Source organism: Mesoplodon densirostris, chromosome 5 (genome assembly GCF_025265405.1).
Source record: "Mesoplodon densirostris isolate mMesDen1 chromosome 5, mMesDen1 primary haplotype, whole genome shotgun sequence".
NCBI lineage: Eukaryota > Metazoa > Chordata > Mammalia > Artiodactyla > Ziphiidae > Mesoplodon > Mesoplodon densirostris.
Window position 1 is genome coordinate 103,542,507 of NC_082665.1, and position 576,716 is coordinate 104,119,222.

General features: G+C 37.2%; 1 non-coding gene and 1 pseudogene across 1 annotated transcript; both read right to left on the bottom strand.

Annotated features, from left to right (window-relative positions):
* Positions 1–177,522: 177,522 nt before the first annotated feature.
* Positions 177,523–178,379, bottom strand: LOC132490504 (elongation factor 1-alpha 2-like; annotated as a pseudogene).
* Positions 178,380–543,242: 364,863 nt separating this feature from the next.
* TRNAW-CCA (transfer RNA tryptophan (anticodon CCA)) lies at positions 543,243–543,315 on the bottom strand. The gene has a single exon. It is a non-coding gene; the product is annotated as a tRNA-Trp (tRNA).
* Between the last annotated feature and the right edge of the window lie 33,401 nt (positions 543,316–576,716).

The following is a 576,716-nucleotide window of genomic DNA, read 5'->3' on the forward strand; positions in this document are numbered from 1 at the left end:
ATTCATTGAACCAATAAATAAAGTCTATTTAAGATTATGAAAGCACGTGTTTTCCACATTGGCTTTTATTTAAATATATATATATATTATGTTTCCTGTGTGAACTCTGGAAGTAGGGAGCTGGAAGGGATATATTACTTTTGCATTAATGTCATCTGGCCTTGGAGAGCCCCATGAACACTGCTCCGACGAGTCACCCTTTTGAAGATGGGCCAGATGTGTGGCTGTGTTATGGTGGGCAGGAAGGTCTCAAAATAACATGTTACAGTATGACTCATCAGCATATGTGTATGTGTATGTGTGTGTCCCCAAGCAATGTTTTCGGCCAAATGGTGCTTAAAAATACTGACAAAATTTTACCTCAGCTTGAATCTTGTGATTATCAACTGTGGATTTTCAAGAAAGACACAAAAAGGCAAATGACTAAAAGCATACATAACTAATCGAGAACTGTAGTCCTCAAGGACTAGGAGTAGTTAACTAGGAGCGCAATTGGGAATATTGCTGCCTTAACTTAAATAGAACCCTGGGAAGTAACTATTTAAAAAATACATATTTGTTGAACTAGTTGGTGCAACTAGATAATGAAAATGCAAACATTGGACTTTTTGCTGCCATTGTTATGATCTTTCCTATAATGATGAGCTACTATGCTTTCTATTACTCAAAGATACTGAAAAAGACATTATCCTCATTTCCCAATTTAGAGTGCTAAAAAGACATCGGGGTCACAGACATATATAGATAGTAAAGTGTTTTAAAGATAGAGAGATGGATTCACTTTTATATTTTCCCAAGCTCCTACTTTAAAGCTGTGATTTTACCATATTAGGAGACATCTTTATTTTCCATGTGTTTGATTGACATTTTCACTTTGTGTCTTCACTTTTTAGGAGAAATTGTTCCCAGAGTGGGGTTCTGGCTTTCACAAAGTAATTTTGAGTTCATCTCTCCCCTTTGGGGAGGTGAACAGGAAGGGTCTGGAGAAGCAGGTTAAATTTGGGGCTCAAATGCTAGTTTTAGAAAATAGGGAAAATGAAGGGAGTAGATGTGGAGTAAAAGATGTAGAGCATCTTTTCTAAGAGATGCCTGTGGTGCTGAAACAGGAGAGATGCTCTACTTTCCCCTTCTAAGTGTGGTGGTGTGGACCTTCAGTGTGACAAATGTATTTTGCTCAGAAAATCCAATACTTTAAAAATGTTTTAAATTTAATAGTCAAATAGATCATATAATCTTGTTCTTCAAAATTCAAAACATATACAAAATTATAGAGTGAAAACCCTTTGTCTTCCTTGGACCTCCTATAACTTAATTCCTCTTCTAAGAAGCAATAAACTTGATTAATTTCTTCTGTTATCCTTCCAGAGATAGTTTTCCAAGCAAATTTATATAAATACTTTTTCTTCTCTTTTACATAAATGATAGCATGACATACTCACTGTTCTGCATCTTGCTTTTTCACGTAACACATTTTAGAACTCTTTCTTTATTCATACAAAAAAGGAGTCCCTGTTCTATTTTTATGGTTACATGATATTTCATTGTGAGAATGCACTATAAATTATTTAATCAGTTGAGTATCGATAAATGTTTAGGTTGCTTCCAATCTTTTATTCTTATATAAATGTAAGAAGCCTAGTGCATTGCTGGTCAGAATGTAAAATGGTGCAGCCGCTGTGGAAAACAGTTTAGTGCTTCCTCAAAAGTCAAACATAGAATTGCCATATGAGCCAGCAATTCAACTTCTAGGTGTATAATCAAAAATATTGAAAGCAGGGACCCAAACAGATACCTGTATACTGATGTTCATAGTAGCATTATTCACAATAGCCAAAAGGTGGAAACAACTCAAATGTCCATCAATAGAGGAATGGATAAACAAAATGTGGTATATACATACAATGGAATAATTATTCAGCCTTAAAAAAGGAAGGAAATTCTGATACATGCTACAAGATGAATGAACCTAAAAACATTATTCTAAGTGAAATAAGCTAGACAAAAAAGAACAAATATTGTTTGATTCTACTTAAGTGAGCTCCTAGGATAGGCAAATTCATAGAGACAGAAAGTAGAATAGTGGTTATCAGGGACAGGGAGGTGGGGATGAGGGAAGTTTAAAAACTTCTGGAAATAGATAGTGGGGTGGTTATATAACAATGTGATTGTACTTAAAATTTTTTAATGTAATTTTATATTGAATTATAATTGACATATAATATTATAGTAGTTTCAGGTGTATAACATAGTGATTTGATATTTTTGTACATTAAAAAATGATCACCACAATAAGTCTGGTTACCATCTGCCACCATACAGAGTTATTACAGTATTATTGACTATATTCCCTATGCTGTACATTACATTCCTGTGACATTTATTTTATAGCTGGAAGTTTGTACATCTTAATTCCCTTCACCTATTTTGCCCTTTCCCCTCTCCTCCCACCCCTCTGGCAATCACCAATTTGTTCTCTGTATCTACCAGTATGTTTCTATTTTTTGTTTGTTTGTTTTGTTTTAGATTCTACATATAAGTGACATCATATGGTATTTGTCTTTCTCTGTCTTGACTTATTTCATTTAATGTTATACCCTCTAGATCCATCCATGTTGTTGCAAATGTAAATATTTCATTCCTTTTTATGGCTGAATAATATTCCACTGTGTGTGTATACACACACACACACACCAAATCTTTATTCATTCATCTGTTGATGGGCACTTAGATTACTTCCATATCTTATCTATTGTAAATAGTGAACATAGGGATACATATATCTTTTCAAATTCGTAATTTTGTTTCCTTCAGATAAATATCCAGAAGTGGAATTGCTGGATTGTATGGTAGTTAGTATTTTGAAGAACCTACATAGTGTTTTCCATAGTGGCTGCACTAATTTATATTCCCACCACCAACTGTGCACAAGGGTTCCGTTTTCTCCACATCCTGGTCAACACTCGCTGTTTCTTGTCTTTTTGATAATAGCCATTCCGACAGGTGTGAGGTGATATCTCATTGTGGGTTTGATTTGTATTTCCCTGATGATTAGTGAAGTTGAGCATCTTTTCATTTGCCTGTTAGCCATCTGTATATCTTCTTTGGAAAAATGTCTACTCAAGTTCTCTGCCCATTTTTAAAAAATGGGTTGTTTATTTCTTTTTATATTGAGTTGTATGAGGGCTTTATATATTATGGATATCAACCCCTTATCAGATATATTGTTTGCAGATATTTTCTCCCATTCAGTAGGTTGTCTTTTCATCTTATGGATGGTTTCCTGTGCTGTGCAGAAGCTTTCTAATTTGATATAGTCCCATTTGTTTGTTTTTGCTTTTGTTTCCCTGAGCTGAGGAGGCATATCAAAAAAAATATTGCTAAGACAGATGTCAAAGAGTTTACTGCCTGTAATTTCTTCTAGGAGTTTTATGGTTTCAGGTCTTTAATTCATTTTGAGCTAATTTTTGTGTATGGTGTAGGATAGTGGTCCAGTTTCATTCTTCTGCATGTGGCTGTCCAGTTTTCCCAACACCATTTATTGAAGAGATTGTTTTTTCCCTGGTATATATTCTTGCCTCCTTTGTCATAGATTAATTGACCATATTAGCGTGGGTCATTTTCTGGGCACTCTATTCTGTTCCATTGAGCTATATGTATGTTTTTATGCCAGTAACATACCATTTTGATTACTGTAGCTTTGGTAGTATAGTTTGAAGTTAGGGAGCATGATGACTCCAGCTTTGTTCTTCTTTCTCAAGATTTCTTTGGCTATTCAGGGTCTTTTGTAGTTCCATACAAATTTTAGAATTATTTGTTCTAGTTCTGTGAAAAATGCCATTGGTATTTTGATAGGAATTGCATTAAATCTGTAGATTGCTTTGGGTAGTATGGACATTTAAACAATATTGATTATTTCAATCCATGAGCATGATATATCTTTCCATTTATTTGTGTCATCTTCAGTTTTTTTTCTCAATATCTTATAGTTTTCAGAGAACAGGTCTTTCCCCTCTTTGGTTAAATTTATTCCCAGGTATTTTATTATTTTTGAGGTAATTGTAAATGGGATTGTTTTCTTAAAATGTCTTTTTGATAGTCTGTTATTAATGTATAGAAATACCACAGATTTCTGTATGAATCTTGCATCCTGCAACTTTACTGAATCCACTTATTAGTTTTAATAGTTTTTTTGTTTTTCTATATATAGTATCATGTCATCTGCTAACAGTGACAATTGTACTTCTTCCTTTTCAACTTGGATGTCTTTTATTTATTTTTCTTGCCTAATTGCTGTGGCCAGAACTTCCAATATATGTTGAATAACAGTGGCAACAGTGGCATCCTTGTCTTGTTCCTGATCTTAAAGGAAAAGTTTTTAGCTTTCCTCTGTTGAGCATGATTTTAGTTGTGGGTTTGTCATATAAAACCCTTTATTATGTTGGAGTACATTCCCTCTAAACCATTTTGTTAAGAGTTTTTATCATAAATGGATATTGAATTCTTTCAAATGTTCTTTCTGCATCTATTGCAATGATAGTATGATTTTTATTCTTAGTTTTGCTAATGTGGTATAACATGTTGACTGATTTGTGGATGTTAAACCATCCTGGCATCCCTGAATGAATCCTAGTTGATCATGGTGCATGATCTTTTTAATGTATTGTTTTTTTGTTTTTTTGTTTTTTTTTTTGCAGTACGCGGGCCTCTCACTGTTGTGGCCTCTCTCGTTGCAGAGCACAGGCTCTGGACGCACAGGCTCAGCGGCCATGGCTCACAGGCCCAGCCGCTCCGTGGCATTTGGGATCTTCCTGGACCGGGACACGAACCTGTGTCCCCTGCATCGGCAGGTGGACTCTCAACCACTGTGCCACCAGGGAAGCCCTGTATTGTTGAATTTGGTTTGCTAATATTTTGTTGAGGATTTTTACATCTGTTTTCATCAGGGATATTGGTCTGTAATTTTCTTTTCTTTCTCTCTTTTATTTATTTATTTATTTTTGATGTATCTTTGATTTTGGATCAGGGTAATGCTGGCTTTGTAAAATGAGTTTAGAAGTGTTCCTTCCCCTTCAATTTTTGGGAATAATTTGAGAAGTATAGGTATTATCTTTTCTTTCAGTGTCATGTGGAATTCACTTTTGCATTTTGGGAGTTTTTTGATTACTAATTCAATTTCATTGCTAGTAATCAGTCTATTCAGACTTTCTATTTCTTCATGATTCAGTCTTGGAAGATTGTATGTTTCTAAGAATTCATCCATTTTTCTTCCAGGTTGTCTAATTTGTTGGCATATATTTAGTCATCATGTTTTCTTATGATCCCTTGTATTTCTGTGGTATTGGTTGTAATTTCTCCTCTTTCATTTCTGCTTTTATTTATTTGAACTGCTTTTTTCTTGAGGAGTCTGTCTAAAAGTTTGTCAATTTTGTTCATCTTTTCAAAGAACCAGCTCCTAGTTTCACTGACTTAAAAAAATTTTTTTTAATCTCTATTTCATTTAATTCCTCTCTTATCTTTATTATATCCTTCCTTCTATTAACTTTGGGTTTCATTTGTTCTTTTCCTAGTTTCTTTTGGTGTCAAGTTAGATTGTTTATTTGAGATTTTTCTTGTTTCTTGAGTTAGGGCTGTATTGCTATGAACTTCCCTCTTAGACTGCTTTTGCTTTGTCTAATAGATTTTGCAAAGTTGTGTTTCCATTTTTATTTGTCTCAAGGTATTTTTGACTTGCTCTTTGATTTCTTTGTAGACACATTATTTAATAGCATGTTGTTTAGTCTCCATGTATTTGTGTTTTTTCCAGTTTTCTTCTTGTAATAGATTTCTAGTTTCATATAGTTGTGGTTGGAAAAGATGCTTCATATGATTTCAATCTTCTTAAATGTATTGAAACTCGTTTGTGGCCTCACATGTGCTCTATCCTGGAGAATGTTCCAAGGGCACTTGAGAAGAATGTGTATTCTGCTGCTTTTGGAAGAGTTCTGTGTATGTCTGTTAGGCCCATCTTGTCTAATGTGTCATACAAGGTCAGTGTTTTGTTATTAACTTTCTGCCTGGATATCTATCCATTGATGTAAATGAGGTATTAACGTCCCCTATTATTATTGTATTGCTGTCAATTTTTCCTTTTATTTCTGTTAATATGTTCTTTGTGTATTTATGTGCTTTTATGTTGGGTGTATAAATGTTTACAAATATTATATTCTCTTCTTGGGTTGACCCCTTTATCATTATATAATGCCCTCCTTTTTCTTTTGTTACAGTCTTTGTTTTAAAGTCAAAGTTGTCTGATATAAATATTTGCTACCCTGTTTTCTTTTAATTTCCATTTGCATGGTATGTCTTTTTCCATCCCTCCACTTTCAGTCTGTGAGTGTCTTCAGATTTGAAATGAATCTCTTGTAGGCCACTTATAGAAGGGTCATGTTTTGATCCATTCAGCCATCTTATGTCTTTTGCTTGGAGAGTTTAGTCCATTTACATTTAAAGTAATTATTGGTATGTATGTACTAATTTCCATTTTGTTAATTGTTTTATGGATGTTTTTGTAGTTCCTTTCCCTTTATTCTTCTCTTTCTCTCTTCCCTTGTGGTTTGATTACTTTCTTCAGTGTTACATTTTGATTGCGTTCTCATTTTCCTTTGTGTATTTACTATAAGTTTTTGCTTTGTGGTTACTAAGAAGTTCACTTATAACATTCTATGTATATAACAGTCTCTTTTAAGTTGATAGTAACTTAATTTTGAACACATTCCAAAGCTTAATATTTTCACTCTTCTCCCCACATTTTATATTTTGGATGACACATTTTATATGTTTTTATTTTATGTATTCCTTCACTAATTATTATATTTTCAATTAATTTTACATTTGTCTTTTACTCTCTTTACTTGCTTTATAAGTGATTGACCCACTGCCTTTATTATTTATTTATCTCTTCAGGTGAGATTTTTACTTTCATGTGTTTTCTTATTATTAATTAGTGCCTTTCTTTGTTAGCTTAGAGAAGTCCCTTTAACATTTCTTGTAAGGCTGGTTTAGAGGTAATGAACTCCTTTAGCTTTTGCTTATCTGTAGAACTCTTAATCTGTCCTTCACTTCTGAATGATAGCCTTGCCAGGTAGAAAATTCTTGCTTGGCAGTTTTTTCCTTTCAGCCCTTTGACTATGTCATGCTACTCCCTTCTGACCTGTAAAACTTCTGCCAAAAAAATCTTTGATACCCTTATGGGTTTTCCCATGTACATAATAATTTTCTTTTCTCTTTCTGTCTTTAAGATTCTCTCTTTATCTTTTACCATTTTAATTATAATATGTCTTAGTGTATTTCTCTTTGGGTTCATCTTATTTGGAACTCTCTGGGTTTCCTGGACCTGGATGTCTTTTACATTCCTCAGATTAGGGGAAATTTTAACCATTGTTGTCTTCAAATAATTTTTCTGGCCCTTTCTCTCTTCTTCTTCTTGGACTCCTATAATGCAAATTTTATTCACTTGATGTTGTCTCAGAGGTCCCTTAAAGTATCCTCACTTCTTTTAATTCTTTTTTCCATTTTGCTGCTCCCTCTGGGTGTTTGCCATTGCTTTCTCTGATTCACGCTCCTATTTCATCCATTTAGCTGTTGAACCCCTCTGCTGTATATTTCAGTTCAATTATAACTTCAGTTTGGTACTTTCTTACATTTTCTGTCTCTTTGTTCAAGTTCTCTGTGTTCATCCATTTTTCCTTCCTGAGACTGGTGAACAGCTTTATGACAATTACTTTAAACCCTTTATCATGTAGGTTGTTTATCTCCATTTCACTAAGGTCTTTTTCTGGGGATTTGCCTTGCTCTTTGGTTTGGAACTTTGCCTGTCTCTCTGTGTTTGTCTGTGTGTATTAGGTGTAATGGCTACCTCCCTTAATCTTGAAGGAGTGATCTTGTGATGGCATTGTTTTGTGTAGCCCCAAAGCACAATGTCCCCTGGTCACCAGAGCCAGGCACTCTATCAATATTTCTCATGTGGGCTGCATGTGCCAGCTACTGTGATAGCCTTGTGGCTGCTACATGGGGAAGGTGGGGTTCAGGGTACTCACCTGGCCTGTTTGTAGCTCAGCTGCTGAGTGGGTAGGGTGGGGTTTGAGTTGCTTACCTATCCTGGTTTCAGTTTGGTCTCTGGACTGGGTTTTAGGTTGGCTGCTGTGTAGGGATAGTGGGGCTCAGGGTGCTCACCTGGCCCTGTTGTGGCTTGCCTGTTGCATGAGGAAGACAAGACAGGTGCTCATCTGTTCTGGTTTTGGCCAAGTCTTTGCATGGTGTGGATGGAGCTTGGGGCACCTGGCCAGGCCAATTATTGCTCTGCTATCAGGAGGGAAGGGTGTGGCTGACTTATCCCAGCTCTGTGTCAGGTGGCGCCTGATTTATTCTCAGTATGCCCCTGTTGCTGAGGGTGTGCTGAGCCCTGTCAGTATTCCAAGGAGAGGAATCTCATTTGGCACCAAGTTTCAGGTGATTGGATGCCAGACCCTCAGGCAGCAGCTGTTTTTTTTTTGGCCATGCTGCATGGCATGCGGGATCTTAGTTCCCCAACCAGAGATTGAACCTGTGCCCCCTGCAGTGGAAGTGTGGTGTACTAACCACCAGACTGCCAGGGAATTCCCCAGCAGATTTTAAAGTTTGTAGATACATACAGTCCTATGGGGCTGCAATAATAATCCCTGCTGGCTTCCAGACCAGGAGGTCTGGAGGTGTCCTGTGGATGACAGTTGCAAAAATCGGAGCTCCTGATGAGTGTATAAGCTCCTTTCTGGGAAGTCTTATTGAGCTGTGCAAGGCCAAGGGGGTGCACAAGGATAGTGTCTCCCTGTTTACTTTCCCTGGGCATTCCTCCTTAGCCTCTAAATGTGTGGGAAGCCTAAAGCTCTTCCTCAGAGTGAAGCTGCAGGTGAGTAAATAGGCCTTTTTCACAGAAAGAGTGGGTTGTATTTCAATCTGCTGTCTGTGCAGTGCCCTGAGTGTGGTGCCAAAAATTGTCTTTCCATTGTTACAGTCCTATGGAGCTCAGGAATACCAGCCCCCTTGGCCACCAGGCCAGGTGATCCAGGGGCATCCCCTGTGTGGATTGTGTATGCCTACTGGCTTTAGCTAGGAAGCTGGAGAGTGTAGGGGGTAGGGCTTTCTCTCTTGCTTCAGGAAGGCAGTGGGAAAATGACCTGACTACGTATGCCCAGAGGCTTCAGGAATACAGCATGAGAGTGCCCTGTCTGTGTGTACAGGCTTCGACTTTAGGCCAGGAATGGGAGAGTACCTTGACTGTTTGTTCCTGCCTGCTTCAGCAAGGGAGTAGGGGATCACTGTAGCTGCAGAGCTCTTTGGCTTCAGCAATGTGGCGGGGTAGTGCTGTGGTTGCTTATCCCCACATCCAAGGTTGCCCACCTGTGCTAGCACGTTAGGTGAGGAGCACAGCAATGGCATCTGATAGTGCCTCTGTCTCTGGGAATTGTTTCCATCATCCTCTGGCCTTCCAGCCAAATCATGTAGATTTGCAAATTTTCTTCACATGTAGCCTTGGCACTTTCAAACTTGCTGGGTCTTAGGGCGAGTGAGACCACATGTGAGCCCTTTAAGTGGTGAGTCTCAGTTTCCTATGCACTTTGAGACCCTTGGATGTCAACCACATTGGTTTTCTAAGCCATGCATTTTGGGACTCATCTCTCTGTGTAGATCCTAGGGGCCAGGGTGCCTGATGTGGGGCACCAACCCCTTGCTCCTCTGGCAGGATGCCTGTCTGGTGCCATCCCTCCCTATGTGTGCCGCCTTGCCAGGTTTGGAGCTTTGGATGAGAGTGTTTCTCTGCCTCTCCTACCCATCTTGATGTAGTCCTTTTTATTATTTGTGGTAGAGTCCTTTTATTCTTTGTATTCAGCTAGTTCTCAGGTTCTTTTCAGAAGGAATTGATTCATTTGTAGGTGTATATTTATTGTATCCATGGGAGAAGGTACATTCTGGCTCTTCGTATGCCAACATCTTGAACGAATAGCCAATATGAATGTACTTAATGTGACTGAACTGTGTAATTTAAAATGGCTTAAATGGTAAATATTATGTTATGTATATTTTACCTCAATAAAAAATAGCCCCAAGGGCTTCTCTGGTGGTGCAGTGGTTGAGAGTCTGCCTGCCGATGCAGAGGACACGGGTTTGTGCCCCGGTCCGGGAAGATCCCACATGCAGCAGAGCGGCTGGGCCTGTGAGCCATGGCTGCTGAGCCTGCGTGTCCAAAGCCTGTGCTCCACAACGGGAGAGGCCACAACAGTGAGAGGCCCACGTACAGCAAAAAAAAAAAAAAAAAAAAAAAAGCCCCAAAATGCAATAGTGAGCAACCTTGTATACCATATTTTGCATTCATGGAGTATAATCCTCTTGATAAATTTGTAGGGTGTGCAAATGTATGTGCATTTTGATGGTTATTTACCTTTCTACCACTTGTGTAGATTGCCTGTTTCCTCACATCTTAACAATGTATTTAATTAAACTTTTCTCTTTCTGGCATCCTGATAGGTGAAAAAAAATCAATTGCTTTTTCTAAGAATAAAAGGGAAATGTATCTGTAAACTTCCTTGAGGGGCTGGACATGGGATCTCTTTGGTCTTATGTATATGAATGGGGAAGATGAGGCACATTAGGACTTTTAACCCATGCTCTAATGAAAGCTGTATTTGAGCTGACAATGTATCACTGATTGAGTGATACATTACTCATTAATTTTTAAATGGCCTCAGCCAGAGGTGAGTTAAAAAGTTTGCCCAAATGACTTATATGGTATTGTTTCAATGTGTATACTTTTTAATTTGGGGGAATTTCAACTTGCTTCCCAGTTATTAACTTATCAAGCACTTAACAATAAGTGAGACATAATGCCTGCCTTGAGGAGCTTGCTGTGTGATGGAGGAAGCTACCCAAGTAAACAGGCAATTGCAATTGCAATGTGGGGGTGAGTGTGGATTGTTATAGAAATATGAGCAGGTGTGATATTACCCCACATCTGGGTGGTGAGGGGCAAGGAAGGCTTTCCTGAGAAGCTTGCATGTGGACTGAGTCCTTTAGGATAAATAGGAGTTAGGTAGGTGGAATGGGGGAGGAGAGGGAGGGATGGACAATTTGAGGAATCTGGAAAAGGAAAAGATACATTCATTGCAAGGTCCTAAGGCAAGAGAAGGTGTGGAACCTTGAGAGCATTCCAGGTAGTTCAGGTGGGCTGCAGCCTGGAGTGAGAGAGTTCCTCTGATTAACATGTTTTCTATTCTCTTCGTTAAGTCCAGACCTTACAAGTCTGAGGCTCTTTCTCTTGCCTGTAGAGTTTCTTCTGAACCTGGAGCTTGACAAGGGCTTTTCACTTTCATCCTTGGTTGACAACAAGGTTAATGATAATTCTTTTTCATATTTTGAACTTCTCTTGACATCAGGGTCATAGTGTGTGTGACAAGTCTACCTCCCCTTTCCTTGTCGTCTCCCTATTTCCCTGACTCCCATTTTTTAAAATTAATTAATTTTATTTATTTTGGCTGTGTTGGGTCTTCGTTGCTGTGCGTGGGCTTTTTCTAGTTGCGATGAGCGGGAGCTACACTTCGTTGCGGAGCATGGGCTCTAGGCACGCGGGTTTAAGTAGCTGTGGCTCGCGGGTTCTAGAGCGCAGGCTCAGTAGTTGTGGCGCACGGGCTTAGTTGCTCCACGGCACGTGGGATCTTCACAGACCGGGGCTCGAACCAGTGTCCCCTGCATTGACAGGCAGATTCTTAACCACTGTGCCACCAGGAAAGCCCTGACTCCTGTTTTTTTCTCCTTGACTTACAACCTCTTACTTTTTTTTCAGAAGTCCCACCTGCATTACCAAGCCTTTCTCCAAAGCATTTCCTAGTTCTGCCCACCTCTTGCCTGTAAACCATTTGTTTCTTGTCTAATAATTTATGGAGCATTGCTTTTGTGCTAGACACTGAGTAATATGCTGAGGATACAAGGATGAATGAGACCAGTCCTTGCTCTCAGGTTAATACACTCTCTGAGTATTTCATTACCTTTGTTATAGTGCTTGTCACAGCCTGCCTTGTATTACAGGGCAACCTACTTAGTCTGAGAGCATTTTGAGTTTTGTGGGTAGTCTTTAGCCATAGCACAGTGCCTAGGACACAAATATGTATTGTCCAACCATTTCAGTTAGAGGGGGCAGGGGGGTTTGAGAGAGAGAGAGGGCGGGAGGAAGGGAGAGAGGAGAGGAGTAACTTATTGAGCACTAAGTCTATGCCAGGCACTTGGTTACCTCAGCTATTATCTCATTTAACTTTTCTCAAAACACCATGGAGCAGGAATGATTGGTTTCTCCATTTCACATGGTAGGAAACTGAGGACCAGAGTCCTTAGATAACTTGCCCCAGGTCACAGTGTTAAGAAGTGGCAGAGCCAGGACTCACCCCCATAGAGTCTAATTGCAGGGCTCTTGCTTTTGGCCACTGTGTTGTAGTGATTTTCTTCCCAGTCATCGTTCCATTGAACAGATCACACAATCAACAGAATAACTGCAGTCTACTTGTAATTTTGCTTTACTCATTTTGATGTCCCTGAGGTTCAGTGGCCTGTGTTTGTATGCTCTACTAAATGTGAGTCCACAGCTAGGTTGTAGCACCCAGCCAGTGAGCTCCAGACAGCAGGGGTAGTGTCTACATTTATCTAGTTTTACATGATGCTTATAGACAGATGTCCACATGTGTGTGAGCTTTTACAGGGCATGCAGTGATGATGATGATGAAGCTGATTTATGGCTGCTTACCACATGGCCCCCAGGGCTGCTTGGAAACTGGCATAAAATCAAAGGCAACTTGCAGATAGCTGTGATGGGACAGTTGATCTCCAGGGCTCTGTTTAAGCAAGCTTTTGGTGTGGTTTAGACCAGGGCTTCACAAACTTGCCCACTGAAGTCTCCCTATAGCAGTTGACAGTGACACATATATCCCTGCGATCTGGTGGTAAAGCATGGAGTGATCCAGGAATGCCATGCTTTGAATTCTCCAGGCTTTATCTTAAAATTAAGTGCTTATTTTAATAACTAATAATAAATAATAATATAATTAAATAATCTATTCATGCTTATTTTAAAATGACAAATGAATATTTACTGTCAAATACAATGAGCATTGCAGGATGCGTTGTGTTATTTTCTGCAAGCCCGAGGTCTCTCTGGCACACCATCTTACCAGACTTCACTTGGAGGAGCACTGGCTAAATAAAATCGATGTAGTTTAGAACATTTGAAGGCCACTTAAAACAGTTATTGTCATACCGAGTCAGGGATGAGAGGGTTCACAAGGCAGTCTTTGCCAATCTGCAGTCTAGGGCTGACTACCCTTTCTAATGGCTGCTTTCAGTCAAGGTCGCATGATGTCCCTGTGTTTAGAGTTAGATGTGGGCTTTTCTACAAGTAATGTGGACAAATGCAATGCTACTAAGGTGATCAGTGGTATCTCCCTGCCCCTGAGATTCTAAGTTAATATGACTTGAACCCCAGTTCACAGTGGTTCCCATAATTTCTTTACATTTCTACGGACTTCTTTCCTTTTTTTGGCCTTGCCACACAGCCTGTGGGATCTTATTTCGCAGCCCACGCCGACCACCAGGGAACCCGTGCCCCCGGCAGTGGAAGCATGGAATGTTAACCACTGGACCGTCAGGGAAGTCCGGGGCTTATGTTCTTGAGGCTTCCTCTGGTTTAGCATTTTGCATCTGCAAATGTTTTCTGTTTTTTGTCCACCTGGATGCAAAATTCAGTGCCTCCACTAGTTTACTGCCCCAAATCCACTCACACCAAGCATTTCCTGAGTTTGTAACTTGATTGAACATCTGAGGACTTCAGTCTCCCAATTTCACTAACTCCCCCACTTCCCTCCCTGCCCTGACTTTCTTTTCTTCCACTCCTTCCCTCTTAAAAGCACACAGATTTCTCTCTCTGTCTCATGCCATGTAGTTGGACCCTCTCTTCTGAATCCTTGGCCTCAGGTGACGTTCTGGCCCTGTAGCACTCATCTATTGCAAGTGGGGCTACTAAAGCATTTTCCCAACAAAGGCAATTCTCTCACTAAAAGGAATTCTCATACCAGCTGCCAAGAGAATAAAATGTTCTTCGTCTAACCCCCTCTAATAATAAAGTAACAAAGGTTGAGAGTGATTTATTTTCTTTTACAAAATAAATTAGAACAGACTCAAGGTTATCTCAGTAATAATACCCTCTTTCTCTCCCTTGCATTCCAATATGCTGTCTTGAATGAGAGAGAAAGGCATAAAGTTATACAGCTTGCTCAAAGGGAATTGAGTGTAGGGGTGCTATCTGTGTATTGCAGGGGACAAAAGAGCTTCCCTACTTTGCTTGACTCCTGAAGACTCATTATCTAGCATCTGCTTCTACATCCCCAAAGTTGGATTTACAATTTCCTAGAGCAGCACAGTTCTTTGCGCAATACTGACAATTTAGAAAATTATTTTTTGTATTGAACTGATAATCAGCCTTTTGAAGCTTCCATATTTGTATTCTAACCCTATTTGCATGAATTCAGACCTGACTAATTTGATTTGAGTTACATTAACCCAGTCTTGTATACGCTCCATCCTAAAACATATATGTGAGAAACCACTTTTCCTGCTCAGATTGTCTTGGCTCCCATTACCCAGAGAATAAAATCTTATCTCCTTACCATAGCAGTGAATATCCTTGGTAAGCTTGTTCAAACATCCCTTTTCATCTTAACCTTCTGCTTTCCCCTTGTCTTATGTCTCCCGCTGTTTGAGTTCCTCTAGTTCCCTAAGTAGATAGATCACTTTATTTGGTTTTGTTCTGCTTTTCCACCATTATAAAAAGCTTCCCAAAGTGCCCCATCTCTGCTAGTCAGCATCTTATTTATTTGCCAATGTACTTTCACCGTGAAGCCTTCCTCGAATTCTCAAGTGCAATGAGTTCTGCTCTCTGGACTCTTAATTTTACTTTAGACGTGTGCTGTCCATTACTCTAACCACTAGCCACATGTGATTCTTTATTTCTTTATTTTTGGCTGCGTTGGGTCTTTGTTGTTGCCCGCAGGCTTTCTCTAGTTGCGGCGAGCGGGGCCTACTCTTTGTTGCGGTTTACAGGCAGCTCATTGCGGTGGCTTTTCTTTGTTGCAGAGCACGGGCTCCAGGCGCACGGGCTTCGGTAGTTGTGGCATGCAGGCTCAGTAGTTGTGGCATGCGGGCTCTAGAGCACAGGCCCAATAGTTGTGGCGCACGGGCTCAGCTGCTCTGTGACATGTGGAATCTTACCGGACCAGGGCTTGAACCCATGTCCCCTGCATTGGCAGGTGGATTCCCAACCACTGCACCACCAGGCAAGTCCCCACGTGTGATTCTTGAGCTCTTGAAAGGTGACTAGTCCACATTTTTTGAGATATGTGGCTAGTTCAAATTGAGAGGTACTGTTAAATATAAATGACATACTGGATTCAAAGACTTCTTAGTACAAAAAACAGGATATGAATATTTCATTAGTAATTTTTAACCTTGATTTTATGTTGAAATAAGATTTTGGTTATATTGGTTTATGTAAAATATATTATTAAATTAATTTCACCTTAAAAAACGTTCAATGTGGTTACTAGAAAATTTAACATTAAATATGTGGCTCACGTTATAATTCTATTGGACAACCCTGCTTTAGACCATTATATGGGATTCAGTGCTAAACACCTTGCATTATCACTTTGAGTGCGTTTCAGTCCCTGCTGCTAGAGTTTATGTTCCCTGAGCTCAGGAACTTGTAACCTCCTATTCCTTACTACTCCCCACTTTCATTCACTGGATGTGCAATATATGCTAATGAAATAAAATAGAAAACGTTTTATCAGAAGAGGTAAGGAGCTCAGATGCCTATAGAAACCAGGCAGGTAGCATAATTATATGAAGTGCGCTGGGTATAACAAGGATCTTGGTGTCAGGGACACAATAGGATTCTGGACTGGTTAGCAGGGACCATGGTCAACTGGAGATTGACCGCTCTGTAAAAGAGGCAGCCACTTCTCCCTATCAGCTGAATTATTACCACATAGGAATGTAGGCCCAGGGTTGCCAAAGTTTCCAATCTTTCAAGAGAAACTGGATATCTGGACTTTTATGCTAATTTAACTGATTTTTATATGTTGGCTTAATTCTAAAAGCTTTGGGTGGGCCAACCAAAACAGGTTAGTGGCCTGAATAAAGCCTGAAAGTTACCAGTTTGTGCTTCTCATTTAGAGGGCAAAATGAAATTTACCTGTAGTACCACAGTAGTAGAAGAGTAAAACAGGATTCATTATTGTGGCTTTGATCAAGAAGGGACTAGAATTTGGACCCTTAAATCTGCAGAAAACTATTGGTAGATGGTATTTCCAAACATTCCCAAATACTTGAGATTAAAAAATATATCTCTCTGCAGAATTTCTCAAGACTTAGGCCCTTAAGGAAAAAAAGGGGGAGCTGTAAGTTTATTGACAGGAGAGTAAAACTGTCAACTTAATGCAAAAGGGAGTAACATGTCTCTCATTCTTAAATCTTTACTTGTTTAGGGTTCAGGAAATGGTTAAAGAATGTATCACTTTCTGAATTTTCAGAGCTCTTGTGACCTGTGTGTTTACAGAGGAAATCTTGTGGTTGAATATTTAGAATATGTGAAGTGACAAGATGAGAAGGGGCTGAATGCTAGTCAGAATAATGTTATTTTTAAATGACAGGGTGCTGCTTCTAAGGTAGATTAGCAGCAGCCTTTCTTTGATTTTCATTTCTTTGAAATCCAAAATCAAAAGACCAAGTAATGCGAAGGAACTCTGGCTTAGAATTGTATCACCTGTTGAACTATTAGTAATTTACTTTTCTGGGTCATTTTTTTAAATCTCAGTAACCTGTAGTCGTAACAATATGAGAATTAGTTTGCCAAAGGGGTCATTATTCTATTGAGTAGGAAAATAAGTGAGGATCTGTATAACTGCACTTCAATTTCAATTTTGTTATTTTACATGTAAACTGAGCACCTGAAATCAAGGATTATATTTACAGAATAGAATTCTGTAAATTCTCAGAAAGTCATGTATCATGTATAAATGAGTATCTGAGAGTTTAGGAACATTTCCTAAGCAAATAGGAAGAAGGAGCATGTTATAACATATGAAATCATGAATCAAGATAATAGTGTTCCCTTTACTTAGGCAAATTATGCTGTGTGTTAAAAGCTAAGAACAGTTGGTTTAGAAACCTGAAATATATTTATGTTGTTAGTCAAGTAAGTATCAATGACTTGTAAATTCATTCTGACTTGTGGTTTGCCTTTGAGTAAGTCCCCAAATCTTTCTGTTTCTCAGTTTCCCCATTTCCAAAGTAATTATAATAATCCCATTTATTTCTTAAGCATAATCATATACTAGTATAGAAGATGGTGCTACTCCTGGGAAAATGTCCTGAGATCTGGGCAGATAGATGTGGTTGTTATTTCCACAGTATATTGATATAGCAAACATATTTTATAAGAGCATCCTGGGTTGCTTTATAGCATCTTATTGTTTACAGAATCAACAGCAGCTGTTATATTATTATTCAGCTCTCCAAACTTGTTACAAAGAGTTGAATAACCATACAAATTAAGATCATCATACGTCAACTATATATTTGCATAAATGATATAATAATAACATTAAGGGAAATCTCTTAATGGGAAAAGGCACCCAGATTTCCAAATAACAAAAAACTGTCCTATTTCATATTCCCTTCTCTAGTCCTAATGCATTTGACTGTTCCATGTAATTATAATACAAATAAAATTAAGTGTTGTCTTTTGTGACAACGTACTCTATTTCCCCATATTTCTGAATAGTTTTCAGCACTACCATTCTATATGGCTGTGTAATTATCCATTAGATCTAGGCATCATAATTTACTTAACCATTTTTCTATTGCTGATAGATCTGGCTTTATTAACTGTCTGAAGTAGATATTTCAGAAAGGAATAGTGAAAAGTTAAAAGTATTCCAGCTTAACTGGTGGGAAATAGGTTGTTGATGAGGAAAGGCTGTAGGATGTCTGTTACCTCTCTAAGTCTAGGATCACCTGCGCAGCCCAGTGGTCTTGTACATTCGAGTGTAGCTGAGGACACTGGTGAAGATGCAGATTTGGAAGACTTTCACTTATAGATGGTCATTCAAGACATGGGACCCTGAGTGAGCCAGGTTTAGTGTGTATAGTTCAAAGAGCAACTGAGGACAGGACTCTAAAGGACAGTCACATTTAAAGGACAAACAGAACAAAAGGCAAAGGAAACTAAGAAGGAATAGTTAGAAAAAAACAGTAGTGTCGTAGAAACCAAGAGACACTGAGGCCAGCACTAGCATTACGATTTGCACAGGGGTGGAGCTGACTCTGGATATAGGACTGTTGATTTCTCCTTCACACATAGTTCCATCACCCTGTGGACAGGCATAACTGCCTCCTTTAACACTTTGTGTTTTCTGCCTGGGTCCAGTCAAGGACAGGATGCCTCCATGTACCTAGATCTGTTTCGATTGTTTTAAATTGTGTTAAACTAACTCAATCTGAACTCATTAAAATCTAAGAACAGAATAGCTTGGTTTAAAAAAAATTGTACTGTGTATTTCCACTGCTGTCTTTTAGCAGTGATTTCCAAAGGCTGGTTCAAGGACACCAGAGGATATGTTTCAGTAGATTTGAGGAGGCCTCAAGGGTTTGCACTTTTAATAATCTCCCAGGTGATTCTGATGTATGTTCAAGTTTGGGAACCCTTGATTTTTTTAACCAGAAAACATAAAACTTCACAGAGATTTAGAATGGGACATCTAGAGATTTGCCATACCAGGAGTAAATAGATATGTGGCATGGTCCTAGTTTTCATGACAACTTACTCTCATAAAGAATTGATCCAGAGCACCTATATCTGTTAAATTTTTTCTCTGTTCAGAATATTAGGCAGAATTCTGAGTAAATTAAAAAGAAGATAGCATGAATGAATAATTGAATGCACTCATAATCTACAGAGAGAATGAGATCCTTAGTGGATATTTGTGAAAAGGAATATGCTTCAAAAATAATCACAGCCAATGGGAAAGGGAGAGTGGTATCAGAGGATGCTTCTTTCCAGGCTCCCTCACCTGTGTACTGCTTTGTTTCTTGGCCTTCTCCATGGGAACCATGTGTTACATTAGTAGAAAGTGCCTTAGACTTGGCATGAGATGCTTTGATTTGGGATCCTTCTCTGCCCCTTGCCAGCTAAGTGATCTTCAGAGAGTTTCTTAACTTTTCTGAGCCTGGGATTCTTATCTATTAAACATAACAAAAGTGGCATGAGAAATGTTTTGACAATGTAAACATGCAATAATATTATTCATGATGAACTCTGAAAGGAGCAATTTCTAGTGTGCCTTCTTTCTATGAATATTTGTGACTTATCAACATTTAAAATGTTTTAAAACGATTCATTTTAAATATTCTTATAATGTTTGGGGGTGGTGTGTATTTAACTTGGTGTCTTAATAGCAGTGCTTCCTAAAAGCTGCCTTAAGGACACCAGAGGTTCTGGCTCGGTAGATCTGGACGGGGATTTTTTAATCTATTTTTTTCTTAATGAATAAAAAAATTTCATACTCTTCTTTAATGTTATATGAAATTTACAGATAAATTTAAATTCATGACTAAATATTAATGATTAGTTTTGGAATATGTGTTAAAATTTGCACCTCCCGTTGTTTGTTCCACTGAAAATTGCTGGACTTTAAATTTGATTTTTTTTTTTTTTGCAGGAATACTTGCCTTTTAAAGTCTTTAATGCCTTTTCATTCTATTAATGGTTTCTTTCACTTTGCAAAAGCCATTTAGTTTGATGTAGAAAAGGCAATCTCCTGAATGGGAGAAGATATTTGCAAATGATATGTCTGAAAAGGGGTTAATAACCAAAATATATAAAGAACTCAGTGAATTCAATGTTGAAAAAACAACCTGATTTAAAAATGGGCAGAGGACCTGAACAGACATTTTTCCAAAGAAGACATACAGATGGCCAACAGGCGCATGAAAAGATGTTCAACATCACTAATCATCAGGGAAATGCAAATCAGAATCACAATGAGGTATCACCTCACACCTGTCAGAATGGCAACTATCAAAAGGATAAGAAATAATAAGTGTTGGCTAGAATGTAGAAAAAGGGAATCCTCATACACTGATGGTGGGAATGTAAATTGCTACAACTATGGAAAACAGCATGAAGTTTCCTCAAAAAATTAAAAATAGTGCTACCATACAAACTAGCAATTCCACTTTTGGGTATTTATCTGAAGAAAATGAAAACACTAATTCAAAAAGATATACACACTCCATTGTTTATTGCAGCTTTATTTGCTATAGCAAAGATACAGAAGCAACCTAAGTGCACATGACAGATGAATGGATAAAGAAGATGTGATATATATGTGCAATGGAATATTACTGAGCCATAAAAAAGAATGAAATCTTGCCATTTGTGACAACATGGGTAGACCTAGAGGGTATTATGCTAAGTGAAAGAAGTCACTTAGACAAAGACAAATACCATGTGATTTCACTTATATGTAGATCTCAAAACAAAACAAATTAAAAAACAAAACAAAACAAAAGCAGGCTTAAATGTAGAGAACAATCTGGTGGTTGCTAGAGGGGGGATGGTTGAAATGGGGAAAGGGGATTAAGAGGTACAAAATTCTAGTTATAAAATAAATAAGTCACAGGGATGTAATGTACAGCATAGGGAATATAATCAATAATGCTGTAATAACTTTGTATGGTGACAGATGGTAACTAGACTTATCATGGTGATCATTTCATAATGTATAAAAATATTTAATTACTATGTGGTACACCTGAAGCTAATATAATATTGTAAGTCAAGTGTACTTCAATAAAAAGCAAAGTTTAATGAATTATTTTCTTTCATTCAAGTTTATTCTTTTTAGCTAAGCTAAAAATATGACCTTTTCATTGCCAATATAAATGCCTATCTTTAATTCTTTTGTTCTGAAAGAGATGGTTTTGGTTTTATTATCAAAGTTTGTTTGCTTTTAAAATCTTCAGTCTTATTATTCCCTTCATTTTATGTGGCCGCTTAGAAACAACAGGTGTTTCTTTGTGGTGAGATTTAACGTAATTAAAACTGAGTGAAAGGAGAGGAGGAGCCTGTTCTGGTAGGTTTGGTGTACTCAGGAGGCTCTTCCGCAAGCATTGTAATGAGCCTGTTTCTATTTGCTGAGTGAATGGATCTTATCTTTATTTAGAGACTCCACTAGATGGAAAGAGTAATATTGAAAGACTTTGCTTTAAACAATATCTTAGAGCTAAAAAGACCAATTTGAGTAACTGATCTTTTCCCATTGATTTAGGATTTAAATTCATGAATACTCTACCAACATTTTTCATTGCCAGTGATTTCCTGGGGACTCGAGGTGTAAGGCTTAGTTCTGTCATTTGTTTGAGGTCTCTGTCAAGTTGTCTGGTACATGGTTAATGACTTAACAATTTAAAACTTATGGTTTAAGTACATATCTTAAAGTATGAATAATCTTCTAATTTTCTTTTGGAAAGCTCAATTCCAGAGCCTTTAGTGGCCCTCACCCAACTTAGGCTGCAGTGCAGAGGCCTTCTATTTCATCCTGCTTAAAACTACACTTGCTCCTGTCCCTCCAGGTCCTGTTTGCATGTTTGGTCACTCCTGATACATTTGAAAGTTGTTTGCTTACTTTTTTTTTTTTTTTGTCCCTCTCCCTCCACTAGAATGTGAACACTATGAGATCAGAGATTTTATTCACTGCTGTATCCCCATGCATAAAACAATGGTTGGTACTCAGAAATAATTTGTTGAATGAATATATGCTTTATTTTTTTTAATAACAAGGTACACCTGTTTCCTGAGTTGTCTGCTTTCTTACGTTTTGAATAGATTTTTTCTTTTTGTAATCTGGAAATCTTCCTTCATTTTAAAGGGCTTTACCATCTGCTAAGGGTTGCTAAAATTCTGATTTTCATCTGTGTAGAAAGGCCAGCGGGAAGCCCTACTGGGTGGAGTTCATTGCCAAGGGTGCTTCACTCTGGTATGGGCCTTGGTCCTCAGGTGTGTAGCACCAGAAGCATGAGTTGGCTAGCATACTGGCAGCAGACTCATCTTCAGGAGCAAACATTAGGCAAACTGTGACACTGATGAATAAAACTAGAATGCCAGTTGTTTGAGTTAAAGTGAGAAATATAGAACTAGAATTCAATAAGCCTATCATAAGCTTTCTACATGCTACCTCAGCAAACCGTTTTCCCCTCTATCACAGCATTTGTCACATGCTGTATTCTAATCATCTGTTTACTTATCTCAGACCACAGTGCAAGGTCGTTGAAGACAGAGGCCAGGTTTATCTTGTTTGCCATTGAATATCCAGGGTCTAGTACAGTGCCTAACACTCAGTGAAGTGCTGGATAAATAAATGAAGGGGTCAAGGGATTAGAAAGTGAACTGAGGCTAAAACAGGACAAACATTCCCCTGTGATCAGTATTGGTTGCTCTTCTGTGTGGTATGCTCTTTTAAAGAAAATAAGCATATATGTATGTGTGTGTATGTATGCGTACACATATTAAAGTAATACATACTATGAAAAAAATTTTAAGACAAATAGTATAGATGTATATAAAATCAAAATTAAAATTACTACCCAGCACTATTTATTTTCCCTTAGGCCCAATCCCAATTCCCAGAAGTAGTCACTCTTAATAGCAGGGTATATTGTTTTAGATACGTTTTGTGCATGTAGAAAGGCATATGTATATATGTACATATATACATATATTCATTTTTTAATACAAAAATATTGTCAATAGAACTCTCTTACTTTCATTTAGCACTCTTGTGGCCACATATTGGGCACATATTAGAACATGTAGATTTATGTTATTCTTTCAAATAGTTACAAAGTATTTCTTTGTATTGATATGGCATTTGTTTATTAAAGAATATTTACTAGGCTCTATTATGTGCCAGGAACTATAATTATTTAAACAAGTCCCTCATTGATTGATTTATATTGTTTCTACTTTCTTATTTTCCACTATTGCAATTAAATATTCACATACATATATTTCTCTGTGTATTGTATGAGTAGTTCTGTTTGGTACATTCTCTTAGGAAAACTGGGTCCGTGAATGTGCATATTTTTTTCTTTTTTTATGAGAAAACTATTGAGCTTCAAACATGAGTTATTTCTAATGGAAAGGGAAGGATGATTCAGGAGGTGGAGCCAAGAGCCTAGAAGGTGGAACCAGGGGCTGAGGAAAATAGTGGGTAATGGGACAGTGTCCAGACAGTAGAGCCAGGCCTAATCAAGGGAAATTCTCTACCTCTAGAGCAAGAGTACCTGAAAACATGTGTCTGGTTGGATTTCAGAATTAGGCCTGTAACTGATGTGTGCCTTATGTTTCGACATCCCAGTATTCTATCGATCAAAGCAAGGTATGGAGCCAACCCAGATTAAGAGGGTAGAGAAATAGACTTCACCTCTCAATGAAAGGAAATGTCATAATGCAGAGGAGTGTGGACACAAAGAGCCCTGATTCATCTGAGGGCTCTTATTGTAGTCATCTCTCTTTTTTCTTTCTCTCTCACATTGATATAATGTAGAATTATTTTTATTTTAAGTAATACATATGTATAACTAAAAATTAAATAGTAATACTAATGGTCTTGTATCAGAAAACTGTGGCCTTCTCTTTCCTCGTCCCTCTTTACAGGCACACTACCCAGAACCAGTCACTTTAAACACTTTAAGTATTTATTCTGGTATTTCTTAAAAATGTTCTTATAGGGCTTCCCTGGTGGCGCAGTGGTTGAGAGTCTGCCTGCGAATACAGGGGACACGGGTTCGTGCCCCGGTCCGGGAAGATCCCACATGCTGCAGAGCGGCTGGCTCCGTGAGCCATGGCCACTGAGCCTGCGCGTCCGGAGCCTGTGCTCCGCAACGGGAGAGGCCACAACAGTGAGAGGGCCGTGTACCAAAAAAAAAAAAAAAAAAAAAAAACCCCAAACCCCCCCCAAAAATGTTCTTATATTGTAATCTGTTGAATTATCAATTAGGCAGTCTACTCACTTCCTGCTTGACAGTTGGGCATTTGCTCTTCCACTTCTCCTATACCACATTTTGGCATTGGTCAATAGTTAGAATTTATAGTATCAAGACTATATGAATATGGTTCACTGCTAAACTAAGCAGTGTACTCTAATTATATTCTTCTAATTCAAATTTCAGTTTTTCTTCTAGTTGAGGGATCAGCGAAGTAGGCCAAATCCAGCCTCTCACCTTTTCTTTTTTTAAATAAAATTTTATTTGGACATAGTCATGCTCATTCATTTACATATTTTCTATGGTAGCTTTTGTGCTACAACAGTAGAACTGTGTGACAGAGACTATATGGTCTGCAAAGCTTAAAATATTTACTCTCTGGCCCTCTGTAGAAACAGTTTACTGACAGTTACTCTAGTTAATTATTGTCTCACTTTTTTATGTGCTTAGTTTGCATAAAATATTTCAGTTCGAACTATTTTCTAGTTTTCCTTGAAATTTATTTGACCTATGATTTATCTGAGTGTGTTGCTTAATTACCCAACATTTGGGGATTTTCTAGAAATTTTTTGGCAGTTGATTTTTTTTTGCTTCATTCCAGTATGACCAAGAGAATATAATTATATGATTTCTATTCTTAAAAATGTATTGAGATGTGCATTATGGAATGATATGTCTGCCATAGTTTGCTTTCCTCTCCTTTTTTGCCTTTATTTAGAGTAATCAAGTGTCTTTTTATTATTGCATTCCTCCCCCAATTACTTCTTAGTAATAAATATTTTCCTATTTTTCTACTGAGTACTCTAACCATGGACACATTTGATATAAATTAGTATTTTTATCACTACTCTAATACTTTAACTTCATTTATTCCAGTCCTACCTTTTCTGTTATTATTTTCATGTATTTTAATTCTGCACATATTTTGGGCACCATGAGACAGTGTTACTTTGTTTTTTATAGTCAGTATGTATTTAAAATTTCCCACATATTTATCTTTTTTGTTGTTCTTTAGTTCTTCTTGAATTTCTGTGTTTCTGATGATGTAAGATTTCTTCTTCCTGGAGAAATCCACTTAGTGATTCTTTTAGTATGGGCCTTCTCCTGATAAATTCCGTCATTTATGTCTTTCTGGAAATGTCTTTATTTCACCTTCATTTTGAAGGAAATTTTTGCTGGGTGAGGAGTTCTAGGTTGGTGTATTAGTCAACTATTTTCTCATAGTTATAGAGGCCAGAAGTCCAAGATCAAGGTGCCCCCAGGTTAGTTTCTGGTGAGGAATTTCTTCCTGGCTTGCAGATTGTTGCTTTCCTTCTGTGTCTTCTTGTGGCCTTATTTATGTGTGTGTGTGTGTGTGTATGTGTGTGTGTGTGTGTGTGTGTGTGTGTAGAGAGAGAGAACTCTCTGGTGTCTCTTCCTTTGCTTATTAGGACACTAGTGCTATTAGATTAGGGTCCCCCATAGGACTTCATTTGACCTTAATTACCTCCATAAAGCCCATTTCTCCAACTACATTCACACTGGGGGTTAGGACTTCAACATATGATTTGGGGGGGGGCACTTCAGTCCATAACAGTTGGCAATTATTTACTTTCAACACTTAACAGCAGTCATTCCATTGTCTTCTGACTTCCATTATTTCTGCAGGAAAAACAATTGTTTCTCTGAAGATAATGTCTGTTTTTGTTCACTGAAATAAGAATATGATTTTCTCCTTGTTTCTTGTTTGCAGAGGTTTACTATGATGTCCCCAGGTATGCTATTCTGTGTATTTATCCTACCTGGAATCATAGTTGACATCTTTTTTCAGTTTCAGAAAATTCTTGATCAAAATCTTTTCAAACACTATTTCTTCCCCATTCTCTTTCTCTCCTCTCTGGTATACCAGTTACAGATATAGTAGATGTTTTCACTCTGTCTCATACATATCTTAAGGACTTTTCTGTATTTTCCATTATTTTTCTAGTCTGGATATTTTCACTAACTTATTTTCCCGATCACAAATCCCTCTCTTTAGCTATATCTAATCTTGTGATAAACCTGTTCAGGGCATTACTAATTTTATTTGTTTTATTATTAAGTTCTATAAATTGCATTTGATTATTTGACATAGATGTCATTTCTCTAGTAAAATTTTCCATCTTGGCATTTTTTTTCCTAAACATATTAATCACAATTATTTTAAAGTCTGTGTCTGACTGTAATTGCTGGATAGTGCCTTGTATAACTATCTACAGTCTGTTCCCCCCACTAGATTCTAAGTGTAATGAATCTCTCTCTCTCTTTCTTTACTGCAGTTTTCCAGTGTCTGGCATGTAGAGCTTGGTCAATAAATGTTTGTTAAATATGAAAAAAAAATGTCTGTGTCTGACAATTCTAATACCTGGATTATCTGTGGGTTTGTTTCTGTTTTAAATTTAAAAATGTTGATCCTTACTCTTGGTATTAAAAATCATAGAGTTTCTGGATGATTTCCTTCAGCTTCTGGTACATATATAGAGTAGGAGCAGATCACTTGGACTATATTAATATTACTATGTTATTGTGATGATTAAGGTTTGGATTGCAGTCTTTGTAGGTCAGGTGATTTCCATTTTATCCTTACTTCTAAGGTGGAATTTTATAGGAGTTCCAGCTGAAAATCTGGTATCTTTACCAAGGTCTTTTCTCTTAGGCAAACCATGAACTCAAGTTTTCATTTCCCCAGTCCTGTGAGACTACTTAAAACTCTTCTTAGCTTCTCAGAATCTTTGAAACTGTATTCTTTTCTGCTTTTCTGCCTCTTGACCTGTGCCATTTATGAATTGGTGAATGCCTTGGGAAGAAAAATGGCTTGAACTATTGGTCTCATGTCCCTGAGCTTCCTTTCTCTCTGAGACATCATTCCTTTAAGTTCTGACTGCCTTTGTAGTTCTGAACCCTAATTTATGTCTCCCCAGCTCCTTGAGGCTGCAAAACCCTCTGCTCATCCTTACCTTCTCTTCCACATAGTTGCTTTTTTCTGCTAGGTTTGTCAACTTCATTGTCTGTGTTGCCCATGAATTCTGGCAGAAGATATGTGATTCCCAGGTCAAAGACAAGGAATGGTTTATTACTTACAGAAATAGCAATAGCTAGAGTATCATAATTTTCTTGTGCCAGTTCCCCAAGCCTCAGTTCCCACGGGGCAATATGACAAGTAGTCAGGTGACACCTGCACACACAGTGGGTTGTATTACAGTAGAGGGATCCTAAGCTTTGGGAATCCAGTCTTTTATAGTGGGTTATGAACAAATTTGTCCTTTGTCCCAAAGGGAGACATGATCTTTATGATAATGGTCAATAAACAAAGTTGTCCTTTGCTATGGAGGGAGAAAATCTCTCTGCCTTCCAAGACACTTGTCTTCTAGGTGACTTTCTTAAATTTCTATATTGTCCTTTCTATTTAGCCTTAATTCAGGTATAGCAGGTTGTATTAATGATTGTATAAAGACTCCACTTAGGGCTGCAAGGAGGAAGTCTAGGACAATTTTATCACCCATAATAACCTTGGCTAATGAATTGAACCTGATCTGAATACAGAGCCAAGATGATATCACTTGAGCAAAAGTCAAGAATAGCTTTCTAATTGGAAGACTTCCATTATAGAAAAACTGCTTGTCAGGTGCATATAAATATTGAGCCAGTTATCCCTTTGGAAGCTCCTCAGATCAACCAAGGGAAGTCTTATTTGGGCGAGATATTTTCAGTCATCTGGGGACTACATTGACCTATTAGTTATATTTCTTTAAATACTTGAAAGTCTTTTTGCACCTTTAGGTGCAAGTCCCTGTGTGAGAGGCAAGTTAATGTTTGTCTTCCACACAAGAAGTTGCAATTGGAAAACAGTCCTGGGTACACACATGGTACTCTTTGAAAAAAAGGTGTTGTTTACAATTGTTGCTTCAGGTGGCAGAGTGGAGATAAAGTTTCCCCCAGAGGGATAGCTAGCACTTTTTCATGTATAGATGAGATGCGGCTAAGGCTAGGCCAGCAATATGCTTCTGTATACCATTTTCATTTGACATGTAAGACTCGTTTGGCCTTCTGCACCATGCTAGCCATTAGGTCTGAGTTTACCCAACCTCAGAATGAGAATACCAGGCCAGAGAGTCACAAGACCTCCATGGGTCAGAAGTTAAATTTTGACAAGGTCCTAATGGCAAGCTAATAGTTGCTTTTCAGAAGGAATATACCTGGTATCTGTGTTAGGGAAGCAAGGAGTCCAAAACCCCCGAGGCACCTGTGAGTGCAGGCTGCTTCCCTTTGCTTGGGCCCCAGTAGGCCAAATCATTAGTCACAGACCCTCGTAGCTCAGTAGGTTCATTAGGGTGGAAGAGCTCCTAACGTGGAGGGTGTGCCACAGCTTTTTTATTCCTTAGTCTCAGTTTCTAGGTTGAATGGAGAGGCAGAGTAAGGATATTTTCCTTTTTCTAGAGGCCTCAGGCCAAGTGATAAGATACAGAGGGCCAAGACAAAAATGAGACCTTAGACAAGGGCATGATACTGGAAGCTTAGGCCACTTCCGGCTTAGGTCTCAATTTAAAGGTGAAAAATAAATCACTGAGTTTACTTCAAGTCCAGGCCTTCAGGGTTGAAGAAAATATGTGCATGGGGGCCCAATGCTCCAGCTGGGAAGTAGTAAGGTGGTGTCATTTGCCTGAAGTGTCTCTTATACCTCTCTTTCCTGGTGAGGTTAGAGTGTGACTTCTTTAGAGTGTGACTTTATGTAATATTTTTTTTAATTGTAAAAATATCTTTGATATATAAATACACATGCACACACACACACATTTCCAGCAGAGAAGGAACATTCTACAGATTGCATTTTGGAAATGCATTAGTGAGCTTCTCACTCATGCTAGACCTTCTAATTTCTTTTAAATGGTGCTACAGCTATAAAAGTGATTTCATCCTTCTTCCTTTGAATTTTTCAGAAGTTTTGTATGATTTAAATGAATTTCAAAAAATATTTTTGGATTATCAACCTTTTCCCCCAGCCAAACAAGTACACAGAGCCAATTTCTGGACAAGCAATGTTATTGCTAACTATTTCCCATTTCACTCATGTCAGAGAGGATCCAGTTTCACCACCAGTCTCCTTGTCCCAGCTTCACTTATCTCCTTTTTTCTGATGTCTGGTGAATCTGTATCCTCAGTTCATGGTTCTCTCTTGAGATCCAGACCATTATATCCAACAACTTACCAGACATCTACATCAGGACAGGTATCTCTAAAGTGGCATCAACAAAATAAAAAATTCATTTCTCCACCTCATCCACCTCCAAATCTACTCCCCCTTCATTTTTCCTTCTCATAGGCATCACCCATTTCATTAGCCATATCAGAAGTTGGGTGGTAAAAGTACTTCCCATGTCCAAATTGGTCACTGATTCTTGCCAGTCCTGCCTTCTGATAATCTCTCACATCTATCTTCTCTTTGTCATTCCCATGGCCCTTCCTTAATTCACACTCCCATCTGAACTATCTAATAACTGCCATGATTGCTGGGAATTGTCCATTCCATTATCCACCCTGCAACCCAGGTGATCTTTCTAAATATAGGGTTGATCATTTTACTTCCCTACCTAAAATTCCTTGAAGATTTTATATCAATGGAAGGATTAGACTTCAACTCCTGGCTTGGAGTTACTGGCCCTTGTTTACCTTTTTTGTTACTTATATGCTACTATGGTGCCTAGTGCTGAATATTTTCCTATTAACCCAGTATTCCTATTAACCAATATGTGTGAAATGGAGATTGACATGTGAGAATAGAACACTAATTTATATTTCCACATTTAAAATGGAGAAAAAAGAGGTAATTCATAGATCTTTTGAAATGACTCAAAAGTCTGGTAAAAGGAAACTGTGATAAAAATGACTGTATTTTTAGAACTGAATACAGGACATATATTTTGAAAAAGAATTTTTCCCTGTTTTATGTATACATTTTTATAAAAAGTATTGCTAAGATATAACATTATTGTTTGAAGCAAATATATTTTATTAAAATGGCAAGAAATTGGGATTAACCTTCTGAGGAAATTTAAGATTGATGATTATCAAACCTGAGGAAAGTTTAATGATTTAAGGTGATTGTGTTGTTGGAAGTGTAAAAAATGATTTGATAAGGATTTATAAAAAGGATATATCAAAAGAAATGTATAAAATTCAGTTGTGTTCTAGGATTCCTTAAGTAGGACTTAACTAATTTAGATGTTCCTTATAGCCTAATAAAATCTGTAATTCCGAAGATCATGTGGAATTTTACATGGTTCAAAATTTTAAGATACAATACAGATTTCAATTTAAGGAATAATTTATTCTTTTAAAATGTATTTTAATGTGTGATACACTCACATATTTAAAAATAAAAATATATAAAAACTTATACTGTGAAGTCTTTCTCTACCCTGGGTTTCATCTGCTCAGTCCCCTTTTCCCAGCCTCACAGTAGGGAAACCATGAATACTAGTTTTTTATTCATCTTTTCAGAGTTCCCTTATGTATATACCAGTAAATACAAAGATGTATTTTCATTTTTATCCACTTCTAATGCAAATGGTAGTATAACGTATACATGGTGTCCTACACCCTGTGTTGACATGTTTTCTGCACAGAAAACTCAGGAACTGATTTATAAATGCAGGATTTCATGGAAATATTAAAGATTTCTGGGATATGTGTTCTTAATATATACTTACCTGCTTAAGGATTACCTGAGGCAAATATTAAGTCTGAGGTTAATTATTAAGTCCCAGCCCCTGAGCAGGCTTCTGAGACTTCTCCCTTCCCACCAACTTGCTTACATTTCTTGAATAGAGATTAAGTCTAATGTTGAGCTACAGAAACAAAATTGAAAAGGTAAAGTTACAACTAAGAACAGCAAATGATAACATAAATTTCTGGCATTAAATATGAATGATATTTATATTATCTGTAACACAGTGCAGCTGTGGACATAATTAAGCATGTTCACATTCTAATCACGTCAGGGTGAGTTTTACAAAAGTAGGCCATAATCACTCCCACCCCTGCCACCCACCCCTAATCTGTGCTGCTGTTGAGGACTTTCATGTGCAGGGGCCATGCTCATCCAGATGCCCCAGGTACCCTCCCAGTCATATGCCCTGAGGCAAGGACCCAGTGTAGGTCATATGAATCAGTGCAGGTTGAAAAGAGGGCTGTGGATTTGGAGTTTAAAGTGTGGGTTCTAATCCTGGCTCTGCTTCTTACTAGATAGGTAATCTTCTCAATTCATATAGTTTTAAAAAACTTTTGTGTGACCCAATATTTCCATCTGTAAATGAGGCTGATAATTTCCATCCTACCTTCCCTGGTAGGTAGTGGGTAGTACCAAACGTGAAGTGTTAACACCAAACATGAAGTGTTAACACGCCTCATGACCAGCACAGTGCCATGTGAATGTTGTTGCCACTGTGACTTCATTGGGATTCTGAGGAGGAGCAGGTTTTTCTAGTAACACTGTAAATGCTTGTGCCCAGCAGTGGGAGAATAAGAAATTTTCAGGAAAATTAAACTGAGGGTTTGCCAATAGAGGTTTTTTTTTTTTTTTTTTTTTTTTGCGGTATGCAGGCCTCTCACTGTTGTGGCCTCTCCCGTTGTGGAGCACAGGCTCCGGACACGCAGGCTCAGCGGCCATGGCTCACGGGCCCAGCCGCTCCACGGCATGTGGGATCTTCCTGGACCGGGGCACGAACCCGTGTCCCCAGCATCAGCAGGTGGACTCTCAACCACTGCGCCACCAGGGAAGCCTGCCAATAGAGTTTTATTAGGTTTGTAATATTTGTTTTGTTGTTGTCCTTTAGCTTTTCTCTTAGACATATCCTGTTCACTCTTTAACAATATTTTGGTTGTATTTTGGTGGCAAATTTACCTCTTTTTGTGGGTTTTGACTTAGAATAGCCTTTTGGCAGTTACTCAAAAATGTTTAGGTTGTTTCCAAAGGCCACTCTCCCTTTAAGATATGATGCAAAACTCCGGGCATGCCAATGGGACCTGATATTTACTTCACTGGGATCCTCCCCTCTCTACTTGACTAAACTATCATCTAGGTCAGAGCTTCTCAAACGAGAGTCCATTACTATCACCTGGCGGGCTGTTAAAACACTGATTGACAGGCCCCATCTCACTATTTCTCTTTCACTATCTGGGGTGGAAGTCCAAGAATTTGTTCCTAGGTGATGCTGTTGCTAATACTACTGGTTCAGGAGCCACACTTTAAGAACCACTGATCTAAAACCTAGGGCAGGGTTTCTTTAAGTAGGTTTTAAAAAGACCACCTTGTTCAGTAACACCTGGAGCTTGGTAAGAAGGCAGATCCTTCATTCCAACCACAACTCTGAGGAAGCATATTCTCTGGGTTTTGGGAGCTCCAGATTCTACCTCATGCATTTTAATGTCTGAGAACCACTGATTTGCATATAACAGTTCTCAACCCTGGATGCACATTAGAATTATGTGGAGAGTTAAAAAGCTACCAATACCCCTCCTTCCACACCCCTAGAAACTCTGTTTCAAGTGGTTTGGGGTGGGACCCAAGCATCAGTATTTTTCAAAAAGCACCCTAGTGATTCTAATATGCAACCAGGGCTGTGGACTGATGAGAGGACAGGTTGAGCTTATTGTTCTGTGTCTTGGGGTGTTAAGAATCTGTGGGAACTGGCCTGGGTCTTCCTGGTGTTCAACGTTGTTTGGGAATGCAGCCCAAAGTGATGGTAAACTTCATTTAAGGTTAAGACTGCTAGTGAACAAGTACCATAGGAAAAGTTGAAAACAACTTTGAAGAGAATGCTTTATTTATCTGTTTGTAATTATATGTTTATAATTGATATTGCAAGCTATAAATCTAACGTTACTTTGCTAACTATGTTTTGCTTAGTCTGAGATTTAATTAAGTGTATTTGTCTTATTCTATATTAACTGGTAATGTGTCTGGTAGCTCTGTTAAGTATTTTAGGGACTCTCCTGTGAAGACACTTAAATTTATTCCGTACAGCAGGGAACAGATAGGTGGTCAGATTTCAGTTTAAGATAACAGAGGAGATCTGTGGAGGGAGTTTTAAGCAGAGACTGAATGATTAAGGATGGGAAGAGATGCTGGAGAACTGAAAGCAAATATAGGAAGTGGTCATGTTTAACCCTTTAGAGACAGGGTTCTAAGTCCATGGGAATGTAGGGAGCAATGAGGGGTCAGGGTAGCTCTGACTGAATTCACCTGAACTTTCCAGGACATTTAGAACTTGCTCTTAAAGACACTTTGTCCTTCTAGCTGCTTCTTTAGCCTTGGAGACCTGGAGCACTTCCAGAGGGCCTTGGGACATGAAGCAAACAGTGCCCAGCCGGGTACCTGGAGTTGAAGCTTCTCAGGACAGTGTCTTGTAACCAATGTGGAATCTTGTCCCTGCCGGGATTTCACTAGGGCGCTAAGTGAAGCTCTGAAGCAGCAATTGTAGACATAGGGCATTAATGAAGTTCTCTGGCCTATTTATTTTGGAGGTGGCAGTCAGACAGTTCAAGTTATCTTATCTGGGGAAGTCACACTGCAAGCTCAGTGACCTTGTCTTGCAAACATACCACCAAGTCACAGGCTGTCTGAGGCTGATGAGATTGTGGATGTGAAGGGCTCATGTAAACATGGGGTGCTCCTCAAGGATGGATGTTCCTGTCCCTAACAAATGGTATTCTGGGACTGCATTTATGGGTGAGCAGTGTTCAGGACCATTCACAGGGGACAGCAGGCTCTGTGTCCATCACTTCCTTATAGAATCAGTGCAGCAATACATAATGTTTATTTCTCTTCAGTCTGTGGGGATTTTTCTCAGCATAGATTTTACACATCTGGTCCTGAGAGAATCCACACTGTTGCTACTCACCCGGCAGCCCTGACCAAAACATTTGCAGTGTTTTTGGAATTCTAACAGACGAAATCAACTTTTTTCAATAGACACTTTTCCATCTGCTTTGCATGTTGGCTCTAGCTGCACCCCATTCTCACTTGACAGATGCTGCTTTCTCTGCATCACTGGACTTTTCCAGGGCTCTTCTCTTTACACTGACCCTTTAAGTAGACATTTAAAGCAATTGTTCTGTTCAGTTTCATTACTCTGCTCTCACAGCTATTGTAGTAGTTCACTTGAAAGAGAGCTTGGATGCATTGAATTTTTTGTCTGCTTCCTAGTTCCTGGAGTGACACCTCCACCCCCTATCTCTGCTCCTACTACTATTTACCTGAGCTGTCTTTCTGTGGCAGGAAAGCAAATGGAGCACCCAAGGCCAGGTTTGCCAGGTAGAGTCAGTCTGTTCAGTATGATAATTTTTCGATTAGTGGTCTACTATTTTTAAATATCATTGAAAAAAAAATATCATTGAGACCATTCATTTTCTCTAAAACATCTTTTGTGTTCTAACAGACATTGTCCATTTCTTAGTACTTTATAATTCTGATTGATTTTGATTACATATTTGTAGAGGTTTTTTTTTTTTTTTTTTCCCTGAAGAGACATAAAAAGCCCTTAAACATTTTCTTCTTTCTTCTTCTTTTTTGTTCAGGGAGTCTCTGAGGTAGTCACACTCACACATAAATGAATGAATAACTGAGAATGATTGTCCCAGATGGGAGGCTACTAGAATTTTCTTGCTCTTCCAGCTGCCTTTACTTGGTAGTGTCCTTCCCATCTACCACTGTAGACCCCAAAGCTTCTTTTGGACTTTCCCCACCCCGTGGAAGGCCAGCTTTTGCTTCCTGATCTAACTTTAATGCAATCCAGGGCAAGGTTTGGTGGGGGTCGGGGGGGTGGGGGTGGGGTCAGTCTGAGAGTAGCAAGGAAAAAGGGAAGAGGAAGCACCTGGGCTTACCTGCTCCTTTGGTTCCCAGGACAATCTTATTCTGGCCTCCTCTCCTTCCACAAAGCCCTATTCCTGGAATCCCCTACTCCAGCACTTGCCATAACAAGGGACAGCTGGTGCTTTGTGGACTCCCTTTGCAATGTAGAAACTCTTACTCCATTCATGGTATCCCACATGGCCTACTGATGACACCTAAGTAGTCTATATATCCTTGTGGGTTTAAGTCTCCATGCATGGTCCTCTGGAAGTCCAGAGACCCAGTGAAACTATATATAAGAATTTGTTTAAATGTGTATACATATATACATTCCTGTGAATATATGTTTTCCTGGGGAGAGAGTCCATAGCTTTTTATCAGATTCTCAATGAGTAATATGACCCAAAGATATTTTAAAAGGTCAAGGAATAACCACTGATGTGGCAGTGGATGGCCTGGAGGCAGTGTTTAGTTCAACAAAAAATATTTATTGAGTACCTATAAAGTGCCAGGTACTGTTCTAGGCTCTTGATATATCAGTGAACAAAAAACTCCCCAAATCCTTACCTCATGAAATTGACATACAGCTGGGGGAGACAGACAGCAGGCAGTATACATAACACATTCTAAAATATCTTAGAGGGTGTAAAGTGCCATGGGAATATAAAGCAGAGTAAGAGAGATCAGGGATGTGGCAGGGGGAGAAGGGTTGCTATGATGTCAGGGTAGGCCTCGTTGAGAAAGTGATATTTTAGGGAAGTCTTGAAGAGGGCAGGAATCATGTGGTTATTGAGGGAAGAGTTTGCCAGGCATAGGGAACAGCTAGTGAGTGACTCTAGGATGGGAGTAAACGTGCTGTGCTCCGAGTGGTGGAGTGGAGCAGGTGAGGGAGAGTGGCAGTGAGTCAAAGGGTAATGGGTGGGGGGGTGGTGTGCGTGTGTTTTTTGGATGGGTTGGGAATGCATTATTTTTTTCATTTAAGACAATGAAATGTGGTCTACTACCCTTTGATTGTTAGTTACTAAAGATGCTTTCAGCAGTGGCTAGGTTTTGGGTAATAAGGGATGCCGGAATTAGGAATTCAACAACTGAGGGAGGAGTGAGTTTGAATTATTTGGGTTATAAGGATACGTCCTGTTTCCTTGATTCAAAGACCCTCACTCCCAGCCATTTAATGTTTCTGAGATTAGAGTGTGTTTTATAACCAATATATACTTTTAATATGATAATATTATTAGGGTTTTTGATATATTTCAATAAACGGTGCCCCTCTTCTTTATCCCTATTCAAAACCAAGTGAAAAGTAAGACAATAGAATATGCAGATGGAGAGCAAATCTATCAGTTTTATTGGTGATAGCTTACTTTTGAATATTCTAAGCAGTAACATTTTCCTAGGTTGATATCTCCCACTGAGCTGGCTAGAGAAAGAAGACTGAGATCCAGTGCCCACTGCCTGGGGCTTTGGCTTAAATTAGCTTCACTAAACTGAGACATATTGTCCAATTTCTCTGGTCCTGCAAGTGACTAACTAACTCACCCAACCTCTAGGGTGAGATGTGAGGGGGCCACGATCCAAAATTTTCCTCTAGCATTGTGGGTGCCAGAGTCACTCTGAGTGTCCTTAAGAAAATAGGATAGAAACTACCCCCACCCCACCCCCCTTTTTTTTTTTGCGGTACGCGGGCCTCTCACTGTTGTGGCCTCTCCCGTTGCGGAGCGTAGGCTCCGGACGTGCAGGCTCAGTGGCCATGGCTCACGGGCCCAGCCACTCCGCGGCATGAGGGATCCTCCCGGACCGGGGCCCAGACCCATGTCCCCTGCATCAGCAGGCGGACTCTCAACCACTGTGCCACCAGGGAAGCCCAGAAACTCCCTTTTGATGGGAAAATGATTCAGCGCCTCCTGGAGGCCCTAAGGTTAGCCAATTTTTGGCAGAAGGGTTAGTTAGGGGCCCTTATTATCCAGGAAAAGAGATGTAATTCCTAACTTTTATGTTTTGAGTATCTAAAAGGGGATATTATCTAAGGAAGCTTTGGGAGAGAAGGTGGGAATAGGTGAGTATCTGATTGTCCTTGCTGCCCTTTTGAAAACTAGTCTCAGTGTCAGAATATATTTATTAGGAAATCATAGGCTCCTGTGTATGTGCATGTTTGGGGAGGGGTTGGTGATTGAAGGGAGAGATAGGGAGATTTTTAATTTAAAATAAACTTCTATATGTGTGGCTTTAATTATTTTTAATTCATTTTAAAATAGGAAGTAAACACACATTACAAAAGAGAATAAAAATAAGTTCTCCCTACTTTTCTCTCAAAGTTCCCCTCTCAGAGGTAACCACCATTGCCAGGTTTTTGTGAATCCTTCAAGGGATATTTATGCATAATAAATATTTTGTTTGTTTTGCATAAATGATTAATGTTAAAGATGCTTCCAGAGAAATACATTGGTTAGTTTTAATTAACCTTAGAGGCATTTGTGATATATAACCTCAATATGTGATACCTGACTATAAAGAAAAACCCTTTTTATTAGGCATACAGTTACATACAATTGATGACTTAAAATCTGTTAAAGAGAAAAGAATCCAAGTATAATGGTTATTGAAAGGGGAATCATTTGTACCTAAGTGTTTCAAAGTGTATATTTTAGATTTGTTTTTCCTGCAGTGTCTGTGTTATATGCTTCCATGGTTGCCAGGTAATAGACATAATGGGAATAAAAATGTATAGAGAACTGAAATGGAATTATTATAGCAGATTTCCTCCACAGAGGACATTCATTGTCACCACTGTTTCCTTTGGGCAGTTTGGAAACTTATAGGCCCTGGAAATAAAAGGTAGACATATACTTATTGGGTAGCTGGTACTTTTCTCTAAGTATGTCTTTACTTAGGAATTACATTATATTGTCTCTAAAAGCTGAATTTTCAGTAAGCTGTGGAGTTAACTTCTAAGTAAAAACGTTTATTGCATCTCCAAAAGTATAAATTCAGGCAGAAGTGCTGTGAGAATGAGATACATAGGACGTCACACAAAAAAAATTTTTAGATTCTGTGCTTAAAAGCAAGTCGAGACAAAAGTTGCACACCTTCCTACTTTCAATATTCTGAGGTTTAAAAAAAAAAAGATTTCCCAACCATAACAACTGAAAGCAGGTAAGGTGGGGAAGTAGCTTTGCGGTACGCGGGCCTCTCACTGTTGTGGCCTCTCCCGTTGCAGAGCACAGGCTCCGTATGCGCAGGCTCAGCCACTCCGCGGCATATGGGAACAGGCTCCGTATGCACAGGCTCAGCTGCCATGGCTGACGGGCCTAGCCGCTCCGCGGCATGTGGGGTCTTCCCGGACCGGGCCACGAACCCGTGTCCCCTACATCGGCAGGCGGACTCTCAACCACTGCGCCACCAGGGAAGCCCGGGCAAGTAGCTTTGAGAAATGGAAAATGCTCTGCCCTAGAAATAGTTATTTTCCCAGCTTTGCTGCCACATGTATTACCTTAATCTTGACCAGATATTCAGCCACTCCTGGTGTGAAGTTTTCCATCTGTCAGACTGAGTAAGTAATCTCTCATGTTTCTTCCAAATCCAGCATTGTATCCTGTTAGGAAAGGACTTCACATATTCCACCCTCTCAATTCTACATTGAGATTTTTGTCTGATAATTTAAATTACTGCATCTCAAAATACTTAACAGCTGGGTAGTCCTGCTAGTAGTAGGTCTTACCTAGTTATTCCTCAGCAGCACAATTAGATAATCACAGCTAGTAGCAACTGAAAGTTTTTGGTTAGCTGCTGAAATCATGGCGGCAATTTTATGAATTTCTCATGTATTATATATTTTCTTTATCTTTTTAACTTACTGCTTCCCTCACAAGCCACAGACGGAGATTAAACTGAGACTTTAGGAATTAGTTTAGGAATTTATTATTGTTGCTGAGTACCTTTTAAAAAATGATTCAAGTACATTAAAATTTTATTAAACTATAACACAATATAGAAAAAAGCACAAATCAAGAATTTAGAGCTCAATGAATTATTATTAGGTGACCATGGCCATGTAATCACTACCCAGGTCAAGAGCTAGAACACTGCCAGTGCCCCAAAGACTTTCCTCATGCCCCCTCTATACCCTTGATCTTTTTTATTTTTTACAACTTTATTGGAGTATAATTGCTTCACAATGGTGTGTTAGTTTCTGCTTTATAACAAAGTGAATCAGTTATACATATCTGTTCCCATATCCCTTACCTCTTGCGTCTCCCTCCCTCCCACCCTCCCTATACCTAAACAAGACTAAACTCTCTTAGGAGGACTAAACCCATAGAGTAGTCTTGCCTGTTTCTGAAATTTATGTAAGTGAAGTCATATACTATGTATCTTGTATCTAACTTCTTTCAGTCAACATTATGAGATTGTTCATGCTGTTGCATGTATTTGTAGTTCTTTCATTTTAATAGTTGGCATTCTGTTGTATGTCACAACAATTTATACATTGATTCTACTGTCAGTAGACATTAGGGTTTGTTTTATTTTGGTAATATTAAGTATAGTGTTTCTGTGAACATTTTTGGGCCTGTATTTGGGGCACATGTGCAGTTTTATACTGAGCATATACCTAAGTATGAGGTTGCTGGGTCATAGTATATACATGTATGTTCAAATTTAGTAGAATGTCAATCAGTTTTCCGAAGTGGTTGTTTTAGTCAGTTTGGGCTGCTATAACAAAGTACCATAGACTGGGTGGCTTATAAACAATGGAAATTTATTTCTCACAGTTCTGGAGGCTGGCAGTCTGAGATTAGGTTGCCAGCATGGTTAGGCTCTGGTGAGGTTCCTCTTCTGGGTTACAGACTGCCACTGTCTGCTATACCCTTATGTGGCAGAAAGAGAGCAAAGGAGCTCTATAGAGTCCCTTTTATAAAGGCACTAATCCCATCATGAGGGCTCCAGCATCATGACCTAATTACCTCCCAAAGGCCCCACCTTCTAATACCATCTCACTGGGGGTTAGGATTCAACATATGAATTTGGGGGGGGGGCACAAATGTTCAGTCCATTGTAGTGATTTTTCTAATTTACATAATTATAGGTGGTATATGGGAATTTTCATTGCTCCAAATTCTTGATGACATTTAGGATTGATAGTCTTACATTTTAGATGTTCCCATGAATGTGTAGATCCTGTGGTTTTAATTTGCATTTCCCTGATTGCTGGCAAGGTTAATGTACTAGTCAGGGTTCTCTAGAGAAACAGAACCAGTAGGGCATACATAAGATTTATATTTATATATTTTTATTTTATAATATATTCTATTTATGAATATACACTTATTTATTTATTGTGAAGAACTGTGATTATGAAGGCTAAGATGTCCCATGATCTGCCATCTATAACATGAGACTTGGAAAAGCTGATGGCATAATTCAGTTTAACCTGAAGGCCTGAAAACCAGAGGAGTTAACGGTGTAAATCCAGTCTTAAGGCCAGAGAAGAGATGAAATGTCCCAGCTGAAGTGGTGAGGCAGGAAAACGGGGACAAATTCCTCCTTCCTCCACCACTTCTATTCAAACCGGAAAGGGATTGGATGATGCCCACCCACACTGGGGAGGGCAATCTACTGAGCCCACCAATTCAAATGCTAATATCATCCGGAGACACCCTCACAGTCATACCCAGAAATAATATTTAATCTGGTTTTAGTGTGACCAGTCAAGTTGATGCATAAAATTAATCATTACACTTAAGTTGATTTTCAGAAGTTTATGGGCCATTTATTTTGAATTAAATTTCTTTATAATCTGATGACATAAACATCAGGTTCTGTGATACTTTCATTTGATATACCAATATTGGGTCTAAATGGTATTCTGTAAATGCTTAAATTGGTATTAGCCATAATCATTCTAACATCTATGATAAATACTAAGTAAATAAGGTCATATATTTAAAAAAATTATTGGCCATTTAGATTTTCATTTTTGTGAAGAACTTGGTCAAATTTCTTCCTATTTTTCATTTTCTTTTTGTCAGTTTTATGTTTTACAGATATCCTTTCCCATAACTTGACTTTTTACTCTTGTGTGTGTTTCAATGAGTAGAAATTCTTAATTTTAATGTGGTCCAATTTTTGAAATTTTATTGTTAGTGCTTTTTGTAACCTGTTTAAGAAATCTTTCTCTACCCAAAGCTCAGAAATATACGACTAATCTATTGCTCCTAATAGTTTCACTGTTTACTTTTCATATTTAGATCTTTAAACCACCCAAAACCGAATTTTTCTGTCAAGTGTGAAGAAGAGGTCAAATTTCTTTTTTTTCTATATGGGTAGCCAGTTGACCCTGCATAATTTTTTGAAAAGTTGATCATTTTTTCCACTGCTCTAAGTATTGTATTCGATATCATTCAAGTATTCACATGTATATGGATCTGTTTTTCTATTCCATTACTTTGGTGTGTATGTCTATGCTTATACCAGTTCTACCCTGTCCTAATCAACATAGCTTTACAATAAGCTGTGTATGTCATCTGGTAGAGTAAGGTCTCCCACATCAAGAACTTCTTGGTTATTTTGACCATTTTTATTTTCATGTGATTTTAAAGTCAACTTGTCAATTTCCATACAATAAACTGTCAGGATTTTGAATGGGATTTTACTGAACCTATGGATGAATTTTGGAAGAAATGTCATTCTAATGATATTGAATCTTCCAATTATGAACATAGTATACCAATCAATTTATTTAGAGTTTAAAAGATTTCTCCTAATAAAATTTAGATTTTGTTTACAGATATCTTTTGTTAAGTTGATTCCTAGGTATTTGATTTTTTTTAATATAATTGCAAATAGTGCCTTTTAAAAATTTTCACATACTACTTGTAGCTAATATATATAAAACAATTTTCATATATTTACTTTGTATCTGGCAATCTTATTTATTCTGATTCTAATAATTTATCTGTAGATTCATTTGTATTTTCTGTCTATAACTATATTGTTTGTAAATAATGATTTTTTATTTCTTCTTTTAGAATACTATGTCTCATTTCTTTTGCTTGCTTTTTTGTTCCATGTGTACTTGAAAAAATGCGTATTCTTTCAATTTTGCATTCATTATTAAAAATACTAATTACGTCAAAAAATATATATGTAAAAGATACAGTTGACCCCTGAACAATATGGGAGTTGAGGTGCTGACCCTCTCTCTGTGCAGTTGAAAATCTGAGTATAACTTATGTTCAGCCCTCCATATACGTAGTTCCTCAGTAGCCATGATTCTTCTTTATGCATGATACTACATCCATGGATTCTACCAACCATGGACTGTGTAGTACTGTAGAGTTTACTGTTTTTAAAAATCTACATATAAGTGGACCCACTCAGTTCAAACCTGTGTTATTCAAGGGGCAACTGCATATAATAGGTGTATATATATATGCTAGGCTTATTTTTATATATTAATATCATATATAATCTCTAGTAATAATATTTGCATTAAGGACTACTTTATTGACTCATTTACTCATATAATAATATATAAACTTTATAAATTTTCTTTTGGCTAGTGTTTGCATGGTAGGTATATTTCCATCCCTTTACTTTCATTGTTTCTATATTCTTATATATAAGATATGTCTTTTGTAACAAAAAATATTTGTGTTTTTCAGAAGTCTAGAGTGATATATATATATATATATATATATATATATATATATATATATATATATATATATATATTTTTTTTTTTTTTTTTTTTTCCGGTACGCGGGCCTCTCACTGTTGTGGCCTCTCCCGTTGTGGAGCACAGGCCGGACACGCAGGCTCAGTGGCCATGGCTCACGGGCCCAGCCGCTCTGCGGCATGTGGGATCTTCCCGGACCAGGGCACGAACCCATGTCCCCTGCATCTGCAGGCGGACTCTCAACCACTGCGCCACCAGGGAAGCCCCTAGAGTGATATATTTTGTCTTTCAGTTGAATGATTTAGCGCATTTACATTATTATAATCACTGATATAAAAGTGTTTAAATCTACTGTCTTAATATGTATTTTCTATTTGTACCATTTATGCTAAACTCCTTTTAACTCTTTTTTGTGCTTCCTTTTGTATTATTTTTTATTACTTTATTTTTTCCTTATTATCTTAGTAGTTCTGTAACTCTTTTTTTAAGCTTGATAGTTTAAATCACTTTTTAATTTGCATATAGTAAAAAATTACACTTTGGGTGTACAATTCTATGAGTTTAGACAAATATATAATCATAAAATCACAACTGTAGTCAAAATAGAGAATATTTCCATCATCCAAAAAAATTCCCTCATGTAATCATTTTAAATAAACTGCTCCTCTCACCACCAACCCCAGGAAACCACTGATCTGTTTTCTATTCCTATAATTTTGCCTGTTCCAGAATGGAACCATATATTTAGTAGTTATATATTCTTTTACTCTTCTTTTACTGGTAAATATAGGTATTATAACATGAATCTTTGATTTAAATTCTAATTTAAATTTGTGCTATTACCACTTCCTGGACAATTCAAAGATCTTAGTATACTTTAACACCATTAGTCCTCCTCTCAATTTACCCATTTATTTACCCCTTTCAGTGTTATGTCTGAACCTCTGCACATCCATCTGAGATTTTTCTCTTTAAAGAATACCTTTTAACATTTCTTTTAAAAAAAAGTTTGCTGGTGATAACTCAGTTTTTGTCTGTTAATATCTATATTTCACTTTCATTCTTAAAGGATATTTTACTAGCTATAGACTTTTTGGTTGGTGTTTAATTTTCTCAATTTTCACAAAGTTTGGGACAAAGGTATTTGTTTAAGTTGTAATGGAGAGGTTAAGGAAAGATGTTTGATTTAAAAAAATTATTGATCATGATGTAGTATGTCTTACAGTATATTCTGCAGACTGCTAATTCCATGGGCTCCCCTAACAAAAAAGAGGACTTCATGACCTCAGAATTTTGTGAAAACACGCATCCTCTATCACTTTTATTGAAATTCACAGTGCATTTTTAGATCCTGAAGAGGCTGCTGTGATAAAGTCCATTAACTTTGTTAATTCAATATTACCCAAAAATATTTGATCAGGAAACCATTGTTCTGGGTGACCTCTAATAAAGATTTCAAGTACTTGGTGATATGAAGCCTGCATTTTGGGAGAGCCTCTTTAAGGGCTCCATAGGCCTGGGATACAAATAAAACATTTCTGTGTGAGATTTTGGTTTTTTAAGATTAGGATATTCTGTTCCTTGAAATACTCTTAAAATTTGTTGTTCCAATTTCTGGCTATGGGCAAAGTCTACCATGCAACTCAATTTCAGAACTGTAGTCACAACATAGTGTGACATAGTAAATAGAAGGAGTTCTGGTGCAAGTGCGTAAAGCCCCTATAAACTGAGATTTGTACTGGGTTAGAGATATCCATAATCTGTGCAGAGAGGGGCATTCTGATAACCCTTATGTTACACTTTTTGTAAAATAAGGAAACAGGCAGTTATTCATTGCACTCTGAGGACTTCAGAAATTCAGGAAGGGCATGCAGGAAGCAGTAAGTCAATCTTATCTAGAGATCTGGTGAGATTTATTTATAGAGCAGTATATTGTGTCTCTTTTTTCCCCCCAAGGACCTATGACCCTTTCATTTAAGCCTCTGTGCAGAACAGGACATTTTTTCTATCATCTTCAAGCCCAACTGGCATTAAGATCTGATACTAGAAATTACCAATAAAAACACCCCAAAGTTGATATATCCATAGATTCCACAGAGGAAGCAGAGGCTATCACACTAGGTGTACATGGACAATGTTGTTGGTGACCTTGAGTGATTAGAGGACCAAGGGAATGGCTTCCAGCAACTCAGCCAACAAAAGAGCTGCTTCATGTGTCATCATGTGTCTGTATGGCAGCCACCAGCTTCCATGCTCTCTGCTTTCCTTGTAAATTTTCAAGGAACTCAAGAAGCAAACCCTTGTTGCAATCCCCTTCTTATCTTTGATGCTGCACACATGCAGCTCTGACACGCATTATATTATTAGTTCCTACTTTCTCAATTTTAATTAAAAAAAGAAATGAATTATTTTAATCTACCATTTTTGAGAGTCAGCATTATTGCATGTGATTATCCACTGAAATGGGGTTGGCACAGAAAATTAATGATATTTAAAATATTATCTCTACTATTTTAGTTTGCTCTTCCAGCAAATCTTAATTTAGTACAAAAATCTTCTCTTTACACATGATCCTAAGTAAATAGGCATTTATCCAGTGGATTGAGAATCCAAATGTTAACCTTTCAAGTGTTATTTGAACTGTCTTCTGTCATTAAAAACCTCAGAATCTTTTGGCATGTGTAACTGTACAGTATATTAAAAAAATCTTAAATACAAACTATATAGTTAAAAAATAATCCAGTAGCTCTTCTATGAGTAGAGTGACCATTAGGTCCTCTGTTTTGCCCAGGACAGTTCAGGTTTACCCTTATTGTCCTAGGTCAATCACAAATAGTAACTAACTCCTTTCACTTTCAAAAGTGTTGTGGCTTGGAGAATGAATTATATGGTCACTTATCATAAGTCAATTTAATTCAATATAGAAATTATTAGGAGATGTTTATTCATTTTGATATTTAAGGAAAATTGAAGTTTTTGATTGATCAATAAATATCCTCTGGTAAGTTAGTAGTTCTGATTGCATATCAGAATCACATTTAAATCACCCATAAAGTAATTAAATAAAAGTCTCTGGAGGTGGAGCACAGGTATTAGAATGTTTAAAATCTTCCCAGATAACTTTAACATGAGGTCAAGGTTGAGAACCACTGGATTATATAGATTGTGCATTTAAAATTGATTCCCCTTTCAGTATTATTCAAAGATGTTTTAAATAATTTTTTTAGCCAGCATGCCTAGCTAGTGTTCTAGTTCATTCAGTTTGAAACTTGTTAAGTATATGCAATAAAACATATCAGTGAATGCTTTTTAAACCAACCACCATAAGCAAATGATCAGATAACTCACTGGCCAATTCAATCATGCAGATAACTCTAATAATTGGGTCAATTTTTGGTCTCTCGTTCTTTCTGCTAACTTAAAAATTAGATAAATTTTTGAGTGGTGAAAGCGTAGCTTGGAACTTAGCTTATAAATAACTGGTGCATTTGATCTTATATATAGAGATAAAAGGCAATTCTTGAGGTGAATATTGTCTTGGGAATTACTGGAGTCATTCATAAGGAATTCAGGGGTACCTGGTGGTTTAGAAGATTACTTAGAGAAATATACAGTCATATATTCTGGAAATGCACCTGAATATTCATAATAGCATGAGAATTGTTATCTCATAGGAATGAGATCTACAAAATTATGAAGGGTTTGGGGGTTTCTGACTCTTGGGAACAGAAAAATAGCATGATGACTTTCATCCAGATATTTCCTATAAGATACCAAGTTCGGAGCTCCCCTCAGGAGAGACCCTGCAATGAGTTGGGACAGGGGTAATTCTGTGCTTCTGTTTGGTTTCCCTCCATACAAACTTGTTAAATACTTCAGAAGAAAAGTGAGAGTCTTCAGTATTAACAAAATACTTAAATACGTTTTTATTATTTAAAAATGATTGTATTGAATTTCTGATTACTTTACAACCCCTGTAAATAACTATTTTTATTCTGTGTATCTTTAACATATTACTGCTTCATCTTATTTTGGTTTAAAGATAGAAATCTTCTAACACTACCCGATTATTATACTTTGAAGGAACTGACACCTTACATGAAGTTCGCCATAAAGAAGCCACAGTCAATTTGTTGTACAGTTTTTTAGAATAGTTGATGTTCTATTATAAAATATCTTCTGAGTCTTTAAGGTGAAAATATTTAACTGTATTAAGATTACATGACTTCAAAAAGATACAGAATAAGCATTTGAAAGATCTCAAAACTCAAGATAATGTACCATATGTTAGAAATAATTTATCTCAGTTCAAATATGCTTTAAAAAAGATAGAAATGAACTTCTTTGAAGAATTTATTTTAGCAAAAAATACTTTTGGATGATCAGTTTTATCTAAAGCATTTTTGGGAATAAGCTGACTTTAGCCTCTTTCACATGTGACCTGCTATTCATATAATCAAATACATAGGCCTAAGGATGACTTACTGGACTCTGAGATTCTGAAAATGAATGTGTGTTGAAAAAATGAATATTCTAGAGCAGGGGTTCTCATAGTGTGGTCCCTGGACCAGCAGCATCAGGATTACCTTGAACTTACTACAAATGCAAATTCTTGATTCCCACCCAAGACCTACTGAATCAGATCTCTGAAATGACACCCAGCAATCTGTGTTGTATCAAGCCCTCCAGGTGATTCAGATGCACCCTAAAGTTTGAGATTTCTAGGGATTAAAGTATGAGATCAGTGAGGTAAGGATGAAATTGATTTGGCATAACTAGATGATATGGAAACTTGACTAGTTTTACTGTGTTCCTTTAAGAATTCATTAGTGCAGTGCATTTTGAATATTGTATGTACCTGTGGTTGATTATAATTCCTTGTCGTTATAGAACAATAGGGTAATTTTTGTGAGCAAATTTATATGTAACTTGTGTGCACCTGCTTCCTCTTGCTTAATTTCTTTTTTTATTTCAATGAATAAATACAATTCACATTTTAACCACAAATATATAGCTAAGAACTGATCCTTTGAACATCTCTTTTCCTTCCACTTAAGTAATATAGATATTTATGTTTTTTTTTAATATAAAGATTTATTGAATAGTTCATGTTTCTTAGATGAACCTTCACAAGACTGGGCTGTAGATTTTCTGTGATTTTTTCCATCTCTAATATCAGTTTTTCTTAGATATAATAATACATAATAAATGAAAAATAGACAGTCTAGCACATAGGAAGCGTATCACCAAAGAAAATAGACAAGGATTCTTGCCCTTGTAGACCTACTTTTTAGCAAGTATCATATAATGTAAATCCAATTTAAAAACAAAATTCATAGAAAATACTTGAATTGATGGCCTTTATTCTATTGATATTATGATAGTTCCTTTTAGAATGAAAAGGTTTCCATGTGTCAGCCTGGGGTTATTTTTAGAGATGACAGTATTGTCAATGCTCTGTCTTTGATTTGAGAATCTGAGTCTTTCAGCTCAGAGTTCCTATCTTTAGTCATTGGCCTCATGTATCCAGTAGATGTCTCTGGCTTCTTTGGTCAGTACTCTTAACTAGGAGCTCAGTAGTGGTCTACTCAAAAGGAATCAAATGGTTTACAATAGAACTGTCACCTGAGACCAGCCATTTTTTTTTCTTTTCTTTTCTTTTTTTTTTTTTTGCGGTACGCAGACCTCTCACTGTTGTGGCCTCTCCCGTTGCGGAGCACAGGCTCCGGACGCGCAGGCTCAGCGGCCATGGCTCACGGGCCCAGCCGCTCTGCAGCATGTGGGATCCTCCCAGACCAGGGCACGAACCCGTGTCCCCTGCATTGGCAGGCGGATTCCCAACCAGTGAGCCACCAGGGAAGCCCCAAGACCAGCCTTTTTTTTTTTTTTTTTTTTTTTTTTTTGCAGTATGTGGGCCTCTCACTGTTGTGGCCTCTCCCATTGCGGAGCACAGGCTCCGGACACGCAGGCTCAATGGCCATGGCTCATGGGCCAAGCCGCTCCGCGGCATGTGGGATCCTCCCAGACCGGGGCACGAACCCGTGTCCCCTGCATCGGCAGGCGGACTCTCAACCACTGCGCCACCAGGGAAGCCCAAGACCAGCCATTTTTGATCAGAGTTTCTCTGGGATGCAAGTGTCAGGACCAGTGAGGAAGATAGTCAATAAATATGCAGATGTGCTCCATACTGTGAGATGAAGTGAGGATCTACAGCTCTTGGTAACTCCATTTTCTCAAGGATGGACCCTTTGTCCATTCTGGAATTGTGATTTTTATGGCCTTTAAAATTCCTGCTTTCATATGAAAATGATCATGTGGTTTTATCTTCATAGAATACTTGCTGCCCATCCTGGAGTTCCCTGTGATTGTTCGTGTATGGTAGGTCCAGTGAGGACCTTATAATCTTTATAGGTCCGGGAGGCCCCAACCCATTGGTTTTCAGCACCTCCTGACTATTCTTCCAGGGGCAGTCTAGCACTGATTGCTGGATATGGAGGAATTCTTCCATTTTTACTGAATTTGAGATCATTATTTCAGTCAATTCTGGATACTTTGGTTACACCCCCTCTCCTACAATCCTAGCATTATGAATATTTATTGTGTACACTGTTTTTGATCAGTATATTTATGTTATATAGTTGTCTGCAGAGAAGTTGAACAGAGAACTGTGCGGGTGAGAGCTGTACAGAGAGATTGTAGAACTGGGTGAAGGGCCCTCCTGACAAAAATAAGTGCCTGAGCAGGCCTTTGTGGAGGATGGTGGATGGAAAGAATTTCCTTAACTGGAATGTCCCAAAGTAAAGGGAAATGTTTTCTAGAAATACAGCTCACATGGAAGGGAAAATTAGGTTAGCCTGTCCAGGTCAATCCTGTAGACAACCTCAAGCATCTGGGACATGCAGGAGGCTAGTGCTAGACAGTGCCTCAACCAGGTGGACAGCAGAAGCTTTTCCCACAGGTTTCCAGTGAAGTAACCCAACAAAGAGGAATGTAAGAACCACAGGATTTAAGGACTCAATTCATTTTCCAGCTGAGTGTGCACATGTGGGGGAAAGAGGCTCTCAATGATTTAGTGAAAGTGGTGAGACCACATTTTACATGAACTCTCTTAAATGGTCTTTTGGGTGTTGAATTTGGATAAGCATCATCTGAGTCTTCACAGGATGGAACTTCCTTTCAGTAGCAGTGTCCTTAAACTTGTAGGTACTTGGAGTTGGCTCCTTCACATGGCAACTGCATTCCAGGGTAGGGGACTACTTCTAGACAGACCCATTTCCCACTCGTGCTCCAGGCTCCTATGTATCCTTGGAAAAGGAAGTAGTAAGGATGAGCGGTGAGGACAATATCGAGTTAATAATTCAGGGGGTCCTAATGTCTGCCCCTGGGGAGGCACAGGAGAAGGGATGCCTCCCTCAGCTCCCTTAGTCCCTTGGGATAACATGGTGTTGGCTGGTGGGCCTTTTGCTGACAGCTTCTTTCTGCCATATCTATGTTCTACTCCATCTCTCTTCCAAGATTTTCACCTGCCTGCAAGAACCATGATTAGGGATTTTATAATATTTTGTAGTTATAAGGGGTTGGAATCCTTTACAACATGCCTAATGTTTGATTTTCAGAGATTCAACTTTTAAACATTTTCCTAAGAATATATGTACGAACATATATGACTGCCTATATAATAAATATCAGACATTCAAACATCAAAGAAGATAGCTTTGAGAAGGACCAAAATTCATTTTATATTAATACAATTAATAGGAGGACTATTTTCTAATTACTTGCCTAATAGAAAAAAGAATCTGTAAATAAGGAGTGAAGCACTGGAGAAAATAGTTTTATTCTGTGCCCTGACACTGTAGACAATATTGAATTAAAAAGTAGTTTCTGTAAGTTGAGTGCAGTTGTGACAGAGATTCTAAGTATTGCAGAATTATAGGATATTTTGAGACCTAGATGTAAACTCAGAGGTCTCCTAAGCCAATCATCTCATCTTTCATATTAGGAACCTTAGATGTGATTTATAGGTTTCTAAATACTGGTAAGAAAATGACTTGAAAAAGAACATATAGCTTATCAGTTCAATTGTATACCTACTCTCAAAATATTCATCTGGTAACTTTTTCTCTAATTCTTCCTGAACAAGCCAAGTTTTATTATCCCCATTTTACAGACCAATCTTTGAACCATACTTGTTTTCTTTGGAAGCAACTTACTCTTTTTTATGATGTACCAAATTGGAATTATATGTAGTCCCTACATAAAAGGGTCATAATTCAAAACTACTTGAATTCAGAATGCCATTCCTTAAAGGAACAATGTTAAAAGTGGCAATTAAGTTCTCGAAGTAGCCTACAGAATTCCAAATTCTCCCATCTGTGTCCTAGCTGCAGTCATGCTCATTTACAATGAGAAAGCAACCTGCTGCCATTCTAGTAGTTAGAGATCTTTTGTTTTACGGTTTGGAACTTGAGTTAATTGAATAAATTAGGAGATGAAGAGGCAGTAGAAGGAAATGTCTGGTGAAACTTCTGTTAAGACTGTTTCTTCATGTCTTCCATCTCATGGCTTTTCTTTGATACTGATACTTGGATATATAACTAGTATTCTCTTATGCTTATTTGCCATGATTAGGTTAGTGTGCTTATTTATTTATTTTTCTGACAAATTGAACAGAGAACAGAGAAGGTAGGAAGAGGAACATATTAGATAACAGGGCAAAAATTGGAAAAGAGGAAGGCAAGGGAAGTGTAAAAATGTTGCTGCCTGAGATAGAGAACTTGAAGAGACGTGGCCTTTAACAGATTTGTAAACTAGCCACCAGGTGGCGCCATCATTTAAGGACAGCTTAGTTGCTTTTTAGGAATTACTGAAAGCTTGCTCTGGGAGCAAGTTATCACAGGGTGAAAAGAATAAGGTAGGGGCCCTACAGCTTTCTGTTCATATGTAAGATGTGAAAATCTTACAAAGAGAAGCTTAGTGAATATTTATTAAATTAATAAGTGATGGCTTATCAGCAAGTACCTTTATTTCACAAACTTCAAGTAGTCTTTTATGCTTCTTCCCTTTGAAAGGGGCTTCATTGTTTTAATCATCAATATATGAGTAAGATTAAAAATTGATAGCTTAAGTGTCTGTAATTCTTTTAATTGGATTGTTATTTTTATGTGACTTTATGCCCAGCTTTTAAAAGTAAAGTAGCTTCATATCTAGAGAATAATTTTGTGAAAGTCTGGGACACCATGCAAAAAGGGGTAGGCAAAAAGAGCAAGAAAGAAAACTAGGTAAAGATTAGAGATCACAAGAAGAAGAAGATACAATTCTTGAAACTCAGTCAGTTGGAAAATCTGTAGAGAGTTTTAGGGAGGAGAGGATGTATTATAGTTAAGACATAATTGTTGGTGGTACCATTTGTGCTTAAAGCGACTGAGACTTGGGAAAGATATGAGAAGATGTTTGCAAACTATTAAAGTGGCAAACAGTAATTTTTCTAATGTGAAAAAGGAGACTGGATAGATCTTGACTCTGGTTTGGAAGGAAAATATAAGTACCTTTTTGTTAGTCTGTAACTCTTTTTGCATGTCAGAATATTTAAAATGTGTGTAAGTTTATTTTCACTGTAATTGTTGTGAGACGTGAACATTTAATGTAGATATAAAACTATCTTTGTTCAGAATTTTGTGATGCAGAGTTTAAATTAGGAGAATTTAACTTCTAGCATTAGTCCTGAGTTTCAAGTCAGTGAGTAAATAGCAATTGTAATTAGAAAATGATGACAAAGAAAATAAAAACCTTCATTAGCATAAAGAACTAAGTTTGCAGCTACTTGCCCAAAGGATAAGCCCTCATTTAGGTTTCCGTTGATTGCAGAGTAGACCATCAATAAAAGAAGGCCTTCTAAGACAAAATAATTCAACAGCCGGAAGAATATAATTTTATGCCTCTAACCTCAAACTTCTTCCACGTTAGTGGCAATTCTTTAAAATACCATGAAGTATTCTCATTGCCTTCAAAAATGTATTTTTTAAGAGTATTGTGAGGAAGAAAAATGCCACTGCAGATAAGAAAAAGATATGTGTCTAAACGTGACCTTTCTCTTGGGTCTTAGGCTCACATATGCTTCTGTCTACTAGATGTCCCCACTTAGATGTTGTACGTGCATTTCAAACTTATGTCTGAGACACTTCTCAACACTAAGAAGTCTTCCATTGAAAATTCTGGTTACATTGTTTTATTTTTCAGTTCCTTGCTTGGAATATGTTTTCTCTCTTCTTTGTGATTCTGTACACTCCCTCCTCTCTGAATTATCACTCCCCCCAGCCCCCTGCCCTGCCCACCCCAGGGCTTCCATTTTCTAGGTTTATAGTACCCTGTATTTCTGCCTTTAGAGCTCTTATAGCACAATTCACTTGTCAATATCACTGAAATCTCTGTGATGGGAGGCCAAATTTACTTTATCCACTACTATATCATCAGCAACTACCTGTGCCTGCCATATGTTAAATCAATAATACTTGTTGAATGAAAGAGAACTCAAGTTTCATAGGTATTGCAAAAAATCAGCATAAACAACGCAGCAGATACAAAAGGCAGACTGGATTAACCTGCTGCACCATCAGCCCCTCATTACTGAGGGAGAAGTGGAGTAGGGTGGGTGGACACAGATGAGGGAGAGGTGGGTGGTGATGGTGGTGTAGAGACAATTGACATAGAAAACCAGCTTCTTCCTGGTGGGTGTTGGAGCTCTCTCCAGCTGCTGACCCCCTCCATTCTCTCTAGTTCTAATTATCACCAGCTGGAGCCACTTAATCCTAGCAGTTTACATATACTAAAGCATCTGTGAGAATGCAGTGTGTAAACTTCAGATAGCACCGAAGCAAACAATTCTTTTTCTTTATTTCTCTTGCTATACCTTTACCTTTTAGAACTGATTACTCTGAAGGATGGGAAGAATGACACAGATCAGATTATTTATTAGGATGTAAGAATTTACCTCCTTGTGTCACATGCTAGGAACCGACCACTTCTGGACTCATCCTGAATTGCATTTGTTATAGCATCATTACTTAATTTACGGATTTAAATTCCAAAAACTTAAGGACAAAAATATATGTATATATGCATAAGATATTTATGTATCTTCCTGGAGGAAACACAAAGGGGGGTTTATGAGGACCTAATTCATGCTGAAAAACATTTTTATGAGTTAGAGAAATAATGTCCACCTTACAGCTTTGGATATTGGATATTTAAAATTTTAGAATATATTAGAAATTAGTTGATTTGCCCATTGTCTTTGAAAATATTGATCTGCTTTTTAGTCTACTCAGCCCTTTCTCTTGATAAAAGGATGCCCTGGAGTGCCTCCCCATGTCCTTTGCATGGGTAACTTCTGTGGCCTGTAAGGCTTACCTCAGCCATCACCTGATTGCTCCATTCCTGCTCTCTCTAGATATTTGTTTAGCATTGTGTCTACCACTATTCCCCTTGCTTTGTTTTCATGGTATTGTATGAATCCTCAACCAACTGTCTTCAGAGACTCTTGACTTTTTCAGAAAAGAGCCCCCAAATTCTGCTGTACTGGAAAAGTCAGGCAGTGTTCACCCTTCCACAGAATATGTCATTTACGTCCAGAAAGACTAGAGCTTGGTCTACTTCCTTCTGGTCTGTCCGCTCTAGATACCTTCTAAATGTTACTCCATCCCCATCCCACTTGAGTATTGAGATGTTGTATACTGAGCACAGCCTGTCACAGGGAGTGAGTTTATGGTATTTCCTTTGGAGAGAGGAACATGGAAGCTGTTAGGGACTGAATGTTTGTGCCCCCCCAGTTTCATAGGTTGAAGCCTTAACCCCCAGTGCAATGGCATTCAGAGATGGATCTTTGGGAGGTAATTACGTTTAGATGAGGTCATAAGGGTGGGGTCTCCATGATAGAATTAGTGTCCTTGTAAGAAGATGAAGATTCTGGAACTTGCTATCTCCACCATTTGGAAAATAGCAAGAAGGTGACTATCTATCTGCAAACCAGGAAGAGACCCTTACAAGACACCAGATCTGCCAGCAACTTGTTCTTGTGCTTCCCAGTCTCCAGAAATGTGAGAAATAAATGTTGTTTAAGTCACCCAATCTATGGTATTTTGTTATAGCAGCTTGATCTGACTAAGACATAAGCCAAAGCTCACTTTTAGTGTCATGGTAGCACTGCCTCAAGGGCCAGAATGGCCTAGGTTAGATGCCAGTGCCTCTAGTTACTAGCTGTGAGACCTTGGGCAAGTTTCCTAACTTTTATGTGTCTCAGTTTCCTCATCTGTAAAATGGGATTTATAATAGTGTCTACTTATAGGATTGTCATGAGGAGTAAATTAATTAATGCATGTAAAGCACTCAAAACAGTACCTAGTACATAGAGTTCAACCCATGTTAGCTGTCATTATACATGTCCTACAGCTGAACATGGAACACTAATTCCGATGAATGTGACTGGTGCAGCACTCCAGGCCCATGGTTCCTGTACTATGTCTGGCACAAACCTGTCTGTCCTTCCCACTGGGAGGTGGTGGAGCACCCCTGCGTGGCTGGCGTTCCTGCACCCTGGGACACAGAATACAGCCTCAACATAAACCTTACAAACCTGTTGCACCATGGAGTAGCTGCTGCAGCACAGCTCCGGACACAGTCTGATCTCTCTCCAGCCCATGTCTCTCTGCACGCTTCTTTCCTTAGCATCCTCACACAGGCCCACAACCTAAAAATTCTTATTTCTCCCAATACAGGAAAAAATGGTTGATAGTACACAGGTCCCAGTTATTGCTCTAAAATACACATCTGAGAATGCTAATCACCTTGTTTGAAAAACATTGAATAATTCCTTATCTCCCATGGGATAAGATGCAAACGTCCTACAATGCCTTTCATAGTTCTTTACTTATCTTATGTTCCTGACATCTCACCTTTCCTTCCTATTGCCCTTCATTCTCATACCTGCATTCTCCATGCTTTCTTTCATACCTCTATGCCCTGTGCACCTCTCTACCAAGAAAGTGTTTTTTTGGCTTGGTGAACTCCTGTCAGCTTTGAAGACTTAGCTCAAATGTCCCCTTTTATGCTTTCTTGACTCTATGGCAAAGCTAGCTATTTTCTTTTCTGATATAGTCTTTTTTTTAACATCTTTATTGGAGTATAATTGCTTTACAATGGTGTGTTAGTTTCTGCTATATAACAAAGTGAATCAAAAAAAAAAAGAAAAAGAAGAAAGAAAGAAAGGAAAGAAAGAAGAGAGCAACCAAACCAAAAAACAAATCCACCAATGATAACAAGGGCTAAAAACCATACAAAGAAAAAAAAATGGACAGACAGAACCCTAGGACAAAGTGTAAAAGCAAAGCTATACAGACAAAATCACGCAAAGAAGCATACACATATACACTCACAAAAAGAGAAAAAGGAAAAAAATATATATATACAAAAAAGAGAGCAACCAAATCAATACACAAATATACGTGTGATAATAAGCTCTAAATACTAAGCTAAGATAAACATAAAACCAGAAGCAAATTAGATGCAGAAAGCAAACTCCAAGTTTACTGTTGCTCCCAAAGTCCACCACCTCAATTTTGGGATGATTCTTTATCTATTCAGGTATTCCACAGATGCTGGGTACATCAAGTTGATGGTGGAGATTTAATCCGCTGCTCCTGAGGCTGCTGGGAGAAATTTCCCTTTCTCTTCATTGTTCATACAGCTCCTGGGGTTCAGCTTTGGATTTAGCCCCATCTCTGCGTGTAGGTCGCCTGAGGGCATCTGCTAGTGTTGGAGGGTCTCCTGCAGAGGTGGGGGGGGGTGACTGTGGCTCACCACAGGGACAAGGACACTGGAAACAGAAGTTCTAGGAAGTGCTACTTGGCATGAGCCCTCCTGGAGTCCATCACTTTTGAACTGGTCTTTTTTGCAACTACTTTGATCTTCATCCAGAAAAATTTCTACTCAGCAACCAAAGAGAATTTTTTCTATGGGCAAATGAGATCATGTCTTTCAAACTTAAAATGCTTGAATACATTCCCATCACCCTTAGGGTAAGACCAAATTCTTAACATAGCCCACAAGTTCCTTTGTACTGTGGCCCTACTACCTTCCCAGCTGTGTTCAGCTTTTACTCCTAATCTTTGGATTTCCGCTGGGTCTCCGTTTCTTCAGGCAAGTCTTTCTTGCCTTTCTGCCCATTCCTCTTCTATTGCACCGTGTGTCTTGGTTTTGTAGCTTTTATCATAGTTGAAAAGGTGCATTTGTTTATTTTGTTTGGTTATTAACACTTGTCTTTTCCATGGATTGTGAACTCTATAAGGGTAGAGTCTATCTTAGTTAGCTCAGGCTGCTATAACAAAAATGCTATAGATTGGGTGGCTTAAACAACAGATGTTTATTTCTCACAGTTCTGGAAGGTTAGGAGTCCAAGATCAAGGTGTGGGCAGATTTGTGTCTGATGAGGATCCACTACCCTCCTGGGTTATAGATGGCTACCTTCTTGCTGTGTCCTCAGATGGCCTTTCCTTGGTGCATGCACATGAAGAGAGAGGTCTCATGCCTCTTTCTCATCTTATAAGGGTATAAATATCCCTTCAGGAGGGCACCACTCTCATTACTTATCTAAATATAATTACCTCCCAAAGGCCCCATCTCCTCAGAGCCATCACATTGGGGGTAAGGGCTTCAGCCTGTGAATTTTGAGAGTATACAAACATTCAGCCCACACAGAGTCTGTTCAATATTGAATTTCCGGTGGTTAGCACAGCAACCAGTGGCCAGTTAATGAAAGATTATTAATTATATGTATGTATATGTATGTAAATATATATCCATGCCACCACCAGACTATATATATAAAATATATATGTATGTGTGTATGTACTAGATTTACACACACACATTATATAATACACACACACACACACACACACACACAGTCTGGTGAAAGCATGGAGCCTGAACAGGTAAACAGTTTTGTGAGGAGTTGGAGACTATTAGAATGTTCCAGTCATGAAGTAAAAAGATCCTGAACTGCCTCTGTGGCAATGACAAGAAAAATCTTAGATGTATGATGTATTATGAGGAAAGAGTTGATGAGAGAGGCAAGAACAGTACAGTGAACCCAATTTTCTGAATATAGAGATAATTTCTGGACATCTGCAAGAGAATTAATGTGGTATAGATGATGGCCACCATCCCTCTCCTGCACACACAGACTCAGGAAAGCCTCCAGCATGTGGGTGTTCAGGTGGGACTGATAAAACTGATGTGGAAACAGGCATATCCACACAGCTTATATGAAGACTGCCCTTTGATTTGCAGCTGTGGCATATATTTGCAGAGTTTGACTAATTTTTCATTTTAGATTCATGTTCTTCCCATTGTTTTAGCTAAGAAATAAACAGCATGCTCAGAGTCATCAGTGAGAAAGGGGCTGAAAATCCCACTTTCAGTCCTTTTGAACTGACTACAGTCAGGGTTCATCCTCATGGATTTACTGCTGAAGGACATCAATTACACAAAATGCAAAGCACACCTTGATTGCTCTGCAATACAGAAGCCACGATCCAATTCTTGTAAAGGACACAAGGGATATCCTTGGAAATTAATTAAACAGATATTCTCCCTAACTTTTAAAAATCATAAAAACAAAAAATCATACAAATCATTTGTATATTTTTATTTTGCATATCTTCTTCTAGTCTTTGAGCTTTCACATCTATGTCTCACAGTTATACTCATGCTTCCAATTTTACTTTCTATTTTTCATTTAATGTACATAATATTTCCCCATGTTTCTGTATATTCTTTCTAAATATCCTTTTTCACAAATACATATCTCATAGATTTAGGTACCTTGCTTTATTTTATTATTCTTCTATTTGAATATTTTAGATTTATTTTCAAATTTTCACTCTTAGAAGATGTTGCAGTGAATATGCCTTTTCCCCCTGTTAATTTATTTACCCAGTATAAATTCCTCAAGATGGGAGTAGTAAGTTAAACAGTAAGAGCCTTTTGAACTCTCAATACATATCACTAAATTGCTTTCCTAAGTGGTTATAGCAGTTATATAACAAAAATATGTGAATGCAAACATAGTTGCATACTTACCATGTACAATGTCCTGTTTAGGTATTGTTGAAGCAAGTGATATCTTTGGAAGTGAAAGAATGGCACTATAAGGTTATGACTTGGAATTATGCTGTGGTTGGAAAAACAGAAATGCAAACAGGAGACAAGTCTTAGGAGGATATAAAATTGTGGTGCGAGAAATGTAGGAAGACCAGGGCATATTGAGAGAGTGTCGGGCATGTTAAAGATGAAAAACTGGAGTTCTTAAACAGAGGTGAGGTTGAGTGAGAGAGCTGCAGGAGAAGGAGGAAGTGCTTTAGGATGAGCCCTGTATTAATTTCCTGGGGCTACAGTAACAAAATTCCACAAAATGTGTAGCTTACACAACAGAAATTTATTGTCTCACAGTTTTGGAGGCTGGAAGTTCGAGATGAAGATGTTGGCAAAGTTTGTTCCTTCTGAGTGAGAATCTTTCATTTCCCTCTCCTAGCTTCTGGTAGCCTCTCTCTGGCATTCCTTGACTTGTAGGTGACATTCTCTCTGTGTCTTGCTTCACGTTGTCTTCTCTCTATATCTCTGTGTCCAAATTTTCCCTTTTTCATAAGGACACAATTATATTGGATTAGGGCCCACCCTAAAAGCTTCATCTTAACTTGATCATGTGCAAAGACCCTATTTCCAAACAAGGATACGTTCACAGGTACTTGGGGACTACGGATTCCAGCATCGTTCTGGGAGACTCAGTTCAACCCATAACAAGCCCCAAATGCAAATTTATGAGCAGATAAGGATGGATTAAGTGCAGTACAAAACATGAGCTTTGAAGTCAGGCAGGACTCAAACCCCAAATTGGTTTTGAGTCCCAATTTGGCTGCTTATTGCCTCTGTAATGTTGAATAAATTATTTATGTCTCTGAGCCTCTAGTTGCCTCATCTTAAAATTAAATGAATTATACTTATTTTGCTATGTTATGATGAGGATTGGAGCTAATGAAAGCTAAGTATCATAGCACAGCACCTAACACTTCATAACTTTAATAAATGATAGCTTAAAAAATGTCCCTCTTCAGGAAAAAAATATTCCATCTTCAGAGGTGGTGGGTCTTCCCCAAAACTAATGGGCCAGGGAATCCTTTCTGTGAACACCATGGTTAATCTCTGTTTAAGAAAGATTTTTCCTGATGAAGCTTTAGGATCCCAAGTAGTGGACATAGGACACCTGACCTGGATAGACTCAGACTGGGTTGGGAACAATCACTGAAGCCTTTTTCTTTCTTTTATTCTAATTTCCTCCGTTTTCAGATATACAGATACTTCAAAGTTTATGACTAAAAATGACATGGCAGGTCAAGGTGGTAAACCAAGGTGGAGTTTTACAATTTGGTGTTGTTTTGGTTTTGATACTAATTTTCCTGGTGTGGAACTGATATTATTCAGCATTCCTAATTGTCCTCAAAAGGTTGTTTAAAAAAGGTCAAGCCAGGGGGCTTCCCTGGTGGCACAGTGGTTGAGAGTCCGCCTGCCGATGCAGGGGGCACGGGTTCGTGCCCCGGTCCGGGAAGATCCCACATGCCGCGGAGCGGCTGGGCCCGTGAGCCATGGCCGCTGAGCCTCCGCGTCCGGAGCCTGTGCTCCGCAGCGGGAGAGGCCACGGCAGTGAGAGGCCCGCGTAAAAAGGTCAATCCAGGGTTTAGGCACCGTTTTCTACATTAACCTGAGATTGAGGAAAAACTCAACCGAGAAGGTGTCAGATCACTGTCTAGTTTGATTGACAGCCCTGCTCCAATCTAATGGATTACATTCCAAGTAGGGGGTCAAGAAGAACTCAGCATTTGATCAGAATCATAAGTAATCTTTCTTCTGCTGAGTTGAGCTGAATAGGACAAAAATTGAGGAGGAGACATTACATATAAGTATTTAATCTTTTGGTTTTAATCTGTAGACACAAGGAACGGCCAATATAGTCTGAAGTGACTATGGAAGAGAATATGTTTTATTTGGCAGGTGGAATAGGGATAATTTTAGCATTTTCTAAATGAAGATAAAGTAACTGGAGTAATAAATGAACTACTTGTGGCATACCCAAATAGGAATAGGTCTTTATTCAGGGAGAAAGTGGGACTACTTATTCTGCTTGCTAAACCTGGGCTTTGAAACCATTTAATTGTCATTTGAATTCACTTGGTTCAGATATGTGTCTTTTAAAAATGATTTTTACCTGGGACTTTTAAAATAAAGATACTAGAAAAAAATCATTGAGAATGGTTGAAATGATGCAATGAAAAAACTGTGTAAGGTTTATTATAAAGTTGTAATAAGCAACAAACTACTCCTAAGATTCTAAATGCCTTTTTCTACTTTGGGAATTAGTGAAATCCTTAGGTTGGTGTAGATATGGAGATATGTCTGCCTGATCTAGAGTGCATTTCCTTTTTACTTGTGTACAAAGTGTAGTTGTAGCTGTGCATTGTCTAGTCATTCTCATTTGCAGTCCATGCTGCTTCACATTTCCTGTATCTTCTGTACTGGTCTAGTCATTGGCTTGAATCAGAGTCTAAATACTCCCTGCCTAGAGCTCTCAGCCTTACTAGTTGCTCCAAGTTAGAACCTTAGGAACAAAATTTTGGCATGTGGAATGAAGCCCTTGGAACTTGTGCTGTTTTCTATATGTTGCATCTAGAGGAATGGAGAGGCAGTTTCTGGTTTGATAGGTGGTGCAGTACTCAGAGTGTAAGTAGGACAGGCCACGTTCTGAAGTTAGCAGGTACACTATAGGCGATACCCAAGAAATTTTTTTCTGTATATTGATTTTTCTCAGAAGCCTTGTGAGTTTTATCACTATCCTGATTGTTCTAGGAGTCCAGTAGTCTGCTGTAGGTTTTAATTGCGCTCTGGAGACTTGAGCTTAGCCTCCTGGTGATTAAGTAACTAGGCCCTCATCTGAATTGTGGGTCTACTGGAAGATCTAACGTTTCAGCAATAGCAGTAAGTCATCTGTTGTCCCACTGTAATTCTCTAATGGTCAACAAACCATAAAAAACACTTAGAAACCCTGGGCTTTTAAAGCAAGGGTATAGGCAAGGAAGCAACGCTTGTCTTCTCCCTCCCAGCCCTGGATCTCATGGAAAGATACTCTCAAAGTCTTGGCATTCTTTTGTAAGACGTATATGGCTGGCATCAGAAACTGGAGGGCAGGATCTTCCTGAACCATAGTTCCTGTTTGAAAAGCCTAAGGGAAAGGGGTGAGGCTTAGGGTGTATAGAATAGTATAGATGAAGAAAGCTAGTACTGGCAGTCTGAGCCTGAGACCAAGGCTCAGTGTTTTTTTTTTTTAATATTTATTTATTCATTTATTTATTATTTGGTTGCACCAGGTCTTAGTTGCAGCAGGCAGACTCCTTAGTTGCAGCTCGCCGGCTCCTTAGTTCTGGCATGCGAACTCTCAGTTGCAGCATGCATGTGGGATCCAGTTCCCTGGCCAGGGATCGAATCCAGGCCCCTTGCACTGGGAACGTGGAGTCTCATCCACTGAGCCACCAGGGAAGTCCCAAGGCTCAGTGTTTTCATTGCACTTCTCAGGTTACCTATCTTGGCCCAAGTGAGGATCTGTCTCTTGCACAGAGCTTCCCAAGAATTAGTCCATTAGAATGAGGGGTTCCCTTTAAGTAGCTCAATTGCTTTATCTTGCTTATAAAAGAAAAGTTTAATGCCACTGAAAACTATAACATTTTTGTGACAAAAATCAACTAAAAATATAAAGTTTTTTTTTCTCATTTATTCACTCAAATGATGTATTACAAACTAAAACCTGCTTAAGGTAGAAACAAACATATTCAGTGTGACCATTGCTTTTTCTTTACACAAGTCAGGAAAATCATGACAACGTTATTTTTTCAAATGTATTATTTGTTTACTTATTATTTTTTATTGAAGTACATTTGACTTACATATTATATTAGTTTCAGATGTACAACATACTGATTCAATATTTTTATAGATTATGCACCATGCAAAGTTATTATAACATTATTGACTACATTCCCTGTGTTGTACATTACATCCCTATGACTTATTTATTTTATGAATGGTAGTTTGTGCCTCTTAATCCCATTCACCTATTTGGCCCATCTCTCTACCACACTCACCCTCTAGCAACCACTAATTTGTATCTATGAGTCTGTTTCTGTTTTGTTATATTTGTTCATTTGTCTTGCTTTTTAGATTCCACATATAAATGAACACTTACAGTATTTGTCTTTCTCTGTCTGACTTAGTTCACTTAGCATAATACCTGCCAGATTTATCCATGTCATCTCAAATAGTAAGATTTCATTCTTTTTTATAGCTGAGTAATATTTCTGTGTGTGTGTATCTTCTTTATACATTCATCTCTTGATGGACACTCAGGTTGCTTCCATATCTTGGCTATTATAAATGATGCTGCAGTGAACACTGGGGTGCATACGTCTCTTTGAATTAGTGTTTTCATTTTCTTTGGATAAATATTCAGAAGTGGAATTGCTGGGTCTTATGGTGGATCTATTTTAAATTTTTTGAAGAACCCCTATACTGTTTTCTATAGCAACTGTACCAATTTACATTCCCATCAGCAGTACACAAGTGTTCCCTTTTTTCCTCATCCTCGCCAACACTTCTTATTTATTGTCTTTTGGATAACAACCATTTTGACAGATGTGAGGTGATATCTTATTGTGGTTTTGATTTGTACTTCCCTGATGATTTGTGATGTTGAGCATCTTTTCATGTACCTGTTGGCCTTCTGTATGTCTTCTTTGGAAAAATGTCTATTTATATCTTCTGCCAATTTTAATTGGATTGTTTGTTCTTTGATGTTGAGTGGTATGATTTTTAAAGATATACTTTGGATATTAACCCCTTATCAGAAATATCATTTGCAAATATGTTCTCACATTCAGTAGGTTACCTAAGCTTTTTGGTTTGATATGGTCTCATATGTTTATTTTTGCTTTTGGTGCCCTTGCCAGATAAGACATATACAAAAATATTGCCTAACACTGATTTCAAAGAGCATACTACCTATGCTTTCTGCCAGAAGTTTTATGGTTTGAGGTCTTATATTTAACTTTTTAATCAATTTTGAGTTTATTTTTGCATAATGGTATGAGGAAATGACCTAGTTTCAATTTTTTACATGTAACTGTTCAGTTTTCCCAACACCACATATTGAAGAGACTGTCTTGTCCCCATTGTATATTCTTGCCTCCTTTGTCATAGATTAATTGACCCTGTGTGTGTGAATTTATGTTTGGGCTCTCTATTCTGTCCCTATGATCAAGGTGTAGGTTTTGTGCCAGTACCACACTGTTTTGATTACTATAGCATTGTAGTATAGTTTGAAGTCAGGGTGTGTGATAGCTCTACATTTGCTCTTTCTCAAGATTTCTTTGGCTATTCAAGGTCTTTTGTAGTTCCATACAAATTTAAAAATTATTTGTTCTAGGTCTGTGAAAAATGCCATTGGTATTTTGATAGGGATTGCATTGAATTTGTAGACTGCTTTGGATAATATGGACATTTTAACAATTTTAATTCTTCAATCCATGAGCACATAATACCTTTCCATTTATTTATGTTGTCTTCAATTTCTTTTATCAATTTCTTATAGTTTTCAGAGTACAGGTCTTTTACCTCCTTGGCTAAACTAAAAGTGAGTTTTACTTATTTCCTTCCAATTTGGATGTCTTTTATTTCTTTTTCTTGTCAGATTGCCATGGCTAGGACTTCCAATACTACCTTGAAAAAGTGGTGAGAGTGGGCATCCTTATCTTTTTCCTGATCTTAGATAAAAAGCTTTTAACTTTTCACCATTAAGTATTATATTAACTATGGGTTTGTCATAAATGTCATTTATTATGTTCAGGTATGTTTCCTCTAAACCCACTTTCTTAAGAGTTTTTATCATGGATAGATGTTGAATTTTGTCAAATGCTTTTTCTGCATCTATTGAGAAGATCGTATGACTTCTTTCCTTCATTTTGTGATGTGATGTATCACACTGATTGATTTGCTGATATTGAATGATCCTTGCATCCCTGGAATAAATTGCACTTGATCATTATGTATGATCCTTTTAATGTATTATTGACTTCAGTTGTTAATATTTTGTTGAGGATATTTGTATGTATGTTCATCAGGGATACTGGCCTGTAATTTTTCTTTTTGTAGTCTTTTTCTAGTTTTGGTGTCAGGGTTATGGTAACCTCATAGAAGGAGTTTGAGAGAGTTCCCTCCTCTTCAGTTTTTTTGAATAGTTTGCAAAGAATAAGTATCAACTCTTCTTTAAATGTTTGGTAGAATTCTCCTGTGAAGCCATCTGGTCCTGAGATTTTGTTTGGTTGGAGTTTTTTGATTACTAATTCATTACTAGTAATCAGTCTGTTCAGATTCTCTATTTCTTCCTGATTCAGTCTTAGAAGGTTGTATTTTTCTAGAAATTTATCCATTTCTTCTAGGTTGTCCAATTTGTTGGCATGTAATTGTTTGTAGTATTATTTTTTGATTGTTTATATTTCTGTGATATTGGTTGTAACTTCTCTTTCGTTTCTGTTGTAACTTCTTTTTCACTCTGACTTTATTTTGGCTCTTTCTCTTTTTTTCTTGATGAATCTGGCTAAAGGTTTATCAGTTCTGCTTATCTTTTCAAAAACAAGCTGTTGTTTTCATTGATGTTTTTTCTTTTATTTGGCCTCTATGTCATTTATTTCCACTGTGATCTTTATTGTTCCTTCCTTTACTAATTTTAGGCTTTGTTTGTTCTGCTTTTCCTAAATCCTTTGGGTGTAAAGTTAGGTTATTTGAGATTCTTCTTGTTTCTTGATGTACGCCTGTATTACTGTAAACTTTCCTCTTAGAGTTGCTTTGCTGAGTCCCATAGATTTTGGAAAGTTGTGTTTCTATTTTCATTTGCACTGAGGTATTTTTTTATTTCCACTTTGATTTCTTCATTGACCCATTTGTATTTTAGTAGCATGTTGTTTAGTTTCCACATGTTTGTGTTTTTCCAGTTTTCTTCTCATAAATGATTTCTAGTTCCATATGGTTGTGGTTGTAAAAGATGCTTGATATTATTTTAATCTTCTTAAATTTATTGAAACTTGTTTTGTGGCCAACATATGCTTTATCCTGGAGAATGTTCCATGTGCACTTGAAAATAATGTGTATTCTACTGGTTTGGGATGGAATTGTCTGTTCCATCCGAAATTATCTATTATTATTATTATTTATTTAACTTTGACTTTTTTTTAAACATCTTTATTAGAGTATAATTGCTTTACATTGTTGTGTTAGTTGCTGCTGTATAACAAAGTGAATGAGCTATTTTTATACATATAACCCCATATCCCCTCCCTCTTGTGTCTCCCTCCAACCCTCCCTATCCCACCCTTCTAGGGGGTCACAAAGCATGAGCTGATCTCCCTGTGCTATGTGGCTGCTTCCCACTAGCTATCTATTTTATATTTGACAGTGAATATATGTCCATGCCACTCTCTCACTTTGTCTCAGCTCACCCTTCCCCCTCCCCATGTCCTCAAGTCCATTCTCTACATCTGTGGTTTACTCCTGTCCTGCCCTTAGGTTCTTCAGAACCTTTTTTTTTTTCTTTTTTAGATTCCATATATATGTGTTAGCATACGGTATTTGTTTTACTCTTTCTGGCTTACCTCACTCTATGACAGACTCTAGGTCTACCCACCTCACTACAAATAACTCAATTTCATTTCTTTTTATGGCTGAGTAATATTCCATTGTATATATGTGCCACATCTTCTTTATCCATTCATCTGTTGATGGACACTTAGGTTGCTTCCATGTCCTAGCTATTGTAACTAGTGCGGCAGTGAACATTGTGGTACATGACTCTTTTTGTTTTCTTTTTTTTTTAACTTTTTATTGGAGTATAATTGCTTCACAATGGTGTGTTAGTTTCTGCTTTGTAACGAAGTGAATCAGTTATACGTATACATATATCGCATATCTCTTTTCTCTTGCGTCTCCCTCCCTCCCACCTTCCCTATCCCACCCTTCTAGCTGGTCACAGAGCACCCAGCTGATCTCCCTGTGCTATGCGACTGCTTCCCACTAGCAATCGATTTTACATTTGGTAGTGTATATGTGTCCATATATACACTGCCACTCTCTCACTTTGTACATGACTCTTTTGGAAGTATTTTTCAGGGTATATGCCTAGTAGTGGGATTGCTGGGTCATATGGTAGTTCTGTTTTCAGCTTTTTAAGGAACCTCCATACTGTTATCCGTAGTGGCTGTATCAGTATACATTCCCACCAACAGTGCAAGAGGGTTCCCTTTTCTCCACACCCTCTCCAGAATTTATTGTTTGTAGATTTTTTGATGATGGCCATTCTAACTGGTATGAGGTGATACCTCACTGTAGTATTGATTTGCATTTCTCTAATGATTTGTGATGTGGAGCATCCTTTCACGTGCTTGTTGGCAATCTGTATACCTTCTTTGGAGAAATGTCTATTTAGGTCTTCTGCCCATTTTTGGATTGGGTTGTTTGTTTTTTTGTTATTAAGCTGCATGAGCTGCTTGTATATTTTGCATATTAATCCTTTGTCAGTTGCTTCATTTGCAAATATTTTCTCCCATTCTGAGGGTTTTCTTTTCACCTTGTTCATGGTTTCCTTTATTGTGCAAAAACTTTTAAGTTTCATTAAGTCACATTTGTTTATTTTTGTTTTTATTTCCATTTCTCTAGGAGGTGGGTCAAAAAGGATTTTGCTGTGATTTACGTCATAGAGTGTCCTGCCTATGTTTTCCTCTAAGAGTTTTATAATGTCTGGCCTTACATTTAGGTCTTGAATCCATTTTGAGTTTATTTTTGTGTGTGGTGTTAGGGAGTGTTCTAATTTCATTCTTTTACACGTAGCTGTCCAGTTTTCCCAGCACCACTTATTGAAGAGGCTGTCTTTTCTCCATTGTATATTCTTGCCTCCTTTATCAAAGATAAGATGACCATATGTGCGTGGGTTTATCTCTGGGCTTCCTATACTGTTCCATTGATCTATATTTCTGTTTTTGTGCCAGTACCATACTGTCTTGATTACTGTAGCTTGTAGTATAGTCTGAAGTCAGGGAGCCTGATTCCTCCAGCTCCACTGTTCTTTCTCATGATTGCTTTGGCTATTTGGGGTCTTTTGTGTTTCCATACAAATTGTGAAATTTTTTGTTCTAGTTCTCTGAAAAATGCCATTGGTAGTTTGATAGGGATTGCTTTGGGTAGTAGAGTCATTTTCAAAATGTTGATTCTTCTAATCCAAAAACATGGTATATCTCTCCACTTGTCTGTATCATCTGTAATTTCTTTCATCAGTGTCTTATAGGTTTCTGCATACACATCTTTTGTTTCCTTAAGTAGATTTATTCCTAGGTTTTTTTTTCTTTTTGTTGCAATGGTAAATGGGAGTGTTTCCTTAAATTCTCTGTCAGATTTTTCATCATTAGTGTATAGGAATGCAAGAGATTTCTGTGCATTAATTTTGTATCCTGCTACTTTACCAAATTCATGGATCAGCTCTAGTAGTTTTCTGGTAGCATCTTTAGGATTCTCTATGTATAGTATCATTTCATCTGCAAACAGTGACAGTTTTAATTCTTCTTTTCTGATTTGGATTCCTTTTATTTTTTTTCTTCTCTGATTGCTGTGGCTAAAACTCCCCAAACTATGTTGAATAAGAGTGGTGAGAGTGGGCAACTTTGTCTTGTTCCTGATCTTAGAAGAAATGGTTTCAGTTTTTCACCATTGAGAACGATGTTGGCTGTGGGTTTGTCATATGTGGCTTTTATTATGTTGAGGAAAGTTCCCTCTATGCCTACTTTCTGGAGAGTTTTTATCATAAGTAGATGTTGAATTTTGTCAAAAGCTTTTTCTGCATCTATTGAGATGATCATATGGTTTTTCTCCTTCAATTTGTTAATATGGTGTATCAGATTGAGTGATTTGTGTATATTGAAGAATCCTTTCATTCCTGGGATAAACCCCACTTAATCATGGTGTATGATCCTTTTAATGTGCTGTTGGAATCTGTTTGCTAGTATTTTGTTGAGGATTTTTGCATCTATGTTCATCAGTGATATTGGCCTGTAGTTTTCTTTCTTTGTGACATTGTTGTCCGGTTCTGGTATCAGGGTGATAGTGGCCTCATAGAATGAGTTTGGCAGTGTTCCTCCCTCTGCTATATTTTAGAAGTGTTTGAGAAGGATAGGTGTTAGCTCTTCTTTAAATGTTTGATAGAATTTGCCTGTGAAGCCATCTGGTCCTGGGCTTTTGTTTCTTGGACTATTTTTTTAAATTTAATTTTATTTATATTTTTATACAGCAGGCTCTTATTAGTCATCAGTTTTATACACATCAGTGTATACATGTCAATCCCAATCACCCAATTCATCACCCCCCCATCCCCCCGCCACTTTTCCCCCTTAGTGTCCATATATTTCTTCTCTACATCTGTGTCTCAATTTCTGCCATGCAAACCAGTTCATCTGTACCATTTTTCTAGGTTCCACATATATGCGTTAATTTACGATATTTGTTTTTCTCTTTCTGACTTACTTCACTCTGTATTACAGTCTAGATCCGTCCATGTCTCAGCAAATGACCCAATTTCATTCCCTTTTATGGCTGAGTAATATTCCATTGTATATATATACCTCATCTTCTTTATGTATTCATCTGTCGATGGGCATTTAGGTTGCTTCCATGACCTGGCTATTGTAAATAGTGCTGCAATGAACTTTGGGGTGCATGTGTCTTTTTGAATTATGTTTTTTTCTGGGTATATGCCTAGAAGTGGGATTGCTGGATCCTATGGTAATTCTATTTTTGGTTTTTTAAGGAACCTGCATACTGTTCTCCATAGTGGCTGTGTCAATTTACATTCCCACCTACAGTGCAAGAGGGTTCCCTTTTCTCCATGCCCTCTCCAGCATTTGTTGTTTGTAGATTTTCTGATGATGCCCATTCTAACCGGTGTAAGGTGATACCTCATTGTAGTTTTGATTTGCATTTCTCTAATAATTAGTGATGTTGAGCAGCGTTTCATGTACTTCTTGGCCATCTGTATGTCTTCTTTGGAGAAATGTCTATTTAGGTCTTCTGCCCATTTTTGGATTGGGTTGTTTGTTTTTTCATATTGAGCTGCATGAGCTGTTTCTATATTTTGGAGATTAATCCTTTGTCCGTTGATTCATTTGCAAATATTTTCTCCCATTCTGAGGGTTGTCTTTTCGTCTTGATAATGGTTTTCTTTGCTGTGCAAAAGCTTTGAAGTTTCATTAGGTCCCATTTGTTTATTTTTGTTTTTATTTCCATTACTCTAGGAGGTGGATCAAAAAATATCTTGCTGTGATTTGTGTCAAAGAGTGTTCTTCCTATATTCTCCTCTAAGAGTTTTATAGTGTTGGTCTTACATTTAGGTCTCTAATCCATTTTGATTTTATTTTTGTGTATGGTCTTAGGGCATGTTCTAATTTCATTCTTTTACATGTAGCTGTCCAGTTTTCCCAGAACCACTTATTGAAGAGGCTGTCTTTTCTTCATTGTATATCCTTGCCTCCTTTGTCATAGATTAGCTGAGCATAGGTGCATGGGTTTATCTCTGGGCTTTCTATGTTGTTCCATTGATCTATATTTCTGTTTTTGTGCAAGTACCATATTGTCTTTATTTCTGTAGCTTTGTAGTATAGTCTGACGTCAGGGAGTATGATTTATTTTCTCCATTCTATTTCCAAGATTTTGGATCATCTTTACTATTATTACTCTGAATTCTTTTTCAGGTAGACTGCCTATTTCCTCCTCATTTGTTTGGTCTGGTGGGTTTTTACCTTGCTCCTTCATCTGCTGTGCATTTCTCTGTCTTCTCATTTGCTTAACTCACTGTGTTTGGGGTCTCCTTTTCACAGGCTGCATGTTCAGAGTTCCCATTGTTTTTGGTGTCTGCCCACTGTGGCTATGGTTGGTTCAGTGAGTTGTGTAGGCTTCCTGGTGGAGGAGACTGGTATCTGTGTTCTGGTGGATGAGGCTGGATCTTATTTTTCTGGTGGGCAGGACCATGTCCGGTGGTGTGTTTTGGGGTGTCTGTGAACTTAGTATGATTTTAGGCAGCCTCTCTGTTAATTGGTGGCATTGTGTTCCTGTCTTGCTAGTTGTTTGGAATGGGGTGTGCAGCACTGGAGCTTGCTGGTCATTGAATGGAGCTGGATCTTAGCATTGAAATGGAGATCTCTGGGAGAACTCCCGCAGATTGATATTACCTGGGGCCAGGAGGTCTCTGGTGGTCCAGTGTCCTGAACTTGGCTCTCCCACCTCAGAGGCTCAGGACTGACACCTGGATGGAGCACCAAGACCCTGTCAGCCACACGGCTCAACTTGGTACGAGTACTGCTTGCCAGTGAATTAAGGTGGGAAAAAGACACAGGGCATAAATACCAAAGTGTTGCATGCGGTGCTGACTCTGTGGTTCCTGTAGACATCTATTAAGCCAATCTTGTCTATTGTGTCATTTAAGGCTAATGTTTTCTTGATTTTCAATCTGGATGATCTATTCATTGATGTAAGTGTGTTATTAAAGTGCCCTAGTATTATTATATGACTGTCAAATTTTCCTTTACTTCTGTTAATATTTGCTTTATATATTTTGGTGCTTCTATGTTAGGTGCATTTATTTTTACAAATGTTATATTCTTTTCTAGGATTGACCTTTTCATCATTATGCAGTACTCTTCTTTGTCTTTTGTTGTAGTCTGTGTTTTAAAATTTATTTTGTCTGATATGAGTATTGCTACCCCAGCTTTATTTTCATTTTTATTTACATGAAATATCTTTTTCCGTTTCTTTATGTTAAGTCTGTGTGTGTCTTTTTTTTCCTTTCTGCACTTTATTATGTGTTTCAAGGATTTCCCTTTAAAATATGACACAGCTATTTCTTGCCCACAGAGTAGCTACCATAGATTTTCCTAAGGCCCTGGTTGTGATGCTAGATGAAGTTAATTCAGTGAGTCTATTTCAGGCTGCTTGACGACTCTACTCTTTGCAGGAGTAATTCACTTCTGTCTTTACATATACCCCTGATGACACTTTCTTTTCTTTCTTTCTTTCTTCCTTCCTTCCTTCCTTTTTCTTTCTTTCTTTCTTATCTTTATTTGAGTATAATTGCTCTATAATGGTATGTTACTTTCTGCTTTATAACAAAGTGAATCAGCCATACATATACATATATCCCCATATCTCCTTCCTCTTGCATTTCCCTCCCACCCTCCCTATCCCACTCCTCTAGGTATTCACAAAGCACCAAGCTGATCTCCCTGTGCTATGTGGCTGCTTCCCACTAGCTATCTATTTTATATTGGTAGTGTATATATGTCCATGCCCCTCTCTCTCTTTGTCCCAGCTTACCCTTCCCCCTCCCCGTGTCCTCAAGTCCGTTCTCCACAACTGCGTCTTAAAACATTTTTATTTTTTATTTTAGTTTTTCTGGTGGTACGCGGGCCTCTCACTGTTGTGGCCTCTCCCGTTGTGGAGCACAGGCTCCAGACGTGCAGGCTCAGCGGCCATGGCTCACGGGCCCAGCCGCTCCATGGCATGTTGTATCCTCCCAGACCGGGGCACGAACCCGTGTCCCCTGCATTGGCAGGTGGACTCTCAACCACTGCACCACCAGGGAAGCCCCGTCTGCGTCTTTATTTCTGTCCTGCTGCTAGGTTCTTCAGAACCTTTTTTTTTTTTTTGATTCCATATATATGTGTTAGCATACAGTATTTATTTTTCTCTTTCTGACTTATTTCACTCTGTATGACAGACTCTAGGTCCATTCATCTCACTACAAATAACTCAATTTCATTTCTTTTTATGGCTGAGTAGTCTTTAGCTCTTAAGTGAGTCTCTTGTAGGCAGCGTATACATGAACTTTTTATCATCCATTCACCCAACCTATGTCTTTTGATTGGTGCATTTAGCCCATTTACATTTAAAGTAATTTTGATGGGTATGTAGTTAGTGTCATTTTGTTACTTGTTTTCTGGTTGTTTTTGTAGTTATTCTCTGTTCTTTCACTTTCTTCCCTTATGGTTTGATAATTTTCTTTAGTGGCATATTTTGTTTCCTTTCTCTTTATTTTTTGTGTGTATCCCTTATAGGTATTTTGTTTGTCATAAACATGAGGTAAGTCTATCTATCTGTTTATTTAAACCGATGGTCATTTATTAATTAATTAATTTATTTTTTGCTGTGTTGGGTCTTCATTTCCGTGTGAGGGCTTTCTCTAGTTGTGGCAAGTGGGGGCCACTCTTCATCACGGTGCATGGGCCTCTCACTATTGTGGCCTCTCTTGTTGCGGAGCACAGGCTCCAGACACGAAGGCTCAGTAGTTGTGGCTCACGGGCCTAGTTGCTCCGTGGCATGTGGGATCCTCCCCGACCAGGGCTCGAACCCATGTCCCTTACATTAGCAGGCAGATTCTCAACCACTGCACCACCAGGGAAGCCCTAAACTGATAGTCATTTAAGTTCAAACATGTTTTAAAGGCTCTACATTTTTTACTCTCCCTGCCCACCTTTTATGTTTTTGATGTTATATAATTTTACATCTTTTTGTGTATTCATTACCTAGTTATTGTAGTTATAGTTGATTTACAGCTTTTGTCTTTTCACCTTTATACTAGCTTTTTAAGTGGCCTTTACTGTATACTTGCCTTTACTAGTGAGATTTTTTTTCCCCCTCATGTATTTTCTTATTCTTGTTATGGCCTTTTCTTTTTCACTTAAAGAAGATCCTTTAGCATTTCTTGCAAGCATAGTTTAGTACTGATGAGTTCTTTTAGTTTTTTGTTTTTCTGGGAAACGTTTTATGTCTTCCTCAATTCTGAATGATACCTTGCTGTGTTGCATATCCTTGGTTGTAATTTTTTTCCTTTCAGCACTTAAGTATATCTTGCCACTCCTTTCTGGCCTTCAAAGTTTCTGCTGAAAAATCAGCTGATAGCCTTATGGGTGTTTGCTGGTATGTGACTCTGTTTTTTTCTCTTGCTGCCTTTCAAATTCCTTCTTTATCTGTAACTTTTCCATTTTCATTGTGATATGTCTTGGTGTGGATCTCTTTGGGTTCATCTTGTTTGGGACTCTCTGTGATTCCTTGGCTTGGATATCTGTTTCCTTCCCCAGGTATGGTAAATTTTCAGCTATTATTCTATCAAATAGGTTTTCTGCCCTTTTCTTTCTCTCTTCTGGGACCCCATAATACAAATGTTAGTACACTTGATGATCCCAGAGATCCCTTAAACTATCTTCACTTTTTCTTTTCATCTTTTGATTGGGTGATTTCCATTATTCTGTCTTCCAGGTTGCTTATGTGTTCTTCATATCACCTAATCTGCAGTTGATTCCTGCTAGTATATTTTTCATTTCAATTATTGTATTCTTCAGCTCTGATTTTTTTTTAATGTTTCCTAATTCTTTGTTGAAATTCTCACTGTACTCCTCTATTCTTCTCCTGTGTTTGGTGAACATTTTTATGACAGTTGTTTTGAAAGCTTTATCAGATAAGTTACTTGTCTGAATTTCACTAGGGTTTTTCCCTGGGGTTTTATCTTGTTCTTTCTTTTGGAACATATATTTACCTCTTCTCATTTTCTTTTCCTTTCTGTGTTTATCTGTATGAATTAGGCAAAACAGTTATCTCTTCAAGAACTGAAGGCTTGTCCTTGTGTAGGAGCATCCCTATGAAAATTGCGTGTGCCTGGTGGCTCTGGCAGGAAGGCTAGAGCTGAAACAAGTGTGGGCTGTGGCTTTTCCAGGGGGTACTGGGACCGCCATCTTGGTAGGGGGGTTGGAGCTGGAGTCTGATACAGGCTGAGGTTCCCTTGGAGTGTGTTGGAAGGCACTGCTATGTCTGTGAGTCTGTTCCTATTTTATATATAGATTCATTTGTATTATTTCTTATAAATTCCATGTTTAAGTGATATCATGTAATATTTGTCTTTCTCTGTTTGACTTACTTCACTTAGTATTATGTTCTCTAGTTCCATCATGTTGCTGAAAATGGCAATATTTTATTCTTTTTATGGCTGAGTAATACTCCACTGTACAAATATACCACATCTTTGATGGACATTAAGGTTGCTTTCATGGCTTGGCTACTGTAAATAATGCTGCTGTGAACATGGAGTGTATGTATCTTTTCAAATTAGAGTTTTCTCTGGATATATGTCCGGGAGTGGGATTGCTGTATCATGTGGTAATTCTATTTTTAGTTTTTTAAAGGAACCTTCATACTGTTTTCCACAGTGGCTGCACCAATTTACATTTCCACCAGCAATGTAGGAGGTTTCCTTTTTCTCCACACCCTCTCCAGTGTTTATTATTTGTAGACATGTTGATGATGACCATTCTGACTGGTGTGAGGTGATACCTCAGAATAAATATTTTATATTCCTTTATTTCTTATTGAAATCTGGTGCATTTTTTATACTCACAAGACATTTCAATTTGGACTGGACTTTTTTCAAGTACTAAACAGCCTTATGTGTCTGGTGACTTCTATATTGGACAACACAGCTCCAGTGTGATCATTCTAAAATGAAAACCTGGTTTTGTCACTTCCCCGGTCAAAAATGATCATAACCTCCCCATCACCTATTAGATAATGTCTCAACTCCATATTAGGACACAGAAGGCTCTTTGTGATCTGTCCCCTGGCTAGCAGTGTGGCTTCATCTCCCTGCTCCAGGTTTAGACTCTGGCCAAACTGAGTACCTTGCAGTTCCAGAGCATTCCACCCATTGCCTTGAATACCTTTACATGAGCTTCTCCCTGCTCGAATGTTCTCCCTTGATTATCTAGCTGGCATGAAGCTACTGATCTTCCTGGTATCAACTAAGCATTACCTCCTCTATGAAATCTTCCCTGACTCCCCAGGTGGAAGTAGAACTTTAACTATAAACTGTTTGCTGGCTTCAGTAATCATATTTGTACTGAAATTGTTTCATGTCTGCTTTCACCAAACCAAAAGCTCCCCCAAAGGAGGGCATCTTTTCATGTTTGTATTATCAGTACCTATGCTGGGTGTTTGACACCTAGGAGGTGTTAAATAAATGCTAGTTGGATGAACAAGTGAATAAAGAAATGAAAATCTCCAAGGTTTTGAGTTTGGGTAGATAGGGAGGGAGAAGAACATGACTATGTATTAGGAAGATAAGCTGGTGTGAGAAAGGAAACTTTGCTTTGGTGGAGGTGATAAATTGAAGAACAATATCAAGACGTCACCAAAATAATTTAGCTTTAAAAATGTATTTGCCATTTTTAATCTTGAATTAAGAACAGAACTGTTTTAGAAACTGAGATGTAACCTGATCCTAAGAGACTCTATGACAGTATGAAAAGTACCAGAATTCACAGTGCTCTCTTTGATTGATTCCTTATCAACGACAGAGAGGCATGCTTGCAAAATAAATTGATTAAAAAATGCTTATGTCTCTTTTAGAAAATCATAACAAATACAGAAAAGTATAGGCAAAAGAATAAAAGTCATACTCAGTCCCACAACCAGAGATAACCACTGTTAAGAAATATTTTGTTACATTTGCCTTTTAAAGTATGTTTTGTTTTACCTGGTTGAAATCATATTATATTCAATTTTGCAGCTTCCTTTTGTTTACTTAAAATTTTATCATAAGCATTTTCTCATGTCATTAAATATCTCTATAAATATTTTAATTGCTGCATGTTATTCCATCTTATGGATATACCATAATAGATAATTTTCCATGTATATTATACAACCTTATTAAAAAATGCAGACAAAAAATCTAGGAGAGATTGTGAGAATACTTTCTGGAGAGAAAATTACACATGGAGTTTATGTGCACAAATATAACACTGTCTCAATTTCAAGTCAGATGGGGTTTTTGAAGTCATGCTGTGTGGGTGTGACATATACAGCACACATCTTAATGCCACAGTGAAAGAGGTAAACGTTAGTGTGTGCAAAGGGCATCCAGAGATGCCATAAGCAACCCCAGGTGGCTTTAGGAGAGTGCCATAGACTGAATGTTTGTGTCCCTCCCCCCACCAGTTCTTATGTTGAAACTTAATCCCTAATGTAATGGTATTTGGAAGTGGGGCCTTTGGGAGGTGATTATGCCATGAGGGTGGAGCTGTCATAAATGGCATTAGAGCCCTTATAAAAGAGACTGCAGAGAGCCTGGTAGCCCTTCCCCTATGTGAGGATACAGCAAAGAAAGACAGCCAATTACAAACCAGGAAGTGGGCTCTCACTAGACACCAAACCAGCTGACACCAAATCTTGAACGTTACACAGCCTCCAGTACTGTGAGAAATAAATTCTTGTAGCTTATAAAGACACCCGGTCTATGATATTTTGTTATAGGAGCCTGAGTGGACTAAGACAAGGAATCTATGATTGGTGGGAGTAAAGTTGTCTGATCCAGTAAGTAATTCATTAAAGAGCTCTTTCTTAATCAGGTATGTGGTATTCCCCCATGCACCTCCTTTAGGCAGTGTAAACACTGCATCCTGACTGCATTCTGGCATCAGGAAGGGTCTATGGATTTAGGTACATGGCACTTAATTTTGATTATTTCTTCCTATGCAAAATTTTGGGGAAGCCCTGTTTCCCTGTTTGCATCTCAATCCATTCACAAACACTAAGGGTCAATAATATGCCAAGGACTGTGTGAATTAAATGAAACATGAGATAGTTTCCAGCCATTGAAAAGCTGAGGATTTGAGGAAGACAATAAGTAAACAGAGAAATTGCAATGAAAAGTTGTAAGTGATATATATAGAAAGATATGAGAAAAAAAATAGAGAAGAGGGTAACTGCCTGGGATGGTAACTTTTGAGCTGGATCTTTTAGGTTGAGAGGGCATCTAGAAGATGAAGAAAGGGTATGATTGTGCAGGTTATTCTCCATATGCCCCTGTAAATCCATTCTTTACCTAGTTCTGCCCTGTTATGTACCCTTGGGGGATATCCCTTAGAGTCTGCATCGCCCAGGATCCCTTCTGGTTTCCATTTGGATTCAGCCAATTGGAGATAATAGCAGGAGGTCAGAGGGTAGGAGGAGAGAGACATTGGGTATTTCTTTGCCTGCTCCCTCCCAGCTTTGCCACATCATTCTGCCAGTGGCTGGACTCTCGGTGTCTACATCTGGAATGATAAATTGGAGGCTGACATGACCATCACTATGTTTTGGGAAATGGCAGATGGCAGTGCTAAGCACAGAGTGCAGTGAGAAGAAACAGGATCAGGAAGACTAAAGAGTAGTAACTAGTATAGTAGTTCCCACAAGAGATGAAGAAGGTCTGTATTAAGGCCTTGGATGTGGACTAGAGACACTGGGGCACATTTCAGAGACATCTCTGAAGTAGCTACTATGAGATTTAGAGATCAGTTAGTACAAGGATGAGAGAGGAGGTGAATGTGACAAGGGTTTTTTTCACTTGGGAAGTTTTTTCATAAGGGAGTCAGTGGCAGGAATATAGGAAGGTGGGAATGTGGGGGAGAAAGGGCAGAAGATAAGGAGTTTGGAATACAGTTTTTATAAGATTTAGGTCTTTGTTGACAGAAAGACATTGGGTTATACCTACATACCTCCTCACATTTATCAAGGAATTTTAAATTAATATGAGTATTTAAAAACCTTCTGTGTATAGCACACTTAATTACCATGCAGGGTTTATGAAATGGGAGTTTTTAGCCATGGAAGAGTTCATTTGTGACTCTCAAATATATTATTGATAATAGGATAAAGGAAACTTGGAGCCAATGCTTTAAAAATATTAAATCATAAGTGAAAATATTTTTGGTGACTATGGAAGTGTGGAGAAGATTTGAGGCACTTGAGAATGCGTGCAAAAATAAGTAGGTTCGGTTGTCTATACACGTTTTTCTTTTTAAATTTGGTATTATTCCTGGCAAAATTTATTTTTTAAAGGGTAACTTTATAAAACATTATTAAAGTCAATTTCCAAGGTTAAAGTATGAAGGATGATTTTCCTGTCATTTGTCACCCAAAAGCCTGCACTTTCAGTGCTGTGATTATTTCAAGGTGAAAGGTGAGAAGAAATGCTCCTTATGGTTTATTCAGCTGAGATGTCAGTAATGGTAATCTCAATCGCTATGGTATTTGAGCCTGTTGGCTCTGAAAGGATTTACTCTTTTGCACAAAGAGAGAGCAGAATGGCAGTGTCAAAGATAAAAAGAAATGAGATTTTGAAAAAGTGGATTTCTGTGTCCACAAAATAGGTTTTTATTCAGGGAAGCTTTAATAGGAATTAGTAGTATTGTTTTATGTAAAGGGCTAGATTAATGCAGTACAATGAAAGGTAGATGTATTTATAGTTAAAAAATGTATACTTCTCTGTGACATAATTCGGTGAATTAAAAAATCAGGGATGCATATAAGGCTATTTCTTGTGTTATTATTAAAACACTTCTATTTTACATTTATAAACACATACATAGATTTAGTTTATTATATTATAATAAACTAAAATATTATATCTAGAAAGACCCTTTTATGTATCTGAGATGGTGGAAGACAGCAGGCCAACCTAGGCACTGGGAAACTAGAAGGACTTCCTTTCTGTAATATCAGTCAAGGGCCAAATCTCCTTGTTTGACTATAATTTCTACGAGTGGTGGCATTAGACGAGCTTTTGAGGGAATCAATTTATATGTGCTGGAAAGGTTACAATGAACAAGAAGATACAGTATTATCTCTCTAAGAGTTTATAGACTTAGAGAAATTCTGTGACCTTAGAAATAAATAGACCTTATTTTTATTTTAATTGCTTAAGCAATTATATAAGGTCTTAGACATGGAGGAAACTTAAATGCATACTACCAAGTAAAATAAACCAATTTGAAAAGACTACATATTGTAGAATTCTAACTATCTGACATTCTGGAAAAGGTAGAACTATGGAAACAGTCAAATGATTAGTAGTTGCTAGGGGTTAGCAGAGAGGGAGGGATGAATAGAGCACAGAGGATTTTTAAGGAAGTGAAACTATTCTGTGTGATACCACAATGGTGGATACATGTCATTATACATTTGTCAATGTACAGCATAGAATGTACAACACCAAGAGTGAGCTTTGAGTGCTAATGATGTGCTAATGGTGTGTCAATTTAGGTTCATTGATTGTAATAAATGTCCCGCTCCGGTGAGCGTTGTTGACAGTGGCGGAGGTTGTGCATGCATGGGGACAGGGTGTATATGGGAACTCACTGCACTTTTGTTCAATTTTTCTGTGGGCCTAAATAAAACTGCTCTAAAAAAATAAAGTTTATTAGTTAAAATAAATAAATAAAATAAAAAAAGTCTCGGAGATGGGATTTAGAGATCCTATCCGACCCATTCATTTATTTTACAGATGTGAAAACAGGCTTGGAGTTGTTAAGTAAGCTGTGGAAGGTCTCATAGCTAGTCTGTGGCAAAGCTAAGACAATTTACTTTAAGCCCAGTTCATTTTCTGGGGTACAACACAGCTCACTTTGAGCACAGCAGAGGAAAAGTGAAGAAAACGGGGAGAAGAAGTATGTTAGTAGGGTCACTCTTTGGCACTCGAGTTTTGGGGTTTTCAGTAGTTAATGCTCATATTTACTATTTTCTCAATGCAGAGTTCCCTATTTCACTGTGGAGGTTAAAGTCAGAAAATCAGATGAGTTGGGTGAGAAGGGAATAGAAGTGATGTATGTGTCAGAAGTTTGGTTTTACTTTGACCTTCACTGGCTGTGGGCTTTTGGGCAGTCACAGCTTCTCTGAGCTTCTCAGTTTACTTAGTTAACACTTGCTTTTTGATATTACTGTGATGGACATTTCTTGGCCTCCCAATATCCATTGGGCTGGCTAAATGCAGATTTTGGGGCCCCATCTCTGGAATCTCTGATTCAGTTGGTCTAGGGAAGGTTCAAGAATCTGCATTTCTAACAATGCTGCTAATCTGGAGATCATGCTTTGAGAACTGTTTATCTAGGATAATAATTTAAGTAATAAATTAACATACTTTAATAATGTTAATAATATACTTTATATAATTCTTATATTTTGGGGTATACGACCTTGAGATGAGGGTGGGGATTAAATTAGGGTTGTAATTGCAGGGGTGTAAAGAGAAAGAAAAGATTAATAATCAGCTATTACCAAAAGAGAATTTTCAAGCATGCAAGGTGACAGACTTGAAAGTGAGAGTAGGTTGATAAAGAAAAGGATTTTGTAAACTTCTTCATCTCCTCCTTTAATAGATGAAGAGGCAAGCCAGTAAACCAGATCACGAAATTTTTGTTTTTGTTTTGTTTTGCTTTTTTGATTATAGAGTTTTAAATATGGAAGGTCTTAGCAAAACAGGAAGAAGAAAAAAGGAAAAGCTGTTCTTTTTCACCCTCCTAGACTAAGGGTAGGAAAAACAATAATGAGATATGTGTCTCTTTAGGCTGAAGTCTTAGAGAGGGGAAGTCATAGGTACAGGGACTCCTGCCCTGGTTCCTATTACAGTCTGGAAGCAGGTAACTTCAGCAGCCGGCATGGCCATATCCAAGTTACTTTGGCTCAGCACAGTTGAAGAGAGGATCTGAGTTTATTAGGTGTTCTGTCTCCCTTAGATCCCGTGTAGTGTGGAAAGAATCCAGAAGTTCACTGGTGCCCTATGGGAAAGGTAGCTGATGGTGGGCTTATCTAAAGGGTCTTTCCTTGTGATGGGGACCAAGTCCATAGCCAAGGACTGTAGTGTAGATACCTGAACTAGAGACAAACTGGGAGTCCAAGTCTACCTTAGGGAAGACCTTAGCCCTGGTAAGAGCTGGGGTGGGGCCCAGTTCAACAAAGAGGTGACCAGTGCTCATTGAGAGCATTGCCCCAGCCAAGAGAACACCTGTAGCCTTCAGCAACAACAGGTGCCTACAGAATGATCAGGGATGGGTCTGGTCATACCTAACTGGTCAGCAATCCATGGAGCAGCCACACAGCCACTCTGCTGTAGAGATCAACATGAGTCCCAGGAACAATCTGTGGATGAGAGAATCTCATTTCTCCTCCAAAGCCCCCAGGCTATTTTTTTCTTTTACAGACCTACATATTTTGTTAAAGAGTTGTGGTAAGTCTCAGAACTTTGAAACACTGTGATTTACTTAAGTCTTTTAAGCAGAGACTGAGTTAAATTACTGATGTTCACTGAGGTTACCAGATAGGACTCGTGTTTTCTTTACGCTACCTCCCCATCTGGTACTACACAATTACAGAGAAATAAAGATGCTTTCTTTGTACAACTGAGGGTGGAATTGTTAGCCCATATATTGGGAAAATCCAAGAGTATCAGGCATTGTTGCATATAGAGTTTCAAAGAACGTATGCAGGATTCTCTTTCCATGTCTCAGGTCTGTTTTATTTTGTTTTGACTTTACTTTCAGGCAGGATTTAACAAGTGGTGGTAAAGAAGGTCACCAGCAGCTCATTATGCTTAGTGATATCCTAGCATCCTGATCAACCCACCCAAACGGACTCTGGCCCTGATGGGTCACATGCTATCCTACTTGGTGGGAGGGGTGAGGCTATGTAATTGACATCCTCACCTGGTTGGGGAGGAGTCTTTTCTTAAAAAAAAAAGTACTGGACTAACACGTAAGAGTTATTTTCTGGAACATAATTGTGACCATAGGCCCCACTATGGTGATCATGATTCTGCCTGATTCCTGGGAGGAAATAGCCTATGGGAGATTATGAAGTGCCCCAGTGTCATCTGCATACGTGCTCTTGGAATTTGGAACCTGTGAGAGGCTTATTAAAGGAGTCTGAGGAACCGGTATCCTCCACATATATGACATTATATAAGTTTTAGTGCAAAGGAAATTTCTTGTGTTAGGAAAATACTTGAGACAAGATGCCATTAGCTCAACTTGAATGTCTGCTAGGCCCTCCACCCTCTTCTTCATCTGGTCAATTAATTCATCCTTTATGACTTACCTCAGGCAGCATTTCCTCCAGGAAGCCCTCCCAGTGTTGGAGAAAGAACCTTTCCATGGGTCCCATAGTATTCCTATGAATATGAGCACATAATTTATTGTCTAAACTGGAACACATTTAAGATCAAAATTATTAGTAATAATTTAAAAAATTATTCTAAAATAACAGGTATAAACTGGAATTGTCTCAGGCAGTGGGAAGTGTGGTCCTCCTAACTACAGATGTCCTGCTATGGTAATTAATTACTTACTTGTTTGTCTTCCCAACTAACTGGTGAGCCATTTGATGATGGAGATTATCACACATTTATCAAGCACACAGTGCTTGATAAATGTTTTTGAATGTTGAACAAAGAAGGTTCCCTAGTCCTTGATGTCTGGCAGATTTACTTAGTATCCCTAGATCTAGAGGGGTTAATATATGCTTCATGTACATTTGTTCATTTCCCTTTCCTTGTTTATTCTTGAATATTGGCACAGATATATATATATATATATATATATATATATATATATATATATATATATTGCGGTACGCGGACCTCTCACCGCTGTGGCCTCTCCCATTGTGGAGCACAGGCTCCGGACGTGCAGGCTCAGTGACCATGGCTCACGGGCCCAGCCGCTCCACGGCATGTGGGATCCTCCCAGACCGGGGCATGAACCCATGTCCCCTGCATCGGCAGGCAGACTCTCAACCACTGCGCCACAAGGGAAGCCCAGATACATATATTTTAAAGGTCTTCCTTCCATGCCTCTCCAATGTGGATGAGGCTAGATACATGATTCTACTTTATAAAATCTGAACCACCAACAAAAAAGGAATCAGGCTGCTTCTACTAGTGTTTAGATCCAGTAACTAACCCCTTCCTTTAGCTTTATTTGAAAATTCTTATTTTATATATATCATACTATAAACCAACGGACTAAACATAGTAATAGCTTAATTTATTTTGCTTTTTATGGTAGGTTTGTTTATAAATTCATTTCAAAATATAATCGTCTAAACTCTCAGATATTCACAATCATTTAGAAATGCTAAAAAAAAGTTGTCAAATACTTGTAATTATAGAAATTGTCACTCAAATTACAGGAAGCTTAGAAAAGCTTTACTGCTGTTTAGTTTTGTTTGAATGCTCCTGAGTGTGCTATTGAGAGCTTTGATAAATCGAGAGGGGTGAGAGAAGGAAATGGTCATAGTGTTTAAGTTATGTTACACTTAAATCCATTTAATTAACTATTCTCACAAATATGGTGTTCTTTTGTAAGAAACATTTAAAAAATCATTTTCTTCTGTGTTTTCCTCTACAGAACACCCCAAAAAAATTATCCCTGCATGCTTTTGTATTTCTCATTCTTTGGTTTTCTTCCAATGCATGTATATAATTACATGTTCATGTTGTCATGGTTACTCAGGGCCTGAATTGTGAGACTGTTGTAATCACTTGCCTAAGCCTGAAACCTGCTGTCCAGCCCAGCTAAATCAGCAATGTAATGATAGATGGTCAATGTATTCTTTGCTGTGAATTAATCTGTTGTTGGAATATTCTTAAAAATATTTATTTAAACGTCAGAATTTATTCAGTGTATAGTACCAGTTTGTATTACAGAATTTAAAAATGTAGTTCTTCAGCTTCTTACATTTACATTTCATCATGATCATAATTTTTTTCAAAATCATATTGTTAGATGGCACCTTTCTTCCTAGCTGTTTTTTCTTCCTCCTAAACATATAGTGTCTTCCAAAAAGGAATATATATATTTTTAAATTTATAAAAGTAAAACATGGGCATTTAAAATATTAAAAAATCCATAAATTCATAAAATGAATATTCTCTATTTTAACCCCTCCCCCAACTTAATAATACCACAAGATACCCTTCTAACTTTTCTCTTTTTACCACAAACTGGATCACAATTTACACACTGTTTGTCACCTGACTTTTTTCACTCAGTATTGCACTGACATTTTTTAATGTCAGTGCATATTTATTTACTTTATCCTTTTTAACATCTGCATAGTATTCTATTATATAGATGCAATATAATATCTTTGATAAGTCCCTTAGTGCCTGACCTTTATATTGATTCTTACCTTTCCAATTACAAATTATAATACCATTGATGGATATTAGATACATATGGCTTTTTGGATTTCTATGTGTGATTTTGTGGGAAACATTCTTAGTCATCTTTACCTCCAAGTTCAATCATATCAATACACCTGAATGTGCCTATAGTGGGTTGAAGAGACATGTCCACCTAGAACCTCAGAATGTGACCTTATCTGGAATAAGGGTCTTTGCAAGAAGAATTAAGCTAAGGATCTCACGATGAGATCATCCTGGATTTAGGGTAGACCAATGACTGGTGTCCTTCTAAGAGAAAGGAGAGGGGGATTTGATACACAGACACAGAGGATAGAAGGCCATGGGAAGACAGAGGTGGAAACTGGAGTGACATGTCTACATTCCAAGAACACCAAGTATCGCTGGCAGTCACCAGAAGCTAGGAGAGAAACAGGGGACAGATTCTCCCTCAGAGCCTCCAGAAGGAACTCTTCCTGCTGACACTGAACATGTGGCATCCAGAACTGTGAGAGAATAAATTTTTGTTGTTTTAAGCTACCAAATCAAGAAAAACTACTGACTGTTACATAAGAAAAGTGGAATGTAGCATTTTAACCTGGGCTACTGTCATTCTCAGCCCCATCAGCATAGTAGCTCTATCAGAGTGTGGCACACTATGAGACTTAGAAGCTCTAACGCTGGAAGACGCTGGCTTCATTTGCTACAGTGTGCAGAGAAACCCCATGGTACTAGGCATTGTCAGAAGCAGTAGTGATCTCAGTGGCAAATGATCAGGGAAAGCCAACATCATGGAAAACCTGAAATTATGATCATGGTTTGGGCAAGCAACAGACTGCAGACTAAACAGGAATTTACCAGGGACATTCAGGGAATGACACAGCCATGGTTGGCCTTAATAAGCAAACCTATATTCCTGGTGCAATGGAAGTCTGCAGGTGTGCACAAGCCTGGGCACACACTCAAGAAAAACTAGAGATGATCTTAGTTATCCATTTATCTCTAGCTGAGTGTGATGTGTTATGCAAGCACAGAGGAGAAAAGATGGCTCAGTGGAAAGTAAAAGCTGGTGAAGAATTGTAAACTGCGTGAACTTAAATGCCTTCCCTAAATTCCATTGCATTCCCACACATCCATTGGCAAAAAGTGGAGGCCTTACTGGCTCAAGGTGTTTGAGCACAACCTCCAACCAATCATTGGCTGACCACTAAATTATGTTTACATAAGGCAGCCCATAGGAAGCAAGGCTTAAAAATGAAAATAAGACTAAAAACAAAAACAAAAACTGAGTAGAGACATCAGGGGCCTTACACCATAGAGAAAACAAAAGTAGCCCAGGTGAGTCACCAAACAAAAAAACAAAACACAGCAAGAACAACAATGACCCCTGGGAGGAGGGATAAGAATCTAAAGTTGCTATAATGTTTAGTTTTTCCAAAAATTATTATGAGATATGAAAATAAACAGAAAAGTGTGAGCCAAATACAAGAACAAAAGTAGTCATTAGACATTTTCTCTTAGAGGGCCCAGATGTTGAACTTAGCACAGAAAGCAGTTATTAAATTTATATATTTAGGGAATTAAAAGAAAGTATGATGACACTCATGCTTTCACTATTCACACTTTCAATAACTCATTAAATAGAGAATATCAATAAAAACATAGAAATGAGAAAAAAGAACTAAATGGGAATATGTCATTGAATAGTAAAATAACTGAAATGAAAGAGTCATTGGAGATGAATAAACAGAAGATCTGAGCTGGCAGAAGAAAGATTCAGCAAACATGAATATAGATCAATAGAAATTATCCATACTGAAGAATGAAGAAAAAAGAATCAGGGAAGACAAGCAGAATCTCAGAGATCTGTGGGCTCAAGCATACCCATGTATGTGTAATGGGAGTCTCAGAAAGAAAGGAAAGAGTTAAGGGGAAGAAAAAATATTTGAAGAAATAATAGACAAATTTTTTTCCTAAATTTGAAGAAAAATATTAATTTGCATATCAAAGTTCAGTGAACTGCAAGTAGAATAAACAGAATGATAGCCACACCTAGACACATAGCCAAGCTGTTGAAAGTCAAAGACAAAGCAAAAATCTTGAAATTAGTAAGAGAAAAACAACTCATTATGTACAGGAAAATGACGATATGATTAACAACTGACTTCTCAGGAACAATGGAGGCCAGAACAGTGGTATGGCATATTTAAAGTGCTGGGGGAAAAAAAAATCTGTCAACTAAGAATTCTATTACTTCAATCAAACCCTCCTTCAAAAATAAAGAGGAAATAAAAACCTTCTCAGATAAACAAAGACAGAGAATTCATTGCTAGCAGACCTGTCTTATAGGATATACTAAAGGAAGTACTTCAGGTTGAAAAGAAATGACACCAGGCAGCAACTTGAATATAAACAAATAGTACACCAAAGGTAAATATATAGGGAAATATAACAGACTATATATATATTTTTTTTCTCTTTTCTTAACTGATTTAAAAGACAAAAGATTGCTTAAAATAATAACAATGGTAATGTGATGTTGTTAGGCTTATAACATATAAAGATGTAATACATGTGACAATAATAGCACAAGGAAGGGGCTTCCCTGGTGGCGCAGTGGTTGAGAGTCCGCCTGCCGATGTGGGGGACACGGGTTCGTGCCCCGGTCTGGGAAGATCCCACGTGCCATGGAGCAGCTGGGCCCGTGAGCCATGGCCACTGAGCCTGTGCGTCCGGAGCCTGTGCTCCACAACGGGAGAGGCCACAGTAGTGAGAAGCCCGCGTACTGCACAAAAAAAAAAAAAAAAAAAAAAAAAAAAAATAGCACAAGGAGGGGAGATGAAATGGATCTATATGGGGAAAGTGTTTTGTATTTTACTGGAATTAAGTTAATATTAATCTAAAGTCAATTTTGATAACTTGATATGCATATTGTAATCACCAAAATAGCCATTAATAAAATAACTCAAAAAATGTGGTTTTAAAAAGCAACAAAGGGACTTCCAGTCTCTGGTCCAGCATGAAAGGAAGTTAGAAGTTTTCACTACATCCTAACAGGTAAAACGCTGAAGAAACTGAAAAAAAAAGTCAACACTTCTTAGATCTGGCAGAGAAGTGAGGTCACAGGTCACTGCCTCCAAAACTGGAGAAGCAGACAGGTGGATACATAGAATTAAAACTTACCAGAGCAGAAATCCATAGGCAGAAACCTCTGCAGAAACCAGTGCTGGGATAAGAAAACCTAAACTGTAATTGAATTACCGAGGCTCGGTGTTTACAGCTCTGAGAGTTAAAAATTCCAGGGAGACCCAGTCATATGGGGGCTCCCATATTTTTGTGAGTTTTACCTCCAGGAGTTCTACCAGGTTCTCACAGAGAATATCAGAGAAAAATCCCCTGGTGCTTCTGGCAGGGGGAGGGGAAAAGGAACCATTTTGAAATACACCCAAGAATTCTGTTCTTAACAAGTCCTATCATTAGGAGAAACCATTTTACCAGAGCCTACACTGCTGGGATTTTATCAGAGCCTAACCTACCTGAAGGAAGGGAAATATCCATCTTCACCTCCCTCTAGACTTCCACAAAGGGGAAAGTAAATACCCAACTCCAGCCTTCTCTAGCCTACCATGTGGGAGAAGGGAAATATACAACTCCAGCACCTTTCAGCCATCCTATCTCACCTATTGGGGGTAAGAACTGAGAAGCACTGGTAAAGTTCACAGTCCAGGGACATAGGCTCACAAAAAACTTAAAACCTAATCATAGGACTAAAGAGTGCTTCCTTTTCCCCACACTTTACCACTACATTACTAAAGGTCTACTTATCACAGTTCCTTTTACCATTATATCATGTCTACCTTTTAACAAAAAATTACAAGGCATGCTAAAAGGCAAAAACCATAGTTTGAAGAGACAGCAAATATCAGAGCTAGTGTCAGATATGGTAAAAATTTTGGAATTATCAGACCAGGATTTTTTTTTAAACTATGATTAATATGCCAAGGGCTTTAATGGAAAAATCAGACAATATGCAAGAACAGATAGATAATGTAAGTGGAGAGATGGAAATTTTACTGAATAAAAAAGAAATACTGGAGGTCAAAAACATTGTAACAGAAATGAAGAATACCTTTGAAGGGTTCATTAGTAGACTGGGCGTGGCTAAGGAAAGAATCTGTGCATTTGAGGATATAACAGTAGACTCTTCCACAACTGAAAAGCAAAGAAAGAAAGATTGAAAAAAAAAAACAGAACAGAATATCCAAGAACTATGGGACAACTACAGAAGGCATACTATATGTGTAATGGAAGAAGAAAGAGAGAAAAGAACAGAAGCAGTATTTTAAGCAATAATGACTGAGAAACTCCCATAATTGTCAGACACCAAACCACAGATCCAGGAAGCTCAGAGGACCCAAGCAGGATAAATCCAAAAAAACAAAACAAAACAAACCCCAAAAACAAACAAAAATAAAAACTACACCTAGACATATATTCAAACTACAGAGGATAAAAGATAAAGAAAGAATGCTGAAGCAAACAGGCAGACAGTGGAGTGAATATTTAAAGTACTGAGACAAAAATTTACCAATGTAGAATTCTGAACCATGAAAAATTATCATTCAATAATGAAGGAGAAATAGATTTTATCAGGCAAACAAAAATTGAGGAAATTTGTCACCAGTAGTCCTGCCTTGTAAGAAATGTTAAAAGAAGTTCTTTAGAGCAAGGAAAATGATAGTTCAGAAACTTGGATCTTCATAAAGAAAGGAAGAGTTTCAAAGAATACACAAATGAAGGTAAAATAGAAATGTTTGTTTTTATTATTCTTAATTAATTTAACAGACAACAGTTTGTTTGAAATAATATAGCATGTATTTGATCATATATATGAGTTATATGTATGAATACTTATGAAGGACTATATATAAGTGAAATGAATGACAGCAAGGATACAAGGGAGATGATGGAGGAATTAGGAATATTTTGTTATTATAAGGTACCTGCACTGTCTGTGAAGTGACATAGTGTTATTTGAAAGTGGACTTGGAATAGTTTTAAATGTATATCCCTAACTTCGGGGCAACCACAGAAAAAGTAAAATATGTTCAATTGATATCCTAAGAAAGAAGAGAAAATGGAGTCAAATAAAATACTCAGAATCACAAAAGGCAGAAAAAGTGTGGAATACAAAAATAGGAACAAAGAACAAAGGTAACAAAAAGAAAACAGTAACAAATATGGTAGATACTAATCCAGTCATATCAATAATCACCTTATACAGCTAAGGTCTAAATACACCAATTGAAAGATAGAGATTGTCAGAGTGGATTTAAAAACAAGACCCAACAGTATTGCCTACAAGAAACCCATTTTAAATATAAAAGACCTGTATAGATTAAAAATAAATGTGTGGAGAATGATATACCATGCTAACAGTAATCAAATGAGTTGGAGTAGGTATATTAATTTCAGACAGCAGGATTCAAAGTAAGGAAAGTTATCAAGGAAAAAGAGTGGCATTACATATTGAGAGAGGGGTCAATACACCAAAAAGACATAACTCTCCTTAATGTGTATGTGCTTAACAGTAGAGTGTCAAATTATGAGGCAAAACTTGATAGAACTGCAAGGAGAAAGAGATGAATCCACTGTTAGTTGGAGACTTTAACACTCCTCTGTTAGAAACAGACAGATGCAGCAGGCGGAAAATCAGTAAGGAAATAATTGAACTCAACAACACCAACAATCAACTGGATATAATAGACATCTACAGGTTATTTCACCTAAGAACTGCAGAATACACATTCTTCTCAAGCTCACATGGACTTCACTAAGACCACATTCTGAGTCATAAATTCACCTAAACAAAGTTAAAAGTATAGAAATCATACAATGTCGGCTTTCAGACCGTAATAGAATTAAAAATGGTTAATTTTATGTTTATTTTACTACAATTCTTAAAAAATATAATTTGAGGCTCAGAGAATTTAAGTGACTTATTTAAGATTACTTTACAGCTGATAGGTTGTAGAGCTGTGTTTTAATCCCAGTCATCTGGCTCTGTGCCTCATGACTTTAAAAAAAATTCCAGTGAAAAACTTTATTTTGGACCATTTAGGAAGTTTAGATACATTAGACTAAGCTGAAAATATCAGTAGCATTGGATACCATTGATTAAGCCCATGCTGGTGACAAACAGTATATTCTATCTAGTCTTCACAGTGACCTTGAAAAGTTAATATTATTGTTTAGTTTGTGTGTGTGGTAAAATATACATGACATAAAATTTACCATTTTAACCGTTTTTAAGTGTACAATTCATGGCATTCACTGCATTTACACTGTTGTACAACCATCACCATCATCCATCTCCAGAACTTTTTCCTCTTCCCAAACTGAAACTCTGTACAGTACTGATTAAACATATAACTCCCCATTCCCCCTGTCCCCCAGCCCCTGACAACCCCCATTCTGTGGCTCATGGTCCCCAAGTCCAGGGCTATTGACTGGGGTTGCACATAAAAATAAGACATGGCCACTTTCAAGGTCTGTCTAGCCTGTGGACCTGCCCTCTAGTGACCTTGACACTGTGTCTTTCTCCACCATGTTAGAGAAGTCCAGTTTCAGGATGACAGAGTCGTTGAAGTGTGCAGAGGATCCTCTGTGGCCTGTGGCTGGGGAGCGGGAGAAGGAAGCCAGGCAATGGAATATGGTTGGGATGAAAGGCAGGGATGAAGGGATTGTAACAGGAAGCTCTGTTAGGAAGGTTGAAGATGAGAATTGGGAAGATACTACTTGTCTTCTTTCTTCCCGGATTGTTCTGAGGAGTATGTGAGAATTTGCATGAGGATGTGCTTTGAAGAGACTGGGGTGCTCTGCACACTTCATTAGGACTCACATCACGACTGAAGTGGACTTGTTTTAAGGGCATAACTCAGCAGAGCAGTTTCAATGGGGGACGCAGATGATAAGATGTTGAGTGGATACAAACTCCTCCTTCAAGACATTGGGCCACAAGGGGAGGGAAGAAATAGTACGGTGCTTGAGACTTTAGGGTCCAGCAAAGGTCTCACAGATATGACTTTGTTTTTATTATATCTTATTTTTTTTAAGTTTAAGGCGTACAGCATAATGATTTGACTTACATACATCAAGGAATAATTACTGCAGTAGATTTAGTGAACATCTGTCATCTCATATAGATACATTAAAGAAATAGAAAAAAAATTTTATTTTTTTCTATTTAATATGTGATTTATTTAATATGTGAAAATTAATTAATGTAATACACCATCTTAATAGAATAAAGGGGAAAAATCACATGGTCATTTAATTTCAATAGATGCAAAGAAAGGACATTTGACAGAATCCAACACCCATTTATAATAAAACTCTTAACAAGCTAGGAATAGAAAGGAACATACTCAATCTGATAAACTGCGTCTATATTTTATAAAGCACTTACAGCTAAAATCATACTTCATAGTGAAAGACTGAATGCTTTTCTCCATAAGTTTGGGAATAAGGCAAGGATGTTTACTCTCACCACTTCTAGTCAACATTGTTCTGGAAGTTTTTGCCATAGCAATAAGGAAAGAAAAGAAAGAGAAAGAGAGAGAGAGAGAAAGAAAAGAAGGAAGGGAGGAAGGAAAGAAGGAAGACAGAAAAATAAAAGAAGGAAGGAAATGAGGGAGGTAGGGCGGCAGGGAGATAGGAAGGAAAAAGAAAGGAGGATAGGAAGGAAAGGAAAGGAAGGAAGGAAAAGGTGAGGGAGAGACAGAGAAAGAAAGGGAAGAAAGAAATAATAAGAGCCAAATTGGAAAGGAAAAAGTAAGAAATAATTTGTATTTGTAAAAGATATAAAACCTTAAGGAATTCACACACCAAAAAACTACTGTAACTAATAAACATGCAATGTTGTAAAATGTAAGACCAATATACAAAATTCTATTGTATTTCTCTGTAAGTTAATCTGTAGATTCAATATGACCCCTATCAAAATCCCAAGAGGCATATTTTTGCAGAAATTTGACATGGAAATTCAAGGGACACCAAATAGCCACAATAATTTTAAACAGAAGAGCAAAGTCAACGTAGGACTTATACTTCTTGCTTTCAAAATTTACTATAATGCTATAATAATCAAGACAGTGTGACACTGGCATAAGTATAGACCTATAGATTGATGGAACAGAATTGAGAGTTTTTTTTAAAAAACCTTATATTTATGGTCAGTTGATTTTGGACAAACGTACCAAACCAGTTCAATGGAGGAAAGGATTGTCTTTTTATCAACTGTTGCTGGGGAAATTGGATATCCATATACACAAAATTTAAAAAGACTGTATCTTAAATGTAAAAGCCAAAATTCTATATCTTCTAGCAGAAAATATTTGTGACCTTGGGTCAATCAAATAGCTTAGATACAATACCAAAATCATGAGCAATAAAATAATAAATTGATAAATTAGACTTCCTCAACATTAAAGCAAACATTAAGGAAATGAAAAGACAAGCCACAGAATGGAGAAATATTTTCAAATTGTATATCTGATAAAGGATTTATATCTAGAATGTATAATATGAAGAACTCTCAAAACTCAATAAGATAAAGCAACCTAATTATAACAAAAGATTTGGATAAATATTTCACCAAAGAAGATACACAAATGTCTAAACGTGAAGAAGATACTCAACATCATGAGCCACTAGGGAAATGAAAACTGAAACTACAATGAGAGATCTCAAAACACTGACTAGAAAGGCTATAATAATAAAAATTTTTTAAACACCATAATAAGTGTTGAAAAGGATGAAGAAACTGATAGGAATGTGGACTTTTAAAGCCTCTTTGGAAAACAGTATGGTACTTTCTTAAAAAGTTAAACAGAAACTTACCATATAACCGAAACAATTTTATTCACTGGAAGCTACCCAATGAAAACATATGTCCACATAAAGATGTGTACAAAAATGTTCATAGCAGTATTACTTATAATAGCCAAACACTAGAACAATCCAAACATCTAACAACTGATGAATGGATAAACATAATGTGGTGTATCCACACAATGGAATATTATTTGGCCATAAAAGGGAACGAGGTACTGACATACGCTGCAACATAGGTGAACCTGAAAAAAAAATAATGCTCAGTAAAAGCAGCCAGGCACAAAAGATCATGTAGTGTATGATTCCATTTATATAAACATTTCAGGAAAGGCTAATTTGTAGAAACAGCAAATCAATGGTTGTCTGGGGCTGAGGGTGGTAGTGAGAACTTACTGCAAAATGGTATGAGTGAACTCTTTGGGGATAATGGAAATGTTTGTAGTGATGATTGCATAATTCTATAAACGTACTAAAAATCATTGAATTGACACTTAAAATTTTATGGTATATAAAGTATGCCCCAATAATGCTGTTTAAAATATTGCTAAGGACTTGAAGCCTACAGGAGCACTTTTTTTCAAGTTCCTAGAACCTCTTAATTAAAATTAAACTGGAAGTCTGTATGTTTATGGTTTGAGGGCAATGTTAAGAAGTGCATTGTAGGTGTGATCTGCATTCTGGGGTTGTGGGTATATTATGAAAGCAAAGAAGGTGTGGTAATTTTGTTCTCTGAAAATAAAATCAAGTTAGAGTAAACGGGCAAAAAACTGGGGGGAAAAGTGCACATTTATCATTATTATTAAATTGGCTATTTAGTTTCAGTCTCTCGCTGGGCAAGGAACATATTAATAGTCTTGTCCAGTTGTCTTAAAAAACCACACTTTTGTTGTTAAGGCTTGCTTGTGCTTGGTGTGTGCTACAAGATGAGGGGCAGAGAAGGGGAGTGATTATGGAGTTGGGAAAGATAGGACACAAATTTACCATAACCTCGATTTGAAATGTACCTAAAACTAATATTTTGTTTTGTTTTTAAAATAGACTTTATTTTTAGAGCAGTTTTAGGTTCACAGCACAACCGAACAGCAAGTACAGAGAGTTCCCATACCCCCTACCCACCCCACACGCAGCCTCCACACTGTCAACATCCCCCACCATGTGGTACATTTGTTACAATCAATGAACCTACACTGACACATCATTATTACCCAAAGACCATAATTTACATTAGGGTTCACTCTTGATGTACATTCTATGGGTTTTAACAAGTTATGATGACACGTATCTACCATTGTAGCATCATACTGAACGGTTTCACTGCCCTAAAAGTCCTCGGTGCTCTACCTATTCAACCCTCCCTCCCCTCTAACCTCTACAACCATTGATATTTTTACTGTTTCCATAGTTTTGCCTTTTTCAGAATGTCATATAGTTGGAATCATACAGTATGTAGCCTCTTTAGATTGAATTCTTTCACTTAGTAATATGCATTTAAGGTTTCTCCATGTCTTTTCATGACTTGATAGCACATTTCTTTTTAGCGATGAATAATATTCCATGTTATGGACGTCCCACAGTTTATTTATCCGCGCACCTACTGAATGACATCTTGGTTGCTTCAGTTTGGGCAATTATGAATAACATCTGTGTACAGGGTTTTGTGCAGATCTAAGTTTTCAACTCATTTGGGTGAATAACAAGGAGTGCAATCGTTAACTGGTATGAACAAATGTCTTCTGGTCCAGGAGGGATTCCTTTTCTTGTGCTAAGTTCTGCTGTGAGTTCTACAGTGTTCCTGTTGTCTCACTAGTCTATAAAAATATGCATGATTAAATGGATTTTGATCGTTCCTTAATCAACTCCAGCCATCGGCATTTTTAAATGAAAAATTTATTAACATTTTTTCATTAAAGTAGTATTACACACCCGCTTAGAAAGGTAAGCTAAAAAGTGATGCCTTCCCTAGTCCTCTTCCCTAGACGTAATTATTGGCAGTTTGTCTATCTTCGCTGACATTTTAATGCAGAAACAGAGGTATGTGTAATGTATATGTATATATAATGTAATCAGAGCTTATACTTTATATGCTGTTATGCCATTTTCTCTTTTTACTTAATGTCGCACAACTTTTCATGTCAGTATGTAAGCTTCACCTCATTTTAACATGCTCAACAGTAGCCACAAGAGTGCAAAAAGAGATAAAGTCTTCATTCTAAGCTTGAATAGCTGAAGTCAAAAATTGTTAACAGTGGACTTAATTATTTGTTTTTTAAATTATCTATTGTCTATTTCCCCTGCTAGAACTGAAACTCTATGGGGGCTGGAGCTTTGTTTATTTTGCTTAATGCTGTATCTCTAGCATCTAAAATGGTCATAACCATAGCACTTAACACTTATTGAATGCTTACTCTGTGCATTTCATACATTTTCTCTCATTAAATGCTTAAAACACCTTTATGAAGTGGATACTATCGGTATCTCCATTTTACAGACTAGGAGACTGAGACACAGTGAGGTTGGGTAACTTGCCCCAAACCACACACTATTGAGGTGGAGCCATGATTTGAGCCCAGGCAGCCTGATTGGACCTGGGCTTTTAACCACTGGGCTAGACACTTAAAGGGTGCAAGGTTAAGAAGAGACATGCCTGGATCCAATGAAGGAAAGTCCATGGCACCTTCAGAACTTCTGGCTAGATTCAGAAACAGACACAACTTTGGATTGTTTTCCTTGTGGGAGGAGTGAGTGCCTTCCTTTTCTGTATGTATATATGTGTGCATGTGGGATAGTTGTATTAGAAGAGTTGTGTGTCGACTGGCATAGAGTGCAGTGGACTTCTGTGGCTTTTATCTGCCCAGCACACCTTCCTCTCTTCTTTAGGTATTAGCCTCCCTTTTGCTTTGAAGAGTCTTCCTTCCCTCTCCAATCAGAACAAGCTGTCCCTCCTGCTTATGTCTATCAGAGCATTTCCCTGGGATTCTTACGTACTAGACTAGAAAGAGAAGCCCTTCTATTTTTTTCTCCTGTATAAGTGTATTTGGATTAGTATTTGAATTTAGAATTCTATAAAGACAGCAAAGAATTTTTCAATATTGACTGAACTTACGTTATGGAATAAAACTGCATATAATTCACAGTAGAATTAAGTTAAGCAAGTTTTTTTTTTGCATTAAACTACAGTAATTATGCTGGCTTTAATTTCCAATGATCTCAGTAAGTCATTAGGAAAAACACTTACTTGAGTATGATTTGTCTTCTGGTCCAGGAGCAATTCCTTTTCTTGTACTAAGTTCTGCTGGTCTTCTGTGAGTTCTACAGTGTTCCTGTGTATCACTAGTCTATGCTAGGGTTAATTACTTCCTTTTATCAGAGCACTTTGTACTTGTAATAGGCTGAAATATGATCCCCCCCCCAAAGATATCAGGTCTTAATCTCTGGAATCTGTAAATGTTACTTTATTTGGAAAAAAGATCTTTGCAGTTATGATTAAGTTAAGACTCAAGATGGGGAGATTATCCTGGTTTATCCAGGTGGATCCTAAATGCCATCATGTGTATCTTTATTAGAGGGAAGCAGAGGAAGATTTTGTACAGAGGAGAAGGTGATGTGAGGACAGGGCAGAGGGAGACTTGAAGATACTGGCCTTGAAGATTGGAGTGATGTGGCCACAAGTCAAGAAATGTTGGAAGCTACAAGAAGTTGGAAGAGACAAGGAATGGATTCTCCACTAGAATCTCTGGAGGGAATGCAGCTATGTCAACACCTTGTTTTCGGTCCAGTGATACTGATTTCAGACTTCTGGGCTTTAGAACTGTTGAGAACGAATTTCTACTGTTTTCAGGCACCAAGTTTGTGGTAATTTGTTACAGCAGCCACAAGAAACTAATACAGTACTATTTCCTGATATTTCCTATTTATCCCCAAATCCTTTGAATTCAAATCTTTGTCAGTAGTATTATCAAGGTGGTTTTCATTTTCTCATTTTCATTTCTCTCTGCAAAATGTTGGCTGCCTGCTCTATTTATTGACTCATATAGCAGTGCAAGCCTTTCCTTCTCTCTCACCTTCCCTCTTTTCCTCTTTCCTATCCAAGTACACTTTGTTCTGTCTATATGATATTTTAGTTTTGTCTCTTTCTGTGTTGTCTGCCATCCGGGATATATCAGGAGAGTTATATTCTCATCTTTCTGGTAAAAAAAAAAACCCTTTATTATTAGGAGCCAAACCAATACGGATTTCTCCAATGAGAAGAAATGTGAACATCCCTTATGGCTGTAAGGTACCTTTTCTTCTTGGGATGTCTTAAAACATTTTTATATACTTAGTAATGTCAAAAGAAAATTCAGAGAGCTTTACTCAATGTGAATATTTTATTGAGTGAGAAACAAACCGCTAACAGGGAGATTTCAAATGGAAAGTAGCTAGAGCTTGGCTTTCAGTAGTTACAGTTTGGTTTATAAAGGATGAATGAGTAAGCACTTGTTTTCTCTTGTGATTGGTTACCAGAAACATATTCCTTTTCATTGCATAAACTTACTTGTTTGTAGCTGGTAAGCTAGGAAGCTGGAAAGTCATGCTGTAAGGACATGAAGAAAGCTTAATTTTGCTTAAGGTCGGCATTTCTGGTAAATCAGGACAGTTTAAGTTTTGGTTATATGACTGAGTTTTTGATCTAGTGGTATATTCAAACAGTGACCTCTATTTTGTTTTTTCTTTAACAGAAATAAATGCAGGCATCTGGGGTCTAAGTACCTAGGATTAAATCTCAGCTCTAGCAGTTCTTGATTGTATGACTTTTTGTAAACTGCTTTTCTAACCTGTTTAAGCCTTGGAATTTCTCATCTGTAAAGTATGTAAAGTATGGATAGTAGTAAGGTTATTGTAAGGATTAAATGAGTTAATATATGGAAAGCACTGAGACACAGACAGTGTCTGACACGTAGCAAATGCTTGACAAATGCTGCTATTTTCACCATCATCATCATCAAGATCATTGTCATTGTCTAGGGTGAAGACTGTGCAATCTTATCTGTGTTTCTATCAGAGCAGGAACAGTTTCCATCTCTTAACCTTACCATCCCTTTAACCTGGCTCTCCTGCTGTAAGTGGCCGACCCCAGGCAGGACATACCTTTCCATTCACACTTGACCAGGAGGAATTAACAAAAGCCTTCCTTTTGAAGTGGGTCTTATTTTTATGAGCCATTATTGTCTGTCAGAACCAATAATTTGGTTGAATTACTTAAAAGAATATTTAAATTTCTCAATTTCACTTTGTAGTATATGGGTAATTTACTACAGGCAAAATTTTCATATATATACACATTTATGCACAATTTTTAACCACCTTTGAAATTGAGGAATGACTATGGTTTTGTTATATTCATTCATTCAGCAAATATATATTGAATTCCTACTGAGTGCCCAACTCCTGTGTTAAGTCCCGGGAGCCTAGCAGTGAACGAGACAGACATGGTTCCTTCCCCGTGGATTTTACAATCTAGTGAAGACAGACTAGAAAAATAAGCTAATAAAATAATAGCAAATTGAGTCAGGTACTATGAGGGCCACAAACAAGATTCTGAAATGGAGATAGAGAACACCAAGATTACATGGGGCAGCATGGGTGCCAAGGAAGGCTCTCTGAGGAGTGGACATTGAGGAGAAATTGGTAGGATGAGAATGAGTCTAACATAAGAGGGGCTGCGCAAAGAACATTCTAGTTAGAGACTATAGCATATGTTAATGTGTTAGAAGACGACAAAAAATACCAGGGTATCAATAGGGAAGAGGGCAAGGCTAGGAGCTATAGGAGATGGTTTTATAGGGATAGGTAGGTGCTAGATCATGCAAGAAATGACGGGTCCTTGGAATGAGTTTGGATTTCATCCTAAATGCAGTGGGAAGCCTTTGAAAGGTTTTAAACAGTGGAGTTTTAAGAGGGTGACTCTTATGGCTGTGAGAGGACTGAGGGAGGTGGGCCTTGGTGGTTGGAGGAGGGGAGTGAGAGAGTTCAGTTGGTTTGCCCTTGGCATCAGTTCAGACAGAGATAATGTTTTATGGACTAGGGCCCCAGAAGCCTATAAGAGACAGATCAGCCATGTTTTTAGAAGGTAAAATCAAAAAGACCTGTTGATTGATTGGATCTGGGGTCTGAGGAAAAGGGAAGGATCAGGAATTATGTCAATGTTTTACAGTAATAATAAAAGAAATGTAACGCATGAGATCAGTCATGGTTCTTCTTGTTAGCAAATAATTTTTATCTAGGATGTATGCAGGTAGGATTAGTATATGTAGCCATAATATCATATAGCTATCTGTGTTTCTAAATCAATTTGATTTTGCTCTAAGACCAAAGTCGTTTCATTGCTTAAAAAGCTCTGCCTTGATTAGTGCCTTTAATAGCCATTAATGTAAATAGAAGTGTTTTAAATTTTGATTAGGACAGTTAAACTTTGCTAAATCAGACTGATTGCAAAATTGACTTAAATGGTTTGAGTTATGTAACATATTCAAGGAAATCAGTTTTATTACTTTGAAATTCATAGAGCATCTCAAACTAGACTAAGAAACTACTGCTAAGTAGAGGAGATCCCATAGGGCCCATGTTAGTTGTTGATAAGATGGTTTTAATTAGCATTGCAAGTATTTGTAATTGAATGTTTCTATAATTGTTGAAATTTTTATTCTATGGTAGATTAAACACATCCATATCAGTTTTATTTACATCATTTCCTTGATAAGATCCTTTTAAAAGTAAATACTACAGACATTATTCTATATTCAAATTACTCCAATTTATTATTAATAGAGTACCAGCAACAGAGCTTTACAGTTTTATAACATCTCAGTCAATACTTAAATGTCTTCAAGGTATACAACATGAAATAAGTCTGCTTAAAAATTGAAGTTGAACAGAACTGCAAAGCATCTCTGAGCTTGCTTATTGTTCTGTGTTATTATCCTGAGTAGACATTTCTTATTTAACAACAATCCATGCAACCGAGGGAGACTAACTTCTCTTCCAAGTAGGCTCCTCACAGCTCTTGACAGACATTTTGACAGACATCTTGATAGACAAGAAACAATACTTGTGTTCCCTTTATAACCTTCAACCCCAATGGTAGTTCAGCCTGTCTGATCATTGTAAGTGTTAGGGATCAGCCCCTAAATGAGCTCATTTTATTTAGGGATCATGTTAAATCAGATACTTTTTAATGTTGATATGAAATCTCTCTCTGTAGCTTTTCCTCATTAATTTTAGTTTGACTTATGGAGCTACACAGGACACATCTACTGCCCTTCTCCACAAGAGAATGTGTGCATTTGCCTCGACACCCACATTTATATCAACATCTACCTCTGCGTCTACCTCCACAACTGCATCACAATCCATGTCTATGTCTATGTATCTGTCTCTCTACATTTTTAGAGTTCTGTGGGATCTCCTTTAGTCCAGGATAAATATCTCTGTTCCCTTCAGTGGTTCCTCAGCTTAGTTTTGAGTCCCTTTTCTGAAGACATTTTGTCTTGTCTGTCTTTGTGTGGCATTAACTTAAATGTGAAGCAAAAATTTTCTTTTCTGAAAGGGTTTTGATTGACTTTCTCTAGTTTCCAAAGCTTTTTTTCACTCATGCTAATAAGCCTCAGGGGAAAAAACTGTGCAGTTTTGGTTGTCCTCTGTTGGACAGATAGCATTTCCTTGAGTCAGTTCTGGGGCTATTGCCATCTGAAGTTTTGCCACCGTAGGTGTGTTACGTTCATGACTCTGCCATTCTTAGAAATGAAAGCTCCCTCTTTATGCTCATTTTGGGGAATCTGAACTTATGGAAGTGAGGCTGCTTCTCCTCCTCAACCATGGAACTCCACAGCCTTTGTGTTTTCCCTTCCTAAACACTCTAGCATGATATCCATAGGCTTAGAGTTTTGAAAACAAAGGCCTATTTAGGGTTGGCTTGGGAGTGGTCCACCCCATCTGGCTCTTCTCTTTTTTACCAGAAAAGACTCTTAACTCCCCCTTAGGCCAAGGCAAGTCCAGATCTGAAGGACATAAAGGCTTAGCCAATATTCCATTTTTTCAACAAATAATTGTTTAGTGCTTATTCTCCCTACTCTCTGTCAGGTCCTATTTTAGGTGTTTGGTGAATAACAGTAACCAAAACAGACAGTATTTCTGCCTTCATGCAGCTTATATTCTGGTGGAGGGGACAGATGCTAAATAGTAAACATGATATACAACTAAGGATTATATAATAGTTAAAGGTGATCTGTGCTACAGAGAAAGAAAGTAAAACACTCTCCTGTGGGGAGTCCCTTTTTTTTTTTTTTTTTTTTTTTGTGGTATGCGGGCCTCTCACTGTTGTGGCCCCTCCCACTGTGGAGCACAGGCTCCGGACGCGCAGGCTCAGGGGCCATGGCTCACGGGCCCAGCCGCTCCATGGCATGTGGGATCTTCCAGGACCGGGACATGAACCCATGTTCCCTGCATCGGCAGGCAGACTCTCAACCACTGCGCCACCAGGGAAGCCCGGGAGTCCCATTTTTACTCCCAAGTTAAAATAAGAAATTAGGTTTTTCAGTGTTATTCTGCTATATTAAAAATCCCAATAAATTGCCCAGCTATAATCATCACTGCTGTCCCTGAGTGCCTATGGTGTGGCAGGTGTGTGGTAGATATTATCACATTTAATTCTTATACCAGTACAAGTATTACAGAGCACTTACTACATTCTAGGTATGTTCTAGATATATACATTCTAGATAATGTGTTAAGCACTTTATGCAATGCTATCTCACCTATCTTACCACTTGGGAAATTAAATATAATATCCTCATTTTTCAGAGGAGAAAGTTGAGAATTTATGAGGTTAGGTTGGAGGTTGTTGTAGCTGCTTAAGTCAGAGGTGCTTCAGATCCAAATTAGAGCAATAGGATTGTGACTAAAAAGAAGAGGAGAAAATGTACAGAAATGTATAAGATGTAATTCAAGGGTTTTGGTGAATAATAGAGGTTGAGACAGAAGGACAAACAGGCATGGGCCTGGGATTTGTTGCTTGAGAAACTAACTAAGTGTTGCTTTTTACCCAGATAGAAAAGGAAGAATGCATGTTTGCGCTGTCCCTTCCCTTCCCTTCCCTTCCCTTCCCTTCCCTCTCTGTCTCTCTTTCTCTCCCCTCCCCCACTTCCTCTCTCCTCCTCCCTCCCTCCCTCTTTTACTTGCTTCTCCCATTCCCTGCATGATTGTGGAAGACAATGAGGTTGATTTTTCAACATTCTGAGCTGGCTTTAGGACTGGTGCAGGAGAGTGGATTTGGGAGTCATTAGCGTACAGATCATAGGTGATTTTGAAGAGGAAAAGGTGGCCAGAGAATGTGTAGAGAGAAGAGGATCAAAGCAAGAGTCTTTCAGGGATGAGGGAGGTCCCTTGTCGAAGTTGGTGGAGCCAGGAACATGGAATTAGAGGGATTGGAGAATCAGGGGGTGGTCAGAATCCAAGAAGCCAGGGAGAGAGTTTCAAGAAGGATGAGTTAGGGAGTTAACAGACAATGAGTAAAACCAAGGAGAGAATTACTGCTTTCCTGAAGGAGGCCACAGAGAGAGAAGATGAAAGGATCAATTACAGAACCTTGAGAAACTACATATTATATTTTCAGGACTGTATGTGACTTAGGAAAGGGATGGAAGGTCTGGATATAATATATCAAGGAGAAAATTGACCCATATTGATTGACTGTGAGGTACAAAGGAAAGGAAGGATTCAGATATGTTGTCAATATTTTGGGTCTGGGAACTTAGGGTAATACATGAACAGAATCAGATAAGTTAGGGGAGGGAGCCATTTTATGGGTTTTTATTTTTTTTTATGGGAGAAGGCAAATAGAGATATTTTGGATATGTTGATTTGAGGATTCAGTGTCATAGCCTAATAGAATGTCTTGTAGTTTACCTGAAATATGGCATCAGTTTGGATAGGAGGTCAGGGTTGGAAATGTAAATTTTAAATACCATTCATAAGAAAAGGGAACCCTCCTATACTGTTGGTGGGAATGTAAATTTGTGCAGCCACTATGGAGAGCAGTACAGAGGTCCCTTAAACAACTAAAAATAGAGTTGCCATATGATCCAGAAATCCTACTCCTGGGCGCATATCCAGAGAAAACTCTAATTTGAAAAGATACATGCAACCCAGTGTTCATAGCAGCACTATTTACAATAGCCAAGACATGGAAGCAACCTACATGTCCATTGACAGATGAATGGATAAAGAAGATGTGGTATATATATACAATGGAATATTACTCAGCCATAAAAAGGAATGAAATAATGCCATTTGCAGCAACATGGATGGACCTAGAGATCATCATACTAAGCGAAGTCACAAAAAGACAAATATCATAGGATATCACTTATATGTGGACTCTAAAAAAATGATACAAATGAACTTATTTACAAAACAGAAACAGATTCACAGACTTCAAAAAACAAACTTGTGGTTACCAAAGGGGAAAGGCAGGGAATTTGGAATGAACAGATACACACTGCTATATATAAAATAGATAAACAGTAAGGTCCCACTGTATAGCACAGTAAGTATTCAAAATCTTGTAATATCCTATAATGGAAAAGAATCTGAAAAAGAATACATATATATATTTACAATGTTACTATATATATATATACACACACACACACATAACTGAATCACTTTGCTGTACACCTGAAACATTGTAAATCAACTATACTTCAATAAAAAATAAATAAATACCATACACAGGATGTAATTGTAAGAGTTGGGTTCCCTGTAGTTCTGAAAAGAACACATGTTTTAGACCTTGGGTCAATGTATCTTGTCTCTTTTAGGGAAGTCTACTTATATATCACATATTATGACTCCAATTGTGTATCACTAGAATGGTGCTGTTACCACATATGCTTCAGTAAGGGATGGTTGTGTTGACAGCAGGGAAGACCACGTGAAGAAGACAATGATGAACTTGAAACTCCCAAACAGAAGGTTTTCCCAGGGACCTGATGGCCAATTCATTTACAAAGAGCACATAACCAACATTACCATTCAACCTAAATAATCATTCTTAATCTGTCCACATATAAGCCTGGCTCCCTTTCAAGGCAGGTTGACACATATAGTGCCTTTCTGCAAATTAATAAAAGATGTTCCCTCTGGGCAGATGAGTTACCAAATGGCACCACTTCTCCCAGCTATTGAAGTCCAGCCCCAGGGCATACCACTGGGTCAGCATAACTCCTGGCTAGATTTTGCCCCCCATTTGCCCCTTCCGGCATCTGGGTGAAATGTACAAATTGCACAACTGACTGACCATAGCAGTCCCCTTCCTCTTTTTTTTGTTTCATTTGTTTCATTTCATTTCCTTTCTATTAGGTGATAGTAAAAGAATTGAGGAGATATTTTCAGGGAGCAACATTTTCATATTCTTCTTAAGAAAACTGTGGTAAAATGTATTTAACAAAATTTACCATTTTAACGATTTTTTAAGTGTGAAGTTCAGTGTCATTAAGTACAACTCACACTGCTGTGCAACCATCATGATCATCCATCTCCAGGACTCTTTATCTTGCATAACTGAAATTCTGTACTCACCAGACAGTAACTCCAAATTACTCCTTCCCCACAGCCCCTGGAAACTACTCTCTGTCTCCATGAATTTGACTACTCTAAGTATCTCATATAAGCGAAATCATACAGTATTGTGTGTGTGTGTGTGTGTGTGTGTGTGTGTGTGTCTGGCTTATTTCACTTAGCATAATATATTCAAGGTTCGTCCATATCGTAGCATGTATCAGAACTTCCTTTTTAACGCAGAATAATATTCTATTTTATGTATATACTAGGTTTTGTTTATCCATTCATCTGTTGATGGACATTTGGGTTGCTTCCATCTTTTTGGCTATTGTGAATAATGCAGCTATGAATATGAGTGTACAAATACCTGTTCAAGTCCCTGCTTTAAATTCTTTTGGATATATACCCAGAAGTGGAATTGCAGGATCATATGGTACCTCCATATTCTAGAAGTTTGCTGTTTATTAACTGAAGTTTTCTTGAAAAGTCTAGCACTTAAATTGCCATTTTTTCTTGCAACAAAGGCATAAACCACATGTAACTAGTATACTGGGTAATCTGTATTAAGTTCTCTTTTCTGCACCTTCAGCTATGCTCTGTTATGTTCCTGGCTGTTTATAATATCTAGGGATAGTCCATAACTTTCCAGTCACTTTTAGTTGCTAAAGACTAGTACACCAGGTTAAATACTCTAGGCTCCCCACTTTCCCCTCCCTTCCCCCCTCCCCTTAGTTCAAGCTTGACTGAGGGATTAGCAGGGGTAGGGGGTAAGGTCTGCTCTTGTTTTTTTTTTTTTTTTTTACATCTTTATTGGAGTATAATTGCTTTACAATGGTGTGTTACTTTCTGCTTTATAACAAAGTGAATCAGTTATACATATACATATGTTCCCATATCTCTTCCCTCCTGTGTCTCCCACCCTACCTACCTCCCTATCCCACCCCTCTAGGTGGTCACAAAACACCAAGCTGGTCTCCCTGTGCTATGCAGCTGCTTCCCACTAGTTATCTATTTTAAGTTTGGTAGTGTATATATATCCATGCCACTCTCTCACTTTGTCCCAGCTTATCCTTACCCCCTCCCCATATCCTCAAGTCCATTCTCTAGTAGGTCTCTGTCTTTATTCCTCTCTTACCCCTAGGTTCTTCATGACATTTTTTTTCTTAAATTCCATATATATGTGTTAGCATACGGTATTTGTCTTTCGCTTTCTGACTTACTTCATTCTGTATGACAGACTCTAGGTCCATCCACCTCATTACAAATAGCTAAGTTTCGTTTCTTTTTACGGCTAATATTCCATTGTATATATGTGCCACATCTTCTTTATCCATTCATCTGACGATGGACACTTAGGGTGTTTCCATCTCCTGGCTATTTTAAATAGAGCTGCAATGAACATTTTGGTACATGACTCTTTTTGAATTATGGTTTTCTCAGGGTATGAGCCCAGTAGTGGGATTGCTGGATCATATGGTAGTTCTATTTGTAGTTTTACAAGGAACCTCCATACTGTTCTCCATAGTGGCTGTACCAATTCACATTCCCAGCAGCAGTGCAAGAGTGTTCCCTTTTCTCCACACCCTCTCTAGCATTTACTGTTTCTAGATTTTTTGACGATTGCCATTCTGACTGGTGTAAGATGATATCTCATTGTAGTTTTGATTTACATTTCTCTAATGATGAATGATGTTGAGCATTCTTTCATGTGTTTGTTGGCAGTCTGTATATCTTCTTTGGAGAAATGTCTATTTAGGTCTTCTGCCGATTTTTGGATTGGGTTGTTTGTTTTTTTATTATTGAGCTGCATGAGCTGCTTGTAAATTTTGGAGATTAGTGCTTTGTCAGTTGCTTCATTTGCAAATATTTTCTCCCATTCTGAGGGTTGTCTTTTGGTCTTGTTTATGGTTTCCTTTGATGTGCAAAAGCATTGAAGTTTCATTAGGTCCCATTTGTTTATTTTTGTTTTTATTTCCATTTCTCTAGGAGGTGGGTCAAAAAGGATCTTGCTGTGATTTATGTCATAGAGTGTTCTGCCTATGTTTTCCTCTAAGAGATTGATAGTTTCTGGCCTTACATTTAGGTCTTTAATCCATTTTGAGCTTATTTTTGTGTATGGTGTTAGGGAGTGATCTAATCTCATACTTTTACCTGTACCTGTCCAGTTTTCGGGCACCACTTATTGAAGAGGCTGTCCTTTCTCCACTGTATATTCCTGCCTCCTTTATCAAAGATAAGGTGACCATATGTGTGTGGGTTTATCTCTGGGCTTTCTATCCTGTTCCATTGATCTGTATTTCTGCTTTTGTGCAAGTACCATACTGCCTTGATTACTGTAGCTTTGTAGTATAGTCTGAAGTCAGGGAACCTGCAGCTTCGTTTTTCGTTTTCAAGATTGCTCTGGCTATTCGGGGTCTTTTGTGTTTCCATACAAATTGTGAAATTTTTTGTTCTAGTTCTGTGAAAAATGCCAGTGGTAGTTTAGTAGGGATTGCATTGAATCTGTAGATTTCTTTGGTAGTAGAGTCATTTTCACAATGTTGATTCTTCCAATCCAAGAACATGGTATATCTCTCCATCTATTTGTATCATCTTTAATTTCTTTCATCAGTGTCTTATAATTTTCTGCATACAGGTCTTTTGTCTCCTTAGGTAGGTTTATTCCTAAATATTTTATTCTTCTTGTTGCAGTGGTAAATGGGAGTGTTTTATTGATTTCACTTTCAGATTTTTCATCATTAGTATATAGGAATGCCAGAGATTTCTGTGCATTAATTTTGTATCCTGCTACTTTACCAAATTCATTGATTAGCTCTAGTAGTTATCTGGTAGCATCTTTAGGATTCTCGATGTATAGTATCATGTCATCTGCAAACAGTGACAGTTTTACTTCTTCTTTTCCCATTTGGATTCCTTTTATTTCCTTTTCTTCTCTGATTGCTGTGGCTAAAACTTCCAAAACTATGTTGAATAAGAGTGGTGAGAGTGGGCAACCTTGTCTTGTTCCTGATTTTAGTGGAAATGGTTTCAGTTTTTCACCATTGAGGATGATGCTGGCTGTGGGTTTGTCATATATGGCCTTTATTATGTTGAGGAAATTTCCCTCTATGCCTACTTTCTGGAGAGTTTTTATCATAAATGGGTGTTGAATTTTGTTGAAAGCTTTTTCTGCATCTATTGAGATGATCATATGGTTTTTCTCCTTCAATTCGTTAATATGGTGTATCACATTGATTGATTTGCATATATTGAAGAATCCTTGCATTCCTGGAATAAACTCCACTTGATCATGTTGTATGATCCTTTTAGTGTGCTGTTGGATTCTGTTTGCTAGTATTTTGTTGAGGATTTTTGCATCTATGTTCATCAGTGATATTGGCCTGTAGTTTTCTTTCTTTGTGACATCCTGTCTGGTTTTTGTATCAGGGTTATGGTGGCCTCGTAGAATGAGTTTGGGAGTGTTCCTCCCTCTGCTATATTTTGGAAGAGTTTGAGAAGGATAGGTGTTAACTCTTCTCTAAATGTTTGATAGAATTCGCCTGTGAAGCCATCTGCTCCTGGGCTTTTGTTTGTTGGAGGAGTTTTAATCACAGTTTCAATTTCAGTGCTTGTGATTTGTCTGTTCATATTTTCTACTTCTTCCTGATTCAGTCTTGGCAGGTTGTGCATTTCTAAAAATTTGTCCATTTCTTCCAGGTTGCCCATTTTATTGGCATAGAGTTGCTTGTAGTAACCTCTCATGATCTTTTGTATTTCTGCAGTGTCAGTTGTTACTTCTCCTTTTTCATTTCTAATTTTATTGATTTGAGTCTTCTCCCTGTTTTTCTTGATGAGTCTGGCTAATGGTTTATCAGTTTTGTTTATCTTCTCAAAGAACCAGCTTTTAGTTTTATTGATCTTTGCTATCGTTTCCTTCATTTCTTTTTCATTTATTTCTGATCTGATCTTTATGATTTCTTTCCTTCTGCTAACTTTGGGGGTTTTTTGTTCTTCTTTCTCTAATTGCTTTAGGTGCAGGGTCAGGTTGTTTATTCGAGATATTTCCTGTTCCTTAAGGTATGATTGTATTGCTATAAACTTCCCTCTTAGAAGTGCTTTTGCTGCATCCCATAGGTTTTGGGTCGTCGTGTCTCCATTGTCATTTGTTTCTAGGTATTTTTTGATTTCCTCTTTGATTTCTTCAGTGATCACTTCATTATTAAGTAATGTATTGTTTAGCCTCCATCTGTATTTTTTACAGATCTTTTCCTATAATTGATATCTAGTCTTATAGCTTTGTGGTTGGAAATGATACTTGATAAAATTTCAATTTTCTTAAATTTACCAACGCTTGATTTGTGTCCAAAGATATGATCTATCCTGGAGAATTTTCCATGAGCACTTGAGAAAAATGTGTATTCTATTGTTTCTGGATGGAATGTCCTATAAATATCAATTAAGTCCACGTTTTTTAATGTATCATTTAAAGCTTGTGTTTCCTTATTTATTTTCATTTTGGATGATCTGTCCATTGGTGAAAGTGGGGTGTTAAAGTCCCCTACTACGAATGTGTTACTATTGATTTCCCCTTTTGTGGCTAACAGCCACAAAATACTAACAAATACACAAATACTAACAGTATTTGCCTTATGTATTGAGGTGCTCCTATGTTGGGTGCATAAATATTTACAATTGTTATATCTTCTTCTTGGATCAATCCCTTGATCATTATGTAGTGTCCTTCTTTGTCTCTTCTAGTAGTCTTTATTTTAAAGTCTATTTTGTCTGATATGAGATTTGCTACTCCAGTTTTCTTTTGGTTTCCATTTGCATGGAATATCTTTTTCCATCCCCTTACTTTCAGTCTGTATGTGTCTCTAGGTCTGAAGTGGGTCTCTTGTAGACAGCATATATATGGGTCTTGTTTTTGTATCCATTCAGCCAGTCTGTGTCTTTTGGTGGGAGCATTTAATCCATTTACATTTAAGGTAATTATTGATATGTATGTCCCTATTCCCATTTTCTTAATTGTCTTGGGTTTGTTATTGTAGGTCTTTTCCTTCTCTTGTTTTTCTTTCCTAGAGAAGATCCTTTAGCATTTGTTGTAAAGCTGGTTTGGTGGTGCTGCACTCTCTCAGCTTTTGCTTGTCTGTAAATGTTTTAATTTCTCCATCAAATCTGAATGAAATACTTGCTGGGTAGAGTAATCTTGGTTGTAGGCGTTTCCCTTCATCACTTTAAATATGTCCTGCCAGTCTCTTCTGGCTTGCAGAGTTTCTGCTGAAAGATGAGCTGTTAACCTTATGGGGATTCCCTTGTGTGTTTTGTTGTTTTTCCCTTGCTTTTCTTCTTGGATTTATCCTGTATGGGACTCTCTGTGCTTCCTGGACTTGATTAACTATTTCCTTTCGTATATTAGGGACGTTTTCAACTATAATCTCTTCAAATATTTTCTCAGTCCCTTTCTTTTTCTCTTCTTCTTCTGGAACCCCTATAATTCGAATGTTGGTGCGTTTAATGTTGTTCCAGATGTCTCTGAGACTGTCCTCAGTTCTTTTCATTCTTTTTTCTTTATTCTTCTCTGCAGTAGTTATTTCCACTACTTTATCTTCCAGGTCACTTATCCGTTCTTCTGCCTCAGTTATTCTGCTATTGATCCCTTCTAGAGTATTTTTAATTTCATTTATTGTGTTGTTCATTGTTGCTTCTTTCATCTTTAGTTCTTCTAGGTCCTTGTTAAATATTTCTTAAATGTCTATTCTATTTCCAAGATTTTGGATCATATTTACTATCATTATTCTGAATTCTTTTTCAGGTAGACTGCCTATTTCCACTTCATTTGTTAGGTCTGGTGGTTTTTATCTTGCTCCTTCATCTGCTGTGTGTTTTTCTGTCTTCTCATTTTGCTTATCTTACTGTGTTTGGGGTCTCCTTTTTGCAGTCTGCAGGTTTGTAGTTCCCGTTGTTTTTGGTGTATGTTCCCAGTGGCTAAGGTTGGTTCAGTGGGTTGTGTTGGCTTTCTGTTTCAGGGGACTAGTGCCTGTGTTCTGGTGGATGAGGCTGGATCTTGTCTTTCTGGTGGGCAGGTCCACGTCTGGTGGTGTGTTTTGGGGTGTCTGTGGACTTATGATTTTAGGCAGCCTCTCTGCTAATGGGTGGGATTGTGTTCCTGCCTTGCTAGTTGCTTGGCATAGGGTGACCAGCACTGTAGCTTGCTGGTCGTTGAGTGAAGCTGGGTGCTGGTGTTGAGATGGAGATCTCTGGGAGATTTTCGCCCTTTGATATTACGTGGAGCTGGGAGGTCTCTTGTGGACCAGTGTCCTGAAGTTGGCTCTCCCACCTCAGAGGCACAGCACTGACTCCTGGCTGCAGCACCTAGAGCCTTTCATCCACACGGCTCAGAATAAAAGGGAGAAAAAGTAGAAAGAAAGAAAGAAAGAAAGAAAGAGGATAAAAGAAAATAAAATAAAGGTAAAATAACATAAAGTTATTAAAATAAAAAATAATTATTATGAAAAAAAATTTTAACAAGTTAAAAAAAAAAAACGGACGGATAGAACCCTGGGACAAATGGTGAAAGCAAAGCTATACAGACAAATTCTCACACAGAAGCATACACATACACACTCACAAAAAGAGGAAAAGGGGAAAAAATAATAAATCTTGCTCTCAAAGTCCACTTCCTCAATTTGGGATGATTCATTGTCTATTCAGGTATTCCACAGATGCAGGGTACATCAAGTTGATTGTGGAGATTTAATCCGCTTCTTCTGAAGCTGCTGGGAAAGATTTCCCTTTGTCTTCTTTGTTGGCACAGCTCCCGTGGTTCAGCTTTGGATTTGGCCCCGCCTCTGAGTGTAGGTCACTGGAGGACGTCTGTTCTTCCCTCAGACAGGACGGGGTTAAAGGAGCCGCTGATTCGGCGGCTCTGGCTCGCTCAGGCCGCCGGGAGGGATGGGTACGGAGTTCGGGGCGAGCCTGCAGCGGCAGAGGCCGGAATGACGTTGCACCAAGCCTGAGGCGCGCCGTGCGTTCTCCCGGGGAAGCCGTTCCTGGATCCCGTGACCCTGGCAGTGGCGGGCTAAACAGGCTCCCAGGAAGGGAGGTATGGAGAGTGACCTGTGCTCGCACATAGGCCTCTTGGCGGCGGCAGCAGCAGCCCCAGCGTCCCACGCCCGTCTCTGGGGTCCGCGCTTTCAGCCGCGGCGCGCCCGTGTCTGGAGCTCCTTTAAGCGGCGCTCTTAATCCCCTCTCCTCGCACACCAGGAAACAAAGAGGGAAGAAAACGTCTCTTGCCTCTTCGGCATGTCCAGACTTTTTCCCGGACTGCCTCCTGGCCAGCTGTGGTGCACTAACCCCTTCAGGCTGTGTTCACGCCGCCAGTCCTCTCCCTGCGCTCCGACTGAAGCCCAAGCCTCAGCTCCCAGCCCCCGCCCGCCCCGGCGGGTGAGCAGACAAGCGTCTCGGGCTGGTGAGTGCCGGTCGGCACCGATCCTGTGTGCAGGAATCTCTCCGCTTTGCCCTCTGCACCCGTTTCTGCACTCTCCTCCGCGGCTCCGAAGCTCCCTCACTCTGCCACCCGCAGTCTCTGCCCTCGAAGGGGCTTCTAGTGTGTGGAAACCTTTCCTCCTTCACGGCTCCCTCCCACTGGTGCAGGTCCCGTCCCTATTCTTTTGTCTCTGTTTATTCTTTTTTCTGTTGCCCTACCCAGGTACGTGGGGAGTTTATTGCCTTTTGTGAGGTCTGAGGTTTTCTGCCAGCGTTCAGTAGGTGTTCTGTAAGAGTTGTTCCACGTGTAGATGTATTTCTGATGTATCTGTGGGGAGTAAGGTGATCTCCGCGTCTTACTCTTCCGCCATTTTCCCCCTCTCCCCCAAGGTCTGCTCTTCCATGCACCTCCCTTCCTGTCCTTAGGTTATGGCTCCCCATGGGTATGAGGAGTGAAAGGGACAAGAGCTTACCTCTTGGCCTTTACTCTCTTTTTCTAGACATTCCCATAGAGAGTCATTTCCTTGGCTGCAACCTGCAAGTTTCTATGTTTAGCCCCACCTGCAACTGATTAAGTTACTGCTTGGGCCCTGTTGAAACTTCTTAGGATTCTTTGGCTTTGCCCTCCACCCCTAACTGATGGGATCCAAAGCTATTTATGTTACACATAACCTGTGTATGTTGGTACGTGCGTATCTTCCCCAGTTAATCCCTGAGTCATTTTGCTGGATTCCCCCTGTTGTCAGATGCCTTTGATAACCCATGTACTGACAGCCTCCTGGGGCAGGAATTTTTGTGGATCCATTATGTTTGGATTTTACTTTTTTACACTTTAGAGTTTAAGCTTAGTGATTCCCAGTTGTGAAAGCACATCTCATTTCCAGATCTTAGTGCTGAGCACTGAAGTGAACTTTGGCATAGACTCTGACTTTCCCCGTAGCCCGGCCTGCCTGTGTTTGATAAATACTGCGTGCTGCTTGGTGCTCCTCCTAGTTCTCCTTCTTCATAAATTAACTCATAAAAATAAGGGTTTAAATTTTTAAAAATTTCTGTAAAAAATTTAAAAATTAAAAAAGTATAAAAAATAAATATCACTTAATTACATTATCTGAGAATAAATACTATTGCCACTTTTAACGCACATATATATGTTATATATTTATATATAAAACAAATATATAATATTTATATATTTATATATATCAAATATATGTATTGTGATCACATAATATATGGAGTTTTATATCCTTAATTTTTCACTTAGTATGAATATTTTCCCATGTCAGTAAGAAACATGATCGCTAATGGGCATATTACATTCTATTGTATTTATCACAATTTAGTTGATAATTTTCCAGATTTGAAGCATTTATAATAATAATAATATCTAATACTTACTTAGTACTTACTATGTGCTAGCCATACCTTTGATGCCTTACATATATTAACTCATTTAATTTTCATAACATACTTTTGAGATCCCCACTTTACAGGTGAGAAAACTGAGGCATAGAGAGGTTAATAATGAAAGTCATAAGGTTGTCATTGGAAGCTGGTGAAGTTATAATTGGAATGCAGCTAGTCTGGCTCTAGAACTTGAAGTCCTAACCACTATCCTATTACTGTCTGAATCATTGTATAAATATCTTTGTGGAAAAAATTCTTTATCTGCATTTCTGATAGTTTCTACTAGGAAGATTCCTAGAGGTGGAATAAGAGTTATGGGTTAAGAGTTATGAAGTCTTTCAAACTCTTGAAGAATGCTGTACAGTTACCCTTTGAAAAATTCATACCAATTTGCATTTACACCAATAGTGGGAAGAGCTTCCAGGCACACTGACTTCTACCAGTGTAATTTAGTTCCTCTTTTATTACCTTGAATTTGGGATCTCTCTGAATGGTTAAAATAGTTGAAGGATCAGGGATCCCCTAAAAACAAAGTAAGTACAATTTTATACAATTGAGTCATTTGTATATATACCTCAGAAAATACTATAACCTTGTTTTATTGATTTGTACATAAATGACTTTATGTCATCACTACTGTATGTGTGACTGTGCACTCTGACTGCTTGTGCCCAAGATTTGGGGGTCATTACACCTGTCAAGGGTACCTTTCAAAATGTAGCCTTATTTTGACAACTGCTATCACAGGTGATGTTTAGGATACTTTCTCAAGCTTTTAGGCAGTTGGAAGTCCTATTATGTTAATGATCTTATACTGCTCTTTGGCTTAAAAAAATAACACAGTAAAAAAATATCCTGCTCAAATGTATTTTTACTTTGCATTTGCTTTATGTGATGTGCAGAAAGTGTGACATGTATCTGTATTACCAGGTAATAATAACCTTTGTTAATCTAGGTTTTATCTTTGGAACAAAAATTCTCTACTACCATCCTGAATTCAAGGAACACTAAGACTAGCAGGCAGAAATCCCAATTATTTTTTTAAAGAAAAGTTGAAAATTCCATGCACATATAACAGGGAAGAAAATTTTAGCAATTGCTACAGTGATCTGGACAACTTCAATTGGGAGTCTAAATTATTCCTTGGGATGAAAATCAATCATCTATCCTTCAGTAGTTCTTTGGGTTAGTACTTTATCATCACTATTTTCTGAATCTTCATCGAATCACGTGTCTCAGGCTTCATTAAGATTCTGTGTCTTTTAGTGACAGGTACAGCTTAGATTTTAAATGATTTAAAATCTAAGAAGTAAGTGCACACAGAGAGGCAGGCAAGAGGCTGGTAACCTGGAGCAAAATAACAAACACACATTCTACTGTATAATATCTTGAAGCCTGTGTTGCTTGTGATTCTTTATAGTTTTTATTTTTAAGTGTGACTCTTGGTTGAAGCTTTGTCTTGAACAAAATGCTGTTGTTAATAGCGAATGAAGTGACTGGAGCTGTGCTGAGGAAAAAAAGAAGTCAGCTGAAGGATTTAAAGCAGACCACTGCAAACCAAATGTTGCAATTATCTGCAGCTGAAAACAAGTAGCTTTTAATGTGTCCATTTGGCCAAGAAGAGAGAGGAGAATTATAGACCATTGCTCTTTCCTCTCTCACCCTCATACTCTGTCTTCTTCTTTATATAGTTTATCATCCATAATTTCAGGATGTATTTTGCTTCTTTAAGCTGTTTTATCTGTAGGCTTATGAGGTCACTCATGTGTGAATTCCTTTGTTAGTCATCTCACCTTTTGCCTTGATGATAGAAAATTGATCAGGCCTAAAGTACAAGTTCAATAGACAACCCCCTTGGTCCTTTGTCTAGGAGAATAGCTACCATTGAAGGCCATGAGCAGGTTGCTATTAATATGACAGCCTGCTCTATCTCCCACTGTAATTTATAATGAAATACCTAATCTCCATTATTTTGATCCAAGCAGGCGATCCCATGAAAAAGTCTTTTCATCCAGTTCCCAATGGCTGTTACATGAGAAATGGCAAACCAATAATTTTTGTCAAGTTTTTTAAGCCAACAGAAATGCTTTTCCACTGCTACAGTTTCAAAAGGCACAGATAAAGCTCATTCACTGAGATGAATGAAAAAGCCATCTGGGGTTTTTCTTTTTGACTTCCTTTCCTTTTCTCCATCCTTGTAATCAAATTTGAGCAAAATCAAATGGGGCTTTCTATGAAAGTACCTTTTGTTGATCTGAACGAGCTGGTAATTTACAAAATACCCTTCCTTTGTGAGGAAGGCTAAAGAAAAAAGAATCAGTAGCTTTTAAAGCTGGGCCTTAGTGGGACTCTAAATGCAATGAAAGCAGTCTGTGTTGAGAGATTGAAATGCATTTCAAAGCCAGGCCTGACTCGGGTACAAGGAAGAACAGACCTATGTGCATTTTGTAGGAAGAAAAATGTGAATGGAAAAGGGAGAAAGGGAGAGAAACAGGGGGAAATCTGGATAATACATTAAAGTAACCATAATTTTGGAGATGCATTCGTCTTGTTGAAATTGTGTTCGTAACCAGTGATACCGAAGTCGGATATTTGCTCAGTCAGGATGCTCAACAATTTAGCCTTTAAAGTTTGGAGCTGCCTGGGTTTGTGGAGAAAGTCGGCTCGTGAAGTGTGTGATGTTTTTCTCCAACTTTTTCTTTGCTTTGCTTTGGGATCCTGTGGGAAGTACCTCAAGAAAATCTGAAGATGCTAATTTTCAGACAACTAATATTTGCTATTTTTTCCCTCTTTTTGCCTATTAGATTTCCTCGTGGCAGTGATTCTTCTTCACCCCTTTGAATTCAGAAGGATGGCATAGATACCTTGAAAACAGTAAGTAATGTGTGATATTTTCTTCAATTACTGTTAATAGTTGATCATAGTAAAGCTGAAATTTGGTTATTGGAGGAGTTTGGAATCATCATGCATGCCTAGAAGGAAAATAGGTTTTGTGCAACATTTGCATTATTTGATGTGAATTACTTTTGGTTTGATTTAACTGTTTATCAACAATTTTGTGCTAATGAGCATCTTTTTCACTACTGCTTTACCCAGTATATTCTGTGATAGCTAAGTATTGTGTGGCATGTAATGTATGCATTCTTAGCACAACAGTTCAAGAAACAATGCAAAAAATTTCAGGAAACTATCTTTGGAGATGCTATGTTTTGTTTCATGTACCACACAGGCTTCCTCACACATTTATAGCTTTGATTCCTATCAGTCATGCTTTCTAAGGGACCTTTCTACTTGTGCTTGAAGTAAAATTCTTGTATAAATTACATGAGATTATTTCTTCAAAATAAATATCCAGAGAGAGAAGCAAGAGTTGTTTTGATATTATAAATAAATCAAACAATTTTAAGGTGCTTTAAGCTACATTTCCTATAATTTAATCAAACATTATAACCAAATAACAAAGCTTTGTTTAGAGATATTATCCCCTTTTAAGAAAAGTGAAAAGTCCATTTTCAGCTTCCTAAAAATAAGACAGACTTGTGTTATCTAAAGACATGATACTTTGGACATGATACTTAGAGTGCACTTCACAAGTATTTTTTAAATGTAAGTGCAGCATTGGCATTTTTAAGTAACTATGGTGCATCTTTTAAATATGTAAATACCTTAATCAGAATGAAGCAATATGGGGCAGAATCAGTTCTAATGTCTCCTTGATGGTTTGAACAGTATCTTCATTAGTGTGGGCACTGCCAAATCGAGTGTGAACCGAGAATTCCACGTAGGCAATCATGAGACTTTTCTTTCTGGAGCCAGGAAACAAGTTTTAATGAAACCAAGACCTATATTGTTTAATCCTTAAGGTAACCATCAGAGATTTTAGAGATGCTGAAATGGGAAATAGGATCCAGATGGTTTCACAGAGGTCTGTATGAGAGCCAAACCCTTTCCCCTTCTAACTATTCCTTATAGCAAATCTGAAGTCTTGGAAGTTTGTATTTAAGATGAAGTCTGTTTTCTACGCTTTTGCTGCTTTAGGTCTCTTTTCCAACTTCCTACAAATTTATCTTTGCCTGTGGTTTTGAGCCATTTGCTGCCTCCTAATGCCTAACTTTAAAATAGCACACATGGCGAACTGCCAAAAAGGTGGCAGTGGGGTATTGGTTTGTGCTGGTATTGAAGTTCCAAGGTTGTTGTTACCCATAATTTACAACAGTTGCTACAAAACAGATGATTAAAACCTGAGGAGTGGCAGGGAGGGAGAAGAGTAAAATTAATTGGTGCACTTCTTCATGGATCTAAGTGTGGTTTCTTCCTGTGAAAATAAGTTGGATCGTTGTGTTGTCTACGTGGACACAACAGTGTACTGTGCCATTGCAATCACTGCCTACAGTCTTAGATTGATAGAGAAGCACAATATTAAAGAGCTTTTGTTTGAAAGATGTACTTAATTATACCATTTATACAGATTTTTTCTCATAATATTGATTTCATTCCTTTTTATAAAAATTAAGCTTGTTGTTAGGTTAAGATTGTTGCTATTTTTTTTAGTTCTTAAAAGAAAAAGCTTATTATTTAGGCATGTCATTGTTGTTTTATTGCTAAGCCAAATTAGTACCTGAACAATAATATTTTGTCTTTTACTTACTAATTTCATGTCTAGTCAATCTTGTAAGCATTTTGCAAAGTTTCTCTTCTGTGTTATCTTTAAGTACTTTTGGTAAGAGCTAGAGGTAATTTGTTTTGGAGTAGTTGTAAAGAACGACTGTCAAGACATGATAAGGAATGGATAATCAGGCCTGAAAATCAGCTAAGGTCCCTGCTTGCTTGGTTTATCAAGGACTGCCTGCTTTAGAGCTCTTGTTAGTGGAGAAATGAATGTTTCCTCTTTCTGTCAACATAGGTGTGAACATTGTTCCGTAAGCACCTGCATTTGGGGGAACTGGAGAGCTAGGTATTTCCCAGCTAACCATTGGGGCAAGGGAAGCTTCTTAAATCTTTTGCTTACAGGCCTTCTATTTCTGGATATAACAACTCATATGCCATACACTGTACTATTTGCTAAGCCAAAACAAAAACAAAGACAAACAAACAAAAACCCACTTCTGGAAAGTTTAGAAATCTGGATCTTTGTGGTATCTTCAGAAGTTATCAGAGGAAAGGAAAAGGTCACACGTTTGTCAAAACTCTGAAACATCTGAGATTTATTTTAAATTTGTTTAAAGATTTATTTTAGGTTTGTTTTCCTTTGTGTAAAAATAAAATTTCCTTGGGTTTTGCATCAGGAACTGGGTGCTACCTTTCCATTACAATGATGGTATTGAGGTTTCAGTGCATTCATGGACTAGCAGTAAAATCCAAAGGTGGAGATGAGGCTTGTATAGCCCTAATCCTTCCAGGGTAGGGGCCTGCGTAAACTCTGTCAGTAGAAGCTATTATCTTCAGCAGGATGAGATAAATGTGCCCATGATTTGATGTACTGACAAGCTATGGATTGCCTGACCAAACAGGGTGTGTTAAGTAGTTGCATTCTCTAGTGCTCAGAATGCAGGAAATTGATTGGCCTGGTTTTAATTCCAGTTTTGTATTGATGATGGGCTGATCACTGGCATCTTTGGGTCTTACTTCCCTCAGGTGTCAAATGGAATATTATCTGTTGTTTGTTTCTTTTCTTGCCTCCTATGGATGGGGCAGACATTTTGGCATGAATGTGATGGTTGGGTCTGGTCAATTTATTTGGTAATGATGTGATGACAAAGAAAAGACCAAGTTTCTACAAATGATGCCTCATTGCTAATCCCAGATGGGAGCCAACATTAGATGACAAAGGGGACAAGACAAGAGAGTTTGGGGCAGGTTTTAATCAATGTCAAGGTCATTCCAATTACTGGTCAAACAACTCTATGAAACTATAAGCATGACAGCAGCATTTAAAGTGGAAGAGACTGCACCAATTTCCATTGTGTCCTAAAATTCACTATGGGGAAACTGGGAGCATAATAGACAGAAAATCTCTATTTATGTAACACCACTTTTTACAAGGGCTTTGATGCAGACTGTAAGATGACAAAATAGATATGAATAATGACTAAATAATTATGCATAGGGAAAATAAAATTTAGTTTAAGACAGGAAAAAAAGTGCAACACATCTGATGGCTATATATTTCAATTTTTTTTTTTTTGAGTCAGAGACTTGGCTCAGGGTTTTTAGCAGCTATAGCAAAAATGGGAAAAAAAACCCATCATTAAAAGGGTAACTTCCATATAGTGAGCATTTTGTACATTTTAGCCCTAATCCTCATGAGAACCCCAAAGTTTGCTATCATTACCCTCATTTTATAGTGGAGATAATGCAGCATCAGAAAGATTCAGTGACTGGCCTCTGGTTACACAGGCAGCATGTGACTGTGGATTAAATCCTGGGCTCTCTGATTCTTATAGCCTGGGCCTTTCTGGGGTAACACAGATGTCAGCTGTCCCTGCAGTCTCTGACACATGCATAACCTCTTTCTGTTTTTGTCCAAGAAAGCTTTCAGTGAGTCTTTTGCTTGCACACCGGTATATTTTCTGCATAGGTTTTCTTTTAAGTTGCTCAGGTCTTTGCTTCTGCTTTTTGGCTTAAGCAGTTGATGTTACACGGTTCTTGGAGCCTTGAACTTGATTGTCAGCAGTGTATCTCTTTTAGGAGAGGATGCCCGATCTGTCAGCCATTCAAAATTGCCTATGTTATCGTAGACTAATGAGTATGTTCTTCAAAGAGTGAATTGGAGCCTAAAAAAAAAAGTGCCTTTTGATGTTCATAGACTCCTTATAAAGTGCTCTAAAACCAAGAAAGATTGTAGTTTTTTTCTCCCACTAAGAGAGTTACAAGAACAGATTTAATAATGTATAATACCCTTCCTCGGAAGGGCAAGCTCTCTTAACAGATATAAGCTAGCTCAGTGGGGGTAAAAATACATGAGTAAAGTGAGTAAAATATGTGGGTAAAAATGTGCTGTAAAAAAAATACCCGAAAGTTATTTTCAATTTCTTTCATAAACTGAAGGAAGAGCAAAGTACTTTATCCTATAGTTTAGCATTCTAACAGTTCAAAGTTAGGGGCAAGCAGGACACAGTGAAATGAAGATGTGTGCAGAAGGAATGTTAAGGCTTCCCCTCCAGCTTCTGCTATGCAGAAAATTTGAATTCAGCTATGGCTTATGCATGAATTCAGGTTTTCTCTTGTTTGTTGGGGAAGCCAGATCTGGAAATAATGCCCTTTAAACACAGAGCAGACCTCTCTTCTCAACCTTGCTTGGATGACTTACCCAAAGCAACTTGGAATATTTTTCTTTTTTGGACTTCTAGGTATGATCAAGGAAATGGTCACTTGTATTTCTTCATAGAAAATTCCAAAATGGACAAGTTACTTTTCTGGCCTTCAAAACAAAAAACAAAAAACAAAAAGTCCAGATGCCCACAGGGATAGCACAATCCATGGTCAATACAGTGTGAAAATAAGAAAAAAGAAAGGGGGAGGGGCTAGAAGGATGAAGGGAGGTAGAGGACAGAGGATGAGGGAGAGAAAGGGAAAATTCCAGGGGATCAAAAAAGTTGAAAGACTTTATATCCTAAAGTCACACAATTTTAGAGCTGCACTCTGCCTTAAAGAGTTTCTAACACTGGGGTTATCAACTGGGAGAATGAGCAGTAGGAGGGGAAGGGTGAACCCCAACCTGCTATGGGCAGCAGGACCTTCAGGTTGCTGTATATTGTTTCAGAAAGCATATGAACACATTTAATATTATAGTATAATTTTATATTTGGAAAATTCAACAAATATTGTTATGTTAATAATTTAAACATCAGAAACTAATGCTCCACAGGATCATCTTGGTCTGATGTCTGATGGAAATGTACAGAGGGTCAGTCATTGTCAGCCTGCAAAAACCTCTGGGTGAAATGTGGGTAGCTGTATAAGAATGTGTTTGGTACTGAGGGGGCATTAGATTTTACATTTTAATAAAAAAGAGTGTATAGGATAAAACAGGTTAAGAAGCATTTATCTAGACCAAGAAGAGCAGGCTTGGGAGGTATTTGTCATTCGACAAATATTATTGAGGACTCTACTGGGTTTGACACTCAGTTGAGGATATCTTTGCAGAGAACTGGATATATAAATGTGGAGCTCAGGTGAGTTCTGGGCTCAAGATAGAAACCTGGGACCATCTTGGAACAAAAATGTCAAGTAAGTTAAGGACCGAGAAGGGCACACTGTATTTAGCAACAAAGAGATTGTGATTGACTTTGCAAGGGCATTTTGGGTAGAGGGATGATGCGGAAAACAGATTGTGGTGGGCTAAGAAGTGAGTGGGAGGAATAGAGAGGAGATTGCATCTATGGACAATTATTTCAGTCAGCCTCACTGGGGAAGGATTTGGGTCAAAGCTAGAGCAGAGCTTGGGCATTAAGGGAGAATTTTTTTAGATGGGAGATAATTAAATACAAAGTATTTTAGTACACATAAGATAGTTAAACAACTATTAATTCACTGAATGTTCATCGAAAATGCATTATGAGGTGGAATGTCAGATGAAGAATGCATAGTTCTTGCTCTCAGAAAGTTTGCAAGCTAGGTTACTCAATAAGGCCAATCACTAATCACAATAATAGCCTGGAAATATTATGGCTCATCAAAGTAGTATAAACAGTGCTACGTGGATTAAAAATATCAAAGATCAAAAGTTATTCACCTAGGGACCCCCCTGCTGGTGCAGTGGTTATGAATCCACCTGCCAATGCAGGGGACATAGGTTCGAGCCCTGGCCCAGGAAGATCCCACATGCCACGGAGCAACTAAGCCCAAGCACCACAACTACTGAACCTGTGCTCTAGAGCCCGTGAGCCACAACTACTGAAACCCGCTTGACTAGAGCCCGTGCTCTGCAACAAGAGAAGCCACTGCAATGAGAAGCCCGCGCACCGCAACGAAGAGTAGCCCCCGCTCGCTGCAGCTAGAGAAAGCCCACGCGGAGCCACCACCAGTTGTTCAAGGGTCAACTGTAAAACTGTAGAGGGAGGAGAAGAGTACAGAGGACAGGAGAAAAGGAAGAGAAAGAAGATTAGAAGCCAGTGAAGCTGACTAAAAAGAAGTGGTCAGAAAAGCAAAAGAAACCACCAGGGTGAGTTATGGCAGCCAAGGAGAATTTTGTTTTCATGCTTGTTTACTCTTTGGTGGTTAGAATGTTATTTACTTTAAAGCCACCAAATAAATAAATAAACTTATTTTTTAAAAAAAGTTATTCACCCATGTGGGATCAAGAAAGGTATTATGGAGAAAGCAGACCTTGAAAGGATGAAAGATTACAACAGAAGGAGCTTGGGAATCAAAGCACAAAGAATGTGGGGTTTTGGGTTATCATACAACAGTCTTAAAAGATCATGGAGGGCACATTAGACATTTACTGTGGGGGCTTTGAATTCCGAATTCATAGGTTTGGTTCAATTCTGTGAGCAAGTGGAAGGTTTTTGTATAAGATAAGGACGTGGTCCACAGATCTACGTTAGGAAAATGAACTTGTTTACCACACCTGGAAATGTTTGGAGTAGGTTGAAAGTAAGGAAGCTGGTTAAGAAACTTGTGAACTAGACCGGGTGAGAGGGAACCAGAGGCTCAATCAGAGTAGTGACAGTAGGAATGGAATGAAAGAGAATTAATTCACTCATTAATTCAACAGAAATTTACTTAGTGCTTACTATGTGTTAGGCTGACGTAGCGTCTCTAATCTCAAGGAGCTCCCAGCCAAATGTGTGATGTGAATAAGTTCCATAATAGAGGGATGAACTCAGTGGAAAGAGATCACACAGGAGGGAGGGGTACGTGTGTGGAAGAAACCAGAAACCAAGGGAGTAGACTTGCAAGAAGGAAAGAGAGAGTGCTATTACCAAAGGGATAGAGTAAAAGGAGTCCTGAAATGATTCTGTTGTGTTTTTCAACATGGAGGATGTTAATGATGTTAACAGCAGCAATTTCACTGAAGCAGAACTGTTATGGATTGAAGATTGATTGGGAGGTAAGGAATTGAGGACAGGGAGACAGGAGAAATATTTTAGAGATAAACATATTGGTAGCTGCTGAGGTCAAGGTAGTGGAGAGTAAGAGATAAAAGATGATTCTATGATTTTAAGTCTCAGGGAATGATGGCATCCCTTGGCAAAATAGAGAAGTCAGGAGAAAGACTTAATTTTAAGGGAGCTTTGGTTTTGCCCTTGATTAAGTTTGAAATATGAATAGACATTTAGTCCATGGTTTGAAAAAAGGATAAAAAAAATTAAAAGTACCGTTAGGGCTACACACAGCTAGTTTTGATTTGCATAATAAGGTAGCTGAAGCCAAAGTCATAGAAAGTACAGTTGACCCTTGAACACTGTGGGTTTGAACTACACAAGTCCACTTACATGCAGTTATTTTTCAATAGTAAATATTACAGACTACATGGTCATTTGTTGAATCTGCAGATGTGGAGAACCATGGACATGGAGGGCCAACTATAAATTATACATGAATTAACCACCCTGCCACCACCAGTTGTTCAAGGGTCAACTGTAAAACTGTAGAGGGAGGAGAAGAGTACAGAGGACAGGAGAAAAGAATGAGAAAGAAGATTAGAAGCCAGTGAAGCTGACTAAAAAGAAGTGGTCAGAAAAGCAAAAGAAACCACCAGGGTGAGTTATGGCAGCCAAGGAGAATTTTGTTTTCATGGTTGTTTACTCTTTGGTGGTTAGAATGTTATTTACTTTAAAGCAGAATAAGTACCAAGAAAATGCCAGTGATTTTTGAGAGCTAAGAATTTTTGGTGTTCTTGGGAACCATTTGTTCCCAATTGGGAACAGCCATTTTAGTGGATTGATCAAAAAAATAGAAACCAAGTTGCAAGGGGTTAAGGTGTGAGTAGGATTTCTTTTTTAGTGTTGCAAGGAAGATGAGAGAAGATGAGATTGTGGCAAGGCTGAGAGGAAGACTGAGCACATTTATATGTAAAACTATATGAGGAACAGGGTCATCAGGGGTGAGAACTGAAAGAAACAGTGGATAATTGATGAAGAAAATTTGGGTAGACAGTATGATTTAGCTTCTATCTTGGTGTTTCTGTCAGAACTCAATGAGATAATGAATATGAAGTATCTGACACATTAGTTGGTTTTTAATAAATGTGACCTATTAGTAATTCGGAGTCAGGTGGAATAAAGAAAGCATTATTGATTACCTGCTCTATGCCAAGTCCGTGTTGTTTTACTTCACTTTCACAACAGCCCTCTGAGCTAGGCATTGTCAGTCAGTTTTATACACAATAAAACCTAGAGGTTGAGGCCTTGCCTAGAGTCACAACAAAGTAAATACAGAGCTGGGATTTGAACACAAGCCCATTCTAAAGATACCATTAGGCCTTGTGATTTTTTTTTTATTTTATTTTATTTTTTTTTTTTGCTGTACGCGGGCCTCTCACTGCTGTGGCCTCTCCCGTTGCGGAGCACAGGCTCCGGACACACAGGCTCCGCGGCCATGGCCCGCGGGCCCAGCCGCTCCGCGGCACGTGGGATCTTCCGGGACCGGGGCACGAACCCGTGTCCCCTGCATCGGCAGGCGGACTCCCAACCACTGCGCCACCATGGAAGCCCAGGCCTTGTGATTTTTTTGAATAGTTTCGGTCTCACATGGGGTAAAGGAAGTAAGAGAAGTAACTTGAAGGAATCCTTACTGATGTTCTTTGTAAAATGAGAGGTTAGGTATCTGCTGAGAATGAGGAGGTCCATATAGAGAGAAGGGAATGAAATAAGTGAAAGACTTGAAACAGCAACTCCAGGGTGTTAGTGCATCATTAAGAGATGAAGAAAAGAGGTGAAGTTTAGGTAGCATGTAACCTTGTTACATAAGGATATCTTAAGGTGAGGTCTCTGATACTGCAGCAGTATCTTCTAAGTCAGGAATAAGCAAATTTTTTTCTGTAAAGTGACAGATTGTAAATATTTTAGACTTTGTGGGTCATGTGGTCTCTGTTGTAGCTATTCAACTTAGTTGTTGTATCATGAAAGCAGCCATAGATAATGCATAAACAAATGAGTGTAGCTGTGTTCTAATAGAACTTTATTAATGTTGGGCAGTGAAAATATTTCATATGGTATCATAATGGATAATGTCATTGTATATTATACATTTGTCCAAACACATAGAATGAACAACACCAAGAATGAACCCTAATGTAAACTGTGGACTTTGGGTGATAATGATGTGTCAATGTAAGTTTATCAACTGTAACAAATGTCCCACTCTGATGAGGGATGTTGATAATGGGGAGGCTGTGCATGCGTAGGGTCAGGGGCAATGTGGGAAATCTCTGCATCTCCCTCTCAATTTTGTTATGAACCTAAAATTGTACTAGGAGAATGAAGTCCTTAAAAAAAGAAAAAATAATGGACACTGAAATGTTAATATTTACATGTCATGAAATATTCTTCTTTTGATGTTTTTTTAATCACTTAAAAATGTAAAACCATTCTTAGCTTGAGGGTAGTACAAAAATAAGCAGTGAACCACATTTGGCCTATAGGCAGTAGTTTGCCTACTCCTGTTTTGGGTACTTCTTAGAATATAGATTCCTGGGTTTTACACTAGACCAACTCAATCAGAATAATTGGGGGGTGGGGTCCAGGAATCTGCATTTTAAGAGTGTGTATGTGTGTGTGAATATACCATTCTGAGACTACTGCTTAAGGACAGAACTAGTAAACAGAGAATGGCTGGGCATGGTTCCCTGAAAAATACAGAGTCTCCAGGTCTCAGATCACAAAGCAACGCTCAACAGCACAGGACTGGGAGCCAAGGAGGGTCCATAGTGGTTTGGTGCTTGGCATGGAAGCAATGGCAGAAAATACAGGGGCAGGGAATTTTAGGCTTGTGGTTCGTGCTTCACTGAATGACCATCCAGGGGACCCAGACTTGGCAGGAAGGCAAAGAAAGACAGAAGGAAGCTGGTGAACTCAAAAAATCAGGAGGATTGGAGGGATTAGGCTCTTGAGAGTAGGACACAGACTTGGAAGTCAAGGGTTAAAGGGGGAGGAACAGATGTCTGTGGTTAGAGAGGACTTTCAGAAGAGCTGTGAACCATGTTGAAGTATGAGGTAGGGCTGCATCAGGAACTGACCAGTGTTGTAGAGATGGGGGTCACTGGAGGTGAGAGGTCAAGGACTTGTGAGGTCAGAGGCCTAAGGAAAGTTAATTCAACACAGTTGGACAACACAACTAGATTGAGTGTCCAGGATGAAAATGCAGATGACCAGAGGAGTGAGAGAAGAGCCTTGTCAGCATGGGCTAGCCTGGCCAAGGAGGCCTGGAGAAGGGTGTATAATATTTAGACAGGTAGAGAGCAAGGGGAGGAGGAGAGAAGAGATGTTCACTGATCATCTACTCTGTAACTCTTTAGTGGGCCCTTATGCATATCAACTCATTTGACCTTTGCAACAAACTGCTGAAGGGAGCATTATTCCCATTTCAGAGGTGAAGAATCTAAAGTTCATAGAGGTCAGAGTCCAAAGTTGGGACTTCCCTGGTGGTCCAGTGGTTGGAACTCCATGCTTCCACTGCAGGGGGCACAGGTTCTATCCCTGGTTGGGGAACTGGGATCCTGCATGCAGTGTGGTGTAGCCAAAAAGAAAAAAAAAAAAAGAAAAAAAAAAGTCCAAAGTCACACAGAGAATAAAATGAGAAATTGGTCTTTATGGCTGGGAAGTCCATTATCTTTTTCTTTTTCTGTTTTATTTTGTGTATGAACTTCAATAGGTTTGCCAGTAGTATCTTCCTAAAGCACTGTGTTCAGAAGGATTCTGAGGTAGAAACTAAGGTCAGAAAGAGTTGTGATTAATGAGTAAATTTTCCATGGGCACAGGAGGGGAGAGCTGTAGCTTCCATTCCTCATATTTGCCATTCCCTATGCATGTAAACTGCCTAACCAAGGGGAAAGATATTCCAATTTAGGTGGGCTGAGGTTTAGTGAGCAAAGAATAAGAGTTGAGAAGGAGCACACTATCTTTAACAGACTATGGCAGGACCAACTTGGTTGGTTGGAGGACTCAGATAGAGGCACGGAGGAACTAAGCCTGTGAATAGGATGATAAGTTCCAGGTTTTGAGTTTGACTTGATCCTGGGAACAACAGAAGGGTCTTGTTTGTTTGTTTAAAGCAGGAAAATGACATAAAAATGATGGTGTAGGAAGTTTAGTCTGGTGATTGAGAAAGGGATTCAACAGAAAGGCTGTTATCAAGGTGTGAAATGTTAGAAGCTTAGATCAGGGGAGTTATTAGTGTATGAATAGCAGGAATGGAAAGCAAAGAGATATTTCAAAAGAATTATTAGTATTTGATAACTACTTAGATATAGGAAATAACATAACAGAAGGTAGAGTCAAGGATGACTAAGATAAGATTTTGTTATGTGTATTTCAGTGAAGCTGGTCCATTCTGAGAGAACCTTCTAGAAAGACTCCCATAATCAAATATATTTGCAAACAGTATTTGCTCAATACTCATTTTCGAGACTCACAAGACACATTAGCATATATAAGGCTCTGAGAGGTCCTGCTGAAAAGAAACCTTTTAAACTGTATTTAACTCATCTTTCTTTCAAATTAACTGAACAAAATATCTCTTTCTTACATGAAAGTGTGGCTATACAACACATACTCTGGAAAATGCTGGAAAAAATTGTGATGCCATGATCAAAAAATAAGGAAGCTCTTTTGAAGTGAACAGAATGAATTTTGTTTAGGGCTACGTTGACTTTGAAAGCAGGTATCTTGAAGGGGAGACATTCTAGAGCTTGGTGAGGAGATTAGGGCTAAAGGTGTAGATTGCAGAGTAATAAGCATAGAGGGGATTGTTGAAGTTAAGAGTGTCTAACAGAAGCTGTTTGCAGGGGCAGAGGGGTAAATGCTTGTCAGTTCTCTAAGTTAGGGAATGGGAGATGGCAGATGAGGCAGCTAAAGGACACGAGGGACCAATGGACAGACAAGTATGAAGGATAAGGTAGTGCCACAAAAAGTAAGGGAAGAAATGATTTCAGAAGGAGTCTGTGTGTCAGATACTGTAGAGTGTGGGGCAAAGCCACTGTGTTTGGCAAGAAGGAGGTTACTGGTTACCCAGCAGTCAGTTCATGTTGGTGCTAAGCATTCATTCCACAAAAGGGTATTGAACATCTTCTCAAAACAAAACAAAACAAAACAAAAAAACCCCACAATGTGGCTCCTGCTGTTCAGCAGCTCAGTTGGGTCTCCTGAGGAGACATTTGTCACGTATAAGTGACAAATGTGCTAACAACAGAGACGTCAACTGTTACTGAGGCATGGGGGAGGGAAAGACTATTCCTACTCTCAAAAGCTTTAAATACCTTGTTAAGAGAGGTGGTTCTTGGTGACAATGTGAAGTTGGGGACGTGTGTGTCTGTGTTGGTTCCTGAGTCCAAAGTCTCTGACTTCTTTGTTGGTGCCTCTTCTCCACTTACTTGAGCTTCCCCAGGGTCCTCTTGCTCTTAGGCAAGAATCTAAACCCTAAGCCATCAGTGATGGGAAGTTTGATGTGTTTCTCTTTAGGTGCTATTACATTATAAAAAGTGAACAAAGACAGAAAGAGAATGTCTGAACTTCTGAAAAGGTGGGGTTTTTTTCCTAAACACAAATGTTTAAATGACATTTTAGCATACTGATAGCATGTAAGAAAGTGGTTAAAATATTATATATTTTATATATAATAATAAACATAGTGTATATAGCACATATCATATATGTATGCTAATATATATCTTAAATGTATATTTATATATTTAATGTTTTTTGAAAAGAAGCTTTGACTTATACTCACCAGATGTTAGAAGCCTGTCATCAAAATAGGTGGTGCAATATGTTCAATATTTAATCAGTTTTAATACTTTCAAGGCATAATATATGAAAATATTTTATTTATATGAAAATAAAATAATTAATAACATTTTTATAGTTTATTAGAAAACTGTGGTGAGAACAAAGAAAGAAATGAAATGAATAGCCTAACTTTAATATAAAGGAGACCTGATTTTACACTATCAATAACATTAATATTAAACTTTGGAAAGAAGAGTGTTCCAAAAAATAAGCCATATCTGTTTCTACAAAATGACTAATATTATGTTGGCTTCAGGAAAGGTTAACAATTTCGTGGAGTGACCCAGAGCAAGACAACTTACAGCTAGGTGAGGTTCTCATGCCTCAGACATGTAAATAACAGTAATAATTGTAACTTAGGAGTACCTACTCTGTGCCAAGCAATTTGTAAATTATTCTTTGTATACTGTCTCATTTACAACAACTGGGAAGTAAATATTATAGCAACCAAGGAGGTAAATATTATTATCCCAAATTTATAGATGATGAAACTGAGACTCAGAGAGGATAGGAAACTTGCCCAGCATCATAAAGCTGGGATTTGAATTCCGTCTGTGCAAAACCCATATTCTTTCCACCTCTCCACCTGTGAAGTCCTAGTACTGTGATGAAATGTCTTTTAAGTTGGTGTCAGCATCTTCACAAAATGACAAAAGGAAGTGGTAGACTGTCGGAAGCTCATGATAAAAGTAGATCGGAGCTTCCCTGGTGGCGCAGTGGTTGAGAGTCCGCCTGCCGATGCAGGGGACACGGGTTCATGCCCTGGTCCGGGAAGATCCCACATGCCGCGGAGCGGCTGGGCCCATGAGCCATGGGCACTGAGCCTGCGCGTCCGGAGCCTGTGCTCTGCAACGGGAGAGGCCTGCGTACTGCAAAAAAAAAAGTAGATAGGGCTGTCTAGGTATTAGGGAAGTGCTCCAAGACATTCCTTCATCACTTAACTCTCAGGTCTTGAATTATGGAACATTTTGAAAATCCTTGAAGGTAGTATTAAAATTTAACAGGTATAAACCAGAAAGGTGAGTAGATGCTAATGGCAGTGGAAAGGAAATTGCCTGTCAACTTTGTTCATCCTGGAGATATATGGTGAGTTTGTTATAAACACCAGATGAAATTACACACCATCATGGGAAGTAGTGTACATGAATATTGTGCCCTATGTGTCAAGCTATTTTAACTTACAAGAAAGAAGAGTCTTACAGGTCATGGCTAAATTCCCTCTTGTTTGGGAATGATTTTACCCAAGGTAAGTTGAACTCAATAACTGTATATTTCAGGGAAATTTAATACTTGTTTCTCTCTGCTCAGAATGTGCTCTCCCATTCCCTTGATCCCTTACGTCTCTGCTCACCACATAAAGAGTTCTATTTTTCTTTTTTTTTTTTTTTTTTTTTTTTTTTTTTTTTTTTTTTTTGCGGTATGCAGGCCTCTCACTGTTGTGGCCTCCCCCGTTGCGGAGCACAGGCTCCGGACGCGCAGGCTCCGGACGCGCAGGCTCAGCGGCCATGGCTCACGGGCCCAGCCGCTCCGCGGCATATGGGATCCTCCCAGACCGGGGCACGAACCCGTATCCCCTGCATCGGCAGGCGGACTCTCAACCACTTGCGCCACCAGGGAGGCCCAAGAGTTCTATTTTTCTTACCCGAACTTTCTTGTTTTTTTGTCTTTATGTTTGCTTTACCCACTCCTGGCTTTGGATTGTCATCATTTCATCCTCCTATTTTCCTTTTTTTTTTGCCCTTTGGGGCAGGGGTGGTGGTAGTGGTATATTTTCTGGACAAAAACCTTCAGTAAAAGTTTGTTCTTTGCTCTTGCACCTTTTGTTGTAATCTTGTACAACAGCACATCCCTATTCCATTTGTTTCCTTTAACTTTAGCCCAAGACCTTTTACAGTTTCCTCCAACTGCCTCTCAAAATTTTATAGTTTTTATTCTTACTTTTTTTTGAGGCGCTCATTTAAGACATTGTCTAATTTCTCCAGAATAGTCTCTCTTCATCCTACCCTTCTCTGTTTTTCTTTATTCCTTTATGCTGCCTTCATTTTCTGTCTTACTTCCTTCTGTATTTCCTCTTGTTTGCACCTCCATATTCCTGCTTTTCTCTTTTCTAGAACTTTGGGCTGAATAAACTTCTCCCTATGGTATTCTTTTCCCATAACTTTTCTCTGAAACTCTCCTTTATCTTTTAACTTTAATTCCCTTTTACTCTTATTAAACCCAGCTCCCCCAAATCCATTAACTTTTCTTCATTCTTCAACTAAAAACCTTTCCTTCAGTCTATTCCAGACCCATCAGATGTTTGAATCACTTCCTCACCTCTGACTTTCTTCTTGACCTTCTCTCAGCTACTTTATCACTATCCTCTGCACTGAAATTGTACTTACCAAAGAAGTTCTAATGACTTCCTCCTGGACAAATTGAATGTTCTTTCATCTGTGATCCTCATCTTTACTGGCAATGACTCTATCCATAGGTTAGTAGATCATCTTTACTTTTGAAGCAAGTTGGGCTTCTTCTTTTTTTTTTTTTTTTTTGGAACTAACAAAATATCTTCCAGAGTGTGCATCGTTTTGTTTATTTTGCTTATGAGAGTCAGAGATAACTTTCTGTTTGCATTTCTAATAACTGTCTTTAAAAGTGTCTTGACGTTTTTCAATTGGTTTTAAATGGTCAGTGAATGGTTTTCTGAATTTGGGTAGGGTTCTCTTCCCTGAAGGACAGACTTCTAAGTCAGTGTTATTCCCCCCCTACCACAACAAACACACTGAATTTCCCCAAATCTAATTTGCAGGTTATCACCACAGTCAGGACATCTAAATAAATGACTTTGGGGAAATAATTTCTTTGCTCATTTTGAAGGTCATTCCCTTCAAACCTCCCCAGACTCAAATTCAGTTGAAAATAAGAACTTTAAATATTTCTGAATTAAACTTGAAAGAATAAAAACACCTTTCCACAATTCCAATTAACGATGAAAAATACATTAGCCTTTATTTGGCTCCATAAATGTGTTTTTTTACTGTGGTGACTATTTTTGCGCTTGATAAATTTTAACCTTCATATAAACAACAAGAGTAAAAAGCTCCAGTGATAAGGGAAAAAATGATTTAGAAAGTATATAGATTGCTGCTCTGTAATAAAAGCTTTCAAATTCCAAGTTCAGGCTGCTACTGTCTATTTTTCCTTGCTAAGTGCAAGGGGGTGTAGCCTTAGACTTCGGTGATTCCTTCGGGCAGGTTTATGTCACTCCTATTAACATTGTTTAAATATAGCTTTCTTAATTCCTGAGAATGGTGCTGAAAATAGTGTTTTGACTAGTAAAATGGAGAAGACAAAGAACCAAAGACAAAAGCAAGATATGCACTGACTGATTTATGTCATTTTAATAACTTAATTACTTGATAAGCACTTATATGATTTAGTTACTGATCTTCAGTCTTTCAGTGCTAGGGAACGAATTGCTGATGTACCACACCCAGGTACTGTCAAAAATTCAGAGCAATGCTGTATTCTGTGGTATTTTAGGAGGCATATTCCTGAGTTGTATCATTAAGTAGCTCATCATATAAAATAAGTCAGTTTAGAGAAAGTATTTCATAGCAGAACCAGATTTTTTTCTGAATTGGTGCTCTCCTTAATTTCTCCAGGCTGGATAGATTTTAAAGTAGGGAAAAGAATAATGTACAGTCTTTTTTTCTGATTTATGAATAACGGAAAAATTCAGAATTGTGATCTATTCAACATTCCACCAGGATTATGCAACTGATAGCATCAAAGCTAGGCACTGTCTCTGCCTTGAACTTGGACTCATCCCAAAGAAGTGTGTCTTCCATAGACATGAAGAGGAAATACTAATGATATTTCCTAGGAGTAAACATTCTAGTTAGTATGCCTACAGTGAAATCCTGTGCTTAGAGCAAACAACCCAATGTGACCCTGTCCAACTTCTCTTACAGTGGTGAAGTCAGGTTTCAATGATCAGTATGGGCAGTCTCTAGGAGGTAAATGTCAACATCCATTTATTCATCAACTTGTTTTTAATTGAGTGCTTATTTGATGCAGATACTCTTTTAGGTGCTGGGGATTAAACAGGGAGTAAGAAATTGTTCTTAACTCATTAGGGGAGAGAGGTGATTAAAATTACAAGTAATTCCTGGTTTTATGGATAATTATAATATAGTAGGATAAGTACTACAATAGTTTTAATCCAATGGTGTAACAGGAACACATGGGTAGGTCATTCAGCCAGGTCTGGAGGTGCATTGGGATGGTTTAGGGGAGATGTCCTGGAAGAAGTAGGGGTCAAGCTGATATTTGAATAATGAACAGTGTTGGACAGGTGAAGATTTGGCAGGGTAGGGAGAATATTTCAGGAAGCAGAAACAGCATGTGCAAAGTCCCAAAGGTGAAAAAGTGTGACTCACTCAGGGAGTGTTGTACAGTGAGAGGAGAGGAGTGGGGAGAAACAAAGATGGAGAGAAAAGTAAAGCTCGAATCATGACCAGCTTGTATGTCTTGCTAAGGAGTATGGTATTTATTCTAAGCATAATAGGGAGGTATGGAAGAATTTTGAACAGAAGAGTAGCATAGACATATTCATGTTTTAGAAGATTACTTTAGTTACATCATGATAGGCAAGTGAAATGGGAGCAGGGATAGAAATAGAAAGCAGGATCTGGTCGGGAGGCTTTACGGTCATTTAGGAAGAGCTTATGGTGCCTGAAATGAGGAAGTGGATAGACTTGAGGGAGATGTAGGGGATAGAATTGATAGAATATGGTGATTGGATATTGGGAATGAGAGAGAAGGAAGAGAGCTGAAGGACTCGAGTCTGTTCTAGGCAATTTGAAAAAACATCTGCTGTTTAATGAGAGAGAACAGGAAAGGAGTGGTGTGTTTGGGGGTAGAGAGTTGAGTTCAATTTTGGATATGCTGACTTTGAATGAGTATGTAAGAGAGGATGGGGCAATCCCACTCTTGTTTTGGGGGTTGTTAGAAGAAGTTTTTCATGAGCCAATTATAGAAATAGTATTGAGAAGTTTTCTCAGCATTAATTTTATATTTTAGAACTATTTCCCAAAGAAAAGGCAATTACTCACAAAAATAGAGTTGAAGCTTGAGCAGGGACTTATTCTTTTTTTTTTTTTTTTTTTTCTTTTTGCGGTATGCGGGCCTCTCACTGTTGTGGCCTCTCCCGTTACGGAGCACAGGCTCCAGATGCGCAGGCCCAGCGGCCATGGCTCACGGGCCCAGCCGCTCCGCGGCATATGGGATCCTCCCAGACCGGGGCACGAACCCGTATCCCCTGCATCGGCAGGCGGACTCTTAACCACTGCGCCACCAGGGAGGCCCCGAGCAGGGACTTATTCTTATCTCTTCTCACAAGATTGGAAATGAGGGGGTGCATGGGTGAACAGGCTTCGTGGACAATGGAGTTTCACTTCCATGAATTGCCAATGGACCACTTGATCCATCTTGAAGGAACAGGCAGGTTGCATGCTGCAGAGTCCAGTCAGGCTAAGGGAATGTCTAATCGTGGAGCAATAGTCAGAAATGTAATCAAGGTAGAAAACAAAGAGGCAATGTATTCAAGGTAAAAATTGAAGTTAGGGGTGTATTGTGGGGGTGGGGAGAAAGGCAATCAAGAGAGGAGAGTATGATGTGTTACAAAATGAAACGTGTATAAATGTATGAGCTGGATTACCAAGCAAGACACATGGAGATTCAGAGGCCTAACACAGAGTAATGGGTTGGGTTTGTAAGCAAATGAGCTGCTGTGGGACTGCGCCAGAGGCTGAGGCTGATGCTGGAGGCTGCCTTTTTGATATTCTCTGGGTCATGGTGCTGGCTGTATTCATGAGGTCAGCAATAAGGCAGTTACCCATGTTGCCATACTTGGGTTCCCTTTTCTTGTAGGCCTGGAACCTCTTCAATTTTGGGGGTAGTTTCAGTGTTAGAACTTGAGGTCTGAATGCTGCTCCTGTGGGAGAATTACTTGCTTGGGATTTTGAGATGGGGAGGGTGGGTGGAGTGCGGGACCTATGGGGTATGTAGGCAAAGCTGGTGGCCAAACTCTGAGGAGGAGCGTAATGTGGGTATTCTAAAAAATTTCAGGGTTGTGGGAATCCTTTAAGGAGTGGTTGAGAGTAAAGAGTTGATCTGGACAGAAGGTGATAGTTAACAGCAGCTTCTTTATGTGGCCCCATGTGCAGTTCCAGGGAGCCGGTCTCTTAGGTCACTGGCCCTATCAGGAGACCTTATTAGCATTTTCCTTGTATGGAGGTTGATTAGGTAGGAAACTAAGCTTCTGGGATGGGGCTTTGTGATGATTGATTTTATGTGTCATCTTGACTGGGACACAGGGTGCTCAGATTAAACATTATTTCTGGGTGTGTCTGTGAGAATGTTTCTAGAAGAGATTGGCATTTGAATCAGTGGGTTGGGTGAAACAGATTACCTTACCAATGTGGGTGGGCATCAATCTGTTGAGGGCCTGAAAAAAATTAAAAGGTGGAAAAGGGGGAACTTTCTCTGCTTGACTGGTTGAGCTTGAACATTGGTCTTCCCTGCCCTTGACTGGGACTTACATGATCCACCTCTGGTTCTCGGAACTACTCCACTAGATTTCTTGGGTCTTAAGCTTTCAAACTGCAGATCATGGAACCTCTCAGCCTCCATAATCACTCAAGCCAATTCCTTATAATAAATTATATGCACACACATGCACACACACATCCTATTGCTTCGGTTTCTCTGGAAAACCCAGACTAACACAGGCTTAAAATGAAAAGCTCACATTTGCCTCTCATTATATTCCGACTTGGACATGGAGGCAGGTACCTGGTACCAGCAAAAGGACACAGGGTGCCTTTGCTGATGTCAGAGGGCTACATTGCCATGGAGACAAAAGGCAAGTCCCAATGGTGATGAGTGTGGAGCTTTGTGAAATGGGACCATGATGAGTGGTCAGACCATTAGAGCACAAGCAAATCTGGCTTTCTGTCCACACAGCAGTTGTGTAGACACCAGAGAAGGGCAGGTTTGGATGAGCATCCATGTGAACTCTTGTTTCTCCTTGCTACCCCAGGGTACTCATAGTTGAGAAGAGGTGTGGGGATGGCCCCATTATGCTCCTAGAGTTACACACAGGTTGTTGCATTCAGAGAGGTCAGAGGGGCTCATCATTCTGGTAAGTCATCGTGCAGTCTCCTTTGTTGGAATTGAGCCCTAATGATGTACTGTCCTTAGTAAAGTCTTTAAATCATGGTTTTGTTTACACTTTTGGATTTTTGCCTGTCAAACATCTATCACAGGGCAGTAAGAAAACCAGGGAATTTCCTGTGCAGGGGACAGAAGATTCATACATTCTACTATTGAGCATTTCTAGATAAACATGAAGTAAGGACTGGCCCTTACTTGAATTTCCAGAGGACTATTAGTTCTACATTTCTCTAAAAAGCAGCGCCTGGGGCTTCCCTGGTGGCACAGTGGTTGAGAGTCCACCTGCCGATGCAGGGTGCTTGGGTTCATGCCCCGGTCCAGGAGGGTCCCACGTGCTGCGGAGCGGCTGGGCCCGTGAGCCATGGCCGCTGGGCCTGCGCATCCGGAGCCTGTGGTCCGTGACAGGAGAGGCCCGCGTACCGCAAAAAAAAAAAAAAAAAAAAAAAAAAAAAAGCAGCACCTGCAACAAGAAGCAGCATACACTAGTAGAATTCCCTCCAAAAACTCAGGAGGAATGACTGTGGGTGACACACACAGAGCTCTGACTAAGAACATTTGTGAGCATGAATTCATCAACCCCCATGGAGCTGACCTTATTTGGTATAAGCCATTCCTTTTCCTCTGAGTGTTGTTTCCCTGAACCAGTTCCCAGCCATCTGGTCACCTCAGCATCCTGGCTTGGGGCATTCCTTGTAAAGGGTCCCAAGGTACACTCATTCTGCACAAGATGGTCTTGATCACACTTAGGCAGAAATCCTAAAAGACATTTAATGGGCTTTCTTTCATGTCTAGGAACCTATTGGTTTGGCTTTTGTGGGAACCTACTTTGGAGGCAATTCTGAATTTGCTATTATCATAAGATTGTGGTCTCTTGTCCTAGTGATTTAGGAGCTTTGACAGAAGGTGGGGGTGATTCATGGTGGCAGGGATGGACTAGATATGTTTGGATGGTGTCAATGCACACTTAACAGGCCAAATAGATTTTTGGCTTATATTTTTTAAAAACCCTCACATGCAAGGCTGATATTCTGAAAAAGTTCCAAAGGGATAAAATCCCATCTAACCATTATTCATCCATTTCAGTGTCTAACAGCTTTTAAATATGCTCAGACGTTTTTTGTTACATAGGCAGGGAGCCATGTTTAAAGCATAGAATTAATTAGGATTACAAGGATGATGGAAATTATAGTTTTTTAGTTTCATACTGTTCTGGGGGATGGAAATGAAGGTCTGAGCAGGGAGAGATATAGGCCATTATTCTCGTCCTCATCACCTATACGTAGTAGCTTCACTTTCATCTGAACTCTCAGGTAAGACTCCTTTGTACAGTGCATTTCTTGGTAAAAAAAAAAAGTTTAAAAACCATTAGTATACTTTATTTTCTTATTTGTAGATATAGAACCTGGTCCTCAGAACAGTAAGTTGACCTGCTGAAGAGCCCATAGGCATTGAATCATGGCAGAATTTTACCCTCCTTACTCCAGTCTGGTTCCTTCCTAGTTGTCTCCTAAATTCTCAGTGTGGTTCCAGAGATAACCAATGGCCTGAGTGATCTGGTCTTAAAGTGCATTAGAGATACACTAGTTCCATGCAAATTTATTAGAGATTTATGAAGAGAAAAATGTACTAATGTTAAACAAACTTGGGAAATTCTAACCAAAGTTCTACAGTTTTATCTAGTTTAGTTCTCCCCACAATAATAAAATATACTAATGTGAACATCAAACCTTTAACAAGGAGAAACAATATGTACAGTCTCTCAGATTTATTTGATTAAGGAATCTTCTTTTCATGCAGTAAGCTAAGGGGCCAATTTTCCATGATACACACTTTGGGAAGCACTCTATTCAAATATAGAGTTATCACTGAAGATCTTGAATCATTGATAATCTAAAAATATTTTGGATATAGAATGTCTTAAGCAAAATGTGCTCATGCTGAATTGCATGTGTGATGTCTGACCAATTGGAAGTTGAGAGGGAAGTTACCCAAGTAACTGGACAACTTCAATTGTTGAAAATATCCTTTAGGGAAATGTAAATCTGCCCATGATACTGATGATATGGATGTTGTAGTGATAAGGGGGTGGGGGGGTGGGGGACGGACCACAATCCCTTTTCTAATTCCAAATGGCTTCAGCACATCTTAAGCTTCCACCATTATACGCATTCTCTGGGTTATTGTACCATTATAATTACCAATACAAAAGCACTAATTAATATGCCACTCTAAAATATTCTATCATTTTACTAACTTGTTTAATAGTCAGAAGAGATAGTACTGCACATAAGTTAATAACACAGGCTCCAACAGCAAACTTCCCAGATTTGTGTCCCTGCTTTGCCATTTACTGGCTCTGTGATCTTTAGTAAGGTACCTAACTCCTCTGTGTCTCAACTTCTTCATCTGTAAAATGGGGATGCTATTTTTGGAATGCAGTTTTGAATTTTATCATGAAGGTTTTTGATTCTTTGGAAAGAGGTAGTACCAAAAGGAAGAAACACTTCTTCAAAAATGAAAACTATGGTATTTTGCAATTTTTTCCTGTGTTCCTCTCTGTCCCCACTGTGTGACTTGCTCAAAGTCCTTGTAGCCTTTATCTTACATGTACTGGTTAAAAAGAAAATCTCTTATGAAATTCTTATTTATTCCTCATAATTCTTTATTAGCATTCTTGATATTTACATACACAGCATTCTCTTCATTTCTGAGATCACTTTCCCTTTGGCGCAGTGGAAAGTGTGTGATGATATGAAAACCAAAATTGCCTCACTACCAGGGTAGTAGATGACCATTTGGGAAAAAAACTAAAATACTTAGATTGGACCAAAGTGTGCAGCAGCAGGATTAAGGCCCAAGACAAATAATTCTTCCCCTTGACCTCCTGTGAGTTCTTTAAGCTCTTTTAGGGAAGGAAGTGTAAGGTTAAGAAATAGTAAAAGGTACTGAAGATATGCTATAAGATTGAACTGGACTTTCCCACAGCCAAGACTATTTGTTAATTCCTAAAGAGGACTGGAAAAGTTATGGTTGCTACCTGAAGTATTTACAGTGGAGAGGGGAGATTTGACAAAGCAGGCGTGAAATGCCATGCAAGGAGGACAACAAAGTAGGTATTGTCTCTCACCCTTAGGAACCCAACTCATCTAATGAACTGGTTGTATCTATTTACTTGTCTGGACAATGGACTTCTGAATGGCAGGAAACATACATCTTAATTTCTCATTCAGCTTGTCTTCTTAGCAATTGGCATTCTGTGGCTTATGTTTTTACTGGGTGTTAAAGATAAATAGTAGGCAAAAAACAAACAAAAATAAATAAATCATAGGTTTGGGTTGGAGGATGGATTTTCTCAAGAAAAATGATGTAATCATTATCTTAAAAGAATATGAAAGAAAGTGAAGGCAGTGGCTTCTTGATTAAATCTAGTTGATCAGGCTCAAGTTCAGAATATTATTTTCTGGTTTAAAAGTTGTAGAAGTCCACCAAGTAGAATGATAAAGTAGTTGAGAAGATTGATACCACTTTGTAGATGCAAGGTAAAAAATATTCTAACTCTTATAAATAATTGGAAGTGCTTTGTAGTCCAATTATTGCTTCCATCCAAAATAACCCCACATGATATTCTTATAAAGAGCCTTCTTCTTTTTAAAAAAAATTCTATTTATTTATTTGGTTGTGCCAGGTCTTTGTTGCAGCAGGCAGTCTCCTTAGTTGAAGCACGTGGGCTCTTTAGTTGCAGCAGGTGGGCTCCTTAGTTGCGGCTTGAGGGCTCCTTAGTTGTGGCTCACGGGCTCCTTAGTTGAGGCATGTGATCTCTCAGTTGCAGTATGCATGTGGGATCTAGTTCCCTGACCAGAGATCAAACCCAGGCTGCATGCACTGAGAGCACGGAGTCTTCACCACTGCACCACCAGGGAAGTACTGAGCCTTATTCTTTTTTTTTTTTTTAACATCTTTATTAGAGTATAATTGCTTTACAATGGTGTGTCAGTTTCTGCTTTATAACAAAGTGAATCAGTTATACATATACATATGTCCCCATATCTCTTCACTTTTGCATCTGCCTCCCTCCCACCCTCCCTATCCCACCCCTCTAGGTGGTCACAAAGTACCAAGCTGATCTCCCTGTGCTATGTGGCTGCTTCCCACTAGCTATCTATTTTACATTTGGTAGTGTACATATGTCCATGCCACTCTCTCACTTTGTACCAGCTTACCCTTCCCCCTCCCCGTATCCTCAAGTCCATTGTCTAGTAGGTCTGCATCTTTATTTCCATCTTGCCCCTAGGTTCTTCTGACCATTTTCTTTTCTTTTCTTTTTTTTAGATTCCATATATATGTGTTAGCATACGGTATTTATTTTTATCTTTCTGACTTACTTCACTCTGTATGACAGTCTCTAGGTCCATCCACCTCACTACAAATAACTCAGTTTCGTTTCTTTTTATGGCTGAGTAACATTCCATTGTATATATGTGCCACATCTTCTTTATCCATTCATCTGTTGATGGACACTTAGGTTGCTTCCATGTCCTGGCTATTGTAAATAGAGCTGCAATGAACATTTTGGTACATGACTCTTTTTGAATTATGGTTTTCTCACAGTATATGCCCAGTAGTGGGATCGCTTGGTCATATGATAGTTCTACTTTTAGCTTTTTAAGGAACCTCCATATTGTTCTCCATAGTGGCTGTATCAATTTACATGCCCACCAGCAGTGCAAGAGGGTTGCCTCTTCTCCACACCCTCTCCAGCATTTACTGTTTGTAGATTTTTTGATGATGGCCATTCTGACCGCTGTGAGATGATATCTCATTGTAGTTTTGATTTGCATTTCTCTAATGATTAATGATGTTGAGCATTCTTTCATGTGTCTTCTGGCAATCTGTATATCTTCTTTGAAGAAATGTCTATTTAGGTCTTCTGCCCATTTTTGGATTGGGTTGTTTGTTTTTTTGATATTGAGCTGCATGAGTTGCTTGTATGTTTTGGAGATTAATCCTTTGTCAGTTGCTTCATTTGCAAATATTTTCTCCCATTCTGAGGGTAGTCTTTTCATCTGGTTTATGGTTTCCTTTGCTGTGCAAAAGCTTTTAAGTTTCATTAAGTCCCATTTGTTTATTTTTGTTTTTATTTCCATTTCTCTAGGAGGTGGGTCAAAAAGGATCTTGCTGTGATTTATGTCATAGAGTGTTCTGCCTTTGTTTTCCTCTAAGAGTTTGATGGTGTCTGGCCTTACATTTAGGTCTTGAATCCATTTTGAGTTTATTTTTGTGTATGGTGTTAGGGAGTGTTCTAATTTCATTCTTTTACACGTAGCTGTCCAGTTTTCCCAGCACCACTCATTGAAGAGGCTGTCTTTTCTCCACTGTGTATTCTTGCCTCCTTTATCAAAGATAAGGTGACCATATGTGCGTGGGTTTATCTCTGGGCTTTCTATCCTGTTCCATTGATCTATATTTCTGTTTTTGTGCCAGTACCATACTGTCTTGATTACTGTAGCTTTGTAGTATAGTCTGAAGTCAGGGAGCCTGATTCCTCCAGCTCCGTTTTTCTTTCTCAAGATTGCTTTGTATATTCGGGGTTTTTTGTGTTTCCATACAAATTGTGAAATTTTTTGTTTTAGTTCTGTGAAAAATGCCATTGGTAATTTGGTAGGGCTTGCATTGAATCTGTAGATTGCTTTGAGTAGTAGAGTCATTTTCACAATGTTGATTCTTCCAATCCAAGAACATGGTATATCTTTCCATCTATCTGAGCCTTATTCTTAAATGTCTCAATAACTGAAGTTTTATAAACTCCCTGGGAAATTTAAATTTTTATTCATAATTTTAATCTTCTTTATTTCCCCCAAATAATTTGGAACTTCTCTTAGTAGTTAATTTTACTTTTAATTAATGAAGTTCATCTTCATTTGGGACCTGGATCATTCTTCATTTCCTTCATATACCTTCACAGTGATGTTATATTGTCTCAATTTAGTTTGGAATTTACAAAAGAATAAAGAGTTCTGACTGTTTCCTTATAATCCATATTAGATTTATGCATTCTCCTAAGGATTTAATTGCTGTTGAGTAAAGTAGTAGTATAATTTTCCAGTTCTTTTATTCAATATTGTATATTGAAATGGGGCCTCAAATGTAGAGGTGTCTGGTTTTCTTCCTGAGCCAGATTCACATGCTGCTTTGACTATCAGTGGCAGAGATAAATCATGACCAACCAAGCTTGGGCAGCAGTTCCAGACCTCCTGATACAGTCTGCAGATCAGTTAACAGTAAACACATGGCTGAATAATTCAGTAATACTGTTAGTTAATTAAGAGTCCCAGAAGAAAACTTTTCTACTCCCCAACTGCTGAATTATAATAATTGTTATAGTTATAATGATTGTTAAAATATTTTATTGTATTTTGTTTCACAAGTACTTTGCAATTATAGTATTTTAATTAGCTCTTCATTGCAAGAAACATTTCTGGATGTTTATCATTGTTCTCATTTTGCAGATGAGGAAACCTGTAAGGACTTGGTTTATGACTTTTGTGAATTTAAGTAATTATTTCTACATTTTATTATCTATTCTATTAACTAAAGGCATGGGTGGAATTTGAAAAAGAAATTAAAAAGTGCATTTTACTTAAACACTGATATATCTGGTAGTAATTAACTCCTATTAATCTTAGAGAGATATTCATGTCAAATTCCTGGGTGTATTTTGTTTTAAACCCTTAATATTTAGTCATGTTCAGTGAGCTGGCAGGGAGTATAATTAAGGGAGTGGTATATTCTCCTGTTCATCATTTTTCATTTGGGGTTTGTTATTTGTTAAACAGAGTGTAGAATACATAGTATATATACATCCAACTTTTTAAAATATGAAAGCCACAATTATCTGAGACATTCCTTGCATCATTGATGTAATTAAACAAATATGAGGAAAAAATAGAATTCTGACTCTGATTTTAAACATTCAAAATAAGGTAATAATAGAGATTGAGATTTCATGTCAGTACCCCAGAGCTTTTGTCCAAATATCTTCTCTTATTCTATTGTTCAGTGATGCTGTACTTCACTTCCTTTTATATTTCTTTAATAGAAAACCAGAGCAAAATAAACAGAACTCAGTCAGTCACCAATCTTTATAGAGCAACTACTGGGGCTGGAACATCATTCTCAATGCTTTGGGGAATTGTGAAGTAGCTAAGTCCAAGTCCTTAGGAAAAAAACCTTCTATCTAATGGACAATGGGGATACATAAACAAATAGCAGTCCTTAGACCCTTCTGTCTCTCTAGAAGGCCTGAGATGAGATTATTCCTTAAAACTAGGACAGAGAAGGCTCAGGAAGCAGCAGATTTAAACCATGGAAGTAGAAGCAGGCAAACTGTGAGTCAAGGATTTGTATTAGTCTGACACAAGCTCTCTTCTAATATGAAAGTAACATCAGAGTCTTGGCTTTTTAAATGTGTGGGTAATTATGAAGAGACACAGGCTCACAGAGTATGTATAAGCATCACTGCTAACTCCATATTTCCAAGATAAAGGAAGGTTCTCTAACTACAGAAGCTCAATGGGTTATAGTTTCTACACACTCCAGACAGGGTTTTGTGCCCACCAGAGGGGAAGAGAGTGGGTGGAATTGTTCTAACAGTTGAAAGATTCTTTTTCTAATTAATTAATTAATTAATTAATTAATTGTTTTGGCCGCTCCATGCGGCTTACAAGATCTTAGTTCCCTGACCAGGGATTGAATGTGCGCCCTCAGCAGTAAAAGCGCGGAGTCCTTACCACTGGACTGCCAGGGAATTCCCAACAGTTGAAAGATTCTTGGGGAAAATGGGCCCTTTCTTGTCCTGTCAGAGGAGGGCTAGCCCTTCTGTCAGCCTGTTGTGAGTAGATAAGCAGTGGTGTGGGCTGACCGTGTGTCCTTTTAAAGATTACTTTGTGGAGGAGGCCCTCAGTGCCTTCTCTTATAAGGTCAGTAGATGTAGTCCTCATCATTATCTAAGTGACCAGATAGGCAGTGGCTGGAATGCCCAGATGAAAATGACCTCTTAATACCTTTAAAATGTGTAGTTACATACCAGTCACACACATATTTCAGATATTACTTTGGGCTCAAATGCAGACTCCTGTAGTATAATAAGGCTTCATCAGCCTGCAGGGACTATATAACTTTAGGGGACAGTCTGTTGACCAAAGAAAGAAAGCTTCATTATAAAGCATCAGTTCCTTGGGAGCCTGACAGACAATATGGTGAGGTGTGTAGTTTTCTTGCTGGGAGCATAAGAGTACTACCCAATAATGTTTTAAGAATTAAAAACAGTTACAGAAGTTGCCATATGATCCAGCAATCCCACTCCTGGGCATATATCCAGAAAAGATGAAAACTAGAATTCAAAAAGATACATACACCCCAATGTTCATAGCAGAAATATTTACAACTGCCAAGACTTGGAAGCAACCTAAATGTCCATTGACAAATGAATACATAAAGAAGATGTGGCATAATGGAATATTACTCAGCCATAAAAAAGAATGAAATATTGCACTTTGAAGCAACATGGATAGACCTAGAGATTATCATACTAAGTGAAGTAAGCCAGAAAGAGAAAGACAAATACCATATGATATCACTTATATGTGGAATCTAAAATATGATACAAATGAACTTACTTACAAAACAAAACAGACACACAGACATAGAAAACAAACTTATTTTTACCAAAGGAAAAAGAGGGTGAGAGAGGGATAAATTAGGAATTTGGGATTAGCAGATATGAACTACTATATGTAAAAGAGATAACAAGATCCTACTGTATAGCACATGGAACTATATTCAATATCTTGTAATAAACCATAATAGAAAAGAATATGAAAAAGAATATATATAAAATTGAATCACTTTGCTGTACATGAGAAACTAACACAACATTGAAAATCAAGTATACTTCAATAAAAATAAATAAATAAAATAAAATATAAAGAAAAAAAGAACAGTTGGAGAAAAGGGGGCACTAATTGGCAGAGAACAGTCCTGTCCTTAGTTTTGAATTTTGAGTAAATATTAGGAGAAATTTGGAGTTTTTGTTCTGGAAAGAGTTCATACAGTGGAACTTGGTAAAAAGCTTTGCTGGCATTTAGAAAAAGAATAACAAAAGGAATGTAATATGGAGGCTGCTTATTCAGATATTAAGTTTTTTGGGATAGAAGGGAAACATAATACTTTGCTCACTTTACACATGAGAAAAACTAAAGCTCAGAAAGGTTTATTATTTTTCCTGAGGTTATATGGTTAATTAGTATGGGTCTGGGGCTTGAAACAAGGTGTTTCTGAGTCCAAAATCCATGCTTTTATTCTTAAGATAATAAGGTAGATATAAGGAATATATTGTAATAGATGAAACAATTATAGAACCTAACGGTGGATTCAGAGACAGGGAAACAAATTTGCTTGAGGAAATTGGAAGATAGTGGTACATTTTCCTGAGGGTCCTCACTAATATTACTAGATGTTGACTTAGTTTACATCAAGATGCTTTAAAGCATCCATGTCCTGGCTGTTGTAAATAGTGCTGCAATGAACATTGGGGGTGCATGTATCTTTTTGAATTATGATTTTCTCCAGGTATATGCCCACGAGTAGGGTTGCTGGGTCATATGGTAGTTCTATTTTTAGTTTTTCGAGGAATCTCCATACTGTTCATAGTGGCTGTACCAATTTACATTCCCACCAACAGTATAGGAGTGTTCTCTTTTCTCCACATCCTCCCCAGCATTTATTATTTGCAGATTTTTTTGATGAAGGCCATTCTGACCTGTGTGAGTTGATACCTTATTGTAGACATGGAAGCAACCTAAATGTCCATCAACAAAGGAATAGATAAAGAAGATGTGGTACATATATACAATGGAGTATTACTCAGTCATAAAAAGGAATGAAATAGTGCCATTTGCAGAGACGTGGATAGACCTAGAGACTGTCATACAGAGTGAAGTAAGTCAGACATAGAAAAACAAATATTGTATAATATTGCTTATTGTGGAATCTAGAAAAATGGTACAGATGAACTTATTTGCAAAGCAGAAATAGAAACCCAGATGTAGAGAACACAGTTATGGATACCAAAGGAGGGCGTGGGATGAATTGGGAGATTGGAATTGACATATATACACTACTATGTGTAAAATAGATAACTAATGAAAACCTACTGTATAGCACAGGGAACTCTACTCAGTGCTCTGGTGACCTACGTGGGAAGGAAATCTAGAAAAGAGGGGATATATGTATACATATAACTGATTCACTTTGCTGTACAGCAGAAACTAACAACATTGTAAAGCAACTATACTCCAATAAAAAATTGTTTTAAAAAGATGCTTTAAACCATCGAGTGTTTCTCAAAGATGAATAATGTATAGACTCCTTATTTTAATTATATAATAATTATTATTTTACTAAACTTTTTATTATGAGAAATATCAAACACAAAAGTATAGTATAATTAACTCCCATATACTCATTACATAGCTTCAATAATTTTCAACATTTTGCCAATTTTATTTCACCTATTTCCTCAACTTTATTGTGGTTATTTGTATGAATATTTTAAAGAATCAGACATACTAGTGTTTCACTCGTAAATTTTCCATTATGTATCTCCAACAATAAGGGCTTTAAAACATATAACAATGATAATATTATCACCCTTGATAAAATTAATAGTAACTTATTTGTATCCTCTAATATCCCTCCATTTTCCTGATTGCTTCAAAAATACCTTATATTTAATTTGTTCAAATTAGGATCCAAACAGTGTACTCACATTGCATCTGGTTGTTTTGTCTCTTTTAAATCTCAGTTATTTTATAACATTTCCTCCTGATCCTTCCTCTCCCCACCACCCTCTCTTGCATGCCATGAAATAGTTGGAGACACTGGGCCATTTGCTCAGTAGAATTTCCTACATTTTGCATTTGGCTGATTGCATCTTTATGTTGTTATGTTCTTGATATTGTTCCTAAGTCCATTGTATTAATTATAAACTGGTGGTTAAATTTAGAAGTGTAATTAAATTCAAGTTCAGTTTGTTTTTTGACGAAAATAATTTTTTTTTCCTTCCTATTGTCTTCCACCATGAATCACATTATATTTGGTTGTCTTACTTTTAGTTTGTGCAGTGATTGTGGTGGTATATTGGCCGGATCCCTCCATTATAAATGTTCCCACCAATATTTTCTTAATGGTTTAGCAGACATTAATATTCATTGTCTAGGTCAATTATTCTATAAAGAGTTAGAAAATGGTGATTTTATAATATTACCATTCCTTTTGCATTAGCTGGAATTCTTCTGTAAATCATTTTCCTTCACTAGCCCTGAACTACAGTTTGCATAGGTAGGGCAAGATACATGTTTGATTCCTTCATTTACTTTATCAGTTTTCATGGTAATGGGTTGGTACTCTAGCAACCTCCAATTGTGACCAATGAAACGTTTTTTAGTACCATTATGAACTTAGGTGTGTGTGTGTATAAAATTAACTCAGGGGCCTCCCTGGTGGCGCAAGTGGTTGAGAGTCCGCCTGCCGATGCAGGGGATACGGGTTCGTGCCCCGGTCTGGGAGGATCCCATATGCCGCGGAGCGGCTGGGCCCGTGAGCCATGGCCGCTGAGCCTGCGCGTCCGGAGCCTGCGCGTCCGGAGCCTGTGCTCCGCAACGGGGGAGGCCACAACAGTGAGAGGCCCGCGTACCGCAAAAAAAAAAAAAAAAAAAAAAAAAAAAAAAAAAAAAAAAAAAAAAAAAAAAAAAAAAAATTAACTCAGGTACAATCATTATTCTTTTTGATGCTAAACTGACCCATTTAAGGCCAATGAGAGCCCTTTAAGTTAACTCCTTTATTCCTTCAACATGACCACATTAGTCTTTGATAAATTTCTGCTTTTTCATCACAATAGATACTGGAAGCTCATCTTATACATTTCCTACTCCACTTAGAATCAGTCATTTTTCCAAGTATCCCTGGTTCCTTTTTTGGAAATGGTATTTAGGGATAATAATACAAGAATTAGAGAAAAATTAACGTGTTCATGCTAATGTTATGATTGAAATGGAAAACTTAGGATTTTTGCTGAATTTTTATATTTTATGCTTGTATTTTTTCTCTTCCACTAAAAATCTTGTCTCCTCACAATATTAGAATAATTACTTATTTCCCTTATGCTACAATGTACCTATAATAGCTACACTAATAATAATAATACTAATATTAGTGCTAACAGTAAAACCAATGAATATCTTTTAAGATATCTTTGAGGTTTTTTGTCCGTACAATCTATTCCATGAGAGATTTAAAGTCAGTATTCTGTTTTGAAGTTATTTGAAGTATTTCTGTTCTCTGTGTAGTTATGCCGCCAACCTGATGTACAGTTCAGTTCATTTGTTTTCATTTATTTTAATTTCTTTTTTTACATCTTTATTGGAGTATAATTGCTTTACAATGCTGTGTTAGTTTCTGCTTTATAACAAAGTGAATCAGTTATACATATACATATGTTCCCATATCTCTTCCCTCTTGCGTCTCCCTCCCTCCCACCCTCCCTATCCCACCCCTCTAGGTGGTCACAAAGCACCGAGCTGATCTCCCTGTGCTATGCGGCTGCTTCCCACTAGCTATTTTACGTTTGGTAGTGTATATATGTCCATGCCACTCTCTCACTTTGTCGCAGCTTACCCTTCCCCCTCCCCATATCCTCAAGTCCATTGCTCTTTCCCTTTTTGATTTTTAATTATGTAAAACATTTACATGGTTCCATATTCAAAACTATATAAAAAGATACACGAATCAAATGTTTTTATCCCTGCCCCCTACACATTCCCCCCTTTCTTCCCCATAGAAACCCGTTTTTTAGTTTTTGGTTTATCCTTATATTATTTCTTCTTAAAAACATAAGCAAAACTATATTCACATTAATATTTCCCTTCACCTTCCTTAAAAGAGAACATACCACAAACATTACTCTGAATCTTGCTTTTTTTTTTTTTTTCTGCATTGGGTCTTCATTGCTGCATGTGGGCTTTCTCTAGTTGCAGCGAGCATGGGCTACTCGCTACTCTACATTGCAGTGTGCGGGCTTTTCATTGTGGTGGCTTCTCTTGTTGCAGAGCACAGGCTCTAGGCATGCGGGCTTCAGTAGTTGCAGCACGCGGGCTCAGTAGTTGCAGCACATAGGTTCTAGGGCATGTGGGCCTCAATAGTTGTGGCTCACGAGCTCTAGAGCACATGTTCAGTAGTTGTGGTGCACGGGCTTAGTTGCTCCGCAGCATGTGGGATCTTCCTGGACCAGGGATGGAACCTGTGTCCCCTGCATTGGCAGGGGGATTCTTAGCTACTGAACCACGAGGGAAGTCCCTGTACCTTGCTTTTTAAAAAACTTAACAATATATCTTGGAGATCACTCCTTATTAGTATGTAGAGATCCTGCTTATTCCTTTTTACAGTTGCATAGTACTCTACTATGTGGTAATACAATAGCATATTCAGCCAGTACCCTGTTCGTAGACATTGGTCTCTTTCCAATATTTTGCTATTACAAATAGTGCCATGATAAACACCTTTGTGTATAGAAATTTTATATTCTGCTTGTTTATCTTTGATGTAGATTCCAAAAAGTAGACCTGGGATAGATCTCAAAGGTTAAAGGCACAAGGAAATTACCCTCTGTATGTAATTGCACCATTTTGCATTCCTGCCAGCAATATATGAGAGTGCTTGTTTCTCCTGGACTCACCCATAGAGTATGTTCTCAAGCTTGATTTCAGGACAGAGTGCTTTTAAAGGGAGAAAATTATTGTAGATTCCCAATGTTGACTTAAATGATTTATATTATTATATTACTTAAATATGAGAAAATGTAAAACTATATACATAAATTCCTTATGCTTATAGTTTTTATAAAACTGTAAAACAAAAGCAAATATACATATTAAATATAAATAAACTACAAACCCAATATAATTTGTATTAACAAAATTAATTTAATATAATGAATGATATAATTTTTCTGAAATGAAATGGCCACTTAAGAGTGTGAATATGGTATCAACTCTTGCTACACTTAGCTTCTTTTACATTGTGTGTGGATGTGCTATTGTGTGCCAGATATATTGGTCAAGACCCTTTTGGTTACAGGGACAGAAACCCAATTAAAACTAACTTAAGCAAGATAATAGCAAAAAATAATTTTGGGGAATATATTGGATCACATACACATAATTGGGAAGATGAAACCAGTATTGAACAAATGGGCAGACCCAGGGGTTTCAATTCTTTCATTTAAACTCTGTCTCTACCTCTGCTCCTAGTTTCTTCCATGACAGCTTCATTCTCAGACTTTATCTCTCTCCAACTATCTAATAACAAAGTTGGCCCATAGGCAGCTCCAAGCCAAAGTCATCTTTACAAATCAAGACCGTCCCTAAAGAAAAAAGATCCTCTGGTTCCCTCACAGTATCCATAACCACCAACCAAAAAGGACTTTGATTGGCTTGTTTGGATCACATGTTCTTCTTTGAACCAATCACTGAATCTTCTGATCAGCCAGCCTGGATCATATGCCCAACTCTACGGAAAGAGGATGATAGCTCTCTTGACTTTTAGCCTTACCAAAAGGAAGACCTACAAGACAGAAAAAATCTTATATCAACACCATTGTGGAAAGACTCAAATTTCCCACTACTTTTCTCTATAGGAAATTGAAAAATCTTAGTTTGGACAACAATTACCATTATTTGACTTGTTCTACACATGATACAAATTCCTCATTTACACATTAGGTCTGCCCTTGATCTTTTTTTCAGTTAGCCTATGACACTGAAAGTAGACTTACTTGCAAGAAACATGGTCACTGAAATGACCTGACAGTTCTCAGTTCTAAGGGGTCATTCAGAAGATAATTATGTGATTTTATTTTGAACTGCAATAACAATGAGAACCTAAGATTAAACTATTCTAAGACAAAACATCCAGGAACCCACTGCCCTCTCAAATCTGTGCAGATAAAATTAGAGGACTGACTCTTTAAAGTGTGGATAAACATGGAATAATTAATTTCTTAATATAGTTTTCTAAGGATTTTCTAATGATTTGAGTGTTTTAAAATCTTCTAATAAACTGAATATCAAACTTAGTATCCAAGCTACAATTTATAAAAGCAAATATTTGAAGAAATATAGAATTAAAACAAATGTAAATATAAGTCTATATGCCAAGTACAACTCTTATGCCGACAAGAGCTCCAGCTTAATTGGGTTTACTTGAATCCAATTTTCTGAATTCTCTCCTCTGTGTGGTAAGAAATCTAAGTCTCTCTGAATAGCTCTTTTGATTCTTGGAACTGAAGGGTTCTCTTTTCTATACCTTACCTCAGTCTCCCATCTCCTGTGTGTGGATTAATTGGGGATGGATTTTAAACATTAGAGAAATCCGCTGTAGTGCTTAGAAAGTTTAGTTCCAGGAATTGAGAAAAATCTTTGAGATACTCTTAACTATTTAGAAGGTACGTACATGAAACTTATGTGAACATTTAGGAAAAAAACTATCATTAAAAAAAAAAACTCTGCCTTTTTTTAAAGATTGTTGTCACCACCTCAGGATGCAAGGGGGAGCAATAAAAAGAAGGTTACTGGTTTTGCTTAGCTACAGAAACTGTAGTACAGCACCTAGAATATCTCACTAATTCAGCAAGTGCTTCTTGTATACGTGACCTTAGTCTACCTCTATTGGCCAAAGTTTTGTCATATGTTGAATGATAGGTGGGCTATATTGCCTCCACAAATCCTTGGTATCTTTACTAGTTTATAAAGACATGATCTTTAATGCTGAAGGAACAAAAAAATGGATAAATATAGAGGTTAAAGTAAGATATCAGAGGAAATTTGTTTCCCTATGAATTTTGACTTTTCAGCAAAGATACCATTTCCTCCCATAAGAACAGATATGGTGAGAGGGCAGATAGCAGAAGCAAGAAGAACTACAATCCTGCAGCACAGCCTGTGGAACAAAAACCACATTCACAGAATTATAGATGAAATGAAAAGGCAGAGGACTATGTACCAGATGAAGGAACAAGATAAAACCCCAGAAAAACAACTAAATGAAATGGAGATAGGCAACCTTCCAAAAAAAGAATTCAGAATAATGATAGTGAAGATGATCCAGGACGTCGAAAAAGGGTGGAGGCAAAAATCAAGAAGATGCAAAAAATGTTTAACAAAGACCTAGAAGAATTAAAGAACAAACACCTAGAAGAATTAAAGAACAGACATACAGAAATGAATAATACAATAACTGAAATGAAGAATACACTAGAAGGAATCAATAGCAGAATAACTGAGGCAGAAGAACAGATAAGTTACCTGGAAGACAGAATGGTGGAATTCACTGCTGTGGAACAGAATAAAGGAAAAAGGATGAAAAGAAATGAAGACAGCCTAAGAGACCTCTGGGACAACATTAGACACAACAACATTCACATTATAGGGGTCCCAGAAGTAGAAGAGAGAGAGAAAGTACCTGGGAAAATATTTGAAGAGATTATAATCGAAAACTTCCCAACATGGGAAAGGAAATAGCCATCAAAGTCCAGAAAGCACAGAGAGTCCCAACAGGATAAACCCAAGGAGAAACATAAGGAGACACACAGTAATCAAACTGACAAAAATTAAAGACAAAGAAACATTATTGAAAGCAACAAGGGAAACATGACAAATAACATACAAGGGAACTCCCATAACGTTAACAGCTGATTTCTCAGCAGAAATTCTACAAGCCAGAAAGGAGTGGCATGATATATTTAAAGTGATGAAAGGGAAGAACCTACAGCCAAGATTACTCTACCCGGCAGCGATCTCATTCAGATTCGATGGAGAAATCAAAAGCTTTACAGACAAGTAAAAGCTAAGAGAATTCAGCACCACCAAACCAGCTCTACAACAAATGCTAAAGGAACTTCTCTAAGTGGGAAACACAAGAGAAGAAAAGGACCTATAAAAAAAAACCCAAAGCAATTAAGAAAATGGTAATAGGAGCATATATATCAATAATTACCTTAAATGTGAATAGATTAAATGCTCCAACCAAAAGACACAGGCTTGGGCTTCCCTGGTGGCGCAGTGGTTGAGGGTCTGCCTGCCGATGCAGGGGACACGGGTTCGTGCCCCCGTCCGGGAGGATCCCACGTGCCGCGGAGCGGCTGGGCCCGTGAGCCATGGCCACTGAGCCTGCGCGTCTGGAGCCTGTGCTCCACAATGGAAGAGGCCACAGCAGTGAGAGGCCCACGTGCCACACACAAAAAATAAAAAATAATAATAAAAAAAAAAAGACACAGGCTTGCTGAGTGGATACAAAAGCAAGACCCATGTATATGCTGTCTACAAGAGACCCACTTCAGACCTAAGGACACATACAGACTGAAAGTGAGGGGATAGAAAAAGATACTCCATGCAAATGGAAATCAAAAAAAGCTGTAGTAGCCCTACTCGCTTCAGATAAAATAGACTTTAAAGTAAAGAATGTTACAAGAGACAAGGAAGGACACTACATAATGCTCAAGGGATCAATCCAAGAAGATACAACAATTATAAATATATATGCACCCAACATAGGAGCACCTCTATACGTAAGGCAAATGCTAACAGCTATAAAAGAGGAAATCAACAGTAACACAAAATAGTGGGGGCTTTTAACACCTCACTTACACCAATAGACAGATCATGCAGACAGAAAATTAATAAGGAAACAGAAGCTTTAAATGACACAATAGACCAGATAGTGTTAATTGATATTTATAGGACATTCCATACAAAAACAGCAGATAACACTTTCTTCTCAAGTGCACACAGAACATTCTCCAGGATAGATCACATCTTGGGTCACAAATCGATCCTCAGTAAATTTAAGAAAATCAAAATTGTATCAAGCATCTTTCCCTACCACAACGCTATGAGATTAGAAATAAACTAGAGGGAAAAAGAACGTAAAAAACACAAACACATAGAGGCTAAACGATATGTTACTAAATAACCAAGAGATCACTGAAGACATCAAAGAGGACATCAAAAAATACCTAGAGAGGGGGCTTCCCTGGTGGCGCAGTGGTTGAGAATCTGCCTGCTAATGCAGGGGACACAGGTTCGAGCCCTGGTCTGGGAGGATCCCACATGCCGCGGAGCAACTAGGCCCGTGAGCCACGACTACTGAGCCTGCGCGTCTGGAGCCTGTGCTCCGCAACAAGAGGCCACGATAGTGAGAGGCCCGCGCACCGCGATGAAGAGTGGCCCCCACTTGCCACAACTAGAAAAAGCCCTCGCACAGAAACGAAGATGCAACACAGCAAAAATAAATTAATTAATTAAAAAAAAAACTCCTACCCCCAACATCTTAAAAAAAAAAATACCTAGAGAAAAATGACAATGAAAACACGATCATCCAAAACCTGTGGGATGCAGCAAAAGCAGTTCTAAGAGGGAAGTTTGTAGCAATACAATCCTACCCCAAGAAACAAGAAAAATCTCAAATAAACAATCTAACCTTACACCTAAAGGCACTGGAGAAAGAAGAAAAAACAAAACCCAAAGTTAGTAGAAGGAAAGAAATCGTAAAGATCAGAGCAGAAATAAATGAAAAAGGAACAAAGAAAATGATAGCAAACATCAATAAAGCTAAAAGCTGGTTCTTTGAGAGGATAAACAAAATTGATAAATCTTTAGCCAGACTCATCACGAAAAAGAGGTAGAGGACTCAAATCAATAAAATTAGAAATGAGAAAGGAGAGGTTACGATGGACACCGCAGAAATACAAAACATCATAAGAGACTACGACAAGTAACCTGTGCCAACAAAATGGACAACCTGGAAGATATGGACAAATTCTTAGAAAGGTATAACCTTCCAAGACTGAACCAGGAAGAAATAGAAAATATTACAGACCAATCACAAGTAATGAAATTGATACTGTGATTAAAAATCTTCCAACAAACAAAAGTCCAGGACCAGATGGCTTCACAGGTGAATTCTATCAAACATTCAGAGAAGAGCTAACACCCATTCTTCTCAAACTCTTCCAAAAAATTGCAGAGAAAAGAACACTCCCAAACTCATTCTATAAGGCCACCATCACCCTGATACCAAAAAACCAGATAAAGATACTACAAAAAAAGAAAATTATAGAGCAGTATCACTGATGAATATAGATGCAAAAATCCTCAACAAAATACCAGCAAGCAGAATCCAACCACACATGAAAAGGATCATACACCATGATCAAGTGGGATTTATCCCAGGGATGCAAGGATTCTTCAATATACACAAATCAATCAATGTGATACACCATATTAACAAACTGAAGAATAAATACCACATGATCATCTCAGTAGATGCAGAAAAAGCTTTCGACAAAATTCAACACCCATTTATGATAGAAACTCTGCAGAAAGTGGGCATAGAGGAAACCTACCTCAACATAATGAAGGCCATATACGACAAATCCACAGCAAACATCATTCTCAATGGTGAAAAATTGAAAGCATTTTCTCTGAGATCAGGGACAAGACAAGGATGTCCACTCTTGCCACTATTATTCAACATAGTTTTGGAAGTCCTAGCCACGGCAATCAGAGAATAAAAAGAAATAAAAGGAATACAAATCGGAAAAGAAGAAATAAAACTGTCACTGTTTGCAGGTGACATGATACTATACATAGTTAATCCTAAAGATGCCACCGAAAACTACTAGAACTCATCAATGAATTTGGTAAATTTGCAGGATACAAAATTATTTCACAGAAATCTCTTGCAGTCTTATACACTAATAATGAAAGATCAAAAAGAGAAATTAAGGAAACAATCAGTGGAACAGGATAGAAAGCCCAGAGATTAATCCACACACCTATGGTCAACTAATCTATGACAAAGGAGGCAAGGATATAGAATGGAGGAAAGACAATCTCTTCAATAAGGGGTGCTGGGAAAACTGGACAGCTACATGGAAAAGAATGTAATTAGAACACTGCCTAACACCATACACAAAAAGAAACTCAAAATGAATTAAAGACCTAAATGTAAGACCAGACACTATAAAACCCTTAGAGGAAAACATAGGCAGAACACTCTATGACATAAATCACATCAAGATATTTTTTGACCCACCTCCTAGAGTAATGGAAATAAAAACAAAAAAAATCAAATGGGACCTAATGAAACTTCAAAGCTTTTGCACAGCAAAGGAAACCATAAACAAGACGAGAAGACAACCCTCAGCATGGGAGAAAATATTTGCAAATGAATCAACGGACAAAGGATTAATCTCCAAAATATAGAAACAGCTCATGCAGCTCAATATTAAAGAAAAAACAACCCAATCCAAAAATGGGCAGAAGACCTAAATAGACATTTCTCCAAAGAAGACATACAGGTGGCCAAGAAGCGCATGAAAAGCTGCTCACCATCACTAATTATTAGAGAAATGCAAATCAAAACTACAATGAGGTATCACCTCACACCAGTTAGAATGGGCATCATCAGAAAATCCACAAACAACAAATGCTGGAGAGGGTGTGGAGAAAAGGAAACCCTCTTGCACTGTTGGTGGGCATGTGGATTGATACAGCCACTATGGAGAACAGTATGCAGGTTCCTTAAAAAACCAAAAATAGAATTACCATATGATCCAGCAATCCCACTACTGGGCATATACCCAGAGAAAACCATAATTCAAAAAGTCGCATGCACCCCAATGTTCATTGCAGCACTGTTTCTGATAGGCAGGTCATGGAAGCAACCTAAATGCCCATTGACATATGAATGGATAAAGAAGATGGGGTACATATATACAATCGAATATTACTCAGCCATAAGAAGGAATGAAATTGGGTCATTTGTAGAGACGTGGATGGACCTAGAGACTGTCATACAGAGTGAAGTAAGTCAGAAAGAGAAAAACAAATACTGTATGTTAACGCATATATGTGGAAACTAGAAGAATGGTACAGATGAGCTGGTTTGCAAGGCAGAAATAGAGACACAGATGTAGAGAACAAACGTATGGACACCACGGGGGCAAAGTGGCGGGGGCGGGGGCGATGGTGCTTGGATGAATTGGGAGATTGGGATTGACATATATACACTAATATGTATAAAATGGATAACTAATAAGAACGTGCTGTATAAAATAAATGATTTAAAAGAAAAAGAAACCCTTAGAAAGTAAAAGGGAGAAAAGAAATGAGTTGATGATTCTCCAAATCACACAGCATGGCTGTATCTGCATTTTAAAGGCATTTCATAATTAAAGAGCTAAAGGATAAAAAAAAATTAAAAAGAACAGATATGGTAAAATAGAGAACCGGCTTTGTGGTTGGCATGAAGCTATCAGAACCTTTGTTTTGAAGTACAAGATCTCTATCTAATGCTAGAGGGAGTTCTTATGGAAATGGAGGTATAGTTAAAAAATGAACTGGAACCAGTTTTTACAGAAGTTTACTTTACAAAAAGCCCCCACATAGATGCATTAAAAAGGAACTCTGACTTTGATGATAGCTTTTATATTTTGAAAAAAAAATAATCAATGGAAGAAATTGCCACCAGTAGCACATAGACCATACTGAAATGACTGTGGAAAGAGTGAAGTGACTGAACCCAAGGATTGAGATCTTGCTTTGCAGATGTGTACCATCAGCAAAGTCAACATCCTGGGCTAAGGTTGACTTTATGAAAGATCCATTTCCATGTAAATGCTTGCACCTTCTTAATGAGCCAGAATTTTTGTGGGTGAATTTTATTAATGGCAATGGGACTTAGGTGTGCACATCCTTCTCTGTGTCATTGGAGATGGGATCCCTTATTATGTAAAGTCTCTTGAAATCAAAGGTAACGTGCATAAAATCTGAATTGGTGGCTTAATGCATAGTGTGGCTGGCACCTAGTGCATACTAAAAAGCAACCTGAAAACCCCAAACACAACATGGTTTTGTACGTTAGTGCTGCTGAGGAAAGTGCTAGCTATTAAATATTTTCACAGTATTAAATATCTGATACTGAGTCTTAAGCAAGATTTTATAAATCGCTTATCATCACTTTGCAGTTGATATGTAAATTTTTAAAGCAATATTTCAAAAGGAAGCAAAATAATGCAACTAAACTGTTTATAAATGCTTCCATTTTAAAATAGTTTGCATCATGTAAGAGTTAATTCCATCTCTCTCATACCAGTAAAATAATTATTTCATCAAGTGGAATTGAATCTTTGTTTCTCAGTGTGCACAAAAAAAAAGTTCAAAAGCAGAATCAGAAATTCAATTGAAGTGTAAGCAATGTGTTTTTAGTAAAAGAAAAAAAAACCACATGGCTGATGTTTTCAAAGCTTGGTTTTTATTTTATTTTAAAATTTATTTTCATTTATAGCTTCAACAGGGTTTTCCAGCAGGTGTCACTGTAGGCAAATATAAAATGACAAATACACAGTTCATACAGCTTGCCGCCAGTGTTTCCTTGAGAAAGGAGCAGGTTATGTTCAGACTTCTCAGTTACTATTTTGTATTTTCTTGTTGTTGTTAATATCAGTCTCCTAGTATTATTTTCTCTTCCTGTTTATGCATTTACGATTTAGAAATACTACTCAGCTGAATGAACAAAAGCAGCACAGTGTGTACTATGAAATGATGAAGTGACCAACAGCACCCATTCTGAGGGGTGGAATGTTTACCATTTTGTGGGAGAGAATCTTGAAATCTTGAAAAGTTAAATTAAAACATAATATTTTAATTCTGAAGCCTTTTGGGGATCTTCTCTAACAGTATGATTAGTAATTTCTGATTTTTATGGTTGCTGTATAAGCTTTGTTACTGAAACTAAATTTTCATCAGGAAGGAAGCACTTTAAAAGTATTCAGCAAAAACACTTATCACTAGTCTGGGATAAGTATGAGAAAGGGAATAATAGTAGTAATATTATTGGTTCCTTGAATTATGCTTCAATAGTTGGGTTAGAATTGAATTCATATTATTCAGCCTGCAAAGAACATCTCATTAGGCCCCAGAAAAACCATTTCTGAGTAATTCCTCAAAAGCAAATCCAGACAATCCATTATTTCTCTTCCCCACTTTCTTTTTAGTATGCACAGCACAGTGAAAGGGAAGCAGAGTTATAAGGTACTAGCAGGAGGAATTTTTCAGGAGTTATTTTTGCTGATTTCAAAGTTTTTCTGTTTCCTGGTGGCTGCGAGCATCTCTACATAGCTTTCGTAGCTTCTAAAGCAGAGTTTGCTCTGCATCTGTAGACTAGATTTGGCTGTTGACAATTTGACATGTGCATATAGAGTTTAAAGAGGAATGCACAACAGAAAGTGGTTTGGTGTACTCTCCTCATCCCACGCCCAATAAAAAATGTCCACATGATTGAAAAAATTATGTTTTATATAGTTCATTCTTAGGAGGACAAAGTCATATTACATGCATCCTGGCAGGTAAGTGAAAATATTACTTTGTTCATATTACAATCAACTCACAAACTCTCAGGGAAATTGCTGGTTCCTGTGACTAGAGTTCTTGAGCCCAAAATAGGATCCACATCTCTTTACTCACTTCTTTCCTTTAGAACATGTCGCCGAAAATAAGAAGTTGTTTTTTTTTTTTTTTTTTTTTTTTTGCATCTGAAAACATGTTTTCTTTTTAATAATACTGCTAGGCTTGATTGAGTCCTGCCTCTCTACCTGGACGTGGTAAGTACGTCACACACGTTCTCCTAGTAGATTTCTCCTTACTCCTCTTTCCAAGGAGGCGGGTACTGTCATCCCCATTACACTGCCACAGGAACAGATGCAAAGCACTTAATGTGCACAGGATCCTGCAGCCAGAAAGGATGGAGAAGGGGCCTGGATTTCGGTCCTTCCAAGTCCAAAAGCCTTTATTCTTAACCTCTACACTCCCACAGCAAAAGTAGCTGTGGGAGTTATTTAGGAGAATAATGAAACTATCATTGGGAAGTCACACAAAAAATAACAACACCCCTTTTCCTGTATTTTGTGGGCTTTTAGGCTAGAGCCAGCCTCAAGGTGTCTAAGGTGTTCAGCTACAGTCCTGTGGAGTGACTGGCTGTTGTTCAGAGTGATGAACCCAGGATCCTTAATGCTGTTTCCCTGATTTTGCTTATTAAGCAGAACCATATATCTATACATTTAAGGCAATATTCTTAACCAAAAGCTCTTCTAGAAAAAGAGAAAACTCAATAACTACAAACTCTGAGCATTATAATCTCATAGCATATCACATTTTAAGAAAGTGTAGTAAAAATAGTAAAAGAACCTCAAAAGGCTAAGAACTACCTCTAAGTTCAGTTTGCAACATGTTAGAACATTTTCATTTGAGACCTTTGAGACATTTAGACTGTATCTTCTATAACTGTAATGTGATTAAGAGTTTACAGTGGATTTGAAGTCAGAGAATCCTGGATTGAAACCGTGACTCACTTTCCTAAACCTCAATTTTCTCATTTCTAAGATGGTGATAATAGCAAATAACAGCAAAAATGTATCAAGTGGTTATTATGTGCTAGGGACTGTACTAAGTGCTTTAAGGCATATCTCACTTTATCTTTCAATAACCCAACGGGATAGGTACTATTATTTTATCACCATTTTATGGAGGAAAGAACTGAGGCTTAAGTTGTTTGCCTGAGACCATGTAGCTAGTAAGTAGTAGAAATGGGACTTCAAAGAAGTTTTGATTCTTAATGGCTCTTAACTACCACAGGAAAATGCCTTACTCCATGGTTATTATGAATATTAAGAGAAAAATTTAAATGAGATGAGGTAATGTACAAGAGGCATTTATGTAGGTGTATAGTAGAAAGGCAATTTTTTTGTCTGTTTGTTTTTGAAACTAGAAAGAGGAGTCTGACAAACTTATCCCTAAGGTTATAAGGTAAACTAAGAATCTGTCTTAAGTGAGTAAGAAACTATTTTAAGGAATCACTAGTTACTTGGATTTTATTTTCTCATTTTCCTAGTAATGAATTATTTCATGCTCATGATAGAAATAAAATTATGTTCAAGTATGCATGTGTACACCCACAAGAGTTTGCAGTTTAAAATAAAATATACAAGAACATACAATATATTAGAAATCATAAATATTAATTTAAAAGTTTATATAAAATATCAAATTTACTTTTTAAAAGATAATTATTTATGGTGTCAAAGGTAATATATGCTCATCATAGAAAACTTGGAAAATAGAGGGAGTATATATATAGAGAGAAAGAAATCATGGTCCCAGCAAACAGAAATAACTGCAGTTAACATTGTATTCTTTCTTTTAAATATATTCCTTTACTTAATCCACGTGATTTTATATACTTTTAAAATATGCTTTTTCTTTACATTAAAATGTGTCATAGATTTACATTTTAAAAAAGCATTTGAAGTCTCGTGATTCATGACGTTGAGACATGGCACACTTGGCAATGGAGAATTCACTGCTGAAAGTGATTTCTTTTCAGTTCAACAAGGTGTTTTTTTTCAGTGTTTGAATATAGTTATCCAGCTGTCTCTCACAGAGTGTATTAGACATGTCAGGAGGTTCTTGCAGCACCATTGAAGAGAAATGCTGAGGGATGGAGCAGACTGGAGGATGCGTGGACTGAGGGGAGGTGGTGTGCTGGGCAAAGTGTGGGATTCCCACCATAGGGGTCTTGCAGGGAGGGGATAGGGAGCTGATGGTATAGTTACAGACTGCTGGAGGACAAAAAACATGAAGCAGCAAAGCTCTATGAGAGTAATGTCTTAGTCTGATCAGGCTGCTATAACAGAGTACCATAGACTGGGTGGCTTATAAACAATAGAAATCTATTTCTTGTAGTTCTGGAGGCTGGGAAGTACAAGATCAAGGTGCTGGCAGATTTGATGTCTGGTGAGGCCCTGCTTCCTTGTTCATAGGCAGTCATCTTCTCACTGTGTCCTCACATGCAGAAGGTGGCAGAGAGCTCTTTGGGGTCTCTTTAAATGGCACTAATCCCATTGATGAGGGCTCCACCCTTAGGATCTCATCACCCCCCAACGGCCCTACTTCCTAATACCATCACATTGGGGGTTAGGATTTTTAACAAATGAATTTTGGAGGGACACAAACATTCAGTCTACTCAATACTCTGTAATGGCCTACATGGGAAAAGAATCTAAAAAAGAGAGGATATATATATATATATATATATATATATATATATATATATATATATAACTGATTCACTTTGCTGTACATCTGAAACTAACATAACATTGTAAATCAACTAGACTCCAATTAAAAGAAAAACATTCAGTCTATAGCAGGTAGTTATGCTTTGAAACAGGAAGATACAATGAGCTCAAACTCAGTAGAGGAGTAAGTTGACAAACTGATGTTTTCTCTCTGATACCTATTAAGAGAGTTTTAATGGCTATAGATGTCAAGACTCTCCAAGACCGTGAAACACTTGGACAAAAACACTTGGACAAAAAAAAATAAAAAAAAGAAAGAAAGTTGTGGACATGCCTGGGTCTGTGGTTATTTGATGCTGGAATACAAAGTGTGAGATGTTTAAGGCTTTTACCTCAAAGTAAAATGGAAAGCTGGAATTAGATTAAAATGGTTTAATAATTGTTGAAGTTTAATGGGAAAAAATATGTAATTTAAATTTCTTTCAATTTTGTCCTAAGTTACATATTATGGTCTCCTTCTGCTTTTTGTGCCCTCTAATCACCATTCCATACAGTATACAAAATGATCTTGTAAAGAAGTAAATCAAATGCCATCACTTGACTGCTTAAAACTTTTCCTAAATGTCTTCCTGAATGTGACTACTAGGACTCTTCACTCGTAATTCCCAGTCCCAATGGCCTTTTTTTAAAAAAAAAAAAATCTTTATTAGAGTATAATTGCTTTCCCAATGGCCTTTTGAATCTCTACTGGGACACTCTGACTCCAAGCCTACCCCTCGTCCCCCATTTACTTGGTGGACGTCAGTTCTCCGTTTGGTGTCCCTGCATCCTGGACAAAGACAGACTTAAGTCCTAAAGAGAATAGAAGCATAGTGTCCATTGGAAAAAAGAACAGGTTGTCCCACATCTTCAGGTACTTGGAGTGATGTATGGCCAGAAAATTATTTATGATAATTTATACACACACATATATAGTTGTACACACACACACATATAGTTGTACACACACACATACACGATATCATTTCCAGGAGCACAAAGACATGTGATTTTTAGGACTACTTGAAACAAAAATTAGGCAAGAGTATCTGTGAGGTTAAAGTAGTTTTTGTGATTTGGTGTGAGAGGCTAACTGAGGTTAAATCAAGAGAAAATTTACATAGTTTTAAAATGAGTAGAGGAGAGGGCCTCCCTGGTGGCGCAGTGGTTAAGAGTCCGCCTGCCGATGCAGGGGATACGGGTTCGTGCCCCGGTCTGGGAGGATCCCATATGCCGCGGAGCGGCTGGGCCCGTGAGCCATGGCCGCTGGGCCTGCGCATCCGGAGCCTGTGCTCCGCAACGGGAGAGGCCACAACAGTGAGAGGCCCGCATACCGCAAAAAGAAAAAAAAAAAAAAAAATGAGTAGAGGAGATGCTGGTAAAGAACAAAAAGCAGTCATAGATTTGGTGGGGACACACTTGCTACAAGATTTTAATGTCAATCTAGGTAAGCAAGACTCCTCTAAGTAAAATGCCTGAGGTGATATCTCATTTATCTATTCATTCCCTTCTTTCAACTATGTATCTTCCTTTTTAATCTTCCATAGAAAAAAAATTATGTATCTTTCTACATTTCCCAGGAGAACTGGCTTTAAAACATAAATTCTTTTATCTGAAGAAAAAATTGGGGAGGATTGAAATTGAGAAATCCTTGTTAACATTCCGAGAGGCCTGAGCTTTGAAGTAGATCCATCCATCTATATTCACCTTTTCACTCATTCATTCACTCATTCATCCATCTATACATACATACATCAGTCACCCAACATTTATTAAATACCAGCTTCATTCCAGATGCTATGCTGAGAATTGGCATTCAAGGACAAATATCCTTCCCTGTCCCTGGGGGATGAGCTTACACTATGAAACAGTTTCAAGTTTTAGGATGATCATTGAATTGAGGATCAGAAGAACTGAGTTTGTCTTTTTCTTTTACCCTTTTTCGTTTTCCTATTTTCTTTTCTTTCCTGAGCCCTGGGTAGTCATTTCCTCACCTTGTCTGTGGAAAAAAAAAGAAGTAGACTTTTGACACTTGAGAGTCATTCACTTGGCTCTAACTATAGTGCCCAATATCTAGTCAGTTTTTAATAACACTTTATTAAATAAATGAATGAATAAAATTATTATACCCAGAGGCCTTCAGGAATCCATATTTGGGAATATGATAATAGCAACCTTTCCCTATAAAATCAATCAAAATATAACCAGTTGAAATAACATCTTCAGATGGGAGCAGGTGGTAAATGTCAAGTTGTGAAGCCCTATCATGATGACCTTTCTCTCCAACTTAGACCATTTAACCCTTTCATGCTAAGAGATCATCCAGTGCCACCTCTGAGTGCCTTGTGGTGGAGAAAAATACTCATTTGTTTAAATTTATGACTAAATTCAGAATAGCTTTTTGAGATTTTGCACATTCTCAAGTAATGGATAAAATATATACAACTCCCATCCTGTGATGGTCTGAGAAATTTTTAGAGTTGGAAAAAAGCTCCTAATGCTTGGAAAGGTAGGGAAATCATCCTGCAAAGTATTATCTTGGGGAAGTAGGGTATTACAGGGAGAGCTAGACCAAATTAATGATAGCCAATATTTGCTGAGTGTTCTGGTGCTTTACATGAGTGTTCTGGTGCTTTACATGTATCAAATCATTAATTCTCACAGCAACTCCATAGTTGAGCCCTATTATTATTATTAAAATCTGTATTTTACAGCTGAGGAAAGAGGCACAGAGAGACTAAGACCTAAGTTCTTTGCACTGGTAAGTTGTAGAGCCAGGATTTGAACCCAGACAATCTGATTTTAAGGTTCACATTTTAAACCACTGCTTCCAAAATATGTTTTGTTTTCCTCTTCTGTACTACTTTTATTAGGTCACATCAAGCTAAAAGTTGAACAAAAGTGTATAAGGAAGATGGTTACACACCCAAAAAACCCATTGACATCAAACTATTAATATGCATTTTCAGGAATTTTACTTGTATTTACAAACACGATTTTGATTTTGGCATTCTTTATAGGTAATGAGAAAATATACATATATATTTCTTCTCATTTTTAGACTTAACAATAATTATGTAATTTCCTTCACTTAAGGTAGAATAAACAGTTAATAAATTGAGTGGTTAGTGCTTAAAGACTGTTAAAAACCACTTCTAATAACATGGCAATCTCATCTTTACAGTAATGCCAGGTTGTTAATTAGCTGAACTACCCAAATACAGAGATTATAGTTAAAATGGTTTCGAGTGGGTGGTGGTAATGATGCACTGCCTGTTTTACAACATCCTCTATGCCATGCATTTCAACTCCCATTTTTTTAAATAAAAATTTCCAACACTACTTAAAAGCTACTTTTCTTAAATATGAGAGTTATCTGCAAAATAAAGGTCTTGCTAGTTAAATAGTTCTTTAAACAAAGCATCTTGTATCAGTGGGGAAATATGTAGGAACAAAATGCTCAAGGCAGGGAATTGTTCTCTACTCTAGGTACAGAAGAGGAAAATGTCATTCCTTTTGAACCTGTTGGAGATGCTAGTTTTATAAAACTTTAAAATACCTTGACAGCAAATTAAAAACATTTTTTTATTTGAAAAAAGTTATTTTTACTTTTCAGTAGTGGCCACCCTTGTATAATTTTAAGCACGGTAAAGATCTCTTCAGTCTGGACGTCACTGCCCATTTCCAGAGAAGGACCCATGATCTTTTTTGCTGGGGAAGAAGGGCCCATGTTCTTTGACTATTGCCACATTCCCAGTGGCAGCGTCTCTCATCAGGGCTGTATCTTGAGCACTCATATCACCCCCATTTAATTCTGTAGCCAAACAGCATTTGTTCAATAAACAATTCTTAAGTATTTTCAATATCCCAGGCCTTGAACAAGAATGGGGGATACATTCATCAGTAAGAAATGGGCCCTGAATGGACCTGAAGGGAGAGTCTGTCGAAGAGTGTCAGGAAGAGCATTTCAGTCAGAACGAAAGGACTTAAAGACTAAGAGGGGAGCTGAGGAATTGGACCGGCTTGAACTTGAGTTTTGTGCTGTGCAATATGAGCAAGTTACTTATCCTCTCAGAATAAAATGGGGATAGTACTGCCCACCTTGCAGAATTGCTGGGAGGATTCATGATAATGTATATGATGTCCCTGGCCTGGTGCCAAGCACAAATCTTCTCATAGAGGGTTCCTTCCCTTCATTCAGGTCAGTCAGGTCACCCCCTGACCACCCTTTCTAAAGTTACCTCTTACCCCAGCCAGGATCTTTCTTTATTTAATTACATAATGATTACCAACCCCACCTCCCCCCCCAGTCCCCAACACATACATTGGAATGTAAGTTCCATGAGGGCAGGGATTTATCTTGTTCACTGCTATATCTCCTGCACCTGAGTAGTGCCTGGCACATAATAGGTGCTTAATAAATATTACCAATATTACTAATGTAAACTAAGGCATGAAAGTACTTGGTGATTCATAGACATTGTATGCCTGATCAGGGCTCATTGATGGGGTAGAGGAGATGAAGCTAGAGGCACAGTCAAGGTTTTAACTGAAAGTTGCTAAAGGGTCTGGATTTTATCTGGCAGGTATTTCAGCAGATATTTGGACAAGAATCAAATTTCACCTTGTCAGTAGTCATCGGGAGCAGAAAGTCAGCTGATTCTTGGTGTTGTGATTTAAGAGATGCTAAAGCCTCACCCACTCTGACTTTGAGAAAATTCTCCCAATTTTTCTTCTGAAGGCACTGAAGTCCTGTGTATTTGGGAGGAGTCACACAAACTTTCTGTTCCAGCCAAACACTGTTCACCTCCATAAAGAAAGTAGAATCTTTATTATTTAGATAAGCAGGTTGCTGCAAAGTTGTTTCATATTGGATCAGAGAGAATTGGAACTGGACCCACTTTTAATTTTGTGAGGGAGGAGTGGAGTCTACACAGATGATTGTAGAGCCTCTGGTTCTCCAATCTGTGTTTCTTCTACTCTGCCCCACTGTCTTTCCTTCATGTTTTGTCTGCCTGTATTCCCCTCCTTTGGCCTTCCAGTGAAGCTGTCATTCACAAACTCATTGCCCTGGATACAGTGATTGGTTCAGGGATGTGCACTTGACCCAAGCAGGACAAATTATAGTCATCCCTAGTGCAGATATGGATTCCTAAAGAATTACTTAGGTGTTTCAAATTAAATGTCACTTATTAAATTAATGGATTGAATAGGCCATATTTATGTTTTGTCAAGTGGGATTGCCATATAGAAGTTCACAAAATAGGAATTTCCCAATTTTATGATATAATACCTTCCTAAAAACCTGCGGTATTGTGGAACAGACTAAACGTGAGCTATTTAGTTATTTCTAGTAAAATATGATCATTTGACAACACCAAACGGATAGAGCCAAAAAATGACACACTGCCTATCAAGTTTGTTTCAACTGGATTTATGCTCAATGTTCTCAGTGGCTGCCAAAAAGTTTTATGATTATATTAAAAAGATAAAATTTTATTATAATTTTGTCTGAAATTGTGACTCAAGTTGCTTTGACAACTTGGATGTTTAACCTTTATAAATATTATGTGGACTTCACTGTGAACAGATAGCTACCCTTCCACCTTAACAACGTGTACTTTACAGCATGTATTTCACAAACATTTTCTACCATGCTTTTCTCTGCCATTAGCTGCTTTAGTACACATTAGGCTCAAAGAGGTTCTTTTTCTCCCCCTGGGCTGAATGGTCCATTTTTCTATGGTGCAGTGAGAGTCACTTACACATGTATTGTAGACACATAGTCGTCAGTGCCTTGGCAAGGGCTCTGTGCCAGGTGCTGTATCTAAAAAGATGATTAATACACCATGTCTGCCCTCAAGAAGGTCACAGTCCAGTGACCAGGTTTATTGTCTATCTGGAACTTTAAAGTTCAAGAGCTGAACAAAGAGAGTGGAAAGAAGCTAGAAATAAAGCTGGAATGGTAAGCACAGGATGGATTGTAAAGAATTCTGTTATCTCCCCACCCGCAAATTTAACCTTTTATCCTGGAGGCTGTGTCTTGTCTTTGAAAATACGGAAACACGGAAATGACAAGATTAGATTTGAATTTTAGCAAAAGCACTTTGGTGGTAGTAGAGAGCAGATTAAAAGGGATCTATTATGCATTGAACTGTGTCCTCTTTCAAAAAAGATAGTTGATTTTCTAACCCCTAGCCTCTCAGATTGTGACCTTGTTTGGAAATAGGGTCATTGCAGATGTAATTAGTTAAGTTATGGTGAGGTCATACTGCAGTCAAGTGGTTCCCTAACCCGACTGGTGTCCTTATAAAAAAGGGAAATTTGGACACAGAAACAGACGTTCCCAGAGGGAAGATGACATGAAGAGACACAGGGAGAGGACGGCTACCTACAAGTCAAGGAGAGAGACCTGGAACAGCCTGTTCCCTCATAGCCCTCAGGAGGAACCAGCTCTGCTGACACATTAATTTTTGACATTTCCCCTCCAGAACTGAGACAATAAATTTCTGTTATTTAAGGCACCCCACTTGTGGTAGATTTTTATGGCAGCCCTATGAAACTAACAAAGAACCCAAAATTGTAGACCAACTAAGAGGACCAATGAGGGCCTAAACTAAGGTGGGGTGGGGTGAAGAGAAAGGATTTGAAAGATATTCAGGAAGTAGAATTGACAGAACTTGGTGACCAATTGGATATGTGGAGTTAACATAGTGATTAATAGTGACCTAGATTTTAGTCCTGTCTCTCTTACTTCTCAGCTATTTGAACTTGGACAAGCCATTCATCCTCTTTATGCTTCAGTTTCTTATCTGTAGAGTGAGTCATGATAGTTCCTATCTCGCTGGGTTGTTGTGATGGTCAAGAGAGTGCAGGTTAAAATTTATTACAGTGGTATGGTAAATATTTAATATGGTAACATTGGTAAATATAGTAAATACTCAATAAATATTCTTTTAAAAATATGTGGGTTGTGTGAAGGGGATTGAGAATGACTCATATTTCTGACTTGGCTATCAGACAGAGCCATGCTATTATTCAGGGAGAAGCAAAATACTGGAGAAGAATGGGTTTGGGGGGCAGGATGGTAAATTCACTTCTAATTAAATTTAAAACATACAAACAAATTATTGATCTTTAAAAACACACTCCCTTACCTTTTATGTTGACTTTCATAAAGTTCAAATTTATATCTTTAACTTAACAAAAGTTTATGTTGTCCATTAGAGATAATCTCACAAGGAAAATGAAATGAGCACCATTGTGTTTTTTTTAATTTTTTACTGCTTATTTATTTTTTTAAATTAAGTTTTATTGGAATATAGTTGCTTTACAATGTTGTATTAGTTTCTACCATACAGCAAGATGAATCAGCTATACATATACATATATCCCCTCTTTTTTGATTTCCTTCCCATTTAAGTCACCACAGTGCATTAAGTGCTATACAGTATGTTCTCATTAGTTATCTATTTTATACATAGTATCTATAGTGTATATATGTCAATCCCAATCTCCCAATTCCTCCCACGTCCCCCTTTACCCCTTGGTATCCGTACATTTGTTCTCTATGTCTGTGTCTCTATTTCTGCTTTGCAAATAGGATCATCTATACCGTTTTTCTAGATTCCACATACATGCGTTAATATACAGTATTTGTTTTTCTCTTTCTGACTTACTTCACTCTGTATGACACTCTCTAGGTCCATCCACATCTCTACAAATGACCCAAGTGCTAAGTTCCTTTTTATGGCTGAGTAATATTCCATTGTATATATGTACTACATCTTCTTTATCCATTGATTTGTTGATGGACATTTAGGTTGCTTCCATGTCTTGGCTATTGTAAATAGTGTTGCAATGAACATTGGGGTGCATGTATCTTTTTGAATTATGGTTTTATTTGGGTATATGCCCAGGAGTGGGATTGCTGGGTCATATGGTAGTTCTATTTTTAGTTTTTTGAGGAATCTCTATACTGTTCTCCAGAGTGGCTATATCAATTTACATTCCCACCAACAGTGTAAGAGGGTTCCCTTTTCTCCACACCCTCTCCAGCATTTGTTGTTTGTAGATTTTCTGATGATGCCCATTCTAACTGGTGTGAGGTGATACCTCATTGTAGTCTTGATTTGCATTTCTCTGAAAATTAGTGATGTTGAGCATCTTTTCATGTGTTTGTTGGCCCTCTTACCGTTGTTTCTAGGTTGTTAGAGAAAAAGAATTATAAAAATATTTGTTTAAAATCCTTTAAAAAATCTATATTGATTGAATTGGCTGTTACACTAGAGATAGAAGTATTGACTTTTGACAGCTTGACCAATAATTAGTTCTTAATTAACCTGCAGTTGTCAACTTATGACCACTCTCTCTCTTGGATGAAATGATCTTAGATGTGGCAATCTATAGCAGAGAAATAGACTCATCTGACAGAAGTTATACTTGGCTAGGTTTTAGTTCTAGTGTTGCCAGATAAAATACTGGGCACCCACTTAAATTGGAATTTCAGATTACAATGAATACTTTTTAATTAATTAATTAATTTATTTATTTATTTATTTATGGCTGAGTTGGGTCTTTGTTGCTGCCCACGGGCTTTCTCTAGTTGAGGTGAGTGGGGGCTACTCTTCGTTGCAGTACGTGGGCTTCTCACTGTGGCGACTTCTCTTGTTGTGGAGCGCAGGCTCTAGGTGCGTGGGCTTCAGTAGTTGAGGCACGCGGGCTCTAGAGTGCAGGCTCAGTAGTTGTGGCACACAGGCTTAGTTGCTCCGCAGCATGTGGGATCTTCCCAGACCAAGGCTGGAACTCATGTCCCCTGCCTTGGCAGGTGGATTCTTAAACACTGCGCCACCAGGGAAGCCCAACAATGAATACTTTTTAAGCATCAGTATGCTCCCCGCCAAATTGCACAGGACATATTTATACTAAAAAATGTATTTGTTTTTAAAAGTATTTGTTTATCTTAAATCCAAACTTAAGTGGTGTCCTGCATTTTTATGTGTTAAATCTGGCAACCCTATCTCAGTTCTCTTGATGGAATGTGCTTCTGTAGAAATATTTAAAAATAAGCAAGTTCATAGTCATCCAGACTTGAGGTATAGTTTGCTTAAAAGTCGTTGTACATGATTTATCAAGAGCCTTTCTTGAGCTCAGGGATTTGCAATTAGTGATTTAATGGTGAACATATACACAAGTACATTGGGAGTAAACACTGCGAAAGACAATGTAGTACTTAACAGTGTATAAAGGTTGAAAGGATGAGCCACATAGTTTCTCAGAGTGATATTTTTATGACTTTATTTAACAGATTAATCTCCATGAGCAGCTACTTTGTTTTCTGTCTACTGATGAGTAGATTAAGACATAATGACTGCCTGCTTGTCTCATGAAGATGACAAACCTCCATGTTGTGCTTATCTTTGTATAATGTGTTTTCATATACAGTTTATATGATTATACCCTAAGAAATAAAATCATAAGCTGTTTTAAAAATTATTATATTCATAATGACATTTTAAATAAATAGGGGATGAGTTGGGATTAATACTACATGATTTCAATTTAGGCATTAACTTTATCCATGAGGCCCCTCTTTGCTTTCTTTCATCTCATCTATTCCTATGCCTTTTCAGTTTGACAAGAACCCATCATGGGACCATTCTGCCTCTGTCTTGAATATTCATAATCAAAGTATGGCACGTATGAGAAAACTGGAAAGTTCTGCTTGTAAATCTGGGCATGAGATTTGGTTTGCTGCAGAAATTATAGTGGTTAGTTTGTGCTTGTTCACTTAAAATGAATCAGATCTTTTGCTACAAAGCATGCTACTTTGACTTTTTAGAATGATTTATCTTTTTACTTCCTGTGACTTACTATAACACTTGCGAAGTAACCATGAAGAGATGAAAATTATACTTCTCACTTTCCCCAAATATTTGCTTAAGCATTTTAAATGCTAGTTATTCTTCTGAGCCCTTTGGTGCTGGAAGAGAGAGGCTCCTTTCCCCTAAGAGTGCCGAGCTGGGACTTGCCCCGTGAAGATGAGGAAGACACTGAGGCCACTGACTGTACAGAGACCAGCAGAGCTTCCCAGGTAGACAGAGAGGTGGGTCAGGAAGATGGAGAATGAGTTTTTGCCTATTCCTCCCACTAAGTACAACGGGAAAACTTGGACGTTATATACAAGACATAGAAGGACTCTGAACCGTGGAGAGAAGGCAGACCAGTTAGGAACCTCAGGACTCCAGGAATGACAAGCATGACAGCTTGGAAGATATACAATAAGCTGAAATCATGGTGCAATCTTCAGCGGTCCTTTTACCGGATTCCAGGCTTAAAGGCATGACCAGAATTGCTCCTGAAAGGAACTTAGCCCAAATGCATACAAAAGTGGGGCAAAAACATTTCAAGCTGTGTTCTTTCAATCACACGAGGCAAAATCAAAGAGCATCTTCATCCTGGGCACAGAAGCATCCATCCTCAAGAGCATTTCGTCTTGAAAATAAACTATTTGTTGATTAAATCCTTCCTGAATTAAACTAAATCTATGAAAAAAAAGCTATTATTAGTTATTAAAAGTGCCTGAGACAAATTTGAAACATAAATACATTGAGGAGATTCACTCCTAAGGAGAAAAAAATATTATAATATCAAGTAGTTCCCAGACCACAAATTTTCTAAGAAGTTTATTTATAAAATCCTAACCTATATTCAAAAAAAAAAGAGACAATATAGGGATTGTGCTCATCATTTTTTCATTGGCCCATGATCACAGGGCTGCTCAGACCTCTCTTGCCACCTCTGTAGGACACCTGGTTGAAATACGTTTCTTTTTCTTCAGCAAATAGGCACCTCATTATCCCTTCATTTTTTGTTCTTTACCTCTAAGGGGCTAGGGGGAGGGATAGAGGGATGTATTCATTACAAGAACCATAAGACTCTACCCTGTAAACATTTGTTACTATCTGGGTTTGGGATAAAGCAGTGCTATAAAGGAAGGTTATAGAATACCAGCATACACAGGGAGCTTTGGAAGCATTTAGGAGGAGTACCTAACCAATGCCATGATTCAGAGAAGACTTCTTAGAGGAAGTGACTTCTAAGTTGAGAAAGAAAGGATGAGCAGGAGTTGATAGTGAAGAGAATATACCAGGTGGAGGAAAAAGTACATGCAAAGACCCAAGAGCTGATAGAGATCTACTAATTAGTTAGAGAATTGACATTAGTTTAATTTGCCAAGTAGAGTTCTGGGCCAGATTAAGAAAACTGTAATAAATCATAAAAAAGAGGATTTTTATCCTGAGGGCTTTGCTGAAGAATCGATGGAGGGTTGAATGTTGTGGAGGACATAATAAGATTTATACTTTTTGAAAGATGTAGAGAATGGACTTGAGGGGGGACAACATGAAAGTCAGGAGAGGGATTACGATGCTTTTCCAGTAATCCAAGTGAGGTGATAGTGACCTGACCAGGAAATTGGCTGCAGGAATGGAGAACAGTGAATAGCTCCAAGAAATATTTAACTGGCAGAGTTGACTGAACTTGATGATTGTTGGGTCATGGAGAATGAAATGAGGGAGGTCAGAGGATGATTTCCAAATTTCTGGATTGGGAAATTAGTTGGATAAACTGTGATAGAATAAAAAGTAGAGGAACAGGTGTGTACATGGAAGAGTTAAGGGTGAGGTAATAAGGAGTTCAATTTTAAGCATATTTTAGGCATTTGTGGATACTGAATTATTCAGTCAACAAATATTTATGAATTACGAACTACATGCCAGGTAGTGTGAGTGAAGGTCTTAGGAGTAGAGCAGTGATATAATATTTTAAAGATTACAGTCTAGTTGTGGAAATGTACAGTACATGAATTAATAAAAATAATAAATGTATACAGTAAATATAAGCCCTGCATATAGTGAAGGAAAACACATGTATGAATTGATTAGTTTCTACTTAAAAGTATGATCAGAGACATCAGGTAGACAAAGTACTGCCTGGTAATACCTTGTCAATCTATGGTCCACTCTCTTGCCTCAGATTTCCAGCAGCCCCTTTTCTCTTCTCACTTTCAACACAATTCACAAAAGAGAAACAACTTATCTTTCTACTACTAAAATCTACCAACCTAATTTGTAGATTTGTATCCACATACTCTGCCTTCCCATTTATGCACAGGGGTCAGTTGTCCTTGTCCTACCCGATGTCAGGTCCTCTGCTTGTACACAGAAGCCAGTCCTCTCTTGTCTACTGAAGGGCTTCATATAATAATCCCATCTTAAAAATAGATGTTCTAGGGCTTCCCTGGTGGCGCAGTTGTTGAGAGTCCGCCTGCCGATGCAGGGGACCTGGGTTCGTGCCCCGGTCTGGGAAGATCCCACATGCTGCAGAGTGGCTGGGCCCGTGAGCCATGGCCGCTGACCCTGCACGTCCGGAGCCTGTGCTCCGCAACGGGAGAGGCCACAGCAGTGAGAGGTCCACGTACCGCAAAAAAAAAAAAAAAAAGTTCTTATCTGGACTTCATGTGTTCCTCTACCCACTACCTTATTTCTCTACTCCTCTTTATAGCAAAACTCTCTAAAAAAGTTGTTGATTTTTTTAACATCTTTATTGGAGTATAATTGCTTTACAATGGTGTGTTAGTTTCTGCTTTATAACAAAGTGAATCAGCTATACATATATATATATATATCCCCATATCTCCTCCCTCTTGCGTCTCCCTCCCACCTTCCCTATCCCACCCCTCTAGGTGGTCACAAAGCACCAAGCTGATCTCCCTGTACTATGCAGCTGCTTCCCACTAGCTATCTATTTTACATTTGGTAGTATATATTAGTCCATGCCACTCTCTCACTTTGTCACAGCTTACCCTTCCCCCTCCCCGTGTCCTCAAGTCCATTCTCTACACCTGTGTCTTTATTCCTGTCCTGCCCCTAGGTTCTTCATAACCTTTTTTTTTTTTAAGATTCCATATATGTGTTAGCATACGGTATTTGTTTTTCTCTTTCTGACTTACTTCATTCTGTATGACAGACTCTAAGTCCATCCACCTCACTACAAATAACTTAATTTCGTTTCTTTTTATGGATGGGTAATATTCCATTGTATATATGTGCCACATCTTCTTTATCCATTCATCTGTGAGTTGTTGATGCTTTAATGTCAGCTTTATTGAAGTATAATTGACATGTAAAGTTATAAGATATTTAAAGTGTACATTGTGGTGATTTGATATGCATATACGTAGTGAAAGGATTTCCTGCCATCTAATTAACATATCCATCATCTAACATATTTATCTTTTATTTGGGTGTGTGTGTGTGAAAACATTTAAGTTCTACTTTCTTAACAAATTTAAATGATATATATTTAATGCTAAATTAATTTATAACAAAATAGCCAAGATTATTCAAGAGGGAAAGGATAGTCTCTTCAGTAAATGGTGTTGAGAAGACTAGGCAGCCACATGCAAAGAGTGGTAACACTTTGGTAACACTTTGTGGTAACACAGCTAGTTATGTTTTATTAATCTTAATAAATACGTCGAATGTTGGGTAATTTTTGTAGTGGAGATTGCTGAGGAAACTGCAGGGTACATGCTTCATTTCTTGTTGGGCTTTACTGCTGACTTGGTGACCTTGCCTGCAGAGGATGACTTTTCATCCACTGCCTTGATGACTCCATTGGCCACTGTTTGTCTCACGTCCTGCACAGCAAAATGGCCTAGAGGTGGGTACTCAGAGAACATCTCCACACACATGGCCTTGCTGGGGACCATCCTTACATTTGCACAATGGCTGTATCGCCTGACTTCAGGGCCTTGGGGTTGTCAAAGGTGACCTCCATCCCAGCTTTCAGGAAGCTGGTCTCCACACAGCCCACAGGCACAGAGCCAATGCTCCCAATCATGTGCACACCTTGTAGAGGCAGCGTCAGGGGCTCATTGACCAGTTGAGTGGGAGGGAGAATGGAGCCCAGAGCTTCCAGGAGAGTCATCCCTGTGGCATTTCCCTCCTTTCTCTTGACCTTCCAGCTCTTGAACCAGGCATGTGGATGCTGGGCTATGCTAGCCCAAAATGGGCACGAAGGCCATGGCAGCCAAGTTGTAGCCAATCTTCCTGATGTAGGCTCTGACTCCCTTGATGGAAGCATTGGGTGCTGTGGGTGGGTTTGTCGGAGTCCATCTTGTTGACAGCCATGATGAGTGGCTTCACACTCAGCATGTAGGCCAGTAGCGTATTCTCCACAGGTCTGCCTATTCTTGGAGATGCCTGTTTCAAACATGCCCGTGCTGCCAGCCATGATGAGCATGGCAGAGTCACCTGGTATGGGCCAGTGATAATGTTTTTGATGAAGTCCCTGTGGCATCAATTATGGTGATGTAATATTTGGTTGTCTCAAACTTCCAAAAGGAGATGTCATGGTGATGCCACATTTCCTTTCCACCTTCATTTTGTCTAGCACCCAGGCAAACTTGACGGAGCCCTTGCTCATCTTTGTTGCTTCCTTCTCGAACTTCTCATGGTTCTCTTGTCAGTATCCCCACACTTGTAGATGAGATGCCCAGTGGTGGTGGACTTGCCAGAGTCCACATGGCCAATGTTGCTAATATTGATATGGGTCTTCTTTTTGCCCATAATGGTGGATTCATTAGAGTCACTGCTGATCCAGATATTAGCAAGAGCTGCAGCAGCTGGGAAGCAGGTATTGTGTATTATTGATGCTTCCCTTTCCTACCTCCCATTCTTTTTATAACCCATGCCAAGCAGAATTTGTCTCCACCACTCCACTGTAGCCTTCTTTCCCAAGGTCTTTGATAACTTCCATCTTGCCAAACCAATGTTCAGTTCTGACTTTATTTTACTTTCTCAGTTATCATTGACATCTCTCTCCTCCTTGAAATTCTATCTTTACTTAGATAGCTGACACCACAATTTCCTAAATTTCCATCTATTTTCCTCAATCTCCTTTGCCCACTCTTTCTTTTTGCTTTCTCTTATGTAATTCTAAATATGAATTGCCTCCTGGTGATCTTACCTAGTTGTGTGGCTTTATATACCACATATATCCTGATGATTTCTAAATTTATACATCCAGCTTTTTTGAACTGTAGTGATATATTGAATTGCTTATTTTTTTAACATCTTTATTGGAGTATAATTGCTTTACAATGGTGTGTTAGTTTCTGCTTTTTAACAAAGTGAATCAGTTATACATATACATATGTTCCCATATCTCTTCCCTCTTGCGTCTCCCTCCCTCCCACCCTCCGTATCCCACCCGTCTAGGTGGTCACAAAGCACGAGCTGATCTCCCTGTGCTATGGGGCTGCTTCCCACTAGCTATCTATTTTACGTTTGGTAGTGTATATATGTCCATGCCACTCTCTCACTTTGTCCCAGCTTACCCTTCCCCCACCCCATATCCTCAACTCCATTCTCTAGTAGGTCTGCATCTTTATTTCCATCTTGCCCCTAGGTTCTTCACGACCATTTTTTTTTAAGATTCCATATATATGTGTTAGCATATGGTATTTGTTTCTCTTTCTGACTTACATCACTCTGTATGACAGACTCTAGGTCCATCCACCTCACTACAAATAACCCAGTTTCATTCCTTTCTATGACTGAGTAATACTCCATTGTATATATGTGCCACATCTTCTTTATCCATTCATCTGTTGATGGATACTTAGGTTGTTTCCATGTCCTGGCTCTTATAAATAGAGCTGCAGTGAACATTTTGGTACATGACTCTTTTTGAATTATGGTTTTCTCATGGTATATGCCCAGTAGTGGGATTGCTTGGTCGTATGGTAGTTCTACTTTTAGCTTTTTAAGGAAACTCCATATTGTTCTCCATAGTGGCTGTATCAATTTACATGCCCACCAGCAGTGCAAGAGGGTTCCCTCTTTTCCACACCCTCTCCAGCATTTACTGTTTGTAGATTTTTTGATGATGGCCATTCTGACCGCTGTGAGATGATATCTCATTGTAGTTTTTTTTTTTTTTTTTTTTTTTTTTTTTTTGCGGTATGCGGGCCTCTCACTGTTGTGGCCTCCCCCGTTGCGGAGCACAGGCTCCGGACGCGCAGGCTCCGGACGCACAGGCTCAGCGGCCATGGCTCACGGGCCCAGCCGCTCCGCGGCATATGGGATCCTCCCAGACCGGGGCACGAACCCGTATCCCCTGCATTGGCAGGCGGACTCTCAACCACTTGCGCCACCAGGGAGGCCCTCATTGTAGTTTTGATTTGCATTTCTCTAATGATTAATGATGTTGAGCATTCTTTCATGTGTCTGCTGGCAATCTGTATATCTTCTTTGGAGAAATGTCTATTTAGGTCTTCTGCCCGTTTTTGGATTGGGTTGTTCTTTTTTTGATATTGAGCTGGATGAGCTGCTTGTAAATTTTGGAGATTAATCCTTTGTCAGTTGCTTCATTTGCAAATATTTTCTCCCATTCTGAGGGTAGTCTTTTCATCTGGTTTATGGTTTCCTTTGCTGTGTAAAAGCTTTTAAGTTTCATTAGGTCCCATTTGTTTATTTTTGTTTTTATTTCCATTTCTCTAAGAGGTGGGTCAAAAAGGATCTTGCTCTGATTTATGTCATAGAGTGTTCTGCTTATTTTTTCGTCTACAAGTTTGATGGTGTCTGGCCTTACATTTAGGTCTTTAATCCATTTTGAGTTTATTTTTGTGTATGGGGTGAGGGAGTGTTCTAATTTTATTCTTTTACATGGAGCTGTCCAGTTTTCCCAGCACCACTTATTGAAGGGCTGTCTTTTCTCCACTGTATATTCTTGCCTCCTTTATCAAAGATAAGGTGACCATATGTGCGTGGGTTTATCTCTGGGCTTTCTATCCTGTTCCATTGATCTATATTTCTGTTTTTTTTTGTGCCAGTACCATACTGTCTTGATTACTGTAGCTTTGTAATATAGTCTGAAGTCAAGGAGCCCGATTTCTCCAGCTCTGTTTTTCTTTGTCAAGATTGCTTTGGCTATTCGGGGTCTTTTGTGTTTCCACACAAATTGTGAAAATTTTTGTTCTAGTTCTGTGAAAAATGCCAGTGGTAGTTTGATAGGGTTTGCATTGAATCTATAGATTGCTTTGGGTAGTAGAGCCATTTTCACAATGTTGATCCTTCCAATACAAGAACATGATCTATCTCTCCATCTGTTTGTGTCATCTTTAATTTATTTTATCAGTGTCTTATAATTTTCTGCATACAGGTGTTTTGTCTCCTTATGTAGGTTTATTCCTAGATATTTTATTCTTTTTGTTGCAATGGTAAATGGGAGTGTTTTCTTGATTTCACTTTCAGATTTTTCATCATTAGTGTATAGGAATGCAAGAGATATCTGTGCATTAATTTTGTATCCTGCTACTTTACCAAATTCATTGATTAGCTCTAGTAGTTTTCTGGTAGCATTTTTAGGATTCTCTATTTATAGTATCATGTCATCTGCAAACAGTGAACAGTTTTACTCTTCTTTTCCAATTTGTATTCCTTTTACTTTTTTTCTTCTCTGATTGCTGTGGCTAAAACTTCTAAAACTATGTTGAATAATAGTGGAGAGAGTGGGAAACTTTGTCTTGTTCCTGATCTTAATGGAAATGGTTTCAGTTTTTCACCATTGAGGACGGTTTTGACTGTGGGTTTGTCTTATATGGACATTATTTATGTTGAGGCAATTTCCCTCTATGCCTACTTTCTGGAGGGTTTTTATCATAAATGGGTGTTGAATTTTGTTGGAAGTTTTCTCTGCATCTATTGAGATGATCATATGGTTTTTCTCCTTCAATTTGTGAATATGGTGTATCATGTTGATTGATTTGCATATAGTGAAGAATCCTTGCATTCCTGGAATAAACCCCACTTGATCATGGTGTATGATCCTTCTGATGTGCTGTTGGATTCTTTTGGGTAGTATTTTCTTGAGGATTTTTGCATCTATGTTCATCAGTGATATTGGCCTGTAGTTTTCTTTCTTTGTGACTTCTTTGTCTGGTTGTGGTATCAGAGTGATGATGGCCTCATAGAATGAGTTTGGGAGTGTTCCTCCTCGTGCTATATTTTGGAAGAGTTTAAGAAGGGTATGTGTTAGCTCTTCTCTAAATGTTTGATAGAATTCACCTGTGAAGCCATCTGGCCCTGGGCTTGTTTGTTGGAAGATTTTTAATCACAGATTCAATTTCAGTGCTTGTGATTGGTCTGTTCATATTTTGTATTTCTTCCTGGTTCAGTCTCGGAAGTTTTTCCATTTCTAAGAATTTGACCATTTCTTCCAGGTGGTCCATTTTATTGGCATATAGTTGCTTGTAGTAATCTCTCATGATCCTTTGTATTTCTGCAGTGTCATTTGTTACTTCTGCTTTTTAACTTCTAATTCTATTGATATGACTGTTCTCCTTTTTTTTTCTTGATAAGTCTGGCTAATGGTTTATCAATTTTGTTTATCTTCCCAAAGAACCAGCTTTTACTTTTATTGATCTTTGCTATCATTTCCTTCATTTCTTTTTCATTTATTTCTGATCTGATCATTATGATTTCTTTCCTTCTGCTACCGTTGGGGTTTTTTTTTTTCTTTTTTCTCTAACTGCTTTAGGTGTAAGGTTAGGTTGTTTATTTGAGATGTTTCTTGTTTCTTAAGGTAGGATTGTATTGCTATAAACTTCCCTCCTAGAACTGCTTTTGCTGCATCCCGTAGGTTTTGGGTTGTCGTGTTTTCACTGTCATTTGTTTCTAGGTATTTTTTTATTTCCTCTTTGATTTCTTCAGTGACCTCTTGGTTATTAAGTAGTGTGTTGTTTAGCCTCCATATGTTTGTATTTTTTACAGATTTTTTTCCTGTAATTGATATCTAGTCTCATAGCATTGTGGTCGGAAAAGATACTTGATACTATTTCAGTTTTCTTAAATTTACCAAAGCTTGATTTGTGACCCAAGATATTGATCTATCCTGGAGAATGTTCCATGAGCACTTGAGAAGAAAGTGTATTCTGTTGTTTTTGGATGGACTGTTCTATAAATATCAATTAAGTCCATCTTGTTTAATGTATCATTTAAAGCTTGTACTTCCTTATTTATTTTCATTTTGGATGATCTGTCCATTGGTGAAAGTGGGGTGTTAAAGTCCCCTGCTATGATTGTGTTACTGTCAATTTCCCCTTTTATGGCTGTTAGTATTTGCCTTATGTATTGAGGTGCTGCTATGTTGGGTGCATAAATATTTACAATTGTTATATCTTTTTCTTGGATTGAACCCTTGATCATTATGTAGTGTCCTTCTTTGTCTCTTGTAATAGTCTTTGTTTTAAAGTCTCTTTTGTCTGATATGAGAATTGCTACTCCAGCTTTCTTTTGAATTCCATGGAGTATCTTTTTCCATCCTCTCACTTTTAGTCTGTATGTGTCCCTAGGTCTGAAGTGGGTCTCTTGTAGACAGCATATATATAGGTCTTGTTTTTGTATCCATTCAGCCAATCTATGTCTTTTGGTTGGAGCATTTAATACATTTACTTTAAGGTAATTATAGATATGTATGTTCTTATTACCATTTTCTTAATTGTTTTGGGTTTACTATTGTAGGTGTTTTCCTTCTCTTGTGTCTCCTGCCTAGAGAAGTTCCTTTAACATTTGTTGTTAAGCTGGTTTGGTGGTGATGAATTCTCTTAACTTTTGCTTGTCTGTAAAGGTTTTAATTTCTCTGTCAAATCTGAATGAGATCCTTGCTGGGTAGAGTAATCTTGCTTGTAGGTTTTTCTCCTTCTTCACTTTATATATGTCCTGCCACTCCCTTCTGTCTTGCAGAGTTTCTGCTGAATGATCAGCTGTTAACCTTATGGGGATTCCCTTGTGTGTTATTTGTTGTTTTTCCCTTGCTGCTTTTAATATGTGTTCTGTGTACTTAATTTTTGATAGTTTGATTAATATGTGTCTTGGCATTTTTCTCCTTGGATTTATCCTGTATGGGACTCTCTGTGCTTCCTGGACTTCAATAATTATTTCCTTTCCCATATTAGGGAAGTTTTCAACTATAATCTCTTCAAGTATTTTCTCATTCCTTTTTTTTTTCTCTTCTTCTTCTGGGACCCCTGTAATTCGAATGTTTGTGCATTTAATGTTGTTCCAGAGGTCTCTGAGGCTGTCCTGAATTCTTTTCACTCTTTTTTCTTTATTCTTCCCTGCAGCACTTATTTCCACTATTTTATCTTCCAGGTCACTTATCTGTTCTTCTGCCTCAGTTATTCTGCTATTGATCCCTTTTAGAGAATTTTTAATTGCATTTTTGTGTTGTTCATCACTGTTTGCTCTTTAGTTCTTCTAGGTCCTTGTTAAACATTTCTTGTATTTTCTCTGTTCCATTTTCAAGATTTTTGGTCATCTTTACTATCATTATTCTGAATTATTTTTCAGGTAGACTGCCTATTTCTTGTGAATGGGATGTATAGGTAGTTGATTAATTGAAAAAGTCTGTGAAAGGACAGATTCATTAAAAATGGTACTTACATAACTGAAATCTTTTATTTTAGCTGAAAACATGTACAAGATATTCATTCACCAGTTTTTTAATGTAGATTCATGGTATTTTCTTTGAATATGGATCCATTGATTAAAGTCCTCTCTTGTTTCTTTTACATAAACCACATCCATAACATATTGTATAATATTTCTAGTTTTGATCTGTGTAAACTGAAGCTAAAACTTAAATTCACATCTGAAGAAATCTCAAGGCAAAAAACTTCCAGACTTTTGTAACTTTCTCCAGTCTTTCGCAGTTATGTCCCCCACAACCAATTCAACAAAAATTACTTTTCAGTTACTTGCTCTTATTAAAAAACATCCATTGTATTTTTTAGACCACATCTTTTTGTTTTCTCACTCATATTTCATCAGATATACATTAATACTAATTAAAATTACAGACTCACAATAGCAAGTACAACTGAAATGAAGAGGTTTGGAAACAAATTTAACCAATGTTTGGTAAGCCTACAATGCAACTGAAGATGCAGTTGCGTTTGGATTTTCTAGGGAGTGATTTACTAGCTGTGAACGTTAAGTATGTCTTAAGTATCAACTACAGTATATGGAACTGAAAAGCATTAGTTATGCTGGTAAAATGAATAAGGGAAGATTATTTAAGAGAATTTCTACTGTGTATATACACTAGATCTCACATACATAAAAATATATTTTATGTAATACAGTGTAAATATAGAAAGCCCTAGCTTTCAGGAAGAAATTCTCACAGCAGTTTCCCACCCCCTCATGGAGTAGTATAGGATAGGGATGTACAAGACTGGAGATCAGGAGAGCAGTTACCAATCTGAGTAGAATTTTGCTAACTGCAGAATGGTGTCTTTAAAGAGAAAATAGAAATAAAGGAACTAAAATGGCTCTTGTTGAACTTCAAAGTCAACATTTTAGTGCCCCAAAATGTGCATTTGGACATAATGACTATGTTTGGCAAGAAGGAGGATTTTCTGGGATTGAGAGCGTCAGATGGTAAAGACAGCCCTGTCAAGCTTGAGAGCAGGGCTGTGTTCCTGTTCGGGAGGTTCCTGGTATATGTATCAACAGAACGTCCTTAAATGTCAGTGTTCACCAACACAAATGAAGTAGATAATGATTGTTAGTCAGTGACTGGTGTTATAAATTAAAGCCTTAACTGTTGTCTTTCAAGTCAACAAACATTTATTGATTGCCTGCTATGAGCATGGCCCCGTGATTTCTGCTACAGATGCACAAATGAAAAACATGATCTACCACAAGTTCATACTCCGGTAGCAAGTAGGTATTTCAGAACTAATTATGATATAATTCAAACTAGAGAGTGCAACGATGGCCATATAAATTTTTTATTAATTTCCCTTTTCAGTGAATTTTGGAAGAAGTCAGCTGGTTCTGTGCTTTATAATGTGGGGCAACTTATATAACCACTCTTGGTATAGATTTCTCACCTTTCAAATGGGCTAGCCATATCCTGGGAGGCAGTGCGCCTTATTCAAAATGATATTTTCACTAGGTAGCTCCATTTAAGAGATGCCAATTAATTCTATATTATTTATAGCTGAAGAATTTTTCTTTGGCATCAGACTTCTGTGTCATTCTCCCAGCGTTTGTTGTCATTGGAAATTCCAGTAGTCTGTCCTTCACGTACCTTGCACTGAAGTGGGCATAATATTGGTTAAATGGGATGCTTTAGTGTACCCTGAACATTAAAGAATAGTCTGGCTTTATTTAGTAGCCATTTATTGCTTTTTAACCAGTTAGTTCAAATTATGCCCATCCCTAAGATATCAGCACACTTCCAAACAGTCACCTTCTTCTAGTTAGGTCAAAGCCCACTGCTAGACCCTGTGATAGGACCATGTGCCTCTTCTTCAGAGTTTTAATTTCAGTTATAATTTTACATTATTGGTGTGATTTTTAGGGTATTTATCTGTCACTCCATTCAGTCAACTAATCCAGTTGACTCTCAGCTTAACAGAGCAGGAACCATGTATGTTTTACTCGTCATCATTGTCTCAGCTTTTAGCCTGGTACTGAATAGAGGAATGAACTCCTACCTGAAGTCTTTATTTCCTTCCTGTGTTAACTCTTGTGGGAGGGAAGTTGGGGGAGATGATACTGGTGAAATTGAGTTCCATAAATTTGCTAACCACTTCTTCCTTTTAGTGTCCTAAACTTATTTTACTAAAGTTTCAAAGGATGTTCCACCATTCTACTGGGGAACAAGCCTGTGACCACATTACCCAGATCATTTTTAATTGTATAAATTTTAATCAAGTTCTGTATTAAGCAGTTGCCTTTCCAGGATGAAGAGGCCAATGTTTCAATATGCCTCAAATAGCAACACCCTAACATGTTAGTTGCTGTTTCCTCTATTGCTTATGCCTTCTCTAGCTTCATTGTTAACATTTTTGATATGCGACAACCATACTCTCTCATGGCATTCAAAAGTGTAAACACTGAGGTTTTATAGGATGCTAATTTCAGTTGGATTTCTACTCTTCCTCTTCCTCTTCTCCTTCCTCTCTTCCCCTCCTTCTTCCCTTTCCCCTCTCCCCTCCTCCTCTTCCCCTTCCTTCTTCTTCCTCTTCTTCCCCTTCTTTTCCTCCCCCCCACCTTCACCCCCCTTCTTCTCCTTTTTTCCTCACAACTTATTATATAACTGGAGGTTTGCACCTTTCAATCCCCTTTACCTATTTTGCCCCCACCCCACTACCCAACCTCTGGCATTGACCAATTGTTCTCCATATCTATGAGTCTGCTTTTGTTTTGTTTGCTTGCTTTGTTTCTTAGATTCCACATGTAAGTGTCTAATATTCTTCTTTATACATTTATGTTTTCTTCACTTTTCAACCCCAATAGACAATTCAGTCAGTATCCTTGGGGAACTAACAGTGACTCCTAGGCATGTACTTTCTCTGCCTGAAGCTGATAGTTCAGGGCTGTTCATTTTATACCTATGTCATGTATCATAAAATATGTTACCTTATACTTACTAAGTTGAAGATTATTTGTTACTTTTCTATCCACTTGTACAAATTGGTATGATTTTCATACCTATATTTTACCTTTTTTCTTAGCTACAAGTTTGGAGTTTTCACATTGAATAAATTTGGGCTTCTTGAACATTTATAAATGTGTTAAATATGATTGACATCAATGTTGATTCCCAAGGAACTTCACTCTGGAGGAAACTACACATTTATCCCTATTCTGAGTACAAGTCTTTCCTGGTCTAAGTCTACCCATGATAAAACTGCCCTATGGCACTACACCGTCCATGGGGATTTCTGTCTTCCTGTTGTTCAAAGGCAGGCCAGTCTGGCTAGCATGCACCTGTATGGCCATGCTGACGGCTTATGCATGGTGTCCATTCTGATTGCTTGAGGATTCTCTTCGATTGCTTGAAGCCCAAGCACTGCCTGTTGTTAATATTCTGAATATTTAAGTTGACCACAAAATCATTCAATGACATCAGGATCACATATTAGTTCTTGGTTTTATATCCAATCTACTGGGATAAACCATAATGGATAACTGAGTCACTTGGCTGTGCAGCAGAGATTGACACAACATTGTAAATCAACACTACTTCAATTAAAAAAGGAACAAGAAAAAATAACTCATTGTTTAAAACTATTGAGTTTCATTTTTCTTTACTGGGTAGAGGACTAGGATAGCCATAAAATAGGCTGAAGCAAAACCACTGATGTAAAATGGAGGATTTGGATTATCTGCAAACTATAATCATGAATTAATAGTGCTTTTATAAGTCTGGCTTTAAGGTCATGCATCTGAATCTTCTGGGAACTGAAAGTTCTTTGAATTTTTCAGGTAATGGAAGGATATGTTTCTTGTCTCAGGGAATAGTAGTGAATCTACTAACTTAATGTCATTCTCCTTATTTCCTTATAAAATAACAGACTTATGACATGTTTCTGTCGGCATGGTCAAAATATACCAGAGCTGTGTGAAAAATCTTATCGTTTTTTTAAGGGGCTGGGCTATAGCTGCAGAGTCTGTGCTAGAGACACAATGGTTCTCTCTTTTTCAGTATTTAAGTGGAGTCATGTAGACACAGTGGTAAGAAGGGAATATGTCCTTAGACTATCACAGAAGCCATGGTTTGTATGAAGATCCAATTATTTTTAAATTTTGTAGACTATTAGTAAGAAGGAATCCATTTTTTATTGACTTCAGTAGGTTGAGATTTAGCAATTATTTTTCAGTAATTTTGCTTAATTGTGTAAAATTTTAAAAAACTGACTGCTAAAGTTTTGCATGGTTGAGGCACTGTTTCCAGAAAGAACCTGAAAATTAAGATTTCACTAGGTACACAAATGTTGTATTCTTTTTTGGAGTTAGGATTTTCTCTGTTATTGGCCTCCTAAGAATGTTCAAGATCAGGCTTGATGATCAGCTGGTGGGGCTGTTGTAAACAAATCCTTGCTCTTCAAAGTGTGGTCCATAGATTGGCATCATCTGGAAGCTTGTTAGAAAGTCTGCCTAAGGCCCAGACCTACTCAATAAGAATCCACAGTTTGACAAGATGTCCAGGTGATCCATATATACCTTAAAGCTTGAGAAGCTTGTTATGGAGGGTATCTAATTAGGGTAAACTTGGGGAAGGGCCCTGGCAGGTATAAATGACCTTTCAAGTTTTGCACCATAAGGTTCTATATTATGCTAAGAAGGAACCATCTTCCAATGGATGTTATTTGGATCTTTTGACATATGACTAGATGGAAGATGGTAGATGGTAAGTTCTCAGTGAAGGAGACTTTGGGATGGCAATTTAACTTTCTTTCACTTTTGCTGTTTTTCAGTGTGTATACAGTACTCTAGTTGTTCTTGACATTACCTATTTTGATTCTGGTCTTTAAAAAGACAACTGTGGATTTTAAAGCCCTATGAGAAAAATCTTGAACTGTATTTGCCATTTTTATGATTTATCATTGGTCATTAGCATTTTATGTTCATATTTTTCTGATTTGTAATTTAAAGCTGGCAATAATGTATAATATAATTTCAAAAAATGAATTTTTTCTCAAATTAGATTTCTTGGCTCTACTGGCATAACAATAAAACCACACTTGTCTAAAATTAGACCACAGGTCTGTCTTTCTGCAGTTAGAGCTATTCAAATATTTACTTTATTTAGCTATTAGCAGCTGTTGTTGTTTTTGGTTTCCTTTTGCCTTTGGATCTGAAAGCAGTTTGAAAATAGAGTAATATTTAAATAATTGCATTTTATGTGGTTAAATTCTGTCATAAATTCATTTTATAGTTCCTCATAAACAAGCAAATATGGGCTAGCCCCACACACAATCTTTATATGAATACTTTGAAAAGTGTTTAACATGAATTGAAAACGTACTTTCCTCTTACAATTGTTTCTGAAACCCTTTTCCCTTTAATTCCTTCAAATCTGTTAAATCATCTGGGGTGTTGTGACAACATGTGCAGGCATTCTTGGTTGTTACAACAGGGGGTTGGGGGTGCAGAGATGACACTGGCATCTAGTGGGTAGAGGCCAGGGATCTTGCCTGAACATCCTACAATATTCAGGACATTCCCCCAAAAAAGAGTTAGCCAGCCCAAAATGTCAATAGTGCCAAACTTGAGAAGGCCTGTATTAAACTGAATTGGTTAATATTTAAACTTGCAGTTAACTCCTGTGCATGGGGATATGCTATTTAGAGACAAAACAATTTATTGACTGCAAATGTAAAAAAAGTTTAAATACGGTATCAGCATTTTTACAAAAGCAATTGCAATGTCAAAATTCAGACTATAAGGCAACATGAATCTAGTAGAGTTTGTATAATGTTGCAAATATCAGAAATAAGTTTGGTGGGTATCTTCCCTCCCTTCTCCCGTCACCTCAGCAGTTGGATAGGTTTCCTGTTAAGAGAAGCTAAGAAAAATACTGTCATGAAAATATTGGATATTTCAATTAATAAATTCCAAATAAAAGTGGAATTAAGCTAAAAATTATAAAGAGTCCTTGAATGGCTTGTTGATTAGAAACTAATGTAACTCCTTGTCTAGGATAAAATACCAAACAGGCAGCAGCTGCTGGTAATTTGGTGCAAGTAATTGTAGAGCCAATAAGTTGAAGAAGTGCTTATTAAAAGAAACTGCTTTCCTATCTGCTTGTAAGTTCAATTGAGTAATGCACCCTACATGTGGTCGGATACTGGGTAAATTATACACCTGATTTAAAAACACTCCATCCATAAGAGCTCCTATTTTGTTCATCCATAAAATTTTTGCTTTCTTCATTACTACTTGCAGCAGTGTATGGCATAATATCTATCAAATTAGGCTTTGAGGACATCTCAGGCTGGCACCCTGCTGACTTGAAACATGTGTTTAATATTACTGCAGCACTTTTAACCCCATGAGTGCCCCGGGTTAGCCCATATAGGCACACAGAATCTGTTCTTTCCTCTCTTTGCTGGCACATCCTCCACCTATGGAGAATGAGAAACATCAAAGATAAAGGGGTGGGGGTGGAATTGGGGTTTAGTCACTGGGTAGGAGAAATAAGTAGTTGAAGTTTATAGAGCTAAGATGGACAGAATTAAAACTGTGTGGTCTACTATTTCACAATTTTCAAATATATGAACCAAATGTAAACATTTGAAATCAAGGCATTCTATTTATTTGACTTAATAAACTTTGAAAAGCAAGAAAAAACACACAATACGACATTCTGGCTAACTCACATTTAAAGCCAACTTTGGAAGGTATTTTATTTATATTTATAAATGTCTGTATGACTTTAATTTAAATAAACATTTATTGCCTTCTATCTACTAAGTGCCAGGCACTGTGCTTGATGGTAAAGACAATAGTGATGAGCACATGTGGCCCATGACATTTTGCAACCCAGATCTTGCAAAAGGGTCAATATTTCAACAAATAACTCTAATGTAATGGTAAAGTACAAATGATCTCAAGACTGTTGTTCCACATTCATTCACTCATTTATTCATTGAGGGGAGATGGTGTCTTTAACAATTACTCTACTTGCTGGGTCCCATTGGCAGCTCTTGCCCTATTGTAGAGCTAGATACACCTGTGATTATCAGCCTGATGCTGTTAAATATTTGAATCATGTAATTATTTCCCCCTATTCTTATTCTATGCTGACCTAGTGGTCTTCTGATTATAATTTAGCTTCCCACCTGGAATGTCCTTGTGGGGAAAATGCACTTACTAGAGAACTCCAGTGGTCATTCTTTTCTTGCAATAATACTACTTGTTCTAAATGAACAAACTGGTATATTGTTCATAATTTAGCTCCCTGTGTAATGCTCTGGATTGATGACCCTTTGACAATCATTTCATTATAAATGCATAGTTCATCATTAATCTTGTGAGGTTGGTCAATGTGACTTTATCTCCAAAGAGATTGGACCCACTTTCTGTGTGCTGACAAGCTAGGCTCTGTGGCCAGATTCCAGAAATTAGTGTAAAGAGTAGAAGACACTGGAGGATGTGAGAATGTTTAAAAAGTAATGTGTGGGGAGAGAGAGAGAGAGAAAGAGAATGAGTCATACTAAGGCTAGATCTCGAGACATGTCAACCAGCAAAGAAGCAGAGCAATACATGCAAACGGAAAATGGAAGATGAGGATAACAGGAAACGAGAGAAAATGGTCTAGGAAGGAGCTGGGAAGCAGAGATGGATGAGCCTGAGAAACAGGGCATTGAATAAGGCAGTTCAATCCTTCAAGAAAGCAGTGTCAGTAGAGAAGTGGGAGGGGAGTAGGGAACCAGATTGCATGAAGTTATGGAATAAATTGCTGGTAGAGAAGTGGAAGTGGCAAGTGTGGGCTTCCCTTCAAGAAACTGGACAAGAAAATGACAGCTTGAAGTGTTCTCTTCTGAAAGAAAACACCTCAATGATTGTGGACAAAATGAAAAATGCTGGTAGAGAGGAAGGGGATAAATGACAGAGTAAATCTCCAGGTAAGGCATTCATGCATGTCTTTATTTTTTACTCATTCATTCCTTCATTCATGTAGAGAGAGCATAGAGTAGTGGTTAGGCACCCAGATGCTGGAACCAAATGGCCTGGGTTTGAATACCAATTCCACTATCACAGCCTTGGGCAAATTAACCTCTCTGTGCCTATCTGCACCTACCTCAGAGGGTTATTGTAAGGAGTAAATGAATTAATATTTTTAAAGCATCTAGAACTTACCTGATACATGGTAAGTGTTTAAACATGTTTGATAAGCAACGAAAGGAGTTAGTCTGGAGAAGGGATAAGATACCAGATCCTCCAATAATCAACAACACATTTTTTTCTATATTTCCTGAACTTCTCACAAAATGTATTTGAGATCCGAAATTACCCAGAGCCTCTAGTGAATAAAATTGCTATATACATCGGCATGAAATATTCTGACAATCTTATTCCTAGGTACAACAAGGTAAAATTGAAGAACTCTGTAAAGGAGTTAAAAGAAATTTCTTGAAGAAATTGCAAACTAATTCTGTCATATTTTTGTGGAATTTGGTGGATCTTACTCCAAGCTACTTTCAGAATACAACCTTTGGCTTCATATCTTTCTCTGAATTTAACCTGCCCTTCCTACCCTCTCTCCTTTACTCTAGATATCATTTGGAGCTCAGGGAAGTAAATCTGTAAAATTTTTCCAAGTTTTTAAAAAATTTTATTCCATGTGCTTCTCAACTGACATTGGCTCAGAGCATATAGGGTTAATTTAATAAATGCATCAGATGGCTCTTCCCTTGGGCATCTCAGTCGATGGGAATGTAATTGCTTATTAATTGGTTGAGAACATTCTGCTATTAATGGGGAAAAGTGGGTGAATAATTCACTAAGCTCTCTCCCTCCTTTCCTTCTCTTCCTCTTAGACATATTCTTTTGTTTTAGAGAATCATAAGCATTGTTTATGGTGACTAGTGGCCCACTATTTTTAAAACTCAATATAGGAAAAGAAATACCTGGGCAAATTATCAAAAGCTTTCACTTTTCACAAAAGCAAGTGATGGTTTGCTCAGAACAGGAAACCTGTCTCTCTTTTCCCTAACCTGTTGCTAATCTTGGTTTACTTTGTCTTTGTTGTACAAGGAGAGAAAATGCTAGTATATATTGTTTAAGTTTTAAGTTGCATATTGGAAAATAATCCTGATGGCTACCTTGAAAGAGAAATATCAGCATATGACTGTTCTCATCTTCATGTCTATCTGGGGACTGTCTCTAAGGCTGTAGTAAAGGATTCTAAGTGGGTCCTTCCCAGGGTTCACCTCAATGGCTCATCTGAAAATTTGAGTCTGGGAGTAGGTCTGGGACACTCTCTTGATTGGAAATGGGAGCTGAAGGGGCTGTCCAGTGGACAGAAGACATACCAGTTTCAGATGGCTGTAAAAAACTGACGTGCAGATTCCAAAGTTGAAGGCACCACCCCTGTGCTCACCAGGATGTAAGTCTCAGGCCCTTTGTATCCTAGCTCTGTGATCTGGTCCAAATTGTTTAAATTCCTTTGGGCACCCTCCTTAGCCTTTATAAGCTTCAATAAACTGCAGATGTTGATGTTTCTCCTATGTTTCTACAGAGATATATAGTGTGAATTGGATGAAAGAACTTTGTGTACCACAAATAACAATACAGCTCTTAGTATTATGATTAGGATTAATCTTAATATTAAGATAAATATTAGGTTGTTAGTTACATTAGAACAATAGGTAAAGAAGTTAAACTTAAGAGCAGAATTAGCCTTAGTTACTTAACTGAGTAGACTTCAAAAACTGTTAACACCCCCTCCTTTTAAACAAACTGAATAGGACAGAGAAATGGAACAGGAAAAAGACAGGATTTAGAGGTGCCAGAGCCCATGACAGTGCCTGATGCACATAGATGCGTAAGATGTGCATTTTGAATGAATGTGCTGGAGAGATATTTAAATTATTTTATCTTTCTCCTTTATACTTTTTTGGTTTTTTTCCCAAGTTTGATACAAGCAGGATATATTAATTTTAAAATCATTAACACCACTATTTAAAAGAAAACACAGTAACAAAAACAAAACATGGAAAATGAGAGTACCATAGAGAATAGGAGCAATCATTTTTAGAGGAGGAGACTTGGGGAATGAGTAAAAGAGCTCATGTGCTAGAAATGTGAGAAGTGCTCTATATGCTTTATTATATTTAATCCTCTTAACAAGCCTAAATGGTAGATGCCAGCATTATTTCATTTTGCAGATTAGGAAATGGGCACAAGAAATTTCCAACAGATTTCCCAAGTCTTATGGCTGGTTGGTGGCCAAGTCAGGATTCATACCCAGATAGTGTGGCTCTTCTTTATCCATTTATTTGTTGATAGACGCTTAGGTTGCTTTCATATCTTGGCTATTGTAAATAATGCTGCTATGAACATTGGGTTGCATATATCTTTTTGAATTAGTGTTTTTGTTTTCTTTGGATATTCTTAGGAAAGGAATTGCTGGATAATATGATAGCTCTATTTTTAGTGTTTTGAGGAACCTCCATACTGTTTCTATAGTGGCTGAACCAATTTATGTTCCCACCAACAGTGCAGGAGTTTTTCCTCTTCTCCACATCCTGGCCAACACTTATTATTTGTTGTCTTTTTGATAATATCCATTCTGACAGGTGTGAGGTGATATTTCATTGTAGTTTTGATTTGGATTTCCCTGATGATTAGTGATGTTGAGATTCTTTTCATGTGCCTGTTGGTCATCTGCATGTCTTCTTTGGAAAAATGCCTGTTCAGGTTTTCTGCCCATTTTTTAATTGAGTTGCTTGATTTTTTTGATATTGAGTGATATAAGTTTTTTATATATTTTGGATATTAAGCCTTTAACAGACATATCATTTGAAAATATCTTTTCCCATTCAGTAGATTGACTTTTCATTTTGTTGATGGTTTCCTTCTCTGTGCAAAAGCTTTTAAGATTAATTAGGTCCCATTTGTTTATTTTCCCTTTTGTTTCCCTTGCCTGAGGAGAGAGATCCAAAAAAATATTGCTAAAGACCAGTGTCAAAGAGTGTACTGCCTATGTTTGCTTCTAAGAGTTTTGTGGTTTCCAGGCTTACATTTAGGCCTTTAATCCATTTTGAGTTTATTTTTTTCTATATGATGTGAGGAAATAGTCTAATTTCATTCTATTACACATAGCTGTCCAGTTTTCCAACACGACTTATTGAAGAGACTTTTTCCCATTTTATATTCTTGCCTCCTTTGTCATAGATTAAGTGGCCATAGGTGGGTGGGTTTATTTCTGGACTCTTCACTCTTTTCCATTGATCTGTATGTCTGGTTTTGTTCCAGTACTATACCATTTTGATTACTGTAGCTTTGTAGTATAGTCTGAAGTCAGAGAGTGTGATACCTTTGACTTTGTTCTTTATTCTCAAGATTTCTTTGGCTATTTGCAGTCTTTTGTGGTTCCATACAAATTTTAGGAATATTTGTTCTAGCTCTGTGAAACATGTCATAGGTATTTTGGTAGGGATTGCATTAAATCTGTAGATTGCTTTGGGTATTCTGTACATTTTAACAGTATTAATTCTTTTAATCTAAAAAAATGGGATATCTTTCTATTTATTTATATTGTCTTCAATTTCCTTCCTTAGTGTCCTAAGTACAGGCCTTTTACCTCCTTAGTTAGATTTATTCCTAGATATTTTATTCCTTTTCGATGTAATTGTAAATGGATTGTTTTCTTGAATTCTCTTTCTTATAGTTCATTTTCAGTGTATAGAAAAGCGACAGGTTTCTGTATATTAATTTTGTATCTGTAACTTTACTGAATTCATTTATTAGTTCTAATAGATTTTTGGTGGCAACTTTAGGGTTTTCTGTATATAGTATAATGTCATCTGCAAATAGTGACAGTTGTACTTCTTCCCTTCCAATTTAGATGCCTTTATTTCTCTTTCTTGTCTGATTGCTGTGGCTAGGATTTCTAATATTATGTTAAATAGAAATGGGAAGAGTGGACATCCTTGTCTTGTTCCTGATCTTAAAGGAAAAGCTTTCAGCTTTTCATCATTGAGAATGATGTTAGCTGTGGGTTTGTCATAAGTGACCTTTGTTATGTTGAGAAATGTTCCTTCTATACCAACTTTGTTGACAGATTTTTAAAAAATCATGAATGGATGTTGAGTTTTTTCAAATGTTTTTTCAAATGTTGAGTTTTTCTATGTCTAATGAGATCATCATATGATTTTTATCCTTTGTTTTGTTAATGTGGTGTATCACACTGATTGATTTGTGGATATTGAAACATCCTTGCATCCATGGAATGAATCCCACTTGATCATGGTGTATGATCTTTTCTACATATTATTGAATTCAGTTTACTAACATTTTGTTGAGTGTTTGTGCATCTATATTCATCAGAGATATTGGCCTGTAATTTACTTTTTCTGTAGTGTCTTTGTCAGGTTTTGGTATCAGGGTAATGGTGGCTTCGTAGAATGAACTTGGGAGTTTTCCAAATTTTTGGAATAGTTTGAGGATAGGTATTAACTCTTCTTTATATGTTTGGTAGAATTCCTCTGTGAAGCCATCCAGTCCTAGACTTTTATTTGTTGGGAGTTTTTTGATTACTAATTCAATTTAACTACCAGTGATTAGTATGTTCAGATTGTCTATGTTTTTCTGATTCAGTCTTGGAAGATTGTATGTTTCTAGGAGTTTATCCACTTCTTCTTGGTTGTCCAGTTTGTTGGCATATAACTGTTTTTAGTATTCTCTTATGATTATTTGTATCTCTGTGATTATTTGTAACTTCTCCTCTTTCATTTCTAATTTTGTTTATTTGGGCCTCTCTTTTTTTCTTAATGAGCTTGATTAAAGTCTTATCAATTTTGTTTGTATTTTCAAAAAAGCAGCCATTGGCTTCTACTACATTAAAAATTTTTTTTTTTTGGTCTCCATTTTATTTATTTTTGCTCCGATTTTTATTATTTCCTTCCTCCTGCTGAGTTTGGACTTTGTTTGTTATTGTTTTTCTAATTCCTTTAGATGGTAGGTTAGGTTGTTCATTTGAGGCTTTTCTTATTTCTTGATGTAGGCCTGTATTGCTATAAACTTCCCTCTTAGAACAACTTCTGCTGAGTCCCATAGGTTTTGGAAAATTGTTTTTATTTTCACTTGTCAAAAGATATTTTCTGATCTCCTCTTTGATTTCTTCATTGATCCATTGGTTTTTTAGTAGCATGTTATTTAGGCTCCATGTGTCTGTGTTTTTTCCATTTTTCTTCCTGTAATTGACTTCTGGCTTGGAAATGGTGGGAAATGATGCTTGATATAATTTCTGTCTCCTTAAATTTTCTGAGACTTGTTTCGTGAACTAACATGTGACCTGTCCTAGAGAATGTTCCATGTGCACTTGAAAAGAATGTATATTCTGCTGTTTTTGGATGGAATATTCTGTAGATAACTATTAAATCCAACTTATCTAATGTGCCATTTAAGGCCACTGTTTCCCTTATTGATTTTTTGTCTGTATGATCTATTCATTGACATAAATGTGGTGTTAAAATCCCTGACTATTATTGTATTACTGTCAATTTCTCATTTTATTTCTGTTAATATTTTCTTAATATATATAGGTGCTCCAATATAAGGTACATATATATTTATGAAGGTTATATCCTCTTCTTGGATTGGTCACTTTATCATTATATAATGCTCTTCTTTGTCATTTATTGTAGACTTTGTTTTAAAGTCTACTTTGTCTTATATGAGTATTGCTACGCCAGCTTTCTTTACATTTTCATTTGCATGGAATATCTTTTTCCATCCTCTCACTTTCAGGTTCTGTGTGTCTAGTTCTGAAGTGAGTCCCTTGTAGGCAGCATATAGATGGGTCTTGTTTTTTTTTTTATCCATTCAGCCATCCTATATCTTTTGATTGTAGCATTTAGTCCATTGACATTTAAAGTAATTATTGATAGGTATGTACTTAGTGCCATTTTGTTTCTTGTTTCTGGTTGTTTTTGTAGTTCATCTGTGTTCTTCTTTTAGTCACTTCCCTTGTGGTTTGATGGTTTTGTTTAGTGTTACGTTTGTATTTATTTCTCACCAGTTTTTGTGTTGCTATTGTATGTTTGCATTTGTGGTTTACCATGGATTTTACATATGCTGACCTATAACTATATCTACTTGTTTTAAACTGATAGTCATTTAAGTTTAAACACATTTTAAAAGATCTACATTTTTTTAACTCCCCCCTGCAAGTTTTGTGTTTTTGATGTCATATTTAACAACTTCATGCCCCTTAACTGCTTATTGCATTTATAGTTGATTTTACAATTTTTGTTCTTTTAGCCTTCATACTAGCTTACTTAAGTGGTTGATCCACTGCCTTTACTATATATTTGCCTTTAGCAGTGGAATTTTTACTCCCTATATTTTCTTATTTCTTGTTGCAGCCTTTTCTTTTTCACTTAAAGAAGACTCTAATATTTCTTGTAAGGTCATTTTAGTATTGTTTTTTCTTTTCTTTTCTTTCTTTCCTTTTCTTTTTCTTTTTGCTTATCTGTGAAGCTCTTTATTTCTACTTCAGTTCTGAATGATAATCTTATTGGGTAGAGTATCCTAGGTTGTAGGTTTTTTTCCTTTCAGTACTTTAAAATATATCATGCCACTCCCTTCTGGCCTGCAAAGTTTTTGCTGAAAAATCACTTCATAGCCTTCTGGGGAGTCCCTTGTATGTGACTCTTTGTTTTTCTCAGTTGCCTTTAAAATTCTCTTTAGCTTTTGTCATTTTTATTATATGTCTTGGTGTGAGTCTGTTTGGGTTCATCTTGTTTGGGCCTCTCTGTACTTCCTGAACCTGGGTATCTGTTTCCTTCTTCAGGTTAGAGAAATTTTCAGCCATAATTTCATCAAATACATTTTTTTACCCCCTTTATATCTCTCTTCTTCTTCTGGGACCCCTATAACATGAATGTTAGTATGCTTGATGTTGTTCCAGAGGTCCCTTAAACCAGGGATCCACAACCCCTGGGCCACGAACGGGTACCAGTCCGTGGCCTGTTAACAACCAGGCCACACAGCAGGAGGTGAGCAGCAGGTGAGCGAGTGAAGCTTCATCTGTATTTACAGCTGCTCCCCATCACTTGCATTACTGCCTGAGCTCTGCCTCCTGTCAGTATTATGGTGAGTTGTATAATTAGTTCATTATATATTACAATGTAATAATAATAGAAATAAAGTGCACAATAAATGTAATGCACTTGAAACATCCTGAAACCATCCCCCCTCCCACCCTCCACCCCCCACCCTCACCCCCACCCCCAGTCTGTGGAAAAATTGTCTTCCAGGAAACCAGTCCCTGGTGCCAAAAAGGTTGGGGACTGCTGCCTTAAACTATCCTCATTTTTAAAAATTTGTTTTTCTTTTGCTGTTTTGATTGGGTGATTTCCATTTTTCTAACTTCCAGATTTTTTATGCATTCTGTGTATCACCTAATCTGCTGCTAATTCCTTCTAGTGTATTTTTCATTTGAGTTTGTGTTCTACAGCTCTGACTGGTTCTTTTTTATACTTTCTACTTCTTTTTTGAAGTTCTCACTGTGTTCTTCTAATCTTTTCCCAAGTTCAATTAGCATTATTATTACTATGGCTTTAAACTCTTAATCAGGTAAATTATTCATCTCTGTTTCTCTAGGGTTTTTCCAGGGGTTTTATCTTGTTCTGTTTGAAACATATTCCTCTGTGTTCTCATTTTGTTTAACTTTCTCTGTTTGTCTCTATTAAATTAGGTGAAACAGTTACCTATCTGAGTCATGAAGGCATATCCTTGAATTGGAGCATCCATATGCAGTCTCCATGTGCCCAGTGGTTAGGTGAGAGAGCTAGATCTGAAGTGAGCACAGGCCACATCTTCCCTTAGGGTGCACTGGCAGCTTCTGACCTCATGGGAAGCAGGGCTGGATTTGGAGCAGCTAGAGTCATAGCCATCGTAATCCAGGCTTTCTCCTAGGCTCAGTGGCAGTCACTGCCCTATCAGTGGCAATGCTGGGGCCCGATGGGCTGGAGCAGGAGCCCTGAGAGAGTTGTGCCTGGTGTGATAGCAGGTGTGACGGCAGTGTGTGCCTTGGTTGGGGGTGTGACTGGGGCCCAAGGGGTCGGAGCTCCACTTCTGAGCTGGTTCCACTTTTTCCCTGGTGTGTGCCCCTTAGTTAGAGGCTGGGTCAAGGCTGGAGGGGTTGGAGCTGCACTACTGAACTGGTTTCATTCCTTCCCAAGTGTTCACATTCATGCTCATGCTGGCAGAGGGGTCTCCACTCTGGCCAGAGGCAGCTGGCTCCATTCCCACCAAGTGTGTGCATACTCATTGGCAATGGTGGCCTTCACCTTAGCAGGGAGTGGTATCAGAGCAGAAGGTGCTGGAGCAGGAGCCCAGTGCAGGCTGGAGGTTGTGCTGGGGTGGTCCTGGCCTGCCAGCCAGAACACCTGGCAGGTTTTATTGTTTTTTTGTTTTTGCTTCCTGGAGGCAGTTTACATTCACTTTTATTTTTTAAGAAATGTGTTTATTTTAATTTTTTTAAATAAATCTTTTAATTTTTAATTTTATTTATTTATGGCTGTGTTGGGTCTTTGTTCCTGTGTGCGGGCTTTCTCTAGTTGTGGTGAGCGGGGGCTACTCTTCGTTGCAGAGCACAGGCACTAGGTGCGTGGGCTTCCGTAGTTGTAGCACGCAGGCTCAGTAGTTGTGGCACATGGGCTTAGTTGCTCCACGGCATGTGGGATCACCTGGCAGTTTTTAATCTGCGGCCTCCACACTGGGACTGGGAGCAAGCAAGTCTGTGCATACACTCTTCAAGTACAGTCTTGGTTTCTTACAGCCCTCCAGTAAACACCACTGGTTTTCAAACCAGCTAAGGTGGTTTATCTTCCCAGTGTTGGACTCAAGGGCTGGGGTGCCTAATATGTGGCTCAAACTCCTCCCTCCCCAAGGAGGATCTCCAAGCCTGTGATGTCCCCCTCCTCTTCTGGGTCACCTGCTAAGGGTACGGGTCCTGACTAGATCGCTTCTCCTCCCTTCCTGCCAGACTCCGTGTGGTTCTTTCTTATAGCATTGGTTGTAGAAGAGTGGTTCTGCTAGTGTTCATGGCATTCTTAGTGAGAGTTGCTCTATATGTAATTGTAGTTTTGATGTGTTCATGAGGGAAAGTGAGCTCAAGGTCCTCCTACTCTGCTATCTTGATACTGACTCCCAATACAATGATTCTTAAACTTTGCTTAGTAGTTTAACACAAAGTCCTTTAATGTACTGTCTTACTAATACAACAGATAGCCGAGAGAGAGAGAGAGATGTTTTAGCCCACTTTTATTAATAACTAATATTTTTGAGCCCTTACTCTACACCAGCATTGTGTGAAGACCTTTAGAAGGAGTGTCTCATTTATGTTATAACATCCACATGAAGTTGGAATTTTCTCTATCATAAGAACACTAGGAAGCAGAGGCTCAAAAAGCAAAATAACCATCTACAATCACATAACTATGGGTGGGGGCTGGAATTTGCATCAAGACAATCCGGCTCCATGGTTGGCACTCTAACCATTAATCTATACTGTCAGTGACTTACCTAGGTTACACTGCTAGTAATAAAGAATGGGGCTATTTTCAAAACTCAGGGTTTTTTGTACCAAGTCTGCTTAGTGTGACCAAAACCAAAAAATCATGTTTAGTGAGAATAGTCAGAAAAAGCTGGAGGGAATATCCTGAATTCTAGCCTACCATAGCTGTGTGACCCTGGGACCTTTTAAAGTCACATGTTTTCTCTTTGGAATAGATATAATAATTCCTTCTCCATCTACCCCACCACAAACTCACCTGTAGTGAAATTGTTCTGTAAAATGAACTTCTCATCACAATTTAAAATGTTTGTTCTTAAATGAATTTTTATGCTGACTTAGCATCTTAGAAACCTTGAAGGCATGGGGACTATGGAAACGTTACCAAATTTACACCAGCAGCCATACTGTATGCTGTCTTACATACATACCCAAGATCAATGAATAAGCTTCAGATATGAACCAAATAAAAATAAGTTTTTTTATGTGTTCCCTTTTTTAAACAAGAAGAATTATTTTCCATAGACTGGCTTTATTCAGAGTTGTGAAAGTACCACTGGATGTGGGAAATTAATCCTTGGAAATAGGCACTAAAATGATACAACATCTAAGACTATCAGATAAAGAGCAGAGATAAGATTTAAAATGCTTTTCATAAAGATCCTACTTTATATTTAGCTAAGTAATATATGGGAAAATTGGCACCTTTCAGCACCAGAGCAATTACCACCACTGTTACTGCAAAGGCTGATGCTTGGCCAACACCTGCAGTGGAATTAAATTAATGGAATTGATTTGTCAGCTCATTTTAAAAAAATATAAAGTTGCTTTTTGATAAAATTACAGATTTGCACTTAATTTAAAATTATTTCCATAAATGTTACCTATTTCTAATTATAATAGACTTTCTGCTATTGAAGATATATTTCTAGAATAGATCAAGACATGATTATTAGACATTTCATACTTGCTCAGAACAACACAATGATGAAAGCAAAGCTGGTAGCACTTTATAGATAAGACAAAACATTTAATGGATGCATATTACATGCCAGGTCTGTGCTAATCACTTTACATATGTTGGCTCATTTAATTACTCAAAAGAACAATATAAAGCCTGTGAAAGATTTGCTGTGTAAATTGTGAAGTGCTACAAAAATGTCAGGCCTTCTTATGATGCAGGGCATTAGGTGAACACCATGGACTTGAGAACTCCTTCACCCTATATAACAAGAAGCTTCAAGGAGGATGGAGGGTCTAGCTTGGGCATTACAAATAAAATCAATAGAATGATTTTATCCAATGATTTGTAATATTTGTATATTTGTAATTTAATGATTTGTAATAAAATCACACTAATGTATTAAAAAAAAGAACAATATAGGTATTACTACTATCATATTTTTGCATATAGGCTCCAAGAGGATAAGTAATTTCTTCAAAGTCACACAGTTGATGTGGACCTGAACTAGAATCCAGAGTGTCCAAAGCCTTTTCTCTCTAGATTCTTCATGTCTTCATGAAATAGTGCTCTGAGTGGCACTCTTGGCTACTTGCCCTTTCATCACTGCCATTTGACTTAATTTTGCTGTGCAGCAACTTGTATGCTAAGGAGATCTTTAATTCTTGAGGGGAGCCGTTGGTCCTCTTCTCCTTACTTCAACCTTAATTTTATGGATAGATTGTTGTGAAAAACTGGAAAAAATGTAGATAATGACAAGTTCAAAGTTATATACTCTGTGTTAGAATAGAGAATTTTGTCATATTAACAGCCCCATTGTGATTCTTAGGAATATTATTACTGAATAGAAAAGTGAAATCATGTACTTTGTAATATTTTCATGTTTTCTCTATGTTCTACAAATTTAGTTTCTTTACGATGGAACCAAACCAAAGTCAATGAAGTGCAACAATAATAACTATATCTGTGTGTGTGCATACATATGTACACAGTCGACCCTTGAACAACACAGGTTTGAGCTGCACGGGTCCACCTATATTTGGATTTTTTTAATAGTAAATACTACAGTACTACATGATCCACGGTTGATTGAATCTGTGGATGCAGAACTGCAGAGACGAAAGACTGACTATAAGTTTTATGTGGATAATCAACTGCAGGGAGGGTTGGCGCCTCCAACCCCCTACATCGTTTAAGGGTCAACTGTATATATGTATCTACACATACACACATATTATTTAGGTACATTGATAGATGAGGTATGTAGACTTTTACTAGGATTAATGTGACAGTTCTATACAGCTAAGTTCAGAGTGGGGGATTATTTATTGAACCTGATTCTAAAGTCCAAATTTATACTTGCAAAATAGTTCAGTCTGGAATCTCATGTACAAATGGCAACAATAACAGTAACAGCAGCTAATGTTTAAGCAGCAATGCTTTGTGCCCCACACAGTGCTCACTGTTTTACATGTGCTCTCTCATTTTCATCTGCATGGTGTAGATGAGGGACTTTCATAGGTGAAGGGCTCTGGCAGAGTCTCACCAAGCCTGAGCCCTTGTCAAGCTCAGATCTGGCTGACTTAGGATCCTCACCCTTAGCTCCTGCACCATCAGCCACCAAATATTGCTACACTGACAATGCATTGTTTTCTTTGAGTGCTCCTCGTCCCCCTCCCCTGCCACAAATAGCCTCTGGTAATGGTCCTAAAGAAAAATGTCCTCCTGCCACATTTTTTTTTGTGCTAAGTAGCAGTCGAATCTGTTGGGGCTCATTGTGGCCATTAGCTATGCAGCTGGGATTGGTGTCCAGGTGTGTTACTGAAATGCTACCTGCGTGTGTTTGTGAATAATGTCAACCCAGATCCATCCTCTCATGAGCACCTGCTAACAGCCTGCAGTGCCCATGGCTCTGTCATTGGCTTCCAAAGTCAGTGACTTGCTGTAGCCTGCGTACTTTTTCTTCTAACCCAGCAGAAAAGGGCAGGACATAGATAGAAAATATACTAATTTCTTTAATGCATCCAAAGTACTTTAGTACTTTACTAAAATGGAATGAGAGACCTATCTGTGCATTAATATATTTCTATACATCACCAACAAAGAAAGGTTGGTGATGGATTCTAAAAATTCTTTGAATTATTCGATGCTGCCAAATTGGTGAAATAAAATAGTTTTTGTCTGACTTTGCAATCAGTTGTGCAAAATAGTTAAAAACAACCCTAACAAACAACAACTAAGATCTATACAAGGTGCCAAATTACTATATTAGAAAATTTTTAAAGTTTAAAAGCCAACAACTTGAGTTCACTCTGCTACCCACTGATGAAATTATTTGAATGACTGATTAGTTCTTTTCTGGCTCCAGATCCAGAAGTAGGGAAGTAAGTATATAGCAGATTTATGGAAACTTCTGTCTCCTTGAGTCAAGGGGCATAGCACCCTTTCAGAGGACTGGACACAGAACACCCAAATTGGGGCTTGGCTTAGCAGAGCCAAAGGACTGGTTTCTCTCAGGGACACAGAGAAAGGAGCTGGGACTTCACAGAAATGACCTCGCTAACCAAGCCATACTTTGGGTTTTAATCACATTAGCTCTGTGTTCTGGTGAAAATCATTTAACTCTGTTACTCTTACCCTCACCATCTTTCAAATGAGCAAGTCTCATGAAATGATACCTAAGGTCTTTCTTACTTGAAAAGTCTAAGAGCTCTCACTCTGACCATTCGTCTGCTGAAGTCTCACGTGGAGCTCTGAGGACTAGTTTGTGAAGGTTTCTGAAGCCTTTGTAAAAGTTTCAACTTAGAAAACAACCAATTTTACATTGACTGTATAAAGCCCCTTATGCATATTTCTGGAAAGGAAATCTGGGGGCACTTAATTTTTTTTTAATTAAAAAAATGCATTCGTTTGATCTCCAGTGTCTTATTTCTCTTAAAAGAAGCAGGTAATTTTGTGAATGGAACATAGACCTAACATTACAAGGGCATCTTCAGCAATATTTTCATCTATATTACCTATATAAAATGGAAGTCATTGGATGAAACGCTTTTTGACAAGAATGAGAAACTTAGCTTGTTTGGTTATGGAAAAAGTAACAAAAGAAAGGAATCAGAATGGTCTGGCTTTTTTTCCCCTCTAAATAATTTGACTAGAATTTCACACTTGTACATCTATAGATGCTTTCGTAAGTTTTTTTAATGTGACTGTAAATTCACATCTTTACACCATTTCCCACATTAAACTGAAGTCTTATCTTCCAGATAGCCTCTGAATTGTTGCCTGCTACCCATGTTTTTACACAGATGTCTGATGTTTCTTGTGGATGGACTTTAAATGGTACATATACCTCTGGATGTTTGTATATTTAGAAAGGTAGAATTCCTTAATATATAAGTGACTTTTAAACACATCCATATGACCTGTTTTATGTGTAGGACTTTTGACTGATGAAAAACTTAATTCTGTTCTGTCTATAATAGTGAATGAAACCTCTGAATGAAACCTCACAGAGTTTGGGGAAAAATCTTGCTCCTTGACAAATATTTTCAAGGGCCAATAACTGCTTTTCTGGTTGTAAAAGGCAAGCTGAAACCATACTCTAAGAGGAAAACAGTGGACCTAGTAAATCAACATTTTATGCTTGGAAAAGACATGCAAATTTAAAGGAGGACTTTTTAAAAAAACAAAGGCAAGAAGTTTTTTTGTTTTTATTTATTGTTTTTCTTTAAATATATAAAGTCCTTCTCCACAGTAAAAGCTTTTTTTCTCGTACAATGTGTTTAGAACTGTATAGAGATAGTTACATATACGGGCATCTCAAATGAGAGGGCACCATACGTACATGTAATTGGTTGCTTTTTTCTTTCCCTCGGCAGTCTGTAAAAACTGTGAAAATGCTCCTGCTTCTGCCTAGCCATTAAAAGGCAGTGCCTGCACCATACTGTGATTTGGGAGCCAAAGAAAATGGCCAGAACTGACTGATATCTGATAAACTGTAACAGGAGTCAGTTTATTGCACCAATCGTTAAATAATGGTGCTGATTATAAGGCTGCTAACTGCAGATGCTGTAATTGTCTGTCATAAATCTTAGTCATTTGTGACAGGAGCACAATGAAAGAGAGCATCTGCTTGAGGGCAAATGACTTCTGATAAATATCAGCTCTACGAAAATGTACTTGGATGTGTCTCAATATTTTGGAGAGCCATTCATGTTGCTTCCACAAATGTGAAGTTATTATTGGTTTGTATTGATTTTGCCACCCTTTTTTTTTTTTAAAGAGACAGAGTGACTCAAAGTTGAGTTGAATAGCATCTCAGCTCTTTATCTGATCTACTCATTTCTCTCAAATGCATGTTTGAGTGAAAAAAAATAATTGCACTTTTTTCAGTAGATTGCTGTTCAGAAACACAGCCTGGGAAATTCAATATGCAGCTTATAAAAAAAATAACAAAAGCCAACATTTGTTGAAGGAGGAGGGAAGGCTTTTGGATTATTACAAAGGTTATTTCTCTGTAAAGATTTGTCTTAAAAGACTTAAGACTTAGAAAAGATTTTGTCTTAAAATGCCAATCTCTAATGAATTTTAACTGCATGAAAATGAATTACATGTTCTATTATGCCTATAGAAAAATAGTGAATATTATCATATTCATTATAAAATTTACCCAAATAATAAAAACCATGTAACAAGTACTTTTAAGTTAAAAAAAAAAAACTTGGGAAAATTTAGTATCACATAGAACTAATACCCACATCTTTAAAATAGCTGCCTTTTCCTGAAATATTTATTTCATATTAAACATTTTGTTGCTACATCAAGGGCATCTTAGAAGAAGTACAAAGCAAACAGAGTGAGGAAATTGACATTTCCTGATGTGGAAATTCAACCTTGTATTGAGCTCAAACTTACAAATGTGGTTTGAAGATGGTGAGAGTTATGAATAAGTGCAGGTTATATCTGTTTATGGCTGTTGATGATTATCAGAAATATGAGTCTCTTAACAGATCTTTCCTTATTTTTTTTCCCTTGAGCTTTTAAAAAAATTTATTTTGTAGATACATCAATAACAAACATCCAGTATCCTGAGTGTGGCTGAAGAAAATCACCCCATTGCACAGATTGGTGCCCCATCAAAACATCTGTCTATAACCCTTGCTGGGCCCTCAATACTACATGACCAGCCTTCTTATAGCCTCTTCCCTCTCTCTCTGCTACTCTCCTTGAAACGTATCTTCAACCTCATTGCTCTTCTAACACCCTCACGTTACTCGCAGCAGATGAACTCAGCTTCCACTGTATACCATCCAGTGGGGGTGCATCCCAGATTCCTGAGCCCCACCAATCAAGTTTACACAATTGTATCTGGTTTCTCCCCCCCATCAGAATGGAGGAAGCATTCGCCTTTACAAGCCTGGCTTTTTCACCTCTGCTCTGATTTCCATTCCCTCCCATCTCCTCAGGAGCCTTCCTTTAGACATCAGCAACTTGCTTTTGTGTCTTTAACGTGTCTTTTCTGCTGGTGTTTCTGTCAGCATTAAATATGTTCTTTGACCTTCTCATATTTAAAAAAAAACAAATTTGACCTACATTCCACTCTACTTAGCATTGTCTCTTTCCCTTCATATCAGGCCTCCTGAAAGCTTTATTTATGCCTGTTTTCACTTCCTCAAGTCTCATTTACTCTTCAATCCCCTGTGATCTGGACCCAGATCTTTCCTTATTAAGAAAGTAAAAGTTTTGCAGTCTGTTCCATGCAATTGCTCAGTTTCGGAGAATCCAGCTGAGGTGGTGCAGGGGTGGGCAGGCTGAGGGTTGTGAGGACACACCATGGAAGGGGGGATGCACTCAGAGTGAATCAAAGAACAACTGTCTTGTGGGCTGCCTGGACTCTTTCCTCTGAACCCCTCTGCTTCTATTTATAGCTCAATGCCTTAGGCTGAAATACTTGGATAAAGGCGTCCATACATCCACAGAACAAAGACTCTAGGGACCATCTCAGCGACAGTATTTATGGTTTCACCATCTTATTCACAGGGAGATATACTTTTTCTAAAAAGTCGACTCAGAATTTTCATCCTGTTCTTGACCATAAAACAACTTGTGCTCTCTGGAATCCCTAATAATTGTAGATACCCAGAGCTTCCTGGTAACAGCCAGGATGTGGGACCATCTTTAATGAATGATTCCCTTAAAAGAAAGAGTCTCTGTTATTATTGTAACTAAATTTCCTAGGAGAATATAGTGCTCTATAGTGCCCCTAATTTTTAGAAAGGCAAATTTGGGCAGGGGAGGTAGTCTTGACTGGTATTTTTAAGAACTAGAAAAACAAGTCCTAAATCTCAACCTTGTATAAGGACCTGGGAGGAAGGGATATATACAGAAAAACAGTGTATTTTGGCATCAGATCAAACTGGATTTGATTCTTAGCTCTACCAGATAAGTTCTTAACCTTTCTCATCTGCCATTTTTACAAGAAAGATTATTTTTATTAATACTAGAGTTGTAAGATCTAGTATCTATAAATCATTTGGTACAGTGCTTGACACAAAGGAGACATACAATAAATATTTATAGGTATTATTAATTACAATATTACTAATAATGTATATTTACTAATTAATATTATATGTTAGTAACAATTATAAGTTGTGCATGCTTATCTGGATTTGCATTTGCATGTCAGGCTTCTCCTGATTTTAATGTTGTGATTTATCTCTTTCTTCTGGAAGGAAACTGCTGGGAAACTTAGATAAACTGTGGATTTCTATTTTTATGGGTATATTTCCATGAGTAAGTGAAAAAGTGAAGTAACTATGTGTTAAATACCTAAGTCTTGTCCTACTGGGGTTGGAGATGACAAAAGGGATTCAGGGGGGAAAAGTGCTCCAACATTCATCCCTGTTTTCACAGAGCTTGCTGTATTGTTGGGTCGAAAGAACTAGCAGTTAATTATCTATCAATTGCCTCATTTATATTAAACAGTGTAGTGTAATAGAAGATCAAAAGGGGCTAGAGTAATTGGAGAAGGGACCTGAGCTAGGCTTTTAAGACCCAATGTAATTTGGATAGCTCTAGTCACCTGATTTCAGTGAGGCCAATAGCATGAGCTGAGACATGAGTATGACATATGATATGGAATAACTACGGTGTATTTGGGGGACTAGTTGAAATAAAGCAAAGAATATGTCTTGGAGCAGCATGGGAAATAAATGAATTTGAATTGGTGGTGGTAGTTGAGGTCTTAGTAGTAGTGTTATCATTTTTATCATTAATACATAGTACTTATTAACTCTAATTATGCTGCCAAACATTAGACTAAGTTCTTCCATGCATGATTTCAGTTAAACCCAACAGCAAGCCCATGTGATAGGTAATATTATTAGTCCTACTCCTCAGGTAAGGAAATGAAAGTCAGTTCAGATGAGAGTCAGTATGGTTTGATGGTAAAGAGCGTCAACAGTGTAGCCAGACTGCCTGAGTTTGAATATCAGCTTTATTAATTACCAGCCATGTGAACTTGGGCAATTACTTATCCACTGTGTTTCTGTTTCCTCGTCAGTAAAACAGGGATAATAACAGTACCCAGTTCATAGGGTTATTGTAAGGATTCAATGAGTTAAATTTACAGTAGCTATCCTTTAGAATACCTAAAGAACACCTAGTATATAGTCACATGTTATATGTGTTTGCTCTTACTGAGTAAATAACATATGGATATCAATTTTGTGAAAGAAACAGAGAGTCTTTATATGACTACTACCTATGTTGACCATCACTTTAAGCTCACAGGATAATATACATAAGTAATTTATATTCATTATAAAAAAATAGAGCATACAAATAAGAAAATTAAGAATCTTTAATTACCCTATTTCTCATACATAATCATTACTTTTTGAATGTTCTTTCAAAATGTGTATATGAATATATATCATATGACCTGATTTTCACTTAATAATATTTAGAGTTTAGAAACATTTTCTATATCAACAAATATAGCTACATTGTGGTTTTTAATGCTTGTGTAGTAATCCAATATAAGGATGTGGCATACAAAATCGAACCAATCACCTACCTTTACAGGCTATTTCCAGTTTCTTTTTGCTATTACAAACAATGCTGCAGGGAATAAGTTTATGAATTTATAGAACTGTTTCCTTAGGATAATTCCTAGAAATGTAAATCTGAGACAAATTATGCCTATTTGTCAGATACATTATATTTATATATATAAATATATATATATATATATATATATATATATAGCCAAATAGCCCTACAGAAACTTTCAATAATTTCTAATTCCATTAACAGTGTATGAGAATTGTCATCTCACAATACTTTTGCTAACACTGGTTATTGCCCTCCTTTTAAATAGCTTCCAATCTGACATATGAAATGCCATACCATCACTTGAAATTGCTATATTGTTACTAGTGACCATAAAACTTTTAATATGCTTATTGAACATTTATATTTCTATAAATTTTCTGTTAATGTTATTTCCCCCCAAGTCTCAAAAAAAGTTGAAGTTTTATTTTGAAAAGAAAGTTTCGTGGTTACGGTAATAACCTTTTATTTGACATATTTTGAAAATATGTCTGTGAATATGCTTTGGTTAGAGTTTGAAAAGGGGAAGAATAAATGAGTTTGGATCCACTGGAGGTTAACAAAGAGACTTTTCCTAAATTTCAAATCTGTGCATGTTCTACCCTTGCTTTAAAACCTTTGATAGCTTCCCTTTAGCATGGAATAAAGTCTACATTTTAACACTTAGCATGCTAGGCCCATCGTAATTTAGTTCAGTTGACCTTTCTCACCTTTTTCCCAGCCACATTCTCATGTACTGGTGGTGTGCTAGGATACAACAGCTCGTGAGAGTGGACTGCACATGTCTCTTCTCAGCTTCACATTCAGTGATGTAGTGATGTCTTGTTGGTAGTTTGAAATCAGCCATGGAGTATTTACACCATAGAAACTGGCAAAAACTAGAAATTAGTTGGGTTTTTTTTTTTTTCCCCTTCTGGAGACTCAATTGTTGAATATTTATCAGCATTCCACTTCATATACCCTCAACTCAGGGCATCCTAAACTTCTTGACATTTCTGATCCAGGGCACAAGTGAGACATGTAGGCACCTCAGATAGGGTAGTAAACAGTTGCCCCTTCAAACCAGTATTTGGTCAACACATATCAGCAATGTGTGGGAGAGGCAGGGAAGCAGGCTCTTTAGCAGCAGCTCTCAGCCTCTGTGCCTCTGTTCTGAGCAACTTGTTCTGGTCCAACATTGCCCACCCTTTGCAGTCACACAGAGCCTGCAGCTAATTGACCTATCCTTCTTATGAAGCCCTTGGCATAACCACTGAGAGTCTTACCACTCCCTCATCTCCACCTCAAGTGGCTTTTCAAAACAATTCCTCCAACCATATATGGTCCTTTCCTTGAGGGAAATTCTGCTAAATACAATTTTTTCTCTCTTGTATTAGTGCCCCTTAAAGAATAGGATCTAAGGCAATAGACTGGCTAGCCCAAAACTTAACCTGAATCTACCCTCAAGATGGCTTTCTTCCCTACTCTGTACCTAGGTACATGTGCTCTTGCTTCCTCTCAGCTTCCCCTGCCCACCTGGTTGGTATGCTACTTCCTCAATGGACCCTCCTGACAGTAAGCTCTTCCTTGTCTGCACCCTATAGGTCTTGATAGTAATAGCACCTATCACCATAAGCCACTTCAAGCCGTAACACTCTATCCTCATCAAAGAACCTTACATTGTAAGGTTCAGATCATGCTTGGCTGGATGGATTTTCTTGAGGAGACAGTGCCACTAAGGAAACCTTATTAAGGTGAATATTTGGCAGAAGTGAGCAAGATGACTGAAAGGAAAGAAATAAAATGGCCATTGTTAGGATGGTTGGATAGGGTATTGAAATTTTGTAGGGAGCATCATCTAGTCATGAGGGGGTAGTGAGCTCCTGGAGGTGGGTTGTAGTAATGAGAATGGAAAGAGCAGACATGCGACATTTTAGGCAAGGAACTTTGGAACTTAGTGAAAGATGGCCTAGGAGAAGAAAGAGCAGGCAAAATTTAAAATGTCTTCAAGCTTCTAATTTAGAAACAGATGTGGAGTCATCTGTGTAAAACCATGGACTCACAAGGAAGAGACCTAAAAAGTTCAAAAAAAAAGGGAAAAAGTTGAGTATTCGAAAAATCTCTGCATCTGAAAAAGGGGTACAGAAAAGGAGAAAAAGGAAACATTATTAAAGAACTAGAAAAAGAATCTGAAAATTGAAGTATCCTGAAAACTAGGGGAAGAGATTTTAAAAGGACAAAGATTGTTTCAAGGATTTTGAATATTAGTCAACACACTCAAAAGGCAAAAGAAGGGCTTCCCTGGTGGCGCAGTGGTTGAGAGGCTGCCTGCCGATGCAGGGGACACGGGTTCATGCCCCGGTCCAGGAAGATCCCACATGCCGCGGAGCGGCTGGGCCCGTGAGCCATGGCTACTGAACCTGCGCATCCGGAGCCTGTGCTCCACAATGGGAGAGGCCACAACACTCACTGAGAGGCCTGCGTACTGCAAAAAAAAAAAAAAAAAAAAAAAGGAAAAAGAAAAAAAACCCAAACCACCACTACTGTAAAACCCAAAAAACCTATGGGGTAAAAGGATTGAAAAACTTACCATTGGTTTTGGCAAGAAGGAGATCACTAGTAGCTTTGGAATTGACAGCCTCAGAAGTAGTGGAACAGTGGAAAGTCACGGGACCACAACTCAGTGGATCCAGTTCAAATTCCTGTGCCACCTACTGGCTGTATTACCTTGGGTATATGTCTTAATATCCCGGAAGTTCAGTTTCTTCTTTTGTAAAGTGAAGATAATTCTTGTCCTACTTACTTCACAGGGTTATTGTGAGGTTCAAAAGGATGATGTTGATGAAAATATTTTGAAAACTAAGTTTAATATGAATGGGATACATTTCCATTATTATAGTCATAATTGGAGCCAAATGAAAGGCAAGAACCTAAGAGGGTTATTGTAAAGAAAGGTAAAGGATGAGAAGGGGAAACAAAGTGATTAGGGAGCACTAGAAGAAGGAACAGGGTGAAATGAAACATTTGTTTACTTTTGTTTGAAGGTAGGGGAATCCTAGACATGGCTGAAGACACAAGGGGGCACCTTCAATGTGGAGGAAGGGTGACTGTGGGAGTAGGGCCCAGAGGAAATAATGACTGTGATCTTTAGACATAAGGACAGAAACCTCTTCCTCTGAGACTGGTAGGAAGGGTGAGAGCCAAATATAAAGATATGTCAGGATGAAGATAGCATAAATGAATTTGCTCCTGTGGAGCACTCTAACCATGTGCTCATAGGATAAGGGAAGGCTCTCCAAGGAGGGCCAAGGAGAGAGTGATGGGATCTGGGAGGAGAGCTGGAATGCATCTGGGAGGAGAGCTGGAAGGCAGAAATATTGTTTGAATTTCTGCTATGATAGTATCTTCTTATGTTGTGAACTATTCTGTCCCTTGAAAGGATTTGCAAAGTCTAACATCTATGATCTCTACCCTGTGTAATCACTGGGCATTAGCTTAGTCCAAGTAGAACTAACATGGCCTAATAAGAAAAGGAGTTATACTTCTCTCCAGTTGAATTAGATAACATATGTGGTCATCTCATTTTCTGAACTGAAGAGTTGAGTACATCGTTGGATACAGGATTTGTATATATTTTCCAGTTTTGAAAAGCCATCTTGGAGGTGAACTTTGTACACTGAAATGTTGCATTCTCCAGGACATTTTCATGGTTTATAAGTTGAAAGGGAGAGTCAGTTTTCAAATCTGGACTGTCTTAGAAATATGAATCATATGAATTGCACATCTCTGGTGACTTACATCTTGTATAACAAGAGACTCGCATTAGGATGTGGAAGTGTAAGATAGAGTTGAATGAGATGAGAACGTACCTCTGTTCCAGCATAGCAATTGATTGGATCTGAGTAGTGACTGCCTGTAGAAGTGACTTGTCCTCTACAGTTTGCCACAGATGTTGCTAATCTCATTGACTCATCAGATACTAGGGCAAAGGATCAATTATCTTTCAGTATCACAGATTCTGTTACTTCTCTTACAATAGAAAAGAAGTTCTCTGGTCCCATGACTCTATCAAATGTGGAAAGGTGAAAGAATGAGAGGTTTACATGCTTTACTTCTTTTCTTACCTGACTCTGCTAGACACCTGAGTTTGAGAATCCTGCTATAACCCAGTGGTTCTCATAATGTCAGCATTATGACACACGATTATATCGAGATCAGTCCTGTGGTATGTCCACTACTTACTAAAAATAGCTGAAGTCGGGGTAATTGTAAATATTGAATATTGACACATTAAACACTTCAAATTTATCCTTTATATATATATATATATATATATAATATATATATATAATATATCCTTCATCATTTATATTCTGTTATAATTTCTTAAACAGAAGAGAAACGTTATGTTAAAGTTAGCACAATGGGAACATCCATGGAATTATGCCACATGAAGATATCACTTGTCATGTGTGTCCAGAGGGAAAAAAAGTTGAGAAATGATGCTTTGGCAGTTGGTGGACCAATGACTATATAGTTATTTTAGACATCACTAAAAAATCATACATGGTGAATACTCTCTGCAAAGCCATATTTTTTAAATTTAATTTTTGTCAAGGTAAACGCATACCTAGTTGAAAAAGTCAAACAGTATTATAAGATTCATCTTGAAAAACCACAGGTCTCCTGAGACTCCTTCCCCACCCTGTTCCTGCTCCCCTGAGGCAACATTTGGGGATGTTGCCAAATACCATAAATGAATAATTGGTATTTACATTATGGTGATGTAAATTTTCTTCATAACTGAGCCATATGGTATACTATTACCACATTTGTTAATCTGGACTTAATCATTGCCTCATATTTTTTTAGGCTTTCTTCCTTAAATTGTCTGTTAGAACTACGTTCCTGTCAATATGGTCAAAATGTTAGATAGTCTGTCAGTTTCATTTTGATTTGGGACATTCCTCCTGAACCCCTCCTTATTTTTGCTCCAACCCAGGCTAGTTGCTTTCTAGGCTGATACATAAGCATCATCTGGGATTTCCCACTGCCTTAGTTCTAGGAATTTACTTCACTTCTCTCTTAGTTTGGATCCCATGTCTAGTTTTTCTCCTTCATTTTCTTATTGTGGTAGGTATTATATCCTAGTAGTTTCCTGAGAAAGTGAATAAAAGGTGTAAATATTTTTTAGTCTTTCAGGTCTGAAAATGTCTATAATCTACCTTGACACTTTGCTAGGTGTAGAACTCTGGTGTAGAAGAAATGTATTCTCAGTATTCTGATGACATTGCTTCACTGTATTCTAGCTTTTCAAGTTCCTATTGAAAACTTTAAACTCTGATTGCTGATCCTTCAGATATGACCACTCTAGAAGATTTTAGGATCTTCTTTTTATCCCTAAAATTCTAAAATGTCACAGTGATGGGTTCTGACGTATAAATTTTGTTGTCTATTTTGGAATCTGTAAATTCAAGTCTTGTAAGGATTGGAAAAATATTGTGGTTAATTCTTTTTTTTTTAATAAGAAATGATGAGAGATTACATCTATTTATTTATTTATTTATTTTTGGCTGCATTGCGTATTCGTTGCTGCACGTGGGCTTTCTTTATTTGCGGCAAGCAGGGGCTACTCTTCGTTGTGGTATGTGGACTTCTCATTGCGGTGGCTTTTGTTGCAGAGCACGGGTTCTAGGCACACGGGCTTTAGTAGTTGTGGCATGCGAGCTCTAGAGCACAGGTTCAGTAGTTGTGGTTCACAGGCTTAGTTGCTCTGCAGCATGTGGGATCTTCCTGGACCAGGGCTCAAACCCGTGTCCCCTGCATTGGCAGGCAGATTCTTAACCACTGCATCACCGGGGAAGCCCTGTGATTAATTCTTGACAGTTTCTTTTCCCTATGTTTTCTCTTCCTGGAATTCCTGTTTGTCAGATTTTAAGATTCCTGGATTGATTCTCTACTTTTCTTATGTTTTCTCTCCTATTTTTCCATTACTTTGTCGTTTTATTCTACATTCTGGAAGATTTCCTCAACTCTATCTTCTAAACATCCTGTTGAAGTTTTGCTATCATGCTTTTCAGGGTTTCAAGAGCTCTTTATTGGTCTGTTCTTGTTTCATGGATGCAATAGTTTTCTTTTTTAACATCTTTATTGGAGTATAATTGCTTTACAATGGTGTGTTAGTTTCTGCTTTTTAATGCAGTGAGTCAGTTATACATATACATATGTTCCCATATCTCTTCCCTCTTGCATCTCCCTCCCTCCTACCCTCCCTATCCCACCCCTCTAGGTGGTCACAAAGCACCGAGCTGATCTCCCTGTGCTATGCAGCTGCTTCTCACTAGCTATCTATTTTACGTTTGGTAGTGTATATATATATCCATGCCACTCTCTCACTTTGTCACAGCTTACCCTTCCCCCACCCCATATCCTCAAGTCCATTCTCTAGTAGATCTGTGTCTTTATTCCCGTTGTACCCTCAGGTTCTTCATAACTTTTTATTTTTTTCTCTTAGATTCCATAGATATGTGTTAGCATACGGTATTTGTTTTTCTCTTTCTGACTTATTTCACTCTGTATGACAGACTCTAGGTCCATCCACCTCACTACAAATAACTCAATTTCGTTTCGTTTTATGGCTGAGTAATACTCCATTGTATATATGTGCCACATCTTCTTTATCCATTCATCTGTTGATGGACACTTAGGTTGCTTCCATGTCCTGGCTATTGTAAATAGAGCTGCAATGAACATATTGGTACGTGACTCTTTTTGAATTATGGTTTCCTCAGGGTATAGGCCCAGTAGTGGAATTCCTAGGTTGTATGGCAGTTCTATTTTTAGTTTTTTAAGGAACCTCCATACTGTTCTCCATAGTGGCTGTATCAATTTACATTCCCACCAACAGTGCAAGAGGGTTCCCTTTTCTCCACACCCTCTCCAGCATTTATTGTTTCTAGATTTTTTGCTGATGGCCATTCTGACTGGTGTGAGATGATATCTCATTGTAGTTTTGATTTGCATTTCTCTAATGATTAATGATGTTGAGCATTCTTTCATGTGTTTGTTGGCAATCTGTATATCTTCTTTGGAGAAATGTCTATTTAGGTCTTCTGCCCATTTTTGGATTGGGTTGTTTGTTTTTTTGTTATTGAGCTGCACTAGCTGCTTGTAAATTTCACAATTTGTATGGAAACACAAAAGACCCTGAATAGCCAAAGCAATCTTGAGAACAAAAAATGGAGCTGGAGGAATCAGGCTCCCTGACTTAAGACTATACTACAAAGCTACAGTAATCAAGACAGTATGGTACTGGCACAAAAACAGAAATATAGATCAGTGGAACAGGATAGAAAGCCCAGAGATAAACCCACGCACATATGGTCACCTTATCTTTGATAAAGGAGGCAAGAATATACAGTGGAGAAAAGACAGCCTCTTCAATAAGTGGTGCTGGGAAAACTGGACAGGTACATGTAAAAATATGAGATTAGAACACTCCCTAACACCATACACAAAAATAAGCTCAAAATGGATTAAAGACCTAAATGTAAGGCCAGACACTATCAAACTCTTAGAGGAAAACATAGGCAGAACACTCTATGACATAAATCACAACAAGATCCTTTTTGACCCACCTCTTAGGGAAATGGCAATAAAAACAAAAATAAACAAATGGCACCTAATGAAACTTAAAAGCTTCTGCACAGCAAAGGAGACCATAAACAAGACCAAAAGACAACCCTCAGAATGGGAGAAAATATTTGTAAATGAAGCAACTGACAAAGGAATAATTTTCTTACCTCTCTTTTAGTATACTAATTATATATTTAATTGTTGCTCTCTGACTTGTCTTTGTTTTTCTAAAATATTTTATGTTCTTTGGCTTCATTTCATATTTAAAATACAAATCACCAAGAAAATATTAGTAGCCCTGTGTGTGTGTGTGAGTGTGTGTATGTATACACATGCACGTGTGTGTGGCAGGGGCAGAAGAGGATTTTCCATTAATAGGACTCACTGGCTCTTTCATTGGTAAACCCCTAAATGTCATTACCCATAGGTCTTTGATCTTAAGCCGGCCAGTTCCTCCAGAGAGAAATCATCTAGTATCCTACCTGGAGGTGAAAACCTGACTGCCATGTTTTAAAGAACTCATCATAAAGTATTTAGGCCAGTGATTCTCCAGATGTGGTCTATGGACCCCAGGGGCTTCCCAAGATTCTTTCAGGGATTTTAGAGTCAAAATTATTTTCTTAATAATAGTAAGATGGTGTTTGCCTTTTTCAGTGTGATATTTATACTGAGGATGCAAAAGCAACCATGGGTCAAATTTCTGGTGCCTTAGCACTAATCAGTGCAGTGGCACCAAACTCTACCAGCAGTCACTGTATTCTTCACCACCATACATGTACAGTTAAAAGAAAAAATAAAGCTAGTTTCACTTAATAAAGTCTTCAGTGAATAGTAAAACTTATCTTTATTTTAATGCACATCTTTCTATTGTTATCTGTGACAAAATGAGAAGTATTCATAAAACACTTCTGCAGCATAACAAGTACAATGGTGTCTCGAGGAAAAGCACTTGTGCAGTTTGAGTTACAAACTGAACTTTCTGTTTTTTTTCCCACAGAATACCATTTTTACTTGAAAGAATGACTTGCAAAGGATGGTCATTCTGATGTGGCTATTTGGCAGCCATCCTCTCAAAAATGAACAAAGTAATCTTTTTGCTTCAAGAAAAATAACTGACAGTATTTGCTGCCAATAATAGAATTTGAATTTTCAGAAGAAAGTTAGAAATTTGGAAAATTTGTATCTTCCACCACCATGAGCTTGAAATCGTCCCTAAATCAAATGTGATTTTATGATATCGTGGAGTAAAATGTGCCACTATTTGGAAGATCTGCTTAAATCAGTACTGGAAAGTACCAGTACTTTCCAAATCATCAATGCATATAAAATAATGCATGAGTAGAAGTGTAAAATGGATCAGTGGATTTTAATGTTACAGAGTCAAAAAGTTTATTAATATGGTTTCAAATTCCATATTGCAACTCTCCTTTCAGAAACTACCACTGGTTAAGTTTTGGTATAGCATCAAAAGATATTCACATTTCTCTAAAATGGTTATTAAAACACTCTAACCTTTCTAACGACATGTCTCTGTGAGGTTGGATTTTCTTGGTACTCTTCTACCAAAATAACATATCACAATAAATTGAATGCAGAAACAAACATGAGAATCTATTTTCTATTAGACATTAAAGAGATTTGTAAAAATGTAAGGCAGTACCACTCTTCTCACTATTTTTTTGGAAAATATAGTTATGCTTCATAAAAATATTATTTATATTAATAAACCTGGTATTGTTATTTAAAGGAGTTGAGAAATATTTAAAAATATTTTCTGTTGCAATTTGTGATAAGATAAATGTTGATACATATAACCAACATAAACAAAAACTCTTTGAGGTCCTTAAAATCCTTAAGAGTGTAAAGTGGTCCTGAGATCAGAATACTTGAGTACTTGATGTAGATAATTACTGAACCCCCCAAGTTTTCTGTGTAGTTGTATACCCACCTTCCCTGTTATGCTTAATATTCCCTAATCTAGAGTTCTGATCAAGTTCCTTAGTTGGTATGGGGAGGGAGGGATCTGAGAGTCTAATTTTTTTAAACATAATTCCAACCACCTTTTCCTCTTTGATGCATGAATTAGCAGGATTCTTATAGCTTTTCCCCAGGCAGATACCTGGGTTTCAGCTTTCTTCATTCTATGTCACTTACCACTCAGCATTCCATTCCAAAATGTTGATCAGCTTCCAGGAAGATTTCACCTTTCCCCCCTTTCTCACCCTGTGATCTAAATTTCTTGTGTACTCCTGTCACCAGTGCCCGCCCCCCCCACAAAATAGCACCTCAAATTTGTGACTCTGTATGACTGTTTCTAAATGTAGATGTTCTGTCTCCCCATGTAGGTAATATTCCTCTTTTTGAACTTTTAATTTTTATTTTATTTATTTTTTATACAGCAAGTTCTTATTAGTTATCTATTTCATACATATTAGTGTATATATGTCAATCCCAATCTCCCAATTCATCCCACCACCACCACCCTCCCTGCCACGTTCCCCCCTTGGTGTCCATACGTTGTTCTCTACATCTGTGTCTCTATTTCTGCCCTGCAAACTGGTTCATCTGTACCATTTTTCTAGGTTCCACATATGTGCATTAATATACGATATTTGTTTTTCTCTATCTGACTTATGTCACTCTGTATGACAGTCTCTAGATCCATCCACGTCTCTACAAATGACTCCGTTTTGTTGCTTTTTATGACTGAGTAATATTCCATTGTATCTATGTACCACTTTTTCTTTATCAATTTGTCTGTTGATGAGGATTTAGGCTGCTTCCATGACCTGGCTATTGTAAATAGTGCTGCAGTGAACATTGGGGTGCATGTGTCTTCTTGAATTATGGTTGTCTCTGGGTATATGCCCAGTAGGGGGATTGCTGGATCATACAGTAATTCTATTTTAAGTTTTTTAAGGAACCTCCATACTGTTCTCCATAGTGGCTGTATCAATTTACATTCCCACCAACAGTGCAAGAGGGTTCCCTTTTCTCCACACCCTCTCTAGCATTTGTTGTTTGTAGATTTTCTGATGATGCCCATTCTAACTGGTGTGAGGTGATATCTCATTGTAGTTTTGATTTGCATTTCTCTAATAATTAGTGATGTTGAGCAGCTTTTCATGTGCTTCTTGGCCATCTGCATGTCTTCTTTGGAGAAATGTCTATTTAGGTCTTCTGCCCAATTTTTTTGTGTGTGTGTGTGTGTGTGTGTGTAACGCAGGCCTCTCACTGCTGTGGCCTCTCCCATTGTGGAGCACAGGCTCCGGATGCACAGGCTCAGCAGCCATGGCTTACGGACCCAGCCGCTCCGTGGCATGTGGGATCTTCCTGGACCGGGGCACGAACCCGTGTCCCCTGCATCGGCAGGTGGACTCTCAACCACTGCGCCACCAGGGAAGCCCTTCTTCCTAATTTTTGATTGGGTTGTTTGTTTTTTTAATACTGAGCTGCATGAGCTGTTTATATACTTTGGACATTAATCCTTTGTCCATTGATTCGTTTGCAAATATTTTCTCCTATTCTGAAGGTTGTCTTTTCGTCTTGTTTGTAGTGTCCTTTGCTGTGCAAAAGCTTTTACGTTTCATTAGGTCCGATTAGTTTATTTTTGTTTTTATTTCCATTACTCTAGGAGGTGGGTCAGAAAAGATCTTGCTGTGATTTATGTCAAAGAGTGTTCTTCCTATCTTTTCCTCTAAGAGTTTTATAGTGTCTGGTCTTACATTTAGGTCTTGAATCCATTTTGAGTTTATTTTTGTGTATGGTGTTAGGAAGTGTTCTAATTTCATTCTTTTACATGTAGCTGTCCAGTTTTCCCAGCACTACTTATTGAAGAGACTTTTTCTCCATTGTATATCCTTGCCTCCTTTGTCATAGATTAGTTGACCATAGGTGCATGGGTTTATGTCTGGACTTTCTATCCTGTTCCATTGATCTATGTTTCTGTTTTTGTTCCAGTACCATATTCTCGATTACTGTAGCTTTGTAGTACAGTCTGAAGTCAGGGAGTCTGATTCCTCCAGCTCCATTTTTTTTCCCTCAAGACTGCTTTGGCTATTCGGGGTCTTTTGTGTCTCCATACAAATTTTAAGACGTTTTGTTCTAGTTCTGCAAAAAATGCCGTTGGTAATTTGATAAGGATTGCATTGAATCCATAGATTGCTTTGGGTAGTATAGTCATTTTCACAATATTGATTCTCCCAATCCAAGAACATGTTATATCTCTCCATCTGTTTGTGTCATCTTTGATTTCTTTCATCAGTGTCTTATAGTTTTCCGAGTACACGTCTCTTCCTCCTTAGGTAGGTTTATTCCTAGGTATTTTATTCTTTTTGTTGCAGTGGTGAGTGGGATTGTTTCCTTAATTTCTCTTTCTGATCTTTCTTTGTTAGTGTATAGGAATACAGGAGATTTCTGTGCATTAATTTTGTATCCTGCAAGTTTACCAAATTCATTGATTAGCTCTAGTAGTTTTCTGGTGGCATCCTTAGGGTTCTCTATGTATAGTATCATGTCATATGCAAACAGTGACAGTTTTACTTCTTTCCCAATTTGTATTCCTTTTATTTCTTTTTCTTCTTTGATTGCTGTGGCTAAAACTTCCAAAACTATGTTGAATAATAGCGGTAAGAGTGGAAACCCTTCTCTTGTTCCTGAATTAGAGGAACTGCTTTCAGTTTTTCACCATTGAGTACGATGTTTCCTGTGGGAGTGTCATATATGGCCTTTATTATGTTGAGGTAGGTTCCCTCTGTGCCAACTTTCTGGAGAGTTTTTATCATAAATCAGTGTTGAATTGTGTCAAAAGCTTTTTTTGCATCTATTGAGATGATCATATGGTTTTTATTCTTCAGTTTGTTAATATGGTGTATCACATTGATTTTGTGTGTATTAAAGAATCTTTGCATCCCTGGGATAAATCCCACTTGATCATGGTGTATGATCCTTTTAATGTGTTGTTGGATTCTATTTGCTAGTATTTTGTTGAGGATTTTTGCATCTATATTCATCAGTGATATTGCTGTGTAATTTACTTTTTTAGTAGTATCTTTGACTGGTTTTGGTATCAGGGTGATGATGGCCTCATAGAATGAGTTTAGGAGTGTTCCTTCCTCTGCAATATTTTAGAAGAGTTTGAGAAGGATGGATGTTAGTTCTTCTCTAAATATTTGACAGAATTCACCTGTGAAGCCATCTGGTCCTGGACTTTTGTTTGTTGGAAGATTTTTAATCACAGTTTCAATTTCATTACTTGTGATTTGTCTATTCATACTTTCTATTTCTTCCTCGATCAGTCTTGGAAGGTTATGCCTTTCTAAGAATTTGTTTGTTTCTTCCAGGCTGTCCATTTTATTGGCATAGTTGCTTGTAGTAGTCTCTTAGGATGATTTGTATTTCTGCGGTGTCCATTGTAACTTCTCCTCTTTCATTTCTCATTTTATTGATTTGAGTCCTCTTCCTCTTCTTCTTGATGAGTCTGGCTAAAGGTTTATCAATTTTGTTCATCTTTTCAAAGAACCAGCTTTTAGTTTTATTGGTCTTTGCTATTGTTTTCTTTGTTTCTGTTTCATTTATTTCTACTCTGATCTTTATTATTTCTTTTCTTCTGCTAACTTTGTGTTTTGTTTGTTCTTCTTTCTCCAGTTCCTTTAGGTGTAAGGTTAGATGGTTTATTTGAGATTTCTCTTCTTCTTTGAGGTAGGCTTGTATTGCTATAAACTTCCCTCTTAGAACTGTTTTTGCTGCATCTGATAGGTTTTGGATAGTTGTGTTCTTGCTGTCATTTGTCTCTAGGTATTTTTTGATTTTCTCTTTGATTTCTACAGTGATCTCTTGGTTATTTACTAACGAATTGTTTAGCTTTCATGTGTTTGTGTTTTTTACGTTTTTTTCCCTGTAATTAGTTTCTAATCTCATAGTGTTGTGGTCGGAAAAGATACTTGATATGATTTCAATTTTCTTAAATTTACCAGGGCTTGATCTGTGACCCAAGTTGTGATCTATCCTGGAGAATTTTCCGTGTGCACTTGAGAAGAAAGTGTAATCTGCTGTTTTTGGATGGAATGTGCTATAAATATCAGTTAAATCTGTCTGGTCTATTGTGTCATTTAAACCTTGTGTTTCCTTATTAATTTTCTGTCTGGATGATCTGTCCATTGGTGTAAGTGAGGTGTTAAAATCCGCCACTTCTACTGTGTTACTGTCGATTTCCTCTTTTATAGCTCTTAGCAGTTGCCTTATGTATTGAGGTGCTCCTATGTTGGGTGCATATATATTTATAATATTTATATCTTCTTCTTGGATTGATCCCCTGATTATTATGTACTGTCCTTCATTGTCTCTTGTAACATTCTTTATTATAAAGTTTATCTTATCTGATATGAGTATTGCTACTCCAGCTTTCTTTTGATTTCCATTTGCATGGACTATCTTTTTCCATCCCCTCACTTTCAGTCTGTGTGTGTCCCTAGGTCTGAAGTGAGTCTCTTATAGGCAGCATATATATGGGTCTTGTTTTTTTTTTTTTTTTTTTTTTGCGGTATATGGGCCTCTCACTGTTGTGGCCTCTCCCGTTGCGGAGCACAGGCTCCGGACGCACAGGCCCAACGGCCATGGCTCACGGGCCCAGCCGGTCCGCGGCATGTGGGATTTTCCCAGACCGGGGCACGAACCCGTGTCCCCTGCATCGGCAGGCGGACTCTCAACCACTGCGCCACCAGGGAAGCCCTGGGTCTTGTTTTTGTATCCATTCAGTGAGCCTGTGTCTTTTGGTTGGAGCATTTAATCTGTTCACGTTTAAGGTAATTATCGATATGTTGTTCCTATTACCATTTTCTTAATTGTTATGGGTTTGTTTTTGTAGGACCTTTTCTTCTCTTGTGTTTCCCACTTAGAGAAATTCCTTTAGCATTTGTTGTAGAGCTGGTTTGGTGGTGCTGAATTCTCTTAGCTTTTGCTTGTCTATAAAACTTTTGATTTCTCCATTGAATCTGAATGAGATTCTTGCTGGGTAGAGTAATCTTGGTTGTAGCTTCTTCCCTTTCATCACTTTAAATATATCGAGCCATTCCCTTCTAGTTTGTAGAGTTTTTGCTGAGAAATCAGCTGTTTACCTTATGGGAGTTCCCTTGTGTGTTATGTGTCATTTTTCCCTTGTTGCTTTCAATAATTTTTCTTTGTCTTTAATTTTTGTCAATTTGATTACTATGTGTCTCTGCATGTTTCTCCTTGGGTTTATCCTGCATGGGACTCTCTGTGCTTCCTGAACATGGGTGGCTATTTCCTTTCCCATTTTAGGGAGGTTTTTGACTATAATCTCTTCAAATTTTTTCTCGGGTCCTTCCTCTCTCTCTTCTCCTTTTCGGACCCCTATAATGCGAATGTTGTTGCATTTAATGTTGTCCCAGAAGTCTCTTAGGCTGTCTGTAGTTCTTTTTTTTAAATTATTTTTTTTAACCTGTGTATGTTTATTTATTTTCTTATTAGTCATCCATTTTATATACACCAGTGTATACATGTCAATCCCAATCTCCCAATTCATCACACCACCACCACCACACCCTGCCGCTTTCTCCCCTTGGCTGTCTTCATTTCTTTTCATCCTTTTTTCTTTATTCTGTTCTGTGGCAGTGAATTCCACTGTTCTGTGTTTGAAGTCACTTATCCATTCTTCTGCCTCAGTTTTTCTGCTATTGATTCCTTCCAGTGTATTTTTCATTTCAGTTATTGTATTGTTCATCTCTGTTTGCTTGTTCTTTAATTCTTCTAGGTCTTTGTTAAACATTTCTTGCATCTTCTCGATCTTTGCCTCCATTCTTTTTCCAGGATGAGGTCCTGGATCATCTTCACTATCATTATTCTGAATTCTTTTTCTAGAAGGTTGCCTATATCCACTTCATTTAGTTGTTTTTCTGGGGTTTTATCTTGTTCCTTCTCTAGTACATAGCCCTCTGCCTTTTCATCTTGTCTGTCTTTCTGTGAATGTGGTTTTCCTTCCACAGGCTGCAGAATTTTAGTTCTTGCATCTGCTGTCTGCCCTCTGGTGGATGAGGCTATCTAAGATGCTTGTGCAAGCTTCCTGATGGGAGGGACTGGTCGTAGGTAGAGCTGGGTGTTGCTGTGGTGGGCAGAGCTCAAACTTTACTCCGCTTGTCTGCTGATGGGTGGGGCTGGGTTCCTTCCCTGTTGGTTTTTTGCCCTCAGGCGACCCAGCACTGGAGCCTACTCTGCTCTTTGGTGGGGCTAATGGCAGACTCTGGGAGGGCTCACGCCAAGGATTATTTCCCAGAACTTGTGTTACCTGTGTCCTTGTCCCTACCGTGAACCACAGCCACCACCCGCCTCTGCAGGAGACCCTCCAACACTAGCCAGTAGGTCTGGTTCTGTCTCCCATGGGGTCACTACTCCTTCCCTTGTGTCCTGATGCACACACTGCTTTGTGTGTGCCCTCCAAAATAGAGTCTCTGTTTCCCCCCATCCTGTCAAAGTCCTGCAATCAAATCCTGCTAGACGTCAAAATCTGATTCTCTAGGTGTTCCTCCTCCCATTGCCAGACCCACAGGTTGGGAAGCCTGACGTGGGGCTCAGAACCTTCACTCTAGTGGGTGGACAGAAGTCCACCCACTGGAGTTAAGTGTCCTCCAGTTTGTGAATCACCCATCCAGCAGTTATGGGATTTGAATGTATTGTGATTGCGCCCCTCCTACCATCTCATTACAGCTTCTCCTTTGTCTTTGGATGTGCGGTATCTTTTTTGGTGAGTTCCAGTGTCTTCCTGTCGATGATTGTTCAGCAGCGTGCTGTGATTCTGGTGCTCTCACAAGAGGGAGTAAGCGCACATCCTTCCACTCCACCATCTTGAACCAATCTCTCTGTAATTGTACTTTTGAAGGCAGGGCCCTGCCTCCATGTTTCTCCCCAAGTGATTCTGACACTGTAATCAGAGATGCTCAGCTCATGTTGCTGTCAGATCATTGGAAGGTTTGACTGGTTATGTATGCACTACATAAGAAAAGCTCTTCAACGTTACAGGGAAGTTAACATTATTGATGTTGAAGCTTAGAAAACAAGCACAATATAGAAGTAGGAAAATGGCATGTAAGAACCAGAAAATTGATGATTTACTTTTTAGACCTTATCAGGCTATTTTCAAATTTCTGCTAAGCATTGGGTAACACTTTATTTTATTTTATTTTATTTATTTTTGGCTGTGTTGGGTCTTCATTGCTTTGCACAGGCTTTCTCTAGTTGCGGCGAGCGGGGCCTACTCTTTTTTATGGTGTGCGGGCTTCTCATTGCAGTGGCTTCTCTTGTTGCAGAGCACAGGCTCTAGGCACACAGGCTTCAGTAGTTGCAGCTCACAGGCTTAATAGTTGCAGCATGTGGGCTCTAGGGCATGAGGGCTTTAGTAGTTGTCATATGCAGCCTCAGTAGTTGTGGCTTGTGGGCTCTAGAGCTCAGGCTCAGTAGTTGTAGTGCATGGGCTTAGGAGCTCCACAGCACGTGGGATCTTCCCAGACCAGGGATCGAACCCATGTTCCCTGCATTGACAGGTGGATTCTTAACCACTGCAACACCAGAGCAGTCCCAACACTTTTTTTTAAACAAAAGATGGACTTTATTTTTTCTTCCAGTTTAATTGAGATATAATTGACATACAGCACTGTATAAGTTTAATGTGTACAGCACATTGATTTGACTTACATACATCATGAAATGATTATCATAAGTCCAGTGAACATCCATCATCTCGTATAGGCATAGAATTAAAGAAATAGAAAAAAAATTATTTGTAGTGAGAACTCTTGTGATTTACTCTCAACAACTTTCATATATAACGTACAGCAATGTTGTTGTTTACTTATAATGTTGAACATTACATCCATCATACCTATTTATCTTATAACTGAAAGTCTGTACATTTTGACTGCCTTCATCTAGTTCCTCCTCCCCCCTATTTCCTGTCTCTAGTAACCATAAATCTGATCTCTTTTTCTATGAGTCAGTTTGTTAGTTTTTGATGTATAATTGACCTACAACTCTGCTAGTTCCTGATACAGAACATAGTGATTCAATATTTCTATATGTTTCAAAATGATCACCCTAATGTCTAGTTACCAAATGTCACCATACAAAGATATTACATATTACATTATTGCCCACACTGTACGCTTCATATTGTAACTCATTTATTTTGCAACTGGAAATTTGTACCTGTTAATCTTCCTCATGTATTTCTTTCCTCCCTCCTCTGGCAACCACCTGTTTGTTCTCTATATCTATAACTCTGTTTCTGGTCTGTTATGTTTGTTCATTTGTTTTGCTTTTTGGATTCCACAAGTAAGTGAAATCAGACAATATTTGTCTTTCTCTGTTTGACATATTTCACTTAAAGTTATCCATCTTGTCACAAATGGCAAGATTTCATTTTTTTAATGGCTGAGTAATATTTCATTGTATACATATACCACATCTTCTTTATCCATTTATCTATTGATGTGCACTTCAGTTGTTTCCATATCTTGGCTATAGTAAATAATGCTGCAATGAATATAGGGCTACATATATCTATTCTAATTAGTGTTTTCATTTTTTTGGATAAATACCCAGTATTGAAATTTCTGGATTGTATGGTAGTTGTATTTTTAATTTTTGAGGAATCTCCATACTGTTTCCTATAGTGGTTGTACCAATTTACATTTCCATCATACATGAGGGATCCCTTTTCTCCACATTCTTGCTAACACTTGTTATTTGTTTTATTGATAATAGCCCTTCTGACAGGTGTGAGATGATATCTCATTATAGTTTTGATTTGCATTTCCCTCATGATTAGTGATGTTGAGCATCTTTTCATGTGCCTATTGGCCATCTGTATTTCTTCTTTGGAAAAATGTTGACTCAGATCCTCTGCCTGTTTTTTGATTAGGTTGTTTATTTTTTGATGTTGAGTTGTATGAGTTCTTGGTATATTTTGACTAGTAACTCCTTACCAGATATATTGTTTGCAAATATCTTCTCCCATCCAGTAGGTGGCCTTTTCATTTTTTTGATAATTTCCTTTACTGTGCAAAAGTTTATTAGTTTGATGTAGTCCCATGTGGGTTTTTTTGCTTTTGTTTCCCTTACCTGAGAAGACTATTACTAAGACCAATGTCAAAGAGCTTACTGCCTATGTGTTCTTCTAGAAGTTTTATGGTTTCATTTACATTTAAGTCTTTGATCCATTTTGAACTTATTTGTGTGTATGGTGTGAGAGAGTAATTCAGTTTTATTCTTTTGCATGTGGCCATCCAGATTTCCTAACACTATTTATTGAGGCAACTGTCTTTTCCCCATTGTATATTCTTGTCTCCTTTGTCATAGATTAATTGTCCATATAAGTGTGGGCTCATTTCTGGGCTCTCCATTTGTCTATATTGATCTGTATTGTCTGGTTTTGTGCCACTACCATGGTGTTTTGATGACTAGCTTTGTAGTATAGTTTGAAATCAGGAAACATGATACCTTTAGTTTTGTTCTTCTTTCTCAAGATTGCTTTAGCTATTCAGGGTCTTTTGTGTTTCCTTACAAATTTTGGAAATATTTGTTCTACTTCTGTGAAAATGTTATGGATATTTTTATAGTGATTGCACTGAATCCGAAGATTGCCTTGGGTAGTGTGGTCATTTTAACAATATTAATTTTTCAATCCATAAACACAGTATGTCTTTCTATCTCTTTGTGTCATCTTCAATTTCTTTTATCAGTGTCTTATAGTTTTCCAAGTACAGGTCTTTTACCTGTGTAGTTAGATTTATTCCTAAGTGTTTTATTCTTTTTGATTCAATTGTAAATGGGATTGTTTTCTTAATTTCTCTTTCTGATACTTTGTCATTAGTGTATAGAAATGCAACAGATTTCTGTATATCAATCTCATATCTTGTAACTTTACAGAATTCATTGCTAGGTTGTAGTAGTTTTTTGGTGGTGTCTTTAGGATTTTCTATGTATGGTACCATGTCTTCTGCAAATAGTGACAGTTTTACTTCCTGCTTTCCAATTTGAATTCATTTTATTTCTTGTCTGATTGCTGTAGCTAGCACTTCCAGTACTATGGTTAAAAAAGTGGCAAGAGTGGATACTTGTCTTGTTAGAGGAAATGCTTTCAGGTTTTCACCATTGAGAATGATGTTAGCTGCAAACTTGTCACATATGACCATTGTTATGCTGAAGTATGTTCCGTCTATACTCACTTTGTTAAGAGTTTTATCACAAATGGATGTTGAATTTTGTCAGAAGTTTTTTTCTGCATCCATTGAGATTATCATATGATTATTATTCTTCAGTTTGTTACTGTGATGTAGCACATTGATTTGTGGGTATTAAAACATCCTTGCAACCCTGGGATAAATCCCATTAATCATAGTGTATGATCCTTTTTCCATGTATTATTGAATTCAGTTTGCAAATATTTTGTTGAGGATTTTTGCATCTATATTCATTAGTGATATTGGCCCATAATTTTCTTTTTTTGTGTGTGATATCTTTGTTTGGTTTTAGTGGCAGGGTAATGCTGGCCATGTACAATGAGTTTGGATGCATTTCTTCCTCTGCAGTTTTTTTGAGTAGTTTGAGGATAGGTGTTAACTGTTCTCCAAATGTTCGGTGAAATTCATCTGTGAAGTTATCTGGTCCTGGACTTTGTTGGGAGTTTTTAAAATTACTAATTCAACTTCATTACTGGTAATTGGTCTGTTCATATTTTCTATTTCTTCCTGGTTCAATCTTGGGAGATTGTACATTTCTAGGAATTCGTCCATTTCTTCTAAGCTGTCCATTTTATTGGTATATAACTGTTCATAGTAATCTCATGAGCCTATGTATTTCTGTGGTTTTGGCTGTAACTTCTCCTTTTTCATTTCTCATTTTATTGATTTGTGCCCTCTTTCTTTTTTCTAGATGAGTTTAGATAGAAGTTTATCAATTTTGTTTATCTTTTCAATGAAACATCTCTTAATTTCATTCTTTTTTTCTCTTGTTTTTTTAATCTCAATTTATTTCTGCTCTGATCTTTAGGATTTCTTTCTTTCTACTAATTTGGGGTTTTGTTTGTTCTTTTTCTGGTTCCTTTAAAAAACGTTAAGGTTTTTTTCTTTGAGATTTTTTTTTTCTTGTTTCCTGAGGTAGGCTTTTATGGCTACCTCTTAGAACTGCTTTATTGCATTCCATAGATTTTGGATCATTGTGTTTTTATTTTTATTTGTCTCCAGGTAATTTTTTTATTTCTTCAGTGTTCCATTGATTGTTTAGTGGCATATTGTTTAGCCTTCACATGTAGTATTTTTTACAGCTTTGCAGGTTTGCAGGGCAGAAGTTGAGACACAGATGTAGAGAACAAATATATGGACACCAAGGGGGGAAAGCCACAGCAGGGTGGATATGGTAGTGTGATGAATTGGGCAATTGGGATTGACATGGATACACTGATGTGTATAAAATTGATGACCAATAAGAACCTGCTATGTAGAAAAATAAATTAAATAAAGTTCAAAAACAAAAAAAAACTAATACTAAACTTTCTTTGGGTTATTTGTATGGAAATATGTTTATATACATTTCAGACATTACGTGAAATTCCTAGAAATCTTATATGTTCTGGTATACTGTTATAAGTCATAATTCTAGTTATTATTTTAAAATGTATATCTCAGAAATAACTAAATTTCCTTGTCAATTGCATTATTATGAACTTTCATCAAATCTTTAACCATGGTCATTTTTAAGTCTTTTGTCATTTACAGACAGTTCTGGGTGTACTCTGATGCTTTTGCAAAAATGTTCCTATAAAAGGGTTTCATCTTCAAGGAATTCATGTAAAAGACTCTAACAAGCACAGGTTTCTGGTAACTGACTATACTGCTGAACTGAATGAATAAGCATTTTCAGAACTCTAATGTATTCATAAAAGTGCTAACAAAAGATCAAGATAAAAAAAATTAATTACATGCAACTGAGTGAACTGATGAGGATGATTATAATTTTTGTGACTTTCTGTTTGAATTTTAAAAAAGAATTTCTTAGTAATAAAACATTAAAAAAAAAAGTCATGTACCACAATGTTCATTGCAGCTCTATTTACAATAGCCAGGACATGGAAGCAACCTAACTGTACATCAACAGATGAATGGATAAAGAAGATGTGGCACATATATACAATGGATTATTACTCAGCCATAAAAAGGAATGAAATTGAGTTATTTGTAGTGAGGTGGATGGACCTAGAGACTGTCATACAGAGTGAAGTACGTCAGAAAGAGAAAAACAAATACCGTGTGCTAACAGATATATATGGAATCTTAAAAAAAAAAGGTTATGAAGAACCTAGGGGCAGGACAGGAATAAAGACACAGACGTAGAGAATGGGCTTGAGGACACGGGGAGGGGGAAGGGTAAGCTGGGACGAAATGAGAGTGGCATGGACATATAAAATGTAAATGTAAAATGTAATGTAATGGACAAATGTAAAATTCATAGCTAGTAGCAAGCAGCCACATAGCAGAGGGAGATCAGCTCGGTGCTTTGTGACCACCTAGAGGGGTGGGATAGGGAGGGTAGGAGGGAGGGAGATGCAAAAGGGAGGAGATATGGGAACATATGTATATGTATAACTGACTCACTGCATTAAAAAGCAGAAACTAACACACCATTGTAAAGCAATTATACTCCAATAAAGATGTTTATAAAAAAAGAACATATATATTTAAATAACAATGAAAGCATTCTTTAAAATGTCATTAAGTTGTTATAGTTGCACAGTGTAAAGGGGTTGTGTGTACATATCATATTTTGTATGAACATGTAGGTTATGACCACTTAATAGTCTGTCCAAGAAAATTTGTGTTTCTATGTATGTAAAAAATAAAAATAGAAAAAAAATAAAGTCTAAAAAAAAAAGAGTTGCTCTATAAATAGTTGTAATTTTACTGTGCCTGTGGAGAAGGTGAGCCTAGGATCTTCCTATTCCACCATCTTGGACACTGGGTTACACTTTTTAAAAAAATGGAGATAAGAAGGAGTGTGGTTTCTAAGAGAGCAGTTTTCTATTACACACAGATATTATATAAAAATTCCTATTCTCTAAACACAGGTGCCTCAAAGGCAAGGCTGCCAGTGTAGTTGCTCAGTTTGTTTAGTGTATAAAGGTTCTTGACCAAGGGACAAGGAAGGGGCACCTTTTTATTCACTTCAAAGGGCCCTCTTCTAGTTGGCCTTTCCAGAGGTGGACATTTTTTAAAAATTTTACTGAGTATAATTTATTTACAATGTTATGTTGATTTCTGCTATACAGCAAAGTGATTCAGTTTTATATATATATATATATATATATATATATATATATATATATATTCTTTTTCATATTCTTTTCCCTTATGGTTATCACAGGATATTGAATATAGTTCCCTGTGCTATACAGTAGGACCTTGTTGTTTATCCATCTTATATATAGTAGTTTGCAGCTACTAATCCCAAATCCCCTACCCCCCTTCCCTCTTGGCAACCACGAGTCTGTTCTCTATATCTGTGAGTCTGTTTCTGTTTCATAGATGTGTTCATTTGTGTCAAATTTTAGATTCCACATATAAGTGATATTGTATGGTATTTGTCTTTCTCTTTTTGACTTACTTCACTTAGTATGATAACCTCTAGGTCCATCCACGTTGCTGCAAATAGCATTATTTCATTATTTTTTATGGCTGAGTAATATTCCATTGTGTGTGTGTGAGTGTGTATGTGTATTTATGTATGTGTATGTGTATATATATATATATGTATGTGATATATATATATATCACATCTTCTTTATCCATTCATCTGTTGATGGACATTTAAGTTGTTTCCACGTCTTGGCTACTGGACATAGTGCGGCTATGAACATAAGGGTGCATGTATCCTAATTCTCACAAAGTACCTTAGATGCAGTCCCACTGAAAGATCAGCACTGAACTAAAGGTCAGAAGAAACAAGACATAAACAATGGCTCATCCCCTGGCACATAAAGATTTGGAGAAGTTATTGGAAAAGCATAGGTTGGATAAAGCAATGTTAAAAAAAATACCTCAGAGGAATTGTAGGAGGAACTGATATTATTTAACTTGGAGAGGAGAAGAGAGCACATATTAAAAGATGTTTAAAAAAAAGAAAACAATGAACTCTTTCAAAGAATAGAATGACTTATTGCTCTCTAATTTCACCCCAAGGGGATCAATAGTGCTTTACTGGAGAAACAGAATCACTTCCTGGCAATGAAGACTATCAACATTAGAGGTTGTGGCATATCCTTTTCAGGAGACTTTATAAAATTGGATGTATGCCCATCTGGAAAGAGTGTTAGTTGATTTTCCCTTTAGGTATTATAGGGTTAACTAAACATTTCTAAATATAAAAGTTTTGTAGTTTTTGTTCATTTTGGTGAAAAGGAAGTATGGGAATCTCTTGACTTTTATAGAGGCTGAGTTCTAGACTTTTTCTCCAGTGGGAAGATTCCTAAGTGCCCAGAATTGCCGTGCAGAGATGCTGAGAGCCATGGGTCCAGGAATTAGGAGATCATTTGTGCTAGTACAAATATCTCTCTTTGCAAAAATGTTTTAGGCTTTTTTCCTTCTGTTCCCTTACCTTTCTTTTCCTGTAGTCAAAATCTAGTTTTTTCTGATAAAGTCTCATTTGCTTGAAAGTTTAATATGTAGTGACTACTGTTATTATCATGTGAATTTCCTGCTCTGGGCATACAGTGTTCTTCTCTGTTTCCAGAATATGCTTCTTACCTTTTCTTACATTCATTTATTCTTGCATTCATTCAACAAATATTTACTAGAGCTGTGTATGTATCAGTAATGTGCTCGTCATTGAGGATTAAATGGTGAATTAGATATGACCCCTACACTCAAGAATTTCACATTTTAGAGGAAAGACAGGCAAGTAAAAAAAAAAAAAACTGTTTCCTAGATCAAATGCTCATATCTTAAAATGGTTTCCTGCCTCTGTCAAATAGTGAGATTCTATCTAGAGCACCTCCCCCAGACACTGACTTTGTTTTACACATATGAAATTTTCATTTATTACTTTATGTACACAGTGTATGTATAGATATGCACATGTATATATACATCTTGAGTGTGTATATATACATATATACACGGTGTGCATATTGCTATCATCTATCCATCTCTATCTAGCCTATCTTGTCCCCAACTAAATTTTAAGCTAAATAATAACTAATGTTTTATTGGTAATTTACTAGGTGTTTGGTGGTGTGCTAAGTGCTTTACATATAATCATGTTATTTATTCCTCATAGCAATCTCTATGAGTGTTGATACAGTTATGATCCCCATTTGCATATGAAAAACTGAGCACTGAGAGGTTAGGTAACTTGCCCAAGATTATAGGGTTAATAAACTGCAAAGCCAGGACTTGAACCCAGAAGTCTGACTTCGAGGCTACAAAGAACTTTAGCTTATAATATCCCACCTGATCCCTGTAGGAGGTCTATCTAACAGGCAGAGATTTTGTTTTCATTATAGAGATGAAGACCTTCATGGTCTGTTGACTGAGAGATATTGTTTTAAGGATTTTACTTCTGCAAGGACAAAATAGATAATACTTGCTGGTAATATTTAGGGTGTATAGCAATTTAAATGTTAGTTGTGAGAGTTTAGTTGATGCTAAATACATCTGGAGCATTAGGAGACCAGCAGTAAGATGACACCTTGAAGGCTTGCACCTTTAGATGCTCTCTCAGAACAGTCTATGGTTATTTAATCCTAACCCCAAGTATGAAGAGCCACCTGCCTAAGGGGAGAATTTAGGGGGCAGATTTGCTTATATCAGAACATGTCAATGCTCAATTCATAAACTTTGCTTTTGCTAAGTTGATTTTCCTTTCAGTTCTTGTAGCTTTTGATAAATATTTATCAAATATTGAAACACTTGCTATCCTTCCAGTTAATCCAGATTTGAGACTTCAGACTCATTCCTAGACTTTCTTCTCCCTTCCCATCTCATTCAAATCCCTCCCAATTCCTATAACTACTTCCTTTGTAAAAGGTCTTGAGTTCCTTAGTACCCAATTCTATCACTAAGTTTGTTTTCAGTGTGTTATGCATGCTTATAAGAAATGAGGAGAACATACAAAATGAAGACTTTCATTAATATAGATGACAGAATGGTGGAGAGCTGTTTTCCTTTATTTAAAAAATCTTGATATTATGAAAATTTTATGTGGTACATACTACTTTTAAAATAATATCACTGAAATTATATGTTAATAGTATTTGTATAAAACAGTTTAAATCAGACTGCCTTACACTTAGCTGATGTTATTTACCTGGGACAAAAAAAAATGAAGCAATCCTATTTTTAACAGCAAATCATTTGCTGAAAAGAGTGCTCTAGAGAATGAGACCTTGGATAAATGAGATTTTACTTTATGTTTATGTACCCCAAGTTTCTGAAATAAGAATTAGAAGGTAGATCGTTGGCAACATCTAGCACAACTCCTTCCCCACCACATGCTATAGTGTCTCTTACATCTTGAAAAGGGAGATGGTATAGACTCAGTAGTGCCCCCTACTCCAAATTTGTGTGTTGAAGTCCTAACTGCCAGCATCTCAGAATGTGATTGTATTTGGAGATAGGGCCATTAAAGAAGTTATTAAGTTAAAATGAGGCCATTAGAGTGGGTCCTTATCCAATCTGACTGGTATCCTCATAAGAAGAGGAGACTGAGACATACAGAGGCACACTAGGGTTGCACATGCATAGAGGAATGACCATGTAAGGACACAGCAGGAAGAGGGCCATCTGCAAACCAAGGAAAGAGGCCTCAGAAGAAACCAATCCCGCTGACACCTTGATTTTGGACCTCCAGCTTCCAGAACTGTGAGAAAATAAATTTCTGTTGTTTAAGCCACCCAGTCTGTGGTATTTTATTTTGGTAGCCCTAGTAAACTAATGCAAACTAAAACTCTGGCCTTTGTTTAAACTTCTCCAGTGACAGAAAACTTTTGACTTCTGTAAGCCACCCAATTTTATATTTGGCCTATATTAATTATTTTGTAGATCTTCCTAATATTGAGCTAAAATTTTCTATCTTATAACTTCTCTAATTCTGACCTCTAGAGTCACATCAAATCTGTTTGTTGTTTTTTTTTTACAAATGATGTTTCTCAAATATCTGAAGGTAATTATTTCCCTAATATGACTGTGTTTTCCAGAAGCATTCCCTACCCCCAATTCCTTTCACTGTCTTCATATGCTGTTGTTTTCAAGCCCTGTCTTTATGATGATCATATTCTTTTCAATCTTATAAATATTCCTTTTGAGGACACATTGAAAAAGTTTCCAGGTGGAATATATTGATCACTGATGGCCAAACAGGCCTATTTCTTTTAAGGAGGATGAAATTTATGGTGAAAGAGGGAACCAGCAATTTGAATCATCTTTTTTTCCTTAGATGTATAAAACAGAGGAGTAATCACACATTTAAAGTAGAAACATGGAGAAGTAGCACCATGACTCCTTACTACCAGGCAAAACTATCATTGTGTGCTTGTAGACAGAAACCTACTATTCTCTACCATATGTAGTTTGAATTTAAATTGTATTTAAGGACAAGTAATATATTTGATGATGTATTTAATATTAAAACTAATGTTTTTTAAAAAAACTTAAAATTATATATAATTTTAGAAGTAATTCTAATAACCATAGTGTTAATTTGGCTTTTTTTGTCATTTTTGAGGATTCACTCCTTTTAAAATATTTATGTATTTATTTACCATTGAAGTATAATTGTCCTATAACACTGTTCCAGTGCACAACATAGTAATTCAATATTTCTGTATTTGCAAAATGATCACAAAGTTAACTCTAGTTACTATCTGTTACCATACAAAGTTATTACAATATTATTGACTATATTTCCCATGCTATGCATTTCAGCCCTGTGACTCACTTAGTTTATAACTGGAAGTTTGTACCTCTTAATCTTTCTCACCCATTTCACTCTTCCCCGCACCCATCTGCCTTCTGGGAACCACCTGTTTGCTCACTGTATCTTTGAATCTGTTTCTGTTTCCAACAAATGTTTATAGAATATCTATCAACTGGAAGGGTTAGTTCAGGAAAAAGTTTAAAAACCACTTGTGTCTGTGTGACTAGTCAACAATTCAGTCAGATTGTTGAGCATGCTACATTTATAGTGTTTGCATCTCCTTTAAAAATACTAACACAATAGTGTATTTATTTATTTATTTATTTATTTACTTATTTATTTAACATCTTTATTGGAGTATAATTGCTTTACAGTGGTGTGTTAGTTTCTGCTTTATAACAAAGTGAATCAGCTATACATAACATATATCCCCATATCTCCTCCCTCTTGCCTCTCCCTCCCACCCCCCTATCCCACCCCTCTAGGGGGTCACAAAGCACTGAGCTGATCTCCCTGTGCTATGGGGCTGCTTCCCACTAGCTATCTATTTTACATTTGGTAGTGTATATATGTCCATGCCACTCTCTCACTTCGTCCCAGCTTAACGTTCCCTCTCCCTCTGTCCTCAAGTCCATTCTCAACGTCTGCATCTTTATTCTAGTCCTGCCCCTAGTTCTTCAGAGCCTTTTTTTTTTTTAGATTCCATATATATGTGTTAGAATACGGTAATTGTTTTTCTCTTTCTGACTTACTTTACTCTGTATGACAGTCTCTAGGTCCATCCACCTCACTACAAATAACTCAATTTGGTTTCTTTTTATGGCTGAGTAATATTCCATTGTATATATGTGTCACATCTTGATCCATTCATCTGTCGATACACACTTAGGTTGCTTCCACATCCTGGCTATTGTAAATAGTGCTGCAATGAACATTGTGGTACATGACTCTTTTTGAATTATGGTTTTCTCAGGGTATATGCCCAGTAGTGGGATTGCTGGGTCGTATGGTAGTTCTATTTTTAGTTTTTTAAGGAACCTCCATATTGTTCTCCATAGTGGCTGGATCAGTTTACATTCCTAACAACAGTGCAAGAGGGTTCCCTTTTCTTCACACCCTCTCCAGCATTTATTGTTTGTAGATTTTTTGTTGATGGCCATTCTGACTGGTGTGAGGTGATGCCTCATTGTAGTTTTGATTTGCATTTCTCTAATGATTAGTGATGTTGAGCATCCTCTCATGTGTTTGTTGGCAGTCTGTATATCTTCTTTGGAGAAATGTCTATTTAGGTCTTCTGCCCATTTTTGGATTTGGTTGTTTTTTTGATATGTAGCTGCATGAGCTGCTAGTACATTTTGGAGATTAATCCTTTGTCAGTCGCTTCATTTGCAAATATTTTCTCCTATTCTGAGCATTGTCTTTTTGTCTTGTTTATGGTTTCCTTTGCTGTGCAAAAGCTTTTAAGTTTCATTAGGTCCCATTTGTTTATCTTTGTTTCTACTTCCATTTCTCTAGAAGTTGAGTCAAAAAGGATCTTGCTGTGATTTATGTCATAGAGTGTTCTGCCTATGTTTTCCTCTAAGAGTTTGATAGTGTCTGGCCTTACATTTAGGTCTTTAATCCATTTTGAGCTTATTTTTGTGTATGGTGTTAGGGAGTATTCTAATCTCATACTTTTACATGTACCTGTCCAGTTTTCCCAGCACCACATATTGAAGAGGCTGTCTTTTCTCCACTGTATAGTCTTGCCTCCTTTATCAAAGATAAGGTGAACATATGTACGTGGGCTTCTCTCTGGACTTTCCTGTTCCATTGATCTATACTTCTATTTTTGTGTCACTACCATACTGCCTTGATTACTGTAGCTTTGTAGTATAGTCTGAAGTCAGGGAGCCTGATTCCTCCAGCTCCGTTTTTCTTTCTCAAGATTGCTTTGGCTATCTGGGGTCTTTGTGTTTCCACATACATTATGAAATATCTTTTTCTAGTTCTGTGAAAAATGCCATTGACAGTTTGATAGGGATTGCATTGAATCTGTAGATTGCTTTGGGTAGTATAGTCATTTTCACAATGTTGATTCTTCCAATCCAAGAACATGATATATCTCTCCATCTGTTTGTATCATCTTTAATTTCTTTCATCAGTGTCTTATAGTTTTCTGCATACAGATCTTTTGCCTCCTTAGGTAAGTTTATTCCTAGGTATTTTATGCTTTTTTGTTGCAATGGTAAATGGGAGTGTTTCCTTAATTTCTCTTTGAGATTTTTCATCATTAGTGTATAGGAATGCAAGAGATTTGTCATTAATTTTGTATACTTATACTTTAGCAAATTCATTGATTAGCTCTAGTAGTTTTCTGATAGCATCTTTAGGATTCTCTATGTTTACTATCATGTCATCTGCAAACAGTGACAGTTTTACTTCTTCTTTTCCAATATGCATTCCTTTTATTTCTTTTTTTTTTCCTCTGATTGCTGTGGCTAAAACTTCCAAACTTATGTTGAATAATAGTGGTGAGAGTGGGCAACCTTGTCTTGTTCCTGATCTTAGTGGAAATGGTTTCACTTTTTCACCATTGAGAATGATTTTGACTGTGGGTTTGTCATATATGGCCTTTATTATGTTGAGATAAGTTCCCTCTATGCCTACTTTCCAGAGGGTTTTTATCATCAATGTGTGTTGAATTTTGTCAAAAGCTTTTTCTGCATCTATTGAAATGATCATATGGTTTTTCTCCTTCAATTTGTTAATGTGGTGTATCACATTGATTGATTTGCATATATTGAAGAATCCTTGCATTCCTGGGATAAACCCCACTTGATCATGGTGTATGATCCTTTTAATGAGCTGTGGATTCTGTTTGCTAGTATTTTGTTGAGGACTTTTGCATCTGTGTTCATCAGTGATATTGGCCTGTAGTTTTCTGTCTTTGTGACTGACGTCTTTGTCTGGTTTTGGTATCAGGGTGATGGTGGCCACATAGAATGAGTTTGGGTGTGTTCTTCCCTCTGCTTATTTTGGAAGAGTTTGAGAAGGATAGGTGTTAGCTCTTCTCGAAATGTTTGATAGAATTCACCTGTGAAGCCATCTGGTCCTGGGCTTTTGTTTGTTGGAAAATTTTTAATCCCAGTTTCAATTTCAGTGCTTGTGATTGGTCTGTTTATATTTTCTGTTTCTTTCTGGTTCTGTTTCAAAGGTTGTGCTTTTCTAAGAATTTGTCCATTTCTTCCAGGTTGTCCATTTTACTGGCATATAGTTGCTTGTAGTAATCCCTCATGATCCTTTGTATTTCTGCAGTGTCAGTTATTACTTCTCCTTTTTCATTTATAATTCTATTGATTTGAGTTTTCTCCCATTTTTCTTGATGAGTCTGGCTAATGATTTATCAATTTTGTTTATCTTCTCAAAGAAGCAGATTTTATTTTTATTGATCTTTGCTATCATTTCCTTCATTTTTTTCCCATTTATTTCTGATCTGATCTTTATGATTACTTTCCTTCTGCTAACTTTGGGTTTTGTTTGTTCTTCTTTCTCTAGTTCCTTTACATGTAAAGTTAAGTTATTTATTTGAGATGTTTCTTGTTGCTTGAGGTAGTATTGTATTTCTATAAACTTCCCTCTTAGAACTGCTTTTGCTGCATCCCATAGGTTTTAGGTTGTCATTTTTTCATTGTTATTTGTTTCTAGGTATTTTTTGATTTCCTCTTGGACTTCTTCAGTAATCTCTTTGTAATTTAGTAATGTACTGTTTAGCCTCCATGTGTTTGTATTTTTTACAGATATTTTCCTGTAATTGATATCTAGTCTCATAGTGTTGTCATTGGAAAAGATACTTGACACGATTTCAATTTTCTTAAATTTACCAAGGCTTGATTTGTGACCCAAGGTATGGTCCGTCCTGGAGAATGTTCCATGAGCACTTGATAAGCAAGTGTATTCTGTTGTTTTCAGATGGAATGTCCTATAAATGTCAGTTAAGTCCATCTTGTTTAATGTATCATTTAAATCTTGTGTTTTCTTATGTATTTTCATTTTGGATGATCTGTCCACTGGTGAAAGTGGCATGTTAAAGTCCCCTACTATGATTGTGTTACTGTCAACTTCCCGTTTTATGGCTGTTAGCATTTGCCTTATGTATTGAGGCGCTCCTATGTTGGGTGCATAAATATGTACAATTGTTATATCTTCTTCTTGGATTGATCCCGTGATCATTATGTAGTGTCCTTCTTTGTGTCTTGTAATAGTCTTTATTTTAAACTCTATTTTATCTAATATGAGAATTGCTACTCCAGCTTTCTTTTGATCCATTTGCATGGAATATCTTTTCCATCCCCTCACTTTCAGTCTGTATATGTCCCTGGGCCTGAAGTGAGTCTCTTGTAGGCAGCATATATATGGGTATTGTTTTTGTATCCATTCAGCCATTCTGTTTCTTTTGTTTGGAGCATTTAATCCATTTACATTTAAGGTAATTATCGATATGTATGTATGTTCCTATTACCATTTTCTTAATTGTTTTGGGTTTGCTATTGTAGATCTTTTCCTCCTCTTGTGTTTTCTTCCTGGAGAAGTTCCTTTAGCATTTGTTGTAAATCTAGTTTGGTAGTGCTGAATTCTCTTAGCTTTTGCTTCTCTGTAAAGGTTTTAATGTCTCCTTTTAATCTGAATGAGATCCTTGCTGGGTAGAGTAATCTTGATTGTAGGTTTTTCCTTTTCATCACTTCAGATATGTCATATCACTCCCTTCTGGCTTGCAGAGTTTCTGCTGAAAGATCAGCTGTTAGCCTTAAGGGGATTCCCTTGTATGTTATTTGTTGTTTTTCCCTTGCTGCTTTTAATTTTTTTTCTTGGTATTTAATTTTTGATAGTTTAATTAATATGTGTCTTGGTGTGTTTCTCCTTAGATTTATCCTGTATGGGACTGTGTGCTTCCTGGACTTGACTGACTGTTTCCTTTCCCATATAAGGGAAGTTTTCAACTATAATCTCTTCTTATATTTTCTTAGTCCTTTTCTTTCTCTCTTCTTCTTCTGGGACCCCTATAATTTGAATGTTCATGCATTAATTGTTGTCCCAGAGGTCTCTGAGATTGTCCTCAATCCTGTTCATTCTTTTTTCTTTATTCTGCTCTCTGGTAATTATATCCACTATTTTATCTTCCAGGTCACTTATCCGTTCTTCTGCCTTGGTTATTCTGCCACTAATTCCTTCTAAAGAATTTTTAATTTAATTTATCCTGTTGTTCATCATTGTTTGTTTGCTCTTTAGTTCTTCTATGTCCTGTTAAACATATCCTGTATTTTCTCCATTCTATTTCCAAGATTTTGGATCATCTTTACTATCATTACTCTGAATTGTTTTTCTGGTAGACTGCCTATTTCCTCTTAATTTGTTTGGTCTGGTGAGTTTTTACCTTGCTTCTTCATCTGCTGTTTATTTCTCTCTCTCCTCATTTTGCTTAACTTACTGTGTCTGGGGCCTCCTTTTTGCAGGCTGCAGGTTTGTAGTTCCCGTTGTTTTTGGTGTCTGCCTCCAGTGGGCAAGGTTTTTTCAGCGTGTTGTGTAGACTTCCTGGTGGAGGGTACTGGTGCCTGTGTTCTAGAGGATGAGACTGGATCTCATTTTCTGGTGGGCAGGACCACATCTGGTGCTGTGTTTTGGGGTGTCTGTGACCTTATTATGATTTTAGGCGTCCTCTCTGCTATTGGGTGGGGTTGTGTTCCTGTTTTGCTAGTTGTTTGGCATAGGGTGTCCAGCAGTGTAGCTTGATGGTCGTTGAGTGGACTTAGGTCTTAGCGTTGAGGTGGAGATCTCTGGGAGAGCTTTCACTGTTTGATATTACATGGGGCCAAGAGGTCTCTGGTGGAACAATGTCCTGAACTCAGCTCTTCCACTTTGGAGGCTCACGCCTGACACCTGCCCAGAACACTACAACCCTGTCAGCCACATGGCTCAGAAGAAAAGGGAGAAAAAAAGAGAAAGAAAGAAAGAAAAAATAAAGGTTATTAAAATTTTAAAAAATATTAGAAATAAAAAAATAATTAAAAAAAGAAAGCAAGAAAGAAGAGAGCAATGAAACCAATAAATAAATCCACCAATGATAACAAGTACTAGAAACTATACTAAACAAACAAAGAAACAAAATGGACAGTGAGAATCCTAGGACAAATGGCAAAAGCATAACTATACAAAGTCACACAAAGAAGCATACACATACACACTCACAAAAAGAGAAAAAGGGAAAACTATATATATATATAAGGAAGAGAGCAAGGAAATCAATAAATCAATCTACCAATGATAATAAGCTCTAAATACTAAACTAAGATAGACATAAATCCAGAAACAAATTAGATTCAGAAAGCAACCCCCAAGTCTACAGTTGCTCTCAAAGTCCACTGCCTCAATTTTGGGATGATTCATTGTCTATTTGGGTATTCCACAGATGCAGGGTACATCAAGTTGATTGTGGAGATTTAATCCACTTCTCCTGAGGCTTCTGGGAGAGATTTCCCTTTCTCTTTTTTGTCCGCACAGCTCCTGGGGTTCAGCTTTGGATTTGGTCCCGCCTCTGCATGTAGGTCACCTGAGGGCATCTGTTCTTTGCTCAGATAGGATGGGTTTAAAGTAGCAGCTGATTAGGGGGCTCTGGCTCACTCAGGCCGGGGGGAGGGCATGGTATGGAATGCGGGGCGAGCCTGTGGTGGTGGAGGCATGACGTTGCAACAGCCTGAGGTGCGCTGTGTGTTCTCCCGGGGATCACAGGACCCTGGCAGTGGTGGGCTGCACAGGCTCTCCGAAGGGGCAGTGTGGATAGTGACCTGTGCTTACATACAGGCTTCTTGGTGGCTGCAGCAGCAGCCTTAGCATTTCATGCCCATCTCTGGGGTCCACACTGATAGGTGCGGCTCGCGCCCATCTCTGGAACTCGTTTAGGTGGTGCTCTGAATCCCCTCTCCTTGCACACCCCGAAACAATGGTCTCTTGCCTCTTAGGCAGTTCCAGACTTTTTCCCAGACTCCCTCCTGGCTAGCTGTGGCACACTAGCCCCCTTCAGACTGTGTTCACACAACCAACCCCAGTCCTCTCCCTGGAATGTGACCTCTGAAGCCTCAGCTCCCAGCCCCTGCCCGCCCCGGCGGGTGAGCAGACAAGTCTCTCGGGCTGGTGAGTGCCGGTTAGTACCGATCCTCTGTGCGGGAATCTCTCCGCTTTGCCCTCCACATCCCTGTTGCTGCACTCTCCTCTGTGGCTCCGAAGCTTCCCCCCTGACAACCCCCATCTCCACCAGTGAAAGGGCTTCCCAGTGTGTGGAAACTTTTCCTCCTTCACGGCTCCCTCCCAGAGGTGCAGGTCCCATCCCTATTCTTTTGTCTCTGTTTTTTCTTTTTTCTTTTGCCCTACCCAGGTATGTGAGGAGTTTCTTGTCTTTGGGGAAGTCTGAGGTCTTCTGCTAGTGTTCAGTAGGTGTTCTGTAGGAGTTGTTCCACATGTAGATGCAGTTTTGATGTATTTGTCGGGAGGAAGGTGATCTCCACATCTTACTCCTCTGCTATCTTGAAGGCGCCTCCAATAGTGTATTTTAAAATTAGCCCTCCATGGCCTGGGGTTCAGGGTTGTCCCAGAAGGTGCCAGGAGTATGAAGAGAAAAGGGGAAAGATGGGCAGACACGTGCCCCAGTAAGAATTAGGAGAGAGTGGTTTAGAAGAGTAAACACTGTGGATTCACCCCACACTAATAGGGGCAATAAGTCCAAAGATCAGGCTTCTAAAATGGTATCAACTTTGCTTTATTAGTCCAGGAGTTAGCAGGTGACCTGACCCTATAGATCAAATGCCTTTAGTAACTACAGCTTCATAAGCAGGCATGGATACTTCAGATAATAATAAGAATGGCAACAAAAGTAACAACAACAGCAGCAGTAATAGCAATTACAGCAATGATAATAATAGTTATATGAAAATTTATCAGGCTTCAGCCACTAAGTGCTATATATGTATCAACTTATTTTCCTCAAATTCATTTACTCACTTGATAAACACTTATTGAATGCCTACTATATGTAACGTGCTGTGAACAAAATACACAAAAGCCTCTGTCATTAAGAAGTTTATTTCAATGAAGAAAAAATTTTTTCACCTTTATTAAATCAAGGTGCCAGAAGAGGTCGCAGTGAGAAAGCGAGATTTAAGTAAAGACTTGAAGGAGAAGCCACATTAGCAGGCAGGTCTCTACCGGGGGAGGGTTCCAGGCTGTGGGAAGAGCTAGAGCAAAGTCCTAAGTGCAGGAGTTTGCCTTTTGTGGTTGAGGAGCAGGGAGGAGATCAGTGTGGCTGAAGCTGCCTGAGTGACTCAGGGGAAAGTGGGAGGGGCCATCAGCAGAGCATAACCGAGCAGAGCAGCCTGGAGGACATTGTAAGCCATTGTGAGGACTTGAACTTTTACTCTGATTTAAATGTGAAGTCTTTACATGATTTTGATCAGAATAGTGATTTGGTCTGACCAAATATGAAATGCATCACTCTTGGGAGTCATGTTGAGAATACATTTGTGGATTAGGAAGACTGATTTGGAGACTTTTGAGACAGTGGTGACAAGGACAAGAGTGATAGCCATGGAGGTAATGAGGAGTGGTCAAATTCTAAGTTTATGTTGAAGGGACAAAGAAATCAACTTACCTAAGTTTACAAAGCTAATAAGTGGCTGAATTTGGGAATTGAACCTAGGCAGTACAATCTCAAAGATAAACCTGATATGCAGAATAACCTGACCAATAAAAAGAGACGGTGAGAAGATAAGCATCAACTCAATAAAAGGCAGAACTTTCTGATAATTATGTCTGAAAGGCAGCGATTTTCTATGATTAGAGGGATTTAAGTGTAAACTAGAAAGCTATTTGTCTTTGATAGTAAGGGAGTGAAGGGATTCATGCATTGCGGTGGGGTGGGGGGAGTCATAAAATTACCTTTAGTCCCTTTCTAACTCTAAGATTCTATAACCCAAATACAGAGCGACACAGTTTATACTGTTTGTCAGAAGTTGACAATTCTAACTAATAATTACTACTATTTTGAAAACCACTTTCTTGACTTCATCTCTTATCCTAAGGTAAAAACAATGCTTGGTTTGGCTCTGCCCTTAAAGAAAGGATGAAAACTTGATATATCCGATAAATCTCTGTTGTGACTCTAAATGAACCCATGAAATTGCCCTTTTAAATGCAAATTTGAAACATTTGTGTATTTGTGGTGCCAATGCCACTATCAGAGTTTGGAGGATATAAATTCATAAAATAACAGATGCTGGTCTCAGATTAGGATTCTCCAAAATCATTGCATAAAACCCTTCAGTACTCCTCTGGGTGTCTTGGGTAATAGTTCATATATCCCAGGTGCCGTACCCTGAATGTGTGTGTTGATGGTACACCACTTGAGTTTTATATTTGTGTTTGTGTTTATGAAATAGACACAGCTCTGTTCCTGCTTATAGCTGTGGGTTGATGTGCTGGGAGGTAATCCAAAGACGTTACTTCATCCAAATGGTTTAAATGTTCTTTAGCATAATATCAAAGCGTTCTGAAGAAATTCCTACTGGAGGTCATATGCCCCACTGCAACACGTCTATAGAATCTACCAACTACAATCTACCAACAACACGTCTATAGAATCTACCAACTACTCTTAGCATATTCGGTGGGACAGGAAATGTGGAAATCTGGGAGAAAGTTTTTGGAATATTTCTAATTGGACTAAGAAAAGATAGGAGAGAATAGATGAATGCATGATGTTTGGTGGAATGGGAAGAGGAGGAAGCAAAATGAGGTTGAAGTAGATCCTGACAATTAACAAAGAAATGCCAGGGCCCATATTTTGGATGAAAGTTTCTTGAAATTCAACCTGTCTCTGAAGGTGGAAAATTTTAGGTTATTATGCTTTATCTGAATTTGGGTATATCTGGAGCCCTATTGGTTAGTCTTCTCAAAGAAGGAAAACTAAACTCAAAAAGAACAAGGAAAAAAAATACCCCTTCCCCACTACATATAGAATAGAATCTTGGATTATGTCCCTGTTGGACTTGATTCTGCTCTTAAAAATACAAAAAGTAAACCTGGTTCTTCTTTACACTGGTGGTGGTGGTGGTTGTGGTGTGTGTGTGTGTGTGTGTGTGTGTGTGTGTGTGTGTTTGTGTACTTTCATCATGCAGATGTTCTAAGGTAAACAGAGAGAGCCATTAGTTACATGAGGCAATTTACCAGCCTACTATAGAGCATAAGTTCGGATCTTAATGGTGACTTCTTGTTATTTGGGACTGTTTGAATGGCATATCAAAGGAAGAAAATCTCAAATAAATTGTCTGAATTTAGTAAAGAAACCTCTTCTCCCTGGTGGTTTTGCTTTGTATTTCTTTTGGAGCACCATAGACATAATAGATAGCATTAAGAAATTTGGGCCTGATACTGTACTTTGTGAAAAGCTGTGACTTTCTTTTCACTTTTTGTTTGATACTAGCAACTGATGTCTGAATCATGAAGCAAGACCATATTGATCTTACTTCTTGTAATGTAAAATTGCACTCCCACTTGGACTCTTGCTGTTTAATTCATAGTGCAATTTTAATGAATTCTTTTTTGTTTTCTTCATGTGTAGCATGCAACTTACATATTCTATTAGAATTTTAGGTCAACTTTTATAATTTCCCAAAATTAATTGTGGAAAAGTTTTGCTTTGTAAATGTGTACATGTAGAGAACTAGCACCCCCTAGTGTATTAAATGCCCCCAAAGATTTGATTTGTCATTTTATAAGCTAATAACAACAAACAGGGATGTGTCCTAATGGGCAGGTTATTTGTTAACTTTTATCACTGCCATTATGACATAACTTGTTTAGGCACAGGGCAAGCATGTTTTTAAGTTAATAAAAATCATAAATGGACTAAAAGGATGGAAGTCACATTTCAAATATTGAATCTAAAATTAGATAACCATTGTTGGCTATTTTAACTGTTTGTAATATTTCAAAGCTGTAAAATAAAACAGTAACCTGTGGTCATGTTGCTAATTTTCTAAATTTCTTTTGGAAAATTTCAGCAAAATACTTAATTGTTTATGGAATACTATAAAACTGAAAGTGTTTAGGATTTCTCTTCTTTTGGTGACTGTTATACTGTGTGTTGCTTAATGAAACTGTAAACTGAAAATTACAGCTTCATTCCAGAGAGTAAGAGGACTTATTCCAACAGATGGCATCAAAACACCGGTCTAAACTGTATGATCGCTGATTGTTAATTGCATCTGTAAAACAATCCTTTTAAACAGAGTAATGCATTTTATCATACAGATTATAGTTCTACGCTTTTTGGTTTTTCAATGTGTGTTAACATTTTCTGCTCCAATGTGAGATTTAGTGCTTGCATAATTATCAGATTAAACAACAGAACAACAGTGACTCAATCATTTTTAAGAATGTGCATAAGGAAGATAGAGAACCATGAATCACATTTTTTTTAGGACATGCTATTTGAGAAATGTTTGGGTTCTTATTTCATTATATAAAACAGGAAGAATGGGCTGGATCTCACCCTCATCAAATTAAAATAGTGGAAACCTATAAAAAGATCTTAAATATATGGTAAACATATACTGTATTTTTAAATATATCTCACTGTAGATGAAAATATGTTTAATCTACATGGATATTTTGAATGAAAAGGAAACATATGAGGCACATAATAAGAAAGGACTGTTCTCTGAAAGATTTAGAGATTAAGGCACACAGCTTCCTTTTAGAAATGGTTGTAGTGAAATCCTACATAGAAGCAGAGGGGTGGGTTTGACAACATCGTGAATATCCTTTCAGTAAGTTTCTTTTGTTATAGATGGCATGGGGAAGATGGAATATGAAGACTTGATTTTTTTTTCAAACTTAATAATATAAGCTGCTTTTATAATTACAGAAAATGCCTGTGTGGTAGAAACAATGTCCAATTTCATAAAGGCAAGCTACATTCTTGGCATGACGGAGATACTCAATAATAGTTTATTTAAGGACTTGATTCTTTTGTTAGTTCTTCAGCCTAGGTGGTTTAGAACTTGGAGCCTGAATTAAGAGACGTGGAGAGAATAATTTAACATTCATGTCGTCATGAGGCAGTTTTTTTGTTTGTGGGTGTCACATGTGATTTTTCTTACATCTAACATATTAAGTGTAAACAGAATTAATGGCCCCCCAAACTCTTCCTATTTTGATTTCTGTGTAACCGACTGGGAAGGGACTATCAGAGTAAACTTGCTTGTTGAACTTGAAATATGCACTTAGTAAATCAATTTGTAATGATTTCACTTCTAAGTTTTCAGATACCTTTATCTGATATATAAGAGCCACTAAGATAATGCCTGATGAGTGACCCTTCTTAAGTGAAGTATTATCAACCATACAGATTCTAGATAGAAAACATCAAAACCAAGAACATGAATGTAACCACAAAGGATGTCTAAGCAGCAAAAAAAAAAATCTTTAAAAATCTACAATAAACCTTTGCTCAGAGCCCACTTTTGTTTTTAATTTTGAAAAGATTTCTGACAAGCAAGTTTTTCTGATTTGTAGCCACAACAGATTACAAAGGCAAGTTACTGGTGACAAGCACATGGAGTGACTTCCAATGTCTCGCTCTGAAGAAAGAGTTGGAAAACTGTATTAATAAATCAAAGAAATATTGATATTTATTAATTACCAAGGGGAAAATAAGACCTTGGAATATCCTGGCAGACGCCACCTCAGTGGAGTGATCAAGGTTAACGTCGCCAATAATAAGATACCTTGCATCATGAACCCTGATGTACCAAAGAAAGGGCACACCCTGACTTCTGTGGTATCTTTGCCAAAAATGTGTACTCTCAATATAATCATTGGAAAAGTCAGACACAGTTAAAGACATTCTGCAAAATAGTTGACCAGTCCTCACTGAAAGTGATCAGATCATGGTAGACCAGTACAGACTGAAGATCTGCCACAGATTGGAGGAGACGAAGGAGACAAAAAAATGAAAGTCGGTGTGAGAATCTGGGTTGGATCCTGGAACAGAAATGGACATTAGTGGAAAAACTGGTAAAATTTGAATATGGCTGCAGTTTAATTATTAGTATTTATTGTACCAATGTTAATTTCTTAGTTTTGATGATTACATTGTGGTTATTTAAGATAATAGGATTGGGGAAGTTTAGTGAAGTGTATATGTCGAGATTCTCTATACTATTTTGCAACTTTTAATTAAGTCTAAAATTATTTTAGGATAAAAAAATTTAAATCCTATACAGCTCAAAGTGTAGAGTAGTCTGAGGCCACTTAATGTAGGGGCAAAAAACCTGAGATGTATAAAATAATTATTGATATTCAATATGATGAGTGCAAGGAAGAGTTATTTTCATTATCATTTGTTGAATGTAAATCAGAAAGCACATGATACAGTTTAGAAACATTTTTATTAAAATTTTTAATATAAAAAGTTTTAAAACTGTAAATGAATAAATTTCAATTATTTGGGAAATCTACTCTTTGGAAAATTTTATTCATTAATAATGTATAATGAACCATTATTCTACCCTAAGAATTTTCCTACCTGTGCCAGACACTAGAATTCCCCCTCAGTCCTCTACCCAAAGATAGGTAAGGTGTTATATACCTTGTAGCAACTGTGTGGCTGTGTGATGTTATCCAGATCTTAATTTGAACCTGTAATTTAACTAAATATGAAAGTTGAGCAATAAGTTGAAGGGGTTCCATCACACCTTGATCTTGACACTGTGTGGAAATGGGAAATTCAAATGACTTCCTTCAAGGCTTATCTCTGTTCTCTGCTTTACAAAAAGAAGTGGGAGATTTGAGTATTTATAGAACAGTTAGTGTTAAACAATTCATAGTTCTAACCCCCAAATCCATTTACTAATATTCTCTTATTTTTCAATAAAGAGTGACAATCAGAGTTTTCACTAAAATCCATGTAAGATGGCCCTGAATGGAACAAAGGGTAGAAAGCTCCACTCTTCTGGGCAACTTAATAAGCAGTAGAATCATGCTTTCTTCATGCTTTTTCTTAACCTATCATTTAGCAAATAAGCCTGAATTTCTCTCATGTATACCATTACACTTAATTATGTGAGAGAAGCTTATAACAAGTATTTGTTGAATGCCCACCATGTATTCAGTTTGGGTGAGGTGCTATAGGATTCAGAAGTGTGCTCTAGTTCTTCTGTGTCTTTTAAGAAACTCTTTAAAGACCTCATGGGGGTTTACAAGATTAAAGAACATGTACAATTGGATATCAACAAGATTGTATTCACTTAAGTGTTTATACCAGTCGTTTCCAACCTTATTGAGATCAAAGATTCTTTTTTAATGTCAGATATTTCACAAACTCTGATAGTTGATCCATGTTCAGCACTTGGAATTTAAAAAAAACACATAATGGCAGAAAACAAACATGCATTATTTCAAATTAATGTGTACTTCATTAGTCACAATAGTATCTACTTATTTTGAAAAAATGGTAGCAAGTACCTGTGAGTTGCATGTAATTTAGTATATGCTTTGGTACATGTAGGGATCCATAGCCCATGAATTCTCCCCCTGCCCATCCCATGGGTGCTTGTCCTCAGGCTGTGAGCCACACTGCTGGAGCACAAATCCTATAGGAATCCAATTGGAAAAGGCTGGCATTTTCAGGGAAATCATCAGAGGCCCCCTGGTGGGGCTTAAGGTATGCCTCAGAGGTTAAGAAAAGCTAGAGTATGCCCAAGGGAAGTCATGGAGAATCAGGAATAAGGTAGGCATATTGGGAGGCAATGAGGAACCAAGACAATGAGGACCCCCAGGGAGGGGTATGTTGGGGAGTTAGGAAAAATAAAATGGGTTAAATGAGGCAAAGGGAGATTAAGGAGATTCTTGAAATCAAGAACAAGAGCTACAAACATCCGTTAAGACAAAGCACTGGACCAGGACTCAAAGGAATGGGTTGTAATCCTGGCTCTACAATTACTAGCCTTAGGCAACTTATATTTTGGAGCCTTAATTTTCATCATTAGTATGACTTGGATAATAATACCTACCACTCAGAGAAGAGAGCATCTGTGAAATATCCTAGTGGGCTTTCACTCTATTTTGGTTGCATCTGAAATAGGGAACTATCTACGATTATTGAACAGGGAATCAGCATGATGAAAGTGATACATTAAAGAAGATTAGTTTGGCAGCTATGTGCAGGTTGGATTAGAGTCAGGGAAGCCAATAAGAAAACTGTCCCAGTGATCCAGACTCAAAGACTGTGAAAATAGGGACAAAAGGAGGTTGAGATGAAAATTGATTCTATTTTTTGTTTGATAAGGTATCAGGGATGAAATGAATCAAAAATGATCTTGAGGTTTTAAATAGCTAGTGACTGTAGAAATATGGCTGAAACACTGAAAAAGAAATGGAAAATGGAGAGGAAGGTGATTTGGAGGAAAAGGATATTGGGTTTGGACATGGTGACTGGTATGTGAGAGCCAACAGTCAAGTAGAAGTTGATGCTAAATTATTGGGAATATGCAATTGGAGTGAAGGTGAAGTTTGTGCTAGAGATGGCAAGGTATGGGAGTCAGAAGCCTAGTGGTGACAGCTGAGCTGTGAAGTGGATGTGCCAATTAATAGATATTATAAACACAAAACCAAGGATCTAGAATGAAGCCTATGAGATACTTTCTCTTGAGAAATGTTTCCAAAGGCTGATCAATTCATTACTCTGTAGCTAATATAAGATGGAATTGAGTTTTAGTCATCTTGAGAAATGTTTCCAAAGGCTGATCAATTCATTACTCTGTAGCTAATATAAGATGGAATTGAGTTTTAGTCATCTTATAGGGGTATTTAACTTTTATTTTTTTTGTTTTAAAATTCTGATGAGCAAAGGTATATAAACACATTGTTTTTCCTTTCAAGGGAATGACTGATTCCTTGCTTATAGCACTCCTTCTAATATGAGGCATTGAAAGATACTCATTTTGGGTCGTTTCTTTCTGAGTTATGGCAGGGAAGTAGGGCAACATTGTTGGAACTGCTGGCTGGCAAAGCCACTCACGACAAGCCTGTAACCAGTGGGGCTTCTCTGGCATTCAAAATTCCTCATGATCTGACTTCTTCCCAGCCTCGTTGTGTAATACTGCCCAGCTCCTTCCAGCTGCATGAGTTGGGACCCCAGGTATGCCAAGTCTTATGCTAGCTCTGAGCTCTCACTCTCCCTCTACATGGAATGCCCTTCTCGTTGAATCCTTCAAGAGCCAGGTCCAATGCCTCCTCTTTTCTGAGCCCCTGTTGCTAATTCCCCAGTGAAAATGAATCCCATCTTCACTGGTGCTTCCACCTGTGTGACACACTCCTTCAACCCTACATTGTATCATCCTTGCTTGTTTACATCCTTGTCTCCCCCACATGGTTGTGAACCCCAGACAGCAGGGGATGTGTCTGACTTGAGTGTATACCCCACACAGTGCCTAGTCTAGTCTCTCACTTACTGCTTGAGAAGTTGAGAAGATGACATTTTTCCTAGCAACATTTAGTAAATCAAAAAGGAAGAAAAGCAGCATTGGGAAAAAGGGAAAGAAGAGTCCTCTGTCTTTAGTTGGAAATTGAACTAAGCAAAACAAGAAGCTGGTGACGGTGGTAGGGTAATAGTCATTTCTGTGGGTGGCCCAGGAGAAAGAAACAGGAGCTTGCTGGAGAGTAAACATGAACATCTGATTTCTTTGGAGCTCTGAATCTCGGAGCATTGGAAGCATGGGTTGAGGACATGACTCCTCTGTGGAGAGTTTTAGGTAATGTGGTGAATTTTAGGAGAATTATTCAGTCAGGGTGACCATGTTGTACAGGAGGTGGGCAATAGTTTATAAGGCCCAGAGAGGGGCAGCGGCGGGGTTGTGGAATGGATTGAAAGGAAGAATGTCGAGCCCAAGTGCAAAAACTAAATATCTGGGAACTTAAAACTTCAAAATGGGGTACAGGAAAAGTAAATGGGGTAGAGGAAAAGTAAAAGTAAAATGAGGTTATTTTGGAAAGAGAAAATCCATCTCAGGTTTGATTAATTCAACCCCCAAATTATCAAATGAGTAATAACCTATCACATTTGGTTAGAGCTATAGAGCCTTCAATTAAATAGAGGCTGAACATTTAAATTTGATTAAGTAAGGTGACTTCTAATAATACAGGCAATTAGCCTGTGGAATGTGCAGGTGGAGAGTGAGAAAGAGGAAACAATGCTGCATTTTGAAAGCTGGTTTAGTAATTTTTAATACAATAATACCTTAGGCTTTTATAGAACTTTCAATTTACAATACTCCTTAATCTTCATTATCTCATTTGAGCCTTGCATTCCCCTGTTGGGCAGGTAAAGAAAGCCATGCTCCCAAAAATGGGCAGAAGACCTAAATAGACATTTCTCCAAAGAAGATATACAGATTGCCAACAAACACATGAAAGAATGCTCAACATCATTAATCATTAGAGAAATGCAAATCAAAAGTACAATGAGATATCATCTCACATTGGTCAGAATGGCCATCATCAAAAAATCTACAAACAATAAATGCTGGAGAGGGTGTGGAGAAAAGGGAACCCCCTTGCACTGTTGGTGGGAATGTAAGTTGATACAGCCACTATGGAGAACAGTATGGAGGTTCCTTAAAAAACTAAAATTAGAACTACCATATGACCCAGCAATCCCACTACTGGGCATATACCCTGAGAAAACCATAATTCAAAAAGAGTCATGTAGGGCTTCCCTGGTGGCGCTGTGGTTAAGAATCTGCCTGCCAATGCAGGGGACACGGGTTCGAGCCCTTGTCTGGGAAGATCCTACATGCTGCGGAGCAACTAAGTCCATGCACCACAACTACTGAGCTTGTGCTCTAGAGCATGCGAGCCACAACTACTGAGCCCACGTGCCACAACTACTGAAGCCCACGTGCCTAGAGCCCATGCTCCTCAACAAGAGAAGCCACCGCTATGAGAAGCTTACGCACTACAACGAAGTGTAACCCCCACTCGCTGCAACTAGAGAAAGCCCGCACGTAGCAATGAAGACCCAATGCAGCCAAAAATAAATAAAATTTAAAAAAATTTTAAAAGAGTCATGTACCAAAATGTTCATTGCAGCTCTATTTACAATAGCCAGGACATGGAAGCAACCTAAGTGTCCATCAACAGATGAATGGATAAAGAAGATGTGTCACATATATACAATGGAGTATTACTCAGCCATAAAAAGAAATGAAATTGAGTTATTTGTAGTGAGGTGAATGGACCTAGAGTCTGTCATACAGAGTGAAGTAAGTCAGAAAGAGAAAAACAAATACCGTATGCTCATACATATATAATGGAATCTAAGAAAGAAAAAAAAGTCATGAAGAACTTAGGGGCAAGATGGGAATAAAGACACAGACCTACTAGAGAATGGACTTGAGGACACGGGAGGGGGAAGGGTAAGCTGGGACAAAGTGAGAGAGTGGCATGGACATATATACACTACCAAATGTACAATAGATAGCTAGTGGGAAGCAGCCACATAGCACAGGGAGATCAGCTCGGTGCTTTGTGACCACCTAGAGGGGTGGGATAGGGAGGGTGGGAGGGAGGGTGATGCAAGAGGGAAGAGATATGGGAATATATGTATATGTATAACTGATTCACTTTGTTATAAAGCAGAGACTAACACACCATTGTAAAGCATTTATACCCCAATAAAGATGTAAAAAAAAAAAAAAAAAAAAAAAGCCATGCTCACACCTGGGTCTCCTCACTTCAAGCCTGGACTTCCTGTGTTCCTTCCACAGCCCCTGCTACCTCTCTGATGGTGGGGAAGATAGATTCAGAGTGTTTGGAGTTCTTAGCTGTCATTCAATTAATACACAAAAATGTGGTTTGAAATAAGCTATTTGAATGAAAGCCTTGTTTTATTTACTTTTGCAACTATTCTACACACTATGTGACACAGTGCTATGTGTGGTAAATATCCACTAATATTTGGGAAACAAATGAACTGTTGTATAGTTTTCCTAGGCATTCTAGTGTTTCTAGAAGGTACCTGAGAGGTAGCTTGGTGGGGGACCAGAGTTGGTGAAGGTGGACAGGGAAGAAAAATGGAAAGACAGGCCTATGGTGCTCCAGCCTCTTTAACCCCAGCAACTCCCTTTTCTTTGTCTTAGATAGTAAGTGTTATGGGTTGAATTGTGTGTCCCACCCCCAAATTCATATGTTGAAGTTCTAACCTCCAGTACCTCAGAATATGAATGTGTTTGGCGATAGTCTTTAAAGAGGTAATTAAGTTAAAACGAGGTAATAAGGGTGGGCCCTAATGCAGTCTGACTGGTATCCTTGTAAGAAGTTATTTGTACCCAGAGGGAGAACCCTGTGAAAACATGAGGAGAAGACAGCCATCTACAAGCCAAGGAGAAAGGGCTCAGAAGAAACCAACCATAGTGACGACTTGATCTTCTACTTCTAGCCTCCAGAATTATGAGAAAATAAATTTCTGTTGTTTATGCCACCCAGTCTGTGGTACTTTATTGTAGCAGCCTGAGCAAATGAATGCATTAAGATTCTGAAAGTTAAAAGACAGAGAAGTGGGGGGTGGGGGGAGGAGAGAATGTTCTTAAGAGAGTTATAAAACTATGATTCTATAGTTTAAGATTATTTTCCATGAGAGTCAGATAAATACTTTTTTTATCTTTAAATCACATAAACTATCAGTAAGTAGAGGACTATCTCTTTGAGGTGACCAAGTCTACAGCTTCGTTGGGTAAGTAGATCAAAACTGCTTCTACATTTTATTTTCCAGCTCTAGAATATTAATAGGCAATTTAGGCACTCATTGCATCGTGCAGCATAATTACCATTGTTCTTGAAAAAGAGTTAAATATTCGTTTCTAAACTGTATGTGGCACAAACTGATTCTATGGCTGCTTCTTCCTCCACCCTCTTGTACTGAACACTTCAAACTTTGAGCGTCTTCTAAAGGCCATGAAGAAAAACTCAAATCATTTCACAAAGGCAAGAAGCACATACCGTTTTTTGCATAATTTGAAACCTCTGGGAAAGAATTCTAGATTTGTTAATATTACTATTTGTTTCAAAATTATCTTGGTTCCCCTGGGCCTGAGCAAATGGCCAAGAAAAGGCAAACTAGCTCCCCAACAAGTTTTAGGATGGTGTGGTGAAACCACCGTCAATTAAGGATGCATTTGGTAGGAGTATCATTGTGAAGAAAACTTTTACTGCTATTTGCAAAAAGAAATCGGCAGGAAGGCATGAAATGAAATTGTTTCTAAAAGAGCTATATAAGAATTCGGGGCTTCCCTAGTGGCACAGTGGTTGAGAGTCTGCCTGCCAATAAAGGGGACACGGGTTCGTGCCCTGGTCTGGGAGGATCCCACATGCTGTGGAGCGGCTGAGCCCGTGAGCCATGGCCGCTGAGCCTGCGCGTCCGGAGCCCGTGCTCCGCAACGGGAGAGGCCACAACAGTGAGAGGCCCGCGTATCACCAAAAAAAAAGAAAAAAAAAGAAAAAAATAGAATTCATATTTGGGATCCGTTGTCATTTTCCTTGATTCCAAGGCTGTATCATTTGCAGATGAAATTAACATCAGATTTCTACTCTTCACGCCTGCTGTAGTAACAATACTGAAACTGCTCTGAAAGACCCATCTTTTGTATTCTTAAGTTTGAACCTAAATTTTAAAGAGATTTGAACGAAATAAAATGTGAAACTTTATTATTTAGTTAAAAAAATTAAAAAAAAAACAAACAGAAAAAAACAGGACAAGAACATATGCTTATTGCCTTTCCTAATAAACATTGTATGGAATTCTTTAAGAACATGAGTGGTTGAAGCTTTTTAAAAAACGATCAGACAATTGTCTAATTAGGAAGTGGAGAAGAAAACACTATTTGTTTTACTTACAGTCTAGAAAAATAATGCTTCACATGAAAGCATAACTTATTCTGAATGATCTGTTGTGTCAGTACCTGGCAAATTTTTTAAATGAAGACAATTATGTGTAATGTAAATACAGACTATCTATCATTGACCATTTTCTGGTGATGGAATCTGAAAACTGCTTCTCTCACAGGATCATCCTTCTAGGCTAGGATGTGAGCTGGTAACAACAACCAAAATGCATATTTGATTACCTCATTGGCCCTCAGAATCCTGGCAGACTCCTCCAACAGAGTCTATTGTTTGTAAATGGCCTATTGTTTGTAAAAGGTCATTGGTGAGGTTGGCTTTCAGCCCAATATTATTTATTTACGTAAGTTTTGGAGCACATATGACCTGTCATCTTGAAACCTAGGGCTGGGCAATTAATGACAGAAGTCAACTGCTATGCAAAGGACAGAAACGGAGCACATCTTCTTGTATATGCTGGGAGCTGGCAGCCTTGCAGGAGTAGTTCTAAATTGTCATTCCCAGCCCTTTTTTTTAAAGACAGGGGTACTTTACAGTCTTATACTTACTGCCACAGATCACATTAGGTTTGCATAATCTAAGCTGCTTGTGAGTGAGACTGACTACAGTATCAGGACAAAATGCTATAATTCACCCTACATCGAGTCTAAAGCAAGTCCCCAATTCTGCATGAGCATGCAGTTCACCACTGTGAGTTATAAATCAGTGTCTCTTTATGTTTTTTTAGTATCCTGCAGTGTTCTTGAAATAATAAATATTCCCTAACTTTTTAGAAGTTTGGTTTTATACGTTTGTTTGCAAGTTGCTTCAGAATTCAGAGAATAATTTTTTCCTTTAAACCATGGTTACAAATATGTCAATAAAAGCCAGTGCTTATTAGAGCTAATATTGCCAAAATATTGCAAGGCTTAAACTGTATTCTTCACTAATAAGCAAAACTAGAATAGAATAAAGTGCAATTAGAATTAGTTTCATATTTATCTTGATCACTGGTGTCTAAGGAAAAAGTTTAATTAGAGAAAGTTGAGGCAGAAAATGGGGACTTCTCAGTATTTGAAGGACTTTAAAAGGGTGAAGGCCTTAATGATGTCTAGCCTAATGATGGAAATGGTTTACCTTTCCTTAATACAAATGTATTGTTAACCATGCTCTAATGCTTATCGCTAATAATTAGTATTGTTCTTTGGGCTCACAATGGTGTATAAACAGAGGGCTTGAGAAAGTAAGGGAGAAAAATATTTCTGAAGAAATGAGCAAGGATTAAATGTGTTGGAAAGAAAAAACGGAGTTAAAGAGATATAAGTATATAATGAAAAAAATTACCAGGATAGAATTTATGATACTTTCAAGGTTGAAATACAAGGAGAAATTATCTAACCTATCACCTCCTCACCTGCAGGGAGAGAAAGGAGGGAGTGAGACAGAGTCTTGGGGCTTGATGGCTCCCCATTACTATTACCCTGGGTGATAGTGTAGCTTGGCAGCTACCTGGAATGGGCAAAGGGGCAGGAGGCAGCAAGGAAGAGGGGCAGGAACCCATGGGCCAGCTCTATAAACAGGGCATTTGTAGCTCAAGGTTGATTTATTATAACAGGTGTTATAGTATTATACCATTAGAGAAAGATAATATTTATGAGATCATAGCCAGTACAGTTTTGTGTTGTGTGTGTACTTACTATCTTCCACGCACTGTTTATAATGTTTATAAACATCATCTCATTTAACCCTATTAATCCTAAAAGATATAATTGCCACCATTTTCCAGATAAAGAAACAGAAGTTACATAAAAGTTAAGCATATTGTCCAAGAGAGCAGAGATTTTAGCTGGTGGCCCTGAGATTTGAGCCCTGAGCTGGCTGCACTGAACCAGTGCTCTGGTCCGGAATGAGACATGAGGTCCCCTCTCCCATCCATACTGAGGTATCATCCCATTAAAATATAAGAAAAAATGTACACTTAGTACAGTGTTGAGTGCAAATTAAATATTAACTAAATATTGTGATTATTGTCTACCAAATTAAACTGTTGCTTGTTAAATACCAACACAGCCAATACTGGGTCTTGGTATTCACTCTTAATTTTGCTTCTTTCTGCATTTCGGTAGTTTTTTTCTGCCCTCCAGGCATCTCACAGTCATATATTTCTATCTTCTTGGAAATCCACCGATTTCCCTTTCATGTGTTTGCCAGCCTACCATCTCTGTAAGAGCAAGGGACTGTTCGGACCATAGTAGGCACTCATTGAATATTTGTTAGATTGAATCATTTCATCCAACAACTGGATCATTTATTTTGGGTAGTAGGGGGCAATCAAAAATTTAGTTCCAAGGACAAACATCTGTACTTTATATATTACAATTAAAAAATTTGAGATAAAACTTCAGAAACATAGGGGATTTTTTGCCCAGAGGCTATGATAACACATCCCATAATTTACCATTAGGATTTTCAATGTAAATAGTATATTTCCATGTTTACACTAAATTACCAACATGAACAATTTAAGCATTACTCTTCACCAGTTATACAAGATACTTCGTTTGAATTCTATTACACACAAAGCACTATGCCTCTCTTCCTAAATTTTTAAAAATTACATTTAGAAACAAGAGTGAATATTGTAACTAAGCAAGTTCATAATCATGTTTCTGAGATTTATAGTCTGCCTTCTTTGCTCTGGCTGTCTATCCATTCATGGGTGTAGAAAACAAGAATATTTTATTCTTGTTCTGATATGTCCTACTAATACATGTTTATGGAATAAAATTGCCATGGTTATTAAAAGAGTCTATGACATTTTCTAAAGAGTGTGGATATTGCCTGCACGGCCTGGATGAATTCCAATTTGGGTAATTACATTCTGCTGTCTGGTTACCTTAGCGATCCTCTCTTTTGCTCTGTGGGTCCTTACGGTGGTTGAGCTCAGCTGAGATATCCCTGTTTGCCATCCCTAGTTTCAAATAATAGGAGCTGGAGGCAATCTAGTCTTTGGAAATTTATATTCCATCTATTTTGACAAACTTAAAATTTTGTACACATTCTGGGGTGTGTAGTAAAGCCTGGCTTCCTAATCTGAATTTCCTTGAAATAGAGTGGGCAGTCTAATCAGGGAGAAAACTGTGAACCTTGTTTTCTTTCTTCCGTTTTTGATCATATTTATTATTCCTATGGAAATTGGAGGAATTTTCTAAGTCTACTTACTCTCCTGTCTCTGAACCTTCATAGCAATTTGCTAGAACTTCTGTTCTTGTTCTTAGAGTCTGCCTTGAGGTAGAGCTGCTTGTGGGTTTATCTTAGGCCCAGGATGAATGTTAAATTTCTAGACTATATGGGCCTCTGCATTTTTTTCATACTGATGGAAACCTTCACAGAATTGCATGTTGTAGATTTCAATAAATGACGGATAAATGACATTTCCTTTGGGTTAACATTATTTACTATTAAAGACTGAGCTTATGTTTTGGACACTAGCAGGCAATTTATTATGCAATCTAATGGGATTGTTTCAATTGAAATATTTCAGTTCCTGGACATTGGCATCACTATATTGTGGCAGGTTGCCCATAGAGACAGCTGCTTCCCTCCCTTGCGCCTTCCCCACACCAATTTACTCTTAGAAAGCTTAAGGGTTCCAAGCCAGGATTATTATAAGGTTATTATTGGGACTGCAATCACAGTTTGCTCTGCACTGGAAGATTCAATTTATTCAGAAAGGGCAATTCAGAGCAGAGAGTTCCCAAACTTTGATCTACTCTAACAAAAAGAATGGAGGGTCTAGCTATAGCTGCCCCATCCCCTTGACCCAAGCACATTTTTTTCCTCCCATGGAAGGAAGCATATTAAAATGCAAATGCCTTAGAATGACTTTATTATAGGGTTAAACTTGAATTGGCTTTAAGTTTTGCAATGTAAGTAATTCATAAATGTCAGTACTTTAAGGAATGAAATTCTTGGTACACATTCCTCAGTAGAACTCCTTGTGTTCATATCTTCAGATTCAGGTTGTTCTCAGGGATCTCTAGGGCTACTCTCTTACCCATTTAAGCCTCATCTTGGGGAATTACTCATCCTGTGCTTGGTACTTTAGTAACATCAAACTGCTGTTCTTTCCCTGCACACAATGCATATTTCTTTGGCCTGGAATGCCATGTTACTATCCCTGTCTGGCTGACACTTATGCATCCTTAAAGACTCAGTTTCACCAGGAGTGAAAACCCTAGAGGCAGGGTCAGGTCTCCTCATCTGTGGTTCCCTAACATCTTGAGTATATCTTCACATTTATCCTTTCTTATAGAAATGATCCATTTCTGTGTAGTCTTCCTTTACTCTTGGTGGAACAGAACTAAGATTCCTTAGACATTGCATGTACATAGCAGAACCACTTGCTGGGGATCCTTATTATGGGGTAACTCTTCTCAGGACTCTAGTCTGCAAGGAGAAAATAAATACAAAGGACAATGAAAACAAGATGGAGCCAGAGCAAGAAAGGTCATATTTACCTACGTCTCCTTTTCCTCTTTCTGTGTGTTAAATACAGTTCAAGTATTTACAGTTTTGCTTTTTTTTAAAGATGAATTTGTTTTATAGTTAATAAGAAAATAACTTAATTGCCCTCGAGTTCAGCTCTTAGGGACTTCTTTCTAAAAGATTAATCTGTAAACCTCAAATTCTAGCTTCTCTTTTAGAATAGCTATTTTCTGTTATTTGGAAATTTTCAAAATTGAATCTTTACCCCAGCAGGGAATGAATCATTTTGGTAAATACTTCTAATATTTAAGAGTCAGAAGTTCATAGGTTTTAATTCAAGATTGACTCACTGCTATGATGCCATGGTATCAATGAATACCAATTAAAAATCTACATTGTACTTGAAATCTGGAAAATGATTATTATATTCTCTCAAGAGGCAGTGTGATATTGTCAGAAGGGTACTGACCTCAGCAGGAGAAAGCTAACATTCCAGTCTCAGATTTGCCACCAGCTGTGGGACTTTGGGAAAGTCATTTGGCCTCTTTGAGGCTCAGTTTCCGCTTCTGCAAAATGGTGATATTTGGAGGCTGGGCTGATGACAACAGCAACAGTGGCAACCACAACAATCAAAACTAAAAAACTAGAAGACATAGCCAGGTGCTCCATGCAAGAAAACAATTGGAGGGAATCTAGACATTTTTTAAACATCCTCCCGTTCATATGAAATGCTGGGAAAACATGTTTTGATTTCCCTAATTTGACAGGATTACCTAACACATGATGACACTGTAAAGATTTAATTTAAAAACTATTTTGTGTAAATTTGATATACTGGATTGAAAATCTGGAGACACGTGGTCTGGTTCTTGCTGTTGGAAGAAGGCTGGCATCATGGCGCCTGCAAGAGACTGGAGAGAGGTATTCAAGACATGCCAATCAGCTTTGGCCAAATCTAGGGAGGCGATATGGCCTAGTACTTCGGAGCGTGGGCTTCAGATCTCAGGTTTGCTCCTTATTAACAGTGTGACATTAGACAACTTGTTTAACCTCTGTGGAAATCACTCTTCTCATTTGAAAAAGGAGGATAATGTCTAACCAAAGGGGTTTGAGAAAGACTACTTGCATCATGATATGTTAAGGATGCAATTAGTGATAGCAATTATTGTGAGGTGGCCTATATGAGTCTCAGAGTCACCTGGGGATTGTGCCTCAACCTTGTTGGAGCTGTCATCTCAGACTTAGTGGCCAGAGTCCTAACTCCTAATGATAACAATAAACAACATTTATAGAATAGGTTATAGACCTGCACATAGATTACCTCATTTTCTCATCATAATAATCCTGGAAGCAAGGCAGGTATTAATCCATTTTATGGACAAGGAAACTGAAGCTAATAATTTAAATGATATAGCTAAGATCACCCATCTAGTATGTAGCAGACTTGGGGCTCCAACCAAGGTCTTTTGTCGCCTAATCTTCATGTGTTCATTGTGATCCTAGTTCTACTGAGTGCTAATGATCTGTGGCTTTAGGTCAGTTGCCTAATTTGTCTGTTCAGTTTAATTAATAAAATGATTAGAAAAGCTTTAAGAATGTGTCTATGATTTCAGGCAGTTTAGGGACAGGTAACACACAAATTCTGAAGAAGATATTTTGAAAAATAACTTTACCTTAAGAAATATATGCTATTATTAAATATCTAAAATAGCAAATTGAGGATAATTTTGACTTTTGTTTGGGAGGTTGGGGCAGATAGTGAAATGGGGGAGGAATTAATAGGGGCCTTCAATTTTAGTGGTAACATTTTATTTCCTAAGCTGACGGTAAATATATGGTAGTTGTTATATTGTTGTTGTTTGTTTTACTAATTGATATCAGAAATATTTCATAATAAACTTTCCCAAAAAAGACTGGAAGGAAACCACACACAAAAGAAATATATTGGTGCATAAAAAAGTATTTTAATATTTTCATAACCTTATGTCAAAGATGTTTTACACTGAAGAGTCACATCATGGGGGACAGTTTAAGCATTATAAGGAACCCATTTATATTCCCTAATAATCCTTAACACTTCCCATAGTTAATCTCAACTTTAAATTTGGGGTCATAAATCTATTTATATTTCTCTTGGCTGGGACTGTGGGTTTGGTTGCAAGACTGTTAAGAAAAACTAAGAAAACCAGAACTTTTCAATAAGTTGCCTTGTTTATGAACAGTCTATTTTAAGGAATAGACAGTTTCAAGTTCCTACCAATCAAACAAAGGTGCAAATGGACAGCACAGCTGCCAATGAGTCAGAATCCTTATGGCGCTGCTGCCAATGACCTAAGCTCACACTGTCACAATGCTTTATAGTTTACAAAGCACTTTCACACATAAGAGTGTGCTAATACAAATAGTATGCTAATAGGGCCTCCCTGGTGGCGCAAGTGGTTGAGAGTCCGCCTGCCGATGCAGGGGATACGGGTTCGTGCCCCGGTCTGGGAGGATCCCATGTGCCGCGGAGCGGCTGGGCCCGTGAGCCATGGCCGCTGAGCCTGCGCGTCCGGAGCCTGCGCGTCCGGAGCCTGTGCTCCGCAGCGGGGGAGGTCACAGCAGTGAGAGGCCCGCATACTGCAAAAAAAAAAAAAAAAAAAAATAGTATGCTAATAGAAAATGCTAATAGTGTTAAGTGATTTTGCCAGTTGAAGAAACGAAGGGGCGAAGTCTAGGATTAATCAGCTGGTGAAGGCTAGAGCCAGGACTGGAACCCACGTTTTTTACTGCAAAAGCCCAAGATTGTCTTAGAACTATAACATCTTTCTCTCTATTTGCAGCCCTACATCTAGAACCTTTTAGTTTGTGAGCTAGTCATTTATACCAGGTAGCTATTACCTTGGCTTTAACTTTCACCTTTCTTCAATTTTAGAGGTTTTGGCCTCTTTCCTACTGAAATGATTAAATGTGGCCAAGACATTCTAGAGGTTACCAAATGTACACAGGTTTTGATGATTTTGGTTGTTTATATACTTCACTACTACTCCTTTCAGTTTTCCTTCTAGGAACAAGAAAGGGAAGTTGACTTTTCCATTGTTGTTTGGAAAAATAAGGATATCAAGGCAAACAATCCACCACAAATCCTGCCAATAAAACTAAACAAAAACTATGGTCCCTCTTCTGGGGCCCAGGATTTTGTCAGTGGTTCAGGTGAAGGCAGAGGGTTCTTTGCATTTTTGTCTTGGCGTCTAACACATTGGCTTGCACAAATTTGGAATTCAACTGATTTGCTTTAATTTTACCTAAGCCCTTATATTCTCTGCTTCTAGCCTGTTCTTCTGCTGTGGTAAAACAAACAAATAAACAAAAAACCAAAAAAACACTATTGTGCTCAAATCAGTCAAAGTAATCATGAAAAAGAGAACTACTTCAATGATTTTCTGAAATTGGTGAAATTATTTACACAGGGACTTATGCCTTTTTCTATTATACTTTAAAACTTTATGCCAAGTTTTTATGAATTCCATTGCAAATACCCATTCTTTTTTTTTTTTTTGCGGTACACGGGCCTCTCACTGTTGTGGCCTCTCCCGTTGCGGAACACAGGCTCTGGACACGCAGGCTCAGCGGCCATGGCTCACGGGCCTAGCCGCTCCGCGGCATGTGGGATCTTCCCGCACCGGGGCACGAACCCGTGTCCCTTGCATCAGCAGGCGGACTCTCAACTACTGTGCCACCAGGGAAGCCCCAAATACCCATTCTTAATGTGAATTTTACTTATGAGGTAATTAATTAATATCTTCCAGTTACTTTTCTGAGAAATATATTTTCTTCTTCCTAGTAATTTATCCAAAGGAAAAAATAATGTTTTATTCTTACCAAAGATGATGACCCTACTAAATGAACAATGAGTTTGATGCTTTTAACTGCAAGGTTGCATTTAGTTCTCATCACTGAGCCTAAGGGGTAGGTCACATTATTCCTATTTACAGATGAGCAAACAAACTCAAGGAGGTGAAATAACTTGCCATGTACCTGCCATACACCAAGAAGTGACAGAGCAGGTGTATCTGAATCTTTTCATAACATTACATTCTCTACAGAGATGAAAATTAGAGGCACAGTAATCATTTCATTTATCAATCCCGCAGAAGCTTCTCTGTGGATATATTGTTGAATGACCAACTAATGCCTTCATGAGATGTCTGGCTTTGTGGCCCATTGGGAATAAATTGGACCGTTAGTTCAGAGAAAAAGCATTCAAAGGTTGTGGGTGAATTTGGAAGGAATACCGAGGAGCCCATTTTCCTACGCAGTGATACAACTAGGCAGAGCAATCTAACCAAATGTCCTACAAAACATATATTATCCCCAAGAGTTCCAGCATGAAACTTACTTCAACTCAGCAAACATTTTGTGTGTGTGCATGCAAACTTGCTAGGTGTCAAACACTCTTAGTGAACATTAATGGTACTCAAAGGTAAATAACATGTGATTTCTGCCCTTCAGGATCTCAAGATCCAATGAAGAAGACTGAGGTCTATAAATAAAAGGCAGAACACTGATTTTTTTTTTCTTCCCATTCCTTAAGTGATGATCTTCACTAGGGTTCTATCTTCAGTCATTTCCTTTTCTTACTTCTTTTCTCACCCTAGGAAAACTCATTTATGTTCTTTATTTCAACCATCACACAATGAGTTGTAACTCCCAGATATTTATCTCTCCTGGATTCTAGTCTCCTATTTGTAGCTGTCTTCTGGACATACCCAACTGTGTTCCTCAGATATTTTAAATGCTATATATACAAAATGAAACCTTTCCTCCTTTTTATATTCTCTGTTTTGTTTGATGGCATCACTGTACATCAGTTTTCCACACTAAAAGCCTCAAATGCATAATTTATCTTTCCATCAGTCTCCCATTCCTCATGTTCAATTGTTCATCAAATCCTGTGAATTTGTATCTCCTAAATATGCCTTGAATCTGATATTTTATCTCTGCCTTCACAGCTATGGTTTCAGTTCAGCTACATTTCATCTCTTATCTGGACTATGACAATCATCTAACTCATCTCAGCCTTTTATTTCTTTTTCTTCAAATCCAGCCTCTATAGGTTGCCTGGTTGATCTTTCTAGAATATAGTTGCTAACATGACTTTCATTTGTCTAAAACCTTTCAGTGGTTCCCTCCTATCTACTGAAATAAGTTCAAATCACTTTCATAGCCCTGCTAATCTGTTATTGAGCTAGTCCTTCCTGCCACTCTTTTTGTGCCAAGCATGTTCATTGACTTTGTTTCTGGGTTGATATTCAGCTGGCGTGTATAGGTAAGACCATTGTTAATTCTGATTGGTCAGTACACATGCCCACTGGTTGTTAAATATTTTTAATATCATCCTTTCTTTAGTAATACTAATCTGTTTTCCATTCTGCTATCATGTACTTTTGTGCCCTTTGAATAGTTAGTTTCATCTGTCAGGAACATTCTTCTCTTCTTCTATACCTGGCAAATTAATATTAATTCTTCAAGACACCTGCTCAAATAACACCTCCTCTGTAATATCTTTCCTATTTTCCCTATATCCAGGCAGAATTTTTGTCCCCCTCTGGCCTTTCAAAAACACATTGTGCATACGTTGGTTATAGCATTTATCACATTATATTGCAAACCTCACTTACCAACTTAGGAAATATTCAAGAAAAACTTCTAAAAAATTCTCTGTTGCATAGCTTAGTATTTGGTACACTACAAAAACTGTCATAAAACATTTATTGGATTGACAGATAGATGGATCTAGAAAAGTTTAAGATAGGATTCAAGTTTTGTTTTGAAGGCAAAATTTAAGATTAAGGCAGGAAAGGCATTCCAGGGTGAAAGACTAGAATGTGCCCAAAGCAGGAAAGATCAGTATTTTATGGAGCAGTGAGTCTAAGTGTGAGATGCAGTAGGTTATAGGTAGTAGTTTAATATAAGTAAGTTAGGATCAAATTGTGAGGGCTCTGATAAAGAAGTTAGGACTGTATCCTATGTATGTTGGATATCTTCACATCAAAGGACTGTGAACAAGGAGTGATGTTTTCCAAACTACGTTTCAGCAGGGCATCTCTAATTAGCACTATCCTATGGTAACGGAAGACTGGGAGCTTGTGGGTGGTCACAGTCCAAGAAGGGTCAGATGAATAAGGCTCTTTCTAAGGCTGTGAGAGTGCAGAGATGGAAATAAAGATGAGCTTCATTTTGGAGGCAGAGTTGGCAAGATTTTGTAACTGATAAAGTATAGGGTTAAAGGGAGAGAGAGATTAACAATAATTACAGTATTTCAAAATTGAGTGATTAAGAGACCAGACAGGGTACATCACAGGAGGCTTTGTGGAGTTTATGTTTGGTGAATTAAATAAGGCAGAAGTACATAGATGCTACCAGTTATAGACTCATACTTTCACCCTAAGAGCCCCAATTATAAAGCTTACCTCACATATTTTCTATGTTTATCTTAATTTCGAGTACAAAACTCACTGAAAAGTTCAATAGCAGTGCTGATCAGCACTTCTAATCACTATTGTGTAGAACTGATGAAGATAATTCAACTAACATATACAGTTAAGAATGTTTCTTTTTTATGGGGTTAGGGAAGAACAAGCTCTATCTCAAATATAGTCATTGCCAAAAAGTTTGTTTTATATGTTGGAAAATGCATTATTCTAGTGTCATTAGCTATACCAATACATTATTAACTTAGAGCACAAGAGAAAAGAGCAAATCTCATTCAATTAACAGGGTACAGAGTGTCTGTGCTATCTAATATGGTAACCACTAGCCATATATGGCTATCGAGCACTTGAAATATGGTTAGTTTAAACTGAGATGTAATGTAAAATGCACACTAGATCTTGAAGCCTTAGTACAAAGATGAAATAGTATCAAATTTGTCAATAATTTATCATATTCAATACATGTTGAAATGATACTACTTTGGATACATTGGTTATATGAAGTGTATTATCAAAATCAATTCGACCTGTTTCTCTCTACTTATTTAATGTGGCTCCTAGAACATTTAGAATTACATACAAGGTTCACATTATATTTCTGTTGGATGGTGACAGAATGTTTTTCTTACTCAAAAACCAGCCAACAGATATTTATTTAGCTCATAGTGTACAGATGGTTTTGCTATGTTCTAAAAGCTTTGAAGTTAGCTGAGGAGTTGCAGTTGCATAAATTATGTATTTTTAGAGCTTGATAACATTTTGATCAATAAACAGGACATTGGTTAGAAAAGCAGATTGAAATGTCTGTGGATTAGCTCTGTCTCCCCCCTTAAACATTAGTTTTATTGTCTTACACTTTCTCCCCAATATCCTGTTTGGTGATTTGTAAGGATCCACTAATCTTCTGTTTGTTACAAAACAGTCAGGAATTTGATTTACAAGTTCCCAGAACCCTCGGGCTAGTGGAAAAGAATTAGCACATATCCACATTTGGCAGCCAGGATGTAGAGCCCTGGAATATAATCACTATGCTTAACTATTCTCAAACTATGCTCAACATATCTTATTCTTTTTCTGAAGAATCAGAAGATGCTTGCCAAGGTCTTAGGCCTTGGGGTCATCCAGAATATTATCTGCTAGCCATGGTACAGAAGGAGGAAGAAGTGGAGGGAGAAGTGGAGAGAGAAAGAGATTATATGTAATTTATAAATATTGAGATTTTAAATAAAAAAGAATTTAGCTTGTAGTGATGGCCTTACTGATAGTGTATTTGCACTACCCTTCCAGATAACACATGTGAATGTGTGTGATTGTACAGAAACAACTGTTTTTAAAACAAAATGACTTGTTATTGGCCTATATCTTAATTTTTATTTTTTGAGCAAGGCACCTAGTTTTCCATGCCTTGGTTCCTTCACCTTTCAAATGGAAGAGGTTTTTATTTTGTTGTGTTTTGTTTTTATGGAAATGAGAAGTAAATGCTTTATTTTTTAAAAAGCTAACTTCCTAATTGTAATGGAAAGTGCTTCAGTGCTACAACAATGTACTGAATAGACTAAAGTGGCAGAAACAATGTAATACAGAAGATGCAAAATATTCTTTGAAAATGGCGACTTCGTTTTAGACGAGTTTTTGACTGGGTTAGAGTAATGCTGATGGAAATAAATAAGTAGCTGAAAACCATTTATGAATACCAAGATATGAATGCAGCTTAGCTTTGCAATTCTCAATTAAGAGCCTGTGTGGGAACATCTCTTATTTAAAAAGAGCTGCCTGAATTGAGGTTATGTTCACTTTCCCAAGTGCCAGTCTGGATGTGTTTTTATATTTTGATTACTAAAAAGGATTTTATTTCCTTTTAAAAAAGAAAATTTACATCACTTACTGAATAGCCCACATCGTGTACTAAAATGCTCTAAAAGTATGCACAAGCAATGCAAAACCAGGAAAATGGCTAAGTTTTCAAATGAGTAGCACTCATTTTTGGGTATAAAGAATTGAATTATTCAAGGTTAGACTGCATATTCAAATATTAGTTACACAGTTTTGTGAAACATTGTTAACATTCTTGTTGACTCTGAATAAGTATTAATAATATGCAGATTGTACCTGGGGTGAACTCTGTATTCTGGCTACATAATATGTCAAATGTACCAATGCTTCTATGCATTTGGAGTGTTTGAGTCAGTATTAAAATATACACTACTAACATTAATATCTACTCAGTCTCAAAATAAAAAATCTATGCCAATGGCCTTGCTTTTTTATAGAATTTATATTCTTTAAAGTATCAGTGACACTTAAACATTTTGGTTTTTACTTACAGCCTTACAATAAAAGGAATTAAACCATTAAAAAACAAAAATAGGGCCTCCCTCGTGGCGCAAGTGGTTGAGAGTCCGCCTGCCGATGCAGGGGATACGGGTTCATGCCCCGGTCTGGGAGGATCCCATATGCCGTGGAGCGGCTAGGCCCGTGAGCCATGGCCGCTGGGCCTGCGCATCCGGAGCCTGTGCTCCGCAACGGGAGAGGCCACAACAGTGAGAGGCCCACATACCGCAAAAAGAAAAAAAAAACAAAAAAACAAAAAAAAAACAAAAATAAAAGCACCTTACTCACTGAAGCAAAGATACATGAAGTTCTGTCTGTTAGGCTAAGCCACCTCACAGGATTAATGAAGCAGACAGGTCTCCAAATATGGAGGAACTGCATTGGCAGCTAAAATAACTGAGAGATTCAGCAGTCTTCAGCTTCTAAACCATGTCTTTATTTTGAGCTAAATTTCATTCACTGATTCAATAATTGTTAAGTTCCTATTATGGATCAGACTTGAGCAAAATAAACATGATTGCTGGCTTCATGGTACTTCCCGACTAGTGTCTGGGGGACAAGGGGAGTTGACAAATAGTGGCTAGGTAATTGTGCAGATAAATATGGCAATAAGAAGCAGTAGCTAAGAGCACGTACTCTGGACCCAGACACGGGTCGAGTCCTGGCTCCACCACTTTCTAGCTGTGGAATCTTGGGCAAGCGTGTCTCTGTGACTTGTCATCTTCCTCCACAGAGTTGCTGTGAGATATTTGTTAAAACGTCTAGTAGCCTGGCACATAAAAAATGCTTTATATTTGTATTATTATTCTTTTCTTAAACTGTAATAAGGGCTATGAGGGATGTAATAACACTGATGATCTTATCTGGAGCTGACAGTGGGGGTCAGAGAACGCTTTCCTAAGGAAAGGATGTTTGAATTGGGATTTGCAGAATGGGTGGGACATAAGTAGATTGAAGGGATTGCAGGTGGAGAAGAGAGTGGGGTTGAAGTTGTAAAAGAACTTTCCAAGCAGTGGGAAGAACACGTGCAAACACCCTGAGGCAGGAGGGAATGTGCCACATTCAAGGTCCCCAGAGTAGCCCAGGGTGGCTGGAGTCCAGGGAGGGAGAAGAGGAATGACGAGAGTAGAGGTGGTACTGACTTTGCTCACTGCAGGAACTTGAGTTTCCCTAGACTTTTTTTTTTTTATAGTTTTGCTTTCTCTCCCCCATCCGCACCCCTCTCCCCCTCCAAGCAAAAGATAGGGGAACGAATAGTCCTCCGTCCCCTCTCTGCTCAGCCTTGCAAATAAAAATAATTCACAAGTGGCTCTACATATATAACCAAAATGTAACATTCTGTCTAAATATTAGATGTAAATTAAATTGCCTCTTGGTGTTCAACTTATCTTTTTGTATGCATTATAGTCCTCTATTTGTGTTTATGCTCCACAGCTGGAGTGCTGCAACTAGCTGGGAAAAAAAAATTATAATACTCGATACAAAAGAGGTGGGGTGGAAGGGTACTAATTAAACCTAAGTAGTAAGAGACTTAAGGAAAAAGAGATTTCTGTATCTCTCCTAATGGGATGAATGTCATGTTCCAATTCCTACTTTATGTAAAATCCATTATACAGTATGTAAAATAATTCTCCAAATCTTGATTTCCTCAATTGAAAATGACCCAGAGCATAAACTATAAGTAGAGGAAGGTTTGAATTTCTTGATCTTTGCACTCTTTTGTTCTCTCCGTACATGATGTCTTAAATCAGCAGAATAATTTAGGAATGGTAGATATTGAAACAACTAATTTTTCTTTTCTATAATCTGCATAGACTTCAAAATGCCTACAAAGCACAAAGTGCCAGTTCATATAATTTGTTGGCAAGGATAAAAAGAAGAAAGGAAATTATTTCCTAAGCGTGTGAATCAGCCCAGCTTTAACAGATATTTTTCTGTCATGTGCAGCCTGAGGGCTTATGCCTATCTGAGCTTTATTTGACAATTACCACTTGCCAGCATAATTAAATGAGAATTTATAAATACTAAGAAAGCATAATGGGGAAGAGCAAATAAGTGCTTATCAGGGCATTGAATAAAGTTGATCGGCTTCAGTGGCAATTTTCATCTCTTATCTTGCTTGTTAACTGGTCTCACTTTTGTGTGTGTTTTGTTTAGGTTTGATATTTGTTAGGGTGATATTATCTACCTACATATACACATTTTCCTTCCATACAGAATTCTAATATTTCTTTTATTGTTCTTTCTGAAGCCAATGTATTTATGAAATATTGCTGGCATTTTAATTCATAACGTAAATTTAGCACCTAGAATTGCACATATTACTAGAGAAACCCTAAACAAATTACTAATTTTTCTGTTTACCTCCCCCTCACCTTATTTTTTTTTTCAGTGAATAAGTTCTTTTCTGTGTTGTGTCTGTGATTTTCTTTTAATCGGTTTTTTAATCACCTGGGCTTTGCAGTTAATTACATTCCACAGAGTCTCTCCATCTATTTCCTAGAATGCTGGCAGATTTTTTGTACGTAAGAGAGAAAGCACACATTTAAGCCAGGACCGGCAAGAAGGGCTTCCTAACCTCGCAGTGAGAAGAATGATACTTTCTATGCATCATGGAAATTTTGCTATGTTCCTACTGAATATAGAAATTACCCAACGAAGAATTCTGTAGGGTAGACGGCTTTTGTCCTATCAGTATCTCGTCTCAAGGTCCCTTACCTATTGTAAATATTAGGGCAGTCTCTGCAGAAGCTGTTGTTAGGCCATGGACAGAAACACAGATTTGTCCTGGGTAACCTCGATAAAGCAGCGCAAGAGCAATCCTCTATTTGAATGGAAACAAATCAGTAGAATGGCATATATATATATATATATATATATATAGAGAGAGAGAGAGAGAGAGAGAGAGAGAGAGAGAGAGAGGATTTCCACACTTTTAGAAAAGCATGTTTGAAGAAGCAAATGGGTGGGGAAAGCAAGATATTGTTAGTGGGTCGCAAAGAGACTGAGGTCTTTTTTTTTTTTGACACCATGAAATTAAATAATTTTAGTAACTACTGATTAGGGTTGTGGTGGCTTGAGTGAAGAGTGTGGGAATGGCTTATCAGAGGAATAACAAAATAAAAGGCTTTGGTGTTTAAAGTTGTCAATTCCTTGAATTATTCAACATTTTGTTCTTATAAATAGCAATTATTTGCCTTTTTTAGCACTGAAAAATTATCTTTTATATTCAGATATTTAAATATACAGAGCCATCATTGGGGCAAAAAAAATATCCTAATGTCAGAACAGATTTTTATACAGGGAATAATTTGAAAGTGGTGGATTAGTTTCCACCTTTTGAAACACAGTGCTTTCTATAATCTTCAAACATTATTTAGGATAATGGAAGCCATCATCGTGGTTCTCAAATGTTAGCACTTCCATTAGAATTTGCAGCTACCTCTTATTTTTTATATTAAAATACAAGGCTTAAAAGGTATTATCTTACTAAAGGGGGGCAATTGTAGAGATGATTTGATTGAATAAAGGAAAAAGCTGTACAGGCCTTTTAAGATCAAGGATGTATTGATGGAAAGCTATCATTAGAGACAATTAATGTCCTCCAAGGGAAGAAATTGATTATGGACAAAGATGGACCCTAAGGAGCAGATATGTCTTAATGCTCTAAGGCCTTAAGGATTATGCATTTCATTCACAGCATCTGTATTTTAACCCTTTGTAGTGACTAAAATACTAGCTTATTCTTGCAGAATGGCATGAATTAAATTTTTAAAAAAAGACTGTGCCTTGTAAAAGATGTTCATAGTGATTGACATTTGATTCTTTAAATAATAATAAAGTAATTAAATTTGTAGCATCATTTCTCTAAATTGCCCTTTAGAGTAGATCTAGACATAAATCTATAGAAGGAATGAAGTTAGATAGTGATGGCCATTCTTCAACATTATGGAAGTATAGTAATGCCCAATAATTACCTTAAAGGTGTGCTTTCATATGGAGCCCCTGAACTTCAGCTGCATTTATGCTTCCGAATAACATACCTATTTAACTTTGCTTGTCCTTTCTATAGATCTTGTACAACACATTCATCATGTTTTTAGCCAGTCCCTAGCAGCCGTGGATCACAATTGGGTACTTAATAAGGTGGCAACCCCACTGGGAACATTTCACATAATTATTCTTAGCAGAAAGAAGATTGTTATGGCTTTTTTTCCCCTCTTTTTGAGTTTGGCAAAATTCCAAGTGATTTAGTTTGGGCTCCTAAAAACCCATTATATACCATTGGTGAAATATACTTCATGTATACTATGTATCCTTACTTCCCAGTAGAATACTATATTGCAGGCCAGCAGAGGCAGTTTAATTGTACAGTTGGTATCCTCGAATCTGGGACCAGCCACAGAACAAGTGAGTGATAAAAACTGCTTTTTGGCCACAGACTTCAGAGGGTGTCAATCTGAGCATAGGAATGTTTTTAGAAATCATTATCCCTCAAGACTTCACTGTACTCTCTGACAGTGCATTATGATTATTACTAAATAATTAGGAGAAGCTCATGCACAGTTGTAAATAGCTTATCCAGAGAGCTCTATGATTTTAAGTATCAGTTAAGGGAGGTTAGGCCCTGGACCCTAACTTTGGGCTTATTGAGTTTAGAAATAACTTATTTAGTTAGCTCATATCATTAAAACAGTTTAAATTCTCATAATTTAAAGGTATATCTTGATGCTCTTGGACCTTAAAGATTATGCATTTCACTCACCACTGAATGATTTTTTTCAAAAATTTCAAACAATTTGGAAATCACTATTTTAAAGAATAGTGGGTGACTATGCATGATACATTCTACTGTGGTGCAACTGGATTATAAGTTTAAGTCTCCCAGCTGTTATTGCCAACTACTGTCTCTGAGCATTCAACACTTACATCAACTCAAGTACATGTATTTTGGTGACTATGTGAGTGACTGTAAGTGGCTTTTTCTGGTAAGACAATCATCTTCATACGTGAGAAGATAGTCTCCTATACAGTTCCTCTTAACAACAACAACAAATAGAGCATAGGACATTAAATATCCAAAGTTCTAAATTAAAGAAAGATTATGGCTAATTTTTCATGGAATTCTCATAAAAAGAGGAAAAATGTAGGTGTTTTTTTCTAATTTTCATTGGCCACATTGCTGATGAGAAGTTGTATTATATTAAGGGCCTTTTAGAAATCCCTTGTATGGTTTATGAAAAGAGTGAAAATAACTAAGTAGAAACTCCCAACTAACTAAATGCCTCTGAAGTTTTGAACCTGAGTGCCTGGGAAGATAGTGGTGCCACTAGTGAAAATAAATGAGGGAGAAGAATGAGCTAGGGTGAGGCATATTGCTTTTGAGTGTCTGGTCAAATCTAGGCAGAGATGCCCAGCAGGAAATTGAAATAGATTCTGGAGTTTAAGAGAGCGGTCAAAGTTTAGAATACTGGTTTGGAGATATAATAAAGAATCAAAATGGTAAGAGAAAGAACAGGATAATGTGGTGAAAAAAACCAGAGAGAAGAAACTTTCAGGGATAGAGTAATCAGGTACCGTTGATGACCCAGGGAGAAGGAGAACCTAGAGAAAGCCCATTGGGTTGGACCATTGATAGCTCATTAGTAGGCTGGGAAGTCAGATCTGCTTAGGTTAAAGCCTAGTTTCTCAATTACTAGAGGAATTTTGTATCCTTGGGGAAGTTACTTAATCTCTCTAGGCCTAACTCATTTATTCCTCACAGCAGCCCTGAGAAGTGATAAAGTTATTAGGACACAACTGAGTTGCAAAAGAAGTAAGTAATTTCCTTCCAAGAACCACAGCTAGTAATGGCTGGATAGGGATTAGAGCCACCACTTATGTGTATTCTTCCGGTTTCACGAATCAGTAGCCGGGGATGCGGGAAGATTAAACAAATCGATTAGAGAGGCAGAGCCAAGATCTGAACCTATGCCCATCTGATTCTCAACTAATATCTGTTCACTATATCCCTTCCAATTACTGACTGTGAGATTTTGTGGGGGGGAACAATTTATAGGGATCAAAACTACTGGACCTATTGGCTTAAAACAGCTCAGTTTATTGACCTATGACCTCTGCAGCTTGATTACGTTAGAAGAACCCAGAGGGGCTTCCCTGGTGGCGCAGTGGTTGAGAGTCCGCCTGCCAATGCAGGGGACACGGGTTCGTGCCCCGGTCTGGGAAGATCCCACATGCCGCAGAGTGGCTGGGCCCGTGAGCCATGGCCGCTGAGCCTGCGCTCCGCAACGGGAGAGGCCACAACAGTGAGAGGCCCGCGTACCGCAAAAAAAAAAAAAAAAAAAAAAAAAAAAGAAGAACCCAGAGTATATTTTCTGGTCCAGCTGCATTGGCATCACCTGGGAACTTGTTAGAACTGTAGATTCTCTGCCCCACCCAGACCTGCTGACTCATAAACTCTGGAGTGGGGCCTGGCAGTCTGTGTTTTAACAAGCCCTCCAGGTGAGACTCTCATGTGTGCTGAAGTCCAAGAATTGCTGTCTTAATCTAGCTTTGCTTCCAGGTTTTCTGTTTCTGTTGGTGACTATTGCCAAACAGCCGGGTAGATCTGATTGTGGCTAGAACTGTGGTTCCCAGCCTTGAGAAGGTTTAAAGGTTACTGAAATATAGGTGCTATTTTCAGAAATTTTTATTTAATTTGTCTGGGGTGTGGACTAGGCACTGAGAGTTCTAAAACTTCCCCAGGTGATTTTAATGCACAGCTAGGGCTGGGAACTTCTGGTCTAGAAGCATGGTTCTCAAACTTTAGTATGAATCAGAATTTCACCTGGAGAGCTGGTTAAAAGCCAGATTGTTGGGCCCCCTCCCTTTAAGTTTCTAATTCAGTAGTTTCGAGATGGGGTCAGAGAGTTTGTATTTCTTACATATTTCCAGGTGATACTGATGCTGCTGGTCTGGGGACCACACTGTGAGAATTGCTAGTCTAGAAATCACATGTTCACTTTGGGAGATGTGATGAATTGAGCTGGTAATTTTGGTCAGAGAACTCCCATTCCTGCCCCCAGGCTTATGTAAGAGTCCCTGCCAGTGTCATGGTGATTCCTCCGTGTCTGCATATCATTGACAGGGGAGACTTGGTCCAGAAATAATGCACCTGGGCCGGGCTTCTCAAACTTCTCAAACTTGGTGATCACAGATCACCAAGGGATCTTGCTAATGCCAGTTCTGCTTCCGTGGGTCTGGGGCAAGGCTGAGAATCTGCATTTGTGACAAGTTCCCTGGTGATGCTCAGGCTGCTGATCCATGGGCCACAGTGAGTAGTAAGGCACTAAAAGAGTGATTCTCAAATTTGCCTGATCATCCAAATCACCTGAAGTGCTTTTATTACGGTCTTTTTGCTTCACCTCAGTTCTGTTCAATCAGAATATCCAGGGGAAACAGCCTCAGTATCATATCTGTATCTTTGTTAAGCAATTTATTAATTTATTTTAAAAATACTGAGCATTTACTTCTGTGCTAGGATCTGTGCTAAATGCAAACAAGGCAGATGCATAGTTCCCGATCCCATGGGGCTTACATTTTAGCCAAAGAAACAAACAATAAACAAGTTTTTTATAAAAGTAACTTATGATAGTAACAACTGCCTCAAAGCACACAAAGCAGGGTCATGTGTCCAAGTTTTGCGGTGAAGCTGCATTGAATAGGGTCTTCAAGAAAGGCCTTCTAAGGAGGAGCCATCCTGGTCTCACTCTGTGTGAAGATGGTGGGAAAGGAGAAGCAGAGGCTCTGAGTGGAGACTGTATTTGGCTGATTGCCAGGAGTTTAGAGGGGATGGGGCCCCAAGTAGAGTGATTGAGTTCCCACCACCCCACCCCACCCCACCCCACCCCACCCCACCCCGGTGATTTTGATACTTCCTCACATTTGTAAAACACTTCTAAACTTTCTTACCAGCTGTCAGAGAATAGTGTAATACTTGTTGATGAAGATATCATCAATCACCCCATCATTGGTCCCTAGAGGAGGAATGTGGAAGCTCTCATATAGTCCTCTAATGGCCATAAAAAGAAATTATCTCTAAAATTCATAGGGATAAAATTACAATCATTTCCTACTAATTATTTAACTATGCAGAAGTGATCATGTTCACAGAAAGTAACAAGAGGATCAAAGAATTATATTCCACTTAGAGAATGTTTCTACAACTTTGAGGGTCATATAGCACAATAAACACTATTTTGGAGGGTTTGTGTGATTTCCCAGAAACACTGTGTTATTAAAAGGAGCAAAAGAAATGAAAAGAATCAGGACAAAAATTTAAAAACAAGGAAGAAAGAGTGGGGTTTTCTCAGGGAGGAACTGAACTCATATGTTTTTAGCATTGTTACAAATTTGTTTTATGGCTACTGTTTATCTAGATAATAATTTTGAGAGCTTATTTTTTCCACATATGCTGCATTCAAGAACTATGTAAATGGGTAGAGGAAAAATAAAGAAGTCTTTGGGCAGAGGCAGCTTTCACCTGTATTATTTTTTTTCTTCAAGCTGTGAGCACTCCTTAATTACGAGTTTTAAAAAAAAAATTGAAGATTGGTAACATATGTTGTTGTCAGCATGTATTTAGCACCTGCAGAAATGAACATGAAAAATGTGACAGCTCATAGGTGGAACACCCACTGCGTTGACTGTGAACACTGTCAACAAATTTTACTTTGTTAATTTTTTCTTATTAAAAAATCCAAGAAAAGAATTTAATAGTGCAGGTGTTCAGAACATCATGGCAAGATGATATAATGAAGGGGGAGGTTATAAACCTTTGCCGTGAAAGCTGGGGTCTGGATTTGTGGATCTTTAAGCTTTGCTTCTCACACACTTCCTTCTGCTTCCCTTTAAAAAAAATCCTCCCTGCTTGTTGGTGTTAGCAGTCTCGGTTGTCCTAAGAGGGGTTTCTCCTCGAAGTAAGGGTGAGAAGCAGTCATGGCAGATCAGCTGATGGACAGAACCAGGCACGTTAAATAGCCTTTTCCAGGGGGTAGGAATTGAGGTGTTCCTTTTGCACTTGATTTTCTAATAATGAACTTGTAATAACTGTAGATAACAGGTCCCATATCAGCTACCTCCATAGCACAGTGTGGGTCTGTCTTCTGAACTCTGTGGTCCCTCTTACTTGGAGCAGAGGCCATTTCATTTAGCAACTGGCATTCCTCACAATACAGTGCTGGGCAGAGAGCAAGCCCTTGGAAATACTTCCTGAATGATGCTGCAGTTGCTATGCCATCTTCTGATCTTACTGGTTCCTTCCACTGTAGAAAGAGAATCTTGCAAGTTACTTTCCATGATCTCCCATCATCGATGATTTTATTTCCTAATTCTGTAAACCAGTTCACTCAACAGGAATGGGTAATGCTTTTCCTTTGAAGAGTCATTTCCTCCCCCAAATGAATTTTCCCAGATTGAAAATAATTTACTGGTAGGTGTGTTAATTTTTACTTTGAAAACTTTGAACTTCTGAAGTTTTCAAAGTACCCACAGGATCTTCCCCATTCTCCCACCCCCTCCTTCCACGCTTTGGCATTGGCCTAACTACAGTTAATCCTCATTCTGGGAGCTTATAAAAAGACTTTTCATAAACACAGAGTATTTCAGAGACACAAAATAGAAGGATTTAGGTTAAGTTCAGCCAGTCTGTGTTTTCCTCCCAGGCCCAGCAAAGGCTCTGGCTGCTTGTGTGGGAAATGTTTGTGTTTCTCACAGCTGAGAGAAGACCCTGGAAATGATACGTTTTACACCTCTTAGATGAGACTTGGGAGCTAGAAAGCACTTCACTCCCATCCCTCTGGGACGAAGAATCTGTTTGCAGTAATCGCTGGCAGTGTTGACAGAGTGTTCAAAACCATTTGCTCAAGGGCAAGTGTTAACTCTATCAAATCCTAATATTTTAAAGCACACTGATCCCCAGGCCCAGGAGACCTCCTGACAGAGCTCTCCTTGGGCTGCGTGTCAGCCTGCTGTCAATTATTACTGCACTGCGGAAAGGCCTGATACACCAGCCAAAACTCGGTGAGGGAAGGCCGTTAGAATGAGAAGGCAGCAACCCAGTCCACTTCTTTCAAGTCTTGCTAGTTATTAGAAATCTGAGACTTTCTGATTCTTTTATACAAGAGCTTCTTTGTAATATATGCATCTTTTTATCCTTTAAATTTATTGTTTGTAAATGAGCTTTTGATTTTTTTAGGCCCAATGCATGCCATCTTCAGTATGGGTTTTATAAATTCATGTAAACCTACTGTGCACACACAATTACAGACAAATAAGCATACAGACAGATATGTATCACCAGATTAAAATCCTCCACCACAATTACTTAATAAAACATAAAATTCAGCTGGCAGATTCTTGGTCTATCACTCTCACAACACTTATTAATAGCCATCAAGTTGTTTAAACTGGTCAGAATATTTATTTATGTAGTGTTAATATAGTTTGCCAGTACAACTGCTCTCAGTGTTTCAGAATTTAAAGTATATAGAACAATTTTTTTAAAAGCATATGGCAGTAAAAACATTACAAAGCCCAATGAGCTGAAAACATTGCCTTCTCAAAAGGAAGCGAGTTTAAATCTTCCAGAACTGATCTGAGCCATTTTCCCCAGTAAGGACCCCACTGGAAAGGAAATGTACTGGCCTGAACCATCTGTGAGAACGTCTTCCTGCTTTCTCCATCCTTGTCAGACATTTCAGTAAAGCTGATATTATTTGCCATAATAGCTTAAAGGGATTAAGGGAAATGCTGAGAAGAAACCCAACACTAAGAGAAAGTTCTCAGCCACAAACCTCCAAAAGTTCAAATATGACATTTTAATTTTTAAATTTTTTGTGTGTGAGAATTTTATCCTATGCCACTCACTAGGCCAGGCCATTGTATGTACTCAATAAAGAATACGTGTTGAATAAATAGATATAGGTTTTGCTGTACTATAGCACTAATATTATCTGGATTTATGTTCCAGATATAAAGGAGAGTAAATGGGGGAATTCTGTGGTTATGATCACCACCACCAATGCCACCCCTATAGCTCACATGTGGTTGTGTGCTACCACATGCCAAGCACTTTAAGCTCATTATCTCATTACCTAACTAGATCTGCTATATTAAGTAGGTCCTATTATTATTACTATTATTATTATTATTATTATTATTATTATAAGCCCCATTTCTTTCAGAGGCTTAGAGAGCTAAGTGGATTGGCCAAGGTCACACAACTAGTAAGTGGTAGAGTCCAAATTAGAACCTGGGCAGAAAGTTCCAAAGCTCATCTTCTCAACATAACGCTGAACTATCTCTAAAAGAGAACTATTTAATGTCTATGAAATTCTTGGAGGCCCAAGAGCATAGATAAGACTTCATGTTTTCTTCTAGACTCCCACTGAATGCCATCCACTTATTTATTGGTCTGACATTTATTGAGGGCCAGAGGACGTGCGGAGATTAGCCTCAGAGCCTAGAGCAGAAGTTCTTTTTCTTTTTTTTTTTAACATCTTTATTGGAGTATAATTGTTTTACAATGGTGTGTTAGTTTCTGCTTTATAACAAAGTGAATCAGTTATACGTATACATATATCCCCATATCTCCTCCCTCTTGCGTCTCCCTCCCACCCTCCCTATCCCACTGAGCTGATCTCCCTGTGCTATGTGGCTGCTTCCCACTAGCTATCTATTTTACATTTGGTAGTATACATAAGTCCATGCCACTCTCTCACTTCGTCCTAGCTTACCCTTCCCTCTCCCCTTGTCCTCAAGTCCATTCTGTACGTCTGTGTCTTTATTCCTGTCCTGCCCCTAGGTTCTTCAGAACAATTTTTTTTTTTTAGATTCCATATATATGTGTTAGCATACCGTATTTGTCTTTCTCTTTCTGACTTACTTCACTCTGTATGACAGACTCTAGATACAAAATTAATGCACAGAAATCTCTTGCATTCTTATACACCAATGATGAAAAATCTGAAAGAGAAATTAAGGAAACACTCCCATTTACCATTGCAACAAAAAGAGTAAAACACCTAGGAATAAACCTACCTAAGGAGAAGTTCTTAACTTTGACAGTTGCATATCCTATTGAAAATCTGGAGAAAGTTATGAAATATCATCCCAGAAAAATGTGTAAATGCATAATTTTGCATACATTTGCCAGTATTTTCTTTTGTGGGGGTGTGTGGGGCGGTTTTTGGCTGTGAACTTCTCGGAGAGGCTGCCATGTAATTAAACCAAGTAAAACCTGTAGTAGACATTAAAAAAATTCTAGGGTAGTACAAAGGGAAGGTCAGGTAACTGCTTGGAGAAGTCAGGAAAGTGAATCTTAGAGTTCTGTGCATTAAACAATTAGACTGAAACCTATCTGTAGGGTCTCGCCTAGCACCTAACAGCTCTGTATTTTAGTTGCTCCATCTAAAGATGACCTTCAAGATTTCTCATTTGACAGTTTCTGAGCTGATTGTACACTCCTATTTCATGAGATGACGCGATATTTCTATTATTTTGTATGTATTTCTGCCATCCAGAGAACATTGTGTGTTGCTCTCAGCATTCAAAGTTTTGTTGTAGCTCTCATTTTAACTGACCATGAGTCTTTGTCTTTCAGCGTGTGTGTGTGTGTGTGTGTGTGTGTGTGAGTGTGTGACAAAGACAGAGACTTGGTGAATATATAAACATACAAATTTACACATTTACTCATAATTAGTCCTGGTTAATAGAAGCTCTTAGATCATCTGGGCCTCTTGGATCTGTTGCTTAAGGTTTCTGAGCTTCAGTTTCCTCATCTATACAAGAATACTTACTTTTCAGGGTTATTGTAAACATTAAGATAATGTGAAAAAAGAATCAGTACTTTTTCTGGCATATTTTAAATGTTCAATGAATATTAATTCCCTTCTCTGTTCTCTTCTTCTCAACCTGGGTTTTTCCTTTGCTATTTGTAAAAAAGAAACAACATTAGTAACCTTTGTTCACAGGAAAGAAAAGGGAACATAATGGCATGTTCATGTAAAAGTCTTTGGAGAAATGTTCTTTGAAAATTAACTTGTGTTTATGTTTGATTATTGTGCCTTTTGTGATTACTTGAGATTAGGCTACCAAAAAAATCCTATAGTTAAAGTAATAGATGGGAATAATAGTTGCTACTTAAAGATTTTTAGAAGGGTGATTTTGCCTTTTGCCTATATCTTGAAGGCTAGCCTTTTGGAATTCTTCTGAAACACGTAGAGCTCTGCAGTGGAGCTCTCCCGCTCAGTATGCTACCATTTATTCTTTCAAACATCAACATGGGGGTGAAATGCAGCACTGTCCCAGGTGCTGAAGGGGAATAGAAGAGCTATAGACTCAAGACTAGGTAACTATGAGCAATAATTTTTATATGTATATGTGTGTACAGATAACAGTTGTTCTAAAGGGTGTCCTGTACCTCTGACAGTGGAATTTAGGAATGGTATACAAAAGCACTCTCTAAAATTCCGGTTTTAAAAATTAAAGACAATAAATATAAAACATGAATTAATTGACAGTAAATAAAGCCCTATATTAGTGCAAAGGACTGTTCTTATCTCAATTTCTAGGGTAATCCCCAGGAATAAAATATGGATCTTTATAAGGTGTGAGTGTTTTTGTTTTTTGCTTATTTATATTATTAGTAAAGAAGTTTAATATGTTCCATAAACAGTGACTTCCAAAAGTACAGAGCATTCAGCTTTCTACAGATGGCTGAGTTTTATTTCTTTTTTTTGAAAGGTCTTTTGAGGAATGTTAATTTGTTATTCACTCTCAATTACAAAATGTGTTCTAATCTCTCTATTGCCCAGGAATTCTGTCCTTTCAAGAATCTTGGCTCTTGGTCCTTTGGATTTTCCTGAATGGCAGGAAACAGGAGGTAGCATTCACCTGTGGAGGGTGGGAAGGGGAGAGTGAGTCCCTGCTGCCACTTAGAGAGAATAACAGTAGTGGGCATCCCTGGCATTTGTCATAGTCGAGGCCTAATATAGATGAATGTCTTTACGCTTTGGGAAGTGAGGATACAGTAGAAGAATTGCCAGCAGGGATATGTATCTTGGGTGGGCCTTGATCACAAAGGCCATGAAGGCCCAAAAGGGGCAAACAGAAGATTGAAATGTGCGTTAAATTTTTCTGCAGGCTGTAATGGAAAGGGGGAAATTACCTAAGTCCCCCTCGGGAAGAAGTGTCTTCCTAACTGTGTGGATACTTAGGGAGTTTCGAAAGCTGTGAGGCGTCTCTGAGTGCATCTAGTCTCTTGCTTTTGCCTCACTGAGCCCCTTCCCTCTGTTGCTCCATTCTTCCAGCTGCTTCTGTAGACTCTCCTCTGTGGCATCTCATCCCCCACGGCTGCTCAGATGTGATTCCCTGGAGCCTCTCTTCCTCTCCAGCTGCATCTGTTCACCTCCCCTGCTGATCGATCCACTTCTTTAGCTCAGGGACAGTGAGAGGAAATGATTCCAGCAGCTAAACAGATTTTATGCAGAGAGAATATTTAAATATTCTCAGTTTGTATGATTCCCTTCACCTCATGCTATGATCAGAGGTTAATGGAGACATGTGGGGCTTCTCTCTGTTGGTATAGACCAGAAGGCTTTCAGGAGTGAAGGCTAAGATCTTGTCAACACCTTCCCCCAGTCTGCCCCCAAAACGCATATATCCATTTAAGAGAGTAGAAATACTTTTTCTTGTCAAAGTTCTTTTTAGGGAGTGGTCCCATGCTCTATTTTCACCCTAACTCTGGGTAAGATGCCAACCAAATCAGAAGCTGCTATTAATATTTATTATTTCTAGTGGATGGAATTTTAAAATGAGGTTTGAATTCTAAATGTTTATATCACTAAAAATTTTCTTTTGATATATAAAGTATATTTTTACAGTGGTACTTAGAGAATTTTTTTTTTGCTTTTTTTGAAATGTTTATTTTTGCAAATTTGAGCTATGAGACATTGTACAAAGTAACCTGCCAGGCAGACTTGTCCTGAGTATTAAATTAGTGATAGCCTATCACAGTGCCTGACCGATAATGCCCCAAAACTACTAATTTATAAATATGGATGTATATACATATGTATGCATATATATCCTTCATACATCTATCCAATATACATATTTATCTTTTAATTGATTATATATAGTGTCTCCCTATATTGTAATGTCATTTTTCTTTTCTGTTTCCTTATTCTTTAGCATTTATTTCCATTTTTCTTTATCTTCCTCCCTCTCCTTCCCTTGCTTTCTTCCTTCCTTTCACTTTCTCTTTTCATTTAAAAACTTCCTTCTACTACCTTTTTTTCTCCAAGCCTTCTTCCTTTTTTTTTTTACTTTGTTTTGTTACTCCAGGAGATATTGAGAAGAACACCCTCTGTATATTTTTCTTTATCTTTTTGGAGTCTTCATTGTGATGTAATATCCCCAAATAAAATTCCTAAATCAAGGATCTGAACAATGCTTGTCTAGATTGGTTTTCTCCAAAGTTGAACCACATTCTCACAGTAATGTACACTCTTATATATGCCAGGTTCTCCATAATCCTGCCAACATTGGGTTTTCTTCTTTTTCATTTACTTTTGCATATTCAGTAAGTTTTTAATGGTACTTTCAAAAGATGTTTTTGTTCTGTTAGCAACGTTTTAATCTTTCCATTTGATAATTTCACATTTAAATTTTCTTATCTGTAAACTATCTATCTTCTTCTCATCCTATGAAATCTGGGTAATGATATATTCCTTTCAATGTATTACGTATTTTGAGTAGTAACCCAACCAGTATATATTAACTGAGTGACTATTTTGTGCTAGGCATTGTTCTAGGAACAATAGGCTACTGAGGATGCAGTGCTAAAGACATGGTCTCTGGCTTCTAAGAGGTTTGAGAAATTTATCTAGTAAAAGGTGACAAGTATATAAACAAAGGGCATCATAGTGTAACAGGTATTGTAATGGAAATATGTATAGGGTTCAGTGGTGTCACATAAGAAATGGAATGATTAATCAAACCAGGCATTAAAGAAAGTTTCAATCATGAAGGATCATGGAGGAAACCTTCACCATTACACTTGTCATTTGTTTTCTTTCTGATTCTCCTGGATCTGTGTCTTTTGATTATTTACCAAAGCAACTCCTTTGCTTCCATTTGCCTGGTAGTACCACCAGCTTTTATGACTCAGTGATAATAACAATATACATGTGTGCAACATAATATCAAGGTACGTATTACTATGATGTACTTTTTAGGGTTTAAGGTGAAAGTAGAATGTGACTAATGCTGAAGGGAACATATTCACCCCTGCTTTATTTATTTATTTGAAGGCCCAATTAGTGATCATATGCAGTCTCAAGTTTGGGGTTGATCCTCTCATGCCTACCCACCACAGGATTCTAATATACTCCTACCAGGAAGTCCATGGGATGACCTCATGGGAGGGTATCTTAAGGAGCATAGTGGCCTCAGAAATATGTCCCTCCAAACCTCCGACTCCTAAGGACTCAAACAACTGCAGAAACCTTGATCTTTCTGGTGTAAAGATCTTCAGCTCTTTCTGAATGATAGTGGTGCAAAAAGGTCCTGGATTACAGAGAACAGAGTTTATCTAAGTTTTGTCTTCTGCTAGCTTTCACAGATCATTTTTAGGATGGACCTACCATAGGTACTCAAGAACTACTTCAATGCTTGGTCGACTGGTTGGGTTTAGCATTTTTTTAAAAACAGCCCATGTGAAAATGTCCATTTTTTTCTCCTTTGGAGACCTAGCATCACTTCGCAGCTTTCTATTTCTCTTTCTTCCACACTTACTTTTCTCAAATGTGATTATGTTAGTCCATGAGCTGCTTGAAGGCAGGGATTCTGTTCTATTCGTCTCTGTATCCTACACATGTAGCAACCGTGCTGGCTCACGGTGGACCCTCAACAATGCTTACCATATGAATGAAGCATACCCTCCTTGTCTTTGATATTACCCTAGCTGTTGCTCTTCTTTTTCCTAATGTTCAATAATAGTAAGACGTCTTTATGTGCCCAGCTTTCCAACTCCTGACCCAATTCCATGTGAGAGAATTGCTTTGACTCCAGGTGTTTGTATATCCACTAGAGGGCACTCTTTTGTCAGAGGCTTTCTTCGATACCTAGATAGATACCTTAACTTCATGGCCCATCCCAGCTTCAAGTTCTTTCTATATTTGTTAATAAATGACTCTGAGCTTTCCATCACAACTCTGCTTGCAAAAATAGAATCATCCTAGTAAATCATGACTAAAAACAATTGTAATAGGTTAGATGTAAGCTAATATTACTAATCTATATGACAAATATGTGTTTAATAACAGAAGGACATATCCTAAATAAGAATGCTCATATACATTAAGGTCATCCCTCAGTTCTTACTCATTTTTTTTTTCAGATTTTCTTCTGACCAAAAATAGGAAGGCTAGTAAAGTTTTCATTAATTCTCCAATTTCATTTTTGTACTTGTGTAATAAAAGCATTGTACCATTACTGGAGAAATTCCAAGCTAAACACATTTTATCCAAATTTCAAAGGTAACTCCTGTGGAAATTTGCTTTAAATGGAGTGGCAATATCAAGTCTGCTGCTATTTTTAAAAACTATTAAATCTATGTTTCATTAAGGTTTTTTCCCTCCATCAGTTCTAATCCCACAGAACTATCTTTAGGCAGAATCAAATAAGTTTCCTGGGCTTTATGTCAAACAGTTCAAGTTTGCAAATATTTTCAACTTACATGTGAATCAACACAGGGGATACATAAGAAGACAAAGCTACTTGCACTGTCAGCAAGCTGCCAAACACATCATTAACCCAGTGGTGGCTCATGAGACCCCACTGGAGCTGTCTAAGGAAGCTGCAAAAGAGGGAGACGCCAACAAACAAGGTATCTTTCCCAAGTTTAAAACCTTAACTGGAAGTCATGTCATAGAATTGAAGGAGGTGCTGGGGCCCAGTACCCTATCAAATATTAAGGGACAGACCTGTAAGAAAGAATTCTTGGAGTCTTCTCACAAGAATCTGTTAGTAAACTCTCTTTTAAATTATGCTTAAAGACCAAAAAAACTGAGCATTTATTTGTGCCAGGCTGCAAAGTCATTTGTGAAGTGTTTAATTAAGCTTACTATGATTTAAAATGTAGGCTTAAATATCTGTTGATTTTGTGACAAGCTGTAGATGTTAATTGTCTTGTTTGATTTTATTTTGTATTCCCAAGACACCAGGATCATATATACATAACTTTGGTTGGGGAAAAGGAGCAAAAATACAATCCTTGAAAAGAAACATGTATTTCTTAAGTTAGCCAGATGTTACAAAACCATATTTATAGGAAGCATTGAGCCTGAGAGAAAAATTTGAAAGACTTAGAAAAGGAAAAAAATAAAGTTCCTCTCCCTCAGAATTTATATCTAGAAGAAATGGATGATAGTTTTTTCATGAACTTTATTTGAAATCTAGCTTCCTACTCAATAATTCCAACATTTGGACATTTTTAAATGATACCATTTCCCTTAAATATTGTACTTGTTTTCTGGAAGTCTTTTTAACTTTTAATAAGAGGAGAAACTATTTCTTTCCACCTATTTGATGTAGCAGATTGTTTATGGAGCCAACATGTTGACACACTATAAACTGTAAAAAATGAGGCCTAATAAGGTTAATTGTCATCTGAACCTTCCTCTGTAGGCTGCAATCTGTAGGCTTTGATTGTTTCTCTGGGGGAAACTCTGCCCAGATGGTGAAGTCCTCAAGGCCCTGACCCACAAGAGGCCTGCAGAGATGGAGAACAAGGTGCTTCTCCACAGACTAATTAATTTACTAGTATAGCACCTGTTCCAGAATAGATAGGGCTGGAAGGGAAAGCAGTCCCTGGGCACAGCGGCAAGCTCACGGGTAAATGGATTTCAGCTGATTATATTAAGCTGATGCTTTGATCATCTAAAGGCGTTAAAATGGAAATATGTTTTTTCTGGCTGTTGGCCTCCGTGAGTCTGGTTTATATTATTATTATTATAAGTGTTGGGTAACAGAAAAGCTGTTTTAGATTTCAGCACGTTCCATTTATAAAGTGTGCAGTATATTTGTCTATTGCTTTTTCCAATTTTAGAAATGCATGTTGTCATAAAGCTGCCCCTTTTAAACAATTCTGCTTTCTTGTTTCCATTTTATTCCAGCCAAATTACTAGCTGGAAATCAAACACCAGCACAGATTCCTTTTAGCTAGAACATTTTATTATGTACTCACACCTTTAATTCAATGTGTGTAATTAGGCTTTAATCAGCTGAACACTATTTGTGAAAAAATATCAGACACTTCTTTAAATGAAATTCTGGTAAAGTCATGCTATTAAGCTTTGGTGACTACTTACTGGCACGAATAAATCCTTGAGTAAACAAGGCTTGGTAGTAAATGGATTTACAATGTGAGTCTTTCTGCACTCAATTTCACTTTATTGCCTCTTTGATTCCCAAAAGGATTAGAGGTAATTTTTTCAGTCCTTTAGATGCCATAAAACTGTTTCCCTTTCCAAATTAACACTATGATCTTCCATGTAATGTGTTTGGCAAACATGAGGAATTTATAAGACCACTAGTCTGATGTTGCATAGTAATGGAGACACAAATATGATGTCTTAGATGTCATGGCCTTATAGGGGGCAGCTTTCACCAAGGTTTTGAAAGGTTGGTTTTCTAAAAATAGAAAAATATTCTTGCTCATATGGAAGACAGCTTAAAGAATGCTAATGATTTGTTAAGTTAAATGATTTGAACTATTTCTATTGCCATTATGTGTTAAATGCCGACATTGCAATGGTAAAGTGCTATTAACATGATGATGAGTAAAAGTGGGTCCTTTTTATGGAAGATATCACACAGAAATACGAAAACAGAGCAAGCACACAAATTTAGCATATAATCCTAGGGCTTATTTCCTGATAGTCCTCTCTGGTTGTGTCCTCATAATCCTTGGAACTGTCTGTTCCGTGGAAGAAATTGAAAATTTCATGGCTGCTTTTCTTTGGTTTTCTCTTCCAAAACTCCAAAAGCATCTTTTAAATGTTTGTTTTAGTGGATTTATTTTTAATATACATTCTTTTTTAAAAATAAAAAATATAAAAATCTATATAGTGAAAATAATTCACAGTTCCACTCCTGACCCTGGTCCCTCTCTTCAGCTCCCCTTGTTGACCAGTTCTTTGTGTGGCCCTCCAGAGATATTTTAACGTTGTTTGGTATAAACAAGGGGATATTTGGGTTGCTTCCAGGGATTGGCTTCTAGAATTGCTGTTGTAATATGCCTGAGCATGTATCTCTGAGCCAGTGGTACAAATGCACCCATAGTATGTACTTCTAGAAGTATAATTACTAGGTCATGGATTGCATGCATTTTGAATTGGATACATATTAAGCTGTGCTTCAAATATGATGTGTGAGTGTGACTTCTTCCCCATAACCAGGTTTGCTTTTTTCCCCCAACCTGAAAGTATTGTATCTTATGTTAATTTGCATTTCTTTAATTATGACGGAGGTTGAATATCTTTTCAAATGATTAAAAACCACTTCATTTTCTTTTGATGTGAACAGCCTGTTCATGTCCTTTGCCAGTCTCTCTATGGGGCCATCAGTGTTATTCTTGTGGGGTTGAAGAGCTCTTTATGGAATAAGGAAATCAGCCGTCTGTCTGCCAACGTGCAGCATTTGTCACTTCAGTGGCATTTCCCCTCATATCTGTCGTCTCTCATTTACCATGCCTTCTATTCCTCTACTTTTATCATTGTCAGTCTGGATTTAAGGTTGCTTAATAGCTCCTGGAAGCTAGAAATGATAAGGTCATGGGAAAGGGGTTAATTTAGGTGGTTTTCTAACTTTGACTTTTGATAAAGTAGTAGGAGAAGGACTGAAAGGATAAAATTAAAAAGAAGGTAAAGTGACTTTAGTGATTTGAAAGAGGGCTTTTTATACTGACAAGACCTTGAAAAAATAATGTTTATAAAATGAAATCAATTTATTTTACACATAATTTTCTGCTTGCTTTTGCCATTATTACAGGTACTTGTATTAGGGTGAGAATTCTCTTTCTAGATGCTTTGGCCATACAGTCATATTCCTGTGTTTTGGACTTCACGATTTGTGGTCATGAATTGGAAGTGATTGTAGGGCCACAAATGCAGCACAGTGACCTTGATCTTGGATGAAGTGGAGAGGAGAGAGTGAGAACAGCAAGACTGACAGCTCTTGTCTAAGCACAAGTAATGTTTTATGTTCAGCTCCGTGTTGATGACAAAGTAAATACAGAGACAGGTTTTAGACATTTATGGCTTAATGTCAAAATAAAATATCTTTGTGATGTCCTGAAGTTATCACTATTATCTTCAGAGTAATGGTTAAAAGCCTGGACTTTGAAATCCAACAACTTGGGTTCAAATCTTGAGTCTTTCACTTCTTAGCTGCATGACCTTGGTTAAGTTCTCATCTATAAAACAGAGATAATGAGAGAAATGACTTCATAATTTGCTTTAAGGATAAAATGAGATAATGTATGTGCCTGGCAAAAACTCCATAAGTATCAGTTCTTATTATTAGCTTTATTAATTACCAGAGAGTGTTTGTAAAATATTATCTAAATTGTGCTATACTCACCTGATTTAAAGTAAGTGAATAGATATCTGTGAAACTTTCTTACATGTGCTGAAGTATGTTGCAGCCTTCATTAAACCACATCTGAATAGTTTCTTTGTGAGTTACTTCACAGTATCTTTTCTCTCTTTGAAATTCTTATCCAAACCAGGTTTAAAGGTAAAAGCCTGATATTGTAGTAGAAGTTATCAAAATGAAGTTAGCTCTGACAAGTGGTCTCACATATGCTTCATTAGTCTTACAGTGAATATTGGCTAGCTTCCTCCACCTTAGTCCCCATTGCATTCATGTATTTGCTCATACTGTTCCTTCTGTTTGAAATGCTGTTCCTGCCTTTACCACTCATGTAGAAATATATACATTCCTCTATTTGTCAGTGAAATTGGTGGCTAATTTTTATTCTAAGTCACTTCTGTTGATGAACAAGAATAATGCAAATGATCACTACTAAATTGGATATGACTGTCCAGTACTATAAGGGAGACGAGTGTGCTTATTTATTAGTTTTAAGTGAATGACTTTCAGTCACTCCAGTCAACATTTCTGATATGAATATTTCACATGAAATGATTGCTATTGTGTTGGTTAGTTCTGCAAATCAGAACTTGTTTGCAGAACACTATTGGGTCAATATATCTTATCATAATATTTGCCAGTACCACAGATTTTACAAATTCTGTAGTTTTCCATTAACATGAATTTACTGATTAACTGATTTATTTACTTTATGAGAATTCATGTAGCACAACACTAATGTTCCATGACTAAGAGTGAGTGCATGAATTCTTCGTATTAAAAAACAACTACCACCCATTGTACATTTTTATTCTGGCTCTACATGCCTGGAAAATGCCCAGTAGAAAAGATTATAAAATAATCACTTAGGAAATTAATTAGTAACATTTCAAGCAAGATCCTGAATCAAACCTACTCAATTTATGAGGGTTCCTTCATGAGTAATTGCAGCTTCATCAGAAGAAGATCACTGGAATTGTACTTCCTAGCTACAGTTTTCCCCCCAAATAAACAAATGAAAATAATGACCAAATACCATTTTTATCTATCAAATAGGTAAAGTTTCCAAAAACAGTGGTCAGTTCTTCAGAATGTAATGAGATGGGTACCCTCATTGAGTGGTTGGTGAGGATGTGTATCGGTACAACTTTACTGGAAAGTAATTTGGCAAAACATATTAAGAACCTTAAAATGACCTTCTTGGCAAAATGTTTAATGGAGCACAAGCATCTCGCCTCCCCTCTCTGCAGGTTCCCATTATATCACCAATGAATTGTAGAAATAGGTAAGTATCTAGACTATGCTACTACTATAACTACTGCTATTTCTACTACTACTACTACTAATGATAATAATCTGAACCCAGAACCCCAGATAACAACAAAAGTTGGGACATGGATAAGTGAAGGACAAGGAAGAAGTGAAATGTGCTATTTCCCATCTAATTCAGGAATCATTAGATGCTATTTCGCTATGGGAAAAATTGTGTGTGCTCTTGTGTATGTGTGTTAAACTTAAAGGTAATCACTAGAAAAAGAAAAACAGAATAAATGTTTTCCAGGTTACCAGAGAAACAAATATAGGACATAACAAACATGGTCTAAATGCAAAAAATTTTTTAAATGAAAAAGAACAAAGAATGAAGAAAATAATGTAATAATAGAGAAAATAATAAAGCAGATAACATTTCAAACTTGAATTCAGTGATGTGGGCTACATGAACAATACGACCAGTTAAATTTTATAATTTGATTTTAAAAATTTTAAATGATGGCTATAAAACGGGGTGCAGTCTGGCAACCTGAGCAGTGAGAGGATTCATTCTGCATGTCCACAGTCTTGGATGTCCACAGTCTTTCACACCAGGCCAAGAACTCTGGTTATAAAAGTAATCCCAGTTACCCAGAGTAAGTGTGTTCATACCGTTCAGTCTAGAAGGATTTAGAATTAAGTAGCTCCAGTTAATTGCCATGGAAATTGTTATCCTTCAACCCCAGGAAAATTATAACTAAGTATGAAGGGACAAAGGGAATCAAAACCATAATATATAAATATTTTTGTGTTTAGAAGGTACATGCACATATTTAGTATCTTATATATTTGAAGTATTGAAATTAATTTGCTCTATTAGAGTCTATTTGTTCAAAATTGATTGATTGATTTTGGTCTATTATAACTTTGTAACTCCAACTTAAATGTGTCAAATTGTTAATTTGATATATTAAATTGCGTAAGTGATTTAGATTTGCATTTTAAATTGAAATCTAACTAAGCACCGTATTTGCAACTAAAATAACAATTACATTTTTTTTTTTTTTTCGGTATGCGGGCCTCTCACTGTTGTGGCCTCCCCCGTTGCGGAGCACAGGCTCCGGACGCGCAGGCTCCGGACGCGCAGGCTCAGCGGCCATGGCTCACGGGCCCAGCCGCTCCGCGGCATATGGGATCCTCCCAGACCGGGGCACGAACCCGTATCCCCTGCATCGGCAGGCGGACTCTCAACCACTTGCGCCACCAGGGAGGCCCAACAATTACATTTTTAAATGTAAACATTGGACTCTTTATTTATGCATCGAGGAAGGTTAGGTTTGTTAAATCAGATAACTGAAGTACCTAAAAGTATATCATGTATTGTTTATAAATACAATGATAAATGTTTGAAGGTGTTTAATTATCTGTAAATGTGATTGAGCATTACCAAAATTCCTTTAGAAATGATTTCTGAGATCTCCAAACTTATTAATAGAATTTTAAATTTCTTAAGCTCAACTTAAAAATAAGGAAAAACCAGATTTTAAAACTTTGTACCTTATTTCACTGAATATAAATTTTAAAGCTAAAAATAAACCCAATAATAGACATTTTCATATTCAAAAGCCACCCTCAGGGACAACAAAAAAACTCACATCAATAGATATGACAGTAGATAAAAATAAGAACAGGAGTGACAATACTAATATTAGAAAAAATAAAATTCAAGGCAAGAAGCATCAAGTGGGACAAAGGAGATTAATTTATATTAATAAAAAAACAACAGTGAGGGTAAAATAATTATGAACTATTAGGTACAAATAACAGCACTAAAATTTTTATTAAACAAAACCTTACAGATATATTTTTTAAAAACTAGCAAAAATATAAAGGTGGAAGACTACACACTAACAGCAAAAGATGGCTTGAAGCCCTAAAACAAATTTAAATTTTTCTACCCTGAATTTTCACTTCTAGGAATCTACCCTTATGATATAGTTAGAAATATACACAAAGCTTTAGGTGTAAGAATATTCATTGGACTTCCCTGGTGGCGCAGTGGTTAAGAATCTGCCTGCCAATGCAGGGGACACGGGTACAAGCTCTGGTCCAGGAAGATCCTACATGCCGCGGAGCAACTAAGCCTGTGCACCACAAGTACTGAGCCTGTGCTCTACAGCCCGCAAGCCACAACTACTGAAGCCTGCACGCCTAGAGCCCGTGCTCCACAACAAGAGAAGCCCCTGCAATGAGAAGCCCGCACACCACAATGAAGAGTAGCCCCTGCTTGCTGCAACTAGAGAAAGCTCGTGCCCATCAACAGTGACCCAAGGCAGCTGAAAATAAATAAATAAAATAATTTATTTTTAAAAAAAGAATATTCGACTTCCGGGTAAGATGGCGGAAGAGTAAGACGCAGAGATCACCTTCCTCCCCACAGATACACCAGAAATACAGCTACACGTGCAACAACTCCGACAGAACACCTACTGAACGCTGGCAGAAGACCCCAGACCTCCCAAAAGGCAAGAAACTCCCCACATACCTGGGTAGGGCAAAGCAGAGAGATTCCCGCACAGAGGAGCGGTGCCGAGCGGCACTCACCAGCCCGAGAGGCTTGTCTGCTCCCCCGCCAGGGCGGGCGGCGCTGGAGCTGAGGCTCGGGCTTCGGTCAGAGCGCAGGGAGAGGACTGGGACTGGCGGCGAGAACTCAGCCTGAAGGGGGCTAATGTGCCACAGCTAGCCGGGAGGGAGTCCGGGAAAACTCTGGAGCTGCCGAAGAGGCAGGAGACTTTTTCTTCCCTCTTGGTTTCCTGGTGCGCGAGGAGAGGGGATTAAGAGCGCCCCGTAAAGGAGCTCCAGAGACGGGCGCGAGTCGCGGCTGAAAGCGCGGAACCCAGAGACGGGCGTGGGACGCTGGGGCTGCTGCTGCCGCCGCCAACAAGCCTGTGTGCGAGCGCAGGTCACTGTCCACACAGCCCTTCCGGGAGCCTGTGCAGCCTGCCACTGCCGGGGTCCCGGGATCAAGGGGCGGCTTCCCTGGGAGAACGCACGGCGCGCCTCGGGCTGGTGCAACGTCACGCCGACCTCTGCCGCTGCAGGCTCGCCCCGCACTCCGTGCCCCTCCCTCCCGCCCGGCCTGAGTGAACCAGAGTCCCCGAAGAGGCTGCTCCTTTAACCCTGTCCTGTCTGAGCGAAGAACAGACGCCCTCCGGCGACCTACACGCAGAGGCGGGGCCAAATCCAAAGCTGAGACCCAGGAGCTGTGAGAACAAAGAAGAGAAAGGGAAACCTCTCCCAGCAGCCTCAGAAGCAGCGGATTAAAGCTCCACAATCAACTTCATGTACCCTGCATCTGTGGAATACATGAATAGACAACAAATCATCCCAAATTGAGGAGCCAGGAGTCAGTGCTGTGCCTCTGAGGTGGGAGAGCGAACTTCAGGACACTGGTCCACAAGAGACCTCCCAGCTCCACATAATATCAAACGGCGAAAATCTTCCAGAGATCTCCATCTCAACACCAGCACCCAGCTTCACTCAACGACCAGCAAGCTACAGTGCTGGACACCCTATGCCAAACAACTAGCAAGACAGGAACACAACACCACCCATTAGCAGAGAGGCTGCCTCAAATCATAAAAAGTCCGCAAACACCCCAAAACACACCACCAGACGTGGACCTGCCCACCAGAAAGACAAGATCCAGCCTCATCCACCAGAACACAGGCACTAGTCCCCTCCACCAGGAAGCCTACACAACCCACTAAACCAACCTTAGCCACTGGGGACAGACACCAAAAACAACGGGAACTACGAACCTGCAGCCTGCAAAGAGGAGACCCCAAACACAGTAACATAAGCAAAATGAGAAGACAGAAAAACACACAGCAGGAGAAGGAGCAAGATAAAAACCCACCAGACCTAACAAATGAAGAGGTAATAGGCAGTCTATCTGAAAAAGAATTCAGAATAATGATGGTAAAGATGATCCAAAATCTTGGAAATAGAATAGACAAAATGCAAGAAACAGTTAACAAGGACCTAGAAGAACTAAAGATGAATCAAGCATCGATTAAAAACACAATACATGAAATAAAAAATACTCTAGATGGGATCAATAGCAGAATAACTGAGGCAGAAGAACGGATAAGTGAGGTGGAAGATAAAATAGTGGAAATAACTGCTGCACAGCAAAATAAAGAAAAAAGAATGAAAAGAACAGAGGACAGTCTCAGAGACCTCTGGGACAACATTAAACGCACCAACATTCGAATTATAGGGGTTCCAGAAGAAGAAGAGACAAAGAAAGGGACTGAGAAAATATTTGAAGAGATTATAGTTGAAAACTTCCCTAATATGGGAAAGGAAATAGTTAATCAAGTCCAGGAGGCACAGAGAGTCCCATACAGAATAAATCCAAGGAGAAATACACCAAGACACATATTAATCAAACTGTCAAAAATTAAACACAAAGAAATCATATTAAAAGCAGCAAGGCAAAAACAACAAATAACACACAAGGGAATCCCCATCAGGATAACAGCTGATCTCTCAGCAGAAACTCTACAAGCCAGAAGGGAGTGGCAGGACATACTTAAAGTGATGAAGGAGAAAAACCTGCAACCAAGATTACTCTACCCAGCAAGGATCTCATTCAGATTTGATGGAGAAATTAAAACGTTTACAGACAAGCAAAAGCTGAGAGAGTTCAGCACCACCAAACCAGCTTTACAACAAATGCTAAAGGAACTTCTCTAGGCAAGAAACACAACAGAAGGAAAAGAACTACAATAACGAACCCAAAACAATTAAGAAAATGGGAATAGGAACATACATATCAATAATTACCTTAAATGTAAATGGACTAAATGCTCCCACCAAAAGACACAGACTGGCTGAATGGATACAAAAACAAGACCCATATATATGCTGTCTACAAGAGACCCACTTCAGACCTAGAGACACATACAGACTGAAAGTAAGGGGATGGAAAAAGATATTCCATGCAAATGGAAACCAAAAGAAAGCTGGAGTAGCAATTCTCATATCAGACAAAATAGACTTTAAAATAAAGACTACTAGAAGAGACAAAGAAGGACACTACATAATGATCAAGGGATCAATCCAAGAAGAAGATATAACAATTGTAAATATTTATGCACCAAACATAGGAGCACCTCAATACATAAGGGAAATATTAACAGCCATAAAAGGAGAAATGGACAGTAACACAATCATAGTAGGGGACTTTAACACCCCACTTTCACCAATGGACAGGTCATCCAAAATGAAAATAAATAAGGAAACACAAGCTTTAAATGATACATTAAACAAGATGGACTTAATTGATATTTATAGGACATTCCATCCAAAAACAACAGAATACACATTTTTCTCAAGTGCTCATGGAACATTCTCCAGGATAGATCATATCTTGGGTCACAAATCAAGCCTTGGTAAATTTAAGAAAATTGAAATTGTATCAAGTATCTTTTCCGACCACAATGCTATGAGACTAGATATCAATTACAGGAAAAGAGCTGTAAAACATACAAACACATGGAGGCTAAACAATACACTACTTAATAACGAAGTGATCACTGAAGAAATCAAAGAGGAAATTAAAAAATACCTAGAAACAAATGACAATGGAGACACGACGACCCAAAACCTATGGGATGCAGCAAAAGCAGTTCTAAGAGGGAAGTTTATGGCAATACAATCCCACCTTAAGAAACAGGAAATATCTCGAATAAACAACCTAACCTTGCACCTAAAGCAATTAGAGAAAGAAGAACAAAAACATCCCAAAGTTAGCAGAAGGAAAGAAATCATAAAAATCAGATCAGAAATAAATGAAAAAGAAATGAAGGAAACGATAGCAAAGATCAATAAAACTAAAAGCTGGTTCTTTGAGAAGATAAACAAAATTGATAAACCATTAGCCAGACTCATCAAGAAAAAAAGGGAGAAGACTCAAATCAATAGAATTAGAAATGAAAAAGGAGAAGTAACAACTGACACTGCAGAAATACAAAAGATCATGAGAGATTACTATAAGCAACTCTATGCCAATAAAATGGACAACCTGGAAGAAATGGACAAATTCTTAGAAATGCACAACCTGCCAAGACTGAATCAGGAAGAAATAGAAAATATGAACAGACCAATCACAAGCACTGAAATTGAAACTGTGATTAAAAATCTTCCAACAAACAAAAGCCCAGGACCAGATGGCTTCACAGGCGAATTCTATCAAGCATTTAGAGAAGAGCTAACACCTATCCTTCTCAAACTCTTCCAAAATATAGCAGAGGGAGGAACACTCCCAAACTCATTCTACGAGGCCACCATCACCTTGATACCAAAACCAGACAAGGATGTCACAAAGAAAGAAAACTACAGGCCAATATCACTGATGAACATAGATGCAAAAATCCTCAACAAAATACTAGCAAACAGAATCCAACAGCACATTAAAAGGATCATACACCATGATCAAGTGGGGTTTATTCCAGGAATGCAAGGATTCTTCAATATACGCAAATCAATCAATGTGATACACCATATTAACAAGTTGAAGGAGAAAAACCATATGATCATCTCAATAGATGCAGAGAAAGCTTTTGACAAAATTCAACACCCATTTATGATAAAAACCCTGCAGAAAGTAGGCATAGAGGGAACTTTCCTCAACATAATAAAGGCCATATATGACAAACCCACAGCCAGCATCGTCCTCAATGGTGAAAAACTGAAACCATTTCCACTAAGATCAGGAACAAGACAAGGTTGCCCACTCTCACCACTCTTATTCAACATAGTTTTGGAAGTTTTAGCCACAGCAATCAGAGAAGAAAAGGAAATAAAAGGAATCCAAATGGGAAAAGAAGAAGTAAAGCTGTCACTGTTTGCAGATGACATGATACTATACATAGAGAATCCTAAAGATGCTACCAGAAAACTACTAGAGCTAATCAATGAATTTGGTGAAGTTGCAGGATACAAAATTAATGCACAGAAATCTCTGGCATTCCTATATACTAATGATGAAAAATCTGAAAGTGAAATCAAGGAAACACTCCCATTTACCATTGCAACAAAAAGAATAAAATATCTAGGAATAAACCTACCTAAGGAGACAAAAGACCTGTATGCAGAAAATTATAAGACACTGATGAAAGAAATTAAAGATGATACAAATAGATGGAGAGATGTACCATGTTCTTGGATTGGAAGAATCAACATTGTGAAAATGACTCTACTACCCAAAGCAATCTACAGATTCAATGCAATACCTATCAAACTACCAATGGCATTTTTCACAGAACTAGAACAAAAAATTTCACAATTTGTATGGAAACACAAAAGACCCCGAATAGCCAAAGCAATCTTGAGAACAAAAAATGGAGCTGGAGGAATCAGGCTCCCTGACTTCAGACTATACTACAAAGCTACAGTAATCAAGACAGTATGGTACTGGCACAAAAACAGAAAGATAGATCAATGGAACAGGATAGAAAGCCCAGAGATAAACCCACGGACATATGGTCACCTTATCTTTGATAAAGGAGGCAGGAATGTACAGTGGAGAAAGGACAGTCTCTTCAATAAGTGGTGCTGGGAAAACTGGACAGGGACATGTAAAAGTATGAGATTAGATCACTCCCTAACACCATACACAAAAATTAGCTCAAAATGGATTAAAGACCTAAATGTAAGGCCAGACACTATCAAACTCCTAGAGGAAAACATAGGCAGAACACTCTATGACATAAATCACAGCAAGATCCTTTTTGACCCACCTCCTAGAGAAATGGAAATAAAGACAAAAATAAACACATGGGACCTAATGAAACTTCAAAGCTTTTGCACAGCAAAGGAAACCATAAACAAGACGAAAAGACAACCCTCAGAATGGGAGAAAATATTTGCAAATGAAGCAACTGACAAAGGATTAATCTCCAAAATTTATAAGCAGCTCATGCAGCTCAATAGCAAAAAAACAAACAACCCAATCCAAAAATGGGCAGAAGACCTAAATAGACATTTCTCCACAGAAGATATACAGACAGCCAACAAACACATGAAAGGATGCTCAACATCTTTACTCATTAGAGAAATGCAAATCAAAACTACAATGAGATATCATCTCACACCAGTCAGAATGGCCATCATCAAAAAATCTAGAAACAATAAATGCTGGAGAGGGTGTGGAAAAAAGGGAACACTCTTGCACTGCTGGTGGGAATGTGAATTGGTACAGCCACTATGGAGAACAGTATGGAGGTTCCTTAAAAAACTACAAATAGAACTACCATATGACCCAGCAATCCCACTACTGGGCATATACCCTGAGAAAACCATAATTCAAAAAGAGACATGTACCAAAATGTTCATAGCAGCCCTATTTACAATAGCCCGGAGATGGAAACAACCTAAGTGTCCATCATCGGATGAATGGATAAAGAAGATGTGGCACATATATACAATGGAATATTACTCAGCCATAAAAAGAAATGAAATTGAGCTATTTGTAATGAGGTGGATGGACCTAGAGTCTGTCATACAGAGTGAAGTAAGTCAGAAAGAGAAAGACAAATACTGTATGCTGACACATATATATGGAATTTAAGAAAAAAATGTCATCAAGAACATAGGGGTAAGAGGAATAAAGACACAGACCTACTAGAGCATGGACTTGAGGATATGGGGAGGGGGAAGGGTAAGCTGTGACAAAGTGAAAGAGCGGCATGGACATATATACACTACCAAATGTAAGGTAGATAGCTAGTGGGAAGCAGCCGCATAGCACAGGGAGATCAGCTCGGTTCTTTGTGACCGCCTGGAGGGGTGGGATAGGGAGGGTGGGAGGGAGACGCAAAAGGGAGGGGATATGGGAACATATGTATATGTATAACTGATTAAATTTGTAAAATAAAAAAAAAAAAAAAAAAAAAAAAAAAAAAAACCTCTACCAAAATCAAATATATACTGGGCCATAGTTAAGATGACTTTCAAAAGACTAACATCATACAAAATATATTTTTTGACCACAGTGAAATTGAGTTAGAAGTCAAAAAAAAAAAAAAAAAAAAAAAAGAATATTCATTAAGTGTTAGTTATAATAGTGAAAAATTAAGTATTCAAATGTCTAATAAATATGAAATGATCAATTTAGGGTTCATAATTGAACGGATCTATGAACATCTGAAATTATATACTAAATTTGGTGGTGAACATCTGAAATTATATACTAAATTTGGTGTGCTTTCTCAAAGTGCCCCATGTCCTCATAATAGTATGAATAACTAAGTAAGAATTTCAGCTTCTATAGACTATGAATAACACAACCACTAAAAAGTTTCCAAATAATTTTAATAACATTAAATATTAATTTTAAATGTTACCAAATAATTTTAACAGTAAGCATAACAAAATGCACATTACGTTATATGAAGTGAAAATCAGCAAAAACTCTCTACATATTTGATAACTGAATCACACAAAAAGAGCACACCTCCGTAGAAAGAAATATCCATGTGGAAGCTTAATAAGGCAGGAATTTGGGTTTTTTTCTTCACTGCTGTAGACTCAGCATCTAGAGTGGTGTCTGGTATGTAGTAGGTGCTCAATAAATATTTCTTGAATTACTAAATGGAACTTCACCCAAGTGTTAATAATGGTGGTCTCTAAGTGGTAGGATTATGGGTGTTTTTTGCTCTCTTTATACCACATTTTCTAATTTTTTTTACTATGTACATTTACTATATTTAGAATGACAAAAAAAAAACAGTTTAAAAAACGGGGCCAGGAATTCCCCTATTACCAGTCTTTATACTAAGGAGAAGCCATTCTTTTCTTCCCTCAAGATTTCTTTTCTCAAGAGGGGGCAACTGTGGTGTAATCATCATCTGAGGTAAATCATATCACCCTGCTTCTTAGGAGTTTTGAATGTTTGCAAGCCAAATTTTGCATTCAGAGTCTAAAATCTGGTCCCAACATATCTTACTAACTGAATCTCCAACTCTTTCATGTTAGAAAATGTCCTTACCACGTTCATTCTCTGTTCTTAGTCTTTGCTTCCAGGGAGCTTCCAAGATTATTCCAGCCAAATGATCATCTTGCTCTGCTTCCATCCCAATCTTCAAAACTCCTGCCCATCCTCACACTCCCTCATGCTTTGTCTGTCTCACCCCAAGCGAGTTCTCTCTCTGATGTCCTTCAGCACATATTGCATCTATGGATTCTTTTGACTCTTACCTGTGTATTCTTACTGTTTTTCTGAAATGTTTCATAAGTGCTAGTTTTGATTTCCCCACGGTGCTAGTAAATCTCATGGGATTGAGGAGAATGATACTTCTTTATGTCTTATCAAGCCTGGCACAGTACATTGAACATAGCACGCACCAAATATGTATTTATTGAAAATGGCTAGATGCTGTTCAGTTTTGACAGTGGTCAGAAAAATTGAAAAAAGAGAGCTTGGGAGTATGATAAACTGGGGGTCCTATCTCTGTTGATTACTGTTTAACTTTGTGACCCTATATTAGTAAACCTCTTTGAGCCTTTAACAGCAGTTTACTGCAGAGATTATAAGATCTTACTCCGTCTTCTTGGCTCTGTCATTTACTATTTGATCTTGGGCAAATTTTTCTGCCTTTCTAAGCCTCAGTTTCTTCATTTGTTAAATAGAGACAACAATACCAACCAACTCATAGCGTTGTCAGAAAGATTAAATAAAGCTTGGGAAAGCCCTTAACATAGTTCAGAGCATGTGATCAAGGCTCACTCAAAAGTTAACACTTATTTTGGTATTTGAGAGGATAGCAGTGGCAAAGAAATGACATTATTTCTGAACCTGCTTAATAGAGTTCCTATAAATGTTAAGTGAGAAGTGCTTAGCATTTCTGGCTCAGTAGGTGCTGGTGATCATTATTTTAGTTTCATGTACAATGGATTAGTAATACCTACTTTGAAGAGTTTGGGGTTGAGTTCAATGTGAAATTTGTATAATGCACGTGATTAATAGATCATAATTTTCCTCTTTATCCTCCCTTATTTCTCTTCCTTTATCCCCTGTACCCCACTACTAATTTTGGACCAACTTATGTCAGGGTACTGAACACCTGAAGAACTGTTGGGGTACTCTAGTCATGTACAAATATAGAAATGGTTTGTGGAGAAATGCTGGTCTCCACTAAGTTTCCCTCTATGTTGTTTGTCCCCTAGTGGTATTTACTTTCTGTGCTTTAGGACTGAAGTGAGGATTATATTCGGATTGTAGCAGCATGAGACCAAATGGAACCACAACTTCAGTAGTTTGCATATGTAAAAAATGAGACCTAGGGACTTCCCTGGTGGCTCAGTGGTTAAGAATCCACCTGCCAATGCAGGGGACATGGGTTTGAGCCCTGGTCCAGGAAGATCCCACATGCCGCAGAGAAACTAAGCCTGTGTGCCACAACTACTGAGCATGCGCTCTAGATCCCACAAGCCACAGCTACTGAGACCGCAAGCCACAACTATTGAAGCCCACACGCCTAGAGCCCATACTCTGCAACAAGAGAAGCCACTGCAATAAGCCCGCACACTGCGTCGAAGAGTAGCCCCACTCGCCGCAACTAGAGAAAGCGTGCATGCAGCAACAAATACCCAACACACCCCCAAAATAAATAAATTAATTAATTAAAAAAATGAGACCCAGAGAGGTTCTGTTATTTACCTGAGGTCACACAGCATGTTGTCTCTGTAGTCCTATGCATTGTGCAGATCTACATTGACTTTCCTCCCCTGGGCTTTGTGATTACTTGTTACAACTCTAGGACCCATATGAGACCCGCACAGCATTCTGCAGAGAGCTGCAAAAACAAAAAAAAACAAAAACCTGCCTCATCTTCTGCTGGATCTCCCAGAAAATACATTTATATAAAAGTTCTTTGCTCTTTTTTTTCCCCCCAGAGCTCATGTTATTCATTAAATGACTATTTAATATAAAGAAACAAATTAAATAGGGGAGGAGAAGAAAAGCATTTCTTTAATTTTTTCCCCAGTTGCTTTTTGTGCAGGTGGATTGCTGCAGGAGTCCCCTCTTCCAAAGCCCATCTGGGATGTTAGTTTAGCTCTATTGATGTTTAAGACTCCGTCTTTCATCATAACCACATGCCAAGACAATAAGTAATTGAACCACATGTTTTGCCTTTTTAAAAAGGTGTAATCTCCTTCTGAAGTGTAGAGATGTTTAGCAGGATTTTTCTAATTTATCTGTCATCACACCATGTGGGCTAGGCTCCAAGCCCCGACTGCAGTGTCTCTTTATCACCGTCTTTTGATGAACACCTGTTTCCAGCATACAAATATATCTGCTGAGATGCAAAATTAAAATAATTTCAACAGTATAGGAATAATTATGAACCTTTTTCTTGAAAGGTCCACCTGTTCCAAATATCAGAATATCATATTTAGTTGCAGGTACATCCTTTATTACTATATATTCTTTATGCTTGGTATGTATATATTTGATAATAATTCTCTGATATTCCATTAAGTAAAAAAATAAATATTTTCACTTTTAGATATTCAATTGTAAACAATTTTTAAAAACAACCAGAGATGCTTTGTGACCACCTAAAAGAGTGGGATAGGGAGGGTGGGAGGGAGACACAAGAGGGAGGGGATATGGGGATATATGTATACGTACAGCTGATTCACTTTGTTATACAGCAGAAACTAACACAACAATGTAAAGCAATTATAATCCAATAAAGATGTTAAAAAAAAAACAGAGTTCTCTATGTTCATTGAGAGAGAGAAATTCTCTTTAGAAATTTATCTCCAAAACTCTTCAAAACTTTTTAAGGGAAGAAACTTTGTAAGCATTCTATTATTTATGATTGATTGTACCTTTTGTTAAGGATTTGACTTCTTGATAAATACAACAAAGAGTATGTGAATCTTAAGTTAGTTTCAATAGATACTAGTTTTTAAAGGAAAAGATATAAGCGCTCTTATAAGAAAATATTTTTTGTTAAAGTCTGGTATATTAAAGCACTTAAATCAATAGATTTAATATGAAGAATTTTAAAAATTGTCATTCATTTCACTTTATATTTTAGACTTTATCCATCATGCTTACTTTTGGCTTTCCCATAAACTATGGGTGGTTTGTGCCTTCAAAGTGAAATTATGTAGCAACTGTAATCCCCTATTTGTGGAGCCCTCACCAAGAGTGACCCTCTGTCCTAATATGTGAGAGAAAAGATCCCCATTTCGAAGAATTCATATTACAAAAAGAGAAGCCCACACAGATTTTTTAAAAAATATCCAGAGTAAGATACCTTAGATACAATGTAATGTAATACAAGGCATGTATCTATGTAATGATTGCCATTTAACATTAGCCATAGTGGTGTTCACTCAGATAAGAAGTAACCTTGAATTTATCCAAACACCCAATAAAGCAAATTCGCAGATGAAAGCCAGGTTAATGTAGAAATATATTACAATTTGTCTTCATTTTCAGAAAGTGAAATCTGAAGTGCCAGATTTTTTATTGTTTTTCTGACAACCATACAAAAAAATAAATCACCAGTTGCCTGGCCCTTACATGCAAAGTTTTCCACCAGGCATTATGTGGCCGGTTGCCTTTTAGCTGTCCGGGACATTTTGGGCAGTGGTTATATACAGAAGACTAATTACACTAATTAATCCACACCAACGTGTGAGCAGTAAGCATGTCTTTACAGTTAGGATGTAATTTTTAAAAATCCTTTATTGGGTACATTTAGAGACACAGCAGTTTCAGATTTACCATACAATAAAAGGAGTTATCCAAATTGAATAAATGTAAATTTCAAGTTGGGCAAATACATTAATATATGGCAAATGAAACCTACACTTGTGTCACAAGTATGCACTTGTATAAGAATGATTTTCTGACTAGGTGTATGTATTGTAGCTTTTGTGGTCAATAAATTATAGGAATCCCTGTTCACTTTGCTTAATGCAATGTAGCAACATCACATTACTTCTATAGCTTTTACTTCTGATATGAGTTGTTGTGTTAGGTGGAATAATGGCCCCTCAGAGAGTTCTGTATTCTAACCCCCCAAGCCTGTGAATATGTAACCTAACACAACAAACAAACAAACAAAAAACAAAAACAAAAGCAAAATAACGTTGTAGATGAGATTTAGTCAAGAATTTTAAGATGAGGAGCTCATCCTGGATTATTTTAGCAAACCAAACTAATCCCAAGGGTCCTTCTAAGTGAAGGAGGGAGGTGTCAGAGTGATGTGATATGAGAATGACTCAGCCTGCCATTTCTGACTTTGAAGGTAAAGAAGAGGCTATGAGCCAAGGAATGTGGGCAGCATCTAAAATCTGGGAAAGGGAAGCACACACATTCTTCCCTGAACCTCAAGAAAGGAATATAGCCTTGCCACACCTTGATTTTAGCCCACTGAGACCTCTAGAATTAGAATATAATAAATTTGTTTTGTTTAAAGCCACTAGGTTTGTGGTAATTTGTTATATCAGCAGTAGGAAACTAATAAAGTTTTTTGGGTTTTTTTGTCTGTTTTGTTTTTCTGGCTTCTCGGAGCCTCAGATTCCTCATCTGTAAAGTACTGTAAAGTAAACATTATCTTATTATTTTTATAAGAACTAATGTATGTGAAATTGCTTTAACATATTCAAAACTTTAAATAAGATCTTTTGTAAAATAAGTAAAACTATTTCTAAATTTTACAGTAACTAAGAGACTCTGCCAATGTAAGACTTAATCATTTAAAAAATCTTCCCCAATTCCTATCAATTAAGAACTAGTGACTAGAGAACATGGAATATGTCCAGCTTCATTAGACAGCACCTGTCAGAACGTATCCAGGCAGCCAGAGAAAGGGATTGAGTAAATGACCTGGACAGAATGAAAAGCCAAGAACATAACTCATGTCAACAGGGCAGCAGAGATTCAACGGACAGGAAATTATCTCAGCAGTGCTGAGGAAAACAAAAAATACTGGGACTCATTAAAAGACCAAACTAAATTATTTACAGCAAAAAATAGCTTAAATGACCCTTAAACACTATTTTCTGAAAAGATGGGTAGACAACTCTTTTTGCTCAGAGGTATTCAGCACTGAATTATTTTAATTAGAAAAAAATGGAAAACCATCTTAAATGCCCAACAATTAGGGAATGATTAAGTAACAATCTAACAATAGGACTAGATACTGTAATTAAAAGTACTTATGAAAAGCTTTTAATAACCTTTGGGGGAAAACAGATACATATATGGGGTATAATAACAACTATGTAAAAATCCTTTTAAAAAACTAGGAGGAAATATACAAGTTAAAATGTTATCTGTGGTTGTCTCTGAATGATGGAGTAATGGTGATGTTTTCCTTTTTTCAATTTTTCCTTTTACAATTTTATAAAATACACATGCATTACTTTCTGTGATTCTCCCAAGACAGCACAAACTTTAGAAAATAATACTGTAGACTTAAGAGGATCTTCTAACTGGGCAAATTTATTCACTGTTGCTATTTCCCAATTAATGACTATCTCATCTCACTTTTATTTTAATCCAGTGACATATATTGAATACTTACTTTGTTCCAGTCACTTTGCTAAGCAGTGTGAAAAATATAACAGTGAATAAAATATAGCATTATATTTAATATAATATTGTATTAATATAGTACTTAATTTAATATAATATTGACCTCTGGGAATTTATAAGCTAGTGGGCAGAAAATGAAAATAAACATTACAGTCCATGTTTGAGGTATAAAGACAAGACTAGGGAAGAATAGAGGAAAGTGAGATTAAGTGACTCATGGAAGCGGTAGAGTCTCAACAGGGCCTTTCTAGATGACTAGGACATGAACAAAGAGATTGGGGAGGACAGGAGCATGTGTGGGTAGAGATGCCATTGGCACTGGCGTAGAAGGAGGAGAGGACAAGGGTATATTTAGAGAACATTGAACATTCCCAGTTAGAGTTTGGGGAGAATCATTAGAGGCAGGGATGGAGGGAGAATAAAGAGTTGGAAAAGAAGCTGAAGGTCTGGTTGTGAAGGACGCTGAAGGCTCGGCAGGTAAATCTGGATATCAGCTTTGTGCACATTAGCTTCTTGACATTTACCCACCAAGAGAGAAAAGCTAACAAGAAAGGAGACATAGTCACCTGAATGGTTGACAGCAAGATGGTTGACTACATGTTTACTCTTCATTCAAATGTTTTATGATGTTGAAGACACACCCATAGGACAGGTGGATTCTATTAATTGTATCTACTGGGGCAGGATTTTATCTTATTTTTAAAAAACTTTGTTGAAATATAGTTGATTTACAATGTTGTATTAGTTTCAGGTGTACAGCAAAGTGGTCCATATATATATATATATATATATATATATATATATCTGAGGCAGAATCCAGCTGGCCTGCTCCTTGTCCCATCACACCCCTGGGATGAATCTTAAAGCAATACCACAACTAGGATTCGAATTCAGAGCCTTGAGACTGGCTTCTTCCATACTCAGCAAGTCTTCCCTCCCCCAACTTCTTTATTTGGATTTGTATACATACTATCTCCTCCCCTAAACTATAGCTCTTCAGTGGATAAGAGCAGTGTATTCTTATGTTTGTTCTTTTCCTTTCTCCTAGATTTAGACATGGAAGAATAACCATAAAGTTTTTTAAATAAATGGACTGGTATCCTATCCATTTGCGTCGATTCATGTACAGCAGCACCTGCTCAGCATTTAGATTTAAAAGATTTCTTTGGATTCAGAAACCGTTGCCTGAGATATTTAGAAGGATCCTGGAGACATCCTGAGTCCTCCAATGTTTTCTTACCATTTTCCCCATTTCTGCTACATTTTCAGATGGAACATAGTTTTGCATGGCTCATGATTTAATTCTTCTTCCTTTTAAACTATTCATATAAGTGTCTGTACTGAGAAAAATAATCTTTTTTCCTTTTAGGAGATTTCTTTCCCACATGGTATTTTAAAATCTGTTCTGCCCCCCTCAGTTATCTGATCTCTTTGCAGTTCATGCTTCATTCTCTTAGACTCTTTTTAATGGCATGTTTTCCAAGCCTTTTGTCATTATTACTAGCCTTTGGATTCTTTCCAAATTAGCAATCTTATTTTTTTTTAACATAGAGCTGAAAATTGCGTGCAGTTTTCCAGACAGAGCTTTAGGAGTGTGGTGAATAATGGAATAATTACTTCCCATGAGCTTCGTTGACACCCAAATGGATTCTTAGGCATTCTCTTTTCCATTTTTTTATTCCAAAGGATGATGTTCACTAAGAAATGATCAGATCTTTTATTAAGGAAAATTTAATGAGGAAAAGTTTTGCTAAGTAACAAATTAGGAAATGCCCAAATACTGATAATTATCTAAAAGATGGACATTTCTGTTGGGAAGTATTACTTTGGGTGGAAATTTTAAGCTCCAACAAGGTAGTATATTTTGGTCAGTAGTAGTGAGAAGCGTAGAGGCACTCTCAAGGAGTGGTTTGAGGTGGGAGAATACCTCATTTATACCACATTTAATCATGCAGCATAGGAACTTCCATGAAAAATGGTCAAAAACATAAGCAGAAGTGAAACTGACATCAGTTAGCATTGCATATTCCTACCTATATTTATATATGTTTATTAAACACTCTGTGTAGTGCACTGATCTATAAGCTATGGCTATAAATGTGAGCAAAACTGTTTCTGGCTCTAAACCAGATTATTTCACTTCTCAGAAATCTCTAATAACTTCTTCTCTCATACAGGATAAAATCCACATTCCTGACTCTGACTTACAAGACACCTTGTAATCTGGGCCCTGCTCCCTCTTTGACCACATCACCTGCCCTCTCCTTTTCAACTCTGCTGTTGCACAGGGCCTCAGGCCCTCTGACAGAATAGCTGGGGCTCAGGGTGGAGCTCTGAGAATCACTATCTGTTAACTCTTATTCTATGCCAGGCACTATGCTAAATGCTTTGCAGACATTGTTGTATTCAAGCTTTACATCAAAGAAGAAAGATGCTGATTACTGCTCCTATTATTTTTACTAGTAGTATGTTAAGCATTACTAATATTAGTAGTAATATTAGACCCATTATTACTGTCTTATTAAGGAAGAGAAGAAGTTAGATAAGTAGCTCACAGTCACTCAACTAGTAGTTGGTTGAACCAGACCACTATGCTCTAAAGACCTCCTTGTCCTTGGATGTTCTGTTGAAAGATTCAACAGAGTTGAATTATGTAGATAATAGGCAAAAAAAAAACCCTCTTTTTTTCAAGAAACTTTCAATTTAGTACAATTATTGTATGGATAGCAATCATTCAGATGACTTCCTGAGTCTGAAGAATTAACTGTTCTACAATTGATCTCCAGTTCAAGTTGATTATTTAGACCTAAGTATTTAATGCTCCTCCTTTCCAAATTCCTATTGAAATAAACAAAGAAATGTAAATTAGGAGGAGAAAAACTGTTTCAGACCTAGAAAGGTGGAAAAGATTGACCAACAGACCAGAAACTTGGAGTTTATGTTATATCCTGCAAATAGAATTGCATAACCTCCTGCTGTTGGAGTGCCCCAGGGCTTTGGCTTAGGTACCTTCTCTCTTCAGTTATACAGAATGAACCCTGTCTCTATTGCTACTTTGAATTTTCTCCAGAACTCTAAACTTATATACCCAACTGACTATTGGACATCATCCATGGGTACTCAATGGGAATGTCAAATTTGAAGTAGCCAAAACAGAACTCATAATTCTTCCACTGTCTATCAAACCTGTCCCTCCCAGAGGCATTTCCATTTCAGTAAACACACACCACTATCTACCCAATTGCTAAAAATAAAAACCTAAGTATTATATTTGATTCTCCTCTTGTTCTCACCACTCATCCACCCTAAATTCAAACCATCAGCAGGTCCTGTGATCTCAATATCCAAAACATGCCCTGAATCTGGTGACTTCTCTCCATCTCCATCACCCGTCCTGCTGATGCTCTTGTTTCTCCTCGAATAGATTCTCACACAGCAGAAGAGCCACCTTTTACAATAGAAAATTGGATTATGTTACTCCTTCTGCACAGCAAAACCAAAAACAGATAAAGAAACAAACCCCACAATTTAAAACCCACCAACAGCTTTGCATTACACTTAAAATATAATCCATACTCCTTGTGGTTTATGAAGTCCTACTTTATCTGGTAACTGCCACCTTTTATCACTTTCTCACTCTCTTAATATGCACCAGCTTCTTTCAGTTTTTAAAACTCACCAACTCTTTCCCACCTCAAGGTCTTTGCATTAGGGATTTTCTCTCCCCAATCTCAAGGGAATCATTACTGATCTTTACACTACTGACTCTTTCTCATCAAATTGAGCTCAGCCTTTTAGAGGGACCTTGCCTAACCTCCCAATTTGAAGTATGTAACCCTTCTTTAATTCTCTATGTCGCAGTTACCACTGGCTGAACTGTTTCCTGTATATTTGTTTGTCTATTGCTTCTTTTCACCTTCTAAGAAAAGTCCCCAGGAAACAAGGACCCTGTCTGTTTTGTTTAGTGCAGAATTTGCTCTACCTATGTGATACACAGTAGGTGCTCAATTAATATTTTAGTGAATAAATGATTTGTTATTAATATGGTTTTGAAATGTAACACAAATATCAAAAATTAATAATTATTATAATCTAAATTTAAAGATCATTTCACCCAAATCTGAGCAATATGTTAAAGCTATGTAAAGGATTCATCATAAAAAATACAAAATAAGATGATAGAAGCTAGACCAAATGCTAGCAGTTATTACAACAAGTCTGGGTTAAACTCCACTATTAAACAACAAATATTTTCAGATTGGGTCTCAAAATATAATCAAACTACTTGATGTTTAAGAGACATACGTAATGTAGAAAGATATAGAAAACATATAAATGAAAAGAAGGGCAAAGAAAAACCTGGAAAATGGAAAAACAGGGGTAGTAATATCAGACAAAATATCAATGAAAAACACATGTATTTTACATTGATAAAATGCATGATCCACAGAGAAACTGTAGCAGTGATACCTTTGTGCACTCACTAACATAATATTAAAATACATAATTCAGTAAACTTAGAAGTTCCACATTTAAAAAACCACAATCATAGTAGAAGACTTTAGTATACCTTTTTGAGACTTTGACTGATAAGTCTCAAAATAAAATACAGTAAATCCCCTACATATGAACTTTCAAGTTGTGAACTTTCAAAGATGCGAATGTGCGTTTGCATGTCCAACCACGTAAGTTAGTTCACGTGTCTGGCATACATTGTCATATGCGTGCATCCTCTACATGTGGTTGTGCTTTTGTGTACTTTACTGTACAGTAGTACAGTATCTTTATAGATAGAATTGAATCCAGCAAGGAACCAGAACCTGTGCTATCAACATCAGGCATGAGTGAAATTGCAGCTTGCCCTTCTTCTTCTATTGCTGATGGTCCTTCAGCTTTACCATCTCCCACCTCCTCTCCCTCCTCCATTCAGTAACTCTTCCTTCCTGTTCACTAGATGCCAGCCCCTGTATGCCAGTTGCTGTACTGTACTACTGTACTTTTCAAGGTACTGTACTGTAAGATTAAAAATGTTTTATTTATTTTTGTGTTTGTTTTTTATGTATTATTTGTGTGAGAAGTATTATAAATTGATTACAATACAGTACTATATAGCTGATTGTGTTAGTTGGGTACCTAGGCTAACTTTGTTGGTCTTATGAATAAATTGGACTTAGGAACACACTCTCAGAATGGAACTTGTTCATACGTAGGGGACTTTCTGTACAAAGGAGATAAAACTATCACTGATAACCTTGTTTAAATATGTATGGAACTTCATAGTCTACTAACAGAGAATACCTATTTTTCAGACATCAAGAGAAAGTTACAAAAGTTGTTTATATTCTAGGATGCAAAGAAGGCTTAAATAAATGCTGAAATATTATGAATACTTATTATTTGACAATGATGCAATAAATCCAAATATAAAAAAATGTAAGCAAAATCAAACCACAAGAAAACTAAACAATCTACTTTAAAAAATATTTGACAAAGAAAAACTAAAAACTTCCAGGATTAATGAAATTAATATATTTCAAAATTTATGAGATGCAGCTACAAACTCATACAGAGGAAAATTCATAAATTTAAGTGCTTTTATTAAAGAAGGATTAATAAATGAATTAAGCATTTGAATGAAGAATTTTAAAAGCAACCAAAGAGGGCCTCCCTTGTGGCGCAGTGGTTGAGAGTCCGCCTGCCGATGCAGGGGACACGGGTTCGTGCCCCGGTCTGGGAAGATCCCACATGCCGTGGAGTGGCTGGGCCCGTGAGCCATGGCCACTGAGCCTGCGCGTCCGGAGCCTGTGCTCTGCAATGGGAGAGGCCACAACAGTGAGAGGCCTGAGTACCACAAATAAATAAATAAATAAATAAAATAAAAGCAACCAAAGAAGCATGAAAAATAACAGGTATTAATGAAGAATAAAACAGAAATTATTGAAGTAGAAAGGCGAAAAATTGGTTGAGTTTATAATCCTGGAGTACATTCTTTGAAAGGGCCAATAAAATAAACAAGTCTATGCTGATTAAGGAAAAATAATTGATAAAACACAAATAGATATATAAGTGGGAAAGGGGTGATAATTATAAAATAAAAATTTGGAAATTAAAATTATATAGTCTGCAATTCTATATTAATAAAAATGAAAATTTTACCCAAAGTGGTGTACATATTCAATGCAATCTCTATCAAAATTCCAATGACATTTGTCATGGAATAGAAAAAACAATCCTACAATTCATACAGAGCCAAAAAGACTGTAAATAGCTCAAGTAATCTTGAGCAAACACAAGCAAAAACAAAACAAAATTGGAGTCATCACATTACCAGATTTCAAAACATACTACAAAGCTATAGTAACCAAAGCAGCATGGCACTGGCATAAAAACAGACATATTGATCAATAGAACAGAATAGGAAGCCCAGAAATAGGGCTTTCCTGGTGATGCAGTGGTTAGGAATCCACCTGCTAATGCAGGGGACACAGATTTGAGCCCTGGTCTAGGAAGATCTCACATGCCACGGAGTAACCAAGCCTGCAAGCCACAACTACTGAGGCCCGTGCACCTAAAGCCCGTGCTCTGCCACAAGAGAAGCCACCACGATGAGAAGCCTGTGCAATGCAACAAAGAGTAGCCTCCACTCACCACAACTAGAGAAAGCCCGTGCGCAGCAATGAAGACCCAACACAGCCAAAATTAAAATAAATTAATATAAATAAATTTTTTTTAAAAAGAAAGCCCAGAAATAAATTCATGCATTTATGGTCAATTGGTCTTTGACAAAGTTGCCAAGAATACACAATGGGGAAAGGACAATCTCTTCAATAAATTGTGTTGGAAAAACTGGTTTTCCACACACAGAAGAATGAAATTGAACCCTTATCTCACTCCACATTTAAAAATCAATTGAAAATGAATTAAAGATTCCAATGTAATACCTGAAGCCATAAAACTATTAGGAGAAAACATAGAGAAAAATCTTCCTGACATTGGTCTGTGCAATGCTTTTTTTGGATATGACCACAAAAGCACAGACAACAAAAGCAAAATAGACAAAAAGGATTGCATCAAACTGAAAAGCTTCTGCACAGAAAAGGAAACAATCAAGAGTGAAGAGACAACCTACAGAATGGGAAAATTTTTGCAAATCATATATCTGATAAGGGGTTAATATCCAAAATATAAGAAACTCAAACAACTCAATAGCAAGAAAACAAATAGCCCCATTTAAAAACATACTCCAGGGACTTGAACAGACATTCCTCAAAAGATGACATACAGATGGCCAACAGGTACATGTAAGTGTGTTCAACATAACAATCATCAGGGAAATGCAGACTGAAACCACAATGAGATATTAGCTCATACCTGTTAGAATGACTATTATCATAAATACAAATGTTAACAGGTGTTGGTGAGGTTGTGGGGAAAAGGGAACCCTTGTACACTGTTGGTGGGAATGTAAATTTGTACAGCTATTATGAGAAACAATGTGGAGGCCTCTCAAAAAATTAAAAATAGAACTACCATATGATCCATCAATCCCACTGCTGGGTATATATCCAAAGGAAATGAAATCACTATCTTGAAGAGATTATCTGCACTCACAGGTTCTTTGCAGCATTATTCACATGCCAAGATGTGGAAACAACCTAGTGTCCATCAGTGGATAAAGAAGAGGTGATACACATGCACACATGTGTGCGCACATGCACACACACACTGGAATATTGTTCAGCCATGAGAAAGAAGGAAATACTGTCATTTGTGACAACATAAATGAACCTAGAGGATATTATGCTAGGTAAAAGAAGCCAGACAGAAAAAGACAAGTACTGTGTATATACATGTGGAATCTTAAAAAAAAAAAGAGTCAAACTCATAGAAGCAGAGAGTAGCATGTTAGTTACCAGGGGCTGGGGGTGGGGGAAATGGGAGATGATGGTCAAAGGGTTTCAATTTGCAGTTATGTAGGATGAATAAACGAATAAGTCTAGAAATCAAATATGCAGGCATGATGGCTATATGTGATAATGCTGTATTGAACAGTACTGCTAAGAGTAGATTTTAGGCACATGCAGCCCACACAAAAATCGTAACTAGGGGAAGGGATGGTATATTAATTAGCTTGACTGTAGTAGTCATTTCACTGTGTATATGTATATCAAATCATCACATTGTACACCTTAAATATATATAATACAATTTTTATTTTAAATATTTAATGAAAAGATAATGTCCAAGGAAAGTATAAATTATTTAAATTGTCTAAAAAAGAGTGAATGTGGTATTTTAATTTATGATTTTTGAACCTATATTCATGAGTAGGCATTTTTAGTAGTAGGATTAGCTCATTAAAAACTTTTATTTTCTTCTTTATATTTTTTTCTCTTCCCCCAATTCTCAATGACAGTCTGAAAAGGTTTTTTTTTTAAGGTCTTGTTTTATGTATATTTCTTTGATTGTTAGTGAGATAGAACCTTTTAAAATTTGTTTATTAGGCATTTTATATTTTGTGAATTGCCTATTATTCATTAGACATTTTTCTATCAGGTAGTTCATCTTTTTTCTACTTTATATATGGCTACTAATCCTTTGTCTATGTGGGGGGTTTTAGTATGTTTTTCTTAATTTAACATTGCTTTTTAACTGTTTCACTGTACTTTTTCTCAGTCAGAAAGTTTTATGTATTAATGTAGTAAAGCATGTCAATATTTTTCTTTATATTTTCCCCAATGGTATTATGGTTAGAACATTTTCCCACACCTCAAGACTATACATAGGAATTTATCTACATTTTGAAGTACCAGCATATTTTTATATTTAACATTTAAATCTTTAATCCACCTAGGAGTTACTTTTGTGTAAGGTGTGAGGTAGGGATCTAACTATTTTTTTCTCCATTTAAGAGAAAGAATGATAAATTTTTTTCTTAAATGGAAATAAATGATATTGAGTGATCCTCTTATCTATCAATTAGCAATTATACCTTATTGATATACTAATTTCTTAAATATACTCAAATCTGTTTCTTGAATTTTATTGAGCAAATTCTGACACTAATATCATACTCTTTCAAGTATTATCATTATATAATATATTGCTTTAAAAAAAAGAAACCCCTGTAATTATTTTAAAAACTTTTTTCCTGGACATTTTTTATTTTTAAATGAACTTTCAAAAATATCCCCCAGAAACTTAATTGTATATCATTAACTTTTCAGAATAATTTGAAGATTATCTATTATTTTTTACAGTATTGTGTCTTATCATCCAATAATATAGTACCTCTATTAAAATCTACTGGATGTCTGTCAGTAGAATTTTACAGCAAATACACAAACCATCTGAGCTAATAATGCTACTGTGAATTACTTAACAGAACATTCTTTGCAAACCAATTCAAAAAAGTAGGTATGATTAGTTATGTAATTATTATTACCTGATGAAAAGAAGTATGTGTATTTTATGCAGAGACAATAATTTATTGGTTCAACTTTAGCACTGATCAACTAATAGTTGCTAGTCATGTGGCTGTCTCTTACATCAACCCTTGGGGGGAGTTGATATAAAAGAATAATTGAGCATATATATTGGGGGGTACAAACAGGAAGGTGAGATAATCAGGCCTTATACAATTTTCTGAAGATAAAATTTAAATCAAGTATAGAATTTAGAATACTTTGAAGAATAAATGAAAATAACATAACTCAGTCTTTTAACAGGGTTTGGATGAATTTTCAGAAGCCAGTTGTCAGTTCCTCCTTTAACAACGTGTGACAACAGAGCTGTCACCATAGGTGCTTTCTCCTGTTGAATCAGGGGAGACCCCTGTGCAAGAATTTCATTCTCCTATGAAGGCTGAAGGTCCTGATCATATTCTCCCTAAATGGAGGTCCTCTGTACATCAGCAGTGGAGCAAAGCAACACAGTAGTTAAATTAGATCCATGTTTTGAAGTCTGAATATTTGGAAGCCCTTCCCTTCACATCATTTCATAGATACTGCCTCTGCCCTCTCTGAGTGCTTATTGTATGCTAGGTACTTTATAATCATATTATTTAATTTCCACAAAGACCTGTAGGTATTATTGTCAATTCCATATTGTAGACGAGGAACTGCCCCAATTCACACAGCTAATCAATAGTGGAACTAGGATTTAAATTCATATCTCCATGACAGCCAAGCCTGTGATAGCAACCACCACCATCCCATATCACCTCCTCTCCTAAATGTACCAACACTTTTACAATTCATTAGTGTCAACAGGATTCACCCTTGTTACAAAGGAGATATTAAAGCAAGAAAGTAGGTTTTGTCTACTCAGTTCTAATATATGAACCTTTTTACAGTTACATAAGAAGCATTTGGCTTGTTTTAAATTTTTTGTAGGTGTTAGAGTTTTGGCTAAAGTGATGCATCTCAAACTTTAATGTGCATATACTCAAGGATGCTGTTAAAATGCAGATTCTATTTCAGCAGGTTTGGGGTGGGGCCAAGAGCCTGCATTTCTAACAACTTCCCAAATTATGCTGATGCTGTGGTTCCACAAAACATACTTTGAATAGCAAGTGACTAGAGGATCATCACCAACTTTTAGTTTTCTAAATTTGGGGCAGTTATTAGGTATTAGATGAGGAGGATGAATGAGAGTAGCCTCCAAGATGACATACTGCCTTCCGACAGAAGAAATTGGATGTACAGACAAATTCTAAAGGCCTTTATCATGTATTTGCCTAGAGTATCTTGGCCAAAATTAGCTCACAGTTTGAAGGAGAACAAGAACAAATATTTACCGAGTGATCAGGACCAAGCCCTGTGCTGGATACTTATGTTATCTCTATAATCCTTACCAGATCCTTGTGAGGAGGATGGCTACCCACCCTGGTTCCCTACACATGATAGAAATGGTACAATGTGGAGGGCAATAGAGGGCAAGTTTAGAGAGGAGGGGAGACAGCTTGTGAGCAACACCATGTTCCTTGCATTGCACCAGGTGCTTGCATTTATAACACCTCATTTCAACCTCATGAATATCATATGAAATATGTATTCTTTTTTTTTTTTTTTGCGGTATGTGGGCCTCTCACTGTTGTGGTCTCTCCTGTTGTGGAGCACAGGCTCCAGACGCGCAGGCTCAGCGGCCATGGCTCACGGGCCCAGCTGCTGCGCGGCATGTGGGATCTTCCCGGACCAGGGCACGAACCCGTGTCCCCTGCATCGGCAGGCGAACTCTCAACCACTGCACCACCAGGGAAGCCTGAAATATGTATTCTTACTTCTGGTTTTTCTAAATGAGGAAACTGAAGATCAGAGATGTTAAATTAACTTGTATAAGGTTATTAAGCTCTTAGGTGGCAAGTGTACAGTAAAAATCTAGAAGTGCCTGACTCTCCAGTTCCTGTTTTCTGCCACACCCTAATGTATTATCAACCCTGTCCTCTACTTTGTGGAGATGTGGACAATAACATTATATTATAATTAGAGCCCATGATTCATGGTTTGTTGCACACCTATTCTAACTCATAAACACAGGTGTAAAACAAGTCAATGTGAGTGCAGTCAGCCTTGTTTACTCTTTTTGCAGAAATCTGGGCTTGAAGCCTTTCATCACCCAGAGGTTAGAAAAAGGAGGCTGCCATTGTAGGGATAAAGCTACAGTTCATTGCCCAAGTTGGGCCATTACCAGCAATGGATTCCATAAGCACTGCAGTACTTTCCTCCTTACTTTGTCCTCATTGGGCTTTATGTCCCTTATCCTGGGGGTGTTTGTGGCATCTTCACTTTGATTGTTGAGCTCTAGGAAGGAGAGGGCTCATCTCAGCACCTCATTTGACAGGTCCAAAAGGAAATCAACAAAAGAATAAAAAATTGAGATGGCATTATCACCCTATCCTATTCTTTGGAGACATTGCTGCAGTGAATCCTTTTCCACATCCTGGACCCTTGAAAAGTGTTGCTACAGATGGCTACTGATGTGTGACAGTGTTTTCTGTATAGAATCAAGTGATGAATGAGATTGGAGAAGAGAGAGGCAGAGGGGAAAGCAGGGAAAGAAACTGTCACACAAGAAGAGGGGGACAGAAGCAACAGCTTCCTACTAACCCCTCGGAAAGAGAGAGAGAAAGAAAGGTTGATTGTTTTCTGGGAAATAGTATAGAAAGGCTGAGCAGGAGGTGAGCATATGAGGGAATTTCAAAATGAAGAAGGAAAATTACTTCTCTGGAAAAGCAAGTAGAGTGCAAGAGATGTAAGTGTCAAGGAGGGGAAAGTTTTGTTATGAACAGCCTTGACATTTTGCCAGCATTCTGAAATTAAGTGAACAGAGTAAAATACATTTCTGACCACTGCAGGTAACTTCCTTTTAAGTTATTGTAACTTTCCTTATCAAGATATGCAAACATATCATTTGCATTTTTTCTAGTTTTGAAGTTTGTGAATCATCTTTTAAAACCTTCCCATTAAAGTATGAGAAGGGCACGGAAGTGAGCTGCATGCTCAGTAGAGGAACTAGCGAGAACATGGGTGAAGAGTGTAAGAAAAGGGAATTGGAATTTTAAGGAGAACAGTGAGGAGTTCTGTTTCATTGGAGTACCCTGTATAGGATTCTTGATGTGGAATAAAACAGTAATTGGTTGGAAATTCGATTGGGGTAGGATCACAGAGGTATTAAATTTTAGGGTAAGGAGTGGAGTTTGGAATTTGTTCAATACAGAGGGTTTTGTCCTTGGAACTTGCTAGTATTTTCCTAAGTGTATTATGACATACTCAAAGGTGGGTAGATGTGTCTCATGCTCTGGAGAGAGGTCGAGATTAATGATATCAATTTCAATGTCTTTTACATAGAGGTCATATTTGAAGCCTTGGGAGAGATGATGTGGTCCAGAGAGAAAATATAGGGAAAGAAGAGATCACTTAGAACATAACCTCAAAGAATGTTTACCCTTTTAGATAATTGGGATAAGAAAAGAAAAGCCATTGATAATGACAGAGAAGGAGAAAACAAACCTGGTTACACGTTGCCATAGAAGCCAAATAAACAGAAAGTTTTAAGAAGCAAGGATATGTTGAACCATACTAAAAGCTGGGGGGAAAAGATTAAGAAGGATATAAACAGAGAAGAATCTGTGGGGCTTGACATTTTGTAGGTCCAGAAAGCATGATGAGAACAATGATCACAGAGAGACACAGGCATTGATAGGCATAAACCCATTTCATGTCACATTTCTGTAAGGACTGGGAAGGGATCAACATGTCAGTATTTTAACACACAGAAAAATCCCTTCTGGATCTATAGCTGGAGATTCTAAAAAAACATATTTATCATTTACACCTTTTAGGGGAAGGACAGCCAAAGCTGCCCAAAGTCAACAAGAAGCAGTAGGTCTAGAAAAAAGCCATCCGAGAAGCCATGGATTGTTTTTTTGCAGCCCCAATTCTGCTTTATTTTACCTTTAGAGTTGGGGTTTTAAAAGTATTTTAAAATATATAAGGGTGTAGAATAGAATGAGAATAAAGAGATGAAACATTTTGAATTTAATATTTTTTCCTCTTGTGATCATAACCAGGCCTAAGTATTTATGAGCCTAAGGCTTAAAATTTCCTTGACTTCTCTGCCCTAAGAATTAAGGACGACATATTTGAAACTGCTAAACAGTGGAAGAATCAGAAGAGAAAAACCTTTCAGGACTATTCCTTTCAATATGGTCACTTGGTTTGTGTTCAGCCCCCAAACCTGTCTAGGCTCCTTCCCACCAGTCCCACCAGCTAAGTACTGAAAGTACTAAGTCTCCCTGTTCCTTTCCATTCAAAGAACATATGTGTTCCTTGCAGGTAGGCTAACTTACAGTTGGCAAATTCTAGGATGATGTTTTAGGTTGGGTCTGGTACTTTCTGAATATAGAGTGAACTTGTAAAGTGTATGGTCTTTAAAAGAGAGACAAGGGGACTGTGATAAAAGACACTGCTGAGGAACACATTTTGGTTTGGAACACATTCAGAACCTATCTCAACATTATACTTCTGTTGATTGAAATTTGTATTTATTGCATATGTATATATATCCATTCACCCATTACTTTTCCAGGAGTAAAACTGATGTGGTAGTCTTCCATCTTTTCATAAACAACTCATAAAGACATACAATTTCCCCAGTCCCTTGGAGGTTAGGTTTGGCCATATGACTCACTTTGGCCCATTGAATGTAGTCAGAAGTAGTGTAAGTCACTTTCAGACTGAAGGTTTAAGGCCTGGTGTATAATTCATCCCACTTCTCTTCCCTCCTATCATGGCATCCAGTAATTCCCCAGATGGTGGCTGTTCTTTCAGCCTGATCCTGGAGTGAGGACCACATGGAGTGGAGATCCCAGCCAACCCATCATGGACATATAGCTTGACAGAGAAATACACTGAGATTTTTGTCTCTGTGATACAGCTTCCAACAACTTGAAATGTTGGTACAGGTTTAAAAGTGTTCTTGATCCTTGTGCTTGAGTCTTGATAACCAGCCCAGCCTCCAGACCTGCTACCTGCTGATACCTAACAGCTGCCTGCCTGCCATTTTTAGCATGTTGTTCTGCATAATTAGATGCAAGGCTTCTAACTCCTTATGTCATCCCTGATGTTTTGTATTGTATGTCCATCATCTATTACTTGTTACTATTCTCTCCAGAGACTCTCTTCTCTGGTAGCCTCCCCAAACCCTACAGCTGGATCTGACCTCTAAGCACCTGGCCCAATCCTGTGTTCTACCTTTGCCAGTTTCTATGGAATCAGTAATGCCCAACAGTGTCTCATGATGTGATGAATTCAAATGACACTAAACTAATGGAGCGTAGGATTGATGTTAGATTTAGCATTGTAGATACCCTCTGTCTTAGAACAAGTGTTCTATAAACATTAAATGTTCTATATACATTAAATGTTCTATAAACATTACACTTATAGCAGATTTCATTAAAATTTATTCAAGTGTATTCAAATTTGAGAAAGAGTCCCAACTGTTAAGTGGATTGGCTTCCATTTTGTTTCAAATTAAGCCACAAATTAAACTTAGGGTGGAGTGTCTTTTAGTAAATTTCATCAAAATCAGTCAAATATTTTGACAAACAGAGCAAAATGAGTCAATGCTATGTTGGATATCAAGAGGTCAAACCATTGTTTTTCCATGCTCTTGCAAGATATTCTTAAAATCTTTAGTAATTCAGTATGGGTAACTGTAGCACATACCTCTCGTACATCATATCCCATCTCACTGGCCCACATCTGATTTCTGCTGCAATTGGAATAGACTGTTCAGTTCAAGTGCTTGCCTTCTGCCTTCTGCCTCAGGCTGCTCTCCATCTGGGAGCCCTCTAGCTAGCCTGCAAACCAGGACGTGCAGTCCTTTACTGTTCCTGGGAGGACCCTCAGCCAGAGGGCAAAAATTCTATGAATGCATCAGCCTCCCATGTTTGAGGCATTCTGAAGGATTTTCAGGTGGTCTGGCAAATCAAGTCCCTAGTTTCCACATCTGTGCATTTTATATTGGTCTTTCTTCCTTCCCATCTATCACTCTCCCTGTTTCCTCACTCTTGCTTCCTGAACTCATCTCCTTCATCCAAGTCCTTGTCTCAGGCTCTGTTTAGGGGGGAACCCAAACTATGACAGTAATACATACTCTCTATATCTAGTCAATCACAAAAATCAGCCTGCCCTATATAGATTTTGTTTGCTCTTATTTCAAAGTGAATGTTTTAAGTGTTTTTAAATCTTCAGCCAGTTACTGTGTACCTATTATGTGTTCAACACTGTGCCAACTCTTGTAAGAGAGCACATTGGAAAAAAGCATGATGTTTGCCCTCCAAAGATCTGGTTTCAGTCTTGGCTTTGCTGTACACTGTCTAGTACCTGGCAAATTACTTAAATTCCCTAACCCTTGCCTCTAGAATAAGGAAAATAATAATGCCTCTTTCTGAAGAATGGGGAAAATATTGCCAATATTTTAATTAACCATGATAGTATAACACATATAGTCTGCACTATAAAATTATTACATAATTATAGGACATTATCTTTGTGTTGGTGTCTCCCTCTTGTGAAGGTTGTAAATGCACTGAAGCCATGGAATATATTTTATATTTTTCTAATCCTCAAAATTACTTAATAGTACTGGGTATATATTAGTCAATTAGTAAATTATAGGTTGGCATAAAAATATTGAATTGTTGTCTAGACAAGTGACACAATTGGGGTGCTCACTTTTCGAGTTACTTTTAGATATGTTTTCTAGGTACCTGATTTGTATGCTAAAGAAAATAGTATCTTGTTAGTTTTGTAGTTGTAAATGATAGTCTCTTTGTGTGTATGTGTGTGTGTGTGTGTGTGGGAGAGAGACAGAGACACAGAGACAGAGACAGCGAGAAAGGGAAAATCAGTTCAAGAATAGCTATTTACCTGTCCCAAAAAACTATCTTTGGTGACTAGGAGAAGATCCTTTCGAGGTGGTAGATGAATGGTAGCATGCGGAATAAATCTACTGTTAAGTGTTAATCCATTTCAAGAACTCATGTAAAGCAACTAAGTCAAGGCTCAACCTTGAAATTGAGCAAATGGTTTAGATGGCTATTCTAAGAAACAAAGCAAGCAAAGGTCAGTGGGATATAGGGTGAATATAAGCATTTGTGCTATTACAATAACTTGACCTTAGTTGGTTTTTCAAAGTTTTCTCCAAGTAACTTGGAATTTCCAAAGCATCCTTATTCAGTGCTCTCTGGAACTACCCCAAAACTAGAAATGTGGTTCTTTTGTTATGGAAAACAAACTGAAAGTAATGCTAATCAAGTTTCAAAGACAATGTCTTAAATCATTTCCTCCTGCCTGTTGGGTTTGTTTGTGATCTCCCCTCTCTACTTGTGGGAACAGGTTACAGACCTGACTGAGGTCTTTGGAGCAGAGTTAGAGACAGACTTTAGAGGTAGTGAGGATGGTCTTTCACTGTGAGTCTTAAGTCAAAGAGCCAGAGCCCTGGACCAATAGAAACAGGCTCATTTTTGGTTGCAGCACTTCATGAGTCTGGTCCTTGATAAGAATAAAGTTGGAACAACAGACAAATTAAAACAGAGGTAGTCTAACCCTGGTGTAAGGCTTCCCAAATTACCAATGGTAGTAGGTGAGATAATTTTAAGTGATTCATAAATGAGTAGCTTTTAATTTTAAAAGTGGTATGTTTACTTCAGTATTTATTGGGTACCTTCTATATATAAGTAGAATTATTTATATATATAAGTAATTCCAGTTATGGAAAATAAATAAAAAGGAGTGAATCAACTAAAAAATGTTGACTGCTTTCAAAGAATAGGATTCATATGATACATGAGATGATTTTAGGTGCTACAGGGATGAATATTTTTTTATATATAACAAATTTATTTTCTTACATTTCTGGAGACTTGAAGTCCAAGATCAAGGTGATATCAGGGCTGATTTCTGGTGAGACCTCTCTTCCTGACTTGTTCTATGACATTTTATTTATTTATTTATTTATTTATTGGAGTGTAATTGCTTTACAATGGTGTGTTAGTTTCTGCTGTATAATAAAGTGAATCAGCTGTATGTATACATATATCCCCATATCTCCTCCCTCTTGTGTCTCCCTCCCACCCTCCGTATCCCACCCCTCTAGGAGGTCACAAAGCACCGAGCTGATCTCCCTGTGCTATGTGGCTGCTTCCCACTAGCTATCTATTTTACATTTAGTAATGTATATATGTCTATCCCACTCTCTCACTTCGTCCCAGCTTACCCTTACCCCTTAAAATTGGGAAACAAAACAAATATACAGAAATGTGCATAAAACAAGATATAGAATTTAATGATTTATCAGAAAACAAACACCCGTGTAACTACCACCAAGTCAAGAAAAAGAACATTGTCATCACCATGGAAACTCTGTGTTTCTCTTCCAATCACTATCCTCTGCTGCCCCACAAAGAACCACTGTTTTGACTGTCATTGTACTAGGTTGTGTGCTCTTCCTCAGTTTTTCTATATTAAGATGCACTCCTCAACACCATCAAGTTAGTTTTGATGATGATTTTAATTCTTTGTAAATGGAACTATGCACTGTGTATTGTTTGTGCCTGGCTGTTTTGGTTTTTTTGCTTATGAGATTCATCCATGATGTTGCATGTAGCTCTAGTTTCTTCATTTTCATTGCTGCACAGTATTATATTGCTGAATATACCATTATTTTATTTATTCTATTGTTGGTAGATATTTTTACTACTTCCAGTTTTCAACTATTAACAGTAATACTGCTTTGAACATTCTTGTACATGTCTCTTGGGATGTATATGCACACATTTCTGTAGGATATATAGTAAAAGAATAGAATTGTTGAGTCATAAGCTATGTATTAATTCAACTTTACAAGATGATGATGACGATGAATCTGGTGATGATGAAAACTGCTTTCATAGTAGTTATACCAATTTCTGTAATATGTTTGCTTCACATCCTAATTAATGTTTGTCAGTCTTTTAAATGTCAGTCATGCTGGTGTTTATGTGTAGTGATATTTCATTATAGTTTTAATTTGCATGGCCCTGATTCTTAATGAAAATAACAACTTTTCATATATTTTTTGGACATTTGGATATCCTCTTTTATAAAGTATCTGTTCAAATCTCTTGCCCATTTTTCTTCTATTTGGTTATTTTTCTTTTTCATATTGATTTCTTTATATATTCTGGATACTACTCTTTTGTTTGGTAATATACTAGTTGGTGTCCCTTAATAAGAGAATTTCTTAATTTTAATATAATCATTTTTTCAATTGGTTAAAATAAGTGGGTTTTGTCTTCTAAGAAGTATTTCCTATCTTAAGGTCATGAAAATACACTCCTATATTATTTTCTAGCAACTTTATTATTTAGCCTGACATATTTAAATCTATAATCCACATAGAACTTAATTTTTGAATAAGCTGTTAGATAGGGTAAAAGTTTCTACTGTTTTCCATCACCACTTATGGAAAGCAGTATTCTTTCTCTACAGCTCTGTAGTGCCATCTTTTCATAAATCAAGCCTAATATGTAGGGATCTATGCCTGAGATCTCTATTCTGTTCCATTGCTCTATTTGTTTATCCCTTGCCAATACTATACTGTCTTAATTCTTGTTGCATTGTAAGTCATGATACCTGGTAGAACATGTCTTTCCACTTTGTTTTTATTTTTTGAGTTTGTCTTAACTGTTTGGTTGGGTTTTGTTTTTTTTTCTTTCTTTCTTTCTATATCAATTTTAGAGTTAACTCAGTGGTGTCCTGATTAATTGGCTCTCTAGATGAAAAAAATCTCTGATTTGTAGTATTTACCAATTTCCATTGGTTAAATACTCCCAAAATGGTTGGTTTCAAGTCACCACAAACACCACTATAACTATTTTGGTTTGGGTTGCATTGAATCTATACATCAGTCTGAGAAAAATGACATAATTATAATATAGAGTTGTCTAGCCCATGAATATGATATATTCTCCATTAATTGATATATACATGATATATATGATATATTCTCCATCTCTTCTTTAATTTCTCTCAATAATACTTTATAATATCTTTCTTTTTTCTATTCTGTTTTGCTGAGATCTTGCTCATCTTCTTTAGTTAACTTTATTACTAGGGATTTGATATTTTTGATGATATATAAATGTATTTACATATAAAATATATGAAATTTATATGTAAATTAAAAGTTTGTTTTTTAAATGTTTGTTGCTGATATAAAGAAATGCATTTTTTAAAAAAGGTTATATTAACCCTGTATCCAGCAACATTCCCTGGCTCACATATACATTTTAAAATTTATCTGTACTTTTTTTTCATTTTCTATGTATGCATATTTTTTGTGTAAATGACAGTTTTGTTTCTTCATTTTTATTCCTTACGCCTTATATTTCTTCTTCTTGCCTTGCTGCATTGTCTTCTAGTATGATGTTGAATAAATTAGTGACTGCTGTCATTCTTGTTCTATTCCAGATTTCAGAGTAAAAGCTTTCAGCATTTTACTATTAAATATGACTTTTTGCTATAGGATTTTTTTGTTGTTATTCAGTTTGTTTTTGTTCATTTGTTTTTATCCATGCCCAGTATTGAATTATGGAAGTTTCCTTCTGGCCTTACTTTGCTAAGGGTTTTTACTTATATATGAATGGTTGCTGAATCTTATGAAGTGCCTTTTCTCCATCTATTTAGACCACATTATTTTTTTCTTTTTTATGCAAATGTAATGAATTATACTAATCACTGTTTTAATATTATACCAAACTCAAATTCTAGATAAACTAGTAAATATGTGCTACTGGTTTCCGTTTGCTGAGTTTGTTTAAAATTTTTACATCTATGGATATGAATATGATTGCCTGTAATTTTCCTTTATCTTAATATCCTTGTCAAGTTTTAATATCAAAGTTATTCTCGTTTTGTAAAAGAAGATAAGGTGTATTCCCTTTTTTCTATTCACTGGAAGAATTTGGATTTATTTCTTGGATTTCTTTGGATTTGTTTATTTTTTGGTTGAATTCACTGTTAAAGAATTATATTAAAGAAAATAGGACTATTCAAGATTTAATTTCTTCTTGTTTTAGTTTTGGAAAGTTATATTGTTAGAAATTTCCATTACTTCAACATTTTCAAATTCGCAAAAAGTTGTCCATATTACCCTATTGTAAACTTTTCCAGATCTATGTAATTTATGTCCATGTCCCCTTTTTCTTGCTGATAATGATTTTTTCATGCCTTCTTCTTTTTTTCTCATTAGTATCAATATGAGGTTTTAAATTTTTGCTAATGTCCTAAAATAAATAATATCTGAATTTTATTGATCTTCTCTATTATTTATTTTCTATATAATTTATGCTAACTTTATTTCTTCCTTCCCTCTACTTTCTTTGGATTTTATTTTGTTGTTTTTTAACTTTTTGAGACAGATGCCTAACTCATTGACTTTTAACTTTTCTTCTTTTTGAATATGTGCTTTTTAACACTCTAAATTTTCTCTAAGCATGACTCTAACTGTATCCTACATATTTTCATACTTAGTAATTTTATTAGCCTTCAGTTAAAACTATTTTACAATCTTCAATATATTCTCTTCATTGAATCCTGATTTACTTAAGTGTATATTTTCTTAATTTCTAAATCAACAGGGATATTCCAGTAGAATATTTGATACTGGTTTCTAAATTAATTGCATTGTGACCCTAGAATATACTTTGTATGATTTTAGTTGCTTGAAATTTGTAGAACCATACTTTTTGGTCCATAACATGGTAAATTTTTGAAATGTTCCAGGTGTACTTAAAAAGAATGTGCATTATTCAGTTTTTGTGTGTATTATTTTATGCATGTTAATTAGGTCAAGTTTACTCCTCCTGTTATTCCACTGTATCCTAACTGATTTTCTGTTTGCTTTTATTATAAAGAGAAATGTGTTATAATCTTACACTATAACTTTGGGTTTGTCTATCCCTTTTTACTGTCAATTTTATATAGCCTTTATTTTAAGGCTATGTTATTAGATACAAACAAATACAGAATTTTCATAAAATATTCTTCTTACTTTTTGCCTTAAGTTCTATTTCATCTGATATTATGGTTACACAAATTTTATTTAATAGAAGCTTTTTGTTTTTTTTACTTTCAATCATTTTTCATCAGTAGATTTTTAGCTATCTCCCTTGTAAAAAGAATATAGTTTTTAATGCAGTCTGATAATGTTTATCTTTTAATTGGAATATTTAGTCTATTTATATTTAATATAATTACTGCTCTATTTGAATTTAAATCTACCATTCTATTATGAGCTTTCTATTTGTTCTGTCTGCTTTGTCCTTTTCCTCTTCTTTCTCACCTTCATTTGTATTGATAAATTTTAATTATTCCATTTTCCTTCTATTTCCCACAAAGTTTATACACTCTTACTGTTCTTTCAGTAGTTATCTTACAGACTATAGCATATATTCTCGGCTTATCAAAATCTAGTATTAATTGCTTCCTTCAGATTCTACCCAATGCAAGTAGATCAAAGACATTAAAATAATTTAATTTCACTTGCCCTCATTTTAATTAGATTAATTTAATTTCATTTATCTTCCCTTTAAGAGTACATACCAATATTTGGTGAATTTTATTTATATATGAATAAAAGACCAATAAAACCCTATTATGACTCTCCTGCATAGCCAATAATCTTATTTACTCACTTATTTAGCTCTTATAGCCAGTTTTCAAGAATAGAATAACCCCTCACCAAAAATATTGTTTAGTTGTCAATACTGATGATACCACACACATTTAAAGAGGCTATGAAAATGTTTATTACTTAATGAAGCTGCCTGGGGAGAGCAGGGAAGATCTCCTAAGCTGGTCTCAAAAGCTTGCGAGAGTAGGAAAAGGAGACTAGCTTGGGGTTTTATGGTGGTTAGAGGGTGGGCTAAAATGAGGGTTCCTGTGTGTGTAAAGGGGCCTAAACAGTTTAAATCTCCTACTAGTACCAAAGGAGGGAGTAACCAGGCCTTCTTCTTAGCCTGTTCAGATATGGAGCAGAAAGGGAAGAGGGAGGGGGTGTAGCTTAAAAGCTTTTAGTAGTCAAAATATCAAAACATGGAGCCAGACTCCTTATTACCTTAGCCTTTCCATTGCTCTTAATGACCTACATTTCTAAGCTTCCATCTGAGATCTTTTTCATTCTGCCTGAAGAACATTCTTTAATATTTATTTTAGTGTGTCTGCTTCTGGGAAATTATATCATTTTTTCAATCCGAGAAGATTTTTTTTCACCATTAAATTCAGAAGATATGAGTTGACAGTTGTTTTAACACTTTAAAGATACCATTCCATTTTTAGGTGATGTTCATTGTTTCTGCTGAGGAGTCAGCTTAAGTCTGATTATTACTCTTTTAAAGGTAATAGTTTCTATAACTGACTTTTAGTTTAGTTTAGTTTTGTTTCCCCATTTTGGGGTTTTAGCAGTCTTATTATTTAGTGCCTCAGTGTGGATTTATTTTTTTCAGTTATTCTTCCTGGGATTTGTAGTACTTCTTGAATAGATAGCTTGATGTCTTTCTCCAGTTTTAGAGAGTTCTCAGCTATTAGCACTTAAAAAATTTGCTTCAGTCTGATTATATCTCTCCTCTCTTTGTACTTCAGACCTGTTATTTCTCTCCTCTATTTTTACGACTCCATTTAAATGTTACACCTTCTCACTGTATCCTCTATATCTCTTACCATGTTTTCTGTATTTTCTATCATTTCATTTTTACAGGGTTGACTGAGGATATTCCAGGTTGTTAAATCTCTCTTAGATTGTGTATATTCTACTATTAGACCCATCCACTGAATTCTTAATTTCAGTTCTTATTTTCAGTTTCAGAGATTTCATTCAGTTTTTTCTTCCTCTGCCAAACTTCTTACCTGTATTTCATCTTCTTGAACATGAGAAGCAATTTATTTTAAAGCCTTTATCTAGTTATGACTATTTCTGAAGCCCTTAAAGGTTAATTTCTATTGCTGTGGTTTCTACTAAATTTTTCTCATATTCTCTTGCTCCTCATGGAGCTTTTTTTTATTATGTACTAGAAGTTATAGCCTTGAATTGTTTATAGAAATAATGTGATACCTAAGATACATTAATTCATCTAGAAAGGCATCTGAGAGCTTCTGCAAGATATCTGAGAGCACGAGCATTCTTGGATGCCTAAAGACTCTAAAAAATTGATATTACTTTAATTCTATTTCAAAGATTAAGATAATTCAAGGCTGAGCTACAAGAATTTGTCTATTTCTGGCTTACCCTATTCCTTAGGATATATCCCTTTGTGGACTCATTCCGAAACAGGAGTATTCACTGTGTCTATCCATCACCTTGGGGGGCTCTGGACTAAAATCTTCTTCCTAGAGCCTCATGAAAATGTCAAGGGTTCACTCAGCCTCTCAGTTACTTATTCAAAAATTAGAAAATTATACCAGGGGAAATGTAGCCCTAAATTTCAGTCTCACCTCTGGCTATCTTCCTCTCCTAGATCCTGGACCAGTAGTTCTTTATTATCTTGTTGGCTCTACATTACCTTCAAGATACATTTTTAAAAAACATTTTGCCTGATTTTCTTTTTGTCTTTTGTGAGATATTGGACCAAGTTATATACTCTGACATTACTAGAAGTGGAAGCTGGTAGAATGAGTATTTTTACAATTTTAGTAGTTAATAATTTATGTAAATTTATACCAGAAAGATTATTAGTATATCCAAACTACTATTTCATAGATATAATTGCTTAGGATGAATAAAAAAATTAATTGCCAGTTTGAAGAATATTCAGGAAACAATAGATAATGATGGCAAAAACTATGAAATTAGAATGAAATTATTTATGGGAAACTACTGTAGCATAATTATAAGGTAGAACCTAGAGAGTTGTCCAAAGACAATGTTGCATGGGGAGTGATAAAATTCTAAAGAGTGACAACAAAGAGTAACTAGTTTTTCCTAGTGAGTGATTAAGGGCAGATTCCTAATCTAGGGAGTGATTAAGGGCAGATTACTAACTACAAGTGGCCCTTGAATAATATCCATATCTCATGCCTGAAGCTAATTAACATCTTGCCATTTTACTGATGGGAAAAACTTGGCCACATCTATTTATTCCCAAGTTCAGTAATAGATAGTCATTGAAAACAACACCAAAACATATGGAAGGGCATGACGGTTTAAGTGCCATCTCTGTGGAATTTCTTTTGATCTTAATATTTTCCCATATTTTATTGAGACCCTGTATCTAAGATTCCAGCTTCAGACCCATATTCTACTGATTTATTGATTGCAAGTTTGACAAAGACTAAATTGATTGAAAGTTTTCAGAAAGCCCTATGTCATTTTAATATATCAGGTATATAAATAACAGAAGAGAAATGTCAGTTTCTTAAATTACTTCAGTATTACTGGTAATGATCTCAATTAATTCAAAAGTTGTGCAAACCAAAATGTGTTTGGTCTTAAAGAGTTGCAATCCTTCTTGGAATTATTCAGCTTCTACTAATATTTTCTTCCAGGAAATCCACTGTGGCCCTAGTTCATTCCTCACTGGGAAAAGGCTTTCTGTAACATTAGGTTCACAATTTTGTGTGCATTGTGCTGAAAATTAAGTACCTCTTTATTTGAATCTATGCTAATACTGTATAATAAAAAGTTAAACTTTTTTTATCACTGGCATCTTTATCTTAGATTATTGGTGTTGTGATTGGCCACAAAGTGCCACCGAGTCCCCAGTGGAGTCCTCTTTTTATTATGGGTATAAGAAAGTTGCAAATCTGTCACCAAACTTTAACTGTTTCCAATTATTTTTTGCCAGATATATATCTAGTACTTTAATATACATATAGTACTAAAATCCTTTGCATTTTACTTTTGACTACGCATTTTTTCTTAAAGCCAGGAAAACAATATGTAATTTTCACCCCCTAAGCTATCTGTTTGTTTTGCTACGTTCACTAGTATTTTTTTTCATTGAAGTATAGTTGATTTACAGTGTTGTGTTAGTTTCAGGTGAACAGAAAAGTGACTCAGTTATATGTACATATATATATTCCTTTTCAGATTCCTTTCCATTATAGGTTTTATAAGATATTGAATATAGTCCCCTGTGCATTACAGTTAGCCCTTGCTATTTATCTATTTTATGTATAGTAGTGTGTATCTGTTAATCCCAAACTCCTAATTTATCCCTCCCCAACCTGTGGTAACCATGTTTATTTTCCATGTCTGTGAGTCTATTTCTGTTTTGTGAATAAGTTCATTTGTATCACTTTTTTAGATTCCACATAGGAGTGATATGATATTTGTCATTCTTTGTCTGACTTACTTCACTTAGTATGATAATCTCTAGATCCATACATGTTGCTGCAAATGACATTATTTCATTCTTTTTTAATGGCTGAGTAATATTCCATTGTATGTATGTATACATACACACCACATTTTCTTTATTCATTTGTCGATGGACATTTAGGTTGCTTCCATGTCTTTGATATTGTGAATAGTGCAGCTATGAAAATTAGTGTGCATGTATCTTTTTGAGTTAGAGTTTTCATCTTTTCTGGATATATGCCCAAGAGTAGGATTGCTGGATCATATGGTAACTCTATTTTTAGTTTTTTAAGGAATCTCCAGACTGTTCTCCATAGTAACTGCACCAATTTACATTCCCACCAATAGTGTGGGAGGGTTCTCTTTTCTCCACACCCTCTCCAGCATTTATTTGTAGACTTTTTGATGATGGCCATTCTGACCAATGTGAGGTGATACCTCACTGTAGTTTTGACTTGCATTTCTCTAATAATTAGTGATGTTAAGTATCTTTTCCTGTGCCTCTTGCCCATCTGTATGTCTTTTCTGGAGAAATGTTTATTTAGTTCTTCTGCCCATTTTTTGATTGGGCTGTTTGTTTTTTTGTTATACAGTTGTATGAGCTGTTTGAATATTTTGGAAATTAATCCCTTGTCGGTCACATCATTTGCAAATATTTTTTCCCATTCAGTAAGTTGTCTTTTCGTTTTGTTTATGGTTTCGTTTGCTGTGCAAAAACTTTTAAGTTTAATTAGGTCCCATCTGTTTATTTTGGCTTTTGTTTCCATTACTCTAGGAGATAGATCCAAAAAAATATTGCTGTGATATATGTCAAAAAGTGTTCTGCCTATGTTTTCCTCTAGGAGTTTTATAGTATCCGGCCTTATATTTAGGTCTTTAATCTGTTTTGAGTTTATTTCTGTGTATGGTGTTAGAGAATGTTCTATTTTCATTCTTTTACATGTAGCTGTCCAGTTTTCCCAGACCACTTATTGAAGAGACTGTCTTTTCTCCACTGTATATTCTTGCCTCCTTGGTTTTAGATTAATTGACCATAAGTGTGTGGGTTTATTTCTGGACTTTCTATCCAGTTCCATTAGTCTATGTGTCTGTTTTTGTGCTAGTACCATACTGTTTTTGTTACTGTAGCTTTGTAATATAGTCTGAAGTCAGGGAGCCTGATTCTTCTAGCTCTGTTCTCAAGATTGTTTTGGATATTCGGGGCCTCTTGTGTTTCCATACAAATTTTTAAATTATTTCTTCTAGTTCTGTGAAAAATGCCATTGGTAATTTGATAGGGATTGTATTAAATCTGTAGATTACCTTGGGAAGTATGGTCATTTTAACAATATTGGTTCTTCCAATGCAAGAACACCATATATCTTTCCATCTCTTTGTGTCATCTTCAGTTTCTTTCAGCAGCATTTTACAGTTTTTGGAGTACAGGTATTTTGCCTCCTTAGGTAGGTTTATTCCTAGGTATTTTATTCTTTATGTTGCTATGGTAAATGAAATTATTTCCTTAATTTCTCTTCCTGATATTTCATTGTTAGTGTATAGAAATGGAAGCAATTTCTGTGTATTAATTTTGTATCCTGCAACTTTACTGAATTCATTTATGAGCTTTAGTAGTTTTCTGGTGGCACCTTTAGGATTTTCTATGTATAATATCATGTCATCTACAAACAATGACAGTTTTACTTCTTCCTTTCCAATTTAGATTACTTTAATTTGTTCTTCTTCTCTAATTATTGTGACTTGGACTTCCAAAACTATGCTGAATACAAGTGGTAAGAGTGAGCATCTCTGTCTTGTTTCTGATCTTAGAGGGAATGCTTTCAGCTTTTCACTGTTGAGTATGATGTTAGCTGTGGGTTTGTCATATATAGCCTTTATTATGTTGAGATATGTTCCCTCACTGCCCACTTGCTGGAGAATTTTTATCATAAATGGATGTTGAATTTTATCAAAAGCTTTTTTTGCACCTAGATGATCATATGTTTTTTATTCTTCGGTTTGTAAATGTGGTGTATCACATTGATTGATTTGCAGATATTGAAAAATCCTTGCATCCCTGGGATAAACCCACTTGATCATGGTGTATGATCCTTTTAATGTATTGTTGGATTCAGCTTGCTAGTATTTTGTCAAGAATTTTTGTATCTATCTTCATCAGTAATATTGTAATTTTCTTTTTTGTGATATCTTTGCCTGGTTTTGTTAGCAGGGTGATGGCGGTTTCATAGAATGGGTTTGGGAGTGTTCCTCCTTCTGCAATTTTTGGAATAGTTTCAGAAGGACAGGTATTAACTCTTCTCTAAATGTTTTGTAGAATTCACCTATGAAGCCATTTGGTCCTGGATTTTTACTTGTTGGGAGTTTTAAAATTACTGATTCAATTTCAGTACTGGTAACTGGTCTGTTCATATTTTCTATTTCTTCCTGGTTCAGTCTTGGGAGATTGTACCTTTCTCTTAGAGATTTGCCCATTTCTTCTAGATTATTCCTTTTATTGGATTATGATCCTTTGTATTTCTCTGGTGTCAGTTGTAACTTCTTTTTCATTCCTGTTTTTATTGATTTGGGCCCTCTCCCTTTTCTTCTTGATGAGTCTGGCTAACGGTTTATCATTTTTTTTATCTTTTCAAAGAACCAGCTTTTAGTTTCATTGGTCTTTTCTATTGTTTTTTAGTCTCTATTTCATTTATTTCTGGTCTGATCTTTATGATTTCTTTCCTTCTACTAACTTTGGATTTTGTTTGTTCTTCTTTCTCTAGTTGCTTTAGGTGTAAGGTTAGGTTGTTTATTTGTGATTTTTCTTGTTTCCTGAGGTAAGATTTTATCACTGTAAGCTTCCTTCTTAGAACTGCTTTTGCTGCATCCATAGATTTTGGATCGTCTTGTGCTCGTTTGTCTCTAGGTATTTTTTGTAAATTTCCTCTTTGATTTCTTGAGTCATCCATTGGTTGTTCAGTAGCATATTGTTTAGTCTCCATGTAATTTTAGGTTTTGCAGTTTTTTCCTTGTAGTTGATTTCTAGTCTCATAGCATTGTGGTCGTAAAAGATGCTTGAGATGATTTTAATTCTCTTAAATTTGCTGAGGCTTGGTTTGTGGCCTAGCATGTTATCTATCCTGGAGAATGTTCCATGTGCACTTGAAAAGAATATGTATTCTGCTGATTTTGGATGCAATGCTCTATATGTATCAATAAGTCTATTTGGTCTAATATGTTATTTAAGGCCTTTGTTTCCTTATTGATTTTCTGTCTGTATGATCTGTCCATTGATGTAAGTGGGGTGTTAAAGTCCCCTACTATTATTGTGTTACTGTCAATTCCTCCTTTTATGTCTATTAATATTTGCTTTATATATTGAGGTGCTCCTATGTTGGTTGCTCCTATTATTTTCAATTGTTATATCTTCTACTTGGATTGATCCCTTGATCATTATGCAGTGTCCTTCTTTGTCTCATGTAATAGTCTTTATTTTAAAGTCTTTTTTGTCTGATATAAGTATATAAGTATAAGCTACTCCAGCTTTCTTTTGATTTCCATTTGTGTGGAATACCTTTTTCCATCCCCTCACTTTCAGTCTGTATGTGTTCCTAGATCTGAAGTGAGTCTCTTGTAGGCAGTATATATACAGTCTTGTTTCCATATCCATTCAGCCAGTCTGTTTCAGTTGGAGCATTTAGTCTGTTTACATTTAAGTTAATTATCAACATATATGTTTTTTTCCATATTGTTAATCATTTTGGATTTGATTTTGTAGAATATTTTTCCCTTTTCTTTTGTCCTCCTCTCTTGTGATTTAATGACTATCTTTAGTGTTGTGTTTGAATTTCTTTTCCTTTTTTGTGTGTATATCTATTTTAGATTTTTTGTTTGTGGTTACTGTGAGGTTTTTTTTTATAACATATATAAACTGATTGCTATATATAAACTGATTGCTATTAAGTTATTAATTAATCTCTTAATTTCAAATGCATTTTAAATACCCTGCATTCGTACTCTCCTCCCCTCATATTTACTGTTTTCAATATCATATTTTACGTCTAATTTTTTTGTGTATCCCGTAACTGCTTATTGTGGATACAGGTGATTTTACTACTTTTGTCTTTTAACCTCTCTATTAGTTTTGTTTGTGGATGATTTCCTACCTTTACTGTATGTTTGCCTTTACCAGTGAGCTTTTTCATTTCATAATTTTCTTGTTTCTAGTTGTGACCTTTTCTCTTCACCTAGAGAAGTTCCTTTAACATTTGTCGCAAAGCTGGTTTGGTGGTGCTGAATTCTTTTAGCTTTTGCTTGTCTGTAAAGCTTTTGATTTCTCCATAAAATCTGAATGAGAGCCTTGCTAGATAGAGCATTCTTTGTTGTAGCATTTTCTGTTTCATCACTTTAAATATATTGTGCCACTTCCTTCTGCTCTGCAGAGTTTCTGCTGAAAAATCAACTGATAGCCTTATGGGAGTCCCCTTGTATGTTCTCTGTTGCTTTTTTCTTGCTACTTTTAGCATTCTCTCTTTATCTTTAATATTTGTCATTTTGATTACAATGTGTCTTGGTGTTTTCCTCTTTGGGTTAATCCTGCATGGGACTCTGTGCTTCCTGGACTTGAGTGACTGTCTCCTTCTTCAGGTTAGGGAAGTTTTTAGCTATGATATCTTCAAATATTTTCTCAGGCCCTTTCTCCCTTCTCCTTCTGGGACCCCTATAATGTAAATATTATTGTGCTTGATGTTGTCCCAGAAGTCTCTTAAACTGTCCTCATTTCTTTTCATTCTTTTTTTTTCTTTTCTATTCAGTGGCAGTGATTTCCACTACTCTGTCTTCCAGCTTGCTGATCCATTCTTCTGTATCATTTAGCCTATTATTTATTCCTTTTAGTATATTTTTCATTTCTGTTATTTTTTTCTTCATCTCTGGTTGTTCTTTGTATTTTCTCTTTGTTAAAAACTTCTAACTTCTCACTCTATGCATCCATTCTCCTGAGTTCTTTGATCATCTTTACAATCATTACTCTGAATTCGTTCGCAGGTTGACTGCCTATTTCCACTTCACTTAGTTCTTCTGGGTTTTATCTTGTTCCTTCATCTGGAACATATTCCTCTGCTGCCTCATTTTGTCTAAGTTGCTGTTTGTATTTTTATGTCTGTGGTAGGTTAGTTATGCTTCTTGACCTTGGAGAAGTGGCCTTCTGTAGGAGATGTCCTTTGTGCCCCAACAGTACACTCCCCTCTCATCACCCCAGCTATATGCTCTAGGGATTTCCCCTAAGAGGGCCACATGGGGCCTTCTATTGTGGTGGGCTATGTGGGAGGTCTGTTAGGCCTGGCTAGCCCCTAGTCTGGTTGGTTGCCAGGCCCTGCCTTGTACAGATGTGGCTGGCTTCTGTTTAACAGGACCTGGTCATGAGGTGGCTGGTTGTGGAACCCTAGGGGACCCTGGGGCTAGTGTTTGCTCACTGAAGTGTGGAGTCAGGGTTCTGAAGACACTAGGGCTATTGCTCCCCCACTGGCAGGTGAAGCCAGATCCTGGGGTTAGTGCTGGACTACTGTCAGGGAGAGCTGGTTCCTGTAGTCTGACTGCAGTACCCAGAGATCCCAGAGCTCTTTTCAGATCCCTGATGGTGGGGAAGTTCCTGACAGAGTTGGGTATGGGGTCTGGGTATCCTGAAGGTATGGCGTCTGGGTATTGGCCTGTGGGCAGGGCCAGGGCCCAGCTGGTCCCAGACTAGGGTCTGGCTTGCATTGTAGGATAATAGTTTTCTTGCTTCTGGGGTCTGCCCCCTAGTGTGTGATGCTGGTCTAGAGACTTGTACAAACTTCCTGGTGGGAGGGGCCAGTGCCTGCCCACTGGTGGGTGGAGCTGGATCTTTGCCCTCTTGTGGGCAGGGCTAAGTCTAGGATCATGTCTAGAGGTGGCTGTGGGCTGAGGAAGTCTTTAGGCAGCCTGCCTACTGATGGGTGGAGCTGTTTCCCACCCACTTAGTTGTTTGGCCTGAGGTGTTCCAGCACTGGGACCTACAGGCTGTTGGGTGGGGCCAGGTCTTGGCGTTAATGAGCCAATGTGTTGGTTGCCAGGACTGTTCCTGCATCTGAATATTCCCTATAATGTCTGCCACCAGTGTCTGTGTCCCTGAGCCTCAGCTGCCCCCTGCCCCTCCAGGAGATTCTCTGAGACCAGCAGGTAGTTCTGGCCCAGGCTCCTATCAAATTACTGCTTTTGCCCTGGGTCCTGGTGCATGTGAGATTTTGTGTGCGCCCTTTAAGAATGAAGTTTCTATCTCCCCCAGTCTTGTGGGGCTCCTACAGTTAAGCCCCACTAGCTTTCAAAGCCAAATGCTCTGGGGGTTCATCTTCCTGGTGCTGGACCCCCGGGCTGGGGAGCCTGACGTGGGTCTCAGAACTCTCACTCCTGTGAGAGAATCTCTGTAATATAATTATTCTCCAGTTTGTGGATCCCCCACCTGTGGGATATAGGATTTGATTATGTCATGAGTCTGCCCCTCCTACCCGTCTCACTGTGGTTCCTTCTTTATGTCTTTAGTTGTAGAAGATCTTTTCTGGTAGGTTCTAGTCTTTTTCCTTGATGGTTGTTCTGCAGATAGTTGTGATTTTGGTGTGCTCATGAGAAGACGTGAGCTCAGGGTCTTTCTACTCTGCCATCTTGGCCACTCTCCCCTAGAAATATTGATGTTAGAAAATTTAGATGAAGAAACCCATTCCTTAATCTTGATTAGAGATCAACATAGGGTTCATAATCAACTTCTGTATTAAACTCAGGATTAAAAGAGGAGTCAGTAAGAAAAGTACCAAAGATATTCAAACCATTTGAAAAACAAGGGTAAGAATTCTACTCCTAAATGATGCTCTTTGTTTTGATGCAGCCAAGTTGTTTTTCTAGATGTATATCCTGTTACCTTATTCACTGCCACCTTTGGAAATGGTTGCATCAAAGCCTTGCTCATCCCAGTGGCATATGAATAATTTTAATATTTAAAAAATTTATACAAGTTGTATCATAGGAAATAACAAACAGAAAGCAAAAACAGATGACCAGCAAAGCCAACAGTTGATTATTTGAAAAGACTAATAAAATAGATATATCTCTAGGAAGATTAATCTAGAAAAAACAAAATGGGAAGATAATACAATATTAGGATTGAAAAAAGGATATAACTATAGGTAGAAAAGAAATTTAAAAGTAAATAAGAGAATATGATGAATTTCTTTATTCCACTAAATTTGAAAACTTAAAATTGGAAAAAATGGAATTTTTTTATCAAAACTGACTCAAAAGGACTAGAAGAACTAAATAATTCTATGATTATATGAAATTAAATCAACAATAAAGACTTTTTTAAAAGAAAAAAAAGAAACAGACCTTTTAATGAACTTGCAAGGAACATACAATCCAATTTTACAGAAAGTTTTCCAGAGAATGGAAAAAGAGGAAACATTCCTTAACAAATTTGATGAATCTGTATAGATTTGATATAAAAAAAATGTGAGGAGAAGAACAGTACAAGGAGGGTAAATTATAGGCTAATCACACCATACACAGAAATAAATTCCAGGTGGATTAAAGTCTTCATTACAAAAACAAAACTTTAAAATTCTCATGAGATAACTTAATAATATATTCATGATTTTGGTATAGACAAGGATTATTTATGCAAGTTAGAAAAAGCACTACCCATAAAGGAAAATGTTGAAGGACCTCTCTCCATTAAAATTTAAAACTTCTGTTTGTCAAAGACACCATTTCAAAAGTGAAAAGACAGACCACGGGAGAATATATTTGAAACACATATAACCAATAATGGCATAACATTGAAAATGTATGAATATTTGTAAATACCTCCTAAAAATCAATATAAAAATTACAAATAATCCAATAGAAAAATGTCCTAAAGAGATATTTAGATATTTCACAGAAGAGGACATATGAATGGCCCACAGACACATGCAATATGTAAACAGAGAAATATAAATACAAACCTAAGATACCCACCTGATTGGCAATTGTGTTAAAAAAAAAAGTCTGACAATACCAAGTGTTTCAAGCGCATGGAACAGTGAGAACTCAAGTATTCCTAGCTGAAATATAAAGTAATATAATTATTAGAAAACAAATCCAGAATTAATTAATGCATTTGAAGATGTATATAGCTTATGACCCCCAAATTTTATTCTTTGCATATATTCCAAAAAACATTTTTATGTGTGTATTGGAACACTTTTATAAGAGTTTTTAGCAGCACTGTGTAAAATAGCAAGAACAAAACCAACCAAACAAAAAACAGCTGGAAACAGCTGTAATGGATAGATAACTTTTGTTATATTAATACAATGGAATAGTATACAGCACTGTTGAGTGAAAAACACTATACACATTAACATCGATAAAACCCACTAATAAAATCTGGAACTCCAAAAAATGTAAGTCACAAAAGAATACATATTTAATGATTTTCTTTATATAAAGTTCAAAAGTGTGCAAAACAAAGCAATATGTATTCAGGTGTTGTGGTACACTGTATTACTTATTCAAAATACTCACTATCCCTTCTGTCTTTGTTGTGGATTGTACTTCCTACAACACCAATGTCAGTTTCAGCCATGTGCCTTACTTTGGCCAATTGAATGTGAGCAGAAGTGATGTATTCCATTTTTGAGAGGAAACTTGAAGAATCATCACATGGTTTTGCCGTCACCCTTCTCCATCTTCCACAGCATGGCATGTCCCAGATAGGGGCTACTCTCTTCATCCTGGAAGAGGACACAGGGAATAAAGCTTCAGACAACCCACAGCCAATATAGAACTATGTAACATGAACAAAAAATAATTGTTTTTGTCAGTCACAGAGATTTAGAGATTGTTACCTCAAAGCAGATGCTGCCATAACAAAACCCTTAAAATATGTCCCACTGACTTTGTGGCAGAGTGGTGGGTAACAAGAAACCTGTTATTAGAGGCTGGAAGGATGGCAACCCACTATGCAGTGGTAAAGCAAAGCTGCAATAACATAAAAAGGGAATAACATACTGAGTGACTTTGTGACCTTACACAAAGAGATTAGGAAACAGAAGATTACTAGCATGTCCTGTTTGCTGTTGGCTGCATTTGACATGGTGGCAAAGAAAAAGAAATGAGCTCACAAAGGGATTGGCCAGTTTGTAAGCAAAGATGAGAAGATATGATAGGAAATCAGAAAGCTGGGCATTTAGAGGATTAGAGGATGCAACTTATTCTCATTTCCCATAGTAAAACTGAGAAGGCCTCTGAGTGACAAAATCTGATTAAAAATTCAGCTTTGGAGAATCATAGACTGAATTAAAGATGTTAAAGTGCCTCAGGTTGAATTGATTATGGTGATAGCTGGTGAATCTTTTCAGGGGCACAAATGGGCTTAAAAGAGCCTAAGGGTATAGTGCCCTCACAGAAGTCTGATAAGCTCCAAAAAAACCTGTGTGTAAGTCTGGAGAAAGAGAGGCGTGTCTTGAAAAAAATTGCCAGCGCGGCTGTTGGTACAAAAAGCGGTTGAAGCTGAGAATTACAGTCTGCCGAAATAAGCATCAGCCTCCACTAAAAGAGCCTGCATCTGCCCCAGGTCCAAGAGCAAGAAGCAAGAAAATCTTAGCTCCCAAGGAAGCATGTTCTCCAACGCCCTTTTCAGATGTGGTCCAAGGAGAGTGATGGAAAAGGAAGAACGGCCCAGAGGCTGGGGTCAAGAGTTGACTGTAACCATGAACTGGAGCTAGACGCAGAGAGCAGAATGACCTTAATCAAGAGCCATCTCTTCCCGCCATGTTAGAGGGCCCTCACAACACTTGCCCAGTGAAATTTTAGAATTGCTATGTTTAGCAGAGAGTTTTAGTTTTAGTTCATGGGTCTACAAATGAAGAGGAGCTATATCTGGACCTGATGTTAAGGTGATCACAGAATCCTGGACCTAGAATCGGATACTTTAATGGGTACATCATTTAAGCTGTTTTCCTTGGGGGTGGGAGGGGAGTATATTATTACATGGAAGAGTGAGAAATGAATATTTGTGACCAGGAGAACAAACTTTGGTCAATTTTATTATTGTTTCCCACTATTCACTATCATTTCCTGGAAAGGGGGTACATTCCTTTCCTTTGTCATGTATCTTGCAGTGTCCGTCCCTGTGATATATCCTCCTTGCTTATAACAGGTTTGGTCCATGAAACATGATGGAACTGATATGAGCCACTTCCAGCAGAAGTTTTAAGAGCCATTGCATGGTGTTGCCACTGCCCTTTTCCCTTTGCAATGAGACTGAGATGGGGCTACTCCTTTAGCCTGAGTCCTGGAATGAAGAAGACCCAGAACAAAGTCAAGGCTGACTCACAGACACACAGCCAACCTGTACCAAATGTGTACCTGAGCAAAAAATCAATATTTCTTTTTGTAAGTCACCACTGAAGTGTAACTTAGCAACACAGATTAATACAGAATACACACACACACACACACACACACACACACACATACACACATATATATGTGAGAAAAATTGGAAGGAAAAATGAGAGAATTTTAAACCCAAAATTTGAGATAAAGGTTACCTTTAGTGGGGAGGCAGGAGGATACAGGAAGAAGCACATAGGTATTTAGGTGTGTACATGTGGGTGTTCGTTTTATCATTCTTTTACCTTGCAAATACTATCAGTCGAGCAACAGAGCATATTATATAGTACATAGGCATGTGTATATAAATATATACACATGCATATGTGTAGTTTTTATACAAATATACTTCTATATTCAATTGTTTGTATCAAACATTTCATAATTATAAAATGGGGAAAGTATATTAAACTTATGAAATAATAAACTGAACACATGCTTTAACCTGTGCTTCTTCACAAAACCATGCTAAAATGACAGCAGAAGGACCAAAACAGCACAAAGACAAGGACAATGGGAGAGGAGAAACAGCAACAAAATTTTGACTTAGCAGATCAGAGAAAGCTGAAACCTAGACTAGCAGCTTGAGAAGCCTAGACTCAAGATGATTCAAATCAGATTACTCCTGAAAAGTTCAGGAACTGTAGGCACAATATACCTCTGAAGAAGGGTGTTCACTTAATGGTGGAAACAGGAGAGTTGTCTTAAAATGCTATAATTTGCAGTTGGACCCTCAGATCAGCTCCTGAATCACAAGCAGCTGAGTTGACAGAAGGTTTAATTCTAAAGACGTTGAACTCCAGGATGTCAGGCAAAGCTGAACACAAAAATATCTTTCTTAAAAAAAGAGAGATCAAATAAGAATCCCCAGTGAAAAATGTTCCTCCAGTTTTTACAGTATTTTACAGTATTTACAATTTTGCCAGAATTACTCTGAAAGAATAAGCAGTTAACACTACAAAGAGATTAAAGTGATCATTCTTCTAGGGCTGCTACAACTCCTAAAATGTGGATATGTGGGGAATCCTCAATTCAGTTGTTCAAAAAAATATTTCATGAGTAGCCACTATGTGGCAAGAACTGCCTTAAACAAGAGATACAAGAAAGAAATTGTCCCGAGCTCTCTCAAGAGGTGAGCGTTGGAGGAGATGACAAGACATTAAATAAATACTTACATAAATTATTAACCAATTACAATTATAGAAAATGTTTCATTGGGGACCAACAATCACTCTGGTAAATATTTTGTACATAAAAAATATTTAACTGCTATGGCACAGGTACCAACTAATCAGACTAAACATCAGTGGTGAACATTTCCAGTGCCTCCCGGCCAAACAACATCACTGAATATAGGAAGAAATAGCCTCTCACCCAAAGTTTGGTTATTCCATATTTATTATTAAAATTGGCAAAATAAAAGGAAGAGTCTTTAGACTTGTCTAAAGGTCCTACCTGAGGTAGTAAAAACAGTTAAACTGTAATGCCATTCTTGAGGTCAGGTGACATATCGTTCTATTTAAACAAAATTAACTGATTTTCCATACTTACAGGACAAGTGAAGAACTGTAAAAAAATAATCATAAAACCCTGGATTATTAGCTGACCAAACTCTAGAGTGCTCATTGTATTTTTACATGTTAAAATTAGTATCATAATAATATCTTAGGGACTAGGAATGAGAGTTGGCGGTCAGGGAAATATCGAATGCAGCTTTTTGAGATGACAATATTACGACCTGGAGCTAATACAGAGGTTAGTTTTTCCCCTTCCCTTACCTACAGGATCTGGGGTCTTACATTTGGATTATGGAAGTCAAAACGGGTAGGAGTCTAAAGGGTTTAAGAAATCACCTACAGAGTGGAGGTTAAAAAAGAGTCCTCTTGATGTGTTTTGAATTCTTCCAGAGCATCTATCTTGTGCAAAGCAGCCTTTTTTCTTTCTTTACTCTGCTCTTTCTGCCTCCCTCACACTCTTTCTGTCTCCTATCCCCCCTTCCACACTTCAGGGTGACCTCTTCCTCGTGGTGGGTAAATGAGGTATGAGGGAGACCACCCGGCTGGGCCTACCACGCTGCAAGTGCCACCCCGGTCCAGTAGGGTTCAGGAAGGGCCCCACTGCCCCATTTAGAACGCTTTGTATTTTTTGTTTCATTGTTCTCCCAGCCCTGGATTAAAAACATGGCATGAACAATAGAGCTGTGTGAGATTTAAAATATCTGAATACATAATAATTTTACCCAGCTTTCAGAAAAAACTAAAAAGTAAATAACAAAAACCACTCTTCGGAATGTGTGAGCCTAAATTTTCAGTCACTTTGGAAGCATTTTCTTCTTTTTCTGGTTTTTCATTATCTGGGCCAGTTGGCAATAAAACAGCATTTAATTATACATAAACGTGAGAACTCTGGTGAGAGAATATGGATTGTGATCTAGTCAGAACTAGTTGGGGCCAGAAATTGTTCATTCTTGATGCCTTCATTCTTATCTGCTTTTCCCCTATTTATTTTGTACCTTTATTTTCCCCTGCAGTTTTCTTTCTCGACATTTTTTGTTGTTGTTTTTGGTATACGGTCTTCATTTTCTGTTCCTTTTCATTACTTTCTCTTTTAAAAGTCCCACCTTTACCAAGGTACAAGCAGTCTCCTTGCAGGAAAAAAAAAAAAAGGAAAGAAAACTATTTTGTCCAGGAAGTAATTACCCAAAATTGGCAATTTTTTTGCAGAAATGTAAATTGTAGTCACATTAATGAGATCACATTTTATAGTGAAAGTACTTTTAGGGAAGGTATGATAAAACATGCTCCATTTAAATCTGAAGCTTCTCCTGGAAATACATTGTGGGCTTCTTTTGAATAAAATTTATCCTATGAATCTGTTGCTTCTTACGGATTTTGAGAAAGTACCTTGTTCTTCCTGTCAGTGGCAGGCAGCATCTCTTTAATTTTTTTTCCAATAATATTGCAGTACTTCAGTACTCATTTTAAAGATAGATGGATTTTTTTTCTCTCATAAAGAAGAACATTGTGGGGGAAAAAACGCTGGATGTGATTTCAAAAAATGTCAAAATATGTCAAACGCAGATACCACTCAAGGGTTTCATTAACTGAAGCTTTGGTGATAAGTGTCATCTTGTCAAAGACCCACCCATCTCTTCCAATACATTACCAAATGTACTAATTTCCTTGCCGAGCTTGATGTTTATTGTATAGCTGAAATTGAAAATGGTCGGTAATGGAGTGAGCTTCAATCCAAGACCAATTCTGAATCTAAATTACTTGCTTCTTTCAATAGCATCGACAGAGGAGAGCTTTATGCACCTTGTACCTAATCAACCCTTACTGTGACCCTAAATTCAGCAGTCTTCAGAGATTAATAATAAAATCCTCAGTTCAAACAATTATTTGCCCTGAACAAGTTGCCCATTTCTTATACTGAGAATGAAAGAATGTGACATTATTTTTTAAAAGCTCTGCATGTTGTGGCCCACCATTTATTTTTGATCTCTGACCCCCCCTCCACTGCAGCATGATTGCAAATCCTACATGCTTGCTTGAATATTTTTTGGGGGGGTGGGGGCATTGAGAGGAGATTTCTTTGTTAGCATTTTAACATGCCTGTTCTCATTGCATATCCCCTCGTGGCTGTGGTTTTCACAAAATAAATGAGATATATTCTAGCAATATATATTACTAAAGTTTTTAGTACAGATCTTTAATCATCATGGAAAACACGACCTAATTCTGGCTTTGTACAAAACTATTCAAAATCTCTAGAAAATAAACGTAAACTCTGGGGAAAAGATCAACTATAGCTCTACTTTCTCAAATAAAAAAGTCAAATTCAGAGAATGTCTTATTGAGACTCAAAGCATAAATCTTTTAATGAAAGTTTTGCTCACTCCATTGCATTTGGCAGTGTAGCTTATAGCCCTTGAGTGAGATTAGCTGAGCAATATCAAATTCTTTTACTCATGTTTACAATGAAAACTATTCTTTCACATTCAGTGCCAAAGGTTTTTGGTTTTTTGTTGTTGCCATTGCTTTGTTTTGTTTTGTTTTTGGATTGGGTATTTTCTACTTCCTTATGTCCAATTAGTATTCATTAGTGCGGTTACAATGATAGAAAGTCTCAATCCCTGCTCTTCATAACGTTTGGAGTTTGGAGGAAAATTCTGAATCAAAAAAGTAAAGGAAATATTTGGACACTCTAAATGGCTCCATTGATTCATCAGCAAGAGTCAGTCCTATGTCCAGGAACCTGCTGGGGGAGGGAAGAGACCCATGGTGCATTGCCGCCCTAGAAACTATGCCTGACATTTGACAGTGTCGACATTTCCTCTGGCTGGCTGCTTTTGGAGGGAAACCCTCCCTAAAGACTGCCCTGGTTGACAGAATGAGTGTCTCCAGAAGATTCGCCTGCCTTTTGAATGCATTTTTTAATGCCCAACAGCAATAATGGCCATCTAAGTATTGATTATATAATATGTCTGCTGAGGTGGCAACTGCATTATTGTTGCAAGAGGCCAAGAGGATAAGAAACTAGGTTATCTATGAACTCTCTCAGCCACTGAACATTTTTTCCAGCAAGTGTCAATATACAAAGCTATCTTTGGACCATATTTTACCTTATTATTTGATTCCAATTGATGGATAATACAACGAGATGTCCAGCATGTTCCAAGTCCTTCGAAAATAGCCTCAAGTTTACCATGGAATAGGCATAATTTGTTCATCACCACAAGGGGACACTAGTCTTATGGAGGTCTGATTCATGAGGGAGACTAGGAATTGCCCAGGGTGTTGCTCTATTAGGGCACCCAGATGCTAATTAGCAGCAGTGAATTGGTTAAGTAGACTTTGAAAGGCAGACAGGAAATAATTTAATACTTTTTCTTTCATCCAAAAAAATACAATAGATGGTATATAGTAAGTCTGCTGTGTATAGTAACAGCAATAAGGGCACTGAGCTTTTATTATAAACTGAATTACATCCCCTGTGTGGGGACACTAGACAGCCTATCGTGTATTAAGAATTCAGCTGAGATCACAAGCTTGCCTCACCTAAACCTTCTGTGATGTGATGAGAATGACTTTTGGTTACCGTACATCAAAGAGGGTCTAGCAGGCTAAACAGTGATTGATCCATTCTCCTCTTTCAAGCCCTCTCTTCAAAAATAGCTTTAAAGCAATCATCTAATAAGTGTCAGAATAGAAGATAGAAAATGTTAGTACAAGTGCTAGGCATATATCTACACTAGCTAAATTTCTGCAAGATGTTCAATGACTGAACAAGGTTTTTAGAGCAAATGCTATCATCTCATAAGAGGCAAGAAGTACCCAGTGGACTGCCATTGACATGGAAACAGTGCTGAGATTTAAAATGATTTAAGGCAAAATACTGTGATTTGCTCAACTAGTGGAGAATTCTGTTAAGAAAATTTGTGAATAATTTTAGTTATACACAAAATCTGGTAAAGGGGTTATCTTCTTGATTATGCACACAAAAGCAATAGTATTTTCACAATGTTCATTCACACAACTGCATTTATTAAGTTTCCCTCTACAATGCAAGCTAAGTTAAAAGGACCAATCATGTGAGTGATCCAGCGTGTGGGTAATTAAAGCTGCTCACAAATATTGTGATTCTCTTCCTCTTTCCTGAAGTCAGATCTGACCATATGATTGGCTTTGGGCAATGAAACGTGAGACAGAGTAACTTGCATCACATGTAGATGGAAGCTTTAAGAGCTGGTGGAGGATTTGCCACATCCTTGTTTCCCTGTCTTGATGACTCTGGAAGCATGAGTCAAGACGGAGCCAACCTCCTTCAGTCCTTGAGTCATTATTATGAGCCCTTCCTGCTGACCTGCACTGGGCATGTAGCATGAGCAAGAAATAAACCTGTATTATGTTAAGCCACTGAGATTTTTGGAGCTGTTTGTTAGCACACCATAACCCAGCCTATCCAGACAGACACATCCAGTGACACTAAGTAACTTAAGAGTTCCACTAGGTCTCTGAATAATGGAATATGGTGTAGAGTAGGGCATCATTATGGATCATATGTCTTCTTTTGTCCAGGCAACAAAGATTTATTAAGTATGCACTATGTGCCAGGCAGGGTACATGGGGATAAATAATTGCTGAGTGTGGTTTGATACGTTACCCTTTTACACGTCTTTGCTAAATCCCTCGGGAGTAGGTGAGTAATAAAGCTTGAAGTGTTCACTGCTTTAATGTAACTAATCAAGAGAAAAATAATCTCAGATTAGTGATGTTTTGACATATTTTTGAATGAATGGCATTGTTTCAGAGGACAATTTATTGGAGAAAAAATGGACTATTTCAGAAAATCCTGAGATTTCTTACATTGGACAAAAATCTGTAATTCTTAACCCCTACAGTCTAGCCACTTCTAACCACATCAGGCATTTCCTAAGCTTGCACTCTTGGTCAGGCTGTGCTCTCTGCCTTGAGCACTCTTCTTAGCCTCTTCTCCTCATCTTTCAAAGAGCAGCTCATATGTCTTCCTTTGCTCAAAATTTTCCTTTCTCAGCCTCCCCGCAGCATCAGGTACCTACTTCTACTTAGCATTTATTTCAGTCTGCTTTACATTATGATTACTGTTTACAAGATATAACTTTGTGCTGCAAGATTCACTACCCCCCCCCGCATAAAGGCTCTACATTCTTTTATTCTGTTTTATGTATCTCCAATCTGACTCTCCTGTCTACAGCTCAATACATGTTAATTGATATTTGAATTGACTTGAGAGATTTGTTTGGGTGGATCATGGATTTCTTAAAACAGATTGCAACTGACCTGATTTGGAATGTTGAAGAAACAAAGAAACCCTTTCAGCTGGAAGAAGGGCAGTTGTGAAGCTGCTACTTTTGGCTACTCTTGGGGGAATTAGTTCTCTCCTGGCCAAGGACCAAAGCCTGCCTCCTGAACACCCATCACACTTAGCTAATTTCCATTCTCCCCAGGGACCACGACAGAAAGACAAAAGAGGAAGGAAGTAGGCATTTCAGAAGAGTAACCCACCCACAAAGAGCCAGTTGAAAGGGAGAAATGAAGAGGGGAGGAGGGAATTGGGTTAAAAAAATTCACCAGATGAATGCAGAATTTAAATTGCATTTCATTATCCATCTTCTCTGCATCATACCAGTAACTCCCTTGACGTGCTATCTGTCCCCAGGATGAGTCCTGATTGCTCAAAGCTTGCTGCTACTGGAGCAGTGATCTGAAACCTCAGTGTTTGTGCCCCAAATGCCAAGCCACTATGTTCAATCCTTCTCTCTCCCCTTCCCATTTCTCCTTCCTCACTCTAGCCCAGCATCCACCAGCCAGGACCCCGCTATTCCCTTAATGTTTGACCCCATGAGTACTAAATAGGAGAGACGAGCCTGCGGTTTTTCTCTCCTGGTTTATCAGTCACTATGACCTCTTCACCACACAGGCAATTTCTAGCCTTTCGTTCTTCAGCAAGATTGAGAAAATGACTTTGGCTTCAAACAGATGGAGGATCTAATCCTAGTTCTCCCACAAACTTGCCTTAAATACCTCAGAATGTTAACCATTTTGCCTGTTTCCTCATCATGTGAAATACAGTTAAGTACATCTATGTAAAGTGATTGTTATATGGATGGAGGAGATATGATTGTAAAGTCACATAGCTGGTACTCAGTAAATCTTACTATTGTTATTACTAGTAAATATTTCTCAATTATTTTTCTCCTCTCCATGATCTTTCCACTCTGATGATCTTGGTTGTGTCTTAATGATCTCATGTCTAATATCACGCAGTCTCTCCTAAGTCATCTTTCTATAACTAGAGATCAGAGCATGGCATCTTCACAGAAGCCCCTTCCACACCTCTAAAACTTTTAAAAACTTTCCACTCATTCTTGGGGATCTATAAGAAAAAAAATTCTTAACCCAGTTTAGCACAGGAAGGCTGCACCAATCTGACATCTGTATCCAGTCTCCTTACCCATTGTTCCCCTACTTGTAACTGTGAGAGATTGTTTCTCTGAGGAATCCCAAAGAATCACACCTGCAAGGGTCCACGTAGTAGTGCCTCCCATGTTGAGACTGGGCTTGGCCATGTGGCCTGCTTTGACTACTAGAACATCAGCACATGTGACTCAAGTAGAAGCTTGATAAGTGTTTATACACTGGGGCTTCCCCTCTTGAAACTCTGCTGGCACCACTTGAAGAAGTATAGCCTGGTCCAGTCTCTTGAGAATAAATGACTTCTTGGAGAGAGATGCTTAGCCATCCCAGCTGTTCCAGCTGAGCCTAGCCCAAGCCAACCTTCCAGAGGAATGCAGCTCCATGAGTGCACCCAGCCAAAGGTAGCAGAAAAACCAGCCAGCCAACCCACACGATTATGAAGAATTTTAAGCATTGTTGTTTAAAGCCATGTTTCCAAGTAGTTCATTACACAGCAATAGATAACTGATACAGTGCCTTTTATCTCCAAAATAATGAGTAACTACAGTTCTATGAAAACATTCTTTTTTGTGACACACCCATTCCTTTGCAAATGCTGTTTCTTGTGCTTGTAATGCCCTTCCCTTGTCTATTACCCTTTATATCCCAGTGAATGCAGTGGAGGCTGGCATATACTAAGTGTTCAATAAAGTCTGAATGAATACACTAAAAATGTCAAAATATGCCACAAAACCTCCAAAGGTGTACACTAGATTCACCATTGTTCTGATTGGAATTTTAGATAGAAATGCATCCATGTTGCTGCTTTTGTGAAAGAAAATAATGGTTTTTATACAACTATACACTTACATTTCTGCTACTGCAGAAAATGTCTTAGCTTAAAAAGAGATTTAGTTTTAATAAAAATGAGCCAAATTCTTTCACTACTTAGATAGCAAGTTTAAAATTATAATATCCAGAGCTAGCAAAGGTGCTGTAGAATAGCACTCATACATTGCAGGTGCCAGGGAAAAACAGAGTGGAATTTGAGAGATGAATTCTAGTGCATGTATTAAGAGCCATAAAAAAATAATAGGTTTCCTTTGATCCAGTAATTCCATTTCTGACAGCCTAACTCATAGAAATAACCCAAAATATAGGAAAATGGGCACGGGAATATTAAGCACGGCATTATTTGTTTTAAAAAGTAAATAAGTTAGATTCTTATCACTAGGAGCATCACTTTTGGTGCATCCATTCAGTGAAATGTCATGTGGCCATTTAATACCTATGAAATCTGTCATGAAAAATACAGAAGAGCAAATATTAAGAGAAAAAAATAAGGATACATAGTAATTGTATGCATCCAAAGATGACAACAATATAAAAATGTAAATGTGAAAATAATTATAGGGAATTATGGATCATTTTCTTCCTCCCCCCACCCCAGATTTTCTATAATCTTGTAACATTATTTTTATAATTTAAATAGAAATTTTAAAATAAAAAATAAATTATATCTATAATACCATAAAAATATAGTATTACAGAAATAATTTTGATGCTGGCTTTTAATTTAATTCTCTACCTGAAACTGACCCCTTGTAGTAACTGCTGTTACTTTACAGAATCCAGGAATCATGGTGTTCCACCATCTGGTTTATGCCATCTCTTTAATCAATATTTATGAATATACTTCACAGGGGTTTTATGAGTCATTGTACCTTATAGAATTTTTAAATTAAATTATTTTGTGAATATTACTGGCACTCATGCATTTTGTGAAAATCATTGGTAATTATTGCCTTTTTCATGGGTTAATTTATATCCAGAAGAATTCCTTATGACAGTGGGGATGTTCTTCACCAGGATGGATTTACATATTCCATTTAAAGAGCTGCATTTTAGAGAGGGATATCCCAGTCACAGACATATCCTCAAAGAAAATTACTGGAGCAAGACTCTTGATAATTTCCCAGTAACTTCAACTCTTCCTGCAGGTAAGAAGACCTCCAAAATCTCTGTCTCAGCCATTAGGACTTTCACAAGGTCCAATCACAGAGTTCTAGATATATTTCTACTGACATGATCTGTTTTCATCAAAACTCAATACACCTAAAATGGCCCCAGCTGATTCCTCTCCTGACTTCCATGTTTCTCACATAAGTACCTGCTTTCTAAGTCACTTAAACTCCCCAATTAGAAAATTAATGTTTTCCCTTTCTCCTTCATATATATGTATGAAGTTAGTATGGCCAGTCAGTTTAGATAATGCTTCTCAGATCAAAACTCTTCTCTTTGCTTTTCCTTGTCTCCATGCTTGTTTAGGTTTTTTTTTTTTTTTTTTTTTACACCTTTATTGGAGTATAATTGCTTTACAATGGTGTGTTAGTTTCTGCTTTATAACAAAGTGAATCAGTTATACATATACATATGTTCCCATATCTCTTCGCTTGTTTAGGTTTTACCACTATTTCGAAAGTCTCCTGATTAGTCTTTCTTCCTCTACTCTTCTTCCCTATCTGATCCCACTACTATATGAGTGTGTCTTCAGTGATCATGCAACTCCCCAGGACACTACAAATATTTCAGTACATTTCTCATTACCAACTGGGTTAAATCAGATGTAGCATTCAAAGCTCTCTATAATTTAGAGCCAACTACTTTCCTAGCTTTGTTCTCTCAAGGCTGCCACGTTACACAATTCTGAGGGCACCATTTACACTGCAGAATGCATATGTAGACTATGCCTCCAGTAGTATGTAACCATACACCACAGTGTGACTGGTGCTCCCTGGAAGTGTGCAATACCTGGCTGCGTAACCCTATTCTCTCCTGTAGCCAAAGCCCATTCTCAGAAAGGCCCTTTCAACCTCTGCATCTTTGGACCATCTTTGCCTAGCAAGTCTTGCCCACTCATTAATATCCCTTATCCTGGAACTCTTTCCTGGTTTCGCCAACCCTTTTCCTCTTCCTGGTATCACTCTAATTACATTTGCTAAGTGCCTATACTGAAATAGGTCAGAATCAGACAGAGTAATTTTTTTAACATCTTTACTGGAGTATAATTGCTTTACAATGGTGGTTAGTTTCTGCTTTATAACAAAGTGAATCAGCTATATGTATACATATATCCCCATATCACTTCCCTCTTGTGTCTCCCTTCCACCCTCCCTATCCCACCCCTCTAGGTAGTCATTCCTCATTTCAGCACTATTTCCATGACCTTGGACAAGTTACTTTACTTCTCTAAGCCTCATCTGCCTGTAAATGGAGATAATATTACCCATTCCCCCAGAGCATAGGGAAGATTAAATGATATCATAAATGTCATGTGACACATTTAGCATGGTTCCCAGCACAACATAAATGCTCCTCATATGTCAGTTGTGGTGGTGGAGGTGGCAGCTACTGCTGAGGTGATGGTCATAGGTTTTATTTATTCTATTAGCTGGGAAAATGGGGCCTGGGGAGAAGGGTTATATGCCAGGCTCCGCCACGTACAAGCTGTGAAGCCTTGAACAAGTTCTCTTTACCTTTCTGAACCTTGTTTTCCTTTCCAATAAAAGTATCAAATGACACAATGGATAAGAAAATGCTTTGCAGACTAGGCAGGCAATATAAATGTAAGGTGGCAAGGGGAGCATGTTGGCAGGGTTTTTATTTATCTCTTATTCCCTTCAGGGCCTTGCACTCGGTGTAGATAAGTACACTCAATCTGCTGCTGTACAAACTGAATATTTGATCAAAATTTTGTATATGAGTCCAAAGACTTATGGAGCATTGCTGTTACATGATTCTAGAGTTTGAAGAAATTTCAGAGATTTTTTGCTTTGATGCCCCATCTCACTAACACCTAAAGTCATACCCAGGGTCATAAAGAGATTCAGCAGCTGAACTCAGATCTGTATCCAATTCTTCAGGTTTTTCTTCCCATAATTCTTGGCTGACTCCCGAAATTAAGATCTCATAAATGAAAATATATATATATTTAAATGTTATTAGTTTTAACTTAACCAAAACCTTAGTAACCCAGTTAAGGCAATTCATGGAAAGTTTTCTTTTCTAATAAATTTATTTATTTATTTTTGGCTGCGTTGGGTCTTCGCTGCTGTGCATGCGCTTTCTCTAGTTGTGGCGACCGGGGGCTACTCTTCCTTGTGGTGCGTGGACTTCTCATTGCGGTGGCTTCTCTTGTTACGGAGCACGGGCTCTAGGCATGCGGGCTTCAGTAGCTGTGGCTCGCGGGCTCAGCAGTTGTGGTTCGTGGGCTCTAGAGCACAGGCTCAGTAGTTGTGGTGCACGGGCTTAGTCGCTCCGCGGCATGTCGGATCTTCTCGGACCTGGGCTCGAACCCGTGTCCCCTGCATTGGCAAGCAGATTCTTAATCACTGCGCCACCAGTGAATCCTCATGGAAAGTTTTCTTAAAGACAGGAGAAGAACTAGAAATAATGGCTACTAGAAATTAGCACTATTTTTCTCTTGTTTTCTTCCTTCTGCATGGAACAGCAGTCTCTGCAGCTTTGAGCCTGCCACATCTTGAGAAGAGGAGGGTGTGGATAGTGAGTGATGTAGAGCAAGCAAGTGGGCTCAGACACCTGGGACTGGAGTGAAGAGAAAGCAGAGGTGGGGGCAGGCATCCTCAAGCTGAGGGGGTTTGTTTACACTTCTTAATGCCACTCCTACTGTCTTACACTATTTTCATCCTCCTTTCCCTCTACCCAATTCTGTAGGGTACTCATATGTACCTACTGCCATTAATACCCCTCAGACACTGGGAGTTGTTTGGGGTGAGGGATTCTGTCATCTACATCTTTGAATCTTCCTTAACACCCTGTAATGCATTATAGAGGCTTCATGATAATGGATAAATGAATAGATAAAAAAGGGAATAAATACTGATAGAAACCCAGAGGGAGTAAGGAAGACAAGCATGACAACTTACTCCTCAGCTATCAGAGTTCAAGCACATTTTAGAGAGACTTTTTGGAGATAGCTTGGGTTCATTATATTTTAGCATCTTTTAATCCAGAGATTACCAACTAGTGCCCCAGGATTAAATTCAACCTAAGCACCTATTTTGTTTGCCCTTTCCATATTGGCCCACCGTTAAATAAACAAAGAATTCACATTATATTGAATTCTTTGCCAATGTTTAAAAACTGGAAGATGTCACATTTTAAAAGAATCCAGATTTTTCTGAAAAAAACTTAGCAGCAGTGGGATCATATTCCCATTCCCTTTTGATAAGGCAGACACTGTCCTATGTGCCATAGTAATAGTCACTGACATAGACAATAGTCAATTGCCATCTATCAGTCACATTCAAACTCTTAAAAATCCTCACTGACACTTCTTGCTTATATGACTTGCTTGGCCCTATTAGGTGTTAGAGTTTACAACTCTGGCTTTAGTCAGTGTCACAGCCCCTACCCCACACTAAAGGAGAGAAAAAGATCAAAGAGAAATTTTAAGAAGGTAATAGTATTAACAATACTTACTGAGCTTTAGCCATGTGTGTAGACTGTGCTATTTTATATATCCTCACTGTGTGCTCTATGGATCAGGAACTAGTCTTATCACCATTTTATATCTGAGGAGACTTTGGTTTACATGTTAGGTAACTTGTCCAAGGCTACATACAGTTCATGAGTGTTTATAATCCAGATATTTCTGCCTCCAAAGCCTATCGTTGGAACTGCTACACTGCTTTTGTACTCTTCCTTAACATATAAATGATGAAATCAACACCATAGTATACTCTCTTCATCTCTTAGAAAAAGCAAATAAATATTGATTAACTACACTCAAACAATTTTAAATTAGGCAGTCAATTTTGAAGTGCTCCAAATCTTGCCGATTTTTGTTCATGCAGTGGTGGACTGGCATTAATAATATGCCTGGGTAAATTCCTGCAGCATTTGGTAGTTTGAAACATCTAACATACAGGTGGGAGGATATGTATAGCAAAGTAACAGAAAATCTCTTTCTTTCCTTTGCAGTTGAACTTATTGTAACATGTAGGGAATTCATTCTGAAAGATGGTGGGTTTCTTAAATGGTGGCTAATTCTGATGCATCTGCAAACACTTGACTTTTTGGGTACCCAAGCTTCTTCTGAAGTTGTATGGATGTTACCCCTGAATTAGAGGAACTAAAAGCAACCCATACTCACTGTGCCATACTCTCAGGCCCCCTTCCAGCACGGGAAGGCTTCTTTGCACTCTTTCCAGTAATAGCTCCTATGTGTTAATCAAATATATCTCCCTGGTTCAGTTTTTTCTTAGCAACATTTCATTGTTTTCTTATTAATTGTGCCCTGTGAATTTTTTTTGGGGGGGGGAATTCTTATCTAAACCAAATCTCTATCCCTATCCCCCACCATTATTAGGTAGCATTATAATAACAGATCTTATTGGCCGTTCCACATTGCGCTGAAGGCACACAAGGCCTTGTCTAACTGTTTATATCAAGGGCTGTGTATGGAAAAACCCTAAATTCATGTGGTGAGGCTGCGGTGGGGTAGATAGTTGCTTCATTCAAGGGATAACCACGGCTATCAGAATGATTGCTGCTTTGTTTTACGTGAATGTCTTGCAAGAACATGTGCCCACAGCTAAGACAAAATAACACTTATTAAACCTATTTATTGCACATTTCATCATCATAAACCTTCTAAGGAGTCATAGCCTAAGCAGCAGCTTGGCCACATGGGGACAAATGATCAGTTAAGTCTAATTGGAGACAATTTCATAGATTTTAAATTGTTTTTCTCCTAGTGGGAAGAGTGTGTTCTTATGGCTAATGTAGACATTTGGATTCAATCATGCATTCCTGAGAACATCCTGGATTACATTGTATGTTAGGATTTCAGAATGCATATTAATGTCTTCCTAAGTGTCCAGTTCACTGGTTTATGCCCTTTTCATTTGACAGCTGCCACAAGAAGCGCCTTTCTGAGGCAGCTCTCTAGAAATGTGATTTCTGAGGTGCTTAAAACCTCTCTCAAATCCCCACCCAAGAATATACTACCCATAGACTTTCCCCCTGGGCTATGAGTTCCCATCATCTGTCCCTGGGAAAAGTGGCCCATTAAGATGCATTAAATTTGCCACTGTAAAATTGATACATTTAAGATGTCTCTGGACTTGTCATAAATTTTCCCATCTCCATACCTAGGCAGATATTTGGAATGTTCTTACATCTCTTTGCCCCTTGTCCAACTGCTTCTCAAAATCAAACGTCTGGCTCAAATGTTATATTCCCCTAAAAATCATCCCTGACTTCCCCAGCCCAAAGCACTGCCTCCCCATATTAATGCCTGCAGTGCATATTTATGCCTTCATTAATTCATCATTAAATGAAGACTAGGAATTTAGAAAAATGGTGAAAATAGAGAAATAAACATGGGTATTTGCCCTTTGGTCATGTCCTCCAGGGCAGCTTTTCTCAAAGTAATAAATCTGCCAAGGGGTATATGCAGTGATTTTAAATGATGCATGGATTATTTTTTTAATTTCAATTGTTACTTATTTACTTTTACATTCACCGTCTAATTACATTTACTGTCTAACTGATCCTGGTTTCTCAATCATGGGAGTGATAATGAAGGTTTTCTAAAAATAATAAATGTATTTAAAAAGGAAACAAGTAGAGTTAACGGAAGGCTTATTTAAATTATAACACAGGCAATACATAGATATAGAAAAGAAAACAAAAGCAAAAAGCCATGAAATAGGTACTTAGCATTTATAGGCTTGAGGAGAATTGTTAAGGGAATATGTGAAAAATGAAAATTTAGAAAGTTGTTTTAGGGACAAACAGAACTGGAGGTAGACAAATGGTAATGCAACTTGATAAATCCTGTGATAATGTTATAAAAATACGTCTGTAGGATCCTACCAGAGGTATCAGTTGCCAGGGATGGAGCATCAGAGCCAAATTAACTTGTTTACTGCTCATGGGATGCCCCCCCCCACATCTGATCAGGTTTGGGTGCATATCTCATCTCCTTAGAAGCTACATAAGGTGGCCCTGAGAGGGAAGGATTCATCTGCATCATCGTCCCTCCACACAGTAGTGCACAGCATGAACTAATTGTTGTTCCTAAAGCTAATATCTAAGGAAAGGTATTGTTTGTCATGGATCTAGCAGATAAAATAGAAATGTATGCGTATTTCAGACTTGTCATCTTACCACTTCCCAGATTTATAATCTTATTTTTAAAGTGTAATTGACCTCCAACTCTGTGTTAGTTCCAGGTACACAGCATAATGATTTGATATTTCTATACATTACAAAATGATCACCACAATAACTTTAGTTACCACCAGATTTATGATCTTAGTATCTCTTAATTAGTAATCAGAATGCATTCTTTTGTTATAACGTTTCCTGACAAATCAACTAAAGGTCTTGGGAAATACCTTACCAAAAATAGATCGTATTTAAGAATAACCAAGGTCTGGCAAAATAGGGTTCTGTGTATGGAGTGGGGATACCTATAAATCCTAGGAACTCAGGAATTACAAGATCCTACAAGAGATCTCCATAAAACAGGTGGGCTGGAGTCCTGAGTGACTTCACAGCCTGATGCAGGGCACACACCCTCCGGCTCTTTCCTTTCCGACATCTTTGTCTCTTCTCTGGAGTCTCTGTGGAAGGCATATCCCCTGGAAAATAGCATAACGTCTGAGAAGGGCCCAGGATTGGGTGTCACACATCCTGGGTTTGAATCCTAGCTCTGCTTTTTTGAGCTGTATGACCTCAAGCATGTTACTTAACCTCTTTACGTTTCTTCATCAGTAAAATGAGATTCTTAGCACCTTATCCTTACAAGATTTATTATGAAAATTTGAGATAAGGGATATAAAGCACTTGGCATATATTATAGGAATCATTTCATAATTATTGTTGGATGAAGGAAAGTTTCCCTGAAAACAGTGTTGTGACAGTAAGTACTAGAAATACCCCTAACATCCAAAGTTCAAGATGAGCCTGGAGGTAAGAAGGAAAGAGAGGTGGGTAAAGCAGTGAATGAGCTGATGCTTGCACAGTGAGATCTTGTTAGAAATGGGGAATCTCAGGCTCCACCCTATACCCACTGAATCAGAATCTGCATTTTAACAGGATCCCCAGGTGACTGTTTGCACGTTAGAATGGGAGAAGCATTGTTGTTATATGATATCTCCTCTTCCTCTGCTCCTCTAATTCCTTCCTTTTTGACCCCAGACAAGAGGACCTTGTCAGTCAAATGCAGTCACAAACTTATTTTCTTTAAGCAGCTCAAAAATAATGAAAATAACAAAAAGAGTAATGGTGAACAACAGGTGTGTGCACTGTTCTAAGCACTTGACATGTATTAATTTGTTTAATACCCACAACAGAACTAGAAATGGATACTATTATCATCCTCATTTTACAATTGAGTAAACCAAGGCACGAAGAAGGTGAGTTACTTACTAAGGGTTATAGAGTAAGTGCAGTTTCTGGGATAACAACCCAGGCATTTTGGCTCTAGAGCCCTTGCTCTCAACCACCATTGATTCCAGCTTCTTTCCACCACTTCTCCAAAATCACAGTTGAGTTAAACCACATGACCCAAGCCATGATGCAGCTGCCTCTTCCCTCCAGGCAAATATTTTGCCCCTAAACTTCCTTGAGATCATCTAGAAGTGAATCTAGTATGGTAGCTTCACAAACTTTAATCTTCCCCCACTGCCTCTGTCAGAGTTCTGAGCCGAATTTCTTCTCCTTAGACTTAGGTAGTAGCTTCCTCAGCTGACTTGGTTGTGGTCTTTCTCCCACTCAAGGCTGTTCAAATACTATAACCAGAATTGTCTTTCTAAAGGGCAGCTCTGATCACCTGTTCCCATGTCAAAACTTCAAAAGCTTCCCCATTTGAATGTAATCCACTTGCCTCAATTTGAGATTCCAGTTACTGCTTAGATCCTGCCTTTCTAAAATTATTTCCAACCATCTCCCCCAACACATGTGCACTCATGGAGTGACTCAGCTGCATGCCCATTTTAGGCAGTCATGCTTTTGCCTCCCTCTAGAATGCCATTTCCCATATTTTATCTGTCTGAGACCACTCAGGTCCCATGCAGATACTACATTCTCAAGAGACGTTTTTACGTGCACAGAGTCAAGATTCATCTTTCTCTCCCCTCTTTTCCTGTTCAACTTTGTGGCTGTCTCATAGAGATACCTTGTATTAATAGTGGGCATGTGCCCTTTACAAGTCTAGTTAAATGTTCTTTGAATAAAATATTGACCATAAGTAATGAATTCTACTTAATCTACTTTCAAACTTGACTTCCTGAGGCACCTTTATCCAGCTTTCTCTGTGGAGTATCTGGCATTTAAGCAATTATATGATAGTACACTAGGAGAGGGGGTAGAAGTTCCCCCTTCACCCTGCAGTAGATTTCTCTGAGAAATCTGACTCAGTCATTGATTTTCAACAAACATGGAAAGCCATGTATCTTGCATGAATAGCAGTGAATAGCTTAATGGCTATCCTACCCCATTCACCTATTCCCCCATGTTTATTTTACATACATACATGTGTTTTTAAGCATATGTTTAAAAAATAGTTTGAGCTCTAACCATTGTCCAAAGGAGTTCAATTTCTAAAGATGTGTATACCCTTTAATGTGACATCTTACTTCTAGAAATTCTGAGAAATTTTCATGGACACAAAGATTATTATACAAAGATATTCATTGCAGGGTGGTTTATGTTAGCAAAAATTCCAAAATAACCTAAATATCCAAAATAGTAGTGATTAAATAAATCATAGTATGCCCTACCCATAGCATGCTTTAGGTAAAATGATACTGAAAATATTTGTGGAAACAGGTTCATGATATATATATATATATATATATATATATATATATTTTTTTTTTTTTTTTTTTGCGGTATGCGGGCCTCTCACTGTTGTGGCCTCTCCCGCTGCGGAGCACAGGCTCCGGACGCGCAGGCCCAGCGGCCATGGCTCACGGGCCCAGCCGCTCCGCGGCACATGGGATCCTCCCAGACCGGGGCACGAACCCGCATCCCCTGCATCGGCAGGCGGACTCTCAACCACTGCGCCACCAGGGAGGCCCCATGATATATTTTTAACTGAACAAAATGTGTATGGAGGAACAGAGAACCCAGAAATAGTCCCGCACAAATATGACCAACTGATTTTTGACAAAGGTGTAAAAACAATTCAATGGAGGAAGAATAGTCTTTTCAACAAATGATGCTGGAGCAATTGAACATCCACAGGCAAAAACATTAAAAACAAAGAAAAAGATAAATCTTGATGTAAATCTCACACTTTATAAAAAATTATTTTGTGGGCTTCCCTGGTGACGCAGTGGTTGAGAGTCCGCCTGACAATGCAGGGGACACGGGTTCATGCCCCGGTCCGGGAAGATCCCATATGCCGCGGAGCAGCTGGGCCCGTGAGCCATGGCCGCTGAGCCTGCATGTCTGAAGCCTGTGCTCTGCAACGGGAGAGGCCACAACAGTGAGAGGCCCGCGTACTACAAAAAAAAACAAACAAACAAAAAAAAAAATTTGTAATGGATCATAGATTTAAATGTAAAGTGTAAAACTGGAAAACATATAGAAGAAAACATAGGAGAAAGTATTTGGGACTTAGGGATGGGCATAGTGTTCTTACATATGAAACTCTAAGGATGATCCATAAAAGAAAAAAATGATAGTTTGGATTTCATCAAAATTAAAAACTTTTGCTCCATAAAAGACCCTATGAAAAGGCTGAAAGGATAACCTAAAAGCCAGGAGAAAGTACTGCAAACCACGTATCCAACAAAGGACTTGAATCTAGAATATATAAAGAATTCTCAAAACTCAGCCCAAAATAAAGAATAAAAAGACCAAAAATCCAATTAGAAAATGGGTAAAAGACATGAATAAACATTTCATCAAAGAGGAGATATAGATGAGAAATAAACACATGAAAAACTGTTCAATATCATTAGCCATGAAGGAAATGCAAATGAAAACCACGAGATGTTACTTCACACCCATCAGAATGGAAAAATGAAAACTGATGATAATACCAAATGCTGGTGAGGACTTGAAAAAACTGAATCATTTGTACATTGCTAGCTGGAATGTGAAATGGTACAGTTATTCACAAATTTAGTTCAGCAGTTTCTTCAAAAAAAAAAAAAGAAAGAAACTAAACATGTTCTTACTAAAAAAGCAATCACATCTCTAGGCATTTATCCCAGAGAAATGAAAACATATGGCCACACAAAAACCTGTACCTATTGTTCATAAAAGCTTTATTTGTAATAGTCAAAACCTGGAAACAACCCAAATATCCTTTAGTGGATGAGTGATAAAACAAATTGTGGTATATCCATTCTGTAATACTACTCAGCTACATAAATGAACTAACAGGAATGAACTATTGATGTATGCAACAATTTGGATGAATCTCAAGGGAATTGTGCTGAATGATAAAAGCCAATATCAAAAGATTACACATGCATGATTTTATTTTACATTTGCAAACGTTGCCGGGGTTAGAGATGGGGTAGAATAAGGAAGGGGAATGGATGTGACTGTAAAGGGTTAACGGGGATCTTCATGATGAGATGGGATAATTCTGAATCTTGACTGTGGTGTTGATTACATGAATCTACACATGTGTTATAATTACATTAAACTACAGTAGTGCAAATGAGTTCATGTAAGACTGGTGAAATCTGAATAAGATCTGTGGATTGTACCAATATCAGTTTACTGGTTTTGATATTGTACTATAGTTATCCAAGATGTTACCACTGGGGAAAACAGGATAAAAGGCACATGATACCTCTGTGTACTATTTTTCAAACATCCTATGAATCTATAATTATTTTAAAATAAAAAGTAAAAAAAAAACAACTAAGTTTCTACATGTGATAACTTGGATGGATCTCAACGACATTATACTGAGTGAAAAAAAAATCCCATCTCAGTTACATACTGTATTATTCCATTTATAGGAGGCAGTGTATTAGTTGGTTAATGAAAATGTTACCAGAGGCTCACAGGAACTTAACCTTAAATTCCCCCTAGGAGAAATGATTTAATATTTGCTAATTTAGTGTTTGCAGTGACTTAATGGAACATAACTACCATAAATAACATGAATCAACTATATATAATTCTCATAATAGCAGATAGATAGAAGGAGAACAAATTAGTAGTTGCCAAGGGATAAGGATGAGGAAGGTGGTAATGGAGGGGTAGACAATAAAGGATTTCCACAGAGGAGTTTGTGTAATGTAATAGTTCTCTATTTAGATTATGGTGGTGGTTACACAAATCTACACATGGGATCAAATTGCATGGAATTACACACAGGTGTGTGTGTGTATGTGCAAGTAAAACTGAATTCTGAACAAGGCAAAATATAGTAGGCAGTATTGTACAAATGTCAATTTCCTACTTCAGATACTACATTTATGTAAGATATCACTGGAGGAAGCTGGGTGAAGGATATGCTGAACTCTTTGTACTATTTTTGCAACTTCCTGTAGTTTATAATTATTTCAAAATTTTAAAAGTCTACAAAGCAATATGTATAATGCAACCACATATATATAATTTAAAATTGATATCTACAACTTAAAATTTCAAGTCCTAATTATAATTGCTAATCAATATAAAAGTTAACGAAGAACTACCAAAATCATCTGAGATATCACTGTGTGCCAAGGGCAAAGTATCTTTTAATTTAGATTTATACTTGACTAAAATTAATTTAATCAGGATTTAGATATAAATTTTATTAAATATAGAGATAAATTTTAATGTAACATAAATGTTACCCACAGTGTTACTGTTTTTCTACACACTTGAAAATCAGCTGTAAATATTTGATAGTTTACTTTCATATAATATTTAATATTTGGAATATTAGAAGTTTATTGACCACTTTAGTGTATCCAACAGATTAGCTTACATTTCTATTTAAAATATAATATATCAAGTGATTTAAAATTTTAGCTTCTGGTTGAAAGTAAAATAATTTTATCAAGATTATAAATATTACTGGAAGTTTAAGAAAACAAGGTTCATCATATTTAAAGGTTTAATATAATAGATTTACAAAAGTTAAGTGTTAGGGAAGATTTGTTAAATAGTTGCAGTATTTAAAATATTAATTTCATCTTCAACACATAACATATAGTAAATTTATAAATGCTATAAAACTTAAGGAAATTTTATTTAAGTGACTAAACACTTTGAAGATTTGAAGTCAAACTTAAAAGCTTAAGGAAAAACTGGGTTTATGAATATATGACTTTAATAAATGGAATATTAATATTTTTTAAAGTAGCCCCAGAATATTCCCTTTTGTGTGTCCTCCATACCCAAATTTCATGTTTATACTGTGGGATATAGATACTGATTTCATTGGCATGTAGGCATTACAAAAAGAATTTATGAAACTCTGGATTAACATAGGAACATGAAAGTAATAAAAGCAGGAAACAAAACAACATAGTATAATTTAAATATGATGTATAGCAGATTAGGTAAAACCTTATTTATTTGAACTATTCTATACTTTATATTGACTTACAAACACATCCACTGCATTTTCTAAAAACTAAGAAAGATGCCTTTTCTACCTTTTTTCAGTAAGAATGTATGCAGGTCTAGAAAAGAGTTTCGAGAAGGATGCTTTGTCCGCGGCCCTTTTCTTGAAATGAAATGAGCATGAGTTTTGTGTCAGATCCGAGTTTGAATCCTATCTCTGACTCTTACCAACCATATCTCCTTGAGTGAAAGTCACTCAGCTACTCAGAACCTGTGTCCTTTTCTGTGAAATGAAAATAATAATACCTGCCCATATAAAAGTACTTGTTACATAGTAGGCACTTTATTAAAGGGCTTCTCCACCTTTCCTCTTAAACTTATGAATATTGTGAATCTTGTACCTGACTATGCTTCCCCCTTTGCTTGTGTCCTGGACCAGCACCCCTGGCAACTCTGGTAAAATGGGTTATGAATTTCTGTGTGTGCATCTCACCCTTGGTCTTAGTATTGTTCAGTCTTTATTTTCCCTTTGCCTTTCCTTTCTCTGGTAAATGCTGTATCTCTCACATTATATTTTTGTTTGGAGCCACCTTAAATCCTTTGTGAAAGGTGTCAGGTCCTGAAGAAGTGTTGACTGGTTCCTTTTCCCTCCACCATGACCAGACACCCGAAGAGACCCCTCCCTCCCCCTCTGCAGTGGATGGGTCTTTCTGGGTTATTGAAAGCCCACCCTGCTCTAAGTAGACCCAGAGTTCCATTTAGAGTAGGCCTAGTAAGGAAGTGGCAACCGGAATCATCTAATACATTCAGCACTTGATTCCTCAAGTGACTGTTAGCTGCTCTGTGTAAAGTTCACAGCACATTCTTAATCCTCAACCACCTTTCACCTGTCATCTAGCTGTTTTCTGCTTAGGGAATTAAAGTTGATGTTTGTGAGTAACTAAGCAAAATACAATCAGGAAGGAAATCTGTACTTTAAAGGAAGTATATGATGCATTTCAAAAATAAGTGTCCCAGATTGTAACCTGGCTCTTTTGTTCAATCTTAGCAGTTAATGGTAATAAATTGTTACAATTATTGGTCAGCTGTTTCTTCCCACGGAAAAGCGCTGTCATTGAAAGAGAGATAGCACTCACATTCTCTAAACTTTAAGAGTGAAAAAAGCCATATGCATATAAGTATGAAAATATTTTCTATGGTTTTGAATGAGATCAGTATATGTGTGTACTATGTATATGTTTAAAATTCTTCCACCTGGTCAAAATGCTTTTAAAAGAGAAAGAATAGCTGATGCCTATTGTTCAGACTGGAAAGTATTGTGATTACACTAAAAAGCATAGCCCCTCTTGAAGTTTAGTTTTTTACTTCCTTTATTTGAGTATAAAGCAAAAAGGAGGCTTCTCTAAGATGTCCTGATAGAAGCTTTTGAATGATCTGCAGAGGTAGCATTGAGGTGAATGGAGTCCATCAAGATTTGCCGGAAGTATGAAATAATTATCGAAAGGATTCCATTAGAGACGAAAGCTACCTAGACTAATACAGACAGAAAAGGCTGACCCTTTTCAGGCTCTTAACTTTCTCTAATGGATGGCCTTAAGTTGAAATCAAGACTCAACTGGATCATTGATTCTTAAAAGAAAAATATTGAGCATAGTGGCATATAAGTAAAACCTGGAAAAACGGTCAGATAGATTTATCTTTTAGTTAAAGCTTGGAATGAAAAGTATTTTTACTATTTGCTGTTTTTTAAAAAAATTTAGGCTCACAGGAATGGAGACTAAATGATAGGATATATTCTCATGAGGTAAATATTCGTTTTAATAAAGTAATGAAAGCTGCTTTCAATAAGAACAACATGGTTGTCAACAAAAAGGAATCTACAGATTTTTTAAAGATAGTTGCCGTTATATGTTACCTATTAGGTAATGGAGTGTTCTTTACCTAGTACTTGACCCATGTGTCAAATTCTGCACTTTCCTCTGAAGGGCTACACAAAGTCTTGGAGTCTATATTTTGTAGTGTACACTTCCATAGGCAACATGTAATGCACACACAGACATGTACACACGTGCACACATACCTAGCCAGGGTAAAAAGGGTCAAGTATGTTAAATTATCTAAAATTTCCTGTGTTTGTCGAAAGCAGCAGCTGATGCCTTTGCCTCTAGTTGTTCCAAAGCACTTCATTGCAGCTGGGTAGAAGTGTTCGGAGTGTCAGATTGGTAATTAAGTGGTCTGTTATGGAGGGAAAATTGCTAATAATAAATAAATGTACCACAATTGTCTGAGTATAGGGTCAGCAGAAGGCAAGAATGTCAAGGGGAGAAGTGAAATTGGGGATGAAGCATTTTGGTTGTCATTTAAGTTAATATTAGGTTGCTCCTGATAAGTAAGATGGGCTAAAGTGGCCAGTAATATGAAAGTGGAAGTAAAGAACCTATTTTAAAATCTCAAACATAGCGCTAGGATGAATAAAAAAATCCTGTATCATTTTAGTTGGGCATGTCAGTATACTCAATATATGGTTAAATACTAGATCATTAATAAATTGTATCAGTACTCAATTTAATAATATTCTGAGATAATATAAGAAAACTGACAGTACAGTTAATAAATCTCCTGAGAATCATATACAATTGGTGTAATTTTACACTGAGGATAATAAATAATTCCATAATAATGACCCATCAGATTCTGGATACATTTCTATTAGAGTTTTCTAATTTATCTCATTGAAAACTATAAATGTTTTAAATTATCAAGTAAAGTTATTGTTTAACCAATAAATACATATCAGTTAAGTAAATCAATATACATACAAACACTTAAATATATATAAGATGGAGTGAAATCATATATAGTTTGACTTCTACTAATAAAATAAAATGTTTTATGAAATATAAAATAATTTCTCTTAAATATAAAATGACCCTAAATGTTACTCTGAGTATTTCAACTTCAGAGTAACTTTTGCTTTATCGTGTCCCTATTATAATAATTGTACAGTTATACTTTTCAAAACAAGCTTTCACATATATATTTTTCAATCCTTCTTTAACAATTCTATGAAGTAGATGGGACAAATATTATTATTAGCTTTGTTCTGTGGGTGAGAATACTGAGACTCACAAGGTTCAAGGAAGTAATTTTCCTAAAGTCACATAACAACAAATCGGTAGAGTCTGGAATTGAATGTCTTCTGATGACTCCAAAAAGTGTGGAGTGTGGGTGTGGGCAGGGTAGAGTCTTCTTGTGATTACTCTTCATAGTTGAAGATGCTCATGCTGATGGCCTTTGTGGCAGAGCAATTTGCTCAGTAACAGAGGGATGTGGGGGGAGAGAAGAAAGAAGAGAGAAAATTTAAAAAATATACATGGGTCCAGTTCATATAGTGCCTATTTGGTGAATGACTGTTTGGTGAATGTTGACTTGTAAGATGTTTTCACGTTTTGTGACTCACTTGTATGCCTTCCAGACTACATGACACCTTTGTTCAAAAAAGAGACGCTTCATTACAGAAAAAAAAATCGTCAGCCAAGTCAGTATCAACTAATGGGGACTAAGCTATTTGCAGGATTTCAGGAGTGCATCATCACATGTGTGGCCTTTGGGAGCATACCATAGGTTGAAACTAAACTAGAATGGAGGGTAATAGCACTTGATAATATTAGGAGGTTTGTATTAAAGCTGTTGAAATAATACATACATTGGTGTTCTAAAAAATGAGGCTAGAAAGTTTATTGTGATTTTTTTTGGCTTAAAACTCTCTTATATCTAACTCATGAAAAGGAAATATCCTCTGTACTGTACTATATCCAGAAATGTCTGCATGGACCTTTAAGTATGGAGAGTATGAGTATTCCCTGATCTATATAGTGAATTTTATAATATTCACAGATGTTATATGCCTTAATGGGCTAATTTGTAATTACTTGAAACATAATTACCTCTCAAGAAATGTCTTGAGAGGTGAATAAATGAATATGAAGTGCCTTCTACAAATTTGACCCTTGCCATGAAGACGTGACCCAAGCTAAGTGCCCAGCAGCATAACTCTGTCATCAGAGAGTTCAGAAATTGAGGATTTATCAAAGATCTTAGGATATGGATAAGAAAAATATTGAAATGCCTACTCAATTCCCTGTATTACAGTGAGAATCTAGTTGAATGGGTTCCTGTCCTCCCTCAGTATGTGTACAACTATAATTTTCTTGTAAAGGAAACTCTAATGAAGTCAGAATACTTAAATATTGCACACTTATTTTGTTGACAGAATCGATCAAGTCCAAATGTTATTTTTGGTTTTGCAGACATCACTGGTGAATAATTTGGAGGGAAGAACACCAGAGTATGAATGTGCTGGAAATGCTGAAATGTTTTCAATATATATCAAAATATAAATCCTACTAATTATGCATTTATATTACACTCTGAGCAAAAAAAGAATTCTCCTCTAGTATTTTTTTTCAGGTTTCCAAATAACTATCATATGCTGAATGGATAGCCCAGCTGAAGTGAGTGGGCCCAAACTGATGAAAATACGTAGGGCAATTGGCTTGCAAATAAAATGAAGGGGTTTTTAGGTTTCCCAGTTATATAAGGGGGAAAAAATCAGATTACAGATTCTGATAGTCCAAATGTCATGTCAATCATTAAGTAACAATATTTATTTAATAAATTAAACCAAGCTAACCTTATGGTACAGTGTTATATATATTCTATATAGTAAGAAAGGAGACAAAGCATTTGGCTGGTATATGAAATTAACACTCCCAGAATATTTTCAGGGACAAGTGTTTCAAAATGTTAACATGTTACTAGGTTTCTTTGCCATTAAATATAGCCAAGTATATTTAGACCATAGAGAAAATATCCAATTGAGGAACTCTTGGAGGAAGTCTGCCTATCCAGTCAGCTGCTTCTGAGACATGGTTCAACTGGCAAGCAGAGGAGGGGAGGAAGGTTCATTTGTTTAGATTGATAATAATAATAATAATAATAATAATAATAATAATAATAATAATAATAATAATAAAATGTTGAATTGAATGGAATTTCTTCCATCCCTTTCAAATGGAAAAAAAAATGGTTCCTAGCTTTTTATATTTTACATAGAAAGAAAAAACTCTCCTAAAATAATCAAAGATTTAACAGGTTCAGAGGTCTAAAGAAAGAGCTCATCCTCAAGTTAATAGCTTTATTTACAATATCTTTAGCTGAAAAAGTTTTAAATGCAATTTACACGGAACAAATCAGTTTTAGGTTTCAACATACATTTCAATCTGAAGCAGTTTGCAAGATCCAACTAAACATAGCCACGAAACATTTCATTTATTTGAGGTAAGCATGTGCATTTGCAAATGAGTTTCTCTTTATAATAGGAAAATAGCACCAATTTTTACTTAGAATTCTATTTTATTATTATTATACTTTAGGCCCTCATTTTAGTTATTGTTGTTTTCTCTTTCACCTTGGTTAAATAATTAGTTTCATTTATATTGTTTGTTAGTGATCAATCTCTGCCTCCCCCAAAATCTACCCTATTAAGGGTCTGCTTGGTTCAGGTTGTATAAACTCAACAGACAGTTAACTAAATACATTTTTTTCACTCCTCAGTTTTTGTGTTGAGCAAATAGAAAAGCAGCTAACATTCATTTGTTTTTCTTTTTGCTTGTGTTTTGAGAGAATCAGTCAAATTATAGGTGTTTAACTGGAGGTTGGGCCTTATTTATAACCATTGTGCACTAAAAGCTCTTTATTTTGTGTCTACAAAGATATAGGTTACATAAATGTCAACACAAAAATAATCTGAAGTTTTATTTCAAAATGCTGATTTATGGAGATTGGGGCTGTCATTGTGCTGATAAGAAAATGAATGAAGTAGTTCCCATGATAGATGAAAACCTTAAGTAAGACCTTGAATTTCTGATTTTTTCAATTATAGACATTCGCATTTGGTACATAGACATTGGCCAGGCTATTCTCAAAGCTGGATATTCTCCTCCTTATTTTCCAGTGAGTTGTCTAGTGGAAGATTACATACTATGCCTCAGGAAGAATCAAATGCTGGATGTCTATTTGGGCTGGTGCAAAATGAAGCCAATAAACTAGAAAAAAAAAAATTGTCCACACTTGCTTTCAAACTGCTAAGTCTCTAGTGTTTTACCATTGTTTAAAACATTTAAACATTTTGTCACATATTTAAATTACCGATGGGCCATTGAGTCATTTTCTTTATAGCACATCACCCACTGTTTGTAAATTATCCGTGAGCTTGGGACAAGCAGCCATATGTGTATGGGATTTAGAGGAAGGAAGCTCTTGTCTTTTGTTGCAGAAAGTATTGCTTCTGTCTTACTTCATTCACTTGATTTAACACTTCAAAAACTGAATTTTTTTCCTGTGCATGATTTTCCTGCCTATTTTGTACATCAAACAAGTAACAAGCAACATCTTGAATTAGGATTTAATAGCAGATCTAGGCATAATTTTCTATGAAAAATAAAAAGATTATATTTTAAAAATTATTCTTGAAAAATGATAGCCAAAAGAATAAAAACAAATTTTAGACTAATATAATTTTGAGGATGAAAATTTTCTAAGCCAGTAGAATAAGAAGAGTAGAGTTGTTAACTGACTTACAGCAGCAAGTAATATTATAGAATTACAAAATTTAACCTTAAAGAGGACTTATTTTAGCACCTCTGCTTATAGATGAAAAAGCCAAAAACTCCTAGAGTCAGGTGCCTTGCCTAAAATTACACTACAAGTGACCAGGAGAGTTACGTATCCACTTATTCAACAAATATCATGGGAGAACCTACTATATGTTCAAGATGGTGGAAGATCCAAAGATGAAAAAGACCTAGACCATATTTGATACTCATAAGAAATTTTTATGGTAGTAAAGTAGAAAGATATACAGAAATAACTATAAAGAGAATATGATTTATATCATAAGGGTGATGCAAGTAAAAGGAATTCAGGATTTGAGAGGCAAAGCACAGTTTAGAACTCTGATGGTTTTTTTTCCCCTGGTTTATCTCTACCCCTACTAGAGTATAAGCTCCATGAAGGCAGGGACCTTACTATGCCGGATTAAGTGGCATATAGTAAATACTCAGTGAATGAATGACTGACTATTCTTTCCACACTACAGTACTGCCTCTTAAAAGTAGCAAATGTGTATGTTCCTCCTAGAAAACATTTATCCTCCTCACAATGATTACAAGATCTATTCTCTCATTGGCTATCCTGTCCTTAATACCATTCTAGTGATATGTCAGAGTATAATATAATAATACTTTATTGCTTAAATATTTACCATATTTAAGCAATAAAGTAAAATACTCTCAATATTTATCTTTCAGCTTAAAGCATACAGTTTGGAAATTGTGAATGCTAAAGTTCAGAGTTAAAAACATGGACAGAGCCAATCTCATTGTTTCTAACATATTCCTAGCACATATAACATGTGTCTTGTAACTAGGAAGATGAGGTTTTTTTCATATAATAACACTTGAAAAAGAAATTTGGCCACTTTCCATTGTGAAACTTTTGGCTTCTAGCATACAGATTACTATTTAAGTCCTAAAATATACATGCTCACAATTAAAGAACTTGGGAAGATTTCTCGTAAGAAAAGTGGACATTGTCATATGGCCATGCAAGAAGTCCTAATGCATTTAATTATAATTTTTCTGCTTTAAAGGGGGAAAAAAGAACAAAATGAAATGTCGTCTCTAGGTCATGTATTTCATTGCATAAGGACTGGAACGACCTAAAACATGTGATAACTTGTTTGACTGTCCATATGTAAAACAAAATACAGAACAGAAAGAAAAATCGTGTTATTTTTAGGCATAGGCACTTGTTCTAGCCAGAATTATCAGGTAGTTTTCTTTGATTTCTTCTTTACTGTTGTGTAAATTAATATGCTTTTAAAATTTGTTTAGAAATTTTCATGAAACCCATTCACTCTACACATCAATTCTTATTGAAGAGTATAAGGAGTATTTTTTGCAGGGGAAAAAAATATGTCAAATAGGGCAATACAAAAAGTCAATATTTTTGATAGTTCCATGTAGCATATTATTTACATAAAAATGAACATGTAAGATAATGCCTTCTTTTTATTTTTCTTGGATAATATTCAATTATAGGAATATGTTAAAATTTGGGGGTCTTTAGATAGATTTCACCTCTAAATTCTAAAACATGGGAACAACATATAGTCTATTATAACCAAGTTGGAATTCTGGGCATATCTAACACATGGATCATTTGATAGAAAATAAATTTTCTTACCTTTACCCAGAAAGGAGAGAGAACATTAATTTAAATTTAGGGAAGGGTTAATTTGGATAATTATAGATATCTTTGGTGTTTGTATATGTTGTAGCTTTCTTGAATAGCATATGAATATTTGAGTTTAAATGTGGAAATTTTACATACAAGTATCCTTAGAAAATCTGACTGAAAATAAAGAAAAAAGTGTGTATTTAAAATTGAGGTGATAATAGAGATATAACATTTTATTTTAAGAAATGCACATTTAAATATTGTTCAGAGAAGCTATGTTATAAAAAGTACTCCAGCACTTTCTGGCATTTTTACTGTTTAAACAGATTAAATTTTAAAAATATATAATTTTACATAGCTATCAGAGTAGTCCTGTGTCATGAAAGATACAAGGGATTTGAGTCATTATGTACTTTAAAATATCCTAATAGTAATTATAAGTTTTTGAAATCACATCAGATTCAGTTAATTATAAATTATTATTACAACATGGAAAGAAGTTATAAAGTCTCACAGTGCTGGCAAAAACTGTTTAAAAAAAAAAGAAACCCCCAAAAATATAATGCAAAAGTAAGTGTTCCTGGTAGCGGAGTTAAATATTTTAAATTATGCTGGTTTGTGACTCAGTATTCAGCCTAATGCAGTCTAGGGATTGTGCAATAAGTAAAAATTTTGTGACAAGAATATAAAATTTCTAATCTAATACTATAAAAATAACTGCTAGACATTTTATAATTTTGTAAAGAACAGGACAAAAAACCCAACTTCTGGTTACAAAACAAAAGTCTAATAATACACCTTTGCATGGCGGACTTTGAAGTCCTTCCTTATAAATGGGCAACGCATTTTGCATTTTTTGGTCATTTTCCCCAAGTGCCTTTCAGTTTTAACGATCTGAGTTCAGTTTCTTAAGAAAGAAGCCCCTGTTTCCCATTCATCACATCTAAGAGGTTAGAGAGTATGTTTAAACAGATATATTTTCTTTTCGTCTAACCTTGTCTGGAAGATATAGGAAAACTAATTTGCCTTATTTACATATGGCACAATCTATCCAGTATTCAAGGGCTTGTCAGAAACAGGAACCTTGTGCATTTCCATGGTAACCGATGGCATGCTGACAGTATCTGGCTTGTTGCAGCTTCGTCTAGGCAGGCCGGCAATTAATCAGCCATCTACATGCACAAAATTCTTTGTGAGTGAATGGCAGCGCGCCTCTGTAGTGCTGTCTGTGCTTTTACAATTTTGTATTCCTGCCGGGCAAAGTACTTTTTTGTCTCTTCTATTCTTTTTCCAAAGCTCCCCAAAATGTGCTAGAAAAGAGTGTGAGGGAGTAGGGAAAAGGGGAACACATCTACCTGTAATTTCAAAATGACATTATTACTTCCTGGCGTCAGATACGCCAGAGTATATTTCTTCCTTTTATTCATAGTGTGGGTTTGCCGGTTTTTTTTTTTCTTTTCTGAGTTTTCTTGGGTTTGTGCTAGATAGTCACTTAATCTGTGTCTCAAGGTCCTTTATTGTTGGTGCAAGTAGGACATACCTACTGAAGCAGGTCTGTGCGTAAATCATGGCTGGGCCTGTGTCGTGTAGTGTGGAGCCTTCAAGTCCTTTTACTCCTTATCTAGGTCTATCCTCTCAGCTACGTGGAATGGACATTATTCCCATTTTGCAGACTGAGGCGCAGAGCAGTTAAAATGATTCAGCCAGCTTCCCATTTGGGCTGGAATGCTCCAGTGCTCTTGCCACTGTGCCAGCTCTGAAGCACTGGCAGTTACCGTTTATGTAGAGTGATATCTTAGGGTACAGGAATCAGTGTTATTTCACTTCAATAGCCTGGAGTTTTCTTCCTCAAAAAATAGTACCATTTAATTTATTCAAATAGAACCTTATATTATCTAGGATCTGGACAAGAGAGTGAGGAAGTTAACAGTTTGGGCCCTGCCTTAGATGGTTATTAGGAAACTGTGTTTGGATATGGCCTACAACCCTAACTTTGTCGTGTCTGAGCTTAGCTACTTTCTCTGTAAAATTAAGGGAATGTATTTGATTATCTTGAAGGGTCCACCCAGCACTGAAATTCTATAATTCTTCAAATTTTCTAAAACATTATTTTGGATAGTTGTAGGTAAAAATTAAGACCTATAATTCCTTCAGTCTTTTGTTCTTGAAAGATGACAGAATGATTTGCATTGAATTGAGCTGAATAAATTTCTTTCTCAGAAAAAGGGAAAAGAAAGATTTAACATCTGGATAGTTGACAAATCTCAGAAGGATGTGGTCATTAGCGTTTCTACAATTCACAGAGCAAAAATTTGGTTGTCTTCAAACTCAAGTTTAAGCGAAATAACTGAAGAAAATTTTAAGTGTATTGGGACATAGAGATATTAAGTTTCTGAAGTTTCACACCTTAAAAGAAAAGTCTTTATTGGGAGAGTTTCAATGGAAAAGAAAACTAGTAACAAAAGTGTTTATTCATAGAATGGAAGGAATACAGGTGAAAATATCTGTAATCTTTAATATCTCTGTAAATCTAAAGTCATTTTTATTGGTTTAGGAATATGAATGTTTATAAAAATATACCTATTTTAATAAGTTCATTACTTTTTATTAATTTATTTATTTAAGGAAGAATTATTTATCATGTAATTTTTCTTTAAAATTCAAAAAAAATTCTTAAAAATGTGACCTCAGTTTGAAAGTAAATCCCATTTCAATAATTTAAAAATAAGGATGCTCTTTCATGCAAATATTTTGCCACTCTCTCTTCCAGTTCTGCTTCATTTGTTTTATGAATGACAAAGTCTCTAATATAACTGTTTTCTCCAATTTTGTCTTTCTGTTAAAAAGAAAAAAAGTGAAATATGACCACAAATCTTCTGTTTTCTTCTAGCCAATTATTGTTCATTCTTTTAAGTGCTACAAACACAAGGGCATCATTTGTTCTTCCACACTCAGTTTCTCTTACTTGTTTATGTACCAACTCTGAGTAACATACTAAATAATATTTCATCTAACATTTAACACATTTTAAAACATCCTATTTCCTCCAGAGTTCAATTAAATTTGTCAATGATATTCCAGAATGGAATGCTGTTTTGTTCTTATAATTAAGTCCTTTTTTCCCATTTTTTTTTAGATATCTTATGTTTATATAAGAAGTCTATCCATTTTTTTCAGTATAGTAAAGCTCATAGTATGTGGTCTTTATAAGTTTTGCTGTTTTAGAAAAATCAGCCCAAAGCTTTCGCTACATGTATAATGTTACCATGAGATTTTGCGTGTTCTCCCTCAAAGTTCTCATTCTTTCATATTGTTTTTAATTAAGGAGGGATTCTGTCACATCATTTGCTTAGTCATTAATCAAGTATTTATTGAGCTCCATTATTTGGGTGTTTGGAAATCCACACCACCACCACCTCCCACTAATAAAAAATATGGGAAATCTTCTCTGTGGTAGAAATTATTCTTATCAATTTGGATATAGCAAATTTGAACACATGTAATAATGGGTTAGTTTCAGATGTGACTTGATGTCTACCTTACCTTTTTAATTTCCTAGGCTATAAATGAAGATAATAGTATTTCATAGAATTTTTTTTAGAATTAAATAAAGCGCATGAAGCATCTTGCAGATTTTACATGTTCAAAAATGGTAGAAATCTGAGGTATCCAAAGCATTCAAATTCATAGAAACAGAAAGTAGAATGGTGGTTACTAGGGGTTGAGAAGAGGGGAGAATGGAAAGTCACTGCTTAATAGGTACAAGATCTCCTTTGGGGGTTGATGAAAATGCTTAGGAACTAGATAGAGATGATGGCTGCACAATATTGTTCATATACTAAAAAATCATTATATTGTACACTTTAATTGGGTAATCTTATGGTATTTGAATTATCTCTCAACAAAGCTATTTTTTGAAGCCAACATTAAAACTTAGAAAATTTCACACAAAATTCCAGATGAACCTATTTTGGAAAAGTCCTTTGATCTGATACCACCAGCCACATGGTCCCTCATAGTGTCTCTCATTGTTCAATGGGTAGAGAGTTTCAGTTTTGCAAGATGAAAAAGTACTGGAGATTTGTTTCACAACATCGTAAACATACTTAACACAAATGAACTATGCACTTGAAAATGGTTAAGATGGTAAATTTTATGTTATGTATTTTTAGCACAATAAAAATAATGGTAGAAGTAGTTTTTTTAAAAAATTAAATAGTTCATAATGTTATTATTAATATTTTTCTTATTATATCATTATCACTATTCTTATTAGCTTGCTAGTCCTTAACTTATTGCAGAGGTTAGGTAGAGGCAGAGAACTCTGGTGTAGTAAAACTTAATGATGTATATTAGATCAAACCATATGCAATCATAATATTCAACCACTTTTGACCCACAAAATGGCAATTTTGAATGATTCAACCTATCAATTTATGAAAATGTCCTAATGTAACTAGAGTATGGCTTATTGATCTGCTATTATATGTATTTGAATTCAACACAAAAGTATACTTATTTTTAGCTTCTTGATGAATCTCTACTTCAGGGCCCAATAGGAATCATTCTGGTTTTTTAAATTTCTGGCTCCTCCACTTACTGGCTGTGTGATCTTCAGCCTAAGTTACCTTATCTGTGAAACAAAGAAGATAAATAGGATTGAGGTCAGGAATACATGAAAACAAATTACGAAAAACACTAAACCCAGGGCCTGGCACACAGTAGAAGCTCAACAAATATAGTACTTCCTTTCTCCTGGGTAGCACTATATGAGACAGTATGGCATATAGTTAATGGGTATCTGAACTTGAGTTAGATATGAATTCCAGCTGCTGATTTTAGGCGGATTACTTCTCCTCACTGAGTCTTAGTCTCCTCATCTGAGAAGAGCTACCTCAAAGGAGTATGAGGATTAAAACACCTCACACAGTTCTGAGAACATATTAGGCTTTGACAAATTGCCCATCAATTTATTGTTTTCATAATCATTTTTCCCTGATGGAGAGGGAAGACTGAGGAAAGAGGAGAATGTTCTTAGGAACTAAAAATGCACTCATTTCCTTGCCTCAGAATGTTTCTCCCACTTTTTTTCTCTATCTCCCTGATCCCAGGGTTGCCCCAATCCTATATGTAAGGGAGGATTCACCTCACCTTCCATCTTGGGCCCTTTGTCATGTTCCCAAAGTCCAAGCATATGGTGATTAGAAGAAACACTGAAGTGGGCTCCAGTGACTTGAGTACTGGTTCCAGCCCCAGTGGCCACTAATTTGTAACACTGGTCAGTCATTGCCCCTGTGAAGAGTTTGGAGGAGATCAGAGTTTCCTAAACTCCAGTTTTGACCAGTCTAAGATAAAATGAAAAAACTAAAGACAAGTTTTATGTAGCTATAACATTTAATCTATGTTTATGTTTATACCTATCTTTATATTGCTATAAATTTATACCTGTCCTTGCTTAGGAGAGGCTGTCCTTGATACTGAGATGATGCTCTTCTTCCTCTTTTGTTTCCAAATGCCTGTTCATTTATGGGATCACAGCTAAATAGATGGTACATTTTATGTTACTTCCTCACTTGGCAAAATAAAAGGCTGACAACCCTCCATCTTTCTCCTTAAAAATTGTAAAAGCTAAAAGTCTTGACCTTTTGAATTAGTTAATTCTAAGGATATTTTTCAATCTGACATTCAATTATTCTAATTAGAATTCACCAAAATCGTAGATCCTTAAGTGGTTCTTTGGCTTAAGGATTAGAGAGGCAGCTCTCTTATAAACTCAGGGAAATCTTCACTTCTTCAGGTTTTGTCCACAAATGTCTTTGCTTCACTAATATGAAGCCATAGAATGCTTTTATTTTAAGACTTTATTTTTTAGAGCAGTTTTAAATTTACAACAAAATTGAGAGGGAGGTACAGAGATTTCCCATACATGCATAGCCACCTCCATTATCAACATCACTCACCAGAAGGGGACATTTTTTACCAAGGGTGAACCTACATTGACATATCACAATTACCCAAAGTCCACATTTTACCTTAGGGCCCACTTTTGTTGTACATTCTGAGCTTGAACAAATGTATAATGATATATATCCATCACTATCGTATTATACAGAGTATTTTCATTAAACTAAAAACCCTCTGTGTTCTGCCTATTTATCTCCTCCTCCTCCTCCTCTGTCAACCACTAATCATTTTACTGTCTCCATAACTTTACCATTTCCAGAACATCATATAGTTGGAATCATACAGTATGTAGCCTTTTCAGATTGGCTTCTCTCAATTAGTAATATGCGTTTAACTTTCCTCCATATCTTTTCATGGCTTGATGGCGTGTTTCTTTTTAGCACTGAATAATATTCCATTGTCTGCATGTACCACAATTTATTTATCCATTCACCTGCTGAAGGACACCTTAGTTGCTTCCAAGTTTTGGCAATTATGAATAAATCTGCTATAAACATCTGTGTGCAGGTTTTTGTGTGGACATAAGTTTTCAACTCTTTTTTGTAAATACCAAGGAGTGCAATTGCTGAATTGTATGCTATGAGTATGTTGAGCTTTGTAAGAAACTGCCAAACTGTCTTCCAAGGTGGCTGTACCATTTTGCGATCCCACTAGCAAAGTGTAAGTGTTCCTGTTGCTCTACCTCCACCAGCATTTGGTGTTGTCAGTGTTTTGGATTTTGGCCATTCTAAAAAGTGTGTAGTGATATCTTATTGTTTTAATTTCATTTTCCTGATGACATATGCTGTGGAGCATCTTTTCATATGCTTATTTGCCATCTATATGTCTGCTCTGGTGAAGTATCTTTTAAGATCTTGGCCTGTTTTTTAGTTGGATTGTTTTCTTATTGTTGAGCTTTAAGAGTTCATTGTATATTTTGGATAACAGTCCTTTATCAGATGTGTCTTTTGTAAATATTTTCTCCCAGTCTGTGGCTTGTCTTCTAATTCTCTTGATATTGCTTTCACAGAGCAGAAGTTTTTAATTTTAATGAAGTCCAGCTTATCAATTATTTCTTTCATGGATCATTCCTTTGGTGTTGTATCTAAAAAGGCGTCATGATAACCAAAGTCATCTAAGTTTTCTCCCATGTTATCTACTAGGAATTTTATAGTTTTGTGTTTTACATCTAGGTCTATGATCTGTTTGAGTTAATTTTTGTTAAGGGTGTAAGGTCTGTGTTTAGCTGCATTTTTTTTTTTTTGCATGTACATGTCCAGTTGTTCCAGCACCATTTGCTGAAGAGACTAACTTGCTCATATTGCCTTTGCTTCTTTGTCAAAGAACAATTGACCATCTTTATGGGGGTCTATTTCTGGGCTATCTGTTCTATTGATCCAGTTGTCTATTCTTTCACCAATACCACAATATTTTAATTACTGTAGCTTCATAGTAAGTACTAAAGTTGGGTAACATCAGTCCTCCTACTTTGTTTTTCTCCTTCAATACTGTGTTGGCTATTGTGGGTCTTTTGCCTCTCCATATAAACTTTAGAATCAGTTTGTCAATATCCCCAAAAATAATAAATTGCTGGTATTTTCATTGGGATTGCATTGTATCTATAGATCAAGAACTGATATCTTGACAATATTGAGTCTTCTTGTCCATGAACAAGGACTATCTCTCCATTTATTTAGTTCTCCTTTGATTTCATTTATCAGAGTTTTGTAGTTTTCCTCATATAGATTTACACACATTTTTGTTCATGGTAAACTTTTGAGAAAGATAAACTTTCTTTTTGCAAGTTGGGTTCTTTGCACATCCTAGTAAGTATGAGATATGTGTTAGGTTAGAGAGGGAAGCCCATTATCTAGAATTTTGTAAACAGGAAGAAAAGTATACATCATCAGTTATTGAATTTTTAATTTTCTCCACACAATGCATAATATCAGAGAATTTTCTTTCACAGCACTTATGATAAATGGAATTATCCCTTTATTAGTTGTATGGATATGGGGTTACCTTGCTAGATCTTAAGCTCCATGAGGGCAAGGATGATGTTGCTATATTCACCATGGTATGGCTGGCATACAGTGCATACTCTGCAAATGTGAATAAAAGTGATATGTGCCATGGGGGGGGAGGATCTCAAGTTCTATAGCGAGATCAGAGAAAACCTTTCAAAAAGTGGCAGGTACCCTTCCCCCTCCCCATATCCTCAAGTCCATTCTCAAGTAGGTCTGTGTCTTTATTCCTGTCTTACCCCTAGGTTCTTCATGACATTTTTAGGGTAAGCTGTGACAAAGCGAAAGAGAGGCATGGACATATATACAGTACCAAACATAAGGTAGATAGATAGTGGGAAGCAGCCGCATAGCACAGGGAGATCAGCTCGGTGCTTTGTGACCGCCTGGAGGGGTGGAATAGGGAGGGTGGGAGGGAGGGAGACGCAAGAGGGAAGGGATGTGGGATCAGGTGTATATGTATGACTGGTTCACTTTGTTATAAAGCAGAAACTAAAAAAAAAAAAAAAAGCTGTGACCAGCAGACAAGGATGCTGTTTAGTTAACCTGGGTGAGACAGATGCCTCCCGTCCCCCAGCCCCTGCAAACCTGAGTTTCTTTGCAAAATAAAGAGGCTTGGTCTAGCAAACTCTAAAAAAAAAAAAAAAAAAAAAAAAAAAAAAAAAGTGGCAGGTAAAGTAGCTTTAAATGGTGGCCGATATTTTAGCATACAAATATGAAAGATTACATGGTGCTCAGTATAATTGTAGAATTGAGTACACTTTAGTGTATACTAGTCCTTTGAATATCAGAAATCTCTTTATAAGACAGCTTCTAAATAATCTTTTTTAAAAAACTAGAATTAATAAGATCAGTTTACTCTAAAGTCTGTCTAGGGAAGGGAAGTTTTCTCCATATGAAGGGTAACATATAGGAAGGGCTGTGAAGTCTTTAGCCACTGAAGGATGTAAAGAATTAAGCATTATTCCAAAAATGTTCACTTAAAAGACCAGCAAGCACAATCTCATTTTGATAAAGAGACTGAGCAAGAGAAGAATTTAAATAAGAGATAAGAACCTCTGTTTCCATCTACCTGCAAAGTAATTGATGAAGCAGCAAACTTAGAGACAAATTGTAGGCATGAGACAGCATGCCATGTGGAAAGAGGTTTGGTATTAAACAGATTTTGGCTTTACCTTCAGCTTTACCACTAACTAGCTGGTAACTTGGGACATACTAGATAAACTTGCTAAATCTCAGTTTCTTCTTTAGTAACATGAAGATAATACTCTGTAGGATTTTTATTATAAATAAATTAAAATAATATATGTAAAAGGGACTAGGACAGAATTTAAAACATAGTAGGTATTCAGGAAACACTTCTCTCCACCTTTTCTTTGTCTATTTTGTCTGCTTTAGGTCTTGAGCTTTGCTTTTTTGCAAGAAGTTACCTATTCCTTGGTACCACATAGGCTCTTTGTGTATCCCCAAAATTGGAAGCAAATATATAAATAGAAAAACAATCCAATGCATCTAATATAACATCAAATTAATCTGCAGTATCAAGCCTTGAAAATTAGTTTGGAATCTTCACTTCTGTAAAATGCTTAAAACAATTTATCCATTTAGTCTGCCTTCTATGTTCTTTTATCAAATTAAAAGAGAATTAGAGGTCAAGTTTATAGCTCATATATAGATTACTGTGTATCAAATTCTCTATTCAAAGTTGATAAGTTCAGCCAGGTCATGGAGTGATGGAAGAGACCTTGCTGTGGGGGAAGGTGACTGGAAGGACTATGGAAGTTAAATGGGGCAGGAGCCAAACCATTTATCACTAGGTGCTGAGAAGCAGCATGTGACACTGTTCAGACTGCTGAGTTTATAGTCAGAAGAATTCTGCTTGAGCCCTTGGTCTCATGCTTATTAGCTTGGTCATCCTGAATAGGACCCACCTGAGCTCCCAAAAGAAAATTCTGGTTCTTGGATAGTGCTGACCCAAAGTAAATGCTTGGTCGATGTTTGTTGAATGAATAAATGTCACAGAAACTGACATTAATACTTAGTTTCCATGTATTTGTGCTGTGGTCCTCTATCACTTCCCTTAAGCCCACAGACTATGTAAAATCAAACTTAGTTAAGTTAGTCCCCCCTATTTAGCCAGAAATATGTGTGTGCCTGTTATGAAATGAAAGTAGCTGGCCTAGAAGACTTGTCATCTTTAATGTTCCTTCATCATACAATCACTCCATGGATTCATATATCACCTGTCAGGTAATCTTCTAGAGAAGCTTGACTATAGCAGTGTGTTCTGTGGTTTGGATGATGTATGAGATGGGTTAGATCATTTAATTCACTATATGGCACCTAAATGTTAAAGCTGAAGAAAAAGAATGTCTGACAAATTGTTTGTTGTCATTAAGGTTTATTTCTCATATACCTTAGTTGGTTTCCCCCACCTCACTTATTGTCCAACACACAAAGCTAACTATTATAAAGAAGACAGTACTTAATGGATGCTAGACAAATGATAGTTGAAGCTGTCTGTTATGTTACCCAATAAGTGAGAGCCAAATTATAATCTTATTAGATGGGATGCCTCAAGTTATTATAAAATTGTGCTTCCCACAATGTCCTTCCTTTATCATCAGCATGGTTGTTCCTGGCATTTGTTTTCACTCATCAGCTGCATTGTTTTTATAACAGCTGAGATCAAGCTTTGAATCTTCTGTTACACCAATGGTTAAATATCCCAACCAATACCTAAAAACATATATTTGGGGTCATACAATCATAAACTTTAAAAAACACTGTAGTTCACAGGGAGGTTGGATGTATATAACTATGGGTCCCCACTTACACTCTCTCTGGTGCTATTTTCTCCAGGCACGAATTCTCTTCTTAGACTGTGCATTCTTATGTTCATTTCACAGCCAATTTTTGGAATATTGACACTCAGTTAATAACTGAAAAATGAGTGAATGAATGAATGAATGAAAGTATATTCAAAAGTACAGATAGAAGCATACTAAATGCATGTTAGTGTAAAATATTTTGCTAGTAAGTTGACTACAGAGAAAATGAATTCCACTTCTAGCACAGGGAAGTTAGGATTCCTTGGCATTTTTGTTTGCAGCAAACCAATTATCTTGATTATTTTTTAAAAATAGCTTCATGAGTTCACTTACTTTTCTCAGACTTAAACAATACCTGGCAAATAGAGCTGTGGATTTATTTGTGTGTTTGAACTACAAAAGAGTAAGCTTCATTCTTTTTTGGTATTAAGTAGAGCACCCAGCTGACTTAATCATTTGACTTAATGACAATACATAGTGTTTAATGTATTAATGACTGTTACACTGTCTCCTTAAATAGAGTTCAGAAAATGTACTAAGTAGCACATTTGAAGTGTTATCTTGCCATTTCACTGATGTGAAAGCTCTGAAATTAGATGTATCTGTGTTCATATCCTGGCTTTACCAATTACAGACTGTGAGATAAACTACTTCAACTGTGTGCCTCAGTTTCTCCATCTTTTAAATGAGAATAAAAATAGTTTCATCGGAGAATTGTTATGAAATTTAGAACAGTCTGGCACTTAGTAAGGGTTCAACAGTGTTAGCTAATACTGTAGGGTTGACATTAGTCTTAGTCTTGTTATTTTCATAAGTGATAAAGCAGAAAGGATTAAAGGCTGCCAGTCTCCTCTGCACATCTGTCTTTAGGCCCAGCCTGGCCCCTAAACTAATACTGTTCAGAAGAAATATAATGAGAGCTGCATGTATAATTTAAAATTTTCAATAGTAGCATTAAAAAAGCTAAAAAGAAACAGGTGCAATTAATTTTAATACTTCTTTTAACCACATATATCTAAAATATTATTATTATAACATGTAATCAATATAAAAAATAATGAGATATCTTATGTTCTTTTTTTCCTACTGAAGCTTCAAAATCTGGTGTATATTATACACTTGTACCACAGCTCAATATGAGAGCTAACTTTTGATTAGAAAGACTTGATTTAGATTACATAAACTGACAATTGAAAAAGCAAACTCACATATCTGTTGTTCCAAACATATTTAAAAGTTTTCCATTAAATTTAGTTTTTAAATTTAAATTTAATTTAAAACTCAGTCCCTCTGTCTCACTAGCCACATTTCAAGTTCTCAGTGGCCTCATATGGCTAATGCCTCCCAAGTTAGCAAAGTTCTCAGCAATATCAAGATGGACATACCCAAGATTCTGCCACCCTACCCATCATGAAGCTGAGCTGCACTTCCAACTCCAGTGTTGGGAGCAGGATGGGACCAAAAGAAGAGGCTGAGTCCATGTGACATCCCAAACCTGTTCTAAAGGAGAAGAAACAATAGTGAGGTTGGTAGTTAGGGGGTGAGTGACCCAAAGGGTATGCATAGAAACAGAAACTTTGGCCACTCATGACCATGCAGACTGCTTGGTTCTCTCTGTGTGCTTGTCTGCACTACCCACGCTTTCTGGTTTTTAATGGGCCTATTGACCTGTGACTAGAACTCTCAGGCAGGTATCACAAAACATATCAACACAGTTCTTTAGTAGTAGCCAATAAATATACATATTCAGTTTTGAGGTTGAGTTCTTCAGAATGGAGGTTCTCTGAATCAGAGGGTTTACTTGTTGGTTTATTTTTATTGTATATGTTTCACTAAAAAAATTCTTATCTGACTTAACAACATAAAGCTTTAAAAAAAATAGATTTACCACCAAGTTCACTTATTCCTTCAGGGACTGTTTAGTAAGTACCTACTTTGTTGCAGGCTCTCTGTTAAGTACTGAGAACACAACAGTGAACTGTAATAGACAAGCCTATGTCTTCATATCGCAGTATCTGGTGAGGTTACAGATTAGTAAATAGACAACTGCATCTCAAGGTGACACATCTTGGCAATAAGGGCAACAGAGGGGTTACAGGAGCAAAGAGGAGAGGGGGCTAAGCCTGAAGCAAGGCATTGGGGTGGGGGGATCAGAAAAGACTTTGGGGAGGAAATGATGTCTAAATGGAGACAGGAAGAATGATGAAGAATTATTCAGGGAAGAAATGTCAGGAAAAAAGGAATAGAATGTGGAAAGGCCTCGGGAAAAGGGAAAGAGAGGAATGTGCAAGGAAAATTCAGTGTGACTGAAATATCAGGATCAGGGCTGAGTCAGAGAGATTAGGCTGGGGGGGTTAGCAGTAGTCAGATTATCCAGAGGCCTGCAAGCACGATGGAGAGCTGGAGAATAACATAATCAAATTTGCATTTAAGAACCATTAGTCTGGCTGTGATGTGAAGATGGAGGTGAACAGGACAAGAGGCAAAGGGGCTTGGTTAGAGACCATCACACAGTAATGTAGGGCAAGAGATAAGGCTGGTCTGGATCAGTGCTTTAGCAGTGGGGATGGAGAGAAGTGGATGGACTGGAGAGAGATTTGGGAGGTAGAATTCACAGGATTCAGTAATAGATGAAGGGAGGTACAACAGAGTCAAGAACTGTGCCCAAGTTTCTGACTTGGTAGTATTTCCATTCATTGGGTCAGCGGGGAAAGAAGATTGAATGGTTTGGGGACAGTTCAGGTTTAGGCATGTTAAATTGAGATATCTTTAAGGTAAACTAGTACTAATTTTCAGTTGGCGGGTATAGCTGCAGGTTTAAAGCTCAGGTAAGAAATCAGACTGAAATGGGATTCTTGAAATTAGCATGTAGGGAATAACTGAAATTGGTAACATGTGAGGCCACCTAAGGAGACTGTATAGAAGAGGAAGAGATCAAAGGCCAGGATAAATCCCTATGGAATGCCAACCTTAATGGGACTGACAGAGGAAGCCAAGTGTGAAGAGGAGACGGGTAGCCAAATAGGTAGGTGGATATCAAGAACATAGCGTGTCGAGAAAGTAAAAGGACAAAAGTATTTCAAGAACAAAAGAGTGCTTAATGGTGGCAGCAGTAACAAGATTGTTGGTGACCTTGGTGAGGTCAATTTCAGGGGTGTGGTGGGGAGAGAGACCAGAATGCAGTAGGCTGATGAGAAAGTAGGATATGAGGAGAGTTGCATTCTTTGGCTTCTTGCCTAAACTTCTCATCTTAATTTTTGACAAAAATGCAGTGTAGGAAAGGAGAATATTGTTTCCTATGCACGTGGCCAGAGCAACTCATAGTATCACATTTCTGACCTCAGTACTCCAGTCTAGAGCAGTATTAGCAATCGCTCTGAGGTAGAGTTGCCAAGCCTTTGCTTAGTCATTCTCTTATAAACAAACTGGAAGTGGAGAGATGAGAAGACTGATAATCTAAGTTCTTAGAAACCCCAGACTAGGAATGGAGAGTAGAAATGCTCAGTAGGGAAATTCCAAGTACTCACCCCCTCTCCTCACATTCCCTCCTTCCCGCTTTTGTGCTCTCCTTTTATTTTTCTTCATAAAATTCCCTGTTAAAATTCAAGGTCTTTGAAAGTTCTTAGCACCTCAATTAAAAGTTAAGTTTTATCAGCGTGATTGGGAGGTAGAATAGAGACTGAGGAGGAAAGGACAAGGGCAGAAGCAAATAGCTACAAAACCTGACTTCTGTTTACATCACAATTTTTACTTAGTGCCGGCTGCCTTCCAGCCTCACTGCAATACCTGTCACATTCACTGAAAGTCACATGAGAGCCATTTCGGTCACATACTAAGTTACCCCCAGTTGCCATCCTGTGGACAGCATAAGTTTTGAAAGTACCAGTCTGATGAATAGACACATTACGGGATCATTCCTAAAAGACTATGTTTAATAATGGCAGATCTAGAAAAAGCCTTGAGGTGCACTGACCATCTTTTTAAAACCACAGTTCACCCAGAAGTGGACGGATGGATAGATGGATGGATGGATGGATGGATGGATGGTGAGAAGAAGGAAGGAAGGAAAGAAAGAAGGGCTTCAGAAGAGGTCCTGTGGTTATTGTCATTATTGTTAACCTTGTTTTAACATTAGAACATATTACATGCCATTCATTACATTTATGGTGGGAAAAGCACAGGTTTTGGAATAAGATGACTATTACCTTCTGACTTGTATTCTTAGGGAATTCACTTTCCTTTTCTGAGCCTCATTATCTCATCTGTCAAGTGGTATTATACTATACACATTATGGGGATGTTATAAGCATAAAAAATCTTTTACATAAAAGATCATATGTGTAAATTATGATGCACTCTACATACATTAGTTATTATTCTGCATCTGCGTACAATTTATCTTCCTAGAGGGAGAATTGACTGGATATAACCTATTGTGAACAAGTGTGAGAACTTTTAATACACTAATAGCCTTAGGCCTCAAATCCTGGAGAGCTTATTAGTGCTCATTAGTGCCCATGTAGTAAGTCCTCACTGACTCTTTTGAGCGTTTTGTATGCTGTAATACTCTTTTCATACTGTTTTCAGTTATTTTCCCCATACACTTCCCTCCAAAGTGCCCACTTTTCTCTCTTGTAAGCTCTTTCCTCCATGCTTAGCTCTTCCACTTGATAAAGTAAATAATTTTACCCACTCCCACCCACTGGCATACTTTTAATCGCTGCTAATACTTAGGCATAATTTTATGCTTCTACTTCCTCTATAACAGACCTACTCCAAGTGCTAATTAGGACCAACCTGAGCATACGTCAGCAGCCCTTTAACTGTTCTTTCTGAAACAGTTCCAGTTAGTCCTTTTAAATGAACTTTAAAAAAGAACTCAAATTAATTTGCTTCTCAATGTCCTATGGTTCAAACATTGGATTTCCTTTTTCCCGTAGTGACTTCTGGTTAGCAATCAAAGAGCTGCTCTTCTGCATTATGATTTTAACTCAACTTCCTGGGAGTGGAAAGATTCAATCATTTCTTTAAAATCCATAATTACTTTTTGTCTTTACATTTTCAACTTCCCCAAAATGCTTTCCCTTCTCCTTGGCTCTACCTCCTGTTCCATTTAGCTTATCCTTTGAGGGTGATATTCCTTATGAAGAGTCTTACTAGAAAGTCGAAGATAGAAACATATCTGTGGGGCTTAAATTGTTCACATGGTCGGGACTGACTACAAAGTATGTGGGTCCCAGTACAAAATGAAAATGCAGGGATCTTTGTTTATAAAATACTATTAAGAATTTCAAGACAAGAACAACATAACATTAAACCAGGTGTGGAGCCTTCCTGAACCAGTGTCCTGTGTAACTGGTCACACACCCATGAGGTTCTCCATATAACCATCGTGTGGTGACAGAAGTTGATGGTCTTCTTCACTTTACATCTTAATCATGAACTTCACATTTTAAAATAAATACATGGATCTTGAATTGAGGTGTCAGGGGCAGCACTTCTGCACACATCCTCCAGCTGAGGCATTTGCATAGCCATTTCCCACTAGGAACCCTGGTCTGAAGGAGCAGCTGTGAGGCCTCTTCACATGGCTCCCAATGAGCAAGTGAAACTAGACTAAGTGCACAGGAAGAAAAGGACATCAGAGAGTCCAGGAGTCCACATGACCTGTTGGGAACCCTTGCCCAGGAGCTCCCTTGACTTGCATATGTCTGAATGGATGAGTAGAAGGATGTGTGCTCACTCCCTCTTGCGAGAGCACCGGAATCACAACTAACTGCTGAACAATCATCGACAGGAAGACACTGGAACTCAACAAAAAAGATACCCACCATCCAAAGACAAAGGAGAAGCCACAATGTGACAGTAGGAGGGGCGCACTCACAATAAAATCAAATCCCATAACCGCTGGATGGGTGACTCACAAACTGGAGAACACTTACACCACAGAAGTCCACCCACTGGAGTGAAGGTTCTGAGCCCCATGTCAGGCTTCCCAATCTGGGGGTCCTACAATAGGAAGAGGAATTCCAAGAGAATCAGACTTTTAAGGCTAGTGGGATTTGATTGCAGGACTTTGACAGGACTGGGGGACAAAGAGATTCCACTCTTGGAGAGTAAACGCAAAGTACTGTGTGCATTGGGACCCAGGGGAAAGAACACTGACCCCAGGGGAGACTGAACCAGACCTACCTGCTTATTTTGGAGGGTCTCCTGCAGAGGCAGGTGGTGGCTGTGGCTCACTGTGGGGACAAGGACACTGGCAGCAGAAGTTCTGGGAAGTACTCCTTGATGTGAACCCTCCCAGAGTCCCCCATTAGCCCCACCAAGGAGCCTGTGGGCTCCAGTGCTGGGTTGCCTCAGACCAAACAACCAACAGGGAGGGAACTCAGCTCACCCATCAGCAGACAAGCAGAGTAAAGTTTTACTGAGCTCTGCACACCAGAGCAACACCCAGCTGTACCCACCACCAGTCCCTCCCATCAGGAAGCTTGCACAAGCCTCTTAGATAGCCTCATCCATCAGAGGGCAGACAGCAGAAGCAAGAAGAACTACAATCCTGCACCCTGTGGAACAAAGACCACATTCACAGAAAGATAGAAAAAATGAAAAGACAGAGGACTATGTACCAGATGAAGGAACAAGATAAAGCCCCAGAAAAACAACTAAATAAAGTGGAAATAGGCAACCTTCCAGAAAAAGAATTCAGAGTAATGATAGTGAAGATGATCCAGGACCTCGGAAAAGGAATGGATACAAAGATCGAGAATATGCAAGAAATGATTAACAGAGACCTAGAAGAATTAAAGAACAAACAAACAGAGATGAACAATAAAATAACAGAAATGAAAAATACACTAGAAGGAATCAATAGCAGAATAACTGAGGCAAAAGAATGGATAAGACACCTGGAAGACAGAATGGTGGAATTCACTGCCGTGGAACAGAAAAAGAAAAAAGAATGAAAAGAAATGAAAATAGCCTAAGAGACCTCTGGGACCACATTAAACATATCAACATTCGCATTATAGGGGTCACAGAAGGAGAAGAGAGAAAGGACCCAAGAAAATATTTGAAGAGATTATAGTTGAAAATTTCCCGAACGTGGGAAAGGAAATAGCCGCCCAAGTCCAGAAAGTGCAGAGAGTCCCAGGCAGGAGAGACCCAAGGAGAAACACGCCAAGACACACAGTAATCAAATTAACAAAAATTAAAGACAAAAATTATTAAAAGCAACAAGGGAAAAATGACAGATAACATACAAGGGAACTCCCATAAGGTAAACAGCTGATGTCTCAGCAGAAACTCTACAAGCCAAAAGGGAGTTGCACAATATATTTAAAGTGATTAAAGGGAAGAACCTACAACCAAGATTACTCTACCCAGCAAGGATCTCATTCAGATTCAACAGAGAAATCAAAAGCTTTACAGACAAGCAAAAGCTAAGAGAATTCAACACCACGACACCTGCTCTACAAAAAATGCTAAAGGAACTTCTCTAAGTGGGAAACACAAGAGAAGAAAAGGACCTACAAAAACAAATGCAAAACAATTAACAAAATGGTAAAAGGAACATACATATTGATAATTACATTAAATGTGAATGGATTAAATGCTCCAACCAAAAGACACAGGATCGCTGAATGGATACAAGAACAAGACCCATATACATGCTGCTTACAAGAGACCCATTTCAGACCTAGGGACACATACAGACTGAAAGTGAGAGGATGGAAAAAGATATTCCATGCAAATATAAATCAGAAGAAAGCTGGAGTAGCAACACTCATATCAGATAAAATAGACTTTAAAATAAAGAATGTTACAAGAGACAAGGAAGGACACTACATAATGATCAAGGGATCAATCCAAGAAGAAGATAAAACAATTATAAATATGTATGCACCCAACATAGGAGAACCTCAATACATAAGGAAACTGCTAAGAGCTATAAAAGAGGTAATTGATAGTAACACAATAATAGTGAGGGATTTTAACACCTCACACCAAAGGACAGATCATTCACACAGAAAAATTAATAAGGAAACACAAGCTTTAAATGATACAATAGACCAGATAGATTTAATTGATATTTATAGGACATTCCATCCAAAAACAGCAGATTACACTTTTTTCTCAAGTGCACATGGAACATTCTCCAGGATAGATCACATCTTGGGTCACAAATCAAGAAATTGAAATCATATCAGGCATCTTTTCCAACCACAACACTATGAGATTAGAAATAAATTACAGGGGAAAAAACGTAAAAAACACAAACAAATGGAGGCTAAACAAAACGTTCCTAAATAACCAAGAGATCACTGAAGAAATCAAAGAGCAAATCAAAAAATTCCTAGAGACAAATGAAAATGAAAACATGGCAATCCAATACCTATGGATGCAGCAAAAGCAGTTCTAAGAGGGAAGTTTATAGCAATACAAGCCTACCTCAAGAAAAAGCTCAAATAAGCCATCTAACCTTACACCTAAAGGAACTACAGAAAGAGGAACAAACAAAACCCCAAAGTTAGTAGAAGGAAAGAAATCATAAAGATCAGAGCAGAAATTAATGAAACAGAAACAAAGAAAACAATAGCAAAGATCAATAAAACTAAAAGCTGGTTCTTTGAGAAGATAAACAAAACTGATAAACCTTTAGCCAGACTCATCAAGAAAAAGAGGGAGAAGACTCAAATCAATAAAATTAGAAATGAAAAAGGACAAGTTTCAGTGGACACCACAGAAATACAAAGCATCCTAAGAAACTACTACAAACAACTCTATGCCAATAAAATGGACAACCTGGAAGAAATGGACAAATTCTTAGGCAGGTATAACCTACCAAGACTGAACCAGAAAGAAATAAAAAGCATGGACAGACTAATCACAAGTACTGAAATTGAAACTGTGTTTAAAAATCTTCCAACAAACAAAAGTCCAGGACCGGCTGCCTTCACATGTGAATTCTATCAAACAATTAGAGAAGAGCTAACAACCATCCTTCTCAAACTCTTCCAAAAAATTGCAGCACAAAGAACACTCCCAAACTCATTCTACGAGGCCACCATCACCCAGATACCAAAACCAGACAAAGATACTACAAAAAAAGAAAATTACAGACCAATATCACTGATGAATATAGATGCAAAAATCCTCAACAAAATACTAGCAAGCAGAATCAAACAACATATTAAAAGGCTCATACACCGTGATCAAGTGGGATTTATCCCAGGGATGCAAGGATTCTTCAATATATGCAAATCAATAGGATACACCATATTAACAAATTGAAGGAGAAAAACCATATGATCATCTCAGTAGATGCAGAAAAAGCTTTTGACATAATTCAACACCCACTTATGATAAAAAACTCTCCAGAAAGTGGGCATAGGGGGAATCTACCTCAATATAATGAAGGCCATTTATGACAAACCCACAGCAAACATCATTCTCAATGGTGAAAAACTGAAAGCATTTCCTCTAAGATCAGGAAAAAGACAAGGATGTTCACTCTCACCACTATTATTCAACATAGATTTGGAAATCCTAGCCACGGCAATCAAAGAAGAAAAAGAAATAAAAGGAATACAAATTGGAAAAGAAGTAAAACTGTCACTGTTTGCAGATGACATGATACTACACATAGAGAAACCTGAAGATGCCACCAGAAAACTATTAGAGCTAATCAGTGAATTTGGTAAGGTTGCAGGATACAAAACTAATGCACAGAAATCTCCTGTATTCCTATGCACTAACAATGAAATATCAGAAAGAGAAATTAAGGAAACAATCCCATTCACCATTGCAACAAAAAGAATAAAATACCTAGGAATAAACCTACCTAAGGAGGTAAAAATCTGTACTCAGAAAACTATAAGACACTGTTGAAAGAAATCAAAGATGACACAAACAGATGGAGAGATATATCATGTTCTTGGATTGGAAGAATCAATATTGTGAAAATGACTATACTACCCATAGCAATCAACAGATTGAACGCAATCCCTATCAAATTACCAGTGACATTTTTTACAGAACTAGAACAAAAAAATCTTAAAATTTGTATAGAGACACAAACGACCCCAAATAGCCAAAGCAGTGTTGAGGGAAAAAAGTGGAGCTGGACGAATCAGACTCCCTGACTTCAGACTATACTACAATGCTACAGTAATCAAGACAGTATGGTACTGGCACAAAAACAGAAATATAGATCAATGGAAGATAGAAAGCCCAGAGATAAACCCATGCGCCTATGGTCAACTAAGATATGACAAAAGAGGCAAGGATATACAATGGAGAAAAGACAGTCTCTTCAATAAGTAGTGCTGGGAAAACTGGACAGCTAAATGTAAAAGAATGAAATTAGAACACTTCCTAACACCATACACAAAAATAAACTCAAAATGGAATAGAGACCTAAATGCAAGAGCAGACACTATAAAACTCTTTGAGGAAAACATAGGAAGAAAACACTTGGACATAAATCACAGCAAGATCTTTTTGATCCACGTCCTAGAGTAATGGAAATAGAAACAAAAATAAACAAATGGGACCAAAGAAACTTAAAAGCTTTTGCAAAGCAAAAGAAACTACAAACAAGATGAAAAGACAGCCCTTAGTATAGGAGAAAATATTTGCAAATGAATCAATGGACAAAGGATTAATCTCCAAAATATATAAACAGCTCATGCAGCTCAATATTCAAAAAACAAGCCAATCAAAAATTAGGCAGAAGGCCTTAATATACATTTCTCCAAAGAAGACATACAGATGGCCCAGAAGCACATGAAAAGCTGCTCACCATCGCCAATTATTAGAGAAATGCAAATCAAAACTACAATGAGGTATCACCTCACACCAGTTAGAATGGGCATCATCAGAAAATCTACAAACAACAAATGCTGGAGATGGTGTGGAGAAAAGGGAACCCTCTTGCACTGTTGGTGGGAATGTAGATTGATACAGCCACTATGGAGAACAGTATGATGGTTCCTTAAAAAACTAAAAATAGAATTACAGTATGACCCAGCAATCCCACTACTGGGCATATACCCAGAGAAAACCATAATTCAAAAAGACACATGCACCCAATGTCATTGCAGCACTGTTTACAATAGCCAGGTCATGGAAGGAACCTAAATACCCATAGACAGATGAATGGATAAAGAAGAAGTGGTACATATATACAATGGAATATTACTCACCCATAAAAAGGAACAAAACTGAGTCATTTGTGGAGACGTGGATGGATCTAGAGACTGTCATACAGAGTGAAGTAAGTCAGAAAGAGAAAAAAAGCAAATATCGTATATTAATGCATATATGTGGAATCTAGATAAATGGTACAGATGAACCTGTTTGCAAGGAGGAAATAGAGACACAGATGTAGAGAACAAACTTATGGATGCCAAGGGGAGAAAGTGGCAGAGTTGTGGTGGTGGTGTGATGAATTGGGAAATTGGGATTGACATGTATACACTAATATGTATAAAATAGATAACTAATAAGAACATGCTGTATAAAAAATAAATAAAACTCAAAAAAATAATAAAATAAATACATGCTTTTGATAATCTCTGTAATAAGTTCCCATTAGATATGAAACTCTTAATCTATTTGGCAACTTTTAGTAACTCGGTTATTTTACTTTTATGTGAATTTTCTGACACCCTTTATTTTAATCAAGGCCTACCTTAGCTTTGGGTTGTAAGACTAATTTGGACATTTCAGGTAAATTGAAATCTCAAGTAGTCATACTTCAATGATGGCTTTAAACCAGAAATTGCATTTATTACAGTTTCATTTGTTAACACAAGTACATTTGTAGTGTTGAGTGCTTTTAAAGTCCAAAAACACTAGAGAGGCATAAACATGAAAGAGTATGCAGTCTGGTAAAACCCTGGAAGTATTTCATGCATGTTTTGGGGGCAATCTATGGTATCTCAATTGATTGTAAAATATATTTAATGCTAAATTTGATGGCATAGTTACAGTGCCTTGTGTTCTTACATGCATATTTTCAGACCTTCTCCTCCTCCACCTGGGCTAGCCATCACTTATCCTTGCAGGAAACTGAGTTTCTACGCTTATCTGCTAGGCTAGGGGAGAGCGAGTGGTGTTGATTTTGCTGTATGTGGCCTATTATCTTGACCTTTATGATGGATCTAGCCGTGGCGGGATCAGGAAGCCAAGTCTCCCTCCTGTTTACATCTCCTTCGGGGGAGCATAGCACATTGCAGTCATGTCAGTTTGTGGTCTTATTTTTCACTCCCCAGCAATGCACATCTTGAGACACTGTGATTAGCATCCCTAATTCCTAAAAATTGACTTGCCTTGTTATAACTAGGGAGCTATCACCTAAAAATACTTCACCTACTGTTCAGAAGGGTATTATTTTAGTGCCCTGGGGATAGGAAAAGTTTTCAACACACCAGTGCATGGATTAGTTTTATTTTAAAGTATTTGAAGTGTTTTTGATACCTTAGCTAAGAACGATCCAAGTTCAGTGGCCTACCAAGAGTCTTTAAAAATGTGCTCCGAGTCCTTACCTGACAACCATGTGTAAAAATCCCTGCATTCTGTTAGCATATTTGGACATCAAGACCTACTTCCTCTATATGTCAGAGAAATTAAGGCACATTCTGCATCAACCAAACACAAAGGGTGATTTCTTTGGGATAAATAGCTTTCTCTTTGAATAGGACTTCTGACTGAATCATCTAATCATATGTCTATTGAATAGCATGTGCACTTTTCCTTTTTTCATATCCCTGTCCACTGAGCAAACAAAGGCATTTCTCTTTTTATTAATTGGGGTGTTCATAATTGCCTGTATAATTTTTGAGAGATACAAATTTTGTGATTCACTTAGAGTCAGGTTAAAGTTATATCTCTGTGAGACTAAAAGAGCATCATCAAATGATGCTTCAAATGATCTCTATTCACCAGCTTCATTAAACATTGACTGACTTAGCCAGTCAGATCAGTTTATATGTTCAAACACAGTCTGAGTCAAACAGCTAGTGTGAATAAGTTTGATTTTTTTTTCAAACCATTGAATTAACTGACTAAACTAACTGGACTTTTCAGTGGTAATCTGGAGATGGTATATTTTCTGTTTCATGTATAAACCTGTGCAAAGACACCATACATCCAGAGCATATGAAAAAAGCATGTACTTTCATTTTTTTTTCATGGTTCTTCACCTGGATAGGAAAGGATGACATGCTGTCCTGTCCCCTCAGTAGCCACAGCATTGATGAGAGCTGGTATCAGAGAGTTTCCATCTTCATTCATGATTGTGACTCTTCTTTCCAAATCTCATTTTTTCAGAGGGAGAAACTGAGACAACTATACTAATAAGTCAAAGAACTTAGTCAAATAGCTGTTTTGCTTCTGTGGGTTTCTAAGGATTCTCTGACCTTGTTAATGACTGCTCACAGAGCAGCTGCACAGGTATTCAACCTAATCCAACAGAGTTATTTTGCCAGTTATTGCTTGAATACCAGGCTATTGTCCTCCTGTTGGTACCTACAACTCTTCGTCATTTCATGTAGAGTTCATCATCTACGTAAAACTCTTAAATGATACAGTTAAAGAAGTCAGGTGTCTAGGGTTTAACATTTCCAAGTCATAGGTTATTAGTCTTTCTCTATAGACATGTGATTGGTGCATGTTGGTTAGAGAATAGTGATAAACTAGATAAAACCATGTACTTAAGGTGGCAGTTATTGTGATTACATTACTTGGGGTTTGATTGAAGAAGACACCTCTTAGTAAGACCCTGAACTGCTGACAAAAATACAGCAATGAAATCAAAACACTGGCAGCTCACTGCATAAAAGTAAGTAATAATATAGAGCAAGGTTTCTCAGCCTCAGAACTATTGACTTTTTAGAATGGGTCACTCTTTGTTGTGATGGGCGGATCTGTGCATCATGGAATGTTCAACAGCATCGCTGCTTTCTACCCAATAGATGTCAGTAGTTCACCCTCTCCCAGTTGTAACAATTAAAAATGTCTCCAGACATTGCCAATTGTCTTTTGGGGGCAAAATTATCTTCACTTGGTATAGAGCTTTCCAATATGAAAAGCACTTTGATCTTCTCAATAATTCTGTTAGAGATTTTCTTAATCCTTATTTTACAAAAGAGGAAACCAAGGCTCAGAAAAGTAAAGTTACTTGCCTAAAGTCTCACAAGTAGTATGTGATGGAGATGGAATTCAAACTCAGACAGGTCTTCTGAAGCCATATTGGGTGTTCCCTTTATTACACAAGTAAATAAAAGATATTGTATCATTCTGAATTGGACTACATCTACTTTCTTCCTCTGTTTCTTCTTCTGTTCTCTTGGGTTTTCTGGGCTTTACATTAATAGAAATGAACCAGAATTATTCTCAATGTCCCAAGGGGCACTTAATGTTCAGTCTTTTAGTAGGACATCAATTTCTCACTTGGTCTTTAGTCCCAGTAGCCCCAGCATTTGATATGTTGACAAGAGTAAATCAGGTTACTGTTGAGAGCTGTACAACTTTTTTTAGAAATCATCTTAGATTTTAGTAAGATGAAGGAACATTTTTACTTCAGTAAGGTTGTAGATCTAGATTTCTCTTCAACTTAAACTTTCTTAATGCTTCAAGTCCACATTAACAATTCACGCTCAAAGGTTGCTTGATTTAAAAATGGATTTTTTTATGTCAAAATTTCTGGCCAGTCAAGAAGAGAAAATTTTTAAAAATATCCTCAGGTGCAAATAAAGAAATTCCTTTAAGAACCAACTTCATACTGGTCTGTGTTGGCACACTGAGACATATTCCATGACGACTGAGTACCAAGGCTAGTATTCAAGTGTTTATGCTTCACCAAAATGAAACCTTTCTTACAATACCAGAAATAAAATGCAGCATCTCTTTGTCATCAGACAAAATAATTTAGTCAAATAAATAAATGGTCAGTAGCCTCTAAGATCTGTTTAAGTTCAAAGGTTCATTCATGATAGAACCTGTATTTAGGCCTACAGTACAGCAAGACAACTCTGTAGTAACAGAATTGTGATCTACTCATCGAACATTTCAATAAAGAGACTGAGGAGACTGTTCTGATTTCCTCTGTTAAAAAGGAAGATTGACGGTATGAACCTGCCAGTCACACAAGGAAGCATAGAGCTTCTGCTTTCAGATGCTAGTGGCATTTATAAGGCATATAAGGCATACAGAGTAACAGCAGTTTGGTGGTTTCTCAAAATGTTAAACATAGAATTGCTATATGACCCAGCAATTCCCCTCCTGGATATATACCCAAAAGAAAACAGCAATTCAAACAAATACTTGTATGCAAAAGTTCATAACAGCATTATTCACAACAGACAAAAGGTGGGAAAAATCCAAGTATCTATCAACAGATGAATGGATAAACAAAATGTGGCATATACAAACAATGGAATATTATTTAGCCATAAAAAAGGAATGATGTTCTGATACATGCTAGAACATGAATGTATCTTAGAAACATGCTTAGTGAAAATAAGCCAGACACCAAAAGGCAAATATTGTATGATTCCTTGCATATCTAGAAGTGTCTGGAATAGGTAAATTCATAGAGACAGAAAGTAGATTAGAGGTTACCAGGGACTAGGGGAGGAAAGAAGGGGGACTTATTTCTTAATGGGTACAAAGTTTATGTTTGGTATGATGAAAAACTTTTGGAACTAGGTAGTAGTGATGGTTGCACAACATTCTGAATATAATTAATGCCAAGGAATTAAACACTTAAACATGGTGAATATGGAAAATTTTATGTATATTTACCACAAAAAAACTAAAGGAAATATTTTAACTTATGTGATGGATTAAAGGCTGAAATCCCTAGTGCACAAACTGATTTGAAAACCATAAGGAAAAGCTCAATATCTCATCAAAAAATGGACAAAGGAAACAAATAGGCAATTTACAGAAGAAATCTTAATGACCAATAAATATATAAAAGTATAATAATATGATCATCCTTGCTTGTAATAAAATAAAGAAAAATAAGATGTAAGTGGGGTGTACAAGTCCCCAACAATATTGTATTGCTGTCAATTTCTCCTAGAAAAAAAGGAGGTAGTGGACACTATGAAATCAAAAGATACAGAGTGGATGAGTGGATTAAAAAACAGGACCCAGCTATATGCTGCCTACAAGAGACTCACTTCAGAAGTAAGGACACATAGAGACTGAAAAGATGGAAAAAGATATTCTATGCAAATGGAAACAAAAAAAAAGCTGGTTTAGTCATCTCATATCAGACAAAATAGACCTTAAAACAAAGACTATAATGAAAAACAAAGAAGGGTGTTACCTAATGATAAAGGAGTCAATCCATCAAGATATAACATTTATAAATATATATGCACCCAACTTAGGAACACCAAAAAATATAAAACAAATATTAAAAGACCTAAAGGGAGAAATTAACAGCAATACAATATTGTTGGGGACTTGTACACCCCACTTACATCAATGGCTAGATCATCCAGACAGAAAATCAATAAGGACACATCAACCTTAACAGAGAGCACCTTAAATGACATGTTAGACCAGATAAACTTAAGAGATATATACAGAATATTTCATCCAAAAGCAGCAGACTACACATTCTTCTCAAATGTACATGGAACATTCTCTGGGACAGAGCATAAGATAGGCCACAAAAGTCTCAATACATTTTATTTTATTTTAATATTTATTTATTTATTTGGTTACACCAGGTCTTAGTTGTGGCAGGCAGCTCCTTAGTTGTGGCTTGTGGGTTCCTTAGTTGTGGCTCACCAGCTCCTTAGTTGCGGCATGCAGGCTCCTTAGTCGTGGCATGCGAACTCTTAATTGTTGCATGCATGTGGGATCTAGTTCCCTGACCAGGGATTGAACCCAGGCCCCCTGTATTGGGAGCGTGGAATCTTATCCACTGTACCACCAGGGAAGTCCCTCAATAAATTTTAAAAGACTGAAATTCTATCAAGCATCACCTCTGAATCACAATGGTATGAAACTAGATATCACTTACAAAAATAAAACTGGAAAAATCACAAATGTGTGGAGGTTAAACAACATGCTACTAAATGAGCAAAGTATCATTAAAGAATCCAAAAAGGAATTTTAAAATACAGATAGACAAATGAAGACAGAAATAAAATATACCAAAGTTGATGGGATGCAACAAAAGTGGTTCTAAAAAGGAAGTGTATATCAATACAGGCCTAACTCAAGAAACAAGAAAAATCTCAAACAATCTAACTTCACACCTAGAGGTACTAGAAAAAGAAGAACAAATGAAGTCCAAAATTAGTGGAAGGAAGGAAATGCTAAAGATCAGAGTAGAAAAAAATGAAATAGAGACTAAAAATGGAAGAGAAAAGATCAATGAAACTATGCTGGTTCTTTGAAAAGATAAACCAAAGTGACCAACCTTTAGCAAGACTAACCAAAATAAAAAGAGGGCTCAAGTAAACAAAATAAGAAAGGAAAGAGAAGTTACAACTGATACCAAAGAAATATGAAGGATCATGAGACTACTGTGAACAATCTTATGCCAACAAATTGGGCAACCTAGAATAAAAATCAATAAATTTCTTGAAACATACAATCTTCCAAGACTGAATCATAAAAAAATAGAAAATCTGAATAGACTGACTACTAGTAAAAAGATTGAATCAGTAATCAAAAACCCTCCAACAACCAAAAGTCCAGGACCAGACGGTTTCACTGCTGAATTCTAGCAACATTCCAAGAAGATTTACTACCTATCCTTCAAAAACTGTTCCAAAAGTTTAAAGAGGAAGGAATACTTCCAAACTTCTTTTATAAGGCCAGTATTATTCTGATACTAAAACCAGACAATTACACCACAGAAAAAGAAAATCACAGGTCAATATCCATAATGAACATAGATACAAAAATCCTCAACAAAAAATTAACTTACCAAATTCAGTAATACATTAGGACATATATCATGATCAAGTGGGATTTATTCCAGGGATGCAAGTATGGTTCAATATCCACAAATCAATCAACATGATAAACCACATTAACAAAATAAAGGATAAAAATCTTTTGATTATCTCAATAGATGCAGAAAAGCATTTGACAAAACTCAGCATCTGTCTATGATAAAAACTCTCAACAAAGTATGTACACAGGGAACATACCTCAGGTAATAAAGGCCATATATGAGAAACCCACAGGTAACATCATGTGAAAAGCTGAAGCCTTTTCCTCTGAGATTAGCCACAAAACAGGATGCCCACTCTTGTCACTTTTATTAAACATTGTATTGGTACAACAATTAGGAAAAAGAAATGTAGTGAAATTGGAAAGAAAGTAAAACTGTCACTATTTGCAAATGACAAGATACTTTATATAGAATACTCTAAAGACTCCACCAAAAAACTGTTAGAACTAATAAACAAATTCAGTAATGTTGCAGGATACAAAATCAATATACAAAAATTTGTTGCATTTTTGTACACTAACAATGAACTATCCAAAAGAAAAATTAAGAAAATCATCCCATTTACAATTGCATCAGAAAGAATAAAATGCCTAGAAATAAATTTAACCAATGATATGAAAGACTTGTACACTGAAAACTGTAACACACTGATGAAATTGAAGAAGAGGTACAGCTTCAAGTGAAGTGAAATTGAGATGAAACAAACAGAAAATTGTGGAGGTTTTGTTGGGAGGGAGGTGGAATCAAGATGGTGGAGTAAGAAGACCCTGAGTTCACCTTCTCCCACAAACACATCCAACTATATAGAGAGCAATTCTCTCTGAGAATGACATGAACACTAGCAGAACAGCTCTACAACCAAGATTATAAAGAAAGAACCACATAGAGTCTGGTAGGAGAGGAGGAGTGATCTAGTCAAGACCCACAACCCTGGTGGGTGACCCGGAAAAGGAGGGGATACGACAGTCTCTGGGATCCTCCATAGGGGTGAGGGGCTCAAGCCCCATACTGGGTACCTCAGTCATGGAATCCAGCACTGGGAAGATTAGCCCCCTTTGCTGATTCGAAAAACAGTGGAGCTTACCAGAGGGCTATAGGAAATTGAGACTCTGGTCTTCAAAAGCACACACACAGAATTGCTTGCTCCCAGTCCCAGTGCAGAGGCAGCAGATTGAAAACTGCCTAGTGCCCTGGCCAGCTTCCAGGACCACCCCAACATCCCTCCCTCACCTCCTCGGCCTGCACTGGGCTCCTGCTCCTGCACCTTTTGCTCCACTCTACTCCCAGCCATGTGGAGAACACCATGGCATACATTAGGGAGAAGCAAAACTAGCTCAGAACTGTGGCTTCAGCCCCATGGGCCCTGGCCCCGCCCCCAACCAACATAGAGATCACCACCACCATGGAAAGAAGGCCAACTCCCCCAGGGCTCCTGATATAGCCCCTCAGGCCCCATCCATGCCCCCAACAGGGTAGCAACTATCATCTTGCCTGGGAGAATCCCTGGCTTGTACCAGGCTCCAGTTCTAGCCTCTCTGACTCCAGGCCTATCCTCCAACAAGGTGGCAGCCACCAGAATGCCCTGAGAGAAGAATAGAGGGACACAGTGAGAACTTCAGCAAAGAACTAGAAAATATATAAAAAAAGAACCAATCAGAGCTGAGAATATAATAGCTGAAATGAAGACTACACTAGAAGGAATTAACAGCAGATTAGGTGACACGGAAGAATGCATAAACTACCTGTAAGACAGAATAGAGGAAAACGATCAGAACACTAAAAAAGTAATAAGGATAGTTTAAGGGACCTCTGGGACCACATCAAGCATACTAACATTCAAATTATAGGGGTCCCAGAAGGACAAGAGAGAGAGAAAGGGCCAGAAAAATGTATTTGATGAAATTATGACTGAAAACATTCTTTTTTTTTTCTATTTTTTTTATTAGTTTCTGCTTTATAACAAAGTGAATCAGTCATACATATACATCTGTTCCCACATCCCCTCCCTCATGCATCTCCCTCCCTCCCACCCTCCCCATCCCTCCCCTCCAGGCGGTCACAAAGCACCGAGCTGATCTCCCTGTGCTCTGCGGCTGCGTCCCACTATCTATCTACCCTACGTTTGGTAGTGTATATATGTCCATGCCTCTCTTTCGCTTTGTCACAGCTTACCCTTCCCCCTCCCCATATCCTCAAGTCCATTCTCAAGTAGGTCTGTGTCTTTATTCCCGTTTTACCCCTAGGTTCTTCATGACATTTTTTTCCCTTAAATTCCATATATATGTGTTAGCATACGGTATTTGTCTTTCTCTTTCTGACTTACTTCACTCTGTATGACAGACTCTAGGTCTATCCACCTCATTACAAATAGCTCAGTTTCGTTTCTTTTTATGGCTGAGTAATATTCCATTGTATATATGTGCCACATCTTCTTTATCCATTCATCCGATGATGGACACTTAGGTTGTTTCCAGCTCCGGGCTATTGTGAATAGAGCTGCAATGAACATTTTGGTACATGTCTCTTTTTGAATTATGGTTTTCTCAGGGTATATGCCTAGTAGTGGGATTGCTGGATCATATGGTAGTTCTATTTTTAGTTTTTTAAGGAACCTCCATACTGTTCTCCATAGTGGCTGTACCAATTCACATTCCCACCAGCAGTGCAAGAGTGTTCCCTTTTCTCCACACCCTCTCCAGCATTTATTGTTTCTAGATTTCTTGATGATGGCCATTCTGACTGGTGTGAGATGATATCTCATTGTAGTTTTGATTTGCATTTCTCTAATGATTAATGATGTTGAGCATTCTTTCATGTGTTTGTTGGCAGTCTGTATATCTTCTTTGGAGAAATGCCTATTTAAGTCTTCTGCCCATTTTTGGATTGGGTTGTTTGTTTTTTTGCTATTGAGCTGCATGAGCTGTTTATAAATTTTGGAGATTAATCCTTTGTCAGTTGCTTCATTTACAAATATTTTCTCCCATTCTGAGGGTTGTCTTTTGGTCTTGTTTATGGTTTCCTTTGCTGTGCAAAAGCTTTGAAGTTTCATTAGGTCCCATGTGTTTATCTTTGTTTTTATTTCCATTTCTCTAGGAGGTGGGTCAAAAAGGATCTTGCTGTGATTTATGTCATAGAGTGTTCTACCTATGTTTTCCTCTAAGAGTTTGATAGTTTCTGGCCTTACATTTAAGTCTTTAATACATTTTGAGCTTATTTTTGTGTATGGTGTTAGGGAATGATCTATTCTCATACTTTTACATGTCCCTGTCCAGTTTTCCCAGCACCACTTATTGAAGAGGCTGTCCTTTCTCCACTGTACATTCCTGCCTCCTTTATCAAAGATAAGTTGGCCATATGTGCGTGGGTTTATCTCTGGGCTTTCTATCCTGATCCACTGATCTATCTTTCTGTTTTTATGCCAGTACCACACAGTCTTAATTACTGTAGCTTTGTAGTATAGTCTGAAGTCAGGGAGCCTGATTCCTCCAGCTCCTTTTTTCGTTCTCAAGATTGCTTTGGCTATTCGGGGTCTTTTGTTTTTCCAAACAAATTTTGAAATTTTTTGTTCTAGTTCTGTGAAAAATGCCAGTGGTAGTTTGATAGGGATTGCATTGAATCTGTAGATTGCTTTGGGTAGTAGAGTCATTTTCACAATATTGATTCTTCCAATCCAGGAGCATGGTATATCTCTCCATCTATTTGTATCATCTTTAATTTCTTTCATCAGTGTCTTATAATTTTCTGCATACAGCTCTTTTGTCTCCTTAGGTAGGTTTATTCCTAGATATTTTATTCTTTTTGTTGCAATTGTAAATGGGAGTGTTTTCTTGATTTCATTTTCAGATTTTTCATCATTAGTGTACAGTAATGCCAGAGATTTCTGTACATTAATTTTGTAACCTGCTACTTTACCAAATTCATTGATTAGCTCTAGTAGTTTTTCGGTAGCATCTTTAGGATTCTCTATGTATAGTATCATGTCATCTGCAAACAGTGACAGCTTTACTTCTTCTTTTCCGATTTGGATTCCTTTTATTTCCTTTTCTTCTCTGATTGCTGTGGCTAAAACTTCCAAAACTAGGTTGAATAAGAGTGGTGAGAGTGGGCAGCCTTGTCTTGTTCCTGATCTTAATGGAAATGGTTTCAGTTTTTCACCATTGAGGACAATGTTGGCTGTGGGTTTGTCATATATGGCCTTTATTATGTTGAGGAAAGATCCCTCTATGCCTACTTTCTGCAGGGTTTTTATCATAAATGGGTGTTGAATTTTGTTGAAAGCTTTCTCTGCATCTATTGAGATGATCATATGGTTTTTCTCCTTCAACTTGTTAATATGGTGTATCACATTGATTGATTTGCGTATATTGAAGAATCCTTGCATTCCTGGAATAAACCCCACTTGATCATGGTGTATGATCCTTTTAATGTGCTGTTGGATTCTGTTTGCTAGTATTTTGTTGAGGATTTTTGCATCTATGTTCATCAGTGATATTGGCCTGTAGTTTTCTTTCTTTGTGACATCCTTGCCTGGTTTTGGTATCAAGGTGATGGTGGCCTCGTAGAATGAGTTTGGGAGTGTTCCTTCCTCTGAAATTGTTTGGAAGAGTTTGAGAAGGATGGGTGTTAGCTCTTCTCTAAATGTTTGATAGAATTCGCCTGTGAAGCCATCTGGTCCTGGGCTTTTGTTTGATGGAAGATTTTTAATCACAGTTTCAATTTCAGTGCTTGTGATTGGTCTATTCATATTTTCTATTTCTTCCTGAGTCAGTCTTGGCAGGTTGTGCATTTCTAAGAATTTGTCCATTTCTTCCAGGTTGTCCATTTTATTGGCATAGAGTTGCTTGTAGTAATCTCTCATGATCTTTTGTATTTCTGCAGTGTCAGTTGTTACTTCTCCTTTTTCATTTCTAATTCTATTGATTTGAGTCTTCTCCCTTCTTTTCTTGATGAGTCTGGCTAATGGTTTGTCAATTTTGTTTATCTTCTCAAAGAACCAGCTTTTAGTTTGGTTGATCTTTGCTATCGTTTCCTTCATTTCTTTTTCATTTATTTCTGATCTGATCTTTATGATTTCTTTCCTTCTGCTAGCTTTGGGGGTTTTTTGTTCTTCTTTCTCTAATTGCTTTAGGTGCAGGGTCAGGTTGTTTACTCGAAATGTTTCCTGTTTCTTAAGGTGGGATTGTATTGCTATAAACTTCCCCCTTAGAACTGCTTTTGCTGCATCCCATAGGTTTTGGGTTGTCGTGTCTCCATTGTCATTTGTTTCTAGGTATTTTTTAATTTCCTCTTTGATTTCTTCAGTGATCACTTTGTTATTGAGTAGTGTATTGTTTAGCCTCCATGTGTTTGTATTTTTTACAGATCTTTTCCTGTAATTGATGTCTAGTCTCATAGCATTGTGGTCGGAAAAGATACTTGATACAATTTCAATTTTCTTAAATTTACCAAGGCTTGATTTGTGACCCAAGATATGATCTATCCTGGAGAATGTTCCATGAGCACTTGAGAAAAATGTGTATTCTGTTGTTTTTGGATGAAATGTCCTATAAATATCAACTAAGTCCATCTTGTTTAATGTATCATTTAAAGCTTGTGTTTCCTTATTTATTTTCATTTTGGACGATCTGTCCATTGGTGAAAGTGGGGTGTTAAAGTCTCCTACTATGATTGTGTTACTGTCGATTTCCCCTTTTATGGCTGTTAGTATTTGCCTTATGTATTGAGGTGCTCCTATGTTGGGTGCATAAATATTTACAATTGTTATATCTTCTTCTTGGATCGATCCCTTGATCATTATGTAGTGTCCTTCTTTGTCTCTTCTAATAGTCTTTATTTTAAAGTCTATTTTGTCTGATATAAGAATTGCTACTCCAGCTTTCTTTTGATTTCCATTTGCATGGAATATCTTTTTCCATCCCCTTACTTTCAATCTGTATGTGTCTTTAGGTCTGAAGTGGGTCTCTTGTAGACAGCATATATATGGGTCTTGTTTTTGTATCCATTCAGCCACTCTGTGTCTTTTGGTGGGAGCATTTAGTCCATTTACATTTAAGGTAATTATTGATATGTATGTTCCTATTCCCATTTCCTTAATTGCTTTGGGTTCGTTATTGTAGGTATATTCCTTCTGTTGTGTTTCTTGCCTAGAGAAGTTCCTTTAGCATTTGTTGTAAAGCTGGTTTGGTGGTGCTGAACTCTCTCAGCTTTTGCTTGTCTGTAAACGTTTTAATTTCTCCATCAAATCTGAATGAGATCCTTGCTGGGTAGAGTAATCTTGGCTGCAGGTTTCTCTCCTTCATCACTTTAATTATGTCCTGCCACTCCCTTCTGGCTTGTAGAGTTTCTGCTGAGAGATCAGCTGTTAACCTGATGGGGATTCCCTTGTGTGTTATTTGTTGTTTTTCCCTTGCTGCTTTTAATATGATTTCTTTGTGTTTAATTTTTGACAGTTTGATTAATATGTGTCTTGGTGTATTTCTCCTTGGATTTATTCTGTATGGGACTCTCTGTGCCTCCTGGACTTGATTAACTATTTCCTTTCCCATATTGGGGAAGTTTTCAACTATAATCTCTTCAAATATTTTCTCAGTCCCTTTCTTTTTCTCTTCTTCTTCTGGAACCCCTATAATTCGAATGTTGGTGCATTTAATGTTGTCCCAGAGGTCTCTGAGACTGTCCTCTGTTCTTTTCATTCTTTTTTCTTTATTTTGCTCTGCATCAGTTATTTCCACTATTTTATCTTCCACCTCACTTATCCGTTCTTCTGCCTCAGTTATTCTGCTATTGATCCCATCTAGAGTATTTTTCATTTCATTTATTGTGTTTTTAATCGATGCTTGATTCATCTTTAGTTCTTCTAGGTCCTTGTTAACTGTGAAAACATTCTTAATCTGAAGACGGAAATAGATATCCAGGTACAGGAATCACAGAGAGTCCCAAACAAGATGAACCCAAAGAGACCCATACCAAGACATATCATAATTAAAGTGGCAAAAGTTAAAAATAAAGTGAGAATTCTAAAGGCAGCGAGAGAAAAACAAAGAGTCACATATATGGGAACCCCCATAAGGCTATCAAGTGATTTTTTTCTGTAGAAATTTTTCAGGTCAGAAGGGAGTGGCAAAATAAATTTAAACTGCTAAAAGGGAAAAACTTACAACCAAGGATACTCTACCCAGCAAGGCTATCATTCAGTTTGGAGGAGAAATGAGAAGCACAGTCTATTCAGATTTTCTATTTATTCCTGATTCAGTCTTGGAAGACTGTGTGTTTCTAGGAATTTATCCATTTCTTCTAAGTTGTCCAATTGTTGCCATGTAACTGTTCATAATATTCTCTTATGGTTGTTTGTATTTCTGTAACATTGATTTTAATGGCTCTTTCATTTTTAATTGTATTTACTTGGGCCTTCTATTTTTCTTGATGAGTCTGGCTAAAGTTTTATCATTTCAAAAAACCAGCTCTTAGGATTTTCATTGATCTTTTCTATTGTTTTTTTTATCTCTATTTTATTTCCACTCTGATATTTATTATTTCCTTCCTTCTGCTAACTTTAGGCTTTGTTTGCTCTTTTTCTGATTCCCTTAAATGTAAAGTTAGGTTGTTTTTTGAGATTTTTCTTGTTTCTTGAGGTAGGTCTGTACCACTATAAATTTCCCTGTTGGAGCTGCTTTTGCTATGTCCGAGAGATTTTGGAAAGTTATGTTTCTATTTTCATTTGTCTCAAGGTATTTTCTCATTTCCTCTTTTATTTCTTCATTGATCCATTGGTTTTTAAGAAGCATGTTGTTTGGTCTCCACGGGTTTGTGTTTTTCCATTTTTCCTCCTGTAATTGATTTATAGTTTCACACTATTGTGGTCGGAAAAGATGCTTGATATAATTCAGTCTTCTTAAATTTGTTAAGACTTGTTTTGTGGCCTAGCATGTGATCTATTCCGGATAAGGTTCCATGTGCATGTGAAAATAATGTGTAATCTGCTATTTTTGGATGGAATATTCTATAGCTATCCTAAGTCCATCTGGTTTAATGTGCCCACTATTTCCTTATTAATTTTCTTTCTTGATCTATCCATTGATTTAAGTGGTGTATTATTATTGTATTACTGTCAATTTCTCCCATTATGTCTGTTAATATTTGCTTTATATATTTAGGTGCTCCTATATTATGTGCATATGTTTCTTGAATGTTATATCCTCCACTTGGATTGATCCCTTTATCATTATATAAAGTCATTCTTTGTCTTTTGTTGTAGCCTTTGTTTTAAATTCTATTTTGTCTGATGTGAGTATTGCTATCCCCAGCTTTTTTTCACTTTTCATTTACATAGAATATCTTTTTCCATTCCTTCAGTCTCTGTGTGTCTTTAGCTCTGGGTTGAGTTTCGAGGTAGGCAGCATATAGATGAGTCTTTTTTTTAATCCATATATCAGCATACTTAATAATGAAAAGCTGAAAGATTTTCCTCTAAGATCAGGAACAAGGCAAGGAAAGGATGCCCATCTCACTACTTTTATTCAAGATAGTATTGGAAGTCCTAGCCACAGCAATCAAACAAGAAAAAGAAATAAAAGACATCCAAATTAGAAAGAAAGAAGTAAAACTGTCACTATTTGAAGATAACATGATACCATATATATAGGAAACCCTAAAGACTCTACCAAAAACTACTAGAACTAATAAATGAATTCAGTAAAGTTTCAGGATACAAAATTAATATACAAAAATCTGTTGCATTTCTATTCACCAATAATGTACTATCAGAAAGTGAAATTAAGAAAACAAGACCATTTACAGTTACACCAAAAATAATAAAATTTCTAGGAATAAATTTAGCCAGGGAAGTGAAAGACCTGTACTCTGAAAACTATAGGACATGATGAAAGAAATTGAACACAAAACAAAAAACTGAAGATATTCTGGGCTCATGGATTTATGAATTAATATTGTTAAAATGTCAGTACTACCCAAACTAATCTACAGATTCAGTGCAATCCCTTTGAAAATTCCATTGGCATTTTTCACAGAACTAGAAGAAATAAGTCTAAAATGTGTATGGAGTCACAAGAGTCCCCAAATAGCCAAAGCAATCTTGAGAAAGAAGAACAAAGCTGGAGGCATCATGCTCCCTGATTTTAAGTATACTACAAAGCTACAGTAATCAAAGAGTATGTTACTGGCACAAAAACAGACACAATAGAGCAGAATAGAGAGCTCAGAAATAAACCCATGCACATACAGTCAATTCATCTATGGCAAAAGTAGCAAGAATAAAGAATGGGGAAAAGACAGTCTCTTCAATAAGTGGCGTTGGAAAAATTGGACAGCTGCATGTAAAAGAATAAAATTAGACCATTTCCTCACACCATATACAAAAATAAACTCAAAATGGGATAAATATTAAATACAAGACCTGAAACCATAAAACCCCTAGGAGAAAATATAGGCTGTATGCTCTTTGAAATCAGTCTTAGCGATATTTTTTTGGATATGACTTTTCTGGCAAGGGCAACAAAAGTAAAAATAAATAAATGGGGACACAAACTAAAAAGCTATTGCACAGTGAAGGAAACCATTAATAAAATGAAAAGGCAGCCTACTGAATGGGAGAAGATATTTGCAAATGATATATCTAATAAGGAATTAATATGCAAAACATACAAAGAATTCATACAACTAAACGTTAAAAAAAAACACACAAACAACCCAATTTAAAAATGGGTAGAGGACCTGAATAGGCATCTTTCCAAAGAAGACATCCAGATGGCCAGCATACACATGAAAAGATGCTCAATATCACTAATGATGAGGGAAATACAAATCAAAAACACAATGACATATCAACTCACACCTGTCAGAATGACTATTGTCAAAGAGATAAGAAATAACAAGTGTTAGAGAGGATGTAGAGAAAAGGGAATCCCAGTACACTCTTGGTGGGAATGTATATTGGTGCAGCCACCGTGGAAAACAGTATGGATGTTCCCCAAAAAGTTAAAAATAGAACTACCATACTATCTAGCAATTCCACTCCTGTATATTTATCTGTAGAAAATGGAAACACTATTTTGAAAAGGTATATGCACCCCAGTGTTCATAGGAACATTATTTACAGTGGGCAAGATATGGAAACAACCTAAGTGTTCATCAACAGTTGAACAGATAAAGAAGATGTGTCATGTATATAGAGTAGAATATTACTCAGCCAAAATTTCATTCTTTTTTATGGCTGAGTATAGTTACCAGGGAAGAGAAGGCTGGGGTGAGAGGCAAAATAAATGAAAGAGATTAAGAGGTATAAAATACTAGGTATAAAATAAATAAGTTACAAGGATGTAATGTTCAGCACAAGGAATATAATCAATATTTTATAATAACTTTATATGGAATATAATCTGTAAAAATATTAAATTACTATGTTTTAACACTTGAAACTAATATAATATTGTAAGTCAACCACACTTCAGTTTAAAAATTATCACAGGGGAGTTCCCTGGTTGTCCAGTGGTTAGGACATGGCACTTTTGCTGCCGTGGCCCCCAGTTCAATCCCTGGTCAGGGAACTAAGATCCCACAAGCCACACAGTGTGGCAAAAAAAAAAAAAAAAAAAAAAAAAATCACAGGGAAAAAGTTGGAAAAATAATTGAAGAAGACACAAATAAACTGAAAAACATTCCATGCTCATGGATTAGAAGAATTGATATTGTTAAAATGTCCATACTTCCAATGGCATTTTTCACAGAAAGAGAACAAACAATTCTAACATTTGTGTGAAATCACAAAAGATCCCGAATAGCCAAAGAGATCTTGAAAAAGAAGAACAAAGCTGGAGACATCATGCTCCATGATTTCAAACTATATTACAAAGTTTTAGTAATCAAAACAGTATGGTATTGGCATTAAAAAAAGAAACATAGATCAATGGAACAGAACAGAGAGACTAGAAATATAGCCACACACATATGCTCAATTATTTACAACAAAGGAGGCAAGAATATACAATGGGAAAAGGACAGTCTCTTCAATAAATGATGTTGGTAAATGGTATAGCCACATGCAAAAGAATGAAATAGACTACTATCTTACACTAAGCACAAAAATTAACTCAAATGGATTAAAGACTTGAATCTAAGGCCTGAAACCATAAAATTCCTATAAGAAAACATTGGCCTTGAACTCCTTGACTTCAGTCTTTATGATGATTTCTTGGATCTAACTCCATAGCAAGGGCAAAAGGCAATAAAATAAACAAATGGGACTACCTTAAACTAAAAAGCTTCTGTAGAGTGAAGGAAAGTGTCGTCAAAATGAAAAGGCAACCTACTGAATGGAAGAGGATATTTGCAAATCTTATAGCCAATGAGGGGTTAATATCTAAAAATATACAAAGAACTCATACAACTCAGTAACAAAAAGCAAACAACCCAATTAAAAAATGGGCAGAGGATTTGTAGACATTTTTCCAAAGAAGACATACAAATGGCCCAACAGGCACATGAAAAGATGCTCAACATTACTAATCATCAAAGAAATGCCAATCAAAATCACAATGAGATATCATCTGACACCTATTAGATGGCTATTATCAAAAAGACAAGAAATAATGTGTTGCTGAGGATGTGGAAAAAAGAGGACCATTGTGCACTGTTGGTGAGAATGTAAATTGGTATAGCTCTAGTAAAACAGTCTGAAGTTTCCTCAAAAACTAAAAATTGAACTATACTATATGATCCAGCAATTTCAATTCTGGGTATTCGAAAAGATATTTTCACCCCTAAGTTCATTGCAGCATTATTCACAATAGCCAAGATATGAAAACAACCTGTGTCCCATCTATGGATGATTGGATAAAAAAGATGTGGCATATATATATACATACAATGGAATACCACTCAGCCATAATAAAGAATGAGATCTTGCAATTTGCGGCAACATGGATGGACCTTGAGTGTGTTATGCTAAGTGAGTATAAATATAAATAAATCAGGCAGAGTAAGGCAAATAGTGTGTGATTTTACTTATATGTGGAAAATGAAAAACAAAACAAATGAAGAAAACAAAATAAAACTCCTCAATACAGAAAACAGCATAGTGGTTGCCAGAAGGGAGGACAGTTGGAGGTGGGGCTGGGGAAAATTGGTAACAGAGGTCAAGAGATACAATCTTTCTTTCATAAAATAATAATGTCATAGGGATGTAATGTACAGCATGGTAGCCATAATCAATAATATTATATTGCGTATTTTGTAACTTTGTATGGTTTCAGAGGGTAACTTACCTGTGATCATTTCACAGTATATACAAATATGGAAACATTATGTTGTATACATGAAACTAATGTTTTATGTCAATTATACTTCAATTTTTTTAAAAAAAGATACCATAGGAAGGACTATTTCTTCTCTTTTGTATCTTCTACAATAATCTAATAAAGAGATAGGCAAATGGTGATATTTCTTTACAGGAGAACTTTGCACTATGTTTGTGATTAAATCAATCACATGTATTCCTTAGGTTAAAATAATGTGCAAATCACATTTATTTCTCTTTACTGTCTTTCAGTTCACAAACTGAATGTGATAATTTCACTGTTTCAGAGGATAAAATAGCCCAAGACTCATAGAAGAAATTTAGAAGAATTAGGGTTACTTACAAAAAAAAAAATGGGGTCAGGGGTAATGACAGTACACTTTTAAAATTCAACAAGGCAGAATCACTAATCTTCAATGAGGTCAGGTTCAGGAGAGAAGAAAAATGTGGTTTAGAAAAGAACACTTTGGAAGAGGATGAATGATTTAAGCACTGAGTTGGGTTCCTCTAGGTGACAACAGTGCATCCTTTCTTGGAATTTTTTTAACAAAAGCAACTTGAGCAGGGCAGAGACAGGGTCTTTTATTTTTGCATCAGCAGTGGCTAGATGTACTTCAACCCAATGGGGTTGAGGGAGGACAGTGGGTCCCCAGGCCCTATGCTCACCGAAGGCCTCCTGTAGGCTAATGTTTTTTCACAGAGATATCCAGACAGATCAGAGAGAAGGAAACTATATTGCCCTGGTACCAGTCATGCCACCTGGAGTGCACTGCAAATTGACAGTTTTATAAATATAATTTTTATATTGACAATCACATAGCATTGTATTTTGTGTGTGTTTATAGCACTAATGTGTTAGGCATTAGTGCTATAAATATAGCATTTTACATGCTATATTTTATTTTATTTTTTATTTATTTATTTGCTGTGTTGGGTCTTCATTTCTGTGCAAGGGCTTTCTCTAGTTGTGGCAAGTGGGGGCCACTCTTCATCGCGGTGCGCAGGCCTCTAACTATCGCGGCCTCTCTTGTTGCGGAGCACAGGCTCCAGTCGCGCAGGCTCAGTAGTTGTGGCTCACGGGCCTAGTTGCTCCGCGGCATGTGGGATCCTCCCAGACCAGGGCTCGAACCTGTGTCCCCTGCATTAGCAGGCAGATTCTCAACCACTGTGCGACCAGGGAAGCCCTACATCCTATATTTTAAATAGAAAACACCCTTGGTTACTCTGCTTTAAAGCATTTTAACAAACCAGGAGTTTCAAAATATGAAAGGGCCTGGGCTTTGTCTGATCTCTGAGAGGCATTTATCATGGATTAACAAATTAGAAATGCTGAAAATCCCCTTACAGGGTTTGTTGATTTGCAGATTATTTACCTGGATATGTAATTGAGCAATACTGTGACTGGTCTGCTAGTTGTGATTATGGGGGTCTCCCAGGGGATCATATTAATACCAAAATTACTTAGCTTTTTATTAATCAATTATGGGCTGCTTTATTTAAGGGATGCAGGGAGTTTGCAGCAGTGGAAAATTCACCGGGGCTTTAAAATTTCTTATTAAATCTTCTTTAGGTTTTTTCCAAAATGTGGTTAATAACAGAGTTCTATGACATGATAAGAAAGCAAAGTATACCCTTTGTAATTCTAAAAGAAAATTACAGGTAACTTAACTCCAAAAAGCAGTAATAATTAGAATAGCAAGGGGTACAGAGATAGAGTGAATTAAATCCTATGGGCATCTTGCAGTTATTTTGGAGAAATCATTACCTACTTTAATCATTTGGATTATATGTACTGAGAATACACTCATGATTAGGGGTTTGATAGATGTATAATTTGACTCTGGGTGTCAGTAGGCTCACAACTCTAGATAGCAAATATTGCCAGTTACTGATGTTGCCTGAATAACAAAGTGGAAAAATCTTACAAGTTGTAACTTGGACCTCATCAATATATTTGCTATATTTATTAGTTTATGCTAATAAACTCCTTTATGAGAAGGATCATCACTTCTCTTGGGAAGTTCATTTAATTTTCTCTTTCATTATTTTTTTCAATTTAAAAATTGTTTCCTGGGCTTCCCTGGTGGCGCAGTGGTTGAGAGTCCGCCTGCCGATGCAGGAGACACGGGTTCGTGCCCCAGTCGGGGAAGATCCCACATGCCGCGGAGCAGCTGGGCCCGTGAGCCATGGCCGCTGAGCCTGCGCGTCCGGAGCCTGTGCTCCGCAACAGGAGAGGCCACAGCGGTGAGAGGCCCGCGTACCGCAAAATTTAAAAAAAAATTGTTTCCGGTCCAAATGGACTGAAATATAGAACATTCAAACTGTTTTGTTCTGTTTTGTTTTGTTTTTTTTGGTACACGGGCCTCTTACTGCTGTGGCCTCTCCCGTTGCGCAGCACAGGCTCCGGACGCGCAGACTCAGCGGCCATGGCTCACGGGCCCAGCTGCTCCGCAGCATGTGGGATCTTCCCGCGAACCCGTGTCTCCTGCATCGGCAGGTGGACTCTCAACCACTGCGCTACCAGGGAAGCCCCAAACTGGTATTTTTGTTTGCTTGCTTGTTTTCCTTAAAAAGACTAGTCTTTCCTGTTGGTTAATCTCAATGTAACAAGACATAGTGCATTGTTCCAGTGGTTCACACAACTTTATTAAGTTAACAGTATAACTGTATACTGATTAGACCATCCAAGACACATAGGCGGTAAAGCCTGGTACTGGGGAGAAAATCAGAGGGACTCATTCATGTAATAGATATGCTTTGAACCTAATATGTGCCAAATATGATACCAGATGCCCTGGGTATGTCCTCTTCCCTGTTATGGCCAACACCAAAAGTTGCTGAACTCAACTCTCAGTCCTCACTGGGGAAGCCACAAATTTAGGAATGCCTTTATTGGGTTTGAAGTTAATTAAGATTAAGTAGATGACCAAAATATTTTTTCTCTTATGAATTTCCAAAACCTTAAACCGTATCAGGAAAACAATGTTAAACCCAAAAACTAGATGCTGGTGCAGCAGCAATACCAAAGAAACAGATAAGATTTGACCCATCATTTGCATGACTCGGCCTCGCTCACCTCACCCTAATTCAGGCCTGGGCAACATGTTTCCAGCCCAACAACCTCTAGCAACCATTCTGTCCCCCTCCTCTGACAGATGGGGGTTGGGTTGGGTGAGGTCTCAGGAGCCTGAGCTAGATGGGGACTTATCACCTGCAGATGCAATATTATCCCACCCAGGGAAATACTAATAGCAGGGTCCTAAGAGAATGGTAGGTCAGAGGCAGAATAAACAGCCTATGCTGGGGGATTTTTCCAAATGGAACTCAAGGTAGAAAGGCAACCGAAGGATAAAGTTAAAGGGACAAAGACAAATGTTCCTGCTGAATGAGGATGTGGGGAGATGAGCCTATAATAATTCCTGAGTCGTCTGTGGACATCCTCATGGCCTTTTCTTATCCATTTTCTATAGCTGTTATGAGAGCTCCCGGAGCCTTGAAAGTGATGGCCAGAGGCAAACCATTTATCTGTTGTGGCATTTCTAATTATCTGACAGTACACACCAACAAATGTATGTACTTTCCCCATTATACCAACCTTATACTACTTTTTATTCAGCCTTGAGGGAAGTAAGCTCAGGATACTGGCCATGTTCTCTCCTTTCTGGAAGACCAATAGTGTGAGACACCCAGCGAGGAGGACACTCACAATTGGGTTGAGTGTGGCCTTTTAGTAATGTCCTGCACTGGACCAGGCAGTTCCATACCTGAGGCTCAAAAAGGCTGAATGAGTTATCCAAGAAACCAGTAGAACTTGAACGAGCCCAACCCAGGAAGGCTGTTAAGGAACAGTTTGAAAGCTTGAAGTGTCAGCAAGATTAGCAGCCTCTCAAAAAACCAAAATGTATTTCTCCTATGTGTTTCCTCCACCACCATCATCACCACCAAATTCACAGGGCACATTTCCCAAGGATAGTTTGTTTAATGAGCTAGTCAATCTGAAAACAAAAGCCCCTTTTGGGAGTTTCGATTGCTAGGAAGTTTTCTGCTCTGAAAACTGAGGAAGTTGATGCTCCAGAATCTCAATCTACCTCGTTCAGTTTCTGCATAAGAGATTAGGTAGAAGGTAGAAATGAGAGAGAGAGAAGAAAAAGGAATATTTTTAATACTTGCATTTGTTTAATTTCTTAGGAGAATTAATAGACTATGCTTTTAGAAGAAGTAAATTAACTTTATACACTGTTTAAGGAATATTGTGTATGTAAGATCAAATGAGAGGAAAGGATAGTTTTGCCAAAGGCAACTGTTATCAAGGTTCTGAAATTAATTGGATGCTTTAATTGAGGTAGATTACTAGCTAATGCTTGTTTGAATGCAGTAATTCTCCTATTAAATTATCTTTGAATAATTACCTGAAATTTCTCAGCTGCAGGGACTGATGGCTATTTAATTGCACAGTGATGTTGCTATATAATTACTTAACAAGGTGTCCTGTAATAGTTTAATTCACTTTTTACTGAAAAAATTGGATGATAAAGTAACTACAAATACCTATTTCATAAAAAATAAATCTCTGTAGTTTTTTTCCTTCAGATTATTTGATATTTGAAAGTAAATGAAATTATTTCTAAATTTTTTATTTATCATTCAAGTATTGATGATTTTTAAAATAGACTAGAGCCTCTCTAACACATAACGCATTAGATAACATTTCAAAGGGTTGGAATTGTCATTTTTAATTTTTGCTTATCATGAGCAGTTTATGTTATTAAATACCCAGGAAACCACTCTTTTCTCTTCATTTTTATTGCATATTTTATCTAAGGTTTTCAAATTAGGTATGTAATCATTAAATGAATAATTAAATCTTATTTAAATGTACCCATATGTCATGTGACAGTAGTATGACAGAAAATTAAATTAATTGCCTGAAATTATTTTGCAAACAATCTGCCAAGCAGGTAGTTTCCACCAAGACATCAATTTACTAGCAACCCTCTTTAGAATATTGCTACAAATGTTATTGAAATATCAATAACAAATATCATCTGACTTATCAAGTTAATCTAATTGACCTCTATAACAGTCTTAATTTGACACTAAAGTAAAAAAGCAAAGACCACAATATATTTTGACAATTTTTCTTTCTTATATAACTTGGTGATATAAAAACTAATAAAATCTTAAGAAGGCACAGCTGATAGGGATGTTGACTGAAAAAGCAAATTAACATTAGTGTACTTCCAGTCTTGCACATTAAATATATTTCCAAGATTTGTCCTAATGATTTAACATTGTATAAATGACCTTACTACTAGAAAAACATGTTTGTTAAGCTTGACAAAACTAGAATTGAACACTATTTTAATAAATTAGGAGAATGGGTCACATTAACAAGATGAGGTTTGAGATTCAAGGCAATTTCATTCACATACAGAAGATGGACAGGAATGGTCTTTTCCAGTATGGCAGAAACAGTACTGAGTCATTGTGGAAAATAGCTAAATGTGAGACTTCACATGAGACCTTTTTTTTAAACAAAGTTAATACTGAATACATAGATGAGAATGCAGAATATAGGTCTCACTATCTTAAGCACTGGTTGGTAAAGAACTGTTGATACCAAAGTCAGTTTCCAATTTGTTTTAAAATCAAAGTTCATAGATATAATATATGCATCACACATATTATTAAACCCTTCAGTATCTGCAAGGTATTTGTCCTGGCTCCATTATGAACAGTTTAATTCTACTTATGATAACATTTTTGAATCAGGTGAAAACATGGCACAGAATACCACTTGTGAGTATTGTGCTAGGAATATAAGAAATGCAGATGATCCAAACTTTGATGAAATCATCCTCATATATTGTAGCTATAGATGGATCCATTGCCTGAGAAGTACAGCACACAGGGAAATGTACACCGTGATTTGTGCAAGGAATGCATAATTCAACAACCTGGCCCCATGGATGTATGCAAAATGAATTGCGTAGCTAGGAAAAACCATATAACAACCACTGTATCTTTGAGACCTTTAAGATTAAAATGGAGTTTTAAAATTATGTTGAGTGAGAAAGCAAAGCCAAGGTGTTTGGTCATTTCAACCTTTTGGCCTTAACAGTATTTCAAAACCAAAGCCAAACAGAAACGCTTGCTATAGAATCTGTGAGAAAGAAGGAAAGAGGTGATACAGAGTAAAGAGGAAATTTGATGGGATGGGAATGGTGGAGATGGAAGCAAGGGAGATGCAGAACATGAAAGGATATTCTTAGTGATTCCCAAAAAGTTGTGTACCCCAAGGTGAAATTCTTTGGTTGCTTATGAACACTGCAATTGTGGTCACTCTTTTGTGCGCCATGTCACTCTTACATACTGCTGGTATTGTGGAGAGGATGCCAAAAGGCAGCAGGATTCTGTCTCAAACCTGTGAATGAAAGGAAAAGTGATAAAGTACTGTTTTTGGAAACCCTCTCCACAATGCAGACACCAGGCCAAGCCTGTCGTGGGCATGTATTTATGGCGCACCCTCCCAGGAACCTGTCCCACTGGTGTGCGGGGACAAGGCAATCATGGCACAAGACAGTGGGCCCATTTGCACTGTGTACACTCTAGTAATTAATTTTTCTCTTTAATAATAATACTGTGGCAACTATAACAAATAGACAGTCTCAAGAGTTTTTCTGTACACGCTACATTTTTTTTATTTCTCCAAGTAGCAATTGTGGATAAGTCTTTCTTTTCATTTAGGAAATATGTTCTTCACCAGAAAATACAGTACCATTATCTTTTTTTTAAAGGTCTTAATTTTGTTTATTTAAAATTGAGCTCTGTTCCAGTCGCATGATTTAATCAGTGGGAGTGGTAGTCTAATACCACTGTTATGTTTGACCTCAGAATCAACAGTGTTCGCTTTCAAAAATAGAAGTGGTCCTTGAGTAAAATGAATAGTCTGATTTATTAAGAATGGACTTCATTTTCTTGTATGGCTTTTCCTCAAATGGAAATATGTATCTCAGAAGTAATTATACAGGAAATCTTCCCTCAACTCACATATCCGCTCACCCCTAAAATAAAATAAAACGAAATTTTTTCATGTGGTTCCAAAAGGAAAGAGACATCATCTCTGTTCCTTGTCTCAATAATGTATCTTCTGCCAAAAGACAAATGTCAAATTAAATAGGCAAGACAAAATAGAAATGTCTTCATCAGGAGCAAGCTGCCTTGTCTTGCAGGGTGTGGATGTGTGTTTACAGTAGTGTCACTCACTGTTCAGTGACTGAGATCGATTCTTCATTGGGATTCACATTTTCACCATAAATGAGAGACCACAATTAGGTAGAACTTTGATCAATCCTCCTGCCAACAGATCTGGAATCAAATTTTAAGCCTGATCTGAGCTCATGTTCTTCCTTTATTCCAGTACAAAAGCTTGGACCCGCAGCATCATTGAAGCATCCTTGAAATCATTTGTGTTTCACTGGTGATGTGAGTTGTGGCCATTCTTTCATTCCACAAACTAGATGGGCTTTTTTCTACTTTCATCAAAGGAGAATTACTTAACCTTTATGGCCTTGCACTCTCATTGGCAGACCTATGGTTTTAGACTATGATGAATAGTTCCCAAACTTTATTGTGCTTAATAATCACCTGGAGCTTGATAAAAATGCATTTTTCTGGGCCCACCACCAGAGATTCTGGTTTAATTGGACCGGGGTGGGGCTCAGGCATCTCCATTTTTAACACACTCCCCAGGTGATTCTTCAAACTTTGACGAACACAGAGTTAGATGATCTCTGAGGTTCCATCTAGATTCTAACGTCTGCAATCAATTCGTGAAATCCTAGAGCTGGTGGGTCTCCTAGAAATCAAGTGGAATTTTGTATAAACTGGTTGCATAATACAGATGAGACAGTATGTCAGGTAATAATAACATTAAACAGCTAATATTTGTTGAGTATTTCTTAAATTTAGGCAAGCCTTTATTTTAAGGACTTTATAAATATTAATTCATTGATCCTCAAAGAATATTAGGAGGAAAGTAATATTACTATGTCTGTTTCACAAGGCATGGAATTGAGGCCGAGAGAGGTGAAGTCATTTACTCAAGATTGGACAGGACTTGGGGAATGGGCAGGCACTTGCCCATGTTGAAAAGAGCATTCTGGGTGGAGAAAGCAGAAGGAGCAAAAGCCCAGATCTATTAAGTTTATGAATTATTCAACAATAGCAAGTGCTACTGTGCCTGGGGCTCAAGTGGCTTTGGGGAGTGTGAGCAGGGAGCGGGGAGGGAAGGAGAGAGGGTAGGGAGAGAATTTAGACCTAAAACTGTAAAGGTAGCTCAGGGTCTAGTTTATGGAGGGACTTAGGTGTTATGGAATTTGGGCTCTTTTACCTTTCTACTTTTTACTTTTTTTCTTTTTTATGATAGAGTCAAACTGGCAAAAAAAGGTCAGCTGTATTTATAATGTACATATCCTTTATAAAACAAATAATTCCACCCCTAGAATTTTAAATTCATAAACAGAAATGCATATTAGAAGTTACCTACAAGACTATTTTCATCACAGTTATTTATATACTAAAATTCTGGCAACAACATAAATGTTCAACAATAGGAGATTCTTGCAATAAATCTTTGTATATGCATATAATGGAACTTCATTTAGCCATTCCAATATTTTAGAAAAATATTTAGTGACAGGAAAATGTTCACAATATAATATTACTTTTTAAAAGCAAAGTTATCAAACAGTATATAGAACGGTATGATTCCAACTTTATGAAAATTATGGAAAACACCGAAACGTTGACAGGGTTCTCACAGCAAACTGTGATTAAGCATGGTTTTCACTTTTTTAATATTTGTCAATGTTTTACAGATTTTTCTCTATTAATCAATGTTACATTTTATTTTATAAAATAACTGTAATAAAGTATACCATTTAGAAATATTTTCAGTGTGAATTGAAGCAAAACAGATTTTCTAATAACCAGAGCATTTAGTCAGGAAACCCCAATTCTGTGCATTCCAGTTAAATTTAAGTTTCTGGGGAGCGGAGGCCTGCTGGAAAGATGCGTGCAGGATGGGCTCCAGGTTGCAGAGAGAGCCAGGAAAGGTGGAAAATGTCCTTGTAACCCTGGAGAATCAACAAGGAGGGGTATCCTGAGGATGCCAAGCAGAGGATCCCGATTTTGCTAAGCACCACCTTGTTTACCCTCAGCTGTTTCTGTGTAACCAGAGGCAGTGTGTGTAGGAATTTTTGTCCTACCTGAGTGTACTTATTTGCAAGTCAATGGAAACAATACTAGTGAAAGTCAACACTGCTTTGAATGATTTGTCAGTTTCTTTGGAAAACATGGTTGACTGTGTCCTAAGGACAGCTCCCAGGTGATTCTATAGTGGAAGTATGGCTGCATGTTTTTCATGGTGGAATTGGTATGAAATAGTTACTGAAGCCCAGAAAGATTTCTTAGGGCACCCTAAGGCCGGCTCACAGTGTGAACCCTGAGGAACGTTTAACAGTGAGACGCACTGCCTGCCATCTTCTCATTCACCTCCTCACTTCAGCTCCTCTCAACAATATCCACTTAGTTTTCCAAGTCAGAAACCTCAGAACTATCCTTGATTTTTCCCTCTCCCAAACAGCACATCTAAAGAGTCACTAAGTACAGCTGATGTTTAGTCCAATGTAGTATTTTGTTTTGTTGTGAAATTATTAAATAAATGCTTCCTCATAGAAAAATTGTCAAGCGGATAAAAAGATAAAAGAGGAGAGGAAAATCACTCTTGATCCCACTATTAATATTTACAAGTATTTTTTCATGAAAATTTCTATCAAGTTCTGTATACAACTTTGAATCCAGATTTTTTCAGATACATATGTATTTTTCAGATTCTTTTCCATTATAGGTTATTACAAGATATTGAATATAGTTCCCTGTGCTATACAGTAAATCCTTGTTGTTTATCTGTTTTATATATAGTAGTGTGTGTCTGTTAATCCCATACTCCTAATTTACCCCTCCCCCCTTCCCCTTTGATAACCATAAGTTTGTTTGCTATGTCTGTGAGTCAGTTTCTGTTTTATAAATAAATTCATTTATGTTATTTTTTAGATTCCACATATAAGTTATAACACATAATTTTTGTCTTTCTCTGTCTGACGTACTTCACTTAGTATCAAGAATTTTTTTTTTCAAACTATTGTTGACTCTCTGTTACTCTCCTCATTCACTACAACTTTATTTCAGACCTTTTCACTGGAAATAAAGTGTTTCTTTTCTCTAAGGACACAAGGGGGACTAAAGCAAGCATGAGCTCTGCTCTCATGGAGCCTACAAGCAATACCTATCAATCTTTTCTCCCTTCTTTAACAGAAGGGGTCTCATACAGCTCATACTCTCCTGTGGCTTGCTTTTTTTCCTCAACATTATATCATGGAGATCATCTTACATTAGTTCCTCATTCCTCCTTACATTGTATATTATTTCCTTGTATCCTTGGGTCATAATATACCCAGCCGCTACTGATGGACATTTAAGGTGTTACCAATCTTTTACTATTGTAAACAGTACGACAATAAACAACCTTGTAGTATGTCATTTCACACACGTGGGAACAGAGTCGTAGGATAGATTCCTGGGAGCAGGGCTTGGGTAGAAATTGCCACATTTCCTTCCACAGAGGTTTAGCAAGTAACATTTCATCAGCAACCTGTCAGAGTGCCGGTTTCCCTACCACCTTGAAACGCTCTCTTTATTCTCCTCTGAAAACCACTTGGTGGCCTCGGGAAATCCCACAGCTGAGAGAACTGAAGGAGACGGGAAGGGGAAGCGGAAGAATTCTTTCTCCCTCAGGCCACCAAGGAACCTTTCTTCATGGAAGTCTGGGCATATTTTTAAGGTCCCTTTATTCCTTAAAGAAAGAAAATGCTACAGTGCTACTGTGCATGTGCCTCAAAGAGGAACAGATTTCTTTCCGTGTTTCCAACTAAACCAACCACTTAAAAAGATACAGGGCACCGTTCAGGGTTGTTGGAGCAGTAGGGGAACATGTAGCTGATCAGCAATCAAATGGCCACTCGGGAGAGCAATCGGTGTGCTCTTCCCCACAGAGCAGCCAGTTTCAACTGGAACATATGCAGAGCCCATTTGCCAGCTTCTTTGTGCAGTGGTTATGCTCCCCATCTTAGAGGCAGGGGCAGGTTAGGAGAGAGCGCCCATGTTGTACAACAGGATATCTGAGCTGCCCTTTATGCCTACCTATTTCTTTCCCTGCTTTCACCCTTTTGTGTGTTTTTAATGGGGATAAGTGTGAGATGTACTGGAGTGCAATCACATTGTGGTCTTAAAAGGATCTCTGATGATAGAAAATATGTCAATTTATTATTTCCCTCGGGACAGAGAAAAAAAGTACAGAGGTTCAATGGATGATGAAGATAATACTTGTGCACTGTATAGCATTTTCCAACAAAAGATTTTAAGGTGATTTTCCTTCAAAAAATATTTTAGTCCCATTTTGTAGGTGGGGAGACAAGAAGATTTCGTAGTGACTGAAATGTCCTAGTGGTGGGACCCTGCGTAGAGTCAGCATCGCTATGATCCTTTCTGGGCTCTTTTCACTCCCTCTAGTGGAATTTGGTTCTTCACATCAGAGTTTTATACAGCAAATAGCAAGCACTGTGCTATTGTGAGTGATCTTTTGGGTACCAGAGCCACAGTTTCATCAAATCTTCATCCCGATGGCTATATCTGTGATCAGAACTATCTCATGTACCTACAGCTCCAGTTTCCTTAAACAACAATTAGCCCAGCAGATCCTGGGCTGCTCTCGAATGCAGGAAGCATTCTGGTGAGGCTCAGCAAGGAGGTAGACGCTTGTTATTTGTCACGCAGGGTCATTCATAATGAATCAACAAAGCGTTGACAATAGTTTTCTTGTAAACTGAACAAACCTTATAAATGGTGTGTGGTCTCCCCTCCCCCATGAATTAGTTCCTTTGTCCTGAAATGTGTGGTTAGCACAGATATTCATTCTGCTCTGCTGGGAGAGTGGCGGAGTCTTGGGAAGCACCCGAATGTGCAAGACAAGTCGACATTTTATGTTTTGGTCTTCTGTATCAGAGCTGGAAATATCTCATTTGTACCTTGAAAAGTCAGAGAAAAAAACCTAGGTGGAAAGCACAGAAAACTTTCTAGACTATCTAAGTGATCAATTTTAGGACATGAATGTGATAGCTACTTCCTCTCTTTTATGTGTACAAGGATGAAAGGAAATTAAGACTGTAGAAACAGTTTTTTAAATGCTTTGTATGGCTGCTTGAAATTCATTGTATGATTGCCTGTTTTTAAAAAACCTAAATAAGGAGGGCTAAAGTACTTAGAAGGAAACTAATTGCTTTAAGCTTTCCCTCCTCAGTGTATGCTATTCTCTGCTGTTATATAATCTTGGATACTGAGCAACCGAATGAAAGAACCAGTGTCTTACTTAAAGTAAATGGACAAACATTATTTGCTGCTGGCATCTTCTTTGGCTCCTGGAGTGGGAGTGGGAGGGTACATTTTGTAGTTAAATTTACCATAACTTAGAGTTCATGATATCAACCTTATTGTCAAAAGACTGAAACAAAAATTCACAGAATTGAAAAGAGCAAATCTATGTGGAAGGAGGTTTTTAAAATCTTGAAATGTTCAAGTATTGCTGCTTGTCTTTATAAAAAGACAAATTATGATGGCATAATTTCTGACATGTTGTTACCAGGTAGATTGTGTATTGGAATGTATATCAGATCAAATTAATAGATTGCTACATGAAAAGAACTGCAATATTGAAATTCGACTTCACATTTAAAATTATTTACAGAACTATACCACATTAATAGCATTTATTTCATTTCAGATATAATTTTACTTAATGGTAAATTTTTGTTAAAGCATATGAATGTGTTTTTCACTCTTAAAAAGAATTGCCAAAATCATTGCTAACACATGAAAACAAGTCAATGATTAAGATCACATAAACCCATGTAATATGTATATTCAATCCAGAATTGTTTTAGGGTCATTGTAGCCATAGAGTTTTCAAATAAATTATTTGAATATAAAAGTAGATTATGTATTTCCCCTGTGGCTGGCCAAATGTCTTTTCAACAAAGGGTAAAATAAGAAGGCTATTTTTTTGTGTAAAAGAGTGATCTTTTTAGTCATGCTTGGCTGCCTTTTCAGGACTGTCTCCATTTATAATGAGATATTCTTGAACTCATTTGAACCAGAAAGTTTAGTAAATTTGTGGTACATTTTTCATGAAGTATCGTGATTTGTTTAAAATGATCAGGGTAGAGCAAAGGGAGAGTAGATTAATGATTGTTTTCATTTCTAGATTATAATTTTGAGCTGACATTTAAATTGGACAAAACCTAGAATATCGAAAATATATATTTATTTACTTTATTTCATACTTCTTGGCAGTTCTAATTTCATCTTATTGTCTGCTGAAAGGTATACTTGCTATTCAAATCTCAGTTAAATCTCAGTTGAAGCTGTCATAGAGACTGTCATAACAATAGTTTTTATAGTCATATTTTTCAGGGTTCCTGACATTGAAAGGTGGTGATGGCCCTTCCAAAATACTGAGGAAAAGTTTTTCCTGTAATTTCATGGCTCTGATTTGTAGTAGATCTGACTTATATGCAAATCTTTTCCTTTCTTTATAAACATAGTAAAAAAAATCCTGAAAATGGAAACACACACACACACACACACACACACACACAGTGTGAAAAGGATCTTTCTGAAAACTGAAAGTAAATTTTGACATGTTCATTAACATATGAAAACATGTTTATGTTATTCTCTTATGTTTTAACATTTTCTACATTTAATTATTTTTCCTCAGATACCTGAAGATCATTTTAAAAACTCTTACTTATATATTTTTTGCAATTACAAGCAGAAAAATCAGTTAATAGATCTTAACCTGGTATCAAAAATCAACTCCATATTGTACTCATTCCCAATCTTATTTCTCTAATTGTACTTTGAAATGGACAATTACTTGTTTTACATTTGTATTTCTCTCAAACCCCCTAATTTCTCTATAACTACTCTGCAGCAAATGCCATTTTTTTCTATTCTTTTGCCTTTCCCTGATTTTTACAGCAAATGATGTGTCATATCTCTCCTGAAATTGGCCATTCTTTTCAGAAAAGATTTTTTTTTTTTTTGGCCTGTGGTGTTACACTGAAAAAGTCACACAGCTAAAATGAGTTACTTCATTTCCAAATAAAAACAATAGTGTTTTCATGCCTGCACTTATTATTATTCTGAGAATGTACTAATTTGTTACATCCAAGATGACGTTTCGTTGGGTCTGTGAAAAGGGCAGTGTGCCAACTATAGCAGGGAAGTAAAAGGCCTTCTTTCATGGGAAGTAGTGGGACAGAATGTAGCCCACAGTTCAGTGGATATCAGGAGGCACGCTGCCAGTGGAGTCATCCCAGTATCAGGGTTTCCTGTGTTGGGTTCTGAATCAAGCAAAAACTATGATTTCACTTAATGTCAGTCTGGGCAGCCAAATTTTCAAACCCACTGTTGCTCTAAGGAGCAACTGATAAATGTTTTATCCCTGCAGGCACTGGCTGATGTGGCACAAGGGTTTTGAATGTGTGCAGTGCATTATTACTTGTGGCTTTAAGCTAGATAATTGTCTACTTACCCTGAGCCGGTAATAGCAAAATACAAGTGGAGGATATTTTTATAAAGTAAAACTACAAAATAGATTTATCTATAGTATTATGAAATTTTTTTTTGCTGCTGTCCTCCCCTATTAAATTTGAATGATAATGAAGTTTGATTCTATACCTTTATTCGGCTCTAAACCAGGGTGGTCTCATAATTTTGTTTTACATGCATGACATTGCTTAAGGTCATTAGCTGTAAATCGTAGTATAAAAAGGCTGAAAATATATTCAGTACTTTGTAGTTTCCGAATACACATTTAAGAGCTGCTATGAAAAGTCGAGACCTACATGGCAGATTTTCTGGCACTGAATGGTCAATTTAGTGATGTAGATTAGTGAATCCAAACAGTAAGTGGAGAGAGACTATAATAATGCTTTGATATGTCCCTCTGTTGAAGCATATCCTTGTTGATCTATTTTTCTTTTCCCTATGGCAAAATGCTCTCTACTTTCTTATTTTTTAAGAATATAACCCAGATAAAATGATCAGTTTTTAAAAATAATTTTCATCTGCTTTGATACCACTGAACTAATAAATGAAAAACAGATTTGGATTGATGAATCTTATTTTGTTGGAGTAAAATCTTTCCTTTGAGAATGTTTGCTTTTTGTCAACATGTATTTGTCGAGTCTTCTTTTAATATAAAGTTTTAATTCATCATCTTTTTTATTTTAAAGGGAAGTGCCCTTTAAATGACATTTAAACAACAGCTATTTTAATAATAACGGCAATGATGATGATATTATTTTATCTAAATCTTGAAATAGGTCTTACTTAAAATGTGACTGACCTTAACTTGGTGTTTTGAGTCTTATTTCATTTTTGTAACTATTCGTGTTCCTGGGAAATGAAAACAAGTTCTACCTTTTGTAATTTTTCCCACATTACAAATTTGATTTTCTTGGCAACTTACTTCAAAATTAAGGGCTGTAAGTATTATTCCTTTTCATTCCAAATGGAAACTAACTGAATTTACAAGAAAGACAACTGAAAATTGGAATTGTTTAAAACTAAAAACAAAAATACACCGTCGTAACAGATTTTAAATGAAGTAGATTATCAAGTGGACTGCTAATTTTGCCTTTCCAAAATGTTGGATATTTAACCCTCAGAATAATTAAATATTTGTAATAAAGCAGTTAATTCAAGCAGTTTATTGCTGTAATTTGCAAAAGTACATTGAGCTGCTTTCTTTTCAGCTCATTGATGGAGGAACAAACATTTCTTTAATAAGACTACAGCACATTCTAATTTTGTTGCAAAAGCTTAGATAAGGATCAGGCCCCCTCTGAATCACTGCATTGACCTATGACATTGAAAGTGCTGAAGCTCTTTGGCAAAAGAAGAGTTAGACAGTCATTATTATGCACAGGACTTTCCAGTTCTAAAGGGGCTCTGTGCTTTCTCTCAGATAGACTTTGTTTGTTGGAAATGAGAACTGTATTTTGGCAGCAAAGGACCAGAACTGAAGCTACTCTGCAGGCAGACTCATTATGACATAATCCTTCATTAATCCTCATTCTCTATTAATAGATCATGCAGAAGTTTTGCTTTAGTTGATCATCTTCATCAAGGAGCTATGAAAAAGCATTACCGGCGAAATGCCCACCTCTGGTTTTAAGGCTGCTGGTTTACATTCATCTTTATTAGTTGCAAAGATTAATGGCAAAAATAATCTCTTGGACTTTGCTTAGTATACAAATGACATATGAGCACCTAAAAAAAACTGTTGTAACTGGATGTTGGTGTTCGGGGGGTAAAACACACCTGGGAAGAAAATATACCATTTAACAATTAAAAAAAGAAAGGTTTATCAGGCTGAAATTTCCTCTGGTGAGAGAAAGGGGTTCTAGTTGTAGAAGGGTGGGAATAGTGGCTGAACGATCCAAGTTCCCATACTGCTTCAGAAAACTAGTTAGCATAAAATACACGTCTGTTACTGTTACTGAGTAGATTGGATCAATCTTGAGAAGTTGAACTTTTCGAGATGGGTGGGTAGGGGTGCATTTCCTTTAGAAATATGTATGTGTGCTTGTTTTTGTCCAAATTACCTGCCCCGATCGCAGACTGGAGCTGCAGCATTCTGTTTCTTAGACTTTCATCATACTCTTCTACAGCATTTTGGGACCCACGTAAAAATGTAATTAAAGAAATGTGCTTTGCTGGGGTTTTTTGTCATTTGTTTTTACTGAATTCTGTAACACTCTTGGGGTCACTGGTGAGCCAGAAGTTCCCATAGCAAGTCTGACTCCTCGGCTCAGCCTGAAACCTCCCTGAGCCCTGTGGCCTCCTACCTTCTCTGACTCTATGCAACAAGGCTTTGACGTACGTTTGTTGATAGACCCAAAACCTCATTGGAAGGTATAGTTTAGGTATGTTAGGAGGAGATTCTAATGATATTTCTTTCATCTTTAGTCCACATGGTTTGAATATCACAAAATAAAATACTATTAGTGGGGAGATTATTTGGTTAACCAGTATGAACGTTTTCCTAGAGAAATATGCTGGAAAACCTTTTTTTCCGTGGTTGACGGGAGATTGTTCTGGTAGGAATGTACTCATAGTGTTGAGCCAGTAATGGAGATTGTGCCTCTTTGGAACTGGCTGACAGCCCCACATTGACCCCTGATAATAATGCCACTGATTCTTAAAATATTAGAAAATATGCAGGCTGCAAAAAAAATGTAGGGATGTATTTTTATATTGTCTTGCACGTATTTGTGAAATGAACAAACTTCAAGGAAGTTAATGAAATTGTCCCTAAACACCCAAATTGTAATGGCTTAACTTGGCTTCTATCTAGGCCTTCTCATCTCTTAATGTTTTTATTTATATTCTATAGTAAGAGAACTAAGGTTTACTGAACTCTTATAAGTGGACCACTTCCCTAGGCCTTTTACGTAAGTGATCGAAATTAATTTTAGATTTAATAGTCTAAGCTAATTGAGAGAGAATCATCATAGAACTCTAGGCAAGAGCTGCATTTTCTAGGCTCTTGGTATTCAAACTGTGTTGGAACCTGAGTTGACACCATGGTCAGAGGACAATCCTGAGAGATCAAAATATGACGGGTGCTTGATATCTGGTGGCTCTTTTGTTTTGTTTTGGTTTGGTTTTTTTTTTGTGGTACGCGGGCCTCTCACTGTTGTGGCCTCTCCCGTTGTGGAGCACAGGCTCCGGACGCGCAGGCTCAGCGGCCATGGCTCACAGGCCCAGCCACTCTGAGACATGTGGGATCCTCCCGGACCGGGGCACGAACCCGTGTCCCCTGAATCGGCAGGCGGACTCTCAACCACTGCGCCACTCTCTTTTTGTTCACAAGAAGTGGCTGGTGGTTGATGGAAAGGCAACATAGACTCTATATACAGAATACTCAGCCTCCAAAAGGGTATCTTTACAAAAGCAAATGTTCGTAATCTTAAGAATCTACTAAATAAGAACTTTGAAATTACTGTGAGCAGGCCAGGACCTGCAAACCTGAAAAGTCAGGCAATCTCCCCATGGTGGACATGCTTTTCAGAAATGTTTGGCTAGATCTTCATGTATTTGTTTTAATCTGAGGCTTTGCTTGGCAGTAATAGCATGACATTTAGTTAGTTTCTATTTAAGGAGAGTCTACACAACAAAAGTAGTGTTGCATACAAAGAAACTAAGGACTAGACAATGTTTAAGAAATATATGTAACATTTAATAAAAATGGATCATAGCAGTTTGGTCTTGGCTTTTCTTGCTGAGTTTTCTGGTGTTTGGATATTTAAGAGCCGCAGAGTTCCCCATAAAACCATTTCAAATTGCTACTGGACAGAATTCATCCTCCCCTAAATTATTTTCCTATTGTTGTGGTAATAAATTACCACAAACTTAGTGGCTTAAAACAACCCAAATTTGTTTCTTACAGTTATGGAAGCCAGATGTTGAAAATGAGTCCATGGGCTGCGTTCCTTTTGGAGGCTCCAGGGGAGAATCTGTTTCCTTGACCTTTCCAGCTTCCAGAGACTACATACACCCTTTGGCTTGTGGCCCCTGCCTCCATCTTCAAAGGCAGCAAAAATCGAAGGATGTCCACATTTCCTTCTTTTTGTCCCTTGCCTTCTTGTCACATACCTTCTGTCTGGCTCTGACTCCTCCTGCATCCCTCTCATAAAACCCCTGCGGTTACATCTCAGGCCCACCTGACAATCCAGGATAAACTCAGCAACTCAAGATCTTTAACCTGATCACCTCTGCAAAGTCCCTTTGCCATCCCAGGTAACATTCACAGGTTCCAGAGACTAGGGTGTGAACACCTTCAAGGACCATTTTTCAGCCTAACACATCCTCTGGCCCTCAGGAAAGAATAGGGGATTGTTTTTTATTTCTTTGGGCATGAAATGGTGCTGAGATCAGTGGTTCCCCACCTTGGCTGGGGGCTTTTTTAAAATCCTAGTGCCTGGGATGTACCCCAAACAAAGTACTTCAAATTTGCAGGGGTGGCTCACAAGGTGTCGGGTATTTTGAAAGCTCCCCAGATTATTCCAAAGTGCAACCAACGTTGAGAGCCAATCATTAAGAATGTTTCCTTTTCCTTTAGAAGGACCTCTTGGGGCATGACCTGGATACACAAAAGTGCTTCAGTTTCACCAAACTGATTTCAAATTTTGTTAAGAGGTAGATGAAAATGTCTAGGAGGATGCATATTTTTATTTATTTTTATTGAAGTATAGTTGATTTACAATGTTTTGGGTGTACAGCAAAATGATTTGGTTATACATACATATATATACATATAGATTCTTTTTCAGTTTCTTTTCCATTATAAGTTATTACAAGATATCAAATATAGTTCCCTGTGCAATACAGTAGGTCCTTGTTGTTTATCTATTTTACATATAGTAGTGTGTATTTGCTAATCCCAAATTCCCAATTTATCTCTCTCCCGCCTTTCCCCATTGGTAACCGTTTGTTTTCTATGGCTGGGATGCTATTTCTGTTTTCTAAATAAGTTCATTTGTATCATTTTTTTTAGATTCCACATACAAATGATATCATATGGTATTTGTCTTTCTCTGTCTGACTTACTTCACTTAGTATGATAATCTCCAGGTCCATCCATGTTGCTGCGGATGGCATTATTTCATTCTTTTATATGGCTGAGTAATATTCTATTGTTTATATACGTACCACATCTTCTTTATCCATTCATCCATTGATGGACATTTAGGTTGCTTCCATGTCTTGGCTACTGTAAATAGTGCTACAATGAACATTGGAGTACATGTATTTTTTTTTCCTCTACCTATTTTATTTTATTTTTTATTTTTTAACATCTTTATTGGAGTATAATTGCTTCACAGTGGTGTGTCAGCCTCTGCTCTACAATAAAGTGAATCAGTTATACATATACATATGTCACCATATCTCCTCCCTCTTGTACCTCCCTCCCACCCTCCCCATCCCACCCCTCTAAGTGGACACAAAGCACCGAGCTGATCTCCCTATGCTATGTGGCAGCTTCCCACTAGCTATCTATTTTACATTTGGTAGTATATATAAGTCCATGCCACTCTCTCACTTCCTCCCAGCTTACCCTTCCCCCTCCCCATGTCCTCAAGTCCATTCTGTAGTAGGTCTGTGTCTTTATTCCTGTCTTACCCCTAGGTTCTTCATGACCTTTTCTTTTTCTTTTCTTTTTTTTTTAGATTCCATATATATGTGTTAGCATATGGTATTTGTTTTTCTCTTTTGACTTACTTCACTCTGTAGGACAGTCTCTAGGTCCATCCACCTCACTACAAATAATTCAATTTTGTTTCTTTTTATGGCTGAGTAATATTCCATTATATATATGTGCCACATCTTCTTTATCCATTCATCTGTCAAGGGACACTTAGGCTGCTTCCATGTCCTGGCTATTGTAAATAGTGCTGCAGTGAACATTGTGGTACATGACTTTTTCTGAATTATGGTTTTCCTAGGGTATAGGCCCAGTAGTGGGATTGCTGGGTCATATGGTAGCTCTATTTTTAGTTTTTTAAGGAACCTCCATACTGTTCTCCATACTGGCTGCACCAATTTACCTTCCTACCAACAGTGCAAGAGGGTTCCCTTTTCTCCACACCCTCTCCAGCACTTATTATTTGTAGACTTTTTGATGATGACCATTCTGACTAGTGTGAGGTGGTACCTCATTGTAGTTTTGGTTTGAGAATGCATGTTTTAGTGTTTCAGTATTTGTTAGATTATATTAGCCTTAGGGTGCTATAGTCAAGAGAATAGGATGAAGACAACCTATTCTGTAGTTATCAAGTTCAAGCACTAATGATTTAAATTAGATAAATCTACAGATGAATCTTTATGTAATAAATATGCAAATTAAAAAGCACTTTTAAAAAGAATTTTTCCCATAATAGTATGAATTCAAAGCAACATCTCACATGATATTATGAGCTGTGAATCAATGATACTGAATGTGACCCAATATTCTGAAATTGAAATTGGCTTAACAGTGAGTTACATGGATTTGAATCTGAAATAATTCCTTCCTTTTCATAATTATATTGCATGTCTTCAATTAAAGTTTACCTCTCCACATGGCTAGAAGGCGCTGGTGATTTTGATAGGCTTATTTTGGTTGAAATTTGGATAGTCAATTAAATTACAGTCACTGAATCATCAAGACCTTTAGCCATCACAAAATCTTGACTTTCTTCCACTGTGGAAATATGGATATATGTATACATATACATCTCCAGATAATTACTACTAAAATAGAGAGACAAAGAGAGTTGAGATTATTTTCCTCCCTTGACTGAATATTTGGATTGTCTACAGGTTTTTACTGGTCATTTCTATTTCCTAAGATCAGAAAAGATCAACTCTGTACTGGGCTCCATTGAGGAGAAGGGTTTAGGAGACAGTTACAAGATGCCATTAACATAAAATGGTCAGTTGGCATTTATGCTTTGATGCTACAAAGACAACAGGGAATACAGTAGCTGCATTTTCCAAATGAGGCTATAAAGTCTAACAAACAATGTTTGCCCTATTTCTACATAAAAGAGGAAGTGTGGAAAATGTTGCATCCATACTAAATTACTGGATCGCACAGGGCATTTTCAGAGGTAATGGGGGCAATGAATAAAACATTTGAAGTTAAACTGTCCTCCAGATTTATTCCAAAAGTAGCCTTGGTTCTAAGTAATTTGTTAGATTCTTATTAATAATTTAAATAATTGGAAATATTTATTAAGAATAAATAAATACCAATATAATAAATAAATAATACTATGTAACATACCAAATCACTCAACTATGTTGGAGAAAGGAATGTGTTCCATTAGCATTTTTGACAAACACTAAAAACACACAAAAAATCCCACACAGAAGGCACTATATCAATGCATATGTAATAAATAATAGCTACTACTTAACACACTTTAAATAAATTACCTCATTTAATACTCACAATTACTTATATAACTGCAAATACTCCATTTTACAGATGAGAAAACTGAGAACTAGAGAAATATAGTAACTCCATCAAAATCATACAACTAATAATAAGTAGTAGAACCAGGAGGCACACCTAAATGTGATTCTCAGCTCCCCTGGACCACTTCAGTTCCAACAAGCGAAGGCTTGAACTAACTTTTAAATGCTGTGGATTCACAGTTGTAAGAACTATAATCCCAGATCAAGAGATAAGAATAAAGCACAGGCCAAAGCTTTGTGGCCAGGTTGGTTTGCAGGACATAATGAGATTAGAATGAGAAGTTTTACTGCAAAGGAGAGGTCTCCAAGAAGCTTGATTTTTCATTTGGAATTGTATCGTGAGTGTTTAAACTATCCTCAAGATGATATTGATTCCTATTTGTGTGTGTTCCACTTTGAAATTACTGATCATTTGGAGGTAAATTAATTTGTTCCATTTTGTTTTAGCCTGTATATAAAACATCTAAATTTTATTTCTCTGAATCAGTGTTTCTTAACCTGATCGTTAAATCACAAGGATTAGAATTACTTGCTTGTTAAAAAATATACTTCCTGGATCCCACTTTAGATCATCGGAATCAAACTTCTAAGGTCAGGGCCTGGAGAAGCTCTCTTTCATTTTATAAACTAATAAGGTTATTTGTGGTAGAAATTAATTTCATTTGCCCAAAATTTAGATTCTGAAATCAATACTCATTATAATGATGTAGACAGACAATACAAAACTTCAGAGAAGTAGGGCAATACTAATGATATACTTCATATACTATTTTCTCTTTTCCTCATGTTAAATTCTTCCTGCCCTTTTTTTCATTCATCAAACACTAGCTGATTCTTCTACAATGTGCGGCCACTAGGCTGGCCTGGGATACATGACCGTTGTCACATTTGGGAGACTCTGCATACTTCATCCTCCCTGTCCTTGCATATTAGAGAATTCCTGCTCTAAAGAAACTTGTTAGATATTGTTAAATCCACCATTTTCCAAACATATTTACCCACATATGTATCCTTTCTTCAAAGAGTATCTATTATCCTGGAGAGCACCTTTAGAAAAAGTGGACATGACGATGACATTTTTAAACATACTAACATGCAATCAATAATTGGTGGAATTTGCTGGTATTGCATTTATTGCCTTTTTAAAGCAACCATTGCTAAAGAAGTAAAGGATAAAAGGCTTCTGGTAGATTATCCATGCCCTGAAGTTTCTCTTGGAAGGCTTGACCTATACTAAAGGAAATAGAGGCAATCCTGAGTTTTTTAATTATACCAGACTTTAGGTAAGAATCCTAATAAATATTTCTACTTCTTTTTAGAAAAGTGCAAACTCAACCAATTCAACTATTTTGTTATAAATTTGGGTAAATGATTCAGTATTATCATCTTGGTCTCTGTCTCATTGTTATTTTTCAGTTTGTCTTTACTTGCTTTTACATTATTAAAGCTACATGTATATTTTAAAAACACACAAGTCATACAGAAGCATATAAAGTACACAGTAAAAACCAAAAGTGATTCCCCATTCCTATCATGCCAGTCTTATTTCCTAGGAGTGTTTCTGCATTTCTTTCTATATTTTTTTCTATATTGTATTTACACCCATACACACACACAAGTATATAATATATAAAATAAGTATATATTTTTACAAAGATAACATCACATATTATTCTAAAATCCACTTTTGTGTATTAAATATATAGTCTCAGGTTTCTGAAGTTCCCTGGAAATAGGGCTCTGAGGTTCCTGTGCACCTTTCACAATTTTTATAGTACATGAGCTATGGAAGTAATAACACCTGGACCTAATCTTTAAAAGAATTCTCATAAGTGAATTGCTTGCCAAAATATCCAGGTACCACTTGGCTAGTTAATAATGCCTTAGCACATTATTACTTGAGGATGTATTCTCATGCATTACTTATAAGTGTGCCACATGACTTTCATAACTGCATTCTACACAAACACATTTTTTGCAAAACAAATACACTTTATTTTTTTAACATCTTTATTGGAGTATAATTGCTTTACAATGGTGTGTTAGTTTCTGCTTCATAACAAAATGAATCAGTTATACATAAACATATGTTCCCATATCTCTTCCCTCTTGCGTCTCCCTCCCACCCTCCCTATCCCACCCCTCTAGGTGGTCACAAAGCACCGAGCTGTTCTCCCTGTGCTATGCTGCTGCTTCCCACTAGCTATCTAGCAAAACAAATACACTTTAAATGCACTAGAAGATATTTACTCTTTAAAGGAAAGCTGGCAAAAATTCTACTTTACATCTAAGAATTCTACTGAAAAGTAAATAATTGCTCCCTAACTCATGAATCTGAGTAATCTGGGTTTTTATAAATTAAACGTGTGGCTGTTGGGAAGACTTTACAACCCTCCAAAACAAGATAACAGAATCTTACAATTGTAAGGTCTAGGTCTTTTTCAAAATCATGATCCATAAGAAAGATAAAGATAAATCTTTGAATTAAGGAAAATGTTCTTTCCACAGTGTCATTTCTTTCTTCCAATTTTTCCCCTTTGGTGGGATATCAAATGGAGGATATTTTTAGTTTATTTATACTGAACTGTTACTTGGTGAGATTTACATTTAAAACAAAATATATATTTGAAGGGATTAGCTATCATTATGTTTAAAGTTGTATTTACAGTGTTTTGTAAAATAAAGCAAACCATGCACTTGATAAAAATGCTCAGGCAGTAAAAAAAAGATAGAGACTCAAAGTGAAATCTCCCTCTTAAATCTCACCCTCAACAAGTAGTACCACTCCCCAAGATAACTATGGTTAATAGTATCTTGTTTTTAGTCCTTTGTGAAGAAAAGTCTGTCATATGCCAGATCTGTATATTTTTTTGTTATTCCCCAGACAGGATCCTACCATACATGCTGTTCTGAACCTTATCTTTTTCACTAAATAATATATGTTAGAACTCATCATATTGGCATAAACAGATTTATTTCATTCTTTTTAACAACATTGCATTCCTCCTTATGACTTCACCATAATTCATTTAACCTAGCCTTTGTTTGGGGGCACTTTGGTTATTTCCATCTTCTTGCTCGTATAATCGTTGCTACTGTGAACATCCTTATGCTTACCTATCTTGGCACAGTTTTGTAAGAATATCAGTGGATAATTTTTAGCAGTGATCTTACCCACATAGATTAAGAGGCATGAAAACACTCAACATTCAAAAGCATGTCAAAGCAAAAACTCTAATACTGGTAGTGGCAGTGCAAATTGGTGCAAACTTCTGGAAGGGCAATTTGATTATGTCTTAACAAAATTTGAAATTCACATAGTTTTATCTAGAAATTTTGCTGTCAGAAACTAACATAATGGTATTTGTCAATTATATCTCAGTGAAAACAAAAAGAGAAATTGACACTATCAATACATAGTATAATTGCTTTTTTTGCATAGAAAGTTTTTGTTACTGAAGTATAACTGATGTACAATATTATATTAGTTTCAGATATACAACATAGAGATTCAATATTTTTAAAGGTTATGCTCCATTTAAAGTTATTACAAACTAATGGCTATATTTCCCTGTCTTGTTGCTTATTTATTTTATACATAGTAGTTTGTATCTCTTAATCCCCCACCCCTGTCTTGCCCCTGCTCCTTCCCTCTTCCTACTGGTAACCACTAGTTTGTTCTCTATAACTGTGAGTCTGTTTCTGTTTTGTTATGTACATTCACTTGTGTTATTTTTTTAGATTCCACATATAAGTGACAACCTAGAATACTTGTCATTCTCTGACTTATTTCACTAATCTTAGTGCCCTCTAGGTCCACCCACGTTGTTGCAAAAGGCAGAATTTGTTTATGGCTGATTAATATTCCATCTTCTTTATCTATTCATCAGTTGATGGACAGTTGGGTTGCTTCCATATCTTGGCTATTGTAAATAATGCTGCTATGAACATTGTGGTGTATGTATCTTTTTGAGTTAGTGTTTTCTCTTTTTTTTTTTTTTTGGATATATGCCCAGAAGTAGAAGTGTTGGATCATATGGTAATTCTGTTTTGAGTTTTTTGAGAAACCTCCATACTGTTTTCCATAGCGGCTGCACCAATCTACATTCCCAGCAACAGTGTACATGGGTTCCCTTTTCTCTGCATCCTTGCCAACATTTGTTATTTGTAGGCTTTTTGATGTTAGCCATTCTGACGGGTGTGAGGTGATGTCTCATTGTGGTTTTGATTTGCATTTCTCTAATAATTAGCAATGTTGAGCATCTTGTCATGGGCCTGTTAGCCATCTGTATGTGTTCTGTGGAGAAATGTCTATTCAGATCTTCTACCCATTTTTTTAATTGGGTTGTGTTTGGTGTTTTGAGCTGTTTATATATTTAGATATTAACCCCTTACCAGTCATATCATTGGCAAATATTTTTCCCATTCAATAGTCTGTCTTTCCATTTTGTCAATGGTTTCCTTTGCTGTGCAAAAGCTTTTAAGTTTAATTAGGTCCCACTTGTTTATTTTTGCTTTTATTTCTTTTGCCTTAGGAAAGAGATCCAAAAAATATTGCTACGGTTTATGTCAAAGGGTGTTCTGCTTATGTTTTCTTCTAGGAGTTTTATGATTTGGGGTCATACATCAGGTCTTTAGTCCATTTTGAGTTTATCTTTGTATGTGGTGTGAGGAGATGTTACATAGTATCATTTCTTATAGACATAACCTCTTATATTACATCTGTAAGAATATTAGAGCTGGAAAGGAATTTAGAAATTATCTACTCCGATTTCTGAGGTCCAAGGAGGGTAAGTTACATAGTGAACAGGTGCCCTCTAGAGACTATTATAGAAGTTCAGCACTAGCTGCCAGATATGCTAAAAGAGATGGATAATTACACACATCCTTTTCCTCTCAGACCTCCGCCTCATTGACCATGGTCACTATATTGCTCTCTCTTTTCTTTGCCACATCTGTTCTTATGTTGTTATGTTAGACCTTTATCAAACGTATAGCTCAGGAACACTTTTTCCTAGAAGATAGGTCCACTCTGTATGATTGTGGGCAGGAGAGAATAGGAGAGAGACCAGGGTTAGGAAAATGAGTGAGGGGCCTGGCATTTGTTCCTTATGGGATGGGAATTAAAAAGAGTCAGGGGTCAGGGTGGTATCCTTAGTTTCCAGAACGTGTCCTGATCTATCGTGACCTTAGTCATTCCAAAAAGGGAAAGCACCTACCAGTCATAGGTTTGTAGAACCCACAGTGTGAGTCATAGATTTCTGCAGCTGGTATCAATTAACTGGTTAGTTAGCAGGTGCTTCATCAAATGATGATTTTTGTCTGTAGATTTTTAATACTCAACATCTGAATATATGGTATATATGGCAAACAGGCATGTATACATATATGTAGCACGACATCAACAGGCAATTCAAACAAAAAAGAGAATTACCAAAAATGGGGGGAAATGTTCATCTTAATTAGAAACAAAATAAAAACAATCATAAGGTGCTATTTTCTGTCCAACAAGTTAGCAAAAAAGATATTTTTTCAAAAAATACTTAATGCTATTAAGGTTTCCTTGAAATGGGTGCTGTGAGGGACCTTGTGAAAATACAGCTGACAGTATAAACTCAAAACACTGAAACATTTGGGGCCAATAATCCCACTACTAGGAAGTTAGCCTGAGGACATCATTTAGGAAAGGAAGTTGCTGTAAGCTCTAGGATGTTCCCAACAACTTTATTTTTAACTAGAAAAACTGTAAGCAGCCTAAAGTGCAATCAGTGAGGAAGAGGAATGGTGAGTAAAATTGTGGTAGGCCAAATAGATGAAACATTCAATAGATGATGATTATCAAACCCATATAACTTCATGAGTAGATATTATGATATATCCATAAAAGCAATATGTGAAATTGTACACAATGATTGACAAACTGAGTGTATGTCTCTGCATGGATAAGTTTTGGAGGAATACACACACATACACACACAAAACATACAAAGTAGACTGCATTAGAACAGGAATATGCAGGTTTTCCCTCCATTTGTAATATTTTGATTAACAATAATAAAATTAAAGAATAAAAATAACAAATCTAAAAAGGCCTATAAATATTTTCACTTCTCATGAAGTTTTCTCCTGCTCATTCTGTACATATTCTTGCTTGTTCCCACTTAGGATGTGAAGAAGAGATATGTTTTGCTCAATATATATAATTTCAGGTAGACCCTTTGAGAATTTAAGCACAATTCCAGTGTGCTCTCAACTCATTTTGGAATAAGAGGACCCTAATGATGTAACAATAGAATCAAATCACGTAAGACTTTAAATGAATTTTTTTTTTTTTGGCTGTGTTGGGTCTTCGTTTCTGTGCATGGGCTTTCTCTAGTTGTGGCAAGCGGGGGCCACTCTTCATCGCGGTGCATGGGCCTCTCACTGTCGCGGCCTCTCTTGTTGCAGAGCACAGGCTCCAGACGTGCAGGCTCAGTAGTTGTGGCTCATGGGCCCAGTCGCTCCGCGGCATGTGGGATCTTCCCAGACCAGGGCTCGAACCTGTGTCCCCTGCATTAGCAGGCAGATTCTCAACCACTGCGCCACCAGGGAAGTCCACGTAAGACTTTAAAAATGGTTGCTATTTTAAAATGCGAGAAGACGTATACTCATTCAATATTTCAACATTTCCAGTGCCAGTAAGTCTAGCTCACAAAGCAGCATATTCAATTTACAAATTTCCTTTCATTCATGATATATGTATTGAGCCAATTCTCTCTTTAGAATGAGCAGTCAGACAGTAATAAGACTGAAAGTGGGGAGACCAGTTCGGAGGCTTTCTCATTAGTGCAGATGAGAGATTATGAAACCTGAACTAAGTCAGCACCCAGAGAGGAAAATGGAAGAACAACTTTAAAATGTATTTAGAAAACAGATCAACTAGACTTAATGACTAACTCCAGCCCAAATTCAAGGGAAGGGGATTAGTTTCCATCCCTTAATAAGAGGAGTAGAAAAGAATTTATGGCCATCTTTAATCTGACACACCCTCCTTCCATGTTCTGTATATTTGTTTTAAAAATCTGAGCTCATCAGAAAGCCCAGACATCTACAGTGTTTCTTCTTTTAATTTTCACATGCTCACTTTTCTTTCCCCACTAAGAGACACTTTTCTTAGTTTTAAAGATTTTCTTTCCATTTTGAATTAATCTCTGTTAAGATCTGTGTCCACAGAATAATCTAGATCTTGTACCTTAACTTTTAAAAATCCATTTTTCTGAATTCTAAACAGTGCTTCTCAAATGTTAATGTGCACACAAATCACTAGGTGATCTTGTAAAAAAAAAGCAGATTATGATTCTGTAGGTCTGGGTGGGGCCCGAGATTCTGCATTTCTAACAGGCTCCCAGATTATGCAACGTTGTTAGTCCTCTCACCATACTTTGTGTTTCAAGAGTCTAGAGAATCCTAACTAATTCCAACATTGCTTAGCTCACTTACCTCCATGCCACTCTACCAATCAGTTCTTCCTTTTGGGACAGAATAAATTTCAGAATGATATTATTTCCTAGGCTTTTTCAAGTGATGTAACTGGAGATACATAAAACCAATAATTTATCAAAGACTCTGCTCGTAGTGAAATAAATGTCCAGATAGCTAAAGTTTCCTATCATAGATACATCTTGTCATTGTGCCTACTTCATACTCTATAAGATATTGATAACATTTTTATAGAGTCACATGTCAGAGGTATGAAGCAGATATGGTTATCTTCATTCTATAGATAGAGAAACAGGCTCAGAGAGGACAGGTAAATTGCCTCTGGTTAAACAGCTGGTAGGTAGTTAAGTGCTGCCTCCCTAACCTGGATCATCAGACTCTAAACTATAAAAAAATTGACAGAAGAAAAGTCTGATGAGGGTTCCTAAGACAAGCATTGCTTACCACTAATCACATGAACCAATATCCCAAACCCAGAGCACCCCTAAAGTCTGGGAGAATAAAACTCAATGACGTCTCTGGGTATTTGGAAAAAATAAAACCATCGATTTGCACATGAGATCATTCTTGATCCATTTTCCATCACTAGCCATAGATGAAGAAATACTCTTACTACCTCCAGACCCCAAACAACCATAATGACATGAGCAACTACAAGTCTCCCCCTCCCCAGTCCCCCAAGAACAGGCTTAGGTGTAGGGCTGGCATTGTCATGTTGAAGTTGTATTGGGAGCTTTTCTTCTTTGTTGAACGTCAAGAATCAGGTCTGGGGAAAAAATCTGTAAGTACTGTAATTAACTTCAATTTTAATTTCTGGGTGTCTTTTTTTCTCCCAGCTGCTGCCAAGGTTCTCCTTCAGTCCCATCACTTAGAGCAGAATTCACGAAGCTCAGGCCAGACATCCCTAGGCAATTTTTGTGAGGTTTCAGGGTGATGTGCTCAAGCTCTTCTGGGAAACTTGGAGCCAAACTAAAATATGGATTGATTGCTTAAAAACAAAACAAGTCCACCAGTTTCAAGAAGCCAGTTTACATTTCTCAGTTTGGGGAAAAACTTTTAGGAGTTGGAATTTTAATACTTTATGGTTTTTAAATTGGGTATAATACATTTAAACTTCAGTTCATTTTCTTTATCATTTGCTTATTTTTTATTCCTTCTTTTTCTATTACTATTACTTTTCTCTATATGTGTTCATACATAGCTCTATGTGCATTTGCTCTGTTATGAATTAAAAGCACTAAAAGACCCAGAAAATTTATCCCTCTAGTCTACTCCAGTGCAGTTTAAATTAAGGTCCTCACTTCTTTTAAAATCCAATTTATGTTACTTGGAAGCTATATTTCATATTATCCATTATAATGCCTGTTTACCCACAAATTAATAGTGTACCAGATAGAACAAATGGAATAAAAATAGAATCTATTTGAGAAGTTAGGCTTAAGGAATAAAAACGGCCTACTGTGTAATAAACTTGTGTAGGGAGAGGGCAGGATGAGGGCACTGTTGACTGACCCAAAGGATAGAAGGCATCCAGTATTATTCTGGCATTTACTGAGGAGTAAGACCGTGCAGGGTATACTAAGTGTTCTGGGGTTTAAAACATCTAAGACTCTATTTCAGTCTTCAAGATGCTCACAGTCTGGATAGGGAGACAGATTAGAAGACAAAAATCAAAGAGTAATGTTATGGGAATAGTAGAGGAATGAGATTCCTTTCAATGGAGGTAGAGGAAACTGGGAAAAGGTCATGGAGATGATTTCATTTGAACCAAAACTTAAAGGATGGACAGGAATTCAATAATCAGGAATGAATGGTAAGGATAGTTAGAGAAAATAGCTTATGCTATTATCATCCACAGAGGTGGGAAGGTGAAAGGCATGCACAGAGAATCACAGAGAATGTGATTAATGGAAAAACGTGCATGATGGACTGTAGAACTGAAAGCTGGAAAAGTAAACCTCCCTTTTCATAATTTTACCAGTGGTGTATATCCTCTGAGACCAGTGCTTCTTACTTATTTTTGTAAGCCCACTTCCTTTCTGTAAGGCCTCTTGATTAAGAGTCAAAATTGAGATTTTTTTTACTCATTGATAGGTATAAAGAAGAGGTATTATTTTCCTTCTTGGGCTTCATAGCAATGTGTCTCCTATATATTTATAATCCCCCATCACTTTTCAGGCACGTCCATATTCTTTCAAAGTGTGGACATCTAATCACTCAAAGATAGGTTTATGTATTGTGAATATGAGATGGATAACACAGTTTATAATCAGGGCTTAATGAAAGAAGAATATAAGTCATTGTCATGTCTTTTCCTTGCTCAGTTTACTTTTAATTTTATTCCATTGTATAGTTCATATAGGATGTCTCCATTTCTATCAGGAGAGCTACTGAAAGATACTGATTGAAATAATTCTCTTTGAATTAATTTGACTTGATCCTAAATTGCCATATTCTGACTTTCCTCTAGGCTAAAGTGTGAATATCTGTTTTTGTTCTATAGATGTTGTTAGGTTCAAATTCAGTGTCACTACATTCTCAATAATTCTGACTGGTATCACATCTAAGCTGTATCCGTTCTCTGGGCTGCAATTACTTCCAAAGTAATGTGGATATCACAGATTTTTAGGAATGTCAGTCATTCTAAACGTATGCAAAGTGCCTTATTCTTTAAATTTGTCCCCTTATAGAGTATGGCTTAATTAATCCATTAGGAGATTTGAAGGAGACTTACGACAGGACAGGAATTGAGGGCCATCCTCCATATCTGGAAGCTTCTTTTTTTTTTTTTTTTTTTTTTTAGGTATGCAGGCCTCTCACTGCCATGGCCTCTCCCGTTGCGGAGCACAGGCTCCGGATGCACAGGCTCAGCGGCCATGGCTCACGGGCCCAGCTGCTCTGCAGCATGTGGGATCTTCCCGGACTGGGGCACGAACCCGTGTCCCCTGCATCAGCAGGCGGACTCTCAACCACTGCGCCACCAGGGAAGCCCTGGAAGCTTCTTTTTGACTCTCCCACTTCAAAATCCCACTTTTTTAATATATAAATTTATTTATTTATTTTTGGCTGCTTTGGGTCTTCGTTGCTGTACGCAGGCTTTGTCTAGTTGCGGCGAGTGGGGGCTACTCTTCATTGGTGCGTGGGCTACTCATTGTGGTGGCTTCTCTTTGTTGCAGAGCACGGGCTCTAGGTGTGTGGGCTTCAGGAGTTGTGGCATGGGAGCTCAGTAGTTGTGGCTCGTGGGCTCTAGAGCACAGACTCAGTAGTTGTGGCACACGGGCTCAGTTACTCCGTGGCATGTGGGATCTTCCCTGACTAGGGCTCGAACCCGTGTCCTCTGCATTGGCAGGCAGATTCTTAACTACTGCACCACCAGGGAAGTCCCTCAAAATCCTACTTTTGAGAGCAAGAACATTTTGTATTGCAGAAGGTGAAAAAAAGAAAAAAAGAATTATTTGGTTTTTGATAGCTTTCCCTAGGCTTACATCTACTTATTATCTTAGGAGGCAGAAGTCCTCTTTTTTAGGAAAGTGTATCATCATTATTTTGTTGGACTCATAAAAACCACAGTATTTCAAATTACTATATTGTTTAAAGTGACTATTCATGTGCATATTGAACATAATCATAGGTCACAGATAACTCTTCATCTAAACATTTACTGATAAGGGTAGCTGGATTCTGTTTTTGGTTTCATTTATCTCTTTCTCCAAGATGTGAAGGCAATACATTTTTCTCTTGCCTCTATCTGCTTCCCTCACCCCCTCTTCTTTTGCTCACATCATGGGAAGGAGAGTTACAGCTTAGCCTGTTTTGCTTATGGAACTGTGCCAGAAGCAGTTTTGAAGGTGTTTTAAAAATGAAGACATCTGGCAGCTGGCATACTTACAATTCATTTGCCAAAGACAAGTTGCACACTGCTGGAATTTTTAACTGAAGATCATGCACCAGGTAAGAAGTAGTCAGGTGGAGCTGGTGCATAGGAAGCCACACACTGAAAAAATGTTAGCTCTGTGAAGTTGGGTGTACTAAATCAAAAAACACGCCTGCATCCCTGTCTACCACCCACCTTGTCACCAGGCCCCCTTAAAAGAGGTAAGAGGAAAAAAATCCAAGCCAAGAAAATTGACAGTGAATCATAAGGCTCTGACATGTCAGCAGAAGCCCTAGAAAATGGGCAAAAGGAAAGGGTATTAAGAAAATAAAAACATGAAAAGAGAATTTAACATAGTGTTGGATAAACATGGTTCTGTCAATTGAATGGTCCAGTTTTTCAGAAAGAAGTAGCCTAAGAGATTATGGTTTCATGGTTCACCCCACTAGTGAATTACTAACAGTAAACCAATGAATGCTCTGTGATTGAAAATTTACTTGATGTTTGATAGTATTAGGGTAGTTTTTTGGGGTTTTCTGTTTTAAAATCTTTTCATGTAACTGGAAATCACTAAATACTAGTGCCAGATCAATTGGTTTTGTAATTTTACACTTGGATTAAGTGAATCTGTGTTTTATAGTTTTGTTCTTCTGCAACAGGAATTTAACACACAAATATGGGCATTTCATTGAGATTAACACTTGACCTAACAGAACAAGGGAGAGAAATTATCCCACCACCACATTGACAATCTCTCTCTGACAAATTTCAGCACTTTAAAAGTAGTGGGGGTGACCACCTAGAGGGGAGGGAGGGAGACGCAAGAGGGAGGAGATATGGGGATATATATATATACGTATAGCTGATTCATTTTGTTATACAGGAGAAATGAACACACCATTGTAAAGCAATTATACTCCAATAAAGATGTTAAAAAAAAAGTAGTGTGGGCCATATTTGACATATAGGCAATAAGATATATGTTTATAAAGCAAGAAGTAGAGATTATTTGTGTTAGAGCTTGATATATTTCCATGTAACAAGTCTGGAGTTTTTTCCTTCCGTCCTTCTATTTCCAGGCCTCTTGTCTCCAGTGTTCTTGTCTCCTGTTCAAAACATTATACATGGGGGTATTGGTTAGTGAAGAAGGAAGGAGACAGTGTTGCAGTTATAATTCTGTTGTTTCAGTTATAATTCTGTTGTTGAGGGCAGTTGACCCTCACCTTACTGCAGATGGAGACAATTGCTGGCCTTGCAGAGGCTGCAAACTTGTGGCCTAAGTGCAGGATCTAGTCCAAATATATGTGCATTTGACTCACTATCAACTTGCAGAGTGTTTATAATTTTTAAAGTAAGTTGACAGGAGAGTTCACATTTTTAAAAGTTTGGATTTCCAGTTTCTTTTTAAAAATCAAAAGATCAGGCATGACCATCCACAATCCCTCATGAGAGCCATCTGCTGGCCCCGGTCTCCACGATGCGATGGTGCAGGGGTCCTCCAGTCACTAGGTCCTGACACCCTCATTCTCTCCCCAGGGTTGAATGCAAATTGCTACTTCCCTGTGTTCCTGCTGTTATTTTTCCAAACTCAGAGTCAAAAGGAAAGTGAAATATTTCTTACATCTTTGTAAAAAGTGTGGAAATAGAAACAAGCCAGAGAGACATATTTTTCTAATACCAGGCCCACTGCCCACAGTGATATTACCTCTCCTGCCTCTACTGCCCCCTGAGTCTGTTTCCTTCCTTACCTCCTCTGCCCACCTCAGATTCTGTGGGTTGAGACTCTTGGGGTTCAAGCTGCCTCCTGGCCCAGCCAGGATCACGAAACCTGTATGCCACATCAGAACTGCTGCAATATCACAAACAGAGCCTTCTTAAAGATACCCAACATACGGGCCATCCCTGGATTTCAAATGCTGTTAAGGGGTGGGAGGATGGGAAGGTAGGAAACCTGGGGATGAGGAGCTGGGGGAGGGGGACAGTTAACTGTTTGATATTATGTCACTTAAAAATGTACTTTTTGTTCATAAATTTACTCATAAATTGGTATTGCCTGTGAGGGATTTTTCTACAATTGGGCTCTGCTGCTTTCATTGAAATTGAGTAGTTACAAAACCTGCGAATATTTTTCTTACCTTTTTTTTTAAAAAAGGGAAACTGCCATAAGCACATATGGGGAAAATGGTACCTTGTAGAAATGAAGACATTTGCCTGGTGATTTTAGTGATTGGTTATGAAGGCAGTGATGCAGTAACTACTCTTTTCACGGGTCCATACATTTAGTGTATTTGCTCCCGAAGGAGAATTTTATACTTCTTGGAATTGTAACTACATGAAGTACTAGCAAACTCTACCTCATGTAATCTAAACTGAAAACTCAAGAGATGAATTATAAATGCTTAGAAATGGGTTTTAGAAAGAATATTGATGATTTGTCAACTCTCCATCTTTCCTTTAAAACTTGTTTTTGTTTGACAGTCAAGTGCCTATCAGATGATGCCCATCTGAAATCCCTGCTATATTTTTCATTCATCACATAAAGATCTTTATTGAGACCTTCTAATATATGAAGCCAAACCTATTGTTTCATTACAGAATATTGGATCTCTAAAATGACCCTGCAAAATAATTTCTACATTAGTTTTCATTCTCCTTGTGCATGATTTTAGGTCTTTTTTATTTACACAGCATTTTATTACTGGGTTAAAGAGAAGCAAAGTGTACTTAACAGAGGGCAAATGTAATCTCCAATAAGAAGGTCTCTAATAGAAAGGGAGTTGGAAAAGTGAAAAATGCAGATTATTGGAAGTAGGTGCATTTTCAAAGAATGATTTCTGGGTGTCCATGTGTGTGTGTGTATGTTGTATGTGTGTGTTGGTAGCAGAGTGGCAGAGACTTAATTTATTCTTTTCAACATTCAATTTTAAAAAGTAAAGTAAAGGAGATGGTTATGTCCTCTTTGTTAGTACTATTGATATTAAAACATAAGACTGAACTTGAATGGCATGATCTAGAGCTTTCATTTTAAATTTCAGGTTGTTCATTCACTCAACCAACACTGAGCAAATGCTATATGCTAAATACTTTGAAATGTGCTGTGGCTACAGCAGAAAATAAAACAGACATGGTCAGAAGGTCTACAGGCTGATTAGAAAGACAGATATTAAGTAAAATATCACACTTACATGTATTTCAGGAACATGCCAGGACTGCTCCTGCTTTGAGGCATTTGCACTTACTGTTGCCTTTGCTTACACTGCTGTTCCCTCAGATACCTACATAGCTCCATCCCTCACTATCTTCAAGTCCTTACTCAAATGTCACCTTCTCAGTTGAGCAATGCAGAATTCTAAATCCAACTAAATGAGCATAAAATATGAAGAGAAAACGAAGGTATTTTAAGAAATCCATTCAGAAAGTAATGTTCAAGGAAGTACTCAAAGAAAACAAAAAAGATTTTAGGAGAAAGAAATACATTAAATACCAAAAATAAGAGAAAAAGAGAAACCAGTGAGACATATGGCTAAGTATAGATCCTGACAAACATGTAAACTTTTAAAAATACTGATAATCTGGAACCAAACTCCAAAAGAGTTCAACATAAAAATGGAAGATGAAGCCAATGTCAGTGAAGGGGAAAACGATAGCATGCTGTGGTTCATTGTCTTTTCTTAGGAGAAGGTTATATACATTTAAACGTACGAGTTGAAAAATTCATGGCTAACCAATACAAGAATAGACACCAAATATGTAATTTTTAAATCTCTGGGGAAGGAAAAAATGGAGAAAACTCAATTAAATCACCCCCCAAAATAGAGAGAGTAAAGAAGAAATTACTTTTTTAAAAAGCTAAATGTTAAATATGTAATAGTGGTAATATGGCCAAACATTTTAATAATTACAAGGAATGTAAAATGTTAATTCTCCCATTAAAAGGTAAAGATTGTCAGATTTTACTTTAACTATGTACTATTTCCCAGAGACACTTCCAAAACAAAATGACACAGCATAATTAAAATAAAGCAATGGACATAGGTATATCAGAAAGATGCTAAGTAACCAAGAAAAAGATCAGTTAAAATAATATTAATATTCCTATAGGCTAATGATGAAAAATCTGAAAGAAAAATTAAGGAAACACTCCCATTTGCCATTGCAACAAAAAGAGTAAAATACCTAGGAATAAACTTACCTAAGGAGGCAAAAGACCTGTATGCAAAAAAATATAAGACACTGATGAAAGAAATTAAAGATGATACAAACAGATGGAGAGATATACCATGTTCTTGGATTAGAAGAATCAACATTGTGAAAATGACTATACTACCCAAAGCAATCTACAGATTCAATGCAATCCTTATCAAACTACCAATAGCGTTGTTCACAGAACCAGAACAAAAAATTTCACAATTTGTATAGAAACACAAAAGACCTGGAATAGCCAAAGCAACCTTGAGAAAGAAACATGGAGCTGGAGGAATCAGGCTACTGGACTTGAGACTATACTACAAAGCTATAGTCATCAAGACAGTATGGTACTGGCACAAAAACAGAAATATAGCTCATTGGAACAGGATAGAAAGTCCAGAGATAAACCCACGCACATATGGTCACCTTATCTTTGATAAAGGAGGCAAGAATATATAATGGAGAAAAGACAGCCTCTTCAATAAGTGGTGCTGGTAAAACTGGACAGCTACATGTAAAAGAATGAAATTAGGACACTCCCTAACAGCATACACAAAAATAAACTCAAAATGGATTAAAGACCTAAATGTAAGGCCAGACACTATAAAATTCTTAGAGGAAAACACAGGCAGAACACTCTATGACATAAATCACAGCAAGATTGTTTCTCACCCACCTCCTAGAGAAATGGAAATAAAAACAAAAATAAACAAATGGGACCTAATGAAACTTCAAAGCTTTTGCACAGCAAAGGAAACCATAAACAAGACCAAAAGACAACCCTCAGAGTGGGAGAAAATATTTGCAAATGAAGCAACTGACAAAGGATTAATCTCAAAGATTTACAAGCAGCACATGCAGCTCAATAACAAAAAAACAAACAACCCAATCCAAAAATGGGCAGAAGACCTAAATAGACATTTCTCCAAAGAAGATATACAGATTGCCAACAAACACATGAAAGAATGCTCAACATCATTAATCATTAGAGAAATGAAAATCAAAACTACAAAGAGATATCATCTCACAGCAGTCAGAATGGCCATCATCAAAAAATCTAGAAATAATAAATGCTGGAGAGGGTGTCGAGAAAAGTGAACCCTCTTGAACTATTGGTGGGAATGTAAATTGATACAACCACTATGGAGAACAGTATGGAGGTTCCTTAAAAACCTAAAAATAGAGCTACCATATGACCCAGCAATCCCACTACTGGGCATATACCCTGAGAAAACCATAATTCAAAAAGAGTCATGTGCCACGATGTTCACTGCAGTGCTATTTACAATAGCCAGAATATGGAAGCAACCTAACTGTCCATCGACAGATGAATGGATAAAGAAGATGTGGCACATATATACAATGGAATATTACTCAGCCATAAAAAGGAACGCAACTGGGTTATTTGTAGTGAGGTGGATGGACCTAGAGACTGTCATACAGAGTGAAGTAAGTCAGAAAGAGAAAAACAAATAGCATATGTTAACACATATACATGGAATCTAAAAAAAAAAAAGCTTATGAAGAATCTAGGGGCAGGACAGGAATAAAGACTCAGACATAGAGAATGGACTTAAGGACACAGGGAGGGGGAAGGGTAAGCTGGGATGAAGTGAGAGAGTGGCATGGACATATATACACTACCAAGTGTAAAATAGATAGCTAGTGGGAAGCAGCCACATAGCACAGGGAGATCAGCCCAGTGCTTTGTGACCACCTAGAAGGGTGGGATAGGGAGTGTGGGAGAGAGACGCAAGAGGGAGGCGATATGGGTATATATATATATATGTATAGCTGATTCACTTCGTTATAAAGCAGAAACTAACACACCTTTGTAAAGCAATTATACTCCGATAAAGATGTAATAATAATAATAATAGTAATATGATATAAATCAGATTTAGGGATCAAAATCATTAATTTGGACAAAGAGGAAGATTTGACACATTAAACAGAATAATTTTTCAAGATACAAAAGTCACAAATTATGACCTAACCATCCAACTTTGACATATATAAAACAAAAAGTAGTAGAAATGCAATTAGATATAAAGTCCGTATTCTTGGTGGAAGAATTTAGTGCATCTCTCTTAGAACCTGAGGACTAAAGTAACAAAAGAATAATAATAATAAAGATATGTAGGGTTTTAATAATACATATAATAAATTATATATGCATACATGTCCAATAAAAAGAGAATACACATTTATTTCAAATGCATTAACTTATTTTTTTAAATTTATCACATATTATGCCTCAGTAAATAATCTTAATAAATCTCAAAGAGAAACTGAAATTACACAGATATGTGCTGACTTCAACAAAATCAGAAATCAATAACAAACTCATGGCTAGAAATAATCTAACTACTTAGGTAAACTTTTTAAAATTCTTAAAATAATTCCTGAGTTAAGAAGGAATAAAAAATATTTACAAGTGAATGATATGAAGACACTATATAAAAATATGTGGTATATTACTAGATAAATATATAGCAAAATATTTAAAGAATAATGTCTTAAGGAAATATAATTTAACATTTAGAAATTTATGTCACTGACTCTAGTAACAATAAAGAAGAACAACAATATGGTCATCTCAATACATTCTTAGCAAACTAGGAATAGAGGCAAGCCTCCATACTTTAATAAAGAATATTTATGTCTGCATCTCACAGTACACCAAAATCAATAATGAAACACTGTAATTATTACCATTAAAGTCAGGAATAAGTCTCAGTATTTAAGATTGTACAGGCTGTCCTAGGCAATGCAATAAAAAAAAATACATTATATTAATATAGGACTACTAATATTAAATAAGAGCTATAAATGTTAGAAAGGAAGAGAAAAATTATGATTTATAAATAATATAATTTTTTTTTTTTACCTGTGTCCTCTGCATTGGCAGGAGGATTCTTGACCACTGCACCACCAGGGAAGCCCTTTATATTTGTTTTTTTTCATTATTATTATTATTTTTATTTTTTATTTTTTATTTTTTATTTTTGCTTTATAACAAATTTAATCAGTTATACATATACATATGTTTCCATATCCCCTCCCTTTTTTTTTTTTATTTTACAAATTTAATCAGTTATACATATACATATGTTCCCATATCCCCTCCCTTTTGCGTCTCCCTCCCACCCTCCCTATCCCACCCCTCCAGGCGGTCACAAAGAACCGAGCTGATCTCCCTGTGCTATGCGGCTGCTTCCCACTAGCTATCTACCTTACGTTTGGTAGTGTATATATGTCCATGCCGCTCTTTCACTTTGTCACAGCTTACCCTTCCCCCTCCCCATATCCTCAAGTCCATGCTCTAGTAGGTCTGTGTCTTTATTCCTGTCTTACCCCTATGTTCTTCATGACATTTTTTTCTTAAATTCCATATATATGTGTCAGCATACAGTATTTGTCTTTCTCTTTCTGACTTACTTCACTCTGTATGACAGACTCTAGGTCTATCCACCTCATTACAAATAGCTCAATTTCATTTCTTTTTATGGCTGAGTAATATTCCATTGTATATATGTGCCACATCTTCTTTATCCATTCATCCGATGATGGACACTTAGGTTGTTTCCATCTCCGGGCTATTGTAAATAGGGCTGCTATGAACATTTTGGTACATGTCTCTTTTTGAATTATGGTTTTCTCAGGGTATATGCCTAGTAGTGTGATTGCTGGGTCATATGGTAGTTCTATTTGTAGTTTTTTAAGGAACCTCCATACCGTTCTCCATAGCAGCTGTACCAATTCACATTCCCACCAGCAGTGCAAGAGTGTTCCCTTTTTTCCACACCCTCTCCAGCATTTATTGTTTCTAGATTTTTTGATGATGGCCATTCTGACTGGTGTGAGATGATATCTCATTGTAGTTTTGATTTGCATTTCTCTAATGAGTAAAGATGTTGAGCATCCTTTCATGTGTTTGTTGGCAGTCTGTATATCTTCTGTGGAGAAATGTCTATTTAGGTCTTCTGCCCATTTTTGGATTGGGTTGTTGGTTTTTTTGTTATTGAGCTGCATGAGCTGCTTATAAATTTTGGAGATTAATCCTTTGTCAGTTGCTTCATTTGCAAATATTTTCTCCCATTCTGAGGGTTGTCTTTTGGTCTTGTTTATGGTTTCCTTTGCTGTGCAAAAGCTTTTAAGTTTCATTAGGTCCCATGTGTTTATTTTTGTCTTTATTTCCATTTCTCTAGGAGGTGGGTCCAAAAGGATCTTGCTGTGATTTATGTCATAGAGTGTTCTGCCTATGTTTTCCTCTAAGAGTTTGATAGTGTCTGGCCTTACATTTAGGTCTTTAATCCATTTTGAGCTTATTTTTGTGTATGGTGTTAGGGAGTGATCTAATCTCATACTTTTACATGTCCCTATCCAGTTTTCCCAGCACCAATTATTGAAGAGACTGTCCTTTCTCCACTGTACATTCCTGCCTCCTTTATCAAAGATAAGGTAACCATATGTCCGTGGGTTTATCTCTGGGCTTTCTATCCTGTTCCATTGATCTATCTTTCTGTTCTTGTGCCAGTACCATACTGTCTTGATTACTGTAGCTTTGTAGTATAGTCTGAAGTCAGGGAGCCTGATTCCTCCAGCTCCATTTTTCGTTCTCAAGATTGCTTTGGCTATTCGGGGTCTTTTGTGTTTCCATACAAATTGTGAAATTTTTTGTTCTAGTTCTGTGAAAAATGCCAGTGGTAGTTTGATAGGGATTGCATTGAATCTGTAGATTGCTTTGGGTAGTAGAGTCATTTTCACAATGTTGATTCTTCCAATCCAAGAACATGGTACATCTCTCCATCTATTTGTATCATCTTTAATTTCTTTCATCAGTGTCTTATAATTTTCTGCATACAGGTCTTTTGTCTCCTTAGGTAGGTTTATTCCTAGATGTTTTATTCTTTTTGTTGCAATGGTAAATGGGAGTGTTTCCTTGATTTCACTTTCAGATTTTTCATCCTTAGTATATAGGGATGCCAGAGATTTCTGTGCATTAATTTTGTATCCTGCAACTTTACCAAATTCATTGATTAGCTCTAGTAGTTTTCTGGTAGCTTCTTTAGGATTCCCTATGTATAGTATCATGTCATCTGCAAACAGTGACAGCTTTACTTCTTCTTTTCCCATTTGGATTCCTTTTATTTCCTTTTCTTCTCTGATTGCTGTGGCTAAAACTTCCAAAACTATGTTGAATAAAAGTGGTGAGAGTGGGCAACCTTGTCTTGTTCCTGATCTTAGCGGAAATCGTTTCAGATTTTCACCATTGAGGATGATGCTGGCTGTGGGTTTGTAATATATGGCCTTTATTATGTTGAGGAAAGTTCCCTCTATGCCTACTTTCTGCACGGTTTTTATCATAAATGGGTGTTGAATTTTGTCGAAAGCTTTCTCTGCATCTATTGAGATGATCATATGGTTTTTCTCCTTCAATTTGTTAATATGGTGTATCACGTTGATTGATTTGCATATATTGAAGAATCCTTGCATTCCTGGAATAAACCCCACTTGATCATGGTGTATGATCCTTTTAATGTGCTGTTGGATTCTGTTTGCTAGTATTTTGTTGAGGATTTTTGCATCTATGTTCATCAGTGATATTGGCCTCTGGTTTTCTTTCTTTGTGGCATCCTTGTCTGGTTTTGGTATCAAGGTGATGGTGGCCTCGTAGAATGAGTTTGGGAGTGTTCCTCCCTCTGCTATATTTTGGAAGAGTTTCAGAAGGATAGGTGTTAGCTCTTCTCTAAATGCTTGATAGAATTCGCCTGTGAAGCCATCTGGTCCTGGGCTTTTGTTTGTTGGAAGAATTTTTATCACAGTTTCAATTTCAGTGCTTGTGATTGGTCTGTTCATATTTTCTATTTATTCCTGATTCAGTCTTGGCAGGTTGTGCATTTCTAAGAATTTGTCCATTTCTTCCAGGTTGTCCATTTTATTGGCATACAGTTGCTTGTAGTAATCTCTCATGATCTTTTGTATTTCTGCAGTGTCAGTTGTTACTTCTCCTTTTTCATTTCTAATTCTATTGCTTTGAGTCTTCTCCCTTCTTTTCTTGATGAGTCTGGCTAATGGTTTGTCAATTTTGTTTATCTTCTCAAAGAACCAGCTGTTAGTTTTATTGATCTTTGCTATAGTTTCCTTCATTTCTTTTTCATTTATTTCTGATCTGATTTTTATGATTTCTTTCCTTCTGCTAACTTTGGGATGTTTTTGTTCTTCTTTCTCTAATTGCTTTAGGTGCAAGGTTAGGTTGTTTATTCGAGATGTTTCCTGTTTCTTAAGGTGGGATTGTATTGCTATAAACTTCCCTCTTAGAACTGCTTTTGCTGCATCCCATAGGTTTTGGGTCGTCGTGTCTCCATTGTCATTTGTTTCTAGGTATTTTTTAATTTCCTCTTTGATTTCTTCAGTGATCACTTCGTTATTAAGTAGTGTATTGTTTAGCCTCCATGTGTTTGTATTTTTTACAGCTCTTTTCCTGTAGTTGATATCTAGTCTCATAGCATTGTGGTCGGAAAAGATACTTGATACAATTTCAATTTTCTTAAATTTACCAAGGCTTGATTTGTGACCCAAGATATGATCTATCCTGGAGAATGTTCCATGAGCACTTGAGAAAAATGTGTATTCTGTTGTTTTTGGATGGAATGTCCTATAAATATCAATTAAGTCCATCTTGTTTAATGTATCATTTAAAGCTTGTGTTTCCTTATTTATTTTCATTTTGGATGATCTGTCCATTGGTGAAAGTGGGGTGTTAAAGTCCCCTACTATGATTGTGTTACTGTCAATTTCTCCTTTTATGGCTGTTAGTATTTGCCTTTTGTATTGAGGTGCTCCTATGTTTGGTGCATAAATATTTACAATTGTTATATCTTCTTCTTGGATCGATCCCTTGATCATTAGGTAGTGTCCTTCTTTGTCTCTTCTAGTAGTCTTTATTTTAAAGTCTATTTTGTCTGATATGAGAATTGCTACTCCAGCTTTCTTTTGATTTCCATTTGCATGGAATATCTTTTTCCATCCCCTTACTTTCAGTCTGTATGTGTCTCTAGGTCTGAAGTGGGTCTCTTGTAGACAGCATATATATGGGTCTTGTTTTTGTATCCATTCAGCCAATCTGTATCTTTTGGTGGGAGCATTTAGTCCATTTACATTTAAGGTAATTATCGATATGTATGTTCCTATTCCCATTTTCTTAATTGTTTTGGGTTCGTTATTGTACGCCTTTTCCTTCTGTTGTGTTTCTTGCCTAGAGAAGTTCCTTTAGCATTTGTTGTAAAGTTGGTTTGGTGGTGGTGAACTCTCTCAGCTTTTGCTTGTCTGTAAACGTTTTAATTTCTCCATCAAATCTGAATGAGATCCTTGCTGGGTAGAGTAATCTTGGTTGCAGGTTTTTCTCCTTCATCACTTTAATTATGTCCTGCCACTCCCTTCTGGCTTGTAGAGTTTCTGCTGAGAGATCAGCTGTTATCCTGATGGGGATTCCCTTGTGTGTTATTTGTTGTTTTTGCCTTGCTGCTTTTAATATGATTTCTTTGTGTTTAATTTTTGACAGTTTGATTAATATGTGTCTTGGCGTATTTCTCCTTGGATTTATTCTGTATGGGACTCTCTGTGCCTCCTGGACTTGATTAGCTATTTCCTTTCCCATATTAGGGAAGTTTTCAACTATAATTTCTTCAAATATTTTCTCAGTCCCTTTCTTTTTCTCTTCTTCTTCTGGAACCCCTATAATTCGAACGTTGGTGCGTTTAATGTTGTCCCAGAGGTCTCTGAGACTGTCCTCTGTTCTTTTCATTCTTTTTTCTTTATTTTGCTCTGCAGCAGTTATTTCCACTATTTTATCTTCCACCTCACTTATCCGTTCTTCTGCCTCAGTTATTCTGCTATTGATCCCATCTAGAGTATTTTTTATTTCATGTATTGTGTTTTTAATCGATGCTTGATTCATCTTTAGTTCTTCTAGGTCCTTGTTAACTGTTTCTTGCATTTTGTCTATTCTATTTCCAAGATTTTGGATCTGGGAAATAGAATCTTGGATCATCTTTACCATCATTATTCTGAATTCTTTTTCAGGTAGACTGCCTATTACCTCTTCATTTGTTAGATCTGGTGGGTTTTTATCTTGCTCCTTCTCCTGCTGTGTGTTTTTCTGTCTTCTCATTTTGCTTATGTTACTGTGTTTGGGGTCTCCTTTTTGCAGGCTGCAGGTTCGTAGTTCCCGTTGTTTTTGGTGTCTGTCCCCAGTGGCTAAGGTTGGTTTAGTGGGTTGTGTAGGCTTCCTGGTGGAGGGGACTAGTGCCTGTGTTCTGGTGGATGAGGCTGGATCTTGTCTTTCTGGTGGGCAGGTCCACGTCTGGTGGTGTGTTTTGGGGTGTCTGCAGACTTTTTATGATTTTAGGCCACCTCTCTGCTAATGGGTGGCGTTGTGTTCCTGTCTTGCTAGTTGTTTGGCATAGGGTGTCCAGCACTGTAGCTTGCTGGTCGTTGAGTGAAGCTGGGTGCTGGTGTTGAGATGGAGATCTCTGGAAGATTTTTGCCGTTTGATATTATGTGGAGCTGGGAGGTCTCTTGTGGACCAGTGTCCTGAAGTTGGCTCTCCCACCTCAGAGGCACAGCACTGACTCCTGGCTCCTCAATTTGGGATGATTTGTTGTCTATTCATGTATTCCACAGATTCAGGGTACATCAAGTTGATTGTGGAGCTTTAATCCGCTGCTTCTGAGGCTGCTGGGAGAGGTTTCCCTTTCTCCTCTTTGTTCTCACAGCTCCTGGGTCTCAGCTTTGGATTTGGCCCCGCCTCTGCGTGTTGGTCGCCGGAGGGCGTCTGTTCTTCGCTCAGACAGGACAGGGTTAAAGGAGCAGCCTCTTCGGGGACTCTGGCTCACTCAGCCTGGGCGGGAGGGAGGGGCACGGAGTGCGGGGCGAGCCTGCAGCGGCAGAGGTCGGCGTGACGTTGCACCAGCCCGAGGCGCGCCGTGCGTTCTCCCGGGGAAGCCGCCCCTGGATCCCGGGACCCCGGCAGTGGCGGGCTGCACAGGCTCCCGGAAGGGCGGTGTGGACAGTGACCTGCGCTCGCACACAGGCTTCTTGGCGGCAGCAGCAGCAGCCCCAGCGTCCCACGCCCGTCACTGGGCTCCGCGCTTTCAGTCGCGACTCGCGCCCGTCTGTGGAGCCCGTTTAAGCTGCGCTCTTAATCCCCTCTCCTCACGCACCAGGAAACCAAGAGGGAAGAAAAAGTCTCTTGCCTCTTCGGCAGCTCCAGAGTTTTCCCGGACTCCCTCCCGGCTAGCTGTGGCACATTAGCCCCCTTCACGCTGAGTTCTCGCCGCCAGCCCCAGTCCTCTCTCTGCGCTCTGACCGAAGCCCGAGCCTCAGCTTCCAGCGCTGCGCGCCCCGGCGGGCGAGCAGACAAGCCTCTCGGGCTGGTGAGTGCCGCTCGGCACCGATCCTCTGTGTGGGGATCTCTCCGCTTTGCCCTACCCAGGTATGTGGGGAGTTTCTTGCCTTTTGGGAGGTCTGGGGTCTTCTGCCAGCGTTCAGTAGGTGTTCTGTAGGAATTGTTCCACGTGTAGCTGTATTTCTGGTGCATCCGTGGGGAGGAAGGTGATCTCCGCGTCTTACTCTTCCGCCATCTTACCCGGAAGTTCTAAATAATATAATCTTATGTTTTGAAAAATCAAAAGAAATAACTAAAATTACTAGAACTGATAAAAGAATTTAATATATTAATAAGATTTTAAAAACTATAGTTTACCTATACACCAATAATAACCAATTAGAAAAATCTTGAATATTATTCACAATTGCAAAAAGGGAAAAACCCCACAAAATATATAGGATATTAGCTTAATAAGAAATATATAAGATTTATACAGAGAAAGTAGTAAAACAATGCCTCAGCAATGGATAGAATTACTCAGTATAGTAAAGCTCACAATTCTCTTCAAATTAATCTGTAATTCAATGCAATACCAAACAAAAACTTAAGAGCTAATTCATTTTAAAATATATGTGGAGGTGAGAGTAGCCAATAATGTAAAGAAAAATGGAGGTAAAATATCTTCTTAAACCTTCTAAAATATCAAAGCATGTTAAGAAATTAAAAGAGAGTGATATTAGGGGGCAGAAAAATAGACAAATAAATGAAATAGAATGGAAAGTCCAGAAAAGCAAATTTAAGATATAATAAAGATTGCATTTTAAACCGTTAAATACAGGAAAATATTTTTATAATATTGGAGTAGGACAAGCACTGTTAAGAGAAAACCTAGAAGCTAAAAAATCAAATTATTGATAGATTTGATAAAATTTCAAACCTCTGTATGATCCAATAAAAATCCACAAACAAACTTGTGTCAAGCAGTATATTGGGAGAAAATATTTGCAATATATATATAACAAAGGATTACATATAGGATATATAAAGAAGTACTAGTAATTAACAAGAAAAAGGTAAACAATCCATAGAAAAAAATCAGCAAAGGATATCACCAGTCTGGGACTTCCCTGGTGGCGCAGCGCCTGCCAATGCAGGGGACACAGGTTCTATCCCTGGTCCTGGAAGATCCCACACGCCGTGGAGCAACTAAGCCCGTGTGCACAACTACTGAGCCTGCGCTCTAGAGCCCACGAGCCACAACTACTGAGCTCACGTGCCACACCTACTGAAGCCCGCGTGCCTAGAGCCCCTGCTCTATAACAAGAAAAGCTACCACAATAAGAAGCCTGTGCACCACAACGAAGAGTAGCCCCTGCTCACCGCAACTCGAGAAAGCCTGTGAGCAGCAACGAAGACCCAACGAAGAAAAGAAAGCAAGAGAGAGAGGGAGGGAGGGAGGGAGGGGGGAGAGAGAGAGAGAGAGAGAGAGAGAGAGAGAGAGAGAAGGAAAGAAAGAAAGAAAGAAAGAAAGAAAGAAAGAAAGGAAGGAAGGAAGGAAAGAAAAGGAAAAGAAAGAAAAGAAAGAATATCACCAGGCAGTCTTAAAAAGAGGAAGCATATGTGATTAATTAACAAATAAAAATGTATTCCACCTCAGTAATACTCAGAGAAATGAAAATTAAATCAGAAGTGAGATATAATTTCTGAGTCATCAGATTGGTATTTTTTTTTTTAATGGCAGAGTTCCAGTGTAATGTAATATTGTTAGAGCCAGCATTTCCACTCCGAGATGTCTGTGGTGGATACTGTTGGCTGCCTGTCCAGCATTTCATCCCTCTAGAACCCTGATTTCTTCAGTATTGCCCCCCGCCCCCGTCTCCACAGCCCATATGCCTCAAGAAAAGCTGACCCCCACTTTCAGCTTTAGGGGTGAGTCTGATTGAACCAAAAGGTAATCTCAAGCCCTGCTCTCTCAATCAATGATTGGTCAGAATTCTTGACAATGAGAGGCAAGGAGAATTATGCTGGAAGTTTTCAGAAAAGGTTCTTTCTCGCTCTTAAGAAGAATATCAAGAAGACAAACTTACTTTCTCTCACAAGACATGAAAAAGGCAAAATGTAGCCCAGAAGCTTCTCCCCCCACTGAAATTCCTCTTATATGGACTGATAATTTTCCTACCACATGCCAGATAATGTTCTAGGTTCTAGGAACAGACAGTATATAAAACAGACAAAACTCACAGCTCATAAAACATTCTACTTGGGTAAACAGAAATAAAAAGTATTTATAAATATAATACATAGTATGACAAATAAAGCAGGGAAAGGGAATTGGCAATGTTAGGGTACAATTTAAATGTAATAGGGAAGGCCTCCCCCAAAAGGGGACATTGAGCAAATTCTTAAAGGAGGGGAGGAAGAAAGGTGTGTTGACATATGAGAGGAAAAGATTCCAGAAAGAGGGAAAAGTCAGTGCAAAGGCACAGAGGCCCAAGTATGCCTGGCATGTTTAAGGAAGAACAAGAAACCCTGTGGGGCTGGATCAGAGTGAGCAAGTAATAAAATAGTGGGAGATAAGGTCAGAGAGATAATGGGGGGCCAGATTGTGGGGGACCTTGCAGACAATTGTAATGGCTTTGGGTTTTGATCTGAGTGAAATGAGAAGCCATTAGAGGGTTTAGAGGGGTGACATGGTCTTAGTTCCATTTTAGCAAGATAACTCTGGTTGATGGGTTGGCTGGACTGTCAAGGGACAAGAGCAGAAGTAGGGAGAGTAGTTAGGAGTTCACTGCAATAATCCAGGGAGAATTGACCATGGCTTGGAGCAGGATGGTGGCAGGAGTGGGTGGGGAGGGAGTGAAAATAGTTGAATTCTGAACATATTTTGAAGGTAGAGCCAACAAGATCTGCTGATGGACAAGATAGGGGTGTGAGAAAAAGAGGAGCGTGAAGGAAGACTCCAAAATTTTGAGCCTAAGCAACTCCTGAGAATGGAGTTTTCCTTAACTGAGAAGGGAAACTGGTTTACGGAGGTGGTGGGGAGACATAAGGGGTTTGGTTCAATTTTGTTAAGTTTGAGATACTTATCTGTCAATGTGGAGATGTCAAGTAGACATTTGGATACTCGAGTCTGGCTTTCAGTGAAAATACTGGTTTGGAAGTAAAACTTTGGAAGTTGTCAGAATTCACATGTCACTTTGTCATGAGAAATGTTATGAGATCACCAAGGAAGTGAATAAAGAGAGAACATTTAAGGACTTAGCTCTGGGGCACTCCAATGTTAATATTTAGGAAAGCTAGAAGGAGGAACAGACAAGGAGAATAGGAAGGAGCAGTCAAGAAGATAGGGAAAAAATCCAGGGAAGCATAGTGTCCTGAAAGCCAAATGAAGGAAGTGTTTTAAGGAGGAGGAAGCAGTCAACTGAGTCAGATGCTAGTGAGTCAGTATAATGTAATGGCTAAGATAACAGCTCTGAAGCCACTCTGCCTGTTTCAAATCCAGCTCTCACATTTATTTGCTATGTGATCTTGAAAAAGTCACTACACCTCTCTGTGTCTCCTTCTCCATATGTAAAAAGGGTCTTATAATGGCTCTGATTTCATATGTTATTGTGAGGCAAAAGTGTCTATGTTTAACACACTTAGAATAAGTGCCTGGATAGGGTAGGTGTGCAATAAATGCCAGCTATGATTTTTTTTAACATTGGACATTTTTATTATTTTTCTCTTCCAGTTTTACATATAATTGACATACAGCACTCTATAAGTTTAAGGTCTACAGCATAATGACTTGACCTACCTATATTGTGAAATGATTACCACAAGTAAGTTTAGTTAACATTCATCATCTCAAATAGTTACCCCCAAAAAAGGAAAAAATGTTTTTTTTCCTTGTGATGAGAACTCTTAGGATCTACTCTTTTAATAACTTTCAAATATACCATAACAGCTATGATTATTACTGCACTTAATAGTAATAGTAGCAGGATGTAGTAGCAAGAAGAAAAGGAAGGAAAGGACTGAGACCCAACCATTGACTTTAGCAATGTGGAGGTCATTTGTGACATTGACAAGGAGTGATTTGGGCAGAATGGTGAAAACAAAAGCTTGTTAAAAGTGATATTATGTCCAAAAGAAATTGGGATAAGATGAACTGGAGACAATAAGTACAGGAACTCTTTCAAGAACTTTTTCTTGAAAAACAAAAAGGGCAGCAGAGAAATAAATTGGTAGTTATAGGAAGAAATTGAGAGGAAAGGATTTTTTTATTATAGGAGAAATAACAACTTTCAAATAGTGTATTTATTTTATTTTTTTATTGAAGTATAGTTGATTTACAATGTTTCAGATGTACAACAAACTGATTCAGTTATACACATATACACACACATATATACTCTTTCAGATTCTTTTCCATTATAGGTTATTACGAGATATTGACTATAGTTCCTTGTGCCATACAGTAGGTCCTTGCTGTTTATCTATTTTATATATAGTAGTATGCATCTGTTAATCTCAAACTCCTAATTTATCCCTCCCTCTGCCTTTCTCCTTTGGTAATCCTAAATTTGTTTTCTATGTCTGTGGGTCTATTTCTGTTTTATATATAATTTCATTTGTATCATTTTTTTTAAGATTCCACTGTAAGTGATATCATATGGTATTTGTCTTTCTCTGACTTACTTCACTTAGTATGACAATTTCTAGGTCCATCCATGTTGCTGCAAACAGCATCATTTCATTCTTCTGTATGGCTGAGTAATATTCCATTGTATCAATATGTATATACCACATCTTCTTTATCCATTTATCTGTCGATGGACATCTAGGTTGCTTCCATATTTGGCTATTGTAAATAGCGCTGCAAGGAACATTGGGGTGTATGTATCTTTTTGAATTAGGGTTTTCATCTTTTCTGGATATATGCCCAGGATTGGGATTGTTGGGTCATATGGTAACTCTATTTTTAGTTTTTTAAGGAACCTCCATATTGTTCTCCATAGTGGCTACACCAACTTACATTCCCACAAACAGTGTAGGAGGGTTCCCATTTCTCCACACCCTCTCCAGCACTTATTATTTACAGACGTTTTGGTGATGGCCATTCTGAACAGTGTGAGATGGTACCTCGTAGTTTTGATTTGCATTTCTCTAATAATTAGCAATGTTGAGCATCTTTTCATGTGCCTATTGGCCATCTGTATTTCTTCTTTGGAGAAATGTATATTTAGGTCTTCTGCCCATTTTTTGATTGGGTTGTTTGTTTTTTGGATACTGAGCTGAATATGCTGTTTGTATATTTTAGAAATTCAGCCCTTGTCAGTCGCAATGTTTGCAAATATTTCTTCGCATTCCATAGATTGTCTTTTCCTTCTGTTTATAGTTTCCTTTGCTGTGCAAAAGCTTTTAAATTTAATTAGGTCCCATTTGTTTATTTTTGCTTTTGTTCCCATTACTCTAGGAGGCGGATCCAAAAAATATTGCTGCGATTTATGTCAAAGAGTGTTCTGCCTAAGTTTTCTTCTAGGAGTTTTATAGTGTCTGGTCTTAGATTTAGGTCTTTAATCCATTTTGAGTTTATTTTTGTATATGGTGTTAGAGAATGTTCTAATTTTTTTCCTTTACATGTAGCTGTCCAGTTTTTCCAGCACTACTTATTGAAGAGACTGTCTTTTCTCCATTGTGTATTCTTGCCTCTTTTGTTGTAGATTAATTGACCTTAAGTGTGTGGGTATATTTCTGGGTTTTCTATCCTGTTCCATTGATCTATGTGTCTGTTTTTGTGCCAGTACCATATGTTTTGATTACTGTAGCTTTGTAGTATAGTCTGAAGTCAAGGAGAATGATTCCTCTAGCTCTGTCCTTCTTTCTCAAGATTATGTAGGCTATTCCGGGTCTTTTGTGTTTCCATACAAATTTTTAAATTTTTGTTCCAGTTCTGTGAAAAAGGCCATTAGTAATTTGATATGGGATTGCATTGAATCTGTAGATTGCTTTCGGTAGTATAGTCATTTTAACAATACTGATTCTTCCAGTCCAAGAACACGGTATATCTTCCATCTGTTATGTTGTCTTCAATTTCTTTCATCAGCATCTTATAGTTTTTGGAGTACAGGTCTTTTGCCTCCTTAGCTAGGGTTATTCCTAGGTATTTGCTTCTTTTTGATGCAATGGTAAATGGGATTGATTCCTTAATTTCTCTTTCTGATATTTTATTTTTAGTGTATAGAAATGCAACAGATTTCTGTATATTAATTTTGTATCCTGCAACTTTACTGAATTCATTGATGAGCTCTAGTAGTTTTCTGGTAGCGTCTTTAGAATCTTCTATGTATAGTATCATGTCATCTGCAAACAGTGACAAAATTTTACTTCTTTTCCAATTTGGAATTCTTTTATTTCCTTCTCTCCTCTGATTGCTGTGGCTAGAACTTCCAAAACTATGCTGAATAAAAGTGGTGAGAGTGGGAATCCTTGTCTTGTTCCTGATCTTAGAGGGAATGCTTTCAGCTTTTCACTGTTGTGTATGATATTAGCTGTAGGTTTGTCATATATGGCCTTTATTATGTTGAGGTATGTTCCCTCTATGCCCACTTTCTGGAGAGTTTTTATCATTAATGGATGTTGAATTTTATCAAAAGCTCTTTCTGCATCTATTGAGATGATCATATGGTTTTTATTCTTCAATTTATTAATGTGGTGTATCACATTGATTGATTTGTGGATATTGAAAAATCCTTGCCTCCCTGGAATAAATCTCACTTGATCATGGTGTATGATCCTTTTAATGTATTGTTCGGTTCGGTTTGCTAGTATTTTGTTGAGGATTTTTGCATTATGTTCATCCATGTTACTGGCCTATAATTTTCTTTTTTTGTGGTATCTCTGTCTGGTTTGGGTATCAGGGTGATTGTGGCCATAATAGAATGAGTTCAGAAGTGTTCCTTCCTCTGCAATTTTTTGGAATAGTTTCAGAAGGATAGCTGTTAACTCTTCTCTGAATGTTTTGTAGAATTCACCAGTGAAGTCATCTGGTCCTGGACATTGGTTTGTTGGGAGTTTTTAAATTACTGATTCAATTTCAGTACTTGTAATTGGTCTGTTCATATTTCCTATTTCTATTTTTATTTTAAATATACCTTTAATCAGAGCTTGGCCTTAGAGGAGTCAATCTGAAGGCTTGCTGGTGGAGGACAGAGAAGAGGGAGGAATGTGGAGCACTATAAAGTGACTGAGCTCCAGGCACCTCATATTAAGTGTGCTTAGTTGTTATTATATACCTCTCACATACTAGAATGTAAGCTCCATAAAAGAGGGCTCTTATTTTATTCCCTGCTTTATCTCCGTCACCTTGAACAGTTCCTAGCACACAGTAGGTATTCAGTAATTATTTTTTAATCTAATGACTACTTTCAGTGAAAAATTTGAGGCCCAGAAAAGTTAAATAACATGCTTGCCCAGATTATTATGTCAGAGTTGGATCTAAAACCTGAGTCTCCTGGTTTCCAGTACAGTGAACATTCCAGTATTAGGAAAAGCTGGGTTTCAGAATTTATATCCTTCTCTTCAAAGCAGTATTAAAGAAAGTTACAGCAATTTCAAAGGTTGAAATGAGGCAGAAAAGAGTAAAATGGCTTCCCACTTCTTTTCAAGATTATCCTAAGTCATTGCAAACACTATTTTTGTTTTGTTGAAAAGTTCAATTTTGTTCATGATGTGGCTGTTAAATAATTAAAATAGAAGTCTTGAAAAATCTATAAATGATCTAACAAAACTAGTCATTTATTGAATAATACAAATGAAAATGAAATTTTGAAAATTACCACAAATTTTGACCTTCTTCCTACCACCCACACCTTACGTATTTTTCAAAGACTACAGTTGAAAATTTAAGAATATAATTCCTTGCGGTAAAAAGTTAAATTGTGTATAAATGTAGCAGATACTTGTTTCCACAAAACTCACCAGTAATAGGACTTTTTATGCAATTAGAAATAACCTTGAATCTCTTATTCCTCAGTTTAATAAACTATATGCAGCATAAGATTGAAAGGTTAAGAGAAGACTTGTATTTCTCTGTAGTATTTACTCTTAGATATTTAGCGGCATTATTAAGCAGCAATGAATCACTTCATCCATATGTAAAACTGCATATATATATATATATATATATATATATATATATATATATATGAAGTTGTTTTTTAGTTCTGTAAATAACTAGCTAGAACTGGAGAAATATTTTTAGAATGGCCAGGGACTATAAAATGAAGCTAATTCATAGAAGTCTCCAGTTAATTATAGAGAGATTACTAGACGATTTCTACAAAAATATACAAAGTAGGTCTAAATCAACACAGATGGCGACATATATCATGCCTGTATAAGGAAATTGAAAATTGTGTCTCCAATCATGTAATCATAAAAATGTCCCTCTTGCTAAGTTTCCAAAAACCATAACATTGTGAAATAAAACAAATAGTTTCCCAGAGATTTTTGTTAATCTTAAAAGTGGCCTTATTTTTAGATCTAGTAAACTCTCTTCTGGAAGACTACTCTAGGGAAATAAACAAAAGGAAGGAAAATGCTATATGTTTTGAAGATGTTCATTGTGGTATTATGTATATAATTGGAGAATTGGGAAAAACCTAGATGTCCAATAATAGGAAGACATTTAATTAAATTGGAGTCTATTCACTTAATATAATATATAATCATTAAATTCATAGTATAAAATGCTCATTGTAAAGAAATATGTGTTTAATCTGTGTGTGTATCATTAAACAGTTCAATCCCAATCAATCCAGCTACTGTCATATATGTGTGTGTGTGTGTGTGTGTATAACTGTATGAATGCTACCTGGGCTTAAGGGCAGGGAAAATAAAACCAGAGAAGTAGCACCCCTTATAAAATTCTATCTTAAGAATGTTTAATTCTGACTGGTTAAGCCACATGCACATGATGCATTGATAAAGACTTTCAGGTTCCCAGGGTAATTACAGGTCACATCTAAGCAATCACCATTTAGGCTTTCTCATTCATTGCAGCTAGCCTCATGAAGCAGAGAAATTTAGTGTATTGATTCTGGGTATTCTGCTAGCCTCTTCAAGTCATTTTGGAATCCTTTTTAGGCGATATGAAGTAACCGTATATTTCAGTGCACATCTTTGCTATAGAAACATGATTTTCAGCTTTGCAGCCCAAGGATGCATCATTCCATGTATAAATAGGGTCTTTGTGCAACAAAAGTAAAGTCATCAGCTTCTATGTATGAAGAAGAAATGTTCATCTTCTAATGTGCATATATGTAAGCCACCTCTTTAAAATCAGCCCCCTTAAATGGCACTGAGTATGCTTGTGTGTATGACACATCAATGTCCATTAATTGCATGAAGAGAACTGAGATTCCAGTGGCAAAATCTGTAGAAGTAGATATACAAAGAAAAGTGGAAGCATCTGTTTAATATATACGACATTAGAATTTAATTTTACCTCTGTGATGCTTTTGTGTGGTTGCAGTGTTACAGCAGAGCACATAAGCATAGCCGTGCAGTGTCAGCAGGTGCATGCCACCAAATTACTGCTTTTAATTTGCATATTCATCTGCTAAGAAGCATGTCATTATCATATCAAAGGGATACTAAGCAACATCTAGCTTGGAGAGATGTGGCATAGTTTCAATAGGAGCAATTAATGCGAGATGAGGACTCTCTTTCTGTCATGTCTCCCAGGGCTAGCTGTAATCGGGCTGATTATTGGATACCGATAAGACTGAGGGCCCCGTTGGCACAGAGTAAGAGAAGAACTGGAAAGGGAGCCTGCTAGTCCTCTCCACTGTACACTTGATGGCAACATGATGCTCTGGTCATTCAGAAGAATCCTGTCCTTATTATAGATGCTCTCTCTGTGCATTCATCTATTTCAGTTGTCATAAAATGACCAAATGCAGTCCAGAAGTAGTTATGTATTAAAAGAAAAATGATCTTGACTTTAGAGGGCAAGTGAAGAAAAGGTGAGAGAGACATTAAAAACTGCATTCACAAATATAGGTCTTGGCACTTAGGTAACATCATCCTCCTTCAAGCATTTATTGAGCACATAAGTATATGTCAGACAGTGTTAGGTAACGAAGATGCAGACACAAACTAGTCACAGTCCCTAATCTCAATGAACTTGCAGTTGAACACGGGAGACAAACATGTAAACCAAGCAAAACTTTAATAACATTTCTTACTTATTGTTTATGAACTTAGGAAAGGCCACAAACATGCAGAACCAACTTTTTGGTATGACAGTAAGGACATGTGGTGTCATTTCTTTTCAGAAAGTCTTTAAGAACAGAATTTTAAACTTTAGTTTAGTTTTAGAAATGATCTCACTTTTTCTGTCCTAATGGTACTAGCTAAAAACAGTGTACAAATTTGAATACTTGAACAGAAGTACAGACAATTTTTTGCAATTGTTCTGTTGTTTCTTAATCTTTCTTTGGTTGCACTGGTATAAGCAATTGCTTTTATTTTTATTTTTTTATCTTTTTTTTTAACATTGTTATTGGAGTATAATTGCTTTACAGTGGTGTGTTAGTTTCTGCTGTATAACAAAGTGAATCAGCTATATGTATACATATATCCCCATATCCCCTCCCTCTTGCATCTCCCTCCCACCCTCCCTTTCCCACCCCTCTAGGTGGTCACATAGCACAGAGCTGATCTCCCTGTGCTATGCAGCTGTTTCCCACTAGCTATTTTACATTTGGTAGTGTATATGCATCAATGCTACTCTCTCACTTCATCCCAGATTACCCTTTCCCCTCCCCGTGTCCTCAAGTGCATTCTCTACGTCTGTCTTTATTCCTGTCCTGCCCCTAGGTTCATCAGAACGTTTTTTTTTTTTTTTTAGATTCCATATATATGAGTTAGCACACGGTAATTGTTTTTCTCTTTCTGACTTACTTACTCTGTATGACAGACTCTAGGTCCATCAACCTCACTACAAATAACTCGATTTCATTTCTTTTTATGGCTGAGTAATATTCCATTGTATATATGTGCCACATCTTCTTTATCCATTCATCTGTCAATGGACACTTAGGTTGTTTCCATGTCCTGGCTATTGTAAATAGTGCTGCAGTGAACATTATGGTACATGACTCTTTCTGAATTATGGTTTTCTCAGGGTATATGCCCAGTAGTGGGATTGCTGGGTCATATGGTAGTTCTAGTTTTAGTTTTTTAAGGAACCTCCATACTGTTCTCCATAGTGGCTGTATCAATTTACATTCCCACCAACAGTGCAAGAGGGTTCCCTTTTCTCTACACACCCTCCAGCATTTATTGTTTGTAGATTTTTTTGATTATGGCCGTTCTGACTGGTGTGAGGTGATACCTCATTGTAGTTTTGATTTGCATTTCTCTAATGATTAGTGATGTTGAGCATCCTTTCATGTGTTTGAAGCAAGTGCTTTTAAAAAACAGGAACCATTAATAGCTTGCTTTCTACAGTGCCTAAAATGGGATGGTACACACATACACTTTTATTGATTTATTCAACAAATATTTTTTGAACACTCACTTTGTGCCAAGCACTGCTATAAGCACTGGGGGTAGAGCTGTGAACTAAATGGGCCAAGAGTCTGTCCCTGAGTTTACATTCACACGTGCTCCTGTGTGTGAATATATGCACTAAGCATATGCCTAATGGAAAGCTTGATGACATTCATTCAACAAGCATTTAATAACCACCTTATGATTCAGGCTAGGGAAATTAAAGTAATATAAAGTTTACCTTGGAAACTGTAAGCTAACAATGAGTACAAAAAAGCCTTCCAAATGACCAGTAGACCTAGAACCATGTCTTATGTGAAAAAAACCTTAAAAATAAGAAGGTATTCTTTTATGGGTGTCCAATCTTCCAAGTAGTTTCAGACATCAACCAGTCATCTCAGTATAACCCCAGAAAGTTCATCAACCACCTTCTTATCAATTGCTGTTAAAATTTCACAGATGAAGTATTGAACTTTAGTGAGCATCAGAGCCAGGCACTTTGGGCACAGCATCTTATTTAATACTCAGAGGAATCCTCTAAGATATGTGCTAATATACCCAATTTAATAAGGAAACCAAAGCTCAGAAAGTTTACATTTCCCAAGGTCACCCAGTTGGTAAGTACCTGGTAGGATCAGAACTTAGAGTTTGCTAATGCCAAATATGTGTTCTATCCACAGTTCTTTATAACACAGCATTCAATATTCCAGTCTAACCTATTTTGTAGCAACGAACTTGAATATCAGAACTAACTTACCTAACTATAGCTAATCATTTTGAGCAAGAATAATATTTTCCCAGTGCCACTCTCTTGCTTTATTATGGTGGGAATTACGGGTTAAATGATATAAATTGTATCAAAACTACTGATGGAAAATTTAAACAAATGAACAAAAAGATATTCTCTTTAACTGTATGTTACTACTCTGGCTGACTTTGTCACCAAATGAAAAGGATCTTTTTTTCTTTTTAATTAACCTTATGCTGAGAATTGTGGACTCAGAGTTTTTGTTTTGTTTTGTTTTGTTTAAATTGGCTGATTGGTAGAGCTGAAAGAGCTACTGACTTGGAGTCAGAAAACCTGAGTTTAAATCCTGGTTGTCTATGGAAGATACTTAACTAACTAAGAGCTTCAGTCTTCTCATCTATAAAATGAGGAATTTAATCTATATGCTATCTTAGGTTTCTTCCAGGTCTGGCTTTCTATGAGTCTATGAAAAACAGCTAGAGAGGGTCATAGTATGTACTGTATTCAAATATAGTACATAAAATATTTGAATAGCCCATACTTCCTGCATCCTCCTTTCCTGCAAAAAAATAAAATTGTTATGTTTTTAAATAATAACTTTAGGTAAACCTTCAGTAAATACTAATTATTGATTAAATGTCTTCTCACAAAAGTTGACTGTATTACAGCACTGAATGTTTATTTCTTCATTACCAAGAAGAAAGGAAGGAAGGGAGGAAGGAAATAGAAAAGGAAAGAGAAAGGAAGGAAGCCACATATGGGTATATGTATGTTACATATTTACACATATAACATTTGTGTGACATATGCATGCATACATGTATGTGTGTTACATATACATAAATGATCATATTGAAAACTTCAAGTCCTATGATTTTTTTTTCTGCCATAGTAGAATGAGGAAAATGTTGCCCTTCAACAAGTTCATATTCCAAGTAGCTTATGGCCTCCTTCCTCTAAGTGAAATGGTGGGTTCCACAAATGGTGGAGTTCCACAGAAAAGTTTATTTAGTTCTCCTGTTCTATCAACAGGAGTCACCTTTATGAATCAATCATGAATTGGTTGAATTTATACCTATTTATTACTATTCATAGTATTTATCACTATTAAGTTACATGTCATTAATTATCATCTACTCTGGACATTTGGATATTTTCTAGTTGTTTTGTTTAAGCCTGCATTCATACAAGGAGGTCTTCAAGATCACTCTATTCTTTTCAAGAGACCCTAATTCAGATCAAAGCCTTAACTAATCCCAAACAAAAACTTTAATCTCTGTTAAGGGCATACTCAAAAGACAGAATCTTTCACAAATAAATCACATCTTCGGCTATCAGTTCATTTTGTGCCCTTCCATCAGTCTTGGTACAATTTCTCAAACTTCTATACAGTAATTGTAGGCCTCAAATAGATGCTAAAAATTTTTAAACTTTGAATAGGGTTTTTTATTCATAATTCATGGAGGAAGTTTTTGTGTCAGTTCTTATCTTCATGGCTTATAATGGGGATGGAGTTTCTCAGCAAATCCACTCACAAACCTGTCACCTCCATGTTTGGCTGCTTTGGTAGGAAATGAGAACCTCAGGGCTCTTATGGGAAGGGTTCAAAGTACTTCATCCACCTTATGTAAACATAAGTTTATTAGTATTTGTGTAAATATTTATGGGTATTGATATAACATAAGATTTTTAGATTTCTAAGGAAAGATAAAGAAGCTGCTTTCATTCATGTATGTGTGCATGTATTAGCAACAGTGAAGCTAAGTAGTGTTACTGGATACAGTAGAATAAGAAAATGTGGTGTTCTTCAGAAGGAACTAAACTTTATTGATACCATACAAGTGGCTAGAGATAACATTTGTTTGTCCCAAAAAGAAAAGCTACAAATGAAAAATATTAAGTGATGTCTATAACAAATTAGTGCAGTTGAAATTGAAGAAAGAATTCTAGTATCACACATCGGGTTTACTATTTTTTTTTTTTTTTTTTTTTTTGCTGTACGCGGGCCTCTCACTGCTGTGGCCTCTCCCGTTGCGGAGCACAGGCTCCGGACACACAGGCTCCGCGGCCATGGCTCGCGGGCCCAGCCGCTCCGCGGCACGTGGGATCCTCCGGGATAGGGGCACGAACCCGTGTCCCCTGCATCGGCAGGCGGACTTTCAACCACCGCACCACCAGGGAAGCCCCGGGTTTACTATTGATTGGGGAGGGGAGATAAGAATAGAGGAAGATAAAATTATGCCATTAATAACGGGAAAAAGTGTATCATAGACAAATTTTGTATTTTAACTACACAAGATCTAAAGAGTAATAGATACATCATATGCTTATGCTGTGCAAAGTCATAGCTAGAAATCCTTGATCCAATTCTATAACTACATATGGTGATGGATGTTAACTAGACTTATTGTGGTGATCATTTCACAGTACATACAAATGTCAAATCATTATGCTGTACATCTGAAACTAATATAATGTTGCATGGCAATTATACCTCAATAAAAATTAAATAAATTAGAAATCCTTGAGCCACTTAGGAAGAAATACTTGGTAGAGAGATAAATGAATAATTAATTATTTAATTACAATGAACCTAAAACAAGGGCAAATTTTGAAACCATCCACAACCATATAACAAGAGTATATTTACATGGCAAAAGAGAATTAAACCAGAATAGAAGATTGGTGACACACAGATATGTTTTGTTTGGCTGCTTTAAAAGGAGGGAAATTTCACCAGAAAAATACCCTGAATTTCTTTCTTTTTTAACAAGAACAGAAGATCTGAAAGTACTGCCTGTATTCCTCTGTGACAAGTGGCAGGAGCTAAGCAGTGGATGTCGCCTTCAGATTGAGTCTCTCCCGTTTTGCCATAGTCCCCGCAGCTCCTCTCACGTTCCACCCATACTGGTTTACCTATGTGATGCCTTGGTGGCTTTTGAGCGTTCAACCCCTGATGTGCTAAATAACACTTTCTCTGTAAATAATACTTAAAGGGTTAGAAAAGTTTAGACCACTCTCAAAATTAGATGCATATTAGAATCACCTGAGAAGCTTTAAAAAATGTGTGGACTCTGTCCCAGGCTATATAAATCAGGATCTCTTGAGGTGGCATGGGTATTTTTTTTGAAGTTTCTCAGCTACTTTTAATATACAGCCAGGGATGTAGTTTAGGTATCAAAAGACAAAATGATTTCTAGTTTGTTCTTAATTCTTATTTTTATTAGTTGTGTCTATGCAAACACATACACACACAGTCAAACATTTGACATTACAAAAAACTGCACTTATTGGATATTTAACATTGGAAAGTGTATATTGTATTATATAGGCAAAGAATTAACAAACCTCCTAAGCTCAATTGGTTTTGACCCAATTCTGCATGGAGTTTGTATAGCCATGGTTTGTTAAAGTACTGAAACAAAGCAAATATTTGAATTTTGATGCCTGTTTGCTGTAGGTATCAAACATCTTCACAGGACTAAGTTTCAACTTTGGATGTATGAGGCCCAGCAAAGCTTGCATCTTTTCTGATGCTTCAGGTCTGTTCTGGGTACTACATGCAAAGCCCAGTTTGATCAATCAGTCAAACAATAATGATACTGGTTGCTTGATTACTTCTTTTAAAATAAGAAATTGGACTAATTTAACTGGTCAAATTATTCCAGGTAGATTGGTTTGTATGTGTAGGCCATCTACAATATTAATGCTATTATTGTATTTTATTAAATTGTTGAAAAAATTCGGTGTAATTTTTCTGTGGATCAATTCAAATATTACTAGATCTGGAGAGAAGGAAGAAGAAAGTAGAAAATATAATTATTTAGTCACAGCTGAATGTGACACAATTTTTGCTTTAAAATAAACTCCATGCATTATAGATGAGTATTTGTTTTTAGAGGCCTTGTTCAGTCAGAAAAAAAAAAAAAAAACAACTTGCAAATTACTTCCTTCTTTTGGAATATGTCTTTTCCAGTAAGTGTACTGGAAATTATTCTATGTCACAGTGGTTTCTAAAGTGGTTCTAAAATTAGAACATTTACTTCAGACATAACTTATTTTGATACATCCTAAAATTCTGTGAAGAACAGTTTTGAAGTGAGGTTTAAGATTGCAGTGTTCTCTATTTTAGTGAATAGAGCGCTGGATAGTAAATTTCAGATTTTGGATATTCATCCAAAATTAGAAGCTAAAGAAATAATGGAATTTGCCACAATTAAGGCACGGGTGTGTGGAAGCCTCATAAGCCTACTTTCAACAGGTCACCAGTATATGTTAAATAACCACTCAGAACCAATAGGCTCTATTAAAATTCCCTATCTCAGCTATAATATAATATCTATTTTACAGATAGAATACACAGACAGAGACTGTGCCTTGCTGAAGATGAAATTGCATAAAGTTTAGATCAGCAAACTGAGCACAGTATTAGAGCCTGTATGACACTGCAGGGCGGGGCAGGGGAGGAGAGAGAGAGAAATGAGTATGCATATATGTATTGTATACATACATATACACATATGCCAAATATACATATATAATACTTATAGATTTTGATATGAATGTCATGATATCAAATTCTTTATGATAACATGAGTTTTTTAGTTAGAATCAAGTTGATTATAAACAATAAAACCCAATTCAAACTAACCTAAACAATAAATGGGAATTATTAGCCGACATACTATGAAATCCAGGAGCAGACCTGTCTTCATTCGGTGGCAAGTGATGTCATCAGGGCTGTATCTTGGTTTTTTCTCAGACTGTCTCCATTTGGCATCAAGATGGTACTGAAAAGCCTCCCTCTCCCTGAACCCCCACTTCCATCATGGATGGTCTAGCTACCCCTCTGGAAAGCTCTAACAGAAAAGCCCAGGACAGCACCCTGATTAGCCTGACTTGGATCACCTGCCTGCCCTGTACCAATTGCTGATGTCTGAGGGAGAGTGTCCTCTGACTGCCTAGGCCTTGCTCATGTGCCCACCCTTGTATCTGGGTGAGGAATGGAGGAGCTCAGGTCATTCTGCCTCTCCCAGCCACGAGGAGAGGGTCCTCTCCTGGAAGAGAGAGTTCTGTTACCAGGAGAGTTTGGAGAAGGGTAGCGGCTAGACAAATACAACATATGCTCCACTTTAACATACGAGGCCCATTGCATCCGGCCCCTGCCTTCCAGCACAGCCTTATTGGTTCTCATTCCCCATAAATGCATTAACCCTAGCTAGGCCCAATTACTAGAGTTTCCTGAATTTGATGTGTTTGTTGGATGAATTAATGAGCAACTGTCTCAGTACAGGTACCTATGTTATTACTGGATATATGGAAAACTTGAAGCCTACCTAAATTGACTGAAAATTCCAGGTAACTGAAAGATAATCGATGTTGTTCCTAAGTGATCTTTATTATTCCATAGAATGTTGAGTAAATATGAAAGTGGGCTTATTAATAATGGTTTTATATGATAAGTGTACTTCTATCTATGTATGGATCTAAATATCTGGCTCCTCTCCCAAGCTGAAGGCAGGAATCCCATTGTCTTTGTGTCCTTCAAAGCACCTACTATAATGCCATGCACATACTATGTATGTGCTTAGTAAAAGTTTCTGAACTGAAATAAATAGTTGATTCCAGTTCTTAGGCAGGGCACTTTCTGCTTTCTGAAAACACGATAGCTATTTTCCTTCAAGGAGCTGTCAAACGCTATACTTTACACATGTGTATTTGATGAAGAGACTCTGCTCTAAGGATGAACATTCTGACATAATGGTACCTGTCCAGAGCAGCCTATATAATAAAAATTGTGTTGCCTGGTTTCTAGGTTGATGTTGAGCACAGGAGTGTTTTAGAAATATTACAATTCATGGGTGATAAAGCTCCTACTCACATAGATTTTCCTCTACTATTTGCAGGCAGATTAGCTTAACCTGTTTTTTAAAAAATGGTATGGAGATTTTTAGAAGGAAGTAAGAATATCCACCAATTAAAATTTATTCTGTGAACATTTTTGCTTTAAATGTAGGTCAAATCTTCCATTTATGCTCCTATTAATAAATAATATTAGCATAGTAATTTATAGTCTATAAATTGCTTTCCTATTCATAAATTTCATAATTCACGTGAAAAAAACCACTTAGGGTTTTAGTTGACAGAAATGTAAAAAGTGAACAAATAAGTTCTTAGTTGACAAGAAACATAATGCAATTTCAGACTACATTAATAGAAGTAAAGTATCTGAACAAAGGAGGTGATAGTTTCACTTCAGTCTGTGCTAGTTAGAAAACATCTGGGGCATTGTGTTCAGCTCTGGGCTTTGTCGAGTCTTAAGAGGGATACTGATTGACACAACTGGAGCTTGTCCAAGGGAGAGTAACCCAGAGGGTGTGAGATCTGAGAAGGCCAAGTCACATGAGGAACAGCTGAAAGAGCTGATGATATTAGGTCTAAAAAAAAAACTTAATTGAAAAAATAGCAACGGCCTTTAAATATTAATAAGGCTATCATAAGAAGAATTAGACCTTTACACATAATCTATTTAGAATACAGAACTATGACCAAGAGCTGAAAGCTACGTATTTCAGTTCAATATTTTTTAAAGCCGTAACCCTCAAAAAGTTGTTTTCAAATGACATAATGATTTATTTGTCACCAGAAGTGATAACTCAAAATCTACACGATCATTTATCGGGAGTATCAGCTCCACCGTCTACTAGTTACATGACTTTGGACAAGTTACTTTACCTCTCTAAGCCTCAGGATTTTTTAATCTTGAAAACAGATTTTTAGGATTGCTATAAGGAACACATGAGATGATACAAGTTAGGCCATCAACACAGTATCTACTCATACAATGTGCTCAATGAAGGGCAGCATTTTTTTTTTCTTTTTAATTTTATTTTACAAATTTAATCAGTTATACATATACATATGTTCCCATATCCCCTCCCTTTTGCGTCTCCCTCCCACCCTCCCTATCCCACCCCTCCAGGCAAGGGCAGCATTTTTATCAGAGTAGCTTGAGACGGGCAGCTCTAAACCACACACAAATAATAGGTAAGGATAATGTCAGGGTTTTACATGCTAGGAGGCCCTTATACACAACCAAAGGCTGACAAAGGCTGGTCCTCATTATATTGTACAGTAATTGATCTTAATGATTCTCTTGTCTTGAATTTTATTTTAGCCAAGGGAATTATAATTTTTCTTAATAATCAAAAGATGTTTGGGCTTCCCTGGTGGCACAGTGGTTGAGAGTCCGCCTGCCGATGCAGGGGACACGGGTTCGTGCCCCGGTCCGGGAAGATCCCACATGCCGTGGAGTGGCTGGGCCCGTGAGGCATGGTTGCTGAGCCTGTGCGTCCGGAGCCTGTGCTCCGCAATGGGAGAGGCCACAGCAGTGAGAGGCCCATGTACAAAAAAAAAAAAAAAAAAAAAAAAAAAAAAATTTGTGGACTATCTCACTGGCTTTATGGAATACCATAGAGTATTAATATTAAGTATTTGGGAATGAGAATTACTCCAGAGGCAGCAGAGATGGAAGAGGGTGGTTACTGAGCCAAGCTAAGGCCAACTTAGCATTGGTGACGTGCCACATACATAAGAAACAATTCAGGATGCTTAAAATGGGGTACAGAGAACAGGAACATATAATTTATGGGAATGTATTCCATTCAAATTGAAAACATTTATTAAGCAGCCCATGTCAGCCCTTGAAGAATAAAAGCTGAATATAGGAAATATAGAAATAACTATAGGAAATGATGCCTGCCCTGAGGAGTTTATACAGGAGTCTGAGATACAGAAGTATACAGAACCCAGCATAAATCCAAACAAAACATTTTAAACCAAATGCTGTGGGAAAATAGAGTAGGAAGCAATGACTGTAAAAGAAACATAAGGCCAGCTCAGGGAGTTGGACAAGTTTTGCAGAAGTGAAATTGGTACCGGTCCCACCTTTACATGATGAAAGGAAGACACGCATTCAAGACCTTGGGAATAGCATTAGTCAAGGTGAGGAGATATGGAAGAGCATCAGTCTTCCAGGGATTGCAAGCTGTCTGGAGTGACTTGAATATAGTAGGTTTGTGGGAAAGGAAGGAGTGGCAGGAGATGAGCCTGGAAAGGCAAGTGTGGTCAGATGTTAAGGAGTTGAAAAACATGCTAAGTGAATGAATCAAAGAATAATTGGGGGAGAAGTTCCATGGAATGTATTCACTGTTATATATCCCACCTGGGGCTGCTAATGACTTCTTTGGGTCAGAAGGTAACAAAACATCCCAGAAAGCTTGCTGAACTTATGATGAGACAATTGGTAGAGGTCTCAAACTGAGGAAATGAGAGAGGATATAACTTGGCGATTCCTAGAGGTTCTTGAATGAGAAGTGAAATCATGAAAATTATGTTTGAGGAAGGTCAGACACACAGTTGTAAAGATCACACAGTGGGGAGACTAAAGGTAGGGAACTGTGTGTGCTCTGGCTAGGAAGATGGAAAGGAAGTAGTGGGTTAGGAGGCAACACTGAGGAGTAAGTGGAAGGATTGGTGAAGAAATACGTAGGGAAGGAGAGGAGTAAAAAATACATATAAATATACATCTCCAAAGTTTGGCCTGTGTACCTATCTATACCTGAGAGGTTCTATGACTCAGATTGGTCTTTTGGTTCCTCTTGGGTTCCTGTAGTCAACCACTGTCCTGTGTTAATAAAAATAAAAACAACCAAGCAAAACAAATGAACACACTATCTTGTTGAAAGTCTGCTTGTTTATTTCCCAATTTTAGTTCTACCCAATCACAAGAACTTCCTAAGCAGAAATATAGTTCCTGCACTAAGGAAGGGAATTTCTGAATATGATGCCAAATGATGATTAATTTCCACCAGTTGTACTTGTAAGGAGTAACCAGAAAATACGCTTTTATGTTTTGAAGTTTTTGTGAACAAATCTACAATGTAATTTCTGCTATTTACAAACTGGAGTATTCTAAAGATGACAGTGGAGCAAGCTTCTACACTTGTGTGCATGACGATTTCAGGCCACTTCTAAACTCAATCTGTGAATTAAGGATGCAATTTCCTCTCAGTTTATTGTCTAAAACTAAAAATATGTCAAAAGTCATGATATTTTCAATACTCTTTGACTCCACTTTCTAAGAATGTATCATTGAAATTTTTCATAGATATATTCAAAGACTTTATTGCATGGATATTTTGTTTTCAGTAGCAAAAGGAGAGCAATCTAAATGTCCCATAAAATGGAATTAATTAAATAAATTATGACACAGTCATATGATATACAGTGAAATATTCTACAGTCTAATAAAAGTGTTCTATCAATAGAGTAATGCCATAATGCTCACAATATAGTGAGTGTTCGGTGAAAAAGCATATCACAAAATATCCTGTACTATGTAATCATATTCTTGTAGAAATTAATGCATATGCATAGAAAAAGAATGGTACTTATTTTTATATTCCTCTTTGGCCTTCCTGTATTTTCTAGAATAAATCTATAGAAAATAATACTTTTAAATAAAGGTAAGGTACTTGAAAGTTATTATTTTAATGGCATGTCAGTAGACTTTTATTTTGAAGCTTAAAACATCAATGCATTTGTCACATTCAGTTGGTGGCTAAGGCATTTTTCAAAACAACTTCTTTAACTCTTCACTTATGTGAATTCATTACAACAGTGAGACTGGTATCGTCTAGGTCTCCAAAAGAAAAAAGATGAATAGTTTAATTGTAGTTGAGAAATGATTTTTTTCCTATAACTATGTAGTCAGAATGATTCTTTTGGTCTTTTGGTTCAATCTGACAGTCTCAGCTCTACATTTGTTGGCTGTATATGTGTGAACCACATGGAGCGAATTTGGAAGAAGTCAAGGGTGTAAAAGTGATGAAAGGGGACTTTCTGCTTGGATAGTTGTCCTTTGAATGCTAGTACAACTGTGACAAGAAGGGAAATACCTTTGAAAGAAAGAATCAGGAAGCTACTTGGGAGAGAAAGAGAAAGATAGAGGGGAGGGATCTCTGTTGTTAGAAGGAAAGCTTTATAACAGCATGTTTTCATGCTAGAGATGAAAAAGAATGGCTTTCCAAAGAGCTGAACTGAGATTATGAAATGACTGAGATGTGACTTTCAGAGTGTTCTGGGCAATGTGATGATCAGATGAGGGGTGGCCAGTGTGTGGCACAGTGCTCAGCAGAACCTGAACTGGTCACCCTCCCCTTGGCTATGTGACTCAGGTAAGAAGCATGAGACCTGTCTTGTGGAAGTGAGTGGGGAGGTAAGGGAACAGAGAGAAAGGCAAATCTTGAGAGATGTGTGCAAAAACAATGGCATAAGAAAGAAGCACAGAAACATATAGTATGATATGGTGTGATAATCAAACTAAATTAGCCCTTAGTGAAAATGGTTGTAGTTTCTCCATCTGTCAACCCAATGAAAGATAAAATAATGCAGATGAGAGGTAAGAAAGTCATGGCCATCATAATGATCATAGGAGCTACTTTTAGAGAGAGATACTGCAACCAGAGAAGGTGGGAGTCATCTTGCATGCTATGTCGGATTTAATGTCCAAATGCATGACTCTGACAGTTTTTAACACTCCGTCCTCAGAAACCATCCATGTCCCACCCACCCCCAGTGTCTGAGAAGAAGCTCAGATTTCTTAGCCTGGCTTTGGAAGTGTTCCCTGAACTGGATTCAATCTCCTCCATAACTTCACCTCCCAGTGTTCTCTTTCACAGCTCCTATGCTTCAGCCAAACAGGATTATACACTGGACACACTCTGGCTTTCCCTCTTTCCCGCTTTTTGCACACATTGTTTTCTCTACTTCTTCTTCCTCACTATTGGATATCTACACTCAACTATGCTTCAAGGTCTCATCTCAAGTGCCATTTGATCCTTTCCACTGTTACAAATAATTTCTGCCAACTCTGAACTTCCTTATTTCTACTCCTCTCAGGCTCTTTCCTTTCAATTTAACCAGAATTTATTGATCACACACCACGTATGAGATACTCTACCAGATACTAGAAATACATCTGCACATACACACAAATATATTTCATGTCCTCAAGAAACTAATAGTATAAATGGGAAATAATGAGGCTATATAATAATTCATTGTGAATCAGTGTGAAAAATTCAAGAAGAGAATCATGTACTAAATATACCACCAGTGTCCCAAAGGAGTGATCGGTCCCCATCTCAGTAAATGGCCCCACCATTCACCCAACTGCTTAAGCCAAAAACTGTGGTGGTCATCTTGGAGGCCTTTTTTCCCCATAGCCTCCACATCCAGTCTATCAGCAAGCCTGTAAACCCCTATTCCAAAACATATCCCAAATCCATTCACTTTGCTCCTTTTCTACTACTACCATCATCTCTTGTCCTATCAGTCTCCTTATGAGTCTCTCTGCTTCCAGTCTTGCCTTCCTGCAATCCATTCTCCAAAGAGAAGTCAGGATGAGCTTTCTAAAGCATTAACTGAATCATATCCCTCTACAGCTTATAACTTACTGCAGTGGTTTCTAGCTACACATAAAGTCAAAACTTCTTTCCATGGCCTATGAAGTCTGCATGATTCAACCCCTGTTCCCCTCACCAACTGTATCTGCTACCTCTCTCATCCTCTTCAGTATTTCCCACCCACACTGCTCCCATTTCTGTCCTCAGACACACAAACTTGTTCTAATTTTGGCATCTTCATACTGTCTGTTCCTCCTGCCTGGAGCATTCTTCTCCCAGATGCCCTCATGGCTCTTCTCATTATTCATTACTAGCAATGGAGACTTATACCCGCTCTTTGATCACTTAAACATCACTTCCTTGACCATCCTACTTTAAGTAGATGACAAAGATGACTACTACTACTACTCTCTATTATATCCCTGTGTCTGTGTCTTTTATACAAATTTTAAAGTTTTAAATTATCTTTATTTACTTATTTACTGTCTGTCTCCCTCACTACAAGGCAAGAAACTATTTATTTCACTTCTGCCTATCAACAAAACTTAGCACAGTCCCTGGCATCTTGTAGGTACTCAACAAATATTTTTGAATAATATTAATCCCACTTATCACTTATATAATACCTACTGTATACCAGGTACTCTTCTAGCACTTTACATATATTACTTAATCTTTGCAACAATGCTGTAAGATAGATACTATTATCATCCTTATTTTACAGGCAGGAAATAGAGGCTCCAAGAGGCTAAGTAACCTGTCCAAAGTTATACAACTCTTAAGTGTCAGAACTAGGATGCCAACCCTGAGTCTGACTCTAGAGCACTTATTTTTATTTTTATTTTTTTATTTATTTTTTTTATTTTTTTGCTGTACGCGGGCCTCTCACTGCTGTGGCCTCTCCCGTTGCGGAGCACAGGCTCCGGACACACAGGCTCCGCGGCCATGGCTCGCAGGCCCAGCCGCTCCGCGGCATGTGGGATCTTCCGGGATCGGGGCACGAACCCGTGTCCCCTGCATCGGCAGGCGGACTCTCAACCACTGCGCCACCAGGGAAGCCCTAGAGCACTTATTTTTAATCTCTACACAATATTACTTCTGCAAGTGAACTCAGTGTTGAACTCTGTTTATGTGGAAAGGATAAGTGCTTAGAGGAGAAAGTGCTATAGTGGAGTTTTGAAGGACAGCTATGAGTTTGCCAGGGAATAAAGGAAGGAGAGGCATTCTAAGTTGAGGGAAGAGTGCATTCAAAAGTTTACATTTTGTAATAATCATTTGAGTATATCTTCCTTTTCATATTTGCACATATCTTAAATTTCAAATAACATTTATTATGTACCTACATGCCCTGAGTGATGTACATATGTATTAAGTTTTTAACATCCTTTTCTGGAAGGGGCTTTGGACAAGAATCTAGAAAAAACTGTGTTGTAACCCCTATACTAGAATTTCAAATTTCTATGACCTATTAAACACTATTTGATCCTTCGTTTCCTTACTAGTAGATTGGGATACCACCATTTCCTCTAAGATCAGGAACAAGAGAAGGGTGCCCACTCTCACCACTAGTATTCAACATCATTTTGGAAGTTTTAGCCACAGCAATCAGAGAAGAAAAAGAAATAAAAGGAATCCAAATTGGAAAAGTAGAAGTAAAACTGTCACTGTTTACAGCTGACATGATGCTCTACAGAGAAAATCCTAAAAATGCCAACAGAAAACTCCTAGAGCTAATCAATGAATTTGGTAAAGTAGCAGGATACAAAATTAATGCACAGAAATCTCTTGCATTCCTATACACTACCGATGAAAAATCAGAAAGAGGAATTAAGGAAACACTCCCATTTACCACTGCAACAAAGAGAATAGAATGCCTAGGAATAAACCTACCTAAGGAGGAAAGAGACCTGTATGCAGAAAACTATAAGACACTGATGAAAGAAATCAAAGACAATACAAACAGATGGAGAGATGTACCATGTTCTTGGATCTGAAGAATCAACACTGTGAAAATGACTATACTACCCAAAGCAATCTACAGATTCAATGCAATCCCTATCAAACTACCAATGGCATTTTTCACAGAACTAGAACAAGAAATTTTACAATTTGTATGGAAACAAGAAAGACCCCGAATAGCCAAAGCAATCTTGAGAAAGAAAAACAGAGCTGGAGGAATCAGGCTCCCTGACTTCAGACTATACTGCAAAGCTACAGTAATCAAGATAGTATGGTACTGGCACAAAAACAGAAATATAGATCAATGGAACAGGATAGAAAGTCCAGAGATAAACCCATGCACATATGGTCACCTTATCTTTGACAAAGGAGGCAAGAATGTACAATGGAGAAAATACAGCCTCTTCGATAAGTGGTGCTGGGAAAAGTGGACAGCTACATGGAAAAGAATTAAATTAGAACGCTTTGTAACACCACACACAAAAATAAACTCAAATGGATTAAAGATGTAAATGTAAGACCAGACACTATAAAACTCTTAGAGGAAAACATAGGCAGAACAGTCTATGACATAAATCACAGCAAGATCCTTTTTGACCCACCTCCTAGAGTAATGGAAATAAAAATAAAAATAAACAAGTGGGATCTAATGAAACTTAAAACCTTTGCATAGCAAAGGAGACCATAAACAAGACAACCCTCAGAATGGAAGAAAATATTTGCAGAGCAACTGACAAACAATTATCTCCAAAATATACAAGCAGCTCATGCAGCTCAATAAAAAAAAAAAAAATCCAATAATGGGAGGAAGACCTAAATAGACATTTCTCCAAAGAAGACATACAGATTGCCAACAAACACATGAAAAGCTGCTCAACATCACTAATCATTAGAGAAATACAAATCAAAACCACAATGAGGTATATACACTACTAAACGTAAAATAGATAGCTAGTGTGAAGCAGCCGCAGGACAAGGAGGTCAGCTCGGTGCTTTGTGACCACCTAGAGGGGTGGGTTAGGGAGGGTGGGAGGGAGGGAGATGCAAAAGGGAAGAGATATGGGAACATATGTATATGTATAACTGATTCACTTTGTTATAAAGCAGAAACGAACACACCATTGTAAAGCAATTATACTCCAATAAAGATGTTAAAAAAAAATACCACACACAAAAAAAGTATATTGCATGTTTCCATGTTTTTTCAAGGTTATAAGTATCTGTTTGATGAAATTTTAAAGTGGAATACAATAAAACACATTAAAAGAAACAAACAAACAAACAAACAAAAAAAACACAATGAGGTATCATCTCACACTGGTCAGAACGGCCATCATCAAAAAATCTAGAAACAGTAAATGCTGGAGAGGGCATAGATAAAAGGGAACCCTCTTGCATCGTTGGTGGGAATGTAAATTGATACAGCCACTATGGAGAACAGTATGGAGGTTCCTTAAAAAACTAAAAATAGAACTACCATACGACCCAGCAATCCCACTACTGGGTATATACCCTGAGAAAACCAGAATTCAAAAAGAGTCATGTACCACAGTGTTCACTGCAGCACTATTTACAATAGCCAGGACATGGAAGCGACCTAAATGTCCATCGACAGATGAATGGATAAAGAAGATGTGGCATATATATACAATGGAATATTACTCAGCATAAAAAGTAATGGAATTGAGTTATTTGTAGTGAGGTGGATGTACATAAGAGTCTGTCTACAGAGTGAAGTCAGAAGGAGAAAAACAAATACCGTATGCTAACATATATACATGGAATCTAAAAAAGTGGTACTGATGAACCTAGTGGCAGGGCAGGAAATAAAGATGCAGATGTAGAGAACGGACTTGAGGACACTGTGGGGGAAGGGGAAGCTGGGACGAAGTGAGAGAGTAGCAATGACATATTTACACTACCAAATGTAAAATGGATGGCTAGTGGGAAGCTGCTATATAGCACAGGGAGATCAACTCGATGCTTTGTGGGGACCTAGAGGGGTGTGGATAGGGAGGGTGGGAGAGAGCTCGAGAGGGAGGAGATATGGGAATATATGTATACATATAGCTGATTCACTTTGTTGTACAGCAGAAACTAACACAACATTGTAAAACAATTATACTCCAATAAAGATGTGAAAAAAATAAAATAAGCTACAAGGATATAATGTATAGCACAGGGAATATAGCCAATATTTTATAATTACTTTAAATGGACTATAATCTATAAAAATTTTGAATCACTATATTGTACACCTGAAACTAACTGTAAGTCAACATACCTCAATAAAAATTCTTTATTTAAAATATTTTAAAATGTGGTTTCATATCTTTTAGCAGTTTGGGAAGTTCTCAGCCATTATCTCTTCAAATAGTGCTTCTCTCTACTCTCTTGTCTACAAATATATCTGACATGCCTCTTACACTTTTTTCTGTAGTTTTGTTGTTTGTCTCTCTATGCGTGTCTCATGTTTTTTCCTGAACTGTGTTCCACTTCATAAATTCTTTCTTAAACTGTGCCTAACTGGCTGTTAAATCCAGTTATTATATTTTTCATTTCTAGAATTTTTATTTCATTCTTTTTTATAACTTTCAATTCCCTGTTGAAGTTCTCTGTCTTGTCTTTTAGTTTCTTGGACATATGAAATATAGTTATTTTTAAGACTATGTCTGATAATTCCATTATCTATATCTCCTGTGTATTTGTTTCAAGTACCTGCTTTTTCTTTTCTTTTTCTTTCATTTTATTATTTTAAAGATATTTTGAGGCTTTGGATTATAGTATTTTTCTCTAAAGAGGATTTACATTGGTTTCTGGTAGAAAGATAGGCTGGGACCGCTACCAATCTCAGATCATTTTAATCCAATTAGGAAATGAAATTTATTCAAATCTGGGCTTTAATTCTGGTAAGGGACAGCAAGCCTAGGCTACCCATGAGCTTGGGGGCTGGGGTGCTCATGAACCTTGCAAGAAATCTTCCTATGAGGGATGCCACTGAACTTTGTGGGAAGCTGGCCAGGTGCCTGGGAACTCAGCAGGAACCTGGCCACTGGGACAGCTGCTGTACTTGCTGGAAGTCATCTTCATGTCAGGGGGAAGGGTGTCTGAAATTCACTGGGTGTGAACTCCACTGGGTATGCAAGAGTACCCACTGAGCAGCACCATAGCAAGAAAGAAGAAGAGCATATCCGAACCAAGAAGGAGAGAGGTTTAAAACTGCTCATTCCCACACTGTATTATCAAAGAACTGAAAAAAAAACTTTCAACATTAGTGGAATAGATAAATAAAATATGATATACTTATAAAACAGTTCAATATAGAGTTAAAATAATTTGGTCCTACATGTAGCAATGTTGACATATCTCAGAATATAATTTTAGTGAAAAATTGCAGAAGTATTATACAGTATTTTAAAATTTATAATAACTTTTAAAATATACAAGCCATACAAACGTATCTAGTGATGTATACGTAGGAATGTATCAAGTTCAGGATGTTGGCTACCTTTGGGAAAAGTGAGAATAGAATAGGATAGGAAAGAGGCATACAGGGGAATTTAATTATTTCAGTAATATTACATCTTAAAAGATCTTACAAAAATGGGAAATGACTAGAGTAGTGTATACCCATGGTTTTATAATATTATTCTTTATTTTCTATATGTTTGTCATATTTTATAATAAGATATTTTTTATAAGAAAGAATGGGTAGAATCTCCATTATCTGTCACAGAAGATATTTTATAAGTAGTCATGAGCATTATTGTTTCAAGAAGGCCATTCCTATAGGGATGATTGTGATCTGAGAGTTTCCCAATCTGTGTTCTGGATGGTTCTAATAGGTATTCTGTGAAAAAAAAATCTTCCTGCTTAAATAAGTTGACTACTGACTGGTTACAATATATATTGGCATATACTGAAGGTCAGGGGAACATTTTTTCTTTTTTGTCTGCATTGCGTCTCCGTTGCTGCACGTGGGCTTTCTCTAGTTGTGGTGAGCGGGGGCTACTCTTCGTTGCAGTGTGTGGGCTTCTCATTGCGGTGGCTTCTCTTTTGGCAGAGCACAGGCTCTAGGCACGTGGGCTTCAGTAGTTGCATCACGTGGGCTCAGTGGTTGCAGCACGCGGGCCTTAGAGTGCGCAGGTTTCAGTAGTTGTGGTACGTGAGCTCCATAGTTGTGGCTCGCGGGCTCTAGAGTGCAGGCTCAGTAGTTGTGGCACACAGGCTTAGCTGCTCTGTGACATGTGGGATCTTCCCGGACCAGGGATTGAACCCGTGTCCCCTGCATTGGCAGGTGGATTCTTAACCACTGCGCCACCAGCGAAGTCCCGGAACATTTTTTTTTTTAAATCTGTTTAACGCAAACTTTCCTGGCCCCAGATTTTTCTTCTATGTGATACTCGTTGATATCTTACTGAACCCTATTCCATGCAGCACAGATTAGATAAGTGCTGATTTGCTAAAATAAACCATAGTTATACATAATTCAAACTGTAAATTTAAGAGACAAAATTATGCTATTAAAGAAATCATCCCTTTGTTTAAGCTGAGTATGATTTCTCAAATGATAAACACAATTCCCCCAGTGTTTGATTTTACAGCCATACCTTATCAACCCATTTGTGATACCTTAGTTCAAGCCTTGATTTTCAACTGAAGCATCATTTATAGTAGAAAATATTACAAAAGAAACGTGGTGTGACCTACATGTCCATTCCAATCCCACCAATTTTCCTAATTCTATACAAGCTCAATCAGTTCTAACACCCTTTAATTATCCACTAAAATAGTCGTTTTCCAGTTCAAAGCATTCAAAACCTACAAAAGCATATGTTTGGGGCAATGACTGACAGTACACTTTGGGGGTGGGACCAGAGAAATGCAGCTAATTCTTCACTATTTCTTCTTATGGATGTTCTCATTATTGAAAACTTAGATTTTGTAAATACTACTTGTCTAGACAGGATGTTTGATTCTTAACTGAATCAAGGAATTCATAAAAGCAATCTAAATGAAAATATACCATCGGGTCACTGGCTGGTACCATTTTATGTAATTTGCTGGCCTCAATATTTGTCAGTTTTTTTTATAAATGCATAAATTCCAGTGTAATCTTAATTTGTAAAATAGTAAGAAAGGCTTGCCAGGGGTGACTTATTCAAGAGTTGAAAATTGGCACTACATTTAAGCATTAAGGAAGGATTATTTATTCCCCTTTAAAGTTCTATCTTTCATATATGGAGTTGACCCTTTCTCTGGTGTCACAAAAATGTTCATTTATTCATTTACTCAACAAAGATTTTTTTAACATTCCAGGCACTAAACACCTTTAAGCCAACTCAACTGCTCTATAAAAATGATAAGTGAGATTATAGAAAAAGCTGTATGACCTTGGAATGCCATTACCCCTTCATTCAATGAATTTTTTGAGCACCTACTATGTGCCATACATTTTTCTAGGCACTGAAGATTATAACAGTGATGAACAAAAAAGACAAAGTCTTTTACCAGTCTAGTGATTAAGAGAGATATTAGTCAAGTAATCCTGATAAGGTATGATGATTATGACTATATGGGAAATACAGGTTGATCTTTGAGAAGTTAACTGACCCTTGTTCATTTATTTAACAAGTATTTTTATTATCTAATATGTGCTAGGCATTGTTCTAGGAACTTGTGGTCAGCAAGAAACAAATCAAAATATCTGTTTTCATAGAGCTTCCGTTCTTATGGAGGTCAAACCTGCAACGCTGGTCTTTGTCAGCACCATGCAGCAAACCACTATTTTCCAAAGGATGGAACTCACACCACTAGTGGAATGTGAAATTATGTAGGTGGTACACAGACTAATACAATAATAGTTTTACATTTATATTTATTATTATATTTTACTCATGGTTCATGATACTGGCTTTTCATTTGTGATAGTATAGACAATGACTTCTTCCTAATTGAATTTAATTTTAAAAAGCTGAGTTCAGTCAAAGAAAAGTAGTAAATAAGTATAGATTGTATATAGACTTGGGGAAAAATGTTATGGTGATATGTATATTATCAAAAAACAAAGCAAAACCAGAAAAAAGGGAAACACTGCTTTCACCTAAAATAAAATGTCCAGATGTCAACAGTATCATTCCATTGCCCAAATTCTCAGGATAAACTTTTCATTATTTTTATTTTTAAAGTTTTATAACTATATGACATAAACTCAATGGAGCGGGGATGAGGGGGGTGGAGAAAATAGATTTACAACATTTTTATTCCACTCTTCTGTAAACTGCTCGAAAGTAGGGAAAGTCTTATTCATAGTTTTCAACATAGTATACTGCACTTAATAGGTGCTAAATAGATGTTAGATGAAGGAATGAAAGAATCAATTAATGAAATGGGAAATGCTCTATTGTACCATTCAAACTACAGTGAATGCTCTGGCCTGACTCAATGTAATTAGCCACAGGGCATAAGAAGGAACAGTCTCTCTGAACCAGTCTACAAGAGCAATTTAGGACTCTGCCCTGAAGATTCAAGATCTGCTTTTCTAATAGAAGGAACATAAAAGAGATTAACCTTTCTGCTATGTAACGACAGACCAACTAATACAGCTTGCCTTATATCACTGTCATAGAAGAGCAAAGATAATGAAAAACCCTCACCAAATTAGTTATATGTATTTTTTAGAGGACTGATTAAAACCCTATTAAGTAATCTTTTGCAACCACCAGGGTCTCCGTATTACGCTAACAATCCAAAGAGAAACCATAGAAACTGCAAATTATAGAGTTCTTTTTGAACCTATAAAAACTAAAAAAAGGGACGGGGGGAAGTAACCTTTGAAAAGTGGCATCCTGACAATTTTGTGTGGGAGAGAAATACTAAGATGCTAAAATATGGTTACCTTCCATATTTTCTGCAGCTTAAGAATAAAATTTTATATCCCTTATTACTGAGGAAACCATTTTTTTCTATTTTGAGAGTTTCAAGAATTAAAAGGTCATTAAATTTTTTGCTAACAGAAAATCTTATGAAATAGCTCAATTTCAAAGAATTAAGAATTCAATTATGATGAATAGCCCGTATTTTTTTTTTGCTGTGACAATATAAATAATGATTCTGTAAGAGGCAATCTTTCACAATCACATCAATCAGGAATTATTTTCTTTCCTTTCCAAACTCTGATTGTTTCACAGTTATCAACACACAAATGAAGTTAATATCCTGGTCCTGTTGATGTCATGCTTGGGTTTCTTGTCAACTGTCATGAGAAATCCTGTCATGAGGCAGGTTGGTAGATGCCCACTGCCAAGTCCTCTTGCCTCATTAGACCAATTTCATAAGGCTTTCTGAATCTGTTTGATAGAAATGAGATCCAGACATCCATGTCTGAAATTAAATTCTCCCAGCAGTTACATCCCAAATAGTGGTCCTCTCTCTGCTTTCTCTTTTTATCGGCTGTGGCGTGAGTTGAGTAGAATAGGATGAAGATGGACTGCTTGGCTTTCAAACTTGTCATTCTTTAAGGAACAAGATATGGTCTCCTCAATTTGAACAATTGCTCGGAGCAGGATTAGGTCCATGATCCTGCCTAAGTTCACTGTAAATAGCTTGACAAGGGGAAAAAATGGCTTTCTTCCTCTTGCTAATACATCTTTGATATACACTGTCTAGATCCACTTACAAGTAGTTGCTATGTCAGTCCTTTGACTGCCCTTGCAAATCAGTCAGAGGATCTACCATTTCTCTGTAATAAAACAAATGATTTCTTAGTGCTGACCGACACTTCCATGATAAAAGATCCTTTACAAGCCTGCATTTTGTAAATCAAAACTATGGTAAATACAACACACAGGGCATGCTTTCTTTCCAGGGACTAAATAAGCAAGGATTATTTATTCATTTATTTATTCGCATATTTACACTCACATTTTTGTTTGAGGGCATGTCAAGTAAGAGATTAGAAGGCAATTTTCACACAAAAGCCCCAAAGAAACATGATGTTATTCTGTGGAAGTTATTTGATTGTTCTCCATAGTCTTTTCCTTTCAATTGGCATTTAGAGAACTAGCCACACAAGCTGCTCAGTACCTTCCTGCATGATACCATTCCTTCCCGTTCTCCTTATCTGTACCTGTGAGGATGCATGGCTTTCTCTTTTTTCTTTCTTGTGGGTTTGTGCAGTTTCTTGATGTTTGTGACAGGCCACGATAGGGGAAGCTTTTATCACTGTGGGGTTTGGAGGCCTCAGTAAATTGAAAATTGCAAATGAAATCCACTGGGCTTGAATTCATCAGCTATTATGTCAGATGACCTTTGGCAGCTGCTGATAAAAATGAGAGAATGTTAGCTCTGATCCAATTTTCAGCACTAACCATTCCTTTTCAAATCCATTCACAGTCAGGCAGCAGACACATGGGAAGTGAAAATGATAGGGTTTCAAGAGAACGGCATTGTGTTGCAGATTAAGATTTTCTCCCCCTATTTCTAGAGGTCGGCCCCCAGGCCTCTGTCTGGTATCTACCTATTGTCCAATCAGTTTCAATATCTGCTTCAGAGGACATGTTAGCCATCCTTACAGATAAGTGCTTACAGGAGAGAATGTTGGACTTAATAGTTTTGCTTAGGAGGCATCAAGGGTCGCAGTGTAGCAATATTGACTGGCACATGTTAGTTTAATCTGACATTCTAAGGAATGTGACACTAGATTCTTTCAGAGTTGTTGATATCTACGTGATTTTTTGTTACCAGCTCTGGTTTTATAAAATTTATTTTTGCACAACTATTTATATTCATGAGTCAGAGATATTCTAAAATGTCTATCATAGCCAAGCAAGGCAGCCTAAGCTTGTCTAAATAATGTACGGATGCCAAAATTATGAAACCGGGAACCAAATGACTTGTATGCATTCTGATCTTGCCATCCAGTTGAAGGTAAATGTCATCAATAGTATTTCAGGAGCTACACTATCCTGAAATAAATGAGTTCCTAAGCTGGTAGGTTCCCCAATAAATGTAATAGACTTTTATTATGCAGGGGAAAAACACTAGACTTGGTATTTTCCACTGAGGTAGCATGAACCAGCAAAATAATAGTCTGGGTGGTTGAGTCATCAGTATGATTTCCCTACCTATGAAACACAGAAGCCTTCTAAAAATAAAGAAAATTAAAATTAATCACTTTTTCCCTCACTTGACCGTTCAAAAAAGGGAAAAAAAGTCTCTCTTTCAATTCTTTGAAAATGCTGAGTTCATTGAGGGAACAGTCCCAAATAAATGTGAACTCAAGAAGCATCTAATAACTGAAATCCAGGTATCATCATAAGCATTTTCAAAAGAATCTAATAAACTGAAAAATATTAATATCTATATATTTTTAGGTTTTCTTGGTATGCAGACTTACTTTCATATTTGCCCTTGACACTCTGTTAACAGTACATTGAAAACAGGTGTTTATATGTAAATAGGGTTACAAAAATACTTTTCATGGCATAGTAGTTGCTTTGTTTGTGCATAAGATTATGGAACTATAAAGACACTTAGATGACACTGACACTCCTCCAAATGTCAGTCTTTGGGTGGAAAGAATATGGTTCTATAAGCTTCCCTCATAAGAAAAAACATAGTAAGCGCATATATATTTATAGGATATATAGTATGCATATAGTACCTCTTATTTTGAAAAGTAATTATTTAAAATTAGTATCTCACTGTTGTTTCCCCTTGCCTTTTTCTGGTACTCTTAAGCCCTTTTAAGAGAAGACAATGATCTATTGTCCAATGAGCATGTATAAAATGCCTAATGATGGTGTCCAAAAAAATCCAACCCCCCCAAATATACACATTAAAAGTCAGTTAGTATTGGGCTTACCTGGTGGTGCAGTGGTTAAGAATCCACCTGCCGATGCAGAGGACACGGCTTCGAGCCCTGGTCCAGGAAGATCCCACATTCTGTGGAGCAACTATGCCCGTGCTCCACAACTACTGAGCCTGTGCTCTAGAGCCTGTGAGCCACAACTACTGAGCCCGTGTGCCACAACTACTGAAGCCCGTGCACTGCAACAAAGAGTTGCTCCCGCTCGCCGCAACTAGAGAAAGCCCATGTGCAGCAACGAAGACCCAATGCAACCAAAAATAAATAAATAAATTTAAAAAAAAGTCAATTAGTATTGAATAATATTTTAAAGGAATCAAAGTCAAGTTGTAAGCAATGATTAGATCTAAAATTAAGAGGAACCACGTAACCAAAAAGTATGGATTCAGTACATTCAGGGCTGCCTTTGATTTCCCCAGATGATTGATTTTCTAGGCTTTTTTTAAACTAATGAAAGCACACATTTTAGACTCTCATAGATTTAGAAAGCCTTGATACATGGTTTCCTATCCCTACACACCTCTGTCCATTTGGACCCCAGACAAATGATGACCTGGCTGGCTCAGTAAAAACACCACTACAAAGGGTAGTTTGGCTGAACTACCCGTCTGACAGTGTGGACAGCAACTCTTATCAAAAGGCTGAAGCCTGCACCTTCACAAATTTATCAGTGACTAACGTCACACATGGCTCAATTCATCCATATTCGTACAGCAGGACTTGTTTCTCTGAGTCATAGTTTCCCTCAAACCTCTACCTACCTTCAGGTTTTACAATGGATACTGCCACTAGTTCTAAAGAAGCCAGTGATTTAATAGTGAGCATGTTCTTAGGGAATTGCAACTGTGACAGGCCCAAGCCATTCGGCCAGAAGAAACAGCAGCACCACACTTGGCTGGGCCCTAGGGCCTGGCTTTCAGCCACTGTGATCTGCATGCTCAGATGGATGGAGCAATTAGATAGGCCTGTTAGGTTTTATGTCTTCATTATTGATTTATAGTATGAACTCAGCATGACTATTGAACCAGACCAGCCAGTGAAAAAATTGAGTCATTGATCTTTACATAGGCATGTATTTCCAATTTATATTTGGGGAGGAAATACATGGATACACCATTATTTCTGGTATTTTGTTCAAGGGCTTGAGCAGAGATTTGGGTAATTCATTGTTCCCACTTCCTGATCTTTCACTGCTGTTCCTTCTATGGAAACACTATCCAATAGAACATTTCTGAAATGTTCTACTCTATCCTGTTCAATATGGGTAGCCACTAGCCACATGTGGCTATTAAACATTCGAAATGTTACTAGTCGGACTGAGGAGGAGTATTTTAATTTTTATTTAATTTTAATTGGAATTAATAACCACATGTAGCGAGTGCAGCTAGTTGGACAGTGCAGCAGCTTTACAGAATACTAAACTTTTATCCTCCCTCCATCAATAACTTTTTCACCTTTTCAAGACCCTGTCTGAACACTACGTCTTTTATAAAGTCTTTATTGATTCTCCCACCTCAACAGTCCCCACCTCTTTCTGAATACATACCATTTTGTGCCTTTCATCATTTTCTGCCTTGTATTACAATTATCTGCTCTACAAACTGCTTGAGGACAAAGACTGTGTCTACCCAGTAATGTGCTGTCTACAACAAATATTCAAGAAATTAAACTGAGTTGTAGGTCTCATTGGCAGAGAGGATATTATTGTTTTAATACATGCTAATTAGAGAAGAATTGACACTTTGTCATCCTTCTTTTCATGCACTCTTTTTAAAGTGAATTTACGAAAAGGCCTATTATTTCCCTCTCCTGATTTATTAGGTAGAAGTGTAAAACAAAACTATTACATTCTCTTCTTTTGAAGGCAGTAAACCTGGGGACACTTCTTCTTCATCTTTATAAATAATAACACAATGCTATACATGTAGAAAAAACTCGGTAAATACTTCTTGAGTCAATTAATAAATGAATGAGAATTATTATCCAAGTGTCAAGTATTTTTTACATCCCTGAATCAAGGAGATGTGCTTACATTGGCTTCTAAAGTTAGAAAAATTCCTTCAAGACTATTCATATAAGATTCTAGTCAAAAGTAAACTCTAAGAACTGTTCTGTACAGTAGTTATACAACTGTATGCATTTGTCAAAACTCAAAACTATACACTTGAGGGTGAATTTTACTACAATATATAAGTTTTTTTAAAGTGAGGAAAACTACCATGTACTTTAGTGTATACTTATAATTTTTAAGTAGCTGCTTAGCATTTTAGTGCTAACTATATTGATATAATATAGAATATTAATTTTATTCAATTGTGTGTTTCTGTGATGCCATATGACACCTAAATGACTTTTGGGGAATAGTGAAGAAATCTGAGACAATTGTGCTTATGATTAAAAGAGCACTTAGTGTGGAGTTAAAAGATCTTGTTTTAAAAACCAAATTCTTCCACTTACTAATTAGAAATACTACTAATAATTGCCATATTATATTATAGTAGCTAACGCTTACTGAATATATGCTATATGCCAGACACCATTCTCAGGAACCTATTGAAATTAATTCATTTAATCTTCCAGCAACCCCATAAAGTTAGTATTATTATCCCCGCTAAAGATGAGGAAACTAAGGTACAGAAAGATTAAGTAACTTGGCAAAGATCTCACAGAAGTTAAAGTGGCACTTGGCCACAGTAGGTTCTCCATTATTTTTGGTCCATCTGAATATTAGCATGGTAGAGTCAGGAGACAGGTTTTAGCAGCACATACTGGCTCTATTGGCTCTTACCATTTTACAACATCTCTGAACTTGTATTTTCTTCAATAAAAGAAAGATTATTTTTAAAACTTTTCACGGAGAAGGCTGCAATGAGGGCCAAATGAGATATTAATATGGAAATACAATTACTCATTTACTAATTGTGCTTGCTACTTGTGCTTAGTATTTTAAATTAAAGTTGGCATGCCTTTTTTGTGTGTGTGAAAGTCATCGGCCCCAAATATGCCTCATTTCTGACAAGATGTCCTCCTTACTCCCATGTTCACAGTTAATTAGTCATGACCGCCCTTGAAGAAATCCAGGGAAAGTAACAATAAAGATTTCAGCCTTCTGACACCTAATTATACAGCAGAGCCCTTTGGGCCATTTTTCCTTTGTGAAAAATCTGGGAAAGAGGAACAGGAAGAACAGATGAGAAAGGAAGGGACAGGAGGTTGAAAGGAAAAGTAGGAGAATCCCCCAGAGCTCACTGTGAAAAAACACAATTAATTCAACCAAGATGAACCATTCCAGCATTTTCCTTTGCCCTCTGCCCCCTTCCATTCACCTCAGCTGGGTACTGTCAGACTCACAAAATGCTGGATACTGAATGGATTCCTAAAGTAAAAAATTTTTAAATAATAATAAAATAGTTCATATCAGAACATTTTGAAATTGTTTCTCATTCCCAGAAATATAAACATGGACTATACGAGGGCTGGAGGTGTTAATGAGGTTAAATTGTTCTACCTAGTGGTACTTTAGACATTTTATACCTATTCATTGTCTGTGAATAAATTACTTTAACAAGGATCACATGTCCCTGTACTTAAGTTGTTTGTTTGTTTTTTGCGGTACGCGGGCCTCTCACTGTTGTGGCCGCTCGCATTGTGGAGCATGGGCTCCAGACGCGCAGGCTCAGTGGCCATGGATTACGGGCCCAGCCACTCCGCAGCATGTGGGATCTTCCCGGACTGGGGCATGAACCCGTGTCCCCTGCATTGGCAGGCGGACTCCCAACCACTGTGCCACCAGGGAAGCCCCCTGTACTTAAGTTTGTTGGTGTATATATACACCAACAAATATTTGGGGTATAAATATCCCAAATTATGTCTAAACAGATTTACAGCTATAGACCAAACTTTACTAATCAGTACCTTCCACCAACATATTGTATTAATTTCCTTTTCATGAAATCAGTTATTCAGATGAATAAGAGTCAGTGGCATTAAGGAATTCAGGTTAAGTGGAGACCTTAAAGAAATAAAACTTAAATATAAAATATTATACTTCTTCATACTTCTTGTGAAAACATCATCCTGAGAACATACAATTTTTAAAGTAGGGTATAGAGAGAAGTTTTCAGAGTCAGAAGGAAATTGTTTTAGTCCATCTGGCCAATGAATATTAAGTATCATTAAAGTCTAAAGTTAACACTGGCCATTACTTTTGATGAACAACAATAATAATGGTCATTCCTTGTCTACCATGTGCAAATGTGAGGACAGGTAAATAACTCTAGCTGCTACAATCAGTAAACCCCCAAATCCCAGTTCTTAATAAAAAAAAATCTGCTAGATATCAAGAGAGTTTGATATGGATCCAGTGACTCTTCTTTGTGGCTTTCCTCTAACTGATGATTCAAGAAAATAGTTTCCTTCCATTCTGCAACTTTGCCATCTCAGAGTCTCTCACTCATTGCAGTAATGGTGAAATAGAGAGGACTCCTTCCTACTTCAGCCTGTAAAGTGACATATCACTTCCCTTTACATTCCATTGGTGAGACGTAGTCATATGACTTTACCTAGATCTTGGGGAGCTGAGAAATATAGTTTAGCTCCATGACAAGGAAAATGAAATGGATGGTGAACCCATACGCTGTATCTGCCACAGCCAGACACTTTACATATATTAACTCCTTTAATGTTTATAAGAACCCTGGAAAGTAGATGTTATTAACCTCACTTCATAGATAAGAAGCCAGAGATACAAAAAGTTTAAATAAGCTGCCCAAGACACACAGTTAGTGAATTGTGGAACCAAGATTCAAACACAGCCCATCTGGATTAAAAAAATAAGATTTTATAAATGAACATGAAAAAATATATATAAATGGACAAAGGATATAGAAAGAAACAAGAGCTAGTAACTTAGTTATGAGAAGTGTTCAAGCTCAAAATAATTAGAAAAATGTTCTAAGCTATCAGAACATTAGTGGAGAGAGAATATCACCACATAATAAAAAGGAAGCTATCATGTGTTACCCAATAGTAATATCAGTCATACAGAAAGCAATGTAAAGACTGTAAATGCAGAATAAAGTGGTTTAAAAAGACTATATCCTGACAAATTGGACAGAGCAATATTAGGGGGTAGGGGGTGAAGGTGGGAGGTAGGGGCAGGACAGAAGGATGGAATATTTCACAGTGCTTATGTTTCTGGCCATGTGGGGAAATCCATTTTCAATTCAACAGCCAATTCAGACATGACTCTTGTAGCCCAAAAGGGAGACTCTAACCACCTCTCTCCTCTCATTAAGACAGCATGTCAGCGACACAGACACAAGACACATATTTAAAGACAAGTCATTTCTCTTATTTTCGGTATTAAAAAGAAGAAATTTTCATGAAAATCAGTTGATAAAGACTTGCACCTTTAAGTGAATTTTGAGAGATTCCATTATCAGAGTCTAAAACTAATCTATAAATAGTAAAAAGTCCAGAAATAAGAAAGTGACTAAAGCCAATGTAGACCAGCATAAGACCAGAAGAATATGGAGAAAGCAAAATAAAAGTAAAAACATAAAAAAGAGATCCCTATATCCCTATAACCTGGAAAAAAGAAAAATCTAATTTGGAGAATATTCCCCTGATCAAGGAACAGTGTAAGGTTTTAACTTTAAGGCCCGTTTCACTAAATCCAAATAATGGGTTTGCCTTGCTAACTAACGACATATGGTTCTCAAACTGTTAGCAACAGTTATTTTGTAACATGGCCAGTTATTAAAGCATTTTAATGCAACATTTCTCAGATATAGTTTATATAGTAACTATTCTGAGATACAGTAATAGATACTATACAAATGAAGATCCTGTGCTGGGTGAAACAAATTATGAAAAGATTTATTTATGATAAAACTTAATAGAGCCTTTAATACTAGTACTTACTATGGATTTGCAATGGGAAGAGGGGTATATAATGTTCAGTGTTTCACCAGTGGCCCCTTTTTTTTTCCCATGAAACATATTGAGGGACCAATGTCTTTTGGATCACTCTTTGGAAGTACTGATTTGGCACCACTTCTCCCTATTAACAGAGGCCTTTCTTTTTAGTTGTGGAAAAGGCGGTAATGCAGTGGTTAGGAGTACGGACTCTGGAGCCACACTGATGGCGTTTAAACTCTGACTTGCTGCAGGCTCTTGGGCAAGTTACTTGGTCTTGCCTTTCTTCAGATTCTTCATCTTTAGGGTGGGCATGATAGTAGTACCTAACTAAAAGAAAGTCAGGAGTGTTAAGCAACTTGATACATTTAAAGTACCTGGAACATTTCCTAGTGTATGGTAAACTCTCAATATTAGCTCTTGGCTACTAAGGCAAGTAACAGTTGCTCCAAATAAATATCCTTCTTTACCAGGACAACTCCAAATCTAGTTTGGGTTATGCTGTACCGGACATCTTTATTATTATTATTATTTTTTTTTTTTTGCGGTATGTGGGCCTCTCACTGTTGTGGCCTCTCCCGTTGCGGAGCACAGGCTCCGGATGCGCAGGCCCAGTGGCCATGGCTCACGGGCCCAGCCGCTCCGCGGCATATGGGATCCTCCCAGACCGGGGCACGAACCCGTATCCCCTGCATCGGCAGGCGGACTCTTAACCACTGCGCCACCAGGGAGGCCCCCGGACATCTTTATTTTGTAGGAGGTTTTTTCCTAAGAGTACAGATGATACATATTTTTAGAAGTCTAAAGCTTGTTACTAAAACCAGGGAGGTTTTCTTTTTTTCCTAGATTAAAAACATGACCATTTAAACCTTGGTTTCTTCCTCTCAAGACCCCAATTCTCACTATGTTGCAGTGAGATATTAAAAGATGAGGTTATTTTCATCTTTGTTTTACCATCAGGACTCCAAAGATGACCAGATCCTTCTACTGAGAAATAGCTCTTAAATTCTGCATCCATGAATAACCAGATAACTAAGGTTTGATTAATGCTTCATCACTGACAATATGTTTTCACATACGTAAGAGCACTTATGGTTCTTCCTGTACCATTTTCCTTTAGCCCAGGCTGTCTCCTTGCCTCCACCTGTAGGTTCAGCTATGTATATATTCAGCTCCAAGCAGGAAGTATGAGTTATTTATTACTCGTTTATTTAAATCCATTTCACTTAAGAAGGATTTCAGACAGGTAACAGAAGATTGACTTAGGATCAACAGTAGCTTTGCTCTTTTCACCCTACCTCCCCCAGCAAATGACCTGCTGCTCAGACACCCAGTAGCTGGGTCCAACTCCATTGCTCCAGCTCTCTCCTACAGAGCCCACATACTACCATCTCCTGCAGCCTGTCTTGTTGGCCCCAAAGACCCTTTATTCCAACTCCCAGATTCCAGATAAACAGATCTCCTATATCACAATCTGTTCTAAGGAACCCTTGATCAAACTCTCTTTCATAGACCCTCTTGGGAAAAAATAAGGAAAACAGTAAATGGTGATGGATAGTATTCTCAAGGAAGTCACACCAACTTCCATGTTCACTTTGCTCAGAAAGAAAATTTTCACATTACTGAATTCATGGGAAAGACAATGCAACTTTCTTGGAAATCTGTCCAAAAGTTTCCCAGTTTTCTGTTTAATTTTGCAATTAAAGAACCAACGGAACCTGTCCAGTAAGTCCCACCAATGAAGTAATGGATCATCAATCACAACTGGCCAGAGTGCCTCCCATGTCTTTGAAGCTGACACCCAGATTACTTACAATCTAGAGAATGTAGATATGCTCAGACTTAGGAAAAAGAACAAAGCAGGAGCCCGAAACTAATGTTTGATATCTGAATGGTATATACTAATGGGTTTTTTTGGGGGGGGGCTGAGTGCTTTATTCAGATTTTCCCATTAAAGAATTCCAAGATCCTAAAATACAGGTTCACTTTTCTGATACTTATCTGCTCCTTTGCTTCCCTAAATAATATTGCCCAAATTTGGGGGTACATTTTTATTGTGGTAAAATATATGCAACGTAAAATAATTTTAAAATGTACAATTCATTTGTATTAATTACATTCACAAAGTTTTGAAACCATCACTACTATATATTTCCAAAACTTTTTCATCACCCCAAATAGAAACTCTGTACTCATTAAGCAATAACTCCCCACTCTCCCTTCCCCCAGACCCTGATAACTTCTATTCTACTTTTTGTCTCTATGAATTTGCCTGTTCTAGACATTTCATGTAAGTGGACTCATGGAATATTTGTCCTTTTGTGTCTGGTTTATTTCACTTACCATAATGTTTTTAAGGGTCATCTATGTTGTAGCATGTATCATAACTTCATTCTTTTTTATGGCTGAATAATATTTCATTGTATTTATATATCACATTTTACTTATCCATTCATCTGTTGATGGTGCTCAGGTTGTTTCAAAGTTTTGGCTACTGTGAATAATTCTACAGTGTGTACAAATATCTGTTTGAATCCCTGTTTTCAATTATTTTGGGTATATACCTAGATACCTAGGAGTTGAATTGCTGGGTCATGTGGTTATTCTGTGTTTAGCTTTTGTGTGTGTGTGTGTGTGTGTGTGTGTGTGTGTGTGTGTGTGTGTTTAGCTTTTTAAGGAACCTCCAAACTGATTTCCACAGCCACTAAACCACTTTACATTCCCATCAGCAATGTATGAGGATTCAAATTTCTCCACATCCTCACCAATACTTGTTATTTTGTTTTTGTAATTTACTATAGCCATCCTAGTAGGTGTGAAGTGGTATCTCATTGTGGTTTTTATTTGCACTTTCCTATTGGCTGATAATGTTGAGCCTCTTTTATGTGCTTATTGATAATTTGTACATCTTTGGAGAAATGTCTATTTAAGTCCTTTGCACATTTTTTAATTGGGTTGTCTTTTTGTTGCTGAGTTCTAAGAGTTCTTCATATGTTCTTGGTATTAAACCCTTATCAGATATATCATTGCAAATAACTTCTCCCATTCTGTGGGGTTTTTTTTTTACTTTCTTGATAATGTCCTTTGATTCACAAAACTTCAGTTTTAATGTAGTCTAATTTATCTTGCTTGTGTGTTTTGTGTCACTGATCCATTTTGAGTTAATTTTTGTATATAGTATGAGGTAGGAGTCCAACCTCATTCTTCTGTGTGTGGAAATCCAGTTGTCCCATTACCGTCTGTTGAGGAAGCTCTTCTTTCTCCATTGAATGTCCTTGGCACACTTGTCAAAAATCAATTGACCACATATGTTTATTTCCTGACTCTCAATCCTAGTCTATTGGCCTATGTATCTATCCTAATGCCAATAGTACACTGTTTAGATTATTGCAGCTTTGTACTAGGTTTTGAAATCAGGAAATGGGAGTCCTCCAACTTTGTTCTTGTTTTTCAAGATTGTTTTAGCTATTCTGGGTCCCTTACAATTCCATATGAATTTGAGGATTGGCTTTTCCATTTCTGAAAAAAAAAAAAGGCTGTTAGATTTTTTTTTTTTTTTTTTTTGCGGTACATGGGCCTCTCACTGTTGTGGCCTCTCCCACTGTGGAGCATAGGCTCCAGACGTGCAGGCTCAGCGGCCATGGCTCACAGGCCTAGCCGCTCTGTGGCACGTGGGATCTTCCCGGACCGGGGCACAAACCCGTGTCCCCTGCATCGGCAGGCGGACTCTCAACCACTGCGCCACCAGAGAAGCCCTAGAATTTTTATAGGAATTGCATTGTATCTGTGAATAGCTTTGAATAGTACTGACATCTTAACAACATTGTCTTTCTATCCATGAACACAAGATGTCTTTCCATTTATTTAGATCTTCCTTAATTGCTTTTTGCATGTTTTATATTTTTTAGTATACAAGTCTTTCACTTCTGTGGTCAAATTTATTCCTAAGTCTTATATTCTTTTAGATGCTATTGTAAATGGAACTGCCTTCTTAATTTCCTTTTTCGGATTGTTCATTTTTATTGTACACACACACACACACACCTCATTTTTGTGAGTTGGTTTTATACTCTGCAACTTTGCCGAATTCATTCATTAGCACTAGTTGTTTTCTTGTGTATTCTTTGGAATTTCCTATACATAGTATCATGTCATCTCTGAATAAAGATAGTTTTACTTCCTTCTTTCTGATGTGGATGCCTTGAATTTCCTTTTTTCTTGTCTAATTGCTCTGGCTAGAAATTCTAGTACAACAATGAAAAACTAGTAGTTCCCGATCTCAGGGGGAAAGATTTCAGTCTTTCACCATTAAATATGTTAGCTGTGGGTTTTTCAATTAATGCCCTATATAATGTTGAGGAAGTTCCCTTCTATTCGTAGTTTTCTGAGTGTTTTTATTACGAAACTGTGTTGGATATCATAATGTCTTGAGTATAGAATAACTGAGACATAAAACAACTCTTTGGTCTCTGGGTCTCTTGCAGTACTGAATTGCTATGTCATTGCTTGTCTAATAGGACCAAAATTAGGCATGACCAATGGAGAAAATCACCCCTGATTCTGGCAAGTATCTGATACACAATCTTCACTGCCAGTTCTGCTTTTTTAGGTCATGATATATGCCACTTCTGTCTATGGATCCAGACTACACACCTACCTTGGCCCTCTAATTGGGAATGGGTCTCTTGACTCAACAAAAACACTTTAGTCTCCAACCTTAGCTTTTCCCACTAGATTGACACTATCTGCAGAACCCCAGTTTCTGCATTAATGACTTCTTCCCACTACCTCCAAGCTGTGGTCCTTTGCTTAGTCCCTCATGATCTACCATACCTTAAATCAGCCTCTCAGCATCTCTTATCAAACCCCCATCCTTATCCTCTCCAAGCTTTCTGGGCATTCCTGGTGATTTGTTTGTAATGGTCCCTTCTGGCTTTGAGAGCCTACCTCCACAGAGTTCTCAATGTCACTCATGAATCATCACTTCCTACTGTGATGAGTGCATCATCACTCATCTCTTCTGGAATGATCCAAGGGTAAACCTCAGCCCTCTCTGATTTTCACCAAAAAACACTCACATAAGGCATGTGTGTAGAGCATTCTACACTGAAGGTCTGCGGAGATGGTTTGGGTTCATAACTCAGTAACATAAAGTAGAATATCAGATTTCAGTATTCTTAAAAAAAACCTCCGCAGTCATTTGTGTTAATTGGAGGTCTAGTCTCCCACCTCGCTCTTTTATTTAACTGCTCACTTTATTATGCAGAGCAGGTCAGTTCTTCTTAGTCTATTCTAAACTAGGTTCTGGCATCCCACTGCCTATCAACAGATTCATTCTTGTGCTGGGCCTCACCCTTTCTTCTTCCCTTCATCAAGAGGAAAAGAACAGAAGAGAGATGCTTTGCCCTTCTCATGAATTAGGCCATCTCCCTTAGAGGACAGAAAAAGCCACAGACAGTTTGATTTCTAAATAACAGCATCTCTCTGTCTCTCTGTCTCTGTCTGTCTCTGTCTCTGTCTCTGTCTCTCTCTCTCACACACACACACACAATGCAGTTTAAATACTTAAACACCTTCTGCTAAAAGATAGGATATCATATATAATACCCTAATCCCATGATTCCCAAACTGTGTGCAGAGGTGCCCCAGAGTGCCGAAGTGAACTCACAGGGGGTACCATGGGATATTTTATATTTATAGTCTGGTATTCTGCACAGACACTGTGCAAACTGCCAGCCCCGGGTGGTTCGTGGTTTCAACATTAGATTGTTCTACATTCCTTTTGATTTATTTCATATCTTTGCAAAACTGAGCTTTCTGTGGTTGCTTTGATAAAAAGCAAGTACTATACTAAAAGCAACATGGAACAGGAAATAACGGTGGTGGGAACCAATCTGATTCCAAGGATTGATTAGTTTTGCAGTGGCCAGTAGGTATACACATCCCACTAGTAAGTAATTCTGATTAGGAATAAAATGAAAATATTTTCTCTTTCAATTTATATGAATTACTTTTTTCAAAGGCACTAAATTGTTAAGACATAAATACTAAGTCCAGTGGACCTTACTACTTAGTACATGAAACTACTAAGTATTTTCTTTGGCTTACGGGCACTGTGAAAAACTACCAAGAAAGTTTAGGAAACTCTGCCCTAGTCTTTTATATATATATATCAACTAAAAAACTCATATTTAACATTATGAAAAGTTATAGAGTAACTAATAAAAACATCCAGGGAGGGCTTCCCTGGTGGCGCAGTGGTTGAGAGTCCACCTGCCGATGCAGGGGACGCGGGTTTGTGCCCCGGTCTGGGAAGATCCCACATGCTGCGGAGCGGCTGGGCCCATGAGCCATGGCCGCTGAGCCTGCGCGTCCGGAGCCTGTGCTCCGCAGCGGGAGGGGCCACAACAGTGAGAGGCCCGCGTATCGCAAAAAAAAAACAAAAAACAAAAACAAAACAAAACAAAAAACATCCAGGGAAATCATTACTATAAAAATCCCTAATTAACAAGAAGATTACTGTAATTAATATTATCTCCCTTTTTAATGTAAATACTTGAAAAACTTTAAAAGGTATAACAATGTTTCTATCTTTCTATCTTTCTTCTTTATTATTATTTTGTATTACTGAACTATAATTGAATTACTATATTATATTAGTTTCAGGGGTATGACATAGTGATTGGATATCTTATACATTACAAAATAATCACCACAATAAATCTAGTTACCATCTGTTACCATACAAAGTTATTACAATATTATTGACTATATTCCCTATGCCATCTATTATAAAAATTATTTTATAATGGGAAATGTGTACCTCTTAATTTTCCTCACCTATTTCACTCATCCCTCCATTCTCCTCCCCTCTGGCAACCACTCATTTGTTCTCTGTATCTGTGAGTCTGTTTTTCTTATGTTTGTTCATTTGTTTTCTTTTTTAGATCCCACCTAAGTGAAGTCATATGGTATTTGTCTTTCTCTGTCTGACTTATTTCAATTATAATACCCTCTAGGTCCATCCACCATTGCAAATAGCAAGATTTCATTCTTTTTGATATGACTATGATTCCATTGTATGTATATATGTGTGTGTGTGTGTATATATATATATATATATACACACACACATATGTATATGTATGTATGTGTATGTGTGTGTGTGTGTGTGTGTGTGTGTGTGTGTATATATGACATCTTCTTTATCCATTCATCTATTGATGGACATATCTTGGCTATTATAAATAATGCTCCAATGAACACAGGAGTGCATATATCTTTTTCAGCTTAGTGTTTTTCTTTTCTTTGGAAAAATACCCAGAAGTGCAACTGCTGGATCGTACAGTGGTTCTATTTTTAATATTTTGAGGAACCTCCATACTGTTTCCCATAGTGGCTGCAACAATTTACATTCCCACCAACAGTGTACTAGTGTTCCCTTTTCTCCACACCCTCTCCAACATTTGTTATTTCTTGATAATTTCCATTCTAACAGGTATGAGGTGATATATCATTGTGGTTTTGACTTGCATTTATTTCCCTGGTGGTTAGTGATGCTGAGAATCTTTTCATGTGTCTATTGGCCATCTGTATGTCTTCTTTGGAAAAATGTCTCCTCAGGTGTTCTGCCCATTTTTTAACCAGGGTGTGTGTGTGTGTGTGTGTGTGTGTGTTTTGATGTTGAATTGTATGAATTCACTGTATATTTTTTATATTAATCTCTTATCATATATATAATTTGCTAATATCTTCTCCCATTCAGTAGGCTGCCTTTTTGTTTTGTTTATAGCTTCCTTCAATATGCAAAAGCTTTTTAGTTTGATATAGTCCCATTTGTTTATTTTTGCTTGTGTTTCCCTTGCCTGAGAAGACAAATCCAAAAAATATCATTGAGACCAATGTCAAAGCACATACTGCCTATGATTTCTTCTAGGAGTTTTATGGTTTCAGGTCTTACATTTAACTCTCTAATCCATTTTGAGTTTATTTTTGTATATGGTATTAAAAAGTAGTCATTCTGATTCTTTTGCATGTAGCTGTCTAGTTTTCTCAACAACATTTATTGAAAAGGCTGTCGTTTCCCCATTGTATATTCTTGCCTCATTTGTCATAGATGAATTGACCATAAGTGCATGGGTTTATTTCTGGGCTCTCTATTCAGTTCCACTGATCTACGTGTCTGTTTTTGTGCCAGTACCATGCTGTTTTGATTACTATAGCTTTGTAGTACAGTCTGAAGTCAGGGAGCATGGGTACTCCAGCTCTGTTCTTTCTCAAGATTGCTTTGGCTAATCAGGGTCTTTTGTGTTTCCATACATATTTTAAAATTATTTGTTCTACTTCTGTGAAAAATGTCATTGGTAATTTGATAGGAATTGTACTGTATCTGTAGATTGCCTTGGGAAGTATGGTCTTAATATTAATTCCTCCAATTCATGAACATGGTATACCTATCTGTTCATGTCATCTAAAATTTCTTTCATCAGTGTCTTATGGTTTTCCAAGTACAGGTCTTTTACCTCCTTAGATTTATTCCCAGGTATTTTATTCTTTTTGATGAGATGGTAAGTGGGATTGTTTCCTAAGTTTATGTTTCTGACAGTTCATTGTTAATGTATAGAGATGCAATGGATTTCTGTATATTAATTTTGTGTCCTGCAACCTTACCAAATTCATTGATGAGCTCTAGTAGTTTTTTGGTGGCATTTTTAGGGTTTTCTGTGTATAGTAACATGTCATGTGCAAACAGTGACAGTTTTACTTCTTTTCCAATTTGGATTCCTTTTATTTCTTCTTCTTGTCTAGCTGTTGTGGCTAGGACTTCCAATACCATGTTGAATAAAAGTGGTGAGAATGAGCATCCTTGTCTTATTCCTGATTTAGAAGAAATGCTTTCAGCTTTTTACCATTGAATATGATGTTGGCTCTAGGTTTGTCATAATGAGCCTTTATTGTACTGAGGTACATTCCCTCTATACCCACTCTGCTGGGAGTTTTTATCATAAATGAATGCTGAGTTTTCTCAAAAGCTTTTTCTGTATCTACTGATATTATCATATGATTTTATTCTTCAATTTGTTAATGTGGTGTATGACAGTGATTGATTTTCAGCTATTGAGCCATCATTGCATCCCTGGGATAAATCCCAATTAGTCATGGTGTACGATCCTTTTAATTCCTTGTTGAATTTGGTTTGTTGATATTTTGTTTAGGATTTTTGCATTTATGTTCATCAGTGATATTGGCCTGTAACTTTCTTTTTTTGTGGTGTATTTATCTAATTTTGGTGTCAGGGTAATCCTGGCCTCACAGAATGAATTTGGAAGTGATCCTTCCTCTTCAATTTTTTTGAATAGTTTCAGAAGGATACGTGTCAACTCTTTTATAAATGTTTGGTAGAATTCACCTGTGAAGCCTTCTGGTCTTGGACTTTGTTATGTTAGTAGCTTTTTAAATTACTGATTCAAGCTCATTACTGGTAATCAGTCTGTTCATATTTTCTCTATTTCTTTCTGATTCAGTCTTGGAAGATTGTACATTTCTAGGAATTTATCCATTTCTTCTAGGTTGTCCATTTTGGGGCATATAATTGTTCATAGTAATCTCTTATGATCCTGTGTAATTCTGTGGTGTTGGTTTATATTTCTACTCTTTAATTTCTGATTTTATCTGAAACCTCTCTTTTTTTTTCCTTGATGAGTCTAGCTAAAGGTTGATGAATTTTGTTTATCTTTTCTTTCTCTTTTTTTTTTTTTTTTGCGGTATGTGGGCCTCGCGCTGTTGTGGCCTCTCCCATTGCAGAGCACAGGCTCTGGACGCGCAGGCTCAATGGCCATGGCTCACGGGCCCAGCCGCTCCGCGGTATGTGGGATCTTCCCGGACCGGGGCACGAACCCGTGTCCCCTGCATCGGCAGGCGGGCTCTCAACCACTGCGCCACCAGGGAAGCCCAGAATTTTGTTTATCTTTTAAAAGAATCAGCTCTTAGTTTCATTGATCTTTTCTATTGCTTTTTTAGTCTCTATTTCATGTACTTCTGCTCTGGTTTTGATATTTCTTTCCATCTCTTAACTTTGGGTTTTGTTGATTATTCTTTTTCTAGTTCCTTTAGGTGTAAGGTTAGATTGTTATTTGACATTTTTCTTCTTTCCTGAGGTAAGCTTATGTAACTGTAAACTTCCCTGCTTTTTTCATGGGAACTGCTTTTGCAGTGTCGCATAGATTCTGGATCACTTTGTTTCCATTTTAATTTGCCTTCAGGTATTTTTTAAATTTTCTCTTTGATTTCGTCAGTGCACCATCAGTTTTTTTTTTAATTTTTGAACTTTATTTTTTTGTATAGCAGGTTCTTATTAGTCACCAATTTTACACACATCAGTGTGTACATGTCAATCCCAATCGCCCAATTCATCACACCCACCCCCATCACTCCAAGGCTTTCCCCCTTGGTATCCATACATTTGTTCCCTACATCTGTGTCTCAATTTCTGCCCTGCAACCGGTTCATCTCTACCATTTTTCTAGGTTCCACATATATGCGTTAATATACGATATTTTTCTCTTTCTTACTTCACTCTGTATGACAGTCTCTAGGTCCATCCACGTCTCAAAAAGTGACCCAATTTCGTTCCTTTTGATGGCTGAGTAATATTGCATTGTATATATGTACCACATCTTCTTTAACCATTTGTCTGTTGATGGGTGTTTAGGTTGCTTCCATGACCTGGCGATTGTAAACAGTGCTGCAATGAACATTGGGGTGCATGTGTCTTTTTGAATTATGGTTTTCTCTGGGTATATGCCCAGTTGTGGGATTGCTGGATGATATGGTAAGTCTATTTTTAGTTTTTTAAGGAACCTCCATACTGTTCTCCATAGTGGCTGTATCAATTTACATTCCCACCAACAGTGCAAGAGGGTTCCCTTTTCTCCACACCCTCTCCAGCATTTATTGTTTGTAGATTTTCTGATGATGCCCATTCTAACCGGTGTGAGGTGATACCTCACTGTAGTTTTGTTTTGCATTTCTCTAATAATTAGCAGTGCTGAGCAGCTGTTCATGTGCTTCTTGGACACCTGTATGTCTTCTTTGGAGAAATGTCTATTTAGGTTTTCGGCTCATTTTTGGATTGGGTTGTTTTTTTAATATTGAGCTGCATGAGCTGTTTATACATTTTGGAGATTAATTCTTTGTCTGTTGATTCATTTGTAAATATTTTCTCCCATTCTGAGGGTTGTCTTTTCATCTTGTTTATGATTTCCTCTGCTGTGCAAAAGCTTTGAAGTTTCATTAGGTCCCATTTGTATATTTTTGTTTTTATTTCCATTACTCTAGGAGGTGGGTCAAAAAAGATCTTGCTGTGATTTATGTCAAAGAGTGTTCTTCCTATGTTTTCCTCTAAGAGTTTTATAGTGTCTGGTCTTATATTTGGGTCTCTAATCCATTTTGAATTTATTTTTGTGCATGGTGTTAGGGAGTGTTCTAATTTCTTTCTTTTACAGGTAGCTGTCCAGTTTTCCCAGAACCACTTATTAAAGAGACTGTCTTTTCTCCATTGTATATCCTTGACTCCACTGTCACAGATTAGTTGACCATAGGTGTGTGTGTTTATCTCTGGGCTTTCTATTTTGTTTCATTGATCTATGTTTCTGTTTTCGTGCCAGTACCATATTATCTACATTACTGTAGCTTTGTAGTATAGTCTGAAGTCAGGGAGCCTGATTCCTCCAGCTCCGTTTTTTTTCCCTCAAGACTGCTTTGGCTATTCAGGGTCTCTTGTGTCTCCATACAAATTTTAAGATTTTTTGTTCTAGTTCCATAAAGAATGTCATTGGTAATTTGATAGGGATTGCATTGAATCTGTAGATTGCTTTGGGTAGTATAGTCATTTTCACAATATTTATTCTTCCAATCCAAGAACATGGTATATCTCTCCATCTGTTTGTATTGTCTTTGATTTCTTTCATCAGTGTCTTACAGTTTTCTGCATACAGGTCTTTTGTCTCCCTAGGTAGGTTTATTCCTAGGTATTTTATTCTTTTTGTTGCAATGGTAAATGAGAGTGTTTCCTTAATTTCTCCTTCAGATTTTTCATCATTAGTATATAGGAATGCAAGAGCTTTCTGTGCATTAGTTTTGTATCCTGCAACTTTACCACATTCATTGATTAGCTCTAGTAGTTTTCTGGTGGCATCTTTAGGATTCTCTATGTATAGTATCATGTCATCTGCAAACAGTGACAGTTTTACTTCTTCTTTTCCAATTTGTATTCCTTTTATTTCCTTTTCTTCTCTGACTGCTGTGGCTAGGACTTCCAAAACTATGTTGAATAATAGTGGTGAGAGTGGACATCCTTGTCTTTTTCCTGATCTTAGAGGAAATGTTTTCAGTTTTTCACCATTGAGAATCATGTTTGCTGTGGGTTTATCGTATATGGCCTTTATTATGTTGAGGTAGGTTCTCTCTATGCCCACTTTCTGGAGAGTTTTTGTCATAAATAGGTGTTGAATTTTGTCAAAAGCTTTTTCTGCATCTACTGAGATGATCATATGGTTTTTTGTTTGTTTGTTTTGTTTCTTTTTCTGCGGTACACGGGCCTCTCACTGTTGTGGCCCCTCCTGTTGCGGAGCACAGGCTCCAGACGTGCAGGCCCAGTGGCCATGGCTCATGGGCCCAGCCGCTCCGCGGCATGTGGCATCTCCCAGACCGGGGCACGAACCCGTGTCCCATGCATCAGCAGGTGGACTCTCAACCACTGCGCCACCAGGGAATCCCAATCATATGGTTTTTATTCTTCAATTTGTTAATGTGGTTTATCACATTGATTGATTTGTGTATATTGAAGAATTCTTGCATTCCTGGGATAAATCCCACTTGATCATGGTGTGATCCTTTGTGGGTATGATCCTTTAAATGTGTTGTTGGATTCTGTTTGCTAGTATTTTGTTGAGGATTCTTTCATCTATATTCATCAGTGATATTGGTCTGTAATTTCCTTTTTTTGTAGTGTCTTTGGTTTTGGTATCAGTGTGATGGTGGCCTCATAGAATGAGTTTGAGAGTGTTCCTTCCTCCGCAATTTTCTGGAAGAGTTTGAGAAGGATGGGTGTTAGCTCTTCTCTAAATGTTTGATAGAATTCACCTGTGAAGCCATCTGGTCCTGGACTTTGGCTTGTTGGAAGATTTTTAATCACAGTTTCAATTTCATTACTTGTGATTGGTTTGTTCATATTTTCTATTTCTTCCTGGTTCAGTCTTGGAAGGTTATACCTTTCTAAGAATTTGTCTATTTCTTCCAGGTTGTCCATTTTATTGGCATAGAGTTGCTTGTAGTGGTCTCTTAGGATGCTTTGTATTTCTGCAGTGTCTGCTGTAACTTCTCCTTTTTCATTTCTAATTTTATTGATTTGAGTCCTCTCCCTCTTTTTCTTCATGAGTCTGGCTAATGGTTTATCAATTTTGTTTATCTTCTCAAAGAACCAGCTTTTAGTTTTATTAATCTTTGCTATTGTTTTCTTTGTTTCTATTTCATTTATTTCTGTTCTGATGTTTATGATTTCTTTCCTTCTGCTAACTTTGGGTTTTGTTTGATCTTCTTTTTCTAGTTCCTTTAGATGTAAGGGTAGATAGTTTATCTGAGATTTTTCTTGTTTCTTGAGGTAGGCTTGTACAGCTATAAACTTCCCTCTTAGAACTGCTTTTGCTGCATCCCTTAGGCTTTGGATAGTCCTCTTTTCATTGTCATTTGTCTCCAGGAATTTTTTGATTTCCTCTTTGATTTCTTCAGTGATCTCTTGGTTTTTTAGTAACGTATTGTTTAGCCTCCATGTGTTTGTGTTTTTACGTTTTTTTTCCCCTATAATTCATTTCTAATCTCATAGCATTGTGGTCAGAAAAGATGCTGGATATGATTTCATTTCTTTAATTTACTCAGGCTTGATTTGTGACCCAAGATGTGGTCTATCCTGGAGAATGTTCCCTGCGCACTTGAGAAGAAAGTGTAATCTGCTGTTTGGGGATGAAATGTCCTATAAATATCAATTAAATCTATCTGTTCTATTATGTCATTTAAAGCTTCTGTTTCCTTATATATTTTCATTTTGGATGATCTGTCCATTGGTGTAAGTGAGGCATTAAAGTCCCCCACTATTATTGTGTTATGTCGATTTCCTGTTTTATAGCTGTTAGCAGTTGCCTTATGTATTGAGGTGCTCCTATGTTGGGTGCATATACATTTATAATTGTTATATCCTCTTCTTGGATTGATACCCTGATCATTATGTAGTGTCCTTCCTTGTCTCTTGTAACATTCTTTACTTTAAAGTCTGTTTTATCTGATATGATTATTTCTACTCCAGCTTTCTTTTGATTTCCATTTGCATGGAATATCTTTTTCCATCCCCTCACTTTCAGTCTGTATGTGTCCCTAGGTCTGAAGTGGGTCTCTTGTAGACAGCATATATATGGGTCTTGTTGTTGTATCCATTCAGCAAGTCTGTGTCTTTTGGTTGGAACAATTAATCCATTCACATTTAAAGTAATTATCGATATGTATGTTCCTATGACTATTTTCTTAATTGTTTTGGGTTTGTTTTTGTAGGTCCTTTTCTTCCTTTGTGTTTCTCACTTAGAGAAGTTCCTTTAGCATTTGTTGTAGAGCTGGTTTGGTGGTGCTGAATTCTCTTAGCTTTTGCTTGTCGGTAAAGCTTTTGATTTCTTCATCGAATCTGAATGAGGTCCTTGCCAGATAGAGTAATTTTGGTTGTAGCTTCTTCCTTTCTTCACTTTAAGTATATCATGCCACTCCCTTCTGGCTTGTAGAGTTTCTGCTGAGAAATCAGCTGTTAACCTTATGGGAGTTCCCTTGTATGTTATTTGTTGTTTTTCCCTTGCTGCTTTCAATAATTTTTCTTTGTCTTTAATTTTTGCCAATGTGATTCTATGTCTCGGTGTGTTTCTCCTTGGGTTTATCCTGTATGGGACTCGCTGCACTTCCTGGACTTGGGTGGCAATTTCCTTTCCCATGTTAGGGAAGTTTTCGACTATAATCTATTTTCTCGGGTCCTTTCTCTCTTCTCTTTCTGGAACCCCTATAATGCGAATGTTGTTGCGTTTAATGTTGTCGGAGCGGTCTTTTAGGCTGTCTTCATTTCTTTTCATTCTTTTTTCTTTATTCTGTTCAGCAGCAGTGAATTCCACGATTCTGTCTTCCAGATCACTTATCTGTTCTTCTGCCTCAGTTATTCTGCTATTGATTCCTTCTAGTGTAGTTTTCATTTCAGTTATTGCATTGTTCATTTCTGTTGGTTTGTTCTTTAATTCTTCTAGGTCTTTGTTAAACATTTCTTGCATCTTCTCGATCTTTGCCCTCATTCTTTTTCTGAGGTCCTGGATCATCTTCACTATCATTATTCTGAATTCTTTTTCTGGAAGGTTGCCTATCTCCACTTTCTTTAGTTGTTTTTCTGGGGTTTTATTTTGTTCCTTCATCCGGTACATAGCCCTCTGCCTTTTTATCTTGTCTGTCTTTCTATGAATGTGGTTTTTGTTCCATAGGCTGCCGGATTGCAGCTCTTCTTGCTTCTGCTGTCTGCCCTCTGGTGGATGAGGCTATCTAAGAGGCTTGTGCAAGTTTCCTGATGGGAAGGACTTGTGGTGGGTAGAGCTGACTGTTGCTCTGGTCGGCAGAGCTCAGTAAAACTTTAACCCTCTGCTGATGGGTTGACCTGGGTTCCCTCCCTGTTGGTTGTTTGGCCTGAGGCAACCCAACACTGGAGCATACCTGGGCTCTTTGGTGGGGCTAATGGCAGACTCTGGGAAGGCGCACACCTAGGAGTACTTCCCAGAACTTCTGCTGCCAGTGTTCTTGTCCCCATGGTGTGCCAAAGCCACCCCCCGCCTCTGCAGGAGACCCTCCAACACTAGCAGGTAGGTCTGATTCACTCTCCCCTGGGGTCACTGCTCTTTCTCCTGGGTCCCAATGCGCACACTACTTTGTGTGTGCCCTCCAAGAGTGGAGTCCTGTCGAAGTCCTGAAATCAAATCCCAGTAGCCTTTAAAGTATGATTCTCTAGGAATTCCTCCTCCCATTGCCAGACCCCCAGGTTGGGAAGCCTGACATGGGGCTTAGAACCTTCACTCCAGTGGGTGGACTTCTGTGGTATAAGTGTTCTCAAGTCTGTGAGTCACCCACCCAGCAGTTATGGGATTTGATTTTACTGTGATTGCGCCCCTCCTACCATCTCATTGTGGCTTCTCCTTTGTCTTTGGATGTGGGGTACCTTTTTTGGTGAGTTCCAGTGTCTTCCTGTCAATGATTGTCCAGCAGCTAGTTGTGATTCTGGTGTTCTCACAAGAGGGAGTGAGAGCACATCCTGCTACTCTGCCATCTTGGTTCAGGGCCCCATCGGTTGTTTAGTAGCATTCTGTTTAGCCTCCACATACAGTTCTTTCCTTGTAGTTGATTTCTAGTCTCATGCAGTTGTGGTTGGGAAATATGCTTGATATAATTTCAATATTCTTAAATTTATCAAAACTTATTTTGTGACGAAGCATGTGATCTATTATACAGAATGTTCTGTATGCACTGCTTTCAGACAGAATGTTCTCTATACATCTTTAAAGCACATCTGAGCTAATGTGTCATTTAAGGCCAGTGTTTCCATATTGATTTTCTGTCTGGATGATCTGTTCATTGATGTAAGTGGGAAAAGATATAAAAATTTTAAATCAGGAAAGTTTCAGGAGAAGGTCAAACACTAATTAATAAAACTGTTTAAAGGAAGAAGGTACTCTGGTTAAATATTTTTAATTAACTGAATATTAATGAAATACCCTCTTTCAACTCTTCTTGAAAATTTATACAAAAAGATGTCTTGGTAGGTACAATTTACTAAATATAGCTAAATTTTCTTTTGTTGATTAAGTAACTTTAATAAGAGGTTAAATCACTTGCCCAGGGCTACAACCATAGTGAGTGGCAGAACCAGGTTCCAAAACTGAGTTTTCAGGCTCAAGTGCTTGAGAGATCAGTTAGGGTTCAGTAAGTTTAGCAATATCACATATTATATTCCATACTATTTCTAAAGATTAATTGTGCACAGGCATATTAAACACTCTGAGAAATCCTGTAAGAAAGAAGTTTTTAAAATTTGGTTTAAATCTGCATTTCCAAATCCACTGGCCCCAAAATCCTTTTTCACCTAACAGCTATTCTGTACTGTTTGAGACTGTGAGCTCTGGAGTCAAAGGGCCAGGTTCAAATTCCAGCTCAATTGCTTAGCCATGACATTTATCTAATCCTCATATACCTCCTCCATAAAATGGAAATAATACTAATACCACTTCAAATACTTGTGAGCACTGGATGATAAAATGCATAGAAAGCACATACCAAGTGCTCAACAAATTTAGCTAAAACATTTGTTGTTAACATTTCTAAAAATTAGCATTTGTAGAACATAATTTGAGAATGCCATAATAATTATTCAGATAAAAGTATAAAAATGCATAAACAAATAATTGCTGCAGGTCACATGCCACTGAATCATAAAACTTATTGGAAGGCTTTCAGATAGCACATATTTGTGAAAAGAAGATTTGCAATCCTGGCAAAGTTTGGAGTTTTCATTTAGAGATGAAGGACCATATAGTGTTGTGGCCACTGCTGAGATTTGCTGATGTCTCTCTAGATGTTTGCAGATACACAGATGGTCCAGGTAAGGATAAAGGAAAAGCTGGTGCTCAAAGGCAGATAAAGAAAGGGCAGAGAGAGAAGGGAGTGCTAACTCATGCCACTTCTCTTACCCCAACCAGGAGTATCTATCTTCCCATTAATTTAACCCCTTTTCTCAACAGAAAAAAGATGCCCTTTTTAGTGGTTACTGTTCCCAAAGAAAGATAAATCACGTTCTCTTTCTTTGAAACAGAAAGTGGAGAATTACGTAGAGAAAATACTACCAACTGTTTTTCTTTTAAAATGTAGGGTTAGGTGAAACCATAAAAGAAGACAATACACAGTAAATACATCAGACTTTATTTAGCTTGATGAATTAGAAAATTCCTAGGGGGCTTCCCTGGTGGCACAGTGGTTAAGAATCCACCTGCCAATGCAGGGGACACGGGTTCGAGCCTTGGTCCAGAAAGATCCCACATGCTGTGGAGCAACTAAGCCTGTGCACTGCAACTACTGAGCCTGCGCTCTAGAGCCCGTGTGCCACAACTACTGAAGCCCACGAGCCTAGAGCCTGTGCTCTGCAACAAGAGAAGCCACCACAATAAGAAACCTGCACACCACAACGAAGAGTAGCCCCCACTCGCCGCAACTAGAGAAAGCCCACATGCAGCAACGAAGACCCAATGCCACCAAAAAATAAATAATAAAATAAAATAAATAAATTTAATAAAAAAGAAAAGAAAGAAAATTCCTAGGGAGACAATAAACAACTAATATTGCCATTGTCCATATATTTGTAGAGCAATTATTTTTCTATTCAGAAAAGTATTTTATATATTATTGGAGAAATTTAATTACCTAAATATCATTTTGGTGTTGTCAGTAACACTTTCATCACATTAACACAAGGGAAAAATGGAAGCTTTTATTAATAGTAATGTACGGTTGGGAAACAAATATTTACACTTAACTCTAATGACTGAATAGCCTTATTTTTGTTTTGCAAAAAAAGAAATATTATGTTTTCTACAGGGTACTTTGGCCGATGCTTTTCTATGATTCAGCTGCCTCTTGAATGCATTAGTCACCCAGTTTATAGGATACCATTGTATGGCTCATCAAGAAATCTTTATTCAACCCAGCATTACATAAGTAGGTTGCCTGATGTACTATTCCTTGTAAAAATGTTTATCTTTCCTGAATGTGATGATGGGCAGTTGATTAATTTGTTCATGTCTCTTTAAGGATGATTTATCAATGTCAGTGATACTTAGAGTTCTGAGAGCAATTAATGTTGCTTCAAGTAAAGTTAATATGGCAGCCCCACTGAAGGTAGTCAGGGAAAACAATGCTTCTTATATGCTTAAGATCACTTACTTTCTGACTGAAACTCTAACAAGTCAACCTCAAGAGTTCATTGTATTCTTGTGGGCAAATTGGAGAAAGAATATGGAGTACACACATAAAATATTCCCCTAGTTCAAATGTTACATTTATACAAACTTAGCAGAGCCAAGATAAGCAATGTAAGCCTGACTTCTTTTCTTTTCCTTTTCTTTTGCAGTATGCAATAGCAGTTTGATGTTTTATTTTGACATTACAGAAACTTAAAGTAAAAGTAATATATGTTGTGTGCATTATAATATGTGATTTGATCTATGGCATGTTTCTGAATCCATCAAAATCATTACATATAATGCCACCTTCTGATAATTCTCCCCTTTGATCAGATGAATCTCAAAACTCTGCTATTGCAAGGTAGGTGCAGAAAAGAAGCCAACTCTTTCAGCAGGTTTTGTCTGGCTGCCCAACCCTGGTGATGTGAGGGAGGTGACATGCAGGTGGTAGATAAAGAAGCCTCTCCTGGTGGGAGGGGCTGGGAAGTACAAAATGGTGCTGGTGCTAGGTACAGCCTCACTTAATCAGATTTGTGGGAAGTGAGTAATTTGTGGGAAGTGAGACAAGACAGCAGAGAAGAAGGATGTGAGCTCACTTCCTTTCATGAAAACACCAAAATCACAACTAACTGCTTAACAACCATCAACAAAAAATGCTGGAACCTACCAAAAAAGATATCCTACATCCAAAGACAAAGAAGAAGCCACAACAAGGTGGTAGGAGGGGTGCAATCACAATAAAATCAAATACCATATCAACCAGGTGGGCGACCCACAAACGGGAAAGTAATTATATTGCAGAGGTTCTCCCACAGGAGTGATAGTTCTGAGCCCCATGTAAGGCTCCCCAGCCTGGGTGTCTGGCATTGGAAGGAGGAGCTCTCAGAGCATCTGGCTTTGAAGGCCAGCAGGGTTTGATCACAGGAATTCCACAGGACTGGGGGAAACAGAAACTCCACTATTGGAGTTTTGTGTGCACTGGGATCCAGGGGAAAAAGCAATGACCTCATAAGAGCCTGGGCCAGAATCACCTGCTGGTATTGGAGGGTCTCCTGCAGAGGCGGGGGGGTGGGGGCAGCTGTGGCTCACTGTGAGGACAAAAACACTGGTGGCAATAGTTCTGGAGAGTACTCCTTGGTGTGAGCCCTCCTGGAGGCCTCCATTTTCTCACCAAGACCTGGGCCCACACAACAGCCTGTAGGGTCCAGTGCTGGGACGCCTCAGGCCAAACAACCAACAGGGCAGGAACACAGCCCCACCAATCAGCAAACAGGCTGCCTGAATTCTTCCTGAGCCCACAGCTTCCTGCTAAACACACCCCTTGATGTGGTCCTGCCCACCAGAGAGACAAGCCCAGCTCCACACACCAGTGGGCAGGAACCAGTCCCTCCCACCAGGAAGCCTGCACAAGCCTCTGAGACCAGCCTTATCCACCAGGGGGCAGACAGCAGAAGCAAGAAGAACTACAATCCTGCAACCTGTGGAATGGAAACCACAATCACAGTTAGACAAAATGAGATGGCAGAGGAATATGTCCCAGACAAAAAGAACAAAGTAAACCCCAAAAGAACAACTAAGTGAAATGGAGATAGGCAATGTACCCCCAAAAGAATTCAGAATAACGATAGTAAAGATGATCCAACATCTCAAAAAAGTTGGCGACACAGACCAAGATACAAGAAATGTTTAACAAAGTGCTAGAAGATATAAAAAACAAACAAACAGAGATGAACAATACAATAACTGAAATGAAAAATACACTAGAAGGAGTCAATGGCAGAATAAATGAGGCAGAAGAACGGATAAGTGAGCTGGAAGACAGAATGGTGGAAATCACTGATGCAGAACAGAATAATGAAAAAAGAAAAGAAATGAGGACAGTCTAAGAGACCTCTGGGACACACTAAATGCATAACATTTGCATTATAGGGGTCCCAGAAGGAGAAGAGGGAGAGAAAGGACCTGAGAAAATATACAAAGAGATAATAGCTGAAAACTTCCCTAACGTGGGAAAGGAAACAGTCACCCAAATCTAGGAAGTGCACAGATTCTCAGGTAGGATAAATGCAAGGAGGAACATGCCAAGACACATAGTATTCAAATTGACAAAAATTAAAGACAAAAAATAAATATTAAAAGCATCAAGGAAAAAGCAACAAATAACATACAAGGGAACTCCCATAAGGTTATCAGCTGATTTTCAGCAAAAACTCTGCAGGCCAGAATAAAGTGGTATGATATATTTACAGGGAAGATAAAAGGGAAGAACCTACAACCAAAAATACTCTACCCAGTAAGGCTATCATTCAGATTTGATGGAGAAATCAGAAGTTTTACAGATGAGCAAAAGCTAAGAGAATTCAGCACCACCAAACCAGCTCTGCAACAAATACTAAAGAACTTCTCTAGGTGGAAAAGGAAAGGCCACAACTAGACACAAGAAAATTACAAATAGAAAAGTTCACTGGTAAAGCAAACATACATTAAACGTAGGAAATCATACACACACAAATATGATATCAAAACCAGCAATTATGAGCAGAGGAGAGTCAAATGCAGGATATAGGAAATCCATTTGAAAATAAAAGACCAGCCACTTAAAACAATCTTATTTGTTTTATACATATAAACTGCTATATTGAAATCTCATGGTAACTGCAAACAAAAACCTACAATAAATACACACGCAAAAAAGAAAAAGGAATCCACACACAACACTAAATTTAGTCATCAAATCACAAAAAATGACCAAAGAGAAAGGGAAGAAAAAAGGCCTGCCAAAACTAATCCAAAACAATTAACAAAATGCCAATAAGAACATACATATTGATAATTACCTTAAAGGTAAATGGATTAAATGCTCCAACCAAAAGACATAGGCTGGCTGAATGGATAAAAAACTAGACCCATATATATGCTGTCTTCAAGAGACCCACTTCAGATCTAAGAACACATACAGACTGAAAGTGAGGGGATGGAAAAAGATATTCCATGCAAATGGAAATCAAAAGAAAGCTGGGGGGCTTCCCTGGTGGCGCAGTGGTTGAGAGTCCACCTGCTGATGCATGGGACACGGGTTCATGCCCCGGTCCGGGAAGATCCCACATGCCGCAGAGTGGCTGGGCCCTTGAGCCATGGCCACTGAGCCTGCGCATCCAGAGCCTGTGCTCCACAACGGGAGAGGCCACAACAGTGAGAGGTCCGTGTACTGCAAAAAAAAAAAAAAAAAAAAAGAGTGGGGGACTTTAACACCCCACTTTCATCAATGGACAGATAATACGGACAGAAAATCAAAAAGGAAACACAGGCCTTAAATGACACATTAGACCAGATGGACTTAGTTGATATTTATAGAGCATTCCATCCAAAAGCAGCAGAATACACATTCTTTTTCAGTATGCATGGAACGTTCTCCAGGATTGATCACATGCTGGGCCACAAAGTGAGACTCAGTAAATTTAAGAAAACTGAAATCATATCATGCATCTTTTCCGACCATAGTGACATGAAATTAGAAATCAATTACAAGAAAAAACTGCAAAAAACACAAACACGTGGAAGCTAAATAGTATGCTACTAAACAAGCAATGGATCACTGAAGAAATCAAAGAGGAAGTCAAAAAATACCTAGAGAGAAATGAAAATGAAAACACAACAATCCAAAACCTATGGGAGGGATTAAAGCAGTTCTAGGAGTGAAGTTTATAATCTTACCTCAGGAAATGAGAAAAATCTTGAATAAAAAAACCTAACCTTACACCTAAAGAAACTAGAGAAAGAAGAACAAACAAAATCCAAAATTAGTAGAAGGAAAGAAATCATAAAGATCAGAGCAGAAATAAATGCAACAGAGACAAAGAAAACAAAATAAAAGATAAATGAAACTAAAAGCTGGTTCTTTAAAATGGTCAACAAAATTAGCCAGACTCATCAAGAGAAAAAGGGAGAGGGCTCAAATCAATAAAATTAGAAATGACAAAGGAGAAGTTACAATGGACACCACAGAAATACAAAGGATCATAAGAGACTACAAGCAACTACAGCAATAAAATGGACAACCTGGAAGAAATATACAAATTCTTAGAAAGGTACAATCTCCCAAGATTGAACCAGGAAGAAACAGAAAATATGAACAGACCAATTACAAGTACTGAAATCGAAACTGTGATTTTAAAACTCCCAACAGGACTTCCCTGGTGGCACAGTGGTTAAGAATCTGCCTGCCAAAGCAGGGGACACAGGTTCGAGCCCTGGTCTGGGAAGATCCCACATGCCGCGGAGCAACTAAGCCCGTGCGCCACAACTACTGAGCCTGCACTTTAGAGCCTGCAAGCCACAACTACTGAGCCCACGCACTGCAACTACTGAAGCCCATGCGTCTAGAGCCTGGGCTCTGCAACAAGAGAAGCCAATGCAATGAGAAGCCTGCACCCTGCAACAAAGAGTAGACCCCACTCACCGCAACTAGAGAAAGCCTATGCACAGCAATGAAGACCCAGCACAGGCAGGCAGGCAGGCAGGCAGGCATGAATGAATGAATGAATGAATGAACGAATGAATGAATAAATAAAATAAAATAAATAAAACTCCGAACAAACAAAAGTCCAGGACGAGACTTCATAGTCTGGCTTCACAGGTGAATTCTATCAAACATTTAGAGAAGAGTTAACACCTATCCTTCTGAAACTATTCCAAAAATTGCAGAGGAAGGAACACTCCCAAACTCATTCTATGAGGTCACAATTGCCTAATACCAAAACAAGACAAATATATCCCCAAAAAAGTAAATTACAGTCCAATATCACAGATGAACATAGATGCAAAAATCCTCAACAAAATACTAGCAAACTGAATCCAACAATACATTAAAAGGATCATACACCATGATCAAGTGGGATTTATCCCAGGGAGGCAAGGATTTGCCAATATCTGCAAGTATGATACACCACATCAACAAATTTAAGAATAAAAAACATATGACCATCTCAATAGATGCAGAAAAAGCTTTTGACAAAATTCAACACCTATTTATGATAAAAACTCTCCAGAAAGTGGCATAGAGGGAACGTACCTCAACATAATAAAAGCCATATATGACAAACCTCCAGCTAACATCTCAACAGTGAAAAGCTGAAAGCATTTCCTCTAAGATCAGGAACAAGACAAGGATGTTCACTTTTGCCAGTTTTATTCAACATAGTTTTAGAAGTCCTAGCCCCAGCAATCAGAGAAGAAAAGGAAATAAAGGGAATCCAAATTGGAAAAGAAGAAGTAAAACTGTCACTGTTTGCAGATTACATGATACTATACAGAGAAAATCCTAAAGATGCTACCAGAAAGCTGCTAGAACTCATCAATGAATTCAGTAAAGTTGCAGGACACAAAATTAATACACAGAAATCTGTTGCATTTCCATACACTAACAATGAAAGATCAGGAAGAGAAATTAAAGAAACAATCCCATTTACTATTGCATCAGATAGAATAAAATACCTAGGAATAAACCTACCTAAGGAGGCCAACTACCTGTACTCTGAAAAGTAGAAGATGTTGATGAAAGAAATGGAAGATAATACAAACAGATGGAAAGATATACCATATTCTTGAATTGGAAGACAATATCGTCAAAATGACTATACTACCCAAGGCAATCTACAGATACAATGCAATCCCAATCAAATTACCAATAGCATTTTTCACAGAGCTAGAACAAAAAATTTTTAAATTAATGTGGAACCACAAAAGACCCTGAATAGCCAAAGCAATCTTGAGAAAGAAAAATGTAGCTGGAGGAATCAGGCTCCCTGACTTCAGACTAAACTACAAAGGTACAGTAATCAAAATAGTATAGTAGTGACACAAAAACAGAAATACAGATCAATGGAACAGGACAAAAAGTCCAGAAATAAACCCACACACCTATGGTCAACTAATCTACGACAAAGGAGGCAAGAATATACAGTGGAGAAAAGACAGTCTCTTCAATAAGTAGGGCTGGGAAAACTGGGCAACTATGTGTAAAAGAATGAAATTACAACATTCTCTAATACCATACACAAAAATAAACCCGAAATGGATCAAAGGCCTAAATGTAAGGCCAGACGCTACAAAACTCTTAGAAAGAAACATAGGCAGAAAACTCTTTGACATAAATTGCAGCAATATCTTTTTTGATCCACTTCCTAAAGTAATGAAAATAAAAACAAAAATAAACAAATGGGACCTAATTAAACTTAAAAGCTTCTGCCCAGCAAAGGAAACCATAAACAAAATGAAAAGATAACCCACAGGATGGCAGAAAATATTTGCAAATGAAGCAACTGACAAGGGATTAATCTCTAAATTATACAAACAGCTCATGCAGCTCAATGTGAAAAAAATAAACATCCCAATCAAAAAACATGGGTGGAAGATTTAAACAGACATTTCTCCAAAGAAGACATACAGATGGCCAAAAAGCGCATGAAAAGATGCTCAACATCACTAATTATTAGAGAAATGCAAATCAAAAATACAATGAGGTATCACCTCACACTGCTTAGAATGGCCATCATCAAAAAATCTACAAACAATAAATGCTACAGAGGGCGTGGAGAAGAGGGAACTCTCCTACACTGTTGGGAATGTAAATTGGTGCATCCAGTATGGAGAACAGTATGGAGGTTCCTTAAAAAATTAAAAATAGAGCTACCATATGATCCAACAATCTCACTTCTGGGCATATATCCAGAGAAAACCATAATCCGAAAAGATACATGCACCCCAGTGTTCATTAGAGCACCATTAGCAATAGCCAACACATGGAAGCAACCTAAATGACCATCAACAGAAGAATGGATAAAGAAGATGTGGTACATATATACAATGGAATATTATTCAGCCATAAAAAAAGAATGAAATAATGCCATTTGCAGCAACATGGATGGACCTAGAGATTATCATACTAAGTAAAGTAAGTCAGACACAGAAAGAAAAATATATGCTATCACTCATGTGGAATCTAATTTTTAAAAAGGTACAAATGACTTATTTACAAAACAGAAACAGACTTACAGATATCAAAAACAAACTTATGGTTATGAAAGGGGAAATGCTGGGGGGAGGGATAAATCAGGAGCTTGAGATGAACATACACACACTACTATATATTAGATAGATAACCAACAAGCACAGGGAACTGTATAGTTCCCTTATTCTGTGATAACCTATATGAGAAAAGAATCTAAACAAGAATGAATATATGTATGTGTATAACTGAATCACTTTTCTGTCACCTGAAACTAACAACGTTGTAAATCAACGATACTCCAATAAAATTAAAATTAAAAAAAGACAAGAGGTAACAAGTATTAGTGAGGATGTGGAAAAAGGGGAACCCTTATACACTGTTGATGGAAATATAAATAGGTCAGCCATTATGCAAAACAGTAAAGGTTCCTCAATAAATCAAAAATAGAACTACCATATGATCCAGCAATTTCATTTCTGGGTATATATCCAAAGAAAATGAAATCAGTATCTCAAAGAGATACCTGCATTCCCATATTCATTGCAACATATTCACAATAGCCGAGATATGGAAACAACCTAGGTGTCTGTTGATGGATAAATAGATAAAGAAGAGGTGGTGTATACAACATCAACCAATAAAGATGAAAATCCTGCCATTTGCAACAACATGAAGGAACTTGGGGAATCTTATGCTAAGCAAAGTAAGCCAGACAGAAAAAGACAAATACTGCATGACCTACCTTGTATGTGGAACCTAAAAAAGTTAAGCTCATAGAAACAAAGAGTGGAGGGGTGGTTGTCAGAGGCTGGGTGTGGGGGAAATGGGGAGATATTGGTCAAAGGGTACAAACTTTCAATTATAAGAACAAGTTCTGGGGATCTAATGTACATCATGGTGACTATAGTTATGCTAAGAGTAGTTAATTAGCTTGATTGTGGAAATCATTTCACAGTTTGCCCATATATGAAATCATCATGTTGTACACCTTAAATATATAAACTTGCGTTTGTTAATTATATCTCAATAAAACTGGAAAAAATAAAATTAAAAAAATAAAGAAATCAAAGATGACACAAAGAGATTGAAAGATATACCATATTCTTGAATTGGAAGAATCAATATTGTCAAAATGACTATACTACCCAAGGCAATCTACAGATTCAATACAATCCCTATCAAATTACCAATGGCATTTTTCATATAACTGGAACAAAAATTTTTAAATTTGTATGGAAACACAAAAGACCCTGAATAGCCAAAGCAATATTGAGAAAGAAAAATGGAGCTGGAGGAATCAGGCTCCCTGACTTCACACTAAACTACAAAGCTACAGTAATCAAAACAGTACAGTAGTGGCACAAAAACAGAAAAACAGATCAATGGAACAGGACAAAAAGTCCAGAAATAAACTCATGCACCTATGGTCAATCTACAACAAAGGAGGCAAGAATATACAATGGAGAAAAGAGAGTCTCTTCAATAATTGGTGCTGGGAAAACTGGACAACTACGTGTAAAAGAATGAAATTACAACATTCTTTAACACCATACACAAAAATAAACTCAAAATGGATTAAAGACCTAAATGTAAGACTGGATACTATAAAACTCTTAGAGGAAAACATAGGCAGAAAGCTCTTTGACATAAATTGCAGCAATATCTTTTGAATCCATCTCCTAGAGTAATGGAAATAAAAACAAAACTAAACAAATGGCAGCTAATTAAATGCAAAAGCTTTCGCACAGCAAAGGAAACCATAAAACAAAAATACAACCCACTGAATGGCAGAAAATAATTGCAAATGATGCGACTGACAAAGGATTAATCTCCAAAATATACAAACAGCTCATGCAGCTCAATATCCAAAAAACAAACAACCCAATCAAAAATGGGCAGAAGACCTAGATAGACATTTCTCCAAAGAAGACGTACAGATGTCCAAGAGGCACATGAAAAGATGCTCAACATCACTAATTATTAAAGAAATGCAGGGCTTCCCTGGTGGTGCAGTGGTTGAGAATCTGCCTGCCAATGCAGGGGACACGGGTTCGAGCCCTGGTCTGGGAAGATCCCACATGCTGCGGAGCAACTAGGCCCGTGAGCCACAACTACTGAGCCTGTGTATCTGGAGTCTGTGCTCCGCAACAAGAGAGGCCACGATAGTGAGAGGCCTGCGCACTGCGATGAAGAGTGGCCCCCACTTGCCACAATGGGAGAAAGCCCTCGCACAGAAATGAAGACCCAACACAGCCAAAAATAAATAAATAAACAAACCAATAAACTGACAAAAAAAAAAAAAAAAAGGAAATGCAAACCCAAACTGCAATGTGATATTATCTCACACCAGTCAGAATGGCCATAATCAAAAAGTCTACAAACAACAAATGCTGGGGAGAGTGTGGAGAAAACAGAACCCTTCTACACTGTTCGTGGAAATGTAAATTGGTACAACTACTATGGAGAATAGTATGGAGGTTCATTAAAAAACTAAAAATAGAGCTACCATATGATCCAGCAGTCCCACTCCAGGGCATATATCTGGATAAAACCATAATTCGAAAAGATACATGTACCCCAATTTTCATTGTAACACTATTTACAATAGCCAAGACATAGAGGCAACCTAAATGTCCATCAACAGAGGAATGGATAAAGAAGATGTGGTACATATATACAATGGAATATTATTCGGCCTTTAAAAAGAATGGAATAATGCCATTTGCAGCAACATGGATAGACCTAGAGATTATCATACTAAGTGAAATAATTCAGACAGAGAAAGACAAATATCATATCACTTATATGCAGAATCTTAAAAAAATGATAGAAATGAACTTATTTACAAATCAGAAACAGACTCACAGACTTATGGTTACCAAAGGGGAAAGGTTGGGAGGAGGGATAAATTAGGAGGTTGGGATTAACATATACACACTACTATATTTAAAATAGATAACCAACAAGGACCTACTGTATAGCACAAGGACCTGCTGTATAGCACTACTCAATATTCTATAATAACCTAAATGGGAAAAGAATTTGAAAAATAATATATATATGTGTATGTATAACTGAATCACTTTGCCATACATCTGAAACTAACACACATTGTGAATCAACTATACTCCAATATAAAATAAAAAAAATTTTTAAGAAAAGAAAGAAATTGGAATTTGATGAGATTAGAAGGTGAGGAGATAGTGCTCATGTATGTTTTTTTCCACTGGGAAGTTAGTGCCTCATGCAAACTATCAGGGATGTATATTGACATCTGTTCAATTTTCATAGGAAAAAAAGTGTGCTTACTGCATTCTTTTTTTTTTTTTTTTTTTTTTTTTTTTTACGATATGCAGGCCTTCACTGTTGTGGCCTCTCCCGTTGCGGAGCACAGGCTCCGGATGCTCAGGCTCAGCGACCATGGCTCACGGGCCTAGCCGCTCCGCGGCATGTGGGATCTTCCAGGACCTGGGCACGAACCCGTGTCCCCTGCATCGGCAGGAGGACTCTCAACACTGTGCCGCCAGGGAAGCCCCTAATTGCATTCTTTTGACCAGCAGGAGATTTTTGAAGCGGGTACTTTGCACATGAATAATTCCTTTCACTCTCCCAAAAATTCAGTATATTTTCTTTTTTTTTCTTTCTTTTCTTTTCTTTTTTTTTTTTTTTGCTTGTATGTTTCAAACTGCTTGAACTTTTAAAATTCTCAAGGTATTTCTGGGTTGAGAAAAGTTGGATCCATACAGAAATCAAAATATATCATTCTTAATTTCTAAAGAAATTTCATTTATCTGTAGGCAAATACATGGAAGTCAGGCTTCTTTGACACTTAAAAAAGGGGACAAAAGCAAAAACATGGATGGACCTGGAGGGTATTATGCTGAGTGAAGTTAAGTCAGACAGAGAAAGACAAATATTGTATATTTTCACTTATATGTGAAATCTAAAAAACAAAATGAAAGAACAGATATAAACAGAAACATAGAGAACTACTAGTGGTTGCCAGAGGGGAGGGAGGTGGGAAGATGGGTGAAATAGGTGAAGGGAATTAAGAGGTACAAATTACCAGTTATAAAATAAATATGTCACAGGAATTTAATGTACAGCACTATATATTGTCATAATATTGGAATATAGTCAATAATATTGGAATAACTTTATATGGTACATACTCTATGAAAATAATGAATCATTATGTTATATACCTGAAACTAATATGATATTGTAAGTTAACTCTACTTCAGTTCTTTTTAAAAAATCATTATTCAAATAGCACACCATTGTTGCAGCATGTTATTGATAATACAGAACTCTTCCGAGTCTTAATTTATTTGAGCAACCCCTGTAAAAACCCATGCCAAAGAGTGGGAAAGAAGGCTGGCAGCCAGATAACTAGATGCCAAATGGTTCCTCACTGGCAGTGGCATCTGGATGGGAGGTTGGCTTGCCTCCGGGACTCTTGGCCAACAGCACTGTTGTCTATACAGACGGCTGTGTATCTGTTCAAGAGTCCAACAACTGTGTGTATGTATTTTGGTAAGCTTTTATTTCTGGGCCAAAGATTTCCATGGCATTTTTGCATCTGTTGGCACCAATTCTATACTCGGCTCCCCCCATCCTCACCCACTGTTAAATTTTAGTTTCAGATGAAAAACAATGCATATAAATGGAAATGCATTAAGAGAAGAAAATATATTTCCTGAGATTTTTTTTCTTAAATCCAACAAAACGTGTAGATATGGCATTGACATTATTCTAGATGGACTGTCTTCCTTTCTCAAGCCTTGAATAATGTGGAAATTCCCAATCACAGTGCAAAAATGTCCTTGATCCTCACAGGATTTAGATAGAACCTAATTATAGAACTATCAGAAGTTACTTTAATCATCAGAAATATAATGGAGCATAAAGAAATTTAAAGTCAAGTTACTTTTCCAATGTTCCAGAGAAACAAACTCATTTTATAATTTTATAAATGTAGTTAGTGCAATATAACACCAGGAACTGTCACACATCCAGTCAACTAGCTTGTCAAAGTCCTGCCTTATTTTGCAGGCTTCAACTTCTCAACCTTTTAAGATTCTGCTACCCCCAAATTATTTGCTTCAAGGGCACTCCCACACTAATGTACTTCAACCAACATCTATCAGATGGCCTCCCCATACAAAATGCTAGGGGATACAAAGATATCTACCCCCAAAAGTTTATAACTCTTTTTTCCTTTTTTTTTTTTTTTTTTTTTTTGCGGTATGCGGGCCTCTCACTGTTGTGGCCTCTCCTGTTGCGGAGCACAGGCTCCAGACGCGCAGACCCAGTGGCCATGGCTCACGGGCCCAGCCACTCCACAGCATGTGGGATCTTCCCGGCCCGCGGCACGAACCCGTGTCCCCTGCATCGTCAGGTGGACTCTCAACCACTGCACCACCAGGGAAGCCCTCTTTTTTCCTTTTTGATGAAGAAAGTTGGAACAGACTTTTAAACAAGTAACAAGAGCGAGCACCAGGGGGAAAAAAAGTAAAAGCTAAGTGGAGGTCCAAAGTACCATACAGCATATTCCAGGAGTGGGGCAATAAAGAAATGAACCCCATTTTTATGTGAATCTTACAGAAACATTTCGGTTGAGCTTAGTGTTTCAAAGCTAGAAGGGTCTGTGGAAATCATTTAATCCAAAATTATTCTTCTATACTTTTGATGAGGAAACTGATGGCCAAAGAGTAGTGATTCAGTCACAGTCACACAGTAATTAGGATGAGGTCTCAGGTCCAGTTCTCTCTCAACGCGACTCCTCATGATTTGAGAATTATGCATACTTAAAATGAAGTTTGCAGGGAAATCCTTTACAGTGCCATGACATAATTTTCCAAGATAATAATAAACAGTGAACCAAGACTAAGGAATTCCTGTGTGATGTAAATGAGAGGTGGGATGAAGTTACTGCAATTACAAGCAATTCTCTTTGGCTAGAGTGGCTGGGGCAGGACCCCAGTAAGATCACTCAGAATCAGCCTATAGCTGTTACAGTTGATAGTGCAAAAGGCATGTGCGGGGCTTCCCTGGTGGCGCAGTTGAGAGTCCGCCTGCCGATGCAGGGGACACGAGTTCGTGCCCTGGTCCGGGAAGATCCCACGTGCCGCGGAGCGGCTGGGCCCGTGAGCCATAGCCGCTGAGCCTGCGCGTCTGGAGCCTGTGCTCCACAACGGGAGAGGCCACAACAGTGAGAGGCCTGTGTACCGCAAAAAAAAAAAAAAAAAAAAAAAAGGCATGTGCCACAACTTTTCTCTCCCTATGGCTTGTATACATTTCTGTGGAGAAGTGAGCTATGGCCAGAAGCTTATGGATGACTACAGGGTTACCTCCATCCTCTTAGTGGCTGCAGTGTCAAAAAAAATGGCCCCCACTAAGATACACCACTTAAATGTCACTCATCAGCAACTGGTCACCCTCTGAAAAAGACTGAGAGCTCCATGGTCTGAAGTAGGGCGTTACAGGTGTTTAAATAGTCATACTGTATTAAGTTGACGTTATCATACACAGTAAATACAGTGTAGTCTGTATTGAACACTATTGAGAAAAGCTCCTCTCCAACTAGGTATGAGCAAAATAAGATTGTTTTCTGCGTTAAACTAGGTACTCAGCACTTGATGGACTGGAGCCATGTTGAACTGATAACTGACATACAAAATCATTTAAAAGAGGCTGAAGGATCCCCAAACCAGAAGCACTTCTCCGTAACCTAAAAGAATTAGCAGATCTGAAGAAAGAATGTGTCATTTAGAAGGGAGGTTGGACAACTACAAAAAAACACAGAAAAGAAATCAAAGAGGTGTGTACGGACAGTGTCCATCCCATAACCATCCTAGGTAAGAGTGCCCTGGCCCAAGGACCCATCTGTATTAATCATGCCTTTTATTTTCTGTTTTCTGATATTTTGACATCTAGGGCCTTACTGAAACTGGAGAGACTGACCCTCCCAGTGCTAATTCCTAGAGAGCAAACAACTCAAAGTGACTACACTTTCATATGCAAACCGCCCTATTCAAAGCCCATACCCCCAATTCCCTCCTATATCTAGCTTTTACACTCTGGACCCATTATCCACCGGCCCTAATCACCCCAGGGCCAAGTACCAGAAAACTAGAGGCAGTCCCTAACCCCTGAACCTGCTGAAGTTATTTAAACTAGCCCATCCTAAACCTGTTTATCCTGCCTCACCTACTCCTTCCCTCGAAAACCACAATAAAGGCTCTTGCCCATGTTTTCCCCCTTGCTCCTTCTGCCTCCTGAGCAACCCTGGTGCCTCCTGTGTGGTCCCCTGCATAGCATGCTGCATCTCCTATTTCTAGGGATCTGTGGATATAAAACTTCTTCCCTCATGATAGTCATTCCCATGTCTGTGTGACTGCATCTCACTAACCATACCTGATTAAAACAAATCCCAGGTACATTTTAAAGCTGCCACTCTGGTGCCAGTGGCAGTGAGCTAGCAAATCGCTATTAGCCTGAAGTCTTTGAACAATCTAAACACACAACTCTCTTTCACTGTTTCCTGTCCATTGCTATCCTGTTCTCGAATTTGGCATCTCAGGTGGCATGTCTTAGGAACAGAAGATTCTGAATCAGTCCCTACCATTTTTCTCATTAACATATTAACAAATTAGATTTCTAGGTTTCTACATCAATCTTGTAAGCTTGGTTAATATGAGTCTATTCTTGAAAGATCTCTTGATCAGACTTACCAGTCTTGGAAGCCTGTGTGGTGAGGATCAAAGTCTAGAGCCTTGTTTCTCAAAGTGTGGTCCTCAAACTGGTAGCATCAGCATCACCAAGAGACTGTTAGAAATTCAGAATCAAATCTCAGGACCCACTCTAGACTTGCTGAATCAGATCTGTATTTTAAAGATCCCAGATTTGCGTTGACATATATACACTAATATGCATAAAATAGATAACTAATAAGAACCTGTGGTACAGCACAGGGAACTCCACTGTACAGTAGAAACTAACACAACACTGTAAAACAACTATACCCCAATTTTTTTAAAAAAATTGAGGAATACTACTCTAGAGCAAAGATAAGCAAACTTCTTCTGGAAAGGACTAAAAAGTAAATATTTTAGGTTTTGTAGGATATATGGTCTTTGTTACAACTACTAAACTCTGCCATTTTAGAGCAAAAGTACCCACAGACAAAATGGAAACAAAAAGGCATAGCTATTTTCCAAAAAACTTCATGTACGGACACTGAAATTTGAATAGCATATGATTTTCACATGTCACAAAATATTTAAAAAAATTTTTTTAACCATTTAAAAATGTGAAAATCATTCTTAGCTTTCAAAGCCTTACAAAAGTAAGTGGCAGGCCAAATCATCCTACTGGCTATAGTTTGCCCACCCCCATTCCAGACCATGGAAAATTCAATAGGATCAAGTTATTCTTGAAGTGAGGCATTACCTGTTCACCCACCCCAAAATCCCATATGCCAAGTAAGACTTTTCCTCTTTAAATTTCCAGAGATGGATTACATTTGTTGTTTTTTAATAATTAAAATTTTAAATTAAGACTTTATAGGAACTCAGGAATTCTAGAACATAGATGTAGAAGTTAACAGAGAAAGAGCTACCTCCCTAATGGAACTGTATCATAATCTGAAATATCAGTGCTTTAGACAAACAGGCAATTTCCAACTTATTTCACGTGGTTTTCTGAGTTGTCTGACTGTGAGAAGTAATGAGGAAGTGATAGACCAATGAGCGCTCCTACAACCACACACTAATATGCAGCAAGAATGATCAAAGCTTAGTTAATATAAGTGTAGAAGGAAGCAGGCGTGGAGTACCTATTACCTGATTATTTATTTATTTATTTGGCTGAGCCGGGTCTTAGATGCAGCATGCAGGATCTTCATTGTGGCATGCAGGATCTAATTCCCTGACCAGGGATCGAACCTGGGCCCCCTGCATTGGGAGCGTGGAGTCTTAACCACTGGACCACCAGGGAAGTCCCTACCTGATTTTTAATCCATGTTTATATGTGCCAAATGGCAACAACATTCTGCTCTCTTGATTCTCTGTCACAGTTTGTGCAGTAAGCTATCTACTTGGAAGCAAGCCACAAGCACATCAGCCCTGCCACCATCTAGTTCATCTGTCAGCCACAGAACTGGTCTGGCCACCTCCAATGGGTTTATTTTTCCCCAGTGAGATGAGACAATTGACACTACAATTCCAATTAGTGATACGCAATCAGTTGGTGAATTAGAATATCGCTCTTACTGTTAAATTATTAGATATTTCTCTCTCTGATTGGGTTAATTTAAAAAAAAAAGGAATTTCCATCATGATACTTCAAATAGAAACTTCAAATAACTCTAAAGCTCCCACGTGAGATGCACTTAAGTTTCCTGACAGCCATTTCACAATAATAGCTCTGTAATGTGAAGGAATTTTTACTTTTTACATTAATTCTTATTACATAAATTTCTAATTTTATATATTTATCCCCAGTTCTAAAGCTTGAAGATACACACACACACACACACACACACACACACACGAATCACCTGGGGAAATTTTTAAACATGCCAATGCCTAAGGGGCTCCTAGTGGTAGGTCCTGTCATCTCCATTTAAAAAAAAAGTTCTCCCATGTTATTCCAATATGTGGTAGTTAAGAACCACTGCTTTTGTGATTCCCAAACAAAATTATTAAATATCAGTATATTTCCTGAAAGTTTTGTAAGACACAATTTGTTAAAATTTTTAAAAAATTAGAAACACTATTAAAAAACATGATTCTTCATGAGAACTACTTCCAGAATGTTCTTAGGATCAATATAGGTACAACTGAAGCTATAAACCACCTTTATTTTTGGCTTTTTATCTAGATAAATTGGCTTTAAATATTGATTAATTATAACCCAACAAGCACATATTCCCTAATGTCCTAGAAATATGGTAGTTTTATTACTGCTCAACACTGTTTCAAAAACTGTAATTGCACTATACTACCTCTCTATACTTTCCCAATTTTCATTCTCTATTAGATGATTAATATTAAAGTAGATATATGCTAAATTATCAAAATGAATTTACTTTGATGTTATTTTTATTGTTCATTTGTTTTTTTACTATCTCAATATCTCAATTATGATAAATAAACATTACTCAGATCTGTCTCTACCATCAACCCAGAAGTTTCTGAAGACATTCGAGCCTGTGCCCCACCTCATCAATTCCAACTTTTGTGCTTCTGAGAAACATCTCAATAAATCAGAGTAGCACCTTGGGATATCTACTACCCAGGGATATTACTAATCTTTTCTCAATTTTCACTCAGGGATAAGTGAGCATAAAGTTGTTTTCTAAAAATTTTTGTTATTTTGGAATACGTGGAGGAAAAATATAATTAGTTGTTCTTAAAACATTTCATCATGTGAAATGGAAACTGAAGGTAATTTGACTTCTATTTTCAAACAGTTGTGTTAATAATAATTAAATGTTAATTATTAATAAGTGCTTTCTATTCTAGGCACTGTGCTAGGATGCTTTACACACATTATCTCATTTAATCCTCACAGTAACACTATAATATAGGTTGAAAATGCTCCCATTTTGTAGCTGAGAAGCTGAAAAATCAGACAGATTAAGTAATTTACCCAAACTCATACAACTAGTTAGCAGGATCAGAATTTGAAAGCAGGTCTTTAGGATTCCAGAACCTACAATCCTAACCACTCTATACACAATTCAAAACTACAATATTCAAATACACAATTCAAAGCTTGTATTTACCATAGTAAATGACCTTAAGAAAAAAGACTGGGTTCCTTCTTTCACGCCTTGCTTGCCTATGCACAAAACTTGACTCTTGGTTAATAATCAGTCAGCTCAAACAGGTTAATCACCTCCTGACCAATCTGTTTGTAACTGTTCAATTCAGTAGAAGCAATCAAACTGGCAGCAGTTTTGAATAGCTGCCTCAGGAAAATGCTCCCTTCAGTTTGGGATTGAGACACAGGATTGGGGGAACTTAGACTGCCAACGTTTCCAGAGAAAATATCCAACTCTGGGGAAAAAAAGCAACCAAAATTTTTTTAAATAACTGAACATCACACACCCTGTTTGTGTCTATGTTTTTTAGCATGAACATTCCTTAATAGTTATTGTGCATACTTGTAAATGGATATAATGAATATGTGTATATATGTGTATATGCGTACATGTACATACACCCATACACAGATTGCTAACAGGTGAGCATAAATTAAACCAAGTCTGAATCCTGTTATTTTTTAGTCTTTTCTTCCATACGTGTTAGATTTAAACCCCTATAGGTCATCTTGTCAAAATACAATTTTAGTTCGGAAATAAAATTACAGAACAGAAACAAACACAGTCTATTACAAATCACTGCCAATGTTGCCAGATAACTACAAAAAAATAGTGTCTCAGACAGAAATATCAATAACTTTAATGCGTACGATTTGTTAACAGGGAAGAAAACAAGCAAACTTGCTCTCCGATAACTGTCACTAATATTTATTCGTCCAGTGACTGTTAATCAAACCAAGTTTACAGTCCCGTACAGCACCTGTCACAGGTGCTGATCATTAATCAGCTATTACAGCAGTTTATTCTGCTGCTGACAACTCGCAATTTTCCACTGATTCAGCTAGTTTGTCAGGTGGGAATTATGGCATAGCGCATGTGACAAAACACATCACCCTTTTTTTTTTCTTTTTTTTTTTTTTTTTTTTGCATTTTCAGGCTTCTCTCTCCTGCTTTCTCCCCCTTTTTAGACAAACAATATCTGGGAACTCAGAAGTAATAAGGCGGAATGCATAATTAATTACCCAGCTTGCTCTAATTAGGGATGAATAAGTTGTGTCCCTCTCATCATCACAAATGTGGTGATGGGTAATACCAGTTTATGCTGTATTAACTGCAAATATGCAATCCTTCTGAGAGCACTTTTGTTGATGAATTTGATGAATGTGACAATAATTAGCAGAGACAGATGAGAGCTAAATTACTACTGACAATGTAATGCTATCCTGCTCGAGGGCCTGGGAACGTGGCAGGATAACATGGCAGGGACCTGGGCCTTGTTTCTAATTAATAGTTTTTTTTTTCTTTTTTTTTTTTTTTTTTTTTTGCCAGTGGGGGAAAAAAGGAGTAACGGTAATTGTTTTCGTCAAAGGCTGCAGGGAGTTATCAGGGTAATAAAGTTAATTAGCAGAACAAACATCCTTTCACTGCCTTACCAGTCTGAGGAAAAGAGGGTAATTCAAACTGCAGAAAGATATGACTAGATGGGATGATAAGAAAAGAAATTTTACACAGGAGGCCAACAGAGAAGAATGATTTTCTCCCTTCATTTCTTTGGCTTGATACATGGAAAGAAATGTAGACTGCCCCTTCTTTCAGTTCACAAAGTTGCTCATATAAAGAACTTTATTGTTATAATTTTGAGTTTAGGAAATAAAGTTAGCTTAGATCAAATTCCACTGTTTACTTCTTTTTTTCTAGGTAGTGATAGGTTTGTTCAATTTCATCTTTATTTGAGTGACATTTTCTTAATGTCTCAAGCAAAGAAGTTCAAATATTTGCCAAGGAGAACATTTAGCTGCATTCTGTCCTATAGAAATCTGTTTCATTCTCTGAATCTTTGGGGAAAAGTAAGAAGTTGTTAAGCAATTTCCACCAAGTAGTATTTACTCTCCTATGTAAATTTAAAAATTAAAATGGAATTTTAAAAATACCTACTATTTTATTCTATTTTTGTAGCCTCAAAAGATCATCTTTATTTTTGTGGCAACATTGTTTTTCACTTCCAGTATCGCTTTTTCAAATACAAGTAACCAATTTAAAAAAAGGTTAACAGTTTAATGAATCTCAGTTTTACATTAGAGTTTATTCAGTTCAGTAACACTGCTTAGCATAAGTAGATACAACATAAAGAGAAAACATCCAAGAAACATTCTGAAGACTTTGCAAGTTCATTTTCTCCCTTTAAATATCATTAGTGGTTGGCCCTTTAAACATCAAACACTTGAAACATTTTTCTAATATTAAATAAATAATACTGGGATGGAAGCCTGATGCCTCTACAATAAAAGCCATACGAAAGTGTCTATGGATTTTTATTCGTTTTAGGTAATCTCAAAAAATTTTATTTTATGCTTTTATGAATCATTAAATATCTCACAAATGTTACATACTTATCATGTATATAAATGTGTACACATTTGTTTGTTGTCAGAGCTAAATAATAAATACAGCCTCTCATAATGACTCTGTTTGATTCTAAGCTAAGAACATGAGTAAGTAAATGGTGAACCCTACTTCTGTGTTTGACTGCATGGCACCAGGGTGACCTTCCAGCATAGACTCCTGCATGGATGGATTTCCACCAAGCATGGGGGAAACATGTACCAAAATGGCCTTAACTCATAACATCTACATTTAAAAAGTGCTATGCTTGTCCCAAAGACACAAGCACAGTGGACGATGTAAAACTGAACTAAGAATCACAAAACCTGAGTTCTTTACACACTCTGCTACCAACATCTATATGCTCATGAGAATTTCCCTGTCAGGGCTCTGATCCTCAATTTGCTAATATATGAAATTAGGGACCAACCTCATAGTATTGCTGTTAACACAAAAGAAGTCATTTTTGTACTTTGGAAACCAAGAGATAATCTATAAACATACTGTTATTATTACAGTATAGAAAAAAAAATGAGAAATAATCTTGAGAAGATCCATCAATTTTTACTAAGCTTCCCATGTGTGATTAGTCAGAAATAAGAGCTAAAAGACTTGACAAGAAGTTTTTGTAATAAGAGGAACTGAACTCTAGCTTTACTATGTGATTTTGCTGCTAAATTTACCAGAGAAATTATCATTGTAAAAATATCCCCCCAAATTCATTTCCTCAAAACTACCTACCTTTTCGGGGCTTTCCTAGTGGTGCGGTGGTTAAGAATCTGCCTGCCAACACAAGGGACACGGGTTCGAGCCCTGGTCCGGGAAGATCCCACATTCCACAGAGCAAATAACCCCGTGTGCCACAACTATGAGCCTGCACTCTAGAGCCCGCGAGCCACAACTACTGAGTGCTTGCACCACAACTACTGAGCCCTTGCACCACAACTACTGAAGCTCACATGCCTAGAGCCTGTGCTTTGCAACAAGAGAAGGCACTGTGATGAGAAGCCTGTGCACCGCAATGAAGAGTAGACCCCACTCACCACAACTAGAGAAAGCCTGCAGGCAGCAATGAAGATCTAACACAGCCAAAAAATAAAATATATTAAATAAATAAAATTTTAAAGAACTACCTACTTTTCAATATTTTCTTAATCTCTTGTTAGAAGAAAATATTAAGCTCATGACTAGAAGAAAACTAACCACTGGTCAACATAACAAGATCTCTTAGACCTGTCAAATGAAGCTTCCATTTGAAAATAGCCAAGTTAGAGGGCAGACAGCAGAAGCAAGAAGAACTACAATCCTGCAGCCTGTGGAACAAAAACCATATTCACAGAAAGATAGACAAGATGAAAAGGCAGAGGGCTATGTACCAGATGAAGGAACAAGATAAAACCCCAGAAAAACAACTAAATAAAGTGGAGATAGGCAACCTTCCAGAAAAAGAATTCAGAATAATGACAGTGAAGATGATCCAGGACCTCGGAAAAAGAATGGAGGCAAAGATCGAGAAGATGCAAGAAATGTTTAACAAAGACCTAGAAGAATTAAAGAACAACAAACAGAGATGAACAATACAATAACTGAAATGAAAACTACACTAGAAGGAATCAATAGAAAAATAACTGAGGCAGAAGAACGGATAAGTGACCTGGAAGACAGAATGGTGGAATTCACTGCTGCTGAAAAGAATAAAGAAAAAAGAATGAAAAGAATTGAAGACTGCCCAAGAGACCTCTGGGACAACATTAAATGCAACAACATTTGCATTATAGGGGTCCCAGAAGGAGGAGAGAGAGAGAGAGAAAGGACCCGAGAAAATATTTGAAGAGATTATAGTCGAAAACTTCCCTAACATGGGAAAGGAAAGAGCCACCCAAGTCCAGGAAGCACAGAGAGTCCCATACAGGATAAATCCAAGGAGAAACATGCCGAGACACATAGTAATCAAATTGGCAAAAATTAAAGACAAAGAAAAATTATTAAAAGCAGCAAGGGGAAAATGACAAATAATATACAAGGGAACTCCCATAAGGTTAACAGCTGATTTCTCAGCAGAAACTCTACAAGCCAGAAGAGAGTGGCATGATATACTTAAAGAGATGAAAGGAAGAACCTACAACCAAGATTACTCTACCCGGCAAGGATCTCATTCAGATTCGATGGTGAAATCAAAAGCTTTACAGACAAGCAAAAGCTAAGCGAATTCAGCACCACCAAACCAGCTCTACAACAAAGGCTAAAGGAACTTCTCTAAGTGGGAAACACAAGAGAAGAAAAGGATCTACAAAAACAAACCCAAAACAATTAAGAAAATGGTCATAGGAACATGCATATCATAATTACCTTAAAAGTGAATGGATTAAATGCTCCAACCAAAAGACACAGGCTTGCTGAATGGATACAAAAACAAGACCCATATATATGCTGTCTACAAAAGACCCACTTCAGAACTACAGACACATTCAGACTGAAAGTGAGGGGATGGAAAAAGATATTCCATTCAAATGGATCAAAAGAAAGCTGGAGTAGCAATAATCATATCAGATAAAACAGACTTTAAAGTAAAGAATGTTACAAGAGACAAGGAAGGACACTACATAATGATCAGGGGATCAATCCAAGAAGAAGATATAACAATTATAAATATATATGCACCCAACATAGGAGCACCTCAATACATAAGGCAACTGCTAAGAGCTATAAAAGAGGAAATCGACAGTAACACAATAATAGTGGGGGACTTTAACACCTCACTTACACCAATGGACAGACCATCCAAAATGAAAATAAATAAGTAAACAGAAGCTTTAAATGACACAATAGACAAGATAGATTTAATTGATATTTATAGGACATTCCATCCAAAAACAGCAGACAAGTGTGCACGGAACATTCTCCAGGATAGATCACATCTTGGGTCACAAATTAAGCCTCAGTAAATTTAACAAAATTGAAATCATATCAAGCATCTTTTTCAACCACAACACTATGAGATTAGAAATAAATTACAGGGGGAAAAACATAAAAAACACGAACACATGGAGGCTAAACAAAACGTTCCTAAATAACCAAGAGATCACTGAAGATATCAAAGAGAAAATCAAAAAAATTCCTAGAGACAAATGACAATGAAAACACGACAATCCAATACCTATGGATGCAGCAAAAGCAGTTCTAAGAGGGAAGTTTATAGCAATACAAGCCTACCTCAAGAAACAAGAAAAAGCTCAAATAAGCCATCTAACCTTACACCTAAAGGAACTACAGAAAGAGGAACAAACAAAACCCCAAAGTTAGTAGAAGGAAAGAAATCATAAAGATCAGAGCAGAAATTAATGAAACAGAAACAAAGAAAACAATAGCAAAGATCAATAAAACTAAAAGCTGGTTCTTTGAGAAGATAAACAAAACTGATAAACCTTTAGCCAGACTCATCAAGAAAAAGAGGGAGAAGACTCAAATCAATAAAATTAGAAATGAAAAAGGAGAAGTTTCAATGGACACCACAGAAATCCTAAGAGACTACTACAAGCAACTCTATGCCAATAAAATGGACAACCTGGAAGAAATGGACAAATTCTTAGAAGGGTATAACCTTCCAAGACTGACTAAACCAGGAAGAAATATAAAATATGAACAGACCAATCACAAGTAATGAAATTGAAACTGTGATTAAAAATCTTCCAACAAGCAAAAGTCCGGGACTAGATGGCTTCACAGATGAATTCTATCAAACATTTAGAGAAGAGCTAACACCCTTCCTTCTCAAACTCTTCCAAAAAATTGCGGAGGAAGGAATACTCCCAAACTCATTCTATGAGGCCACCATCACCCTGATACCAAAACCAGATAAAGATACTACAAAAAAAGAAAATTTACAGACCAATATCACTCATGAATATAGATGCAAAAATCCTCAACAAGGGCTTCCCTGTTGGCGCAGTGGTTGGGAATCCTCCTGCCAATGCAGGAGACGCGGGTTCGATCCCTGGTCCAGGAGGATCCCACATGCTGCGGAGCAACTAAGCCCGTGTGCTACTGAGCCTGTGCCCTAGAGCCTTCCAGCCACAGCTACTGAAGCCCATGCGCCTAGAGCCCATGCTCCGCAACAACAGAAGCCACCACAATGAGAACCTGTGCACAGCAATGAAGACCGAATGCAGCCGTAAATAAATAAATAGATAAATTTATTTTTTAAAAAAACAAAAATCCTCAACAACATATTAGCAAAAGGAATCCAACAACACATTAAAAGGATCATACACCATGATAAAGTGGGCTTTATTCCAGGGATGCAAGGATTTTTCAATATATACAAATCAATCAATGTGATACACCATATTAACAAATTGAAGAAGATAAACCATATGATCATCTCAGTAGATGCAGAAAACGCTTCTGACATAATTCAACACATATTTATGACAAAAACTCTCCAGAAAGTAGGCATAGAGGGAACCTACCTCAACATAATAAAGGCCATATACGACAAACCCACAGCAAACATCATTCTCAATGGTGAAAAACTGAAAGCATTTCCTCTAAGATTAGGAACAAGACAATGATGTCCACTCTCACCAGTATTATTCAACATAGTTTTGCAAGTCCTAGCCATGGCAATCAGAGAAGAAAAAGAAATAAAAGGAATACAAATTGGAAAAAAAGAAGTAAAACTGTCACTGTTTGCAGATGACATGATACTATACATAGAGAATCCTAAAGATGTCACCAGAAAACTACTAGAGCTAATCAATAATTTGGTAAAGTTTCAGGATACAAAATTAATGCACAGAAATCTCTTGCATTCCTATACACTAATAATGAAAAATCTGAAAGAGAAATTAAGGAAACACTCCCATTTACCACTGCAACAAAACGAATAAAACCTAGGAATAAACCTACCTAGGGAGACAAAAGACCTTTATGCAGAAAACTATAAGAAAATGATGAAAGAAATTAAAGATGATACCAACAGATGGAGAGATATACCATGTTCTTGGATTGGAAGAATCAATATTGTGAAAATGAGCATACTACCCAAAGCAGTCTACAGATTCAATGCAATCCCCATCAAATTACCAACGGCATTTTTTACAGAACTAGAACAAAAAGTCTTAAAATTTGTATGGAGACGCAAAAGACTCCAAATAGCCAAAGCACTCTTGAGGGAAAAAAACAGTGCTGGAGGAATCAGACTCCCTCACTTCAGACTATACTATAAAGCTACAGTAATCAAGACAGTATGGTACTGGCACAAAAACAGAAACATGATCAATGGAACAAGATAGAAAGCCCAGAGATAAACCCATGCACCTGTGGTCAACTAATCTATGACAAAGGAGGCAAGGATATACAATGGAGAAAAGACAGCCTCATCAATAAGTGGTGCTGGGAAATCTGGACAGCTACATGTAAAAGAATGAAATTAGAACACTCCCCAACACCACACACAAAAATAAACTCAAAATGGATTAGAGACCTAAATGTAAGACCGGACACCATAAAACTCTTAGAGGAAAACATAGGAAGAACACTCTTTGACATAAATCACAGCAAGATCTTTTTTGATCCACCTCCTAGAGTAATGGAAATAAAAACAAAAATAAACAAACGGGGGCTTCCCTGGTGGCGCAGTCGTTGAGAGTCTGCCTGCCGATGCAGGGGACACAGGTTTGTGCCCCCGTCCAGGAAGATCCCACATGCCGCAGAGAAGCTGGGCCCGTGAGCCATGGCCGCAGGGCCTGCACGTCCGGAGCCTGTGCTCCGCAACGGGAGAGGCCACAGCAGTGAGAGGCCCGCGTACCACAAAAAAATAAAAAATATAAAATAAATAAACGGTACCTAATGAAACTTAAAAGCTTTTGCACAACAAAGGAAACCATAAACAAGGCGAAAAGACAACCCTCAGAATGGGAGAAAATATTTGCAAACGAATCAACAGACAAAAGATTAATCTCCAAAATATATAAACAACTCATTCAGCTCAATATTAAAAAAACAAACAACCCAATCCAAAAATGGGCCAAAAACCTAAATAGACATTTCTCCAGAGAAGACATACAGATAGCCAAGAAGCACATGAAAAGCTGCTCAACATCACTAATTATTAGAGAAATGCAAATCAAAACTGCAATGAGGTATCACCTCACACCAGTTAGAATGGGCATCATGAGAAAATCTACAAACAACAAATGCTGGAGAGGGTGTGGAGAAAAGGGAACCCTCTTGCACTGTTGGTGGGAATGTAAATTGATACAGCCACTATGGAGAACAGTATGGAGGTTCCTTAAAAAACTAAAAATAGACTTACCATATCATCCAGTAATCCCACAACTGGGCATATACCCAGAGAAAACCATAATTCAAAAAGACACATGCACCCCAATGTTCATTGCAGTGCTATTTACAATAGCCAAGTCATGGAAGCAACCTAAATGTCCATCAACAGATGAATGGATAAAGAAGCAGTGGTACATATATACAATGGAATATTACCCATAAAAAGGAACAAAACTGAGTCATTTGTAGACATGTGGATGGATCTAGAGACTGTCATACAGAGTGAAGTAAGTTAGAAAGAGAAAAACAAATATCGTATATTAAGGCATAAATGTGGAATCTAGAAAATGGTACAGATGAATCAGTTTGCAGGGCAAAAATAGAGACACAGATGTAGAGAATAAACGTATGGACACCAAGCAGGGAAAGCAGCCGGGGTGGGGTTGGGGGTGTGGGTATGATGAATTGGGAGTTTGGGATTGACATATATACACTGATGTGTATAAAATTGGTGACTAATAAGAACCTGCTGTATAAAAAATAAGTAAAATAAAAATCAAAAATTAGAAAAAAATAGAATAAAATAAAACTAGAAAAAAAAAAGAAAAGAGCCAAGTTATCACAGACAGGTGCGCACACATACACACACACACACACAACAGATTTAGATTGCTATGCTTTGCCTTGTATGCTTAGGAACATTCTAAAGTTTTTACCATATAATCAAACTTTATGTAGGAAAACTGTAGAGGTGAAAGAAACATTGTAATGCTACTCTCAACAACTTGTAATAGTCTTATTTAGCTACTATGTGAGGTAATAAATTTTAATATGTTTATTTACAGAGAAGGAGGGAGAGACAGGCTGAGAAGGAGAGGGAGAGATATTGAGAAACTATGTAAGAAATAACACAAAAATCCAAATGGGAAATTGTTTCTTTCTAGGAATGGGTTGGAATTTTTATTGTGAGAGAGGGAGTAAAAGGGAGCATGTTTGTTTTCTTTGGGACTACACTGAATTTATCAAATATTCTGGTCTTTTCCCCTGTAGTTGCCACCTCTTCCGTTAGGCCACAAGGTATGTCCTTTTGGAACAGTAATGGAGTCCAATCAACCTAACTTCATTGATCTCCAAGGACAACTGAAAATTATAAAACTTGCTATGGGATTCTGACATGCCAGAAACCACCAGAAAGAGAAGTTTTATATCTCAGAGATTCTCCTCATCTTGGGATAGAGACCAAAATGATACTTTCAAGTAAGTAATAATTTCCAATATTAGCCTATTGAGTGAGATAAAACTGCTTAGTGAAAAAAATTGTTAGAATTAGAGATTTACCAATCAGATACTGTAGGCGCTGGCTGCGTGTACTGTTGGTATTATTATGAATGTTCAGGAAATTTAAGTATTTCTTTTCCTTTTTACTCAGAATTCCTTGGCCATTGTTTTAGAGAATATTTTGACAAATTCTCAGTTCTTAAAGCCTCTAGGGCATTTTTGCTTCTTATTTGAGTACAGAGAAATGTTAGGTGGCTAAATAATTGCAAAGAACTAAAAATAAACCATAGTTTATTTTTTTCAGATTTTGAATTACAAAATTATTTAAATGTTGTCAGTAATCGAAGTGCTACATTACTATGTAATGAAACTACAATACTGCTTAATGACATTAGGAAACTGCATGCAAAAAAAAATCTGTACACAAGGTGGTGATGTTAGCAACCAACTACAGTACTTTTATTCTGCTAAAAACCACAATAAATAACAACAGATTATTTCCCCTGAGTGTATGTTCGAGTGTTCATACAGTGATAGTAGGTAAGGGCAAAGTGCACATAGAAAACCTGTCATCACATGTCATTAAAGTAGCTGGCAAGGAAGAGCAAAAGGACAAATCACCAAAAAAGAGGGTTGGTAACTTCTAAAGAATAAGATTCTATTTACATGTAGTAAAGATTCAAGTATCCAGCTTTTAATACCTAAGTTTCTATTGACACCTATTTGTTTATTTAAGTCCAAAGATTAAATCCTAAATGTAAAATTGTTTCTAAAAATAACTCTAATAAAATATTCCCACTTCCCAGAAAGATTTCTTCAGAAAACCTTTGCCTCACCACCCTCCCTTGCCTTTGCAAACAAGTTTCCTTATCCCAATCCTGACTACAATGTTGATCGATGGAGGGCAATGTCTTACCCTCTGTTCATGTTTGTTGTGTAGAAATTCAAGTTCTTAGATTTATATTAGCATAATTCAGAGTAATTAAAAAGTGAAGCTGATAATAGTAAGTCACAAACCTTATTATCATGAAATTTTGGATTCATTAACCTTATCATCAATACTAAAACGTAAATTAACTAATATATGCCAACACAAATCAGTTCATATTTTTTGAATACTAGTACATTAATAATGATGTATAAGACGTAAGTAATTAATTTTATTATCTAGCCCCCAAATCCAATTATTTGTTATAGTGAAATATATTTATACTCAGATACTTTTTCTTAAAAAAAAATTAAATGATAGCACCAGCAGGAATGAAGAACTTGTTGGTTACAAGGTGAAAAGCTTGTGTGCCACGAATCAAAAAGGTAGGCAAATGTGTTTCAATTTTAAGATTCTTCTCCCAAGATGAAAAGAGCAGCAATTGTTATTTGCAAGTTAGAAAGCAAAATATCTGTTCTTGAATTATCTAAGGATGAGTCAGAAACTTAAACCCAAAGAAAAGTAATAAATAATGACAACAGATGTTTGTAAACCTGTGCTCCCCTGTTTGGTGTTTCTACGTGTTGTTTTGCCTTGATGTGCTGTCAGCCGCCTCTCACCTGGGAGTAGTGATATCTTATCAAAGCCCAAACAGTTCCTCTTCACAACAGACAGATAATAGTGCCTTTCAATTTATCATACTGGAAGTCTAAAAGAACCATGGGAACGATTGGTCAGGTGACAGCCTGATGGACAGTTTGACAGCCCTTAAAGCATCATGGGAAATGGTTGTCACCTGATTTTCAGAGTGACCAGGGAGATAACCTTCAGAATGATGAGGAAAACAAAAATCTGAATATTTGTATAAGGTCCAGCGGCAGCATCAATGTTCACTTAAGTGATAATAGGTAAGAATTTAGATGACTCAAAATGTTGTTATCAAACCTGAGAGGTTTCTCCAAGTCCAGAAGTGCCCTTCATCTCTTTCGATGCTTTTTAGAATTTTATTCAAATGTCATTTGAAAAATATATACATAATATAGGGCTTTTGACTTTAAAAAGACACAATAAAACATATAAGTATTTAACCACATGCTAAATATATTGGCTGACCATTAATATTCTCCAGCTTTGAAATCACTTTTTGTTTTTTTTACAAACCCCTTGTACACTTTTTCCTAAATATAATTTGCACATTACAGTTCTAATTAGAAAGGCTGTCATAAAGAATCATATAGATCAAATTTCACACTCTGGGCTAACTCACCTTCATGAAGATCAGTGTAGCCTTGGTGTAAGAAACAAAATAAGAGAAATCAATTTGAAGATCTTTTGCGCGAAAATGTTTGAATCTGTACTTATTCATTTATACAGCCAATGAACATGAATTGAGCACTTAGTACACACAAGGGTCTCTGCTGGGTGTATAAAGATGAGAAAGATAAAACTCCAACTTGCAACTTGCTTATAGTTTGAGGGTGATGATAGAGTTTTAAATTAATAGTAGTTGGCAAATGAGATCAAGAGATCAGTCCAAATTTACTGCCTTTTAGTTGGTGAAGCTCATACACAGCCGTTTACAAAGTTGTCTCTTGCATATTTTCTCTTGTGTATTGTGTATACAGTTTACAGTAGTTCTATGGTCTGATCTGAGGAAATTTTGCCTGAAAATTGGGATTCCAAAGAAAAAAATAAGCACTCGATGTTTATACATTTACTGAGTGCCTCCCAAGTTGAATGATTCCAGAAACAGTACAAAGGTAAGAGAGACTTAAGATGCAACTCCCACAATTAAGAAGCACTCTAGACATCACAAACCCTCAGTCCCTTAGATATTTCAGCTACCTTTTCTTTTTCAGAGAATACACTCAATAATTTTTTATTTTAAAATAATATCTGGGCTTCCCTGGTGGCGCAGTGGTTGAGAGTCTGCCTGCCGATGCAGGGGACACGGGTTCGTGCCCCGATCCCAGAAGATCCCACATGCCGCGGAGCGGCTGGGCCCGCGAGCCATGGCCGCGGAGCCTGTGTGTCCGGAGCCTGTGCTCCGCAACGGGAGAGGCCACAGCAGTGAGAGGCCCGCGTACAGCAAAAAAAAAAAAATAATAATAATATCTAACATACAGAAAAGTTATAAGAATAGTACAAATAACTCCTTTTCTACTTATCGTCCAAAATTCACCAGTTGTTAACATTTTGCCACATTTGTTTTTATCACTCCTATTCTCACTCTTTCTCTCTCACATACACAAAACCCTCTCTCCCTCCTTCCTCCCTCTCTTATTTAGCTATCTATATATTATATTTTTTATATTTTAACTGATTTTAATAGAGGGATATGAGATATATATTTTTAAATAATTTTAACAGACGGAAATGAGATTAGTGTCTGATTCATCTTTATACTCCTTCACAAAACCTAGCAACTGCCTTTTATATACTTAAAAATATATGTATCAATGAATGAATGATAAATAGTATTCAACCTAAATCTAGTCTTTGCTCTATTAGATTTGTGTTTATACATAAATATAAAAGGGATTATATTATTTATCTAAAACATATGTAGTATTTTACAAAATATGAATCTTTCCTCCATCTATGTCTGACCAATAAATGATTTAGTAAAATAAAGAAATAATACAATAAAATAATAAAATTGCAGCAGGAATGTCAAATGCTTTCCAAAGGAAGTAAAAGATAAAAGCTTCAGGTGCTGGTGGCTCTTTGTCTTTCTCTGGGACAAATAGACCAACTATAGATGCCAGACAAAAAGCTGAGATTTAAACAGAAACTGTCTTTCTGAAAAACACTCTGGCACTATTGTTGAAACTGGTACCACTTGGCTGCTTGACACTTTTGGGATAACACTCTGCTTTCATAAAATTTTATGCTTTGGATTCACATTCCAACATGATTTTCCAAATCCAGTTGTGCCAAAGCCAGACAAATTGTGAGAGCACCCTTAGTGTTTTCCAGGGAACTGAAAAAAGCCAGTAAATAATTTAAATGACTATTAACAACAAAATGTTCTCCGTGTAATTCTTCACAAGAAGACATATTATTTAAAAAAAAATGAAGCCAAAGTTTGCAAATGCAAAGCAAAATGCTTTTGAGTGCCATATGTAAATTCAAATACTTAGAGACTGATAAAAACACATTTTGCTTGTTTCAAATTGGGAAGGCAAGATGTAGAAGGAAGATTTATAATAACTGATATATGGACAAGGTCCAAATGCTGCAGAACAACTGAATTCAAAGTCATTTCTGAGTCACAGCTGTGGTTAAAATGCTTTTCCTTTCCTTGTTGAAATAAACCCATGCAGCATCAGGTCCTAACAGGTCCTAGATGTAGTCTTTAGCTCACCTGATATGAATTAAGTTTCATTGTGAACAATTAATGTAGCCACTTAAGCCAACTAAATAAGCTAAATATAAACCCAGAACCAAAGTCTTATAACAATTCGTAGTAATGCCAAAATTTGTGGTCTGGAAACTTAGAATAAATACTAGTGTTGAATTTTCAGTCAGACTAAAATTTTCACAGAAAGAAAGTTTCAAACTAAAAATTCCACAAAAAGAAAAAATGATTTATTAGTTAAGCCATAAAACCATTTTAAAAATATGACATGCACTTTCCCATTATAAATTTCAACATATAAAATCAGCTTTGGGGGACTAGATTAAGCAGCATTTTGAAGGACGTAAAAGTCTTAAATTATTGGCTAATGTAGGTTATATGAATCATGTACTTTTTAAAACACCATGCTTATTTAGAGTGTATAAAATTGGTGATCTTTTGGCTCAAAAATGTAAGCACTGCTGTTTGGACTCTTCTATGGTATGAGGTACAAAGAGAACCCTGAGTCTTATGACCCTAATTCAAGCATTAAAGTTATTTCTGTTAGTTCTTTCTTCTTTCAAGGTATGTATGTACAGTACACTTCAAATGTGGGAAATTCTGAATTCATTTTCCCTTATTTTTATGAATGCACCTTTTCACAATTTGGTATTCAAAACACAAAAAGCTTTCCTTTAGACGTCTTCTTTTATATAGGCTTTTTTTGGTATTTATTTTTAATGATTAAAAACCATGTACCCTGCACACTTAGAAAACAGGTTTAAGATTTTAAAATCTGAGCTAATCATACTTGTTCTGTACCTTTCCAGTAAAATGGAGACTTGTCAGAGAAGTGAATCAATGAGTTTGTTGATTTTTTTTAAAGGGTATTTAGAAAAGCTGTTTAATCTTCTTAATGCCAGAAAGTAACCACTAAAGAATCTTACCTAAAGTTACCCTGTTGCTATGGCTTTTACAACTTCTTTATAGATAGAAAGGCTTGATTTTTGTTTCTTTTTTATTTCAATAAAAATGTAAAAATGCTGAGAAAGAGAGGACTACGATAGCATATCTCACTAACACTATTTTAAACATTTCCTATTAAACTATTTAAACTATGTATTTACATTTATAAAACCATGTTTTGAATGTAGAAAGGGAATTGATTCTTAGCTTTCTGTCCAACTACTTCTCAGAATTCTGATTTGTGATTATTCAGAGATTTATGATAAACTTTCTGAACCTCACACATGCTGTATAATCCTGGGATTATAAAAACAGCACCTTACATGGTTCAACTTTTACCTTTACCTAATTATTTTAATAAATTCTTCATTTGGAGGATGTTAAGAAGAAAATATATGTGTGAAATTAGGTTTAAACTGATCCTTAGAATCCAAGTGGTATTAGTACCTACATTAGTACATTTACTTTTCTAGTCTGTAGCTATATGGAATGAAGAAAACCCAAAGTGGAAAGTGAAATTATTGCTCAACTAAGTGATTATTTTATCTACATTATATCAAATTAACACTTAGACTTTTTCCACTGAGTATGCTTAACTGGCAGTTGTGTTGGAATTTTATAGGTGCGGCTATAGTGTTTAAACAGTCAAGCAGCAATCTTCCCATTATTTATTCTATATGGCATTTTAAACCCACCATTTTCTTTCTAGCTTTATAGTTAATAGAGAGCAAATGAACATCATTACTTTCCACCCTTGTAATGTTCCTTATCTATTATACTGGAAATTTGCTCTCTCCTCTTCTCTCAGTCAAAAAAGGCTTAATTCTTTGTTATTTCCTTTCCCGCACCATTTTTTTTAAATTAATTTATTTTTGGCTGCATTGGGTCTTCGTTGCTGTGCGCGGGATTTCTCTAGTTGTGGCGAGCTAGGGCTACTCTTCGTTGCGGTGCACGGGCTTCTCATTTTGGTGGCTTCTCTTGCTGCAGAGCATGGACTCTAGGTGCACAGGCTTCAGTAATTGTGGCACGCAGGCTCAGTAGTTGTGGCTTGCGGCCTCTAAAGCACAGGCTCTGTAGTTGTGGCACAAGGGCTTAGCTTCTCCACAGCATGTGGGATCTTCCCAGACCAGGGGTCAGAACCATGTCCCATGCACTGGCAGGCGGATTCTTAACCACTGCATCACCAGAGAAGTCCCTTTTCTTTTTTCTTTTTTTTTTAATTTTTAATTTTTATTTTATTTATTTTTTTATACAGCAGGTTCTTATTAGTCATCAATTTTATACACATCAGTGTATACATGTCAATTCCAATCGCCCATCTTTTTTCTTAATATTTACTTTATTTATTATTTTTAACATCTTTATTGGGGTATAATTGCTTTACAATGGTGTGTTAATTTCTACTTTATAAAAAAGTTAATCAGCTCATCTGCTTTATTTATTTGGCTGCATCAGGTCTTAGTTGAGGCACGCAGGATCTTCATTGCAGCATGCGGGATCTTTTGTTGTGGTGCGCGGGCTTCTATAGCTGTGGCATATGGGTTTCTCTCTAGTTGTGGCATACAGGCTCTAGAGCACAAAGGCTCAGTAGTTGTGGCACACGGGCTTAGTTGCCCTGCAGCATGTGGGATCTTAGTTCCCTGACCAGGGATCGAACTCACGTCCCTTGCATTGGAAGGCAGATTCTTAACCACTGGACCACCAGGGAAGTCCCTCCTTCACCATCTTAGGAAAGTTACAGCTCTCTTGAGACTCGGTTTCCTCACCTGTATAGTGGAAATAATTACACCCACCTCTAAGATTTGTTATGAAGATTAGAGATTACTAAAAATAACTGCATAGTACTTCCCATAACACAGTCTGCTCCCAATAAGAGCTAATTCCCTTCTCTTTGATTAGTATTGGAATTGTTATTGATTGACTTGTGTCCAAAGATGGATTATTCATTGTCTTAAGTTAACCTCTTTCCTTCAATTACACTGAAGCATAAACCAATGTGTCAGCAGATACTACTCTTTCTGCTGGGTTGATTCATTAAAAAGGATTCAGCACAAAAACAATTCTAAATCATAAGACTGACATTGACAACATTCAGAAAACACGATCCTTCCTGAAGACAGAAAAAAAGATTCTTTTCCTGCCTTACTAAAAGCCAAAACAAATTTCCCCTTAAATATTTTTCCCTACAATTCCATGAAGCAATAATAGAAGAATCTTTGGATTATATTGTCCAGCATATTTATACAGATATCTGAAAACTAAAAAAGATATACAAGGTATTATTCATATTTTGTTACTATAGAATCAAAGAGCTATCCCCAAAACAATAACAACACAAGAAATACTTACATAGTGACAGGCATTGTGTTCAAGTACTTAACATGGATTATCTCATTTAATCCTCATACTGCTATTGAAGTAGGTATTATCATTATCATTATCATTTTATAGATGAGAAACATGGTCACAGAGAGAGTAAGCAGTCTGGTGAAGGCTATATAGTCTGTAAGTGGTGGGGCAGGAATTCCAAATGATCTACAGAAAACTCATTATGTTCATCTGGACATAAGCTTTAAAAGCATAGCAGTCCTTTTATTCTTTAAAACAAGAAAAAAGAAAATTATATAACTATTTCATTACTTTTCATCTCTTAGGCAATAATAAAATCTAATTCTAAATATTTAAAGCATGCATAGCATTCTTTTAGACTATGGTGTTCAAATTTTGTTGGCCTCAGAAACCCTTTACATTCTTAAAAATTATTGAAGACCTCAAAGAACTTTTGTTTATGTAAGTTAAATCTACCAATACTTACCATATTAGAAATTAAAACTGAGAAACTTTGAAAATATTTAACAATTTATTTAAAAATAACAATAAGAACTCATTATATGTGAACATAACCAATATATGAAAAATAACTAGTTATTTCATCAAAAAAGTGGCATTACTTGACATTTTTTCAAATCTTATAATATTGGGCTTAATAGAAGACAGCTGAAGAATCTGTAATTTAAAAACTCCCTACAAACCAAAGTTCAGGACCAGATGGCTTTACAGGTGAATTAAACCAAACATACAAAGAAGAACTTACACCGATCCTTTTCAAACTCTTCCAAAAATATTGAAAAGGAGGGAACATTCCCTAAGACATTCTATGAAGCCACCATCACCCTGATACCAAGGACACCACCAAAAAAGAAAATTACAGGCCAATGTCTTTGATGAATATAGATGCAAAGATTCTCAATAAAATATTGGCAAACCGAATCCGACAATACAGAAAAAAGATCATACACTATGACCAAGTAGGATTCAACCCAAGCTCACAAGGATGGTTTGACATATGCAAATCAATCAATCTGATACAAACACATAAACAAAAGACAAAAACCACATGATCATCTTAATTGATGCAGAAAAATCATTTGACAAAATTCAACATTCATTCATGAGAAAAACTCTTCCAAAAGTGGGTATAGAGGGAACATATCTCAAAATAATAAAAGCTATGTTTGACAAACCCACAGCCAATATAATACTCAATGGTGAAAAGGTGAAAGCCTTCCTGCTAAAATCTGGAACAAGACAAGGATGCCCACTCTCACCTTTTTTTTTTTTTAATTTATTTGTTTTTTGCTGTGTTGGGTCTTTGCTGCTGCGCGCAGGCTTTCTCTAGTTGTGGCGAGCGGGGGCTACTCTTCATTGCAGTACATGGGCTTCTCACTGTGGTGGCTTCTCTTGTTGTGGAACATGGGCTCTAAGCACATGGGCTTCAGTAGTTGTGGCAGGTGGGCTCAGTAGTTGTGGCTTGCGGGCTCTAGAGCACAGGCTCAGTAGCTGCAGTGCACGGGCTTAGTTGCTCCATGGCATGTGGGATCTTCCCGGACCAGGGCTTGAACCCATGTCCCCTGCACTGGCAGGCAGATTCTTAACCACTGTGCCACCAGGGAAGCCCCACTCTCACCTCTTCTATTCAACATACTATTGGAAGTCCTAGCCACAGCAGTCAGATAAGAAAAAGAAATAAAAGGTATCCAAATTGGAAAGGAAGAGGTAAAATTGTCATTATATGCAGATATGATACTATATATAGAACACCCTAAAGACTCCACACAAAAACTACTATAACTGATAAACAAATTCAGCAAAAGTAACAAGATACAAGATTAACATACAGAAATCGGTTACATTTCTTTACACTAACAATGAAATATCAGAAAGGGAATGTAAAAATAATACCTTTTAAAATCACACCCCCAAAAATAAAATACTTAGGAATAAACCTAACCAAGGAGGTGAACAACTTATACGCTGAGAACTATAAAACACTAATAAAGGAAACTGACGATGATTCAAAGAAATGGAAAGATATCCCATGCTCTTGGATTGGAAGAATTAATATTGTTAAGGTGGCCCTACTACCCAAAACAATCTACAGATTTAATGTGATCCCTATCAAATTACTCATGACATTTTTCACAGAACTAGAACAAATAATCCTAAAATTCATATGGAACCATAAAAGACCCAAAATTGCCAAAGCAATCCCGAAGAAAAAGAATAAAGCAGGAGGCATAACATTCCCAGACTTCAGACAATACTACAAAGCTACAGTAACCAAAACAGCATGGTATTGGTACAAAAACAGACATATGGGTCAATGGAACAGAATAGAGAGCCCAGATATAAACCCACACACCCATGGTCAATTAATCTTTGACAAAGGAGGCAAGAATATACAATGGGAAAAAGACAGTCTCTTCAGCAAGTCGTGTTGGGAAAGTTGCACAGCTACATGTAAATCGATGAAGTTAGAACACACTCTCACACCATATACAAAAATAAAATCAAAATGGCTTAAACACTTAAACATAAAACATGACACAATAAAACTCCCAGAAGACATCATAGGCAAAACATTCTCTGACATAAATCATACCAATGTTTTCTTAGGTCAGTCTCCCAAGGCAACAGAAATAAAAACAAAAATAAACAAATGGGGCCTAATCAAACTTACAAGCTTTTGCACAGCAAACGAAAACATAAACAAAATGAAAAGACAACCTACCACCAAATGGGAGAAAATATTTGCAAATGATGCAACTAACAAGGGCTTAATTTCCAAAATATACAAACATCTCAACAGCAAAAAAACAAAAACAAAAACAAAAACAAATCCAAAAATGGGCAGAAGACCTAACTAGACATTTCTCCAAAGAAGAAATACAGATGACCAATAGGCACATGAAAAGATGCTCAACATCACTAATCATTAGAGAAATTCAAATCAAAACTACAATGAGGTATCACCTCACACCGGTCAGAATGGCCATCATCAAAAAATCTACAAACAGTAAATGCTGGAGAGGGGGTGGAGAAAAGGGAACCCTCTTGCACTGCTGGTGGGAATGTAAATTGATACAGCCACTATGGAGAACAGTATGGAGGTTCCTTAAAAAACTAAAAATAGAACTACCATATGACCCAGCAATCCCACTACTGGGCATATACCCAGAGAAAACCATAATTCAGAAAGAGTCATGTACCATAATGTTCACTGCAGCACTATTTACAGTAGCCAGGACATGGAAACAACCTAAGCGTCCATCAACAGATGAATGGATAAAGAAGATGTGGCACATATATACAATGCAATATTACTCAGCAAAAAAAAAAAAAGAAAGAAAAGAAACGAAATTGAGTTATTTGTAGTGAGGTGGATGGACCTAGAGTCTGTCATACAGAGTAAAGTAAGTCAGAAAGAGAAAAACAAATACCGTATGCTAACACATATATATGGAATCTAAAAAAAAAAAAAATGGTTCTGATGAACCTAGGGGCAGGACAGGAATAAAGACACAGACGTAGAGAATGGATTTGAGGACACGGGGAGGGAGAAGGGTAAGCTGGGACGAAGTGAGAGAGTGGCATGGACATATATACACTACCAAATATAAAATAGATAGCTAGTGGGAAGCAGCTGCACAGCACAGGGAGATCAGCTCGGTACTTTGTGACCACCTAGAGGGGTGGGATAGGGAAGGTGGGAGGGAGTTGCAAGAGGGAAGAGATATGGGGATATATGTATATGTATAGCTGATTCACTTTGTTATACAGCAGAAACTAACACAATATTGTAAAGCAATTAACTCCAATAAAGACATTAAAAAAAAAGTCTACAAATAACAAATGCTGGAGAGGGTCTGGAGAAAAGGGAACCCTCCTACACTCTTGGTGAGAATGTAAGTTGGTACAGCCACTGTGGAAAACAATATAGAGGTTCCTCAGAAAACTAAAAATAGAATTACCATATGATCCAGCAATCCCACTCCTGGGCATATATCCAAACAAAACTATAATTCAAAAAGATACAGGCATCCCTATGTTCATAGCAGCACTATTTACAATAGCCAAGACATGGAAACAACCTAAATGTCCGTCAACAGATGAATGGATAAAGAAGATGTGGTACACATATACAATGGAATACTACTCAGCCATAAAAAAGAATGAAATAATGCCATTTGCAGCAACATAGATGGAACTAGAGATTATCATACTAAGTGAAGTAAGTCAGAAAGAGAAAGAAAATGCCATGTGATATCACATATGTGGAATCTAAAATGTGACACAAATGAACCTACCTACAAAACAGAAACAGACTCACATAGAGAACACCTGTGGTTGTCAAGGTGGTGGGTGAGGGATGGAGTGGGAGTTTGGGACTAGCAGAGTCAAACTATTATATGTAGAATGGATAAAGAACAAGGTCCTACTGTATAGCACAGGGAACTATATTCAATATCCTATCATGCACTATAATGGGAAATAATATTTTTAAAAAGAATATATATATATATAACTGAATCACTTTGCTGTACATCAGAAATTAACACAACATTGTGGGGAGTTCCCTGGTGGCCTAGTGGTTAGGATTCCAGGCTTTCACTGCTGTGGCCCGGGTTCAATCCCTGGTCAGGGAACTGAGGTCCTGCAAGCCACACAGCACAGCCAAAAAAAAAAAGTTAACACAATATTGTAAATCAACTATACTTCAATTTCAAAAAATTGATTTAAAAAACTAAAAAATAAAGAAAAGATAGCTGAATGCTTGTACTCAATCTATTGTGATTCTGAAGTATATCAAGAAAAGTCTGACCTCTTACAAATGTGCAGTTGGAAAAGGGAGGAGTGTTTAAATAGCCTTTTCAAATAGTTATGGATATTATTCTTTGATACAACACCAAAACTAGACGAACATGGTTTCTTTAAAGGTTAGTTTTGCTATGGAATTTGAAACAATATCACTTTTTATACACTGTTATATTCAAATCCATTGGCTTATTTGGTACTTTGAATGGATCTTTTACCTATACCTGGTTTTGAAATATCATGTTAGTCCTTTGGAAAATATCACTCCTCTTCAAATCTTCCAAATGTTGACATATTTCATTATGTAATATTTAAAAATCAAACCATATTAATATTACCACTGATCCCATCAGAAAGTCAGCTTGCAACTCAAACAATCATGACAGTGCTTTCCTTGAGACAACCATCTTACTTCAGTACACAGCAGAAATGCTTTATGTGTACTTCCCATCTTGTTATACAGACTATTTTAAAAGACATACTCAAGGAACAAGATTTAATAAAATTAATAACTTTTACTGTTTAATTGAGGAAATTTTAAGTGCAACTGTTTTGTGTGTGTGTGTGTTTTAGTGTAAGTGTGTAGATGTGAAGAATATAATGACTATTATTAGTACAGTTTAGTGCCACTGCCTTAGATCATCAGCAGTTTACCCACTATTGTTTGTGCACAGTCAGTGCAAAATGCCAACACAGTGAAAAAACAAGTAATGTCTTAGTATTATCATAAAAATAGTTTTGATTTCATGGACTACTTGAAAGGATCTCAGGGTCTCCAAGAGTCTGTAGACTACACTTTCAGAACCATTGATTTAAGGTTATACTCTCCTTCTGCCAATCAAATATTCTGTAGGCAATTCAGGAGGAGGAATTAAAATGGGATGGAAAAGATTCAGGTAAAAAATGTTTTATTCCTTTGATTCTTGGGTCTCCTTGTTGTATTATAAGAGCTAAAATTTGGCCTTTTCACATACTGTAAAACGCTGAATTCATTTCTTTGTAGTTGCTTGTCCATATTATTAAGGTCTCAGTCTATACCTACAACTTATTACATTGTTTGGAAAGGTTTTTTGAACAATATATTAAGAGAAAGACAGAATAAACAAGTAATAAGATTTTCCCAGCCTATAAATTATTTACTGTGTGTAAACTGCTCAGCAGATAAAGTCATTCAGGTCAATAGGGTATGTCTCACTAATCAACCTCTACATTAATTTACTAATTTCTCTGTACCTCCCAAAGTGAGAACTCTATTCAGATGTATTATCTGTGTTCCCTAATTTGAATAGATTATGAATACATTACGATGTAACTGAAGATAACACAGATTGTGCAGATTAGATCTTTTCTGTAATGAATTCAAGAATGAAATAATACATGTTGTTTAGAAGTCAGTCGTCATGGATAAATGATAGAAGCTGGCCCTAAATTGAACCTCAGAAGAATTCCTTTAGTCTAGCTCATTGTAAACTATTTAATTCTGAAAATACCTCCTTAAAATAAATTTAAAAATCTATCCCAACTAATCCTTTATGAATAAGGGTTAAAGACTTAATCTTATGAGTTTATAAATCCATGTGTGTAACAAATTACATGTTTATTTAACTCTATTATCCAAATCAGTTCATACAAGTTCTTAAACAAGAAGGTAGATGCTGAACTATAAGACACCTTGTGATCTACGAACCCTTATTTTAGAGTCATTTTAGACTTTGAATATGTCACTAGTTTATTATTTTCTTCTTTTTCTGGTTGTAATCTAATAGTAAAAGACAACAAAGGACTTTTACCAAATTTTCGTTCTTCATATAACATTTTAGATAACTTTATTTTGAGTAAAAATAAAACTGAAATATTTCTCATAGGAGTGGTACAAGTGAGAATAGTGTGAAGCACCTGCCATTTCTCTACTAAGGCAGTGCTAACCAGGGGCCCACCTCTGAGCTTTTAGGTTTCCCTTTCCTGATATGTCAACACCACACACACACCTTCTATCTTCCTTCTTAAATGCTACTCATTCTTCAAGGTCCTCCTCAATAAAACCTGATGACTCCAGGTTCCATACTTCTCCCTCTTATATATTTATAGTCTAGGGACATCTCTTGTATTTCTTCAGCATTGTCTCCAGCTCATTACCATAGTGCTCAGTTATTAATAGGCAACCAAGGAAAACTGTTATGATCAAATATAAACTGTCAGGAAAAAAAAGAAAGTTAGTTCACTGGAAGAATGATTTTGTTTAAATGATTTGCCGCAAATTATGATTTTGGAAAAGCAACACAAAATTAAAGTTGGAGACAATGAAAACTAGGAAAAACAATTTCCCTAAGGAAGTTACAAATTGTTTTATCCTCTAAGCACTGAATAATTTTGAGTAATGGGCTTTTTGAAAAAGAAAGAATAAAATGTTACTTATAAGACTGGCTATGGACTGAACAATATTTATAATAAAGAGGAAAATAAACAATGTTGTCTGACTTGTTTCCTCAAAAGACCATGTATTTAGAAGAATAAAGCAAGTTTGACAGGTTTGGAGAAGAAAGTAAAATTGGAACTCAGCTCAGTCCAGTTACATGGGCTTGAGATCCACAAAGGAGTTTGGATTCACATCTATAACAATAATTTAAAATATCTGTTTCTATTAAAATATGGACCTCAATAAGGCTGCCATAGTATCATCACCTTCTCAACTGTGTGGTTAGACTTTTAATAGAAATAGGAATTATAAATATTGGAAGACAATTTCCATTTTTGTAGATGTACTGTGTAATTTCCATTTTGTAGATATACTTTAAATTATATGTATTTATGTATATATACATAATACCCACATGTCTATATATCTAATTTCTACTTCATTTAGTTTCTACTATATATAACAATTTAATATATGAAAAATAATGTTTACTATAACTTTTTTTTTTTTTTTTTTGCGGTACGCGGGCCTCTCACTGTTGTGGCCTCTCCTGTTGCACAGCACAGGCTCCGGATGCGCAGGCTCAGCGGCCATGGCTAACAGGCCCAGCCGCTCTATGGCATGTGGGATCTTCCCAGACTGGGGCACGAACCCGTGTCCCCTGCATCGGCAGGCGGACTCTCAACCACTGCACCACCAGGGAAGCCCCTATAACTATTTTAATGAGCAAGGGAAGGATTATACAGCAAACAGGAGTGGGAAATGAATTAAGGATTTGAAAAACTGCCAATTAAGGTGGCCATTTCATACTACATACACAGATAAAATGTGTTTGTTCTGAGATGAGATAAAAGGAAAAAGCTACTATGGGAATTCTGTAATTTTGTAACAGGAAAATCTTAGATACTACTCATTTATCCAAAGAGTGTCCTTTGATTTTAATTCCCAATGGTTTTTGCAATGTATGCATCTTTGTCTCCCTAACAACTAGATCTGAGCTTTTCATACTCTAAGTGTACAGTGTACTTTTTGATAGGTAGTTGATAGATCCATTCATTAATTTACTCATTCAACTACTATTATTGAAAAATATTTGGCTACATTCACTTTTTAAAGGTATACTTTTTTCCTCTAAAAAGAGTACATTTTGATCCATCTTTTTATCTTTATACACACATAGTTGTATCTGTTTTGCTTGGACTGTACTTTCATGTAAAAATAAAAACAATAGCAAAAACTAAAGACAACCTGTGCCTTTAGCTTTCAAATCATACCATGTTTTCCGTGAATGGAGCAGTTAGGTAAATCAGGCTTTAAGATACCAGAAACGTAAAAAGCAGAGCCTTTCAATGACTTTCTTTATGCCATAATTCAAACACACACATTTTCCCAGTATAATGATTTTGGTCATGGATAATTTGTAGCCAAGGTCTCCATGCTAGAATTGGTCTCATTTCAGGATAAAAGATTTGTATGAGAACAGCAAGATGATGGTCAGAATAGTCTTTTAAAAGTCTGGAGATAACCTTATCTCAAGAGAAAAATACTGTCCAGTGACCACACGTTCTAAAATAAGGGCCTTGCTACTGATCTCACTTTTCTATCAAGGAAACTGTAAAAATATGGTAAAATAGAGGCTATTACTTGAGTTCTGGGAAAATTGAAGGTACGATATAATTTCATGGTATTTTGATAGAATTTTGTACCTAAAAGAAATCTTAATATAATTGGTATCACTGACCTGAAAGTTCAGAGGCAACATTATCAAATAGTAAGCAATGTCTGAGTAAAATTTTATTATTTATGACAAAGGCATCTCTACCTTGCCTGGACATGTTAGTCAGTTGTGCTAAAAGTACACTCCTCAGTCCTTTATAGATTGTGTTTATTTCTTCCTGTGCTTTTAGAAACCTTAAGTCTAAATAAATGTGGGTTTTTTTTTCTATTTGAGTAAAAACCGCTTTCTTTTCTTCTTCCTTCTAGATGGTTGCACAAGTTCCCTTCCAGGTTCATGAACCTATGACTGCTTAGTGAAGTTCAATATAATATAATTCCTTACAGATGCTCACATATTACTTTGCATTTCCAGAGGCATTTATGGGGAAAAGAACTGACGATATGTACTACCATGTCTTGTAGGAGGCACTTGCTCTCATATAGTCTATTTTGCTCAACACTTTAGGGCCTATAGTGCTCTGTTAAAGCTGGTGATTTTGGCAGAAACAGACTCACAGACTTACAGAACAAACTTACGATTACTGGGGGGAAGGATGGTGAGGAAGGATAATTGGGAGTTTGGGATTGACAAGTATACACTGCTATATTTAAAATAGGTAACCAACAAGGACCTACCATATAGCATGGGGAACTCTGCTCAATATTCTGTAATAACCTAAATAGGAAAATAATTTGAAAAAGAATAGATACATGTGTATGTATAACTGAATAACTTTGCTGTACACCTGAAAATAACACAACATTGTTAATCAACTATACTCCCCAAAAAAAAAACAAAACACCAACACATACACAGGAGTTCTGTCTTCATAATATAAACACAGCCTAAAATTGCAATGAAGATATCAACGTAAGAAAAAAAACAAAACAAACAAAAGAACTATACTGCAATATAAAATAAACATTTTAAAAAGTAAAGCTGGTGATTTGGGGATAGAATGACAAACAGACCAATATGGACAGGTGCGTGGATGGACGAATGAATGGATGGATGGTCAGGGAGGTGAAAAAATATATATATATATATACACAATATATAGTTTGATCTCTTCCTGATGAAGTCAAAGGCTTAAACTATTTCCCTTCCAAGGCCTTTGTATCACAGACATCATCTATCTTGCTGAATGCTTCTGCAGTAGCCTATCCAATACTCTTCTTTTACGAATGACATATGGGGAGTCCTCTGAAACTGTGCCAAAGTTTCAGCCAACTTAGATTATCACCCATGAAGATCTTTCCAGGCTTTAGTTATTTGCATGATTGCTGAATCTTACATTTCTTCTCCCTCAGAGCAGTGGTGGACTAATCAAATAATTCCTGTTCCTTTTTCTGAAATGAGTTAAATAACATTTTCCCCTGTCGTATTTTGAAAATTATATAAGGAATAAGTAGGTCTTTTAAAATAAATATTGATGGTTAATCTTTAAAGGAATTTATCTTGTGTAATCCAAAAAAATGAGCAAAGGAATAGTTTATAAGAATGGATTTATTTTTCTGTATAAAAATGTCATAAGCATTTAAGTCTTCTTTTTAAAAGAAAATCTAAAATCTAGAGGTAGCACTATGAAAGACTAACATTCATACATATTTTGATACATATTCCCCTGCTAGATTAGAACAAATCATTTTACCTCTACTTCCTCTCTGAAAAATGGGAATAATCTTAGCCACTTGACATTAAGATTTTTCAAAATGGCATGAATGATCATTCTAAAGAATTTCTAGAACCAATCAGGATATGCAGGCTAATAAGCACATTGACATTACGTGGGTTGTGATTTATCTTTCTCAGAGATGGGATATCAAATAATCTTTGATAAAGAATATTTAGGATGACATTAGATACTGAAAGACAATAACAGCATAAAGACAGGGCCATTTTCACAGTAATATAGGATTTGTATCTAAAATTAATTTCTAAGTTCCGGCCATCCACAGGAGCAATATCTCCAGTTAAAAGTCTCCATGCTGTGCTTTGTTATATGGGAATTGTAAGATATATGCAAAATATATTCATCCAACAATGATTTCAACAGAAAGAGAGCATCATATGAGAATGGCATGGGCTTCCCTGGTGGCGCAGTGGTTTAGAGTCCGCCTGCCGATGCAGGGGACATGGGTTCGTGCCCCGGTCCAGGAAGATCCCACATGCCGCAGAGCGGCTGGGCACGTGAGCCATGGCCGCTGGGCCTGTGCGTCCGGAGCCTGTGCTCCGCAACGGGAGAGGCCACAACAGTGAGAGGACCGCGTACCGCAAAAAAAAAAAAAAAAAAAAAAGAGAATGACATAATGAGAATAGTTTGGCCATTAAGAGATTGAGAGACCAAAACCTATCTCAGTTCAAGATAGTTTATAATACCAATGTCATTCAATAAAGGTCTTTCCTGAGAATACTATGGAAGTAACAAGTTAGAAAAACGTTGATACTCATCCTACCCACCTAGAAATAGGTAGGTACCATAAATACAATAGCAGCAACTGGACACCTCAATTTAATAAAGTTGTGTGATGGGGATATTTGAAGCCTTTTGGCAGTAAGAAAGTATGGACCTGACATCTGATGAACAGCTACAATAAACAGGCACTATGAAGATTATTTTGATCATATGAATTCAGTGAATGCTTAAAATATTCCTCACAAAATAGATTTCACAGATGAGAAACTAAGTTTCAGAGAGGCTGACTTTCTTAAGCCGATAAATACCACAATGTATAAAGGGTTTGTTCTTTTGGTTATATTTGGTGACTTCTAGGAGCTATAGAGGAGTACAGAGATAGATGGAACATTTTCTTTTTCATCAAATAATTTGTAAGTTGGTGAAGTGTATACAGATATACATACAAATGTAACAACACTAGGATAAAAAGAAAACAATGAGAAACACAAATCTCAGAAGAATGATTACTCTTTTCTAAGGAAAGACAGGAATTAGGGACAGATACTTCTACTTCTTGACTAGAGTAGAGGGTACATGCATTTTTGTTTTATTATTATCATACATTATATTTATATGCATAAAACAATATAAATATAAAACAATATATATTTTTCTGTTTTGTATGTATAAAATAAGGGACTTCATGTTTTAAAAAACATGATTACAAGTAGCTAACCTATATGTGATTTACAGGTACTATACCTACTAGTGGAAAAGTCCAAAATATAATCTACATATCAATCAGATGCAAAGTGATTTGAAAGAAAATAATTTTTGTGTCCATATAACAGATGGGCTCAGTGTCAGAATAAGCCATTTGATAACTGGTGAAACTAATAAATGCTTAGAGGCAATTAAGCACTTTATCCTCAGATCACTTCAGGGGTATTATATATTTCAACTCTTTGAACCAGATGATAAGAATATGAGAAAACAATGGCTAATACAGTGATATAACAACTTCCTTCTTCCTAATTCAATACCAGCCACACTATAAATCCGCATGTCCCTTACAGCAAGTATCACAGGGCCTTAAACATAGTAGACACACAAATGAGGGCTTAATTTAAAATAACTAACATACACATACACATACTTAGCATGGTCTAGGTAATTTTCATATATTATTTTTTAATTTTTTTATCTTCATCCACCCTGAAAGGTTGGCAGTGTACAGAAACTGTCGCTCAGAAGATTCAGTATTTTGCCCAAGGTCACAGGGGTAGTATTATATAGTAAGACCAGTATTTGAACCCAGATCTGTTCCACCATACAATCACCTAATCACAGGTAATACTAATCCTTACAACCACCTTGTAAGACACGTTCTATTATCACCCTAAGTTTACAGATAAGGAAACTGAGGCATGAAGAGATTGTCATATGTCCACAGTCACACACTTGATTTGGACTTGGGGAGACTTAAGTGGGAGGGAAATTGGACCAGATCTCACTTCCTCAGATCTGGGTTCGTGGCAACCACTGTATAGAAGAGAAAGAAACCATCTCATATACGAACTTCTCCAAGGCAAACCAGGACAGAAGCCTCACTGAAATACCTTACTCTCTGGATTTAAGTGGCCTGAAACTAGCAAAAGCTCCCTCTGCCATTTGGCCTCTTAAGATCCTCTTAAGGGCTTCCCTGGTGGCGCAGTGGTTGAGAGTCCACCTGTCGATGCAGGGGACACGGGTTCGTACCCTGGTCCGGGAAGATCCCACATGCCGCGGAGCGGCTGGGCCCGTGAGCCATGGCCGCTGAGCCTGCGTGTCCGGAGCCTGTGCTCTGCAACGGGAGAGGCCACAACAGTGAGAGGCCCGCATACCGCAAAAAAAAAAAAGATCCTCTTAAGAATGGAAACAATCTCCCAAGTAGCCCAGAAGACCAAAATCCACAGCAATATACACTTAACACTTGAGTACCTTGTCCCATTAAACTGGCAAGACAAGAATGCCCCAAAAGCTGTCTCTAATCCTCCTCCTTCTCACAACAAGGCTTCTGACATCAAAGTTTATTGTTAAAAGCATCCTTAATAGAAATATTACTGTATATATTTTCACTAGAGAGAAGAATGTCAGGGAAATTTGTCATGATAGGTGTTTACCATAAGTTTGACATGCATTATTGTTAGATCATTCTGCTCTCCTTCCATAATTTTTCTATGCAATTTATTTATGTGCATATTTAAATGGTTTGCCACTTAATTGAAATTATAGTGTGTTCAAGCCAGATTTAACACTGACTGGCAGTTGCTGTTAAGGAATACTTGGAACCTATGAACAGGTCATAATATGATTGTATTATCCCACAGAATATTTCAGGAAATCAAATAGCTGACATTGCCAATATAAGTACCCTGTTCATTTCAGGCAAGATTATATCATATTCACGTTTATAGTCCACAACCCTAGATCCACATATGACATAACAGTGGTACCACTAACAACTTCTCATACAAAGATTCTGCCTACAAATCCAAGGGTCTTGGAAATAACTTTTAAAAAAAATGTTCAATCGGAGTAATTCTTTAAAAATGTAGGTATTTGTACTGTGTACAAAAAAAACAGTATTTTATTCAGTTTTCTGTAGTTTTCATCCAGATATTTGTTATAGAAAAGTACAGCCTGTGACAAAGGAAACAAATCCA